The sequence below is a fragment of the Capra hircus genome, chromosome 20 (assembly GCF_001704415.2).
Source record: "Capra hircus breed San Clemente chromosome 20, ASM170441v1, whole genome shotgun sequence".
NCBI classification, from domain to species: Eukaryota; Metazoa; Chordata; class Mammalia; order Artiodactyla; family Bovidae; genus Capra; species Capra hircus.
In genome coordinates this window covers 49,410,532-49,987,247 of record NC_030827.1, presented here as the reverse complement: position 1 = coordinate 49,987,247, position 576,716 = coordinate 49,410,532, and positions in this window count along the sequence as shown.

The window sequence follows — 576,716 nt, the reverse complement described above, 5'->3', positions numbered from 1 at the left end:
CGTTCTGATCCTTTTTATACCTTCATATTATAAATATTATCAAATAGTGTGTATATATAAATATATATATAAAGAATTTTCTTGCTTGATTTTAAGTTGTATGATAAAAATATTCATGGAGAATAAAAAGACACATATTTGAGTGTTCCAGAATGCTCTTTTCTATTTTTCAATCATTTTCCACATTGGTAATTTAACAACACAGTTGACAAACATGAAGTATGTTTTAATAAGTGCAAATTCTTTAAGAAAGAGCAGAATACATTAGAATACTACATAGCAGATTTTTAGGAAAGACTGTATTATTAATAAAATCATGTCACAATCATCCAAACTATTTAGAATAAATACCGTATAAAATTTCTGTGAGGTCAGTAGCACCTAAGCTAGAAGAGTCACTTACAAAAACAGTGCAAAAGCCTGTCATACCAAAAAGAAAAAAAAAATCCTTTGATTAGAGTGTGCATGTGGGTGTGAGTGATTGTAACAAAGTGGGGTCTGGCTGCTCCCCATTCAAAAAAACAATAAAGAGACCAGGGTGGTGGAAAGGAAAGTTTGTTTTACTTTGGATGCCAGCAACCCATGGCAAGGGAATGGGGGTGGGGAAGGAGAAGTCTGACCAAAGGCCAACTCTCACCTATGTCATCCACGATAGGCAAGAGATTTTCCAGGCTGAGGGAGGGAGTACATGCAGGAACAGCAGTCAGCTCTGACGGTCTGCTGGAAATTGATCACTAGTGGTCTGACCAACATCATCTTGATTTAAATACAGTTCGTCTTAGTTCCGGGTCAGGTTTTTCCCATTTTCCGAGGCCAGTTTTCGTAATTGTGGCAGCTTATGTCGCGGCTTCAGTCTGGTCAGCCTGTAGTTAACTTCTGCACTAGGTGGAGGCTTCAGTGTCTCTGAGACAGCTCAGAGGATGTGGCTCAGAATACTATCTATAGTCTTTGAGAAGGAACTAAAGGTCTTTGACTTTGCTTAGTGACTATATTATTATTTACTTGGTCTCTTTTGACTATTTTCCTTTGTTCATGCATTTTCTTACTTCTCTGAAAGTTCAAGTTTTTCTCTAGACAAAAGAAGGCAGAAGGCATGGGGGGCAAGGACCATAGAGTCCCTCTCTGTTTTGTTATTGAGAAGGAGGGAGGAAGAGAGAGAAAATGGTGAATGAGGAGGGAAAGAAGCAACCCAGAAGGTTAAAAACAATCCAAATGTGATTAAATACTATCATAAATATACTAAGAAATAATAAGATGTCTTACTACATTTAGTAATAATTTCTATTTAATGAGTAGTTTACTGAAAATTTATCACAATTTTTCTTAGATGAAGTATAAAATTGAGATTACAAATATACTTTGAATGCATTTACTATTGAACTCCACATATCTGTATCAAAATAGAGTTAAACATAGATTTTATATATCATTCTAATTTTTAAATTGCTATTTGTCTGATTAATGAAAACAAATGTTATTGCTTCTCTTTTTCTCCCATTTAAAAAAAAAAAAAAACCTGACGTACAAATTCTTCCTTCTTTTAAAAATATTCCTCTTAAAATGCTAAAATCTAGATCAAAGAATTTTTAGTCAACCTGATTTCTACCTAGATTGTACAATTGAATATGTGATATTTAAAGTGCTGACATTACCTCTAAAACCTATTTAATCACTAAGAGATTATTGAAACTTTTAGCTGCAACTCTGATTTATTTAGTAAGAAGAATTCCACATTCCATGTGTTTGATTGACTAACACGATATTTCTAGAAAAACTGTAAATTGCATTACTATATTTCACCCTAGCAATGATGCTTGTAATATTATTCACCGTATGAAAACCAGGTGCAAAACGAGAAAGAATTGATTTCATTTTTTTTAGCACACAATCAAAAATAAATAAAAACACAATTCTTCAGAAGACTGGAAAATGTGCTATTGTGGAAATATCCCTGGAGAATTTAGGCTTTGAAAACATTTCACATTTTATAATGGCATGATATTATAAAACTCATTCCTAAACAGACTAGTAGCAAAATATATGTGTGTGTGTGTTTGTTGCTTTTTACTAATTTGTATTTTAAATTAACATCTAAAATGAAAGCTCATAGTCCTTTTCTTGTATGAACAAAGGGGGAAAAAAACTTTAATTTTACATTTTAATCCTAGAAAAGTAAATTCATTTATTTCTTAAGATAAAAAAGAAAGATTGCTGGAGAAATAGAATTCTTCCCTTTTTGTCTGAAATGCAACAGGAAGGTGGCTTCTGAAGAAACTGCTTCAAAGAGAATAAGCAGGGAGGGGTATTTATAAGACATCAAGTGTGTGGAGTCTCTCTGAGGAGCACTAGCAAAAAATCTGAGAAGAGAGACCCCAGCAGAGTTTCAGGCATGTGCATTTTCAAAGGGCACACGCACAATGTGAGTCAGAAAATATGACGGCCTCTATATTGTTACCTGGGGGAGGTACTGGATATTTTTTCCCAGTCAGTCAGGTTTAATTCAGGGCCAAGTGGAATTTTCCACATGGGTGCCAGGGAAAAGAACACAGAACAGTCAAGATAGTTCAGGAAAACAGAGCCTTTCATATTTAATTATATAAGAATTCATAACTGTTTTTGAGCCAATTTGATCGTTTCTTTTCTTTATACAGTTCAAAACTCTATTCAGATATGAGTGATTTTGAACTTTATGACATTGAGCTTGAATTTCAAAGTTTTATGTTATAAATTCTGATTGTTAAATCCAATATGTTGTGATTGCCTCTCTTATTTTCCTACAGGAGTTGGTAATTTCACTGAAGGGATTCAATGGCAAATTATATAAAGTGATTCGCCTTAACAATTCTATTACAAGACAATTTATAAAAGTTGACACTTGCTCAGAAATATGGTTCAGAGGGGGGGAAAAAGTCATTTTTTTTTCACTGTATGTGCTTACAGGATGGTTTTTCCATTTTGAGTTCCTGTTCCCAATATCTATTGAACAGTGATATTTCACAATACATTTTTTTAAAGAATAGAATAAGCATGATTTGTTTGCCAGGACAGTTTTCTTTGATACCAAGATCCCAACAGTGTAGAATTTCTGAGTGGACACTGATGTGTAGTGAATTCCTGAATAGATGGTATCTATTGATATTATCTTTTCTATGACACCAAATTTAGACGCCCTTGATATTACACCTCAAGGTTTCTCTGCTGTAAACTCAAAGCTGATTTTTGTCACTAAGCCATGACTGTTCTACTGTTTCTATTTCTATATACATTGGCTGCCTGCACAATAGTGAGATTAATTTTTCTGTGTGCTGAAGGGAATTTGTTTTATATGAAAGGCAAAAAAAAATCTTACCCATCAAAAACTGAGAGGCTCTGTATCTGTAGATTTCATTCCTGGATTGACTAAACACATATTTTTGCCATTATACTTTGGTCACCACTATGCTGCAGACATAAAAAGTTCATGACAGAGACTGAGGTGTCATGCAGGCCACTAAATAAAACAAGAAAATCAAATAGCTGTAAAATGATGTGATAGTTTCAATGATCACTTGTCTGTTTATACTTTTGTCTGGTTTGGGCAAGCAGAGGGAGGGCCTTCCCTAAAGAGGAGAATCAGGAAGACTGTAACCCCCATCGTGCTGGTAGACCCACTCTTGGCTTTAGATGGAGAAATAGAAGTGGGAAAAGTGAAAACAGTGGCAGATCTTTTTTTTGGGGGGGGCACCAAAATCACTGCAGATGATGAGTGCAGCCATGAAATTAAAAGATGCTTGCTCCTTGGAAGAAAAGCTATGACAAACTTAGGTAGCATGTTAGACAAAGACATCACTTTGTCGACAAAGGTCTGTATAGTCAAAATTGTGGTTTATCCAGTAGTCATGTACAGATGTGAGAGTTGAACCATAAAGAGGATGAGCACCAAAGAGGCGATGCTTTTGACTGTGGTGCTGGAGAAGACTCTTGAGAGTCCCTTGAACTGCAAGGAAATCAAACTAGTCAATCTTAAAGAAATCAACCTGGATATTCAGTGGAAGGACTGATGCTGAACCTGAAGCTCCAATATTTTGGCCATGTGATATGAAGAGCCAATTCACTGGAAAAGACCCTAATACTGGGAAAGATTGATGGCAGGAAGAGAAGGGGATGACAGAGGATAACATGGTTAGATAGCATCGCCAACTCAATGGACGTGAGTTTGAGCAAGCTCCGGGAGACAGAGAAGAACAGGAAAGCCTGGCATGCTTCAGTCTGTGGGGTCACCAAGAGTCAGCCATGGTTTAGCAACTGAACAACAACAAACCATTCGGCTTTAGTGAAGCAGGGTGCAAAGCTGAAGAGGTCCAGTAATAGGGAGCTAAGGGTAATCTCTGGATAAGGGTCAGAGATTGGACGGATCTCAGTTTCACACCCAAAGGGAACTTCAATTCTGCCAACTGTGTGAACCTGAAAAATGACCTTTTTCCTAGTTGAGCCTTAAGGTAAAAGCAGCCTCAGCTGGCATCCTGTTTGCAGTCTTGGAAGTGACCTTGAACCAGAAAACTCACCTAATCTGGGTCCACAGACACTGTGAGGTTTTAATATGCATGTGTGTTTTTAAATTGCTAAATTTGGGACACTTGTTATGCATCAATAGATAACTAATACAGATTTTTACAAAATACCAGTATTGATTGAGACATTGAATAAAGGGTAGACTATTGATGGCAGTAAAGGGGCAGTGAAGAATAAAGCTCCAATTGCAGCACAGTTAATAAGGCACAGAGATGAAAAGCGACAGTACTTGCAGAGGGGACTGGGAGAGGTTTATGCTGCAGGAGCAGGTGTTCAAGAAAGTTTCAGGTGCAGAATGAGGAAGCAGCCAGAGAAGAGGTTATATATCACTTCAAGGGAGCTGGGCTTTTAATCATTCTTGTCATATAAGAATGTAGATGGAGCAGAGGAGAGAGAGGTTTGGGTGTAATTTAGAGAGATCACTCTTATAAAGAAGAATTTAGCACAGGCAAGATTAGTAATATATTAGTAATAGCTAATATTTATAGGGCATTTATGTGACAAGAACTCTTCTACTTCATTTAACAGCCACAAGCCTCCTCCTTATATTTTATCTGTTATCATTTCTAATACTAGGAAGTTGAGGTAGTGAGGAATGAAGTCAAATTACGAAGGAAGCAGAGCCAGCCAACTGCAGAGCCAGGATCTCAACCCATTCAGGTATGGCCCCTAGCCCCTCTACACACTTGATTGCTGTGTGCTGCCCCCATGTGGTGGTTCCGGAAGCTGCTGCAGTAATAGGCTGGATCTTACTTAAAGGGAAACAGATAAAAAACCGTCCTTTCTACAGAGTCTATCATACAGCATGAAGTAAGTCAGAAAGAGAAATGCAAATATTGTATATTAAAACATGTAAGTGGAATCAAGGGAAGTGGTACAGATGCGCCTGTTCCCAGGGCAGGTATTGCTGGGAGAACAAGCATGTGGACACAGGGGAGGAAAAAGAGGGTGGGGTGAATTGGGAGAGTAGCATTAACATATATACACTGCCATGTGTGAAAAAGATAGCTAGTGCGAAGCTGCTGTATGGCACAAGGAGCTCAGTTTGGTGCTCTACGATTACTTAGATGGGTGGGATGGGGAGCGGGAGGGCGGTTCAAGAGGAGGGGATATATGTTTACTTATAGCTGATTCACTCTGTTGTACAACAGAAACTAACACAACATTGTAAAGAAATTATATTCCCATGACAATTTAAGCATTAAATTTAAAAAAAAAATCATCCATTCTACTACCAACTTCCTGACTTTGTATCTACCCATTGGGCCCCCTCCCTTGTGACAGCATGGATGCTTCTCCATTTCTTATCTTTACTTCTCTTCTCAGTTCTGTTTCTTCTCTCTTTCTCAGTATTCTTTCCTTTAAACATCACTCCCACCTGAATCACCAAATTATCCGTCTGTTTCTGTCTCTTCCTGTAAGGATGTGGGCATGTGCGTGCTAAGTCTCTTCAGTCATGTCTCTTTGTGACCCTATGAATTGTAACCCACCACCTCTGTCCATGGGATTCTCCAGGCAAGAATACTGAAGTGGGGAGCCATTCCCTTTTCCAGGGGATCTTCTCTGCTGCTGCTCTAACTTGTTTCCATCACACTAATTTGGTTGTTTGAATTTGAGTAACAGATCTCCTGCTCATCAGCAATATAGCTGTGAGTAAATTTTATGTTCTTGACCTCAATTTTGCCATCTTATAATAATACCTACCTCACAGAATTTAAATGACAAAATATATAATAATGCTTAAACCAATCAGTTAAATATTAAAACTAATAAAAGAGGTGTCAAAGCTCCATTCAATTTAAAATGAAGGTGTTTTAATATCATAAGTTAGACCAATTAATATCTTCTGTTTTCAGATCTCTCTAGGTAGATATGAGCAGGTGGAGTAAATTTTTGAAGGTATTTTCTAAAAATCAAGAGATTTTTATAGAAAGCTGTATAATGAATTTAAGAAATCACCTAAAATGTGTTTAAGCTAATTACAGCTTATCAAGTTGAACATATATCAAAATTGCTATCAAGACGAAGGTTTTCCTGGTGACTCAGATGGTAAAGAATCTGTCTGCAATGCAGGAGACCTGAGTTCCACCCCTAGTTGGGGTAGATCCCTTGCAGAAGGGAATGGCTACACACTCCAGTATTTTTGCCTGGAGAATCCCATGGACACAGGAGTCTGATGGGCTGCAATCATGGGGTGGCAGAACCAGACAGGACTGAGCAAGTAACACTTTCACTTTCATCAAGACAACTTTCTATCTTAAAAAGGACATATATTTGCATGCTAAATACTTTAACTATTATTTTTGTTTTCATGGCAATTATAGAATGTTTGGGGAAAATTAGATATTATGATAAGCATCCTTGCAATAGGATTATTTTTAAATGTGTTTATAGCTCATAAATATATTCCTCTGGTTGATTTTATGATCTCAACTATATCCTTACATGTGATTTGGTTATAGTTTCTCACTTATTCAACCATGAAGCAGAATTAAGAAAAAGAGAAAGCCAGTGAGTTAGCAACATATAATCTTTGGCATGCGTATTTTAATAGTTGAATAGAATAAAATTTTATTGAAAATTCAGACCTGAGGCAGTATAAGATTAATATGAGACTGATATAGAACCTCCTACACCCACTCTTTGCAGAAAGTGACTGAACCTGGTGCTCCCTCAAAGGACAGGTCAACCAGAGCTCCAGCGTATCCAGCCACTCTTTTATTCACTATTCTGAACCATGGCTATTTGATGTATCACACAGCTAGGTTATACCCTGCTACAAACTTCATTGGGTTCAATCCCTGGGTTAGGAAGACCCTGGAGAAGGAAATGGCTACCCACTCCAGTATTCTTCCCTGGGAAATCCCATGGAGAGAGGAGCCTGCCAGGTTATAGTCCCGGGGGTCACGAAGACTCTTACATGACTGAGCATAAGGCTCATAAACTTTGTCACATTTATTTAACTTTACAGGCTTCAGTTCCTTGACTGGTAAAAAGAAGATGATAATTGAACTACCTCATCACATTGCTGATAAAATTCAATCCTGTAATATGTGACGTGTTTGGCATAAAGCCTGGCATAAAGTAAGAAAGTATAATAACAATAATTTAAATCAGGACACAGAAATGTAGCTCTCTCAAATAATTGACAATCCCTTCCATTTCATTTCTATAACACGGAAAACCAACAAGTTTCCTCTGTGTGGAACAACACCTCAAGAATAGAACCCAGCCATTGAACAAAGTGGGGGAGGGGAAACAAAAAAGGGAAATGGGATGAGAATACGTAGAGATGAAAATACACCTTGGTTAGAGTGAAAAAAAAAATAGTATGAGAGAGAGAATGCTGATAGCTTTTCACAGTAGAAGTTGAATTCTAACTTGTCAGGCCTTGTCATTTGTGTTTGTATTGAAAAAGAAACAACGCTTCATGAATCATCCTACAGTGAAGAACAGAAAAATGCCTTGCATGCAGCTATGATATTGTAAACCACTTTGAAGTTTAATAGCACCATGCATGGGAAAATTTGATTTCTTTTTACATAATCATAAATTATTTAAGCTCTTTCTTCTTTAAAAAGTTTACATAATATATCATGTAAGAGGTGCTCTAATCTAACAGAACATGGCGAGGCAGTAAGTCTTTGCAGCTAAAAATTACAGACCTGAAATAAAACTCCCTAATGTTTAGAGATGATGAGCAAAGAATTGGATAAAAGAACATTTTATAGGATGACCTACAGTGACTTTGTATTTGGTGCAGAGGACATAAATGAATCATTTTTGTGAAACTTATTCCAAGGCAAAAATATAAAACGATAGATATGAACATACTTGATGATTTGCTGATTTTGTGAACATTACCATGGAGAGCATATTGATGATTATAAGCAGTCCATTAATTTTTACATACTTTTTCTGAAAATCTGTGTATAAATTGAGTATATGAAAGACAGATAATAGACTCACATGTTATTAGAACAAAGGAATATCTCAGCAAGCAAACTAAAAATTATAAAATCTCTGGTTACACCCTGCTGCTCAGGCACAAAAGAGCCCAATTTATATATTAATTTAAGTCATGTTTCATCATTAATCAAATGCACAGCCTCCCAGGTTTAGATCAAACATTTCCAAAAAGGAATAAAGATGATCCATTTTTTCAAGTTTAATAAATTTAATTTTATTTTAATTATATTGTGCTATGAAGTTCTATTTCACAAATGTGAAAACTATCATTCTCTCTCTTATCTTGAGTTTTTAAACTCTAAAATTAAATCACATTTGTTACTTCCAATTTCAAAGTATAGAAACATAGAAGAAAACAGAAGTGTTCTCATATATATATATATATATATATATATATGCACACACTGGTAATATCAAAATACAACCAAGTCAAGTTTGGTATTTCTCCTTTTCCCACCATCTATCTGAGGCTGAAATCTGCACCTTCTCTCACTTCTACCTGCACTTTCATCCTCAGGTTTTTATTTCACTTGCTGCTAATAAAAAAAATAATCATTAAGATAAAAAAAATACATATTAATATATGTATGTGGAATCTAAAAAAATTGTACAAGTGATCCTGTCTTCAGAGCAGAAATAGAGAGAAACAAGCTTCCCTGGTGGCTCAGATGGTATAAAATCTGCCAGCAGTGTGAGAGACCCAGGTTCAATCCCAGGGTTGGGAAGATCCCCTGCAGAAGGGAGTGGCTGCCAACTCCAGCATTCTTACCTGGAGAATATCATGGACAGAGGAGCTGGGTGGACTACAGTCCATGGGGTAACAAACAGTCTGATATGACTGAGCAACTAACACTGTTTGCTGTTCTGTAATAGAGAGGCACAGATGCAGGGAACAGAGTGTGGACACGATGGGCGAAGGAGAAGCTGGGACACATTGGGAGATTAGGATTGGCATAGCACTACCATGTGTAAAATGGAGAGGGAGTGGGAAGCTGCTGCGTTGCAGCTGTAGCAAGGAGAAAGTCCCAGTCTATGGAGACTCACATCCCAGAGGAATGTTGTAATTACCCCAAGAGAAGTACTCCTTTCCCCAGTGAAGATTTCCAAGTGGTAATGCTCACAGGGACAAGAAAGGGAAAAGATATTCACCAACACTTCACTCTTCCTGATTAGGAACGTGCCAGTAAGCTAAGTATCAGCTTTGCTACAACCAGGATAGTTCCATTTTGACCTACTCAGGATCATTTACATTTTATTCAGAGCCCAGGTCCTTTCAATTGTTCTGTGTGGAGTCAGTCTAAATATTCCTTGTAAATTTTGCCCTCACACTTGTCCTTGACTTAGCTCTAACTAGATTTATAGGTCACCCTACACCCACTACTGAAAGGATCAGTCTCCAAAGGGGATGTTCTAGTTGTTGGAATGTAGCTCTATCTGGACTTAGGTCAGCTGTGAGATAGCAAGAATATAAGGTCACCTCAGCCTTCTCTAGTCTTAGGTTCTGTCAGTCACAGGTTTTATTGGAAACTACCAAAGAGAAGTACTAAAATGTTTATTTAATGTATATTACAAATTATCCATTTAATATACATCACAAATTGAATGGCCTATGTCATATTATTACACTTTATTTATCATTGTGTGTGTGTGTGCTCAGCTGCTCAGTCGTGTACAACTTTTTGCGACTCCACCTTTCTCCTCTATCCATGGAATTCTCCAGGCAAGAATACTGGAGTCAGTTGCCATTTCCTCCTCCAGGGGATCTTCCTGACCCAGGGATCAAACCTGTATCCCTTGCATTGACAGGTGGATACTTTACCACTCAACATATTTTGTATTACACTGATAAAATTTATATTACCTGTTAAATACACATATAAAACAAAATAGTTCAGTATGCATTCCCCTCTAAAAAATCATTTCCAAATACATGCTATACTTAATATTGAACTTATATATCCTCTCAAATTAAGGAAATAAATTTTACACTTAAACAAAATTGCCCATAATTAAAGAAGAAAGATAGCGCTTCTTCTCATTGGTTTTAATTACAACTTTCCTTTCCCCTATAAAATCAGTTTATGATTTCAGAATATTAACTTTATTATGCTATATCATTATAAAGGTGATTCCACTGATGGTTAGTTTAATTCAAATCACAGAAATAGTACATATAATGTCATAGCTGTCTTCTTGATTTATAATTTGTTTTAAATGCTTTCCTAATAAATTTATACCATCTATCAATGGTGAAATCTACATTATTTTTTAATGGCACCATACACTCTGCACAGACATAGTGATTTGAAAAAACATGATTTTCTTATAGAGTTGACTCTTAAACTACTCAGGTCCACTTATATGCAGATTTTTTCACTAAATACATGATAGAGTTCAAAAATACATAATATATAAAATATACTATATACATGTGATTGGCTTTTATACTTCCATCTTTCCCTTAGGTCTCCAGTGTCTGTTTATTGAATGAATTTGTATATAGACTCATTGCAACTGAATTGTTAATTGCATAAGAATAGGAATTTTGCATAAGGTAGGGTTGTTGAGTGCATTTGCTAGGGCTATTCATTTCAGACTATCCAATTTGAAGTATGAATATTAGAGATAATTATGAATAGCAGAACTGAAATTAGAATATGTATTATAAATTTTTCTTTTGATAAATATTTTGCATAAAAATATCTTCACCAGCTGGCTGTTAATACAGCCCAGAACACTCAATATATATGAAATAATATAGATCAGCAATGAGTTATTATGAGAATTAAACAAAATGATATCAATATGTATAAGTCACGTGGCACAAAGTTCTGCACTCAGTAAATCTTGCTCTCTTTCCTGTAAAACAGATTATCCTTGTGATAATTTGTAACTGGAGAAAATAAAATCTAAATGTTGAATTTTGTATTCCACTAGGACTAAATAAAATCATGTTTATGTTTGTGTGTTTATTGTGTTCTCCTCAAAGCAAAGTTGTTAGATGTATCATATAGATCATTTTTTTTTTTTCTGATAGGATACACTATCATTCCTGAAATGTGAAAATTGGCATTATTTTTGTTTGTTTGTTATTTAAACCATGTAAGGCTTTTCTTATGAGTGCAAAGAGAGCATGTAATTTGTGAAAATCTCAAAATATTTTTGTGTGATTTCATTCTTGTTCTTAGCTTTTATAATGTTGCTTTAGGTAGGTTAAATATATATGTAAAACATGTTTTAACAAGGAAAATTCCTTATTTTCCTAAACTTTAAAATGAGTGCTCTGGGGTACTCTGACTGACCATTGGTGGTTAAAGACAGCAACAAACACTGAAATCAGTACAAAGGCCATCTAATATTATCCTTGTTCAATTAGGAGGCAGCAGTCTTTGCCATAAAAAAACAAATAGGGATGCTGTGGGTCACGGTTTGCTAAAGAGAACATCTACCTCATGGGAGAATATAGGTCCTATCCAAAAATAGCCTCAAAAATGAATATACTTCAGAGAAAAGTGCTGAGAGCTGGAGAACACTGCTTCTGTGCCTCGCTCCTTCTCTATACATCCTTGTTTCAGGCACCATTATATTTAGGATTCAAACTTTATCTCCAGATCACAGTTTCTATGATTCTTGAACCCACTCCAGTACTCTTGCCTGGAAAATCCCATGGACAGAGGGGCCTGGTGGGCTACAGTCCATGGGGTCGCTAGGAGTTGGACACGACTGAGCGACTTCACTTTCTCTTGACTTTGAAGTTCCAACTAATATAGTATATTCTTTCTCTCAATTTGCATGGTGGCATAACAATTCAACGCTTAGTCTCCAGGGTTCAAAGCCAGCATGCAAAAGAACTTCTTTGTATTATAAATAACAGTTCCAAGAATTTCTCTGATTAGACCTATTTAGGACAACGTTGTTTCTCTCAATCAACCACTACTCTGTGTGTGTGTGTGTGTGTGTGTGTGTGTTTACAGAATGAAGTGATCTGAATCACTGATGGAGTTGTATGCTCCAACTCTGGGACTAGCGATAGAGCCGCACTCAGGGTTCAGAACTCTATCATGTGCAGGCAGATGCTCCTGTAAGATAATCTAGGGTATGTCACGAGCAGCAACATGCGACACACTATGAAAGGAAAGGACAAAAGATGCTTATTATTTCTAAGTGAAGGGTTTCCCTTCAAAGTGAGCTGTGCTAACTTCTTCAACAGTTTTGTTCAAGTGTCTTTAAGGAGGATAATTATGTGTGATATTTGGATTATCTCCCAAATTTGGTCCTAAATGGAACTTCTGTCAAATTGTATGAGATGAGATGGTGTTTTCCAGGTGGCACTAGTGGTAAAGAATTTGCTTGTCAATACAGGAAACATAGAAGACACAGGTTCAATCCCTGGGTGGGGAAGATCCCCTGGAGGAAGGCAGGGCAATCCACTCCAGTATTCTTGCCTCGAAAATTCCATAGACATAAGAGATTGGTGGCCTATCATCCATAGGGTCGCAAAGAGTCAGACATGACTGAAGCGACTTAGTATACCCATGAGATCAGATTATGGAAAATTTAGAAGTCGATAAGAAGTAGGTTTACACTATAATTAATTATATAACTATAATTATGTATTGCACATGTTGCTATAAAATTAAAAAAATTACTTTTAGTTTACAAAGTCATCATTATACTTTTACTACATCTAGTTTAATAAGAAAATCAATTCATTATAACATGAAATAACTGCTTTGGTAACTATGATGTAGTTTTGTTCTAATGTATTCTGACCTCAAGATCATGCTTTGCCGTGGATAGATACCTATGTAAAAAAAAAAAAGTATTATAATCAACTATGTCATAATTTATATGTATGAAAGTATCATATAATCTACTTCTAGTATTGTATTTATCCAATTTGGTACTATGAAAGAAAGTGAAAAGTTGCTGCTATAAGCCGTGAATAACACTGGGTTTCATGCCCTCTGGAGGAGAGGAATTCTATCCAGGGCCAGAGACAAGGCTTGATCACTTGAAACTTCTGGTGGGGCAAAGTTATATTAAAGTACAAATGAGATAGTGAAATCAGAAGGGGACAGAAAGAATGATCCCTTGCTACTTTTTAGCAAGGAGTTGCATACCTATTAGCAAGCTGCTAATCAGAGAAAGGAAACATCTCAAAACTGAAAGAGTTGCACCAGGCCCCTCACCCACAACATGCATTTTGAGATAGCATTGGCAAAGTGAGTCAACTCCTGCCATAAAGTGATTAACATGAATCTTGAAGAAAGACAGATCTCCAAGCAAATACACAGTTCATTAACATAGCTTAAGAAAAAGCAGTCCCATAATAAAAATGCAGTGGTTAGCTCAAAGTTTGAGATAAAATTAAGTTCAGGCTGAACCAGGTGTCACCATGACAACACAGGATTAGAAGAGAAAAAAAAGCCCGCCACTTACAGTTTATTTCCTTCTTCTGACTGGCCTCCCTCCTTCTGGCCTCCCTACTGAGGCTACTAAAACTATCAAAAGTGAGCTCTGTCGTAGCTAAGTGTTTTAGATTGCACAGGTTGATCAATTTCTCTGTACATAATTTGTAAATGATAAGAAATAATGCTAAAAATAATAAATTGAAGATCTCAAAATCCTCATAAAGAATGTATACACCTGATGGGAAAGGCTGTTTCCATCATTAGGGAAATCCAGTAGACATTAGAAGGATAATAAAAGAATATTATCAACTCTGTATCCACAAATTTGACAAGCTACACAAAATGAACCAATGTCTTGAAAGACACAAGTTGCCATACTCCCAGAAGAGGAAGTAGATAGTCTGAGTAGTCCTGTATTTATTAAAGAAATTGAAATTAACTAGTGAATTCAGAGACATATTAAAGAAAAACATTAATAATTCTCAAGTTTATTTCAGAAGATAAGATACAAAGGCAACACTTCCTAAATCATTTTATAAGACCACTATTACCGTGACAATGAAACCGAAGTCACGAAAAATACTTAAGCACAAATCTGGTAGAACACGTGCAAAACATATGAATAAAACTGCAAAACTCTCAAGAAAGACATCAAGGAAGACCAACTAAATCAAAATATATTCCATCTTATGGATAGGAAGACTCCGTGTTCTCAAGTTCTTCCAGATTTAACAGATAGAATTAATGCAATCCCAAATAAAATCTTACTTAGCAAATTATTCTGAGGAAAAATTGAACCTAGCCACAGATCTTACACGCTTCAAAAAAATTAACTCAAAATAGATCATAGACCCAAATGTAATACACAAAGCTATAAAACTCCCAAAGGATAACACAGGAGAAAATCTGAATGATCTCAGACATGGCAATAAGTTTTTAGATCTAACACCAAAAGCATGATTCTTAGAAGAAACATTAAGTTCATTAAGGCTAAAAACCTGCTCTGCACAAATTGAAAAAATGAAAAAACAATAATGTAAGATATGGAATTTTTTTTTTCAAATTGTACATCTGAAAAAGATACAAAAATATACAAAGAACTCTTAGAATTCAATAATAAGTAAATGAACAACCTAGTTTATAAGTGGGCTAAAGACTTGAACAAACATCTCACCAAAGAAGATATACAAATGGCAAGGAAGTACATGAAAAGATGCTCAACATTATATGTCACTGGAAAATTAAACATTAAAACAATGGAATATCACTACACATCTATGAGACTAGAATGTCCCCAAAACAGTGGGGACAGAATACTGCTAAAAATGTGGAGCAACAAGAACTCTTATTCATATCTGGTGGTATGCAAAATGGTGTAACTAACTACTTTGGGATGTAGTTTGGGAGTTCCTAACAAAACCAAACATACCCTTACTGTACAATACAGCAATCATAATTCTTGGTATTCACTTTGCATTGGAAGTTTATATCCATATAATACATGAAGACTTATATCTATGGTAGTTTTATTCATGATTGCCAAAGTTTGGACAATGCCACACAATATATAATAGATAGGTAAAATGTGATTAATTCAGGAAATGGAATATTAAGTTCAGTTGAGTTCAGTTGCTCAGTCGCGTCCAACTCTTTGTGACCCCATGAATTGCAGCATGCCAGGCCCCCCTGTCCATCACCAACTCCCGGAGTTCACTCAGACTCATGTCCATCGAGTCAGTCATGCCATCCAGCCATCTCATCCTCTGTCATCCCCTTCTCCTCCTGCCCCCAATCCCTCCCAGCATCAGAGTCTTTTCCAATGAGTCAACTCTTTGCATGAGGTGGCCAAAGTATTGGAGTTTCAGCTTTAGCATCATTCCTTCCAAAGATCACGCAGGACTGATCACCTTTAGAATGAACTGGTTGGATCTCCTAGCCGTCCAAGGGACTCTCAAGAGTCTTCTCCAACACCACAGTTCAGAAGCATCAATTCTTCGGCGCTTAGCCTTCTTCACAGTCCAACTCTCACATCAATACATGACCACTGGAAAAACCATAGCCTTGATGAGACGGACCTTTGTTGGCAAAGTAACGTCTTTGCTTTTGAATGTGCTATCTAGGTTGGTCATAACTTTCCTTCCAAGGAGTAAGCATCTTTTAATTTCATGGCTGCAATCACCATTGGCACTGATTTTGGAGCCCAGAAGAATAAAGTCTGATACTGTTTCCACTGGTTCCCCATCTATTTGCCTTAAGTGATGGGACCAGATACCATGATCTTCATTTTCTGAATGTTGAGCTTTAAGCCAACTCTCTCACTCTCCTCTTTCACTTTCATCAAGAGGCTCTTCAGTTCCTCTTCACATTCTGCATTAAGGGTGGTGTCATCTGCATATCTGAGGTTATTGATATTTCTCCTGGCAATCTTGATTCCAGCTTGTGCTTCTTCCAGTCCAGCGTTTCTCATGATGTACTCTGCATAGAAGTTAAATAAGCAGGGTGACAATATACAGCCTTGACGTACTCCTTTTCCTATTTGGAACCAGTCTGTTGTTTCATGTCCAGTTCTAACTGTTGCTTCCTGACCTGCATATAGGTTTCTCAAGAGGCAGGTCAGGTGGTCTGGTATTCTCATCTCTTTCAGAATTTTCCACTGTTTATTTTGATCCATACAGTCAAAGGCTTTGGCATAGTCAATTAAACAGAAATAGATGTTTTTTCTGGAACTCTCTTGCTTTTTCAATGATCGAGTGGATGTTGGCAGGTTGATCTCTGGTTCCTCTGCCTTTTCTAAAACTAGCTTCAACATCTGGAATTTCACAGTTCACGTATGCTGAAGCCTGGCTTGGAGAATTTTTAACATTGCTTTACTAGCGTGTGAGATGAGTGCAATTGTATGGTAGTTTGAGCATTCTTTGGCATTGCTTTTCTTTGGGATTGGAATGAAAACTGACCTTTTCCAGTCTTGTGGCCACTGCTGGGTTTTCCAAATTTGCTGGCATATTGAGTGCAGGAGTTTCACAGCATCATCTTTCAGGATTTGAAATATTATTTAGTGCTAAAAAGAAATAAATTATCATACCCTGGAAGGACATGGAAGAAAAATTAAATGTATATTACTGTGTGATAAAAAGTTAATATGAAAGAGCTACAAGCTATGTGATTCTAACAATCTGACATTCTGGAAAAGGCAAAATTATGGATATAGTGCTGAGTGTGCTTGGTGACTCAGTTGTGTCCAACTCTTGGCAACCCCATGGACTGGACCCACCCAGCTCCTCTGTCCGTGGGATTCTACAGGCAAGAATATTAAAATAGATAGCCATTCCCTTCTCCAAAGGATCATCCCAACTAACGGTTTGAACCCAGGTCTCTTATATTTCAGGTGGATACTTTACCATCTGAACTACTAGGGATAGATACAGTAAAATATTAATCTACTAGTTGCCCTGGATTAAGGCAGAGACAAAGAGTCATAGACAGAACACAGATGACTTTTATGGCAGTGAAATGATTCTATACAATACTGTAATGATGATACTTATCATCATTCATTTCTCAAAACCCAAAGAATGTACAAAAGCAAGAGTGAACCTTAATGTAAACTATAATCTTTGCATGATTCAGTTCAGTTCAGTTCAGTTCAGTCGCTCAGTCGTGTCCGACTCTTTGCGACCCCATGAATCGCAGCACGCCAGGCCTCCATGTCCATCACCATCTCCCAGAGTTCACTCAGACTCATGTCCATTGAGTCCGTGATGCCATCCAGCCATCTCATCCTGGGTCGTCCCCTTCTCCTCCTGCCCGCAATCCCTCCCAGCATCAAAGTCTTTTCCAATGAGTCAACTCTTCACATAAGGTGGCCAAAGTACTGGAGTTTCAGCTTTAGCATCATTCTTTCCAGTTAGATTCACTGATTGTAACAAAAGAGCCCACTCTTGTTTGGGACTTTACCAGTGGGGAGGTTGTGGATGTGAAGGGACATGTGTTATATGGGGACTCTCTTCACCTTCTGCTCAATTTTGCTGTGAATCTAAAACTGTTGTAAAATATATATTTTAATAATTAAAATATTAATATTAATATTTAACTTAATCTTTTTTCCATCTCAACTTCTAGTATGAAAATAGAATTAATCAGCTTCCTTAGTAAAAATAGTCAATATTATATGTTGATACAAACAAGCCCTCCTGTTATATTATCGTTCTTTGTCCCCATCTCCACTCTATGACTTCTTTAGGTAGCCATTATAATGTGACACATACATGTTTACAAATATACATGTGTTGACAGAAAAATATAGCCACAACATGAAAGTAGAGAATTATTTTATTTGGTGAGAATGTTTAGGATTTTGAGTCCGGGAGATGGTGTCTCGTAGCTCTGAGAAAACTGCTCCAAGGAGCAGGAGGGTAAGTCAAGCTATATACAAGTTTGCAACAAAAAGAGCAGACAGTCTGATCAAAGATCAGGTATCAAATTAAAGAACGTAGCATGCTATTCCTGGGAAGATACCAGCCTCGGGGCTCACAGAATTCAATCCTTTCATATGCATCTCAAATATCTGGGGCCAATCCTGTTTCCTTGTTTGCCTTGCTTCTCATGTTCCCCCAGCTCCTCTGCAATCACTTTGGAGGGTGGCAGCACCCTCTGGATTGCAGTTTTGGAAACTCTCACTCACATTTGGAGGCCAGAAACTGCCCATGGCTGTGACATTTCTTGTTTAATAATATGGCAGGAGATATTTTCATTTCACATGTTTCATGGAAAAAAAGTTTTTCGATGTGTATATATATATGTCAATTTACATAAAGTTTATTTAGCTGTGGACCCTGTTCTCTTTCTTATGATTTTTACTCTATAGTAATATTATTTTGTTGTGTTGTGGTAGATTTATCAAAAATAGTTTGGTAAAATTTATTTTTATTCAAGTAATCTGTTATCACAGCAAATAAAGAAAAGCACCACAGTATTTTGTTTTGATATTATTTTTGTTAGATTTTGTCTTACTTTGGATGTTTTGTTTAGAGACCGTAGGTGGGGTGGAAATAATATTAAGCAGAAGACAAGGGATATAATCCCATATCTTTTACATTTGTTGTCATTTAATTCATTAGAATATTAGTTATCTTCATCACTCATTTCATGTCTCTCTACAAAATAGTGGTTGACTTTTTGCAGCATCTCCATGAATTAGCATAGTGCCTGATATGTCATATACACACACACAACACACACATACATGTATACATGTATGCATAAATAATGGAGTTGGACTAGACAGTCTCTGGACCTGCTTTCCTCACTCTTCAGCTGCAGTCTTGTCAATAATGTCCATGATTCCTCTATTATCAGAGCCTCATCTTGTGCCAAATGTTCCAATCAGTATATTTTCCATAATTTGCTGTAATCATGTAATTAATATGTAGTTATATGGCAATAATTGCTTGAAAACACAGACAAGTTCTTTTAATTTAGCAACAACAGAAACAAGAAGGAAAAACAAAAGCCAATCCCCTCATCATTTTATTAGCAAGCAATAGTTACTGCATTTGAGGATTTTTAATGGCACTATCTTAGAATATATTATTATTGCTAACCTTAGTAACCTTTCTGTCCCTTCAATTGCAAATTAAAGAAATTTGCAGTAGTGAGTTTTTATAACAATTACTTTTTTCCTTTTCTTTCTTTTTTTTAAACTCTTCTCTTTTACAATCAGATACCATATGTGAAGGAGCATATTCAATTTTGAAAAACCTGTTTGCTTACAATTCAAGCCAAATGCAATTCTCACTAATTGCTTTAAACTATTCTACAACAAGGAGACTTTAAAATTTGTCCCAATATGTGTTTAATGTGAAAAGCTAAAATGAAATTTTAATATAAGATATCTCTATACTTTAATCCAGGAATAATTAGCCATTTTTATTTGCAAAAACCCAACATAATTAACCCTACCACACAGTTTCAGATTCAAAGAAAAGAATAATTTTTAAAAAGGTAGCATTAGAAACAGTAAATCAAAGCTAATGAAGCAACATTAGCACTTTTATGTTGTAGGTTCTAATTAGAAAGTCTGTTAATGAAATTGGGGCATTTACCTAATTGCTGTGAACAATTATTTTCAAATTAAGCTCGGCAATTAAATAGCATGATTAAGCTCAGAGTAGTGGAGTTAGGTAGGGGTATGGTAACTCTTTTGCATGCTGTATTAAGGATAACAGTTTAAACTCTTAGTATGTGCTGATTAACACATGTAAATGGCATGCAGTGCTTCTTGGTCTTGGAGATTTATGCAAAGAATTTTCCTATTGCTTTAAATACTTGCCTTGCACAGTAACTTGGAAAGACTAGAACCCCAACCTCCAACATGTCCCACTTAACTGAAATAGATTCTTTCCTTCCTATAAATGTCAAACTTCCTGAAATATGCTTCTACACTTACAGGCTCCATTTGCTCACTTTTCGTTTAGCATGCTAAGTCTTGTTCTTAGTCTTCAGAACCGTTACTAACAAACTGATTGTCACAAAATGGGTGCTTGCAATTGACTCAATACTGGTAGATTACTTGATCTTAAATAGCAACCTTTGAGATCATTATTATTACCACTTATCTTCTCCAGGTAAAACTGAAATAAAGAAAGATTGTTTGAATCCTTTCGAAGACACACCGTTGATAAATGGCAGAGTGGGAATTTGAACACAAATTCACTTAGGGCAAATCTCATGCATCTAAAGTAAAATGAGCTTCTCATTATGTCTGCTAGGACTATTTCTTCTCCTTGAATTATAAATGTTTTTCATTATCCTCACTCTACTGGATTTCTCAGCATTGAATACTGCTGACCATGCTCTCATTTTGAAGTTTCCTTTACTTTCAAATCACCAAATATCCCTCTTTCTCTTCAATTTCTTCTGTGTCTCAGTTCCATTTGTTTTGTCAAGATTTTTCCCCATTTCAACTATTACAGGCTGTTAAAGCAGCATTCTCAAACTTTATATTTTCTTTAAATGAAAATCTTCAAAGTGTCATAATCATGTTTCATAATATCATTACAATTTTACCAAAAGTTTATGCAGAATTTTTAGAATTAGGAAAAAACTTTAATAGTATAGAAGAATTCTATAAAGGATTGATCTCATTTAGAATGGACTGGTTGGATCTCCTTGCAGTCCAAGGGACTCTCAAGAGTCTTCTCCAACACCACAGTTCAGAAGCATCAATTCTTCGGCGCTCAGCTATCTTCACAGTCCAACTCTCACATCCATACATGACCACTGGAAAAACCATAGCCTTGACTCTATGGACCTTAGTTGGCAAAGTAATGTCTCTGCTTTTCAATATGCTATCTAGGTTGGTCATAACTTTCCTTCCAAGGAGTAAGCATCTTTCAATTTCATGGCTGCAATCACCATTGGCAGTGATTTTGGAGCCCAAAAATATAAGGTCTGACACTGTTTCCACTGTTTCCCCATCTATTTGCCATGAAGTGATGGGACCAGATGCCGTGATCTTCATTTTCTGAAAGTTGAGCTTTAAGTCAACTCTCTCACTCTCCTCTTTCACTTTCATCAAGAGGCTCTTCAGTTCCTCTTCACTTTCTGCAAAAAGGGTGGTGTCATCTGCATATCTGAGGTTATTGATTTTTCTCCAGGCAATCTTGATTCTAGCTTTTGCTTCTTCCAGCCTAGTGTTTCTCATGATGTACTCTGCATAAAAGTTAAATAAGCAGGGTGACAGTATACAGCCTTGACGTACTCCTTTTCCTATTTGGAACGAGTCTGTTGTTCCATGTCCAGTTCTAACTGTTACTTCCTGACCTGAATATAGGTTTCTCAAGAGGCAGGTCAGGTGGTCTGGTATTCCCATCTCTTTCAGGATTTTCCACAGTTTATTGTGATCCACACAGTCAAAGGCTTTGGCAAAGTCAATAAAGCAGAAATGGATGTTTTTCTGGAACTCTCTTCCTTTTTCCATGATCCAGTTACTTATGTTGTGTCCAATTACTTGCGACCTTAAGGATCATATCTTATTAGGCTCATCTGTCTATGTGATTCTCCGGGCAAGAACACTGGAGTGGGTTGCCATGCCCTCCTCCAGAAGATCTTCCCAACTCAGGGACTGAATCTGCAACCCTTGTATCCGACATTGGCGGGAAGTTTCTTTACCACCAGCGCCACCTGGGAAGCCCTATCCCCTTGGGGTATTTATAAAATTATTACTTCATAGTTCCAAGTTTACCCTTTGTTCCTTATCTGAAAATATTGTTGGGACCTTTAAATATTTGTATTTTGTTAACCGACATGATTTTTAAATTGTCAGTAAAGGAACCTTAGAGGAACAGTGAAGGAAAAATAGATATATAACTTCCAGGGTCCTTCTCTTAGCAGGTTACTGCAGTGCAGTTTCTAGGACATTCAATTCCTTCAGTAAATGACTTTTCAGCACCTGCTTCCTGCACTGTTGGGTAGCTAGTAGCTTAGCCCAGCAAAATCTCAAGCTACTTCTCTAAGAATTTCAAGGTATGGCATCTCCTTTTGGATACCTTTTGCAGAACCACAGAGAAGCAGTTCTAACAACCTCTGTTGGGACAGATCCTCTGTTTCCTCTGACATTCAAAGAGCCAAGGTCACACCTTTTCCATTGAATCTCAGATCTGGGGCTTGTCTGTGAGCAAATCCTCTGCTAACTTCAACCTTCGGAGGATGAGTATGCTGCTGCTGCTGCTACTAAGTTGCTTCAGTCATGTCTGACTCTGTGCAACCTCATAGACGGCAGCCCATCAGGCTCCCCCGTCCCTGAGATTCTCCAGGTAAGAGCACTGGAGTGGGTTGCCATTTCCTTCTCCAATTCATGAAAGTGAAGAGTGAAAGTGAAGTCGCTCAGTCGTGTCTGACTCTTCACAACCCCATGGACTGCAGCCTACCTGGCGCCTCCGTCCATGGGATTTTCCAGGCAAGAGTACTGGAGTGGGGTGCCATTGCTTTCTCCAAGAGGATAGGTATGCTACTACTGCTAAGTTGCTTCAGTCGTGTCTGACGCTGGTATAGATGATAGCTATTTATGCTTAACTTCCCCCTGTCAAAAGTAGGTGTTGTTTCTCTCTTCTAGTAGGATCCAGAATAATGTATCCACAGATTAATGTGTTGTGCTGTACTAAGTCACTTCAGTCGTGTCCAAATTTTTTGTGATCCCATGGACTGTAGCCCATGTGGCTCCTCTGTCCATGGGGTTCTCCAGACAAGAATACTGGAGCAGGTTGCCATTCCCTTCCAAGGGATATTCCTGACCCAGGGACTGAACCCACATTTCTTATGTCTCCTGCAATGGCGTGCAGGTTCTAACCTTCACAAACTCAAAATTAAACTCATAAACCAATCCCAAGAATGCTGAAGTTTCTCTTCTGCTTCCTATATTGCTAGTCATCCTAGAAAGAAGCTTTACATAAAATTTGGTTTCAGTTAAATTAAACCCTCTCAATTAAGCCACATTCCCGTATAATATGTCGAGTTGTATTCACACACACACACACACACACACACACACACACAACACTCAATCTTCAAGTTTTGTCAATTTCAGAACCATTCTCAAATTTACTATATGTGATAGAAGCTACAGGTCATCATTTCTTTCAAAGATCATAGCCTTTTATTTACTTACTTTTTCTCATTTGACTCACTTATGTCAATAACTTGTCTCTTTGTTCTACCATCAACCCATTTTAACCAAATCTATCCTGTTGGCATTCAAGTTTTCTACCTTCTCCATGACTATAGCTCAACTTCTGAATGCTGCCTGAGAAAAATTATACAATTAGGCAGTTTGATACAAAAATAAACTATTGATCATGCAGCTAAACTGAGCTCTCTACAATGCAATTCCAGTTTCACATTCACCACAAGAATGTTGGAAATGTCTCTCCAAAATTTTCAAATCTCCAACATATTCTTCTCTGCTCTTATTACCTATCACACATGAAATATAAGCTATTCAGAGGGAATATCAGTGTATCACTATCTCCATGAAATTATCAGCTCCATATAGCTTTTTTCCTGATGTGTCCCCATCCCATTTTTTTTCATTGTATTAATATTGTGGATGAAGTATCTCAATGTTAGATTCTTACATAAAACCAATTTCTGTTTTATAGTAACATTTATTTCCCTTTCTTACCACTTAAATGATTTCCTCTGAACCCATCCCTTCCCATCAGCATTTATATGTTTTCAAGTCTATACTTTTATAAAAAAAAAAAAAAAATTGACAACCATGAACACTGACAAAATAGTTATCCTCTTCATCTTTTTCATTTTATTCAACATTCTTTTCCTCCCAAAATATCACTACCATAAATTTTTTGATCACCCCTTGAAATCTGGGATGCTTTTTCTCTCACATCTGAATGATGGTAGAGATTCTTGGATCTATTTAATTCTCTTCATCCCCACACCAATATTAAAGTCCATCTCCCATCAAATTATTCTTCTATTCACTTTAATTAACAGATTCATTTTTGAATCATTTAAATTGCCTTAATGAAATGGTAATTAGATCATAGTTTCAGTTTAATAGCCTTATATTGTTTCATGGTGTTTACAGGGAAAAATACTAGAAATTTAGGATTTAGAAATCCCTCATAATTTCTGCTAAATTGTCATAATAGCTATTTAGAAGCTATTTCAAATTTTTAGACACAACAAAATAGCTACCTTTTCAGTATATCTCTTAAACTAACCCCTTCTCTCCTTCTCTCCTGTACTTCACTGCATTGAATTCCATCTCTCCATATCCAGTGTTTCTGAATATTTGATTTCTTCCCACATGCCTGTATATTTACAAACATGCTTCATTGGGTCCATGTTTATAATTACATCTATTTTATTTTTTAATAATTAGAAAATTAATTAAATTATACTGGAAATATTTTCAGATTAAAATACAATACTATGGAAACTGAATATTAAGTAAATGTATGTAAAGCTTTGTTGAATTCCAATGAGCTTACCAGTCACTCAGCGAAGTCATTTGAACTCTCTTATTATCTGTGTCAGATTTCCCAGATGACAGGGAAGAATCCGCTTCTAAGACAGGAGACAAAAGAGATGAATGTTCCATCCCTGGGACAGGAATATCCCCAGGAGTACGAAATGGCAAGCCACTCTAATATTCTTGCCTGGAAAATCCCATGGACAGAGGAGACCACCAGACTGTCCATGGGGTCACTGAGCACACACACACACAGCACATTATCTGTGTCACTTTATTCATATTAGGTTGTTTTTTATTTCCTTTCTTTTTAAATGTGTTTAATATATTTCCATATTTAACTCTTGACTGAAGATAGAAAACATAAACCATAATGATGTGAAGAAAGCTGAGTGCCGAAAAATTGATGCTTTTGAACCGTGGTGTTGGAGAAGACTCTTGAGAGTCCTTTGGACTGCTAGGAGATCCAACCAGTCCATTGTGAAGGAGATCAGCCCTGTGATTTTTTTGGAAGGAATGATGCTGAAGCTGAAACTCCAGTACTTTCGCCACCTCACGGGAAGGGTTGACTCATTGGAAAAGACTCTGATGCTGGGAGGGATTGGGGGCAGGAGGAGAAGGGGATGACAGAGGACAAGATGGCTGGATGGCATGACTGACTCAATGGACATGAGTCTGAGTGAACTCCGGGAGTTGGTGATGGACAGGGAGGCCTGGCGTGCTGCAATTCATGGGTCGCAAAAAGTCGGACATGACTTACTGACTGAACTGAACTGAACTGAATGACGTTGGATTATAATAAGTTTAAAATAATTCTTCAAATAGACAAGATAACTTTTATTATATCTGTATGTTGCATTCATATTTTTATGTCTTTTTAAAACTATTACTTGGGAGTAAAATTATGCACCCATGAGATGTTAATGTGCCATTTGTACTTCTAACACTCTCTGTACTATCTCATTATTTATAAATGAAATGTAAACTTTATTAAGATGAAACATTTATTTTAACCAAAAACTGAAAGAAATCCAAACAACAGTCTATGAAGGCATTTTATCTGTGCTAGATATCATACCATATAATTATATTTCAATTTACACTTTATTATATACCCAGTTCCTCTCCCTCCAAATAAGCCATACATATGCATTATGCATTACTATATTATTCTTATTTTTTCATAGATAATTATTCAGTGTAAACAATATGGCTCAGAGGCTCAGCATTGTCTACCTAAAATATGTATAAATACATTGTTTTCATAATGCTGTTAAAGATTTTATTAAAATACATTCACAATAGAAACTTTAATTAAAAAATTTCCCTATAATTTATAATGTACCACATAAAAATGACAAGAATTCTTAAATTTGTAAGAGGATTTATATGATTACATTGTACTAATAAAGAAATCCTCCAACCAAAAATTAAAAATTACTTCAAAAAACTATGTTTCTTCTTGCCTTAGGGCTTGCAATGACTGTGTTTTCTCTGCCTTGAAAACTCTGCTCCATTGTGCTCCCAGCCTTCACCCACATAAATTCTACTTAATTAGTCTAAACACAAATATTTCCTTCAAGCCTTCCCTTGAATGTTCCCCAGTTTCAGTTAGGTCAGTGTATATTTGCGCTGCAATACCTAAAACTGTCTTAAAAATACTCAAAGAAAGAGTAGAGGCACCAAGAGGTCAAAGGACTTATCTATTTTTCTCCTACTCTGCTTGCCCATCACCTATCAGATTTTTTTCATGTGAATAAATAAATGGCTTCCTAATTTGTCTACTTGCTTTCCAATTTGTCCCCTGTGAATTATTTTTCTAGTCATCACTAAAATCATCTGCCAAAAATACTAATTGTTTATCCAATGACTCCATCTTACCTACAGCAGAAGCTGACTTTCTGTCTTTTAAAAAATCAATGGGGATATTTTTACAGGAGCAGATTCTTAGCTCAATATCCCAAAGTTTCTGATTCATCTAGGTGGTTTTCTAAGTAATTTTTGAGAAACACTGACTTGTTGAATGAAACCAAAGTTCCTTTGAATGATGCAAACTAATTTTTCAGAGTCAGAATTCATACTCAAAATAGATATTGTCAAATATAGTCATAAAGTAGTTAGCAATGTTTACTATGATGTTAAATGTTATATGCAAAAATGCTTTCCAACTTGAGATATGTGTAAGAAACCATATTAAATATCATTCTATTTGCATACATGTTAGGCTGATTATAACATTCAGCTCAGTTCAGTTGCTCAGTTGTGTCTGACTCTGAGACCCCGTGGACTGCAGCATGCCAGGCTTCCCTATGCATCACCAACTCCCAGAGCTTACTTAAACTCATGTTCATCAAGTTGGTGATGCCATCCAGCTATCTCATCCTCTGTTGTCTTATGTTTTATTGATTTTATTTTGACAATTATCTTGCTTTTCAACTAATTGTAATAATTTTTGGAATGCATTAATGTCTCCTGAATATTTTTCTTCAGAAAAGCAGTAAGGTGTTTCATATAAACATAGTATTTTAGAATCATTAAAATTTGAATCTAAAATCAAGGTCCTAGTATTTATTATCTGAGAATGCTTTGGTTGTCTTGGACTGGAGTAAGATCTTATGGTCTGTCCCCCATGTCCTCTGTGGAAAAACTTTGGCCAAAGAAAAGTTTTAATCAGAGAAGTGAGGAAATGTAGAAACGAAGGAAAACAGTCAAAGGAGATTTAAAAAAAACAAAACAAAACAAAACTAATCATTATGTACAGTCAAGGACCTGTAATTCCTTCTCAAGGGCTATAGATAATATCTTGAGCCATAATATATGAGCTCTCTTACAGATACTGAAACCCCCACCATGTGGAAGAAGTTAATTACATGATGGCCAGACTGTAGCCATGACATAACCTGTCACAATCCTGAAAATTGGCCTCAAGAAAAGGAAACAAACTGTACTCCCCCATCCTGGTTGCTAGCATTCAAAATAAAGCAAGTTTCTTTTTCACCAACCTGGCCTCTTTAAAGGCTTTTGAGCAGTGAGTGGCTGGACTCCATTTTCAGTTTCAATCTCCACACATTTGAGCCTCAGTTTCTACATTCATATAACGAATATAAAAGATAATATGTGTACTGAATATTAATTATCATGCAGGGAGAAATTACCCTGTATCCAACCTAGTATTGAGAGATGTTTGAGTTTCAGAGTTCACAAGTCCAGGTGATCTTGTTCTAGTTTGGAGGCCAAGTTCACATCACCATCTAGCAAATGAGAAGTACTAGGGATTAAAGTCCCCCAGGTTCTGGTCTTAACACCTCTTGACTGTGAACTCAGACATTATAATTGACTCCCTACATTTTGGTGTGTTCATCTTCAAAATGGGGAATAGAATAACACCTCCTAAAGATGCGGTGAGGATTAAAGGAGTAATATATGTAAAAATAGGCAAGCCAGTGTCTTTTAATAAACAGTAGATGTTAGAAACTTTTATGATTACAACATATATATATATATATATATATGTATATACATGCAAAATTATATTCTCCTAAGGAAAGTTAGTACATTTTATTTGAGAAAAGGAAATGCTATATTAAAGAGGTAAATAAATATTGGGGACAATTCTCTATAATTTTAACCTGTCAACATGTCTTACGAGCAAAGGCATGGGCTGCCTGTATTCTGGGCTGTTTCTTTCAGGATTGGTTTAACGAATAGCCTCATAAGATATATTATCTCCTTCCAGAGCAAAAATAAATTGGTTTATTTACTGTCAGATATTTAAGAAGGGTAGCATCATAGACCATTATAACAAAGAAAACAAACTTTTTTTTTTAATGTTTGAAGTTTCTTTCCTGTAATCTTGGAGGATTAGCACACATGCTAATTCTCTACCATTGCTGTCTATATATGTAACACACTGTCCCTTTTCTCTGTCTCAGAATTCCCTGCTCTCTGCCAGCATCCATGAAACTGCAACAGGCCAAATTGTTAGCTTTCTCATAGATAAAGTCTCATATCCTTCACAGTTGTTGACAGTTTCAACAAAACAGTTAATAAAAAAATGGGCTTCTAGAGAAAGAACGATGAGGAACTTGGGGCCAATTATCAGGATTTGGAGAAAATATATGAAAACATGTAATAAATATGTCAACCAAATTGTATAGTCAACTACTGCACAGAAAATGGTCCTTTACTCTTGGCTGTTTATGAGGAATAACTGGGTAGGTGCTTGCAGCCACAACAAGATGTGAATTCAAAGATAGCTATTAGAATGGGCTCTGGTTATTAATCATGCTCTTTTGGATGAAATCTGGCCAATCCAGTAGTCTGATTCAAGTCCATTTCTCTATAAAAATTATTAGTAAGGTTCCTCTTTCATTCAATAGTCAAAAGAATGTGCACCTATCCTGAGCATTAACAAAGGGAAATTCATGACTTTTGTGGGCAAAAACCAATTATTAAAACTTTGGCAGGTTTAATTGGAAGATGAGAGGACAGAGCATGTGTTACCTGTTAAGAAGGAGTCGCAACATCCCAGTAGTCTCAAAGATCAGCACCCCCTGCAATCCATCAATTTGACCAATTCAAACAGGACTTTAGACCAATTCAAACAGGACTATAAAGGTCTTGAGTTTTTGTGCTGTGGTTTCTGGCTGCTATAAGAGAGATTTAGCCCACTAGGGAAGATTTCCTTGAGGCAGAAGAACTCCAGTAGGAAATCATGGACAGGGAATTAATTTGTGTTCAGGATTTTACAGTTTCAATGATCCACTGGAGAATGACAACCTTACCCAGGGAATTCTAGTTAACTTCTTAGGGTCAATCCTACAGCTTCAGAAAAATATTCTTGCCCTTATATTGAAATAAAGCAACAGTTTAAGAGAGTTATGAAAATGGAGCAGCACAAGTCCTGAATTAAGGTAGACCTAAAAAATTACCACTGGATGAGTTGGATGGCATCACCAACTCAATGGACATGAGTTTAAGCAAACTCTGGGAGATAGTGAAGGACAGGGAAGACTGGAGTGTTGCAGTTCATGGGGTTGCAAAGAGCCAGACACGACTAAGCAACTGAACAACAACAAGCCACTTTTAACACTATGACATGTTTTTCACCTGTTTTTCACAGGGTCATTGTGTAAACTCCTGGAACTATATTCTTTCTGTGGTAGTTAGATATCAATCTGCCTCCTTTCCAATTACACAGCCATTGGCACCAGCAGGGTGGTCATGAAAGACCTACAAGTATTGAATATTTAAGCAAACACTGCCGGTAGATCATGTGACTCTCAAAAATATGCATACATTTATCCAAAATCAGACTACCTTTCCTGACTAAGGTATGTGTCCAGGGGAATAATTGACTTATTTATGTGCAAGGTGTAGGCAGTTTTCCCAGAAAGGGAGACATCCAATTAGAAAAGACTACGTGAAATTTATTCTTGACTTTAGCTCAAGTGATCAAAGACACCATCTTGACCATGGAAGGGTGTTCAGGTCATCTTCAACTCACTATCAGTGTTATTATAGATCAAAAAAGTTGTCTTAGATTTTCCCTTTGCTGGACAATATGCAATCACTAACTTGAATTAACACCTTGCACCAAGTGGAAAAGTCAGTAGAAAGACTTGAGGAAGCCATGTGGTTTGTTAAGGTAGATCTTGAATTTTTGAAAATTTTCATTTGGGTAGTTTTAGGACTCCAGAGAGCATATTTATGGTCAATACTTCAGACAGATATCAGGCTACTCTTTGCAGTACTGTTAGCAGTAAAATTCATTTAAAAAGTGTTGGGACATATTGAAAGAATTTCTGTCTCAGCCTCTATCAGTAGGATTAATCACAGAGTCCAAAGTAATTATGGAAAAATTCACTGGAAATCAAGATGGCTTAGAAACAAGGAGCAGATATTACTGTGTAACAATTTTCAATGGATTTCTCAGGCATCAACATGCCTTGCTACAAAACTTGTCTGACTGTCTTCAGGGCTATCTTTTCCAGGATGGCTGTAGAGTAACTTTGGAAAATGGAAATAGTGTGTCTTCCTATAGTTAGGAGGTAGATTCGCTTGCAGTCTAGTATAACAAGATAATAAAGAAATATCAGGTAGGTTTATGTGTAGAGATCTGATTCCCTAAACTAGAATTTCTTCTCCTGTAACACAATGAAATTCAAGTGTAGATATCATATGGCCTTGTTATTCTCACGCTGTAGGTGAGGAAAACATTCAGGGTGACAGAAAATCAGTGCAAATACTGGTGTTCTGGCTACTGCTGTTTCTCAGAATAGCAGATGGTCCTTTGTCTCTGGCTCAAGAGTCCTCTGAAGGAGGACAGTATAATAGCTGGCTTAAAACTCAACATTGAAAAACCAAAGGTCATGCCATCCAGTCCCATCTCTTCATGGCATATAGATGGGGACAATGGAAACAAAGATTTTATTTTCTGGGCTAAAAATTCACTGTGGATGTTGACTGCAGCCATGAAATTAAAAGATACTGCTCCTTGGTAGAAAAGCTCTGACAAATATAGACAATGTAATACAAAGCAAAGACATCACTTTGCTGACAAAGGTCTGTATAGTCAAAGTTATGGTTTTCCAGTAGACATGCATGGATGTGAGAGTTTGACCATAAAGAAGACCAGCCATTGAAGAATTGATGATTTTGAATTGTGGTGCTGGTGAAGACTCCTTAGAGCTCCTTGTACAGCAAGGAGATCAAACCAGTCAATCTTAAGGAAATAAACCCTGTATATTCACTGGAAGGACTGATGCTGAAGCTTCAAAATTTTGGCCACCTGATGCAAAGAGCCAACTCATTGGAAAAGGCCCTGATGCTGGAAAAGATTGAAGGAAGGAGAAGGGGATGACAGAGGATGTGGCAGTTGGACGGCAGTACTGACTCAATGGAAAGGAGTTTGAGCAAACTCTGGGAAATGGTGAAGGACAAGGAAACCTTGCATGCTGCAGTCCATCGGTTCACAAAGAGTCAGACAGGACTTAGCAACTGAACAACAACTGGAATCTTGTGTTTCCTTCTACTTCCCATGAAACTGTGGAAGGGTATACTAGTCAGCTGGCCAGTAGGATGAAATCTCACACCTTTCACAGTTATTGACATCAAATATAACATCTAAAAGGTGTGAGGTGAAACTCCATTCCTTCATTACATTGTCTAGGAGAGTGATTATCAACATGGAATTTAAATATAGACTGCTGAGTTCCATTGATTTTAACTTTGTGATATGGGGCAGTTACACCTTTTTTCTTTACCTTCAGTTTTATAGTAGGCAGAGACCTAAGATAGTCCTCAAGATTTCTGCCCTTAGCATATGCATCCTATTCAGTCCTCTTCCCTTGAGTGCATGAGAGACTTGTGAATATAATGGAATTCTCTTCCTTTAATTAAGTCACTATTCAGTTGTCTTTCAGTTATCAAAAAAGGGGATCATCCTAGAGGACTCTGCCTAACACGATGAGCCATTTTAAAGGTGGCCAAGAGATCAGGTGCTTTTGATGGTTCTAAATTGTGGTGTTGGAGAAGACTCTTGAGAGTCCCTTGGACTGCAAGGAGGTCAAACCAGTCAATCCTAAAGGAAATGAGTCCTGAATATTCATTTGAAGAACTGATGCTGAAGCTGAAACTCCAATACTTTGGCCACTTGATGTGAAGAACTGATTCATTGGAAAAGACCCTGATGTTGGGAAAGATTGAAGGCAGTAGGAGAATGGGAGCACAGAGGATGAGATGGTTGGATGTCATCATGGACTCAATGGACTTTAGTTTGAGCAAGGTCTGGGAGCTGGTGATGGACAGGGAAGCCTGGCATTCTGCCTTCCATGGGGTCACGAAGAGTAGACAAGACTGAGCAACTGAAGTGAAGAGGTTAGAGAAAGGAAGTGAGATTGATCTGGAGCAGCAGTTGGAATTTTCTTTTTGTCTTGGTAGAGGAGCAGCAGGATAGCTAGTCAGCTTGCCAGGGAAGGTGATGGTGAAGGATAGACAGGCCTAGTGTGCTGCAATCCATGGGGTCACAAAAAGCAGGACACGACTTAGCAACTGAACAGCAACAAAGAGAAGCAGTCATATTACAGACTTTCTGTGAGAAAGACCAGCCTCTAACAACACCTGAGAGCTTCAACCCTGTAACCACAAGACAGAATTCTATCAACACCTGAATGAGCTTAGAATAGAACCCTGAGCCCCTGATGAGAACCACAGCATGGCAGCAGCTTGATTTTAGCCAAGTGGGTCTCTCAGCAGTGGATCCAGCCAAGTCGTGACCCTCAGACTTCTGGTCCTCAGTTACAGGGAGATAATAAAGTTGTGTTATTCTAAGCTGCCAACTTTGTGATAGCGTGTTACATAGCCCAGAAGGCAAATGCTGTTTTCTTGTATCCTTAAAATGTGGTTAAAAACAGTTATTTGCCTTTGAGGTTCCCTGGGAGGATTAATGTAGTAAATATATGTTAAAATGATTTCAAAAGTGCCTGCACATAGTAAGAGCTAAATGAAGGCTGGATCTTATTATTATACATGATTGTTATAAGCTTGCTAACATTTGCTTTTATATCCTAATAATTCTAATTGGGGGCACCAGGATAGAGCAGTTTTTCACTTATATAAGAAAATTCTTGTAACTTTCTTAAATCATTTATAATACACTGTGAAGAAATTTGGCTACAAGTAAAATGTTAAGTGGAAAACTATTTTTGTTTCTTACAAGCTTCCTGGAATTCTGCAAAGCAGGCACATGCTTAACATGGCCCAATGCAAACTGTGAAGTAGGCAAAGCTGCTCCTTTAGTTTTCAGACCTCTGCATTCCCCTCACCACCCTTTAAAGCTTTTTTTGTATTCATATATACGTATATGTATATTCGTACATGCATATATGTATAAATATATATGTGTGTATATATATATTTATAAAATACCCACACTATTGCATAATTTTAAATTCATGCATAAATGTGACAAAAATATAGATGCTTTCATTTCAGCCTAAATTAACTCCCTTAGTCTTGGGTTTGATCTTTTTCTTCCTTCCACCTCATCACCTTGTCTAAGTTATCTAACCTTCTCAACATCACATGCTCACCTGCATGCTCACCATGAAAAGACTAATATGTATCATCTCTCTCTCTCACACACACAGACACACATGCACACAAACACACAAACACATGGGTTGTCCCTTCATGGTTTGAGAAATGTATTCAAACTGTGCAGGCATGCTAAGTCATTTCAATTGTGTCCAACTCTTTGTGACCCTCTGGACCACAGCCCACCAGGCTCCTCTGTCCATGGGATTCTCCAGGCAAGAATGCTGGAGTAGGTTTCTATGCCCTCCTCCAGGGGATCTTCTCAACCCAGGGATGGAACTCACATCTCTTTTCTGCATTGGCAGATGGGTTCTTGACCACTAGCATCACCTGGGAAGCCCTCAAACTATGGATATGATACATATTATTAAAATATAATTTTATGAATATGTATATATAATGAATATGTATTTTAATATACATAGATGCATGTTTGTATATGTAACTCCTATATTTTGCTTTTCTCACTGAATAATATCTCATCCAAATACCTTCATGCCACCTTTAGATCTCCCATTTACACTGCATTTTTGATGTCCACTTTCCTCCTCCCAAAACTAGGCCCATCCTTCCCAATGGTCTCTTAGTGAGGAGGTGGGCAGGATGCACCATGGGAAGAAGGAGGTAAGGAGGTTGGAGAGAACCATTTGGAGCTCTGTGCACTACACATACTTCATGCTTAGGATGTGTCACTGTTAAGCAAGTGAGTGTCTTCAGAAGAGAACCAGGGCAGCTTCAGTCTTGAAGCCTGGGGTGCTCTGTACATCTTTAGATTAGATGCTGTTGAAATGATGAAGTGTATGGTCCCAAAGCCACATTTCAACTCTGAATCTCTTGACCTAGCCAGCCAATGACTCTGATTATAGGGATGACCCATAAAGAGAAGATCAAAGGAAAATACTTCTGGTGACCATGATGTTAAGTGACACAACTATTTGTCCAATTTTTAGGAGAGATAGCCTGATGTGCAGCCCTATACTGATCCATTAGCAATAGTCAAAAGATGACCAATTGGTCAGGAATTTAACAGAATGTCTTTAGAAAATTGACTGTCAGGAGGAGAGTTTGGATTTACCCTGTAAGTATTAGTGAGCATCTTTCCTCTTCCAACCTCAAAGGGCTCTTGTACGCAAAGTGGCTTATGGCAGCAACAGAGGAAATATATCAGCCCAAACTGTCTTTTCACAGAAATAGATCTGCCTGTAACTAACTGCTAATTGGTCAGCTTCCCAACAGTTAAGTTCAGTTCAGTCATTCAGTCAGATCCAACTCTTTGCAGCCCCATGAACTGCAGCATGCCAGGCTTCCCTGTCCATCACCAACTCCCAGAGCTTGCACAAACTCATGTCCATCGACTCAGTGATGCCATCCAGTCATCTCATGCTCTGTCCTCCCCATCTCCTCCTGTCTCAATCTTTCCCAGCATCAGGGTCTTCTCCAATGAGTCCGTTCTTCACATCTGATGGCCAGAGTATTGGAGTTTCAGCTTCAGCATCAGTCCTTGCAATGAATATTCAGGACTGATTTCCTTTGGGAATGACTGGTTTGATTGCCTTGCAGTCCAAGGGATTCTCAAGAGTCTTCTCCAAAACCATAATTCAAAAGCATCAATTCCTTCGTGCTCAGCTTTCTTTATGGTCCAGTTCTCACGTCCATACATGACTATTGGAAAAACCGTAGCCTTGACTAGACGGACCTTTGTTGGCAAAGTAATGTCTCTCCTTTTGAATATGCTATCTATGTTGGTCATAACTTTCCTTCCAAGGAGTAAGCGTCTTTTAATTTCATGGCTGCACTCACCATCTGCAGTGACTTCGGAGCCCAAGAAAATAAAGTCTGTCACTGTTTCCACTGTTTCTCCATCTATCTGCCATGAAGTGATGGGACTGGATGCCATGATCTTTGTTTTTGGAATGTGAGTTTTAAGCCAGCTCTTCCACTCTCTTCTTTCACTTTCATCAAGAGGCTCTTTAGTTTTTCTTTACTTTCTGCCATAAAGGTAGTGTGATTTGCATATCTGAGGTTATTGATATTTCTCCCAGCAATCTTGATTCCCGCTTGTGCTTCATCCAGCCTGGCATTTTGCATGATGCACTCTGCATATAAGTTGAATAAGCAAGGTGACAATATACAGCCTTGACGTACTCCTTTCCCAATATGGAACCAGTTTGTTGATCCATTCCGGTTCTAACTGTTGCTTCTTGACCTGCATACAGATTTCTCAGGAGGCAGATAAGATGGTCTGGCATTCCCATCTCTTGAAGAATTTTCCACACTTTATTGTGATCTGCAAAGTCAAGGGCTTTGGCATAATCAAGGAAGCAGATGTAATAGGACTTGATTCAAGTTTACCAAAACCTACCCTGTGGGAGTCACTTAGCCACTTTGTGCCAAAGTGAATACAGCACCTTCGTATCATGAAGAGACAGTGCTTTCTCATTAGAAAAGCAAACCACTGAATCAGATAGAAATTTTCTTCTCCATGTGGTGCTTCTGTAACCCCACCACTTGTGATTTTATGCCACCATTTATGGCATCACCATGGTATTTCACTTAAAATCACTTTTGATAAATATCACTCCATTATGGACTAACGGAGATTCTCTGAAATGACTCTTAGAATTCCTACTCCTGGCAATGTTAGACATAGGTTAGATCCCTGGGTCAGGAAGATCCCCTAGAGGAGGGCATGGCAAACCACTCCAGTATTCTTGCTTGGAAAATCCCACAAACAGAGGAGCCTGGTGGGCTAAAGTCCATAGAGTCACAGAGAGTCAGACATGACTTAAGCTACTTAGCATGCATCCATGCATGTAAAGAGAAATTCTCCAAAATTTTTATCATGAATCCTTGAGATGTTTTGATGAATATAACTTAATTAAAAATGCTGATTTCAGCATCAGTTCAGTTCAGTTCAGTCACTCACCCCATGAATAGCAGCATGCCAGGCCTCCCTGTCCATCACCAACTCCCGGAGTTCACTCAGACTCACGTCCATTGAGGAGTCAGTGATGCCATTCAGCTATCTCATCCTCTGTCATCCCCTCCTTCTCCTGCTCCCAATCCCTCCCAGAGTCAAAGTCTTTTCCATATAATAAGAAAAGTTGATTATAAAATAGACTGCAATAAACTAAAAATGAAAGAAGTCTTTGAAATATACACATATATACATGAAAACATCTTAAAAGGCATCTTTCTATTATTTTACATGTAAAACATTAAATACATGACTACTTAAAATAGTAATAACTTGCTTGAAATACTTATGTTATACCTATAACTTCCAATTTTTAAATATATTTTCCATAAACCTAATGAATGTTATGAACTTGAAGCTTTTTGTCTAAAGAAGAGAACATGGTAAAAGAAAGAGCAGCAAGAAGAATAAGCCTGACTCTGTAAGAAGGAAATCTAAGAAGATTAATATAAAAACAAAATCCTAAAGACAAATTCTGAGATCAAGGGCACCTAGGAGGGCTGGATTATCTTTAAAAACACCTGGGGCTGGGCAAAAGCAAGAGTCCTCATTCTCTGAGAATATTTGCTTGTTGCAAGGGTATTTCTTGAGCAATGAAGGATAACTGTTTAATAAAAAATACAAGTTAAAATTGTTCTAGGAAACTACGTCTATCCCCAGAAGTTTCTCCCCAGGCCCTATCATTATTTAAACTCTATCCTCTCATCCTTCCTGTCCACTGACTTGACAGACCCAGCATTCTATATTGAATTTTTCTTGTTTTCTTCTCTGTACTTAACTTAGTCTTTCTTAGCCCTGTTCATCAGAGAAGGAAATGGCAACTCACTCCAGTATTCTTACCTGGAGAATCCTGTGGACAGAGGAGCCTGGTGGGCTGCTGTCCATGGGGTCACACAGAGTCAGCCACGACTGAAGCAACTTAGCATGCATGCATTGGAGAAGGAAATGGCAACCCACTCCAGTGTTCTTGCTTGGAAACTCCCAGGGACAGAGGAGCCTGTGGGCTGCCATGTATGCGGCTGCACAGAGTCGGACACAACTGAAGCGATTTAGCAGCAACAGCAGCCCTGTGCATATAGACTGGTTATTAGAACCATTGGTTGTCATGAGGTTAAATAAATAAATACTGGCCAATTTAGCAGTCACGCAGCTCACTTATCCTTCAGTCAGACATTTTGCCATTCCAGAAGGTCTTTCCAACTCATTATTTCCTCAAAAGATTGCATGATATGAAATGATGATTTAAAATAGATATACAAAGAGCTATGAGGGAAGCCAATCACCTGAAAACCAGCTGCTGAGAAATGGACATGGTTAAAGTGTGGATGAAGAGATTCTTTCGGCTGTTCTTCTGTGGAATGTGGTAGAACTTGGATTTGGACCTTCTCACTCACTCCATGGCTAACAGTCAAACCTAAATCAAAATGAGAACAAAGGTCTCAGGTAGAAAGTGTTCTTAAGAGAGCTGCTGAGAATTCTTCCAGTCCCCATGGGGGAGGGCAGTTGAACAGGTGAAGGAAGAGTTCCCTAAAGCAGAGGTGTCCCTAAGCCAGGACAAGAGTCTCCCCTGCCCAGACAGCCACAGAGTTAGAGGGTCTGCTCTGACCCTGGTCAGAGCTAACTTGCCCTCTTAATCACACACACACACACACACACACACACACACACACACACACACACAAATACACACACACATGCATTGGTCCTTCAGTATGTGTTTTGAGAATATTTCTGTATAAAACTTAAGGCCCATGTTAAGTTACAAACTAAAAAAGATAAAATAAAGTTTTACTGAAAATAAGGAAGAAACACCCTCCCTCCCATTTCTTAGAGCATTTACTTTAGAAAATGCGTATGCTCTTAGTCACTTTGAGAGATGCATAATACTTTTAAAAGCTAGATAAACCTCTTGCTAGCTTTAGTATCCATGGAAGTCCTTCTCAAGTACCTGGAACCATCTCTGCAATATAAACATTGAGGAATATACTATCTCCTGGTTTCTCGTTTCCAGTTGCAAAACTACTCATATCCTGTCATAAGGATATTAGAAGTTTGCTTCTCTTTTGGCAAAAGCCAATAAGCTAACACAGATGGTCACTTCAATAAGCAAGTGATTTTAGGATGAATTGCATATGACAAATAGTATTGTCAGGTCCTCTTACTTGAGGTCTATTTGGTTTGTTTTGAGGACATGTATGTATGGGTGATGTCTTCTTGGCTACATAAAAATTCCTTTCTTTTTGAAAATCTTTACAGAACTGCTTGCAATGCAAGTCACACTCCAGTTTAATATGTATTCAATGTTTAAACTGCTTTCTCTCTCTTCTGCTTTAGTGGAGAAGTTTTCTGGGTTGGGAGGAGATTTTGTTTTTAATTAAAGTTCTCAGCTGCCCAACTGACCATTTCCTGGGTATTTTTCAAGAAGTTGAAACCACATGTAATTCTCAGGAAAAAGCCCTCACACCTGTATTACAGTTTGAATGAGTCCGCGTTTCTTCCCAGGAGCTTGCCTGGTGGCTCAGCAGTAGAGAATCCACCTGCAATGCAGGAGATGTGGGTTTGATCCCTGAGTCAGAATGATCACCTGGAGAAGAAAATGGCAACCCCTCTAATATTCTTGCCTGGAGAATTCCATGGAGAGGCCATGGGGTCGCAAGAGGTAGACAAAACTTAGCAACTAAACCACCACTACTATCATGTTGCCTCCCATAATCTGATCTCCCCGGGGCAGGTCACAGAGCCAGAAGCACAAGCCTAAGCAGACTAGGTGCCCAAAGACTGTCTATTTGGGAGAAGTTGTGCACATGCATGTGCTTTCTTATATTCATGAGGCCCCTCCACGTGGTGGGAGTCACCTCAGTGTGAGGAAAGGTAGACAGGCCATTGCCTGGCACAGAGGGACTCTGTCCTCCCAGCCTTGTGCCAGCTCTTGGGAGCAGAATAAGTCTAAGTTCTCAGTCATTCTTGCAGTCCTAGACTCCTGTAAAAGCCCAAAGGTGGGAGGGGAGAGTTTCTGTAGGACACCAGAGAGTCAGGTATTTCCTGGCCTTGACCAGAAGTAAGAAAAAACTTCTTGATTTCTGCCTTTGGACTCCTTTTGACATCCCTGAATGGTGGAAGAAGGGTTCAGTTCAGTTCAGTCTCTCAGTCGTGTCTGACTCTGCGACCCCATGAATCGCAGCACGCCAGGCCTCCCTGTCCATCACCATCTCCCGGAGTTCACTCAGACTCATGTCCATTGAGTCCACGATGCCATCCAGCCATCTCATCCTCGGTCGTCGCCTTCTTCTCCTGCCCCCAATCCCTCGCAGCAACAGAGTCTCTTCCAATGAGTCAACTCTTTGCATGAGGTGGCCAAAGTACTGGAGTTTCAGCTTTAGCATCATTCCTTCCAAAGAAATCCCAGGGTTGATCTCCTTCAGAATGGACTGGTTGGGTTTCCTTGCAGTCTAAGGGACCCTCAAGAGTCTTCTCCAAAACCACAGTTCAAAAGCATCAATTCTTCAGTGCTCAGCCTTCTTCACAGTCCAACTCTCACATCCATACATGACCACAGGAAAAACCATAGCCTGGACTAGACAGACCTTAGTTGGCAAAGTAATGTCTCTGTTTTTGAATATACTATCTATGTTAGTCATATCTTTTCTTCCAAGGAGTAAGCATCTTTTAATTTCATGGCTGAAATCACCATCTGCAGTGATTTTGGAGCCCATAAAAATTAAGTCTGACACTTTTTCTACTGTTTCCTCATCTATTTCCCATGGAATGATGGGACCGGATACCACGATCTTCGTTTTCTGAATGCTGAGCTTTAAGCCAACTTTTTCACTCTCTTTCACTTTCATCAAGAGGCTTTTTAGCTCCTTTTCACTTTCTGCCATAAGGGTGGTGTCATCTGCATATCTGAGGTTATTGATATTTCTCCCAGCAATCTTGATTCCAGCTTGTGTTTCTTCCAGTCCAGTGTTTCTCATGATGTACTCTGCATAGAAGTTAAATAAGCAGGGTGACAATATACAGCCTTGATATACTCCTTTTCCTATTTGGAACCAGTCTGTTGTTCCATGCCCAGTTCTAACTGTTGCTTCCTGACCTGCATACAGATTTCTCAAGAGGCAGGTTAGGTGGCCTGGTCTTCCCATCTCTTTCAGAATTTTCCACAGTTTGTTGTGATCCACACAGTCAAAGGCTTTGGCATAGTCAATGAAGCAGAAATAGATGTTTTTCTGGAACTCTCTTGGTTTTTCCATGATGCAGTGGATGTTGGCAATTTGATCTCTGGTTCCTCTGCCTTTTCTAAAACCAGCTTGAACATCAGGGAGTTCACGGTTCACGTATTGCTGAACCCTGGCTTTACTAGCATGTGAGATGAGTACAATTGTGCGGTAGTTTGAGCTTTCTTTTGCATTGCCTTCCTTTGGAATTGGAATAAAAACTGACCTTTTCCAGTCCTGTGAAGAAGGGTAGTAAATGGGAAATCATTGAGGCCTCAGGAAGGAATTGGAAAGAGCCCCTCCACTTAGTGAGCATTAACAAAGGTTTATCCTAAGGATTTCCTAAGTGAGAATGGGAGACTGAGACAGCCAGTGGTGTGGTTTGTTGCTTTCCTTTTCCTGGTTTATTTTGTCTTTATGCAGACATATTTATTACACTAGAAGAAGAGAATATAATCTATATTCAGAGCCAACTTTCTTAAAAGGAAACTCAACTATTTGACAGATGATTGAAGGGATTCAACATGACTATTGCACATTAAACAATACTGTAAGGGCAGACCTGTCCAAGAGAACCATCACAGACATGAAGGGCCATCCTTGTGCGAAATAGAGTCCAAAAGTTCTGAGGCTTCAAAACCAACAAGTCCTCCCAAGGAGGATATTGAGGGAGGAAGAGCAATGGAGAGAGACTCCTTGAGGGAGCTTGATATGTGGGCCCTGGTGCCATGGCTCCTAAGACAGATTAGAACCTCATGACTTGTCCACAGGTTTAGGAAGGAGGTGCCTACGTTACTATTATATATAAAGACCTAATAAGAAAGTAAAATGAAATCCATGCCCCCAAACCTCCCAGCCCTTCTTTGAGGGCACAAAAAAAGCCTTGGTTTTTCCAGTGTCCACCTGTAAAGGAATCAAGAAGCTAGAGGAGGAGATAGGAGCATAGAGCTGCTCCAGTGACCCCAACAAAGACACACAAAACTCCCCCAAGAGCTGGTTTATGTCAACAAGGACCTACTGTACAGCACAATGCTATATGGTAGCCTGGATGGGAGGGGAATTTAAAGAATGTATACATATATATGTATGGCTGAGTCCCTTCACTGCTCACCTGAAACAATCACAATATTATTGACCAGCTATACTCTAATAAAATTTTTTTCTTTTTTTTTTTTTTAAAGAAAAGTGAATTCACACAATACTGATGCATTTAGGAGTGCCATGGTTGCACTGTGAAGTGTGCTGTCAGTGAGACAAGTGGCCAGGACAAGCTGAAATGACCCAGAGAAAACCACACACCCTTCCTGTATGTTCAGAGAAGCCAAAACAGTCTGAGCTTCTAGTGGGAGACAGAATAACTCCTACTGAAGCCAGGTGTGACTACTTATATAAGAGAATCTTCTCTAAAACTTCACCTCCCTTCTCCTAAAACTAGATACTGCCTGACTAAATGAATAGTTAGAAAAATTCTCTTTGGAAAGAATGCACCTTCCTCTGCCTTTCAAGGTCCTGAAATGTGAGGAGTGAAAACACAGACCGTGCTACACTCTGTCATTTAGGTACCTTGTCCACAAATCAAGTCTGTGCAGAGATTATGCCTTAAAAATGGAAACAGCCAAGATGCCATACAACTTGGCAAGAAAATGAGTGATCTTTTTTTTTTTTTAAGAGAAAGATAAATTTTGCAAAATGCAGTTAAAATTAGTAAGTTCAGATAAATAAAGACAATATACCTCAGAAAAGCAGAAAGGTATTTATTTGTATATAAAAATAGTATCACATGAAAGCATTGTTTTGCTGTATTTTTTATATTTTTGTCATGTTAATAGATGTTTGGTTCCTCTATATTTCCTAGAGAAATTATTTATATTTTTAGATTTCCTGAGGAAGTGATTTATTTTAAAGTGATTTCCATATTACTACAGTAGCATTATACAAACATGCTACCTAAGGATCTCTCATACAATGAAAAAGGAATATATTTCTATCCACATATAGGATATCTTGCTTTGAAGAACCTGCCTTACTGCTCTTTGTGTGCTCAATCACTTAGTCATGTTCAGCTCTTTGGAACTCCATGGCCTGTAGCCTGCCAGGCTCCTCTGTCCATAGAATTTTCCAGGCAAGAATACCACAATGAGTTGCAATTTCCTACTCCAGAGATCAACTCTGGATCAAACCCAGGTCTCTGGCATCTTTTGCATTGATGGATTTCTTACCACTGCACAACCTGGGAAGCCCAGCTTTATTGCAACCTCAACACAATCAAAATTTAAACCTTAACCTCCTTATCCTTTCTATCTCCTATCTTCCTAGAACTACTCTTCAACCTAATATCTCATGTCTGTGAGCATGCACTAGTGGAAAGAGCTGCCATTGTGAAGGTTAAAAGCAACAGTGTGGGTAATACTGAAAAGAAACAGGGAGCAAGGAACCTTCTAGTCCCTAGGATGACTTCTTACTGGAAAAACCTTTGGTTGAGTCTGCTGAAATAGGAGAAATATGATATGTAAACTCCAAGACTTAGCAATACAAAACAATATAGATAGAAGGGTGATTTTTCAGTTAAGAAGTAGTTATATAACCTGTACACTCACCAAGCTTTAGACAGTAGGAAAATTTATCCTAAACTATGTATTTGAAATTTTAGTCTTGTTTAGAGACTCAGCAGATAATGTCTTATATAACATTATAGTTAAACCTATGTATTTATAAATACTTATAAAATTTAAACAAAGCTTATAAAAGCAATACCATATTTCAGTTGACAAACTAGTTAAATCCATAGTATATCTTTCATGCTATTTTATGTAATTTCTTCAAGCTCAATCACTCTCTAAAATCTATATGATCGTGATTTATGTATTGCTTGATTATCTTGAAACCTTGGAGTTATATCACATATATAATTAAACTCTGACTTTAGAAGCTGTTCCAACAGTATGTACATCATTAATAACACACCAGCCTTATTGGAGAATTCTGGAATTACCATCTGAACGCCTCAAAAATTTTTAATAGTTTGCATTATGATATAGTCACCATTTTTAATCCTATCAGTGGTATATGCCCATAGGGAATATATATTTTAAGATGCAATATTAGATCATTTCAGGCAATAAAATTATAGTAATGTTTTAATGAGAGTACTAAACGGTTTCATTTGGCATTCCTGCTGTCACAAGGTCATTTAATCACCCTCCAATAAACTGACCTAATGTCATTTTATTCTATCTCCTATGTATAGTACAAAATAAACATGTCCAGATAAAACTTTCTCCTCAAATCTAAGCTGATAAACCAAGATAAGAATTATATACTTTTATTTATACATTAGCAAAATTTCTCTTGAGCAACCAAACCAATAGAATATGTAAAAATCTTTATTGTAAGAGTTTTATGCCATTAAAGAGGCTGAGAAGGTTCAAGACCTAGAGTCCACAACCTGGAGACCCAGGAGAAGTGATGGTTTAAGTTTCAGACTCCAGACTCAAAAAGAGCTGATGTTTCAGTTCCGGTCCAAAGTCCAAAAAAGATCGCTATGCAGGCTATGCAGACTGGAGGAATCTGCTGGTATTAGCAAGTCAAGATTTTTATTTTACTCAGCCTTCAACATATTGGATGAGGATCGGCCACATTAGGGCAGGCAATTTTCTTTTTTTCTTTAAATTTAAATTTATTTATTTTAATTGGAGGCTAATTACTTTACAATATTGTATTGGTTTTGCCATACATCAACATGAATCCACCACGAGTGTACGCATGTTCCCAATCCTGAACTCCTCTTCCACCTCCCTCTCCATACCAGCCCTCAGTCTGCTAATTCAAACATTAATTTCATCTAGAAATACCCTCACAGATGCACTCATAAATAATGTTTAACCAAATATCTGAGCACCCTGTGTCCTATTCAAGTTGGCACTTGTTATGGAGCAGATGATACCAGTTTAGTGGCAGAAAGCAAAGAGGAACTGAAGAGCCTCTTGATGAAGTTGAAATAGGAGAGTGAAAAAGTTGGCTTAAAATTGCACATTCCAAAAATGATGATCACGACATCCAGTCCCATCATTTCATGGAAAATAGATGGAGAAAAAGTAGAAACAGTGACAGAGTTTATTTTCCTGGGCTCCAAGATCACTATGGATGGTGACTGCAACCAAGAAATTAAAAGATGCTTGCTCCTTGGAAGGAACACTAAGACAAACACAGATAGCATATCAAAAAGCAGAGACATCACCTTGCTGACAATGGTCCATCTTGTCAAAGTTATGGCTTTTCCAGTAGTCATGTACAGATGTGAGAGCTGGACCATAAAGAAAGCTGAGCATGGAAGAACTGATGCTTTTGAACTGTAGTGCTGGAGAAGACTCTTGAGAGTCCATTGGACTGCAAGGAGAGCAAACCAGTCAATCCTAAAGGAAACCAACCTTAAATATTCACTGGAAGGATTGATGCTGAAGCTCCAAAATGCTGGCCACCTGAAGCAAAGAGCTGACTCATTGGTAAAGATCCCGATGCTGGGAAAGATTAAGGGCAGAAGGAAAAGGGGGCAACAGAGGATGAGATGGTTGGATGGCATCACTGACTCAATGGACATTAGTTTGAGCAAACTCTGGAACATAGTGAAAGACAGGGAATCCTGGCATGCTGCAGTCCATGGGGTCACAAAGAGTCGGACACAACTTAGCAACTGAACAACAATAAAACTTAGTATGTTAAAGTCCTAACTCCCAAGGTGATGGTATTAGGAGCTGGGACTTTTGGAGGTTAAATAGGACCAGAGTAGGTATGTCAGGATGGGGTTAGTATCTCTATAATAAGAGAAACCAGAGTTCACTCTTCCTCTCTACCTTGCAAGGAGACAGCAAGAAGGAATCCATCTGCAAGCCAGGAAGAGCTCTCTCACTAGGAAAACTAGCTGGCACTTTGATAATGGACTTGCAAGTCTCCAGACTGTGAGCAATAAATTTATGTTGTTTAAGTTACCTACTCTATGGTGCTTTGTTATGGCTATGATACGCTTAGTCACTCAGCAGTGTCCAACTCATTGCGGTCTATGGACTGTAGCCTGCCAGTCTCCTCAGTCCATGGGGATTCTCCAAGCAAGAATACTGGAATGGGTTGCTATGCCCTCCTCCAGGGGATTTTCCCAACCTGGGGATTGAACCCATGTATCCTGCGTTTCAGGCATATTTGTTAATTGTCTGAGACACCAGGGAAATGTGGGCAAACTAACCTGTAAATTAACCATCAAAATATGTAATTATATATAAATAAGGAGAACATGAATGTTTAAAACATCAATATCAGTGGTCTCAGTAGAAAAGCTTCTATGGAGGTCATCTAAGGGCTGAAAATATTGAATTATCTGAGGTTCTAAGCCTCAAACAGAAGATTTAAATTTATAGATTCTTTTGTTTATAAACAGAACATGATCAAAATTCAAACCCTATGGAGTCTTTGATTCAGACTCATTCTGGACTCACTCACAGCTGACATAGTAAAACCAGATTTGTGGTACCATTATTAAAACAGGGTCTATATGTAAAAAGAGAGCTATACAATTTGCCCCAGCTTGGTTCCCAGAATGTCTGTCTGCAGGCAGATTTATGCCCCAACTGCATTTTGCATGGCATGGGATTGGAGAATTTCTTTCTGTGAAAGCTCATTTACCAAGGGAAAATAACACCAGAAAACAACATAGGGGCTCCTCTAATAAAAGGGCAAATTCCACTAGTCTTTCCAAGTGCGCAACTAGCATTCTAGCATCTCATTTTTGTTGTTTAGTCAGTAAATCGTGTCTGACTCTTTGGGACCCCATGGACTGCAGCAAATTAGATTTTCCTGCCTTTCCCTATCTCCCAGAGTTTACTCAAATTTATGTCCATTGATTGGGAGATGCCATCCAACTATCTCACCCTCTTCTTCTTTGACCTTCAGTCTTTCCCAGCATCAGGGTCTTTTCCAACAATTCACTCTCTGCATCAGGTGGCCAAAGTATTGGAGTAATTATGACAGTACTGTTGTGCATTGTTAAACATTTCTTCATAAACTTTTTTTTTTGGGGGGGAACGCATGTACACCCATGGTGGATTCATGTCAATGTATGGCAAAACCGATACAGTATTGTAAAGTAAAATAAAGTAAAAATAAAAATTTTAAAAATAAATAAATAAAAATAAAGGCACACTATTGTGGGTCCACAGAGATATGTGATTTTGTCGATTACAGCAATTTTGTTGATTAAAAATTCTGTAAAACAAAACAAAACAAAACAAAAACCATCTTTTTTTTTCCCTCTCTCCTCAGCATGTGAGAAGGTTGTATTTTCCTACTTTGTTGAATTTAGGCTTGCCTGGCAAACCCCATGGACGGAGGAGCCTGGTAGGCTGCAGTCCATGGGGTGGCTAGGAGTCAGACATGACTGAGCAACTTCACTTTCACTTTTCACTTTCATGCATTGGAGAAGGAAATGGCAACCCACTCCAGTGTTCTTGCCTGGAGAATCCCAGGGACAGGGGAGCCTGGTGGGCTGCCGTCTATGGGGTCACACAGAGTCGGACACGACTGAAGTGACTTAGCAGTTAGCAGTGTGACTGCTGTGGTCAACAGACTGTGAGTAGTGGATTTTTTTCATTTCTGGATGGAAACTTTAAGGGCTTCTTTCTACCACAATTGTTGGACATTATCCATCACGGCCACTCAATTCGCCTGGGCCTTAGAGTACATACAAGGAGGACACAGAGCAGATCCCCAAAGCAAACTTTGATAAACAGATAGAAAGAGATAGCAATTAGATTTTACTTCCTCATTAAATTGTAGAGATTTTTTTTTTCTCATTTCAGTGTAATGGAATTATCCTCAGTGATATAACCATGACAATTCCCAAGATATTTGAGGAAAATCTCCAACAAAAGACATATATCAAAGCAAATAAAAGGGAAATTAATAATTTAGAGAAAAAAGCACATATGCTTTGAGAAACACTTTTTACAAAAATAGCAATGTTTTCAGAGTCATAGAGAAAATACCAAATCTATGATGAAAAATGATAGGTAATAAAGAATTGTCAGATAAAAAGTATATCTTTCAAAATTGAAAGTATCAAAGAAAATGCAAAATATGATTGTATTATATAATATGAGTATAAGAATTATATGCTTATGTAAAATATATAAAAATATTTATTAAGATATATAATAAGATAAATAAGTTGTAAATTGAGGAATTTCACAATGGATTAGAAAAATATTTTTAAACATAAGAGTAAATTTACAAATGTAACATTCTCCAATACCTTCATAAATATGTTTCAGAATATAGATTAAAGAAAAGGGGGAAAAAAAGACTAATTAAATAAGAAAGCTTTCCTAAATAAAAGAATGAAAATTATACCACACTGAAATAAAATGACAATTTAAAAGTAAAGTCAGATAAACTAAAAAAAAAATGAATCATATCAAGGCAAACCATTGTGAAATCTGAAATTTCAAAACAAGGAAAACTGATTACTAGGAAAAGGATCAGGAATGGAAGGGCTTCAGAATTCTTCAGAAGACAATAGTAATGAATGTCAAGGAATAAAAACCTCCACCATCCCGAGAGGATATTCTATACCAAACAGAAGTATGCATGCGATGAAACCATTAGACATTGTAAAGTTGTAAAATTGTTTTATCCAGTGAGTTTCTCAAAGCAGATATGTTACTAATGCCAATGTGAGTTTTCTCAGGAAGACACTAGAGAAAATATTTGATCCAATTGATGGACTAAACTAAGAAAGGGGAGGCTAAGGAGTACTGTCATTAGAAACAAGTGATCCAGCTTAAGAAATGGGCAAGAATATATTAACATCAATGTATAATATGTAAATATGTAATAAAATCAAGAAATAGTGGTTAATTAGAAGTATGGAAGCAAATAACATAAAAGAAATTTTAAGAGTGATTGTCAGGGAGGAGGACGAATTTAAAATGAGGTAAGATGAAAAAGAAGTTGATGTTTATAATTAATTGTAAGCCAAAAAGTAAATTTTGATTCTTTATAATCTAAATGTATGTTCTTCTGAAAAAATACCAAGTAATAACTAAATGCTAATATAAATGGTTGTATTATTTATGAATATAGAAGTAAATATATAAACATATTATTTTATTATTCCTCTTGAGAAGAGATTGTGAGAAAATATGAATAAATAAAAATAAATGTACTATGGAAATTAACAAGATATTTTACTTTTTACAATTTTTGAATGTCATTATACAATTATTCTAGCAGTGGATTAAATCTGAAAAATCAGTTGGATAAAACCAGATGTAAAATTATTGCACAAAAGTGATAAAACAATCTATACAGAAAACCCATAATTAGATTTACTAATTCACAGACAAAAGATTTGGAATTGTAAGTTCCAACTATTAATGATGCTTACAGGTGTTTGAGTACTGAAGTTTTATATCTTTATTAATATTTTATATAGTTTCTATCATCATGTATATTTCTAATGAGGTAGTTTTACATCTCAAAAAATAATTTAAAATGTTTTAAGAATCAAAAAGAGAACCATAAACTTAAAAGTAAACCTTCAAATTACGGGGAATTTGTGCTCTCTTATAAACCTCAAAACTCAGGAAAAACCAGTGGCCTTGAAAGGATCAATGGACATTTCAATAATGACAGTGGACCTCTGACTGCAGTCTCAGATATAGCCTTAACCTCTCCTCTCAATCTCTGATGTTCTGTAAAACTCCGAAGCTTAGAGACAATACTGAGGAAAATAAATCTAACCAAGAATGAACTAGAATTATGTTTCTATTGTATCTGAAGTAAATTAAATTGTTATAGAAAATAAAGTATAATAAATTATATTTCTTAACCAAATTTTTTTCTAATATAGAATTACACTTGGTAAACTTGGTTCAATTTGATCATTAATTTTTAATTCAAGTTGTTAACAATGGATACACTCAGGTTTTGTATAAATGAAACCATGATTGGTTGCAGTGGGATATTCTGGATATAATACATTCAATGTTTATGCCATGTTAAAATTTGTCTGCATGTAGGTACTTATCAAAGTAAATAGTGTTTATCATTTTCATATTAGCAATTAAATTATAAAATGTATATTAGTATTCTAAATGAAGTATTGTCTCAAAGGATTACTACTGATTCACCTGGCTTCAAAATGATATACGTTAAAATGATAACTTTAAAATGAGCACATTCAGTAATTCAGCTAATATTTCCCTTGGTCAGCCTGAATGAGGACAAATACTGTGACTGCTACTGGAATAGTTATATTATTTCCAGTAAGTTATTCAATGTGTAAATACACGTATTTTAATGGAAAGAATGCCGAGTTACACAATGACTAATAGAAAAAAAAATAGTAATAGAAATCAGAATGCAACAAGAAAATACATGTATTTCTAGACCAATAATATTTTTTGCTACAGAGATTCAAAAGTCAGAGTAAACATTTGCTTGTAATGGGCTTCCCAGGTGGCAATAATGGTAAAGAACTTGTTTGTCAGTGCAGGAGACATAAGAGATACAAGTTCGATCTCTGGATCTCTGGATCCCCTGGAGAAGGGCAACCAACTTCAGTATTCTTGCCTGGAGAATCCCAAGGACAGAGGAGCCTGGCAGACTAAATCCACAGGGTTGCAAAGAGTTGAACACAACTGAAGTGACTTAACATGTTATTGAAAAATGGTAATCTGAAATACAGAGGCAATATAGATTTGCTTCTGATATGCCTTAAAATATTTTGGTACACAAACATCTTGCAATTGTGTTCTTACGTTTGGCAGGCAAAATTTCAAGAGTTATGGATCTGTTTGGTCAGCACTGGCAATGCAGATAGTTAATACAAAAGATATACTCATCTTTGATATCTATTTTTTCTTTAATTGATCTCTATAAATATATCACAAAATATATTATGACAAGATCCACCAAAAACGTGTTCCTGAAACAGACATTACTCTTCAGCAAATTATGTGTTTGCTCACAGTTCTCTCCTATTCTCCACTTTGGTATTGTGTTTCTCTTTTCCTTAAAGCTTCCTCAAATGTTTCCAGAAAATTGTCTTTACAGCTTTTTAGTAAAATGCAATCAATTAATATTTGAGTTTGAAATGATGGTGAACATTTATTCTGCTTGGGAAGTGCCCATTGGCTTTTAAATGTTCCCACTATTTATTTCATTACATTATGATAGTTTAACAGCCTTATTCAATGGTTAATTAGCCAAACTAAGAGTGCCTTAAAAAACCTGTGTTTTTACTTACTCATATCTATGTTGTATTTGTGTGTTTTTATGTTTATTACTATGCATATTCTGCACATGTTATGTAATATAAAATACAAAGTGATATATAAATTTAAGGCATTTATATTCACTTGAAAGTCAATATTATTGATTATAGCTCACAACTGATTTTGTGTTTCTAAAGCTGAGCTTTTTAAAAAAATTAATTTATTTTAATTGGAGGCTAATTACTTTACAATGTTATAGTGGTTTTTGCCATACATTGACATGAATCAGCCATGGGTATACATGTGTTCCCCATCCCATCCCTCAGGGTCATCCCAATGCACCAGCCCTGAGCACCCTGTTTCATGCATCAAACCAGGACTAGTGATCTGTTTCACATATGGTAGTACACAGGCTTCAATACTATTCTCTCAAATCATCCCACCCTCACCTTCTCCCACAGAGTCCAAAAGTCTGTTCTTTACATATATGTCTTTTTTGCTGTTTTGCATATAGGGTCATCACGACCATTTTATGTTGTATTTTAACAGTATTCTATATATCACCAACTTCCATGTTGCCCATCAGAGTCCTGGAGTGCTCAATTTAAGGATGTATATCTACTGTGATGCTAGAAAAGACTCCTGAGAATCCTTTGGAAAGCAAGGAGATCAAGCCAGTCAATCTTAAAGGAAATTCACACTGAACACTCTTTGAAAGGCCTGGTGTTGAAGCTGAAACTGAAGCTCCAATACTTTGGCCACCTGATGCAAACAGCTGACTCTTTGTGAAAGACCCTGATGCTGGGAAAGACTGATGGCAGAAGAGTGGAAAAGAGGATGCTATTGTTGGATGGTATCACTGATTCAATGGACATGAACTTGGGCAGACTCCAGGAGATGGTGCAGGACAGGGAAGCCTGGCATGCTGCAGTCCATGGGGTCATGAATAGTTGGGCCCGACCTGTTAACTGAATGACAACAACAACAAGAGGATATCTACCTCAAAACAACTACCAACGATCTATAATGTAGCATAACTGTAACATCTGTTAAAGAAGATAGATTAGTTTCATAGGTTTTCTAAAAAATTACTAATAGTAGTTTAAAAATATTGAATGAGTGATTAGATTAATATTTATTTGCCTATTGCTGAGGAATGCTCGTGACCTATTGCTTGGAAGAAAGAAAAATAGTCAAGTATTGTCATACCATTGACCCCTATTACCTTAGAGTGTATAATGATACATCTTTGTAATGAATTAGGGGAGTGCTGTGTTTCAGAAATGGTCAAAATGTTGCATTCTGATAAAAGATCAAGGAAGATGATGGCTTGCGTTGTTTGTAAATGCTTAATTATAATTATTTGTAAAGGCCATTGGATTTAATAATATGGAGACTATTGACAATTTCAGCTAAAACTTTTTATTTTTTATTTTTTTCTTTTAATTTATTTTTATTTTATTTTATTTTTTATTTTTACTTTATTTTACTTTACAATACTGTATTGGTTTTGCCATACATTGTCATGAATCCACCACGGGTGTACATGCGTTCCCAAACATGAACCCCCCTCCCACCTCCCTCCCCATAACATCTCTCTGGGTCATCACCGTGCACCAGCCCCAAGGATCCTGTATCCTGCATTGGACATAGACTGGTGATTCATTTCTTACATGATAGTATACATGTTTCAATGCCATTCTCCCAAATTATCCCACCCTCTCCCTCTCCCTCTGAGTCCAAAAGTCCCCTCTACATATCTGTGTCTCTTTTGCCATCTTGCATACAGGGTCATCACTGCCATCTTTCTAAATTCCATATATATGTGTTAGTATACTGTATTGGTGTTTTTCTTTCTGGCTTACTTCACTCTGTATAATCGGCTCCAGTTTCATCCACCTCATTAGAACTGATTCAAATGTATTCTTTTTAATGGCTGAGTAATACTCCATTGTGTATATGTACCACAGCTTTCTTATCCATTCATCTGCTGATGGACATCTAATTTGTTTCCATGTTCTGGCTATTATAAACAGTGCTACGATGAACATTTGGGTACATATGTCTCTTTCAATTCTGGTTTCCTCAGTGTGTATGCCCAACAGTGGGATTACTGGATCATAAGGCAGTTCTATTTGCAATTTTTTAAGGAATCTCCACACTGTTCTCCATAGTGGCTGTATTAGTTTGCATTCCCACCAACAGTGTAGGAGGGTTCCCTTTTCTCCACACCATCTCCAGCATTTATTGCTTGCAGACTTTTGGATCGCAGACATTCTGACTGGTGTGAAGTGGTACCTCATTGTGGTTTTGATTTGCATTTCTCTAATAATGAGTGATGTTGAGCATAGACATAAGAAAAAAGTCACAAAGTTAATAATTAATCATGATAATGGCACACTTAATATTGTGTGGTATTACTGTGTAATATTGCAGGTAGAATTCTGAGATAAGCCCTTAGATTTCTGTGTGCTGTTAAACATATTCTGAATAATCCCTACTCTTTGAATGTAAGAGAAGCTTGTAAACAAGATGTGATAGTCACTTTCAGTTCAGTTCAGTTCAGTTGCTCAGTAGTGTTCAACTGCGACTCCATGGACTGCAGCACACCAGGCTTCCTTGTCCATCACCAACTCCCAGAGCTTGCTCAAACTCATGTCCTTTGAGTCAGTGATGCCTGGGGACCATCTCATGCTCTATCTTCCCCTTCCCTTCCTGCCGTCAATCTTTCCCAACATCAGGGTCTTTCCCAATGAGATAGTTCTTCTTATCAGGTGACCAAAGTATTGGAATTTCAGCTTTAGCATCAGTCTTTCCAGTGAATATTCAGAACTGATTTTCTTTAGGATTGATTGGTTGGATTTGCTTGCAGTCCAAGTGACTCTCAAGAGTCTTCTCCAACACCATAGTTCAAAAGCATCAATTCTTCTGTGTTCAGCTTTGTTTATACTCCAACTGTCTCATCCAGACATGACTACTGGAAAAACAATAGCTTTGACTAGATGGACCCTTATTGGCAAAGTAATGTCTCCTTTTTAATATGCTGTCCAGTTTGGTCATAACTTTTCTTCAAGGAGCAAGCATTTTTTAATTTTATGACTGCAATCACCATTTGCAGTGATTTGGGAGCCCAAGAAAATAAAGTCTCCCATTGTTTCCATTGTTTTCCCATCTTTTTGCCATGAAGTTATGGGACCAGAATGCTCAAAATTCTCCAAGCCAGGCTTCAGCAATACAAGAACCATGAAATTCCAGATGTTCAAACTGGTTTTAGAAAAGGCAGAGGAACCAGAGATCAAATCTCCAGCATCCGCTGGATCATTGAAAAAACAAGAGAGTTCCAGAAAAACATCTATTTCTGCTTTATTAACTATGCCAAAGCCTTTGACTGTGTGGATCACAAGAAACTGTGGAAAATTCTGAAAGAGATGGGAATATCAGACCACCAGACCTGCCTCTTGAGAAACCTATATGCAGGTCAGGAAACAACAGTTAGAACTGGACATGGAACAACAGACTGGTTCCAAATAGGAAAAGGAGTGTGTCAAGGCTATATATTGTCACCCTGCTTATATAACTTATATGCAGAGTACATCATGAGAAACGCTGGGCTGGAGGAAGCACAAGCTGGAATCAAGATTGCTGGGAGAAATATCAATAACCTCAGATAGGCAGATGACACCACCCTTACGGCAAAAAGTGAAGATGAACTAAAAAGTCTCTGGATGAAAGTGAAAGACGAGAGTGAAAAAGTTGCCTTAAAGCTCAACATTCAGAAAACGAAGATCATGGCATCTAGTCCCATCACTTCATGGGGAAACAGTAGAAACAGTGTCAGACTTTATTTTTGAGCGTCCAAAATCACTGCAGATGGTGATTGCAGCCGAGAAATTAAAAGACGCTTACACTTTGGAAGGAAAGTTATGATCAACCTAGATAGCATATTCAAAAGCAGAGACATTACTTTGCCAACAAAGATCCATCTAGTCAAGACTATGGTTTTTCCAGTGGTCATGTATGGATGTGAGAGTTGGACTGTGAAGAAAACTGAGCGCCAAAGAATAGAGGCTTTGAACTGTGGTGTTGGAAAAGACTCTTGAGAGTCCCTTGGACTGAAAGGAAATCCAACCAGTCTATTCTAAAGGAGATTAGCCCTGGGTGTTCTTTGGAAGGAATGATGCTAAAGCTGAAAATCCAATACTTTGGCCATCTCATGTGAAGAGCTGACTCATTGGAAAAGACTCTGATGCTGGGAGGGATTGGGGGCAGGAGGAGAAGGGGACGACAGACGATGAGATGGCTGGATGGCATCACCAACTCAATAGACATGAGTTTGGGTAAACGTTGGGAGTTGGTAATGGACAAGGAGGCCTGCCATACTGCAATTCTTGGGGTCGCAAAGAGTCGGACATGACTTAGTGACTTAAATGAACTGAACTGATGAGACCAGATTCATGATCTTAGTTTTCTAATTGTTGAGTTTTAAACCAACTTTTTCACTCTCCTCTTTCACAGAGCAGGAGTAGATATTTTTCTGGAACTCTAATGCTTTTTCAATGATCCAGCAAATGTTGGCAATTTGATCTCTGGTTCCTCTGCCTTTTCTAAATCCATCTTGAATATATGGAAGTTCACATACTTTTGAAGCCTGACTTGCAGAATTTTGAGCATTTCTTTGCTAGTGTGTGAGATGAGTACAATTGTGCAGTAGTTTGAACAGTTTTGGGCATTGTCTTTCTTTAGGATTGGAATGAAATTGGACCTTTTCCAGTCCTGTGGCCACTGCTGAGTTTTCCAAATTTGCTGGCATATTGAGTACAGTACTTGCATAGCATCATCTTTTAGGATTCGAAATAGCTCAACTGGAATTCCATCAAGTCCACTAGCTTTGGTCGTAGTGATGCTTTCCAAGGCCCACTTCACTTCACATTCCAGGATGTCTGGCTCTAGGTGAGTGATCACACCATCGTGGTTTTCTGTGTCAGGAAGATCTGTTTTGTATAGTTCTTCTTGTATTCTTGCCACCTCTTCTGAATATTTTCTGCTTCTGTTAGGTCCGCACCATGTCTTTCCTTTATTGTGCCCATCTTTACATGAAATATTCCCTGGGTATTTCTAATTTTCTTAAAGAAAATTTTCTAATATTCATAGATCACAGCCTTGTCTAACTCAATGAAACTATGAGCCATGCCATGTAGGGCCATCCAAGATGGACAGGTCATGGTGGAGATTTCTGATAAAATGTGGTCCACTGGAAAAGGGAAAGGCAAACGTCTTCAGTATTCTTGTCTTGAGAACCCCATGAACAGTATAGTCACTTTCAGAGTTAGGCTATGTTATACAGCAAAGGTGATTATATTATGTTATATAAGAATTAGTAGCAGACTAGGAGAAGGCAATGACACCCCACTCCAGTACTCTTGCCTGGAAAATCCCATGGATGGAGGAGCCTGGTAGGCTGCAGTCCATGGGGTTGCTAGGAGTTGGACAAGACTAAGCAACTTCACTTTCATGGAAAAAGCAAGAGAGTTCCAGAAAAACATCTATTTCTGCTTTATTGACTATGCCAAAGCCTTTGACTGTGTGGATCACAATACACTGTGGAAAATTCTGAAAGAGATGGGAATACCAGACCACCTAACCTGCCTCTTGAGAAACCTATATGCAGGTCAGGAAGCAACAGTTAGAACTAGACATGGAACAACAGACTGGTTCCAAATAGGGAAAGGAGTACATCAAGGCTGTATATTGTCACCCTGCTTATTTAACTTCTATGCAGAGTACATCATGAGGAACACTGGACTGGAAAAACACAAGCTGGAATCAAGATTGCCAGGAGAAATATTAATAACCTCAGATATGCAGATGACACCACCCTTATAGCAGAAAGTGAAGAGGAGCTAAAAAGCCTCTCGATGAAAGTGAAAGAGGAGAGCAAAAATGCTGGCTTAAAGCTCAACATTCAGAAAATGAAGATCATGGCATCCGGTCCCATCACTTCATGGGAAATACATGGGGAAACAGTAGAAACAGTGTCCGACTTTCTTTTTTGGGGGTTCAAAATTGTTGCAGATGGTGACTGCAGCCATGAAATTAAAAGATGCTTACTCCTTGGAAGAAAAGTTATGACCAATCTAGATAGTATATTCAAAAGCAGAGACATTAGTTTGCCAACTAAGGTCCGTCTAGTTAAGGCTATGGTTTTTCCTGTGGTCATGTATGGATGTGAGAGTTGGACTCTGAAGAAGGCAGAGCACCGAAGAATTGATGCTTTTGAACTGTGGTGTTGGAGAGGACTCTTGAGAGTCCCTTGGACTGCAAGGAGATCCAACCAGTCCATACTGAAGGAGATCAGCCCTGGGATTTCTTTGGAAGGAAAGATGCTAAAGCTGAAACTCCAGTACTTTGGCCACTGATGGGAAGAGTTGACTCATTGGAAAAGACTCTGATGCTGAGAGGGATTGGGGTTAGGAGGAGAAGGGGACGACCTAGGATGAGATGGCTGGATGTCATCACTGACTCGATGGACGTGAGTCTGAGTGAATTCCGGGAGTTGGTGATGGACAGGGAGGCCTGGCGTGCTGCGATTCATGGAGTCGCAAAGAGTCAGACACGACTGAGGGACTGAACTGAACTGAACTGAACTGAACAGTCCAATTGCTCCCTCTGCTCAATTATGCTTTTGTTTTTCTTGTCCATAGATGTTGATCTCCAAAAAACTGGGTAATAAATACACTGCATGTTTATTTTCATCTCAGAATACATTTCCTTTACTGAGAGACAGTGATGGTTCCAGTAATAAGGTGAGAAAACAGACGTTAAGACAGGATTCAGGAGTTGGACCACTACTTGAAATCTGGTAAAAGACTTTATCAGTAGCAAATCAAACAGGGACAGTGCTTATCCCTCGTGTGTTTTAGCAATATTTTTGTTAACATTTTAATCAGTGGTGAACATAGTCATATGCCTCTGTAAAGACATGTCTACTACCAGTTGGTCCATTTCATTCATTTGAGAAACTTCATTTGAGAAACTTTGAGAATTATAAAGAAAATGGAATAATAAAGAAAGTGGAAATGGATAGCTGTTGAGAAGACAAAAGAAGGCTGAAGAAGTCTAATCATTAATTGAAGCCTTTATGTAGTAACCAATGATAAAGTTGGCAATTTATTAAATAACATCCATCTCCCTCAGTTAGAGAACAGACAAAGTTTAGGAGCAGACACACAACTCAATCACAGAAGGCACTGAGTTCTGTTTTCTCAACCTAAGGATAAAGTGAAAGCATTTGGTCACTCAGTCATGTCAGACTCTTTGCAACCCCATGGACTGTGAGACGCCCAATCTAAGTATTCACACATGTAATGCTGAGGTCCAGTCCATGAAATAGGAAAGAATGAGCCCAGTCTCTGCTGAGAAACGGATATTGATGAAACACTTAATACTGAATCCTCAGAATATCTTTAGTCCTCTGAGTCTAGAAAAATGGCTTCTTCTTTTACAGTCATTGGAGTCTCCTTGCTTAAACAAACAAACAAACAAACAAACAGATTTCTCTGTCCTTAGAGTCAAAATAATTTCCTCGAAATATGCCTCCATTTGCCCTCTTAGCCATAAGCTTTGTGACTGGTTAAGCCAAAACATAACTTGTCTAGTGGAGTTTTGAGTATATTATGGTTACAAAAGACCCTTAAGGAAAACTACCTAGATATACAAAAATTAACAATTTACAAAGTATAACACCCAAGTGAGGACCCTAGGACACAGGTCAAATATGCTGCTGAAATGTCCTTAAAACTTGGGCAAGGCAATAGCCTACAGGAAATGTAATAGACGTATGAGGTACTCCGCTGCAGAAACTGAAAGTTTCAATCAAAACGCTCAGAGAATAGGACATAGCAGAATGATTATGTTAATACTAGGGAAGACTAGAGTGATTGTGATGATTGTGTCCTGAATGGGGAACCAGGAGATATTAGAGTGACCAAGAATATAAGACAAACACTAGTGAGAGTGTCTCCAGTGTCACTGAGAAGTTCGGTGATCAAATGCATTAGTTTCCTTGCTTGTGTGGTGTATATATGAGTATATACAAATGTATATGTGAGTTTCACTTTGCTCTGTACCTGAAAGTAATAAAACATTGCAAACCAACTATACACCAATAAAAAATTGAAAAAAAAAAGTATCACAATATAAAATCACAAATAAATAGTACCCTTAATTGCTGATCATTCAATATAGAATCTTATCCAATCTCAGATATATGCTATGTGACCATTTAACTGTGGTATGCAATCTTTTTAAACCCTATGAAAAAGAGAAACAGAAACAGTTCAAATTTATACAGGATATAAAGTGTTTATACAGTCTTGCACTGGGGCTATACAAGACTCTCCTCTCCTCTCTGTTTAGAGGTAACTGTTCTGTTTGTACATCCCCGAGGAATTCAAAATGATCCACTATATTGATGAAATCAGGCAACTAAGTAAAATGAGGAAAAAATGGCCAGTTCATTGGAGGCCTTTGTAGGACAAATGTGCTGTAACAGCCTTTATAAGTTTTAGTACTGTCACCTGAATAGAAATCCACTGCTCTGGACTATGCAGACCAACGTGAAGAATGAATCACTGTTTCCCACACTTTTTCATCATATAGAAGAAAGCATAATGCTTTGTGAAACACATTAGGTTTTAAGGACAGTCTATTTGACAGTTGGGAATATTGTGCTAACTCATATGTAGGGTGTAATAAAAGCAGCTAGGTTTGCCGTGTGCTATGCTGTGCTTAGTTGCTCAGTTGTGTCTGACTCTTTTTGACACCATAGGCTGTAGCCCTCCAGGCTCTTCTGTCCATGGAGATTCTCCAATCAAGAACCCTGGAATGGGTTGCCATGCCCTTCTCCATGTTTGCTATTAGTTTGTTTGGTTTTTTTGTTTTTTTAGTTTAGTCGCTCAGTCGTGTCTGACTGTTTGCAACCCCATGGACTGTAGTCTACCAGGCTCCTCTGTCCATGGGATTTTCCAGGCAAGAATACTGGAGTGGGTCACCATTTCCTTCTCCAGAGGATCTTCCCGACCCAGGGATTGAAACCAGGTCTCCCACATTGTAGGCAGATGCTTTACTGTCTGAGCCACCAGGGAAGTCTATAGGTAGATACAAATATAGAGATACAAATATAGGACATGGACATAGACATAGATACATGTAAATATAGATATATAGAATACATGTATATATGTATATATATCTCAGAAATACTAGTATGGAGATGCTATAATAGTCTGTATGGCCAGCAAGCCTAAGTGCCTGCTATTTATTTATCTGAGAAGATGAATTGTCTACCTACCTCTGTCTACTCTCCTGCCCTATCCTCTCCTGTTCTCTTTTCTCCTCTCCTCTCTTCTTTCTCTTTCTCAAAGAGGGTGGGAGGGAGAGATTGTACAATGGGAGCTTTGTGACCCCCATTGGAAGTTAATTTAAAGCAGATGTAGCTTAGAATTGGGGTAGCAAAAGTAGAAAAATAAAGCAGCAAGGAATAGAGTTGTATATTGTTATCATTGTTATTGGTCTGTTTGCTTTAATATTTCCAAATAATTTTTAATAGTCCACCCCCAGTTGTTTTCAATGGTACTAGCGTCACGTTGGAATTTGCAAATTCATAGGCACCACCCCAGACATATTTTATCTGAAACTCTGAAAATGGGGTCTAACAGTCTTTCAGATGAGACCTTCAGGTGATTCTGAGGCAATGCCAAAATTTGAGACCACTTACATAGATAACACAAATTTTCTTACTGTTTATTATTATTTTATGACTAACCTATTTTTTATCCAAATATAAGTAACATTGGTATGAATGATTAAATTCTCAATTTAGATTGTTATTCTAAGGATCTGGTAGTAATTTATGTTTAACAATAAATTTTATTTTTCTGGACAAATATAGTATATAGATCATTGCATTTTAATATAAGTGAATATGTTTCTATAATGGGGAATGAGTTTCCTCAAAGATCTGTGCAATAATTGTTTTTCTGTCATTTTATAATTGGCTGATTCTAGCCACTTTTTTTTTAATGGTTCATAAAAATAAATGTAATTATATTCAAGTAAAGAAACACTTTCTATTACTATCAATACTACCTTGACTTACAAAAGAAGAATAATAGCAATTAAAAGAAAAGCAATTTAGATTTTTAGTTTAGCAGTTTAAATATATTTGATGCGAAATAAAACAGAAGTACCTCATAGAGAAATCAAAGTTAGAAACAATGAGAGTATGTTTCAGTTCTACAACTAGGATCCTCAGCTATACTGTGTATAAACACCAAACAAAGGCAGGAAAAAAATTCACCTTTATTATCCACTGGGAGAAAAATTCATGCTGTGTCATGTCAAGACAAGCCACTACTACTCTACAGTAATTGGCAGCCAACAGTGTGATCCTACTGTTTGTAATCTTTGTTATTTTTGAGTTGCTGAGCCTTTTCTGAGCCTTCAAATTATTTAAATTAAAAAAAAAATCTTAATATAATGGTTTTATTGAATCATTATACAGTTTAGGTCCTTTTTAGGTCTATAGATATCATAGAATAAATCATACTTATTTTCATTTTTCAAAATATACAAGAAAACTAATAATTTCATTAATACTCAGATTCTTCCAATTCTAACCCAGCTTACAAACATTTTCTGAAACCTTAGGAGGGATTATGTTTAACCCACGTTTTTACTTTCACCAATTACTGCTTCCTGTTTTAAAATATCTTTACAGGTTCATTGGTCTTTTAGCCCAGTTAGAAGTTGAATTACTTTTATATGGAGCCTACATCTCTGATTGTATATTTGTATTCCTTATGCTCTTGGTCATTAATAAAGACCATTGTTTGCAAAAGTAAGTAAGTGACAGTCACTTAGTCATGTCCCATGCTTGCGAACCCATGGACTATACAGTCCATGGAATTCTCTAGGCCAGAATATTGGAGTGGGTAGCTTTTCCCTTCTCCAGGGGTTCTCCCAACCCCAGGGATTGATCCCAGGTCTCCCACACTGTGGGTGGATTCTTTACCAGCTGAACCACAAGGGAAGCCATACTGGAGCGGGTAGCCTATCCTTTTTCTCCAGTAGATCTTCCCGATCCAGGAATTGAACCTGGGTCTCCTGCACAGCAGGCAGATTCTTTATCAACTGAGCTATCAAGGAGGCTGTTTGCATAAAGGGGATAGGCTAAAAGGTGGATTTGTCTGCATTCTTTCCTAAAGTATTTAATTATTGTAGTGTAGGCATTCTTATTCATGGGAAGGAGAGAGGATTCAAAGCTCTCAAAATATCCTCCCAGAAAACAACTAATATAACTAAAGAAAAGCATGAATCGCAAGAAGAGCCATCATCATCATAGTGATAGCAGGGCTCAGGAGAGGGAGAGGCTGCAGTGTATTTAAGTAGTATTTTCTGGTGCTCTGAGCAAAAGATATGTTATTACATGCTGACATTCATCTTTGATGAATCCATAGGGAACTGGAGGTTTGCTTTACCATTTTAAATAACCCTTTGCAATTTGCTCATAGATATATGGCAAAGGTTAAAAAAATAAATAATGATATAATTATGAGGGTGCAAATATTGTTAAAAACCAAGGAATAAAATTGTATGGTTCTTATTTCTTTATTTTCCTCAAAATATGAAAAGATTTGGCTGTTTCTTATACTGATTTTCTTTCATAGAAACAAAATAACAACTTATGTTAAAATCACTTAATAAACCTAGCTATTTGAAAATAGACATATCAAAGAGAAAACATTTTTGCAAAGTATCTCAAGATTTGATGATTGGACAATATCTAAAGCTTTTATCTGAAGTCAAACATTCTTAAAATATTCAAGATTTTTTAGTAGGCATGGGCTTTATACTGGTTTGAGGCTGAATCCATTTTGAAGCATGTTGTGGCAGTATAGTAATTTCCATGTGGTAATATGATAAGTCCAGTTTTCTAAACTATTAAATCTACAGTGCTTAGATGATGAAAAGAATAATTCACTTTTTTAAGAATCAGACAAGAAATGGCAGAGTTGACTTAATAGAATGTGGTGCTGATGTCAAAGGTGGTTTTTTTCCTGATTTTACTTAGGTATGATTGACATATGTAACATTGTGTAATTGTGTCAATTCAAAGTATGCCAGGTGTTGATTTGTTCAGTTCAGTTCAGTTCAGTTCAGTTCAGTAGCTCAGTCATGTCCGATTCTTTGTGACCCACTGGACTGCAGCACGCCAGGCTTCCCTGTCCATCACCAACTCCCAGAGCCTATGCAAACTTATGTCTACTGAGTCGTTGATGCCATCCAACAATCTCATCCTCTGTCATCCCCTTCTCCTCCCGCCTTCAATCATTCCCAGCATCAGGGTCTTTTCCAATGAGTCAGTTCTTTGCATCAGGTGGCCAAAGTATTTGAGTTTCAGCTTCTGCATCCGTCCTTCCAATGAATATTCAGGACTGATTTCCTTTAGGATGGCCTGGTTGGATCTCCGTGCAGTCCAAGGGACTCTCAAGAGTCTTCTCTGACACCACAGTTCAAAAGCATCAATTCTTCAGTGCTCAGCTTTCTTTATAGTCCAACTCTCACATCCATACATGACTACTGGAAAAAACAAAGTTTTAATTAGATTTGTTTTGATTTGTTACCTTAAATATTGCACTTTGATTAGTGGCTTCTTTAAAAGACAATCCTGGAATTCTTTTTGATGAGTGTAGGGACCATCTGATTTAGTGTATTTCGCATAGTATTTATGATGTGGATGAATACGTAAATGTACATCAACAAATTTAGAGTTGGGAAAGGCTTTGCAGGGTGTCATTTTTACAGGCAGACCTGCAGGTATGGACTGCAAGCACTTTTCCTGTTCTGTGAATCACTCATTCTCTCATCTGTTGTTTGAAAAATTTGAGTCATCAGTTGCTTCTTCTCAACTACAACCTCCGCGGGTAGAGGAGACCTTTGAGACTCATTTCTGAGGTTACAGTTTGATGTACCGTGTTCATTTCTTCTAAGCATTTGTTCTAATTTTCTTTAAAATGTATTCTGAGCATCAGGTTTAGTGATCAACTTGGGATCTGAAGGGATTTCTAGTTGTGAAAGTGTAACTGAGCAGGATTCTGTGAAGCCTTTTGGGGACACTACTTCCCCATATCCTCTGCTTTAGCTCCTCTCTGAAGTACCTAGAAAATAGTATCTTATGCATATTTCCTGAGTTTTTCAGATGCTAAAGCCACCACCAAATGGAAGAAATTAACTGCTCTATAATTGTGAGCATGTAACCCCCCGCATCTTCTAGTACCAAGGATGAATCACCATTATCGAATCAGAGATAGTGCACCAGCTGATCACAGCCCCTAGGATACACTTCTTTCACCTTGCCTTTATAAATGCTTTGCTGAAACCCTTCAAGGAGTTTGGGGTTTTGGAGTACAAGCCATTGTTACAGGAGGGAGAAAAAACAAAACAAAAACAAACCCCTGACTCTATGTTGGATCTGTTTCTTTTACTTTAAACTTTGCTTCCCATTGTTTTTGTTCACTAAAAGGATATTATCCATAGATAATGGCTGTGCTTCAGAGAACCTGACCCATCCCTTTTGACTAAATGCTAAACCAAAATGCCTTTGTTCAGGACCCTGTCCACCTGTGTAAGGCTACAGGAAGGAAGGCGTAAACACATCCCCTCCCCAAGGTGAGTCATTTCAGGAGATATTTGTAAGATCAATGGCCTTTTTATTTTACTCCCTCATCTGCCTCTCTTTGTTCTATAAATGCACCTGGCCTCCAGACCTCAACAAGATGGTTGTTTTGAGACACAAGTCTGCCATCTTCCTGGTCAGCAAGCTTCTGAATAAAGGCATATTCTTTGCCTAAACACTTTGTCTTCAAATTATTGACCTGTTGTATGGTGAACAGAGCAAGCTTGGACTCAGTAACATCATCTGTTACCCTTGCCTGACCATGCAATAAGCCTTGAATATGAAAGTGAAAGTGAAGTTGCTCAGTCGGGTTTGTGACCCCATGGACTGTAGCCTACCAGGATCCTCCACCCATGGGATTTTTCAGGCAAGAGTACTGGAGTGGGTTGCCATTTCGTTCTCCAGGAGATCTTCCCAACCCAGGGATTGAACCCGATCTCCCATATTGCAGGCAGACGCTTTACTGTCTAAGCCACCAGGGAAGTCAATAAGCCTTTCTCTGTTCTAAGCCCCAAGGATTTGGTTTGTTAAGCTTCACTGTGCAATAGGCACAGGTTCTTGCATTTGGTAACAGAAGCTTTATGATGTGTCAGTTCTCCTGAAAAGTACCTAGAGGCTATTATCTGTAGCTGTCACCCAGAATCCTGGTGTGTAGCATCACTACTATTTCCCTGAGTAGCTTCTGCAGAGACCAAGAAGCACATATCATATTAATCTCATGTTAGTCTCAGTGGACTGAAAAACTACACACAACCTTAAAGTTGAGAATTATATTTTATTTGGTGAAAATTTTTAGGACTTCAAGCCCAGAAGACAGTATCTCAGGTAATTCTGAGAGAACTGATCCAAGGAGGTGAGGGGAGGAGACAGGTTATATAGAAGTTTTGCAACAAAGCATAGGTAGACTGAACATCAAGAGATTACTGATAATTAAAGAAAATAAGATATCCCAAGTTAAGAAATGACTGCTTTTCTACGTTGGAAGATGCAAGAATCTGCATTCACTAAAATCACTCCTTTGATATGTATTTCAGCTATTTGGGGCCAGTATCCTTTGTTTGTTTGTTTGTTTTCACATTCTGGGCTCTCTTGGATTCACCATAGGTAGTGGCTGTAGTTTAATGGTTATTAGACCCCAGATATTTTTTTTCCTTTTATACGGTTCATTAAATTCTCATGGCAAGTATACTGGGTTGATTTGCCATTCCCTCCTCCAGTGGATCATGTTTTGTCAGAACTCTCTGCTATGACCTGTCTGTCTTGGGTGGCCCTGCATGGCATGGCTCAGAGCTTCACTGAGTTAAATAAGCCCCTTCACCATGACAAGGCAGTGATCCATGAAGGGGAAGAGGGCATCAGGGGATGAGATGGCTGTTGGCACTACTGATGCAATGGACATAACTTGGGCAAATTCTGGGAGATTGTGAGGGATAGGGAAGCCTGGTATGCTGAGTCCATGGGGTCATAGAGAGTTGGACATAACTGGGCAACTGAACAAGAACATTCATCTCCTACCTAAGTGCCATTAGGGCTCACCACTTCAAATTGGAGGGCTGGAATCACTGGTGACTGTGACATCCTTGCTTACTGATATGGCATAAAATTTCCATTTGTCATCTCCTATGTGATTTCATAGCTATAGCAAATGTTTTATTTCATTGTTCTAAATCTGCATTAAGTGAAGTAAGAATAATTAGTTTTATATTCAGTAAATCAATGCAGGGTACCCAGGAGTCATTAAAAAAAAAAAAAAAAACAAACTTGGAATCAAGAAAAGGCAAAACTCTCATTAATGATGGTCATTGTGGAAAATAAGCATGCTTCAAGTACTATTAGGGACAGCAAGATAGATATTCAATGAGCTATTTAAAGCCAGCTGTTATAGCAGAAAAACTGATAAATTGTTCCCTGGAAATTACTATGGAAAGGTTAAAATATGTGTATGTGTGTGTGCTTGTGTGTGTATATATATATGCAAAATCACTTCGTGTCTGACTCTGTGCGACCCCATAGACAGCAGCCCATCAGGCTCCCCTGTCCCTAGGATTCTCCAGGCAAGAACACTGGAGTGGGTTGCCATTTCCTTCTCCAATGTGTGTGTGTATATATATATATGTATACACACACACACACATATATATACATATATATATACTGTATACTGTATATGTATTATATGTATATATACTATATACATATACACACACTGAGGAAGACTTTCTTATCTCTCTTTGCTGTTCTTTGGAACTCTGTATTCAAATGGGTATATCCTTCCTTTTCTCCTTTGATTTTCACTTCTCTTCTGTTCACAGCTATTTGTAAGGCCTACTCAGACAATTATTTTGCCTTTTTTGCATTTCTTTTCCTTGGGGATGGTCTTGATCTCTGCCTAATATACAATGTCATGAACCTACATCCACAGGTCATCAGGCACTTTGTCTATCAGATCTAGTCCCTTAAATCTATTTCTCACTTCCACTGTATACTCGTAAGGAATTTGATTTAGGTCATACCTGAATGGTCTAGTGGTTTTCCCTACTTTCTTCTATTTAATTTGCCAATAAGGAGTTCATGATCTGAGCCACAATCAGCTCCCAGTCTTGTTTTTGCTGACCATATAGAGCTTCTCCATCTTTAGCTGCAAAGAATATAATCAATCTGATTTTGGGTGTGACCACCTTTTGATGTCCTTGTGTAGAGTCTCCTCTTGTGTTGATGGAAGAGGGCATTTTCTATGATCAGTGTGTTCTCTTGGAAAAACTGTATTAGCCTTTGACCTGCTTTATGCTGTACTCCGAGGCCATATTTGCCTGTTACTCCAGGCAAAAAACACTCCAGGCAAAAACTTCTTGACTTCCTACTTTTGAATTATAGTCCCCTATAATGAAAAGGACATTTTTTTTTTTCGGTGTCATTTCTAGAAGGTCTTGTAGGTTTTAACAGAACTGTTCAGCTTTAGCTTATTCAGCATTATTAGTTGGGGCATAGATTTGGATTATCATGACATTGAATGGTTTGCCTTGGAAATGAACAGAGATCATTCTGAACATTTTTATATTGCATCCAAGTACTGCATTTCAGACTTTTTGACTATGATGGCTACCCCATATCTTCTAAGTAATTCTTTCCCACAGTAGTAGATATAATGATCATTTGAGTTAAATTCACCCATTCCAGTCCATTTTAGTTCACTGATTCCTAAAATGTTGACATTCACTCTTGCCATCTCCTGTATGACCGCTGCCAACTTGCCTTGATTCACGGAACTAACATTCCAGGTTCCTTTGCAATATTGCTTTTTACAGCATCAGACTTTGCTTCTATCACCAATCACATCCACAGCTGGGTGTTGTTTTTGCTTTCGTTCCATATCTTCATTCTTTCTGGAGTTATTTCTCAGCTGATCTCCAGTAGCGTATTGGGCACCTACCGAACTGGGAAGTTCATCTTTCAGTGTCCTATCTTTTTGCCTTTTTATACCGATCTTGCAGTTCTCAAGGCAAGAATGCTGAAGTGGTTTGCCATTCTCTTTTCCAAAGGACCACAGTTTGTCAGAACTCTCCACCATGACCTGTCCATCTTGGATGTCCCTACATGGCATGGCTCATAGTTTTATTGAGTTAGACAAGGCTGTGGTCCCTGTGATCAGATTGGTTAGTTCTCTGAAATTGTGGTTTTCAGTCTCTCTGCCCTCTCTGGAGAAGGATAAAAGACTTATTGAAGTTTCCGATGGGAAAGAATGACTAGGGGGGAAACTGGGTCTTGTTTTGATGGACTGGACCATGCTCAGTAAATCCTTAATCCAATTTTCTGTCAATCGGTGGAGATGTGTTCCCTCCCTGCTGTTTACCTGGGGCCAAACTATGGTGGATGTAACAAAGATAATGGGACCTCCTTCAAAAGTTTCCATACATGTACTGTACACTCACTGCCCCCAATCCTGCAGCAGGTCACCACCAACCCACACCTCCGCCAGAGACTCCTGGACACTCCCAGGAAACTCTGGATTAGTCTCTTATGGGGTCGCTGCTCCTTCCCTCTAGGTCCTGGTGCGCACAAAGTTCTGTTTGTGCCCTCCGAGAGTCTATTTCCCAGTCCTGTGTAAGTTCTGGCAGCTCTATGGTGGGGTTAACGGAGACCTCCTCCAAGAGGGCTTATGCCATAGCCAAGTCTGCTGCACCCAGAGCCCTGTTGCTGTAGCAGTCCACTGCTGACCCGTAACTGCACAGGAGACGCATAAACACAGTTCTGTCTCAGTCTCTATGGGGTCCCTGGTCCACATGTGCACACGGTTTGTTTGAGCCCCCCTGAGTGTCTCCTCGGTGGAAAGAAAGTCTTCCCCAGAAATCAGTGCAAAGAGGTAGAGGAAAACAACAGAATGGGAAAGACTAGAGATCTCTTCAAGAAAATTAGAGATACCAAGGGAACATTTCATGCAAAGATGGGCTCAATAAAGGACAGAAATTGTATGGACCTAACAGAAGCAAAAGATATACAGAAGAGGTGGCAGAAAATACAAGAAGAACTATATAAGAAAGATCCTCACAACTCAGATAATCACAATGGTATCGTTACTCACCTAGAGCCAGATATCCTGGAATGCGAAGTCAAGTGGGCCTTAGGAAGCATCACTATGAACAAAGCTAGTGGAGGTGATGGAATTCCAGTTGAGCTATTTCAAATCCTGAAAGATGATTCTGTGAAAGTTCTGCACTCAATACGCCAGCAAATTAGGAAAACTCAGCAGTGGCCACAGGACTGGAAAAGCTCAGTTTTCTTTCCAATCCCAAAGAAAGGCAATGGCAGAGAATGCTCAAACTACCACACAATTGCACTCATCTCACATGTTAGCAAAGTAATTCTCCAAATTCCCCAAGCCAGGCTTCAACAGTACATGAAATGTGAACTTCCAGATGTTCAAGCTGGTTTTAGAAAATGCAGAGGAACCAGAGATAAAATTGCCAACATCTGTTGGATTATCAAAAAAGCAAGAGAGTTCCAGAGAAACATCTATTTCTGCTTTATTGACTATGCCAAAGTCTTTGACTAGGTTGATCACAATAAACTGTGGAAAATTCTGAAAGAGATGGGAACACTAAACCACCTGACCTGCCTCTTGAGAAATCTGTATGCAGGTCAAGAAGCAACACTTAGAACTGGACATGGAACAACAGACTGGTTCTAAATCAGGAAAGGAGTATGTCAAGGCTGTATATTGCCATGCAATTAAAAGACGCTCCTTGGAAGAAAAGCTATGACCAACCTAGGCAGTATATAAAAAGCAGAGACATTACTTCACCAACTAATGTCCGTCTAGTCAAAGTTATGGTTTTCCAGTGGTCATGTATGGATGTGAGAGTTGGACTATAAAGAAAACTTAGCACCAAAGAATTGATGCTTTTGAACTGTGGTGTTGGAGAAGACTCTCAAGAGTCGTTTGGACTGCAAGGGGATCCAATCTGTCCATCCTAAAGGAAATCAGTCCTGAATATTCACTGGAGGGACTGATGTTGAAGCTGAAACTCCAATATTTTGGCCACCTGATGTGAAGAGCTGATTCTTTGGAAAAGATCCTGATGCTGGCAAAGATTTAAGGCAGGAGGAGAAGGGGATGACAGATGATGAGATGGTTGAATGGCATCACCAACTCAATGGACATGAATTTGAGTAAATTCTGGAAGTTGATGATGGACAGGGAGGCCTAGTGTGCTGCAGTCTATGGGGTTGCAAAGAGTCAGACATGATTGAGTGACTGAACTAAACTGATATGTATGTGTGTGTGTGTGTGTGTGTGTGTGTGTGTGTGTGTGTGTATCAGGGTAGTTTGTAATTTCCTTGGTTCTGTCTCATCACAACAAAAGTTTGAAGTGAGGGACAGACCAGGGTTACAGCCCTCAGACAGATGACTCTTACAATTCCATATTACAGCTCAGTTTTAGTTAGAAAGTAAAGGAAAATACATCCTTGAAGCATGAGGGCATGCCAACCCAAAAGGTGGGAAGAGAATAGAGGCCCCCAGGCCCAATTTTGGCACCTCCGTTTATATGATTTTTTTTCTCTTTCCCTTGCGCCTTCCCTATGTAAGCTGGGCTAGACAGGAGGGCTTTTTTTTTTTTTTCACCTGAAGTTCTCACTCTGGTCCTAGGACCTTCCTTTGTTCTGTTTTCATGAGCTTTTCCCTTCCTTGTCTTTTAGCCACTGCCATTCTGGACTCTGTTTTCCTATTCTAACTGCCTAATATATTTATACATTGTCAGTCTAAGCATATTATGTGATCCAAATTTTAGAAAATACATTGCCTTTCATTAATCTGACAATTTTACTATTTATACTTAACTGCTTATTATATGGTCAAGTGAAAAAAAAAGACATATAATCTGAAAGTTGAGAATTATATTTTATTTGACAGATTTGCTGAGGACTTAAATTTGGAAGGCAGCCTCTCAGACAGATCTGAGAGACTTTTCCAAGGGGTAAGTGAGGAGCCAGAATTTTGCAAAAAAAAATAGCAGACTTTGCAAACACGCACACGCACACACACACACACACACACAAGTAGTTGAACATTAAAAGAGTACCGATAATTAAAAAAAAAACAACCTCAAGTTAAGGAATTTAGTGTGTTTCTGTGTATGGGGAGATACAGTCTGAGCTTAATAAGACAATTTCTTTGATATGCACCTTAGCTATCAAGGGCTAGTATTCTGTTTCTCTCCATCCCCTCAGTGTGCACCATTAAACGTGGTTGCAGTGGTTGATGTCGTGATGTCACAACATCTTTTGTTTATTGACATGACAGGTGACATTTTTCACCCACATTATGCACACCAATTTCATCCAACTTCTAAGAAATGCTCTGTTGCCTAATAGTTATGGAAATAGAGTCAGAAAGTTTACATATAATATTCATTATTATGTTATTAAATGAGTTTTCTATAATACTAGTAACTCCTGAGGACAGTTTGCATTGTCTCTACTTGTCTTTTCATTATTATTTATTTTATGTTTACATACAGAAATCTCTTTATAAAAAGTCCAAGTTTGTAATATTTGAGGCAAACATATAATTCAGTTATAATTATTAGATAATTAAAAAAAATTAATGCAAAAATTATTTCATGTTTTAGTATACTTTCAAGTTAAGAATTCACTGTTACCATGACTGAAACAGCAAAAGAATTTGGAAATTTGTCTTAAAAATAAAGTAAAACAGTCCATGTACCACTTAATAAATCATAATTAGATGTCAGGAAAATTCATAGGTTTTAATATAACCAACCCATCTTGAAAGTTGATATTTATTCAACAGATAAAGAGAAGAAACTTGAAGACAATATATGTATTTTTTAAAACTTAACATGTTTATCACCCACAAAGAATAGTGTGAAACATCATTTCCAGGAAGTGGCTCAAACTACTTGCAGATTAAAAGAACTCTAAAATATAACTTTATTATGCCTAGTGCAATAGTTGGAATTTTAAAAAGTGAAGTCATCTTTATGGTGGTGAACAGTTGCACCTTAAATGAACTTTTTATTCAAGAGCAGTCACCATTGCAATACAAGGACCATTAATGCATTAAAGCTTTTTCCTTCCAGAAAGATTTTTCTGTGAAGCAGCATCCAAGTTCTAGTGAACAAGATTAACAGCAATGTTCTTATAAAGAACAACAACATTAAAAGAAGAACTGCTGGGAGAGATAAATGGCAAATTTTTTTTCTATAGTAATACATAATTTCATTATGTGATGTGTTCCTGAAGAGATAAACACTGGGAAACAGAACAAAATGTTTAGCAATGATTTTTGTGTTTTCTTATATAAGGGTCTGTATTTAATATAATTTAATTATAAACACTAACCATTTTAAAACAATGTTTTGTGTTGAATGAAGGGTCTATTAGTGGCTCAGCTGGTAAAGAATCTGCCTGCAATGTGGGAGACCTGTATGCAATCACTGGGTTAGGAAGATCCCCTGGAAAAGGGAACAGCTACCCACTCCAGTATTCTTGCCTGGAGAATTCTATGGACAGAAGAGCCTGGAAGGCTACAGTCCATGAGGTGGCAGAGTCAGACATGGCTGAGCAATATCACTCACTCATTCATTTTTAGTATGTCTATTATTGCTTCCTAACCTTACAGAAAAATAGATGTATAGACACATAAGCCATTCATTAAAGAAGTTGCACATACTTTAGAATATTGTTTTTTTTCCTTTTAATAGCTTTTATTTTTTTATATAGATTTATTTATTTTAATTGGAGGCTAATTACTTTACAATATTGTATTGGTTTTCCCATACATCAACATGAATCTACCATGGGTGTACATGTGTTCCCCATCCTGAACCCCCCTCCCACCATATTGTTTTCAGAAGCAAATGTAAACATTTTGAAGACACATTCAAAACTTTGTTATAGGGTATAGTCAAGTTCTTGGGTTGCCTTATTTTTAATGTCTTCCCAATTTATATCCAATAGAACTCTTCTATATATTAAAGGTAAGTTTTTATACTAGAATTACAGTTAAAATTACATCAAATGATAAATAAAAAATGACATCAAAATTGGATTAAAGATACATTATTAATATGTTTCCAAATAGCATGCTGTTTGTAATTGAGCTGAAAAATGGGCATAGAACTCCTGAACACAGTGAGTGCCATTTGTTCTAACAACAGTAAATGTCATTACTTGAAATATCTAAAGAAGACACTGGGAACAGAATGATAGAATCCCTCTGTGAAAGCCAAGATTTATATTAGCATAATAATGTTGAAAGCCTTCTCAGAAATCTCCTACCTAAGCACAATACATTTATAACAAAGTGTTGATAGACTTGGGAATGGAAGTCCCTTTGGAAGACTCAGTGTGTCAAGTTCCAGAGAGAGCTAACGGATTACAGAATGAGTCTTGTGTCCAGCATCTTAAGCCTCTAATTTTGAAAATGTCTTATCAATCATTTTTAGACTTTAACAGTTTCATCACTGTCAAAATCAAGTCATACTTAGATTAAATGGAAAGCCAGGGCCCTCAACAGAATACAGAATTCATTCAATTCATAAATGACAAAAAGTTGATTTCAATATGGCCTAATGGAATAAAACTTAAGAAATCAAGAGAAACAGATGGGCAAGTATCTGTCTATTAGTGGCTTTAAAATAAAAATAGGGCATTAAAAAAAATGAAGATTCCCAGGATCTAGTTGCAAGGATACTGTTGTGCAGTGGGGCTCAAGAATTTGCATGCTTAACAATCATCCTACATAATCCTGATGTGAGTGCCCACTGGTAACATTTTGAGGAATGATAGATGATATATGTGTTGAAGTTAAAACAACTACTTTATGTAAAATTCTGTCTCTACAAAAATCCCTCGTTTGTACCTCTATTCCTTCGTTCATCATTTTTCTGAAACTCATTGCTACCTTTTTTGCTCAAGATTTCTGAAATCAAGATGGTTTTTCTGTATAAAATTTCCTGAATATTAACAGTGGAAGTAAAATTGATAAAACATGACATTTGGAAGGAAGAGTGTCATCTCACAGAGAACATAAGAGAGAGGGCCTTGGGAAAAGAGACAAAGGGTAAAATAGATCTTGAACCATAATATAAAGAGATATAAAGAGAAATAGGGCTTCCCTTGAGACCCAACTGGTAAAGAATCCACCTGCAATGCAGGAGACCTGGGTTTGACATCTGGGTTTGGACAATCCCCTGGAGAAGGGAAAGGCTACCCACTCCAAGTGTTCTGGACTGGAGAATTCCATGGACTGTATAGTCTATGTGGTTGCAAAGAGTCAGACATGACTGAGTGATGTTCACTTCACTTAAAGAGAAATAAATTCAGAAGTTATTAAAAAGCTCTAAGCAAAGACCTCCCCATATGCAGACAGAGACAGGGAAAAAACAAAAAGAGGCAAACTCTATCCACTTGCCTGTTGCAATGGATCTGCCAGTATTTGTTGGGAGAAGCAGTTAGAGAGTAGAGGGATCAGTGATATGTGTCCTGCTTCTTCCACTGAACATCATTGGCTGAAGTTTATTCATATTTGTTCATCAATTAAAAAACAAGTTGTGGCAAGTGTATAAAAAATGCAATATATATATACTCCACAGCCCAGGTCTGAGAATACTTTATTTATTTATTTTTTTAAGATTATTATCATTTTATTTTATTTATTAATTACATTTTTATTTTTACTTTATTTTACTTTACAATACTGCATTGGTTTTGCATACATTGACATGAATCCACCACGGGTGTACATGCATTCCCAAACATGAATCCCCCTCCCACCTCCCTCCCCATAACATCTCTCTGGGTCATCTGCTATGCATCATTCAGAATTCACTGTCTTTGAAATAATCAATAATATTTAATTTCAAGTGAACTTAAATGCCTTAAAATTATATATCACTTTTCAGTTTGTTATATAACACATGCATGGCATGTACATCAATAAACATAAAACACATACACACATGTACAACAAAGATATGAGTAAGCAAAAACCCAGGTTTCTAAGGGGCTCCTAATTTGGCTAATTAACCATTGAATAAGACTGTTAAACTATCATACTGTAATGAAATAAATAGGGGAAGTATTTAACAACCATTGGGCACTGCCCACACAGAATAAATGTTCATCATCACTTTGAATTCAAATATTAATTGACTGCATGTTACTGCAAAGTTGTAAAGACAATTTTCTGGAGAGATTTGAGAAAGCTTTAAGGAGAAGAGAAGCACAATACCACAGTGGAGTAATAGGAGAGTACTATTTACAAACACTTATATTTACTGAAGAGTAATGTCTATTTCAGAAACACATTTTTGGTGGATATACTCATATTAATAACTTCTGTGCAGTGGTCATAAAGTGAAGTGAAGTGAAGTCACTAAGTCATGTCCGACTCTTTGTGACCTCATGGACTGTAGCCTACCAGGCTCCACCATCCACGGGATTTTCCAGGCAAGAATACTGGAGTGGGTTGCCATTTCTTTCTCCAGGAGATCTTCCCAACCCAGGGATTGAACCTGGGTCTCTCACATGGTAGGCATTGTAGGCAGACACTTTTACCGTCTGAGCCACCAGGGAAGATAATGGTCATAGATGGTGATAAATCAAAACTAACATCTCATTGAGTCTTCACATTAAGCTCAGAGGAAGGAATGGAAAAATCCTATGGAGGGAGAACACTGATGGATTATGCTTTGCATTTCAATAGAAAGGAAGTAAAAGAAGAGACATAAAGGAAAGTGTGGGACTTACACTTCCAACTTCTCCATATGCCATCACTGATCTCCCAGGAGGAAAAGGGATTTTAAGGACTTCCCAGGTGGCACCACTATATCTTTTACTGTGGGATACAATCCCTTAGAAGAAATGTAGTAGCTGTCACAGTAAAACAAATAAAATAAAAGAGTCCAAAATGCAGTACTTGTGTGCAATCTGATAAACGACAGAATGATCTCTGTTCCTTTCAAAGGGAACCCACTCAATATCATAGCAATCCAAGTCTATCCCCCAACCAGTAATGATAAAGAAGCAGAATTTGAATGGTTCTATGAGGACTGAAAAGACCTTCTAGAACCAACACCAAAATTAGATGTTCTTTTCATCATTGATCTTCCCTGGTGACTCAGCTGATTAAAGCTTCTACCTCCAATGCAGGAGACCCAAGTTCCATCCCTGAGTCAGGAATATCCCCTGGAGAAGGAAATGGCAACGCACTCCTGGAAAATTCCATGGATGGAGGAGCCTGGTAGGCTACAGTCCATGGGGTTGCAAAGAGTGAGACACAACTAAGCAACTTCAGCTTCATCATAGGGCACTGGGATTCAAAAGTAGGAAGTCAAGAGATACCTGGAGTAACAGGCACGTTTCAACTTGGAGTACAAAAAGGCAGGGCAAAGGCTAGCAGAGTATTGCCAAGAGAATGCCCTGGTCATGGCAAACACCCTCTTCCAACAACACAAGAGAAGACTCTACACATGGACATCACCAGATGGTCAATACCAAAATTAGATTGATTATCTTTGCAGTCAAAGATGGAGAAGCTCTATACAGTCAGCAAAAACAAGACCAAGAATTGACTGTCTCAGATCATGAACTACTTATAAAATTCAGGCTTAAATTGAAAAAGTAGGGAAAACCACTAGACCATTCAGGTATGAACTAAATCAAATCTCTTATGATTATAAAATGGAAGTGAGAAATAGATTCAAGGAATTAGATCTGATAGAGTTCCTGAAGAACTATGGTGGGAGGTTTCTAACATTGTACAGGAAGTGTTGATCAAAACCATCCCCAAGAGAAGAAATGCAGAAAGGCAAAACGGTGATCTGAGGAGACCTTACAAAGAGCTGAAAAAAGAAAACAAGTGAAAAGCAAAGGAGAAAAGGAAAGATATATCCATCTGAATGCAGAGTTCCAAAGAATAGCAAGCAGAGATAAGAAAGCCTCCTCAGTGAACGATGCAAAGAAGCAGAGGAAGACAATAGAATGGTGAAGACTAGAGATCCCTTCAATAAAATTAGAGATACCAAGAGAACACTTCATGCAAACATGGGCACAATAAAGGACAGAAATGTTATGGACCTAACAGAAGCAGAAGATATTAAGAAAAGGTGGCAAGAATACACAGAAGAACTATACAAAAAAGATCTTCATGACCCAGATAACTATGATGGTGTGATCACTCACCTAGAGCCAGACATCCTGGAGTGTGAAATCAAGTAGGCCTTAGGAAGCATCACTAAAAACAAAGCTAGTGAAGGTGATGGAATTCCAGTTGAGCTATTGTAAATCCTAAAAGATGATGCACTGAATATGCCAGCATATTTGGAAAACTCAGCAGTGGTCGCAGGACTGGAAAAGGTCAGTTTTTGTTTTAATCCCAAAGAAACGCAAAGCCAAATAATGTTAAAACGACCACACAGCCGCACTCATCTCGCCCACTAGCAAAGTAATGTTCAAAATTCTCCAAGCTAGGTTTCAACAATACTTGAACTGAGAACTTCCAGACGTTTAAGCTGGATTTGGAAAAGACAGAGGAACCAGAGATCAAACTGACAACATCTGCTGGATCATAGAAAAAGCAAGAGAATTTTTTTTAAAAATCTACTTTATTTTCATTCACTATGGCCAACACCTTAGACTATGTGGATCACAACAAGCTATGGAAAATTCTTAAAGAGATGGGAACACCATACCACCATATCTGCCTCCTGAGAAATCTGTATATAGGTCATAAAGCAACAGCTAGAACCTGACATGGAAAAAAAGACTGGTTCCAAATTGGGAAAGGAGTATGTCAAGGCTGTATATTGTCACACTGTTTATTTAACTTATATGCGTAATACATCATGTGGAATGCCAGACTGGATGAAGTACAAGCTAGAATCAAGATTGCTGGGAGAAATATCAATAATCTCAGCTATGCAGCTGATACCACCCTTATTGCAGAAAGACAAGCAGAACTAAAGAGCTTGAGGAAGCTGAAAGAGAAGAGTGAAAATGGCTTAAAACTCAACATGCATAAAAGAAGATCATGGCATCTGGCCCCATCATTTCCTGGAAAATTGATGGAGAAACTATGGAAACAGTTACAAACTTCATTTTCTTGGGTTCCAAAATCACTGCAGATGGTGACTGCAGACATGAAATTAAAAGACACTATCTCCTTGGAAGAAAGCTATGACCGACCTAGAGAGTATATTAAAAAGCAGAGACATCACTTTGTCAATAATGGTCTGTCTAGTCAAAGCTGGTTTTTCCAATAATCATGTATATGAGATTTGGACTATATATAAAGATGAACGTTGAATAATTGATGCTTTTGAAGTATGGTTTTGGAAAAGACTCTTCAGAGTCCCTTGGACTGCAAGGGGATCAAACCAGTCCATCCTAAAGGAAATCAGTCCTGAATACTCATTGGAAGGACTGATGTTGAAGCTGAAACTCCAATACTTTGGTCACCTGGTAAAAAGGGCTGGTCGTCAGAAAAGTCCCTGATGCTGGGAAAGATTGAGGGAAGGAGGAGAAAGTGATAACAGAGGATCAGATGGTTGGATGGCCTCACCAACTCGAAGGACATAAGTTTCAGCAAGCTCTGGGTGTTGGTGATGGTCAGGGAATACTGGCAGGCTGCAGTCTGTGGGACTGCAAATTGTTGGACAGGACTGAGAGAGTGAACTGAACTCAAACAGGTGGTACAGTGGTAAAGAATCTGCCTGCCAGTGGAGGAGATGCAAGAGACATGGGTTCTATCCCTGGGTCAGGAAGATAAGGACAATCCCCTGGTGGAGGAAATGGCATCCACTCCAGTATTCCTGCCTGGTAAATTCCAAGAACAGAGGAGCCTGGCAGACCCCAGTCTAAGGAGTTGTAAAAATGTTGAACAGGGCTGAACATTCAAACCACTGAATACAGGAGACCAACTCAGAAAAAGAATCCATTCTCCAGGCACTTACTTTTTAGCTTCTTTTCTTTTATGGGTGCTAATGTAAACTTGCTGGATCAGACTTTGCATTAGACATAATTGTAATGTAATGGAGTTGACTTTAATTTAGAAGAAATTGTTAGCACAACCATTTGACAGAGTTTATAAAGCTATTTCATTCAATTAAATTTATTACTATTATGAATTACACTTCATCAACATTAGCCTCTTCTCATACTTCTTTATTGAGTTTAAACTAGAAAAGAATTGAGTGATGGTACATATTGACTCCTGCAAAGTTCAACAAATGTTATTCTTGTTTTATTAATGCAGAAACAAACTAATATCACCTCTCCTATATTCCAAAAAGGTTGGACTTGAGCCTATGTCTTCTGCTCCTGGTTGGTTTTCAGAATGATGAAAATTGTATAGAGCAATAAAACCACATAAATTATTCAAATAAAGATGAACTTCATATGCAAATTTTTCATTCAGAAAAAAAGTTATATTTAGAAGTATCATCAAAAATCCAAAAGTAGTTTTAATGTGTGTAACATTGAACTCTCATTATAAAGTATTTTTATTGAACTGATAAATAGATTACAAATAGCCACGAGGTTTCTAACTTTCAAACAAGACCTCAAAATTACAGTAGTTTCAGAGAGAATTAAGTTGTAGGGACAAATATATTTCATAGAGTGGTCACAAGCAATATGAAACAGCTTCTAGTCTTTCCTTGTCATTTGACTGTTACTATGTTTGTGACCAAAATTAAGCATATTCTGCTGTGTTTGCTTTGTTTTTGAAATTAATCAAATGAGTAAAGTGAATTCTCCTGAAAATATACACCAGTTTATTAATTTGGAATATATTGATAGCTCAGGGGTAAATAATCCACCTGCGGTGCGGGAGACTTGAAGATGCTCGTTCAATACCTGGGTCAGGAAGATCTCCTGGAGTAGCAAATGGCAAGCCACTCCAGTATTCTGGGAAATCCCATGAACAGTGGAGTCTGCCAGGCTACAGTCCATGGGGTCACAAAGGGAAGAACATGACTGAGCGACTCAATAAAAACAACTATAAAAGTTAGTCACCATCTTTTGAGAACATTTGGAAGGCACAAAGGGAAAAATACACCTATAATCCTCACTGCCTTAAGTCACCCATTATAACATAATATATTGTGTTAGTATAATTTCTTTGTATTGCCCTCCAATAATTAATATAAGGTACCCAGTAACGTATTACACACATCCATATATAAAAGATAGTGTATTTATAGTCTATATCTCTTTTAATGGAATACTTTACAGTAACCATTTTTGCTTATTGTTATATATTACTCAAAACTTTAAAGCTAGTATTATATTACTTTCTGTGGTTGACTGAATAATAGATTTCCAAATATACGTCCCATGAATGTGACATTATTTGGGAAAAAAAAGTCTTTACAGATGTAATTTAGTTAAGAATCTTGATATGAGATCATCATCAATTGACTGGATGAGCCTCAAATTCAAAAGACACATGTCCTAGAAGAAAGAAGAAAAGACACAGAGACACACAGGAGAGGAAGCATTGTGAAGATCAAGGCTGAGATTGGAACCACGCACCTATAAACCAAGAATTATGGAACAGGTTTTCTCTGGGCCCTTGCAAGGAAGCATTCCTGCCAATGCCACGGTTTCCAGGGTTCCAGACATGTGAGAGAATAAATTTCTGTTGTTTTAGGCTACACAGTTTGAGATGGTTTGTAATAGCAAACTCAGAAAATTAATATGCATCCTATGGATTGACTAATATTTGTTGTAACAATTATTTTCAAGACGTTATGCATTAACCATACAAAATTATCTATTGAAGACTTTATGAGCATTCCTGATGATGCCTATAAATTAGATACCTAAACACTGAATTTGACTATCTTTTAAAAATTGAGATTTTTAAATTATCCCTCAAAATAATTTTATACTCCCACTATTAGTTAATTATGGGCCTTCAAAAAGACCAAGCAGTTTTTCTTTAAATAGTTTGCACAGATTTGCTTTTGGAAATGAAAAGTTGACATTATGCAATTTAATATTCATAATTCCATCAATATCATGATTTTTAAAATTTTTTTCCTATTCCTATAACTTAGAATATCAGCTGAAAGCTGATTATTAAGGAAAGAACTTCAGTGAGAGCTTATACTTCAGAAGATATGATTCCCACTAATGTTTCTCTTCATTAGCTAGGATGATCAAAATTACCAGTAAAATGTATGTATCTTTGAGTAATCTCATAAACATGTAGAGATAATGGAGATAATAGAGAATTTAAGTGTGTTTTTTCATAACTTTTCCCTAAAATTGACCAATGAGATTCCAGTAGGAAAATTTTATATGACTAGATACACAGTAATTATATAATAAATCCATTTGAATAAGTTTCAGCAAGATTATCAAGATAAAATTTTAAAACTCAGATATTTATTTCACATATTAATCAGTAGTAGTAGTAAAAAGAAACATAAAAATCTTATTTTTAAATATATACTATCTTTGCTGAATTCTTTGAATTAATTTATATAGGCAAAATAAAATAATAAAGGCAGCTAAAAAGAAAATTTTAATTTTATGTTTTAAGATACTATTAATATGGTCAAAGCCTTTCACTGTGTGGGTCACAATAAACTGTGGAAAATTCTGAAAGATATAGGAATACCAGACCACCTGACTTGCCTCTTGAGAAATCTATATGCAGGTCAGGAAGCAACAGTTAGAACTGGACATGGAACAACAGACTGGTTCCAAATAGGAAAAGGAGTATGTCAAGGCTGTATATTGTCACCCTTCTTATTTAAATTATATGCAGAGTACATCATGAGAAATGCTGGGCTGGAAGAAGGACAAGCTGGAATCAAGATTGCTGGGAGAAATGTCAATAACCTCGGATAAGCAGATGACACCACCCTTATGGCAGAAAGTGAAGAGGAACTAAAAAGCCTCTTGATGAAAGTGAAAGAGGAGAGTGAAAAGATTGGCTTAAAGTTCAACATTCAGAAAACGAAGATCATGGTATCTGGTCCCATCACTTCATGGGAAATAGACGGGGAAACAGTGGAAACAATTTCAGACTATTTTTTGAGCTCCAAAATCACTGGAGATGGTGATTGTAGCCAAGAAATTAAAAGACGCTTACTTCTTGGAAGGAAAGTTATGACCAATCTAGATAGCATATTAAAAAGCAGAGACATTACTTTGCCAATAAAGGTCCATCTAGTCAGGCTATGCTTTTTCCAGTGGTCATGTATGGATGTGAGAGTTGGACTATGAAGAAAACTGAGTGGTGAAGAGTCAATACTTTTGAATTGTGGTTTTGGAGAAGACTCTTGAGAGTCCCTTGGACTGCAAGGAGATCCAACCAGTCCATTCTAAAAGAGATCAGTCCTGGGAGTTCTTTGGAAGGAATGATGCTAAAGCTGAAACTCCAGTACTTTGGCCACCTCATGTGAAAAGTTGACTCATTGGAAAAGACTCTCATGCTGGGAGGGATTGAGGGCAGGAGGAAAAGGGGACAAAGAGGATGAGATGGCTGGTTGGCATCACCGAGTCGATGGACATGGGTTTGAGTGAACTCTGGGAGTTGGTGATGGACAGGGAGGCCTGGCATTCTGTGATTCATGGGGTTGCAGAGAGTCAGACACAACTGAGTGACTGAACTGGACTGAATATGGTCCCAAAAGGAATAACATATAGAAGTTTTGGTTAGTTTTTGCTTTTTTAATTTATTATTCATAGCAACTAGTGAGTTCACATAAAGTCCTGTCTCTTAAACACTGTAAGAGTAGAAGGTATATCTAAGAATTTGTTTCCTAAGGGAAAAAGTTCTTAAGGACAATTGCTATGCTTGTAAATTCAGAAGAGATTGAAATTTTGTATATGGTGACAAGACATAATATAATAACAATCTCAAAATCTTCTTAGTTTTGTCACTTCTATAGAGAGAAAAGGGAAAGTTTGTCATAGGCAAATACAGAATTATGTCATTTAAGATGGACTGTCATTTATGAAGCCCCAAATTATTTATTTTTAATAGTATTTTAAGATATGTCAAATATAAAGGCAAATTCATTAAACATCTGTAAATTAATATTTTATTATTATAGTTTGTAGCACTCTAAGAAGTTTGATCTCTATTGAAATAGTTTTCTTTTTGTAGAATATATTTAGCCATTGGCCAATATTTTAGCCATAATGGAAGGGAGTCACTCAAAACCAAAGTGACATGAAACCACAGAAGTATAACTGGAGGATATATAATACCAGAGATCCTGGTAGTTTATATTTATATTTGTTACAATAGGTTGATGGGTTTGAACACCAGAATGGACATTATTTTAGAAAAGATAATATATTTTATTTGGTAAAGGTTTTATATATATATATATATATATATATATATATATATTCATCACTTCTATAGTTTAATGAGATTTTAAATTTTGTGTGTTTTAGTTATGTTTAACTCATAGTTCTGCTTTTAAAAATACCAGAAATGCCTTCATTTGAAAAAGAAAATTGATTAATATATGTGATCAATTAATTCATCTAACAAAAGTTAGAATTGATAAAGGTATTTATACTCATCAAATAAGTGTAATATTTTTAAATGTTACAACTTAAAAAAAATTTTTTATAGCAGATAATATTCATATACAATTACTAACAGGTTGCTTGTAGTTAAAGTGTTCTTACCCTGTGTCAGGCACTATTTGAAGTAATGTTTCTGTGTTGTGTTATTTAATTATTGTTCAAAAGCAATCAGGTTAATAGGACTTTTATTAGCCTCATTTGAAAAATAAGGAACATGATAGAATGAATGGAAAGTTATTCATTTACTTTAGGTAATAAAACTAGAAAAATTTAAAACTAGGATTTGAACTCAAGAAGTATAACTAAAGAGCTTGCGTTCTTATTATTACATTATCCTGGTACATACTTCTAGAAAGAATTACTAAGTTGAGCAGATATTTATAAAGTAGTATAAGTCATTGTGAAAACAGATTTAATGCAGTAACTGTCCAGTTTCTGAGGAAAGGGAAGATTTATATCCTTCTTTAGTAAGATGTTGTATATATTAATGATGATCTTTATTTAAACTTGTATATTTAGATATATGCTGCGATTCATGGGGTCACAGAGTCGGACACGACTGAGAGACTGAACTGAACTGAACTGATACATATTTCTCTCTTCTAGAGTGAAGCTTTTAGCAAATCTTCCATTCAAGCATGAACAGCTGGAAACTCTGTTTAAAATATACAAAATATTTCTTTTAACTCATCAGGGAGCTTCTAAGATATTTGTCTTATAGATGTTAGGTAGCAAGTGCATCAAAAGAAAGAAAGTGGAAAACAAGTTCAATCTCTATTTCCCCTGGAGTTCACTGATCTACAAAATGCCCTGAAAGCCTGAGAAGACTAACAGGGCTTTCAGAGACACATGAAATCTAAAGTTAAATTTCAAGATTCTCTAAGAATAACATGCCTGGATGTTGCTTTCTTGTTTGATAGCTAAGTCATGTTTGACTCTTTGAGACCTCACAGATTGCAGCACACCAGGCTTCCCTGTCCTTCACTATTTGCTGCAGCTTGCTCAAACTCATGTCCATTGAATCAATCCGTGATGCCATCCAACCATCCTAACCTCAGTCTTCCCCTTCTCCTGGCTTCAATCTTTCCCAGCATCATGGTCTTTTCCAAAAAGTCAGCTCTTCCCACCAGGTTGCCAAAATATTGAAGTTTCAGCTTTGGCATCAGTCCTTCCAACGAATATTCAGAATTAATTTCCTTTAGGATTGATTGGTTTGATCTGCAGTCAAAGGGACTCTCAAGAGTCTTCTGCAGCACCACAGTTCAAATGTATCAATTCTTAGTCACTTAGCCTTCTTTATGGTCCAACTCTCACATCTGTACATGACTACTGGAAAAACCATAGCTTTGACTATATAGACCTTTGTTGGCATTTTAAGATTCTGTCTAGGTTTGACATAGTTTTCCTTCCCAGCTGCAAGAATCTTAATTTCATGGCTGCCTTCACTGTCTGCAGTGACTTTGGAGCTCAAGAAAATAAAATGTGTCACTGGTTCCAGCTTCTCCTCTTCCATTTGCCATAAAGTGATGGGACCAGATGCCATCATCTTAGTTTTATGAATGTTGAGTTTTAAGCCAGCTTTTTCACTCTGTTTTATTCTCATCACCAAGGCTCTCTAGTTCCTCTTTGTTTTCTGCCATTAGTGATATCATCTGCATATCTGAGATTATTGATATTTCTCCTGGCAATCTAGATGCTATTAAGCATTTCACATGATGTACTCTGCATAGAAGTTAAATAAACAGGGTGAAAATATAAAGCTTTGACATACTCTTTTCCAATTTTGAACCAGTCCATTTTTCCATGCCCGGTTCTAACTGTTGCTTCTTTACTTGCATACAGATTTCTCAGGAGATAGGTAAGTTGGTCTTTATTTAGCATAGTCAATGAAGCAGAAATAGATGTTTTTCTGAAATCCCTTTGCTTTCTCTATGATCCTAAGAATGTTGGCAATTTGAGCTGTTTCCTCTGCCGTTTCTAAATCCAGCTTGTACATCTGGAAGTTCTCAGTTCACGTACTGTTGAAGGCTAACTTGAAGGATTTTGAGCATTACCTTGCTAGCATGTGAAATGAGTGCAATTGTATGGTAATTTGAACCCTTTTTGGCATTGTCCTTCTTTGAGACTGTAATGAAAATGACCTTTTGCAGTGCTGTGGCCACTGCTGAATCTTCCAAATTTGCTGACATATTGAGTGCACACTTTCACAGTATCTTCTTTTAGGGTTTTAAATAGCTCAGCTCGAATTCTATCACAAAGTTCCTGGTACACAACAGCAAATGAAAGTACTTTTGCTTGAAAGTAAAGCAAGCTACGCAAATTAGAACTAGACAAGCTCACATGAAGACTGAAACCTAAATCTGAATAATGCCAATTGGTGATTAGATGGATTTGGTCTACTTTTAGCCTAACTTCCTGATTTTTAAACTTCCTGGCACAAGCAAAGAAAGATTCAAAAATTTTGTGGAGGAAGATACCATTTCCAGAGTCTCATTATTGATTTTTCTCCACACTTAATTCCAGATTTTGATTAAAAAAAAATCAGTAAGTTCATATTGTTAACACTGCTCACAATTTCTCAAACACTGCATGTTATATGAGTCAAAGCATTCCTATCTGAGTATATCACAACCCAATTTGCCTCTTGTTACTTTTAGATTCACTACATCTAGCATTCACTAGCAGCAATACAGTCCTTGGTCCTATCTGACCAACAAGATGTGTGCAATTCCAAAATTTGTGACATTTTTCTCTCTAGGACCACTTCCTTTATTGATTGTCAAGGTCTAGATTTTCCCAGAGTCAGTCCTTGACAAAAGGATTGAAATAGTTCATTAAAGAACTGTTTTCAGAAAACACCAACAGGGAATGAGAAATGAGATACGTAAATCCAGGAGCAAGTGCAACTTTATCTAGTGGAAAAAGTTAAACTGGAGCTTAATCTCATTGAGGAAATCTGTTAAATGGTCTAGAACATCCTTCTCAGAGTTACTACACTGAGAAGCAATAAAGATGGAATATCTATACATGAGCCATTATATATTGTTGCCTGTGGGCTTCTCCCAGAAAATGTTAATTCTCCCATGTCTGGCTTGCCTCAAATGGAGACTGACTGTCCTTCAACAGCTGATGAAGACCTCAAAGGAGGTGCTGGCCATTGAAAGATGGGCAGCATGTATTACAACAGCAATGGAAAGTATTTGTGATAGTATGGTAGAGTCTGCTCCATAGTTCCAAATCTCCTTTATTCCAGATTCTTCCACATTACGTCTAACTTAAGGACTTAACTATGTTTAGTCAACTCTATTAAAAAGAGAGACAATGAGTACACATGTGACTGTCTTCTCTCTCTTTAATATTTTTCCTCAGAATTAGTTGTGTTTATTTGGAAGAACCACAACATTAGCTTCTTTTCCATAAGCATTGTACCTAATTGATATAACTTATTGGAAAGAAACAATCTATTCATTAATGTTTTCAATGGGTGTGATGGCCATGAGACTTTTCAGGTGGTATTACTGGCAAAGAACATGCCTGCCAATGCAGGAGACATAAAAGACAGGGGTTCGATCCCTGAATTGGGAAGATTCTCTGGAGGAAGGCATGACAACCCACTCGTGTTCTTGCCTGGAGAATTCCATAAATGAAGAGCCTGGTGGTCTATAGTCCATAGAGTTGGAAAGAGTAGGACACAACTAAAGCGACTTAGCAAGCACACACATGATGGGCACATGATTTTTGGATTCATCACAAGGCTTCATCACAGAGCTCAAAGAGATTCTCAGCTTCACCTTTTATTGAGTGGGTTTAGAACTGGTCTCTGTTTTCAAACCTGCATATCTAGATTTCTCTACTTCCTTCCTACCATGTCTGATTCCAAACTGTGTTCTTTTATTCTCAGAGTTCACTTTTTTATTGCACCATATTGTATAAACTGACTGAAGTTTCAAATGTTGCTAAAATTCTGATTTTCTACCCTTTACCCCTAAAGTTCTGTGGAAAATTCTGAAAGAGGTGGAAATACCAAACCACCTGACCTGCCTCTTGAGAAACCTATATGCAGGTCAGGAAGCAACAGTTAGAACTGGACATCAAACAACAGACTGGTTCCAAATAGGAAAAAGAGTACGTCAAGGCTGTATATTGTCACCCTGCTTATTTAACTAATATGCAGAGTATATCATGAGAAATGCTGGGCTGCAAGAAGCATAAGCTGGAATCAAGATTGCTGGGAGAAATATCAATAACCACAGATATGCAGATGACACCACTCTTAAGGCAGAAAGTAAAGAACTAAAGAGCCTCTTGATGAAAGTGGAAGAGGAGAGTGAAACAGTTGGCTTAAAGCTCAACATTCAGAAAACGAAGATCATGGCATCTGGTCCCATTACTTCATAGGAAATAGATGAGAAAACAGTGAAAACAGTGGCTGACTTTATTTTTCTGGGGTCCAAAATCGCTGCCAATGGTGATTGCAGCCATGAAATTAAAAGACGCTTACTCCTTGGAAGGAAAGTTATGACCAACCTAGATAGCATATTCAAGAGCAGAGACATTACTTTGCCAAAAAAGGTCTGTCTAGTCAAGGCTATGGTTTTCCCAGTGGTCGTGTATGGATGTGAGAGTTGGACTGTAAAGAAAGCTGAGCACTGAAGAATTGATGCTTTTGAACTGTGGTTTTGGAGAAGACTCTTGAGAGTCCCTTGGACTGCAAGGAGATCCAATCAGTCCGTCCTAAGGTAAATCAGTCCTGGGTGTTCATTGGAAGGACTGATGCTGAAGCTGAAACTCCAATACTTTGTCCACCTGATGTGAAGAGCTGACTCATTTGAAAAGACCCTGACGCTGGGAAAGATTGAGGGCAGGAGGAGAAGGGGACGACAGAGGATGAGATGGTTGGATGGCATTACCGACTCAATGGACATGGGTTTGGGTGAACTCCGAGAGTTGGTGATGGACAGGGAGGCCTATTGTGCTGCGATTCATGGGGTTGCTAAGAGTTGGACACAACTGAGTGAGTGAACTGAACTGAACTGAACCCACAAAGTTACAATTTCTTCTTAGTTTAAGATTCAGTATTTTCCTTCCAATATAAATCAGGCAAAAATATAACCAAATATTTCACCCTGGCAGGCTTATCATTTTTTTTATTTTTTAGGATAACCATTCTTCTAGACTCACTATTATTATCCTTGCTGCCAAATTCAACTTTGCTGTGAATTAAACACTTTCTTCTGACGTCATGCCACTGCACACAAGAAGGTGAAATAGACATAATCAGGCAATAAGATTTGGGGATAGTATAAGCTGGATACAAGGCAAGTTTCAGTTAAACAAAGAACAGAGGAGGTGAGAAGACGCTCCCATGTAAAAGGGTTCCAACAGGATTTGTTAATTAATTAAATTGTAGGAAAGGGAAAGAGAGATGTTAAGTGACTTCTGGGTTTTTCTTTGGCACCTCAAAGGACAGTCAATTACAATAATGGGGAAGATTGGAAGAACAGTAAGAGCTGAAGGTGTGGAAAAATACAGAGAGCTTTCTGGAGTTCTCAATTTTGGCAACTGAACAGATAGTTCAATTAAGTAAAGATAGAAGTTGAGAGCTCAAGAGAGAATTGAAATGTAGGCACATAAATTTGAAAGTTATGACTAATAGAGATCTCTTTAAGGCCATGTGCATTTATGAGACCTTGAAAGGAAAAAAGTACAGGTGGAGGAGGGTAGTAAACCAAATCTCAAACCTAGTCCTTCAAAAATATTAGTTCTATCAGAGAAAAATGATATATGAAAAAAGAAGCCATAATAAATCGTCATTGGATAGTAGGAAAATAGAGTGCTGAAAAATGTTATTATCTTTATTTTCTCAGCATACCTGTACCAGAATGTACAATAAAAAGAAAAATACCTTTCCTATTCAGCACAATCGGAGAAGGCAATAGCAACCCACTCCAGTACTCTTGCCTGGAAAATCCCATGGATGGAGGAGCCTGGTAGGCTGCAGTCCATGGGGTCGCTAAGAGTCGAGTCAGCATGACTGAGTGACTTCACTTTCACTTTTCACTTTCATGCACTGGAGAAGGAAATGGCAACCCACTCCAGTGTTCTTGCCTGGAGAATCCCAGGGACGGGGGAGCCTGGTGGGCTGCCGTCTACGGGGTAGCACAGAGTCGGACACGACTGAAGCGACTTAGCAGCAGCAGCATTCAGCACAATAAGGTATTTTCCAGTAGTTGTGAAATTTTAAATTTGTCATAATTCTCCTGTAACAAAAAATTTGCTATTCCTGTAAAAGACTAATTGTTATCCATTTCTGCTAAACAGAAAATCATTTGAAAATGAATTGTGGGACTTCCCTGGTGGGAGAGTGGTTTGAAACACACTTTGCAGGGAACCTGGGCTCCATCCATCGTCCCCATCCATGGTCCGGGAAGACCACAGATGCCACTGCACAACTGAGCTCATGTAGCACAGCTATGAGCCTTTGCTCCAGAGCCTGCGAGCCACAACGACTGAAGCTCGAGTGCCCAAGAACCTGTGCTCCGCAACTAGAGAGTAGCCCTAGCTTCTCTCAAGTAAAGAAAGACTGTGGACAGCAACAAAGACAGAGCGCATCCAACAGATAATAAATAAACATTTTTAAAAACTGAATTGCAGAATATGTAGGAGTACATTTGACCAGAATGAAAAGCTTCAATAAATTTAAATTTTGGAAAGATAAAACAATAGAGGCAATCAAGGGAAATTTTATAAGGTAAAATTTGTTTTCACAGTTATGTATAATTCCATGATAAATTTTTCGATTATGGTATAGTGTGATGTCTGAAGTGAAGGGTTAGCCACTCAGTCGTGTCCAACTCTGCTATCCATGGCTCCTCTGTCCACGAATTTCTCCAGGCTAGAATACTGGAGTGGGTTGTCATTCTCTTATCCAGACGATATTCCCAACCTAGGGATCGAGCCTGGATCTCTCAGATTGCAGGAGACTTCTTTACTGTTTGAGCCATGATGATATAGCGTAGCACTTCTAAATACTCAAAAATAGCAATGTGCATAAGTACTCAGAAACTACAAGGCTTTAGGTAAATACCAATATCATAAAGGTTCATAATATGTTGGGAGAATAAATCCAATGGTATTATAGTACACACAATATGCAAGTAATAATAACAAATATATACGTGTGCAGGTTTCCCTGGTGGCTCAGTGGTAAAAAATCTGCCTATCAATGCAGGAGATGAGGGTTGAATCCCTGGGTTGGGAAGATCCCCTGGGGGAAGAAATGGCAACCCACTCCAGTATTCTTGCCTGGGAAATCCCATGGACAGAGGATCCTGGCGGGCTGCCATCCATGGGGTCACAAAAGAGTCAGACCCAACTGAGTGACTAACCAAAACACAGCACACCACATATATGTACACATATGTATATAAATGTATATGTGTACATTCATGTATACATGCACATGCATAGACCCGTAGTTTCACTTCTCTTTGTGTGGTCTGTTTTGCCACAACTTCAAAACCCAGATGAAAAGTCCTGTCTCTTAGTTTTCTGACTTTCCTTCCTCTGCTGATGATGCACATTTCTTTTTCTTTCCTGTTCCCTTTAGAATCCAGCTATCTACGGTACAAATATGCTTCGAGGTAGTAAATGCAACCGATTGTTCTCTATTAATTCATTAGCTAGATAATGTGTTACATCTCCAAGGAAATGTAATACCTAGCTCTCTATATACATCTCCTGTAAAAAGCCCACAGGGAGAAGCACTAATGCTGGAAATTTAGAAAGATCCAACTGGGAGTTAATTTATTCAGGGGAGACTTTCTTAGAGTCCCTTAAATCTCATTAATAGAGCAGCTGCCTAACCTAATAATGCATAAATCAATCCCACATGCTAAAAGTTGCTCAAGGAATGGGAATATTTTCAGTTCAATTTCTTCAAGAGTGACAGCAAACAAAATGCTTCCTGTCATTTGGGTGATAGTACTTTTTCCACTACTAAGGTTTTAATACATAGAATTAGACTGGAAATTTAAGTGATAAGGCACATTTGCAAATAAGATCCCTACTTTTATAGTTATGCACAATAATCTATGCATAATGTTTTATGTGGGAAATATTAAATGAAAAATAAAAACATACTTAATTCATTTTTGTTTGATAGATAATGCGTAACCAGTCTCATGGTCACAAGATTTACATATGAAAAATGGCTGGACCCCAGGAAGATAGCTATATTAATATTCTTGTTTGGCTGTTTAAATTCTCTATTGTCAGAATTTCAAAACTTATTAATCATCTCTATGCAAATGACCACTCATCTGAGTTCAGGGCATTTTTTTCAAATTGTGGCTGGACAATCTATTTATGTTGCTCATCAGGAACTTTACACCATATGGATAAAACTTGTATCATGTTTATTAAATTCATTTTAAAATCAGTTTTGTTCTTTTGCTATACCAATCAAAGTTATTCATTGTTAATTTTTTACTCTACTTTCTTGGGCATGTTCTATACCCAGACAGTTCTTAAATCAGATTGAAATTATGGTTTAAATACTTATTATCCATCTTTCCTCTCTCTTCTATTTCAATTACCATTTTCTATGTACTCTACATGCATATTCCCTACTGGCATGTTTTCTCAATCAGCTATGCCTTTCATACTGTAGTCTGTAACATAATCAAATGTGAGCTCTTAGATCAACATTTCCCAAATCTAAAAAGAGAAGTGTATATGTAAGTCCTGTTTAATAATTAAGATAATTAACACAATACTGGGAGGAAAAGATGGTGTTTTCAATATGAAGTCAATTGGATATCCATCATGAAGGGGTATCTATCTTGGTCACTACTTTATACCATATAAAAAATTAATTCAAGATAGATTTAAATCTAGATGTGAAAAGTAAACAACAATAACTTAGATAAAAATAGATTTTTTTGGACCTTGGAATGGGCCAAGTTTTCTTAGAAAACAAAAAGTACTAACCTAAAGAGGAAAAAATATGATAATGTGGATTGTGTTGAGATTGAAACTTCTATTTCTGAAAAGACATAATTAAAAGAGTACAAACCATGATATTAGAGATAATGATACTGTGCATAACTTCAATAAAGTATGTTCATTCTGTACAAAGAATTTCAACTCATGGGTATGAAAAAAGAAAGTATAATTTATCCTTGGACCAAAGACAAGGGATTGACAACTTTATGAAGAAAAGACAAACTGAAACCACAACGATATACTACTACCTGCTCAACAGAATAACAAAATGAAAAAGAAATGCCAAGTTTGGTGAGGTGGTGGGAGACCTGGAATCCTCTGTGATGGTGGGAGAGTACACTGATGCAAGCACATTGGGAAGGTCATTGTATGTACCTAATGAAACAGAATATATGATCAGAAATTTCACACTGAAGTATGCATCTTCCAGAAAAAAAAAAAAAAATTACCATAAGACATAGCAGTAATAGTCATAGTGGTCCAAATTTGTAATTTGCCCAAATGCTCAACAGTGAAATAAGAAAATATGCTATTTCTATGAGGGAATACTTTATGGCAATCAAAATAATTTCTACTAATGATATAGAAATACAGCCAGATATCTCAAATATAATATTGAACAAGATAACCAGACACAAAAGAGAAAATTAGTATGATTTCATTTAGGTAAAGAACAAAATCAATATGCATACAGTGGAACATTAACCAGCCATGAAAGGGTGTGAAATTCTGAGACATGCCCTGAAATATGGATGAGTCCTGAAAATATTAGATTAAATGCAGTGAACCAGACAGAAAAGGACAGATATTGTATGACTGTATCTATATGAAATATTTAAGCTAGTAAAATACATAGAGATAGAGAATAGATTAGAAACTATCAGAGGTTGAGGGGAAATGCAGAATGAAAAATATTTGCTAAATGTCACAGAGTTCTAACTGGTGTGACAAAAACTTTTGGGAAATGAACATGAGTGATGGTTGCACAACATTGCAAATATATTTAGTACCATTCAATTGTATTTTGTAACATAGTTAAAATAGCAAATCTCATCCCATATATATATCATAGAGTGTATATATATATATATATATATATTACAATAAAATAATTTAAGAAGAAAAGAATAATCAAGAAAATATTGATGCTTTTGAACTGTGTTGTTGGAGAAGACTCTTGAGAGTCCCTTGGACTGCAAGGAGATCAAACCACTCAATCCTAAAGGAAATAAGTCTTGAATATTCATCAGAAGGACTGAGGCTGAAGCTGAAGCTCCAATACTTTAGCCACCTGATTTGAAGAACTGAATCATGGGAAAAAACCCTGATGGTGGGAAAGATTGAAGGCAGGAGGAGAAGGGGATGACAGAGGATGAGATGTTGGATGACATCACAGACTTGGTGGATATGAGTTTGGGCAAGCTCTGGGAGTTGGTGATGGACAGGGAAGCCTGGCCTGCCACAGTCCATGAGGTCGCAAATAGTCGGACACGACTGAGTGACTGAACTGGTGCTAAGATTTAACTACCAAATGGTCATTATGAAATATTGTTAAAAGTAATACCAATGTTTTGTTTTACAAATTAGATGCACATCATTAAAACAGAAAGATTTATATCAGAATATTTTTCTAGGGAGTGAATTTTATTTCCTTTCATCATTTATTGTATTTTCTCCATTTTCTACAACACAAAGGTGTATTACTTTTCTTTGCAAAAAACCACAAAAGTTTTAGAGTCAGACAAGCAAACAAATAAATTCTATGCCTGTAAATGTGTGCCTAGTTTATCCATGGACCTAGATAATGAACGAAAGAAAGCATCAGAAGTGATATTTTGATTTTGCTTTTTGATGGGTATTGGTCATTCAGGGATATGTGTCTTCAACTATACACTTATGTATTTTCATGTATGCATATTGCATTTGAAGAGTATTTTTAAAATAAGTAGGGTATTCTCTGTTAATTTAATAAGGGGCATTCATAAATAATGAAAAGGTTCTAATTACATTTTAGATATATTGATTCCATTTGTAATAAGCAGCCTTGTCATTTTTCAAAGGGAATACTCTCTAAAAACATCTTTGCTCATCTTTCTGAGCTTATTTTCATGGCAGCAAGGGAGACATGGACTCAGAGAACAGAATTGTGAGCACATGGGGGGATGAGAGGAAGAGACAAATTGAAAGAATAATATTGAAACACATATATTACCATGTGCAAAATAGAAAACCAGTGGAAATTTTCTATATGATGCAGAGAGCTCAAAACCAGTGCTCTGTGACAACCTAGGGGAGTGGGTTGGGGTGGGAAGTTGGAGTGAGGTTCAAGAGGGAGGAGTCATGCATACGCCTATGGCTAATCCATGTTGATATGTGGCAGACTAACACAATACTGTAAAGCAATTATCCTTCAATTACAATCTTTTTAAATGATAATACTTATGTATATTTTGCAGAATGTTAAGAATTGTCAATAACCTGACTTTTGTGGGCATTCAATAAATACTGATCAAATGAGAAAAATCTTTTTTTCATCTTTTAAACAGAAAGTTCTCTTAAATACTCTGTGTCTCATTTTACTCCCTTCTCTCTACTCGTCTATATAATTTTAAAAGTTCTGACATATGATGGGCAGATACTGCATCAGTTTCAAGATATAAAGGCTGATGATTTGCTCCAATATTGTCTTTACTGGACTCTCACATTAAAAAAAAAAGAAAGAAAGAAAGAAAGAAAAGTTAGAGCTTAACCTCCAATAGCAGAAAGAGACAAAACTTCAGATTAGTTATAAGAAAGCAAAGCTTTGTATATTAAGAGAGATGACAGAGGCAAAGCGTATTGGTACATTAGCAGGAAAGCTTTTCTAAGAAGTATTAAGCTACAGTTTAAAAGTTAATAATTATTTGTCATGCAAAGAGTATGATGAGAGTGGGGTGGGAACATCTGGATAAAGATACTTCACATGATCAAGTGTGACAAGAAAAGAAAATCAACTAGAGGAGAGTTACATGAGAGGTGGGTCAAGGGTAAGGCAGGAAACTAGTTTAGGTCTCATTGAAGAGTGTGATTTGTCTGGAAGATCTTTAATATTTTAACATTAATAATAATAATAATATAATAATAAAGACATATTATTAATAAAGGAGGGCATGGCAACCCATTCCAGTATTCTTCCCTGGAGAATCCCATGGACAGAAGAGGCTGGTAGGCTACAGTCCATTGGGTCCGACAAAGGGTTGGACATGACTGAAGAGACTTGTCATGCATCACTCACATATTAATAATAATAGTACTACACACACTAACGTTTCTCAGAATAATGTATGGAGAACAGATGTAAGTGGACAAGCGCAGATCATGGGGAAATAATTAGAAAACATTCTGCCTATGTAGCTAACAGCGATTAATGTCATTGACTTTGGTAGTGCAGATCCAGAGAAATATGTATGCTCTTAAAGTATTCTCAAGTATATGTGTGTTTAAGGTATTTGGGGTGAGGTTAAATGAATAGAAATTAGTGACAAAATAGAGGCTTGATAAATCATAAGTTGATCGCATGGGAAGATAGCTGATAATGGAAGACCAAGAAAGGAACAGATGTGACAGTCAAAAGTTTAATAATAATAATAATAATAAATCTTAGTTAAATCAGCACCTCTCTAAAGACTTGTGAATGCTTGCCATGCATCTAAACAGAGATGTCAAATATGAAGTTGGCTGTATACGTAGGATACCCCAAAAAAAAAAGATTGAGTTTATATCTGCATCTATCTATCTATAGAATTATACACAATTTTAAAGAACATGGTCTGGATGATATAATTTGAGAAAGACAGCAGAGAGATAAAAGTAGAGGGCTCGCAATCCAAAGTGTATAAACAGCAAAACAAAAATATAAACAAACCAGAAACTAAAAACATTCATTGGTCAAGGAGAGACAGAAAAACAAGAAAAAGAGAAGTGACTAGAGAGACAAAACTCAAATTGAAGAGTACTGTTGTCATAGAAACTTAAGGGGGGGGGGAAACACAACTGTGGTTCAAGATAGAGCTAAAGGCCCTCTGCTGTGAAAACTCTAAAGAAGTCAAGGAAAAGGACTGTGAAAAGCAAAACAGAAACTTCTTCTGCTGTTTTCATGGATGGTTAAGTGTGCACATAACATCTCAGAGTCAGCAACCCCAAATCCACACCAAAAACAAACAAAACACATGGTCCGCTTGTCTAGTTATGTGTAGTCATTCAATCAAAGCAACTCAGAGTCTTCTGTCTTACTTCATAAACTTATACTCTGACTTTTGTAATACTGATCTCCAAAGATATGTGACCACTTATGCAGACTTGAAAGGGCTTCCCAGGTGCTCAGTGATTAAAGAATTTGCTTGCAATGCAGGAGATGCAGATTTGATCCCCAGATTGGGAAGATGACCTGGAGGAGGGCATGTCAACCCACTCCAGTATTCTTGCAGGGAGAATAGTATGAACAGAGGAAACTGTCAGGCTACAATCCATAGGGTCACAAAGAATTGGACACAACTGAAGTGACTAAGCACACACAAGCATGCAGATATAATAATAATGTGAATCTTTTCTTTTTTTTTTTAATCATGAACAGAATTCTTATAAATCTGGTAATTTAAGCAGTCTCGCCACTGCTACTTTAAAGATCGTATTTTTTATATATTTTTTTGGTACCAGGTTGTTACTACACTAAAGCCTTTAACTGTGTGGATCACAAGAAACTAGAAAATTCTTGAAGAGATTGGAATACCAGATCATCTTACCTGTCTCCTGAGAAACCAGTATGCAGGTCAAGAAGCAACAGTTAGAACTGGACAGGAAAGAATGGACTGGTTCCAAACTGGGAAAGGAGTATGTCAAGACTGTATATTGTCACCCTGCTTATTTAGCTTATATGCAGAGTACATCATGAGAAATGCCAGGCTGGATGAAGCACAAGCTGGAATCAAGACTGCCAGGAGAAATATCAATAACCTCAGATATGCAGATGACACCACCGTTATGGCAAAAAGTGAAGAGGAACTGAAGAGACTCTTAATGAAAGTGAGAGAGTAAAAAAGTTGGCTTAAAGCTCAATATTCAAGAAAACTAATATTATGCGATCTAGTCATCTCACTTCATAGCAAGTAGAAGGGGAAACAATGGAAACAGTGACAGATTTCATATTCTTGGTTTCCAAAATCACTGCAGATAGTGACTGCAGCCATGAAATTAAAAGACACTTGCTCCTTGGAAGAAAAGCTATAACAAACGTAGACAGCACACTATAAAGCAGAGATATGACTTTGCAACAAAGGTCAATCTAGGCAAAGCTATGGTTTTTCCAATAGTCTTGTATGGATGTGAGAGTCAGACTATAAAGAAAGGTGTTCACTGAAGAACTGATGCTTTTGAACTGTGGTATTGGAGAAGATTCATGAGAGTCCCTTTGACTGCAAGGAGATCAAGTCAGTAAATCCTAAAGAAAATCAACCCAGAATTTTCACTGGAAAGCCATACTGAAGCTGAAACTCCAATACTTTGGCCATGTGATATGAGGAGCTGACTCATTGAAAAAGACTGCTCCTGGGAAAGGTTGAAAAGAGGAGAAAAAGGGAACAACAGAGGATGAGATTATTGGATGCCATCACCAACTCAATGGACATGAGTGAGTCTGAGCAAACTCTGGGAGATGATGATGGAAAGGGAAGCCTAGCATACTGCATCCATGGGGGCACAAAGAGTTGACATGACTGAGTGACTGAACAGCAAGTCTTATTACTATTCTGATCTTTCTCTGTAGGTAAATCTCTGCCTGGTGTCCTTTCTGCCAATAATTTTTCATCTTCATTGACCGTTATACAGGGTCTTCCAAAAACCCATGTGGACTAATCTATCAGAGTTGATTAAACTCTCCTTTTTCAGCAAGGCCACTAAACGTGGCTTGCTCCAGGGCTGTGTGATTCAGGTGGACTTCTTAGGAGAGCAGAGCTATTACACTTATGAACTGGCTATGGAACTATTCTAATGTGACCCCTTCTTTAAATTGAGCCATTCTATTTAGAATTAATGTGAATATTTATATCTAAGAAGCCCTAAGCTAATATTTAGTGATTGCAAAATAGTTGGTAGTAACTGAAAATATACAACAATACAATTTTACAGGATGCCCTTGACTGGCTTTCAAATATTTTGAAGTATAATAATTGGCAAAGTTGAAAATTTTCATATTCATTGGCTTAAAACATTTTATTGAATAAACATTTCATTACCTGTGCCAATAAATATTAATAAGAGAGTTCTGCTTTTAATTTTTTTTTTTTATTTTTAGTAATGGTACTTTGCTCTATTGGGTTAAAAATATCGTGACACTTTCTTCTACAAAAATTACTATTCACTGTTCCTAAATATTTTTTGCTTTCTGTTATGTATTTTAAAAATTCAGTCTTAAAATTAATATTCAAAGACATATTGCAGACTGTGAGGCAATAGTTTCTGTTCTGTCTTACAAAAATATATGCTGCATTTTGGGTTTTAAAGGTGTGAAAATAAAAAAGGTCTGAAATCTCTAACAAATGAATATGTAGCAAGTAATAGTCTTGAGGTTAAATAGATATTTTCTAACCATCATGTAAACATTGTTGTTTGTGATGGGAAGTCTTTCTCCAACTTTCAAACATAAAAAGAAAACAATATTCTCTGATAATAATTTATTGCTATTTCCTTCCATGTTTCAAAGCATTTTCAGAAAGTAGTCTCTTTCTTCCTCTCTTTTTTGCTAAACTGCAAAATAACTCCCAGAAAAACAGAATAAATGCTAATTACCCAACATTATCAGTGGTCTAAAACCCTAAGCCTACTAAATAAAGTGTTTTTTCTCTGGCTGTGCTGATCCTAGTCTAATTATAAAGACATACATACATTTATACACACACTTACATACATATATACATACACATATACATAATGTTTTAGTCATTATTCCCAAAATATTGTATTAAAGAAACATCATCCTCATCATGCTAGGAGGAAAAGCCCCTTAAAATGGCCCCTTAAAATGGATTTAACATAATTCGAGATGAAAATTGTCCTTAAGTTTCAGGCATGATCTTCATGGAAATCTACTCACTGTTACTGAAATTTTGTAATAATAGACTGTGAGATTTAGTACATCACACTTCTTTCTTGTAAAATATAAAATGAAATTGTGCAATATAAATGAGACAGATTTCATTGGCTATAAAGCTTTGCTTGTATAAGGCAATACTAATATTAATTTTAAAAATAATAAAGTATTCAGATGGAGGAAAATCTGTGGGAGAGGAAGATGATACATAAAACATTATTCTCTTTTATTTAAATGATTCTTCAATATAAGAAAATTATTTTCTGAGACATTTATTTATAGATCTGTGCACCTACTTTCAAGAAATGCTATTTGCTTGTTATTGGGTAGATTTTAGAAGACACCAAGCTTATATTAATCTTAAACCTAACTTTTTAATCTAAGAACACCAGCATCACAAAACAAATGTGGCTTATTGTGTATTAATTTCAAGAAATCACCCTCCTTATACAGTGAGCACGTCATGGCTGCATATATTTCTATGTACAAATGCAAAACGAGGAGAAAACATTCAAACTTTTGAAACACAAGCAGTAGCAACAAAAGCTTTGGCTACTTCTACTTTCAGGTATATGGATTATGAGCTGCAACAAGTCATTTGAAATACGCTGTGTGATTTGTTAGGGCCATCATGGCTTGTAACTACCAGAAAGTTAATGATCCAATTTCCTGTGGTTTAAAACCACCTTAAAGTTGTCAGATATCAAATGGTTCATCTAATTCAGTGAGTTACTGGCATTTAAAACCTTCACTGTGAGTTCAAAACTAGTCTTGAATTTAACATTGATGTCTTTTTAAAATTTTACTCTAAATTGAACACCACAGAAGCAACTAATCTCGATATTTAATAGTTAATTTATTTCTATCCATTACACCAGGAATACGAGTTAAATTTGTCTTGTGAAGGCTGTATATCCATTAAAAATTTTATAAAGTGCAAATGTCTAATAGTTGCTGATGATGACAAGCACATTATTGCACTGCTGGCCAGAGAAATTACAAAACAGGATTTCATACGTGAGTTCTGTGTGAGCTGCTTAGAGATTCAGCTATCTCTACTTGATGAGTCTGCACTGTAGAATTTTCTCTGTCCAAAACTACAGAGCGCTAATGTGTGAACTTAAGATTTTTAATGAAAAGGTATTTGGGAGGCTCCACCTTCCATGAGAAAGAGTTCAAAGACCTCACTTATTGATCCGAGCAATCGTCAGTACTGGTGACTCAACCAATACTAGTGATAAACATGGGCTTCCCTGATGGCTCATTGGTAAAGAATTTGAATACCAATGCAGGAGACACAGGTTCAATCCCTAGGTCAGGAAGATCCCTTAGAGTAGGAAATGGCACCCCACTCCGGTATTCTTGCCAGGAAAATTCTGTGGACTGAGGAGCCTGATCGGTTACATTCTATGGGGTCAAAAAGAGTCTGACATGAGTAAGTGACTGAGCACAACATAGCTATAATAATTCAATATTTCCTTACTAACATGCCAGGCATTATGCAGCTTAAAAACATTATCTCATTTAAGTCTTCATACAGTCCTACAGATAGATTTTATTACTGTTGCCATTTTATAGATAAGGAAAATAAGGCTTAAAAATTAAGTAGCATTCCAGTGGTCACACATCTGATAAATTGTGTTTTTGGATTACAGTTACACTTTGTTTCCTTTAAAATAAATTGACTGTGCTTGCTGTACTTCTCAGAACTCCATATTAATATCTAATCTATTTATCTATTGTATTAATTACCAGACAGACTTCTATAGCATGTATCTTCAAACGCTGCAACTGACTTAATCATAAAAGATTTAAGGCTATTTTTATATTGGAGTAAAACTCAGTAATAAAATATTATCTGGAAAAAAGCTTGGATTTAAACATTATAAAGTTGAATGAACAGAATACCTGAATATGCATAGTAGAATGTGTACATACATCAAAATACCTTATTTTTTTTTAGTCTACTCTGAATTTGAAACATGTATGCACTCGGATGGACATTTATAATTTCTTCCACACTTATTGTACCTCTAATATGTTATAATCATATTCTGTGATTTTTTATACATTTGAGGCATAAATATTATATAATAAAAATTTAGACTACTTAAGAATATTAGAGCATCCTAGAGAGGATAGGTTTCGTATACACTACAGAAATCATATGTGTAGCAATTATCTTTATATCTATATTTATATTTATAGATCATGCAAATTATCTGAACTGAACAAATCTTTCAAAAATCATATATTGAAATGTTACTGGCTAAGGTGATGATGTTAAAAAGTGGAGCTGTTGGGGGTTAATGAGGTCATGAGGATGGAGGCTTCATGAATGGAATTGTAAAAGACACCCCAGAGAGCTCCCTCACCCTTTCCCTACGTGAGGATAGGATAAGAAAATGGCAGCATGTAACCAGAAAGAGGGCATTCACCAGAAACTGACCACACTTGTATCCGGAGTTTGCACTTTCAGCCTCCAGAAGTATAAGAAACAAATTTCTGCTCTTTATAAGTCATCCAGACAATGGTACTTTGCACCCAGAACTGCCAAAGTTGATGTCTATGTATACACAGATATACTACTTCCACAGTAACCTATTAGTGAGTTTCAGTTCAACCCCCATGTGGCCCCATGGAATATACATTCCTTGGGACTTTCCAGGCCAGAATACTGGAGTGGGTAGCCTTTCCCTTTTCCAGGTGATCTTCCCAACCCAGGGATCAAACCCAGGTCTCCCACATTGCAGGCAGATTCTTTACCAGCTGAGCCACTAGGGAAGCCCAACACATGTACTAGTGATGCATTATTTACAGTTAAATCACATGATTTGACTTGGTTCAACTATACTATGTCTTTTCCTTTTGGAAATTTTGAGTTGATATTGACATGAATGGGAAGCATTTGAAGATGAGTTAGTACCTAGAAGAATACAGACATGAATTTCTTTCTCACAGAGTTTTTATGTCCTTTCTGAAAAGTGTATTCAATAAAATGCATCTATATTATTTGAAGGCTTTCCTATTTATCATTCCACTACTTTCTTTTCTTTTCTGGAAGCCATATTTTCTGGTATTTAAACCCCAAATATTCCACTGACACAACATACCATAGAACACAATTTTACTGTTTTCAATTAAATATTCCTCAAATTCCTTTAATTAATGTTTATTAAACACTCATATAGGCAAAACTACCAAATAGAAATCCATTACTTAAATCCATTAATTGAGCTTAAATCCATTCATTGAGAGTAAGACCTGAGACTAAAATGAAAGAAGTTTATACCAACAAACATTGGTTTGCTCCAGGTTAACAGGCAATTACTAAGCCCCTATTTTGTGCCAGTTGTATATTTAACCTATACTTTTGTGATAAAGCAATTTATTTATAGAACAGATAATTTGCATTAAGGGATGTTCTGGAGATCAATGATTATGAAGTTAGTTTATTCAGGTATAAATTTAGTAAGCTTTCAGTTAAAAATACGTTATGTCAACAGGTATTCATTAATTATCTGTTGTATAGCCTAGAATTTTAAATGTAGCTTATGAGAAAAACAGACTGCAATTCATTTCTTAAAGTATGCATTTAGTGTTTTATGGAAAAGAACATTTCTTCCATAATCCTATATAATGTACACCACACCAAAGTATAGACACCATATATCGATTACTTTTTATATCTATAATTATATACATTTTGACGTTGTTGTTTTGCATGATCAGAGTTAAAGGGAAGTGAGGTTTGCTTGCAGCATTGAGACAGATCTCTAAGTGGGAGCAAATAAAAAGCAGCAAGCACAGTTAAACAAACCTCATTTTGAGGTTATCACAGTACTTCCCTGTCCCAGAAGTCCTTATATCCACCCTTCTGGGGGAAGGGAATGCGAGGCAGCCACTGGGAACCACTTTTCCATTCAAGGATTTGCTCTGAGGAAGATGGGAAGCTGAGAAGCTGAGCAATAACCTTAAATTGAGAGACTGGCACACTTAGCAGAGTGTTAGAAGTCGCCTATGGTTGATGAGAGGGTACAAATTAGAACTCAAGGCCAACCTTGGAGGAGGGTGCAGGATTACACATCAAAACGGAAGGTGGGGCACTGAACCGGAAATAGGCCAGCACGCATAGTTATTAAAACTGACTTTAGACCAAGGTAGTCTCACTTCAGCTTATCCACTACTGCTAAATTGACTCTCAGAGCAGACATTTTTGGAGAAAAGTAAATCCGAGTTTTAAACTGTCACGCAATGTTTCACACATAATTTCTGGATCTTATGCAAAAATAATCAGGCATGCAACAAAGAAAATAACTAAAAGCAAACCAAAAGGGAGGAAAAAAACAGAAACAGAAATATCATAGTAAAACTGCCAAAAACAAAGACAAAGCAGAGAATTATAAAGGCAGCCAGAAAATAATTTAAAAGAAGCCAGAAAAAAAAGGCGTATTGGCTTCAAAGAAAGACTCTCCAAAGAAACAATAGCAGCCGGCAGACAATGGACTGACATCTTTGAAATGTCGACCTAGAATTCAATACTCTGAAAATATCATTCATAAATGAAGACTAAGTTTTCAGAAAGACGCAATTGGGAGAACGCAGCTGTGTATGATTGTGATTAAAAGAAATGCTGCTGCTGCTGCTATGTCGCTTCAGTCGTGTCCGACTCTGTGCGATCCCATAGACGGCAGCCCACCAGGCTTCCCCATCCCTGGGATTCTCCAGGCAAGAACACTGGAGTGGGTTGCCATTTCCTTCTCCAATGCATGCAAGTGAAAAGTAAAAGTGAAATCGCCGACCCCATGGAGTTCAGTCTACCAGGCTCCTCCATCCGTGGGATTTTCCAGGCAAGAGTACTGGAGTGGGGTGCCATTGCCTTCTCCAAAAGAAATGCTACAGGAATATCTTCTTGTATTGAAAACACTCAAAGAAAGAACCATGGACATAAAGGAGAAATGTCATAAGTAAATATGAAGGTAGTTAAAATGAAATTTAGCTTAAGAAGTATTTATGTTTGTGTAGCTTTATATATGCTATTTATGCATATAGTACATTAAATACACATACATATGTGTATCAAGAGAGAGAAAAAAATTAAGGTGTATGTACACAATAAAACAAAAGTTATAGGGAAATATTTGGATACAAATTATTCTACCAATTCTGAAATTCTTACATTTCTATAGTGTGGAAACATTCTAATTTCATTCTACGTTTAATGAGTCAAGGGTGAGTAAAATTTTAGATGAACAATCAATTAAAATAAAAGAAATAATAACTCAAATTATCAACATCTATTTTTATTATAAACCACTAAAATTGCATATTTGCAATTTTATTATCTGGATTTCTTTTTCATTCTCTTTTACAATGTTTATCTTTTCCCCACATTGCTTATTCCAGAATATTCTCATTCTAGAATTATCTGACATTGATGTAAAAGTTGACTTTTTTTAGACTTCTACAATGATATGTTTCACAAGAAACCCCAAATTTCAAAATAAGTATTTGTTTTTCTTACTAACAGGTAAATAGTGGATTGAGGTGTACCTCACAAGTCACTCATCCTGCAATGTACAGCAATGTGGGTTACACACTTTTCAAGGTACATGGCAGAAAGGTAAAAGCTGAAAGTATAAAATTAGAGCTACAAAAGCACATTGTAAGTAGAGGCGCCTGTGACACATCCTAACATCTTATTATTTGCCACACTTAGCATGTGGCCATGCCCTCTTCAGTGTGGTTCTACTTTAAGATCTGCATTATCTTCACGAAGCACTTTAAAGTCCCAGGCAAAAGATGCAAATATGTATTATTTTTAAAAGGGAGTAGTTGATTCAATTTGCTGTACAGCAGAAACTAACACAACATTGTAAAGCAACCCTACTCCAATAAAAATTAATGAAAAAAGAAAGGAGCAAAGAGACAATAATACAATCTATCATGCAGTTCAAACTCACATGTATGTACACTTGATTCCTTGTTACTTTCTTGAGGAATCATACCCAGGATTCCACAGTCTAAGTACTATAATTCAATATATTCAAGTAGTTAGCATTTTATCCTCCGTTAAAGCCACATACCATTTTATCACAGATGTTTTCTTGTTTTCCTTGCCCATTAATATATGCTTTTTCAGGACAAGCTTTCAACATGTATATGTATATGTGTATAATTTATATATGTTTGTATAAGTTGCATACATTCAAAATCTGAGTTGAGCATGTGACTCACAATAAGTATTAATTTAATATTTGCTGAAGGAATGAATGGAAAAATCCTGGGTTTATACCTCAATATGAACATCTGTAGAAACTTGCACTCTAATGTAACATTTTCCTTTTCTTAACTTACAGAAATATATATACTATGAGACACATTTGCTATCCTAAATTTAGGGGAAAACATTGAAAATCTGAGCAGACAATCCAAACATATAAAATATAAAACATAATATAGAAAATTAGAAAGATATAGGTTTTCTTATAATGAATTATCTCATTATACTTTTCATAGCTTATAGGGATATTTGGAGAAAATTATAGTATACTATTATGAATATATGGGCTTCCCAGGTGGTGCAGTGGTAAAGAATCACCTGCCAATGCAGGAGACACAAGAAAAGTGGGTTCAATCCCTGCCTTGGAAAGATTCCCTGGAGCAGGAAATATCCCATTCCAGTATTCTTGCCTGGAAAATTCCATGGGGAGAGGAGCCTGGTAGTCTACTGTCCTTGGGGCCATAAAGATTCAGACATGACTGAGTGACTGAGCACATACACACAGAGAAAGTAAATTGTTAAGAATCAAATAGTTAACACTTTAAAGCATGTCTTTAAATACTTTGTCATAATGACGCAATGAAGTTCACAAAAGAAGACTGGAGAAGGAAATGGCAACCCACTCCAGTATTTTTGCTTGGGAAATCCCATGAACAGAGAGTGGTGAGCTACAGTCCACAGTGTTGCAAAGAGTAAGAAACAACTGAACAATTAGTGCACATGCACACCCCCACACTCGCAAAGGTCATGTGCATATAGTTTCCCTGAATTACAAATAAAAGCCTAAAAGCTCCCATTAGAAGACTAACAATATAAAGTAATAAAATTAACATGTCTGCAGTTAGAAAAATAAAAATTTTGAAATATTTTTCAATCTGCTGGAATTGCTTTAGCATATCTATGCACCCAGAATTTTTTAGTTGATTAAAAGGAGTGAAATTCTTAGGAAGTGAAACTTTAATTGCCACAATAATCTAGTCCTGTACATTGCACTTTTTACGTAAAATATTTTCTTTATTTTTTAGCTTATTTTCTTCTGTTGTCCTTACCATTTGACCCAGAGAGTACCTAAATACATGTTTACATGCAACTGATTATTTCTCTCAAAGATCTATTTGCTTTAAGAAGTGAAGTCTGTGTCAGCTTTCAATAATTTATTTCTTTATATTTGAGTAACTTTCAAATGTAATAATTGTCTTGAAAACATGGTGAATATAAACAAATAGGGATCATATTTCCTATAGGTATGTATAGACCCTTCAGCTTATATTTATATACTTCTGAGATTGGTAATTAACATCTAACTCTTATACTATTAGGCTCTCCTTTACAGTCATAGTCTCATTAGAGCAGGGAATAGTTATGTTTGGTGCATCCTTAATGCCTAGCACTGAGAAAGGGGCATAGCAGGGACCCAGTAAATATTTCAAAGAGGATTAAATCTGGCTGCTTTTCCAACATGAATTTTAAAAATTCCTGAAACTATGGGCATTCTTAGGTGTCAAATGAATTTTATAATTCATAGAATTAGCAATATAAAACTATTACACATATCTTCGTTACCTATTTTCATTTTATAAAAAAATTTGAATATATTTTTGAATTTTTACCACATGCATTTTTTGTTGCAGCTGCCAATGGTGTGAGAGATCATTTTTTAGTTTGGTGGTAGTGAGGTCATTGAATGACCAATCAGAATAGTCCTGAACTTGACACCATAATTACAGAAATCAGATCTGAATAAGAGCAACAGATATTTTTAACACATATAACTAGCAAAAGCTGAGCTTTCATGATTCATAAATAGCTCTTCAAATTGATTAGAACAGTAAAAACTATCTAACACAAAATGAGAAAGGAGTGTGAAAAATAAATTTATATACATGGAAATCTGAAATTTTAATAAACACATAATAATTTTTCATCAGTAATAAGCAAAATGTCAACTAAATGAGATATCATTCCATATCAGATACTCAAAAACTTCAAGTCAGTCAAAAGAACAGCTTTGTGAGCTGTAGCAATGTCAACTCATATACTGATTGAAGCATAAATGTATATAATTTTGGTAACCATCAGAAATATTTAATAAAGATGATTTTCTACAGATTTTTGATATAGAAAATCCATATGTATGTATATAAAGATGGATTTATGATATGCAAATTGTCCAGGTATCAAATTCTGCAATAATTAAAACATGGAAACAACTTAAAATTCATCAACTACAGAACTGAAGAGTGTGTTGAACTTTTTATACAAAGGTGACATAAAGCCATTCAAAGGAATACACAAAAGCTCTTTATATGAACATGGATACATAAAACATGATAAAGAGAGAAAGGAAAGTGATCAATGAACACACTTTCTATATCAAGTTGAAACATTTTTTGTGGATAAGTTCACATAAATGATCTATATTAAAACACTCATGAAAACCATACATCAGACACTGAGAACTGTTCTTGAGTTCTGTGTTCCATGAGAGGTGAAAGGCATTGGGAAGAATAGGAGAAGACTACTGTCTCTACAATTGTTCAACAATCAGTTGAATCATCAGTAGGACATATGCTGAGAGCTTCAATTCAATAAAGTTATGTTGGGTAGTCAGTATTACATACTTTTGTCAGATAATTTGAATAATGATCCTGTCCTGATTTGGAACCAGTCTGTTGTTCCAGGTCCAGTTCTGTTGCTTCTTGACTGGCATACAGATTTCTCAGGAGGAATAGAGGGAAAAGAGGAAAGAAATAGGGGAATACAATAGAATGGGAAAAACTAGAGATCTCTTCAAGAAAATTAGAGATACCAAGGGAACTTTTTTATGCAAAGGTGGGCACAATAAAGGAAAGACTTGGTATGGACCTAAAAGAAACATAAGATATTAAGAAGAGGGGGCAAGAATACACAGAACTATACAAAAAAGATATCATGACCCAGATAACCATGATGATGTGATCACTCACCTAGAGCCTGACATCCTGGAATAAGAAGTCAAGTGGGCCTTAAAAAGCATCACTATATACTCAACAACAGGATTTTTTAACTGTGGCACTGCAGTTTAGGCTGGATAATTCTTTTTGAAGTTTTATCCTTTGCCTTGTATAGCAGCATCCTTAGGTTCTACCCAAAAAATGCCTTTGGCACCTCTCCCCCCATGGCAGCCCCAGTGACACCATATGCAAAATGTCTTCTGGAGGACTTGTCTGCAGTCGGGCCATGTTGTAGGAAAATTAACCAAAAACAGGTTAATATTCATGTTAAATAGATTTGGGTTATGGAATATGTCTATATTATTATTATTTGAACTCTACCTTGACTAATGGTACTTTTTTAAACTCTTGCCACAGATTTTTCACATTTGAGACCTTAAGACTGCTTTGTTATCCTTGAATGCTATTAATTTCAGGCAACACTGCAGCAAATGTTAACTTTATCTAACAATAAAAATAAACATAAATTACAAAAAAAAAAAGAAGCATCACTATGAACAAAGCTAGTGGAGATGATGGAATTTCAGTTGGGCTACTTCAGATCCTAAAAGATGATGCTGTGAAAGTGCTGCACTCAATATGCCACCAAGTTTTTAAAACTCAGCAGTGGTCACAGGATTGGAAAAGGTCAACTTTCATTCCGATCCCAAAGAAAGGCAAAGCCAAAGAATGTTCAGACTACCACACAATTGCACGCATCTCACACGCTAGCAAAGTACTGCTCAAAATTCTCCAAGCCAGGCTTCAACAGTACGTGAACTGTGAACTTTCAAATGTTCATGCTGGTTTTAGAAAAGGCAGAGGAACCAGAGATAAAATTGCCAACATCCGTTGGATCATGGAAACAGGAAGAGAGTTCCAGAAAAACATCTACTTCTGCTTTACTGACTATGCAAACACCTTTGACTATGTGGATCAAAACAAACTGTGAGAAAACATCCACACATGACTACTGGAAAAACCATAGCTTTGACTATATGGACCTTTGTCAGCAAAGTGATACCTCTGAATATAACCATATAATACTATCACACCCACAATCACCACCATCACCAGCAACGAACAACAACAAAGTTTTCAATAATTTCAAGATAAAAGCTACAAGAAACTTTAAAATGCAGCCCCAGGACCCATTAGTGGGGATCGAGGGATGGAATGAGGTCAACAACATGAAAATTACTTGGCGTCAGCAGTATGAAATGAAAAGCAGTAACAAAGTGGAGAATGGAGAAGATGGTAAAAATCCAACGCTGGTGCTACATAGTGCGGGCTACAAGCACAGAAATTCCTAGTGAGCCCCAACAGCTAACTGAAGATTTTATCTTCATTTCATCCTTCTTGCCATCAGCTGATTAGTTCCTAATTTTCTTGAAAAAAGTTATTTTCTGCCTGTGCTTTCTAGTTCTAATATCTGTCTCTCTTTGTCTCTCTTTCCCAAGACTTCAATAGCGTCTATCCTCTATCAACTGAACTTTGATAGGAACTTATAATTCATATACAAGACTTATCGTCCTCTCTCCAACTACAATTTTCAAGAATTTAAAGCAATTATTTCATTACTTTTATGTGGCAGAGTAAAAACATTCATAATCTATCAATCCTTATATTTTCATGTTGTATAGCATTATAAATTGCATTTATCCATGTCTATAGTTCAATAATTAGCAGATTTTCACTTTTGCAACTGAGAATTTGGAAATGTTACATTAGTTTTGTTTGTGCTTGAGCAGTATTAGGGCGGCGGCTGGGAGGAGCAACATCACGTCCAAGGAGTGGTGGCTGCACTGGCACAGGAGGGCCTAGAGGGCTATTTCACGTTCAAGGTCAGGAGAGGCGGCAGTGAGGAGATACCCTTCGTCCAAGGTAGGGAGCAGCAGCTGCACTTTGCTGGAGCAGCCGTGAAGAGATACCCAACGCCCAAGGTAAGATAAACCCAAGTAAGACGGTAGGTGTTTCAAGAGGGCATCAAAGGGCAGACACACTGAAATTATAATCACAGAAAATTAGTCAAACTAATCACACTAGGACCATAGCCTTCTCTAACTCAATGAACTAAGCCATGCCCGTGGGGCAACCCAAGACAGGCGGGTCATAGTAGAGTGGTATGACAGAATGTGGTCCACTGGAGAAGGGAGTGGCAAACCACTTCAGTATTCTTGCCTTGAGAACCCCATGAACAGGATGAAAAGGCAAAATGATAGGATACTGAAAGAAGAACTCAACATGTCAGTAGGTGCCCAATATACTACTAAAGATCAGTGGGGGAATAACTCCAGAAAGTATGAAGGGACGGAGCCAAAACAAAAACAAAATCCAATTGTGGCTGTGACTGGTGATAGAAGCAAGGTCCAATGCTGTAAAGAGCAATATTGTATAGGAACCTGGAATGTCAGGTCCATGAATCAAGGCAAATTGGAAGTGGTCATACAAGATATGGCAAGAGTGAATGTTAACATTCTAGGAATCAGCGAACTAAAATAGACTGGAATGGGTGAATTTAACTCAGATGACCATTATGTCTACTACTGCGGGCAGGAATCCCTCAGAAGAATTGGAGTAGCCATCATGGTCAACAAAAGAGTCTGAAATGCAAACTTGGATGCAATCTCAAAAACGACAGAATGATCTTTTGTTTCCAAGACAAACCATTCAATATCACCGTAGTCCAAGTCTATGCCCCAAACAGTAAGGCTGAAGAAGCTGAAGTTGAATGGCTCTATGAAGATCTACAAGACCTTTTAAAACTAACACCCAAAAAAGATGTCCTTTTCATTATAGGGAACTGGAATGCAAAAGTAGGAAGTCAAAAAACACCTAGAGCAGCAGGCAAGTTTTGCCTTGGAATACGGAATGAAGCAGGGCAAAGACTAATAGAGTTTTGCCAAGAAAATGCACTGGTCATAGTAAAGACCCTCTTCCAACAACACAAGAGAAGACTGTACACATGGACATCACCAGATTGTCAACACCAAAATCAGATTGATTATATTCTTTGCAGCCAAGAGGGAGAAGCTCTATACAGTCAACAAAAACAAGACCAGGAGCTGACTGGCTCAGATCATGAACTTCTTATTGCCAAATTCAGACTTAAATTGAAGAAAGTAGCAAAAACCTTGAGACCATTCAGTTATGATCTAAATCAAGTCCCTAATGATTATACAGTGGAAATGAGAAATAGATTCAAGGGACTAGTTCTGATAGATAGAGTACCTGATGAACTATGAATGGAGGTTCATGACCTTGTACAGGAGACAGGAATCAAGACCATCCCCATGGAAAAGAAATGTAAAAAAAGCAAAATGGCTGTCTGAGGAGGCCTTACAAATAGCTGTGAAAATAAGAGAAGTGAAAAGCAAGGGAGAAAAGGAAAGATATAAGCATCTGAATGCAGAGTTCCAAAGAATAAAAAGAAGAGATAAGAAAGAGTTCCTCAGTGATCAAAGCAAAGAAATAGGGGAAAGCAACAGAATGGGAAAGACTAGAGATCTCTTCAAGAAAATTAGAGATACCAAGGGAACATTTCATGCAAAGATGGGCTTAATAAAGGACAGAAATGGTATGGACCTAACAGAAACAGAAGATATTAAGAAGAGATGGCAAGAATACACAGAAGACTATACAAAAAAAGATCATGCCCTAAATAATCACTATGGTGTGATCACTTACAAAGGGCCAGACATCCTGGAATGTGAAGTCAAATGGGCCTTAGAAAGCATCACTATGAACAAAGCTAGTGGAGGGGATGGAATTCCAGTTGAGCTATTTGAAATCCTGAAAGATGATGCTGTTAAAGTGCTGCACTCAATATGCCAGCAAGTTTGGAAAAGTCAGCAGTGGCCACAGGACTGGAAAAGGTCAGTTTTCATCCCAATTTCAAAGAAAGGCAATGCCGAAGAATGCTCAAACACAATTGCACTCATCTCACACGCTAGTAAAGTAATGCTCAATATTCTCCAAGCCAGGCTTCAGCAATATATGAACCGTGAACCCCTGATGTTCAAGCTGGTTTTAGAAAAGGCAGACGAACCAGAGATCAAATTGTCAACATCAGCTGGATCATGGAAAAAGCGAGAGAGTTCCAGAAAAACATCTATTTCTGCTTTATTGACTATGCCAAAGCCTTTGATTGTTTGGATCACAATAAATGTGGAGAATTCTGAGAGAGATGGGAATACCATCTTGAGAAACCTATAGGCAGGTCAGGAAGCAACAGTTAGTACTGGACATGGAACAACAGACTGGTTCCAAATAGGAAAAGGAGTACATCAAGGTTGTATATTGTCACCCTGCTTATTTAACTTATATGCAGAGTACATCATGAGAAACGCTGGACTGGAAGAAACACAAGCTGGAATCCAGATTCCCGGGAGAAATAACAATAACCTCAGATATGCAGATGACACCACCCTTATGGCAGAAAGTGAAGAGGAACTAAAATGCCTCTTGAAGAAAGTGAAAGTGGAGACTGAAGTAGTTGGCTTAAAGCTCAACATTCAGAAAACAAAAATCTTGGCATCTGGTCCCATCACTTCATGGGAAATAGATGGGGAAACAGTGGAAACAGTGTCAGACATTATTTTGCGGGGGCTCCAAAATCACTGCAGATGGTGATTGCAGCCATGAAATTAAAAGTCGCTTACTCCTTGGAAGAAAAGTTATGACCAACCTAGATAGCATATTGAAAAGCAGAGACATTGCTTTGGCAACAAGGGTCTGTCTAGTCAAGGCTATGGTTTTTCCAGTGGTCATGTATGGATGTGAGAGTTAGACTGTGAAGAAAGCTGGGCGTTGAAGAATTGATGCTTTTGGAGAAGACTCTTGAGAGTCCCTTGGACTGCAAGGAGATCCAACCAGTCCATTCTGAAGGAGATCAGCCCTGGGATTTCTTTGGAAGGAATGATGCTAGAGCTGAAACTCCAGTACTTTGGGCACCTCATGAGAAGAGTTGATTCATTGGAAAAGACTCTGATGCTGGGAAGGATTGGGGGCAGGAGGAGAAGGGGACAACAGAAGATGAGATGGCTGGATGGCATCACTGACTCGATGGATGTGAGTTTGAGTGAACTCCAGGAGTTGGTGATGGACAGGGAGGCCTGGAGTGCTGTGATTCATGAGGTCGCAATGAGTCGGACATGACTGAGTGACTGAACTGAACTGAACTGAAATATAAACATGTTTTCTTTTAATTTCCCAGCTCAGTGCTTGACAAAAGTGCCCCATGGTGTTTCTTCGAGAGTGTTTTGACTTTTAACCTTCCTACTAGCTGTAAAAGTGGTTGATCAGAAACCTCTGTTGTTTACTTGAGACTTGTAATTTCATAATGAGGTTTCTTGGACCCCATGCTAGAGTGTATAAATCAGAATCTTTGAAGAATACATTTTCTTTCACTGCATTTTAAAGCAGCATCCTCAAAGAACCCTGTGCACACTGAGGTGTGAGACAATTGTTTTAAGTGTTGAATTTAAATTTTTATTATATCCTATTTATACCTTCAAAATTATATTCACAAACTTGTATTGATTATTCACCTTGCCAGTCTGCCACATTCACTGAGATAGTCACATAATTTGCTACTACTAGGACTATAAATGTAATTTTCTCAACATTTTGAAGAGATAATATTTTCAAGCAGATTGCTCTTTCCTGGGCTTCCTCAATTTTCATAATATTCTTATTATACTAAGATGGCAAGAATTTCAAATAGCTTTTCAAATGTGACTTCAATTACTTGTCACCTATGTGGCTTTCCATAACTTTTCAACAAAGTAGATTTACTGTTGCACTTAAAAAAAATCTGTCGTCAAATGAGTTTAATTATATTTATTGCTTTTTTAAAGAAAATAAAGAGAACAGTGGCCTTTAATTAGTATTATGTCAGTATTACTTTATACATACAATTCCTAAACACTCTATTAGAATCATAGCAGAGAAGATGGAGTATTTAGAAAATAATTGCTTAAAATAGCTTGCAAAAAGAGCAAGGGAAATTGTAAAATAATATTTAAACATTAACTCTATTGTACTGTGTGTGTATGTGTTTTATTTGTACAAATCTTTTAAATATTCAGGAGGTAACAACAAAATGTTATGACAATAACTAACAAAAATATACAAAGCTTCTACCAAATGAAAAATATTTAAGTATTAAATAGTATCTATTTTTTTCAGTATTGAAATACATATATATACATTAAATTTATATGAATTTTAAAGTTATTCTCTATTGGTATCCCCTCTTCAGGCAATATAATAATTTTGTTTCTGAGCATATAATATAAATATACCAAATGATATTTCATATTTGAATGCCTAAAGAAGTCATTTAAAGTTTGTGTCCTTGTGGTAGTCAGGTGGGGTACATTTTGTTTCACCGGTCCATCCTTGGCTAGAGTGCCCGTCTTGGTATTAAATCCCTTTTCTTCTCTAATTACACTCTTCACCACACTTCTCATCCACTTATAATTAAAACATGATCTAGATAAGACTCTTTTGTTTACAGTCATTCCAGTACTTTCCACACATGCACAGAAAAACGTAAAATGGACTCCTTGTTTCAGTTTAAATATTCCTACATGAATCTAAAAATCACTGACTTATCCAATTTATCTTTCTTCACTTCCTCACTCATTGTGATATTATAGTCTCACAGAAATTTTTCCTATTCTCTTCTCAAAAGTCATTTATTTCTACCTTAGAGCTTCCACATTATATATTTTTTTAAAAGGTATTAGTGTATTCCATGTACTGACTTTCACATCACTATTTATCTTCCTTATCATTCACTATCAGCTTAAATGACATCTCTGTTATGAAGGCTTCCTTCACCATCTTTCACTTGTTACTTCCTACTTGATTATTAGCATCCCATCTAGTGATTTTTGCTGCTGTTGTTGTTTAATCACTAATTTATGTCCAACTCTTTGAGACCCCATGGACTCCAGCTTGCCAGGCATCCCTGTCCTCTACTGTCTCCAGGAGTTTGGTCAAATTCATATCCTTTGACTTGGAAATGCTATTGAATCATCTCATCCTCTGCTGCCCCCTTCTCCCTTTTCCTTCAATCTTTCCCAGCAGTTCAAGGAATCCTCAAGAGTCCTCACCAGCACCATGGTTTAAAAGTATCAATTCTTTGGCATTCAACCTTGTTTTGGGTCCAACTTTCACATCTGCACATGACTACTGGAAAAAAAATATAGATTTGACTATACAGACCTTTGTTGACAAAGTGATGTTCCTGTTTTTAACACAGGTCTAGGTTTGTCATGAATTTTCTGCAAGGAGCAAGAGTCTTTTAATTTTGTCATTGCAGTCGCCATCCATGAACCCAAGAAAATAAAATATGTCACTGCTACCACTTTTTTCCACTTCTATCTGCCATGAAGTGATGGAACCAGATGCCATGATCTTAGTTTAAAAAAAAAAAAAATGTTGAGTTTCAAGCCACCGTTTTCACTGTCCTCTTTCACCCTCATCAAAAGGGTTCCTCTTCACTTATGACATTAGAGTGATATCATCTGCATATCTGAGGTTATTGATATTTCTCCCTGCAGTCTTAATTCCAGCTTGTGATTCATCCAGCCTGACAATTCACATGATGTACTCTACAGATAAGTTAAATAGCAGGGTAACATTATATAGTTTTCATGTACTCCTTTTCCAATTTGGAATCAGTCCCTTGTTCCATGTCCAATTCTAACTGTTGCTCCTTCACCTACATACAAGTTTCTCAGTAGGCAGGTAAAATTGTCTGGTATTCCCATTTGTCTAAGAATTTTCCATGGTTTGTTGTGATCTACACAGTCAAAGGCTTTAGCATAGTCAGTGAAGCAAAAGTAGGTGTTATTCTGGAATTCTCTTACTTTTTCTATAATCCAACAGATGTTGGCAATTTGATCTCTGATTCCTCTGCCTTTTCTAAATCCAGCTTGAACATCTAGAAGTTCTCAATTTGATCTCTGATTCTTCTGCCTTTTCTAAATCCAGCTTGAACATCTAGAAGTTCTCAATTCACATAGCTTTGAAACCTAGCTTGGAGAATTTTCAGCATTACCTTGCTAGCATGTGAGTCTATAAGCCTACCACTATAGAAAGTAAGATCTATTAAAAAAGAAAAAGAAAAAAAAAAACACTCCACCTGTCTCCTTGACCTTCATATTCCTGGACCCTTCAATAATGTAGGATTAATAAAGATTCTGAATAAATAAACAATTATTTAGATTTCCATTCTCACCTCAAATATTCATAAATAGTCATAATATAAATATTTATAAGCACAGACATGTATATATTAATTGAGCTATCAATAGATACACAGGTTTGTTAAGATATTGATCCATTTCCATGCCAGAAAGCATGAATTGCTTTCGTGGGTAGATCAGTATTATAAAGAATCTTTGGAAGTCAGAACACACAGGAGGTTAGTGCGGTAGGACAAATTTCTAAATGAGTCATTTAAAGATTCCCCATCCTAATCCCCATAATGTGCAAATGTGGTATTACTCCTATGATCATGTTTTTAATATTATATTACATAGCCCATCAAAAAACAGGAAGATATGCATGGTGGGCCCATTGTCATAATCTGAGCCCTTAAAAAGAGTAACTTTCTTCTGATAGGGGCATACGACAGTATTAGAGAAACTGGAAACACAAGTTTTCCAGGTACCATTACTGGGTATGAAGATGGAGAGGGGCAATTCAATGAATGTGGGTGATCTCTCAAAGTTGAGAACAACCACTGCTGATATCCTAAGAGGCAATGGGGGCCTCGGTCCTAAATCTCACAGAGCATCGTTCTGCCAACCACCTGTGTGAGTGTGGAAGCTGATTCTCACTCAGAGCTCTCAGAAAGAACATGATGTAGCCAACACACTACTTTAGCCTTGTGAGACGGTAGGCTGAGGACCTAGTTAAATCTACTCAGACTTCTGAATTAGAGAAATGTCAGAGGATAGATGAATATTTTCTAAGTGACTAGAACTGTTCCTTGGAATAGACCAGTAGAAAATAATACAGTCAAATCTAAGGAAGAAACCACTCTCCAGGAGAATCAGCTTCCACACTCACACAGGTGGTTGGCAGTTGTTCATATAGGATCACGAGGGTGCCCTGGGGAAACTATCAGTATTTATCTGGGGCATTGAATATGGAGCATCAAAGATGTTTGGCCTTGTTCTATTTTAAAACTTTTTGTTGGGGTATAGCTGATTTACAATGTTGAGTTAGTTTCTATTGTACAGGAAAGTTAATCAGTTATATATATACATATATTCACCTTTTTTAGGTTCTTTTACCATGCAAGTCATAGTTCCTGAGTTCCTTGTGCTATACAGTAGCCCTGACTATTTTATATATTGTAATGTGTATATGGCAAGCACTATCTGACTTTATTTTAGCCCCCATTACCATTGCTAAAGCGGCAGACTCCAGATAACACATGCCCTGTTCTTGAGAAACCAATATACAACTGTGAGATAAAGAGGGAGTCTGGGACTTTAAATGGCTGAAAATTAGCAAGAAAAATAATGTACCTGTATCAAAAGAACAGTTAGTCACGCGGATATTCCTCATGTGAACATGGCATACCTCTGCTTTTGTAAATGGAAAACAGACAGTAAGTTGAACAATGTCAAAGTCAGTGACACATATAAAACCATGAATCAGTAAGGAAGCAATTACCTTAAAAGAGAAGCAGTGATTCCCCCTTTGCATCCTCAGAGAACTAAGATTAAAGGAAACATCAATTGTGTGCTTGTCTTTAATAAATTATATCTTTAGAAGCATACTAAAGAGTATCGCATCCATGAAAGTGTAACAGGTTGTAAGAAAGATAACTAATTAGAAATAACACATCAGAAATGATTGCCAGGATCAAAGAGAAAAAGAAAAAAAGACACCATATAGACTGACAGGCAGATTGTTCTCAGAGACACGATGAAGCAATGATAATGTGATGCTAAGCCAAATTATGCTAAAACCACAAGATAGCACATAAAAGCAGCAGATGGAGAGAATTCACAAGAGGAGAGGAAGGAAGGAGAGGGGTGAAGTAGGGTGTATTCTTTTGTGGGAGACTTTCTGGGTGCAGTCTTGGAGACTGTGTGATCAAACTTTGATAACTTCATGGTAGTACCCACCCACAGAAGCTTCTCCATGCATGTATCTGGAAAATGCTTCACTTGGCATGGATACAAGTCACTAAGAGCCAATATCATTCTCCTGAAATACTTTATTTCCCTAGAGCTGGATAAGTTGCAAGGTGAAGTTTCTTTGAATTTCCACAGTGAGGATGAGGAGTAGCTAAATCATTATCAATTCCCAATTAGCCTGGAAAAATTCCTTGATTGCTATGTAATTCTTTTCACAATTATCCTTCACATGATGGGTATTTGGTCACTGCAGAATGTGCTAGAAGACATCAATGCCTTTCCCTTATTTTTGAGAGGAGCCTTCCTGGGTGGGCATTGTTACCAATGACTTCCCACACAAAGTGATATCTTCCCCATGATGAATGGGCTTCTCAGATGGCTCAGTAGTAAAGTATCCACCTGCCAAAGCAGGAGATGCAGGAGACATGGGTTCAATCCCTGTGTTGGGAAGATCCCCTGGACTAAGAAATGGCAACCCACTCCAGGATTCTTACCTGGAAAAGTCCATGGACAGAAGAGTCTGTCATGCTACAGTCCTTGGGGCTTCAAAGAGTCAGACATGACTAAGCATACATGCTGTGATGAATATTGGGTATGTTGATATAAAACTTTGTTTTCTGAAATTTCAGGTGTCAGTTCAGTCGCTCAGTCATGTCTGACTCTTCGCAAATCCAAGGACTACAGCATGCCAGGCTTCTCTGTCCATCACCAGCTCTCCAAGCTTGCTCAAACTCACGTCCACTGTCAGTGATGCCATGCAACCATTTCACCCTATGTCATCCCCTTCTTCACCTGCCTTCAATCTTTCCCAGCATCAGGGTCTTTCCAATGAGTCAGTTCTTTGCATTAGGTGACCAAAGTATTGGAGCTTCAGCTTTAGCATTGGTCCTTCCAATGAATATTCAGGACTGATTTCCTTTAGAATTGAATGGTTCAATCTCTTTGCTGTGTAAGGGACTCTCAAAAGTCTTCTCCAACAAAACAGTTTGAAAGCATAACTTTTTTCTATATATTTTCAAATATACCCTAGTAAAAACTTTGAGGTAGCTGTTTTAGTTTTAACTGCTATGTAATAAAATTTAATGCATTTCCAGTCAACTCAGCTATTAAGTTTGTGATGTATCTATCAATCCCTTTTCTTGCATGAACTAAGTTTACTGAAGACTAAAAGGCCCTTTGTAGGTAATAGTATGCTGCTAAAGCCTTTTTTGGTAATAGCTTAACATTTCTTGTAACAAACATAACTATAACCTGTGAATAAAAATAAATAGAGAGAAATAAGGATTCAAATTTACCAAATACAGATCTCTGAAAAAATTATTACAGGACATACTCCAGAAAAATAAGATAAAACATGTGAAAGATAAATCACAGGGGAATTCATGAAATATAGGGAATGGTTTTGAATAGATCAATTAAATTCAGTTCAGTCACTCAGTCATGTCCAACTCTTTTTGACCCCATGGACTGCAGCATACCAGACTTTTCCTCCATCACCAGTTCCCAGAGCTTACTCAAACTCTGTCCATCGTGTCCATGATGCCATCCAATCATCTCATCCTCTGTTGTTCCTTCTCCTCCTGCCTTCAATCTTTCCCAGCATCAGGATCTTTTCCAATAAGTCAGTTCTTTGCATCACTGGGCCAAAGTATTGGAGTTTCAGCTTCAACATCAGTCCTTCCAATATATATTCAGGACTGATTTCCTTAGAATTGACAGGTTTGACTAATGTCCATCGAGTCAGTGATGCCATCCAACCATCCCGTCCTCTGTTGTCCACTTCTGCCTTCAATCTTTTGCAGCATCAGGGTCTTTTCTAATAAGTCGGTTCTTTGCATCAGGTGGCCACAGTATTGGATTTTCAGCTTCAGGATCAGTCCTTCCAAACAAAATTCAGGACTGATTAACTTCAGGATTGACTGGTTTGATCTCCTTGCCGTCCAAGGGACTCTCAAGAGTATTCTTCAATACCACAGTTCAAAAACATCACATCTTGGCACTTGGCTTTATTTATAGTCCAACTCTCACATCCATACATGACTACTGGGAAGACCATAGCTTTGAGTAGATGAACCTTTCTCGGCAAAGTTATATCTCTGTTTTTTAATATGTAGTCTAGGTTTGTCAGCTTTTCTTTCAAGGAGTAAGAATCTTTTAATTTCATGACTGTAGTCAGCATCTGCAGTGATTTCGGAAACCAAGAAAATAAAGTCTGTCACTGTTTCCATTGTTTCCCCATCTATTTTCCATGGAGTGATGGGACTGGATGCCATGATCTTGGATTTTGAATGTTGAGTTTTAAGCCAGCTTTTACACTCTCCTTTTTCACTTTCATTAAGAGGCTCTTTAGTTCCTTTTCACTTTCTGCCATAAGTGTTGTACCATCTGGGTATCTGAGATTATTGATATTTCTCCTGGCAATCTTGATTCCAGCTTGTGCTTCATCCAGCCTGGCATTTCACATGATGTACTCTGCATATAAGTTAAATAAACAGGTTGACAATACACAGCCTTAATGTATTCCTTTCCAATTTGGAACCAGTCTGTCCCATGTGTGGTTCTAACTGTTGTTTCTTGACCTGCATACAGATTTCTCAGGAGGCAGGTCAGGTGGTCTGGTATTCCCATCTCTTGAAGAATTTCCCACAGTTTGTTGTGATCCACAGCATAAATATTCCATTGGTATGTCTAATTTTCTTGAAGAGATCACTAGCCTTTCCCATTCAATTGTTTTACTCTATTTTTTATTTCTTTCATTGATTACTGAGGAAGGCTTTCTTATCTCTCCTTGCTATTCTTTGGAACTCTGAATTCAAGTGGGTATATCTTTCCTCTTCTCCTTTGCCTTTAGCTTCTCTTCTTTTCTCAGCTATTTGTAAGGCTTCCCCAGACAACCATTTTGCCTTTTTGCATTTCTTTTTCTTGGGGTGTCCTTGATCGCTGCCTCCTGTAAAATGCCACGAACCTCTGTCCATAGTTCTCTGGGCACTCTGTTTATCTGATCTAGTCCCTTGAATCCGTTTGTCACTTCAACATTATAATTGTAAGGGATTTAATTTAGGTCATATCTGAATGGTCTAGTGGTTTTCCTTACTTTCATCAATTTAAGTCTGAATTTGACAATAAGGAGTTCATGATCTGAGCCACAGTCAGCTTGTGTGTGTGTGTGTGTGTGTGTGTGTGTGTGTGTGTGTGTGTGTGTGTGACTGAATAGAGCTTGTCCATTTTTGTCTGCAAAGAATATAATCAATCTGACTTTGGTATTGACCATCTGGTGATGTCCATTTGTAGAGTCTTCTCTTGTGCTGTTTGAAGAGGATTTTTGCTATGACCTGTGCATTCTCTTTACAGAACTCTGTTAGCCTGCTTTGTTTTGTACTGTAAGGCCAAATTTGCCTCTTACTCCAGGTATCTCTTGATTTTCTATTTTTGCATTCCAGTCCCTATGATTAAAATGGCATCTTTTTGGGGTGTTAGTTCTAGAAGGTCCTATAGAACATCACTGAACAGTTCAATTTCAACTTCTTCAGCATTGCTCGTTGGGGCATAAACTTAAATTACTGTGATATTGAATAGTTTGCCTTGGAAAAGAACAAAAATCATTCTGAACTTTTTTATATTGCACCCAAGTACTTCATTTTGGTCTCTTGTTGACTATAATGGCTACTGTTTTTCTTCTAAAGTGATTCTTGCCCACAGTAGTAGATATAATGGTCATCTGTGTTAAATTCACCCATTGCAGTCCATTTTAGTTCACTGATTCCTAAAATGTCACTCTTGCCATCTTCTGTTTGACTATTTCTAATTTACTTTGATTCAGAGACCTAACTTTCCAGATTCCTATGCAATATTGCTGTTTACAGCATCAGATTTTACTTCCATCGCCAGTCACATCTACACCTGGGTGTTATTTTTGCTTTGGCTCCATGTTTTCATTCTTTCTGGAGTTATTTCTCCACTCTTCTCTGGTAGGTAGCATATTGGGCACCTACCAGTCTGGGGAGTTCATTTTTAAGTGTCATATCTTTTTGCCTTTTCATACTGTTCATGGGGTTCTCAAGGCAAGAATATTGAAGTGGGTGCATGATTCCCTGGAGAAGGGGTAGGTTACCCACTCCAGTATTTTGGGGCTTCCCTGGTGGCTCAGATGGTAAAGAATCTACCTCCAATGAGGGAGCTCCAGGTTTGATCACTGGTTGGGAAGATCCCCTGGAGGAGAGCATGGCAACCCACTCCATGATTCTTGCCTGGAGAATCCCTATGAAGAGAGAAGCCTGGTGGAGTTGCAAAGTGTTGGACATGACTGAGTCACTAAGCACAAAACAGCATGAATTGTTCAGTGAATAAAAAAATCTTCATAAACATATAAATAACATGACTATGTTATTATTATAATTCTGTAATATATGTGTGTCTGTATGTATAGATATAGGTGCTTACAGATAGATTCATTGATATAGGAAAAAAATCTAGACATGTATGTAGCAAAGTATGATCTGTGGATGTCATTGACCATAAAATTAAAGATTAAAATGGCTTAGGTACATATTTTTAAAATTTTAATTTTATGCATTATAAAAAGTTATAGTTCAATTTTTATGCAATATATTTTAATTTTATTATTCTACTATAGTCAATATTTTTTTAATGTGGACAGCAATTCTTTAAAAATATATATCAGATTATATGGCTTATAATGAAAAGAATTATATCTCTGCTTGCTTCATCTGCTTCTCCACTTAGAAGAGAAAAATAAAGTTTTGCATGGCGATTGTCTGTTATGACTGTTTAAACTATGTAGAAGTTTAGAGAAGAAAGTTATAATGAGGGCAAAGAAAAAAGAGAAAAGGTGTAGATTTGGCTAACAAAGGATAATATTTTCTTTAAAAAAATTAAATGTAGGAGTTGAAAGCTTCATATCAAATATATAACTTAAAATATAAAGCACTAAATATCCACCAACTTGGAGAAAAATGCATATATACCTTATTTAGATCAGACAGTAGCCCGTGAATCTCTTGGGATCAGAAGAAACTCTACAATGAGTTAAAGATTATATTTAAGTTTACATACAGTTACTGAATAAAGCAGGCCATATGCAAAATATATGCATATTTGGAAACATATTTTTCAATTACTTAACATAATAACATTTGAGAATAAAAGAGAAATTGAAATGAATAAAAAAACTAAATGTTGGCCAAATTAGCTTTCACTAGTTCAAAGAATCTATTCACTTTGTATTTTAAGTAAAATAATTAAATTAGATTGTTTCAAAGACTGACCTGCCAATATGCTAAGGTTGACTTTGTGTTTGTTTAAACTTCTGAAATCACTAAAACTATAATTTATTGCAAGATATTTATGTATAAAGAGCCAAATTGTTATGGGATTCCTTCATTTGATGCCAAGAAAAATACTTAGCCAGCATACAAATGTAGGTAATTTGTAGTCCTCTGATGAAAGATTTCACCACCACTCTACAGAGTATTTTCCTGTTTTAAAGGAGAAATTCCTGCTTCTTATTGGAATACCTTTCAGAAATGAAATTATTTTTTTGAGATGTACTATAGATTTTTTCTTGATTTAACATAAAAATTATTAGATTAATACACTTGACTGAAATATATATATACATATATATTTACATATCATATATAATATATAAATATTATGTGAATAATCTCTCCTATATACATTATATATAAATATGTACTTATATGAGAGAGAAGAATTTTGTCAAATCAAATAACTGACACCTGGACATAGCTTGTTAAAAAATGTTTTAACAGGAAGACCATTATGAGTATCTATCCTCATTACTTACACATTCATTTAGAAACAGTGAAAAATTTAGTTTATTCTTAGTTTAGTGCTGTTCATTTAGTTAATCATTGTAATCTCACCTTCATTTCTGCGTCTGCGCCTGGAAGTTCCAGATCACTTTGAGAGTTCACCTCGGAGTTTGATGTCATCCGTTCTCACAAACCAAATAGTCCTGCCACTCTCCTTTGATATTTGTAAGTCTTCTGTTGAATGGATTTTGATACTAAGCTTGTTATTATATCTCTGAGAGGAACCACGTATTCCTATTTATTCTTTTCATTTTTAGTTTCAATAATAGTCATACTAGTTATAGCATATCGTATTGCTTTATTTAGCTTAGTCACTATAAGATTTACTTCTTTATTTTTTCTAACTGAATTTTGATTTTCTTTAAAGCACTCATCAGACATGTATTGTTTTTACTTGCTGTAGCGTCTTATTCAATAAAAACAGAAGGGTATATAAATGCCTTTTAAAATTGCAATTCAAATTTCTTTAGTTGCAATTCAGATTATTTTATTATGACTTTACTGTGGGTGCCATAATCCCCCCAGAAGAAGAAGTAACTAATTTCATATTTTTAAATAACGATTTTAACAATGAATTTTGTTTTTGCTAGTATTGCCAGTTGAATTTAAACAGTCTAATATCTGTCACTAGTTTTTGTGTCATCGATACTCATTTATTTAAGTTTTGATTTTGAAATTAATTCAGATTTACAAAAGAAGCAAAAATATTACAAAGAGTTTCCCCTATTCTTTATCCATTTTCTTCAAAGTTTAACCTGCTATACAACCAATTATGAACTCTTGGAAAATAACTAAAACAGTATTACATAAGAATTGATGCTTTTGAACTGTGGTGTTGAAAAAGACTCTTGTGAGTCCCTTGGACTGCAAGGAGATCCAACCAGTCAATCCTAAAGGAAATAAATCCTGAATACTTTGGGATTAGAAAAGACAATGATGTTGGGAAAGATTGAAGGCAGGAGGAGAAGGGGGTGACAGAGAATGAGATGGTTGGATGGCATCACTGACTCAATGGACACGAGTTTGCTCAAGCTAGGGGAGATGGTGAAGGACAGGAAAACTGGCAGTGCTGCAGTCCATGGGGTGGCGAAGAGTCAGACATGACTGTGGGACTGAACAATATCTAATCTTCCAAGATTAATTTAATTGTCCAATACTTTCCCTTTGAGCGAGCTCTGGAGTTGGTGATGGACAAGGAAGCCTGGTGTGCTTCAGTCCATGGGATGGCAAAGAGTCTGACATGACTGAGTGACCAGACTAAACTGAACTGAACTGAATTTCCCTTTTCTCTTCTGTCTCTGCTTCAGGATCAAATAAATCATTTAGTTATTATGTCTCTTAAGAGAATTGCAGCCATGAAATTAAAAGACAGTTATTTCTTGGAAGAAAAGTTATGACCAACCTAGATAGCATATTCAAAAGCAGGGACATTACTTTGCCAACTAAGGTCCGTCTAGTCAAGGCTATGGTTTTTCCAGCGGTCATGTATGGATGTGAGAGTTGGACTGTGAAGAAGGCTGAGCACTGAAGAATTGATGCTTTTGAACTGTGGTGTTGGAGAAGACTCTTGAGAGTCCCTTGGACTGAAAAGAGATCCAACCAGTCCATTCTGAAGGAGATCAACCCTGGGATTTCTTTGGAAGGAATGATGCTAAAGCTGAAACTCCAGTACTTTGGCCACCTAGTGCAAAGAGTTGACTCATTGGAAAAGACTCTGATGCTGGGAGGGATTGGGGGCAGGAGGAAAAGGGGACGACCGAGGATGAGATGGCTGGATGGCATCACTGATTCGATGGACGTGAGTCTGAGTGAACTCCGGGAGTTGGTGATGGACAGGGAGGCCTGGCATGCTGCAATTTATGGGGTCACAAAGAGTCGGACACGACTGAGTGACTGAACTGAACTGAACTGAAGAGAATTCCAATGCAATCCCTTATCATTTCTTTGCTTTCATGACCTTACATCTTTTGAATAGTATTGGTCAGGTATTTTGCAAAATGCTTTCTAAACTTTATGTTATGTATTTTTAGTAAGAATAACAAAAGATAGAAGTAATGGTGTACCTTTCTTTCATAAACTATATCACCAGGGAGATAATGTCAGTATGAGTCATTACTAGCTATATTTACCTTGTATGCATGGTTAAGTTGATACAGGACAGGTTTTGCAACTGTGAAGTTGTATTTCACTTTATAATTAATAAATATCACATGGCAAAAAAACTTTTAAGATTATACAAGCATACTGTTTTTTGTTATACTTGTGATAACTAATTTTGGAAACCATTGATCTCATGCTGGTTTCTTTTTCCATTTAATTAAACAAAATAGTATTTTATCTTTCTTTACTGGATCACTTCATAATAAGACTATCACTTTGGCATGTTTATGTCTGTACATTTGTATCATCTGATAAAAAATCAATAGACTGAACCAATATGTCCAAGATCAATGAGACAGAGGGGTACAGTTTATGGTTTTAGACAACTGCATAGAGCATGTCTTAAAGGGACATTTTGAGAACTTGCTAAAAATAGACAATAAAGAGTCTTAATGAGAAAGAAAATTGAAGGTTAGAACCCATATGCTATGAAAGAAAAAAAAAATAGGTTACTATATTATTTCTGGGGCTTTCCAAATGACCTAGTGGTAAAGAATCTGCCTGCCAATGTAGGCAACACAGGAGACATGGGTTTGATCCCTTGGCTGGTAAGATTCCCAAGAAGAGGATATGGCAATACCACTCCTGTATTCTTGCAAGGATAATCCCATGGACAGAGGAGCCTGGTGGATTACAGTTCATGGGGTCACGGAATTGGCCATGACTGAAAAACTGAGCATGCACGCACATTGTTTCTACTGCCCCATGGAACATTCACAAAACCAAATTACCTTATAAAGAGAATAATCACTTACAAATGTCTATGGGAAATAAGATGTTCCATAGTTTTTATTGCATGAATTTGTTTCTAATAATGAATATAAAAATTTCATATTTTTATATTTAAAATGATAAGATGCCAAATTCTGCGTAGAGTTCAACAATATTATAAAAGAAAAAGTTTTTAAATCGATCTGAAATGTTAAGATCTGGAATTATGTTTATGGCTATAATCAAACATTAAAGAAGTATGACAATGTAACTGAAACTTAGTAGAGCAGCTGAAAATTACCCAATACATATATGCCCTCAGTAATAATGATATTCTTCTAGACAGCAATTCAAATTGCAGATGTTAACATTTCTCATACTCATGAAATGAATATCAACATACAATTTGATCATTTTAATTACCGTTATTTTTTTCATTAATATTCCATCTTATTGAAAGCAACTAAGGAAGTTAGGATGCACTTGGCTCCCTTATGTTCATTGGGAATATGATCCATATTTTGCCCTTTTACTCAAAACTTAAGGAAATTATTGGGGTAATTTCCTAAACTATTCAAGTCAAGAAAAGTAAAAGAGGAGACATCAGAAGCAGTGTACAAGGAATGCCTAGCTTTTACAAATTATTCATATCTCTATTTTCAAGCCCGAAGAACTCTTGGCATCTCATTTCATGTCAGTGGCTTGAAGCAACAGCTTAGGCACACATGAGGGACATACTTTTCAATAAGTTATTTTTCATCACACAGTTAATGCCTGCTTTGCCAGCATATATAGGTGGTTCTTGGCCACACCCTGACTGTTTTCTCTGTGAAGGGTTAGGACTTAGTGTTGTAAAGTAAGTTCATCTATTCTGTAAGAAAGTGAATGTCACAGAAAACAGACTAAATAAAGGTTGCATATGGAACAGAATTAAGATGGGTTAGAATAAGATGGATAATGGATAAAATTCATATGAGAGAGAATAGATAATTATGTTATTTTAAACATTTGATATTTTGAAACAGGGAATTTCATAGGTTGTTTCCATGAAATATATTTCTATAATTTTGTAGTAGGTTGAATAGTGTCCCCCCTAAACTCATGTCTACCCAGAACTCCAGAATGTTCCAATTAATGGAAACAGATTCTTTGCAGAGGTACTTAGTTAAGGATTTTGAGGTGAAATCATCTTGGATTTAATATGGGCCCTAAGTCCAAAGAGTTGGACATGACTTACTGAATGAACAACAACAACAACTAAATCCAATGATGGGTGTCCCTACAAAAAAAGAGTACAAAACATGACAAACAGAAGACAGTTTGAAAAAGGAGACAGATATTGGATATTGCAGCTAAGTTGCCACAAGCCAAGGCATACCTGGGATCACCACAAGCTAGGAGCGGCAAAGATTCTTCCCTAGAGGCTTGAGAAGTAACATGGGACTGCTGATATCTCAAGTTTGGACCTACAGCCTCCAGTGATGTGACAGAAGAAATTCATTTTATTTTAGGCCACTCAGATCTTGGTGCTTTTTTATTAAGAAACTGATGATGAATTTGGTACTGAATGTGGGGCACTGCTGTAACAAATGCCTGAAAATGTGGAAATAACTTTGTATTTGAGCAAAGAATAGAAGCCAGACAAACTTGGAGGCATTTGATAGAAATAACTTAGATTGCTTACCAAAGTCAATTAGTAGAAATATGGATATTAATGACAAGATTTTGTTGTAGGAAATGTGGTAGAAAATGCCTCTATTATCTTAGAGAATATATATATATCTCACCCCATGAACAGAAAACAGAATGCTCATGAAAATAAATGAGCTTCTGCTGAGATCTCAAAAGAAAGTGAAAGTGAAGTTGCTCAGTCCTGTCTGACTCTTTGTGACCCCATGGACTGTAGCCTACCAGGCTCCTCCGCCAGTGGGATTCTCCAGGCAAGAGTACTAGAGTGGGTTGCCCTTTCCTTCTCCAGGAGATCTTACCAACCCAGGGATCGAACCTGGGTTTCACGCATTGCAGGCAGACGCTTTACCATCTGAGCCACCAGGGAAGACAAAAGAAAGTGAGAATCATGTTATTTGAAACTTGAGGAAAAGAGATCTTTATTATTACAAAATGGCAGACAACTTGGCTGAAGTGTGTTCTACTATTAGATGCAACATGGAACTTGTAAGCAATGACCCTAGATATATAGTTAAGGAGATTTTCAAGCAAAATGTTGGAGATATGGCTTGATTTCCTTTTGTTGTCATATGTATGTGGTCTTGGGATCCTAGGTGGAGGTTTTAATAATTTTAATGTAAATTGATGAAAAGATGTAAAGGCCAAGTCTATGGTGACTAATAAAGACAATAATATATCTATTTAAAATATAGAGAGCCAAGTTATTAGAATTTAGATTAAGTTTTCTTTACTCTTAATGAATGCTAAATTATCAGATAAAAAAATTTCTGAGAATTATTTTTTACTTTGTCATGAAGAAAGGATTTTGTTAGAGTGTTTTAAATAACATTTACAAACCTTCAGCATGAATTGTAAAGATTCTTTTTTCTTCAATACACTACATATAGCATTTGCTTCAGCAGCACATATACTAAAATACACTACATATTTAGGAGGCTAAAGAAATTATTTGAGAGATAGCTATCCATATGTACAATGTGAGTTGGAGTTCATTTGCAATATTCTCACCTGTTTTGGTACCATAATGCTGGAATAAAAATATGCCCATGCCCTTAACTAAAACAAGTATGTCTATGTCTGAACATGGAATTCACAACTACTATTTTCTAAACCATCTACAATACACAGTATACTATTTGCAGTAAGACATATACATCTACCATTTCTCGACTTGCTTAGTTATTATATGTTAACTTAGAAGAAAATCTTCATGTGCAAAACCAAATAAAAAAAATATAAGCAGTATTTGGGAACAATCAAGCAATATAGGAAAACTATTTTTACATATTGGTTTGAATTAACATATTTATTTTGTTTCCTCCTTAAATTGAACCATCATAAGAGTTATAAACTCTCAAAATACATGAATCACTTATTTAAATACATTTTCAGTTAATTATCATTTGAACTTACTAAATCATTTGCTCATATTTCTTCTCTTATTCTTCCTTTTGGTAAAATACATGTTTAATCATTCAGTCTGGGAGAAAATGGAGGCCATAAATATCTTTGCTTTTGTTTTAATATGTCTCAAATATATTTATTTCATCATTACTTGAGAATTTGAGTTTAGTTGCTTTTGGATTTCCCATTGGACAAGGCTTAAAACTCATTATTTTATTAATCTCTAGCATTTACTGTTCTGGATTACAAATCTGTTACTAGTATAGCACTTCTATTTTTTTGGTATTATTTTAGTTTAGCATTTATATTCAATTAAAATAAACTTTTGTTTAAAATTTTTCATTAAGGATAGATGGATCTCAAATCTGGAAAGAGAGAGCTAGTTGCTCACCAAAGCCTGTTTTATTTTTCTCAATGATACATTGTACAGTGCATTTCCCATACTTGACATCAAATGTAGCCATGTGTCTGATACAGTCAATCAGCAATGTACAGAAAATACACCCGCAACTTGCAGGCCTCGGCCATCAAACCTTCCCACATTAATTACTTTACTATATTGCCTTCTGTCAGCTTAGTAGATGTGGACAGTGAATTTCCATGCCATGTTTTGAAGGATGGCCAGTCCCCAGAATAAAAAGATCCTTAATTTCTGAATCACCACTAGGATAGTAAAACTGTTTTAAAAATTGTGTGCCAGAAAAATAAAATTCTTGGTTTTAACCACTAAACATTTTGCTGTTTGTGGAACTGGCTGACACTGCTAAGTATGGTTCTTTCCAACAGCTATAACGTAGTGATTGACTGAACAGGAAAGGAATTTCCTCAGATGTGTTTGACTCACAAGTTGTCTGGAAGTTGCAAGAGCACATATGTTACTATAGAAGTGATATTTTTAAAAATTTTAAATTTAATTTTTTTAAAAACTAAAATTAAACAAAAGTAGTGCTGATAATTAAATATGGACATTATAACATGAGTGATGATTTTTAATATAATTTAAAAAATACCAATGTTAGGGTATCTCTATTTCCTATCCAACAGTTACTTTGTATCCATTATACCTTTCAGTTCAGTTCAGTTGCTCAGTCATGTCCGACTCTTTGCGACCCCATGAATCGCAGCACGCCAGGCCTCCCTGTCCATCACCAACTCCCGGAGTTCACTCAGACTCACGTTCATCGAGTCAGTCATGCCATCCAGCCATCTCATCTTCTGTTGTCCCCTTCTCCTCCTGCCCCCAATCCCTCCCAGCATCAGAGTCTTTTCCAATGAGTCAACTCTTCCCATGAGGTGGCCAGAGTACTGGAGTTTCAGCTTTAATATCACTCCTTCCAAAGAAATCCCAGGGTTGATCTCCTTCAGAATGGACGGGTTGGATCTCCTTGCAGTCCAAGGGACTCTCAAGAGTCTTCTTCAACACCACAGTTCAAAAGCATCAATTCTTCACCACTCAGCTTTACTAACAGTCCAACTCTCACATCCATACATGACCACTGGAAAAACCATAGCCTTGACGGACATTTGTTGGCAAAGTAATGTCTCTGCTTTTGAATATGCTATCTAGGTTGGTCATAACTTTTCTTCCAAGGAGTAACTGTCTTTTAATTTCATGGCTGCAGTCACCATCTGCAGTGATTTTGGAGCCCCAAAAATAAAAAGTCGAACACTGTTTCCACTGTTTCCCCATCTATTTCCCATGAAGTGATGGGACCAGATGCCATGATCTTCATTTTCTGAATGTTGAGCTTTAAGCCAGCTTTTTCACTCTCCACTTTCACTTTCATCAAGAGGTTTTTTAGTTCCTCTTCACTTTCTGCCATAAGGGTAGTGTCATCTGCATATATATATATATGATGATCCTTCTGTTAATCTCACCTTTAAAACTAATAAGGATTTTGTATATGGAGCATATCAGCATAAGTACCTCACTTTCCTAAAAAGGGATTCTATTCTTTTTTTATTCTCACATACTTAGACGGGTGAAACAGCATTATTGGCAGAGATACAAATAACAGAAATTTTAACAAGTGACAGTATGCAATGGAGAGAAATCTTGGAGTTTTTGTTTGTTTGTTTGTTTTATTTGCTAGGACTTGACTAAAAATTATGTTCCAGCTTCCTTCTACCTAGGTGGTGATACATGAAGTGCTCACAGCATTGGAATGTCTGCAGAAGTAACATGGATTATCCAAGGTCAAGTGAGTAAAAAGCAAGTGTGTCTTTTCCTTCCTGTTCTTTTTCATCAGCCAGTTTCCTGTAGTGGGAGATGGTACCTAAGAACTTAGAAAATCTTCAGATAAGAAAACTTTTAGCCTCCTGAATTATTACTCTGAGCAGTAATCTTCTGGTTCCTTCTAGTACTGACCTCCACAGGACTGCAACACAAACAAGAAATAAAATCTTTCTTGGTGAACACACTGAGATTCTTAGAATGTGCTTATTTTAGTGCCTAGAATAACTTAACCAATCGATTACACAGTGCTTTGTTATGATGTTTTAACCATTCAAAGGATAATATTGAATGCTCTATGACTTTTTAAAAATTAAAATCTAATGAAACCAGGAAAGTTAAAGTTTTATAGAAAAAATTACATGTATGTATGGGAAGAGCTGATATTGGATATAAAGCAGAAAATGAGACTAGACTTAATAGTTTAAAATTGTAGAAAAGGGAAACCTCTTTCAGATTTTCCCTACAAAATGAATAAAAATGATTTAATCACATTACATAAGAAGAGAAAGACACAAAACCAAAGAGAAAGAAAGTGAATCCATTACAGAAAACTGAATAAATATTTCATACAAAACACCAGAGAGCATAAAGTCAAATTTATAAGGTACAATAATGAGAGTTCCTGGGTTACTGGAGACTTTAAGATGCTGGATAGGCAGGCAGTGTGTTTGCAGAGGACACTGAACTCTTGCCCCTTCCCCAGTACCTCCCCTTACACATCCCTTCCATTAGGCTGTTCCTGAGTTGAAGACTTTGTAATAAACCATGAAGTTGGTCAGAGAACCAGGGCCGCAACCAGAAGTGCCAGGAGCAAGGATAATTGCTAAGCAGAATACTTTTTCAATCAAGGCTCACAGCTGTACTACTCTGATTTCCAGGGTAGGTTGCATCCTATGGACAACTATTCTAACAGTTGGACAGTAGTTGACTTGGACTTCATGGGGAAGACAAAAATAAGCTTTATGGGGAAGACCTCTGCATGCGTGCCTGGGGTGCATCATCACATTTATTGGGCATTTTCTTAATTATGGATAAACAGGAAAAATCTATTCCACTTGATCTATATATTTCCAAGGATCCCATGCCAAGAATGCAAACATGCACGACAAGGGGATGGCAGATCAATTTGACCTCAAAGCTTCTTTTTTTTTTTTTTTACAGGATCTTCAAAAACGACAGAGCTCTAATGCTCCTGCCTCACTATATTTCTTCCAAAAGGGACATGACTCCAGAAGTGCCTCTGAGGTTCCCTTCAGCATCCTGGAAAATGCCAAGAAGGAATGAAGCATGCTGAATTAGAATCCATGGTTTATAATTGCTCAAGCCCTGCTAAGACTGTTGAACCCTTGATTCCAAAACTTGTTTTCAAGTCTTTTTTTTTTCCTTTTTGACGGAGAATTCATGGATGTTATCTTCCTCTTGAAAAATTCAAACCATGGCGATAGCAAGGTGGGGGAAATGAAAGCAATATTCCATGTGGGTAGTACAGAATTCAGTCAGGTTTAAACCAATGAAATTTAGAAAGCATCCTTGAAATTGGTAGCTGAGCATCCCCAGTTAATGACTAGAGCTGGACATATTCTTCAGACCCAAAGCAAAGCTGGGATTCTACTCTTACTTTCCAAATCCAGTGAAGAGTTAGAGAGCTCTGTATCTAATCTTCCTCTACCTCAGTGCATGCCTGATCTATACGCGTCTCACTCATGAGCCTGTATTTGGGATAAGATTCCTATAACTGCACACGAGATAGTGGGCCTGTCCTGGGCAGAACATTCTATCATTCACATGAAGGAAATGTATGTCTGCCTCTCTCTTGATGTGCCCTTGCCTTTCTGGATGGGCTTTCCTGATAGCTCAGGTTCGATTCCTGGGTCAGGAATATCTGCTGAAGGGAAAGGCTACCCACTCCAGTATTCTTGGGCTTCCCTTGTGGCTCAGCTGGTAAAGAATCTGCCTGCAATGTGGGAAACCTGGGTTTGACTCCTGGGTTGGGAAAATTCCCTGGAGAAGGGAAAGGTTACCCACTCCAGTATTCTGGCCTGGAGAATTCCAAGAACTATATATATAGTCCATGGGGTCACAAAGAGTTGGATAGGACTGAGTGACTTTCACTTTCACTTGCCCTACTGATAGAGATGTGCTTGATGAGTTTATATTGGATCTACTCTGACGATTAATTTATTTTCGGTTGTGTGAAATACTTTCTGGCTTTTTTTGTCTCCCAAGGAACTGAGAAGTTAAGAGAAAAAAAGGACAATAAAAAGGATAGGGTCAGAAGTGATATTTCAACCCATAAAGACAGAAAAATTTATTTCAATCTTACAAAAAAATAAATGTATCATTAATAAAAGGATAAACAGGAAAAATTAACAAAAAGTTAATTTTTATTTAACAAAAAAGATTAAGAATATGTTGACTTAATTAAAAAAACAATGTTTAGTTAAACAAACATATTACAAAATCAAGTAAATGGGTGTTTGATAAAATGCTTTTAGATATTAAAATAATTTTAAATAGTTAAAAAAATTTAAGTAGCAAAATCAATATAAAATTGCAAATTCACTGTCAGCAAGATAATAAAAGTAAAGTTTTTTTGGGGAAAATGATACAGATCTGAATAAATTTCTAAAGCTAGTAACTATAATATTATGATAGAAAATAGGTTGAAATGAGCTTTTTTAAAATAATAGTAACAGAAAAATAAAAAAGAGCTATATTTTATAGGTTTATGAGATTGACCTAAAAAAATATGTACAACTTCTATGATAAAATAATAAAAACTTCTATAAGACAAAATGGAAACATAATTCATGTACCTTTATGGAAAACCCAAAATAAAGCATATAAGTTCTACCCTGTTAATATATGTTAACAAATCTTGACAAAAGTAACCTTAAAAAGCTTGCACCAATTTTGTAATTTCTTCAGTCATTTAACACAACTACCCACAACCATGAACAATCTGGAAAAGAATTGCCAGTTCACTCTTTAAAAAGGCACTTAAATAATAGTTTAAATTTATACAGTAAGGATCAGTGATGGATCCATGCCAGATGCACTCATATTCTTTAAGAGGTAAAGAAACTTTATTAAAATAATTCTTTCAGCTGCCAGTCATTTACTAGTGCTTCTAGAATTCAAATGACTTCCCTGGTGACTTTTCATCAGACGGTAAAGCGTCTGTATACAATGCGGGAGACCCGGGTTTAACCCCCGGGTGGGGGAGATCTCCTGGAGAAGGAAATGGCTACCCACTCCAGTATTCTTGCCTGGAAAATCCCATGGACGAAGGAGCCTGGTGAGCTAGAGTCCATGGGGTTGCAAAGAGTCCTACACGACTGAGCAACATCACTAGAATCCAAACCCAATCTCTGTTCCCAGAGTTTCAGGAGAAAACACTTAGTTTCCTACATTGTTACCGAAATATCAGCTGAAAATATTGAAAAGCACTGACAAAGGTCCAAGTTAAATTAAATATGGGATGGATAAGATTGAGCTTAGCATAACAAGAAAAATGATCAATTCATTTAACTTAGTAAAAACCAAAGACAACTATCAGCAATCCACTACAAACAAAACAAAACAAAACAAAAAGACTGGAGGAAAAATTCAACAAAATTTAATAAGCAAAAACTAAAAATAAGGAGCAGAACAACTAGGTATTTAGAAATGGCAAAATTATTTGTAATCATTTCTGAACAGAGAAATATTAAGAAAACTAGTATGCAAATAAAAAAGCACTCATATAATTTATATATTTTTCCATCAAATTGGCAAAATGTTAAAATAGTTTAATGACAACACAAAATGTGTTTATAAATGAGGAAAACAGTCACTCTTCATAGAAGACAAAGTGAAAATATATAAACCATTATGAAAAGCTGTATCAAATTTCTTAGATTAAAATGATTACCTTAATTGAGGAATCAGTGCCACTCATTGTTAAGAAAATTATAAGAAATATATAGAGTTGAGACAGTAGTTTCATTAAAATAAAATTCTAAGTTTCAGATAAATTAGCTTAAGTATTCGATAGTTGGAGATTAGGTAAATACTACACCTGCATCCATATAATAATGTACCTTGCAGTAACTACAAATTATTATTTAATACAGTAAATAATATGTGAGTAATCCTTCAATTAATATTAAATTAGAAGGGTAGTGAAATACTGCATATAGATACCAATATGTGGAATATCATTTGTTTATATAGTAGTTCAATAATGCAAGTTAATAATAGTAGATATATTTCACTAGACACACGTATAGAGAAATAAAGTATGATCACAGAGTTATGAGAGAGTAATTGATATGATCTTTTTGGTTATACATATCCCAATCAATGAGGAAAGCATTGCAACCCTCTCCAGTATTCTTGTCTGGAGAATCCCATGTACAGAGAAGCCTCGAGAGCTAAAGTCCATAGGGTCGCAAAGAGTTGGACACAACTCGAGTGATTTGGCATGCACACACACATCCCAATCATTATTATGCTTAAAGTGAAAGTGAAGTCGCTTGGTCATGTCCGACTCTTTGCCACCCTATGGACTGTAGCCTACCAGGCTTCTCCGTCCATGGGATTTTCCTTCTCCAGGGGATCTTCTGACTCCGGGACCGAACCCAGGTCTCCCTCATTGCAAGCAGATGCTTTACCCTCTGAGCCGCCAGGGAAGCCCTTATTATGCTTAAAATTAGTGCTATTATTTTAATATTCAATTTTAGGATGATTTTCCAAGGAAAATAAGCATACAATGAAAACATATGCTTCTCATATGGCTTTATATATAACATCAATTTCAAAAGTAAAACATGGATTAATTAAATCATCATGGTAAGAGAAATGCTACATTATAGTCCAACCTTAAAATACATAGCAAATTGAAAAACATTCAGACTGATTTTACAAATATTCTAATTAAAGAAATGCTCATTATATAGTCATGTGAAAAATTAGGATTGAAAATTATAAATAATTGTTGTCATTGTTCAGTCACAAAGTCATATCTGAATCTTTTTGACCTCATGACTGCAGAATACCAGGCTTCCCTGTCTTTTAGTATCTCCTGGAGTTTCCTCAAACTCATCTCCTTTGAGTTGATGATGCCATCCAACCATCTCATCTTTTATCACCTCTTTGGCCTCCTGGCCTCTATCTTTCCCTGCATCAGAGTTTTTCCAATGAATTGGCTCTTCCAGCAGGTGACCAAAGTATTGGAGCTTCAGCTTCAGCTTCAGCACCAGTCCTTCCAATGAATATTCAAGGTTGATTCCCTTTAGGATTGACTAGTTTGAGCTCCTCACTGTCCAAGAGACTCTAAATAGTCTTTTTCAGCACCATAATTCAAAAGTATCAATTTTTCCAGCACTCAGCCTTCTTTTATGGCACAGCTCTCACATCTATACCTGACTACTGGAAAAAGCATAGCTTTGACTATAGGGACTTTAATGGCAAAGCAATGTCTCTGCTGTCTAATACATTATCTAGTTTTGTCACAGCTTTTCTTCCAAGGAGCAAGTGTCTTTTAATTTCGTGGCTTCAGACACCTTCTGCAGTGATTTTTTTTTTTGTCCAAGAAAATAAAATCTGTCACCATTTCCATGGTTTCCCTTTCTATTTGCCATGAAGTGATGGGACTGTATGCCATGATCTTCATTTCTTTGAATGTTGAGCTTTAAACCAGTTTTTTCACTCTCCTCTTTCACCTTAATCAAGAGGCTCTTTAGTTCCTCTTAATTTTCTGCCATAAAAGTGGTATCATCTGCCTGTCTGAGATGGTTGATATTTCTCCAGGCAATATTGATTTCAGCTTACAAGTCATCCAGCCCAGCATTTCACATGATGTACTCTGCTAGAGGGGCTTACCAAATGGTTGAGATGGTAAAGAATCTGCCATCAGGGCAGGAGATCCTGGTTTGATCCCTTGGGTAGGAAGATCCCCTGGAGAAGGGAATGGGTATCCACTTCAGTAATCTTAGAGAATCCCATGCAGAGAGCTACCTGGCAGGCTACAGTCCATGGGGTCGCAAAGAATCAGATAAGCCTGAAGTAAATGAGCACACAACCATGCACTCTGCATAGAAGTTAAATAAGCAAGGGTGACAATATACAGGCTTGACATACTCTTTTCCCAATTTTGAACCAGTCCATTGTTTCATATCTGATTCTAACATTGGCTTCTTGTCCTTGTCAGGTTTCTCAGGAGACAGGTAAGGTGGTCTGCTATTCCCATTTCTTTAAGAATTTTCTACAGTTTGTTGTGATCCACAGAGTCAAAGGCTTTAGTTTAGTCAGTGAAGCAGGAGTAGATTTTTTGTTAGGAATTATCTTGCTTTATATCTGACCTAATTGATGTTGGCAATTTAATCTCTTTTCTCTGCCCTTTCTAAATCCAGCTTGTACATCTGGAAGATCTCGGTTCACATACTGTTGAAGACTAGCTTGAAGGATTTTAAGCACCACCTGTATGGCATGTGAAATGAATGCAATTATAGGGTGGTTTGAACTTTGTTTCTTTGATAGTTTCATTGGCATTTCCTTTCTTTGAGATTGGAATGAAAAGTAACATTTTCTAACACTGGATACATTGTTGAGTTTTCCAAATTTGCTGGCATCTTGAGTGCAGCACTTTAAAGGCATTATCTTTTAGGATTTGAAATAACTCAAGTTTTATTTCAATAACATTTAGCTGCTTTGTTCATAGTAATGTTTTCTAAGGCGTACTGACTTCACAATCCAGGATGTCTTGCTCTAAGTGAGTGACCACACCATTGTTGTTATCTGGTTCATTAAGACCCCCTTTTTTTTTTTTTTTTTTTTTTTGTATGGTTCTAGGTATTCTTGCCACCTTTTCTTAACCACTTCTGCTTCTGTTAGGTTCTTGCCCTTTCTACTGTGCCCATCTTTGCATAAAATGTTGCCTTTGTATCTAATTTTCTTGAAGAGGTCTCTAGTCTCTTCCATTCTATGTTTTCCTCTGATTATTTGTGTTATTTACTTAAGAAGGCTTTCTAATCTCTGTTACTCTTTAGAACTCCGCATTCAGTTGTGTATATCTTTCCTTTTCTTCTTTGCCTTCCTCTTTTCTTCTTTTCTCAGCTCTTTGTAAGTCCTCCTCACACAACCATTCTGCCTTCTTGCATTTCTTTTTCTTGGGGATGGTTTTGTTCACTGCCTCCTGTACAATGTTATGAATCTCCATCCACAGTTCTTCAGGAACCCTGTCTATCAGATCTAATCCCTAGAATCCATTTGTGCCTTCCACTGTATAGTCATAAGGGATTTTATTTATGTCATACCTCAATGGTCCAGGGGTTTTCCATACTTTATTCAATTTAAGTCTGTATTTTGTAATAAAGAGCTTATCATCTGAGCCACAGTCATCTTCCAGTCTTGTTTTTGCTGACTGTATAGAGCCTCTCCATATTTGGCTGCAAAGAATATAATCAATCTGATTTCTATATTGATCATCTGGTGATGTCCATGTGTAGAATCTTCTCTTGCCTTGTTGGAAGAGGGTTTATGCTATGACCAGTGTGTGTTCTTGGCAATCTTTGTTACTTTTGGCCTGCTTCATTTTTTACTCCAAGGCCAAATTTGCCTCTTACTCCAGGTATCTCTTGACTTCCTACTTTTGCATTTGAGATTCCAATGATGAAAAGGACACATTTTTGGGATGTTAGTTCTAAGAGGTCTTGTGGGTCTTCATAGAACAGTTCAACTTCAGCTTTTTCGGCATTACTGGTCAGGGTATAGACTTGGATTACTGTGATGTTGAATGATTTGTCTTGGAAAGCAACTGACATCATTGTGTCATTTTTGAGATTGCACCCAAGTACTGCACTTCAGACTCTTTTATTGACTATGAGGGCTGGCTACTCCATTTCTTCTAAGTGATTCTTGTCAATTGTAGTAGATATGATGGTCATCTGAATTAAATTTGCCCATTGTCAATACATAGAGCATATAAAATAATTGGAAAGAAATAGATTAAAATAGAGCAGTTTCATTTTATTAGTAAAATTTAGGGTCCTTTAAAATATAGTATATTTGTTCAAATTAATTAGACTCAGTTGACCTTCACTTCATAGCTAGAAATTATTACATTTATTTTTCTCTACAGGTTAATAAATTCTGTTTTTGACACTGATGAAGATAAAAGATGACAGTTTAAATTTATTTTTCAATACCATTATTAACTTACTCAAAAGTAGAGAGCTTTGAAAGCAAATCAATTTAAATGACATATTTGAAGGTTAAGGGATACATATATTGGACAATCTTATTTATTCCTTTTTAGCTCTTCTGTATCTTCCCTGCTATACGTGGGTTTTCTCCAGTTGCTGTGAGTGGCTGCTGTCTAGTTGCAATGTGCAGGCTCCTAACTGTGTTGGTTTCTCTTGTGGAGCACAGGCTCTAGGTAATGGCCTTCAGGTGTTGTAGCATACAGGCCCAGTAGTTGCAACAGATTGAACAATTCTTGATCTGTCAGTAAGTTAATAATTTTAATGTGTTCAAGCATTATTTGTTCATCATTAATTAACATGCTGTTTCATGGATATAGACTGCTACTAAATTTATAATGTTCCAATATGTTTCACTATGCTCCCCACATGCTAAACAAAGCTTTGTCATCTATAAATTTGTTAAAAACTTAGAAGTTGAGTAGAAGTACTGCACAACTTTAACAAAACAAATTTCAAAAATGAGAAACCAGTTGTATAGACATTTCTCAAAGAATATATAAAAATGACCAACAGATAGATGAAAAGATGCTCCACATGACTAATCATCAGTTCAGTTCAGTTCAGTCGCTCAGTCGTGTCTGACTCTTTGCGACCCCATGAACCGCAACATGCCAGGCCTCCCTGTCCATCACCAACTCCTGAAGTCCACCCAAACCCATGTCCATTGAGTCGGTGATGCCATCCAACTATCTCATCCTCTGTTGTCCTTTTCTCCTCCTGCCTTCAATCTTTCCCAGAATCAGGTTCTTTTCCAACTCTTGGCATCAGGTGGCTGAAGTATTGGAGTTTCAGCTTCAGGATCAGTCCTTCTAATGAACACCCAGGACTGATCTCCTTTTGGATGGACTGGTTGGATATCCTTGCAGTCCAAGGGACTCTCAAGAGTCTCCTCCAACACCACAGTTCAAAAGCGTTAATTCTTCTGCACTCATCTTTCTTTATAGTCCAACTCTCACATCCGTACATGACACTGGAAAAACCATAGCCTTGACTAGATCGACCTTTGTTGGCAAAGTAATGTCTCTGATTTTTAATATGCAGTCTATGTTGGTTATAACTTTCCTTCCAAGGAGTAAGTGTCTTTTAATTTCATGGTTGCAGTCGCCATCTGTAGTGATTTTGTAGCCCAGAAAAATCATCAGGGAAGTGCAAATAAAAAACACAAGGTATCTCCTCACACCCATTAAAAGGGCTCTCATCAAGAAAAGAAAAAGACAAGAAGTGTTAGTGAAGATATGGATTAATTGAAAATATTGTGCCCTGCTGGTGGAAATGTCAACTGGGATAAGAACATTGAAAAATATTATGAAGGCTCCTTGGGTATTAAACATAGAGGTACTCTATTATGCTAAGTGAAATAAGACAGTCACAGAAAGATAGATACTGCTTAAGATGCATACTGCTTCCACTTACATGAGATAGCCAAAGCAGTCAAATCCCAAAGAAGAATGTGGTTACCAAAAGTGTGAAAAATGAAAGTGAAAGTTTTTCAGTCGTGTCCAACTCTTCACGACCCCATGGACTGTACAGTTCCTGGAATTCTCCAGACCAAAATACTGGAGTGGTTACCCTTTCCCTTTTCCAGGGAATCTTCTCAACCCAGGGATCAAACCCAGATCTCCCACATTGCATGTGGATTTTTTACCATCTGGGCCACAAGGGAAGCCCTAACAAGAGTGTGGCGAGGGGAAAATGTGGAGTTGTTACAAAATGGGTAATGTTTTATTCATGCAAGATGAATAAATGCTAGAGATCAGCTGTACAGCACTGTGCTCATAGGTAGCAATACTGTAATGTATTGAATACTCTTATGATTTGGTAACAAGGTAGACTTCATGTACCTGTTTTTTACCACAATAAAAAGGAAAAAAGAGGGCGAGGAGGAGGGAAGTCATTTAAGAAGTTGTATTAAAACATCCTCTATAAAGAAAATCTCTCTCTGGATTGTTAGTCCAGTATTATTATCAAAAGAAGTATCTTGTCCTCATCCCTAATTCAGTTAATTATGGTTCATGGGCATTTATTCCATTTGGATTGTTCAAAATAACCTTCACATGCTTATTCTTACTACAATTTTTTTTTTTCCCCTCAGTTCTTGGCAGGCTTTCCTGATAACTGCTACATTAAAATTATGGGGATTGTGGGGCTTGGTTTTGGTTGATTTTTCTGATAACTGTTGCTTGAACCTAAAAGCATTTTTCATTATTTTTTCTTTACCATTCAACTGATATTTTTCGTATAGCTTCACTGAACTTGAGATGAAATCTAGTATTCCTTTTGCTTTGAAAATGCAAATGTTTTATCTCTTTTCTGGTGGATGACCTAGTTAAATTGTTAGTTTTTTACAGAAGCATATAAATAATTTGTCAAAATAGATTTTGCATTCCAAATAGATTATTAACATGTCACCCACAAAAGTTTTTTTATTGTTTTTTTAATTTGTGTTTGGCATTTCTATTGTTTCAACTTGATAATATTATTTTAATACTACTCATTTAGTATATATACATATAAAATTTTATTTAAATTTAATATTTTATCAAACCAAGAAATAGAGCAGAAAACTAAAAAAAAAAACAAAAACAAAAACAAAAAATCCTGTTAACCAGCTAATACATCATTCAGTTCAGTTCAGTTCAGTCACTCAGTCGTGTCCAACTCTTTGCAACCCCGTGAATCACAACACTCCAGGCCTCCCTGTCCATCACCATCTCCCGGAGTTCACTCAGACTCACTTCCATCGAGTCAGTGATGCCATCCAGCCATCTCATCCTCTGTCATCCCTTTCTCCTCCTAACCCCAATCCCTCCCAGCATCAGAGTCTTTTCCAATGAGACAACTCTTTGCATGACGTGGCCAAAGTACTGGAGTTTCAGCTTTAGCATCATTCCTTCCAAAGCAATCCCAGGGCTGATCTCTTTCAGAATGGACTGGTTGGATCTCCTTGCAGTCCAAGGGACTCTCAAGAATCTTCTCCAACACCACAGTTCAAAAGCATCCATTATTCGGCACTCAGCTTTCTTCACAGTCCAACTCTCACATCCATACATGACCACTGGGAAAACTATATTGTTATAACTGTTGTGATGTATTTAATCTTTACATAGTAAACTCAAGTTACCTTAGAGGAAATCCTAATTTTTTCTATGTAACAGTATTACCCACTAAAATGAAATAAAAATATTGTTTATCTACTTAACTTTACATTGAAGTTAGGGCTTCATAATTAATTTCAGAGTTGGGTTTTTTAGAATTATTTTTCAGTTTTAATAATATGAAAATAACACATTGATGGGAACACGTATTACAAAATACAACACAACAACCATTTGATTTTGCATTTGCAAGACTGGGCCACAAAACATAATTTCAGTACTTTGTATTTTTAATGAAAATATTATTAGGTATAATTTCCATATGAAATACACACATTTTAGGTGTATACTTTGGTGGAATATAAAAACATATAACCTTGGAAATACTTCTTAATGATGATTATAAAATATTTCTATAGTCCCATAAAGCTTTTTTTCCCCCAATTATCCTCATCCCTCATATTCCATTCTTCAGGGTTATGCAAACATTGCTCTGCTTTCTCTGAATAAAGATTAGTTCCATTTGTTCTAAAACTTTGTATACATAAAATCTTAGGATTACAGTGGCTTCTTTTACTCAGCAGGCTATTTTTGAGATTCATCTTTGCTGTCATGTTTATTAGAAGGTCATTCTTTCATATTTTCAAGTAGTATTCCTATGTATATATCACAATGTTTATTCATTCACTTACAGAAAATTGTATTGTTTCTGGTTTTGAACTTTTTACAAATAAAATTACTATGAACATTGTATAAATTATTACATATGTACGTTGAACATACGTACAAATTATTTTCTGTGTATCAGTTTAATTTTTTTTTTTTGGCTATGTATCTAGAAGTTAAATTATGTCATTGTATGGGCAGTGTATATTTAACTTTATATGAAAATCACAAGCTATTTTACATTCTAACCAGCAATTTCTGAGAGATGAAGTTACTGCCCATTCTCATCAATACTCAGCAAATCTTGATATGAGCATTCTAATGATTGGGATATGTAGTATTTCATTGTACTTTTAACTTGCATTTCCTTGATGATTATTAATGTTGTATCTTTTCATGTGTTTATGGAATACCAAAATATCTTTTTGGGAAAATATTTGTCCTTTTTGATTACTGGAGTGTTGACATTCATTCAAAGTGAGGAAGACTTCTAAAGCATGTGCCCAAGTCCTTCATCGAAAAGCATATGTCAACTATTTTGTCTACATTTGAGGCTTACTTTTCATTTTTAAAATATGTCTTACAATAAAGGCGGAATAAGTGTAGATAAACTGTGCAACAGTTTTGAATGCCTAATGCTTTTATATTCTAGCTGGAAAATCTCCTAACCAAAATTCACAAAATATTTTTCTACTGGTTGGTGCTAAAAGCAATCGCAATTTTTCATCTTTGAAACTCACTGTTCGATATTGGTATACATTGTTACATGTGAATGTGTTATACATCAGTTTAATGCACATTTCTTGCTTTATGTTTTTGGCTAATGGTTTATTACTTGCTATGTATTTTATATTTATTTTAGACTAGGGAAATTACATTAGACAAAAAGTAAATTTAAGCAATTTTCCTATTCAAGTTCAAAATGGGTCAGAAAGCAGTGGAGATAACTTGCATCATCAACAATGCACTTGACCCAGGGACCGTTAATGAACATACAGTGCAGTGGTGGTTTGAGAAGTTTTGCAAAGGAGACAAGAGCCCTGAAGTTGAGAAGTGTGATGGCTGGCCATCAGAAGTTAACAATGACCAAAAGAGGATCATAGAAGCTGATCCTCTTACTACTATGGGAGAAGTTGTCAAAGAGCTCAGCACTAAGCATTCTATGGTCGTTTGACCTTTGAAGCAGATAGCAAAGCTGAAAAAGCTTGATAAGTGAGTGCCTCATGAGTTGACTGAAAAAAAAAATTGTCATTTTAAACTGTCATATTCTCTTATTCTACACAACAGCAATGAGCCATATCTCTATGAGGTTGTGATGTGTGAAGAAAAGTTGATTTTATACAACAACCAGCGATGAAGAACTCAGTGGCTGGACCAAGAAGAAACTCCAAAGCACTTGCCAAAGCCAAACTTGCACCAAAAAAAGTCATGGTCAGTGTGTGGTGGTTTCATGCTGGTTTGATCTACTGCAGTTTTCTGAATCCTGGCGAAACCATAACATCTGAGAAGTATGCTCAGCAAATTGACTAGATGCACTGAAAACTGCAGTGCCTTGCAGCTGACATTGGTCAACAGAAATGGTGCAATTCTTCTCCATGACAACGCTCAACAGCATGTTGCACAACCACTGCTTCAAGCGGAACAAATTGGGCTTTGAAGTTTTACCTCCTCTGTTTTGCCATATTCACTTGACCTCTCGCCAACAAACTACTACTTCTTCAAGCATTTTGACAACTTTCATCAGAGAAAATGGTTCTGCAATGATCAGAAGGCAGAAATGCTTTCCAAGAGTTCACTGAATCCCAAAGCATGGATTTTTATGCTATAGGAATAACAAACATTTTTCATGGCAAAAGTGTGTTGATTGTCACTGTTCCTATTTTGATTAATAAAGATGTGGGCCTAGTTAATTTATATGCAGAGTACATCATGAGAAATGCTGGTCTGGAAGAAGCACAAGCTGGAATCAAGATTGCTGTGAGAAATGACAATAGCCTCAGATATGCAGATGACACCACCCTTATGGCAGAAAGTGAAGAAGAACTAAAGAGCCTCTTGATGAATGTGAAAGAGGAGAGTGAAAAAGTTGGCTTAAAGCTCAACATTCAGAAAACGAAGATCATGGCATCTGGTCCTATCACTTCATGCGAAATAGATGGGGAAACAGTGGAAACAGGGTTAAACTTGATTTTGCGGCGGGGGGGGGGCTCCAAAATCACTGCAGATGTTGACTGCAGCCATGAAATTAAAAGACACTTACTCCTTGGAAGGAAAGTTATGACCAACCCAGGCAGCATATTAAAAAGCAGAGATATTACTTTGCCAACAAAGGTCTGTCTAGTCAACAATATGGTTTTTCCAGTGGTCATGTATGGATGTGAGAGTTGGACTGTGAAGAAAGTCAAGCACCAAAGAATTGATACATTTGAACTGTGGTGCTGGAGAAGACTCTTTTGAGTCCCTTGGACTGCAAAGAGATCCAACCAGTCCATCCTAATGGAGATCAGTCTTAGGTGTTCATAGGAAGGACTGATGCTGAAGCTGAAACTCCATTACTTTGGCCACCCCATGGGAAGAGTTGACTCATTGGAAAAGACCCTGATGAGGGGAGGGATTGGGGGCAGGAGGAGAAAGGAACGGCAGAGGATGAGATGGCTGGATGGCATCACCGACTCGATGGACTTAAGTTTGAGTGAATTCCGAGAGTTGGTGATGGGCAGGGAGGCCTGGCGTGCTGCAATTCATGGGGTCGCAAAGAGTCAGACATGAGTTAGCGATGGAACTGAACTGAACTGAGCCTAGTTATGATAATTTAAAATTCAGGTTCCAAAGCTACAATCGCTTTTTCACCAACCTAATACTTTGCTTTTTCATGGAGACCTTTCTTATGTTTTCCTGTGATTATTTCAATATTTCTAAATTTATGGTCTCTATATTCCATACCACTTATCTTTATGTCTCTTCTTATACAAATACTACTTTGTTTAGAATATTGTATCATAACAGAAGGTTTCAACTGATGTAAATCTACCTTTTTTTTTCAATTTTTTTTGTATATAATATCCTTTACATATAACTATAAACTTATTGCTGGAGTGTCAATTTCTCCAGCAAAAACAAACAAACAAACAAACAAACAAACAAAAACTGCTGTGGCTTTGCTTAAAATTTCATTGAATCTATATTAATTATATTTTACTATTAAATATGACCTTAGAGCTAGGATTTATTCATTTTAAGGAATTTAGCTTATATTCCCAGATTTCTGAGAGCTTCTTTTTTTTTTTTTTAATTTAATGGTAATTAAAACTATGGTTTTTCCAATAGTCATGTGTGGACTATAAAGAGATAGAGTTGGACTATAAAAAGGCTGAGCACCAACGAATTGATGCTTTTGAACTGTGGTGTTGGAGAATACTCTTGAGAGTCCCTTGGACACCAAGTAGATCAGTCCTAAAGGAAATCAGTTCTGACTATTCATTGGAAGGACTGATGCTGAAGCTGAAACTCCAATATTTTGGCCGCCTAATGTGAAGAATCGACTAACTGGAAAAGACCCTGATGCTGGGAAAGAGTGAAGGCAGGAGGAGAAAGGGACAACAGATGGTTGGATGGCATCACCAGTTCAAAGGACATGAGTTTGAGCGAGCTCTGGGCATTGATAATGGACAGAGAGGTCTGGGATGCTACAGTCCATGGGGTCGCAAAGAGTCAGACATGATTGAGTGACTGAAGTGAACTAAACTGATATTTATTTTAAAATTAACAATATTTTCAGGGAATAATAAGGATTCTCTTCTTTCTTTGGCTAATACAATGAAATTCATGAAAGCATAAAAAAGTTAAGCCAACTTCATTTTTTTCAGAATAAACCACAGTTGTTTATTTTGGCAATATTGGAAATAAAGAGCTCAAATCTCGTTCAGGAAGATGTGCCTCAGAGAGCTGGGTCAATTAATAGTCTTGGATGGCACTTGTCTGAATGATATTGTCAAATTTGCCCTTGACTCTTCTAAGCTCATGAGTAAGCACCTGTGTGCCATGTGCTCAGTTGCTCAGTTGTGTCTCTTTGTGACTCCAAGAAATGCAGTCCACCAGGCTCCTCTGTCCATAGGATTTTCCAGGCAAGAATATAGCAGTGGGTTGCCATTTCCTTCTCCAGTTGATATTCCTGACCCTAGGAATCAAATTCTCATCTCCCGCATCTCCTGCATGGGCAGGTGGATTCTTTACTACTGTGCTACTTGGTAAGCTTACTTACTTACTTACATCTTACTACAAGACACAGAATTCATTTCATGGACAGCTTTTACTCTGAAGAGAACTTGTAAGAGTGACGCTGTGGTCTGTGTTCTTATTATCCAATTCTTCCTTCTTTCTCATCTTTGAAAGACTGACCACTGCCTTAAGAATTTGCCTGCCTACTCCTTTTTCTTTCCTTGAATTCCTGGTGGGCTATTTTCCTGAATAAACATTGTTCATAATAATATCATACATATTTAATATTATTTATATGTATATATTATATATACACACACACTGTGGGACTTCCTGGATGGTTCAGCAGTAAAGACTCTGTCTGCAGTGCAAGAGATGCAGGGGATGCAGGTTTGATCCCTGGGTGGAGAAGAACCCATAAAGTAAGAAATGGCAACGCACTCCATTATTCTTGCCTAGGAAACCCCATGGACAAAAGTGCTTGTCGAGTTACAATCCAAAGCGTCACAAAGAGCCGTACATGACTTAGCAACTGAGCATGAACATTTAATATTGTATCATTATGTAAAATCCAGAAATATATACATATATGCTGTATTTAATTTAACTAGTATGTTAAGACTTTTATATCTATATTAATTTAGGATGTTTATCTGAAGATTTTGCTTTTAAAAAAAATCTGTCAAATTTTTACTCAAGTATTATGCTATATATGCTTTAAATATATTATTTTCTGAAAGAATTTGTGCAGAATAAGTGTTTATTGGTTCTTTAAATGTTGTTGTTTATGCTGTTATGCTGTGCTCAGTTTTGTCTCTCTTTGTGACACTTTGAACTGAAGCAGCCAGTTTTCTCTGTCCATAAGATTTCCCAGGCAAGAATACTGGAGTGAGCTGCCAGTTCTTTCTCTAGGGAATCTACTTAACCCAGGGATCAAACTCACATCTCCTGTGTCTCCTACACTGCAGGTGGATTCTTTACCTACTGAGTCATCAAGGAATAGAATTCACCAGAAAAGACATTTGAGCACAGAGTGTTCTTTATGTGAAAATTTTAAATGCAGACCAAATTATTCAATATATACTAGTATACTCCGATGATTTTTCTTTCTTTTTGTGTTAGTTTGGATGACCTGTATTACTAACAAGTGTGTACACTATGTTGACATAAATTTTCCATATCTTCTGGTTTTTTTCAATGGTTTTAGGACCTATAGTTATGCTTATGTTGTTTCTTCCTTGTTTGGTCTACTACTTTATCAATTTTATGTGTTTATAACTTCTTTAAAATTAATTGGGCCATTGTATCTCTTATGTGGTCTCATGATATTTACTCTTTGGGTATATACATTTTTTTTTTAACAGTAACTTAGGATTTAGGACAGGTGGTTTTAATTTAACACAGTCTGCCTACAATTCATATTTTAACACTTCACATATAATGTAAGAAATTAAAAAAAAAGATACTTTAATGTCCTTATTACTCTGTGCTATTGTTCCTTCTTATTTAAAACAGTCTCATAATCATTTTTGTTTTTTATGCATTTATTTTTATTTATTCATTGTTTTGGTCTTTGCATGTCTTATGTTTTATTATATGTTGAAAACAAAGCTGCTATATCATTGAGAGTAAATTTTGTTGTTTTCTCTTAGAGAAATGTTGCAATTTTTTTTTGCATGTATATAATTGTAGAAGAGTCTAATTTTTTCAGGGATTACTTTAAAGCATTATTAGGGGAGATCTAAAATAAGTTTCTCTACAGATAAATTTACTAGAGATAAGACTCTTCTGGAATCTTATCTTAATCTCTCTGGTTTCAACAAAACCAGAGAGATTATTTCTCAGCCCTGTTTAGTATTCAGCAAATTGCTGAATGTCATTCTTATTTACCTTACTCTTCTCTAATACTCTAGTTCTCACATTCTAGTCACCTGAACCTTAACAAACTAATATATTATCCTCTAAAAAACAGCAAGACTGCTGTTCTATTTGTGCTTTTTTTCTGCATTGTTCATGGTCTGGGAACTGTTTTCATGCAGAAACCTGAAGCAATCTAGAGGTAAGCTTGCTTGTCTGTCAGGGATTACAGTCTTGTGGTGCCCATATCCCAATACCTGTAAACAGTAATTTTATGTATTTCTTTCAATCATGTAGTAATTTGCAAAGGGGCATGAAACCAGTACACATTATTTTAAAATCCAGAAGTAGAATTCCTGAATTATATATTTTCTTTATTATTTTTTCTTAAATTTTAATACCAATGAGACAACCACATAAAACAAATGACTAGTTTATTAATGCTGCTGCTGCTGCTAAATCACTTCAGTCTTTTCTAACTCTGTGTGACTCCATAGACGGCAGCCCACCAGGCTCTGCCATCCCTGGGATTCTCCAGGCAAGAACACTGGAGTGGGTTGCCATTTCCTTCTCCAATACATGAAAGTGAAAAGTGAAAGTGAAGTAGTTCAGTTGTGTCCAACTCTTTGCGACCCCATGGACTGCAGCCTACCAGGCTCCTTCGTCTGTGGGATTTTCCAGGCAAGAGTACTGGAGTGAGTGGCCATTGCCTTCTCCAAGTTTATTAATAATGCATCATAAAATTTAAAAATCCATCCGAGTCGGAAGATAGGACCTTTGCAAACAAGCCAGATGCCTTCAGATGCCCCTTCCCAATCACAGTTCTTTTCTCTCTCCAACAGTAATCATGATTCTGGTTTTTTGCTTTGTGTTTCCTTAATTTATGGGCTTCTCTGGTGGCTCAGAAAGTAAAGAGTCTACCTGCAATGAGGAGATATGGGTTCATTTCCTGACTCCAGAAGATCCCTTGAAGAAGGGAATGGCAACCCACTCCAGTATTCCTGCTGGTGAATTCCATGGGTAGAGGAGCCCGGCAGGCTACAGTTCATGGTTTTGCAAAGAGTTGGACAGGACTGAGAGACGAATAATTTTGCATTTTAAATTAACATTTTAGATCAGACTCCTGTTATCATAATTTATTAAATGGATTACAAAATGTAGAAGAAAGTTGTAACATTAGCTTAAACCCTTCCCCAAATAAGCAATCACTATGAAATATATTAAAATGTCAGTAGTAAGGCTAAACAACAACTAATGCTGAAAACCAGCAAGTATTTTCTTTATGTAGTTTTCTTTTTCATTTGCTTTATTCACCCAATCTACTTAAATATAATTCTGCAAGTATTTCCAAGAAGAAGAAATAATCCCAATGAAATATATGTGATAAACTAAGGCATGTCTCTGCAGTGACCCTCCCATACCCTCCAAACTATGTTTTGTAAGCTACAAAATTAATCTCCATCAAGCATCCACATTCACAAAGGTTGCCAGTCACCTCCAATCAAATGAGGATGCATGCATTGCTGCCCACCAGCAGCCTCACTTTGCTTACCATTCTCTCATTTACACTTATGTCCAGTTTCTCCTGACTCTCAGCCTTTATGCACTGTCCTCTCACTGCTGGCTTTTATTTAAGTGAGCTTTTCCTTGGCATTCAGGACTCAAATTATATGCTGTCTTCTCCAGTAAGTCAGAGGCCCTCTTTACACATAATATTCTGAACGTGCATCTACTATGGAGGAAAGTCACCAGTTAACTTTTCTGTACCTCACCCGGAAATTGAACCCAGGTCTCCAACATTGCAGGCAGATTCTTTACCTTCTGAGCCCCCAGGACATTCTTCTATACCTGGCATTGCAGTGTAAATCCCTTGATGAAAGAATCATATTTTACTTATTACTGTATCCAAATAGCCTGAAATACAATACATTGTTGATAAATCATTCTTCTTTCAAGACAAAAAGTACTTTTGGATTAACAGTTACTATTAAGCAGTGACCCCGCTGTTGCCAATATTTTTATCTTCATTTGCTTAGCTCACTCTTTTTCTAAACTTTTTATTTTATATTGGAGTATAACCAATAAACAATGTTGTAATAGTTTCAGATCGACAGCAAAGGAACTCAGCCATACATATGCATGTGTCCATTCTCCCCTGAACTCCCTTCCTACCCAGTTAGCTCGCTCTTTTTACTTCAAGACCCCTCTGCCTTCCCACTCCTCCCATGAAGTAAGTAGCGTGCTTACGATGCAAAATCCTATTCAATTCACACCCATAACTCTCTCCCAACTCAGTTTTCTCTGAGTTTGTGCTTCAAAGCACACTGTAATATATGCTGTTTATACCAAATTCTAAGAATTATTGCTAAAAATGCATTCCTCTAATGACTAAAGATTTATATTGGCACCACACATTCAAATTTCAACAGGCATTTGCCATTCTATAGAAAATACAAAGTGACATTCAACTATACTCTGAGTTTAGATAATACACTTATCCTGGGTGCTAGATAGAATAAAAAATAAAAATAATGTGTATTCATCTGTAAAAGTCATCTTTTCTATATAAATGATAATATAGCCATCACAACACTTTGTAGGTAAAAATCCAATGTAACAATTTTATGTGTCTTGAGTATGAAAATAGGGAAGTATTATTTCCTGGACAAAATCCAGACTGAGCAAAACAAATAACACTTTTTCACACAGTGATTCACCAGAATGTAACCTTTCAAAAAATTTTCCACTAAGAAAATACCCTACAGAGTGTATTACAAAATAGCATGTCCCAAGTATACAGCCAGAAGCAAAACTTATAGTGGGAAAGAGATTCATGCATTCTAATGAGCACATTATTAACACTGGCTTGGATTTCTTTCTGTGTCATTTCACTCAATCATCAGAGGACATCCTTGTAGCTCACTGAACAACTTAAGGAGAGATTAACATTTTCACCTTTTTGAATGAATTATCTGTACAACATGAATCATACACTAAGGAAGGAGATTGATGGAAACCAAAGCAAAGATGTTTAAAATAATTCAAAAATCTAAGGACAAATTAATCTTATTTGTTCTCATTGGCTTAATGTACCATGCTGCTGTGTGCCGTGCTCAGCTCAGTTGCTCAGTCATTTCTGATTCTTTGTGACCTTACAGACTGTAGCCTGCCAGGCTCCTCTGTCCATGGGATTTTCCAGGCAAGAATACTGGAGAAGGTTGCCATTTCCTCCTCCAGGGTATCTTCTCAATGTAATGATAAAACCCGTACCTCCTGCATTGGCAGGCAGATTCTTTACCACCCTGACACCAGGGAAGCCTCAATATACTATGCATTTTATCCTAAAGAAAATAATACATATTGTTCTAAAATGAGCTTCTCAATGTGGACCCCAAACAACATGGTTTTGCGCCTCTCAAGTTCTTGGATTTTAGGCTTTTCAGCATCTCCCAGAATCTTCTGATATGGTGGGATAGAGGTTTCCATTAGAGGCCACATTTCTATTCTTACCATTTCACTATTTTATATTATATTTTTTGTGATGTAAAGTTAAACCATTGATTGGTTCATTATTACATGCATATGATTTATAAACAAATAATATACAAAGTAAATATGACTATTGCTGTAAATGTATATATGTCTGCAAAATATTAAAATGTCTCTGCTAAAAAAGATACCATTATGAATAATCAACTAAACTTTATAATCTGTAAACTCTCCTACATGGTAAAAATCTACTTAGCTAATTCTTCCAACTCTAAGCAAGAAACTCAAAGAGCACTGAGTCATAATTACCTATAGTAAGATGTAATGTTTATCTGGTCTGCCCTAGCTTGATATCAAAATCTTAAGGTAATATTTATATTGACTTGAATATGATTATTCATTCAACAAGTCTTTATAAATAACCCAATTTGGATAAAGAATAATGCAATGCACTGAACATACAACAGTAGATAAGACTGTCCTTATCCACCTGGGTCTTAATAATTATACTTGGTGAATTCTTAGGCTTATAGATTTCTGAATAAAACAGAGGTTTAGGTGAGGGCACTTCATACTTTGTAATCTAAATAAATATTGTTGTTGTTCAGTCACTAAGCTGTGTCTGATTCTCTGCAACTCCATGGACTGCAGCACACCAGGCTTCCCTGTCATTCAATATCTCCTGGAGTTTGCTCAAACTCGTTTCCACTGAGTCAATGATGCCATCCATCCATCTCATCCTCTGTCACCCCTTTCTCCTCCTGCTTTCAATCTTTCCCAGCATCAGGGTCTTTTCCAGTGTGTCAGCTCTTTGCATCAGGTGGTCAAAGTATTGGAGTTTCAGCTTCAGCGTCAGTCCTTCCAATGAATATTCAAGGTTGATTTGCTTTAGGTTTGACTGGTTTGGTCTCCTTGCAGACCAAGGGACTCTCAAGAGTCTTTTCTAACATCACAATTTGAAATAATCTAACTAAGAAATACTATTATAAAATAAAATAGTTAGGCCAAGGCCTAAGTTCTACCCTGGTCAGGGGACTGAGATACAGAAGCTGTGCAACATGGCCAAAATATGAAAAAATATATATATATTTACTGAGTATTCAGTAGATTTCTAAGAGTAGATTTCAATACCATTTGTACCCAGTGAAATTATACAAGTACATTAAAAAAAGCCAATGTTTAGCTAGATCCCAGAACTGAAAAGGACCTGAATTTTAATTGCAATTTTTAACTTTTTATTTTATATTGGATTATAAGTGATAATGTTGTTAGTTTCAAGTGTACAACAAAGTGACTAAGTTATACATATACATGTATCTGTTCTTTCTCAAATTATTTTCCCATGTAAGTTGAATAATTTTGAACAGAAACCCTTGTGCTATAGAGTAGGTCTTTGTTGGTTTTCCTCTTTAAATATAGCAGTGTACACGTGTTTCGAATTCAATTTTATAATGAATGTGTGATGTCAGTGAGAAAGTAAAATTTGTGGTCATAAGTCGCTTAGCATTATGCATTCATCATTATTTCAGCATGACTTAACCTGAAATAAGTAATATAAAAATGATGTTATATTTTTAAATAAATTTATATTATCATTTCTGCAGGTTAAGGTTCATTTTTGCAGCATGTGAATATAATGGTAAAAATTTTCAGTATCAGATCTCAATGGCTGATTTTGATAGGGGACTATGACAGGATCATTTTTATATTTGACATCAATCCTTCTGATTGCTCTGTTGAAGGGATGGGACAAGGACAAGAGTCTAAGTAGTGACATCTGTTAAGAAGTCAATCCAAATGAGTGATGATCAGTGCTTGGTTCTTGTTAACTGTACCGGATATATTAGAAATAAGGATAAATTAGAAACACATTGTACAAATAAAGTAAACAAGGACTACCTTTGTATCTTGCAAATTTTCCTCTGTCAATATTTCCTGAAGTAAGGTCCCCATATCTATAGGCTCAATGCACTGCCAGTGAATATATTTTTGCTCAGGTTTCTATTCCTGAATTATACCACTGGTTTCCCCAGGCGGTGCCAGCGGTAAAGAGTCTGCCTACCAAGGCAGAATACGTAAATGACGTGGGTTCAATCCCTGGGTTGAGAAGGTCCCTGGAGAAGGAAATGGCAACCCACTCCAGTATTCTTGCCTGGGAAATCCCATAGACAGAGCATCCTGGTGGGCCACAGTCCATGGGGTCACAAAAAATTGGATATGATTGAGCACACGTGCACACAAATTGATACTGTGATGAAAAGGGTAGACATCCAACCATCCCAGGGTCTGCTTTTTATTATTAATAACATGGGCTATTTTTTGTGTGTATACAGTCCTAGAGAATACTACAATATACGCTTTAGTTGCTTACTCTGCTGTCTCTTGTTAGTATAAATACTGCCAGGCATGACTTACACAGCAATGGATATCTTAGTGCACTTGAGTGTCTGAGACCTGTCTTCACATTTTCAATGTATCCAAATTTCATGCAGATTTCTAGCCAAGCTTTTATTTAGTTTTGTTTTCTTTAATTTATTTTTAATCAGCAAAACTTAAGCACTGTGGTGAGTGGGTGGGGCAAAATTGGAGAATGGATTCTATTTTCAGGAGCTTGAATGCTTACCCTTACAAGCCGTTTTATATGTGAGACTGAATGTGAAATAGAACTTAGAACTTATTGACATTGTATGTTTCAATCCCTACTGAAGATTAAGATAGTTAAAAGATTGAGTCTTTTAAATAGGGAGTTTTGCATCCAATGAAATCATTTATCTATCTCTCAAAATTAAATACTCTGTTCAATAGATAAACTTCCAAAAGATGTGTCTAATAACAGCAAAGTAAAAGCTGATGGTTTATTCATGTTTCCACGTAAAATTTGGTCTTACCAAGGCACTTGATTTCTTCATTTAATCACACTGCTACCAGCAGTGTTCTACATGCCTTGGTGCATATTAATGCAATTTATTTGCTCCTGTTAGTAGCATGCCTTCTTAAATAAATCACTTTGCTATTGTAGCATTATTTTCTTATTGAAGTATTTAATTGGCTGGACATATTGCTTCAATAATTATCACACTGTCATTTCTTTAAGAAGGAATGGGAAGGCCTGAAAATAATTTGATTTACCAATAATTATGCTACAAACACATTTCCCAAGTAGGGCAGTAATTAAATCCCTGCTAACCAATAAGGTGGTTTTGCAGAATGAATGAATAGCTTTCCTAAATAGTGTAATTGGTTCATTAAAAATATGCTGAATGAGGAAAAGAGTAAGGGTTATCCTAAATATTATAAGGGAATTCTTTGCATTGATTCATCTTCCCAACTCAAGGATTGAATTGCATCTCCAGGGTCTCCTGCACTGGGAACAAGATTCATTACTACTGAGCCATCACCAGACCAGGGCTCAAACCCGGCTCTCCTGCATTGGGAGTGTGGTCTTAGCCACTGGACCACCAGGGAAGTCCTATGTTCTTTTCATTTTACACTTCTTCTTTTTCTATGTAGATAAGTCATTTAAAAAATAATAACCCTTTATTTAATTTACTTTTCCAAATTATAGAAATTTCTTGAGATTAATGTATTTTTGAAAATAGCAATTTCTATTAAAATTTAGAGTCTCTAACAAAAATATATATCCTCATATTTTATTAATAAAACTTCTGTGGAAGATTTAATATAAGCCAAGGGCTCAGTGAACAAGGAACAGCCATGTTGTCCATTTCAAGATCTGGGCATAAACATTTTTAATGAGTGCTACAGACTTTTTCCCCCAGAAATAAAAAACATGATTTTCAAATAAGAATATATGATGTTTATTTAAATTACTTATTTAAAAAATCAGATGTAAATTATGTCTCATTAAACCATTAGGTAGTTGTAATTCCAAGAATGTGAGCAAAATGCTAATGTTCAGTCATTAGTAAAATAAGGAAGGAAAAATTACCACATAAGAAACATATGGGATCAAAATCTTTCCAACAGAAATAAAATATAAACATAACACAAGATGTCAATAACTGCAGCTTTTTAAAAATAATCTAATTCAAAATTACAAGATAGAAAATTGTGCTCTTTCTTCAAAACACAGGTTTTACTCAGTATTAATGTTTATAGGAGGTGGCATTCAGATGAAGCATTAAATTGAAGTTCCATCTGCCTGAATTTAGAAGTTATTAACAATGTTAAAATGCCTTAGTACTCTGGTTTAGAAAAAAAGGGTGTATACACCTGTGTCCTGTCTGACATTGCTTTTTTGCCGAAATGAAATTATGGACCAATTGTCACTAATAGAAATGTTCACTGCAAAAAATAGAATGCTGCTGAGTGCACCAAGGCATTCACCACTGCCTATCAGAAATGTAAAATATAACTCTAGAAAATGCCATTTTAATGTAGCGTAAAATAATGCAATTTAATCTCTAAGCAGGTGTGACACTAATAGGAAGTGAGTATAGTTACTCCTCAATCTCATTCAGTCAGCAATCTCTATAATATTTACTTTATTATGAATTTGTTATTTTATTACATCAACTGACTCATTCATTTATAAGGCTTGACTTTTCATTTCCCTATAAACTGTACATTATATTTGCAATTAAGAGAAAAAGTATTCGATGAATAAGGCTTTCTCATACATTAAACTGTTGAAATGGCAAATAAGAATATTCTCTACCAGATGGTCAAAGATGGTCAGCCAAAAGTAAAGCTTTCTCTGAGTTAGATTAAGGATGTAATTCCTGATAGGGAGCTATGTAGTTAACTAGCTGTCTAATACTGTATTTTAATGCACAAACTTTATGATTGGTAACATTTTATTTAAAATTGAGACTATTTCCATGTGTTTCAGTACATTTTTTATCATACCAAGACGCTAAAATGTATTTATAACTGAAATTTTTGTCACATAGCTAATATAAAATTTTGGTTTAAATTTTACAGATGTCAACTCTATCATGGAGAAATCACAGTTACACATCCTATTTTCTTTACCAATATTTGCTGTTTTGAAAATACAAATGAGCTTTATGTATCTATGATACTGACAAATGATTTCCTGAGTTTTTAAAATGAAAATTTTGATGCAAGTTTATGGAACAATGAATATAAACTCAAATATATTCAGAATTATGCACTTTCAAAATGTATTTATATTTTGCCAATAAATGTACCCATACTTTAAAATAGAAGTACTCTTTAAAAACTTATATATCTATGACATATATATGTGTATATATATACACACATGCCCATACATATGTATTTTTGACACAAGTAAAGACTGATGAAGATTACATAGAATTTTTAAAAAGTTACCATCTATAAAATTTAGACCAAATCTAACTTAAAAACATCAATATAGATAATTTGAAAGTTAAAAGGGTATCCAACTACATACTCCTCTTAATGAACAATTTTTAATATCATAAAGATGAGTGTATTGGATAAGTATTTTTCTTTTATTTCTGACACTATACTTCTCTATATCAGTATTTGGGAGGTGACTGTCCATCAGATTTCTTGTATTTTTGTATGTCCCATCTCACACGTTAGTAAAGTAATGCTCAAAATTCTCCAAGCCAGACTTCAGCAATACGTGAACCGTGAACTTCGTGATGTTCAAGCTGGTTTTAGAAAAGGCAGAGGAACCAGAGATCAAATTGCCAACATCTGCTGCATCATGGAAAAACCAAGAGAGTTCCAGAAAAACATCTATTTCTGCTTTATTAACTATGCCAAAGCCTTTGACTGTGTGGATCACAAGAAAATGTGGAAAATTCTGAAAGAGATGGGAATAACAGACCACCTGACCTGCCTCTTGAGAAATCTGTATGCAGGTCAGGAAGCAACAGTTAGAACTGGACATGGAACAACAGACTGGTTCCAAATAGGAAAAGGAGTACATCAAGGCTGAATATTGTCACCCTACTTATTCAACTTATATGCAGAGTATATCATGAGAAACGCTGGGCTGGAAGAAGCACAAGCTGGAATCAAGGTTGCCAGGAGAAATATCAATAACCTCAGATATGCAGATGACACCACCCTTATGGCAGAAAGTGAAGAAGACTAAACAGCCTCTTGATGAAAGTGAAAGAGGAGAGTGAAAAAGTTGGCTTAAAGCTCAACATTCAGAAAATGAAGATCATGGCATCTGGTCCCATCACTTCATGGGAAATAGATGGGGAAACAGTGGAAACAGTGTTATACTTTATTTTGGGGGGGGCTCCAAAATCACTGCAGATGGTGATTGCAGCCATGAAATTAAAAAAAAAAAAAAAACGCTTATTCCTTGGAAGGAAAGTTATGAACAACCTAGATAGCATATCCAGAAGCAGAGACATTACTTTGCCGACAAAGGTCCGTCTAGTCAAGGCTATGGTTTTTCCAGTGGTCATATATGGATGTGAGAGTTGGACTGTGAAGAAAGCTGAGGGCCAAAGAATTGATGCTTTTGAACTGTGGTGTTGGAAAAGACTCTTGAGAGCCCCTTGCACTGCAAGGAGATCCAGCCAGTCCATTCTAGGAGATCAGTCCTGGGTGTTCTTTGGAAGGACTGATGTTGAAGCTGAAACTCCAATACTTTGGCCACCTCATGCGAAGAGCTGACTCACTGGAAAAGACTCTGATGCTGGGAGGGGTTGGGGGCAGTAGGAGAAGAGGAAGACAGAGGATGAGATGGCTGGATGGCATCACCGACTTGATGGACATGAGTTTGAATGAACTCTGAGAGTTGGTGATGAACAGGGAGGCCTGGCATGCTGTGATTTATGGGTCACAGAGTCAGACACGACTGAGTGACTGAACTGAACTGAACTGATGAGCAAAGAAACACTGTCTATTCCATAAACTACATTTTCAAGGGTGTTCTTAGAGCAATTAGTTTTGGAAGACAAATAATGACTGTCTTTAGGGCAAATAGCAGGTGTGTGTTTATTGTCCAGGATAGTAAAGGTAGGTCACTCCCTGGGACAAAGAATAGGCATGCTTACTACCCATTACAAAGGATTCAGAGAAGCAAACAAAGTGAAATAGAACTAGTAGATTCAGAGAATAGACTGGCCATTGCAAGATGGAAGAGGGGTTGCGGGTGGCCAAAATCAGTGTAGGTGACAGGTCAAGAGGTACAAACTTCCAGTTATAAAATAAGCCATGGGGATGTAACATACAGCATGGGCTATAGTCCATAACATCAAACTGCAAACGTGAAAGTTGCTAAGGAAGTAAATCTTAAACATCACACATACATACACAAAAAAAGTTTTGTAGCTCTGTATGAACTCATATGGGTTTCACAAGTGGTACTTGTGGTCAGTGATCTTCCAGTGCAGGAGACACAAGAGACGCAGGTTCAATCCCTGGGTCCAGAAGGTCCCCAGGAGGAGGGTACATAGAATCCCATGAACAGAGGAGCCTGGCAGGCTACAGTTCATAGAGTTGCAAAGAATTGGACATGACTGAAGTGACTAAGCACACAAACATGGTGACACACGGTAGCTAGAATTATTGTGATGACCAGTTTGAAATGCATATAAATGTCAAATCATTATGTTATACATCTGAAACTAATATAATGTCATCAATTATATTTCCAAAAAATATTTTTAAAATTTTAAAAATGTCAGACGGCCCAAAACACTGAATACAAACCAGTGTGTAAGCAGACATTTACATAGGCCTATCTGCATCTCTTCCTTGGGACTCAGGGGTGGGAACAGGGGGGCAAGGGAAATTGAGGGCAATGTGCCAAAGTTCATGATGCTTGTTGTGCCGTTAGTGATTCAAGTCTTTGCCTCTGTACTTAACTTCTTGTGACGCATGTCAGCATCCGTGAAGCTGTGGCTAAACTGTTAGCTTGAAAATCGGAAAGACCTCAGATCCATAATGTTAACTTTGTCAGTGAGGATGGGATGTTGACAGAGGCAGAGCTTCCAGGAAGAGGTGTTGGACAGCCCTGAGGAGTGGGTTTAGTGATATAAGACACTTTCAGAGATCTGTTAGAGAATGCTCTCAGCTCGATGAAATGTGCATAGCTGGGGATGGAGAGAAGCTTAGGTTATCCACTGTTATACCTGCTAATGAATAAGAGTTAAATTGATGTGGAAGGACTGAGCAGTGAGAGGTTTGATTTAAATGTCCTGCTCAGATGGTGTCTTTGGTTTCAGGTTCTGGGTAGACAGAGGAAAGGTTGAAATTATGACTTTGGGTTAGCAAGCTTAGTGGTCCAAACCAAAAAGCAAAATGACTGTGGCTGCTGATCCTAGGAGTCTCCAAAATGAAAATAAACGCTGAAAGTTATTTCTGTTGTTCAGTCACTAAGTTGTGTCTGACTCTTTGTGATTCCATGACTGCAGCACTCCAGGCTCCACTGTCCTCCACCATCTCCCAGAGCTTTCTCAAATTCATGTCCATTGACTCAGTGATGCTATCTAACCATCTCATCCTCCGCTGCCTTCTCCTTTTGTTCTTAATCTTTCCCATTATCAGGGTCTTTTCCAAAGAGTCAGCTCTTCCCATCAGGTGGCCACAGTATTGGAGCTTTGGCTTCAGCATCAATTAGTATGCAATAAAGAGCTTTGAGTCAGTCAAAGACTTTAGGAGTTCATTTGGTTAAGGTGTAAGTGGTATATGAAAGTGAAAGTGAAGTCGCTCAGTTGTGTCCCACTCTTTGCGACCCCATGGACGGTAACCTACCAGGCCCCGCGGTCCATGGGATTTTCCAGGCAAGAATACTGGAGTGGGCTGCCATTTTCTTCTCCAGAGGATCTTCCCAACCCAAGGATCGAACCCAGGTCTCCTGCATTGCAGACAGACGGTTTACCGTCTGAGCCACTAGGGTATATAAGTGGTATATAGGCCAATAAAACTGACAGGAAGTGTGCCAAGCCTATTAGTATGAAGCCCCTATCTACTTCTTCATTCCCTGATCTTTCCATCCTCCCTAATCAGAGCTCAGTTGCTTTAAAGAGAAAGATAATTGAAATGTAAATGAACTCTCCTTGTTCCTGGAAGAGACAGAAGGCCATCTAGATATGCTGGTGAAGAGGAGGGACGGAAAGTGTTATAGATTTGCTGGGTACAGTTACCAAAGTCACCACACAAGCAGGTTTAGGAGGGAAGAAGACATGCAAATTCAACGGAGGGAAATTAAGTTAAGGGGGCGGCGGCGAAGGGAAGCTAAGGTGACTTTGTGGGTGGGCACCTAGAGCAAATTCAGTAGACTGCTATTCTAATGCTCCCTGCTGAATATACCAGTAGCAGTGATGTGTTTTGTGTTTGCACATCCTTGGGACGTACGGATTAGAGAAGATTCTCCCATTCAGGGTTTGCCACTCTGAGAAGTATCACAATTGCTCCCCACCACCACCTTCAACCTGTTCCCTCCCCAAGGATCAAAGGGGAACGATGTAGTAACCCAGGAAAAAAGAGAAATGAATCACAGTTTTATTTAACTTCCCAATGGCTGCTGGAGTACTGAGAGCCCGTCCCCTGTGCAACAGTGCCACCTATTGGACACAGCCACCAACTCCAACACTAGCGGTGTGGTGGTTTTACTTGCTTAGTTGGGTCTGACTCTTGAGACCCCATGGACGGTAGCCGGCAGGCTCCTCTGTCAATGGGATTTTCCAGGCAAGAATACTGGAGTGGATTGTCGTTTCCTTCTCCAGGGGGAGTTTCCCAACCCAAGGACTGAACCCCTGTCTTTTGTGCTGCAGGTGGTCTCTTGTATTGCGGGCAGATTCTTTACCGACTGAGCTATCAGGGGAACTGTGTTTTGGAGGGAAAAAAATTGCCTCAGGGGGGATTTATATGAAAAAAGCGGCAGCTATCTGGGAGAACATTTGCTTCCCTGGTGGCTCAGACAGTAAATAATCTGCCTGCAATCCAGGTTCAATCCCTGGGTCTGGGTTTGATCCCTGGGTCTGGAAGATCCCCTGGAGAAGGGAATGGCAACCCACTCCAGTATTCTTTCCTGGAGGATTCCATGGACAGAGGAGCCTGGCAGGCTACAGCCCTTGGGGTCACGAAGAGCTGGACAGGATTGAATGGACTAACACTTTAACTCCACTGCAGTACTTGAATGAGAACCACTGGTTCAGAAAAGCTCTTGATTTACAGAAGTTCCCTTAAATGCTGGGGACTGGTTCACTGGTGGTATAGCTTAGCTGAAACCCAAGGTTATCTATGAGAGTGCTACACAATTCAATGTAAACACCAGCTAGGCAGAGCCAAAACATTGATTTGAGTTCAGCGCTCAGTCAACAGAACTTAAGATCATTCTCCAAGCGCTGGTTGACGTGAAGTTTGGCAAAATTTGTCACAGTTTCACTTACCCTTGGGTTTCGCTGTTGCTCTCTCTGAGTCTATGATTTGGAAAACTACAGACTGGCCAGTTAAACATTCCCCTCTTAAGAGCTGCAAATGGAAACAAACTGTTGCTATTGATTGAACAGTCTGTGTCACTCACCTAGATGTCTTTTTAGAAATTTAACTGACTGGGATGGAGATGTTCTCGGAGCCTGCTCTACCTACTCAGATTGCCAATCTTGATGACTAACTAGATCCATCTTCCTGGAGAACTGAGTAACAGATCCATCACAGCAAAGGCTATGATGCCGATGCAGAGGCTCCCACTGCACATGAGATGTGTGACTCCTGAGAAGTGCCTGGGCATGGAGGCTGACTCATCACATAAAGGGTAATCCTAACCCACTGTGACAGTCTTTGCCCTCCTCTCTGGACTTCCAGTAGTGACTCTTCAATGTTAATTCTTTTTCAGGTTGCAGTGCTAGTTTTTTTCTTTTTCTTTTTTTAATCCAATCAATCATCTGACTCCAGCTATAACCTCCTGTCCTTGGAAACTTACCTGTGTTATGATTTTGACTCTTCAGATCATTTGCAGCCTATGTTTTATCTTTTCTCATAAAAGCCCCTGAACAAAGGGTTATTAGTAAAGACTAATAAGAAATACAAAAATCTATAATTGAACAGTATACAAACCTAAACAATTAACTAAAAATGATTTCTGACTCTATTGTCTTCCTTACTTCCTTTTCCCTACATCTCAAAAAGCCTGAGTGAATGCATGCATGCCCCCAGGTAAGGATGGTCTCCTCTCAGTTCAATGGTGAATGTGTTATTGACTTTTCCTCATTCTATCTCACTCTTCCCCAACTTTGGTACTCCTGGAGGGGCTTTGGTAAGCACCCTAGATTTTCTGTGGGGAATCAAAGAGATTACATGTTTGGGAAAAGATAAAGCAGAACTAGAAAAACCAACTTGTCTCCGAGGCCCGAGGTTTAAATTATCTGGATAATCAGTTTGGATTACAGTATCCTTGAATATTACAGTAGTCCTCAACTAAACATTGGCAAGTAAAGTTAATTTCTGTTGTCACAAAGAACATTAGCAGATAAAACAGACAGAGAAGTCTTATCTAACTTATATAAAGATCTAAAAATCAATAAGAAAAAATTTGATAGATAGTGGAAGAAATAGCAAAAGCTCAAATGAGAATCTTTCAAAAGGTGTCCAGATGGCCAATACATTTATGGAAAGGCATTACAACAAATCTAGTAGTATTTCTTTTAAAAATGGAGAAGAAGAAAGAGTTAATATAAGCTTCTTGTTATTCAGTTACTCAGTTGTGTTGACTCTTTGTGACCACATGGACTGCAACATTCCAAGCTTCCCTGTCTTTCACCAGCTCCTGAAGATGAATATCAGCTTGGCAAGGGTGAATTGTTGATAGAAGTGAAAATTCAAATATCCACTTTAGAAGAATATTCAAAATTACCTACTAAATTTCAACATATGCATATCCAAAATTTCACCTTATATGTGTTTCCCAAAAAATATACATACGTATGAATATCCATAGCATAATTATTCACAGCTGTCAAAACTTGAATAACATTTTCATCAAATGTAGAATAAACATGGTAAATGCATGAAATAAAATTCTATGCAACAATGAAAATGAACTCATTATTACTACTCACAACTATAAGCCTCATATGAATGACACACACATAAAAAGAAGTAAAAGAAAGTGGACACTAGGCAATGCCTATGTTGTGATGTCACTTGTTCATGGTTCAAAGAGTGGAAAACTAACGCACAGTTTTGAACGTCAGCACGTTGATTATCTTTGGGGTGGAGGGAGAGGTAATTCGAGAGAACAAATGTTGGTTTCTGAGATCCCATTACTAGTCTAATATTTGACATGGTTTATAGTTATAATGGGGTGTTCACTCTGTGAGTACTGAGTTACTAGTTGTGATTTCTGCTTGTATTTCTTATAAGTTATATAGAAATAAAATTTTAAAAAATATTAAAAGCAAAGTTATCAAATGTTCAGAAAGTGGCCAAACATAAACTCTATTAAGGGCTGACAACAGAAGTCTTAATGCACATTCCAGAATTTGAATTTTCCTAGAAATTTGATATTTTTAGAACAAGGTGGAAAGTTAAAATGTATGAAGAACCATGCTGTATGTCAATGTACATGGGATACACTTGATGTCATGGCTTGGAAAGAACCTGTCTTTGACAAACCTATTGTCAGAGAAGAAGATCCATTGTGAAGGATATAAAATCTTGCATGGCCAATCAGAAACCGAGAAGACTCTGTTGATCTTTGAAAGCTTCTTTCATGACTTTGCAAAATCAAATCCAGTACTAAATAGGTGAACCAGATTTTTATTGATACTAACACTAATATTAACATTAATTACATTTTACTATGTAAAAAAAAAATTAAGGCAGAATAAATTACAAATTCAAAGTGTCTATCTTGTGAAGCAGCTATTAGTAATGTCTCCATTTTATAGATGAATAAATTGAGGCACAATGAGAGCAAAATGCCACATATTGGTTAATTATGGGAAGAAACAAAGAGAAATCATATCTAGTACAGCTAGATTTTTTTGGCAATACTTATTTTGAAAAATTGTATTACATTATGGCTTAATGAAACACAGCATGTCAAATGACCAAAAAATAAATAAATAAATAATATAAAAATCTAATTTAATCAACAATGCAGGCTTTTTTATTCTAACTAATTTCATAGCATTTAGTTTGAAGGACATAATTTTAGGTGGAGATTATAATGTTCTTAATTTGAACATCATATTAACACCAAAGTACCAAATGTTATATTAAAACTCTATTAAACTAATATTCATATAGTAATACAATTTATTTGTAAATCATCAAAAAATAGTTATTACTGGCACATTCCTGAAGGCAAAAGTAATGCCACAGATATAGTCAACAAATAGCAACTTAGCAAAAAAAAAAAGAAAAAAAATGCTGATACTGTTTGCCCTTTTAAAGTATTTTCTGAATCATCGTCTTTTTGATATGATTATTTGAGGGAGATAGATTGCTTTATTCTTTCCCTTGTGCTAGTGTTGATTCCTGTAATTAATTCTGTAGCTCATCCTCAATGATAATAAATCATTTTTCCTGTGGGTTGGGTTTGATTTAATAAACAGTTTTGAGGGGAAGGGAGAATGAGGTTGGACTCACTCCTTTCATATCTTTCTTTTTTTATATGTAGTATAAAAACTAAATACTCTTAAATACGTAAAGAGAGGAGTAAATCACCTCTGAGAAGAACTGCACACATGATAAGGGCCAATTTCAATTCTTCTTAATAGCAGATTTTTTTCTAAGTACAGCTTGCTTTTGTAATAGATGCTGATTACACACTTTGGGTCAGCACCTCTATGGGCTACTTGGATTTGGGTGCACCTAGGATTCAAGACTGGAGAAGGCAATGGCAACCCACTCCAGTACTCTTGCCTGGAAAATCCCATGGACGGAGGAGCCTGGTAGGCTGCAGCCCATGGGGTCGCTAAGAGTCGGACACGACTGAGCGACTTCACTTGCATTTTTCATTTTCATGCATTGGAGAAGGAAATGGCAACCCACTCCAGTGTTCTTGCCTGGAGAATCCCAGGGACAGGGGAGCCTGGTGGGCTGCCATCTATGGGGTCGCACAGAGTCGGACACGACTGAAATGACTAACAGTAGCAGCAGGATTCAAGACAGGACTTCCTTGGTGGCTCAGATGGTAAAGAATCCACCTGCAATGTGGGAGACCTGGGTTCGACCCCTAGAAGATCCTCTGAAAGAGGGCAATGGCAACCCATTCCAGTATTCTTGCCTGCCTGGAGTATCCTCATGGATAGAGGAGCCAGGAGGGCTACAGTCCATGGAGTCACAGAGTCAGACACTGCTGCTGCTGCTGCTGCTGGGGCTAAGTCGCTTTAGTCATGTCCGACTCTGTGGGACCCCATAGACAGCAGTCCACCAGGCTCCCCGGTCCCTGGGATTTTCCAGGCAAGAACACTGAGTGGGTTGCCATTTTCTTCTCCAATGCATGAAAGTGAAAAGTGAAAGTGAAGTCACTCAGTGGTGTCTGACTCGCAGCGACCCCATGGACTGCAGCCTACCAGGCTCCTGTATCCATGGAATTTTCCAGGCAAGAGTACTGGAGTGGGTTGTCATTGCCTTCTCTACTGAGTGACTAAGCGTGCATGCATGCGCGCACATGCACGCACGCACACACACACACACACACACACACACACACAGGATTCAGGACAGAATAACCTAAGAATTGAGAGAGGCTTTAACATAGAGGGCTTCAATTCCAGTCTTTGAACCATTGTCATACAATAATTGTGGGTAAGTTATTTATGTATTAAAAACCCTGCATGTAAGAGCACAGTCCTTTTTTTTTTTTTTTTTTTCTTTTCCACTTATAAAAAATCAACAAGCAGAAAACTCAATAAAATAAAGTTGGGAGGCCAGATGGGGGAGCTCTCATGCCCTGAAACAATGATAGAACTGGACAGGAAAAACAAAGATGGCTCTTCTTTCCTGGCAACAATTCAGCCAAGAAAAGTCATGTTTGTTTTCTATAGTCCTCTCAACTTTCTGTACCCTCTATCAAAGCATTCTCTTTCCCTTGCCTTCAGAGACTTGCAAGTAGCTTGCCATGGTGGCAGACCCCAAACTGCAATTCTCTGCAGATCCTAAGTAAACCTATCTTTGCTGGAGAAATAATGGGCAATATACTTGTTTTAGGTCCACAGACTATAATTATCCCTATTGTGGTTTATTACAATAATGTAGTAATTTCCCTAGTAACCTTATTATATCACAAGACTAATCAGATGAAGTGTATCACTTGCTATTACAAAGGAACCAGGCTTTATTTTTATAGCAAAGAAAATTTATGTTTTTTTTTTAATTTTTTTCATTACCTAATGTGATAGAATTAAGAAAAACAAAACCTTTGTTATTGTCTTGCTGCTTCTCCTGGGTGATTGGAATGTTTAATTTAGCAGCATCCTTTCTTCCAAGTAGGTTATCATTTACCAGACTTTGTCATTCAGTGGAGAGTGACTCACTGAAGAATTAGGACTTTCAGACTGCTTCCAAACTATTTCCTCTAAAGCCAAACATGACTGAAAATAACACGTCTTTGACTCCAGTAGAAGAGCCAAACTTGGGTGCTTTCAATGCCCTTGAAATGACTACTTGAGTGTTTAAAGACCACCCACCTGGAAGTATAACATGCAAAGAGTAAGAAAAAGACTAATTGTGCACTTAAACCACCATGTGGTGGCTAATATATTTCCTTAAGGGAACACAGAGAGCTGCAATTGAAAATTATTTCTGACTTACAAGAATGAAAATAACTTGCCTAAAACTCAAACATAGTTTGCAGTAAAAATGTGTTTGATAGAAATACAACAGGAAGGAGAAAACCACTCTGTTGTTTTGCCCCCTCAAGCAAAACAAACAACAAAAAAATTCAATTTGCTTTTATGCTAATTGAGGAAAGACATCAGCAATCAAGCAGTGCTGTTTTTATTTTGTATTTGTATCTGCAAGGAAAAAAAAAAGATAAATAACACATCTCCATTCTATCTCAACATATTTTGCATCATGTTTACAAAATGACTGATGAAACCAGATGTCAGTGTGTCATAATATCCTCTAATAGTTCACATTATATAAATACATATGTGTATATGTTTCTGTGGTTCTTTTTTCAAGTAAAATAACTCTGCTTCTTACAAAAACAAGGTGCAATTTCAGTATAGAAACAAGTGGTGTACATACTTTATGCACAATTTTCCATGTTGTATTTGCAGGCAGTAATGTGATAATACATGCTCGCTCATTTATTTTTCTCTTATCATCTTGCCTAAAACACTAAAGAAGTTAGTATATATTTGTTTTAATATCCAAAGTGCTTAAGCAGCTTCAAGTTATTGATGATTTTTAATTTCTGTTTTCAAGGAAAATTGAATTATATGAAACAGTATGATTCAAGTTTGGTTTGAACACTGTCTACATGTTTCACTTATCATTTTAGTAACTGTAGAATTCTGAGTAGAAACAAAAATGAAATTTAATAGATGAGAGTTAGCATAAAATTGCAGGTCTGTATGAAAAGCAGGGAAAACCACTAGACCATTCAGGTACAACCTAGATCAAATCCCGTATGATATACAGTGAAGGTGACAAATAGATTTAAGAGATTAGATTTGATAGAGTGCCTGAAGAAATATGGAAGAAGGTTTATGACATTGTACAGGAGGCAGTGATCAAGACAATCTCCAAGAAAAACAAATGCAAAAAAAAAACAAAATGGCTGCCTGAAGAGGCCTCACAAATAGCTGTGAAAAGAAGAGAAGTGAAAGGCAAATGATAAAAGGAAAGATATATCCATCTGAATGCAGAGTTCCAACAAATAGCAAGGAGAGATAATAAAGCCTTTCTCTGCAATCAATGAAAAGGAATAGAGAAAACAATAGAATGGGAAAGACTAGATCTCACTTTAAGAAAATTAGAGATAACAAGGGAACATTTCATGCAAAGATGGGAACCATAAAGGACAGAAATGGTATGGACCTAAGAGAAGCAGAAGGTATTAAGAAGAGGTGTCAAGAATACACAGAAGAACTATACAAAAAAGATCTTCACAACCCAGATAATCACAATGGATTTGATCACTTACCTAGAGCCAGACTCCTGAGTTCGAAGTCAAGTGGGTTGTAGAAAGCAACTTTAGGAACAAAACTAGAGGACATGATGGAATTCCAGTTGAGCTATTTCAAATTCTAAAAGATGATGTAAAATTGTTGCATGCCAGAAAATTTGGAAAACTTAACAGTGGCCACAGGACTGGAAAAGGTCAGTTTTCATTCCAATCCCAAAGAAGAGCATTGCCAAAGAATGTTCAAACTACCAAAATTACACTCATTTTGAATGCTAGCAAAGTAATGTTCAAAATTCTTCAAGTTAGCCTTCAACAGTTTGTGAACTGAGAACTTTCAGACATTCAAGCTGGATTTAGAAAAGGCACAAGGAAGCAGAGATCAAATTACCAACATCTGTTGGATCATAGAGAAAGCAAGGGAATTCCAGAAAACATCTACTTCTGCTTTATTGACTATACCAAAGCCTTTGACTGTGTGGATAACAAACTGAAAAATTCTTAAAGAGATGGGAATACCAGACCACCTCACCTGCCTCCTGAGGCATAGTATGCAGATCAAGAAGCAACAGTTAGAACTGGACATGGAACAACAGACTGGTTCCAAATCGGGAAAGGAACATGTGAAGGCTGTATATTGTCACCCTGCTTATTTATCTTATATGCAGAGCACATCATGAGAAATGCTGGGCTGGATGAAGCACAAGCTGGAATCAAGATTCCCAGGAAAAATATCAATAACCTCAGATATGCAGATGACACCACCCTTATGGCAGAAAGAGAAGAAGAACTAAAGAGCCTCTTGATCAAAGTGAAAGAGGAGAGTGAAAAAGTTGGCTCAAAACTCAACTTTCAAAAAACTAAGGTCATGGAATCTGGTCTGATCACTTCATGGCAAATAGATGGGGAAAGAATGGAAACAGTGAAAAACTTTATTTTCGGGGGCTCCAAAATCACTGCAGATGGTGACTGCAGCCATGAAATTAAAAGACACTTACTCCTTGGAAGAAAATCTATGATCAGCCTAGGCAGCATATTAAAAAGCAGATACATTACTTTGCCAACAAAGGTCCATCTAGTCAAAGCTATGGTTTTTCCAGTAGTCATGTACTGATGTGAGAGTTGGAGTATAAAGAAAGCTGAATGCCAGGGAATTGATGCTTTTGAACTGTGGGGCTGGAGAAAACTCTTGAGAGTCCCTTGAACTGCAAGGAGATCCAACCAGCCCATCCTAAAGGAAATCAGTCCTGAATATTCATTGGATGGACTGATGCTGAAGCTGAAACTTCGGTACTTTGGCCACCGATTTGAAGAGCTGTCTCATTTGAAAAGACCCTGATTTGGGAATGATTGATGGTGGGAAGAGAAGGGGACAACAGAGGTTGATATGGTTGTATGGCATCGCCGATTCAGTGGACATGAGTTTGAATAAACTCTTGGAGGTGGTAATGGACAGAGAGGCCTGGTGACTGCAGTCCATGGGTCACAGAGTCAGACATGACTGAGTGACTGAACTGAACTGAATGAAGAAAATCCAGAATGATTTTCAATGACTATTTAGATCTTGAGTTCAGTTCAGTTCAGTTGCTCAGGCCTGTCTGACTCTTTGCGACCCCATGAATTACAGCACACCAGGCCTCCCTGTCCATTACCAACTCCTGGAGTTCACTCAGACTCACGTCCATAAAGTCAGTGATACCATCCAGACATCTCATCCTCTGTCGTCCCCTTCTCCTCCTGCCCCCAATCCCTCCCAGCATCAGAGTCTTTTCCAATGAGTCAACTCTTCACACGAGGTGGCCAAAGTACTGGAGTTTCAGCTTTAGCATCAGTCCTTACAAAGAAATCCCAGGGCTAATCTCCTTCAGAATGGACTGGTTGGATCTCCTTGCAGTCCAAGGGACTTGCAAGAGTCTTCTCCAACACCACAGTTCAAAAGCATCAATTCTTCAGTGCTCAGCCTTCCTCACAGTCCAACTCTCACATCCATACATGACCACTGGAAAATCCATAGCCTTGACTAGATGGACCTTAGTCAACAAAGTAATGTCTCGCTTTTGAATATACTATCTAGGTTGGTCATAACTTTTCTTCCAAGGAGTAAGCGTCTTTTAATTTTGTGGCTGCAATCGCCATCTGCAGTGATTTTGGAGTCCCCCCAAAATAAAGTCTAACACTGTTTCCACTGGTTCCCCATCTATTTCCCATGAAGTGATGGGACTGGATCCCATGATCTTCATTTTCTGAATGTTGAACTTTAGGCCAACTTTTCTGCTCTCCTCTTTCACTTTCATCAAGAGGCTTTTTAGTTCCTCTTCACTTTCTGCCATAAGGGTGGTGTCATCTGCATATCTGAGATTATTGATATTTCTCCCGGCAATCTTGTTTCCAGCTTGTGCTTCTTCCAGCCCAGCGTTTCTCATGATGTACTCTGCATAGAAGTTAAATAAGCAGGGTGACAATTTACAGCCTTGACATACTCCTTTTCCTATTTGGAACCAGTCTGTTCCATGTCCAGTTCTAACTGTGGCTTCCTGACCTGCATACAGATTTCTCAAGAGGCAGGTTATGTGGTCTGGTATTCCCATCTCTCTCAGAATTTTCCACAGTTTATTGTGATCTACACAGTCAAAGGCTTTGGCATAGTCAATAAAGCAGAAATAGATGTTTTTCTGGAACTCTCTTGCTTTTTCCATGATGCAGCGGATGTTGGCAATTTGATCTCTGGTTCCTCTGCCTTTTCTAAAACCACCTTCAACATCAGGGAGTTCACAGTTCATGTATTGCTGAAGACTGGCTTGGAGAATTTTGAGCATTACTTTACTAGCATGTGAGATGAGTGCAATTGTGTGATAGTTTGAGCATTTTTGCCTTTCTTTAGGATTGAAATGAAAACTGATCTTTTGCAGTCCTGTGGCCACTGCTGAGTTTTCCAAACTTGCTGGCATATTGAGTGCAGCACTTTCACAGCATCATCTTTTGAAAGAGCTCCATTGGAATTCCATCATGCTACTAGCTTTGTTCATAGTGATGCTTTCCATGGCCCACTTGACTTCACATTCCAGGATGTCTGGCTCTAGATTAGTGAAAACACCATCATGATTATCTGGCTCGTGAAGATCTTTTTTGTACAGTTCTTCTGTGTATTCTTGCTACCTCTTCTTAATATCTTCTGTTTCTGTTAGGTCCAGACCATTTCTGTCCTTTATCAAACCCATCTTTGCAAGAAATGTTCCCTTGGTATCTCTAATTTTCTTGAAGAGATCTCTAGTCTTTCCCATTCTGTTGTTTTCCTCTATTTCTTTGCATCGATCACTGAAGAAGGCTTTCTTATCTCTTCTTGCTATTCTTTGGAACTCTGCATTCAGATGCTTATATCTATCCTTTTCTCCTTTGCTTTTTGCCTCTCTTCTTTTCACAGCTATTTGTAAAGCCTCCCCAAACAGCCATTTTACTTTTTTGCATTTCTTTTCCATGGGGATGGTCTTGATCCCTGTCTCCTGTACAATGTCACGAACCTTATTCCATAGTTCATCAGGCACTCTATCTATCAGATCTAGGCCCTTAAATCTATTTCTCACTTCCACTGTATAATCATAAGGGATTTGATTTAGGTCATACCTGAATGGTCAGGTGGTTTTCCCTACTTGGTAATAAGTATGTACTGATTCAGAATATTTTGAACAACTTGACTTAAGTGTACTTTTCTTACATACTGTAGCTTTGAGTGTATTTCTTTTCAATTTATCTCAGACTAAGGTTTGTCAATTTTATTAACTCTCAGTGAACTCCAACATTGTCTGTTATACAAGTTTGAAGTTTTTGGTTTGTTTACTTTTAAATGATTGAAAGAAAACAGCATAGAGAACATAGCTGGGGAAAAAAAAAAAAAAAACAAACTGCATAAACATTTCCTACTCTAGCAATGATCCTTTTTCCATAGTATTTTTTCACATGTACTTTTAAAAATCATGACCATTTAACCACAGTACATGTGAGCAGAATATGATATAGGTAATATTACCATTAAAACTTTTTTTCCAGCATTGACAAAGATGTCTAATGCATCTAATGCAACTCTAGGAATTTCTTAAAGTGTCTTTATAAGATAAAATTCAGATATACTGCTGCTTTCCTTCTCTCAGACATCTGAGATATATACAAGGATACAAATGAAGAGCTGGAAGTCTTTAACTAACAAAACAGCAAAATATAACTTTTGAAATATGATGCATTAACAAGCAGTTTCTTTTAATTATTTTCTCACAAGGTTCTTTGAAATAGAGTTTCTATCCTGGATTGATCTGGGCAAAGATCACCATTTAATGGCATAAAAATGTTTAATTTATTATCATATTTACTTTTGATCTTTATGCTAGTATTTCAATAAAAATCTTTCAATAAAGATCTTCCTTAGCTCCTCATAAATTTATCCTTTTTCCCCTGTCTTTTTTGATACACCTCTTACAATAAGCTTTTATAATAAAATTTAATCCTCAAAAAGTGTTGCTGTTGCTGTTCAGTCAGTAAATCGTGTCTGAATTTTTACAACCCCATGAACTGGAGCATGCCAGGCTTCCCTGTCCTTCACTCTCTCCCAAAGTTTATTCAAACACATCTCAATTGAGTCTGTGACACCATCCAACCATCTCATCCTCTATTATCCATTTCTTCCCTTGCCCTCAATCTTTCCCAGCATCACGGTCTTTTCCAATGTGTCAGCTCTTCCAATCAGGTGGCCAAAGTATCGGAGCTTCAGCTTCAGCATCAGTTCTTTCAATGAGTATTCACGGTAGATTTCCCTTAGAATTGACTGATTTGATCTCCTTGCAGTCCAAGAGATTCTCAAGAGTCTTCTCCAGCACCACTTTTTGAAAGCATCAATTCTTCAGTGTTCAGCCTTCTTTATGGTCCAACTCTCACATCTGTACATGACTACTGGAAAAACCATAGCTTTGACTATATGGACATTTCTTGGCAAAGTGATGTATCTACTTTTAAATACACTGTCTAGGATTGTCATAGCTATTATTCCAAGGAGCAAGCATCTTTGCATTTTGTGGCTGCAGTCCCCATCCACAGTGATCTTGGAGCCGAAAGAAATAAAATCTGTCACTGTTTCCAATTTTTCCTCATCTATTTGCCATGAAGTGATGGGATCAGATGTCATGACTTTACTTTACTGAATGTTGAGTTTTAAACCAGCTTTGTACTCTCCTCTTTCACACTCATCAGAAGTCTCTTTAGTTCCTCTTCTTTTTCTGCCAGAGTGGTATCATCTACATATTTGAGGTTGTATATATTTCTCCTGGCAATCTTGATACCCGCTTGTGCTTCATCCAGCCCAGTATTTCTCATGATATACTCTGCATACAAGTTAAATAAGTAGTGTGAAAATATACAGTTTTGACATACTCCTTTCTCAATTTGGAACCAGTCTGTTGTTCCATGTCCAGTTCTAACTGTTGCATCTTCACCTGCATACAGGTTTCTCAGAAGACAGAGGTGGTGGTCTAGTCCTCCCATCTCTTTAAGTCTTTTCCATAGTTTATTGTGATCCACAGAGTCAAAGTCTTTAGTGTAGTCAATGAAGAAGAAGGAGATGTTTTTTTGGAATTCCCTTGCTTTTTTGATGATCCAACAGATGTTGGCAATTTGATTTCTGATTCCTCTGCCTTTTCTAAATCCACCTTGAACATCTGGAAGTTCCCAGTTCATGTACTGTTGAAGCCTATCTTGAAGGATTTTGAGCATGACCTTGCTAGCATGAGAAATGAACACAAATGTATGGCAGGTTGAACATTCTGTGGCTTTGCCTTTCTTTGAGATTGGAATGAAAACTGGGTTTTTCCAGTCATGTGGCCACTGCTGAGTTTTCCAAATTTGCCCATATATTGAGTGCAATGCTTTAACATCATCTTTTAGGATTTGCAGTAACTCAGCTGGAATTCCATTACCTCCACTAGCTTTATTCATAGTAATACTTCAAAAGGCACACTTCACACTCTGGATGTCTGGCTCTAGGTGAGTGACCACACCATCCATTGTGGTTATCCAGATCATTACTGTGTGGATCACAATAACTGCTGGAAAAGAAAGAGATGGGAATATCAGATCACCTGACCTGCCTCTTGAGAAATCTATATGCAGGTCAGGAAGCTGCAGTTAGAACTGGACGTCAAACAACAGACTGTTTACAAATAGGAAAAGGAGTATGTCAAGGCTGTATATTGTCACCCTGCTTATTTAACTTCTATGCAGAGTACATCATGAGAAACGCTGGGCTGGAAGAAGCACAAGCTGGAATCAAGATTGCCGGGAGAAATATCAATAACCTCAGATATGCAGATAACACCACCCTTATGGCAGAAAGTGAACAGGAACTAAAAATTCTCTTGATGAAAGTGGAAGAGGAGAGTGAAAAAGTTGGCTTAAAGCTCAACATTCAGAAAATGAAGATCATGGCATCCGGTCCCATCACTTCATGGGGAATAGATGGGGAAACAGTGGAAACAGTGTCAGAGTTTATTTTGAGGGGGGTTCCAAAATCACTGCAGATGGTGATTGCAGCCATGAATTAAAAGATGCTTATTCCTTGGAAGAAAAGTTATGACCAACATAGATGGCATATTGAAAAGCAGAGACATCACTTTGCCAACAAAGGTCCATCTAGTCAAGGCTATGGTTTTTCCAGTGGTCATGTATGGATGTGAGAGTTGGACTGTGAAGAAAGCTGAGTGCCGAAGCATTGATGCTTTTGAACTGTGGTGTTGGAGAAGACTCTTGAGAGTCCCTTGGACTGCAAGGAGATCCAACCAGTCCATTCTCAAGGAGATCAGCCCTGGGTGTTCTTTGGAAGGACTGATGTTGAAGCTGAAACTCCAATATTTTGGCCACGTCATGCAAAGAGTTGACTCATTGGAAAAGACTCTGATGCTGGGAGGGATTGGGGGCAAGAGGAAAAGGGGACGACAGAGGATGAGATGGCTGGATGGCATCACTGACTTCGATGGACGTGAGTTTGAATGAACTCCAGGAAATGGTGATGGATAGGGAGGCCTGGCTTGCTGTAATTCATGGGGTCACAAAGAGTCGGACATGACTGAACGAATGAACTGAACTGAACTGAAGATCTTTTTGTGTGTAGTTCTTCTGCATATCCTTGCATCTCTTAATCTATTCTGCTTATGTTAGGTTCTTGTCATTTCTGTCCTTTAGTGTACCCATCTTTACATGCAATATTCTCTCGTTGTCTCCAATTTTCTTCAAGAGGTCTCTAGTCTCTCCCAGCCTATAAGTGGTAGCTATTCAATTTATGATATTTTTACTCCAACTCTAGAAATTGTGATATTTCCAAATCTTAGGCTGATAATGCAATCATTGTCTCAGTCTCAGAATATGATAATTAATCCTGCTTCTCCTAGATTGGAACCCCTTTATGAACCTTAACCATTTCTGCATTGGGAACAAGGAACTAAGCAACTCTGGCTAAGATTCTTGTGTTCCATCTCTAGTGTTTGTTCACAAGGTGGAGACATCTGGTTTGCTTATCAATACTTGGTAGTTCTGCTAGACTGAGGAGGTCTATGATAATCTCTTTCTGTGTGACTAAGCAAGCAGTCATACGAGAGAGTACAAAGATCATCATGGTTTCATATGTAGCCCGCTTATTGCAATCTGATTTTACATAATAAATATAACATTTTGAACAGATTTCATTGTCTATTTCTCTTTTGGTTCTAAGAATTAGTCATAATGTAACATTCCATTCAATCCCTATTACATGCCATTACTAAAAATAATTCAAAATATATAATAAATGGTGTTGGTGTAGTGACATCACATTTATACCCAGTGATAGTCATGCTGATAATGAATGCCATGCTGATAATGCTAGAAATTTTAAGGTTAATTATTCCTATTTTTCTACCTTATTCATTAATTTGTGATTTGTCTCATTCTAAAAAACTTGAAGTAAAACTGTTGCATAATAAATATAATGGAGTATATCCTCTAAAAATTGTGAATTACTATGTTGTACAACTGAAATTTGTATAATATTGTAAATCAAATATATTTCAATAAAATTAAACAAATAGATGCACATGGTAAAAAAAAATACACTATTTAAAAATAATGACAATTAAAAAATAAATTAGAAAAAAGACTTCCCTGGTGATACATTGGTTGAGACTTCACTTTCCAAAGCAGTGGGTGTGGGTTCAATCCCAAGTCAGGGAGCTAAGATATAACATGCCTCATGGTAAAAAAAAAAAATATATATATATATATATATATATATTTAAACAACAGAAGCAGTATAGTAACCAACTCAATAAAGACTTTTAAAATGGTCCTCATCATGCACACACACATACACACACACATATATACATACATACATATATATATATGTATTTCATATATATATGAAAGTGAAAAGAAAGTGTAAGTTGCTCAGTTGTGTCTGACTCTTTGGAACCCCATGGACTGCAGCCCTCCAAAGGTCCTCTGTCCATGGAATTCTCCAGTCAAGAATACTGGAGTGGATAGCCATTCCCTTCTGCAGGGGATCTTCCCAGCACAGATATAAAACCCATGTCTCCTGTACTATAGGCAGATTCTATACTGTCTGAGCCACCATATATAAATAAACTACAAAACATACATGTTGAGGTTTGACAAAAAAACAACAAAATTCTGAAAAGCAATTGTCATTCAAATAAAAAATAAATTAAAAAATGTAAACACCTTATTAAAAACATATGTTCATATATATAGACATATATACAAATTAGCACAAAACACACAAAACTATCTTGGTATATTATTATTTTCTTAGATAATCTGAAACAATGATGTAAAGTGATATTTATGAATTGGTGGTATTTTATTTCCAAATTGTTATGACTTACCATCATCAACTTTACAAAAAATACATTCTACAGAGAAAGTCTTTTAAAATAATGTAATAAATTTAACTATAAAACACATTATACAATAAAATAGGATTGTGAAACAGAAGATCAATCTATCCTCTTTAGTACAGAATTATTGCATTAATTTCTTATTGCTGTTGTAAAAAATCACCATAAATGCAGTGGCTTAAAACCACACAAACTGATTGTTTTGCAGTGCTAGAGGTCAGAAGTCCAAAATGGGTTTCATGAGGCTCAAGTCAAACTGTAGGCAGCACTGTTTTATTTCTGGTGGTTCTCGGGGATAACCCATTCCTTTGCCTCTTCCATTGACAGAAGCCACCCGAAAACTTTGGTGACCGTCTTCTCCCTCCATCTTCAAAGTCAACTATGATCAGTTAAGTCCATCTCACATCAAATTTTTCTGACATTAACTTTCTTTTACTTATAAGGAGCAATATGATTACTCAATTAAAGTAGGAAAATTTTCCATCAGAAAATCTTTATCACATCTGTGTTGTCTTTTAGCCATGTATCAGTAAAACACCAAAATCCTAGGTTCTGAGGATTAGGACATGGACAACTTGGTGGGGGAGCACAGTGCTCTGCCCACTGCAATTACAACATATCACTGGATTTCTTCCAGGAGTTTACATATCTTTCTTTACAGAGGCCAGAAAAGCCAAATACATGTTTGCCTGACCTTTGCATGTAGGAACCAGAGTGTGACCCAGTTCTAATCAATACAGAACACATAAAAACTGGCTTTAAGAAAAATTGCTGCTGCTAAGTTGCTTCAGTCATGTCCGACTCTATACGACCCCATAGATGGCAGCTCACCAGGCTCCCCCGTCCCTGGGATTCTCCAGGCAAGAACACTGGAGTGGGTTGCCATTTCCTTCTCCAATGCATGAAAGTGAAAAGTGAAAGTGAAGTCGCTCAGTCGTATCTGACTCTTAGTGACCCCATGGACTTCAGCCCACCAGGCTCCTCCATCCGTGGGATTTTCCAGGCAAGAGTACTGGAGTGGGGTGCCATTGCCTTCTTCTCAAATCATTACAATTTCTTTTTTTTTCTACACACTTAAAATTTATTTTGGTTTGATTAATATATTTCTTCTTTTATTTTATTCTCTGGCAATATACTACCTACCTGAAAACTTATGATGAATATGTATCATTCAAATGACAACACATCTTAATGAGTAAAATGAAGTTAAATACACTTCCATATGCAAAGGCATTGACAAATTTAGTTACTGAGTGATTTTAGATCCAATACCAAGTTACTTAATATGCATCCCACTAAGAGTAAATGACTGTTGTTCAGTTCAGTTCAGTCTCTCAGTTATGTCCGACTCTTTGTGACCCCATGAACCGCAGCACGCCAGGCCTCCCTATCCATCATCAACTGCCGGAGTCTACCCAAACTCATGTCCGTTGAGTTAGTGATACCATCCAACCATCTCATCCTCTGTCATCCCTTTCTCTTCCTGCCCTCAATCTTTCCCAGCATCAGGGTCTTTTCCAATGAGTCAGCTCTTCGCATGAGGTGGCCAAAGTATTGCAGTTTTAGATTCAGCATCAGTCCTACCAATGAACACCCAGGACTGATTTCCTTTAGGATGGACTGGTTGGATCTCCTTGCAGTCCAAGGGACTCTCAAGAGTCTTCTTCAACACCACAGTTCAAAAGCATCAATTCTTCGGCACTCAGCTTTCTTTATAGTCCATTTCTCATATCCATAGATGATCACTGGAAAAACCATAGCCTTGACTAGACGGACTTTTGTTGATAAAGTAGTGTCTCTGCTTTTGAATATGCTATCTAGGTTGGTCATAACTTTCCTCCCAAGGAGTAAGTGTCTTTTAATTTCATGGCTGCAATCATCATCTGCAGTGGTTTTGGTGCCCCATTAATAAAATATGGCATAAGTGATATTCTGTATCTTTTGAGTCTATGCCACGGAAACCCAAGTAGCAGTAGCTTCTGACTCAGTGTCCTAGACTGCTCCCCCTCAGGGATATTTTCAGTTCATTCTCTCTTGGAATACAGTCATCCTGTTACAGACCAAACCTCTCGACTAGGCCACAGGATATGTGTCAGTGGAATATAAACACAGATGAGCTAAACCCAGGAAACTGACAGAAGAGTGAGAGAAGCCAAGACGAACATGGATTCACTAGCTCCAACAACTCCTGCCCTACATGTTTCTCTCTTCCCATTTGGAGTCCCAGATATCATGGAATCCAGGTTGGCCCACCCCCTTTCTGTCCATTTTGAATCCCTGTCTGAGTTTGTGAACACACTAAAATGATTCCTGTTGTATGCCAACAAGTTTTGGGGATATTTAGCATGCAGTGATAAATAACTAAAAAGATATATATTTTGAGAAAATATTAGAGACATTTTTAAAATTTATTTATTAATTGGATAATTGCTTTACAAAACTACGTTGGTTTCTGCCAAGCATCAACATAAATCAGCTATAGGCATACATATATCCCCTCCCTCTTGAACCTTCCTCCTACCTCCCACCTCACTGCACCCTTCTAGGGTGTCACAGAGCACTGCCTAACTGTTTTATATATGGTAATGTATATGTTTCAGTGCTACTCTCTTCCATTCTTTCCACCCTCTCCTTTCCCCATTGTGTCCACAAGTCTTCTGTTATGTCTGCATCTCCATTGCTGTCCTGCAAATAGGTTCATCAGTACCATCTTTCTAGATTCTATATGAAGTGAAGTGAAGTGAAGTCGCTCAGTCATGTCTGACTCTTTGCGACCCCATGGACTATAGCTCACCAGGCTCTTCCATCCATGGGGTTCTCCAGGCAAGAATACTGGAGTGGGTTGCCATTTCCTTCTCCAGGGGATCTTCCCAACCCAGGGATAGTACCCAGTTCTCCCACATTGCAGGCAGACACTTTAACCTCTGCGCCATCAGGGAATATATATGCATTAATATATGATATTTGGTTTTCTCTTTCTGAGACATCTTTACAAGAGTGAGGTTTTAAATAATGGCCTTTGAAATTTTGGGATAATTTTTTTAAAAATTAAAAATGTAAAATGATGAACAAAATAAATATAATTGTCTTAATCTCTCCTTTATTGCTCAGTACATTTGTGCTTTCAGTGAGCAATTTAAACATTTTAAATAAGCATGGTGTTTTTATGTATTTCTATATTCCTATTATCTCACATATTAATATGCACATAATGGTTCCTAAAAAAATAGCTATTTGGTAGCTTTAGTTGAAGATACTTACATATAAACTGGTGATGATACTTAAGCAATAGGGATTTATGCCAGTCAAGTAATTAACTGGACATGCAGTCATGAGTGCTAAGTTGCTTCAGTCCTGTCTGACTCTTTCCAAACCTATGGACAGTAGACCATGAGACTCCTATGTCCATAGGGTTCTCCAAGCAAGAATACTAGAATGCGTTGCCATGCCCTCCTGCAGGGGATCTTTCCGACCCAGGTATCAAACCATCATCTCCTGCCTTGCAGCCAGATTCTTTGCCACCAGGGAAGCCCTTAACTAGACATAGCCTTACTTTAAATAAATAGTAATACATGTTTTAGGGCTTCCCTGGTGAAATACATGTTTTTTTTAAAAAAAAAAAAAAACAAGTAAAATAAACACATACAGAATTCTATACCCCAAGGCTAACCTCTAAATATATATGGGACTTCTTCTAAGTAGAATTCTGAAAATGACCAGAAACACATACATGCCTATGTTAGTTCATTCTCCACTAAGCGAAGAGACAGACTATCCCAAGAGCGACTCTGATAATTTGCTCCTTGTTTTACATTAAGCTGTCTGCTTGAAGGAAATCAGAAATGGCCTGGGTTAAATAATAAGATGTGTGGGTCACTAGTTATACTTACAAAAGAATCCACAATTTGGGAGTGAGTATAACATATACACTGGAATCCTAAGAATTCTGATGAAGACCTGTGTGTGTGTGTGTGTGTGTGTGTGTGTGTGTGTGTGTACGTGCACATGCACACATATGGTCTTCTACAGACTCTGCTTAAGAGAAGCCCGAAATGTATTTTATCTTCACCCAGACACTATGGATCTCATTTGAAATTGTGGCCAGTGACCCGGATATCTCACTATTTAACCCAGGCAGCTTGTGTTGGCCTTCAACAGGACAGCTTAGGACAACAAAAAGAGTAAATGAATTCCAGGGTCACACTTAGGATAGGTCAGCTCTCCATCTTCGTGGCAGTGAAATGATTACTTGCTCAGTCATTGAAGAGTAGCTGATTAAAACCAAGCATCAGGGAGAGTTTTCAGATGCTTTCTAGTTGGAAAAATGAAAATCTATATTGGGACCCCTGGGACATGAAGAAAGAACAAAATTGCTTTGAGCCACTGTGGTGGTTGATAAATGGCACACTAAGAAAAAACATTATAGTCTCTTTACCCACCTGCCCAAGTCCAGCTAAACTGAAAGGAAATATGTACCTCTCTGGTATGCAGTTAAGTACATAATTTATTTCTTCTCACCAGTACAAAGACTACCGTGTTCATAATTCATTGCATACATTCAAAGGAATAAAATAATCTGACTTAACAATGTTGGCTATAGATAACTTTTCAAAGAAATTACATGTCAAACAAGAACGTAACTTATGAGGAAAATGTTAATAAACTTAATGTTTAAAAGGCAAGTTACATATAAAATAAATATCCTTCAGATTACAAATAGAGGAATGCTTTACCTTTTCAGACTTTTCAGAGGCATAAAAATCAAAGAAATTCGTGTGCAGAAAAGTAAACAAGATTATACTCAACCTAAGGTTTTTTAATATATGTAATTAGTAATTTAATGCAGTGGGTCAAAGAAGTCTAAGTCAGAAACAGTAAAATTGATTTAAATGTTAGACCAACTTAGATTTTCTTTCAAAAGCTATTTCACCTTTAAAGAGTCAATAAGTCTCTTTGATTATTGCTTATAATCTAAAATTTTAGCAAAAAGCTAGTATTAATATAAAATAGCAGTTAAGATTGTTTACTACATTAAGCTTAAAAAACAGAAGTGACAGAAGAATATGATGTGATTTTTCTATTGATTATTCCCATTACTTAACTTGTAGAAGAAATATATGGATTAAACAATTTATGATTTAATACTGTTACTAGAGCTGACAATTTTTAACATAAAATAAATTAACTACTTTGCAAAATTTCCTATAACATTTTATTTTTTAAACTATAAAACATAATCCATAATTAGTGATAAAACCCATTCAGAAAAATAAGATTATTCCTCTAACTTTTTTTTCAAAATTAGAAGAAATGCTTTGAGAAAACAAAATTTATATTTAATACCAAATTTCTCCCAAAAGCTTTTTGATTAAAAAAGAGGGGTATCTTTATACATATGAAAAGAAAATGATGTAAAGTCACAGATAAATGTTTGATTTTTTTCTTAAGTAACATGCCAAATATTCTGAGGTAGTGATTAATTTATATTCATATAATTAAAACATGTCTGTTAATTTACATACTTCATAGCTTATATAATCATCTTAACTCAATTTACTGCATTTCATTTTAAATTTCATGATAATAAAAGCAAGCTTCAGAAAGACTGTTACCTATCTGCCTATGCACATTCCTGTACAACTAATTGAACAATTACTTAAACATTATCCTTTTGACTCATAGGTTAATTTTTTTCATGCACCACTTACCTTTAATTAATATCCTTAGTTGTAACCACTAAATAAAGTTATAAAAGGTCTTAACTGAGGGTAAAATAATTTTCTATACACTCATTTAGAAAATAATTTTATTTATTTTTGGCTGTGCTGGATCTTTGTTGATGCACAGGCTTTCCTCTAGATTTGGCGAATGGAGGCTACTCTAGAGCTCACTAGTTGTGGTGCCCGGGTTTAGTTGCTCCATGGCTGTGGGATCTTTCTAGATCAAACCTGTGTCTCCTGTGTTGGCAGACAGATTCTTCACAATGACCCTCCAGAGAAGCCATTTTTATACATTCTTAAATGCCATACACCTTCCCCTGGCTTAAGCTGCAGTCAATATTTTAGATAATTGTTGCCTTAGCTGTTATTTATATTCTTTTCCCTTGTTCATCATGCCCTTGCCTCCCCATGCCCTTCATTAATGCTAAGTTAAGATAGGTGAGGATGCAGGTCAGGAATTTGGATGCAGGTCAGGAATTTTATGCAGGTCAGGAAGCAAGAGATAGAACTGGACATGGAATAACAGACTGGTTCCAAATAGGAAAAGGAGTATGTCAAGGCTGTATATTGTCATCCTGCTTATTTAACTTCTATGCAGAGTACATCATGAGAAATGCTCGGCTGGAAGAAGCACAAGCTGGAATCAAGATTGCCGGGAGAAATATCAATAACCTCAGATATGCAGCTGACACCACTCTTATGGCAGAAAGTGAAGAGGAGCTAAAAAGCCTCTTGATGAAAGTGAAAGAGGAGAGTGAAAAAGTTGGCTTAAAGCTCAACATTCAGAAAATGAAGATCATGGCATCCGGTCCCATCACTTCTTGGAAAATAGATGGGGAAACAGTGGAAACAGTGTCAGACTTTATTTTGGGGAGCTCCAAAAATCACTGCAGATGGTGACTGCAGCCGTGAAATTAAAAGATGCTTACTTCTTGGAAGAAAAGTTATGACCCACCTAGATAGTATATTGAAATGCAGAGACATCACTTTGCCAACAAAGGTCCATCTAGTCAAGGCTATGGTTTTTCCAGTGGTCATGTATGGATGTGAGAGTTGGACTGTGAAGAAAGCTGAGCGCCAAAGAATTGATGCTTCTGAACTGTGGTGTTGGAGAAGACTCTTGAGAGTCCCTTGGACTGCAAGGAGATCCAACCAGTCCATTCTAAAGGAGATCAACCCTGGGATTTCTTTGGAGGAAATGATGCTAAAGCTGAAACTCCAGTACTTTGGCCACCTCATGCAAATAGTTGACTCATTGGAAAAGATTCTGATGCTGGGAGGGACTGGGGGCAGGAGGAGAAGGGGACGACAGAGAATGAGATGGCTGGATGGCATCAGCAACTCGATGGACGTGAGTCTGAGTGAACTCCGGGAGTGGGTGATGGACAGGGAGGCCTGGCGTGCTGTGATTCATAGGGTTGCAAAGAGCCAGACATGACTGAGCAACTGAACTGAACTGAACTGAAGATAGGTGAGAGGACTTAATTACTTTCTAAGATGGTTTTACTCTAGTTTACCTTCAAATAACTTAAAAAATGGTACAAAGTAAATAACATAATGTACGATTCAATGGCTATTTCTCAAAGTTTAGTAATCTTGATATCCTCCATGAAGAGACACGTCTCCCAGATATAGGAACACAGGCTTGTGCTTCCTTACATATTTTATTCACGAGTACCTTACAGCCTTAAGTGCCTATTCTACCAGGCACAGCATTTGTTCTGCTGCTCACTGTCCTTTGAAATACCCCATCTGCTTACTGTCTTTTGAAATACAACAGATAAAGAGAGCTGAAGCCATGCATCTGGAGCCTAGAGAGAAGCGTAGGTCATCAAAGTGAAATGTATAAGCTTGAGAAGTTTATTTTTGTAGATATTTGGGAGTAGGCAAAAATAACATAACTTAAGGAATAAAACACATACGCAGTGATAGAAAATATAAGAAGAAATCTTTTGAATCTCAGCTTTTGTTGGACAATAGAAGGCAGTTCAAAGAGACAGCCTCAAGGTACAAAGAGGATTGGAAGAGTGCCTTGTCAAAAAAACAAACGAACCAACAAACAACAACAACAAAAAAAACCAAGGTTGAAATGGTGTTTCAGGAAGTATAATGAACAAAATAGCCAAAAAAGATGATGAAAACTATCCCTTTACATTTCACTAGCGATATTTAGTGGCTGACATCCTAGGAAGCAAATGTCTTAATGATACTCTGACAAGTCCTCATTTATATCTTAGTACAGTAACAAAGCAAGACTTTAGGATGCTAACTTCCAAGAATTCCAATTAAAGGTGAAGTGGTGGAGTTGTATAATTTTTTTTTATTATGGTCCTAGAAAAATAAACACTAGTGAGATACTGTTCAATTAAAAAAAAACCCCGAAGATTCTGTGAGTATTCTTCAGAGATCAATTTATAAAATATCAGGATTTCTAAATTTAGGAGCATTCTCACTCAGCAGTCTCAACAAAATCCCTGGGTCAAGAGGGGATTATACATAAGATATCAGTGGGTGTAGCTTTAGTGTAATGGAGTGAATGCCAAACAGATACACTGAATAAAATTCTAAGGAAATTATATCAGCAAAACACTGACACATGGAACCTAAAGAGACACAAGAGTGGAGAATGTAACAATATAATGTAACTTTTAAAATCTCAAAATCCTACACTTAGGAATCAGGCTGAGAAGGTATATACATGTTCTAATTTTTATGAAGAAAGGAGAATGACTCAGAGGAATCATCTGGAGGCTAGAGTATGGAGTCAAAAGTCATGAAATATAATTAGCTGGCCTAGACACCTAATCAAAGAACTTCCACCATTTGCCCAGCTCTGTTTCAGAACTGTTAGAAACTAGAGATCCCTGCATGCCTCCTGTTTTCTTTCTTTTTGAAGAAGAGTGTTTATAACAGATATCTTTTGTCTTTTCCAAGCTTATGTGTCATTCGTGGGGACAGGAAAAGGGCTAACTTTTTTTTTTTACTTTATTGCCCTGAATATCTAGAGGATTGTACCTGAGAGTTATACTTAAGATATGATAACTTTAGGAGCCTGATGAGGCCTGAACTTGATTTAGATAATGAGACTCTAGATATCGTGCCCATGTTGCAGTGGGATGAGACATGAAACTTCTGGGCACCTTGAGAATGGGTGACTATATTTTGTATTTGGGAAGAATGAAGGATTCGGGCCAGATGGCGGAAAATAGTAGCCAGCCATCAAAAGTGCTTCCAATAAGAAACAAACAAACAAAAACTAAACAACCAATCAGAAAATGAGCAGAAGATTTAAATAGACATTTCTCCAAAGAAGACATACAGATGACCAATAGGGACAAGATAAGATGCTCAACACTGCTTTTTACTAGAGAAATGCAAATCGAACCTATAATGAGGTGCCAACTCACAACAGTCAGAATGGCCATCATCAAGGAGTCTACAAACAAATGTTAAAGAGGTTTTGGAAAAAAGGGAAACTTCTAACACTGCTGGTGGGAATATAAATTGGTGCAGACACTATGGAGAACAATATGAATGATCCTTAAAAAAAAAAAAAAAAAAAACCAACTGAAAAATAGAGTTGCCATGTGGTCCAGCAAACCTACTCCTGGGTATACATCCAGAGAAAACTCAAATTCGAAAAAATATGTATACCTCTATGTTCCTTACAGCACTATTTGCAATAGCCAAGACATGAAAGCCATTTAAATACACACAGACAGCAGAATGAATAAAGAACATCAGGTTGTTGTTGTTGCCAGTTGCTAAGTTATGTCTGACTCTTTGTAACCCAATGAAGAGCAGCACACCAGACTTTCCCAACCTCCACAATCTCCCAGAGTTTGCTCAAACCCATAGCCATTGAGTCAGTGATGCCAACCATCTCTTCCTTTGTTGCCCTCTTCTCGCCCAACCCTCAGTCTTTCTCAGAATCAGGGTCTTTTCCAATGAGCGGTTCTTCACATCAGGTGGCCAAAGTATTGGAGCTTCAGCTTTCAGTACAGTTCAGTCGCTCAGTCATGTCTGACTCTTTGTGACCCCATGAATCGCAGCACGCCAGGCCTCGCTGTCCATCACCATCTCCTAGAGTTCACTCAGACTCACTTACATTGAGTCCCTGATGCTATCCAGCCATCTCATCCTTGGTCATCCCCTTCTCCTCCTGCCCCCAATCCCTCCCAGCATCAGAGTCTTTTCCAATGAGTTAACTCTCCGCATGACGTGGCCAAAGTACTGGAACTTCAGCTTTAGCATCATTCCTTCCAAAGTAATCCCAAGGTTGATCTCCTTCAGTATGGACTGGTTGGATCTCCTTGCAGTCCAAGGGACTCTCAAGAGTCTTCTCCAACACCACAGTTCAAAAGCATCAATTCTTTTGCGCTCAGCTTTCTTCACAGTCCAACTCTCACATCCATACATAACCACTGGAAAAACCATAGCCTTGACTAGACGGACCTTAGTCGGCAAAGTAAAGTCTCTGCTTTTGAATATACTCTCTAGGTGGGTCACAACTTTTCTTCCAAGGAGTAAGCATCTTTTAATTTCATGGCTGCAGTCACCATCTGCAGTGATTTTGTAGCCCCCAAAAATAAAGTCTAACACTGTTTCCACTGTTTCCCCATCTATTTCCCATAAAGTAATGGGACCAGATGCCATGATCTTCATTTTCTGAATGTTGAGCTTTAAGCCAACTTTTTCACTCTCCTCTTTCTCTTTCATCAAGAGGCTTTTTAGTTCCTCTTCACTTTCTGCCATAAGGGTGGTGTCATCTGCATATCTGAGGTTATTGATATTTCTCCCGGCAATCTTGATTCCAGCTAGTGTTTCTTCCAGTCCAGAGTTTCTCATGATGTACTCTGCATATAAGCTAAATAAGCAGGGTGACAATATACAGCCTTGACATACTCCTTTTCCTATTTGGAACCAGTCTGTTGTTCCATGTCTAGTTCTAACTGTTGCTTCCTGACCTGCATAAAGATTTCTCAAGAGGCAGGTTAGGTGGTCTGGTATTCCGATCTCTTTCAGAATTTTCCACAGCGTATTTGATCCACACATTCAAAGGCTTTGGCATAGTCAATAAAGCAGAAATAGATGTTTTTCTGGAACTCTCTTGCATTTTCCATGATCCAGCGGATGTTGGCAATTTGATCTCTGGTTCCTTTGCCTTTTCTAAAACTAGCTTGAACATCAGGGAATTCACGGTTCACGTATTGCTGCAGCCTGGCTTGAAGAATTTTGACCATTACTTTACTAGCATGAGAGATGAGTGCAATTGTGTGATAGTTTGACCATTCTTTGGCATTGCCTTTCTTTGGGATTGGAATGCAAACTGACTTTTTCGAGTCCTGTGGCCATTGCTGAGTTTTCCAAATTTGCTGGCATATTGAGTGCAGCAGTTTCACAGCATCAGCTTTCAGGATTTGAAACAGCTCCACTGGAATTCCATCACCTCCACTAGCTTTGTTCATAGTGATGCTTTCTAAGGCCCACTTGACTTCACATTCCAAGATGTCTGGCTCTAGATTAGTGATCACATCATCATGATCATCTGGGTTGTGAAGATCTTTTTTGTACAGTTCTTCCGTGTATTCTTGCCACCTCTTCTTAATATCTTCTGCTTCTGTTAGGTCCAAACCATTTCTGTCCTTTATTGAGCCCATCTTTGCATGAAATATTCCCTTGGTATCTCTAATTTTCTTGAAGAGATCTCTAGTCTTTCCCATTCTCTTCTTTCCCTCTCTTCCTTTGCTTTGTTCGCTGAGGAAGGCTTTCTTGCCTCTTCTTGCTATTCTTTGGAACTCTGCATTCAGATGCTTGTATCTTTCCTTTTCTCCTTTGCTTTTCATTTCTCTTCTTTTCACAGCTATTTGTAAGGCCTCCCCAGACAGCCATCTTGCTTTTTTGCATTTCTTTTCCATGGGGATGGTCTTGATCCCTGTCTCCTGTACAATGTCATGAATCTCATTCCATAGTTCATCAGGCACTCATCTATCAGATCTAGGCCCTTAAATCTATTTCTCACTTCCACTGTATAATCAAAAGGGATTTGATTTAGGTCATACCTGAATGGTCTAGCGGTTTTCCCTACTTTCTTCAATTTGAGTCTGAATTTGGTACTAAGTTCATGATCTGAGCCACAGTCAGTTCCCGGTCTTGTTTTTGTTGACTGTATAGAGCTTCTCCATCTTTGGCTGCAAAGAATATAATCAATCTGATTTTGGTGTTGACCATCTGGTGATGTCCATGTGTAGAGTCTTCTCTTGTATTGTTGGAAGAGGGTGTTTGCTATGACCAGTGCATTTTCTTGGCAAAACTCTATTAGTCTTTGCACTGGAGAAGGGAATGGCAAGCCACTTCAGTATTCTTGCCTTGAGAACCTCATGAACAGTATGAAAAGGCAAAATAATAGGATAGCAAAAGAGGAACTCCCCAGGTAATTAGGTACCCAGTATGATACTGGAGGTCAGTGGAGAAATAACTCCAGAAAGAATGAAGGGATGGAGCCAAAGCAAAAACAATACCCAGTTGTGGATATGATTGGTGATAGAAGCAAGGTCCGATGCTGTAAAGAGCAATATTGCATAGGAACCTGGAATGTCAGGTCCATGAATCAAGGCAAATTGGAAGTGGTCAAACAAAGATGGCAAGGGTGAACGTCATCATTCTAGGAGTCAGCGAACTAAAATGGACTGGAATGGGTGAATTTAACTCAGATGACCATTATATCTACTACTGCGGGCAGGAATCCCTCAGAAGAAATGGAGTAGCCATCATGGTCAACAAAAGAGTCCCAAATGCAGTACTTGCATGCAATCTCAAAAACAACAGAATGATCTCCGTTCATTTCCAAGGCAAACCATTCAATATCACAGTTATCCAAGTCTATGCCCCAACCAGTAACGCTGAAGAAAGTGAAGTTGAACGGTTTTATGAAGACTTACAAGACCTTTTAGAACTAACACCCCAAAAAGATGTCCTTTTCATTATAGGGGACTGGAATGCAAAAGTAGGAAGTCAAGAAACACCTGGAGTAACAGGCAAATTTAGCCTTGGAATGTGGAATGAAGCAGGAGAAAGACTAATAGAGTTTTGCCAAGAAAATGCACTGGTCATAGCTTCCGCTTTAGCATCAGTGTTTCCAGTGAATATTCAAGGTTGATTTCCTTTAGAATTGACGGGTTTGATTTCCTTGCAGTCTGAGAAACTCTCAAGGGTTTTCTCAAAAACCATAGTTTGAAGGCATCAATTCTTCGGTGCTCAGCCTTCTTCATGGTCCTGCTCTTGAGAGAGTCAACTCCTGGGCAGGTTGATAAGAAGTCCAGGGTTCCCAAGGAGGAGGGAGGAGTCTGGAATTCTCAAGGAAAGACAATTATTTTTTTTTCTCCCTATATTCCTTAGTCTTAGTCACATAAAATATTTTTTTTTTCTTTAAACCAGGAGCTGATGATCACACAAGAAAACAACTCCGTTTATACTCTGTATTTAGGATTATAGTCGGACATGACTGAGCAACTGAACTGAATTGAACTGAACTGAACAACAATGTATACTGCTTGAGGACAATTTCTCCTTCTTGAAAACATTCTGACTAATCCTGTTATTTTAAAATGTATATTATGGGAGTGTGTATGGTAAGATCTTTCTATTGTTAGTTCTAATTCTGTTATCTTAATATGTAAATTGTGGGAATAGGTCTAGTAGGATCTTTACAACCTTTAGAGATTTTTTGGATTTATTATAATAACCAATTAAACAAGTATATAGCTCCCTTGCTAAGACTAGCGAGTGGGGCATTCTCCATCCCCCTTCTGATGTCTATGTCAGTAGCTTCCTCTGTCCCTTTTCATACTTTAATAAAACTCTGCAACACAAAAGCTCTTGAGTGATCAAGGCTGGTCCATGGTCCCGAAGCTAAATCTTTGGAGATCATGAATCTGACACTGTTCACCATAAGATATCACTCTCTCATCCATACCTGACTACTAGAAAAGCCACGTGTGTGTGTAAAGTCGCTCAGTCATTTCTGACTCTTCACACCACCGTGGACTGTAGCCCACCAGGCTCCCCTGTCTATGGGATTCTCTGGGTAAGAATACTGGAGTGTGTTGCCATTTCCTTCTCCAGGGGATCTTCCCAACCCAGGGATTGAATCCGGGTCCCCTGCATTGCAGGCAGAGGCTTTATCCTCTGAGCCACCAGGGAAGCCATAGCTTTGGCTATACAGATCTCTGTGGGAAAGTGATGTATCTGCTTTTTAATATGCTGTCTAGGTTGGTCCATAGCTTTTCTTCCAAGGAGCTAGAATCTTTTTTTTTTTTTTTTTTTTGCTGCAGTCACTATCTGCAATGAATGCTGGACCCCAAGAAAAAAAAATCTGTAACTATTTCCACTTTTTTCCCATCTATTTTCCATGAATGATTCCATAATCTTAGTTCTTTGAATGTTGAGTTTTAAGCCAGCATTTTCACTCTCCTCTTTCATACTCATCAAGAGGCTCTTTAGTTTCTCTGAACTTCCTGCCCTTAGGTTAGAGTGATTTGCATGGTCTCCATATCTAAGATTGTTGATATTTCTCCCAGCAATCTTGATCCCAACTTGTGAGTCATTCAGCCCGGGATTTTACATGATGTACTTTGCATAAAGTTAAATAAGCAGGGTCACAATATACAGCCTTGACATCTTTCCTATTTTGAACCAGTCTGTGGTTACAAGTCCAGTTCTAACTGTTGCTTCTTGACTTGAATACAGATTTCTCAGGAGGCAGGTATAGTGAAGTCGCTCAGTTGCTCAGAGCCAGGCTCCTCTGTTCATGGGATTTTCCAGGCAATAGTAATGAAGTGGATTGCCATTTCCTTCTCCAGAGGATCTTCCCAACCCAGGGATCGAACCCCGGTCTCCCACATTGTAAACAGACGCTTAACCGTCTGAGCCACCAGGGAAGTGCTAAAGAGGCAGGTAAGACCACCTCTTAGCCTCCTTACTCCTTACTCCTTACTCAGGAGGCAAAGAGTTGGTCTGGTATTCCCACTTCTTTTCCACAGTTTGCTGTGATCCACACAGTCAAAGGCTTTAGAGTAGTTAATGAAGCAGAAATATATATGTATATATATATATATATATATATTTTTTAATTCCCTTGTTTTTTCTATCATCCAACAGAGGTTGGTAATTTAATCTCGGGTTCCTCTGCCTTTTCTAAATCCAGCTTGTACATCTGGAACTTCTCAGTTCATGTACTATTGAAGCCTATCTTGAAGGATTTTGAGCATTCACAAGGTGGCACGTGAAAGAAGCACAACTATATAGTAGTTTGAATATGCTTTGACATTGCCCTTCTTTGGGATTGGAATGAAAATGGACCTTGTCCAGTCCTGTGTCTACTGCTGAGTTTTCCAAATTTGCAGGCATACTGAGTGCAGCACTTTAACAGCATCATCTTTTAGGATTTGAAATAGTTCAGTGGGAATTCCATCACCTCCACTATCTTTGTCCATAGTAATGCTTCTTAAGGTCCACTTAACTTCCCATTCCAGGATGTCTGGCTCTAGTTGAGTGACTGCACCATTGTAATTATCTCAGTCATTAAGACTTTTTTGTATAGTTCTTGCCACCTCCTCTTAATCTGCTTCTGCTAGGTCCCTGCTGTTTCTGTCCTTTATTATGACCATTTTTCCATGAAATATTCCCTTAGTATTCCAGTTTTCTTGATGGGATCTCTAGACTTTCCCTTTCTAATGTTTTCCTATATAAACAATGTAATTCTACTTAGTCATAAAAAGGAATTAAATGATGCCCTTTTCAGCAACATGAAAGGACCGAGACATTAGCATACTAACTGAAGTAAGTCAGAAAGAGAAAGACAAATACCAAATGGTATTACTTACATATGGAATCTAAAATATGTAGCTAATGATGGTATTTATGAACAGAAACAGACTCACCAACAAAGAAAACAAACTTATGGATCCCAAAAGGAAAAGGAGGTAGGGAGGAATAAATTAGCAATTGAGAATTAACAGATTCAAACTTTTACACATAAAATAGACAAACATCCAGGTCTGCTGTATAGCACAGGCAATTAAACTCAATATCCTATAATAAAACATATGAAAAAATATGAAAAAGAATTTATACATATGTATGTACCTATATTTAGGTACATATACTTGGATACCTATACTTAGGTACATATATATATATGTATATATATATATAATATGTCTGAATCGCTTTGCTGTATCACAGAATGCAACACAACATTGTAAACCAACTATACTTCAATTTAAAAAAAAAAAGAGTGCCTTCAGTTTATTCCTGGCTTCCTTTTTTCACACCCTGTCTGATGGTCTGTGTGTCATTTTGTAGATAAGTCTCAGAGAGCCCTAAACCAGAACCTCCATGGAGGCACTCATGATTTCTGATGTTTAAAGTTTACGTGAAATAATAAGCAGTTGTTGTTTAAGCTTCTCTATTTCAGAGAAATGTATAAAACAGGAAGACAGACAACTCTCTGTTTCAATTCCACTGTGGTTCCCAAACAAAGTTTGGCTTAATCTGATGCCCACCTCTTTCTGTAGTCACAGTTATAGAAAAGTGTTTGATGAGAACAATGAAATTCTAGCAATATAAAATTCCACAAAATATGAAATACAACAATACAGAACCTCTTGAAAGAAAAAAAAAATTCATTTCTTGAAGGAAAATAAAGTTTCAGTAAGAAGTTAAAAATCCCTCTAATAAAAACTTTTTCCTGAAGTAAAGCAAAACCAAAGAATGAAACTCCGCCTTCGTGGTTTCAGATATATTGAAGATACAAAAAATAAATTAAAAAACTCCTCTCCTCCACTTCTAATTCTGCCTGGGAACTGATAAATTACCTTCATATCCACATAAGCTCATATAAACCAACTCAAATTTCTCATATGACCTACTGTTTCCATGTTTTTGGACTGTTGATAGGATAAAGAAGAATAGCACAGGTAAGCTTGATAGGTATATCATTTAGAGAGAACAAACAAATCCCAGAACCACTACCATGGCATTTCAACATCAAAACAACAATGCCCTTTAATCAATATCATTTCACAAGCTAGAGCCATACCCCCTAGAATGTTATAAGCATTATAACCTAGATCCACATTGCTTTTGCACAACTTTCACTCGCTCAGGTGTATAAACAATATTGTTCAAGGAAAGGAAACAGGCAAACAAAACAAATACAGCAAAAGGAGAACAAGGATGAGGACTTCTTTCAGCTTTACGAGGAGTTAGGCCAATTTATTCATTTATTTTTTTAAACTGACTTGTGTTTTTAAAATTCTTCAGGCAAAAGTCCTTTATAATGTAAACAAGAGCACTTTTTCAGCTAATTAAGGCAAGTGGTTGCTGTAATTGACCCAACATTTCAGTGGATTAATTCAATAGGGTGTTGTATCTCATCAAATTGCTGAATGTGAAAAATTACAGAGTCCTGTCCAACCAGGACCCCATGAACTGTAGCCCTCCAGACTCCTCGGTCCATGGAATTCTCCAAGCCAGAATATTGGAGTAGGTAGCCTTTCCCTTCTCCATGAGATCTTCCCAACCCAGGGATCGAATCCAGGTCTCCCGCATTGCAGGCGGATTCTTTACCATCTGAGCCACCAGGGAAGTCCAAGAATAGTGGAGTGGGTAGACTATTCCTTCTCTAGCAGATCTTCCTGATCTGGTTTCTAATTCACAGATGACTTTCTGAATAGTCATATAGGGAGCAAGATTCATTCCTTATATCTTATAGCTCTAACACAACAGGGAGCCTCAGAGTCATAAGCCAAAGCAAAATACAATAGTGTAGGAGGATCACTCACTTTTTTTACCTGTTTTGGTACTAAGGGAAACACTTCATTTATACTCATATGACCCCTTCTAGATCCCATGAAAGGCTGGGGGGATTATTTTCTACTCCACAGGTGAACAACTTTTTCTCAGTGATATTGCCTAACTGGGACAGATCAGCACTAATGCAGTGACTTTTAGGTTGATACACTTCTCATAATATAGTGATTGGTGGCATTTATTGAACACTTACATTGTATGAGATGTTATCATAGTTATTAAGTAAATTCATCTTCAGGACAGCCTTACAGTTTAGTAGTATTTTTTCCCTATATTATGTGTATGAATAAACTAAGGCATGAGAAATTAACAAAAGCAAATCACCCTTCTAATAGCTGGGAGTAGAATCTTATAGACCATCCTCGTTCTAAAGAAAAAGTCTCTCTTGATATCTATTAAATATAATGTAAACTTGGTGTCCATTCTGAGTACCATAGTCTTTGTAGATGTTTAAGGCTGAATTAATACTGTGCTGCCTAAAGACAACTTCTCACATTTTCAAATTATAGGCCCTGCATTTGAAATGATAAACTTTCCCAGCAGTGTTTGTGGTATGCATCAGCCACAATACATTCTTCCAGCTATTCATTTTGATTTCATACATCCCTTGCAGTACAGGTTTTGATGTTGTGATTTCAAACATGTGATGTGAACTTCACTCAGTCGTGTCAGACTCTTTGCAATCCCTGGACTATAGCCTGCCAATGTCCTCTGTCTGTGGAATCTTCCAGGCAAGAATATTTGAGTGGGTAGCCATTCCCTTCTCCAGGGAATCTTCCCAACCCAGGGACTGAACCTGGTCTCCCACATTGCAGGCAGGTTCTTTAACATTTGAGTCACCAGGAAAGACCTTAATAAGGTATATTCAGCATGTATACTATATGAATATTACATGCTGAAGCATATTAATATTTCCATAGGGAAACATAGATATTTACATTAATTTGGCTACTAAAGTAATTTACTTTTGTTTAAGTCGCTCATTTTTGTCCAACTTTGCAACCCCATGGACTATAGCCCACCAGACTCCTCTGTCCATGCAATTCTCAAGGCAAGAATACTGGAGTGGGTAAGCCATTCCCTTATCCGGAGGGGATCTTCCTGCTCTAGGGATTGAACATGGGTCTTTTGCTCTGTAGGCAGATTTTTAATGATATATTTCAGGAACATTAAAATGTATTTTGAGCAAAATTAAAGCTTCTTAAAATTTAGGGGATGCAGCAAAAACTGCCTAGAGGAAAATTTATGCTACTAAATGCTTACAGTTAAGAAGAATAAAGGTCCATAATCAGTAAACTAAGCTTCCCAACTCAGCAACTGTTGACGAAGCATAATTTAAACTAAAAGCAAGAAGAAAAAAGAAGAAATAAAGCTAAAACAAAAATCAATGGAATTGAAGACACGGCAACAAAGAGAAAACCATTGAAACCAAAGACTGGTTTTCAAAGCTTCAGAAGATCAAAATTCACTTTTTATTTGCCATAAAGATGTTGTTTCTCAAAATTAATCTATAAAGTCAAAGTAATACTAGCATCATTAAAAAAAAATTAAAAGTGTTCCTATTTATACAAAAAGGTCATGGATCATCACCACCTCTCTGAAAAACCAGGTGAGAACACGTTGCTGGTCACAGTGACACTGGAACAATAGGGCTTTAGAGCAAGGATGGAAACAGTGACTACAGGAATGTAATGAAAATTTCAGAAAAAAAACTATGCCTCTAGAAATATTTCCTTAGGATGTAAACATGTGTGCATAGTGATTTCTCCCTGATTTTGCCTCCTGATTGTGAATCCATGAGCGATTTTAAATGTCAGGAACATTCATCTTGTTCCTTTGCTTGGCCTAATACTGAGATTTCTTTTTCTTCTCCATCACAGTTTTTCTTTTACACTTTCTCTAATCATTTGCCTTGTGGGTTTATATTTTGAGAAGGGGCAGGCCAAAGAATATTGGATTTGCCTTAGAAATACATTGTTCCAGCATGCTCAGTCACTCAGTGTGTGACTCCTGCCTGACCCTGTGGCCTGAGGCCCATCTGGCTCCTCAGTCCATGGAATTTTCCAGGCTAGAATACAGGAGTTGGTTGTCATTTCCTACTCCAGGGGATCTTCCTGACCCAGGAAGGTCTTTTTGATCCTTGGTGAGGAAGATCCCCTGCAGTGGCAGGCAGATTCTTTACTGCTGAGCCACCTGGGAAGCCCTTCCTTAGGACAGAGTCGCCTTAAAAGACAATGGGGAAAGAACAGCACTTTCAAAAAGTTGTCTGAGTCATTATGGTATTCATATTGTGCAAAAAGCCCTTTCCTTCAAATGAAATCAGTTGATTTGCACGTAAAAATTAAATGTTAAGGAAATACACTATCTAAAGTTAATATACGTGTGTGTGTTAGTTGCTCAGTCATATCCGACTCTTTGTGACCCCATGGACTGTAGTCCACCAGTCTCCTCTGTCTATGGGATTCTTCAGGCAAGAATACTGGAGTGGATAGGCAGTCCCTTCTCCAGGGGATCTTCCTGACCCAGGGATAGAACCTAGTTCAACCACATTGCAGACAGATTCTTCACCATCTGAACCACCAAGGAAGCCCATAGGAGAATATATTTCTGCCTTTGGGCTTTGGGGTAAGTAAAGCTTTCTTACATATTCACAGAAATCTTACTATTATTGAAATGAGATAAATTGACTGCATTATATATAAAAACTTTGCTGCATCAAATCTCTACTAAGAAAATATAATAGGAAAGCACAAAGTGAGGAAATATATTAGTAACATGTTTGCATCACCCCAGGATCAAGTCTGAAAACTGAAACTACAATTATTTTTGAAGAGGCAATTTAATGTAGAGAATTTGGTTAAAAAAAAAAAAAAAGTTATGGAGGCCTAAGCAAATGGGATGAGAGGATATGGAGGCATGACAGTTGATACTCAAGGAAGCATCGACCACCTTCCCTGTAGCTTGGGCCATAATGGATGAGGAAAGGGCTTAAAGACCCTAGAAACATAAAAGGACCTTTAGGACCCAGAACTCTCTGAAGGAGTGGCTTTGTCACTTTCTGAAATGAAAGAAGGGGTCCAGCAAAGTCTCGGCCCCGTAGAGGGAGGTGCCAAGAGGATCAACAACAACAACAACAAAATGGTGAGCAAAAGAGACAGAGTCTCTGTCCTTTCAAAGAATTTATCATCTACTCAAAATGACAGATATGATGCCTGAAAATGTCTTTAAAGAACTCCTTTATAAATACTGTACCCTGCATTTATGAGTTGATAGGAACTTTTTTTGGATGTACCCAATTGGATGAGTTGTCTGCAACTGGAAATAATTATATCTGGAGTCCAGGAGAAAGAACTTCACTGGAGTCCCTCCTATGGACTTTTGTTAGCGGCAGCTATGGGAGTGCATTTGCACACTCAGAAGGTAGGAGAGAATGAGAGCCAGCCCTGATCAGTGAGTGTAAGTAAGATAAGCCAAACAAGCGTAACCACAAAGACAAAAGGAGACTCAGAAAGAAATCCAGGAAGGATGTGGGCCAGTAACAGGGTAGTGATTGAGATGAGGCTAAAAAAGACCAGGGAACTGACAATTTGGGAATTAAATGTTCTGTACAAACAAGACTGGTAGACAGAAACTGAGAGTATAAAAGTCAGATATCCAATACAGTTATCAGCTGTAACTAGTCCCATAAGGACATGGTTTTGAGTTTGAAATCCTGTCCACCTCTTTACATTTGCACTCATGTCTAGAAACATCTTGCGGACTGTTTATTTATTAATTTATTTTTAACACATCCACATGGTTGTTCAAAATGGGATTATCAAAAGTTTAAGTCTCAGTTTAAGAGCTAATTTGTTCTACATTTATAGTTGTTTATTGTCAGGAAGTATTTAACAGGAGGCTTCCTATGTGCTGTTTTGGATCTGTCAGGAATTCTCTGTTCCTTATTAGGAAATTAAGAGGAAAGGCAAGCCTCTCCTGGGGCTGAGGAATCCAGCCATTTCCTTCGTTAGTTTTCCAGTGTGGTGATAAGTACCCTCTTCCTTCTTATGAACCACACAGTAAAAGTGATTGTTTACAACTCTTTCTCTCTCTTTAATATGGATTGCCTATGTTTTGTAAGTCTGGAATTTTAATCTTTATCTTTGCTGAGAATAACTACAGTATATATGCCCACACTGTGTTGATTAAAACACATTTGCTCCATCAGAGCTTTGGTCCCCGTGTCTTTCTTTCTTTCTTTCTCTCTCTCTCTTTCTCTCACTCTCTCAGGCTATTTCTTTGGAGCACAGAGGCCCCCTGGGTTCACTTTCCTGCCCAGGCTTCTAAGACCCTCTCGAGAAGGTGCTCTGCACCTTCACCCCATTGAGAGGGGATCTGAGGCCTTTGTGAACAGAGCAAGCCTCATGTCAGGGACTTTACTGGTTTTCTGTGTAAACCAAGGAGTATCAGCCTCTTTCTCTCTCCTTTGCTTTCTTATTGTCAACTCTGGACCATCAGGTTCCAGTCCATTAAAGGACCTCAGCAGTTTATTATCCCAGGCTCTCCCCTGCCCTTCCCAAATGTAATCAACTTAATGAAGCTGAGGACTTATCTTCTTGACTCACATGTTTAAAAACCTTGACATCATGCTTATAGTTGGATAAAAACCCTCTGCTACTCTTTTTTAAGTCCCTATTGTAACAAGTCAAAGTATTTACATAGTTCAGAGAATGTATCACCAAGTAAATAATAACTGATTTCTTCAAAATGCAAAGTATAGAGTAAATAGAAATGGATATTAAGAATTATAAAACTAGTTAAAAGCCTACCTGCATGTGAATTAAAGATCATCTTTTAGGTCGATTTTGGGAAAAAAAAAAAAAAAAAAAACAACGATGGTAGAGCCCACCACATTCCTCTGTCCATGGAATTCTCCAGCCCAGAATATTGCAGCGGGTAGCCATTCCCTTCTCTAGGGAATCTTCCCAACCCAGGGATCCAACTTAGATCCCCTGAAGCATTGCAGGCAGATTCTTTACCAACTGAGCCACTAGGGAAGCCTTAAGTCGATCAGTTGTGCCCAACTCTTTGCAACCCCATGACCTGTAGCCCACCAGGCTCCTCTGTCCATGGAATTGTCCAGGCAAGAATATTGGAGTGGGTAGCCAATTCTGTCTTCAGGTATAAATATATATAAACATTTTATCCTTTTTATTTCCCTCATAAACTGTCATTTACTCATATAAACCACAGAGATATTGATCTGTTGGCTTTTATCCTATAAAAAAACCCCTCAGATTTCTGAAACTGATTTTTAAAATATACTGAAAATCAATTCAAACCTGAAATACATCAAGCACATGTATTTTGGAAATGTTAGATTGTCTAAAAGATATGTTTAGCATCCTTATATTATGTACTAAGTAAGTCACAATGACCTTTTTGTTCTTTGTTTTTTTTTTTTAAATACTCTTCAGATGGAATTCTGTATCATTGTAGTAGTCAATTTTTGGCTATGGCATTCAGACGGACGAAAGGGAAGCAAATGGCTAAAGGCCACCTCTTAAACTAGCAAATAAAATAGTCTGTAGGCTGCCTAATGATTTTCAAGTATTTTGGCACATCTCTACATTAAAAAATGGTTGCGGTTTCAAGAGTTCTCTGCAGATGGAATCATTTGTCAAACAGTAACAAACCTTTTTTTCTTTTTTTTAAATCAGTGTTTATTAGAAAAGTTATGAAGCTGAACCACCAAAGTCACTTGACTAATCTATTGGTTAACAATATCTAGGGAGAGTGAATGACTTCATCTCTCGTTACAACTGTAAGCATATGTGTATGCTGGAGAATGCATTTTAAGCACCATTAATGCCGATAAAGGATGGCACTGCAGCCATTATTCATGAGTGGTGGTTTCATTGATGCAGTCCCTCTGAACAACCCTCTTCAGCTCTGACTGTTCATGTGTCTCACAGAAATAGCTCAGCATGTCCATCCATCATTTGAGTGATGGGTGGTAAAGTCTCCACTTATTTTTCTCCTGCAGACTAGTATATTTCTATGGGCTGTGCGTTTTAAGCTCATTAATGGAAAGGATGTTGTATGGTTCATTCCAGTTCTTTCCATGGGCTACTGCTCACATCACAGGAAGTCATAAAAGGCAGGAGGCAGAATATGGAAAGGGAATGGGACCCCTGGTGAATGGACGTGATTGCGGTGCAGCCAACAACTTTGCATTATCCTTAATATCCCCAGGAATACACAAACGGAGGAAGACTAGGATGAATAAACTTTTGGAAACAGAATTCTCTCTTTTCCTCTCTCTAGATTTAGAGTACTGTGCAGCTATGGCGAGTTTTCTGTGGCACAGAAATCATTGCAGGTGGGACATTATTTTCAGCACTCTAGACTAGATCGCTGCAATATGCTCTGTTCGGAGTTCCCTTGGAAGACCTCCCAGAAGCCTCAGATAATGCCTAGTGCAGCTGTTGGAGATCGTTAGCATAAATAGATTTGGCTTAGCTGGAAGCCTAGGGCTTGGAACTAAGATATAAATCTGAGCTCAACTGTTAGCTGAAAAGCTCTGAATTAAAAATAAATAAAATAATGAAAAATTAAAATGTTTAGATTGTACACTTTGCAGACGTAAGACTGAGGGGGCCATAAACTTGATCTTGTTCCTGAAATGAAAAGTAGAATTCTTAGGTAAAGTTGGAAATGGTATGTAATGTTTTCAGCGAGATGGAGCGTGCTTCAAAATCCTGAGCTTTCTTGTCATGTTTGATGTGTGTGTATTACTAGATTTGAGTAAAATATGTATTAAAATTTGAAAATCATGGTAATTCAAAATCATTCTTATTGGAAAAAGATGTGATATTCTTATTTAAATCATATTAAAACTGATAATGCTTATCTACTTAATGAGTCACCAAACAACTTTGCATATTTTAAAATTTTACAGTTTTTAAGCAGTTAAATGAATTGGTTTTAAAGTAAAAGTATTTTTTAAATTTTTTCAGGTTGAATATAAAAATCCTTAAAATCTTTAGTGCCATTGAGTCATTTGCATTTAATTAATAAAAACAAATATTTAAATATTATTACTCAGTGCTGAATATGTCTTATTCAAGTGACTAACAATAGGAATGTAAGACTGCCTACAAAACAGAGTATAACAATGTAGCTGCTCCTGTTTTTGAAATGGCAGAGATAAGAAATGAAAATGAACTTTGCATTATGAAATTTCTAAGCCTGGTTTGAGATGTCTATAATTATATAAAGTACAGAACATGAAGGGCCTCAGGGTAGCTGTAACATCTGTACTCAGGGTCTCCTCTTTACAGCTTAATGTGTTTTTGAATTGCAGTTTTAGCAATGTATTTCCCTAGATCATGACTATTTTGTGAGCAAGAATTATTAGTTTTTTATCAATATATAATGCACATGTGTGTGTGCATGCTAAGTTGCTTCAGTCATGTCTGACTCTTTTCGACCCTATGGACTGTAGCCCATCAGCCTCCTCTGTCCATGGGATTCTGTAGGCAGGAATACTGGAGTGGATTGCCATGCCCTCCTCCTGGGGATCTCCCTGACCCAGGGATCAAAGCCCACTGCATCTCTTATGTCTCCTGAGTTAGCAACAGGTTCTTTACCACTAGCACAACTTGGGAAGTCAGTATAATGGATCTCACTCATATATAAAGGTAAGGAAAGAAGCCTCAAAATTGAGATTTTATACTTACAAATCTAAGTAATAGAAAACTAAAAAAAAGTCTTTAGAAATATGAATGGAATTAATTTTATAAGATGGACAAAACTGTGAATAGTATTCCAATCAAACCTATGTGAGTTATAAATTGAGGGACAGTCTAGCAGTTAGAGGAACTAGCTATTAACTGAAATATTTATGATGTTTATATTGTAATAAATCCCATGATATTATTTTTGAATCAGCATTGTCACCACCAATATAAAAACAAACCAAAGTGGACCAACATATTCATCATTAGAGATTGTGAAAAATATTTGCTTGCATTGAAAGGCTTTGAGAAACTTTAATGTTTTTTTTTTTTTTATTTCAGAAGTTTTTAAGGCCTTCACATGGTCGTCATCTAAAAGCTCACTGCTATTAGCCAATATATATTAAGAGTGAAGAGGTACTTCAAAGAGTTACTAATTAATCACTACTTTAATGTTGGCATTTCAATAATTTTTGAAAAATGTTTCTATTCTGTTAAATTATAGATCTTTTTATTTCTAGTTCCTCAAATATCAAATAATATTGTAACCAAACTTCCCTGATGGCTCAAATAGTAAAGAGTCTGCCTACAATGTGGGAGACCCAGGTTCAGTCCCTAGGTTGGGAAGATCGCCCCAGAGAAGGCGATGGCAACCCACTCCAGTGTTCTTGTCTGGAAAATCCTATGGATGAAGGAGCCTGGCAGGCTTACAGTTCATGGGGTCATAAAGAATCCGACACAACTGAGCGACTTCACTTTCACTTTTTTCACTTCCAAGAAGTAAAGTTGTTTTTTAATATTAAGAATTAAATATATTAATTTTGTTATGACCAATATGTCTCAATTACATTTTTCCTTAACATTTCATTAACATATTTCAAAGGTTTTAGTCTTTTTTTTTAAGGTTGTGGTTAATATACTTCAATAATGCCTCATCTGATTATGTACTGAATTATTCATATTTAATATTTTATATATGGATCTTTTTACATTTTTAATGTTCAGTTCAGTTCAGTTCAATCACTCAGTTGTGTCTGACTCTTTGCTACCTCATGGACTGCAGCATGCAAGTCTTCCCTGTCCATCACTAACTCCCAGAGCCTGTTCAAACTCATGTCCATCAAGTTGGTGATGCCATCCAATCATCTCATCCTCTGTAGTCCCCTTCTGCTCCAGACCTCAGTCTTTCCCAGCATCAGGGTCTTTTCAAATGAGTCAGTTCTTCATATCAGGTGGCCAAAGAGTTGGAATTTCAGCTTCAGCATCAGTCCTTCCAATGAATACTCAGAACTGATTTCCTTTAGGATTGACTGGTTGGATCTCCTTGCAGTCCAAGAGACTCTCAAGAGTCTTCTCCAACACCACAGTTCAAAAACATCAATTCTTCAATGCTCAGCTTTCTTTACCATGCTAAACTATTTAATGTTACAGACCAATTAATTTTACATTAAACCCATAGAAAGGATTTTGTTTTTCAAGCATTGTTTCTTTTCTCAAATTAATACATTTTGAGTCAAAGAAAAGTCTAAGTTATGAGCATTTAAGAAAGAAAACACATAATGTCATAATAAATTCATTCTGCAGAAATAATTTTAAAAATAACTTATTTGGAATAAATTTTCAGAAGTATTACAGAAGACACAATTTGTTGTTTTTATTGTTATTATTCAGTCACCAAGTTGTTTCAGATTCTTTGCAAGTCTGAAACATGGACTACAGCACATCAGGCTCCCCTACCCTTCATTATCTCCTGGAGTTGGCTCCCCTGCCCCTCACTGTCTCCCAGACTTTGCTCCAATTATGTATATTATTTTGAGGTTGATGAATGGAGACAAACATGAAAAACTGAGGACTGTGTGTTTTTCTACAAATCTCTAGATTATGGAGGCTAGTTTGATCATGAATATTAAAAATAATAGTTAACAAGGAAGAGGCATTTTGTACTAGATATGAAACAATTTGTTTCATACAAGATCCTTTTGGAATATACCAACAAAATAGTTAATAACTGAATATGAATTCAATTTTTTACTGGGCAAAACACTTCCGTTTTTGTCTTACATGTGGAAATGTTTCATCCCTCTTTAATAAGGCCATTTTAAATAAAACAAGAATTTTTATTTAAAAAGCCATGCAAATTAGGCTTAGCATGAAAACTATTCCCTGGAAAAGCAAGGTTCTTAAATAAAATCAGAATTATGACTCCTCAGATTTTGTGTGGGACATCTTAGATCATGTTTACTCACCAGTGTTAGTAAGTAAGAGAAAATATGGTGACTATCCGTTGACTTACAACATCTGAAGATTTAAACATGTTTTCCAACAAATGTTTAATGAATAAGTCAAGATGAGTTCCTTAGGTGCATATTCTTTTTTTGAAATTAGATTCCAATTTGTAAAAACTGGTATGTATTCTTTTCCCAAGACAATGGGCTCTGTGCAACAAATCTGCTTTTTTACTGATTTAATTTCACTAATTTAACAACCTGTAGGACTGTGGAATCCCGAGGAAGCTTATTTGGTTAGCTTCAATATTTGATGAAGAGAGCAAACCTCATTTAATATCCCACTATGTAGTTATGCAGTAGAAGATGTAGAATTGCTACAAACTGAAATATGACAGAACAAACCATATACAAGTTTCACTTTTTGTACCAGTCAGAGATACAGTTATGCATTTATTTGGCTATGTATTCCTAATGTACCAAATTGGGCATAGTAGATATACCTAATAAATTGGATATATTACATATGCAAGCACACACACATAATTATAATAGCAATTTTGAAAAATAAATATTTATGCTTGGTTCTTGATGGGAAGAATCATTGATACCCTTCTAAAGATTTGCATAAACTGGGCCCTCTTCTAATTAAACAAGACTTAAGTATTTTTGTTGGATTAGTCAGGAGAGCCTTGTACACTTGGTACATATCTACATGTGAATCTTCCACTCAAACCAATCATTTCCTGATTGAATTATATGTGCCTTGAGTCTCTCTTTGTCATAAGACTTGGAAAAAGTTCTTTTATTTTTCTCATTTCTTTTTCATAATATATGAAATAAACACAGCAGAACCTACCTGACATATTGGAGATTACAATAAATAATTGCTTTGGAGATGAGAGAGGGACATTTTAAAAAATATGGTCTTCTTATTTCTGTGAAGAGGCTCTGTTCTTAAAAATCTCTGGCCACTTTCCCTTCTCTTACTTCTTCCAAGGAGGAATAAATTCCCACTTGGTGAGCTTTATTAGAGTGGCTTAGCATTTTCTTTCTTCCCATTATTCAGGAGCCGTCTGCTCATAAATAACACATATTCAGGCTCGCTCCTCTCCACCTGAGCCTATGGATTTCTAAAACTGCCTGTAACAAAATGCCTAAGTCCATATATTTAAGGAGTTCAAAATGAGGAAGAATATATAAATCAACTTCATCCACAATTTCTTTTACTTTTGATTCTCTATCAGTCTGATACATATAATACTGTAAGATGGGTACTCAGCAAATATTTGAGATTTCAAATTATATAAAGTGCAGCTCCAAAAATATTCACAATGCTCACATGAGTGAATTGTCTATTAAAATGGGTTGATGATAATACAACTTCTATTTTGAAGTATAGGTACATGAATCGTTGATATTTAAAAATATACTAGATTATGAAATGCATTGTTATACTCAGTTACAAAATTATAAAAGTGAGTGGTATATTCAGTTTTGCTGAATATTTATTGCAGACTGTGCAAAACAAAATGGTGACATGAATTGAAATCCTCAACTAATCTTAAGTGCTTTAACAATAAACATTAAACACATTTAGAAATGTAAAATGGGGATATCTAATAAGTACTATCACCATGCATACAAAAATAAAAATTTAATTAATAAAACTTTACCTAGTTATATGTAAAACTCATTACACTTATTTTTTTTTCACTTGCTTAATGATAAAATTAACAGAAAATAATTGTTGTTTAGAATTGAAGATGAGAACAGTGATGTTCCTGTTTGCATGTGTTTAGTCACTTCAATCATGTCTAAGTCTTTTCAACTCTATGGACTATAGCTCACCAGGCTCCTCTGTCCATGGAATTTTCCAGGCAAGAATATTGAAGTGGGTTGCCATTCCCTTGTGCAGGGGATCTTCCTGAGCAGGTTGAACCCGTGTCTCCTGCAACTCCTGCATTGGCAGGTGGATTCTTTACTGCTGAAATACCGGGGAAGCCCAGTAATGTTTCTAGTAATTGTAAAATTAAATGTTAAAAAATAAAACAAAGCAAAACAAATTAACCCTATTATATATTGAGTTCTATATTTATCAAGGAAATGTAGTTTAATTATCAATATATCTCTTCAATGTTAAATATCTTATTAACTTTATTAACTTTTTATTTCAAATACTTGGATTAACTAGGATCGAAATCTCTGGGTAAAGTGAAGTCGCTCCATCGTGTCCGACTCTTTGCGACCCCATGGACTATAGCCTACCAGGCTCCTCTGTCCATGGGATTTTCCAGGCAATAGTACTGGAGTGAATTGCCATTTCCTTCTCCAGGGGATCTTCCCGACCCAGGGATCGAACCGGGGTCTCCCACATTGTAGACAGACGCTTTACCATCTGAGCCACCAGGGATAATACTAGAATATTTTGAGATTTGAATGTTTTTGATACTGCATGACTCTTGCCCATGATACAGAGATGATTACTTGAATAAGAAATGTTCTGAGTAATCTAGATGTTATAAATTTCCTTTTTTTAAAAAATTAATGCATTAGATCAAAGATGTTTATACTGTACAAATACTACATAAACTATAATCTGTTTATTGCTGATTTAGGAGACTATATTTACTTGGATGTGTTCAATAACTGTGATTATTTTTAGTCACAAAACGAACTGCACTGAGAAGTGCTTACTTTAATGTATGGAAATACACTATCACTATGATTTCAATTTTTTTAAATTGCCTGTTTTTTACCTTCTGATATTTGACTTCAACATTTTAAATTGCTGATGGTCATATAATAATACTGATGAATGCATTCAGCATATATTGAGGATTTTATGGTTTGGATAATTCACTAATTATCATAAGTGGATTGGTACAACAATCAGTTATGTACTCCATGAGGACAATTTCTTTATGGAACTTTTTGATAAGTGAGGTCTGAACTGTACTATAATAGTTAGCCATCTGTAATAATTATATTCAGTGACATGAGATTAAATGAAATAATTCAAGGAAAGTGTATAGATGAAAACTGTTGCACTAAGGTTGTAATCTAAGGCAATCTACAAATAAATCAGAAAAAAAGGGAAAATCCTGCCCAGAAGAGATGAGACAGATAAGTGAAGAAATCAGAAGGAAAAATAGAGTTTTTGAGAGTTTCAAGGAAGAATGTTTGAAATTACGTGAAATTCTGCAGATAGATCAAAGTAGATGCTAACTTAAATGAATCCTTTGAATATTTAACACTGAACTAATTTTCTTTGAAAATAGTATTTTCAATTGGAATGGGAGGATATCAAGATAAAATTAGTTAAAGATAAAAAGGTATCCTCATATTCCCTTCCAATTTGCACACTTCTGACATAACCAGCTAAATTTATAGTTTGCAGTTTTTCTGTTTATATACCCATACATCTGTTGTGGTTGATTGAATGGTTTTTTCAAAATTTTCACTTCACTGTAGTAGTACTTGACATCCACACCCCCTTGGCATGAACCAGATCTTGAATTTAGCCATGTGGTTATTTTGCCAATGTGATTTTAGTGGATGCAAAACAGACCTGTTAGAAATCTGTGCTTACATGGTTGTGCATTTTTGCTTTGGCATCACATATAATATAATTAGGGCTTCCTTGATAACTCAGTGGTAAAGAGTCCACCTGCAATGTAGTAGATCCAGGGGACACAGGTTTCATCTCTGGGTCAGGAAGATTCCCTGGAGAAATGGCAATCCACTCCAGTAATTTTTCTTGGAAACCTATGCATAAAGAAGCCTGGTGGACTATAGTCTGTGAGGTCACAGAGTCGTACATGGACTAACAATAAGATGGTTATATAGCAAATGCCCTATTAACTATAGTTTTATTATAAGGAATTCGTACTTATTTCTGAATATGAGAGATGAGTAGTCTCAAGATCTGCAGTTGGCAAGCTGGATACACAGGGGAGCTGATGGTTTAAGTTCTAGTCCTAAAGCCAGCAGGCTCATGCTTGATCCAACAAGTGTAGATGCTTCAGTTCAAAGGAAAAGGCAGGAAAACAGTAATCAGTCAGTGCAGTTCACTCATTCAGTTGTATCCAACTCTTTGTGACCCCATGAACCACAGCACACCAGGCTTCCCTGTCCAACACCAACTCCTGGAGTCCACCAAAACCCATGTCCATCCAGTCAGTGATGCCATCCAACCAACTCATCCTCTGTCATCCCCTTCTCTTCCTGCCCTTGATCTTTCCCAGCATCAAGGTCTTTTCAAGTGAGTCAGCCTTCGCATCATGTGGCCAAAGTATTGGAGTTTCAGCTTCAACATCAGTCCTTCCAACGAACACCCAGGACTGATCTCCTTCAGGATGGACTGGTTGGATCTCCTTGCAGTCCAAGGGACTTGCAAGAGTCTTCTCCAACACCACAGTTCAAAAGCATCAATACTTTGGCACTCAGCTTTCTTTATAGTCCAACTCTTACATTCATACATTACCACGGGAAAAACCATAGCCTTGACTAGACGGACCTTAGTCGGCAAAGTAATGTCTCTGCTTTTGAATATACTATCTAGGTTGCTCATAACTTTCCTTCCAAGGAGTAAGTGTCTTTTAATTTCATGGCTGCAATCACCATCTGCAGTGATTTTGGAGCCCCAAAAAAATGAAGTCAGCCACTGGTTCCACTGTTTTCCCATCTATTTCCCATGAAGTGATGGGACCGGATGCCATGATCTTAGTTTTCTGAATATTTAGCTTTAAGCCAGCTTTTTCACTCTCCTCTTTCACTTTCATCATGAGGCTTTTTAGTTCCTCTTCACTTTCTGCCATAAGGGTGGTGTCATCAGCATATCTGAGGTTATTGACATTTCTCCTGGCAATCTTGATTCCAGCTTGTGCTTTTTCCAGCCCAGCGTTTCTCATGATGTACTCTGCATAGAAGTTAAATAAGCAGGGTGACAATATACAGCCTTGATGTACTCTTTTTCCTATTTGGAACCAGTCTGTTGTTCCATGTCCAGTTCTAACTGTTGCTTCCTGACCTGCATATAAGTTTCTCAAAAGGCAGGCCAGGTGGTCTGGTATTCCCATCTCTTTCAGAATTTTCCACAGTTTGTTGTGATCCACACAGTCAAAGGCTTTGGCATAGTCAATAAAGCAGAAATAGATGTTTTTCTGGAACTCACTTACTTTTTCCATGATCCAGTGGATCTTGGCAATTTGATATCTGGTTCTTCTGCCTTTTCTAAACCAGCTTGAACATCTGGAAGTTCACGGTTCATGTATTGCTGAAGCCTGGCTTGGAGAATTTTGAGCATTACTCTACTAGTGTGTGAGATGAGTGCAATTGTGCAGTAGTTTGAACAGTCTTTGGCATTGCCTTTCTTTGGGATTGGAATGACAACTGACTTTTTCCAGTCCTGTGGCCACTGCTGAGTTTTCCAAATTTGCTGGCATATTGAGTGCAGCACTTTCACAGCATCATCTTTCAGGATTTGAAATTGCTCAACTGGAATTCCATCACTTCCACTAGCTTTGTTCATAGTGATGCTTCCTAAGGCCCACTTGACTTCACATTCCAGGATGTCTGGCTCTAGGTGAGTGATGTTTGAGCTCAAATCAGTAGAGCAGATGGAGTTTCCTCATAGGGGAAAGGATCAGTCTTTTTGTTGTACTCAGGCCATCCACACTAGGTAGGGCAATCTGCTTTATTTAGTCTATTACTTGAAATGTTCAGTTCAGTTCAGTTCAGTCGCTCAGTCGTGTCCAACTCTTTGTGACCCCGTGAACCGCAGCACTCCAAGCCTCCCTGTCCATCACCAAATCCCGGAGTTCACTCAGACTCACATCCATTGAGTCAGTGATGCCATCCAGCCATCTCATCCTCTGTCGTCCCCTTCTCCTCCTGCCCCCAATCCCTCCCAGCATCAGAGTCTTTTCCAATGAGTCTTCAAATGTTAGTCTCATCCAAAAACATCCTCCCAAAACAGACACACCCAGAATAATATTTGACCAAATATCTGGGCACCTGGTGGTCCAGTCAAGTCGACACTTGATGCTATATATCACAAATAATGTAAAGAGAAAAAGACATCCAACCAAAAGAAAGTAGAGGAGTAAATAGTAAAGGTGGACACAATACTGATATATACATACCTGTAAATATATATTAACATATACACACGTGCATGCATATTCACTCAGTTGTGTCTGATTCTCTGTGACCCCACAGATTGTAGACCACCAGGCTCCCTCTGTCCATGAAATTTCCCAGACAAGAACACTGGTGTGGGTTGCCCCTTCCTTCTCTACAGGATCCTCCCAATGAAGGGATTGAACCCACATCTCTTGCATCTCCTCCACTGGCAGGTGGATTCTTTACTATCTGAACCACCAGATATATATATCCGTACATGGTATTATATGATGGCATTAGTGAGAAAGGAGGATAGAGCTGCTGTGACTTAAACTATGATATATTGGGTGTTAGTGATTGAATTATCACAAGGAAGCCAAAGGGACCACATAGATTTACATCTAAACTTGGGCAGCTTGGCCAGGAAAACAAGCATGGTATTTGCCTTCAGTGTTCTGAGCAGACGTGAAACTAGTCCTACTGTACATAGGATACATCATAGACTAAACAGTTTAAAATGTCTGAGTAAAATACCTTGGAAATTAAAGCCTTATGTAATGGGATATGGAAACTATGAAAAAGAAATATTTTAGTGTATTTTCTGGTTATGTTATTGATATCATTGTTAATAACTACTTGACCCTTTAGTTTACATGAAGTTTTATTCATGTTTTATATCATCCATTATAACTAAAATCATGCATAGGTTTTCACAATTCTAATCTGTTTTAAAATGTATTTCAATGTTTATAACACAGCTTTTGATGATTTTACCCTGAATGAAAAGGAAAAGAGAAACTTAATTTGGTCATCTTTAATGAAACTGATAAAATGATTAATACTAAATAGCAGTCTGACTGTTCATGGATTAAGTAATTTTATGGCAAATTAAATAACACTGGTTGGTAATTATGCATTCATTTCATAAGTTAATAAATATGTTAAAATTGAGTATCTAAACCAAATCATATAAATTTTATTTTAAACCAGTGTTTCTCAACTTAGACTTTGAAAGAAGCAATCACTTAAATGGATTATCATATAATATTCATAATAAAGAACTAATCAGTGTAGACATTCATTCTTCTTTGCATTTAAATTTGAAAAGTTTCTATTGACCTATCTTCAAATTCTCTCAGCTATGTCAAGTCTATCAATGAGTTCATTAAGGCATTATTCATTTTCTGTTAGAGTGGCATTTAATTTTACTTTTAATTGGAGGATAATTACTTTACAATATTGTGATGGTTTCTGCCATATGTCAACATAGTGGTATTTTACAGATATTCCATCTCTCTGATTATGTTATCCATCTCTTCTTGCATAATGCATATTGTTAAGATAGGGAGGGCCTTTGGTGTGTTAATAATAGTTAGTTTAATTTCCCTGATTTTCCAACATCTCTGTCATAACTGAAACTGGTTCTGATTATTTCTTTGTCTCTTTAGACTGATTTCCCTTGTTTTTTTGTTGTATTTTGTAACGTTTAGTTGAAAGCTGAGCAGGCTGTGGGCTTCCCAGGTGGCGCTAATGGTAAAGAACCTGTCTGCAATACAAGAGACATAATGAGAAGGGTTTGATCCCTGGGTCAGGAAGATCTCCTGGAGCAGGGCATGACAACCCACTCCAGAGTTCTTGCCTGGAGAATCCCATCGACAGATGAGCTGGGCAGGCTACAATCTATGGGGTTGCAAAGAGTCAGACATGACTGAAGCAACTTATTAGGCACTCAAGAACAGGCTGTATCTGGTAATAAAAACTGAAAGGAATGGAATGGGGATTGATGATAATATGGCTTGGAGTCTGGCTGCATTTAATATTTGGTGAAGTTATAGGTTTCAGAGGTTAGAAATTCCTCTAGTGTCCTGGTCTCTGTCTCCTCACTTGTTTTAGGGTCTTCGCTTGGTGTTTTTCCTCAGAGAGTTTCTGTGTCTTGCAGCTCTTTGGCCCCTACCCACTGTTTCTATAGTGGAGCCCTGTTGATGTAGTGAAAGGTTTGGGGAAGGAAACATTGTATCATCTCTTGATTAAATTTTGGTTAATAGGCTTGTATCTTGGGTCCATGACCTGAAAGGTGTTTCTCCAGTGATCCTAAAACATTTCCTTGATGTTCAGACTCCTGCTGAGTTTCTTCTTTTTTTTTCCTCTTGAGTGAAACAGGAAGCTTAGAGGATGCTGGTGAAGGAAGAACAGTCTTCTCAGGATGGGATAATATTTTGGTAGTTTTTTTTTTTTTTTTCTCTTAAATTGTAGGATTTTGTTATAGAAAATGCATTAGATATGTTTCAAAATGATCATTATTCTTCTGCCCCTGTAAGAGGTGAAGGAGTGGGTAGTTTTGGGATCTTTGCTTCCTCACTGGGAGAACTTGGTAAGATTCCTGGAGGAAAAGATTGAGACATTGATGAGTTTCTCATTTTCTGAACAGTCTACACTCAACCTCCAGTAATTTATCAAAATTATGTCAGTTTTCCAATTCACCAGTTTAAGTAGCCCTACCAATTTGTAGCTCCAGTGGTTGATGCTCCAGATAAGCAGATGTTGGTGTGACTTCCTGGATGTACCTGTCTGCAGATTTTGGTGGTAGTTTGACCTATTACCTCAGTTCTCTGATGGGTCCGAATAAAATTGTTAAATTTGTTTGCTCCACTTTTTTTTATTACTGTAAGAGAAGACGTGACAACTTCAAAGCCTTTATATTTTGAAATGGAAAGTTTCTGATAATTTTCTCCTAATGCTTTAGATGAAATGTTTAAATGAAATGATATGCTTTCAAACTAAATCTTTTCCAAGATGTGCACATTTTATTCTGATAGCTTTTTTCATATGCAGAGAAAATATCAGTTTTTAGATAAATGTTAAAATTTGACAAAGTGTTATTAAAACCAAATGGATTTAATTTTTTTTTTCCAACACACAAGATGAACAACTGAGCTAACATTTCTAATTTGTAAAATTCACATTAAAATTTAAGAGACAACTCATAAACAGATCTTGCCTTTTAATATCATTAGGCATTAGGTTTCCTTGGGGAAACTGTGGTTTCTAGAACTAGGGCAGCAAAAATACAAAAGTGAGCCTAAAGCATTCTACAAGAAAAACAAGAAAGTGCTCAAGTGCACACACACACACACACACACACACACACACACACACACACACGATAGAGATATGTCCAGAGACACAGGAGCCAAAACTGTAATACTTTGAGCAACATTATATGATAAAGGGATATTGAATTATAACCAACTTATGAATATCCATGAATCCATCCTGAGGTAAATAAAAGACTGAATAAATAAATAAGGAAACCAGATTAGTTTTCCACACAGAAGAATTTCAAATAACTCTTATGGATGCTTTACCCTCAAGGAAATGGAACATAACTCTCAACACCTTAAGTGGGTGATTAATGATTTCCTTTCAAAGAGGGGAGTATAGAAATGGAAAATGAAGCAAGTTGACAATGAAGAAACTTGAAGAACACTGCTACAGCCAGGTGACAAGCTTACCGTCAACACTGATAAGTCACGCCCACAACAGTGACCACTGATGAGATGTAATGAGATTGGCCCTTCACCTTAAGCTCTTCTTCTCAAAACGCATAACCCCAATCTAATAATGAGGAAAATAAATACCTGTTGAGAGACATTATACAAAATGCCTTAACAGTACCGGCTATAGACTTAACTATTTCCTGTTAAAATTCATATTTTGAAGTCTTAACTTCAAATGTGACTTCTGGAGGAGACAGGGTTTTTGAGAGGTGGCTAAGGTTAAATGTAGCTATAAGTGTGGGGCCCTGGTCTCATAGGACTGTGGTCTTATACAAAGAGGAAGATATATATCTCTTCCCACAACATGTGAGGACCCAGTGAGAAGACAAATGTCTACAAGCCCTCATCAGGATCTAACATGTGGGCACCTGAACCTTAGCCTTTCAGTTTTAAAAACTGTGAGACATTTAAATTAAATGAATAAATTTCTGTTATTTAAGCCATCCAGTATATGGTATTTCATTAAAGCATCATTAGCAGACTAATACAGTACTCATCAAACATATCAAGGTTATAAAATACAAGGAAAGCCTGAGAAACTGTAACATGTAAGGGAAGTTTAATTAAAACTAAATGCAATGAGGTATCCTGGAAAAGATACTAGAAGAAAAAGATTCATTATGTGGGAAGTCTGGAGAAAGCACAGATGTCACTTAATAATGCTATAGTTGTTCTACAGTTGTTCATTAGTTGTGACAAATGTACCGTGACAGTGTAAGAGTTAATAAAAGGGAGAATCCCACGTGGGGTAAATGAGAACCCTCTTACTATTGTCACACTTCAAATCTAAAACTAGTGAAAATGATTTTACCTAATTTATGTATGAATATGTGAACACAGAAGGTCTGTAAGTTTTTCTGACAGTTCAGTTAATCACTTCATAAACAATCGTTGAAGAGATCTCAGAAATGATACTCCAGTGAGTCTAGAAATTAGACGTGAATGAAAATGTCCTTTCGGGGAATCTCACAGTGTGATGGAAAAATAAAAACTTTCATAGTTCACTGTATTGTGTATTTTTATTATGCCTAATTTCTAGTTCAACAATTGTTCTATCACATATCTAAAATGCAGTCTTTGGCTTATTCATTTTACAATCCACTTAGAAGGAAAAAATGTAAATATATGTTTTTCAGTTGACTCATTTGTAAAACTGAAGAGTTGGCTTGATGAGCACAGTCAAATTTCTAGCTCTAAATACTGGATGTTTTATGATTCAAGAAGCAAATAGAATGGTATTATACAGTGTTTTATGTTTTCACTTTTACAGAAGCCAGCAAACTTAGTATCTTGTAGCATATCTACAGCAAGAATAATAGTTTATAGGAAGTATTCCAATAAAGAATCTTTTTTTAATAGTCCCTCCCTATGTTAGAGTATAAAGAGACTCTCTAGCTCAAGAAAATAAAGTTGAGAATTTTAGAGGCCTTGCAGATATTTTCAACTAAGAGAAAAAAGGGACTACTTTCTCGCATTTGCATTACATTTACAGATAAATATAAAATATTTTAATATTACTATCTATGGAATATATTTTATATTTTATTACAATAAGTTAAATATATTGCATGACTTGCATAAACTTTGCCACAAGATGTTTTAACCTTATTCGCTGAAATCTAAAATAAAGTTTCACAATTTGCTGGTTATTTTCAAACACAGGTGGAAAACTGTCATGGAAGCTACCATGAAGTCCTGCAGCAAAAGGTCAATTTCTTCTGTAAATTAAAGAATTCAAGTTTTTAGAAAAGTAATTTATGAGAGCAATTAACTTAGTTATATATTCTTATGAGTTCCTAGCTCCTGTGTCTCTGCAAATAATCCTATATGATAGCCAAGAACTGCTTGACTAAGTAATAAACATCCTGAAACCCAGTTACTGACAGAAACAATTTTAGAAAAATGATGGCTGCCTCCTTTGATCAGAAAGAAAAAGTAATATGGGTTTGTAGCTATGTCCCCAAGGTATTAACAGTGGCCATTTCCCCCAGACATAGCGGGGTAAAAATATCATATGTTCTATTTCAAAAACAATTCTCTTTCAATTGAAATGTTGATTCCATGATTAATGATGTGGTAAGATGAAAATAATTTCCAAGTGGAAAAATAGGAAAGTGACTTCCAATTTGAATAGTCTCTATATTCAGAAACATGGTTTGAATCCAACACTAAGGCTCCTTTCATATAGTACATATATACATACATATTATATCTATATATATGCACACATATATATATATAATATTATATACACCTTTTAAATATACCTATTGTATGAAAGTGAAAGTGTTAGTCACTTAGTCATATCCAACTCTTCGCAATCCCATGGACTGTAGCCTGCCAGGCTCCTCTGTCCATAGAAATATCCAGCAATAATACTGGAGTGGGTAGTCACTCCCTTCTCCAGGGAATATTCCTAACCTAGGAATCAAATCTGTGTTGCCTGCAGCGCAGGCAGATTCTTTACTATCTTAGCCAGATTGTATAACTTTAATATATTACATGTACATATATATATATATATATATATATATAAAACTAGTACATACTTCTATCAATACATAATATATTTTAAGTATATTATATTGTTCACTATGTTAGTGTACCTTTTATTATGTTATACTTTATTGCATTTCATAGATGCTGTGTTTTTACAAATTAAAGGTTTGTGACAACTTGACATTGAGCAAGTCTGTTGGTGCCATTTTTCTCTTACATTTATTCATTTCATGTTTTTGTGTCACATTTTGGTAATCCTGACAATATTTCAAACTTTAAAACTTTTATTATTTTTGTTGTGGTGATCTGTGATCACTGATTTTTGATTCAGTGATGACTCTGAAAGCTCAGAGATGCTTAGCATTTTTAGCAATAAAATACAGTTTAAAGTATTTACATTGTATTTTTATAGATAATGCTACTGTACACTTAAAAGACCACAGTGTAGTGTAAAAATAATCTCTAAATGCACTGATTCTGCAGTCCATGGGGTTGCAAAGAGTTGGACATGACTTAGTGACTGAACAACAACAAACAATGCACTGGGAAATTAAAAAATTGATGGGACTTTTTTACTGAGCTATTTCATTACAGTGATCTGGAGCTGAACCCACATTTTTTTAAGGTATGTCTGTATTTATACAATATATTATATATTGATTTTATATATATGAGAATTAAAGTTGCTCATTTGTGTACAGCTCTTTTTGATCCCGTTGACTGTAGCCTACCAGACTCCTCTGTCGATGGAATTATCCAGGCCAGAGTACTGGAATGGATTGTCGTTTCCTTCTGCAAGGGATCTTCCCGACCCAAAGATCGAACCCAGGTCTCCCTCATTGCAGGCAGACACTTTACTCTCCGAACCACGGGGGAAACCCCTATGTGTTTGTATATATATATACACACATATGTGTGTGTGTACCCTTATTAATATATCTGTGTGAATATATGTATGTATGTTTTATTCCTTTCAGTCTTCCATGATTAGTGAGAGGAAGAGAAATGATCAGTGAGAAAAGGACCTTTTTCTTCAGTTATAGTTCTATCCATCAGGAAGAGATGGATAACAGATCTATTCCTATTTTTAGCCTCTCCATCTCTCCTCTTCGATTTTTTCACGTCAATAGAGTGAAGCATTATTATGGGCAAAATTACATTCCACAAAAAGATACATTGAAATTATCACCCTTAACATCTCAAACTGTTACCTTATTTGAAAACAGGGTCTGCATAGAGGTAATCAAGTTAAAGCATAGTCATTAGGGTGCACCCTTACCCAATACGACTGATGTCTTTATAGAAGGAAGAAAACACATGGGAAGAGAGGCAAAATGCCATGTGACAGCACATGCTTAGTTGAAGTGCTGTGGCTAACAAGCTGAGGAGTGCCAAAGATTGCCTGGGAGCCAGCAGGAAGGAAGTGGCAAAGAAGTAGTCTCCCCTACAGAGAAGGGGAAGTATGTCTGCTGGTACCTTGAATTTGTGCTTCTTGCTTCCAGGACTGTGAAATAATAACTTTCTGCTGCTTTAAGCAATTCAGCTCATGGTACTTAGCTATGGCAGCAGTAGGGAGCTAATAAAGCATTGATGGATCTTGTTTAATAAGGTGGGATTAAATATTCTAAAACATTAGAAATGGTGCTTAATCTTCCTCTAGTACTTTTTTCCTCCATATATTTGGCTAAATAGTCAGAAACTGTTTCTTAGAATTGGAGACTCTGAGGGCCTGCAAGGTGAAATTATTTTTTTTTTCAAATGAGTTTTTAACAGATGCCAAAGATTTGGGAAGCAGTTTGTATGTGTGTCTATGTGGATCTTTGTTTATTAGTTGGTTTAACGGTGACTTCCTAAGTATTATTTACTTTCCCAGATGGAGAATAAATGTACAGATTAATTAACTGCACACACCAATCCAAAAATGTTTCAAATTCCTAAGTCATTAAATTATCAGGTAGTATCATATAGTGTCAGGTAGTGATGTATATAGTGTGTTATCTATTTCGAGAGTGCTTTTGGTTTATTCTGTTTGCTTGATACATTACAGTATAGCGCAAGATTTTAAAAGTAAATCTTTACATTTAATTACCACTCCTTAACTCAATTTTTCGTATGTATGGTTTTTAGGTTTTGTTTCTGTAGTTACGTTTTTTAAGAAGAGGGATGAAACTGAAACTGAAGTGGCTCAGTCGTGTCCGCCTCTTTCCGACCCCATGAACTGTAGTCCACCAGGCTTCTCCGCCCACAGGATTCTCCAGGCAAGAATACTGGAGTGGGTTGCCATTTCCTTCTCCAGGGGATCTTCCCTACCCAAGGATAGAACCCAGGTCTCCCGCATTGCAGGCAGACGCTTTAACCTCTGAGTCACCAGGGAAGCTGCGTGCATTTCTTACTCATAAGCTGTTAGTATCTGTTCAGTTCAGTTCAGTCGCTCAGTCCTGTCCGACTCTTTGCGATCCCGTGAATCACAGCAGGCCAGGCCTCCCTGTGCATCACCAACTCCTGGAGTTCACTTAAACTCACGTCCATCGAGTCAGTGAGATGGCCGTTCAGCCATCACATCCTCTGTCATCCCCTTCTCCTCCTGCCCCCAATCCCTCCCAATACCAGGGTCTTTTCCAATGAGTCAGCTCTTTTCATGAGGTGGCCAAAGTATTGGAGTTTCAGCTTTAGCATCATTCCTTCCAATGAACACCCAGGACTGATTTTCTTTAGAATGGAATGGTTGGATCTCTTTGCAGTCCAAGGGACTCTCAAGAGTCTTTTCCAACACCACAGTTCAAAAGCATCAATTCTTTAGCACTCGGCTTTCTTCATGGTACAACTCTCACTTTCATACATGACCACTGGAAAAACCATAGCCTTGACTAGATGGACCTTTGTTGGCAAAGTAATGTCTCTGCTTTTTAATATGCTGTCTAGATTGGTCATAACTTTCTTTCCAAGGAGTAAGCATCTTTTAATTTCATGGCTGCAGTCACCATCTGCAGTGATTTTGAAGCTGTTAGTATAGAGTTCAACAATATTAGCAATCCAAAATCTTTTAATCAATGTGTGGATGGATGAATGAATGAAAACATAAAAGATAAGCCTATTACATTTATGTGCCCAGAGACTCAGTAATCATTATCACATGAGAAAATGTAGTGGCATTTGTCCCTATTGATACAGAAACTGACCAAAGGATGGGCTTGTATGGATAAGCTTCGAGCTTTGTCTCGCTATTCAAAGCATGAATCAAGTTGGCAGAAAATTATTTAATTTATTATTCCTAATTTCCATAATTATTTTATTAATTTTCCATCATCCACAAATTTTTATTCTTTTGGCTCAATTCTGTCATCCAGAGCTGACAGCCTTGTTTCATACTTCATTGATCAGAAAGTACCCTTGTGAGTTCCTAGCTGCAGACTTGAAATGCCAACAATGTGTCCAGAATCCAGGCTGTCACATGACATCATCAAGATAGACCAAGAGGACAGAAATCAGATGCTCATATGTGATCCAGGGTTCCTTTCTCTACAACCAGAAGAGCACACAATCATCACCACTACCTTACCTTTACCCAAGCCCTTATTTTCACTTGCCATCTTGGAGAGGAAGAAGAGGATATTTCAGGGATTGTTTTATTTAAAGAAGATAAGAAACTTAACAAAATCATAGGAAACTTCAATCAATTTTAACCCTTTTTGGCTCTAAGCTATCCAGCAAAATTAGGATTCATGAAAAAGCTAGTCAAAAATGAAAAGAAAACTTAAGTTTCTGTTTTACATTTAAAAAAAAAAATCTGCAAGATTTTCCATCTGGATTTCAATTCCCAAATGTCTTCTAGGGTTAATTTCGCACATCCTAATTTCTTCCTTATTGTCATTCATTCTTTAGTACTCTCCACAATGAAAGCATCACTAAGTTGAATATTTCCACATATCCTGTAACCTTAATTTGCTAAATTCAATAGGTACTTATTAGCCACCATCTTCCTCAACTTTACTCTAGCATTTGTCAGAAAAGATCATGCTTTTAAGAAAATATTTTCCTTCTGGTTTCTCTGATACTATGATTTCCTATTTTTTAGTTTAGTGCTTAGGTCATTCCTGCTCATTCTCTTTGGTTAGAACCCCTCTGCTACCTCTTACCTAAGTATCAGGCCTCTTTCTTGCTTCTCTGTCATCTCTCCAGGTGGTCTCATTCATTCTCAGTATTTCACATACCCTCCTTCTTGTTATGGCTCACTATTATAAGCTGTATGCATGCTTAGACATTCAGTTAAGTCTAACTGTTTGTGCCTCCATGGACTGTAATCCACCAGGTTCCTCTGTCCATGGTATACTTCAGGTAAAAATACTGAAGTGGGTTGCCATTTCCTTCTCCAGGGCATCTTTCTGACTCAGGGACTGAATACAGGTATCCCACATAGTAGGTGGATTCTCTACCATTTGAATCATCAAGGAGGCCCATTATAGGCTATACTTCTGCTATCCAGATACATGTTTCAAATTGGTTACTTAACTTTTCCATTCAGCTGATTCACGGAATGCAACATGCTAGTAACTGAAGTTGAACCTGAAGCTCCATTACTTTGGCCACCTGGTGCGAAGAGTCGACTCATTGGAAAAGACCCTGATGTTGGGAAAGATTGAGGGGCAGGAAGAGAAAGGGATGACAGAGGATGAGATGGTTGGATGGCATCACTGACTCAATGGACATCAGTTTGAGTAAACTCAGGGAGATAGTGAAGGACAGGGAAGCCTGGCATACTTCAGTCTGCTGCTGCTAAGCAACTTCAGTCGTGTCCGACTCTGTGCAACCCAGTAGACGGCAGCCCACCAGGCTCCCCCATCTCTGGGATTCTCCAGGCAAGAACACTGTAGTGGGTTGCCATTTCCTTCTCCAATGCATGAAAGTGAGAAGTGAAAGTGAAGTCACTCAATCATGTCCTACTCTTAGCGACCTCATGGACTGCAGCCTACCAGGCTCCTCTGTCCATGGGATTTTCCAGGCAATAGTACTGGAGTGGGCTGCCATTACCTTCTCCAATACTTCAGTCTATGGGATCTCAAAGAATTGGACACAACTTAGTGACTGAACAACAACAACAAATAACTAAACATGACATAATATGGCCAAAATAATGTGCTCAGAATGAAACTCTGATCTAGGCCCATTCACATTTCAATTCTGTCTATTATGTTCTCTATATTATCCTTCTTCCAGTCACTCAGTCTGAAGACACAGAAACATCATTCAATACTAACCTCTATTAAACCATTAGAGCCAATCTGTCATAAAGTACTGTAAATTGTAACTCCCACATAGATCTGAAAGCTGTCTATTTCTCTCCAGCTCTGTGACAACCACGAGTCTAAGCCAACATTTGTCATGTGCATTACTGTAAGGGTTTCCAAGTTGGTCTTTCCTTCTCCACGATTTACTCTGGAAAAAAAAAAAAAAAAGTCTTTTTTTTTTCCCACACAGCAGCCAGAGAGACATTAAAACACACACACACACACACACACACACACACAGACACACACACACACACACACACACACACAAAGTCTAAATTGGCTTCTTGCTCTCCTCTATATTTAGGATATCTAACTTCTGTAAATTCTGTATTTTTGTCCATAAGGTCTTATATAATTCAGTCTCTTCTGAATGGACTTGTTTTATTTCATTGTAAAATCCATGGTTTTCAATAGGACTGTTTTTTTTCTTCCTGAAATATCAAACTATACTTGCTAATCATGCTCACTTATAAGTCTTTTAAAGATGATACACACATTCACAAAATAGAAAGCTTTATTTTTCTACCACTCAGCTTAAAATAGGACCACTAAAGTCCTTTGAAAATTCTTCCAAGTTTATATCCCTGGCTATGCCCTGTTTCTTACAGAAAATTACTTTCATGTTAACAATTATCTTATTTATCTTTATATTCTTATCATAAAGTTACAAGCCTGTAAAAATGTATGTTTTTTGTTGTATGTTTTGCCTACTTTTGTCTTTTCCAGTGACATCATATGTATACATTCTCCAATGGAAAACGTCTTTTAAAAAAAAAAAAAAAACAAATGTCATGTTTTTGCAATTCATTTATTGTAGAAAACTATAGTTCAGATATTTTCTTGATTTATTTTCTTCATTCAAGGAATACATCACAGTGCATATTCCTATTGTATTTTGATACATATCTGAGTTATTACTAGCTTTGTATTTATCAGATCATATCAGTCTCTCAGTCATGTCCGATTCTTTGAGACCCCATGAATCGCTGCACGCCAGGCCTCCCTGTCCATCACCATCTCCCAGAGTTCACTGAAACTCATGTCCATCAAGTCAGTAATGCCAACCAGCCATCTCTTCCTCTGTCTTCCCCTTCTCCTGCTGCCCCCAATCCCTCCCATCATCAGTCTTTTCCAATGTGTCAACTCTTCGCATGAGGTGGCCAAAGTACTGGAGTTTCAGCTTTACCATCATTTCTTCCAAAGAACATCCAGGACTGATCTACTTCAGAATGGACTGATTGGATCTCCTTGCAGTCCAAGGGACTCTCAAGAGTCTTTTCCAACACCACAGTTCAAAAGCATCAATTCTTCAGTGCTCAGCTTTCTTCACAGTCCAACTCTCACATCCATACATGACCACTGGAAAAACCATAGTCTTGACTAGACAGACTTTTGTTGGCAAAGTAATGTCTCTGCTTTTCAATATGCTATCTAGGTTGGTCATAACTTTTCTCCCAAGGAGTAAGCGTCTTTTAATTTCATAGCTGCAATCACCATCTGCAGTGATTTTGGAGCCCCCAAAAATAAAGTTTGATACTGTTTCCACTGTTTCCCATGAACTGATGGGACCAGATGCCATGATCTTCGTTTTCTGAATGTTGAGTTTTAAGCCAACTTTTTCACTCTCCTCTTTCACTCTCATAAAGAGTACTAAATTAAAAAAAAATTTGTACATGTATTCTAGTGTGTATACACATGCAAAGATTCTTCATCAGCAAGCACCTAGGGAAGAAAATCTCGTTTCATAAACACATATGTTTAAAAGTTAGGGAACAGACAGTATTTGACCATTTATTAACCTACAACATTTAAAACTTTATATGATTTAAACTAGCATATATTCAAATTGAATAAACAAGACACAATTAATTCCAATGTAAATATATACCATTTTACACTCATTATTTACACTCCATCTGGGACCTGTCCTTTCAAGTCATGTTGCTATTATGTTAATGTGATAAAATATATTAATATAATATTTTTAAGAAACACATTTAAAACTGGATGATGAAATTTTCTTTTACAATTGAAGAGTTGTAGTGTTGACAAATGCATTTTAATCTTTAATTTGTGTATGTGACGAAGAATGAATTTTTAAAAAATATATTTTAATTTGTTGAAAGTGCATAACTGATTTTCCAGTGTTATTAGTAAAAAGGTCTATTTATATTTCACTGACCTCTCATACATTTACAGAGATTTCATGTAGGTCAACTTCAAGTCTTTATTGCATCAATGAAAAAAAAACTTGAATTATTAAAACTTTTAAAAAGTAAAAATATGTACTAGATACAGGATTAAACACTTATTTTTCTCCTCAGCATACACAATTCTTAATAAAGCATACATGCATAGCTTTGTCTTCAGTTTTTAATGGTGTGTATAATGTTGATATTCTAACTTCTAAGCCATGAGAAGTAGCTTTTAGAATGTTCTCATTGTCTTTGATAGTCTTATGTTTCTCTAAAATATTTCTTGGTCAGAGCTTTCTCTTCTCTTCCTATTTTGGGGCTATATGGGTCCTTATATATTTCTGAAAAATTAATCTCTATTATTTCTTCAAAAATTTCCACTTCAAATATTTGAATATTTAAAATTCTCACCTCAAATATTTCAATATTAAGTTTGATTATTTTTTAACCCAGTTATTCATCTTTCTGTGTGTATTCTATTTAAAATTATATTTCTTTGTTACCTTTCTCAATTTATTGATTCTTTTTGAATCCTCTTTAAATTACTCACATTTGTTATTCCAACTTGTATCAGTTTGCTGGGGCTGCCACAGAAAATTCCACAGACTGGGAACGTCAATCAGTAGAAATTTATTTCTCATAGTTCAGAGGCTAGAAGTCAAGATTAAAGCGCCCCTGAGGTTTGCTTGTCTATCCGAGGCTTGTGGGTAGTTACTTCCTCTCACCATTTTCACATGGTCTTTTCTCTGTTTTCACAACCTGGCGTCTGTGTGTCTAAATTTCCTCTTCTCACAGTAATGTTAGTCATACTGGATTAAGGCTCACCTAAAGGCTTCATTTTAACTTAATTGCCTCTTTACAGACTCAGTCTCCAAGTGCCCTCATACTCTGGGTTAGGCCTTCAGTGTATGGTTTGGGGGGAGGGGGCAAAATTCAGCCCATAATACGGCTCATAATTTATTCTTCAGATGCATGTTATACTATTTATGTTATCTTTATAAAATTCAGCTATTGTACTTTCATATATAAATCAGTCCATTTGTAGAAGTATTTCCTTTTTCTTGTATCATATTCATAATATATATTTTAAAATTTTTGTTATCAACTGCTGCTACTGCTAAGTCACTTCAGTCGTGTTCGACTCTGTGCGACCTCATAGATGGCAGCCCACCAGGCTCCCCCATCCCTGGGATTCTCCAGGCAAGAACTTGGAGTGGGTTGCCATCGCCTTCTCCAATGCATGAAAGTGAAAAGTGAAAAGTGAAAGTGAAGTCACTCAGTCGTGTCTGACTCTGTGTGACCCCATGGACTGCAGCCTACCAGGCTCCTCCGTCCCTGGGATTTTCCAAGAGTACTGGAGTGGGGTGCCATTGCCTTCTCCCCGACCAAGTGCTGGGGTCACTTATTTTCAGAGGCCCTCTGAAGTCAAACATATAGGTTCAGGGAATCCACTGGTGGTCCAATGGTTAGGACTCGGTGCACTCACTGCCAAGGGCCAGGGGTCACATGCGGCAGAGATTGCAAACAACGGGAGAGGAACGGTTTCCCTTGCTTAGGTAAAGCAGGTCAATTCTGTTTCACATGCTGCAGACACGAGAGAAATTCCACGTCGGGTCCAGGGCAGCCGCCATAGCACTGCAGCGAGCGTCTTTTTTGGAGTATCCTTTTCGACCTCAAACTGAGGCTGTACCATTTATAGAAATCTCATCACAAGGATCCTTACATGTCTGGCTGATGGTTTTCGTGTGACTTTTTCTGTTCTAACACTTCTACCTCTTGAGACATTTGTAATCAAAGTTTTCTCTTTTACTTTTTGTTATTCTTTTTGTATTTTTTGTAAGTTCATTATAAATTAGTTTCCCTTCTCAGATGTCTTATTTAAGTACATGATTGAGTGAAGGATGAACTTTGTTTTGTTTGCTAAGTTCCCAGCAGCTCTTCCTCAAGGTCAGACCATTCCTTTCATCACCTTAGGAAAAGCAGCTTTGGGCAGTGAGTTCCCAAAGTACTCTTTTAGATTGGAAAGGGAAAATGTGTGTGTGTGTGTGTTGGGGTGGGGGTTTTAATACCAGAGGACAGTTGATAGATCACTCAATGTTTTCTGCAACTCTTGAACAGACCAAGATTGCTGAATTACTTGTCTGGAATAAGAGATTTTGCTAATGCTCCTGATTTATGCAATAAAGGGGTAGACATTATTTTTCCCAGGGAAATTGTTTCTTTTATTTCAATTTGTCCTCCAAGAACTCTTCTTGCTCTCTTCTGCTGCAGCTAATAATCAGCCCCCAAGGACTGCAAGGAGATCCAACCAGTCAATCCTAAAGGAAATCAGTCCTGGGTGTTCATTGGAAGGACTGATGTTAAAGATGAAACTCCAATACTTTGGCCGCCTGATGCGAAGAGCTGACTCATTGGAAAAGACACTGATGCTGGGAAAGATTGAGGGCAGGAGGACAAGGGGACGACGAAGGATGAGATGGTTTGGGTGGACTCCGGGAGTTGGTGATGGACAGGGAGGCCTGGTGTGCTGCAGTTCATGGGGTCGCAAAGAGTCAGACACGACTGAGCGACTCAACTGAACTGAATCTGGCCAGCAAAACACACACATTCACTACATTGTTTTCTCACAGCTTTTGTAGTTGTTTCCTCAAATCTTGGATGCTCTGTGTTTAAGATTTGATCTTACTTGCAGGAGACTGTAGGGCTGGCTAATTCAACATCTTTGCAGAAACTGCAAATCTCAGCCTCATGCTATTATTATTATTGTCATAATTACTAGCATTTTGAGTATGCTATGACACTTTCTTCCAACAAAAATCCCAACTGATTAGGAGCAATGGAAATACATTTAAGCTAAGCCTGAAGGATCGCTGATTTTTCCCATATATGTAGCACATAAGTACTTGTTAAGTGCTGGAAAATGTCATTTAATAAATAAATTATTTATTGAGTTAAAAACTCCAGGGAGGTTATCTATTCATATTTATACAAAAATACATGATGTATTTCATATTTTATTATGTATTTTCTTAGCTTCTAGTTGCAATCAGTTCTTGAAAATGAGACATCATCTCCAATGTATGCTAGATATCTAGGAGACATTGTTATTAGAAGATTTTTTTTATTCTTTCCATATAGATTACATAGACATTTACATGAAATTATTGCATATGTTTATATACCCTACTGGACTGTGAATCTATTAAAGTCAAGAGCTACTCCTCATTAAGCAATTACATATAATGACATCAAATATTTGCTCAGAGATTTTCAAGTGCCATATACATTTTTGATTGAGATGATTCTGACTCACTCGTCTTCAATGCAGGCATGAAGGTGGAGAACCATGAAAAAAAGACTCATAAATAATAAATGTTGAGAAGTGAAGATTGCTTTGTGGTTACAAATTTAGCTGGCGATAACAGGAATGCCTGTCTAGGTAGGCCTTTGTTATAAGGGTTTAACTGAATCTAAGTGTTTAGCTGGTCAAACAGCATCCAGAGGGAAGAACCCATTTAAATATATAGAAGCACATTAAACATGAATCAAAAGTTAAACTAAAATACAAAGCTAAACTAAACAGATGTAAAGTTACAGCTGATAGTTCTCAGAACTAGTCTGTTTCAGACTAGAGTAGATGTTATATAGTTACCAGATTCTGTAGTTATAGGAACCAAATATTACATGGGAAAGTGACATAATGCAAAGTTAAGTTAAAAAGCAATCACTAACAAAAACGTCCAACTTAAGAAAAAAAGGAGAGATAGAATTTGTCAGAATAAAACACTGTAACAGAAGAATGCTTTATGAAATTTAGCAATATATTGTGATGCCAAACTATACAGTATAATCCATATTTAAATAAAAACCTATGTTTAATAGTAGACTGTTCTCTGTTCTTTTTGCAAATTTCATTTTATTTAACTTTTAAATAACTTGGGGTGTACAGGAGCATTTTTGGATCTGAAAAGTACACCCTGACTTCAGATTTTGCCCTTAAGTTATTTTCAATTTGAATGAAAACTGTCACAGATGTTGGAAAATAATGATGAAACCACTTTACTGGAGGCTGAGCAGAGAGTAGGGCATTACAGACACTATTTAAAAGCTGGCTTAAAACTCAACATTCAAAAAATGAAGATCAGGGCATCTGGTCCAATCACTTCATGGCAAATAGATGAGGAAACAATGGAAATGGTAACAGACTTTGTTTTCTTCAGTTCCAAAATCACTGCAGATGGTGATTGCAGACATGAAATTAAAAGATGCTTGCTCCTTGGAAGAAAAGCTATGACAAACCTAGGAGGCATATTAAAAAGCAAAGACATTACTTTACTGACAAAGGTCCATACAGTCAAAACTATGGTATTTCTAGTAGTCATGTATACATGTAAGAGTTGGACAATAAAAAAGGCTGAGCACTGAATTGATGCCTTTGAACTGCTGTCTTGGAGAAGACTCTTGAGAGAGCCTTGGATAGCAAGGAGATCAAACTTTGAATATTCATCTGAAGGTCTGATGCTGAAGTTGAGGCTCCAAAACCTTGGCCACTTGATGCAAAGAGCCGACTCATTGGAAAATACCTTGATGCTGGGAAAGATTGAAGGCAGGAGTAGAAGGGGACGACAGAGGATGATATTGTTGGATGGCATCACCCACTTGATGGACATGAGTTTGAGCAAGCTCCAGGAGTTGGTGATGGACAGGGAAGCCTGGTGTGCTGCAGTGCATGGGGTCTCAAAGAGCTGGACGTGACTGGGAACTGAACAACTGTGAAAACCAACTTGCTGCTGAGAACAGGACAGTTCACAATAGTCCCTACTTTTATGGGGAGTAGTTTTATTAAGGAGACAAAGTAATTTATTCATAAAATAAGTGTACAAAATGTCTGGTAGTCAAATGTATTGGAAGAAAAATACTGCTGGATAAGTGGAAAGGGGAGAATGAAAAGATGCAGTGCTACTTAAGACAGAGTGGTTAGAGGAGTCCCCTCTGTTAATGTCATAGTGAATAGAAACATAAATATAATAGGGTGGAGTGACACCTTCTGGTGGCAATGAGTTCAGGCAGGGATAGGAGCTTGAGAATCCCAAAGCAGAGGTGCTTTGGGGCTGTAGGGAAATATACAAAGGCTGGATTAGCCTTAGCAAAATGATGAAGCAGAAAATGCTTCGTGAGAAAAGAATGGGGATACAAGGTGTGTGTGTGTGTGTGTGTGTGTGTGTGTGTGTGTGTGTGTGTGTGAATGTGTGCAGGGAATCATGTATGGAGAGGTAAGCCATCAAAAATCATCATAAGGGATGGTGATCAGGGAAGCAATTTTATATAGCATGTTAAAAGCAAAACAACACCACCAAGAATTAAAAAAACAAAAAAAGCAGTAACCTGACTAAAAGAAGGAGAATAATGTGTAGATATGGGAGATTAGCCCTGGGAGGAGGAATTGGCAACTGATTCCAGTATTCTTGCCTGTGGGATCCCATGGACAGAGGAGCCTGACGGGCTACAGTCCGTAGCATTGTAGAGTCGGACATGACTGCACAATGGGAGATTAGATACGAGGCCTCTTGAAATAGTCTAGGTGGTAAAGGCTATTGTTTGTCTAGAGCAGCAGGGAGAGGCAAAGAGTAACATATTTCTAGAAATAGAAAGATCTAGAAGCATGAGTAGCTCTGATACGGAAGGAATAAGACCAAAATCTAAACAACAACCAAAAATCATATTTTCTAAGGACTGCATTGCAGTAAGGAGGACAGTGCATCCAGTCAGTAGTCAGGTAATTAACCAGTTCCTGAATTCAGTAAGTCCAGATTTTATGTATATGAGTATATCTTAAGAGGACCCTTCCTCTCTACAAATTACTTTTTGATCTGCAGGAAACAATTAGAAATTGGAGACAATGCCATTCAACAAGTCAAAGAAGACAAATCTTATAGTAGTATATTAATTAACTATATAAAATATGCATTATCATACATTTGATTAACAAATACACAGTACTATGTATAAAATGGGAATTCCCTAGAAGCTCAGTTGGTAAACAATCTGCCTGCAGTGCAGGAGACCAAGGTTTGATCTCTGTGTTGGGAAAATCCCCTGGAGAAGGAAATGGCAACCCACTCCAGTATTCTTGCTTGGAAAATCCCATGGACAGAGGAGCCTGGCCAGCTAGAGTCCATGGGGTCACAAGAGTCAGACACGACTTAGTGACTAAACCGCCATATATAAAATAGATAAGTAAAAGAACCTGCTGTATAGAACAGGGAACTATACTCAATATTTGTTGATATCCTATAAGGGAAAAATATCTGAAAAAATAGATTTATATGTGCATATAACTGAATCACTTTGCTGTACACTTGAAACTAACACAACATTGTAGGCCAACTATACTTCTAAAGAAAAGAAAGTGCTCATATTATAAAAAAGGAAGAATCCATAAAGGGCCACACTTTATCTTAGAGGATAAACACATTAAGGAGATTTTGGCAGCAAATCTGCAAGATGGCCCCAATAATTCCCACTTCTCAGTATTGTGCCCCGTGTACTCTCCTCTCGTAACTGTGCCTGGGTCAGTCTGTGTGATCAATAGAGCACAGAAGTGACAGTACATCCCTGCTGAAGTCGAGACATAAAGAGGATTTTCTAGTCCTCTCTCTCTCAACCTCTCTGTCTCTCACACAACTCTCTCTGGGGAAAGCCAGCCGCTGTGTCTTAAGAACATTCAAGCAGCCCCATGAGGAAGCCTGTGAGGTGAGAAAAGGGAGATCTCCTACAAACAACCAAGACTGGTGGCCTCCAGCCAAGGGTGATGAGTGTGAGTCACCTTAGAAGCAGTTTCTCAGCCACAGCCTGGACTTCAGACACCCATAGCCCTGGTTGACCCCTTGGCTTCAACTGCATGAGATCCTAAGTCCGAATTATACTACTAAGTCACTCTTGAATTTCTGACTCAGAGAAACTGGGACAAGTCAGTATTTATTTTCCAAACTTTTAATTTTTCATGCAGTAATAATTCAGACAGATTTTAGGAATGAGGATATCATTGCTGCTGTAACAGAAACTGCACATATCAGCATAGCATCAGAACTGGAGAGTGAGTGGAAGCTGGAAAACTTTGAATAAGTGTTGGTGAAAGCTGAAAGGCTGTTTTCTATTAAAAAAAAAATTTGGAGTATAGTTGCTTTACAATGCTGTGTAAGCTTCTGCTGTACAGGAAAATTCATCACCCATATGTATAAATAAATATCCCCTCTTTTTTGGATTTCCTTCCCATTTAGGGCACTATAAAGCATTGAGTAGAGTTCCTTGTGTATATGGTTGGTTCTCATCAGTCATCTGTTTTATCTATAGTAGCATATATATGTCCATCCCAATCTCCCAACTCATCCCACGCCCTCTTTCCCCCCTTGGTATCCATTAGTTTGTTCTCTATGTCTGTGTCTCTATTTCTGCTTGGAAAATAGGTTCCTCTGAGCTTTTAATAAAATGGTTTGTAACTATGGTGTCATTTAAGGAAGCTTTTTAAGGGAGAACAATGGCTTAAAATAGAAAAAAAAAATAGGTTAAATGTTCTCTTGGGAATCTATACATCTGAAGAGATTGAAGAGAAAGCCCTACTGTAGCCAGAATCAGGTCTGCGGGTTTCATCCAAAGGTGTAAGTGTGTGTGTGCTCTGTGTGTAAGAGTCGCATCTGATTCTTTGTGACCCTATGGACTGTGTCTCACCAGGCTCCTCTGTCCGTGGGATTTCCCAGGCAAGAATACTGGAGTGGGTTGCCATTTCCTCCTCCAGGGACTCTTCCTGATCTAATTATCGAACCTTGTACCTTTACATTAATTCATTTTGGTGGTTGTTATGCATGTGAGGCCACGAGTGTGGAGGAAGGGACATGCAAAATCAGTCTTCCTTACTTGCTGCCTGAACGATAACATCTTGGAAATTTGAAAAAAAGGAAAGAAAAAAAAAAAAAAACTTAAAAAAATGTATTTTCTCTAGTCAGCTAAAAATTGTGAATAATGAATGGGCTATTGCAATAAACTGGTAAAAAGTTCCTAGTAAAAGTTGGTGATAATATAGAGACAGCATAAATAGAAGAAGTCTTTATCTAAGCCACATTTCTATCGTTCCATATTCTAGGCCTCCACTTCTGTGTGTTTTCATTCCACGAGGGGAAGTTTTCCTTCTCTATCTGAGTGCTCTGTGTCTCTGTACCATCTCTCATGCTTAATATTATTTTTGGATAAATATATATTTTGTTATGGTCATGAATGTGTGTTTCCAGCTCTGTGCTGGTGGGGCAGTCAAGTTCTGCTTCAGTTCCATGATTTAACTGGAATTCTGTTTTATACAATGTCAAGATACTTCTTAGCAACATCAGTTGGCTTCCAGTCATCCATAGCTCAGGGGAGCCACAATAAAATAATAAGCAGCATATGCAGTAAAAACAAATATCCTACTAATTTTATCTGGTGGGTGCAAAAAGCCAAGAGCCAAGGGCAACAAAGGTTATAATGATTGCACTTCATCAATCATTTCAAACCCCTCCTTTCTACTTCTCATGAAGGGCTTTACTGAAAAGAAATACAAATAAGTTCTTTCCTAATAACTAAAATATGTTTTTCCTGATCCTTAAAGAAGAATCACTGTTTCTTTATTACTACCACTTTGTGCTCAAAAATGTTCCTTGGCAATACAATTTGATATGATTCAGTGACTTAAGAAACCTAAGCACTCAAGCATGGTTTAACTGCTGATAAATGTGCATCCTTGAATTTGCCGGTAAGCATTTCTCTGATGACAAGATAGGTATGTTCTTTTCCCCTCTACTTGATGGGGACTATTTTTGTTACATATTTTTCCACCATGTTCTAAGGCATCTAAATAAATATTGAACTTATAATGAGAAGCAATGTTTTCAGACAATGTTAAGTAAATAACCTGTTCTCCATTCACTCTGCTTGTAAAGGAAGCACACAAGAGGAAAATGGATCACACTCTTACAGCAAATACCTTCAATCTCACAATTCAAATTTATTTTCTCCAGAATATGGTTTCTTTGGTAGACATTACATTTAGTTAATTTATTCATGTTATATATTTATCGTGTGTTTGCTATTTTAAAATTCTTGCTCTAATACCTATATTGAAATTTTATTTAAATATATGTGTAGGATTTGCAGAAAACATGAGAATATTTTCAACTTTTTGGCTTGCTGGGAAACAAACAAACAAACAAAAAACAGTATCTTTTTTCATACACACATGAACCAGTATGTTCAGGCATTTTCAATTGAAGCTGAGATAGAGAAAGAAAAGAAAATGAGAAGTATTTGTAGTAAAAAAATGTAGATGAGCAAACTTTTAAAAAGAGCAAATTAAATTGGAGATGTACAGCTAAAATGACTGAATTTCAGTCTCTTCATTTTAGCTATTTGCATGCAAAAGTAATAGAGCATTAACAAACTATTGTGCAATCTGGTGTAATTGCTTCACCAATGTAACCTTCATACACCATGGATGCATTTGTGTACAAAATAACTATGACACTGGCATAACAGCAAAATAAAACTTTAAAGCTGGATTTTATGTGATAAGGGAGAGAAATCAAAGAAATTATGGAACTCAGGTAGAGTTTTTACAATCTTGCCATCTTTCAGGAACTACCAGCTGTTATACTCACACAAATATATTAGTTGAAGATACATTAAAATGGGCAAATTATGTCTTTACAGTGAAGTTAATGATCAGTCCGTTCAGTATAAAAGATAATTTTACAAAGGAAATACTGCATCATTAAAGTCAGCAGTTAGACAACTCAAACGTGAGGAGCAAAATGACAGGAGCTTTCTCAAAATGGTGTTACAGCCTATGGATGCTTGCCATTTAAAATGAAAGGAAGTAACACAGCTACCCTCTTTCAAGGAGGAAACAAATGTGCTGCCAAACATTCACCTTGTTCTAAAGAATGAGGATTCTAATGGTCCTGAAAATCTTAAACAGAATACATTTTTGTTTTATTATTGTATTATAGGATATCAAATTGTACATTAAAGGACAGTAATGGAATGGTGGGTATACAAAATTTGTTTAATTTTGAGACAAATTAGCAAAATTATATACAGTAATATAATGTATGATATTGAAGTATTCTGATACTCTTATGAAATTGTGAAGTCCCATGGAGTTCAGGAAAAAAAAAATAGACTGGAATCTAGTATTCTATCCTACACCTAAGAGAATCCACTTTAGCCAACCATTTCCATCTTTAAACATGTAACATATTTATCATGAAATAGAAATGTTTTATAGCCAGTGTATCAAGAATCATGGAACAGAAAATGGGATAATCTTTCACTTCATATGAGTGCTCTAAACACAAAGATGATTAAGTCATACCTACTTAAGATTACAACAACTCTCATGGGGCCAAATGAGTCCTCTAATTTTTTCAGAGAGCCTGAACCCATTTTTGTTCAGCGTCTTCTTGCCATTCCACTAAGAGCTTATAACAGTGCTTTTATGTACCTAGGTTTTCCTTCCTGTTGGGAGAATGATGAAATTTAAAGTTGGCACACATTTAGCTCTTGAGAAAAGGATGTAGTTCTCAACTGTAAGTAGATGAGTAACATGAAACATATTTGACTGTAGATTCAAAAGAGACAAAGATTATAATATTATGCAGTGAAGTGCTATTTGTCTATAAATGTTTTATATAACGTTTAATACTCATACCTTAACGTCTGCTGTCCAGAATAGACTCTGTCTACCATTAACAAGACAGAATAGCTGTGTATGCAGTGGATGTACATTTTTAGGGAATATATGCTAAATAATAACAGGTATTATGTGTAATAAATAGGATTTCCAACAATTCCATTTGCAGGGCCAGAGTAGAGATGCAACGTAGAGAATGGACATGTTGCCACAGACATGGAGCAGGGAAAGAGGGGTGGGACAAACGGGGAGAGTTGTATTGATAAATATGCACTACCATATGTAAAGTAGATAGGTAGTGGGAAGCTGCTGGAGAGCATAGGGAGCTCAGCCTGGTGTTCTGTGATGTCCCAGAGGAGTGAGATGATGTGGGGGAGGGGGCCGGGGGGGAAGGAAAGAGAGGTTCAGGAGGGAGGGGATACATATATACATATACATATACATAGACACACACACATACAGATACTGATTCACTTCATTGTATAGCATAAACTAAAACAACATTGTAAAGCGATTATACTCTAGTAAAAATAAATAAATAGAAAACTCGATGTTTCCATAAGGGAGGTGGTTATATGGTCTTTAAGGTCATAGATTCATTCTGAAACTATGTGCTGGGGGTGAAATATGGACTGAAGTTTCTTGGTGCACACTGAGACAAGTAGTGGGAGGCTTTATTTCTGTTGCATTCTCTTTATAAAATAAAGAAATAATAAAAATAAACGTGTTATTACAAACTTTGATCAGTATATTTTCCATACAAAAGACTGCTTAAAAACACTAAAAGGCCCTAATGTCCAAAATCATTTTCAAATAGCTATAACAAAGGAAACTGAAAACACAATGCTGATGAACTGGTGTCCAAAGAGACGTGTAATAACTTACTTCTATTTTGATGCAATCTAATCATAAAATATCTTTAAATGGAATGCAACTCGCATTTTGTAAGTAACTCTCATCTTTCTCCCTCTCAGCTGTCACCTCTTAGAAACTTTACATTAGTTGATAGTAAGCAGTTTAAAGTTATATTATTTGGAAATAAATACTTATTGAAAAATTTGTTTTGAGAATTAACTCAAATTATAGATCTATAATAACATTATATGACAAACATTAATTGGCATATGAAGTTCAAGTAAAGTAACTTACATGACTAGTTTTCCGTTATATTAGTGATATGAAGACTTATAGGCTGGCTGATTCCGAGGTCCCAGAACCATTAAAATGATTTCTCCAAAATAACTAATAGAGAAGAGGATCCTATGCTGCCTTCTAGTTTATTGGTTATCCCATCAGTGATAGAGAATTTTAAGGCATGAATATAACACTATGAGATTTAGAATTTTATTATATTTTCATAAGAAAGTATGTTTTATTATTACATAATTGTATATTGTAATAAATTTACTTAATATTTTAAACTTTTATATTTTTATATTAATAATATTTTATAGGTTATGTGTTTATGATAATGACATAGAATTTCATATCAATCATATATTACTAAGCTATGTATCTGTTGTATATTACCATATTTCATGACAAAATGTCTTTCTTTATACTTTATTTTTTAAATTAAAATTATTTTTATTGAAGTATAGTTGATTTATGATGTTGCATTAGCTTCAGGTATACAGCAAAATTATTTATATATACATCAGTTCAGTTCAGTCACTCAGATGTGTCTGATTTTTGTGACCCCAGGGACTGCAGCATGCCAGGCCTCCCTATCCATCACCAACTCCTAAAGTTTACTCAGACTCATATCCATTGCGTCAGTGATGCCATTCAACCATCTCATACTCTGTCATCCCCTTCTCCTCCCAACTTCAATCTTTCCCAGCATCAGGGTCTTTTCAAATAAGTCAGTTCTTCTTATGAGTTGGCCAAAGTATTGGAGCTTCAGCTTCAGCATCAGTCCTTCCAATGAATATTCAGGACTGATTTCCTTTAGGAGGGACTGGTTGGATCAACTTGTTGTCCAATGGACTCTCAAGAGGCTTCTCCAACACCACAGTTCAAAAACATCAATTCTTTGGCACTCAGCTTTCTTTATAGTTCAACTCTCACATCCATACCTTACCACTGGAAAAACCATAGCTTTGACTAGACAGACCTTTGTTGGCAAAGTAATGTCTCTCCTTTTCAATATGCTGTCTAGGTTGATCATAACTTTTCTTCCAAGGAGTAAGTGTCTTTTAATTTCATGGCTGCAGTCACCATCTGCAGTGATTTTGGAGTGCCCCCCCACCCCAGATAAAGTCTAACACTGTTTCCACTGTTTCCACTCTTTCCCCATCTATTTGCAATGAAGTGATGGGACCATATGCCATGATCTTAGTTTTCTGAATGTTGAGCTTTAAGCCAATTTTTTCACTCTCCCCTTTCACTTTCATCAAGAGGTTCTTTAGTTCTTCAATTTTTGCCATAAGGGTGGTGCCATCTGCATATCTGAGGTTATTGATATTTCCCACAGCAATCTTGATTCCAGCTTTTACTTCATCCAGTTCAGCATTTCTCATGAGGTACTCTGCATATAAGTTAAATAAGCAGGTTGACAATATACAGCCTTGACATACTCCTTTCCCGATTTAGAACCAGTCTGTTGTTCCATGTCCAGTTCTAGCTTTTGCTTCTTGACCTGCATACAGATTTCTCAGGAGGCAGGTCAGGTGGTTGGTATTCCCATTTCGTTAATAATTTTCCACAGTTTGCTGTGATCCACAGAGTCAAAGGCTTCGGCATATTCAATAAGGCAAAAGTAGATGTTTTCCTGAAATTCTCTTGCTTTTTCGATGATCCAGTGGATATTGGCAATTTGATCTCTGATTCGTCTGACTTTTCTAAATCCAGCTTGAACATCTGGAAGATCACGGTTCACATACTGCTGAAGCCTGGCTTGCAGAATTTTGAGCATCACTTTGCTAGTGTGTGAGATGAGTGCAATTATTCTGTAGTTTGAGTACTCTGTGGCAGTGTCCTTCTTAGGGATTGGAATGAAAATGGATCTTTTGCAGTACTGTGGCACTGCTGAGTTTTCCAAATTTTCTAGCTTATTAAATGCAGCACGTTCATAGCATCATCTTTTAGGATTTGCAATAGCTCAACTGGAATTCCATCAACTCCACTAGCTTTGTTCGTAGTGATGCTTCCTAAGGCCCACTTGACTTTGCATTCCAGGATGTCTGGCTCTAGGTGAGTGATCACACCATTGTGATTATCTGGGTCGTGAAGATCATTTTTGTATAGCTCTTCTGTGTATTCTTGATACCTTTTCTTAATATCTCCTGCTTCTCTTAGATCCATATCATTTCTGTATTTTATTGTGCCCATCTTTGCATGAAAAGTTCCCTTGGTATCTCTAATTTATACATATATATAGTTTTTCAGATTCTTTCCCCTTGTAGGTTATTACAAAATACTGAGCAGAATTCCTTGTGTTATACAGTTAGATCCTTGTTGATTATCTATTTTATCTACAGTAATGTGTATACGTTAATTCCAAACTCCTAATTTGTCCCTCATCCTTTTTCTTTTTGGTAATGATAAGTTTTTTTTTTTTTTTTTTTATGTCCATGTGTCTGTTTCTCATTTGTATATACATTTATTTGTATTATTATTATCTTTTTATTCACATATAAGCAATATCATGAAATATTTGTCTTTTCCTGGCTTACTGAGTATGATAATGTCCAGGTCCATCCATATTGCTACAAATGACATTATTTCATTCTTTTAAAATAACATTTCAATATGATTCTAACAGAAAAGTTGCAAGATTAACACAAGAGTCTCATAGAGACTCTTTACCAAGATGCACCAATTGTTTATATTTTGTCCCACCTGACTTATCTTCTTCTCTCTGTTTCTCAATCTGTTTCCTTCTTTTTGTTTTTCTCTCTGTTTATCCAATTATAATTATGTGTGTTAGTGTGTAACACTTTTTTCTTGAACCATTTTAGAGTACTTTAGAGATATCCTTTTTATTCCTAAATACTTTGTGGTGCTCAATTTAAGAAAATGCCATTCTCTGACATATTTATGCTATTGCTATTAAAATCAGGAAATATAAAATATTGTTATCCAGCTTTGCTCTATATTCAAATATCAATGACTTATCCACCTTCTTATCTAGGTGTCGGTATGAGGTTCTGTTTCACATGTTGCACATCAGTCAATAGAGGCCTCCTATAGCCTTTCTCACATTTTCCAATCTATCTCCAAAAAAAGTGTCTGTGTATTTAGTCTTCTTCACACTTTAAATCTCACTTAATTCCCCTTCTGCTACCTACTGGAGAAAATAATCAGCTTTTAAAAAGCTAATGTGATTACACTAGGCCCCAGTAATTGTTTCTATTGCAAGGTCAATAGATTATAAACTTTATTACTTTTGCCAAGTCCCTGTGGTCATGCAAAGTAACATACTCATAATCATGATATTTATTAAATTAACATCTTCATGAATTATGGTGAAAATTTTTGAGAGAGTACTTATTGAATTTTACTTACCTTGTTCAGTTTAGTTCAGTTCAGTTGCTCAGACATGTTTGACTCTTTGAGACCCCATGAATCACAGCACGCCAGGCCTCCCTGTCCATCACCAACTCCTGGAGTTCACTCAAACTCATGTGACTCGGTGATGCCATTGACTCGGTGATGCCATCCAGCCATCTCATCCTCTGTCGTCCCCTTCTCCTCCTGACCCCAATCCCTCCCAGCATCAGGGTCTTTTCCAGTGAGTCAACTCTTCACATGAAGCAGCCAAAGTATTGGAGTTTCAGCTTCAGCATCAGTCCTTCCAATGAACACCCAGGACTGATCTCCTTTAGAATGGACTGGTTGGATCTCCTTGCAGTCCAAGGGACTCTTAAGAGTCTTATCCAACAACACAGTTCAAAAGCATTAATTCTTTGGCACTCAGCTTTCTTCACAGTTCAACTCTCACATCCATACATGACCACTGGAAAAACCATAGCCTTGACTAGACAGACCTTTGTTGACAAATAATGTCTCTGCTTTTTAATATGCTGTCTAGGTTAGTCATAACTTTCCTTCCAAAGAGTAAGCGTATTTTAATTTCATGGCTGCAATCACCATATGCAGTGATTTTGGAGCCCCCAAAATAAAGTCTGACACTGTTTCTACTGTTTCCCCATCTATTTCCCATGAAGTGATGGGATCAGATGCCGTAATCTTCATTTTCTGAATGTTGAGCTTTAAGCAAACTTTTTCACTCACCTCTTAGACTTTCATCAAGAGGCTTTTTAGTTCCTCTTCACTTTCTGCCATAAGAGTGGTGTCATCTGCATATCTGAGGTTATTGATATTTCTCCTGGCAGTCTTGATTCCAGCTTGTGCTTCTTCCAGTCCAGCGTTTCTCATGATGTACTCTGCATAGAAGTTAAATAAGCTTATAGGAGATATTAAAATATGTCCTAGACATGTTTCACCTTAGCTTCTTTCAGATCAACACTACCACTTTCAAAATGAACCTGCGTATTTGGGAGGACTATATTTATAATCTGAACATTTAAGGTATTTTTCAAGTAAAGATTCTTCTTCACTTTGTCACGTTATTTGATAACATTCATAAACTCTATCTTATATTAATTCATACAAAGTTTTGTATTGTCAAAGGTATGATTTTTCCTGAAGCTATGTACGGATGTGAGAGCTGGACAATAAAAAAGGTTGAGCGCTGAAGAATTGATGCCTTCGAACTGTCGTGCTGGAAAAGACTCTTGAGAGTCCCTACTGCAAGGATATAAAACCAGTCAATCCTAAAGGAAATTAGTCTTGAATATTCATTGGAAGGACTGATGCTGAAACTGAAAGTCTAGTACTTGGGCCACCTGATACGAAAAGCTGACTCACTGGAAAAGACTCTGGTGCTGAGAAAGATTGAAGGCAGAAAGAGAAGGGGACAACAGAGGACGAAATGGTAGGATGGCATCACCGACTCAATGGACTTGAGTTTGAGCAAATTCTGGGAGACGGTGAAGGACAGGGAACCTGGCATGCTGCAATCCATGAGTGTACAAAGAATCAGACATGACTGACTGACTGAACAACAAAATATTAATTCCTACTTTCTTGGTTTTTGCAGAAGTATTTCCAACCTAATTATACCTCTCTGACTACGTATTGGTCCAATATTCTTTGTTGTTGCTTTTCATATGCATTTTATTTATTTTTTCACTCAACAGCTATGAAATGTCCAACAAGCCTCTGTTATATAATATTTTCTCATAGTACATTTTCTTCCTTTTGATTATTTGCCCTCATAGATTTTGTTATTATACCTCAGGATATATTTCTAATGCTGATATCCATCTTGCTATTTACTCTTCTACTTATGTTTGAAAGAGCCTGCTATACTCTTCCATCTCAAATGCCCAAACCTTTTCATTTTCCCCCAACATGTTTTAGTTAGAAAAATGACAACATACCCAGGAACCGAAGTCAAAAATTTCAAATGTATTTTTTAACTTTTCCTTTCTTGTACCTTCATGGTAATTCTATCCAAGAAAACATCTTTTGAATAAAAACAGCTCTTTTATTACTAATACTAGAAATTACATCATTATCTATGCATTTAAATTGTTCAAGAAATGGTCTTATCTAATTTCCTAGACTCTAAGTTATCTAAATTATTATATTTCATAATGTAAGAGAAAGTTGGCTTTTGTTATTGAATAAAATGGATCCAAAAATGAGCAATTATTTTGATGTTACTCATTGTGTGTGTGTGTGTGTTAGTCACTCAGTCGTGTCTGACTCTGTGACCCAGTGGACTGTAGCCCGCCAGGGTACTCTGTCCATTGGATTCTCCAGGCAAGAACATTGGAATGGGTTGCCATGCCCTTTTCCCTTTAACTCATTACATTGAATTAAATCTCATATCAAACTAAAAACACAAAAAAATCAAACAGCAAATATTTTTTAAAATTGACAAAATATCTAACTGCTGTCCCAAACATTTTATGATGCATATCTAAGAAAAGAAAATGGTGCTTAATCTTTCATTTTAGATCTGTTGAAGCTGGTAATGTGGATTCTGGATTTATATAAAGAAAACTTTTTAATCTTTTCCAGCCACAGGACTGGAAAAGGTAAGCTTTCATTTCAATTCCAAAGAAAGGCAAAGCCAAAGAATGCTGAACAACTGCACAATTTCACTCAATTCACACACTAGCAAAGTAATGCTCAAAATTCTCCAAGCCAGGCTTCCACAGTAGGTGAACAAAGAACTTCCAGATGTTCAAGCTGGATTTAGAAAAAGCAGAGGAACCAGAGATCAAATTGCCTACATCTGTTGGTTCATAGAAAAAGCAAAAAATACAGTATTATAAAGTAAAGTAAAGTAAAAATAGATAAATAGATAATTAAAACTATTTGGGCCATAAAAATAATAATAATAAAAAAGAAAAAGCAAGAGAGTTCCAGAAAAACATCTACTTCTACTTTATTGACTAAACCAAAGTTTTTTACTGTGTAGATCACAACAAACTGTGAAACATTTTTAAAGACATGGAAATACAAGACCACCTGAGAAATCTGTATGCAGGTTAACAAGCAACAGTTAAAAATGCACATGGAACAACAGACTGGTTCCAAATTGTGAAAGGAGTACATCAAAGCTGTATATTGTCACTCTGCTTATTTAACTTATATGCAGAGTACGTCATGCAAAATGCTGGACTGGATGAAGTGCAAGCTGGAATCAAGAAGGTTAGGAGAAATATGCAGATGACACCACCTCAGATATGCAGATGACATCACCCTTATGGCAGAAAGCAAAGAGGAACTAAAGAGCCTCTTGATGAAAGTGAAAGAGGAGAGTGAAAAAGCTGGCTTAAAGCTCAACATTCAAAAAACAAAGATCCTGGCATCTGGTCCCATCACGTCATGGCAAATAGTTGGGGAAGCAATGGAAAGAGTGACAGGCTTTCATGGATTTCAAAATCACTATAGATGGTGACTGCAGTCATAAAATAAAAAGATGCTTGCTCCTTGGAAGAAAAGCTATGAGAAATCTAGATAGCATATTCAAAAGCAGAAACATTACTTTACCAATAAAGGTCCAAGTAGTCAAACCTACACTTTTTCCAGGGGTCATATATGAATATGAGTGTTGGGCCATAAAGAAAATTGAGTGCCAAATAATTGATGCTTTGGAACTGTATTGTTTGAGAAGGCTCTTGAGATTCCCTTGAACCACAAGAAGATCAAATCAGTCCTGAATATTCGTTGGAAGGACTGATGCTGAAGCTGAAGCTCTAATTCTTGGCCACTTGATGTGAAGAACTGACTCATTGGGAAAATTCCTGATGCTTGGAAATTTTGAAGGCAGGAGGAGAAGGGGACGACGGAGGATGAAATGGTTGTTTCAATGGCATCAGCAACTTGATGGACATGAGTTTGAGCAAGCTCCGGGAGTTGGTGAAGGACAAGAAAGCCTGGAAGCACTGCAGTCCATGGGTCACCAAGAGTTGAACACGACTGAACAACTGAACTGAACTGTACTGATTTTTTTTCATATTGGAGATACTGTTAACTGACAGCTTGCAAATGAAATTCTCTCCAGGAAATTGCTTCAGCTGCAGACAGCTGTCTTGTCCAACATCTTGCTCATTTCTAGGCAACTATCCATATACAGTGACTGAAAGATGCGATTCTACAGAGGCTCAGCACATTGGCCTTCAAGCATGGTGACTCTGAAGGATCATCCATACTTTAGAGCCACTGTGATCAGCTGTTGCCTTGGCTGCAAATACATTGCTACTTTGCAATCCAACAAATTTTTTCTAAGGAGAACCTTTGGCTACAATTTTAGTGATGCATTCAATGTTTCAATAACCATAAAACAATTTGCTAGGGTTTCTCTATGACCATCTTACAATACCTGTCTGAAAGAAAATGTATTTCAATGAAAGCTGCCAATTTAGTTGTTCTTATTCAGTTACCATAATCATCAGAAATTGTGCTTTTAGATTCTTTTCCAGAAGACTGCATAATTTATGGCTTTAAAAAATATTTTGACACAAAACTTGTCAAATGTATGCATCATTTAAAAAAATGGTAACCTAGACCATGCCGTCTATTTCTAAGATTTCAGTTTGCTTTTTTTTTTTTTTTTCAAAAGAATGGATTCCCTAATGCAAGGTATTTAACAGAATCACCATCTGCTTGTCCCAAAGTTTAACATCCAGAGGAAGGCTGTGGCTACTGGGGACATGTCCACATGTATTTCAGTTGAAAAGATACTTCCTAACCTCTTATTGTCCTTTGTGCTTGGGGAAATGGAGCACTCCACACTGCTGGCTAAAGACACAGCTGGCTGCTTCTGACCACCTGGACTCTGGCCAGCAGCCATCCAATCTGTGCTCTGCAGCCAAGGGACTTGAGGTTCAGGCAGCATTTCCTGCAATGCCAGTTCCACCCTCATTATCTTAGGCCTCCATTATCCAATCCTAATTATCTCAAGGTTTTTTCCACCTGGATAACTTGAGTTGCAGTTCCTCTATCACATCTGTGGAATTTATTTTTTCACTAAGAGCTAAATGAATGCTTTGGGTTCCAATATTCATGAATTCAGTAAGTATATTGTCAATATTATGTATTTTTTAAAATAAAGCAAAAAAGGTAAATGTCACATTTAAAGAAAAACAGTAGTGTTAAGTCACTGCCAACAAGTTGTTTTTGGAAATTTCATACTTAGTTATCCAATAAGAAGAGTCATCTCCAATTTATCAAGTTAGCAATAACTTTTGTTAATATTTTCTGACCATAATAATCCTTTAAAATTGACTGGGAGATTTCAGCAAGAAAACCTGAACTAGATGCTCTAATAATTTTTATTTCTGCAGGAAACCAGCCACTTAAAAGGGTTAGATAGCTGGAGAAGCCTAGTGTACTTCATAAGACAGTGTGGTGCTATTTAATAAGCTGAGGAAAGAATTTTCTATTTTTGTACTATGCTTTTAAATGTTTTTGGTAACTCATACTTCAAAGGGGCTTCCCTAGCGGCTCAGACAGTAAAGAATCTGCCTGCTATGCAGAGACCCAGGTTTGATCCATGGGTCAGGAAGATCCCCTGGAGAAGGGAATGGCTACCTACTCCAGTATTCTTGCCTGGAGAATTCCATGGACAGAGGAAGCTGGTGGACTATCGTCCATGGGGTTGCAAAGAGTCAGACACAGCTGGAGTGACTAACACTTTCAATGTTTTTCATACTTCCAGGGAAGTATGCTAAAATACTTTTAGTTTTCCACTTTAGGTTCCCCTCAGAAATGTGTGTCACTTTTTCACAAGGCAGAAGCCACTAACAGATGACTTTTCCTATTTCTTTTCCAGTAGTGGCAGTGAAAATGAACCCTTCCTGCTTACTTTCCAGTGTCCTCATGTGACCAGCATCATCACTGAGTTATATCTTGAACTACAATAAAGGTAATAGACTCACAGGTAAGAACCTCTTACTCAGAAATAATTAGCCCTACAATCTATCATATTATGATGCCCAAATTTATTATTTTAATCTGAATATACCCTATGCCCTGTCTCATGTAAAATCAGATACAATGGTCAATTGTTATTGCCTGTTGAATTACTTAGAACAGGGTTATATTTGGTGTAAGTTTTGTCTTTTAGTTGTAACATCACCTTGTCTGTATATTAGACAGAATTTCCTAGGAAAAAGGGTCAGAGTTGGAAATGTGTATGTGAGTATTTAGTTGAGAATTGACACCTATATAGTCATGAGGAAGTGAATTGGGCAAAGGGAGGATTTGACCTGTGATATGGTCTCAATGGACCAGTCCTTGACCAATCTAGTAGGCAGCACTGTTTGAACTATCCTTCAGAATATTCCTGCTTCAAAGTAAAGAATCAGGCATGCACATTTTCACACCAAGTCATTTGATGCTGAGTATTCCAGGGAAGAAGTGTTTTATTTGAGGGGTTGGGATTAGGCAGGAAGAGTAAAGCAGCTTTCTTTGACTGAGGACAATTTCACAGAACGAAACTCAGTAGAAAGTTGTCTGTCAGAAAAACACTCAGTGGCTAAGTGAATGAGAGTTCACGACTGAAGGGTAAATTTTGGTAGTGCACAGGACAGTCATCGTAATCCACCTGTTGCTGTTTTCAGCTCCACACAGTTCACATAATAAATTTGAAACTCTTCTTCTAAGAGTTGTTGGTCATGCTTCCTGGGGTAAACTGCAACAACAAATTTTGTGGCATAAGTCTCAAGCCCACATGAGTAGCTGGTCTTGAAGCTGTACTTCAATTCAGTTGTCTCCTCTTTTTTCGTCAATTCCAGATTCCCCTCACTTTCAACAAGCATCTTCCCTCTTGGGACTTAAGTGGTGTGTTGACCCAAAAGCATTTCCCAGTGGCACTCGAGATCCTCGTCATCACATGCCTCTCAGCCTCCTGTACTTGTGCCTTTGATAATCACAGTTAGGTAAACAATACCCAAAGGATGTACCCAGGTAGTGTCACACATGAGTGGCAAGCAAGCTGTTTTCTATCTTCATTTTATAACAACCTTCCAACCTCTTTCTCATGACCAAGATCGACTATTCCTGATGAGATAGTCACACTTTTACTAGTTTAGCTGAAATTTTAAAGGGACCCTTGCTGCATACCATGATGAAGGGCTTTTCCTAAGGGAAGCTCAGATTTATTTTTTATTTTTTATTTTTTTATTTTTTTTATTTTTTAGTTTTTTATTTTTTATATTTTAAAATCTTTAATTCTTACATGCGTTCCCAAACATGAACCCCCCTCTCACCTCCCTCCCCATAACATCTCTCTGGGTCATCCTCATGCACCAGCCCCAAGCATGCTGTATCCTGCGTCAGACATAGACTGGCAATTCAATTCTTACATGATAGTATACATGTTAGAATGTCATTCTCCCAAATCATCCCACCCTCTCCCTCTCCCTCTGAGTCCAAAAGTCCGTTATACACATCTGTGTCTTTTTTCCTGTTTTGCATACAGGGTCATCATTGCGATCTTCCTAAATTCCATATATATGTGTTAGTATACTGTATTGGTGTTTTTCTTTCTGGCTTACTTCACTCTGTATAATCGGCTCTAGTTTCATCCATCTCATCAGAACTGATTCAAATGAATTATTTTTAACGGCTGAGTAATACTCCATTGTGTATATGTACCACAGCTTTCTTATCCATTCATCTGCTGATGGACATCTAGGTTGTTTCCATGTCCTGGCTATTATAAACAGTGCTGCGATGAACATTGGGGTACATGTGTCTCTTTCAATTCTGGTTTCCTCGGTGTGTATGCCCAGCAGTGGGATTGCTGGGTCATAAGGTAGTTCTATTTGCTATTTTTTAAGGAATCTCCACACTGTTCTCCGTAGTGGCTGTACTAGTTTGCATTCCCACCAACAGTGTAGGAGGGTTCCCTTTTCTCCACACCCTCTCCAGCATTTATTGCTTGTAGATTTTTGGATCGCAGCCATTCTGACTGGTGTGAAGTGGTACCTCATTGTGGTTTTGATTTGCATTTCTCTAATAATGAGTGATGTTGAGCATCTTTTCATGTGTTTGTTAGCCATCCGTATGTCTTCTTTGGAGAAATGTCTATTTAGTTCTTTGGCCCATTTTTTGATTGGGTCGTTTATTTTTCTGGAATTGAGCTGCAGAAGTTATTTGTATATTTTTGAGATTAGTTGTTTGTCAGTTGGGAAGCTCAGATTTTTAAACTAAAAAGGAGACATAAGCAAAACTCCCCTACATATGTTGCTAGAAGTAAGAGCAAGCAGGCTTAATGCTATTTTCAACTCTTTAGTTCTCAAATGTATGTATTCAACTTTTGGCTGTCACAGTATCAAATAAAGATTGCAGATTTACAGAATAATTGCCTACTGGAGAAGAGTATTCTACACTGGCAGGGTATCATCTCCAAATTGGCACATTTATTGTACCTTTCATTATTTGTTACATTTACATTGCTCTCTTTTGCCAGCAGTTTCTCTGTGTGTATGTGTAACAAGACCAATAGATTCCATAGTAAACTGCAAAGTCATACAGTATTTTGCTCCAAAGTAGGTTCTGAGGCAATGCTAGTCACCTATAGTACTCAAATAACTGTGCTGATTAAGGCCTGGCAGACAGGAATTATACTTGAAATAAGAATGGCATCCTCTTCTAATGTAACAGGACCCCATGGTTATTGACTTACCTCCAAGAGGCCAGGTAGACTCTCCATGTATGGTGCTGTATCAGGGGTTCTGTATTGAATTTTTGTGCTTATGATAGCAGCTAGGCCTGCCTTGGTCAGTTGGAGATAATGTCTTTGGGCCTATTCATAGCCTCTATCTCTGCCATATTGAGCATTCCAATTATGTGTCCATTTTCCAGCACTAGAGTGGCCAGTGACAGAGGCTATCTGATGTCAAATAACTGGTGTCTTTGTCCATTTTGTTATTCAGTGCATTGTTAATGCCTTTTGTTGGGCATCATGATATACTAACATACTACAAAGATCATATAATACACCATTCCCATGTGCTCCTCAGAGATCCTTGACAAATCTGCTAAGCCAGTTACAACTATACATGATTCTGTACATATTCTTTCATTGGTCTGCTTCTTCCCTCATAAAATGAATGACCAATGTTTTTGCTTATAGAGAAAATTTCTTTTCTACTTCAACAGTTCAGGTCCATCCATGAGTGAAGCTATAATGAAGCAGAAGCAGTCTTTTGTTGGCTTACAACCAAATAGTGAGTCTGATCAATTCAAAATCTGAGAAAGACAGAAATTAATAGCCTAATTCAAGAAAAAATAGAAAGTCTGAATAGTCTAACATCAAAAAAAGAAAGTTCATTTGAAATTTAAATTGTCCCCCAAATATAAGTGTCCACCCCCAAGAAAAGAACAACAAAAACATAAGGTCAGCCCAGATGGTTTCAGAGGTGAATTTTAGTAAATATTAGACAAATAGTCATAGAAGTTAAGATTCATTAAAAAGGACATATTAATAGATTCTTCACTTTGTGAAGACTGTCAAAAAACTTTAAGATAATATTTTACAATTTCACTTCACTAAAGTCAGGTGAAAGTGAATGTCGTTTATGATTATGTATTTGCATTATAGTGACCACAGAACACTCTGGAAGCTTACAGACCTGAAGTAATTAATTTTTTTTTCACACCCTAATATTAAACTCTAAAATATAACTGCTACCTTTTTAATACTGCACTTGTAGCTATCATTCATTACTTTTGCTAAAATTTTAGGTCTGCATTTGAATGCCATGCAAAAAACAAAACAAAACAAAACACTGCTACTTTAATTACAGATATTTTCCATTATATTTTTCTAAAAAATCAATTTATGTAAGTAACTGGGCAGATATGGCTTTATTAGAAATACACACACATAATTTGTGGTCTACTGATATCATAAGAAGTGTTATGTCCCACTGTTTGTGACCCCATGGGCTGTAGCCTCCCAGGCTCCTCTGTCTATGGAATTTTCCAGGCAAGAATACTGGAGTGAGCTGCCATGACCCCTTCCAGGGGATCTTCCTGACCCACGGATCAAATCCATGTCTCCTATGTCTCTTGCATTCCAGGCTGATTGTTTACTGCTGATAGATATATAAATTAATGAAAAATTTCCTTCCATCTTTGGTCAAATCCCAAATAAACTTAAACACAAAATTTTGACATTCAACTTTGTATTCTTCTGAGTTTCACCAGGGTGATATCAGTCATTTTCCCTGAAGGAATAAAGAAGGAGTGGTTCTGTGTTCCTTCTTTGGCCTCTAACAGCTTTGACATTCAAAGTTCCTTCAGAAGCTCATAGATTACATCAAGGTGGATGTAACTGCTGAAGATGCTATAAACTGAGCCTTCTCATGTCCCACTTCTAAAATTCCAAATAGTAAATAGGACAGCTAAAAATAGCATTTGAAAAAAAAAATTTCAAAACATCATTGGTACTAAAGCTTGTTCTATCTTTCTTTTCTGTTTGACAGTCATACAGATTATTTCCATGCATGTATGTATGTATGTGTGAATATACATGTTTGAATATACATTGCAAAAAATATAATTTTAATAACTCCCAACTCTAAGTCATTTGGTCCAGTATATACAACTAGTGTATTAAAGGTGACTGGGAACTATAAGGATCATTTCAAATTTAGAAGAGAAAAGAATAAGAAAGAAAGAGTATTTCTGGTACTACATGTCAGTGATGGGCAGTGTTTCAAGAGAAATTAATAGGAACTCTTCAAGGTAAAGGCTTTAACTTGGGGGGAAAATGAAAAGATTAGGGTGTATTTCGGTGATCTAGTGGAAATAGTTGAGTGGTAGCTCCAAGAATTTGTCCCATCACAGGTATAACCCTCCCACCAAAAAAAAAAAAAAAAAAGCAAAAGCTATCAGAATTTTGGAAAATAGACAAAGACTTATAGTAAATAAGCAAGCACTAAATGAGGAATCAATTGATTTAAAAAATCTGAGAAAAGCTTTTCAGCATTTTATTTACTTTTGTTTCCATCTTGCTCCCCAGCTTGGCAACCATTCTATTTTTTTTTTTTTCCTTTCCTAATTCAATCCATCCTCTTTACTGCAAAAGCAACTAGCAGATTAGAAAATGTTCAGGTCAGCAGCCTGTGTTTTTCTATGTGGGACACGGGCCCCTGGTTCTGGAGAGAGCAGAGCAGATCTTGCTTCTAAGAACTGAATCTGTCTGTTCTGACCATTCTGAGCACTACCCGAAGGACTGAAGCAAGGAGCTTGCATCTGTTTTCCCTACTGTGGAAGTCCCTCAAGGTACAAAAGTAGCTGTGCATAGGGCATACTTCAGAACCAGTGAAAGGCCAAAGAATAACTTGCTGCTGCCTGCGGCGAAGATTACAACTGAAGCAAACAATAAATATGCTGAAAGCTTGTGAAGAAAAGCTGGGAAGAGAGAATGTTTGGAGAATTAAGGGCATTATTAGAGAGTACCCCATTTACTCAGAACCTAGAAGGCCTTACACAGCCAGAAAAAAGATGATTGTTCAAACAATAAAACAAAACAGCAAAAATAAAACAAAACCGCAAACAAAAACAACAACAAAATACTGAGAACAGAGAAAGAAGACTCTCATTTTTTTTTTTTAAACCTGATACCAGCAGGAAGAGGCAGATTTGTAAATACCTCGCTTAAGCATTGAAAAAGTGCCTGAAACAGAGCCAAACCACAACAACTAAGAGTTTATATTTATTCACTTTTTTGTTGTTGGTGTTCCAGACAGCCAAGAAAATCTCTATCCAAACTCTAGTTGATCATCATCTAAAGGGACAGACTTCAGAGAGCATATGTGACAACAATACAGCCTTTAAAACTAGTTAAAGAAAATTACTAAATAATCAAACAGCTACATCCCAGAACAAGCAAACAAGAGAAAAATCAAAGTGAAACAAAACACTGAAGAGGGGAAGAATCTGATTTCTAGAGTTAGCACACTCTAATAACCAAATGTATACTTTTCAGCAACAAATTATAAATAAAATATATGAAGAAACAAAAAATGTATGGCCCATTAACATTAAGAATGAACAGAAATTTTCCCTGACTAAGCATAAACAATAAACTCACTGAACAAAGTCTTTAAATCAACTATCTCCTCCAAAATGTCAAACAAAAACCATCAACTCCACATAAAGCCGAACAAATATTTTAATATGACTTAGTCACTCCACTCCTAGATATGAACACAAAATAATTGAAAAGAAGTCTGCAAACAAATACTTACACACAAATGTTTATAGCAGCACAATTTATATTAGCCAAAATGTGGTAACACAAAAAAGGTCCATCATCAGAAGAATGGCTAAACTAAATGTGACATACATGTACAATGGGATTCAGCATCCAAAAGGAATGAAGTGCTAATACTTGTTACAGTATGAATAAACTTACTCCTTAGAAATATATGACCAACCTAGACAGCATATTAAAAAACAGAGACATTATTTTGTCAACAAAGGTCCGTCTAGTCAGGGCTATGGTTTTTCCCATGGTAATGTATGGATAAGAGAGTTGGACTATGAAGAAAGCTGAGCACAGAAGAATTGATGCTTTTGAACAGTGGTGTTGGAGAAGACTCTTGAGAGTCCCTTGGATTGCAAGGAGATCCAACCAGTCCATCCGAAAGAGATCAGTCCTGGGTATTCATTGAAAGGACTGATGTTGAAGCCGAAACTCCAATATTTTGGCCACCTGATGAGAAGAGCTGACTCATTTGAAAAGACCCTGATGTTGAGAAAGATTGAAGGCAGGAGGAGAAGGGGACGGCCGAGGATGAGATGGTTAGATGGCATCACCGACTCAATGGACATGAGTTTGGGTAAACTCGGAGTTGTTGATGGACAGAGAGAGCTGGCGGGCTGTGATTCATGGGGTTGCATAGTCAGACACAACCGAGCGACTGAACTGAAATGAACTGAACTGAATAAACTTTGTGCATAGTGAGATCAGTTAGGCACAGAGGGACACTCATTGTATGATCCTATTTAAATCAAATTCAAAGAATGAGTAAATCCATAAAGACAGAGAGTAGCTTGGTAGTTACCAGGGGCAATGTGGAGGACAAAAGTTGAATTGATTTAAGGAGTAGGAGATTTTCTTTTGGGGTAATAAATCTATTTTGGAACTTGATAGAGGTGGTTGTTGCTCCGCATTCTGAAAATACCATTTGGTGTTTTGATCCTTTAAAATGGTTAACTGGAGAAGGCAATGGCACCTCACTCCAGTACTCTTGCCTGGAAAATCCCATGGACAGAGGAGTCTGGAAGGCTGCAGTCCATGGAGTCGCTGAGGGTCGGACACGACTGAGCGACTTCACTTTCACTTTTCACTTTCGTGCATTGGAGAAGGAAATGGCAACCCACTCCAGTGTTCTTGCCTGGAGAATCCCAGGGATGGGGGAGCCTGGTGGGCTGCCATCTATGGGGTTTCACAGAGTTGGACACGACTGAAGCGACTTAGCAGTAGCAGCATATGACTTTAATAAAAAATGCTTTAAAATATTGGGAGATTTGTGCTATTAAGTAGAATAGACTAGGTAGTTGAAAGCTGATGCTTTATTATAAGAACTAGGGATAAATGGAATATACTCCGCAAGCAATATGTTTGGAGACTTAAGAGACCTACACTTTGGAAACAATGAGGATTAGCTGAATTAAAACTACAAAATCTTTTCTGGATATACCCAACTGTCACTAGTTGATTTTTCTCAAACTGGGAACACTGATCAAATAGAAGCTAAAGATGTAAGGCAAGGGAGTTAGAGAAGGTGAGGTTCAGAAAAAGAACAGACCGGCACTTTACAGGAACAGATCACCTTTAATGAGGCGAGAAGGGGCAGCAGTCAGATTAGTGGGCTGTTGCACTCCAGTGTTCTTGCCTGGAAAATCTCAGGAATGGGGGAGCCTGGTGGGCTGCCATCTATGGGGTCGCAAAGAGTCAGACATGACTGAAGTGACTTAGCAGCAGCAGCAGCAGCAGCAGCAACAGCACAAAGTCAAGAAGAGAGTAGGTATATATAGAAAACATATATATGAGGAGATGCACCATTTTGAGGAGGTCTGTTTCTCCTCATGATTAATTTTGATTAGTTAGTGTTCAACAACTGGGGTAAGGAATTTCTGAGACTTGCCAGAGACTGCGAGCAGCTGGGAGCTGAACATAATCAATCATAATGTCCATTCCTTTCTTCAGGGGAGAAAGTTCTTTATTCTGTATAGAATGGTGGGGAGGACCTGGAGGGGAGTTTTAACTCCAGGCTATTTTTAGCCATATAGCTTTCCTTCAAAAGAAAGCCGAACCAAGGAAGAGGTCAACTGCCAGGGGATAGAGAAACCAATAAATCTGTAAGTTTCCAGCAGGGCTGGAATAAAACAGAAAACTGGAGGGCTTTCATATCTATAGCTAGGATTGGTGGTGGTCATTTAGTCGCTCAGTCATGTCCGACTCTTTGTGACCCCATGGACAGTATCCCGCCAGGCACCTCTATCCATGGGATTTTCCAGGCAAGAATACTAGAGTGGGTTGCCATTTCCTTCTTCACAGTCAGGATTACCAATGGTAATATCCCAAGTTCTAGAGCTCAGAGGATGGTGAAGAGTAGCCAGTGCTTCAAAGGGGAGGAATAAAATTTCCCACAATCATTAGGTGCCTAGAAAACAAAAGACTCTCTAAGGAGTGGTGCCTACTGCAAGTTCATTGCTGTGTCCCTTGATCTCCAGTGGCTTTGACCTGCAGTGGCTTGGAGCGGGGCTTGGATTCCCAGCCAAAGACTGGGCTGGGTCGCAGAGGTGAAAGCACTAGATTCTAGACACTAGACGAGTGGTCAGTGACAAGGGCCCTGGCTTTCAGCTTTGCAGAAAAGAATTCCCACAAAGACAGAATGTAGTGAAACAAATACTTATTAAGAGGAAAAAGAGTACAGTAAGTATGGATAGACGCAAAGGCAGACTCAGGGAAAGAGTCCCTGAGTCATTCCCTTTTAGTGGTTTGAGTTACTTTTATGGGATATTTTTTCCCATTTCCTTTGGACAATCATCTTGACTTGCCTGGTTCATAGTCCATATTTGGCATATCTCAGGATCTTCCCATGTGTGTGCGCACATCTCTCAGCCAAGAGATTCTACGAAAAAGGCATCTGGGTGGAACATCCTTTGACCAAATACCCCTTTGGCCTCCAAAGAGCCTTCCTGTGCACATGCGCACATGTTGTCAAGCAGGCTTTGAAAACAAGAAATATGTGGTTTGGGCAGGGCCCAGCTTTCTTGGTTTAATTGCCTTAACTGACCTTCTATTCTTATCTTGCAGTTTCTGTCAATAGAGAATGATTTCCAATTGTTTTACCCTGGGGGGCGGGCCCATCTGCCTCTGGCTTTAACTTGTCAGACATTTTGATTTAAATTGGCATGTTATAGGAAATGGAGTAACAGCTTGGGAAGACCAAAGGGGAGAGTTGGATCTCCCTCCAGTCCAGCTGAAGGATGCCCTTTACTCAGTCAAAATACCAGGAGAATGACATCCTGGAGAGAACAGAGCAAACCAGAACAGCTGGATTTGTAACTGAGCAGGATCCTGCTGGGAACAGACCCCTCCCCATATCCTATGTTTCCCCTCCTCTCTGAAGTATCTAGATAAAAATATGTGATGCACATTTACTAAATTGTTTTACAAATGTTGGGCTTCCCTTGTGGCTCAGGTGGTAAAGAATTCACCTGGTAAAATCCCCACCGAAGGGAAGAAATTAACACATCCCTCCAGACTCTGGAGGGATCCAGCAAATATTTGCAACAACCTACTGTTTTTTTTCACTTCACCTTACCGTCAACCAACTAGAGAATTATGCACAAGTGGATCACATACTCCAGGACTACCCTCCCTCGCCTTTCCTTTAAAAATGCTCTACTGAAAACTACCAGGCAGTTTGAACTTTTTAAGCATTAGCTGTTCCGGAAGGCATGTATGGTGCCTTATGGTAAACACTGCACCTTCCTTCACCACAGCCCGATGTCAGTAGACTGGATTTCTCTATGTGGGCAAACAGACCCAAGTTTCCATTCAGTACCAGATTTTTACTAAGGATGAATCCCATTCTAACCCAACTTCATACCTGATAGGATTGAGATGATCAGTTGCTAGTGCTGCTTAATGAGTCAAGGCCTTTGTCATTGTGATAAGCAAAAAAGAAAGAAAGAAAAAAAGATGTAAGAACTGGAAAAGAATAACTGTCACTGTTCACAGACTATATGACTGTGTAATCCAAAAGAATCTAAACACAAATGTTAGAATCTATAAGCTAATTTTACAGGGTTGCTAGCCCAATGCCTGTTTTCAAAAATATGGCATTGAAACATGTATAATATCATGTAGGAAGTGAATCACCACTCTAGGTTCAATGCAGGATACAGGATGCTTAGGGCTGGTGCACTGGGATGACCCAGAGAGATGGTATGGGGAGGGAGGTGGGAGGGGGGTTCAGGATTGGGAACTCATGTACACCTGTGGTGGATTCATGTTGATGTATGGCAAAATCAATACAGTATTGTAAAGTAAAATAAAGTAAAAAAAAAAAATACCCATTTTAAAATAAACCACTGGCTGAAAGATTAAAATGGTAATTAGAAAATATTTTTGAAGTCAATGATAGTGAAGATATTTATATAAAAATTTATGAACTAAAACTAAAGGAGTGCTTATAGAGAAATTTATATCCATAAATTCTTACATTGGAAAAAAAACAAAGGCCAACATTAAATGCCTTAGTTTTCACAACATAACAAGCTGACTCTAAAACTCCTTTGGTAATTTTAAAGGGAAAAAAATAGAAAAAGCAATCTTAAAGAAAAACGAAGCACAAGCACCAAAATATCAACCATCAAACTGGGTAATGGAACGGAATTAAAGTTCACAGGTAGACCAATATATGCATAGTTATCTGCTTTATAACAAAAACAAATTTCGATTACAGTGGGGAAAGGTGGTCTTTTAATATACAGTTTTGGGTGTATTAGATTTAGATAAAGATTTGGAAAAACAAATTGCTGGTCCCAACCTCCACCCTCAACCCCAGCAGTCCTATTCCTGGGCATACAATGCACCAAAAATATGTTTATATATTCATATATATATATAAAAAATATATTTTTCACACAGACATTCACATACACACACATACACATACACGCACACATGCACACACACTGTAAAATACTATCCACAACATCTTTATTATTAAAAGTTAAAGGAAATAAAACTACTCAAATGCCTTGTTATAGTACATAGATAATTCAAATTTTATTTTCATAATGTGACACAAACCTTAATGAAAATAATCTCCAACCACATGAAACAATATGGATGAATCACATAATAATATTAAGAGAAAAACCCCAGATGTAAAAGACTACAGACTGTGTGACTTCATTCATACAAAGTACCATGGCAGGGGAAGTCAACCTGGGCTGGAAGGCAGGAGAGGGATGGCCTCTGTAATGTAGAGTATGGGAAGGGGCCCAAAGTGGACTCTTGCTGTGGGTCATGTCTGTTCCTTGATTTTGTTGCCAGCTTCCTGTATGTGTTCAGTGTGTTACAATTCATCAGAACTGTATGTTATGGCTATATATCCTCTTCTGTATGTATATTTCCATAAAAATTTGAAAGTTTGGTCAACTGTGCTTCATACTTACAGAAACTCAAGGCTAACCAATTGTTAAGCCCAATTAGAAAATAAATAGTATTTTTACCACTGGTTCTTATCCAAGGGAGAGTTAACCTCCAAAGAGGCATTTGGCAATGTCAACTTTTTTTTTATTTTTTTCTTTTTTCTGCTGTAGGGGGATGGTGTGTGTGTGCTTAGTTCAGTTTGTCCGACTCTTTGCAATCCCATGGACCACAGCCCGCCAGGCTCCTCTCTCCATGGAATTCTCCAGGCAAGATACTAAAGTCAGTTACCATTGCCTCCTCCAGGTGGTCTCCACAATCCAGGGATTAAACCTGGGTCTCTGGCATTGCAGGTGGATTCTTTACCATCTGAGCCACCAGGTAAGCCCATAGAGAGGTGGGGGAGAGGAATATTGGTATCTGGCAGGTAGAGGCCAGTGATGTGATTAAAAATCCTACAATGCACACAGCAACCCCTACAAAAAATAATAATAATAATAATTTGACCCAAAATGTCGATGGTACCAAGGTTGAGAAACCCTGACTTAAACAATATGCTCTTTACTGAATGTGTGTTTAGTGAAACAATGAAGCTTTCTTTAGCTCTACTCTGCTGCTGAGGGTAATTCCCAGGATGCTATCTTTTGAGGCTCTGTGGATGTCACACATTTTTGCCATATGTTTCTTGACAAAATCTTGCTTCCCTTTAGATTTTGATTCCCTGAATATTAATTAACCTTCACTACTGCAAGTTAATCACAAATATGCATTAACATCACATTTACTTTTCTCATTTCTCTGACCTGACTTTATTTGCAGAAGCTTATCCTTTCCTTGAGCCCAGATGAACGTTAGATTAAGGAACAAAACAAGCCAAATTCCATTCAAAACTAAGGAAATAGGCATGGAGGCTTTTTTGTAGCTACTAACTACCTAAAGGTTATTTTTTTCCTCAAATTATTTTCAATTTTACTACTGTATGATATTTCCAAGCTGGTGGTTCAGTTAATGGTAAAGAATTCACCTGCAATGCAGCAGACTCAGGTTTGATCCCTGGGTCGGGAAGATCCCCTGGAGAGGAGCATCCTAACTCACTCCAGTACCCTTGCCTGAAGAATCCCACAGACAGAGGAGCCTGGCAAACTACTGTCAAAAGAGTTGCAAATAGTTGGACATGAGTGAGCAACTGAGCACACAAGGAATTAAAAAAAAAAAAAAAAAGAATCGAAGGTGAGATTATTCTTGTTCTAGCAAAATTGTCCTCTCTAAAGCTCACAGGAAGTATGTTGCACTAAAAATTCAAGTTACCTGAGAAGGTTAAAACAAAACAGGGGATAATTCTCCATCTCAGTCAAACATAGGTTCTTTCTTCTTTGTATTGAATTCATTTTTAAATTTCCAGGGCATTTCCTGGTGGGCCAGTAATAAGAACTCTGCACTTTCACTGTGGAGGACCAGGGTTCAATCCATAGGTGGGGACCTAAGATTTTGCAAGCTGCATGGTGCAGCAAAAATAATAGTAATAAAAATCCCAACCATCATCACCGTCCCTGTGATTCTACACAGAAGCCTATATAACAGATTACAAATCGTGGTGAACGTTCAGCGCTATTTGATGTGAATCAATTCAAGAAACCATGGGTTCTCAGAAATCACTTTCTTTCCCTACTTCATGAATTCCTAGAGATGATTCTATAGCAGAAGGAACAATCCAGTATATAAAAGTGCGAATGCATTATTTGTAATGGAAGTCTTCCAAACCTCAGTTATAAATTTTCTTTAAAATGTCAGTTGTTAATCTGAAGTTTAGTTTAGAGAATAAGTAGAATGTTTATGAAAGAGACTATGTCAGCAAAGAGGTTATAGAGAAAGAGCAAATGCCAATTCACTCGAAAGGGCCATCACTTATCTTGCCCACACTTCTGCCCTGAACCTGGAGGCAGTCACAAAGTGAATGATGTAAGATTCTAAGCCTTGGCAATGTCACTCAATTGTCAAGTTAACCCAGTCCACTCTCCTAAAATTTTGATCATTCTTGTTATTTTGCAATTTTTCTTTTACAATGAATTAGTAATTTTTTTCCTAATTGGATTATGTTAGATGATGTAGAAAAATAGTTACAATTGTTAAGTTTGAGGCTGAGGAAGAAGTGTGTGTATTCACAGGCAAAACATAGGGATGGAAGGTCCCCCTAAGCTGATTTTGGCTGGGCACTAAATGTTTGCCAGAGAACCTGGGGCAGTCACTCTGGCAGACCCTTGTGAGGCTGCTGAAAAGACACAACAGCCAAGGTATTGGTAGACCTGGTAGAAACATTTGCAATGGAAGACAAGCATTGGTGTGATGATAAAACTCTCAGGAGACCTAAAATAAAATTTCTAGTTTGCTACTAACCTTGGAAACACATTACTGAATCAGACATAGAATTATTGGATTCTCTTCACAGGCTCATGATTAGTTGAGATGATTTATAAGAAACTGAGTAACTGACCAAGAAGGTGGAGCATCTTTAGCAGGTGCACAAACCATAGGGAAAATTTTACCAAAAATTAGATGCCCAGTGAGGTAGCTGAAAGAATCCAATCAAAAACTAGCTGGCTGAAAGAAATTCCTCATAGCAAAAGTTTCTTAGCCTGTCTCAAAGATTTCAGTTCATACAAACTAACACCAAAAATTTTCAGAGCTAGATGAGGGGACTGAAGGCATGTGTCATGAGACAAGAAACAAGGAGAAAGACTGCCATTAGAAATTGGCACAAAGTTTCTCATGTGTGTGCCACATTTGTGAGCAAATAAACTCTCAGCGATGGCCACAGGACTGGAAAAGGTCAGTTTTCATTCCAACCCCAAAGAAGGGCAATGCCAAACAAAGTTCAAGTTACCACACAATTACACTAATTTCACATGCTAGTAAGATTATGCTCAAAATCCTTCCAGCTAGGCTTCAGCAGTATGTGAACTGAAAAGTTCCAGATGTATAAACTGCATTTAGAAAAAGCAGACAAACCAGAGATCATATTGCCAACATCTGCTGGATCATAGAAAAAGCAATGGAATTCTAGAAAAACATCTACTTCTGCTTCATTGGCTTTGCTAAACCTTTGATTGTGTGGATCACAAACAAACTGGAAAATTTATGAAGAGATGGGAATACCAGACCACCTTATCTGCCTCCTGTGAAACCTGTAGGGACAAGAAGCAATAGTTAGGACTAGACATGGAACAATGGAGTGGTTCCTAATTGGGAAAGGAGTACGTCAAGGCTGTATATTGTCACCCTGCTTATTTAACTTATATGCAGAGTACATCATGTGAAATGTTGGGCTGGATGACTCACAGGCTGGAATCAAGACTGCCAGGAGAAATATCAACAGCTTCAGATATGCAGATGATATCACTTTAATGGCAGAAAGTGAAGAGGAACTAAAGAGCCTATTGATGAAAGTGAAAGAGGAGAGTGAAAAAGCTGTCTCAATGTTGCGCACACATGAGAAACTCAACATTTAAAAAGCTAAGATCATGGCATCTGTTCCCATCATTTCATGGCAAATAGGTGAGGAAAAAATGGAAAAAATGACAGATTTTATTTTCCTGGACTCCCAAATCAGTGAGGACGGTGACTGCAGTCACAAAATTAAAAGATGCTTGCTCCTTTGAAGAAAAGCTATGACAAACCTAGACAGTGTATTAAAAGCAGAAAATTCATTTTCCAACAAATGTCCATATAGTAAAGCTATGGTTTTTCCAGTAGTCATGTATGGATGTGACAGTTGGACCATAAAGGCTGAGTGCCAAACAATTTATGCTTTTGAAGTGTGGTGTTAGAGAGGACTCTTGAGAGTCCCTTGGACAGCAAGGAGATCAAACCAATCCATCCTAAAGGAAATCAATCCAGAATATTCATTGGAAGAACTGATGCTGAAGCTCAAGCTCCAGTATTTTGGTCATGTGATGCAAAGAACTGGCTCACTGGGAAAGATCCTTATGCTGGGAAAGACTGAGGCAGGAGGAGAAGGGAGCTACAAAGGATGAGATGGTTGGGTGGCATCAGTGACTCAATGGACATGAGTTTGAGCAAACTCAGAGAGATGGTGAAGGACAGAGAAGCCTGGCAGGCTGCAGTTCATGAGGTCACAAAGAGTTGGACACGACTTAGTGACTGAAAAATGAACAACGAACAACTTTATAGAAGAAGTGAGAGCATCTCTGCAAATGTGATTATCTTCCAAAATCTCAAGACTGTTGAAGAGGCTGAAATTGAAGACTTGGAAGAAAACTATAAGCAGAAAACAGTTTTTAAAAAGCTTACATCAAGACTACTTTGGTCTATTAAATGACTGAGGTACAGTAGATACTAGTTTGCTGTGAGAGAAGACTACATCATGGTTTCACTTACATATGCAGTGCCCAGCAAGTGTATAAACGGCAACAGCAAACCCCCGGGCATTGGGTATTTTTCTCGCGGAATAAGATGAGGCCACAGAACAGAATACAATATACTCAGATAATGACATCAATGGAGAAGGCAATGGCACCTCACTCCAGTACTCTTGCCTGGAAAATCCCATGGACAGAGGAGCCTGATAGGCTGCAGTCCATGAGGTTGCCAAGAGTCGGACATGACTAAGCGACTTCACTTTCACTTTTCTCTTTCATGCATTGGAGAAGAAAATGGCAACTCATTCCAGTATTCTTGCCTGGAAAATCCCAGGGACGGGGGAGCCTGGTGGGCTGCCATCTATGGGGTCACACAGAGTCAGACACGACTGAAGCGACTTAGCAGCAGCAGCAGCAGCAGTGACACTGAATTTCCCTGTATGTTTCCAGGGAGGCAAACTGATTCAGGAATTTTTTTCCCCCTCATTTCTCTATAAATGCTCTTATGGTTCAAGAAACCATTCAGTTCAGTTCAGTCGCTCAGTCGTGTCTGAATCCTTGCGACCCCATGAATCACAGCATGCCAGGCCTCCCTGTCCATCACCAACTCCCAGAGTTCACTCAGACTCACGTCCATCAAGTCAGTGATGCCATCCAGCCATCTCATCCTCGGTCGTCCCCTTCTCCTCATGCCCCCAATCCCTCCCAGGACCAGAGTCTTTTCCAATGAGTCAGCTCTTCGCATGAGGTGGCCAAAGTACTGGAGTTTCAGCTTTAGCATCATTCCCTCCAAAGAAATCCCAGGGCTGATCTCTTTCAGAATGGACTGGTTGGACCTCCTTGCAACACCACAGTTCAAAAGCATCAATTCTTTGGTGCTCAGCTTTCTTCACAGTCCAACTCTCACATCCATACGTGACCACTGGAAAAGTCCCCTTTAATTCTTTAGAGTTTATGAGAAGCAAAGGTAAATTTTTCCCATTCTCACCTTCAATAACCTGATTTTTTGGAACCAGGTGATAACAAACACCTAATTAATAATTCCTTCCTGAAAATAAAAGTAGCTTTCCATTCAGGATGAAGATGAAAATTTGTCTACCATGTTATATCCTGTCTTGAAGGCACATCTAGTTTCAGGCTTCTTTACAGTGACAATTTTATTGGAAAAGACCCTGATGCTAGGAGAGATGAAAGGCAGAAGGAGAAGTGGGTGACAGAGGATGAGATGGTTGGATGGCATCCCTGACACAATGGGCATGAATTTGAGTAAACTCTGGAAAATAGTGAAGGACAGGGAAGCCTGACGTGCTGCAGTCCACATGGTTACAGAGTCAGAAACATCTTAGTGGCTGAACAACAATAACCATTTTATAAAGATCCTTTAATTATAGAAGCTCTTCTCTAAGTTTCCTTTAATTGTAAAAAAAAGTAAATATTTTAGGAAAATAATAATTTCTATAAAGATTCATGCTAAGTTGCTTTAGTAGTGTCCAACTATTTATGACCCTATGGATTGTAGCCCTCCAGGGTCTTCTGTCCATGGGATTCTCCAGGTAAGAATACTGGAGTGAATGGCCATGCTCTCCTCCAGGGGATCTTCCTGACCCAGGGATCAAACCCGTGTCTCTTACATTTTCTGCATTGGTGGGCAGGTTTTAACACTAGCACAACCTGTAAAGATACAGGCTTTGTTTTGAGAATGAAAAGTCATTCTGGATCTTAGCCAAGTTTAGAAACTATTGGTATTTCTTTATCTTTCACTTACCATCTCTGGACATGTTTTCTATCTCATTCACTTATTTCAAACAGGCAGTTTGTCTTCCTAATTAAAGAGTGGGTAAATTTCATTAAATGAACTAATTACCATCATCCTTCTTAAATGGACCAATTTATTCCAGACCACCTTGTGATTTTCTGGACTCTATTGTTTATGTGTTCATCTTCATCTGCTTACTGCTTCCTCAGTAAGCAACCTTGGGCTGCTTCTTAGGATTCATGCCTATGGGAAGAGGAATTCTTGTCAGAGAAGGACTTTAGGAATGCTCAACTCATTCCTCTAAGTGGACTTAGTTATGGTATTCAGCCCACTAAGGAAACAGAGAGATACCTTCTGTACCACTGAAGCTGAAGATCATTTGTTGTGACATGAACATCCACAGTTGAGTGATTTTTTTTTTCTTTAAGCAAGGTTCACCAGCCCAGATATAGTTGTGAAATACACATGTATTTATATCAATACGTTTAAGAAAAGTTACTGTACACAAAGGATAATGCTGGTAATTTCCCCCACAAGCTTGATTATTATATAATTCCTCTGGTGGAAAATTCCAAGTACTTGCTCTGTATTCTACCAGGGTAGCCAGTGTACTGATGGTTGAATTCTAACATTCCACACAAATCTCTTCACTATGAATAAGAAATACAAGTTGGCTCCATTCAGCTTTATTCTCTAGCTAATGAATGCACTCTGAGTTTTAAAACAAGTCTGCATAAGATTTTCTGCCACTATATAAACTCCAGAGTTTTTCAAACTGAATTGCACATTTTGCTACACACTTGTATTATCTTCCATGTGAAGAAGTAAATATATTTTTTAAATGTTTAAGCTATACCAGAAGCACTTAAATAGTTTGATCATTTGGAATCAGTCTGGTTCATGAGAAGCAGAAATCAAAGTAACAAAGGATTTGAAATATATTAATAAAATTGAAACATGATTTTTGTGTAGAGAAACAGAAGTAGGATCTCCAGAGCTGTAATGATAGTTCTGTCCATGGTCCTGAAGGACAGAAAAGTCCCCAGGTTTCTCTTTTTCTAGGTGGTCTTTGGTTATATAATTCAGGATGAGGCTGTAGCTGTGCATGCATTCTAAGTCTCAGGATGAAAAAGTATAAGGAACGTATGACTGGTTGTCTCTCAAGAAATATTCCTGGAAGCTGCCATAGGACATTTTGTTTTATAGCTAGAGGATAGAAGTAGGACATTAAGGAAAGCTTAGCTTCAGGGGAGGTTGGAAAATGTAACATTTATTCTGGGTACCTTATAACCACCTAAAACTTCAGTTTGTGATAAATTTAGGAAGTCAGGGTACATGGAATACAGAAGGATAACTATCTATCTCTCCAAGACAAGAATCAAGGTTGCATGAATAGTAATTAATGCTAGTTTGTATAGAACTAAAAGCATAAATAAGAATATTAGTTTCAATATATTTTAATTGAATGTAACTGTATTTCAGAAGCTGTGAAGGTGCAGTAATTGTGTGAGGCTTACCAGGCCTTATTGCTTTTGAATGTGGAAATTTTCTTCTGCTGGGAACTACATAGGATAAATCACATTAAAAAAGGTGATTTGCATTTACATTAAAGCTCTACAAAAATAACACCCTTTTCTTTGGCCCTTGTATTATGGTACTGAACCAAAATTAAATGTTGTATTTAGCCTTCCAGCAACTATGCTGCAGTTAATGTGTGTGTGTGCTCAGTCACTCAGTCATGTTGGACTCTTTGTGACTCCATAGATGATAGCCACCAGGATCCTTTGTCCATAGGATTTCCCAGGATAGAATACTGGAGTGGGTTGCCATTTCCTACTGCAGGGGAGCTTTTTGGTCCAGGGATCCAACCCACCTCTCTAGCATCTCCTGTATTGGCAGGACTACCACTATGCCACCTGGGAAGCCCACAGTAATTAACAGGACAATCATTAAAATTTGAAGGGAGCTCTAAGTGTCTGACTGCATTCTTCATAGCAACCTGTCCTACAGATTATTATAATCTTAGTAATTTACAAAGTAGATATTCTAATCCTGTTAGTCTTGCTTTCTTTTCTTTAATAAGCTTCCAAGGAGAATACATTTTGTAGAACAGTGAATTTTCTGAGGCTGCTGGTAAGGTTGCAATTGTGCACTTTCACCACACAAATGTATTTGTGTGCCCTCACAAAAATATGACTATTTCTACTGAATTAAACAATTATCTCTTAATATCACTTGTTTTATTTCTTTTAGCTTAACACCAAAATTAATACTAATTAAAAGTAATTTTTCTTTGTTTATTCATTGACCTATTTATAATTACATTCATTGTCGTGGAGTTTTGCTAACAGGAATAAAGAATCCTTATCCACATATCTGTGCTAAGGGATAGAATACCTTTGATGTAAATGGGGATCATGCCTTGGTGGAAGAGGCAGAGTCAGCTGGGGATGCTTGTCTAAAATCATAAATAATGCTGCTATAAATCGTCTTGGGGATGCATTCAGCAGGCTGACATGGACACTATTGCTCAGTAAAAGTGTTCAAATTCATGAATGCCTCTGTTTTTTCATGTTTATGTTTTAATTGTGAAAAGTAATAGCCTGGACTAGGCATAATGCTTTTCTAGGCATGCTACAGACATGAGTTGGTAGACATGTCATATATATATAGATTCATATAGGTTGTCCTTATGGTCAATAATGTTGGGGAAATTACAGCTCAAAGTGTGAAACAGGATGTGTATGCTAAGTCGTTGCAGTTGTGTCCAACTCTTGGCAATGCCTTGGACTGTAGCCCACTAGGCTCCTCTGTCCATGGAATTCTCCAGACAAGAATACTGGAGTTGGCTGCCATGCTCTCCTGGGATCTTCCCAACCCATATCTTTTACATCTCCTACTTTAGCAGATGGGTTCTTTACCACTAGCACCACCTGGGAAGCCAGGAAATAAGATGGTTGAAAAATAAAGCAAATAATGGCAGAGGAGAATGCTGAAGACAAACTGATGTTCAGAGATCCTTTGCCTGGGGGGTGTGGGCTGCTTTGTGCCTTAGTTTCAGAGGTAGTGGTGTTTGCATACGTACTTGCTTATAATTTGCATCTAAATAGAGAAACGTGTCTGCAGGTTTCAAGTGGAATGTTTTAAGAATTAAAAAAAAAAAAAAAAAAAAAACCAGAAAAGAAAAAAAAAAAAGTCCCAAGTGTCTGCTTTGCTTACAATGCTTCTGTTGACATGAAAGAAATGTACTGCTAGGTATTTTTTCAGCCAAGATGAGTTTATTTGGGATCAGCAGAGAATTGAAATTCAGGGTCTGCAACTGTGGTAAGCCATGTGCCAGTTCCCACATGGCAAGGGAAAGAAAAAACTTTTTATAGAGAAGAAAAGGAAGTTGGGAGGACCATAATAAATATAGTAGAAGGCTTTTCACTGAGCACCTGCCAGCAAAGAAGAGTATTTATTTTTTCTGTTAGGCTCTACTATCATCACAGGGCATGAGCGCTCCCCATTCTGGTCTCCCAACTCTATTTAACTGTGGTTATTTATTTATTTAACTTTGAGTGTGCTGGGTCCTCGCTCTGCGCTGCCAACTTTCTGCAGTTGCAGTCAGTGGGGGCTACTCTCTAATAGCAATGTGTGAGCTTCTCATTAACAGTGGCTGTGCCCCTTAGTTCCCAGACCGGAGATCAACCCATGACTCCTGCATTGGCAGGTGGATTCTTAACCTCTGGGGCACTAGGGAAGGCCTGATTTAATTGAGGTTTTTGTTTGTTATTTGTTTTTTAGTATCTCTTTACAACAGCTGCAGCGTGGAGTTAAAATCTAGGAACTGGATTTCTAAGCATTTTCTGAACTGTTTATCATTTCTTAAAAGATCTTTTCAATGAAAAAATATAATAGGTTTGTTTTTTCTCAATGCTAAATAGAAATCAAAGGCACAGTTAAAAAAAATATGTTTGGACATCTTTCTAAATGTTATTTCCTTACCTGAAAAGTGTGAAAAACTATTATCTGGCTAAAAGCTCCATACGCAAAGTATTTATCACAGTTAAACTGAATGTAAATATACACTATATCTAATTATTCTTACTTTATTAGAAGGTGATTTATCTTTCTGTATCTGAATTTGTGTTGATATCTTTCACATTGTAGGGGAGGAAAAATAATTTTCCTTCTAACCTTCAAGGTTCTTGCCTGAGACTTGCCTTGTAATAAAAAGACAGATTAACAGGAGACAAAGAAACAAAAGTTTAATAACATAAGAGACACAGGAAAACAGAATAACTCATTCAAATGTCCCAATAAGATGCTAGGGAGTGAGGAGGCCAGTTGTGGGAGGCTATTGGGAAAAACATAATTAACAATGGTCAGGTTGTTAAGCAGATTTAGGTGTTTCTCTTCTCCCAGAATTTCTAGAGATCTAGTGACCCTTTTCTTTCTGGAATAGAGAGGGAAATACTCATACAAATGGAGATTTTTCTTATAAACACAAATGTCTTTTTCAAAAAAGCAACCCCTACTTGATTTTCAGAGTTTTCTCTAAGTCTGCTGTTGTTAAAAATAATCAACCTAAAATAATCTTTCCACCAAGGAGAGGACTGATAATTTTCTGTATTTGTAAAAAATGAAGGGTATTAAATTATTGGCTCTTTCTAACTAGAAGTATCATGTCAACCACTTTAATCAACTGTAATAATATATATTGAATGTAAAAATGTACATATTTTAAATAAAACATAAGCAATAAGACTGCTATAAAATAACCTTATTTTCCCAGTTTTATAAGATTCTCAGGGTAAAAGCACATTACCTTTCTGGTTTCTTTGAAAATGTATCTTAGGTACTATCAAAGCAATTTGTCTCAATATAAACTTGTTTCTTTAATAAAAACTGGATGCTTTTGGAATAAGTGTACAACTATATGGATATATAATAAATGCAGTGGTTTTCTTACTAAATCTTATTTGGCATGGAACACCATGTTTTTAAAATATTTTAAATAAATGGCATAATACACATATAGGTCTTCTGAAATTTTTGTGTTTATAAATTTAATCCTTTGACAACTGACAGATGACCCCAGTTATAACTGTTTGAGATTAAATGTCACATCTGTCTACTATTCACTTCACATGCATGAAGTAGTGACATTCCTTTTTTACAGGAGGTAGTCAATAAATTCTAAGTGTCTGAGCTATATCTGTCAAACAATAATTAGTATTGAGGCTACAAAGAACAAAGAGCTCTATTTGGAGTCTTAAGAATTATAGTAAGAAATTGTACGAACTGCAATTTAGAAGGCACAGATTTCCACAAAACCTAGTGTTCTAAGAAGGAGGGCAGGTAAAAAACTCACAGATTCCATCTGGACTCAGGGCTTCCGTGCTGGCTCAGATGGTAAAGTATCTGCCTGCAATGCAGAGACCTGGTTTTGATCCCTGGATGGGGAGGATCCCCTGGAGAAGGCAATGGCTACCCACTTCAGTATTTTTGCCTGGAGAATCCCATGGACAGAGGAGCCTGGCAGGCTATAGTCCATGGAGTTGCAAAAGAGTAGGATATGACTGAGGGACTAACACACACACATCTGGGTGAGATGTGCTTAAGTCTCACTTTCTCAATAGCTTCTGGCTCCATTTTAAAGAGCTCCCTGAGCAATACCACTTACATTTGATTTTCTTTTCACATATCTAAAGTGCTCTTAAAGTTCGTAGTTTACTGACAAACTTAGAAAGTAAGAAAATAATTAAAATTTAGTGTTTCACATAAGTGGACTCATAGAGTATTTGTCTTTTTGTGACTGGCTTTTTCACTTAGCATAATGTCCTCAAGGACCAACGTTTGCTGCTGGATCAGCCTTTGTGGTTCTTATATGATTGCAAGACACCTTCAGCAAGAAAACTGAAAAAATAAAAAGGTTTATTACTCACAGTTCCTGGAGGTTACGCAGCATGCCTGGGCCCACAGAGCAAGAGGGAGTGTGCAAGGCTGGGAATCTGTTCTTATGGGGGTGAAGGGTGAAGGCTTAAGTTTCCATGGGTTCACTCTGTATTGGTGAATTTAAAACATAAGAGTGGGAACAAAAGCACAGAAAGAAAAGAAGAAAAGAAAAGAAAAAGTAGCCAAACTGTTAGTAATCTAAATCTTTCAAATATCTTGTAATGGTGGAACTTCCAAGCTGGGGTGAGCAGGTGGGGAGAAAGGGAAGGGAGGGGAGTGTGGCCTGAATCATCTTCCAGTCCTGCATCTGGTAAGGTGTTTATTCAGATAGCCATCTTGGAAATGGATAGATCAGCAATCTAAGCTAAAGTCAGGAACTTGCATACAAAGAAGAAAAACCAATTATCAGGGCTTATACTACAAATATGTGACAGAATATCCTTGTTTGTTTAAAGCAAAATCATATTTCCTTGTGTGTATAGGCCATGTTTATTTTGCCATTGTAAGGGAGAAATATTTGTCACCCCAAAATGTGTCCCTTTGGTATGCAGAGCTGAAAACAGTTAAGATCTAAAAGACCTCAGGAAGAACTTTTCACTTTTCCCCTAACTGTCTGAAAGAATTTAGATAAAGGCCCTTTTACAGGAATGGAGCTGTCACCATGGATATAGTATAGTGTGAACTAGGTATGATAGATAGAAAGGAACCTGGAAAAGTCTGTTAAAATTCCTGTGTCCCATTCTCTATGCAAAGTCCAGTAAAAATACGTTTACCAAGCATTTGATTGTTCTTGTTTTTCCTCTTTTTAAAATTTATTTACAATTGGAGAATAATTGTGTTACAATATTGTGTTGGTTTCTGCAGTATGTCAACTTGAACCAGCCACAGCTATATTTATGTGCCCCCCCACTTTCTTGAACCTTCCTCACATCTTCCACTCCATCCCACCCCTCTAGGTTGTCACAGAGCACTGGGTTTGAGCTCCCGGCATTATACATCACAGCAAATTCCCAGTGGCTATCTATTTACATATCGAAATATATATGTCTCTCAATTCGTCCCTCCCTCGCCTTCCCCCTACTGTGTCCACAGGTCTGTTCACTATGTCTGTGTCTCTACTGCTTCCCTGAAAATAGGAATCTTTCTAGATTCCGTATATATAATGTTAATATATGATATTTGTTTTTCTCTTTCTGACTTACTTCACTCTATATAATAGGCTCTAGGTTCATTTACTTCATTAGAACTAACTCAAATGTGTTCTTTCTTATGACTAATATTCTATTGTATATATGTATCATAGCTTCTTTGTCCGTTCATCTGTTGATGGACATCTAGGTTGCTTCCATGTCCTAGCTATTGTAAAGAGTGCTGCAATGAACACTGGGGTACAGGTGTCTTTTTCAGTTACAGTTTTCTTAGGGCATATGCCCAGACATGGGATTGTTGGGTCATATGGTAGTTTTAGTCCTAGTTTTTAAGGAATCTTCATACCGTACTTTATAGTGGCTGTATCAATTTACATTCCCACCAACGGTGCAAGAGGGTTTCCTTTTTCCCTTACCCTTTCCAGCGTTTACTGGAGTCGGACACAACTGAGCGACTGAAATAAACTGAACTGAACTGAACTGAACTGAACTGACTAGATGAACCTTTGCTGGCAAAGTAATGTCTCTGCTTTTGAATATGCTATCTAGGTTGGTCACAACGTTCCTTTCAAGGAGTAAGCATCTTTTAATTTCATGGCTGCAATCACCATCTGCAGTGATTTTGGAGCCCCCCGCCTCCTCCAAAAATAGTCTGACACTGTTTCCACTGTTTCCCCATCTATTTCCCATGAAGTGATGGGACCAGATGTAATGATCTTAGTTTTCTGAATGTTGAGCTTGAAGCCAACTTTTTCACTCTCCTCTTTCACTTTCATCAAGAGGCTTTTTAGTTCCTCTTCACTTTTTGCCATAAGGGTGGTGTCATCTACATATCTGAATTTATTGTTATTTCTCCCAGCAATCTTGATTCCATCTTGTGCTTCTTCCGCCCAGTGTTTCTCATGATGTACTTTACATATAAGTTAAATAAGCAGGGTGACAATATACAGCCTTAACGTACTCCTTTTCCTATTTGGAACCAGTCTGTTGTTCCATGTCCAGTTCTAACTGTTGCTTCCTGACCTGCACATAGGTTTCTCAAGAGGCAGGACAGCCAGTCTGGTATTCCCATCTTCTTCAGAATTTTCCACAGTTTATTGTGATCCGCACAGTCAAAGGCTTTGGCATAGTCAATAAAGCAGAAATAGATGTTTTTTTCTGGAACTCTTTTGTTTTATCCAGGATCCAGTGCATCTTGGAAATTTGATCTCTGGTTCCTCTGCCTTTACTAAATAAATCCAGCTTGAACATCTGGAAATTCATGGTTCATGTATTCCTGAAGCTTAGCTTGGAGAATTTTGAGCATTACTTTACTAGCGTGTGAGATGAGTGCAATTGTGCAGTAGTTTGAGCATTCTTTGGCATTGTCTTTCTTTGCGATTGGAATGAAAAGTGACCTTTTCCAGTCCTGTGGCCACTGCTGAGTTTTGCATATTTACTGGCATATTGAGTGCAGCACTTTCACAGCATCATCTTTCAGAATTTGAAATAGCTCAACTGGAATTCCATCACCTCCACTAGCTTTGTTCATAGTAATGCTTTCTAAGGCATACTTGACTTCACATTCCAGGATGTCTGGCTCTAGATGAGTGATCACACCATCATGATTATCTTGTTCATGACGATCTTTTTTGTATAGTTCTTCAGTGTATTTTTTCACCTCTTCTTAATATCTTCTGCTTCTGTTAGGTCCATACCATTTCTGTCCTTTATCAAGTCCATCTTTGCATGAAATGTTCCCTTGGTATCTCTAATTTTCTTGAAGAGATCTCTAGTCTTTCCCATTCTGTTGTTTTCCTCTATTAGTATGTTCCAAATCGTTACTCCCAACATTTTCTTTCGTCTTTAGCTGAAGATGGTGTTTAGTGACAGCTTCAGCCATGTTGCTGAATTATTCAAGTTTTCCTGTGTCTCTCCCATGTATACATCTTATTAAAATTTGGTTTGATTTTCTCCTGTTTTTCTATCTCATGCCAACTTAATTTGTAGTCCAGTCAGAAGAATCTTGAAGGGTAAAGAAAAATTCCTTCCCCTCCTAAACCATACATCTTCTGTGAACATTTGGGTTGCTTCCAGTTCCTGAATACTGTGCATAATGTTGTAATATATCTAAAGTAATCAAACCTATACAAATAAAAAGTAGAATTGTGGTTCCCATGGGCTGGAGCAGGGAGAAGAGGAATTGTTTTTCAATAGGCATACAATTTTGGCTTCACAAGCTGAAGAAGTTCTAGACTTTTGTTGCATAATGATGTAAATATTGTAAAGATTAGTAAACTATACACTTAAATGTGCAAGATGGTAAATCTCATCTTTGACTTTTTATTATGTTTTTCTGTTATGTTTTTATTTTATGATATGTTATAACATTATATGTTATGTTTTTATTATAAACTTTTTAAAAGTTAAAAATGTCTCCTATAGAAATTTTAAAAATCAAAATATGATTTTAAGTATAGCTGAGATTAAGATTAATTATACAACCTGTGACAATCTAATTTCAAGCACACTGATCTCTTCTCCAATTGTGTTGAATTGAAGAACATCATGACTGTGAAGTAATGTAGAAGGAGAGACTCAAGTAATATTGTGAAGTTTGGGTCAATATTTCCTGTTTTAAGTGAGAGGCTCTAATTTCCCTTCATCTTTGGAGTAATATATCATCATCTTCATGAAAATGTGATCACTGTATTGTGCATTTGCAATAACTATTCACTTAGTTGGAGACACATTGAGCTGAGAGAAATATAAACAAAACAAAAAGGAATCACAAGACTGCATATACCTTATATTAAAAATACTTTATTTTAATAATTTAAATTAAATTCCTTACCACTTTGAAACACTATTTGGAATAACAGTGGTCTCACTGGTTTCGAGCTTTTGATAGTATATATTTTGAAGAACCTCTTCTAAAACATCCTGATTTATCAAGTTAACCATGTTAGAACAGTTCATAATGTTTTGTTGTGTTCACAGTTGTTAAACTGGGAGAGTAAAAATGGAGTTGGTGTTGTTAAGAGCACTCTCCAAAACGGAACCAGGAGACCACTGAGGATGTGGGACTCATGCACACCTCAGTTGGATGGAATCTGAACATTTGATCACTTATTGTCTTAAAATAGGCATCCAGAATGATCTAGAACTCAATATTCTAGAAACTCAGATACTTATCAGACCCTACTCTAAATAACTCATGACAGTATCTCCCTCAAGGACAAATACTTCTTTTTTTGCATCAGAGTCAATCATAATTCTTTCAAGAAACCTTTAACAAACCCATCTTTTGCCTTTATAAGCTCCTGACCCATTTGCTTACCTGAACACTCTTTCAGTTTTATTGAAATCTGGGTTTCCCTAATCGTAATTTCTAAGACCCCCAAATAAAGCTCTTGCTCTATAAAAAAAAAAAAAAAGCTCTTGCTCTTTGCAGCTCAATATTAATTGTCGTTTAACGAAATTAATTTCAAATGATAATGGCAAGGTCTACTATCTTCCTCAAAGACTACAGAGTACATAATTATTTGCTACTTATTCAGTTGTAGAAATAACCACATAAGAAACTGCATGTGCATACTGGGAAAAAGAATAGGAAAACAGAGTAATATAATAAGTTACAGAAATATCATTGTTACTTAATATTCTTCATATTAAGCATTGGGATAAAGCACAGCACAAAATCAGGCACTTAGTAAAAACTTTGCCAAAAGCGGCATGACAATCATGTATTCTCAAATACTTTTGATACATCACAAATTAACATTTACTCTGAACTCTGCTCAAAGTGTAAAACGTATCTTAATTAAAAGGAACTTTTATGAAATGTAAGTATTTACACTGAAGATTGGCAAGTGACATGACTTGTCTGAAATCATTTTATTCCTGATAGCAGGAGATGGAAGAAGTAAAAGGCAGTGCTTCTGGATAATGAAGACATATTGCATAATGACATTTTTCATCAATTTATCTTATGGAGACACAGAGAATATTTTATTAGGACAAAAATATTACAGACAAAAGTTCAGAGTTTCACTAAAACAATCAGTCAGGAGTAGTCACTGAGTGTTGCACTTTCACTACTATAAGGAATATTATGCAAATTAAAATTGTAAGAGGCAAGAAAATAAGTAATTCCTACAATAGCTGTTGAAGTTTACTGCAACAACAAATTATTTAAATTATGACACTGTAGTAACCAATGAAAAATGTTCACATTCAAATAATGAATGGAAAACAATGGGAGACTAAGTTTTTGTACAGAAATAAGTCAAGAAGAGTGAAACATAGAATTCTAAATTTAAAAAAAATATATTAAAATTACCTTCCAAACTTTATATTACAGAATTTTCATACCTATAATGAAATTTTTCATATGGATAATTGTAGAGCATTTGATTTTCAATAGTTTCACCCAATGAAACACCAAAGTAGAAGTTACTGGAGACTTACTCAGAGAATAGGGCTTAGAACAACTGTAGAAATTTAAAAATATTTTTCTTATTTTCTGATCTTGTACTACTAATAATCCATTTTTCCAAAACAATTGGCTTTTCTCTTTTTATAAGAATTGTATTGAACTATGGGGCTTCCAGCTCAATGTTAAAGAATCTGTCTGCCAAGCAGGAGATGTGATTTCAAACCCTAGGTCAGAAAGCTCCCCTGGAGAAGAAAATGGCAACACACTATTGCCAGCAATACCAGTACTCCAGTATTATTGCCTGAGAAATCCTAGAGACAGAAAAGTCTGGCAGACTACAGTCCACAGCATTGCGAAGAGTCAGACACAACTGAGCACCTACTGAAATACATTTACAATTAGTTAATAAAACAAATAATGAAATTTCTACATTGTGTCACTTTCCTATGAATCATTCCACAAAATCTAAGATTCAGTAACTTTAGTGATTTATTGGAGAGAGGTAAACATATTTCTGTTGCCATCAATGTCAGAAAAAAACTGTTAGAGTTGAGACAAATAACTGCATAACCTACTAAAACTGAAAATAAGAAGTTCTTTTTTCTTCACTATAAGAAGAAAAAAGAACACATGCTAAGTTCCAATTCCTTTCTAACTCTAAAAGTGATTGTTAACATCTGTAAAACTCATTGGAAAGGCATCAATACTTGCAGACTATCATTAAAGGCATTGAAGTGATAAGAAACTAGATCATACTCTTCATCTCTGTCATCTGTAAAATTTAGAGCTGCTTCAGTTTATAATATGTCATTCAGGAAAGGTAAATCTAGTCTTTCTATTCATTTTCTTGGTGTCACTGTCATTACAAGCTTTCATACTTTATGTGTTTAATACTTTTCATGAAGTAAAAACATTATTAAATTGTTTGTGGAAGAATACAGAAGATATCTTTAAATTCATCTTGCATCCTTCTATCCCCACTCCCAATGGAAGAAAATGCAAGCTAAATTATTAAATTAATAAGCATTAAAATATGTAGTAGTATTGTTTAAAGTGTAATAAAATTTTGTACTTGTTAGAGAAAACAACCACTTTCACCAAGATAGGAAAAAATACAAAAATTAAAACAAAATAATGGTGACCGCAGCCATGAAATTAAAAGACTTTTGCTCCTTGGAACAAAAGCTATGATCAAACTAGACAGCATATTAAAAAGCAGAGACCTTACATGGTTTTTCCATTAGTCCTGTCTGGATGGGAGAGATGGACTATAATGAAAGCGGAGTGCCAAAGAATTGATACTTTTGAACTGTGGTTTTGGAGAAGACTCTTGAGAGTCCCTTGGATTGCAAGGAGATCCAACTAATCAATCCTAAAGGAAATCAGTCCTGAATATTCATTGGAAGGATTGATGCTGAAGCTGAAACTCCAATACTTTGGCCACCTGATGCAAAGAACTAACTTATTGGAAAAGACCCTGAAACTGGGAAAGATAGAGGTCAGGAGCAGAAGGGGAGATAGAGGATGAGATGCTTTGATGGCATCACCATTGCTTTGATGAACATGAGTTTGAACAAGCTCTGGGCATTGGTGTTAGACAGGGAAGCCTGCTGTATGGCAGCCCATGGGGTTGCAAAGAGTAGGACACAACTGAGGAGGAAGTGTGTGTTGGCAGTGGCCTGCTTCAGGTCAGAGGCACTGAGTGAGGCAGTGCCTGCATGGGACCTTTTGAAAGAAGTCATTATCTTCATTACCTCCACCATATATTGGCTCAGATCATGAACTTCTTATTGCCAAATTCAGACTTAAACTGAAGAAAGCATGGATAACCACTAGACCGTTCAGGTATGACCTAAATCAAATCCCTTACGACTATACAGTGGAAGTGACAGACTCAAGGGATTAGGTCTGATAGACAGAATGCCTGAAGAACTATGGACAAAGGTTTGTGACATTGTACAGGTGACAGTGATCGAGATCATCCCCAAGACAAAGAAATGCAAAAAGGCAAAATGCTTGTCTGAGGAGGCCTTTCAAATAGTTGAGAAAAGAAGAGAAGCTAAAGAAAAAGGAGGAAAGGAAAGATATTCCCATTTGAATGCAGAAATCCAAAGAATAGCACGGAGAGATAAGAAAGCCTTCCTCAATTATCAATTCAAAGAAATAGAGAAAAACAATAGAATGGAAAAGGCTAGAGATCTTTTCAAGAAAATTAGAGATACCAAGGGAAAATTTCATGCAAAGATGGGCACAATAAAGGACAGAAAAGGTATGGGCTAACAGAAGCAGAAGATATTAAGAAGAGGTGGCAAGAATACACAGAAGAACTTTACAAAAATATCTTCATGACCCAGATAACCACGATGGTGTGATCACTCACCTAGAGCCAGCCATCCTGGAATGTGAAGTCAATTGGGCCTTTTGAAGCATCAATATGAACATAGCTCGGAGAAGGCAATGGCACCCCACTCCAGTACTCTTGCTTTGAGAATCCCATGGACGGAGGAGCGTGGTAGGCTGCAGTCCATGGAGTCGCACAGAGTCAGACACGGCTGAGCGACTTCACTTTCACTGTTCACTTTCATGCATTGGAGAAGGAAATGGCAACCCACTCCAGTGTTCTTGCCTGGAGAATCCCAGGGAGGGCAGAGCCTGGTGGGCTACCGTCTATGGGGTTGCACAGAGTTGGACACGACTGAAACGACTTAGCAGCAACAGCAGCAGCAGTGAAGGTGATGGAATTCAAGTTGAGCTATTTCAGATCTTAAAAGATGACGCTGTGAAATTGCTGGCCTCAATATGCCAGCAAACTTGGAAAACTCAGCAGTGGCCTGAGGACTGGAAAAGGTCAGTTTTCATTCCAATCCCAAAGAGAGACAATGCCAAAGAATGTATAAACTACCACACAATTACACTCATCTTCCACACTAGCAAATAATGCTCAAAATTCTCCAAAACGGGTTTCAACAGTACCTGAACCATTAAATTCCAGATGTTCAAGCTGGATCTAGAAAAGGGAGAGGAACAAGAGATCAAATTGCCAACATCTGCTGGATCATCAAAAAAGCAAGAGAGTTCCAGAGAAACATCTACTTCTGTTTATTGACTACCCCAAAGCCTCTGTGTGGATCACAGCAAACTGTGGAAAATTCTTAAAGAGACAGGAATACCAGACCACCTTACCTACATCCTGAGAAATCAGTATGCACAACAAGAAGCAACAGCTAGAACTAGACATGGAACAACAGACTGGTTCCAAATCGGGAAACGAGTATGTCAGGACTGTATATTGTCACCCTGCTTATTTAACTTATATGCAGAGCACATCATGCGAAATGCTGGACTGGATGAAGCACAGGCTGGAATCAAGATTGCCAGGAGAAATATCAATAACCACAGATATGCAGAAGACACCACCCTTATGGCAGAAAGTGAAGAACTAAAGAGCCTATTGATGAAGCGAAAAAGGAGAGTGAAAAAGTTGGCTTAAAACTCAACACTCAGAAAACTAAGATCATGTTATCCAGTCTCATTACCTCATGGCAAATATATGGGGAAATATTGGAATTAGTGAGAGACTTTATTTTCTTATGCTCCAAATCACTGGAGCTAGTGACTGCAGCCTTGAAATTAAAAGATGTTTGCTGCTTGGAAGGAAAGCTATAACCAACCAAGACAGCATATTAAAAAGCAGAGACATTACTTTGCCACCAAAGTCTGTCTAGTCAAAGCTATGATTTTTCCAGTAGTCATGTATGGTTGTGAGAGATGGACTATAAAGAAAGCTGAGCACCAAAGAATTAATGCTTTAGAATTGTGGTGCTGGAGAAGACTCTTGACAGTCCCTTGGACTACATGGAGAGCCACCCAGTCAATCCTAAGGGAAATTAGTCATGAATATTCATTGGAAGGACTGATACTGATGCTGAAACTCCAATACTTTGGCCACGTGATGTGAAGAACTGACTCATTGGAAAAGACCCTGAAGCTGGGAAAGATTGAGGGCAGGAGGAACAGGGGATCACAGAGGATGAGACGGTTGGATGGCATCACTGACTCAATGGACCTGAGTTTGAGTAAGCTCCCAGAGTTGGTGATGGCTTGGCATGCTGCAGTCCCTGGGGTCAAAAGAGTTGGACGGGACTGGGAGACTGAACTGAACTGGACTGAAGAAAGCATTAAGCAAAAAAAGATCACTGAAGTAAAATTAATATCAGAAAAATATGATATAAGTATTAAAATGATGGATAAGACTACACAATTGATCTTTATTCTCAGTAGCTATATAAATTTGCCAATTAAAAACTGAATTAAGTTACATTGTGTCATTTGTCCTAGGGCAGGTGAATATTGTGTGTGTGCATGCATTTATATATACATATGTAAAAATCTTATATAGTCTATAATCTTACAAATTAAAAATAGTTCACCTTTGTAAACGCTAATTTCTTTATTTTACAAAAGAGAAAATGAGGTTCACAATTTTTAAGTCATTCACCTGTTGTTGTTCAGTCACCAGGTCTTTTCAGGCTCTTTGTGACCCCATGGACTACAGCCCGCCAGGCCTCCCTGTCCCTCACCATCTCCTGGAGTTTGCCCAAGTTCATATCCATTGAATCACTTTTCTCAGGCCCTCCCACTCAGGTCCCAGACTTAAGATTTAAGCCTAGTCCAAATGGCCCCAGAAACCTAGCTTCTTGCACTCCATGGCACGTCTCCCACGCTATCCCCTGATCGTCTCTACATGAGGCTGAAACAGGAGAGCAGAGCATACTCTTATTCAGCCTCATCTGGGAATGTGGATGTCAGGTAACACAAATTTTCATTATTATGTGTGCTTGTGAATAATCACGAAAGTGCCATGAGTATTGACTTTGAGTTTACAAATAAATTTTCACTAGTAGAAAAACTCACAATTATGGAAGCCATGAATAATCAGGATCAACTGTATTATTTATAAAATACATATTTTATAATTTGTGAAAGAAATATTTCTGGCAATATAAAAATCATGAATATATGTACACCTCATATCAGATGCCAAAGTCTCAACATCAAAAAAGAAAAATTCAGTAAAATATCATGGAGATACAAATTTTCAGTTAGGCCAGATACATTTTATTATTTTCCTCAGATATTAGAAATTAAGCAGTTAAAAATAACTAATAATATGAAAAATTTTTCATATAGCAAATAACGAAATGGATATAGCATTCATATATAATTTCTAAACTTAAGATTAAACAAGGGCTGCTCTAAACTATTTCATAAATTTCTATTTGAAAAGCAACAGAGTAAATTATAATATTTTTATACTTTTTTTGCTAAGTCGCTTCAGTCGTGTTCAACTCTTTGCGACACTATGAAATGTAGCCCATCAGGCTACCCTGTCCATGGGATTCTCCATGCAAGAATACTGGAGTGAGTTGCCATGCCCTTCTCCAGGGAATCATCTCCCACCCAAGGATTGAACCAGCATCTCTTACATCTCCTGCACTGACAGCTGTGTTCTTTACCACTAGCACCACTCAGGAAATCCCTTTTTATTTTTTCATAAGTAAACTTACATATAAATTTATGATAGTGGTTGTCTCAGTTATAAGAGGAGGGAAACGCCACTGGGAATAGGTAATTCACAAGTCAATTTTATCACCAACATTTTACTTTTTTCATTAAAATAAAATTGATAATTCCTAAAACCATATGCAAAAGGAAAGCATATTCCATCCCCTTTTTAAATTTTATTTATTTTATTTTATTTGTTTGTTTGTTTGTTTGTATTTTTACTGTATTGGTTTTGCCATACATTAACATGAATCCAGCACGGGTGTATATGCATTCCCAAACATGAACCCCCCTCCCACCTCCCTCCCCATAACATCTCTCTGGGTCATCACCGTGCACCAGCCCCAAGCATGCTGTATCCTGCGTTGGACTTAGACTGGCAATTTGATTCTTACATGATAGTATACATATTTCAATGCCATTCTCCCAAATCATCCCACCCTCTCCCTCTCCCTCAGAGTCCAAAAGTTCGTTATACACATCTGTGTCTTTTTTGCTGTCTTGCATACGGGGTCGTCATTGCCATCTTTCTAAATTCTATATATATGTGTTAGTATACTGTATTGGTGTTTTTCTTTCTGGCTTACTTCACTCTGTATAATCGGCTCCAGTTTCATCCATCTCATCAGAACTGATTCAAATGTATTCTTTTTAATGGCTGAGTAATACTCCATTGTGTATATGTACCACAGCTTTCTTATCCATTCATCTGCTGATGGACATTTAGGTTGTATGCTTTTCTTACAATGCTGTTTTAATCTCTGCTGTACAATGAAGTGAATTAGCTGTATATATACATATATCCCCTCCCTCTTGCACCTCCCTCCCACTCCTCTAGGTCATCACAGAGCATCCAGCTGAGCTTCCTGGGCTTAATAGCATGTTCCCACTATCTATTTTACATATGGTTGTGTATATATATATCGATCCCAATCTCCGAATTCACCCTACTGCCCTCCCCACCCTGCCATGTCCACATGTCTGCTCTCTCTGTCTGTGTCTCTATTCCTGCCCTGCAAATAGGTTCATCTGTATCATTTTTCTAATTTCCGCATATATGGAAACTATATCTTCAAGATAGGCAAGATTGTAAAATGACCCCAAGGATCCTTGCTCTAGAATAGTCCTCTCTCTCTGAGGGTAGACAGACTTTGAGAACATGATGGGAAACCAATTCCATGATTATGTTGTATGACAAAGGAATTCTGAAGAAAAAATTAACGTTGTTAATCAGTTAAGTATAAGTTAATCAAGAAGGGGATCAGCTTTACTTAGTTTAGTCACTCATTCATGTCTGACTCTTTCCAACCCTATGGATCGACTGCACCCCGCCAGGCTCCTCTGTGCATGGAATTTTCCTGGCAATGACACTGGAGTGGGTTGCCATTTCCTCCTCCAGGGATCAGCCACAGTAACCATGACCTAATTGGTTGAGCCCATTAAAAGGGAGGGACTGGACGATACAAAGATGATCTCCCGCTGTCCTTGAAGGCTAGTCACCAGGAGTTCCACAGCTGCTGCAAGGTACTGAATTCTGCCAACCATGTGAGGATGAAAGAGGATCTCAAACCTAAGATGAGACCGAAGCACAACTGTCATCTGGAATACAGACCTGTGAGGTCTTGAGCAGAGGATCTCAGAAATTATAAAATAATAAGTATATATTGCTTTAAGATACTAAGTTTGCAGTAATGTGTTATGCAGCTAGACAAAAGTAATACATTATTTATAAGCAGAAATACCAATGTTACTGAGTGGAGAAATCTCTCTGGCATGTGATAACAGTTTGCTTTTAACTGGTTACGTGGCCTTAGGCAAGTGATTTAATTTTTCCAGCCCTAAAGGAGTGTTTTTATAATAAAAGTATCCAAATCCCTTAAATTTTAAAGATTTATCCTGTACTCTTAAGAGTTACCAAGAAAAAAAAAAAGAGAGAGAAGTATTTTGCCATGTTTAAGGAAGGCAGGCACTTTCCAAGTATCAATTAGTAGATTAATTAATTAACATATTAATTAACATTAACTTTGTGGCAAAGTAATCTCTCTGCTTTTGAATATGCTGTCTAGGTTGATCATAGCTTTCCTTCCAAGGAGTAAGTGTATTTTAATTTCATGGCTGCACACACTATCTGCAGTGATGGCATAGATACAGTTAAAAATAAGCAGTCACTCTATTTTTATTGTGATTACTTAGCATGGAGAATACATTGTATGAATGCCAAACATGCAGAGACTGGAACAGATTTTCCTGATAAAAGGAGAGCTAAACTGAGACTGACTGAAGATATCTTACAAAATCAAAACTTGCCTTGGAAAGAATGAGGGGTTCTTCAGGCCAAGAGAAGGCTATATGCAAAGGTCTAACATTGTGAATGAATTTGGTAAGAGTAAGAAATTACTATTCCATTTGACTTGAGCAAACAGCTCAAATGGAAGAGTGCTTATATGAGACACAGTGTAAAAAAGAAAAAAAAAAAAGACAATATTAGAGGAGGCCATTCCATAATTTTAAGGAATGTAGGTGTTACCATAAACAATAGCAATATTTTGCGTGTTATTTGGCACATTTTATTTTCTTTAGTGAAGTCTAAACTCTCTATGTTAGGGAGAAATATTAGTGGATTTTAAACTTCTATATTAATACAAGATAATAAGGTGTACTATTAATATGGCTTCAAATAAATAGGCAATAATACAAAGATGTTGAAAAATAGATATGAATCTAATAATCTATATATAAAGAGATGTGTCCTAGAATGAAGTCAGTGAGAAGGGGGAAGTCAGTGGGAAAGGGGAAGAAAACATGAATTAAGAGAATAATCAGGAGAAAAATAGACAAGAATTGATGACAAAAGTGATAGTTATAGGAAAATCAAGACAACAGGAGAAAATGGGAGTAATTCCTAGCTTACTTAAACTTACTGATAAGTCAAAAATTAGAAAAGGATAAGCAGCTTTAGAACAAAAAGATTGTTTCCACTGATTAGAACATGCTGAATAAGAGGTGCCTTGGGAACATTTAAAATCAGAGCTTTTCAAAACTTTTACATAGGATACACAGTCTGTCAGCAATTTACTTAGTATTTCCCCAGGAAAGGATATAAGATTGAATGATTTAAGGCTTCTAACAATGCTAGGGTCTCCAGCGCAACCAAAGTTGGGACTTAATGGCTTGAGTGAAGATGAGCAGGAGGGTAAGGGAAGAATGTGTACATTTATGGCCACTGCCAGTCCTAAAGGATATCAACACTGAATGTTCACATGAAAGACTGATACTGAAGCTGAAGCTCCAATACTTTGGCCAACTGATGTGAAAAGCCAACTCATTAAAAAAGACCCTGATGCTGGGAAAGACTGAGGGCAGGTGGACAAGCAGGCAGCAGAGGATGAGATGTTTGGATGGCATCACTAATTTAATGGACATGTATCTGAGCAAACTCTGGGAGATAGTGAAGGACATGGGAGCCTGGTGTGCTACAATCCACGAGGTCACAAATAGTTGGATACAACTTAGCAACTGAACAACAAAAGCAAATGGCCACTGAACCCTTACACTGGCTTCTCATTTAAATGCCTGGAGGTTACAACATTTAATTCAGGCTTTACTAAGAGTTCATTAAGTGGGATTAAAATCTGTTATTTATTTTTAAATTTTTATTATGGGCACAAGACTTGTCAGCAGTTTTGCACAGACCTAAGATTTAAGTTTTCGTGAAACACTGGGAAAGAATTTGACCTCTAGAGTAAAACAGAAAGTGAAAACATGGGAAACGCTTGACAGATTTAAGTATGTGATCATTAGTTCAGTTCAGTTGTTCAGTCATGTCCGATTCTTTGTGACCCCATGAATCACAGAACGCCAGGCCTCCCTGTTCATCACCATCTCCCAGAGTTCACTCAGACTCACATCCATCCAGTCCGTGATGCCATCCAGCCATCTCATCCTCGGTCGTCCTCTTCTCCTCCTACCCCCAATCCCTCCCAGCATCAGAGTCTTTTCCAATGAGTCAACTCTACTCATGAGGTGGCCAAAGTACTGGAGCTTCAGCTTTAGCATCATTCCTTCCAAAGAAATCCCAGGGTTGATCTCCTTCAGAACGGACTGGTTGGATCTCCTTGCAGTCCAAGGGACTCTCAAGAGTCTTCTCCAACACCACAGTTCAAAAGCATCAATTCTTCGGTGCTCAGCTTTCTTCACAGTTCAACTCTCACATCCACACATGACCACAGGAGAAACCATAGCCTTGACTAGGTGGATCTTAGTCGGCAAAGTAATGTCTCTGCTTTTGAATATACTATCTAGGTTGGTCATAACTTTTCTTCCAAGGAGTAAGCATCTTTTAATTTCATGGCTGCAATCACCATCTGCAGTGATTTTGGAGCCCCCCAAAATAAAGTCTGACACTGTTATTACTGTTTCCTCATCTATTTCCCATGAAGTGATGGGACCAAATGCCATGATCTTCATTTTCTGAATGTTGAGCTTTAAGCCAACTTTTTCACTCTCCTCCTTCACTTTCATCAAGAGGCTTCACTTTCTGCCATAAGAGTGGTGTCATCTGCATATCTGAGGTTATTGATATTTCTCCCGGCAATCTTGATTCCAGCTTGTGTTTCTTCCAGTCCAGCATCTCTCATGATGTACTCTGCATATAAGCTAAACAAGCAAGGTGACACACAGCCTTGACATACTCCTTTTCCTATTTGGAACCAGTCTGTTGTTCCATGTCCAGTTCTAACTGCTGCTTCCTGGCCTGCATACAGATTTCTCAAGAGGCAGGTCAGGTGGTCTGGTATTCCCATCTCTTTCAGAATTTTCCACAGTTTGTTGTGATCCACAGAGTCAAAGGCTTCGGAATAGTCAATAAAGCAGAAATAGATATTTTTCTGGAACTCTCTTGCTTTTTCCATGATCCAGCAGATGTTGGCAATTTGATCTCTGGTTCCTCTGCCTTTTCTAAAATTAGCTTGAACATCAGGGAGTTCATGGTTCACGTATTGCTGAAGCCTGGCTTGGATAATTTTGAGCATTACTTGACTAGCATGTGAGATGAGTGCAATTGTGCGGTAGTTTGAGCATTCTTTGGCATTGCCTTTCTTTGAGATTGGAATGCAAACTGACCTTTTGCAGTCCTGTGGCCACTGCTGAGTTTTGCATATTTACTGGCATATTAAGTGCAGCACTTTCACAGCATCAGCTTTTAGGATTTGAAACAGCCTAACTGGAATTCCATCACCTTCTCTAGCTTTGTTCATAGTGATGCTTTCTAAGGCCCACTTGACTTCACTTTCCAAGATGTCTGGCTCTAGATTAGTGATCACATCATCATGATTATCTGGGTCGTGAAGATCTTTTTGGACAGTTCTTCTGTGTATTCTTCACCTCTTCTTAATATCTTCTGCTTCTGTTAGGTCCAGACCATTTCTGTCCTCTATCGAGCCCATCTTTGCATGAAATGTTCCCTTGGTATCTCTAATTTTCTTGAAGAGGTCTCTAGTCTTTCCCATTCTGTTGTTTTCCTCTATTTCTTTGCGTTGATCGCTGAAGAAGGCTGTCTTATCTCTTCTTGCTACTCTTTGGAACTCTGCATTCAGATGCTTGTATCTTTCCTTTTCTCCTTTGCTTTTCATTTCTCTTCTTTTCACAGCTATTTTTAAGGCCTCCCCCAGACAGCCATTTTGCTTTTTTGCACTTCTTTTCCTTGAGGATGGTCTTGATCCCTGTCTCCTGTACAATGTCACGAACCTCATTCCATAGTTCATCAGGCACTCTATCTATCAGATCTAGGCCCTTAAATCTATTTCTCACTTCCACTGTATAATCATAAGGGATGTGATTTCAGTCATACCTAGCAGTTTTCCCTCAGAAGAAATTGAGTAGCCATCATGGTCAACAAAGAGTCTGAAATGCAGGACTTGGATGCAATCTCAAAAACGACAGAATGATCTCTGTTCGTCTCCAAGGCAAAACCATTCAATACCACCATTATCCAAGTCTACGCCCCAACCAGTAATGCTGAAGAAGCTGAAGTTGAACGGTTTTATGAAGACATCAAAACCTTTTAGAACTAACACCCAAAAAAGTTATCCCTTTCATTATAGGGGACTGGAATGCAAAAGTAGGAAGTCAAGAAACACCTGGAGTAACAGGCAAATTTAGCCTTGGAATGTGGAATGAACCAGGGCAAAGACTAATAGAGTTTTGCTAAGAAAATGCACTGGTCATAGCAGACACCCTCTTTCAACAACACAAGAGAAGACTCTACACATGGACATCACCAGATGGTCAACACCAAAATCAGATTGATTATATTCTTTGCAGCCAAAGATGGAGAAGCTCTATACAGTAAACAAAAACAAGACCGGGAGCTGACTGTGGCTCAGATCATGAACTCCTTATTACCAAATTCAGACTTAAATTGAAGAAAGTAGGGAAAACCGCTAGACCATTCAGGTATGTGATCATTATATCAGATGAAAAATGTTTTCTTTATCTGTTGCTGAAGAGTAAACCTTCCAGAAACAGTAAATTAAACAACCATGGAGGGACTTCCCTGGTGGTCCAGTGTGTATGACTCCTAGGTCCCAATGCAGGGGGTCCAGGTTCCATCCCTGCTCAGGGATCTAGATCCCACCTGCTGTAACTGAGAGTTCACATGCCAGAACTAAGACCCAGAATAGCCAAATAAATATGTTTTAAAAATAAAATTTAAAAAAAATGCAACTTTCTTCAAAATATATCAGTAAATTAGGAAGGGGTCTGCGGCCCTTCATTTCTGATTCATCTTCTAAGGTTGTTGGGACCAGCGTTTCCATGTCTATAGTGGCTTCTTCACTCACCTGCTGGAAGCTTGGTGTCCCCAGACTCCCCTCTTATCCACATGGTGTCTGGTATTCCATGACCCCTCATGGACTCTGGGCTTCTCACTGCTTGGTGTTCTCAGGTTAGTCATATTTCATATATGGAACTCGTTCCTTCAAAAGCTAGCACTGAGAGAGAAAAAGGAGAAGAAACTAATTCACAGAAGTTTAAGATATAGGTATATCGAATAAAATATATACATGCTTAAGGAGTTTTATATAAGCAAAGTATATACAGGTTTCACCTGTTAATTGAACAAATTTCTAGGATACTTTTGAAAGCTGAAATTACTTAAAGCAAAGAATTACACATCTTGCTAATGAGTGCACAAAAGAAAGAGAGATAAAGCACAGATGCTCATGGACACAATTCAAAATTATGACATCTTGATACTGAGATAGTACAGTTCCCCAGAAGTACCTTGAAGGTGCCACTCTCACAGCTCGGCGTTGGCACTGGCTCTCTAACTGCTCTCTGCAAAGCAAACCCTGAACATAATTTTCACTTTCTGCCTTTTCTCATAAAAACAAGAAATCCTCTTTGGATTTCTTTTGTTAATGAAGAGTTATCAATGGAAGTCTTTTGTAAAAGCAAAGTGGCATAAAGCAAACTCCACTCACAGATGAGGGATTCTTGTATATCTATTTTCAGAGTCTAGGAGTCTAATCATTTTGAATAATCAACCAGAGAAGATGAAAGGTGGAAACCCTTTAAAAAAACAAAAACATACTTTACTATCAAACACTGCTATTCAAAATTAATATCAGCATCCAAAATGGTGTCAAGGTTAAAATGCAGAGAAACATTTGTAAATGCCAGGGGCTTGGGGTGCAAAATGGTTATATAAGATATAGCTAGATAAGTGGATTTTGAGGCTGATCCACAAGGACCAAGTTTTTTACCTAAGCTTTGCCTCATTCCTCATTTACTATGAATTTCTCCATGGGGATTGGCCAACTATAGTTTAACCTACTTCCTTTAGTCAGAATGATCAATGACAGTGTCTGCTAACTGATGAGCTGGAGCTGGTGTGTAAACAGACATGTCCTGAATAATCTAGTGCTTACATGCCATACTTCGTCTACTTCTTAGCTTTGGTATTATACCTGGGCTTTGCTTTTTTGTTTTTTTGTTTGACTTTGACACAGATGACAAAACTCAAATTTCCCTTCATTAGCATTCACTAAAGGTAAATTATAATTTATTTCAGGGGAGTGATTTCCTTTACAAAATTGATAACAGAAAATCCTTCATTTCTTTAAAAGCGACAGTATCTCAGCTGTGTTGAAACTCAGTGATGTGAGGGAGATTTACATACACAGTGGAAGTCATTATTTCTCCAAGGTTATCTCTATGATAGCTGCTTTTTTGTTCCCTGGCAACAGTACCCACCCCCTCCCCCCAAAGTGCTACTGAAAACACTTCAGGTATTAAATAAACTGTTAACCATTGTTCTGTAGCAGATTTCTGGATGCTCTCATCTGAATTGGCAGGTTGCATGATATCATCTATATGAAATCCTGCTGAAGGATCACTAATAATAATTTATCATATTGCTCTTTTTCTCATTATTGCAGCTTGTTATCTGTGGCCATAAACACATGCACATATTCTTATAGTCTATCTCAAACTGTAAAGCAAAACATTCAAAAATATGCAGGTGCTTTGTAATATTAAATGCCTCATCAATGATGCAAGTATGTAACCAAGAGCAAGCTGAGCTCTTTCAGTTCTCAAAAGCTCCTCTGTTTTATGAGGAAATGAAAGTGGAATCATAAGATACTGAGTACTAATATATGCAGTTGACTCTTTCTATTTACATGTTTTTTAGCTATACTAGCATATGATCAAGTGTAAATATCATAGTGCATTTTCTGTTTCTTCTTCTGCAAAAACTATATACCTGAATTTTCTATACTAAAAGTGAAAATGTATCTATGCATTTTCAGAAGTTAAACACATCTCCTTCAAAAAGTACTGATGACTTGCTATTTCCATAGTCCCAGATGGTTTCATTATATCCTAAATTTGTTATGCAATATACAATTATTAAGATTTCCATTAGCAGATGTTCTAGATCTCAGGATTGGGAGAATAGTAAGTCAAATTTTTAGCATTAAATAGATCAGTCTAGTTAAAGGGCTAGAATTACAAAACCTCACCACCTTCCACACCAATATCACCAGTATTTTCTTAATCCTTATACTTGCTGCTTATTCATCGTGATACTTATTCTCATCTATCCCCACAATAAAATATTACACACATATGTACTTGATTATTACCTGCACATAGCCGCCTAACTTTCATGAATTTAATATGAAGTTGAAAATCAGAACTGATATTCAGTTTCCCCTAAATTAAGCGTTCAATAAACCCAAACAAATAGTTTCCTCTGATGAAACTATGCTATCAGACCTTCCACTAATTATTGAGAGAAGGTAACAAAATCTATATCGCTTAAAAGATGCAGTCTTCAATAGTTTTAATTTGGGCATCATCAGAAGGAGGAATACCACTTTATTCTGTTTTTATTTTTCAGATAACTTGGGGAAATAACCATATTCATCCATATGGAATTTCATAACCTAATTTCTTTTTTATATGATGCAAGTGAAACATGAAACATTTATGTAACATTAAATGGATATGCCATTGAAGCCATATACAAATAAAGAAGAGGAAGTATTTTTATAGCACACTATGGAAAAATTTTACTTAAAATTGGGTTCTAAAATTAAATTCTGCAATGGCCTAGCAAATCACTTCTGTATAGCCAATGCACCGTAGTCATTTATAGACAGAATTACTGGTAAGTTTTAAAACTTTTGCAACTTTCGTTATTACTTGCCCATGTAATTTGAATACTATTTTACATATACTATCTTTCCTAGCCATATAAGTTTGTAAGTTTGTTTCAAGGCTCATCAGGTCAAACTCTGAAAGCGGTCCATTGATGATGGGAAAACACATTTAAAACAAATAGTCCAAGTTAGGTATGGAGACAAAAGGCCCTCAAATTTGTTGGTAAACAATCCTCTATGGTCTTTTGTGTTTCTGTATGTCTTTGTGAGTAGAGTCAGTGCCTGGCTTTGGTTTTGGTATTAACTATCATTTCAAAGGAGTGGCGGCTGCACAGGTGCAGGAGGGCCGAGAGGAGCTACTCCAGGTTCAAGGTCAGGAGGGGTGGCCATGAGGAGATACCCCTTGTTCAAGGTAAGGAGCAGCAGCTGCACTCTGCTGGAGTGGTTGTGAAGAGACACCCCAGGTCCAAGGTAAGAGAAACCCAAGTAAGACGGTAGGAGTTGCAAGAGGACATCAGAGGGCAGACACACTGAAATCATAATCACAGATAGTCAATCTGATCACACGGACCACAGCCTTGTCTAACTCAATGAAACTAGGCCATACCATGTGGGGCCACCGAAGACTGGCGGGTCATGGTGGAGAGATCTGAAAGAATGTGGTCCACTGGAGAAGGGAATGGCAAACTACTTCAGCATTCTTGCCTTGAGAACCCCATGAACAGTATGAAAAGGCAAAATAATAGGATACTGAAAGAGGAACTCCCCAGGTCGGTAGGTCCCAATGTGCTACTGGAGATCAGTGGAGAAATAACTCCAGAGAGTATGAAGGGATGGAGCCAAAGCAAAAACAATACCCAGTTGTGGATGTGACTGGTGATAGAAGCAAGGCCTGATGCTGTAAAGGAGCAATATTGCATAGGAACCTGGAATGTCAGGTCCATGAATCGAGGCAAATTGGAAGTGATCAAACAGGAGATGGCAAGAGTGAACGTTGACATTCTAGGAATCAGCAAACTAAAATGGACTGGAAAGGATGAATTTAACTCAGATGACCATTATATCTACTATTGTGGGCAGGAATCCCTTAGAAGAAGTGAAGTAACCATCATGGTAAACAAAAGAGTCTGAAATGCAGTACTTGGATGCAATCTCAAAAATGACAGAATGATCTCTGTACATTTCCAAGGCAAACCATTCAGTATCACAGTAATCCAAGCCTATGCCCCAACCAGTAATGCTGAAGAAGCTGAAGTTGAACAGTTCTATGAAGACCTACAAGACCTTTTAGAACTAACACCCCCAAAAGATGTCCTTTTCATTATAGGGGACTGGAATGCAAAAGTAGGAAGTCAAGAAACAAATTTGCCTGGAGTAACAGGAAAATTTGGCCTTGGAGTACGGAATGAAGCATGGCAAAGGCTAATAGAGTTTTGCCAAGAGAACGCACTGGTCATAACAAACACTCGCTTCCAACAACACAAGAGAAGACTCTACACATGGACATCAGCAGATGGTCAACATTGAAATAAGACTGATTATATTCTTTGCAGCCAGAGATGGAGAAGCTCTATACAGTCAGCAAAAACAAGACAGGGAGTTGACTGTTGTTCAGATCATGAACTCCTTATTGTGAAATTCAGACTTAAAATGAAGAAAGTAGGGAAAATCACTAGACCATTCAGGTATGACCTAAATCAAATCCCTTAAGATGATACATTGGAAGTGAGAAATAGATTTAAGGGACTAGATCTGATAGAATGTCTGATGAACTATGGATGGAGGTTCATGACATTGTACAGGAGACATGGTTCAAGACCATCCCCTTTGAAAAGAAATGCAAAAAAGCAAAATGGCTGTCTGGGGAGGCCTTACAAGTAGCTCTGAAAAGAAGAGAAGCAAAAAGCAAAGACGAAACGGAAAGATTTAAGCATCTGAATGCAAAGTTCCAAATAAGAGCAAAGAAAGATAAAAAAGCCTTCCTCAGCAATCAATGCAAAGAAATGGAGGAAAAGAACAGAATGGGAAAGACTAGAGATCTCTTCAAGAAAATTAGAGATACCAAGGGAAAATTTCTTGCAAATATGGGCTCAATAAAGGGCAGAAATGGTATGGACCTAATAGAAGCAGAAGATACTAAGAAGAGGTGGGTAGAATACACAGAAGAACTGTGCAAAAAAAGATCTTCATAACCCAGATAATCATGATGCTGTGATCACTCACCTAGAACCAGACATCCTGGAATGTGAAGTCAAGTGTGCCTTAGAGAGTATCACTACGAACAAAGCTAGTGGAGGTGATGGAATTCCAGTTGAGCTATTTCAAACCCTAAAAGATAATGCTGTGAAAGTGCTGCACTCAATATGCCAGCAAATTTGGAAAACTCAACAGTGGCCACAGGACTCGAAAAGGTCAGTTTTCATTCCAATCCCAAAGAAAGGCGATGCCAAAGAATTCTCAGACTACTGCACAATTGCACTAATCTTACAGGCTAGTAAAGTAATTCTCAAAATTCTATAAGCCAGACTTCAGAAATACGTGAATAGTGAACTTCCAGATGTTCAAGCTGCTTTTAGAAAAAGCAGAGGAACCATAGATCAAATTTCCAACATCTGTTGCATCATGGAAAAAGCAAGAGAGTTCCAGAAAAACATCTATTTCTGCTTTATTGACTATGCCTAAGCCTTTGACTGTGTGGATCACAATAAACTGTGGAAAATTCTGAAAGAGATGGGAATACCAGATCACCTGACCTGCCTCTTGAGAAGCCTATATGCAGGTCAAAGAGCAACGGTTAGAACTGGACGTGGAACAACACACTGGTTCCAAATACGTCAAGGCTGTATATTGTCATCCTGCTTATTTAACTTATATGCAGAGAACATCATGAGAAACGCTGGGCTGGAAGAAGCACAAGCTGGAATCAAGATTGCCAGGAGAAATATTAATAACCTCAGATATGCAGATGACACCACCCTTATGGCAGAAAGTGAAGAGGAACTAAAAAGCCTCTTGATGAAAGTGAAAGAGGAGAGTGAAAAGTTTGGCTCAAAGCTCAACATTCAGAAAACTAAGATCATGACATCTGGTCCCATCACTTCGTGGGAAGTAGATGAGGAAACAGTGTAAGCAGTGTCAGACTTTATTTTGGGGGGTTCCAAAATCACTGCAGATGGTGAATGCAGCCATGAAATTAAAAGATGCTTACTCCTTGGAAGCCAAGTTATGACCAACCTAGATAACATGTTAGAATGCAGAGACATTACATTTCCTACAAAGGTCCGTCAAGACTATGGTTTTTCCAGTGATCATGTATGGATGTGAGAGTTGGACTGTGAAAAAAGCTGAGCTCTGAAGATTTGATGCTTTTGAACTGTGGTGTTGCAGAAGACTCTTGAGAGTCCGTTGGACTACAAGGAGATCCAACCAGTCTATTCTAAAGGAGACCAGTCCTGGATATTCACTAGAAGTACTGATGCTGAAGCTGAAACTCCAATACTTTGGCCACCTCATGTGAAGAGTTGACTCTTTGGCAAAAACTATGATGCTGGGAGGGATTGGGGGCAGGAGGAGAAGGGGATGACAGAGGATGAGATGGCTGGATGGCATCACCAACTCCATAGACATGAGTTTGAGTAAATCCAGGAGTTGATGATAGACAGGGAGGGCTGGCATGCTGCATTTCATGGGGTTGCAAAGAGTCGGACATGACTAAGTGACTGAACTGTACAGACTGATCATTTCTAAAATGTGATCATAGTGAACAACCTTGATAGACAGATATACTGTTCCCCAACAGAGCAAGCAGCAGGTTTATTTATTATCAAAACAAATAAAGATAATTTCTCTTTTGAAGGAAGATTCAGCCAGGCTAACAGCCCATCCATACATGGGAAATAGATGGGGAAACAGTGAAAACAATGGCTGACTTTATTTTTCTGGGCTCCAAAATCACTGCAGATGGTGATTGCAGCCATGAAATTAAAAGATGCTTACTCCTTGGAAGAAAAGTTATGACTAACTTAGAGAGCATATTGAAAAACAGAGACATTACTTTGCCAACAAAGGTCCGTCTAGTCAAGGCTATGGTTTTTCCAGTGGTCATATATGGATGCGAGAATTGGACTGTGAAGAAAGCTGAGCACCGAAGAATTTATGCTTTTGAGCTGTGGTGTTGGAGAAGATTCTTGAGAGTCCCTTGGATTGCAAGGAGATCCAACAAGTCCATTCTAAAGGAGATCAGCCCTGGGTATTCTTTGGAAGGCATGATGGTAGAGCTGAAACTCCAGTACTTCGGCCACCTCGTGTGAAGAGCTGACTCAATGGAAATGACTCTGATGCTGGGAGGGATTGCAGGCACGAAGAAAAGGGGAAAACAGAGGATGAGATAGCTGGATGGCATCACCGACTCGATGGACGTGAGTTTGAGTGAACTCTGCGAGATGGTGATGGACAGGGAGGCCTGGCGTGCTGCGACTCATGGGGTCGCAAAGAGTCGGACACGACTGAGCGACTGAACTGAACTGGATAGCCTATGATGATTACTATATGTGTCAACTTGCCTGGGCCACAGGGTGCCTAGCTATTTGGTCACAACTATTCCAGACGTGTCTGTGAGGGTGCTTGTGGGTGAGCTTTCATTTTAGTCAGCATGTTGCCCTCCTTAATGTCTATTACCTTCATTCAGTCAGTTGAAGGCCTGGTTAGGATAAAAATACAGCTTTTTTTGCAAGGAAGAACAAATTCCCTCTTCTTGAAAGCCTTCAAACTGAGGCCTTGTTTTTATTTGCCTGCCTTTGACTTAAACTGAAACCTTGGGTTTTATTGGGTCTTGAGCCTGGCAGCCTTCAGAGTGGAACTGTAACACTGGCTCTCCTGGTTCCACAGCTTGCCTCCATAGTCATGTTGAGTCAGTTCATTATGATAAATCACAAATCTGTCTCTCAGAAACAATGAGAAATATATATACATATATGTGTGTGTGTTTGTATGCAAATAAACATATACATATTTATTTTATTATAAATAAAATATTTATTATATATAAATATATAGTAATATATATGTATGTGTATATATATATATATATATTTCTTATATACATATTTCTCCAGAATGTCCTGAAAAATACATAGCTCATTGTAATCATTTTCCCTAAATTTGGGATTTCTCTCCTGAAATTCTCTTCAGTGTACTGTACAGGTATCCTTTGATACTTTTCATGTCTCCATCAGAGAAAAAGAACTTAAAGAACTAGTAGGAATGCTGATACTGCATCTACTGCTCCTGCAGCACATAATAAAGTTATTTGTGTCTGACCTAGGAGAACCATGTCCTCTGGTAGCCTTCATGGTATTGTAGAAAGTTAACTTGCTAGTTTTTGGGTATGGAAAATGATTCTTTCATAACTCTTGACAAAATTCTAGTTAGAATGTTGCCTTCATAATATTAAGAAAAATAATACAGTACCCATTTCCAAGTCTATGTACATATCTATATATGCATCATTGCTATTTTGCAACCAAGAGTTTTACATTTAAATGCGTTGATTTTATTTTGTGTATCATATCTATAACTTACATTGCAATGATCACGCAAACTATATTGACAGCAAAAGAGAAATACACTTATAACTCCATTTTTCATTGGCCAGTATATCAATTTGAGAAAATTTGTCCTCTCGGCTATTTTTTTATTAATTAATTATATTTCACCTCTATGTACAAGGCTCTCTGAATACAAGGGACATAAGACTATAAAGGTCATAATAGTTCCTGTTTTCATACATGATACAGCTGCGGTGGGCAAAAGGCAACAGGGAATTAGGGAATCGAAAATATGGTAGTGTTTTAACTCTATTTAGTAGCAATCTTAGAAGAAACGGCCAAGATACTTGGTAATGGGGATCCTTTTTTAAACTTTATTTTAATATAACTTTTTGGCTGTTTTTTTTTTTACCTAATTATTATAAATATAGTATAGATAGTTCCTGCATAATCAACACCCAGTTATTCCTCTTATAAACATTTAAATAATTATGGTAAATTTCCATAATTAATGAAACAATGCTGCTGCTACTGCTGCTAAGTCACTTCAGTCGTGTCCGACTCTGGGTGACCCCATAGACGGCAGCCCACCAGGCTCCCCCGTCCCTGGGATTCTCCAGGCAAGAACACTGGAGTGGGTTCCCGTTTCCTTCTCCAATGCATGAAAGTGAAAAGTAAAAGTGAAGTCGCTCAGTCGTTCGCAACCCCATGGACTGCAGCCTACCAAGCTCCTCCTGGGATTTCCCAGGCAGGAGTACTGGAGTGGGGTGCCACTGCCTTCTCTGAATGAAACAATATTACAACTAAAATATATAGTCTGTTCAAATTTCCTCAACTTTTTCTTCTTTTTCTTGTTGCTGCTCTAGGATTCTATCCAGGATACCACATCACATTATATTTAATAGCCATGTGTTCTTAGTCTCCTCTTGTTTGTGAAAATTTCTCAGACTTTCTTGGTTTTGATAACCTGGATGACTAGTAGATTCAGTTCAGTTCAGTTCAGTCACCCAGTCGTGTCTAACTCTTTGAGGCCCCATGAACTGCAGCACGCCAGGCCTCCCTGTCCATCACTCACTTCCGGAGTCTACCCAAACCCTTGTCCATTGAGTCAGTGATGCCATCCAACCATCTCATCCTCTGTCGTCCCCTTCTCCTCCTGCCCTCAATCTTTCCCAGCATCTGGGTCTTTTTAAATGAGTCACTCTTCACATCAGGTTGCCAAAGTCTTGGAGTTTCGGCTTCAACATCAGTCCTTCCAGTGAACACCCAGGACTGATCTCCTTTAGGATAGACTGGTTGGATCTCCTTGCAGTCTAAGGGACTCTCAAGAGATTTCTCCAATACAACAGTTCAAAACCATCAATTCTTCAGCGCTCAGCTTTCTTTAGAGTCCAACTCTCACATCCATACATGAACATTGGAAAAACCATATCCTTGACTAGATGGACCTTTGTTGAAAAAGTAGTGTCTTTGATTTTTAATATGCTGTCTGAGTTGGTCATAACTTTCCTTCCAAGGAGTAAGCATTTTTAATTTCATGGATACAATCACCATCTGCAGTGATTTTGGAGCCCAGAAAAATAAAGTCAGCCACTGTTTCTGCTGTTTCCCCATCTATTTCCCATGAAGTGATGCGACCAGATGCCATGATCTTAGTTTTCTGAATGCTGAGCTTTAAGCCAGTTTTTTCACTCTCCTATTTTAGTTTCATCAAGAGGCCCTTTAGTTCTTCTTCACTTTCTGCCATAAGGGTGGTGTCGTCTGCACATCTGACGTTATTGATACTTCTCCCGCCAATCTTGATTCCAGCTTGTGCTTCATCCAGCCCAGAGTTTCTCCATGATGTACTCTGCATATAAGTTAACTAAGCAGGGTGTCAATATACCTACTCCTTTTCCTATTTGGAACCAGTCTGTTGTTCCACGTCCAGTTCTAACTGTTGCTTCCTGACCTGCATACAGGTTTCTCAAGAGGCAGGTCAGGTGGTCTGATATGCCCATCTCTTTCAGAATTTTCCACAGTTTACTGTGGTCCAGACAGTCAAAGGCTTTGATTAGTAGATTACTGATAAAATATTCCCAAACTGGAACTTGTCTATATAAAGTTAATCATGGGTAAAACATAGAAAAGTCCCAATTTGAGGATATTTTATCAATAATCTACTAGTCATACAGATTATCAAAACCAAGAAAAGTCCATAGCTGCAGGAGACACATGTTTGATCCCTGGGTGGGGAAGATTCCCTGAAGAAAATGATGGCAACCCACTTCAGTATTCTTGCCTGGAGAATCCCATGGACAGAGGAGACTGGCGGGCTACAGTCTATTGGGTCAAAAAGGAACACAATTGAATCAACTTGGCACACACACATGTCACAAGTGTATTAATGTCTCCTTGAAGATATCAGGTTCTAAACACTGGAACCTGTAAATGTTATCTTATAAAGAAAAAGATCCTTATAGACATGACTATGTAAGGATCTTGACATGTGGAGATTATCCCGAATATCTTTTATTGACAAGAAAATCTCAAAAAATGCATTAACAAATAGAATGATTAGGTTTTGAATAATATCCAGAGTGAGCTAATTTATTTTTAAAAAGTAGATGCTTATAATATTTAAGCAAAATAGAGATGATAAATATAAAATACACGAGAGTGAGTGGGAAGAAAAGGAGAGGAATTGGAATATAAATTGAGTTTGTATTCAGGAAAACATATTTTATGTATATATAAATATCTTTCAGAAAGACACTCATAATAAATAGATAGTGAAACAGAATGAAAATTTTTGTTGTGATGTGTGCTGTGTGCTGCCATTTCCTACTCCAGGGGATCTTGCCTACCCAGAGATCAAACCCATGTCTCCTGCATTGCTGGTATATTCTTTACCACTGAGTCACCTGGGAAGCCCTTATTGCGATAAGGGGAAGCTCTTATGAGGCAATTATTGCTCTACAAGTTTGGGAGACATCGATAAAGAAATAAGGAAAATAAAGGTTTTTGGAAACAGATCTTTAATTATTTTATGATTTCTTCTTTTTCATGGCAACTTTTCTATAAATGTTTGTCCATCGTTTTTCTATCTCTTATTACAGAATTAGTTAAAAATAAAAGAAGCCAACTTCAAACTAGTTATTCAATATGATGAACTGTGTTGGGAGACTGGGTATAATGATTACCTATGTGTGCTATTTTTGTCATTTTTCATTAATCTAAATAAAACAAACAAAAAAAAAAGAAAAGAAATAAAACAAGACTTGCTATGTTTTATTTTTATTTGAGATGTTCCTTCTTTTTACCCTGTTTATAGGTCAGCTTTCCAAGTTTGCGATGACAAGAATCAGAAATCTTTCTCATTGACATATCATGCACCTGATGAAATTCATTGGAAAGTAATGATCCTTAATTTTAATGAGTGGCTTTTTATTTTTTATGGACCACCCATAAATCATAAATTAAAAGCTACAAGGTAACATATGAAAGAAGCACTCCATTTAACTTGTGAAACCTGAATTGAATAAAAAATATCTCCTTGGAAAAAAAACATGCTGCAACAACACTATAAAACTGCATTTTTGAGTAGACATATTCATTTAAATGTACCATGAATCAAATTTTCTCATTCAACCAAAAATGAACGAAAAATTGACTGATTGATGAGTGGAAGGAGCGGAAAGTTAATGTAACTAAATGATGATTTTAATTGATCTGTTTAGCAAGTTCATTCAAGCTAAAACCTCACATCTGTGGAGAGACACAACAGATTATTTAATGTCTATTGCTTAAAACAATTATGTATGAAATATTACTAAATAGTACGTTTTTATTAAACATTTTTCAGAGTGAGCTGTGCATATCTGCCTTGTATGTGTGTGCTCAGATGCTTAGTCCTGTCTCTCTGTGACCCCATGGAGCCCACCAGTCTCCTTTGTCCATGAAATTGGCAGGTGGATTTTTTACCACTGCACCATCTGGGAAGTCCTACATATCAACCTGCTGCTGCTGCTAAGTCGCTTCAGTCACATTCGACTCTGTGCGACCCCATAGATGGCAGCCCATCAGGCTCCCCCGTCCCTGGGATTCTCCAGGCAAGAACACTGGAGTGGGTTGCCATTTCCTTCTCCAATGCATGAAAGTGAAAAGTGAAAGTGAATTCGCTCAGTCATGTCCAACCCTTAGCGTAGATATGACATAATATTTACCTTTTTCATAAAAATATTTTATGTTCCTTTTATATCACCGAACTACCTTCTACAAAAGAGTGGAATGTGTCTCTACTTTGACTAAAAGCATTATTACCCATTCGACCTTGTCTATCTAGTATTGAACTTTTAGGAAAAAAAATATATATTCCTATATATAAATAATAATATATACATGGCTTATTACTTGATTATTTCATAAAAGGGATTTTCAAATTTACTTAATTCAAAACCACTCTCAGTCTGAAAATGAGTGAACGAAACTCAAGCAAACTAAATTATTTTCCCAGACTTCTTATCCACAGAGCTAACATGTACATAGAATGAATTCCAAGTCTAATCTTCCTTTCTCACACTCATTTTTCTTCACTGGGTCAAAAATATTTACTGAGTGGATTCTATATGCCAGGGACAGTCACTGTTGTGGGGACACACAGAAAACAAGTCACTTGTTCATTATTATTACATTATGTGGAAGGTAAAGAAATAATCAATAAGTCAATTATTTCACAATGTGTCAAAATTTGAGGAAAAGTTAGTTACACTAATGTGAAAGAAGATAATGGGGAGCCTGGGTGGAGGCTTTACAATGGAAGTCAGGAGAAGGCTCTCTTATGAACATATGAGTTGAGATCAAGTGCAGAAAAACAGCCACCCTTGTGAAGATTCTGGAATGGTTCATGCAGATACAGGTAATACAAACAAACCTGTTCCAGGAACACAAATTCAGTGACTGTAACTAGAGTATAGTGAGCAGGTGTGTGCAGGGAAAAGAATCTGATCATGAAACCTCTGTATACCTCCTCGGGGAGTGTGGGCCTCATTGAAGTAGTCACATTTCAGAAATGACTATAAGATGATAAAAGTGAAAAACAGGAGGAACAATTATATAGCTATTATTTTTGCTCTCATGAGACAATAAACTGCTCTTTTAGAAATGGAAATATAAATACTACAGAATGGATAAAAATAAGACTATTGTATTAAAAAAAAAAAAAAGAAGATTGTTTCCAAGTATCTTAAGCTGAAAGTTGAAAGTCGCTCAGTTGTGTCTGACTCTTTGTGACCCCATGGACTATACAGTCCATGAATTTCTCCAGCCAGAATATTGGAGTGGATAGACTTTCCCTTCTCCAGGGGAATCTTCCCAACCCAGGGACTGAACTCAAGTCTCGCACATTGCAGGCAGATTCTTTACCAGCTGAACCACGAGGGAAGCTGAATGTTACTAAGATTAAATATTATGTTTTGGGTATCTCCGAACAAGATGTGGCAAGTAAATAAAGGAAAGCATTTATTATAGTTTATAAAACAGAAAAATACTCCATACTGGTATTTAATTAATGAAGAGGATATGTATGCTCAGAACATGTTTCTGTCTATCATAATTCATTTTTAAAATTCAAGCTATATTTCAGGTATCATAAATATAGTTTTGTATTATTACTTTTTTTGCAAACATCACTTTTATCTTTAGAATACTATACAGGTAACACTGTGTTGGGCTTCCCGAGTAGGCCACCTGCAATGCAGATGACACTGGTTTGATTCCTGAGACGGGAAGTTCCCTTGGGGAAGGGATTGGCTACCCACCTCAGTATTCTTGGGCTTCCTTGGAGATTCAGATGGTAAAGAATCTGCCTGCAATGTGGAAGACCTGGGTTCTGTCCCTGGGTTGGGAAGATCCCCTGGAGGAGGGCATGGCAACCCACTGCAGGATTCTTGCCTGGAGAATCCCCATGGACAGAGGAGCCTGGTGGGGCTCTTGGTCCATGGGGTTGCAAAGAGTCAGACAAGACTAAATGACTAAGCACAGAACAGCATTGTGATACATTACAGAGATGTTGTTACATAGTCTTTGCAAAATGCAACTTTACAAAATGCAGGTTATTAGAATGGCTGCTGCTGCTGCTGCTGCTAAGTCGTTTCAGTTGCGTCCGACTCTGTGCAACCCCATAGACGGCAGCCCACCAGGCTCCCCCGTCCCTGGGATTCTCCAAGCAAGAACACTGGAGTGGGTTACCATTTCCTTCTCCAATGCATGAAAGTGAAAAGTGAAAGTGAAGTCGCTCAGTCATGTTCGACTCTGTGCAACGCCATGGACTTCAGCCCACCAGGCTCCTCCATTCATGGGATTTTCCAGGCAAGAGTACTGGAGTGGGTTGCCATTGCCTTGTCCGTTAGAATGGCTAACCTTCGATATATATATAAAATTTACTTCTGTCATCATGGACCATTATGGGTTATGTATTTATGTATCATGGTTGCTATACTGCCCTTCATTAATGCAATGATTACAACATTTATGAATTACTCGGTATTTATAGGTACACATATGAAAATCATTGAGACTTGGTCTCTTTATATGTGTTTTAAATAAAGTATGAGCATAAACATCCTATGGGTCATAATTTTGCCACATAATATAGTTTAGTACACTTTTAAATTTTGTTGAAAATGCTGAAACACAATTCATGAAAAATAGAGAATTTATTGGTTCACATGAATTACTTTTAAATCCATCTCATTTTTAAACATATTATTTGCCCTTTTTGAGTAATACTGCTCTTAATTTAAAATTTTACAGGTTATGGTGTACATTATGTTGTAAAATTTCAAAGTTTCAAATAATAACCAAAGCAGAAATTGGTTTTTAATTTTGGAAAATAAATCCAGTTATGAACACTTACTACTTAAGAATAAGTTTAATGTTTATTTCTAATAATATATATTATATTGAAAGCAACTGGTTAAATCTATGTTCATTTTTCTTAATTAATAATATTGGCTACACAGATTTTTCAGCTACTCTAAAAGCTTTCATCTATTATAGGTGCAGAAACCCAGAGTTCTAAATTTCATGTATTCCATCTATTTAAAGGTCAAAATAAAATCTAATTAATAGTCTCTCAAATTCTTCCAAGGGTCACCAGAAATTTAACCCATAATTTTTCTCCATTCAGCTACATTTAGAAAAGTGGTTCCAAAGTGGAGGCTGCTGATTTCTTCTAATATGGCCTCAACTAAATTATTATATAATATATATCACAAACTAACATATTTAATATAAACTATCACTTTACATTCTTAAAACTCATTCAAAATTTAATCATTTAAAAACCATATCAGTGGGTGTGGAGGAGAGAACTAGTTAGATAGCAAGAATCATGTCACCAAATCAGGATTTCTGAATGTATTAGTTCTACCATATGTAGACATACTCTGATTATCAGAATCAAATTGAAAGAGTAACTTTTCAAGACAATAAATGCAACACAAAAAATGTTGCCTTTCATTTCTTGTATTGTAAGTAAGAATTATAGTACCTTTTCCTTTTATTTCTATATCTGCTGCTAAGTACTCGTCTACAACAAGGGAATTTTGAGTTGATTTGGGACTTTCTCTGCAGTGAATAAGTTAGGTCAGTTTTAGAAAAATAACAATAGTAAACAGAATGTCTCTCCTTGGTGAATCATCTAAGTGGTGTGTTTCTGTGCTTCTGCTTCATTCAGTGTGAAGGTTATAAAGGACTTGTCAGCTTATATTTAGCCATGAAAAATTACTTTCTTCCTTAAGTATCAGTCTGTGACAAATAAACAAAGCAAATCATTTCCCATTGAAATGTGTTTGAGAATGATCCTATGGTTATTCAGATAAGGATGTGACAACCCATTCCAGTATTCTTGCCTGGAAAATCCAATGGACAGAGGAGCCTGGTGGGCTACCATTCATAGGGTCACAGAGTCAGACACAACTGAAGACTTAACATGCACTCACACTATAGTTACTCTCACTGCACATAAACAGACTTGCCATTTTTATTCGCTTAAATCCTAGAGTACCTCCATATTATCAGTGATCTCCAGTAGCAAAGTCTTTCATGATTATCTAATCTTCATGTTAACTTAGCCTACCTCATGGTGTATCACTTTCTATTAAAGTGGTAGGACATATACCTCCAAAACTGCATTTTTATATTTATAGTAATAACAACCATCTATGAAATCTCTTCATCTATCCACATGGTAATGTGGAGAATCCTCATTTATCATTTATATTTTCCCTCTCCTCTTGTTTCAAATTTATTTTTAAAAGCTCACATGTAATGGAGAAAGCTGTTCAGTCATTTTATTTCAGGGTGACTCTGATTAGGCGTACTATTTTCAGATTTATACTGAACAGTAGTTAATTATTATATGGAGGTTCATTAAACTTGCATCAGTTCAAATCACAGATGCAATTTAAAAGAGCAAATATTTTCTCCAGAAATTTAGATGAGGTTTTATTTTGTTGCAAGGTGAGAAAATCAGTGGGATGGGGTTGATATTTTGCATCTGAAGCTCTAATTCTATAATGTATTTACTCTCAAAGTAATTATCACTACTAACGCCTGCAATAAGTGTAAGGTTGTACTGAAATAAAATGTGTCCTTTAACAGAGACAACAAGAGAATAACTAGTCATTGACAATAGAAGAGAGGTTCTGTGAAAGGGCAAAACCTTTGAGAAAGAGATAAAATGGGTTATAGGTGCTGAACAAAGAACAACCAAAAAGGCAACAACAAATTCTAATATATGGAAAAAGTGACTGAAACATGGAAATCAAGATAGATAACATAAATGTCTTCATGAAGAGAAAAAAAGTTATTCAGGATGTGGCTTCTATCTAATTAAATAAAATCGTGTCATGTTGAAGGATATGGTATCCCTATGGCTTAAAAAAAAAAACCTTTTATGATTATGTTTATAATATCAATATAGGAACATTTAATGTGAATATTTCTGTGTACTTTACTCATATTATTAAATAAAACTACAGAAGGAAAGTTAAATCTGTAAATTACACACAAGAGACATACAGCTGACAGGGTGCTAAAGAAAGTAGTTTTAGCATATTTTTTAATGTATGTATCTAAACATTGTCATTCTTTTCTACTAGTGTAAGGTTATCATAATGTTACATGTAAAGAATGGAAAGTCATTCTTGTTTACTGATAAGGCAGATTATTTTTTCTCAGTTAAGTTCATAAGTAATAATTTTTCAGTAATATAGTAACATTTAATACCTTTCAAATATATAGTTAATGATATAAAAATATAAGATTGATAACTGGAATTCATGTCATGTATATTTCCTCTGAAGAGTCTTAGTATGACTTTATTTAGAAGGCTAAAGCAGTTATTTTAATAGGCTTCATATTTATATTTTACCATTATTTTCCATTTACTGTTACATTTTACCACTATTTTACCATGTAAACTATTGTTTCCATGTCATGTTTATTTAGAGCAGACTTTCAAAAGAGATATCATAAAAAACCTCATTAGAATTACAATAATATTTCAAAATATATTTGTATTTGATTATAACAGCAAAGAATTGCATTTTTAAGTAATTTCTATTATTCAGATAATTAGCTTAATTTTAGGGAAAAATAGAAATATCTCAGTGAAGAAAATATCATCCATAAACCTATTAACTTCACAATTTTAAACTTCTCTGTATAATCCCATGGACATTTATTGATGTGCTACAGTCCATGGGGTCATGAAGAGCTGGACATGGCTTAGCTACTGTGTGTGTGTGAGTGTGTGTGAAGTCGCTCAGTCGTGTCCGACTCTTTGCGACCCCATGGACTGTAGCCTACCAGGCTCCTCCCTCCATGGGATTCTCCAGGCAAGAGTGCTGGAGTGGGTTGCCATTTCCTTCTCCAGGGGATCTTCCCAACCCAGGGATCAAACCTGGGTCTCCTGCATTCCAGGCAGATGCTTTAACCTCTGAGCCACCAGGGAAGCCCAATGGGGTCATGAAGAGCTGGACATGGCTTAGCTACTGAACAACAACAAATATAATTATTGTATTGGTTATCTATTGAAATATAATAAATCACTCAAACTTAAAATCACCAAACTTAGAAGTTGTGGCTTAAAACAACTGTATATTATCTCACAGTATCTGTGGGTCAGGAATCCAGGAACAGCTATGCTGGGTGTTTGAGGTTCAGAATCTCCAAGGAAGATACTACCTAGGTATCAAGTGGTACTATAAGTTGTACCAAAGCTCAGTTGGGGGAGGGAGGTTACATTAAACATTGCTGACTTTTCTTTGTTTCAGCTGTGATTTCACTTGGAATTATTTCTATGAAACGACATTCTAACTTATATTATTATTATATATATGTTGTTCACTGTTGTTTAGTCACTTAGCTGTGTCTGACTCTTTGACAACACCATGGACTGTAGACTGCCAGGCTCCTCTGTCCATGGGATTTCTCAGGCAAGAATATTTGAACGGGTTGCCATTTCCTTCTCCAGGGAATCTTCCCATCTAAGGGATCAAACTTGCATCTCCTGCATTGGTGGGTTGATTCTTTACCACTGAGCCACCATGGAATCCTTACTTTATATATATATATGTGTGTGTGTGTGTGTGTGTGTGTGTGTGTGTGTGTGTGTGTGACTCATTTCTTCATTTATTATAAGAAAATTTACTGGGAATGCAGTCAGTTCTGCCTTTTTTATTTAATAACTTGCATATGTTAGCAATGAAATATTTGATGAATGAATGCTCAGCTGGTATAAAACTCTCTCATTTAAATGATTATATGCAACTACAGATAAATAGATAACCAAGGGCCTACTGTATAGCTCAGAGAACTATATTCAATAAAATCTTTAAAAGAAAACCTTTAAGGGAAAAGACTCTGAAAATACAAATATGTATGAATGTATAACTGAGTCACTTTGCTGTACACATGAAACTAATACAACATTGTAAATAAACTATACTTCAATAAAATAAATAATTTAAAAATGATTACTCTCTCTCTCTCTCCCTCTCTCTTCTCTCTCACTCATTTGTGACTGAATGGACTGTATAGTCCCTGGAATTCTTTAGGCCAGAATACAGAATACTGAAGTAGGTAGCCTTTCCTTTCTCCAGGGGATCCTCCCAGCCCAGGGATTAAATCCAGGTCTCCCACATTGCAGGCAGATTCTTTACCAACTGAGCTATGAGGGAAACCTATACACACACACACACACACACACACACACGCACCGATTTCCAGGTAAAGAGAGAGTTTTATTTCCCATTATCCATTCCTCAGAGGTTTTAATATAATCAATATATAATGCAGAAGACCTGGGTTCAATCCCTGAGTCAGGCTACCTACTCTAGTATTCTGGCCTGGACCACAGAGGAGCCTGGCAAGCTACAGCCCATAGGGTCACAGAGTTGGACATGACATATTAATTCAACAACAATGACAACGGTTACTATCGAATTAAAGGAAAATGAGGCTGGGACTTTTGAAGGATGTATAAAGGAAAATGAATGTTTCATAGTATAAATGTGCCTCAAGCCTCCAAATATTTTAGACTCAATAACATGTTTGATTCACCTTTAAAATGTTTTTATCATATAGAAAGTTATTTATCTGATATAAAAAATGAAAATATTTGATTCAGTTTGTCTTGTTCCTCTTTATAAAAATCAACACTTAAAACAGAAACTTTTAAATTCAAATATATTGCAAACTCATAACGCCATTTCAACACATATTACTACTCTGTGAATCCATTTATGGCTGAATTTGAAGTATATATTTGACAGCTGCTAGTTGAAATAAAAGCACTATTTTATTTTTAACCAGATGTCGATTTCACGTAATGTTTAAAATGCTTTCGGTATCTCTGTTTAAGAAGAAGGAAAGTTGGTGGGGCGGGTCTGTTCCACCCTCAGCCCTGCAGTCTTCAGAACGCCCCCTGACGTGGCTGAGGTCAGCCCCTGCAGACCTTTGTAAAACAATCTACGAATCAAGTCGCTGTAATTATATGCTTGCTTCTGTTCTGTCCCGCCTATGGTGGTGAATAATGACTTGACTGTAACTGTTTTTGCCCTTAAAGCAGCCAGTGCGCCACCTTGACCCAATGCCTCATGCAGACTGGAGGTGGTGACCTCACCGCTAATGATACCCCTGTATGCGAGACAGCAAAAGAGACACAGATATAAAGAACAGTCTTTTGGACTCTGTGGGAGAGGGAGAGGGTGGGATGATTTGGGAGAATGGCATTGGAACATGTATAATATCATATGTGAAACGAATCACCAGTCCAGGTTCGATGCATGATACTGGATGCTTGGGGCTGGTGTACTGGGATAACCCAGAAAGATGGTATGGGGAGGGAGGTGGGAGAGGGGTTCAGAATTGGGAACAGTGTAAACCCGTGGCGGATTCATGTTGATGTATGGCAAAACCAATACAGTATTGTAAAGTAAAATAAAGTAAAATTAAAAAAAAAATTTAAGCAGTGGGGGGTAACTTGTATATATTTTCTTCTTCAAGTTCAACAACTGGAGTAAAATAGCTTTAACATGAATTTAAAGTAAAAATAAGAAGAATATTTAAGAAGAAATGCAAAAGGTAACAGAAAAGACTGCACTGAAAAGGCTGTGCTCAAAGACTCCCTCATTTGAGCCTTGCAGCACACACAGAGCCACTCACATAACTCACTTAACTTTTTGCTCTTCATAATTATTATTTACATACAGTATTTTCCCCTTGCTCACAGGAAATATGTTCCAATTGTATGCCTAAAACCAGGGTACTGAACCCTACCTACACTATACTTTTTTCTATGCATACATATTACGGTAAAGTTTAATTTATAAATTAGACCTAGTAAGAGATTAGCCATAATATAATAACTAAAAATAATACACAATGAGAGCAATGTAGTGTAATAAATTACGTGAATATAGCCTCTCTCTTTCAAACAATCTTACTGTACAAATTTAATGCTTTTACTGCTTAACTAAACACTAGCCAGTATCACTACTCTGGTCAGTTGTCATTCCAATTTCAAAGAAGGGCATTGCCAAAGAATGTACAAACTTCTGCGCAATTGCGCTCATTTCACATGTGAGCAAGGTAAGGCTCAAAATCCTTCAATCTAGGTTTCAACAGTACATGAACTGAGAACTTCCAGTTGTACACACTGGATTCAGAAAAGGCAGAAGAACCAGAGGTCAAACTGCAACATCTGTTGGATCATAGGAAAAGCAAGGGAATTCCCCCCAAAAATCTATTTCCGCTTCATTGACTATGCTAAAGCTTTGACGGTGTGGATCACAACAAACCGTGGAAAATTCTTAAAGAGGTGGGAATACCAGACCACATTACCTGCCTCCGGAGAAACCTGTAAAGGTTAAGAAGCAACAATTATACTGTTGCAATGATGGACTGGTTCAAAACTGGGAAAGGAGTTAATCAAGGCTAATATATTGTCACCCTGATTTTTTAACTTATATGCAGAATATATCATGTGATGTACAGCCAGCCTGGATGAAGGTCAAGCTGGAATCAAGATTGCTGGGAGAAACATCAGGAAGCTCAGATATACAGACAACCCCACCTAAATGTCAGAAAGCAAAGAGGAACTGAAGAGCTTCATGATGAAGGTGAAAGAGGAGAATGGAAAAGCTTGCTTAGGACTGAAGATTAAAAAAGTGAAGATCATCACACCTGGTCCCATCACTTCATGGCAAATAGATGGGGAAGCAATAGAATCAGTGACAGAGTATTTTCTTTAGCTCCAAAATCACTGTGGACAATGACTTCAGCCATAAAATTAAAGACACTTGCTGCTGAGAAGAAAGGCTATGACAAATCTAGACAGTGTATTATAAAGCAGAGATATCACTTTTCTGACAAAGGTCACCATAGTCAAAGCTGTGGTTTTTCTAGTAGTCATGTATGGATGTGAGAGTTGGATCATAAAGAAGGCTGAGTGCTGAAGAACTGATGTTTTTTAACTGTTGTGTTGGAAAAGACTGTTGAGAGTCCCTTGGACAGCAAGGAGATCTAACCAGTCAATCCTAAAGGAAATCAGTCCTGAATATTATTTGGAAGGAGTGATTCTGAAGTTGAAACTCCAATATTTGGCCACCTGATGCAAATAGACAATTAACTGGAAAAGACCCTGATGCTGGGAAAGATTGAGGGCAGGAAGAGAAGTGGGTGACGAGATGGTTGGATGGCATCGCTGACTCAATGGACCTGAGTTTGTGCAAATTCCAGGAGATAGTGAAGGACAGGGAAGCCTGGTCTGTTGAAATCCATGTGGTTGCAAAGAGATGGACATGACTGAACATCTGAAAACAAGCAAAATAAAGGTTATGTGAACACAAGTGCTGCAGTACCAAGACAGCTGATTAGTCAGCCCAGTTAAGTTGGGTAACTCCAGTACTTTGGCCAACTTATGAGAAAAATTGACTCATTGGAAAAGACCTTGATGCTGGAAGGGATTGGGGGCAGGAGGAGAAGGAGATGACAGAGGATGAGATGGCTGGATGGCATCACTGACTCGATGGACATGAGTTTGAGTGAACTCCGGGAGTTGGTGATGGACAGGGAGGTCTGGTGTGCTGTAATTCATGGGGTCACAAAGAGTCGGACACGACTGAGTGACTGAACTGAACTGAAGTGACTAATAGCAGGAAACACTGGACAAGGGGATGATTTGTGTTCTGGTCAGAACAGAGTGGGACCATGCAAAATTTCATCATGCTTCTTAAAAAGGTGAGAACAGTTTCTTTATATCTCTTGTGTTTGAAATTCAATGAGATTTTTGAAGTAATGAATTTATAGTGTTTATTATATGTGGACAATATTCAGCCATTTTTTCCTCCAAATCTATTTCTTTCTGTTCTCTTATTTCTGTCTTCTCCTCCATTATCTCAAATAACACACATCAAATCACTTGAATCTGTCTCACTAGCTCAATTACGACTCTGTTGTCTCCTCCTTTCTTTAGATTCTTCTTTTTTTGTATTTAATTTTTGACAGTTTCTAACATTGAGTCTTTGAGTTAACTATGCTTTTCTTCTGCAGAGCCCATTCTGTCATATTTGCTATTATGTCCATCATGAGCAGCTTTCTTTAAAAAAAAAAAAATTAAAATCTCAATCATTGAAGTTTTCACTGGCTGTAAAGGTTTGACAAAGAATTCAATTTCCCTTATAGTTATATGGATTTATGCTGAAACCTCTTAACTCCCTCTAAGCTTCTTAGATGTGCAACCAATTAATACTCCATTCACATTTATCTATTTTTTTCTTTTTTTAATTCAAGTATAGCTGATTTACCATGTTGTGTTAGTTTTAGGTGTTCAACAAAGTGATTCAATTATAAATATATATATTTATTTTTTCAGATTATTTTCATTATAATTTATTACAAAATATTGAGTATAGTCTGTGCTATTAAATAGGTCCCTGTTGGTTATCTATTTTATGTATAGCAGAGTGTTTCTGTTAACATAAATCTTCACTTTTATCTTCCCTTTTCCCCTTTGAGAATCATATGCTTCTTTTCTATATCTGTGGATCTATTTCTTTTTATATCTAAGCTCATTTGCATCATTTTTTATATTTTACACAGAAGCAGTATCATATGATATTTGCCTTTCTTTGTCTTATTTCGCCCAGCATGAAAATCTCTAGATTCGTCCATCATGCTGCAAATGACATTATTTCATCTTTTATTGCTGAGCAATATTCCCTTGTATAAATATACCACATCATCTTTAACCATTCTTCTGTCTATGGATATTTAGGTTGCTTCCATCTCTTGGCTATTATAAATAGTGCTGCATTGAACATTAGGGTGCATGTATCTTTTCAAATTGTATTTTTTTCCTGATGTATGCCCAGAAGCGGGATTTCAGGACCATTCAGTATTTTTAGTTTTTTTCAGGAAGTTCCATACTCTTCTCCAAAGTGACTGTACAAGTTTACATTCCCACCTACAGTGTAGGAGGGTTCTTTTCTCTTTATACCCTCTCCAGCATTTAGACTTTTTGGTAACTACCATTCTGAGTGGTATGAAGTGGTATCTCATTGTAGTTTTGATTTGTATATTTCTAATAATTAGCAACGTTGAGCATCATTTCATGTGTCTTTTGGCCATCTGTATGGCTCTTTGAGAGAAATATCTATGTTGAATCTTCTGCCCATTTTTTTGTTTTTATTTTTGCTACTGAACTGTATGGCCTATTTTTATATTTTGGAGATTGATCCTTTGTCAGGTGCAGCATTTGCAAATGGTTTCTCCTGTTCTGTAGGCTGTTTTTTTCATTTTGTTTATGGTTTCTTTTGATGTGCAAAAGATTTTAAGTTTAATTAGGTCCCGTTTGTTTATGTTTGTTTTTATTTCCACTTCACCAGAAGATGGAACTATAAAGATATTGTTGGATTTTATGCCAAAGAATATTCTGCCTATGTTTTTGCAAACAATAAAAGATCAGAAAAAGAAATTAAGAAAACACTCTCATTTCTCAAAGCATCAAGAAGAATAAAATGCCTAGGAATATACCTACCTAAAGAGGCAAAAGACTTGTAATCAGAAAACTATAAGATACTGATGAAAGAAATTAAAAAGGACACAAAGGAGATATAAACTATTTTCCTGGATTGGAGGAATTTGTATTGTCAAAATAACTATACTACCCTAGGAAAGCTACAGATTCAGTGCATTCCTTATCAAATTATCATTAGCATTTTCCACATAATTAGAACAACAACAACAACAACAAAATTCTAACTCACATGGAAATACCAAAGACCCCATACTGCCAAAGCAATCTTGAGAAAGAAAAACAGACCTGGAGGAATCAGGCTTCCTATTTCAGACTACATTACAAAGCTACAAAATCAAAACAGTATTATACTGGCACAAAACAGAAATATAGATCAATAAATAGAAATAAACCAGCAGACTTATGGTTACCTAATCTATGACAAAAGAGGTAAGAATATGCAGTGCAGGAAAAACAGTCTCTTCAATAAGTGGTGCTGGGAAAACTGGATAATTACATGTAAAAGAAAGAAATTAGAACATTCTCTAATACCATTTGCAAAAATAAACTCAAAATGGATTAAATACAAGACTGGATATCATGTAGTTTTATTAAGAGAAGTAACATTAAATCAAACCAAGCAAACGCACCATGGCTCACATTTCTAAAATTCCACATCATCATCTCAATATAACTAATTTTTATTGCCAGATATTTTCCACATTTTAATCTCTTTTTTTATGTGCTTTATTTTCCCATGCAACTTTCATTTCATATCACCATTCATTCTTTTTATGTTTTGTGCTATAGATGCTAGAGGTAATTTCAGCACCTTAATTTAAAGGTATCTTTTCCTGGTCTAAAATTATACATGAGGTTTCTGTTGCCCTGTTAGGGGAAGCATACTAATTTTACAACAACTAACACATCTCTGAAGCAGAGACAGAATAAAGTTAATTGACCTGTTTCCATGGACTGCAGACTATTATATCTCCATATGTACATAAAAAAAACCACTCAAATATCCTTTACAAGGTCATTTTCAATATGTTTACCTTTATAACTGAGTACTCTGCTGATATTTCATTTTTAAAAAAAGACTCAAATTTATTACCATTACTTAGAACCATAGTACTTCATCTATTTTTAATATTTTCTCACAGTCTTAAAGTTTCTCTTCCATCACTTCTTTTCCCCCCTTTATCTCTTAATTGTATCAAAATGCTATATACCTTGGATGGCATGATTTACACAATTGACATGAGTTTGAACAAACTCCAAGAGACAGTGAAGGACAGAGAAGCCTGGCATGCTTCAGCCCAGGGTCACAAAGAGTTGGACACAACTGAGCAACTGAACAACAACAAAATACCTTGATTATAGTATCTTTGCCTTTCTTTGGGATTGGAATAAAAATGTTCATTTCCAGTCCTTTGACCACTGCTGAGTTTTTAAAATATGCTGGCATACTGAATGCAGCACTTTAACAGCATCATCTTTTAGGATTTGAAATAGCTTAGCTGGAATTTCATCATGTTCAAGCTGAATTTAGAAAATGCAGAGGAACGAGACAACAAATTGCCAAAATTCACTGGATCATGGAAAAGGCAAGAGAATCCAGAAGAACATCTTCTGCTTCATTGACTATGCTAAACCCTTTGACTGTGTGGATCACAGCAAACTACAGAAAATTCTTCAAGAGATGGGAATACCAGACTACCTTACCTGCCTCCTGAGAAATCTGTATGCAGGTCAAGAAGCTACAGTTAGAATTGGACATTGAACAATGGACTGGTTCCAAATTGGGAAAAGAGTATGACAAGGCTGCAAATTATCACCCTGCTTATTTAACATATATGCAGAGTAGATCATGTGAAATGCTAGGCTGGATGAAGCACAACTTGGAATCAAGATTGCCAGGAGAAATATTAATAATGTGATATGTAGATGACACCACCCTTATGGCAGAAAGTGAAAAGGAACTAAAGAACCTCTTGATGAACATGAAAGAGGTTAGTGAAAAATCTGGCTTAAAACTTAAAGTTCAAAAACTAAGATCATGTCATTTGGTCCCATCACTTCATGTCAAATAGATGGAGAAATAATGAAAACAGTCAGAGACTTTATTTTCTTGGGCTCCAAAGTCACTGCAGATGGTGACTGCAGCCATGAAATTAAAAGACACTTGCTCCTTTGAAGAAAAGCTATGACAAACCTAGACAGCCTGCTAAAAAGCACAGACATTACTCTACTTACCAAAGGTTCACATAGTCAAAGCTATGGTTTTTCCAGCAGTTATGTATGGATGTGAGAGTTGGACCATCAAGAAAGCTGAGCACTGAAGAATTGATATTTTGAACTGTGATGACGGAGAAGACTCTTGAGAATCCTTTGGACAGCAAGCAGATCAAAGCAGTCAATCCTAAAGGAACTCAGTCCTGCATATTCATTGGAAGGACTAATACTGAAACTAAAGCTCCAATACTTTGGCCATCCTATGCAAAAAGCTGACTTATTTGAAAAGACTCTGATTCTGGGAAAGATCGAAGGCAGGAGGAGAAGGGGACGGCAGAGGATGAGATGATTGAATGGCATCACCAACTTGAGGAACATGAGTTTGAGCAGGCTCTGGAAGTTGGTGATGGACGGGGAAGCCTGGCATGCTGCAGTCCTTGGCGTCACAATGAGTTGGACATGACTGAGTAACTGAACTAAACTGATGGTATCTTTTGTCTTACTCTTAATTTGTCTTTCTGCCCCTTGAGCAGAAGCAAGGTTAGGTTCCACAGGCCATGGTATTAATCACTCTCTTTCCATGCCTCTTTCCCTGTCTCTCACCTTTTACCTGGTACCTTAGGGAACTTGTAGACATGTGGATAGATTTAGCTTAATTTATCATTGTCTGATTTTCAACGACAGCATTCTGGCTACCATTTTTACAATTTGAACTGCTCTTGCAAAACTGATAATAATCTTTGTATTACTGATTTCCACGTATTCACATATTTCATCATTCTATACTGTATGACATTTATCATTCTATGTTCTTCTTAAACTATTTTCCTCCCTTACTGTCTTTGACCACGTCTGTTACTTATTGGTTCTCTATTTCTTTTGCTACTCATTTTATTCTCTTGTCCAAATAACTGTGATGTCTAGTTCTTCATATAAACAGATTTTAAAATCTTTATTAAAATAATTATAGAACCTTTTCTGTCATGAATTTATCATTTGAAAAAAACTTTGAGCCATACATCTCCAATGCAAGAAAAAGTTTAAAGAAAATAAAATGAAAGTTTTGGCTTGACTTTTGTTCTTCCTTTGATATCTGCTGTTTACTAATCAGCCAACTAATATCACTGAGCATCTGTTTCTCATCTCATTAATTAGATACTAAAAGATGATATAAGGTGATGAAATTAAAACATGAATGTGCAATACCAATATAAAGATGCCTTTGAATCATTTAAAATAATCACTGTCCTAATATTTACTTTGTTCTAAATATGTTACTTCTAAGAATGAAAGTATATAAGCACTGAGTTTTATTTAAACGATGGCATATTATATGAATTGCTATTTCTAATTTTTTTGAGAGGTTATTCATGAAACTACATTTCTGTGCTTCACTTTAATAGCTCAATTCCTTCTTTTGAAATTTCCCCATTTACCCAAAGAAATTTACTTAAAGAGATTTCATCCATTTTATGAAATAATTAGGTTTAAATGGATTATTGTTGAACATTTATGAAATAAACTTAATCTAAACCCCAGATATTATCTTGAAGACATTTAAAGTTTGTAGCAGGATATTGGGTATTTTATGCTCACAAATTTATTTTTATATGCAGTGTTATCTGTACGATGTGACTTTTCATTTTAAAATTGACTTCTTTCTAATTCTTCAATATGAGGTGATCACATTCATGCCATAATCAAGTATTATAAAGACAAATCAACAACAATGGAAAATAATACATAAAATTTACTTTCTATATGCAAAGTACATATAATAAGAAGCATTCAATCAGATCTAATGATTTCTAAAGAAATCTCTATATTTTGGACATTTAGATATCAGTTTATATTTTCAATTAATAGTTTCTTTAATCAAGAAAAGTTTCTATAATATAACATTATAGTACTAAAGAAAGTGAAAGTGTTAGTCGCTCAGTCATGTCTGACTTTGTGACCCAGTGGACTATAGCCCACTAAGCTCCTCTGTCCATGAAATATCCTTGCTCCTCTGTCCAGCAAGGATACTGGAATGGGTGGCCAATCCCTTCTCCAGAGGATCTTCCCAAGCCAGGGATTGAAACCATGTCTCCTGCATTGCAGGCAAATTGTTTATTGTCTGAGCCATCAGGATTATACATTCGTATATTCTATTATACTTAGTTCTCACTGTGTGGATTAGCTACTTGATCCACGTATATTTATGTGTGCATACCTTCATTTATGGGCTTTCTAGGTGGCACTAGTGGTCAAGAAGTCACCTGACAATGCAGGACACATAAAAGAAGGGGGCTGGATTCCTGGGGCAGAAAGACTCCCTAGAGGAGGACACGGTAACCCACTCCAATACTCTTGCCAGGAGAATCCCTTGGATGAGGGAGCCTGGTGGGCTGTAGTCCATAGGGTCATAAAGAGTGGGACACGACTGAAGCTACCTAGCATGCAAGCATGCAATGTATGTATATATGTGTATGTATAAATTAATTGTAAATACTAGCTTAATTCCTTACATATTTCAGTTCAGTTCAGTTCAGTCGCTCAGTCGTGTCCGATTCTTTGCGACCCCATGAAATGCAGCACACCAGGCCTCCCTGTCTATCACCAACTCCTGGAGTTCACTCAAACTCATGTCCATCGAGTCGGTGATGCCACCAACCATCTCATCCTCTGTTGTCCCCTTCTCCTGCCCCCAATTCCTCCCAGCATCAGAGTCTTTTCCAATGAGTCAACTCTTCACATGAGGTGGCCAAAGTACATATTTAGACATACATATAAAAATATATACTTTCTATATTTTTGATTTGTAATAGAAATGTATAAAATACAATTTTCCCTGTATTATGAAATTACATGTAATGTTTAAGACAAACAGAACACTTTAATTACTTGAAGTAATGGGTATTTTGAATTCACTGTTGTACATTCCATGGAATATATAAAATGCATTTTGATATGAAATTTATTTTTTATGAAATATGTTTTCTTATTGTCAGTCCATACTTGCCTTCTACTTTGAAAGTCAAGTACTATTGATGAGGGAACATTTTGCTATTTGTCTCTTTTGGGGTTCCCCCATAAGCTTATCATGTTGATTTGTAAAATATTTCTTCTAGGTGTTTCAACGGTTATCCCTCTGCATGTACCTGTTCTCCATCTTAGATCTTTTTGAACCTTACTTTAACTATCAATCAAACTTTCTTCCCCTGACCCTTTCCTTTTGGTAAACATTTTTCGATTGCTCTCTTGAGCATATTTAGAGAAGTTTATTTCTAGCGAAATGCTTCACAGAACTTTACCTCCTGCAGAGTCGTATTTTTCAGGGAAGAAAGACTCATGAAATATATTAAGGCAAATACTGAATCTCAAGATTGGCTGTGCTGTCATTACATTCTCTGATTAATGTCCTGAACAAGTCTACAAGCCCTAGCAGAATAGAAAGTGCAGTAAGTGTGAAACTTTCCTACTATCATAGTAAGTAACAGCAATTGTAGCATCTTTGTGTAAAATTTCAAATTTCATTGATTAAATATTAATGTTTATGATGATTAATGAGGAATAAATTTTCAACATGTAAATGAACTAGTGCATTACATAAATATGAATGTACAAATGGCTACAGAAATTAATGAATATTTCAATGCTTAAACAGTTTCAAGGAAAAAAAAAAAACAGCTGTGCCAGGTATCATCAATTAAGTAGGTAATTTGTAATTAATTATAGACACATATGGCCAATGCTACTCATGTACAGAACAAGGATTTCTCAGGTAATAAAGGAGGCAAATGTTAAATTATCTGTAACTATTAAACACTGTTCTCATGGCCATTTTGTAAATTAGTTTGACAATAATTTACTCCACACTTTATATATGAATCACAGTGCAAAAAGAATAGTTTTGATTTGGGTAGAAAAAAGCATATTTGTATCAAGAAAAAAAGTGATTTTCTTTTGATTCCCATGTAAACACTTGAGAAGTAGTTCCATGATGAAAATTTTTCCAATGGTTTTCCACTCACTTTACTAAAATGTTGAACTTGAAAAGAGAGAAATGACTTCCCTGGTGGCTCAGATGGTAAAGCATCTGTCTACAATGCAGGAGACCTGGGTTCGATCCCTGGGTTCGATCCCTGGGTTGGGAAGATCCCCTGGAGAAGGAAATGGTAATCCATTCCAGGACTATTGCCTGGAAAATCCCATGGACAGAGGATCCTGGTGGGCTACAGTCCATGGGGTCGCAAAGAGTCGGACACGACTGAGTGACTTCACTTCAGTTCACTTCAGGTCAAATTATTTGGTTTCTGCAGTTGTGAATCATGTTTTAACTATGTGTATATATCTTATTTATCTTCACTTGGAAAAAAACAAAGTTTTTTCATGGACTGTGTATTTTGATTATCTAATACAATCCTTGATATATCATGCTTATTCTCCTCAATTTATTCTCCTGTTACCTTTGCTAACAACGTAGACACTTTGGCTTCACTGTCATATAAAATCATATCTCAAGAAATGCAAAACTATCTTATTATCTCTGAGCTATATAAGTGTATTTGGTGCTGATTTGGTATATCTGTACTTCTAAATGTATTAATTTAATTATCTCATAAATTTAAATGAACTTTTATATGCTTATGGCTCAGAAACCAAAGCCAAAAATGTTCAAATGCTTCAGGTCTCTCTGGGTAAAGCAAATATTTTGAACTTACTTACCTAAACTGACATTATGTATTATTTATTTTAAATGCATGTACTGTTTATTTCTTTATAAACAATAAAAACTCTTCTGTTAGAAACTGCTTTGTGCTTAAAATTGTTTTAACTTTTGTTTATAACTTCATTTTCAATTTTGTTTTTACAAAGACCTCTGAATGTTTAAAAGTTTGATTTTCCTTCATTTTTCCTTGAATACTTGCATTGTCTGACTGTTGGAAAGAATGTTAATTATAATTAATAATTCTTATCACTGATATGTGGCATAATTGCCACTTGGTATAGTATAAAATACACTGGCCACCTGATGAGAAGAACTGATTCATTGGAAAAGACCCTGATGCTGGGAAAGATTGAAGGCAGGAGGAGAAGTGGACAATAGAGGATGAGATGGTTGGATGGCCTCACTGACTCGATGGACATGAGTTTGAGCAAGTTCTGAGAGTTGGTGATAAGACTGGGAGGCCTGGGGTGATGCAGTCCATGGGATCACAAAGAGTCAGACATGACTGAGCGACTGAACTAAACTAATAGTATAAAAACAAACATTGCATATTTTTGCTTTCATATTGTTACAAAATAAAACAATATCAACATGTGTACAAAAATTATTAGGTATCAGATGGTATAACCAGTTGCTACTTGAGTGATGTTATTTCCAACTTCCTCTTGAAAACCCACATATCATCTGAGATCTTCAATTCCAATATTGAAACTAAACAGTGAGTATAACTTCTTGCAAGAAAACAGTGTTATTTAGCAAGAAGAAGAAAAAAGATATACATTAGAAACCTTGATCTACATTGAAAAAGAGAGGAGCATCAGAGAAAGATTGGTTGCTAGTTGTGTCCGTCTATGTGACCCCATGGACTGTAGCCTGCCAGGCTACTCTGTCCATGGGATTTTCCAGGCAAGAATACTGGAGTGGGTTTACATTTTCTCCTCCATCGGATCTTCCCAACCCAGGGATAGAACTCATGTCTCTTGCATTGCAGATGGATTCTTTACCAACTGAGCCACCAAGGAAGCTCATAGAGAAGGACTGTTGTTAAAATAAAAACTTTTCTTTTCCTTAAATCAACTGATATAATAGCTATGTTCAAAATTATAACAATGTATTTAATTGTATACATCATACATATGTGTGTGTGTGTGTGTGTGTGTGTGTGTGTGTAAGTGAAATAAATGACAGCAAAAGATTGCTTTATCATGATAGGGTACTAGTATTACCTGTGAATAAGAATAGTGTTATTTTAAATTGGTCTTGGATTAAATTTACATGTATATTGTAAACTTGAAGGCAACCTAAAAAAGTAGGATAAGAGTGCAACAGAGAGAACTGTAAAGATGGCTGAGGAATAGGATGGGAAGACCACTTTCTCCCTCACAAATTCCTCAAAAGAACATTTCAACGCTGAGCAAACTCCACAAAACAACTTCTGTAGGCTGGCAGAGGACATCAGGCAACTGGAAAAGCAGATCATTGTCTTCAAAAACAGGTAGGAAAAAATATAAAAGATGAAAAAGGAGACAAAGGAGGTGGGGAGGGAGCTCCGTCCCAGGAAGGGAAGCCCGCCCCGGGAAGGGAATTTTAAGAAGAGAGGTTTCCAAATACCAGGAAACACTCTCCCTGCCGAGTCTGTGGCGAGCCTTGGAAGCACAGAGGGCAACATAACAGGAAGGAAAAATGAATAAATAATTAAAACCAAGAGATTACAAGCCCAACAGTAACTCCCCCAGCGGAAAAGCAGCACAGACGCCTGCATCTGCCACTGGGAAGTGGGGGCAGGGCAGGGACGCGCGGGAGGCGCGGGCTGCAGTGCTTTGTAAGAATCGGGCAGGAACGCCCCACGCGCAACCAGAACGATCTAACTTGGGCTAGCATACCAGACTGTGGGATAGCTACCACGCGAAAAGCTTGAACATAAGACACAGCCAGGACTGAGCGCAGAACAAAGGACGGAACGGAAAAAGCCGGCTGCAGACCATCCCCTGCCGGGGACAGGCAGCCAGAGCCGTAAGGACTGGAAAGGGGCAATTGCAGACCCAGAGAGACTTTACTTACCTAACTGCAAGCAGGCTTCTTTGCTAAGACTTCTGGGGGTGCTGGACAGTCACAATCTGCCTCCTGGGGGGCGCCAGTGGTCCACCCAGAAAGCTGAGCAGCAGCGGCAGAAAAGGTGACAAGCCTCGGCGATCGCGCTCGCCAAACTCCTGAGCTACTCGGACCTGGGAAGGGCACAAAGTGCAGTCCCAGCCGAATCTGTGCCTCTGAGGGCTGCCTGAGCACCGAACCTGAGCGGCTTGGACCGGGGAAGTGCACACAGCCTAGGTCCGGCCCCAGACGGTTCCCGGCTGAGCATTGTAGAGCCGGAGCGGTTTGTGCGCCACGAGAAGGGACAGGTCAAGTGGGGCTGAGACACTGTGTGCACACGACAGTGCTATTTGTTTGCAGCATCCCCCCTCCCCACAGTGCAACTGAACTAGTGAGCCTAAAAAACCAGCAAACAGAAGAAGTTAAACAGAGGGAACCACCTTGGAAGTGATCCCACACGGCCCACAACATCAGAGAAGGGCCAAAATTATTTTTAATATTTTTAAAAGCATTCCTTTTTTTGTTGTTTTTTTCTTTTTTCTTTTTTTCTAACTTTTTTAAATCGTTAAGTCTTCTATTTCTCCTCTAATTTTTATTTCTATAACCTACTATTACTATTTAAAAAAAAGGCTTTTTTTTTTTTTTTCCAAGGCAAACATCATATATAGTCTTTGGATGGTTGTTGGTGTTTTTTTTTTTTGTTTGTTTTTTGTTGTTTTTTTTAATAATTCTTTTTTTTTTCTTTCTTCCTTTTTCCTTCTGCTTCTTTTCTTTAATATTGTATTTTTGAAAATCCAACCTCTACTCTAGATTTTTAATCTTTGCTCTTAGGTTTTTATTGTCAATTTTGTACATTTCAAAACCCAAACTTCACTACCCAAGTTTACCTGAGAGCGAGATTACTGGCTTGACCACTCTCTCCTCCTTTGGACTCTCCTTTTTCTCCACCAGGTGGCCTCTGTCTCTTCTCTCCCCCATCTCTTCTCTATCCAACTCTGTGAATCTCTGTGTGTTCCAGACGGCGGAGAACACCTAAGGAACTGGTTATTGGCAGGATTTGTCTCTCTCCTTCTCATTCCTCTCTCTTATCCTCCTGGTCACCTCTGCCTACTTCCTCCCTCTCCTCTTCCCCGTATAACTCCATAAATACCTCTGAGCAGTCCAGACTATAGAGCGCACATAAAGAACTGACTACTGGCTAGTTTGCTCTCTCCTCTTTTGATCTCACCGCATCTCATTCCAGTTACCTCTAACTACCCCCTCCATCTTCTCTTCTCCTTGTAACTCAGTGAACCTCTCTGAGTGTCCCTCAATGTGGAGAAACTTTTCATCTTTAACCTAGATGTTTTATCATCAGTACTGTATAGATGGAGAAGTCTAGAGGCTACTGTAAAAATAAAACTGAAAACAAGAAGCAGGAGGCTTAAATCCAAAGCCTGAAAACATTAGAGAACTCTTGAATTCAGGGAAAATTAAGCAATAGGAGCTCATCAAATGTCTTCATACCTACACCGAAACCAAGCTCCACCCAAGGGCCAACAAGTTCCAAAACAAGACATACCACTCAAATTCTCCAGCAACACAAGAACACTCCCCTGAGCTTCAATATACAGGCAGCTCAAAATTATTCCAAAACCTTTGATTTCTCATAACCCATTACTGGTCACTCCACTGCACTCCAGAGAGAAGAAACCCAGCTCCACCCACCAGAACTCCAACACAAGCCTCCCTTACCAGGAAACCTTGACAAGCCACTGATAGAACCCCACCCAAAGTGAGGAAGCTCCATAATAAAGAGAACGCCACAAATTACCAGAATATAAAAAGGCCACCCCAAACGCAGCAATATAACCAAGATGAAGAGACAGAGGAATACTCAGCAGGTAAAGGAACAGGAGAGTTGCCCACCAGACCAAACAAAAGAGGAAGAAGTAGGGAATCTACCTGAGAAGGAATTCCGAATATTGATAGTGAAAATGATCCAAAATCTTGAAATCAAAATGGAATCACAGATAAATAGCCTAGAGACAAGGATTGAGAAGATGCAAGAAAGGTTTAACAAGGACCTAGAAGAAATAAAAAAGAGTCAAAATATAATGAATAACGCAATAAATGAGATCAGAAACACTCTGGAGGCAACAAATAGTAGAATAACGGAGGCAGAAGATAGGATTAGTGAAATAGAAGATAGAATGGTAGAAATAAATGAATCAGAGAGGAAACAAGAAAAACGAATTAAAAGAAACGAGGACAATCTCAGAGACCTCCAGGACAATATGAAACGCTCCAACATTCGAATTATAGGAGTCCCAGAAGAAGAAGACAGAAAGAAAGATCATGAGAAAATCCTTGAGGAGATAATAGTTGAAAACTTCCCTAAAATGGGGAAGGAAATAATCACCCAAGTCCAAGAAACACAGAGAGTTCCAAATAGGATAAACCCAAGGTGAAACACCCCAAGACACATATTAATCAAATTAACAAAGATCAAACACAAAGAACAAATATTAAAAGCAGCAGGGGAAAAACAACAAATAACACACAAGGGGATTCCCATAAGGATAACAGCTGATCTTTCAGTAGAAACTCTTCAGGCCAGGAGGGAATGGCAAGACATACTTAAAGTGATGAAAGACAATAACCTACAGCCCAGATTACTGTACCCAGCAAGGATCTCATTCAAATACGAAGGAGAAATCAAAAGCTTTACAGACAAGCAAAAGCTGAGAGAATTCAGAACCACCAAACCAGCTCTCCAACAAATTCTAAAGGATGTTCTCTAGACAGGAAACACGAAAAGGGTGTATAAACCCGAACCCAAAACAATAAAGTAAATGGTAATGGGATCATACTTATCAATAATTACCTTAAACGTAAATGGGTTGAACGCCCCAACCAAAAGGCAAAGACTGGCCGAATGGATACAAAAACAAGACCTCTCTATATGCTGCTTACAGGAGACCCACCTCAAAACAAGGGACACATACAGACTGAAAGTGAAGGGCTGGAAAAAGATATACCACGCAAATAGAGACCAAAAGAAAGCAGGAGTGGCAATACTCATATCCGATAAAATAGACTTTAAAACAAAGGCTGTGAAAAGAGACAAAGAAGGCCACTACATAATGATCAAAGGATCAATCCAAGAAGAAGATATAACAATTATAAATATATATGCCCCCAATATAGGAGCACCGCAATATGTAAGACAAATGCTAACAAGTATGAAAGGGGAAATCAACAATAACACAATAATAGTGGGAGACTTTAATACCCCACTCACACCTATGGACAGATCAACTAAACAGAAAATTAACAAAGAAATGCAAACTTTAAATGATACATTAGACCAGTTAGGCCTAATTGATATCTATAGGACATTTCACCCCAAAACAATGAATTTCACCTTTTTCTCAAGTGCTCATGGAACATTCTCCAGGATAGATCACATCCTGGGTCATAAATTTAAACTTGATAAATTCAAAAAAATTGAAATCATTCCAAGCATCTTTTCTGACCATAATGCATTAAGATTAGATCTCAATTACAGGAGAAAACCTATTCAAAATTCCAACATATGGAGGTTGAACAACACACTTCTGAATAACCAACAAATCACAGAAGAAATCAAAAAAGAAATCAAAATATGCATAGAAATGAATGAAAATGAAAACACAACAACCCAAAACCTCTGGGACACTATAAAAGCAGTGCTAAGAGAAAAGTTCATAGCGCTACAGGCATACCTCAAGAAAAAAGAAAAAAGTCAAATAAATAACCTAACTCTACAACTAAAGCAACTAGAAAAGGAAGAATTGGAGAACTCCAGAGTTAGTAGAAGGAAAGAAATCTTAAAAAAATAGGGCAGAAATAAATGCAAAAGAAACAAAAGAGACCATAGCAAAAATCAACAAAGCCAAAAGCTGGTTCTTTGAAAGGATAAATAAAATTGACAAACCATTAGCCAGACTCATCAAGAAGCAAAGAGAGAAAAATCAAATCAATAAAATTAGAAATGAAAATGGAGAGATCACAACAGACAACACAGAAATACAAAGGATCATAAGAGACTACTATCAGCAGTTGTATGCCAATACAATAAAATGGACAACGTGGAAGAAATGGACAAATTCTTAGAAAAGTACAACTTTCCAAAACTGAACCAGGAAGAAATAGAAAATCTTAACAGACCAATCACAAGCATGGAAATTGAAACTGTAATCAGAAATCTTCCAACAAACAAAAGCCCAGGTCCAGACGGCTTCACAGCTGAATTCTACCAAAAATTTCGAGAAGAGCTAACACCTATCCTCCTCAAACTCTTCCAGAAAATTGCAGAGGAAGGTAAACTTCCAAACTCATTCTATGAGGCCACCATCACCCTAATACCAAAACCTGACAAAGATGCCACAAAAAAAGAAACTACAGGCCAATATCACTGATGAACATAGATGCAAAATTCCTCAACAAAATTCTAGCAATCAGAATCCAACAACACATTAAAAAGATCATACGCTATAACCAACTGGGCTTTATCCCAGGGATGCAAGGATTCTTCAATATCCGCAAATCAATCAATGTAATTCACCACATTAACAAATTGAAAAATAAAAACCAGATGATTATCTCAATAGATGCAGAGAAGGCCTTTGACAAAATTCAACATCCATTTATGATAAAAACTCTCCAGAAAGCAGGAATAGAAGGAACATACCTCAACATAATAAAAGCTATCTATGACAAACCCACAGCAAACATTATCCTCAATGGTGAAAAATTGAAAGCATTTCCCCTAAAGTCAGGAAAAAGACAAGGGTGTCCACTTTCACCGCTACTATTCAACATAGTTCTGGAAGTTTTGGCCACAGCAATCAGAGCAGAAAAAGAAATAAAAGGAATCCAAATTGGAAAAGAAGAAGTAAAACTCTCACTGTTTGCAGATGACATGATCCTCTACATGGAAAACCCTAAAGACTCCACCAGAAAATTACTAGAGCTCATCAATGAATATAGTAAAGTTGCAGGATATAAAATCAACACACAGAAATCCCTTGCATTCCTATACACGAATAATGAGAAAGTAGAAAAAGAAATTATGGAAAAAATTCCATTCACCATTGCAAAGAAAAGAATAAAATACTTAGGAATATATCTACCTAAAGAAACTAAAGACCTATATATAGAAAACTATAAAACACTGATGAAAGAAATCAAAGAGGACCCTAATAGATGGAGAAATATACCATGTTCATGGATCGGAAGAATCAATATAGTGAAAATGAATATACTACCCAAAGCAATTTACAAATTCAATGCAATCCCTATCAAGCTACCAGCGATATTTTTCACAGAACTAGAACAAATAATTTCAAGATTTGTATGGAAATACAAAAAACCTCGAATTGCCAAAGCAATATTGAGAAATAAGAATGGAACTGGAGGAATCAACTTGCCGGACTTCAGGCTCTACTACAAAGCCACAGTCATCAAAACAGTATGGTACTGGCACAAAGACAGACATATAGATCAATGGAACAAAATAGAAAGCCCAGAGATAAATCCACACACTTATGGACACCTTATCTTTGACAAAGGAGGCAAGAACATAAAATGGAGTAAAGACAATCTCTTTAACAAGTGGTGCTGGGAAAACTGGTCAACCACTTGTAAAAGAATGAAACTAGATCACTTTCTAACACCACACACAAAAATAAACTCAAAATGGATTAAAGATCTAAATGCAAGACCAGAAACTATAAAACTCCTAGAGGAGAACATAGGCAAAACACTCTCAGACATAAATCACAGCAGGATCCTCTATGATCCACCTCCCAGAATTCTGGAAATAAAAGCAAAAATAAACAAATGGGATCTAATTGAAACTAAAAGCTTCTGCACAACAAAGGAAAATATAAGCAAGGTGAAAAGACAGCCTTCTGAATGGGAGAAAATAATAGCAAATGAAGCAACTGACAAACAACTAATCTCAAAAATATACAAACAACTTCTGCAGCTCAATTCCAGAAAAATAAAAGACCCAATCAAAAAATGGGCCAAAGAACTAAATAGACATTTCTCCAAAGAAGACATACGGATGGCTAACAAACACATGAAAAGATGCTCAACATCACTCATTATTAGAGAAATGCAAATCAAAACCACAATGAGGTACCACTTCACACCAGTCAGAATGGCTGCGACCCAAAAATCTGCAAGCAATAAATGCTGGAGAGGGTGTGGAGAAAAGGGAACCCTCCTACACTGTTGGTGGGAATGCAAACTAGTACAGCCACTATGGAGAACAGTGTGGAGATTCCTTAAAAAATTGCAAATAGAACTACCTTATGACCCAGCAATCCCACTGCTGGGCATACACACCAAGGAAACCAGAATTGAAAGAGACACATGTACCCCAATGTTCATCGCAGCACTGTTTATAATAGCCAGGACATGGAAACAACCTAGATGTCCATCAGCAGATGAATGGATAAGAAAGCTGTGGTACATATACACAATGGAGTATTACTCAGCCATTAAAAAGAATTCATTTGAATCAGTTCTGATGAGATGGATGAAACTGGAGCCGATTATACAGAGTGAAGTAAGCCAGAAAGAAAAACACCAATACAGTATACTAACACTTATATCTGGAATTTAGAAAGATGGCAATGACGACCCTGTATGCAAGACAGGAAAAAAGACACAGATGTGTATAACGGACTTTTGGACTCAGAGGGAGAGGGAGAGGGTGGGATGATTTGGGAGAATGGCATTCTAACATGTATACTCTCATGTAAGAATTGAATCGCCAATCTATGTCTGACGCAGGATACAGCATGCTTGGGGCTGGTGCATGGGGATGACCCAGAGAGATGTTATGGGGAGGGAGGTGGGAGGGGGGTTCATGTTTGGGAATGCATGTAAGAATTAAAGATTTTAAAATTAAAAAAAATAAAAAACTAAAAAAAAAAAAAAAAGAGTGCAACAGATATGCTAAACCTGAAGATAAAACAGAATCATGCAAGATACTCATTTAAAACCATAAAAGACAGAGAAACAGTGGAGACAAAGTTGAACCAAAAAACAAAAGTACCTATGTTAATTTCAGATACAGGGTTGAGTATGTATAATAATTAGGTGAAGCTGTTCTGCATGAGAGACTTAATTGTCCTTTTTATACATATATTTATTAAATCATTTAATTATATGATTATAGACATGGATATTTATTTTATTCCTTTTTTAAATAAATCAATACCATTTCATTGGAGAAGATTCTTGAGAGTCCCTTGGATTGCAAGAAGATCAAACCAGTCAATCCTAAAGGAAATCAACCGTGAATATTCTTTGGAAGGACTGATGTTGCAGCTGAAGCTCCAATACTTTGGCCTCCTGATGGAAGAACTAATTCATTGGAAAAGATCCTGACGCTGGGAAAGATTGAGGGCAGGAGGAGAAGGGGATGGCAGAGGATGAGACAGTTGGCTGGCATTGCTGACTCGATGGGCATGAATTTAAGCAAGCTCTGGGAGATGGTGAAGGACAGGGAGCACTGGTGTGCTGCAGTCCATGGGGTCGCAAAGACACAACTGAGAGACTGAACAACAGCAAGCATTTCATTTATTTTGTTACTCAAATTGTTCTAGCTTTGACTTTTGCTAGTTCCTTCAATTTGTTCTGTTCCTTTGAGATTGTTTGGTTGTTTCAGAGCAACTTGTTACTCTGATACTAAACAATGTTCTAGACTTATCTTGTATATTTCCTGTCCCATTGTTAGAATCATTCATTTGTCCCTGGAATCCTGCTTCTTTTTACAGCAGGATGATATTACACATCAAGAACTAAGTTTAAGTTTGCTCCTGCTCCAGGGATGTTTTTGTCCCAGGTCTTCTTGGCTGACAGAGAAATGTAATATATGCATGTATATTAACCTTATAATGCACATATGTAATATTTCTGTATGTAGTTATCTGTATCTATATTAAGGTAAACATGAGTTCATACTGCTCTTTTCTTCTCTCCTTTCTTATCTGTAAACTCTCACTCAAGCTGTTAAGAAGTTGGCTCCCACACTGCCCACTATCCATTCCCTTAATTGTTCAGTTCTAGTATACATTATAGCAGCATCAGCATTTTTAACCCATACTCCTTATGATATAACTTTATTACTTATATACAGTTTCGCTGGTCTTTTAATGTCCCCTTATTTGCAAAGTTACTCAGGTCAGCAACTTTTTTCCTCACCCACATCACTGAGGTCATTTTATATGTTTGTAATTTTTTTTTAAAGTCACAGTTTGCTTTAACCTGGAATTTTTGCAACCTCTCAAATGACTTTTTACAATTATATATTACATTTCACTCTTTGTACTGTAAAATGTTTTGGAAAATACAGTGTTATGCACCCAGAATTAAAGTATATAGAATAGTTCCACTACTCTTAAAAAATAAACCCCCTAAGTTCACTTATTGAACCTTCTCTCCTTCCCTCCCTCAAACCCCTAGTAACTACTGATCTTTTTGCATCTTTGTAGTTTGCCTTTTCCAGAATGCCATGTTACTGGGATCATGGAGTATGCAACCTTTTCACATTCATTTTTGTAATTCAGCAATATGCAGTAAGGTTTACCTATGACCTTTTCTGTGGTTTAATAGCTCATTTTTAAACTATTGTAAAATATAGCTAACATAATATCATTTTAACTATTCATAAATATACAATTCAGTAGCATTAAATAGATTCACACTGGTACAATCATCACATCAGTGTGGCTCTCTCCGTCATCATTATTTTTTTTGCTACATTTCAAATCGTCCATAATTCCTAACCTGATTACCTTATTTAATACTGCATCCAATTATCAATTCTTTCATACCAAAATCACTTTTGAAACACTGCTTTTTTCTTCTATCCTTTCCATTTGCTTGTTTTTCTTTTTGTTCACTGTGGCTGTTCCCTGCTAAACGTAAGGTCAATGAATGCAAAGACTGTTGTTTTGCTTGCTGATACATACAAGATCTTAAAAGAATAGCTGGAACATAGTAAGAGTGGTGTGCTCACTCTCTCCCACTATATATATGTATGTGTGTGTGTGTGTGTGTGTGGGTGTGTGTGTGTGTATTAATAAATAATTGGAAGAATAAATACAAGGATCTCTGAGTCAACAGGACAAAGATTTATTTTAAGTATGTTTGGGGTGGGAGCTAGCATTAGATCTAGGGACCAATTAGATGTCACTGTTTTCTTTTTTATTCTCATTTCTATCCATGAGTGAATTTTTACAGAAAATGGCTTTAAATTCATGAGAAAAAAGGATAGGATGGCCACTCTAGCTATCCCTCATGGTTCTAAAAAGCACCCCATGACTCTCACCATTGTGAAGCTCAGAGTTCTCACAGCTTCTTTAAGGAGTGTTCTGTTAATTTATGGAGTCATCTCCTAAACTTGTTAGGTTGAGAGCTTTTATGCTTAATTGTTCACCAATCAATTTCCATTCTTTTTCTCTTTCTATTTCTAAGAAATTTTTCCAACATTTTGCGCACTTATAGCACACTACCATTTCTTTCTTTTAGATGTTTTTCTTGCTTAGTGTTAATGTACTATTAATTCAGGTTGGAGAGTATATACACACATGTAATCATGCATGTCACATGAACCTGAAGACACTGAAAGTTAATTTTTTAAGTGTGAAACAAACCTAAAAGCTCACAGAGCATTGTTCATAGCCCCCCAAAGTAATAAGCTTCACAAGTATTGTAAGAACATAAAGCTACTATGAATAAGAAAATAAATAAGCATTAACATATGTGTAATGCATTAACAAATGTATACTGTTAAAAAAATCAGTAGAAATTTGAAGAGTTAATGAATTTGTAGAAACAATGTGTGTGGATGTGTGCACATAATCCAATCAAAGAAATTCTCATTGTGAGGTGATATTCATATATTTTGACATAAGTGATTTTATATAAAAGCAGTTATAAAACCAATTGAATTTACTATTCCTGTGGACACAAAATTGAGACTACATTCATTAAAATAATGAGATTAAGAATTGAAAAAAAAAAAAAAACTTGTATATGTCTATTTCAAGCTTCCCTGGTGGTTCAGTGTTAAGGAATCTTCTGTCTGCCAATGCAGGAGACATGACCTCTGGGTCAGAAAGATCCCCTGGAGAAGAAAATGGCAACCCACTCTGGTATTCTTGCCTGGAGAATCCCATGGACAGAGGAGTATGGTGGGCTACAGTTAATGGGTTGCAAAGAGTCAGACATGACTGAGTTACTGAGTACACATAAGTTAATTTAACCACAAAGTTAGCCAAACAGGATACATGCCTGAGACTGAGACTATAATAATCATAGGGATATAGCCAGCTACTAAGGTCTTATGTCCCTTTAATTGAAGAAAAACTAACAAGATCTTTGAGTAAAGGAAGAATCCACTGAGCCATAAGCATGAGAATGTTCCAGATATTTCTTTAATAGCAAAAATGGTATAATGACATTCTCTGTGGTATACCAAGGCAGAAGGTTTTACTACCCACACAATCTCTGAAGAAATAACTAAAAATAAACCTAAGCATGAAAAGTTATATATATATATATATATATATATATATATATATATATATATATATGAGAGAGTACAATAAAAAAATAAAGGGTAAAATAGGATGGTGGAATATCTCTAAATTTAAGGAAGGATTGAACATAAATAATAATGTAAATAAAATGTATGCTGATAAATTCAAGAGTTTAAAGATGTGGACAAATAATAAAAATACACAAAAATAGAGTAAGCAGGGAGGTTTAAAGAAGGATAGAGAAATTTATGGTTTATATCTTGTTAGAAGAAAAACAGAAGTTCTTTCTGTGCTTTGAAAGTGGGTTCCCAGGTGGCTCAGTGGTAAAGAACCTGCCTGCCAATGTAGGAGACCTAAGAGACATGGATTTGATTCCTAGGTCAGAAAGATCCTCTGGAGGAGGTCATGGCAATGCACTCCAGTATTCTTTCCTGGAGAACTCCATGGATAGAAGAGCCTGGCAGGTTATGGTACATAGGGTTTCAAAGAGTGAGACACGACTGAAGTGACTTAGCATGCATCCATTCTTCATAAGAGAATTATAAATTATGCAGGCAAAATTTTATGATAAACACTGAAAGGAGACAATTAAAATGCAGACAAAATGCAGACAAAAAATGAAAAGGGGTAATGGTCAAAAGAGGTAAAATAATTGTTGAGATTGTGTATTGTTTTAAAGCAGTTTGTGCTGTACTATTTAATTAACTGAGTTATTTCTTTAAAAATATTTTATTGGATGATATGCATAGCTAGTAATTTGGCACTATTTTTTTTTTCTGTTTTGTAAATGGTACAAAAGATGCAGAAAGAAAAATGATACTATTTGCAATTTATAATTAAAAAGCCTTGCCTTCAGGAAATTGGGCTGTGTATGAAAGCACTATCTTATATCTCATGGGAAGGTTTTAGGATTATCTCTAGAGATACAAGGAAGTCTGCTATTACCCTTGACCAAGACAAGGATGAGATAGGCTGCTAATGATTTATAATGTGCTGTTTAAAGTTTGAAACATCCCTGAAGGTACTCTGAGGCAGGACTATCTTTAATGTTTTTGAGATATACAGATGGCCAGTCAAAGTCAGCCTTAACCTGTATCTGAATTTGCAGCTCCCACAAATATTTTTCTGCTTCTGTTGTTACCTTCCTTTATTCTTTTTTAAGCACAGCAACCAACAAGTTATAACATTCCTTTGATTAACACCCTCCAGCAACTTTCTATCTCACTCAGGAAAAACAGGTCTTTACAAGAGCCTAAAATTTCCTAGGTGGGGCAGTGGTAAAGAATCCCCTTGCCGATGCAGGAGACAAATGATACTGGTTCTATCCCTGGGTGGGGAAGATTCCCTGGAGTAGGAAATGGCAATGAGCTCCAGGATTCCTGCCTGGAAAATTCCATGGACAGAGGATCCTGGCGGTCTACAGTCCATGGAGTCACAAAGAGTCTGACATGATAAAGCATGCCCCCACCCCCACCCCCAGCCTGCACCCTTCCGCCAAAACACACCCATGAAAGTCCTATGAAATCTGCCTCCATTTAGCTCTGTCATTTCAATTCCTCCTACAAGTCTTCAAGTTACACTGGCTTCATCAGTTCTAGAACAATACACTATGCCTCATTTCAAGGTTTGTGCTCAGACAAAAAACAAGACTCACTCCTTTTCCTTCATGTCTTTACTCACTTTTTGCAAATTAAGTCATTCTGGCCACTAGATTTAAAATAACAATTACATCACCTCTGACAACACATCTTTTGTCCTCTTTTCATTTTCTCCATAACATCACCACTGTGTAGCTTAACAAATATTTATTCAACTTATTTATTTTGTCTCCTCCAGGTAAATAGAATTTACTCCCTTTTGTTTCCTGCTGCATCCTCTGGGTTTAAAATAGTGTCTTGTACACTGTGAGAGTGTAAGAAAGAGTTGATTTATGGCTGAAATATCTCTGGGTTCTCCTGACTACCTGGCTTTAACTCTTGGCTAAGTTCTTGTTCCAAATAGGAAAAGGGGTACATCAAGGCTGTATATTGTCACCCTGCTTATTTAACTTATATGCAGAGTACATCATGAGAAATGCTGGGCTGGAAGAAGCACAAGCTAGAATCAAGATTGCTGGGAGAAATATCAATAACCTCAGATATGCAGATGACACCACCCTTATGGCAGAAAGTGAAGAGGAACTAAAGAGCCTCTTGATGAAAGTGAAAGAGGAGAGTGAAAAGTTGGCCTAAAGCTCAACATTCACAAAACTAAGATCATGGCATCCGCTCCCATCACTTCATGGGAAATAGATGGGGAAACAGTGGAAACAATGGCTGACTTTATTTTTCTGGGCTCCAAAATCACTGCAGATGGTGACTGCAGCCATGAAATTAAAAGACACTTACTCCTTGGAAGGAAAGTAATGACCAACCTAGACAACATGTTGAAAAGCAGAGACATTACTTTGTCAGCAAAAGTCCATCTATTTGTTTATTTATTTTTAATATAAATTTATTTAATTTAATTGGATGCTAATTAGGAAAAGGAGTATGTCAAGGCTGTATATTGTAACCCTGCTTATTTAACTTATATGCAGAGTATATCAGGAGAAACAATGGGCTGGAAGAAGCACAAGCTGGAATCAAGATTGCTGGGAGAAATATCAATAATCTCAGATATGCAGATGACACCACCCTTTATGGCAGAAAGTGAAGAGGAACTAAAAAGCCTCTTGATGACAGTGAAAGAGGAGAGTGAAAAAGTTGGCTTAAATCTCAACATTCAGAAAACTAAGATCATGGCATCTCGTCCCATCACTTCATGGGAAATAGATGGGGAAACAGTGGAAACAGTGTCAGACTTTATTTTTTGGGGCTGCAAAATCACTGCAGATGGTGATTGCAGCCATGAGATTAAGACGCTTACTCCTTGGAAGAAAAGTTATGACCTACCTAGATAGCATGTTGAAAAGCGGAGACATTACTTTGCCAGCAAAAGTTCATCTAGTCAAGACTATGGTTTTTCCAGTAGTCATGTATGGATGTGAGAGTTGGACTGTGAAGAAAGCTGAGCGCTGAAGAATTGATGTTTTTGAACTGTGTGTTGGAGAAGACTCTTGAGAGTCTCTTGGACTGCAAGGAGATCCAACCAGTCCATTCTGAAGGAGATCAGCCCTGGGATTTCTTTGGAAGGAATGATGCTAAAGCTGAAACTCCAGTACTTTGGCCACCTCATGTGAAGAGTTGACTTCTTGGAAAAGACTCTCATGCTGGGAAGGATTGGGGGCAGGAAGAGAAGGGCATGACCCAGGATGAGATGGCTGGATGGCATCATGGACTTGATGGACGTGAGTATGAGTGAACTCTGGGAGATGGTGATGGACGGGGAGGCCTGGTGTGCTGCGATTCATGGGATCGCAAAGAGTTGGACATGACTGAGTGGCTGAACTGAACTGAACTGAACTGAACTTTGCACTAGTTTTTTTGTACTATAAACTGAAAGTATGATTTTTCTTTGTGGGATTTTTATGTTTGTTGGTATCCATGTTGGAAAGTAATGTGTTGTATGTCCCACTTTGTAAAATATTCAATATCTAGCTCCTGAGCTCAAACTGGCTAACTGTATAAGTCAACTAATAAATCACCTTACTTTTCTTTCCTCCTGTTTGGACTCCTGTTGTTTAGTTGCTAAATTGTGCCTGACATTTTGTGACTCTATGGACTGTAGCCCATCAGGCTCCCCTGTCCATGGGATTTACCAGGCAAGAATACTAGAGTGGGTTGCTATTTCCTTCTCCAGGGTTTCTTCCCCACTCAGGGTTCAAATCCATGTCTCTTGCATTGGCAGGCAGATTCTTTACTGCTGAGCCACCAGGAAAGCCTGTTTGAACTCAATTCTTAGTATATTTATGCTTATTTCCTTCTTTGTAAGATTGTTATTATGTCCTTTTTTCTTTGGCTGTCTCAACTTCTACTTATATATAATTGGAAACATAATATGTTTATAACATTCACAACTTAAAACCTTTGTCTTATTAAGAATATTGAATATATTTAAGAATCATGCCCAAGATTAATTATCTTATTCTATATTTACCAAGATGTACACTTAAATTTTTAACATTAAAAAATGTATATTTTCATGAATAATTTAAAAGTTTTATAATGCTAAATTTTTAATAAGCCCAAAGGCATAGTTTTTATTTAGGAAACAAGGTTTTATGTGGTTGCTTAGAAGTTTTCATTTATTTGTTTCAAATATTATATTATGAGTTTCTTTGGGAAATTTTATATAGATGTGTATGTGTATATACATATATTTAAGTGAGTGTGTATATATACATATCTCCATTTTTACTTTCCTTATGCTTGATTTTCTTAATTCCATGTTTGGATGAGAAAATGAAACACACATTTTGGCTTCCATAGCATTTAGTTGTCCAAAGTCACATAAAGTCAAAATTATTCCTGAAAGTTTCATATGTTGTCTCCATGTAGGAGACCTAAGTCTCATCTGGAAGTTCTCTGTTCACATACTGCTGAAGCCTTGGTTGAAGGATTTTCAGCATCATCTTGGTACCATGTGAAATGAATGCAACTGTACACTCATTGCCTTTCTTAGGGACTGGAATGAAAACTGACCTTTTCCAGTCCTGTGGCCACTGTTGAGTTTTCCAAATTTGCTGGCATATTGAGTGCAGCACTTTAACAGCATCAACTTTTAGGATTAGAAATAGCTCAGCTGGAATTCTGTCACCTCCAGATTTGTTCATATTAACACTTCCTAGCTTCCCTGGTGGCTCAGTTGGTAAAGGATCTGGCTGCAGTGCAGAAGACCTGGGTTTGATCCCTGGGTTGGGAAGATCCCCTAGAGAAGGAAATAGCTACCCACTCCAGAATTCTGGCCTGGAGAATTCCATGGATCATATAGTCCATGGGGAGGCGGAGTCAGACACAACTGAGCAACTTTCACTTCATTTCACAATACTTCCTTAGGTGCCCTTGACTTCACATTCCAGGATGCCTGATTCTAGGTGACTGACCCCAACATCATGGTTATCTGGGTCATTAAGACCTTTCTTGTAGGACATCTTCTGGTGTCATATATTTTTGCCTTTTCAATGTTCATGGGGTTCTCTAGGGAAGAATACTGGAACAGGTTGCCATTTTCCCTTCCAGTGAATGACGTTTTGTCAAAATGAGTTTGTTAGATTCTCCTAGCCTATTAGTGAGTCAGGAACCCCATGTTACTGGATTTCACATCAGAATATTATTTCTTAAATAAAGAACAGACTGAACTAGAACATAACACAGTAAAACAGAATGTAATGGAACTGGGTCCAACAGAAGATAAAATACCATAGGGGATTACTCAGATCCTTTTTAAGAACTGCCCAGATTGCAACAAATTTTGCAGGAAAGTGAGAGACCTGGAAAGCAGAGACAGTAAATAAGATGATGTAACAAATTGGTCCACTGATATTTCACACTTCATGTTTAAGATATTTATGAATAAGGTCATCTTAGACTCTCCAGCTCTGTACTATCCACCAGATACATGCAGATGCATGTGTGAGCCTAGGTGATATCAATGGAACAAATTTCCAAACAATTCACTGACATTTGAAAAATAATAAAATCAAATGTTGAGAAGATATTACTTATGGTGCTAAATGTACTTTGTAGAAAAAAATGTACGTATATATTTGGAGCCTCATTGAGCCGTTTTATTCATTTTGCTTTCAAGCAGGCTAAAGGTGAAAGTCCTACTTCGTATAAAGTGGGCATGGTAAATATTGTTAAGAATAATATTCTTTCAAAATATCAATGATTTTTTCTTATAGCATAATCTAATTTGATGAGGTATAATTAGGTATTATGGTCAAGCTTAGTTAGTTGGAGAACTAAACTGCAAAAATTTATTTCTATAGGAGGCAATTAAAAATTAATAGCAACTCAAGATTTGAAAAGTGAACAGTTTATATTGAAATATTATTTCTTGAGTATTTCAAGATTCTCTGTTGGAAATAACATTTTTTCATAGAAATGTAAAATATAAGTGTAACTTTAACTTGAAATTGTGTTATTCTGACTACTATCATCAGTACTGTTCTCTTCACAATGTTGTAGCAATATGAAGAATCTATAGCAACGAGGGCAATTCATTTTCAGCTTTTCTTTCTATGGAAAAATGTTTTTATTTTTCTCTGTATTAAACATGCTGGAAAATATCACATTTTTCTCCATGTTGCTTTAAATTTAGTCTGTTAAATATTCTGAAAATACCAGATGGGAACATGACAGAAGAACTCTGGCACCAGCTGGAAGGAACTTACATTGGCCAAATTTGAGACAATGTAAACATGAAAAGAAAATGACATTAATGGATTATAACACATTGAATTAGAAGTTAAAAAATGAATCTTTGTGGAATCAAATAATTATATGTTATTCTTTTAAAAATGTTGAACCAATCTTATTGCAGAATATTAGATCTCCAAGTCTGGACATGCAGGTACCATGTCAGATTAAACAGTCCTGTCAGCAATGCACTCTGTCCAGGTCTCTTTTATCTACACATAATCTGTTACCTACGTTGAAAATCTGACTAGTTTATAAAGCCAAGCCAATGCATATCTTTTGGAATAATGGAAAACAACAATCATAAACACACAAAAAGTATTTAATGCCTATTCTAAATATGTTACTTGTATGGAGCCAATGAAAATTATCAATAAACTCCAATGGGAAAATTAGCGAGTCTATATAGTAAATTAGTGAGTATACAAAGACAAACTGCTGGGTTCAATATGTAATGCATCTATGTATCAAAATGTGAACTTCGGAATTGACTTCACATTTCAGATGAAAACTGGTGATTGCTTTTAATGAATGGAAAAGATCTTTGATCTATACACATTTCAAAATTCAGAAGAGGGCTTTAGTATGTGATAAATTCTAATTAATCTCTCAAAAGTGAAACTAACCTAATAAATAATGATCTCTGTATGTACTGGAAACCATGTAAAGTCTTCACACATTTCAATGTATTTAATCTTGATCCTCAGCTCTACATAATATCAGTTAGACTGTTTGAGTTGTAGGTGAAAGAGAAGCAATATAACCCATTCAGTTTTATTTAATGACTTATTGGATAAACTGGGACAAAAATAACATGTATAATGACAAACTTCAAATCTTCACCACTGTGAAAATTTTCTAAATGTGATAGATTCCTCATATGATGACTGTGGATTTCCTCTACCTCGTGGGACAGCCAAGGACTAGTAGTGCCATTCTAAATGTGAATTGTGAAACAAATTGCTTTATATATTTTTGAGAAGTTTTCAAAAGGCTATATACCAATTCTTAAAATTAACTCATATTTTTTTCTACATCATGTATATGTAAGATTCACTGGATTTGGGTTACTGAAAATGAAACTTTCTCTCTCTCTCTTTTTGTTTAACACAATGAATGAGAATGTCTGATTCCTCTGGATGTTGCCAGCTGCCAGCCTGGAAAATCAATATGATAACTAAAATTGTAAAATGTAGGCCTTAATTTGTTTCTATGGTCTGCTGAACAAAACATCCAACCACGACAAAACCCGCCTGTCTCTGCCTATAGTTTCTTTGGTTACTTCAAATGGTTTAGCAGGACATTAATCATTCTTTCATTGTGTAAGGATATAAGTGCATTATACTTAAATAGACTCTGCATTCATACTTAAAGTTGAACACTCATGAAGAAGAATTTTTCACAATAATGATCAATGTATATATGAACAGAAACAATCAATTTCCTCAGTCTGAAGATATATGGTAAATTAAAAGCTACTAGACCTAAGGCGTATTTTGAATTTTCTTCTGTCCATTACATCATTGCAAATGGATAAAATCTCATTTGCAATGCTTTGTATGAGTTCAACTTGCTTAAAAATAATATTTTCAATTCAATAGTGACGTCTAAACTTTGGTTTAACCAATTTGTAGCACACACTCATGTTCATGCAGAGTCACTTAGTCTTGTCCGACTCTGCTGCCCCATGAACTGTAGTCCTGCAGGCTCCTCTGTTCAGGGGATTTCTAAGGCAAGAATTCTGGAGAGGGTTGTCATTTTCTCTAGGGGATATTCCCAACCAAGAGACTGAACTCATGTTTCATGTGTCTCTTGTATAGCAGATGCATTCTTTACTCACTGAGTGAGGGGGGATTTGTATACACTTTTACTATTAAGCAATTCAGGTCAGTTCTTTTCAGTGCCTCAGTCGTGTCTGACTCCTTGCTACCCCACGGACTGCAACACCCCAGGCCTCCCTGACATCACCAACTCCCAGAGTTTACTCAACTTGATGTCCATTGAATTGGTGATGTCATCCAACCATCTCATCCTCTGTCATTCCCTCCTTCTTCCACCTTCAATCTTTCCCAGCATCAAGGTCTTTTCAAATGAGTCCTGTCTTCACAACAGGTGGCCAAAGTCTTGGAGTTTCAGGTTCAGCATCAGTCCTTCCAATGAATATTTAGGACTGATTTCCTTCAGAATGGGCTGGTTGGATCTCCTTGCAGTCCAAGGGACTCTCAAAAGTCTTCTCCAACACCACAGTTCAAAAACATCAGTTCTTCAGCGTTCAGCCTTCTTCACAGTCCAACTCTCACATCCATACATGACCACAGGAAAACCATAGCCTTGACTACGTAGACCTTAGTCAGCAAAGTAATGTCTCTGCTTTTGAATATACTATCTAGGTTGGTCATAACTTTTCTTCCAAGGAGTAAGCGTCTTTTAATTTCATGGCTGCAATCACCATCTGTAGTGATTTTGGAGCCCAAAAAAATAAAGTCTGACACTGTTTCCATTGTTTCCCCATCTATTTCCCATGAAGTGATGAGACAAGATGCTATGATCTTCGTTTCCTGAATGTTGAGCTTTAAGCCAACCTTTTCGCTCTCCTCTTTCACTTTCATCAAGAGGCTTTTTAGCTCGTCTTCACTTTCTGCTATAAAGGTGGTGTCATCTGCATATCTGAGGTTATTAATATTTTTCCTGGCAATCTTGATTCCAGCTTGTGTTTCTTCCATCCAGCGTTTCTCATGATGTAATCTGCATAGAAGTTAAATAAGCAGTGTGACAATATACAGCCTTGACATACTCCTTTTCCTATTTGGAACCAGTCTGTTGCTCCATATCCAGTTCTAACTGTTGCTTCCTGACCTGCATACAGATTTCTCAAGAGGCAGGTTGGGTGGTCTGGTATTCCCATCTCTTTCAGAATTTTCCACAGTTTGTTGTGATCCACACAGTTAAAGGCTTTGGCATAGTCAATAAAGCAGAAATAGATGTTTTTCTGGAACTCTCTTGTGTTTTCCATGATCCAGCGGATGTTGGCAATTTGATCTCTGGTTCCTCTGCCTTTTCTAAAACCAGCTTGAACATCAGGGAGTTCATGGCTCACGTATTGCTGAAGCCTGGCTTGGAGAATTTTGAGCATTACTTTACTAGCATGTGAGATGAGTGCAATTATGCAGTAGTTTGAGCATTCTTTAGCATTGTCTTTCTTTGGGATTGGAATGAAAACTGACCTTTTTCAGTCCTGTGGCCACAGCTGAGTTTTTAAAATTTGCTGGCATTCACCCTTGCCATCTCTTGTTTGACCACTTCCAATTTGCCTTGATTCATGGACCTGACATTCCAGGTTCCCATGCGATATTGCTCTTTACAGCATCGGATCTTGCTTCTATCACCAGTCATATCCACAACTGAATATTGTTTTTGCTTTGGCTCCATTCCTTCATTCTTTCTGGATTTATTTCTCCACTGATCTCCAGTAGCATATTTGGCACCTAATTACCTGGGGAGTTCCTCTTTTGGTATCCTATCATTTTTCCTTTTCATACTGCTCATGGGGTTCTCAAGGCAAGAATACTGAAGTGGCTTGCCATTCCCTTCTCCAGTGGACCACATTCTGTCAGACCTCTCTACCATGACTCCCCCCTTCTTGGGTTGCCCCACAGGCATGACTTGGTTTCATTAAGTTAGACAAGGCTGCATCAACATAAAATTGGATTAAAGACTTACTGAGCGTGGCCCCACCAATCAGAACAAAATCCAGTTTTCCCTTCAGTCAGTCTCTCCCATCAGGATGCTTTCATTAGCCTCTTATCCTTCTCCATCAGAGGGCAGACAGACTGAAAACCACAGTCACAGAAAACTAACCAATCTAATCACATAGACCACAGCCTTGTCTAACTCAGTGGAACTATGAGCCATGCCATGTAGACCACCAAAGATGGATGGGTCTCGGTGGAGCGGTCTGACAAAATGCGATCCACTGGAGAAGGGAATGGCAAACCACTTCAGTACTGTTGCCTTGAGAACCCCATGAACAGCATGAAAAAGCAATTCAGTTAGATTATCTCATTATACTGAATATATAAACACATACTTTAAAGATTGTCAATAAAATTTCAAGGATGATTTGGGCATTTAGTTACTTTTCTTAATTTATTTTGGTACCCTTAAGCATTTTAGATATTACTTTCATTTAATTCTATTTGTGGTAAATTTCATAGTTTCACTTCTATAGGGTAATCTCAGGCTACATAAGAACATCAGTAGAAAGTGGACATAATTGTGCATTTTTGTGACATTCAGTATAAGACAGGTTGGGGATAACAGAGGATTGAGATGGTTGGATGGCATCATTGACTCAATGGACATGAGTTTGGGCAGACTCCAGGAGACTAGTGAAGAACAGGAAAGCCTGGTGTGCTACAGTCCATGGGGTTGAAAAGAATCAGATACAACTGAGGAAATGAACAACAACAATGATTATTCTACTGCAAATCTAATTTATTTTTTTATCATTTTTCCCATAAAGATGATCATGGTTTTAAGATACATTTATATTTGATATTAATTAAAGTCAATAAATAAGATTCTACAGCACCCTGGGAGGAGGAAGTCTTCATAGAGGAATAAAAAGTAAAGGCAAAAGGCATTAATTTGTTCTAGATCTCATTAGTTAAAATACATTTTATTTAAAAGACAGAGGATTATGTAGTTTATAGATTTTGAAGCTAAGGAAAAATATGAAAATAAATTGGAAAATGCTTAGTTCTAAGTTATCATTTCAAAATAGTTTTAGGATGATGTACTAGATTGGGTGATCAATTACTTGTTTTTCTTCCTTGTAGTGTTATACTCATTTCTCTGAGGTGCTAATATTTCAGTGATTAAAATTTTGGACAGAAAGTGAAGGGGAACTGAAAAGCCTCTTGATGAAAGTGAAAGAGGAGAGTGAAAAAGTTGGCTTAAAGCTCAACATTCAGAAAACTAAGATCATGGCATCTGGACCTATCATTTCATGGGAAATAGATGGGGAAACAGTGGAAACAGTGTCAGACTTTAGTTTTGAGGGGCTCCAAAATCACTGCAAATGGTGATTGCAGCCGTGATATTAAAAGACGCTTACTCCCTGGAAGGAAAGTTATGACCAAACTAGACAGCATATTGAAAAGCAGAGATATTACTTTGCCAACAAAGGTCGGTCTAGTCAAGGCTATGGTTTTTCCAGTGGTCATGTATAGATGTGAGAGTTGGACTGTGAAGAAAGCTGAGTGCCGAATTGATACTTTTGAACTGTGGTGCTGGAGAAGACTCTCGTGAGTCCCTTGGACTGCACGGAGATCCAACCAGTCCATCCTAAAGGAGATCAGTGCTGGGTGTTCATTGGAAGGAACGATCCTGAGGCTGAAACTCCAATACTTTGGCCACCTCATGTGAAAAGTTGACTCATTAGAAAAGACTGATGCTGGGAGGGATTGGGGGCAGGAGGAGAAGGGGACGACAGAGGATGAGATGATTGGATGGCATCACCGACTCGATGCACATGAGTTTGGGTAAACTCCAAGAGTTGGTGATGGGCAGGGAGGCCTGGCGTGCTGCAATTCATGAGGTTGCAAACGGTTGGACATGACTGAGTAACTGAACTGAATTTTGGACATAGTATCATTCACTGTCCCATTGATAATGGGCATATCAGTATGAGGTGACACTGTTGAATGGAATGTGAGTGTGTATGAGGAGATCAACAGGACGTGTTTTGCTCCTGAACTCTGTTGACCCATGGTGAGGATAACATACAGAGAATAATCACTAACAATGCTTTGTCAGCCTAGATCCCAACATGAGACTTATAAAGTTGATCTGAATGACTTAACCAACAAAGCTTAACCACAAATGAACTTCAGGACTGTGTATATGAAAATAACTTTTTATAGGAAGATAATAAAACTTTACAGTTGGTTATTAGTTTATTATTTTACTATATTACATTTTTACAATAAAGATTGTTTATACAAATGGTTTAACAATGTGCTGCTCCCAGTTGTGAAAACTACAGTCTTTATTTACTGTTCAACTTAGTATTCAGGCTTTCAATATTTTTCCACTTCACTTCTCTCTTATTCATTAATTACTAAAAACTTCCTCTGTTGGTGCTGCTGCTCCTAAGTCACTTCAGTCGTGTCTGACTCTGCGCGTCCCCATAGATGGCAGCCCATCAAGCTTCCCCATCCCTGGGATTCTCCAGGCAAGAACCCTGGAGTGGGTTGCCATTTCCTTCTCCAATGCATGAAAGTGAAAAGTGAAAGTGAAGTCACTCAGTCGTACCCGACTCTTAGCGACCCCATGGACTGCAGCCTACCAGGCTCCTCCATCCCTGGGATTTTCCAGGTAAGAGTACTGGAGTGCGGTGCCATTGCCTTCTCTCCTGTTTGTGCTAATACCTTGTAAATATCCAACATTATTATAGAATTTTGAAGATTAATATATTTTTGGTAGTGATAAGTGTCAGTGAGCTGAGAGGACCAGAAGTAATATAATGATTCATTTTCAAGTTTAATATTCTTAATAGTAATAACCTTTGTTTTAAATGGTATTCTTCTATAGTGTCTAAAATACTTTTATACCTTTCATTAGAAGTGGGCAGCAGTGGTTACCATTTTTTCAATAATAAACCACTAAGCTTTCATCTGTTTCTGCAGCCATATGCTTAAAAGATGAATTCATCAGTATATGAGATGCTATTTAACTTTTAATGAATAAAGATTTGTGCACCTTAGCTGTCCTGCAAGAGAAATATTTAATCCGATTGAGACAGGAAAGAGTAAAAAGATCCATGTATTCCCAGGGGAAAGGTGAAATATAAATTGATATGAAGATAAACCTATTTCTATAGGTAAAAATTCTTAAAATATGCTTGGATTTATTTGTCAGTTGTTTACAATTTTGCTTAGAGGATCACTTAAATTGGCTACAGGTCCAAGGCAAACAGTAATCATTTGATTGAGATGAATGAAATCCAGTGAGGCTCTGAACACTTTATAATATTTCTCCCCAGGCCTATAATTGTGAGAAATCACATAACTTCAGCAAAAGAATGGCTTTGCATAAGTGGGTGTGGGCTCAGCGAAAGACATGCTGGGACTCTTTTCCATGGCCCACTGCTGCCTGTATAATTAACTCACCTGGAATTTCAGGTCCTCAGGCTGAAGCTTAATACAGAAAAGACTTACACTATTAGATAATTAACAGATATGTATTCTCACATATTGTTATATCCTTACATATTATTACAAATGAAATTAGTTTGAAATGAGTAATTGATCACTATCATTATCTAAATTAAGAGCAAGCCTAGCATTAGCAGCTGTGTAGAATCTCTTTGGGAATTTTTTAAAATATGACAACGGGAACTGGAGGCTACTAGCAAACATACTATTTCTATATAGTGTAGGTGGCATTTATAAAGAAATCACTAAAAATAAAGAAAAATATTTTCTTCTGCATTGAATAATTTCATCTTAATGTGACTTACAGCTATTTGAGCAGTTCTAGCCCCTTGCACCTGCTTTCCTATGACACAGAATTCTCCACTAGCATATCCAGAACGCAAATTAAAAAGAAAGACAATGGTGATTATTTCAGAGCTGATAGAACTAACAAAAGCCATTTTTCTTCACATTTTCGAGGGCTAATTTTTAAATAATTTTTAAATAACTTAATGAAATAGCCTGAGAAAGTTGTTATTAAAATAAGTTACTATTAAATACTTTAAAAAACATATCAATAACTGATTTTTAAAAATATAGATAATAATAAAACTAACTTTTCTATTTATTGCTCCAGTTTAGTCAATAAAACAGGCTGCTATTTTTAATTTTGAAGCATTTTTTATATCCATTTATCAGTTAACCAAAATTTATGTTCCTTTCTTCATGTGATTAAGCTATCTGAAGAAGTGATATTATTCATAAATGTTGCAGTTCTTTGAGTGGCTCTCCAATACTGACATTAGAAATATTAATTTCTTCAGAATATTACCAGTGAAGTTTTTTCAAATTGCTACTTCTTTATAGTATAATTGATTCACTCTGTTATTATAAATTTAGTTAAATTCATATTTATAATAGTTCAATTTATTTACTATATAAATTGAAGGATTTTTAAATTGGCAGGTTAATATTATTTACTTAAAATATTATTAATATAACTACTACTAGTAATGTATGACTAGCAACCATCTAAAAACAGTGATTTCATTCATCCCAGTTTTGCCTGTTTGTGTCAAATATACTATAATCTTTCAAACTTCATTTTTAAAATAAAAATAAATGTATCAGAGATAGGATGCAGCATATAAATCAAAACGTTGTCTAGAATAAGTTTAGATGAGATGTGAAAAGTACAGAATACAAGAGTTATTATATGCCATACTACCAAATTTTGGATACAACATGACATTTTATATGGAATTTTAAACAGAAGCCATTTTTAAATTTTATACAGAAGCCATTATTACAAGTTGATTAATAATACTTCCCTTATTAATGTATTTAAAATAATCATTGAATTTGTACCCTATGGAAAGTATTGTTTCAGATTTTTCAGATGTGGTAGTTAACGGTTTTAAATAATCTGTAGATTTGTATTCTCTCTCACCAAAATGCTATTAAAATGTATTTGTGATTAGGATTGACTGAAAGATTATCAAAATACATTTTTAAATCATCAAAGTATTCTATTATATTTTAACATAAGTCGGGATTAATGGATAAAATTTCTTATATCAGCTATATTTCATGATTTCTTAAAAAAATTAGATTCATATAAATTATACTATTCCCTTGTGGCTCAGCTGGTAAAGAATCTTCTTGCAGTGAGGAAGACCTGGGTTTGATCCCTGGGTTGGGAAAATCCCCTGGAGAAGGGAAAGGCTATCCACTCCAGTATTCTGGCCTGAAGTCAGACAACTGGGTGCAAACTCAGATTTTGGAACTATCTATTCTACTTTGGATTAATTAACTGCTCTATGACTTAATTTATTCAAATGTTCAGACTGGACCATAATGAGAGTAAGATCTACCTTAATGGATTAGTCTGAGGATTAAAAAGTTAACATATGAGCTTTTAGACGAGTACTTGGTACATAAGAATAGATACTAAATCCATTCCAAACAAACTGAGTAAATCATTAAGTGTACTGAAATAACTGTCAGGACAAACAAAAATCCCAGCAGAGTCACATTAAGAGGTTTTAAACCTTATAAAAGGGAATGTTAATGGAGAAAATTTTATTCACTCGAATGTCTAGGAAATACACAGGAATGGATTACACCTTAACATACATTTTAGAATTGAGTTCAGTGATTCTTCTTTACTTAGAATGAACACTATGCCTCCTCCTAGACTTTAATGGGCAATTATGTCAAATATATAAATCTAAACTCTGTGGTGTTCACAGTTCTCATGCAATAAAAATGTCTGGACTAAATTTTACTTTATATTAGAGAATATTTTGCTTGACAGGTTTAATTTCAAGATAGTATAACTGTTAAGGTAACAAAGAGAAATTTCAATATTATACGAAGCTCTGTAAATTCAGAATGACAAACTAATTATGATGGCAAATGTAGTTTCCTGACAAAGGTTGTTCTGACCCTCTGTAAATCTGTAGTTCATAAATTTCTATAGTTTAGATTACAACTCAATAATGGAGTGAAAACCTAATAAAACAGTTCTATCGCAGCCAATATTTGCTCACTGTCTTTTTCCCATGTGCCAGAGTCAATAATTAGTCCTTGTCATAATTATTCTGTCTATGAACCAAGATTATTATCACATGATTATATCTTCAGAGCAATATTTCATAAATAAATGTCCCTCAGACACTATTCGATATTTTAAAAGTGAAGTGAAAGTATTAGTCTGTCTTATCTGACTCTTCGCAATCCCATGAACTGTAGCCCACCAGGCTCCTCTGTCCATGGACTTTTTCAGGCAAGAATACTGGAGTGGGTAGCCATTTCCTTCTCCAGGATTCTTCTCAACTTAGGGATGGGTGGTCTTCTGCACTGGCAGGTGGATTCTTTACCACTGAGCAACTGGGGAAGCTCTTATTATATTTTAAATGCCTGCTATAAAAAAGTGTTCACTGTTTAAGTATCATGGACTACAGTTACCATAAATTAATTTTTTCAGTATAAAAATTTTTAATGTTTCCACTATACAGAATATAACATGCCTCACTTTACAAACTTCTACAAACACAGAAAACTTCTCTTTGGAAAACTAGTAATATTTGCAAGTACTTAGAACAATTACAAGGAAAACTCTGTGATAGAAAAGTAAAGAATTATACTATTGGCAAAGTGATTCAACAGTATTTATGTAAGAAAATTTCTTTTTTAGCTGAAAATTTGTCTCGATGAATTTAGCAAATATTTAAATAAAATACATTACTAAAATAGTAGCAATACAGTATACTAACACATATATATGGATTTTAGAAAGATGGTAATGATGCGAGACAGCAAAAGAGACACAGATGTATAGAACAGTCTTTTGGACTCTGTGGAAGAGGGAGAGGGTGGGATGATTTGGGAGAATGACATTGAAACATGTATAATATCATATAAGAAGTGAATCGCCAGTCAAGGTTTGATGCAGGATACAGGATGTTTGGGGCTGGTGCACTGGGATGAACCAGAGAGATTGTATGGGAAGGGAGGTGGTATGGGGAGGGAGACGGGAGTGGGGTTCAGCATTTGGAACATGTGTACACCCGTGGCGGATTCATGTTGATGTATGGCAAAACCAATACAGTATTGTAAAGTAAAATATATTAAACATTAATAAATACCCTATAGTTCACCCAAAAATAAATTAAAAAGAATATATGTAAAAAAATAAATGTATGTATACACTAAAAAAAAAAAATAGTAGCAATTTTTCTTCTTAAATATAGTCTTTCAATCCACATCACAGGTGCCTGGATTATTCACTTTCTCCAATACTATTTGCAACTAATTCTTGATGATTTTATTATCCATATAAAAATACTGTATACCTATGGCTGTTTCATGTTGCAGTTTGACAGTAAACAGCAAAATTCTGTAAAGCAATCATCTTTCAATAAAAATATATTAATTAAAAACAATACTGTCTTTGGCTTTAGTCATAGTTGAACTCCCTGTTTCCAAAACCTTCATTCTACTTGAGATATTTGATACAATGGGTTATTCACTTCTTTCCTCCCATGTTTTCATTCAGTTTCTGAATTTCATTTTGTTAAATGATATCTACATGAATTAAATCTAAAAATTTATGTATCTCCAGTCAATGTAACCCTTTTCTCTGAATAACAGAATTATATACATATACAATGCTTAGCTTTGCTTTCACAGGACCATCTTTTAACTTACTATATCCGTGCTTAATTTTTAAACCTAAACCTGCTCCTCTCACTGCTCTCTATTTCACTAAATGGCAAGTCTCTCCTTCCAGTTATTTAGTATCAGACTTTCATGTTGTACTTGACTCCTCTTTGTCTCTAAACACATGAACAAACTTAAGGACACTTCAAACAAAATCCACAATCTATTTGTCACTTTGTCCATCATTATCATCTCAGTTAATGTTCCTATCATGTATTGCAAGATATTTAAAAGCCTCCTCTCTAATATCTCGGCTTCAAATGTATATTTCACTCTTTGTTCATAAGTTATCTTATAAGTTTATAAATTATAACATTATCTCTTTTAAATCAAACAACAACATTTGAAGTAAATGTCATCTACTTAAGTTGATGAAGAAACTAAAGTTTGAGCAAATGGAGATTTCCCAAGCTAATAAAATAACACAATATATTTTTATAAAATAAATTGCTTTCATAGAATACTGACTGAATATTTCCATTATCTTTGCCTCTATTATCTATCTAGCTAGTTATCATCTATCTATTCTATGCAACCAGATAATAGATATTTTAATATTTATTCAGAAAACTGATATTAAACAAAATATGCCAGTCATGTCATAAAGCATAATAAAATTAATTAATTTCAAATTGATTCCAATAAAATTTGATTTTCTATAAAAAGTGATTTTCAAACTGAATAAATAATTAAACTAAGTTCTAAGTTCCTTAAAAGAAATGTATTTAAATTCAAAGATATAGAAAACAGTGAAAAAATAAAATAATAAAAAAGGGTATGCTATATTTATTGATCAGAGTTCAGTTAGGGAATAGAAATCACTCAAGATATTTTAAGAGAGAGAATTTAATAAAAGGAATGCTTAGCTGAATTTAAGGTTATTAATTTGATATTAAAAAAAAAAAAGAGCACTGATGTATTCCCAGGAATTAAGCAGCTATCAAACTAAGGGCAGAGAAAATTAAGGGAAGGATTTGGAAATATTAATACTTGGAAGTTCAAAAAAGTAATGTAGTGGAGGTGAAATTTAACTCCAATAAGCCTCTGTGGAAATCAGTCTATTTAATGCACACCAAGGAGCTGGTGCTAAAAAGCTCTGTTGCTACAGAAGCTGACCGACTGCCAAGGTGAAGAAGTATCTTGAAGGCAAATCTCAGAGGAAGACAAAACAGATAGGAATCCAAGAGGAAGCAAACAATAGGAGAAAATGCCTTCATCCTCCCACCTGCAGTCTCCCTCCAGTAATTTTATTGACAGAAACTCCCAAGGAGAGAGCTGATAAAGCAGAGACAAGGCTTGTATCATCCCAGCTCAGCATCACAAAACTTAGCACAGACTATGTATTTTGGAGCTGAGAGACAGTAGCTTAATAATTGAAATACTTCATACTTTAGCTAACTGGCATTCACAAACATCCATCCATAAACATTTGATATTCAATGTAACAAGAAAAACCACTTTCTTTGCTCATATGATGATAGATGGATTGCAATATATAAAAGCATTTCATTAATTGTTTGCCCTCCCTTGGGAGTAGGGGTTCAGGATTTTTCTTTGCTTTGTAATTTTAAACAAGACATGGCAGTTAGTTTGGTGAAGAGAAGCACATGATTTTGAGACTATGAATCTATTACCATGGTTTTTTGTTGTTTTGTTTGTTTTTAGCATAAGCATATGTAAAAGGGAAGAAGGAAGAGAAGGGCATGACAACCCACTCCAGTAACATGCCTAGGGAGATTTCCATGGACAGAGGAGTCTGGTGGCCTACAGTCCATGGGTTGCAAAGAGTTGGACACTACTGAGAGACCAACCCAAACACATTGAGTAAATGCCAGTCTAACTGAGAAGACAGGCTACTGGTTTCCCACAGAATCAGTCATTTTATTCCCATGAGCGTTGAGTCTCCTCTGCTATGAGGCCCTTGGTTAGTCATTTCAGTTTGGTTCATTTCAGTCACTCAGTCATGTCCTACCCTTTGTGACCCTATGAACGACAGCACGCCAGGCCTCCCTGTCCATCACCAACTTTGGAGTTCACCCAAACTCATGTCCATTGAGTCGGTGATGTCATCCAACCATCTCATCCTCTGTCATCCCCTTCCCCTCCTGCCCTCAACCTTTCCCAGCATCAGGGTCTTTTCCAATGAGTCAGCTCTTCACATGAGGTGGCCAAAATATGGGAGCTTCAGCTTCAACATCAGTCCTTCAAATGAACACCCAGGACTGATCTCCTTTAGGATGGACTGGTTGGATCTCCTTGCAGTCCAAGGGACTCTCAAGAGTCTTCTCCAACACCACAGTTCAAAAGCATCAATTCTTCAGTGCTCAGCTTTCTTTATAATCCAATTCTCATATCCATGCATGACTACTGGAAAAACCATAGCCTTGACTAGATGGACCTTTGTTGACAAAATAATGTCTCTGCTTTTTAATACGCTGTCTAGGTTGGTCATAACTTTCCTTTCAAGGAGTAAGTGCCTTTTAATTTCATGGCTGCAGTCGCCATCTGCAGTAATTTTGGAGTCCCCAAAAGTAAAATCAGACACTGTTTCCCCATCTATTTGCCATGAAGTGATGGCACCAGATGCCATGATCTTAGTTTCCTGAATGTTGAGCTTTAAGCCAACTTTTTCACTCTCCTCTTTCCCTTTCATCAAGAGGCTCTTTAGTTTTTCTTCACTTTATGCCGTAACAGTGGTGTCATCTGCATATCTGAGGTTATTGATATTTCTCCCAGCAATCTTGATTCCAGCTTGTGTTAGTCATTCAGGAGGGACTAAATATCTTCACATTAGCCTAGTCTAAGAGGTCCACTCACATACCTCATTCCCACATCTTCCTGTAACCAATCTTTCAAAATTTTTCTTTCCTAAAAATCTGACCTTCCAGTCAAATCACTAGCAACTGTTCCAGAATCAATGTAGATTGACATGTTTGACCATGTCTTGGTCCAGAAAAAATGAGGTGGTTTCTGTGTGTTGATTATTTTAATGTTAAATTAAAAGTAAATCTTTGAACAATTCTTTTATAAAACTGTGTAACAGACCAAGCATTATGTTCTATTAACCTGCTTTTGTGAGCTGGAGGTTTAATATACATAAAAATATTACCCCAGTTCTTTCTGTAATGATGTTAGTACAGATAGGTTGTTGTTTCCTTTCAATTAATTTATCCTCAGACACCAGATTGAGTACAATTAAATTATGCTTAAAAACTTTGTGTTGGATCATTACTTTTATTTTACTACCGCTGTCTTTCTCTCAGATATCAATATCTCTAAGAAGGAGCAGGATGATTAATGTAAACCGAGCATCCACTGATTGGAAGAGATGTTTCAGATCATCATAAGCTGTACTTCTAAAAAGCATTTTTTATACAGTGTCATTGAGCATAATTGCTTGAAATGTTTAGTTTATGCTATGCCTAACTTCAAAAAGAAAAAAAAAAAAAAAAGATAAAAGAGTCTTGTTCTCCAAACAGAGGCTCTAAGATTTAGAGGGCAAGTTAGTGCAACTGGCAGACAACCGGTAAACCTTTCAATCTGGCAAAAGATCAGGAACTCATGACTGCATGGGGTCAGGCCCCCATGGCTTAACTCAGTGCTACCTATTTCCTTGTAGACATCCACAAAATATTTTATGATAGTTTGTTTGCAATACTCCAGAAGATTCATTAATAAAACTGTTGTAAAATGTCAACATTCTTAGAACTTATAAAGAGCCTTCAAAGAGCTCTGAACTCACATAAGACTTCAGTTAGTACTAAAGGTTTTGATTATAAACTTCACTATGCAATTAATGAAATTCAATAATCATGTAAATTTACTCAAAATTTCATCTGATGTTTTTCTAATTTCTAGAGTCTTCAGCATTTATGTTCCCCTAAACTTTCCTTAAAATAAAAAACTACTCTACAAATTATTTTTAGTGAATACATGAAAATGTGTAACTCTAAAGAATTGGTTTTAAATTTGTGATCAGTTACAGTTATTTGCTGCAATAGTTATTTTTTAATCTTGCTTATCTGATTGTTTTAAATTTTACAACAGCATGGGAAATATTTCCAGCAGACTAGTTTTATCCTGTAATATACTTAATAACACAATTTTATCCTCTTCATAGCATATTTTTTTCTCAATTTTATATAAAATTTTCTCTGACTTAAAATAAATTATTGTCAACCATAAAGTCTACTTCTCTGTTTTAATTATATCTTGGAGAACTAAAACTAAATTTTTATGAAAAAATATTTGCTATTTGTACTTTACCACATATCAGATTGTTAAGCATGGTATGTCTTCATTTTTGTCCATATAGCAGCTTCAGAAAATATAATTAAAATAATTTTCTCAGTTTTCATGTCAATAGCCAATCCCTATCTTGCCTAAATTGATTTTCCTGTTTTCAAAATTATGAGCGAAAACTTGATGGAAGAAAAAAATATCTATAGAAAATGTTCCCCAAGTGGTCGACATATGGTATATTTGAGGGAATCAACATTCATTTAAGTGAGTTACTTGGTGATTTTTTAAGTCAGCATAATCTTATATCCATTCTCTAGATCAAGAAAGAGAAAACTATAAGGACAGCAAAAGTTCATGCTGAAGGCAATCACCTTCCTTCTTGCAACCAATAACTAAAATTTCAACTTTTATCATTATGGCTCTTTATTACTTATTTTGATCATAAGAATAAATGTGTATAAGACTCTTCTGTGTCTCAGTTCAGGAGAAATAAGACAGCCTTCTTAAGTGAACAGTGCAAAGAAATAGACAAAAATAGTAGAATGGGAAATACTAGAGATGTCTTCAAGAAAATCAGAGATATCAAGAGAACATTTCATGCAAAGATGGGCACAATAAAGAACAAAAATGTCAAGGACCTAACAGAAGCAGAAGAGATTAATAAGAGGTGGCAAGAATACACAGATGAACTGTACAAAAAAGGTCTTATTGACCCAGGTACACGAAGATATGGTCACTTACCTAGAGTTAGACATCTTGGAATGTGAAGTCAAGTGGGCCTTAGGAAGCAGTAGCACGAACAAAGCTGATGGAGGTGATGGAATTCCAGATGAGCTATTTCAAATCCTAAAAGATCATGCTATTAAAGTGCTGCACTAAATATGTCATCAAATTTGGAAAACTCAGCAGAGGCCACAGGACTGGAAAAGGTCAGTTTTCATTTCAATCCCAAAGTAGGGCAATGCCAAAGAATGTTAAAACTACTGCAGTACCTTATTTTGTAGGTAATTTTGATATCTTTTAGGCTTATTTTTAATTGAAATATAGTTCATTTACAATGATGTGTCAGTTTCAGGTATACTTCAAAGTGACCCAGTTTTATAAGTGTGCATGCGTGTGCATGTGCGTGTGTGTGTACATATACATAGGCACTCTTGTACAAATTCTTTTCCATTATAGTTCTAATATCTACATGTTATTGAATATAGTTCCCTTTGCTATATAGTAAGTCTTTGTTGTTTATCTATTTTATATATAGTACTGGGTATTCATTAATCCCAAATTCTCAATTCATCCTCTTCACTTCTTTCCCCTTTGGTAACCATATATTTGGTTTCTATATCTGTTTGCCTGTTTCTATTTTTTAAATAAGTTCATTGTATCATTTTTTTATTAAATTATACATGTAAGTGATATCAAATGATATCTGTCTCTCTCTGTCTGATTTGTTTCACTTAAAGTGATAATCTTTAGGTCCACTCATATAATCTCTGCAAATGGCATTATTTCATTCTTTTTTATAAACAGTATGAAAAGGTAAAATGATAGGATACTGAAAGAGGAACTCCCAGGGTCATTAGGTGCATAATATGCTACTGGAGATCAGTGGAGAAATAACGTGAGAAAGAATGAAAGGAGTTCATTGGAGCCAAAGCAAAAACAATACCCAGTTGTGGATGTGGCTGGTGATAGAAGCAAGATCCAATGCTGTAAAGAGCAATATTGCATAGGAACCTGGAATGTCAGGTCCATGAATCAAGGCAAATTGGAAATGGTCAAATAAGAGATGGCAAGGGTGAACATCAACATTCTAGGAATCAGCGAACTAAAATGGACTGGAATGTGTGAATTTAACTCAGATGACCATTTTATCTACTACTGCGGGCAGGAATCCCTCAGAAGAAATGCAGCGGCCATCACGGTCAACAAAAGAGTCCAAAATGCAGGACTTGGATGCAATCTCAAAAACGACAGAATGATCTCTGTTCATCTCCAAGGCAAACCATTCAATATCACAGTAATCCAAGTCTATACCCCAACCAGTAACGCTGAAGAAGCTGAAGTTGAATGGTTTTATGAAGACCTACAAGACCTTTTAGAACTAACACCCAAAAAAGATGTCCTTTTCATTATGGGGGACTGGAATGCAAAAGTAGGAAGTCAAGAAACACCTGGAGTAACAGGCAAATTTGGCCTTGGAATGCCGAATGAAGCAGGGCAAAGACTAATAGAGTTTTGCCAAGAAAATGCACTGGTCATAGCAAACATCCTCTTCCAAGAACACAAGAGAAGACTCTACATATGGGCATCACCAGATGGTCAACACCAAAATCAGATTGATTATATTCTATGCAGCCAAAGATGGAGAAGCTCTATACAGTCAACAAAAACAAGACCAGGAGCTGACTGTGGCTCAGATCATGAACTCCTTATTGTCAAATTCAGACTTAAACTGAAGAAAGTAGGGAAAACCACTAGACCATTCAGGTATGACCTAAATCAAATCCCTTATGATTATACAGTGGAAGTGAGAAATAGATTTAAGGGCCTAGATTTGATAGATAGATTGCCTGATAAACTATGGAGTGAGGTTCATGACATTGTACAGAAAGACAGGGATCAAGATCATCCCCATGGAAAAGAAATGCAATAAAGCAAAATGGCTGTCTGGGGAGGCCTTTCAAAGAGCTGTGAAAAGAAGAGAGGCAAAAAGCAAAGGAGAAAAGGAAAGATATAAGTATCTGAATGTAGAGTTCCAAAGAATAGCAAGGAGAGATAAGAAAGCCTTCTTCAGCGATCAGTGCAAAGAAATAGAGGAAAGGAACAGAATGGAAAAGACTAGAGATCTCTTCAAGAAAATTAGAGATACCAAGGGAACATTTCATGCAAAGATGGGCTCGACAAAGGACAGAAATGGTCTGGACCTAACAGAAGCAGAAGATATTAAGAAGAGGTGGCAAGAATACACGGAAGAACTGTACAAAAAAGATCTTCACGACCCAGATAATCATGATGATGTGATTACTAATCTAGAGCCAGACATCTTGGAATGTGAAGTCAAGTGGGCCTCAGAAAGCATCACTACGAACAAAGCTAGTGGAGGTGATGGAATTCCAGTGGAGCTGTTTCAAATCCCAAAAGCTGATGCTATGAAAGAGCTGCACTCAATATGCCAGCAAGTTTGGAAAACTCAGCAGTGGCCACAGGACTGGAAAAGGACATTTTCATTTCAATTCCAAAGAAAGACAATGCCAAAGAATGCTCAAACTACCGCACAATTGCACTCATCTTACATGCTAGTAAAGTAATGCTCAAAATTCTCCAAGCCAGGCTTCAGCATTATGTGAACCGTGAACTCCCTTATATTCAAGCTGGTTTTAAAAGAGGCAGAGGAACCAGAGATCAAATTGCCAACATCTGCTGGATCATGGAAAAAGCAGGAGAGTTCCAGAAAAACATCTATTTCTGCTTTATTGACTATGCCAAAGCCTTTGACTGTGTGGATCATAATAAACTGTGGAAAATTCTGAAAGAGATGGGAATACCAGACCACCTAATCTGCCTCTTGAGAAATTTGTATGCAGGTCCGGAACCAACAGTTAGAACTGGACATGGAAAAACAGACTGGTTCCAAATAGGAAAAGGAGTACGTCAAGGCTGTATATTGTCACCCTGCTTATTTAACTTATATGCAGAGCACATCATGAGAAACGCTGGACTGGAAGAAACACAAGCTGGAATCAAATTGCCGGGAGAAATATCAATCACCTCAGATATGCAGATGACACCACCCTTATGGCAGAAAGTGAAGGGGAGCTAAAAAGCCTCTTGATGAAAGTGGAAGAGGAGAGTGAAAAAATTTGGCTTAAAGCTCAACATTCAGAAAATGAAGATCATGGCATCCAGTCCCATCACTTCATGGGAAATAGATGGGGAAACAATGAAAACAATGTCAGACTTTATGTTTTTGGGCTCCAAAATCACTCCAGATGGTGACTGTGGCCATGAAATTAAAAGACGCTTACTCCTTGGAAGAAAAGTTATGACCAACCTAGATAGTATATTCAAAAGCAGAGACATTACTTTGCTGACTAAGGTCCATCTAGTCAAGGCTATTGTTTTTCCTGTGGTCATGTATGGATGTGAGAGTTGGACTGTGAAGAAGGCTGAGGACTGAAGTATTGATGCTTTTAAACTGTGATGTTGGAGTAGACACTTGAGATTCCCTTGGATGGCAAGCAGATCCAACCAGTCCATTCTGAAGGAGATCAGTCCTGGGATTTCTTTGGAAGGAATGATGCTGAAGCTGAAACTCCAGTACTTTGGCCACCTCATGAGAAGACTTGACTCATTGGAAAATACCCTGATGCTGGGAGGGATTGGGGGCAGGTGGAGAAGGGGACGACCGAGGATGAGATGGCTGGATGGCATCATTGACTCTATAGACATGAGTCTGAGTGAACAGGGAGGCTTGGAGCACTGTGATTCATGGGGTCACAAGGAGTGGGACACGACTGAGTGACTAAATTGAGCTGAATAGTCCACTGTGGGCTTCCCAGGTGACTCAGTGGTAAAGAACCCACCTGAAGGAGACTCAGGAGATTTAAGTTCAGTTCCTGAGTTGGGAAGATCCCCTGAAGCAGGAAATGGAAATCCATTCCAGTTTTCTTGCCTGGGAATCCCCATGGACAGAGGAGCCTGGTCGGATACAGTTCCCGGGGTTGCAAAATAATCAGACACAACTTAGTAAACAACAACAGTATTCTATTGTACATATATGCCACATCTCTCTTATCCAACCTTATGTTTATAGACCTTTAGCTTGCTAACATGTCTTGGCTATTATAAATAGTGCTGTTATGAATATGGGGGTGCATGTATCTTTTTGATTATAGCTTTCTCCAGATGTATGCCTAGGACTGTATATTTTGAAAATTAATCCTTGTCAGTGGCATTGTTTGCAAATATTTTCTCCTAGTCTGTAGATTATATTTTTATTTTGTTTATGGTTTTGAAACCATAAACTGTGGTGGAAAAACTTTTAAAGAAAAATATTTATTTTTGTTTGCCCTGGATCTTCTTTACTCTGTGAGGGCTTTCTCTACTTGTGATGAGCAAGGGGCTACTCTTTGCTGTGGTACAGGGACTCCTCACTGTGGTGACTTCTCTTGTGGAGAACAGGCGCTAGGTGCACGATCTTCAGTAGTTGCAGCAGGCAGGCTTAGTAGATGTGACTTGCAGGCCCTACAGGGGGGCTCAGTGCTCCACAGCATGTGGGATCTTCCTAGACCAGGTATCAAACCCATGTCCCCTGCATTGGTAGGCAGATTCTTATCCACTGTACCACCAGAGAAGTCCTGTGCAAAAACTTTTAAGTGTAATTAGCTCCCTTTTTTTAATTTTTGTTTTTAATTCCATTACTCTAGGAGATGGAACCATAAAGATATTACTCCTATTCACGTCAAATGGTGTTCTTCCTATGTTTTCCATTAGGTTTTTTATAGTATCTGATCTTTTATTTAGGTATTTAATCCATTTTGAGTTTATTTTTATATATGGTGGTAGAGAACATCCTAATTTCATTTTTTTGCATGTAGCTAACCAGTTGTCCCAGCACCTTTTATTGAAGACGTTGTCTTTTCTCAATTGATTCTTACTTCTTTTGTTATAGACTGATAGAACATAGGTATGTGGGATTATTTCTGGGCTTCTTATCCTGTTTCATTGATCTATATGTCTATTTTTGTGCCAGTAACATACTGTTTTTATTACTCTAGTTTTGTAGCATAAGGTTGAAGTCAGGGAGCATGATCCCTCCAGCTCTGTTCTACTTTATCAAGATTGGTTTGACTATTCTGGATCTTTTTTATTTCTGTACAAATTGTAAAAGGTTTTTTTGGTGGTGTTGTTCTAATTCTGTGAAAAATACCATTGATAATTTAATAGGTATTACACTGAACTTCTAGATTGCTTTGGGTAGAATGGTAATTTTCATATTATTGATTGTTCCAATCCAAGAACATGGTGTATTTCTCCATCTGTATGTGTCATCTTTTAATTTCTTCATTAGTACTTTATTGTTTTCTGAGTACAGATCTTTTGCCTCCTTAGGTAGGTTTATCCCTAGGTATTTTGTCCTTTTTAAAGGAATGGTAAATTGAACTGTTTCTTTAATTTCTCTTCTGATATTTCACTGTGTATAAAAATGCAACTGATTTCTGTGTATTAATTTTGCATTCTAGCAACTTTGCCAAATCATCATGAAGGGTAATCAATATAACCAGTATCCATGCTAGTCACAGGACAGCATGAAATTAGGACAAAGCCACACAGAGGGAAAACCACATGAAAGACAGAGGGAGAAGGCCATCTTGAAGCCAAGGAAAGAGGCCTCAACAGAAACCAACGTTGGCACCTTGATCTTAAACTTCTTACTTTTAGAACTCTGTGCAAATAAATGTTCTGTTCTTTAAGCTATTAAATCTTTTGGATTTTTGTTATGGCAGCCCGAGTAAACTAATATAATACTAAATTCTAAAGGTAGAAAAAATATTTTTAAAAATGTGAGGCACAGAATAATAGTGCATGCTGCATATTTCCTAAATTACTTCATTAGTGTCCAACTCTTTGCAGCCCTATGGGCTGTAGCCCGCCAAGTTGCTCTGTCCATGGAATTCTCCAGGCAAGATTACTGGAGTGGGTTGCCATGCCCTTCTTGATCTTTCCCACCGAGAGACTGAACCACGTCTCTTACATCTCCTGAACTGGCAGGCAGGTTCTTTACCACTAGCACCACCAGAATAACAGTATAAAATATTAGTAAAATATTAAATAATAGAAATATTTACTGGTAAATGTGATAATATTTCACTTAGAAAGTATATATTTTGAAATTAAACAAGAAAGATGTTTCAATTTAAACAAAGATTTTCAGACTTCAAGAAATCCATTTTAAATTAAAAATATCTGAGAGTGTTTTGCCTATGTTCTCCTCTAGGAGTTTTATAGTTTCTGATCTTACATTTAGATCTTTAATCCATTTTGAGTTTATTTTTGTGTACGGTGATAGAAAGTGATCTAGTTTCATTCTTTTACAAGTGGTTGACCAGTTTTCCCAGCACCACTTGTTAAAGAGATTGTCTTTACTCCATTGTATATTCTTGCCTCCTTTGTCAAAGATAAGGTGTCCATATGTGTGTGGATTTATCTCTGGGCTTTCTATTTTGTTCCATTGATCTATATGTCTGTCTTTGTGCCAGTACCATACTGTCTTGATGACTGTGGCTTTGTAGTAGAGCCTGAAGTCAGGCAAGTTGATTCCTCCAGTTCCATTCTTCTTTCTCAAGATTGCTTTGGCTATTTGAGGTTTTTTGTATTTCCATACAAATCTTGAAATTATTTGTTCTAGTTCTGTGAAAAATGTGGCTGGTAGCTTGACAGGGATTGCATTGAATTTGTAAATTGCTTTGGGTAGTATACTCATTTTCACTATATTGATTCTTCTGATCCATGAACATGGTATATTTCTCCATCTATTAGTGTCCTCTTTGATTTCTTTCATCAGTGTTTTATAGTTTTCTATATATAGGTCTTTAGTTTCTTTAGGTAGATATATTCTTAAGTATTTTATTCTTTTCGTTGCAATGGTGAATGGAATTGTTTCCTTAATTTCTTTTTCTACTTTCTCATTATTCGTGTATAGGAATGCAAGGGATTTCTGTGTGTTGATTTTATATCCTGCAACTTTACTATATTCATTGATTAGCTCTAGTAATTTTCTGGTGGAGTCTTTAGGGTTTTCCATGTAGAGGATCATGACATCTGACAGCAGGATCCTCTATGATCCACCTCCCAGAATTCTGGAAATAAAAGCAAAAATAAACAAATGGGATCTAATTAAAATTAAAAGCTTCTGCACAACAAAAGAAAATATAAGCAAGGTGAAAAGACAGCCTTCTGAATGGGAGAAAATAATAGCAAATGAAACAACTGACAAACAACTAATCTCAAAAATATACAAGCAACTTCTGCAGCTCAATTCCAGAAAAATAAACGACCCAATCAAAAAATGGGCCAAAGAACTAAATAGACATTTCTCCAAAGAAGACATACGGATGGCTAACAAACACATGAAAAGATGCTCAACATCACTCATTATTAGAGAAATGCAAATCAAAACCACAATGAGGTACCACTTCACACCAGTCAGAATGGCTGCGATCCAAAAATCTGCAAGCAATAAATGCTGGAGAGGGTGTGGAGAAAAGGGAACCCTCCTACACTGTTGGTGGGAATGCAAACTAGTACAGCCACTATGGAGAACAGTGTGGAGATTCCTTAAAAAATTGCAAATAGAACTACCTTATGACCCAGCAATCCCACTTCTGGGCATACACACGGAGGAAACCAGATTGAAAGAGACACATGTACCCCAATGTTCATCGCAGCACTGTTTATAATAGCCAGGACATGGAAACAACCTAGATGTCCATCAGCAGATGAATGGATAAGAAAGCTGTGGTACATATACACAATGGAGTATTACTCAGCCATTAAAAAGAATTCATTTGAATCAGTTCTGATGAGATGGATGAAACTGGAGCCAATTATACAGAGTGAAGTAAGCCAGAAAGAAAAACACCAATACAGTATACTAACACATATATATGGAATTTAGGAAGATGGCAATGACGACCCTGTATGCAAGACAGGAAAAAAGACACAGATGTGTATAACGGACTTTTGGACTCAGAGGGAGAGGGAGAGGGTGGGATGATTTGGGAGAATGGGAATTCTAACATGTATACTGTCATGTAAGAATTGAATCGCCAGTCCATGTCTGACGTAGGGTGCAGCTTGCTTGGGGCAGGTGCATGGGGATGACCCAGAGAGATGTTGTGGGAAGGGAGGTGGGAGGGGGGTTCATGTTTGGGAATGCATGTAAGAATTAAAGATTTTAAAATTAAAAAAAAAAATTAAAAAATTAAAAAACAAACAAACAAACAAAAAAATAAATTAAAAATAAACAGGTAGATTAAAATAAAGGATATAAAAATATATATTTTATATAAACTAATAAGTAAGTCTGAATGCCTATATATTAAAATTTTAGATTTTTCCATATTAGAAAGGATATTGGGAGATAATCACACGATTAAGTGGATAAACATATCATAAAGACAAAAATTTCTAAATGTGCAAGCACTTAAACACAGAGCTTATAAATACAGAAATGAAAAAATGATAAATTGTGTGTGTGTGGGGGAAGGAAACTCCACACATACAGTTCAAATTTCAATGCTTCTCTCTCAGTAATTGTTATACAAGTAGAAAAATTTAGCAAAAGTTTGGAAGTTTTGAGCAATGCTATATAAAAAAAAAAATGACCTAATTAAAAATTGTAGAATATTACTCTCAGTAAACAGAATAAACAATCATGTTTCAAGAGAACAAGGAATATTTGACAAGTGGATTGGGCAGGGGTTCTTCAGACAACAGAATCAATAATATATGTAGATGTAGATGTATGCACTTTGGCCATCTGGTGAGATGAGCTGACTTATTGGAAAAGACCCTGATGCCTGGAGAAATTGAAGGCAAAAGGAGAAGGGGGTGGCAGAGGATGAGATGGTTAGATAGCATCAGGGACTCACTGGACATGAATCTGAACAAACAAACTCTGGGAGATAGTGAAGGACAGGGAAGCCTGGAGTGCTGCAGTCCATGAGGTCACAAAAAGTGGAACACAACTTAGTGACTGAACAACAATAACAACAACAAGTTCTACCACTTGTGCTAAAGGAAATTTGGGATGGTTCATAGAATCTTGTAAAAGCCTATTAAAATCTCCAACCTTGCTGCTAGGCTAGGGCTGTATATCAAACTCTAAGGCATGTTATGCTTATTAAATGGTGCTGTGACTTCATTAGGAATAAAAACTCTCTCAGTTCAGTTCAGTCGCTCAGTCATGTCCAACTCTTTGCAACCCCAAGAATCACAGCACGCCAGGCCTCCCTGTCCATCGCCAACTCCCAGAGTTCACTCAGACTCACATCCATCGAGTCCGTGATGGCATTCAGGCATCTCATCCTCGGTCATCCCCTTCTCCTCCTGGCCCCAATCTCTCCCAGCATCAGAGTCTTTTCCAATGAGTCAACTCTTCGCATGAGGTGGGCAAAGTACTGGAGTTTCAGCTTTAGCATCATTCCTTTCAAAGAAATCCCAGGGCTGATCTCCTTCAGAATGGACTGGTTGGATCTCCTTGCAGTCCAAGGGACTCTCAAGAGTTTTCTCCAACACCGCAGTTCAAAAGCATCAATTCTTCGGCGTTCAGCCTTCTTCACAGTCCAACTCTCACATCCATACATGACCACTGGAACCTGTCTAACAATTATTAAAATATGTTCCAAGGTGGCTCACTCACAGCACCAGTGCTGTCAACAATATGAATGGAAAGAAGGATGCTGGGCTACATCCATGTTTCAGGAAGAGAGGAAGAAGATGAGTGTGGACGGGTTTTCCAGGTTCATTTGTTGCTTTCTTGGAGCAACTATTAATCAGTATTGCAGAACCCACACAGGTGGGCTAGGGATGAGAGTGCCTGAAACAACAGTACTTCTGCCTCTGCCCCTCTGCCTGGAGGGAAGTCCTTGTGCCTCCATTGGTTCCCGTCGTCCTCCTGGCCTTTCTTAATCCTTTGTGGGTCATGGAGCTGGTGGTGAGGATCCTGCAGGCCTCCAGAAGAACTTGCTTAGCTTTTTACCTTGCCCTACATCTGGACCATCTGTGACCTTGCATACCGAGCTAGAGGCCTGGTCACTTGGGCATGCCATTTCTCTAAGCCCTCCTGCCTTGCTTTTGGCTTGAGTTGAACTGAAACCATACAGTTGCCAAAAGCCTTGGGAAAGAACTGGCTTTTGGATACGGATGTGCTGTCTTTCAGAATCCCACTCCTCACAGCAGGCCACATGCAGCTATTAAAAGGGCATTAAAGTTTGGCTCACTCCTTACCCCTCTCTGTGATGTGTTTGCTCTGTATTTTCCAGTGGCCAGAAGGATGGAAGTTCCCGCAGGTATCCGCTCTGCTAGAATTTGCATTTGCACATTCCATTTTCCCATTTATTTAGGCAGGTTTCTTTGATTAGTCCTCAGCATTCTGATGGTAAAAATAAAGAGATAAATAACACATACCCATATCCATCCATATATACATAAAATAGGATTTTATCATTTGTACTGCTTTTTACTCTATTAGGAAGGATTGACGGATCATTGCAACTCTCTACCTTTTAACCCAAATTGGAAGACACTTAGTGCTGTTTCAATTTCTGTTTACTGGAATTTAAAGTGGTTAAATATAGGTAACTGTCCTTTCTTTGTCCTTTTTTTAAGAGTTTAAATTGAGTGCCTTTTATTTTGTATATTTTTTTAAAAAATATCATATATATGCAGGTTAAATTATCCTGGAATTGTTTAAGAGATATTTTTAAATTGTGCTCTTTATCTCTGCTAGTTTCATAATATTATGATTCTGAAAGAATATTAGCTAATTCAGAAAACTGAATCCAATTATTTAGGTTTAAAAGGTTGAATCAAACCATAATAGAGTTAAATTACAATAAACCCAGGATTGAATTGTTAAGATAATTGAAATAAACAAAGTCACCTTTCATGGACTAATCTGATTCTGAAACTTCTCTGGGCCAAAATAGATTGCATTTTGTTCTGTCATGCATTTAAATATCCATGATAGAAACAATTATTTTGGTTGGATGCTTACAATCAGCTTCATTTTATCAATCTTCTGCCATCTTTAGCAGTTACTTTTGAAGCTGATTTAGAAGATTCTTGGAAAGAAATAAACAATGATATTCTGTAAAAAGTCTCTATTAATTGTCTTGCTTGGATTATGTATTAGTAAATCGACAAAGAAATACAACAGGAATGTGAATGAGGCTGCAGCAGGGGTGTGCTAACAACTCTGCAAAGGAAGTCAGAGCGGAGCTGATGCAATGACAAAACCAGTCAGGTACTTCACTATCCAAAGATACCCAACATGTTTTACTTCTTAAAACATGATATCAAGGAATTGATAACTGACTTATTTGAAAAAAAAAAAAAGATTGAGGGCATGATATAGAACTACTATTATTTATTGATCTAAAATAATGTAATAAATTATCTACTTATATTCAGCAGTAGGGATTTGACACTGATTTTTCTTTTCATCTCGTAACTGAAGACAATGACATGTTTTACATCTTTACGGAAACAGAATCATTTCTTTATGTTCCTATCGTGGGAGGTCATTGAGAGATGAGACTGCTGGTTTACCTTTAAGTGGGACTCAGGCAGTAGGAGAGTCTTCACCGGTTAGACAGCATCACAGACTCAATGCACATGAATTTGAGAAAACTCCGGGAGATAGTAAAGGACAGGAAATCCTGGCGTGTTGAAGTCTGTGGAGTCGAAGAGTGTCAGATGTGACTTAGCGACTGAACAATACCCGTCCTCTGTCTTGAAATGTACATTCTGTCTAACATTTTCATGGTGGGAGTGGTTACCAAGCATACAGCCTAGAGAGTGTAACATCTGGGTGATGTATGTGATTGAACCCCATTAAGGCATCTATAAAAACTTACCAGGTTCTGCAGGGTGATCTAGAGGCTTATTTGCAAAGACAACTTACCTGTCTTGAGGCTATTTTGGACAAGCCTCACATATAAATAAGTTTCCTTGCTAATTAAAACTGTCATTTACCAATCTGGGGTGGTCTGACTCTTTCTTTGGCTTCTGCTTGCATTCTGAATATGAGTTTCAAACTTTACCCAGGGACTTCCAAAGGTTACAAATAAAAAGTTCTGTTTTATAACTGTCTTTTTTCATTACTGATTTTCTCTTACTCGTAGAATATGAATCTCACTTTGTGTTTGATCTACACTGATCACTAACCAGAGACTGTTTTCTGATCAGATATCTTAGCACTATTTCCATATGTCTCTCTTAACAGTGAGCTGTGACCAGGTACTTCAAGTGAGTCATTGAGAACTCACTTGAAGTACCTGGTCACAGCTAACTGCACTGTTAAGAGAACTCTATTTCCTTTGATCATACTTTAAAAATGCTCACTGCAAAACAGATATCAAAGTTTTCTGTTTTTCTTTGCCTTCTGTGTCTATATTCTGTGATTTTCTTTAATCCTCTGATATAAAATATATGTCAGTTTTATTTTATTCATCAATTTTATGTGAAATGTATCCCTTGCTGGCCAAAGAAAGAAATAAAAACAAAAAAACAAAACACCAATTCCAGGACAGTTCCTGGGTAACATAAATGCTTATCATCTCTAGCTAACGCTAATTGAGGTTGCTTCTAACATTTAAAGATTGTGAATTCATTGAATTCTGGACTACATTAAATCTGTTTGATTACTTGCTCTATTTAATGTACCTGGCACATAAACAGAAGTGAAAAATGCATCACCTATGATATGAAGACATTATATCAGAAATGTTTCCCTTTTTCATCACTTTTTATTAAAATTTTTGCTTTTAGAGAAGATTTAGGTCCACAATTGTTTTTCCTTTATTTTCAATAAAACATATAATGATTAAAAGTTTAAATTAATGAACAAGTGATATGCGATGTGAGGCATGACTAATTATTAAGTACTCAGTTCAGTCGCTCAGTTGTGTCCGACTCTTTGCGACCCCATGAATTGCAGCACGCCAGGCCTCCCTGTCCATCACCAACTCCCGGAGTTCACTCAAACTCACGTCCATTGAATCAGTGATGCCATCCAGCCATTTCATCCTCTGTCGTCCCCTTCTCCTCCTGCCCCCAATCCCTCCCAGCATCAGAGTCTTTTCCAATGAGTCAACTCTTCGCATGAGGTGGCCAAAGTCCTGGAGTTTCAGCTTTAGCATCATTCCTTCCAAAGAAATCCCAGGGCTGATCTCCTTCAGAATGGACTGATTGGATCTCCTTGCAGTCCAAGGGACTCTCAAGAGTCTTCTCCAACACCTCAGTTCAAAAGCATCAATTCTTCGGCGCTCAGGTTTCTTCACAGTCCAACTCTCACATCCATACATGACCACAGAAAAAACCATAGCCTTGACTAGACAGACCTTTTTTGGCACCTCTCCCTCAGACATGCCCTAAAGGGGCCCAGGAGAGCTCACAGATATGCTACAAAATAACCACAGAGGCCTTTCCAACTCAGGTGCATGGGTGCTAGGCACACAGTGGATACAAACTTATACACAGGGGCTTCTCTAACTCTGGCACTTGTGCCCATGATGCACAACTGTGTCTGCAAGTGAACTTAGGCAGCCAGGAGTCCATTAAATGTTCATAAATATTCTATACATTTGTATATCTGATTATAATAGACCAAATTATGGGAAAGACAAGCACAAGAGAGCTTGTTGTTATGCAACTTGTAACTGTCAATCAAAACTGTTCAGTCCACACCCACCTAAAGAAATATGTAAAAGCCTTGTCTTGAAAACCCCTGTACTTCAGGGTCACTACCTGTTTTGGCTTGGCCCACCTCTCCCTTGAGGTGTTCTTTCTGTTCTTTCCTTAATAAATTTGTTTTTTGCCACAAGTATGACCTCAAATTCTTCTTTGTGTCCTTACCAAGAACTGAGACTCACAATGGGGCATCCTGTACAACCTTCTCCAAATATGGTAACACGTTCTTTTAGAGGAAGAGCACTTGTGTGCTCAGTAGCATCTGAATCTTTGCCACTGCATGGACTGTAGCCTCCAGGCTCCTCTTTCCATGGGATTTTCAAGCAACAGTACTGGAGTGGGTTGCCATTTCCAACTCCAGGGAATCTTCCTGACCTGGGGATTAAACCCATGTCTCCTGCATCTCCTTTATTGGCAAGAGGATTTTTAACCACTGTGCCACCTGGGAAGCCCATGAGAGGAACAGAGGTAGTGAAAAAATATATATAATTATTCAAGGCAGTAGGTACGCCAAGATCTCATTGAAGAAATTAGTCTAAATGCTGGATAAAACTTTCACCAGGCACAGGTTTAAAGCGCTATGTTATCAAAATGCTACCATATTCATCACTGAGACTATTTTCATGCCAGGTGTCCTATATTGCTAAAATCTGTTTCAGTGTTGAAATATTTAATTTGGGTTACTGAATAAATGTTAATTGGGAAGTGTAGACACTTTAGTTAAGTCTACATGAATAGTTAAGAAGTGAAAAGATCATTATTATTTATAAAAATAATTTTCATCACTGATTGCAAGATGAGAAAAATGAAGATATTGTTTTAGATGTTTTATACATATAAAAGTGATTTGACTGAAAGGATTATCTCCTATCATTTTTTCTTACATTTTTGTTGATAAAACATGTTTTGCTTGATAAACTACAGTGATATTTTTTGTTGTGTTCTTTTAATACTGATCATTGATATAATTAAAATATTCTGGGTCACTCTATATCTTTTACTTTTCAAATTCTAAGCCTGGAAACAATTAGAAATATTCTAAAGTACATATAACATATCCACCACTGTGTGAGAACTTGCCAACACTTTAAAGCAATTCATCTGTTGAGTTGATTTGGCAGTAGCCAATAAAATAACTGTTCTGAAGTAACATTACAAAACACTGAGTGAAATCTGAAAATTTATTCATGTAATATATTGAACTCTAATAATAAGAATCTTTTTTGTGCTCTCAGAATATGCCTACAAGTCAGTGAAAATAATCAGTAGTAAGAGAAAATATATTTCTACATGACATGAAAATTCATGCATGTTCTATAATACATATTTTATAATTGTAACAAAGAAAAAATGTTGAAAATGTCTAATACTCAATAACATCAATGGTGACATAATTTAAAAAAATAAGATGCATTAGCTCATGTCTAAGGAACAAACTTCCCACATTCTCAAACTCTTTGGTGGCACAATTTGCAAAGGATGAAGATATAATAATTAGAAGCTACGTGTGTCTTATGGTAAAGTGTATTTCTTTTTACTTTGTTACCTAATGTATATTTTTACCACTATTAAATTGAACTATACTCTTGTTTCAGGAAAATGAGTCTGTTACATCAAAGGTAAATGATAATTGCATTGTAAATATCTAACGGGAATATATTATGTAAAATGTTTGGGTGATCTCTGTTCGGCTATAGAGTTACAAATATATGCCTCAGCATTTTAGTTCTGATGAAGCTGGTGTAAATCACAAGAGAGTTTTTTGAACATTGGTTGCAGTAAAGAGAGAGCTCAGTCATGAAGCGGCTGAGCACAGTGCACTGAGATTGCCTGCAGTAAAGCTGAGAAAGGGAAAAAATCAGCAATATTAAAATATATCCTTTTTCTCATCACAATTCCTAAATAAAAATAATTGAAATTCAGTTTTAAATTTGATACCATTCCACAAGCAAATATTGCTATAAGGTGAATGTAATCCTGTATTCACAGGTTTCCATGAAGGATGAGATTGGATGTCTGCTGTGCCTGGATAAACATATAAAGTAACATTCTCCCCACATGCTTAGGCAAGCTTTGTTTATAAAATGATGGAATCATAAAATAATTCAATGTTGAATATATTCATACTTGACACTGATTAGTTAGTAAAGAATGAACTCTAACAATTATTATTTCATATTCAAGAACTACTAATAGCTTATTTTGTAAATTTGATATTAACTGATTTTTCAGTACTTTGCACTTGTTTTCTGATTATACATTCTGTTCATTGAAAGTTTCAGTTATAATATGTAACTAGCTAGCACTATTTCTGAACAGACTTGCAAGAGGATGGAATTTTAATCAAGCACTTGATATTGTTTTCTTTACTCCTGTTATCTAAGTATTAACGCAAATTTTAAGGTGTTTGTTATAAGAACTAAATTACTATCTGACATATTCTTAGATTAATGATAGATTGGTTGCTCATTGGTAAAGAATCTGCCTGCCAATTCAGGAGATGTGGGTTTGATCCCTGCCGAGAAGATCCCCTGGAGAAGGAAATGCATTCCAGTATTCTGGTCTGGAGTACCCCAGTGACAGAGGAGCCTGGTGGGCTACAGTCTGTGGGGTTGCAGAGTTGGACTGAGTGACTGAACAACAATAATTAGTTTATTATTAATGAATATAATGAATAAAATCCTGCTCTTAAAAAATAGCCCCCAAATACTCACTTTAAATATTGTTACATAAAGGTGTGGTAGCTATCAGTTATATTCTGGAAGATGAAGATCTCATGTGCTATTTGCTTATGCAGTTACACAAATGTTAAACAGACATACTAGCTATTTTCAGTTCTTTTCATCTGGGTTCAATTTGCATGAAGCGTGCTACTTGGAGAAGCACCAATTTCCGAAATTCAGCTGCTAAGGCTGGCTAAAAAACTGTAATACTAGGAGATGCTCACAAAATGTTTTAGTTTGAAAACTGCGTAATTTTTGGTAATTCTGTTGGTTATAGACTTATTTAAGAATGCAATGCAAAGAATGCTTTACACATTTACTTAAATATTAAACTTTGAGTTTATATGAACTCCAGTGATCATTGGATAAAAAGGAATATCTGCCAACATGCACAAATAATAACCATGATATATCAACTGGTATTGGAAATATAGCTATAGATTAATATTTAGGTACATAAGGTGCATATGTTGTTTTTCTTTGCAGCCAAAGATGGAAAAGCTCTATACAGTCAGCAAAAATAAGACCAGGGGCTGACTGTGGCTCAGAACATGAACTCCTTATCACCGAATTCAGACTTAAATTGAAGGAAGTAGGGAAAACCACTAGACCATTCAGGTATGACCTAAATCAAATTCCTTATGATTGATTATACAGTGGAAGTGAGAAACAGATTTAAGGGACTAAATCTGATAGATAGATGAATTATGACGGATGAACTATGGATGGCGGTTCACGACATTGTTCAGGAGACAGGTATCAAGACCATCCCCATGGAAAAGAAATGCAAAAAAGCAACATGGCTGTCTGAGGAAGCCTTACAAATAGCTGTGAAAAGAAGAGAAGCAAAAAGCAAAGGAGAAAAGGAAAGATATAAGCATCAGAATGCAGAGTTCCAAAGAAGAACAAGGAGAGATAAGAAACATTCCTCAGCGACCAATGCAAAGAAATAGGGGAAAACAATAGAACAGGAAAGACTAGAGATCTCTTCAAGAAAATTAGAGATTCCAAGGGAACATTTCATGCAAAGATGGGCTCAATAAAGGTCAGAAATGGTATGGACCTAACAGAAGAAGAGGTGGCAAGAATACAAAGAAGAAATGTACAAAAAAGATCTTCATGATCAAGATAATCACGATGGTGTGATCACTCACCTAGAGCAAGACATCCTGGAATGTTAAGTCAAATGGGCCTTAGAAAGCATCACTATGAACAAAGCTAGTGGAGGTGATGGAATTCCAGTTGAGCTACTTCAAATCCTGAAAGATGATGCTGTGAAACTGCTGCACTCAACATGCCAGCAAATTTGGAAAACTCAGCTGTGGCCACAGGACTGGAAAAGGTCAGTTTTCATTCCAATCCTAAAGAAAGGCAATGCAAAAGAATAATCACTCTACCGCATAATTGCACTCATCTCACACACTGGTAAAGTAATGATCAAAATTCTCCAAGCCAGGCTTCAGCAGTATGTGAGCCATGAACTTCCTGATGTTCAAGCTGGTTTTAGAAAAGGCAGAGGAACTAGAGATCAAATTGCCAACATCCGCTGGATCATGGAAAAAGCAAGAGTGTACCAGAAAAATATCTATTTCTTTTTTATTGACTATGCCAAAGCCTTTGACTGTGTGGATCACAATAAACTGTGGAAAATTCTGAAAGAGATGGGAATACCAGACCACCTGACTTGCCTCTTGAGAAGCTTGTATGAAGGTCAGGAATCAACAGTTAGAACTGGACATGGAACAACAGACTTGTTCCTAATAGGAAAAGGAGTACGTCAAGGCTGTATATTGTCACCCTGCTTATTTAACTTCTATGCAGAGTACATCATGAGAAATGCTGGGCTGGAAGAAGAACAAACTGGAATCACGATTGCTGAAAAAAATGTCAATAACCTCAGAAATGCAGATGACACCATCCTTATGGCAGAAATTGAAGAGGAACTAAAAACCTCTTGATGAAAGTGAAAGAGGAGTGGAAAAGTTGACCTAAAGCTCAACATTCAGAAAACGAAGATCATGGCATCCGGTCCCATCACTCCGTGGGAAATAGATGGGGAAAGAGTGTAAGCAGTGTCACACTTTATTTTTCTGGGCTCCAAAGTCACTGCAGATGGTGATTGCAGCCATGAAATTAAAAGATGCTTACTTCATGGAAGAAAGTTATGACCAACCTAGATAGTATATTCAAAAGCAGAGACATTACTTTGGCAACAAAGGTCCGTCTAGTCAAGGCTATAGTTTTTCCAGTGGTCATGTGTGGATGTGAGAGTTGGACTGTGAAGAAAACTGAGCACTGAAGAACTGATGCTTTTGAACTGTGGTGTTGGAGAAGACTCTTGAGAGTTCTTTGGGCTGCCAGGAGATCCGACCAGTCCATTCTAAAGGAGATCAGTCCCGGGTATTCTTTGGAAGGACTGATGCTGAAGCTGAAACTCCAGTACTTTGGCCACATCATGAGAAGTGGGAAGATCATTGGGAAGATCCTGATGCTGGGTGGAATTGGGGGCAGGAGAAGAAAGGGACAACAGAGGATGAGATGGTTGGATGGCATCACCAACTCGATGGACATGAGTTTGAGTGAACTCCGGGAGTTGGTGATGGACAGGGAGGCCTGGTGTGTTGCAGTTCATGGGGTTGCAGAGTTGGACATGACTGAGTGACTGTACTGAACTGAACTATGTTGTTTTTCAATATTTTATTCTGAATTTTAGGTGCAAAAATTTGGAAAATCAAATATTAGATTCCTCAACAAATCTTCATAGAAGTAGATTTCCTTATATTGATATGTATAGAAAATTATTTTTTCTATAGACTTGATCCTTGAATGATAGGTGGACTCATTATAAAACACAGCAGCCCTCCATATCTATGGCAACTTAATGGAAATTTTTAATATATTTTTCATTCATGAATGACTGAATCCGTGGATGTAGAACCCATGGAAAATATATATAGTAAACAACTTAATTAGAAGTCTAAATATATCTCTTTTATATTATTTAAAATCATATTATATCAATAGAAATATAAGGATTTTTATTCTACCATTGATAGTGTTTAAAAAAAGTAACAAAGACTTAAAAGTATAAAAGAAAAAGTACTCTATGAAGGTCATACAGTACAACTGGGCTTATATAATTGATTATGTTTATGTTTTCAAGCTGACTATTCCCAATGTAATTACATGCTACACCCTTGACCATCACAAAAGCCAAATAAACTGACTAGATCAGCAAAAGGTTGAACTGGTGGCAACTGGAGTTCAAATATTGGCTTTTTGTTATCATTCAGACTTAGAGGCAGTCAAGTTCTGATAATACCCACTTTGATTATACAATATTCCTCAAGGTCTTGTTCTATGTAAAGGAAACACATTTCTCCTAGTGGGTTTGCACATCCACAAAAGCATTTATTTGAATCCCATGTTCTAAATCTGATGTATCTAAAATTTAGTTTCGACACATTAAAAATGTGTTTAAAAATAGAACTTAGTATTAAGTGCTGTGTTTAAGCATGGATTATTTTGATAAGTATCCAACAGCTTCTTTTGAGGCATACTTGTCAACTGAGAAATTTCCAGAACTCCCAGTTTCAAGTCTCTGTTTTTCCCTTTCTTCCTCCCATTATCTCCTTTTCCACTTTAGTAAAGAAACATACTCTGTGATAGAGCTGGCAGAATCCTTTCACATAATGTGAATTTCTTACTGCAAATATAATAACCTATTGAATGATCCTAGATTTATATCTCCAGAAAAAAACTTACCCCGAATTACACATAATCACTCTGCAATACAGAGGGTGGAGATAAAAATAAGAAAAGTTACAGAAAGGTAGAAAGATATCATGTGAGCTCTTACAATATGTTTTACTGAGGGATAATCAGTTCCCAGGTAGCTCAGGGGAAAGAATCCACCTGCAATGCAAGATACATGATTTAAGTTTGATTCCTGTATCAGGAAGATCCCCCGGCAGAGGAAAGGGCAACCCATTCCAGTATTCTTGCCTGGGGAATCCCATGGACAGAGGAAACTGGTGGGTTACAGTCCATGGGGTCACAAAGTGTCAGAGACAATTTAGCAAATAAACAGCAATAATAACATTCTATATATATCATATCATGTTTTATTTAATTATATTTAGTATACGGATATCCTTTTATTATTTCATAATCTCTATATTCTATGTTTTCTTGATTATCCTATTTCAAAATATAAAGAAAGGTCATTATAAAACATAACTTGCTTTTGAAATGTGGAAAAGCCCAGCAATCTGCTTATTCCACAGACATCTTACTTTGCATTTACATTATACCCCTTTCTGATACCTCCACATCATTGGAAATAGGAATTTTAATTAAAGAAGACTTTGTAAAAGAAATTTCACTTTCTGCTAAAGACTTTAACAGAGTAAATTTTAACTTTTTCTGTTAATAAGTGCGTAAATACTTGCCTTTGAAAAAATAACACTGACTAAATTACCATAATATTAAAACAAAACAGCTTTAACTAATGCTACTTTAAAATGATCTTACAAAGTGAGATTTAAAAGAAACTAAAAATAAGGTAGTCACATTTCTGAGTGAGACAGTTACGACTATCCTGGTGACACATACCGGCTTTCCCAGCATGACACTGGGTGGAGAAGTGTCTGAATGACAATGTTCACCCTTATTACAATATTAAACTTAAAAAGACAGCCTTAAAAATACCAAAGTCAGGTTACAGGTCTGCTTTGGGACATGAAGTAAACTAGGGGCACAGAAAATGACAGACTCTTCCTTATTAGTCTGACAAGGCGGTGGGCCTAACTGATATTCTTGGCACTGTCATCCTGAAATAAAGTTGTCAGAAAGTAGAATTATCTGCCAAATTTTATTATGCTGGCAAGCTTTATTTCTACTTTCTCATCTCTCATTTGCTTTTAAAAGTTAGGGTAAGGAAAAGTCTCATAAAATTAAATGGCTCCTAACTTAAGACTTCCTCTTTTCCTTCATGCCTTTTCTCTTTATCTTCCTTCCTCTCTTTCCTTTGTTCCCCCTTTCTGGAACTCAGTGTTATTATCAGTATGCACCATCCAGCTGTCTCTCTTCTCCTTTAAGCTGTTGTTTACCATTAAGTTATTTTTAATATCATCATTTAATACAATCAACAAAATTCATTATTAGTTTCTATTAGGTAACTTGAAAATTAAACTGTTAATTGTTAATAGAATATTTGAGAATAAGTTTCAGTGAGAATCCACAGATGACACCAGGGAGAACGGAACTGGACCTCATCAAAACAAATCAGTTTAGTAAATTCATTATGTAAGTAACAAGTTTAGGGTAAAATATAGTTTAAGAATTAACTTACAATTATTTTCATCAAATGACTATGCATTTGTCAAATGCCAACTCTATATCAGAACTTTGAATGTAGTTATACTAACTTACTTTGGAAAAATTTGAAAATTTGGGGAAAAACTGACAAAAATTTTAAAAAAAATAATAGTTCAGAATGTGAATCTCGATTCCTGAAACTTACCAGTAGTGGAGCCGTGAATATTGAAAATAGGTAGGAGGATAGCTGGAGTAGGAAATAGCAACTCACTTCTGTACTGTTGCCTAGAAAATTCCATTTACAGAGAAGCCTGGTGGGCTACAGTCTATGGGGTCACAAAGAGTCAAACAAGACTGAGCACACAATAGCAATCGAAACAGGGAGACTGCAAGAGACCTCAATAACGTGAATCTTATAAACTGAGGAGCAGGAAAGCAATTATCCATGAACAAAACTTGAAAAATTCTAGATAATACTCAAAAATACTAAAATGATATGATTTTAAGTTTTAAATAATTGAAAAAAAAACTAGACTATATATGCAGAAAAGGCTTAACAATATTCATCTGAAATCTTACAAGTTCAAGCGTTGTGAAGAAAAAGTTATGATGCACAGACAATTAGGTGATAGGTGAATTCCACGTAATTGCTTGCAATATTGAGAGATGACATTTAGAATATTATAAGTATCCTTAGCCAGATGAGTCATTCCTATGCCTGTAAAGTGCTGATAGAAACTGTTATAGCACTAAGAAAGCTAATAAAAACTTACAAAAAAAAAAGAAAAGTAAATTGAAAAATAAGCCAAGGAATTTGGAAGCAACCAAGATACCCTTTGATAAGTGAATAGACAAATAAGCCATGGTATAGCTATGTAGTGGACTATTATACAGCAATAAAATGAGTTGAGACAGCAAGCGAGAAGAAGACATGGAGGGACACTGCATGCATTCTGCTAAGTGAAAGACATCAATCTGAAAAATTACATTAGTGTGATTCTAACTATATGAGAATATAGAAAAATCAAAACATTAGTATTATGAAATCGAAAAGATCAATTGTTTCCAGCAGATGGTAGGAAGGCAGGGTAGATATGAATTAACAGGTAGAGTAGCGGGTTTTCAGGGCAGTGAAACTATTATGTATAATACTATAATGGTGGATACAAGTCATTATACATTCATGAAAGTCACAAAACACACTGTACCAAGAGGGAGCCTCAATATAAACTACAGATTTTAGTTAGTAATAATGTGTCATATTGACTCATTAACTGCAGTAGATATATCACACTAAGGCAAGAAGCTAACAACTGGAGAAACTGTGTTGTGTGTATGTGTGTGTGAGTGCATGTGTGTGTGTGTGTGCATACAAGCTTGTACTTTCCACTCAATATTTCTATAAATCTAAAACTACCATAAAAAATGGGATTGATCAATTCAAAAAGGGCCTAGAAATAAAGGAGTTTTGAAAAGTAGAAAGTAATCATATTTTCCTTAATTCAAAAAATATTAACAGAGAGGTGTCTGTGTACCATGCACAATGTTAATTACTGAAGAAAAAGTAAGAAGGCCGTAACAATAAGATAGACACACATAATACTTTCATAATACTTAAGAGGTTAGACACACTAACCATTTCCTTTGAATCCAAACTGTCCATTTTGATTATGTGCAAGAGGATGTGGTGACAGAAGTTTTAATCTGGGTCAGGAAAAGTCCTAAAGCTTCTTCCAGACTCTCTTAGAACATTTGCTATCACTTCCTTATGGGACACTCTACTTGGAACCCCAGCTACAATGCACTGAGAAGTTCAAGACACAAGGAAAGGTCACATTCATCCAGGGCTCTGTTTGAAAGTTCCAGCTGAGCATGTTAGGTTTGGAACCATTTGGTCCAAATGCCAGACATGTGAATGAGGAAGCCTCCAAGAGATCTGAGTACAACTTCTTTGATCCTTCCTAGCCAAGGCTCTAGACACTGTGATATAGGAACAAACTCCTCTTGTACTCTTAACTCTTGACCCATAGAGAACAAAAAAGGGTGATTATTTTAAACACATAAAGCCAGAAGAAATATAAGCTACAAATGCAAGTAAAAAAAGTAAAAAAAAAAAATCCAGAAATAGAAAAATTAAAACCACTAGATCAATAAAATAGTGTTTAGTAAGATTTTATTTTGTATGTATGAAGAGTTATCAACTGGGGGGATTCAGATCCAAAACTGATGTGAAGCTCAGAGAAACGACATTACATGATGACATAAAAAAATGAAAATTAGGACATTTTTAACCTTCGTATTATAGGTTATTATAAAGGAAGTTTCAAAATAGTAAATGATTGGTTAAATTGCTTATCATACTTCATTTTAGGAAGATTAATTAGATTTGCTTTATGATTATCAGAAGCATTTAAAGAAATAATCTAAATTAAGTTTTGAGTTCATGAAATAAGCCAGATTTAGTTTTGCTTACATGCTTTAAATAGTTTTGTCTATTTAAGGAAATCTCTAGTCTAGACTCCATTTATACTTAAATTTAAGTGATCAAACTATCTATTAATATTATATTTTAATATATATAATTCTTCAAAAGTTAATGAGCTAATAAAAATAGGGGCAATTCACAGGTGATGGAAATCGTAAGTACAACACTAAAATACATGTACAAACCTGTACTCAAATATAAAATTATGTTCAGAACTGTTTGGGCTTTTCTGGTCACTCAGATGGCAAAGAATCTGCCTGCAATGCAGGAGACCCAATTTTGATCCCTCAGTCAGGAAAATTCCCTGGAGAAGGAAATGGCAACTCACTCCAATATCCTTACAGGGAGAATTTCATGGACAGAGGAGCTTGGAAGGCTACAGTCCATGGGGGTCACAAAGAGTCAGACACAGATAAGTAACTAACACTTTCACTTTTCAGTATTGTTGAATAAGAAAAAAGTAAAATGAAACAAAAATGATAGATTGATTCCTATTTCAGAGTAGTCATCAACTGGACCTCTAATGTTAATTTTTTTCTAATACTACAAAGTCTTAATAATCAAAACAGCATGGTATTAGCAGAAAAAAAAAAAAACAGACATACAGATCAATGGGACAGAATAGAGAGCCCAGAAATAAACACATAATCAAAGCCAATATAGTAAAGAATCTGCCTGCAATGTTAGGGGCCTGGGTTCGAACCTGGGTCAGGAAGATTGCCTGGAGAAAGAAATGGCAACCCACTTAGCTGAATGAACTACAATCCACAGGGCTGTAGAGAGTAGGACATGACTGAGTGACTAACACTTTTATGGTCAATTATTATATGACAAGGGCTTCCTAGATAGCGCTACTGATAAAGAACCCACCTGTCAATTCATGAGACAAAAAATGCGGGTTCAATCCCTGGGTTGGGAAGATCCCCTGGAGGAGGGCATGATAACCCGCTCCAGTATTCTTGCCTGGAGAACCCCATGGACAAAGGAGCCTCGTAGCTACATTCCATACGGTTGCAGAGAGTCTGACACAACTGAAGCTACTTAGTCTAATATATGACAAATTAGTCAACAATATACAATGGAGAAAGGACAGTCTCTTGGTGCTGGAAAAACTGGACAGATACTTATTAAAAGATAAAATCAAAATGTTGCTGGTAGCTTGATAGGGATTTGCAATCCCTATCAAGCTACCAGCAACATTTTTCACAGAACTAGAACAAATAATTTCAAGATTTGTATGGAAATACAAAAAACCTCGAATAGCCAAAGCAATCTTGAGAAAGAAGAATGGAACTGGAGGAATCAACTTGCCTGACTTCAGGCTCTACTACAAAGCCACAGTCATCAAAACAGTATGGTACTGGCACAAAGACAGACATATAGATCAATGGAACAAAATAGAAAGCCCAGAGATAAATCCGCACACATATGGACACCTTATCTTTGACAAAGGAGGCAAGAACATAAAATGGAGTAAAGACAATCTCTTTAACAAGTGGTGCTGGGAAAACTGGTCAACCACTTGTAAAAGAATGAAACTAGATCACTTTCTAACACCACACACAAAAATAAACTCAAAATGGATTAAAGATCTAAATGTAAGACCAGAAACTATAAAACTCCTAGAGGAGAACATAGGCAAAACACTCTCAGACATAAATCACAGCAGGATCCTCTATGATCCACCTCCCAGAATTCTGGAAATAAAAGCAAAAATAAACAAATGGGATCTAATTAAAATTAAAAGCTTCTGCACAACAAAGGAAAATATAAGCAAGGTGAAAAGACAGCCTTCTGAATGGGAGAAAATAATAGCAAATGAAGCAACTGACAAACAACTAATCTCAAAAATATACAAATAACTTCTGCAGCTCAATTCCAGAAAAATAAACGACCCAATCAAAAAATGGGCCAAAGAACTAAATAGACATTTCTCCAAAGAAGACATACGGATGGCTAACAAACACATGAAAAGATGCTCAACATCACTCATTATTAGAGAAATGCAAATCAAAACCACAATGAGGTACCACTTCACACCAGTCAGAATGGCTGCGACCCAAAAATCTGCAAGCAATAAATGCTGGAGAGGGTGTGGAGAAAAGGGAACCCTCCTTACACTGTTGGTGGGAATGCAAACTAGTACAGCCACTATGGAGAACAGTGTGGAGATTCCTTAAAAAATTGCAAATAGAACTACCTTATGACCCAGCAATCCCACTGCTGGGCATACACACCAAGGAAACCAGAATTGAAAGAGACACATGTACCCCAATGTTCATCGCAGCACTGTTTATAATAGCTAGGACATGGAAACAACCTAGATGTCCATCAGCAGATGAATGGATAAGAAAGCTGTGGTACATATACACAATGGAGTATTACTCAGCCATTAAAAAGAATTCATTTGAATCAGTTCTGATGAGATGGATGAAACTGGAGCCGATTATACAGAGTGAAGTAAGCCAGAAAGAAAAACACCAATACAGTATACTAACATATATATATGGAATTTAGGAAGATGGCAATGACGACCCTGTATGCAAGACAGGGAAAGAGACACAGATGTGTATAATGGACTTTTGGACTCAGAGGGAGAGGGAGAGGGTGGGATGATTTGGGAGAATGACATTCTAACATTTATACTATCAGGTAAGAATTGAATCGCCAATCTATGTCTGACGCAGGATACAGCATGCTTGGAGCTGGTGCATGGGGATGACCCAGAGAGATGTTATGGGAAGGGAGGTGGGAGGGGGGTTCATGTTTGGGAATGCATGTAAGAATTAAAGATTTTAAAATTTAAAAAAATAAAAAAAAGTTAAAAAAAAATTAACTACAAAAAAAAAAAAAAAGATAAAATCAGAACATACTTCAGCGCCATACACAAAAGTAAACTCAAAATGGATTTAAGACCTATATGTATGACCTGATACTCTAAAACTCCTAGAGGAAAATATAGGCAGAACATTTTGACATACATCATAGCAACATTTTCTTTCTTTTGATTCATCTGCTAAAACAAAGGAAACAAGAGCAAAAATAAACAAATGGGACGTAATTAAACACACAAGCTTTTTCACACCAAAGGAAACCATCAACAAAATGAAAAGACAACCTACTGAACGGGAGAAGATATTTTCAAATGACAATACTGATATAGAGTTAATATCCAAAATATATAAACAGCTTATACAACTCAATATCAAAAAAAATCAATTAAAAATAGGAAGACGAACTGAGTAGACATTTTTCCAAAGAGGAAATGCAGATGGCTGACAGGCACATGAAAAGATGCCCAACATCACTAATGATCAGGGAAATGCAACTCAGAATCACAAGGAGGTATCACCTCACACCTGTAAAATGGCTATCATCAAAAAGAATACAAATAATGTTAATTGACTTTCAACAGTTATTAGTAGTAATTACCAAAATTCATTTGCACAGTAAAAAAAATATTGAGTCCTATATTTATCAGTGTTTACTTTATTACACTATACTTTTCTTTAGTTTAAAAACATTTAATATTAAAAAGAAGAGCAGAATTTGTTATGCCATGTCACTTATTTTGATGGGACAACTTTACATTTAGGATACCTCAGTGAAATTAAATACAATTCTGTTATAACAGCAGAAAATCAGACTATCTGTAGGCTTTTGACCTAGCAAAATTCAAAACCACATAGCAAGGAAGCAGCATCTAAAATTTTCTTAGAAAAAAATGCAGCTTAAATATATGTGATCATAGCACACTTTCTTAACACAAAGACCATTCTTAAACATGAAAGATTTAAAAACTAAAACACCTATGAATCCTTTATACACAATGCATTTTTAAGTTTTTCACCCTAGAACCGTGACCATGTTCACTGTTTCTGAGGTTTCTATTTGAAGAATATACCAGATTTACAACTTATTTTATGAAAGGCCTATTTATGTCATGTACTTTATTAAGCATCCTTTAAAAATTTTACTGAATTATCTGAATACATGTAGCAGGTACTATAATTGTCCACATCTTATACCAGGCTTGTATTTGGAGGCTATAGTGAAGAAGTTATCAGGATCACTACCTGGAAAATCCCATGGACAGAGGAGCCTGATGGGCTATAGTCTATGGGGTTGCTCAGAGTCGGACATGACTAAGCTCCCATGCGTGTGCACATCAAGATCACAAAGCTTGTAAGAGGTGGAACCAAGACTTGAACTTAGGAATGGTGGTTTTAAATGCTATGTTCTCTACCACCATGCTGTCTCTCTCATGGATTAAGATAATAGCTTTATATTGTTGGAAAATCACAAATCTTAGTTAAGTTAAAGCAATAGATTATCTATTTAATTTTCCTTTAAAACAACTATGTTTAAAAAAAATAAACTGCCTGATTATCTAGGGACAAAAATCCTCTACTTTTGTTCAAGAACCTCTTACAGTAGTTAATCAGATTTTCAATGATAAAATCTATTCTTACTTCAATTCAACACAGCCTTTCTACAATTTGATCTGTTAACTCTAACTCCCTCTCCAGTGACAGCTATTGGGAAACTAGTGTCATCTTTATAAAAATACTTCACAGAAGTGAAAAATATAATTGGAAATTTCATCTGCTGAAGAGAAGAAATGAAGGAAGAAGCCCTAGTCGCAACTGGAAAGAATTAAGCTGATTTAAGCTCTGGTGGCTCAGAGGTTAAAGTGTCTGCCTCCAATGCCGGAGACCTGGGTTCGATCCCTTGGTCAGGAAGATTCCCTGGAAAAGGAACCAGTAACCTACTCCAGTATTCGTGCCTGGGGAATCCGCGAACGGTGAAGACTGTTAGGCTACAGCCCATGGGGTCACAAAGAGTCGGACACGACAGGATGACTTCACTTCACTTCAAACTGAATATACAGAGAAGGTGATGGCACCCTGCTCCAGTACTCTTGCCTGGAAAATCCCATGGACAGAGGAGCCTGGTAGGCTGCAGTCCATGGGGTCGCAAAGAGTAGGACACGACTGAGCGACTTCACTTTCACTTTTCACTTTCATGCATCAGAGAAGGAAATGGCAACCCACTTCAGTGTTCTTGCCTGGAGAATCCCAGGGACGGGGGAGCCTGGTGGGCTGCCGTCTATGGGGTCACACAGAGTCGGACACGACTGAAGTAACTTAGCAGCAGCAGCAAGCTGAATATAAGGGGGCTTTTCTGGTGGCTCAGAGGTTAAAGTGTCTGCCTCCAAAGCCGGATCCCTGGGTCGGGAAGATCCCCTGGAGAAGGAAACGGTAACCCACTCCAGTATTCTTGCCTGGAGAATCCCATGAATGGAGAAGCGTGTTAGGCTAAAGCCCATGGGGTCACGAAGAGTTGGACACGACTGGGTGATTTCACTTCACTTCAAGCTCAATATAATAGCTCAGTGACCTTTCAAACACTTTTCTCAAGTGAATATGAAGACAATTAAAAAAAAAATCAATTCATGCCAAGTGTATGATAGCCATCCCCATACCATGGAATTTTAGGGATTATATCTGAGTTATATTTGGACAGATATTTATACCAATAGAGTATCACCCATGAAACAAATTATTTTCAAGAATGGTAAAAACTACTGGAGACCATCTTGCTCCAGTGATTAGGACATCCAAATGCCACTTTTCACCAAAATAAATCATGACTAGTGGAGACAAAGTTTTAAGAAAAAAAGCCACAAAGATGTTAAAATTAAGAAATACGGATAATGGTTGCCAATGTTTGTGTGAAAGTAGCTGGGTTCTTTTGAGGTGGATTATTTCCTAAGATAATGTGAAAAAATACCATAGGAGAATATGATATAAGGAGAATCTTGTGCTGGACTGAGCATGAAGAAAGTGATTATTAAAGAACACTAGGAATCTTGAATCCTTTTATATCTGTAATAAGCATGCAACACATAAGTACACAGTGCAAAGAACCTCTTTATTTTGTTTTAAAATACTGTGTTTATTTTTGCTTTTTCATGGAGGTGCTGGGAGGATCTCTGAACAAAGGCAAAGATCATGACCATGCAAGGAAGCAGGAGATTAAAACTGCCCACAGTCAGTCATAATGAAGTAAGCTCTGTAGAAAAATAAAAATCAACACTTATTTGAACACTAGACTTAAAAAGCACAAGGTCAACCTTACAGATGATAACAAGGCTTGATGTACAGTTTTCCAAGTGTACTCTGCTCTACTGCTTTCACCCATTTTGATGAAAAAACCTTTTCCTTCTGGTTTCAGTGACCTCTCCTGACCCATATTCTGTGAATCCAACTTTTACTCATCCATTACAACATGGCCTAAGGCTCATTATTCTACTTAAAACAATTTTCTTAGAAATAATTGCACATTTATTTTTCATGTGAATTTTAGGATCTCAATATCACACTGTAGTGCAATAGAAATTAGCCTAATATATAAATATTCCATTAGATGAAGGATATAGCCAGAAGTCCTGAATATAACCTTTCCTGGCTATTCGTAACTTCACATACCATTATTATACCCTTCCTGTTCTCAAGAAAGTTGACATACCCAAATTAATGAAGTATTTCCCAGGCTTTGCAGATGGCAGGTGTGTCTGTGTCTTATGCAAATAAGCTACCTATGCTAACCTGTTATTTATGTTTAGGGGAAAAGAGTAAGCATAATATGATGGCAGAAAACAACCACCACAGAAAATATTATTTACCTTCACTTTCAAAGGAGGTTTAAAACAGAAAATCTTACTTGAAGAGAACAAAATTTTCTCACTAATTGTAGTATCCGCTTTGTGCTCAGTCCTTTCCTGCTTTTTGTGGCCCCACAGACTGTAGCCTGCCAGGCTTCTGTGTCCAGGGAATTTTCCAGGCAAAAATATCAATGCGGGTTGATAAGTCCTACTCCAGAAGAATTTCTCGACTCAGGGATCAAACCCATGTCTCTTATGTCTCCTGCACTGCTAGGCAGATTCTTTACTACTAGTGCCACCTGGGAAGTCTTAACTGTAACAAGATCTAAAAATGTAAGAAACTCTCTGCATGTTATGTCACTGAACATTATGGGAGGGCAACAGAGCATGTGATTACCTACATTTAAAGAACCTAGCACATGCTGTGCATAAGGCATCCTTAGAGTAAAGTTTTCTAACAGGAATTCAACACCAACAAGTTAATATTTATGAATACATATATGCTTCAAAGTTTTAAAGAAGCATAATTTTTCAATTACAGATTAACAGAAAATATGTGAATTGTACCTGGTCAAAGAAAATGTCTTTTCACAGGAAAATGACAGTTTCAAATCACAGACTTACAGGATAAATGGATACAATTCTGAAAGACTTTTACAGAAAAGAATAAAAAGAACGATGCATAATGCAAGTTTTGTATAAACATATACTGAGAAAGCCTAGTGATGCTGCATATGTGCGTGGTGTGTGTATATTCTCTGTTTTGTTATTTGTCATATATACATATATATTCATATAGTGGATGACTGTATATATACATGTAGAGGCATATATGTGTATATATTAAGGATATTGTATATACTATTATATAAAATGTGTGTATACACATGTGTGTATGTCTACTGTGTGTATATACTCTCTGTGTATATACAAATTGAGAGAGAGAGAGACAAATGATAAATGGATCAAAATCCAAACTAAACAAACTTGTGAATGAATATAGTATGCATGTAACTTGTCTATCCAGTATTCTTGCCTAGAGAATCCCGATGGACAGAGGAGCTTGGCAGGCTACAGTCCATGGGGTTGCAAAGGGTCATGCAAGACTGAGCAACTAATCACAGAACATGCAACCTGCCTATAGGTATGCGTGCTCAGTCGCTTCAGTGGTGTATGACTCTTTGCGACCCCATGGACTGTAGCCCTCCAGGCTCCTTTGTCTGTAAGATTCTTCTGGTAAGAATATTGGGGTGGGTTGCCATGCCCTCCTCCAGGGAATCTTCCCAACTCAGGGAATGAATCTGTGATTACTGCATTGTAGGTGGATTATTTAGCAGATTATAGGTATAGAAAATAAGTAATAATAATGATGCTTAAAATAACAATAATAAAATGGCTAAAACATGAATAATCATAGAAGCACTGAAGATTAAGAAGGAAGAAGTGAAATTACATGAGCAATTGACAGGTAAGCTCAAGCTTACAATATAGGATCAGTTCAGTTCAGTCGCTCAGTTGTGGCAGACTCTTTGCGACCCCATGAATCACAGCACACCAGGCTTCCCTGTCCATCACCAACTCCCGGAGTTCACTCAGACTCATGTCCATCGAGTCAATGATGCCATCCAGCCAATGATGCCATCCAGCCATCTCATTCCCAGTCGTCCCCTTCTCCTCCTACCCCCAATCCCTCCCAGCATCAGAGTCTTTTCCAATGAGTCAACTCTTCTCATGAGGTGGCCAAAGTACTGGAGTTTCAGCTTTAGCATTATTTCTTCCAAAGAAATCCCAGGGCGGATCTTCAGAATGGACTGGTTGGATCTCCTTGCAGTCCAAGGGACTCTCAAGAGTCTTCTCCAACACCATAGTTCAAAAGCATCAATTCTTCATCACTCAGTTTTCTTCACAGCCCAACTCTCACATCCATACATGACTACTGGAAAAACCATAGCCTGGCTTCCCTTCTAGCTCACTCGGTAAAGAATCTGGCTGCAGTGCAGGAGACCTGGCTTTGATCCCTGGCTTGGTTGGGAAGATTCCCTGTAGAAGGAAATGGCAACCCACTCCAGTATCCTTGCCTGGAAAAATCTCATGGAGAGAGGAGCCTGGTGGGTTGCAGTCCATGGGGTCACAAAGAGTCGGGCACGACTGAGTGACTAACAATGACTAGACAGACCTTAGTCGGCAAAGTAATGTCTCTGCTTTTCAATATGCTATCTAGGTTTGTCATACCTTTCCTTCCAAGGAGTAAGCGTGTTTTAATTTCATGGCTGCAATCACCATCTGCAGTGATTCTGGAGCCCAGAAAAATAAACTCAGCCACTGTTTCCACTGTTTCCCCATCTATTTGGCATGAAGTGATGGGACCAGATGCCATGATCTTCGTTTTCTGAATGTCGAGCTTTAAGCCAACTTTTTCACTCTCCACTTTCACTTTCATCAAGAGGCTTTTTAGTTCCTCTTCACTTTCTGCCATAAGGATGGTGTCATCTGCATATCTGAGGTTATTGATATTTCTCCCAGCAATCTTGATTCCAGCTTGTGCTTCTTCCAGCCCAGCATTTCTCATGATGTACTCTGCATAGAAGTTAAATAAGTAGGGTGACAATATACAGCCTTAACTTACTCCTTTTCACATTTGGAACCAGTCTGTTGTTCCTTGTCCAGTTCTAACTGTTGCTTCCTGACCTGCATATAGGTTTCTCAAGAGGCAGGTCAGATGGCCTGGTATTCCCATCTCTTTCAGAATTTTCCACAGTTTATTGTGATCCACACAGTCAAAGGCTTTGGCATAGTCAATAAAGCAGAAATAGATGTTTTTCTGGAACTCTCTTGCTTTTTCCCCGATATAGTAGATGTTGGAAATTTGACTTCTGGTTCCTCTGCCTTTTCTAAAACCAGCTTGAACATCTGGAAGTTCACAGTTCACATACTGCTGAAGCCTCGCTTGGAGAATTTTGAGCATTACTTTACTAGCGTGTGAGATGAGTGCAATTGTGTGGTAGATTGAGCATTTTTTAGCATTGCTTTTCTTTGGGATTGGAATGAAAACTGACCTTTTCCAGTCCTGTGGCCACTGCTGAGTTTTCCAAATTTGCTGGCATATTGAGTGCAGCAGTTTCACAGCGTCATCTTTCAGAATTTGAAATAGCTCAACTGGAATACCATCACCTCCACTAGCTTTGTTTGTAGTGATGCTTTCTAAGGCCCACTTGACGTTACATTTCAGGATATCTGGCTCTAGATTAGTGATCACATCATCATGATTATCTTGGTCATGAAGATCTTTTTTGTATAGTTCTGTGTATTCTTGCCACCTCTTCTTAATATCATCTGCTTCTGTTAGGTCCATACCATTTCTGTCCCTTATCGAGCAATATAGGATAGTCAATAGTAAACAAAATAACTAGAGAAACCCAGAAAATCCTTAAAGTGAGAGAAAGGTAATCTTTGGAGACTAGAATGGTTAAAAGAATTAGAGTTGAGGGTTGAGATTGACAAGGAAGGAAAAATGGTCAGCAGTTGGGTCTTGTTGGCCCATTTAATCTACTTCAAGGAATCTGATTTTATTTGCTGGGGCTAACTGGACTTTTAACACAGAACTTTCTTGGAAACTCTGTTAGTTAAATATTTTGAGGTAATTAAAAATAGATAGGTCTGGATCAGCAAGAACACTTAGAGATTGCTGCTCTAACTTAAGATAGAAATATATCATACTTCCCTAGTAGCTCAACTGCTGAAGAATCCGCCTGCAATGCAGGAGACCCCAGGTAGATCCCTGTGTTGGGAAGATCCCTGGAGAAAGGAAAGGCGACCCAATCCAGTATTCTGTCCTGGAGAATTCCATGTACTCTATTGTCTGAGGGGTCACAAAGAGCTTGACACAAGTGAGTGACTTTCACGATCATTTCATATCACACTTTGAACTAGTATACAATTATACTGACACCTAGAATGATGACAAGAGGATGGATTCAAAAATAGACTTAGAAGTTGAGCCAACTGACCTTCAGCATAGAAATCACGAGAAGGAGGATGAGTCAGAGTTATGGCAATTGTGTTAGCATTCCACACACTCTGTAAGCTACAATGGGTTAGAAACAAAGACCCATATAAGGGGTATTTTTGAGTGGCAGCACACACATGTACCTAAACATCATTCTGGAAAACTATCTAAAAATGAAAAAAATCTATGAAATAACACCAGCTCTCATTTTAATTATATCATTCCAACAATTAACTTCCAGAGCCAAATATTGCACCACTTGATCCCTAAAAAATATTACAATTTGGATATCTGTACATGAAACAGTCCACTCTGATCTCATCTTCCTTCTTTACCAACTTTCCCACTCAGTTATTTCCACCACCTCTATTCCCATGCTTTACAATTCAAGATCTGGAACCTTCTACATTTTCTATACTTATTGGCACCATATTGTCTTATCTTGATAGCATCACCTCAATTTAAATACCAATCTCTCACTTATTCTATGGAGCACGTTCATTAACTTTTCAGCACATTGATTTTCACATTTTCAAATGGTGATCACAATCATACCTCCTTATGAGGGTCATCATAAGGAATAAGTAAGTTGAATCAATGAGTACTAATGAGTATATAAGTACACAAAGGAGATCCAACAAGTCCATCCTAAAGGAGATCAGTTCTGAATATTCATTGGAAGGATTGATGCTGAAGCTGAAACTCCAATATTTTGGCCACCTGATATGAAGAACTGACTTATCTGAAAAGACCCTGATAATGGGAAAGATCTAAGGCAGGAGGAGAAAGGGATGACAGAGGATTAGATTGTTGGATGGCATCACTGACTCAATGGACATGAGTCTGAATAAACTCTGGGAGTTGGTGATAGACAGGGAGGCCTGGTATGCAAAGAGTCGGACATGACTGAGTGACTGAACTGCACTGAACTGATGAGTCTTATGCAACTGAAAGCCCTGTTTACAAACCATCTATGATTTAAAACACTCCTGGTTTGACGCTCTGACAAAGTATGAATTTAGCTGAATTATAATTAATCCATATTCTTCAGTATATTACAAGTTCTTTGTTGAAGTCATAATGAATGTTTATCTCTGTCCTCATTGGGCCTTGTCTTTTTCTGGCCACACAGGCAGTCTATAACTGTTTATTGAATGAATATATTGTTGATTTATAGCTAAGCCCATCCTCCATGGGCTAATTTTTATCCAGCTAACTTGTCCCAAGTCATTGCTGCATATATTATAATATCTAAGCCATTTAAGAATGCCTGACGTCCCAGTGTGTCTCAGGATTAAACTTAATGATGTCAAGAGAACTTCCACAGCGGCTTATGTATAAGTGTCAGTCTCCTTCATTAGACTGTAAATCCCCATATTGAAGAAACTGTATTTTATTCACTTCTGTATGCTTCAATGCACCTTAGTAGGGTACCTTGAATTTAATAAGCCGTCAATACATATTGAGTTACACTGAGTTATTTGCTCCTTCAAAATCCAGCTCAGATATCGCTCCTTAGGCAAGCCTTCCCTGACTTTTCCATGCAGAACTGATTATTCACTGAGTTATAGTAAGGACTGACTGACGGAGAAGCGGTCTTTTGAATATGAAAAGTTTCTACCTACACACAGAAATGAACATATGACCATACTGATGAAACTATAGTTTCCTTTCCATGGAAACTTGATACATTGAATACTACAGAACAAGTATTTGACCCAAGTCAGGGGTCTTAGAGACTTTCACAAGAAGATAAGGAAAAAAAAAAAAATTAGTCAAGACATTCAAAGAGAGAAAGCCTAGTGTCCCTAATTTTTCTCCTTCTTACAATCATGTTTTTATTTATGTACACTGTCCAGGAAAAATTAAATTTTGTCAAATTAAGCTTTTGAAACTTACAATCAAAAGAGTATAGACCAATATACCTTTCTAATGGATAACTATTGTCTTTTTTAAAATTTCTTTTCTTCTTCTCTTTCATTTTTCTTCCTCTCTCATCCTCTTCCTACCTAGTGTGTTTCTTCTTTCTTAAAATGTTAAAAAAAGACAATCAATCTCTATTTATTATACCTCAAAATCATTTTCTAAATTGACCTACTTATGTCTATGTTCAATGGTCTGAATTATACAGCTAGATATATATACAGATAAGCAAATAACAGATACTATTTTTATGTATTACCCTTTTCCAAAATCTTTTATTAGCTTTTTATTTTGTTCAGAATGAAATCAGAGCCTTTTATTGTGAATTATCTAGCTCTACACAATACAAGATGAGATTCCTGGCTAACTTTACAACCTCATCTACTTCCCCTACCCTTTGTTTAAAAAGTGATTCAGTCACCTGTCTTTCCTTGTTCCTTAATCACAGGGCACTCACCTCTGCTATGGATCTTGGCACTAACAATTTTTACTGTTTGATATGCATTCATGGCTCATATATGCTCTCATTTATCTTAAATCTCACTTGCTCTGTGATCCCCTTCTTGAATTCCCAACATAAAGGATTTTTTTTCATCCCTCCTGATAGCATTGCATGTTTTCATTTTCATTACAGTCCTCAGTATTACCTGTTATTTGTTTATTTATTTGTTTATTATCTGTCTCTTTTATACTTCATGGGGCAGAAAACTGGTCACTTCTGTAAGCAAAGCATAATAAAGGGTTCATGGCAGGTCCTCAATGAATATATAGAGTGGAGTTTTCAAAGTGGGATAACGCAAAGCCAAAACTGTAAAATTTGTATAAGAATATACATCTTGTGATTACCATGTTGAAACTGCGATACATTGTTTTAATTTTCAAAAGAAAAGTGCTTTCTGTATAGCCATAATTCCTTTAGATTTGCCTGCCTTTCTCGAATTGTTCCTAAAGCTAATATATTCCTTATATTCCAACTTTATTCCTATCTCTGTATTCATTATATATGAATTAATATAACATCTGAACATACTTGTATGGGTGTAATGATTTTCCATGAAGTGTGATGAGGATGAAAGTGAAGTGTTAGTTGCTCAGTTGTGTCTAACTCTTTTCGACACCGTGGGCTGTAGCCTGAAATCTCCAGGCAAAGATACTGGAGCAGGTAGCCATTCCCTCCTCCAAGGGATCTTCTTTACTGTCTGAGCCACCAGGTAAGCCCATTCTGATGGTGTCTCTGTAATAAATTAACATCTTTGAAGACTTGTTCAAAAAGTGATTAAGACTACAGACTTGACATTCAGAGACTTACTCAAGCCCACACAGTCTAGAAGTGGAATAGACCTAGGATTAAGTTCTGATTAAGTCCCAATGAATATTCCTAATTCCGTTTTCTGTCGGCCACGATACACCAAAGGCATGTACTCTGCAATTACTCAGAGTGGTCCTGTAGGATTACTCTATGTAACTGGGTACAGAAAGTATTCCTCATGGCTGCATTCCCTTCCCTATACCACCTGCCAGCTCACCTGCCAATGTATATGGACCTTTCCAAATAAACTATGTCTTCTCTTCTCCTTCTGTTTCTATGGAGAAGATCCCAAGTAAAGCTATAAAAATAACTCGGCACAAAAAGCTCTTACAACAATCCACCATCTCCCCTCCAGCCAACACAGACATCCTGCTTAACCACAGAAGTGACTACTATTAATTCTAAGACTTTGGGCAAATCATCTGATTACACTGAGCTGTTACCTAACCTGTAAATCAAAGCTATTAATGTTTAAAACTTCATTGGTTTAAATATTTTGAAGAAAAATAAGTGTATAAACACTAAGAAAAGTCACTTAAATCACTATTATGTGTTTCATAAAACTATTACAAAATGGGAAGAAATCTAAGTGCAAAAGCAAGTGACAGTATGATCACTAGAAAGATGAGAATATATTTCGTATTGGTACATTAAAGGTGCATTTGCTTATCAGCACCTGTTGCTGATTTTCTCTCTTTGCCTCATTCATTTTAGCTGTGTCACCAAATGCTGCATAATATCGGCAAAGATACCAGTGCATCAAGGAAAGCAACACATTCAGAATTGTCCAAGAAAAGACTGGAAACCAGAATAGAAAGATCACTCCATGAACATGTGTGTTTTCACCTTGAATTTTAGAAAATCACCTCATTTAGCAAATGCTCATTCAGCATCTACAACATTTGAAAGTGTATGCCAATCCTTGAGGAGAGAAAAAATCAATACATGGAGACAATTTCTGGGTAATCTAATGGGTGCTTGCTTATATTATTTACTATTTAAATTATAACTAATTCCATTATTCATCATTTCCTTGTTGATGTCACATTACTTTGAGCATGATTCTTGCTATAAATGAACTCTTTGATCTGAAAACATAATTTTATATTTTCAACAGTCTATGGAGATATATATATATATATATATATATATATATATATATAAAGAGAGAGAGAGAGAGATGGAGATTATAAATAATAAAAACCAAAAATTAAACACTGAATATGACTTGAGCCATCTCATCTTTTCTTTATGACTGATTAATAATCTAATCGCTAGAACTACTTTTGCTTCTCCCTACAAATTTATTCATAAATTTAATATGCATGAAGAGTTGCTAATTTTATCAGCTAAAAGATCATCACTAACTAAAATGATCTCATAGTAACAACAGTATGCAAGCAATTAGCTTGAAAATTTCTGTTTTTTTTTTTTTTTTTTCCTCCCTCCACTTCCCTGGTGGCTCAGACGGTTAAGTGTCTGCCTACAATGTGGGAGACCTGGGTTCAATCCCTGGGTCAGGAAGATCTCCTGGAGAAGGAAATGGCAACCCACTCCAGTATTCTTGCCTGGAAAATCCCATGGATGGAGGAGCCTGGTAGGTTACAGTTCATGGGGTCGCAAAGAGTTGGACATGACTGAGCGACTTCACTCACTCACTCACTTGAAAATGAATGCTTATCATTCACAATTCCAGAACAGAAATAATTTAATAGGATAAAACTTTCACTGGAAATGACAGTTTTGTATAGTTTGACTTCACATATCCTTTCAAACATCTTTTTCTGATTAAAAAAAAGTATGTAATATAATTAAATGACAAGAATGCCAAGGATTAGGTAGTTAAATGTAACATGTAAAAATCAGAATACAAGAACTAGGTATGACTGTGTTTGTAGAAAATAACTTATAGTTATTTATATCTTTTACTTGGAATTATCAGAAGTTTTTGCAAAATACAGAAACAAAATTGGGGCTGCATGCAAATTAGAATTGTAATTAAGTCGACTGAATATACATAAAAAAGATTCTCTATTAAAATGAAAACAAGATATTTAGCCACAAGAGTGGTAACTATATTATCACTGTTCCTTAAATAAAAAAGCTAAATGATTAGAAAGATATACATTACATAATTATATCTACAGAAAGTAATTATGATAGGACCATGTGAATTGTCATGCTTAACGGCCAACAGAAGGTAAATATTAGCAAATTCATTTGCTTTCAATTAAACACCAGCAAATGTTTGGTGAAGGGTTAATTGATGAAAGGAATAATTGACTAATGGGAGCTATGCAGGAATATCTAGATTGAAAAATCCACTAGATACAGCAGAAAGTTTTATTTTTATGGAACTGTGGATCAATATATTGTTTTAAGTGATATACAGAACTAATAGCCAAATATTAGGGAGATACTAAAGTATAGAACCTGAATTATTTGACAATTTTCTTTTGAATGTCATTGAATGAAAATTTCCAATGAAATCAGGACAGAGTTTTAAACAGAGTTTAAGCAGTAGCATTAATGAAAAAAAAAAAAAACATTTCAAAGGCTTATCATGATTGAGCATTTTCTTTGCTCACTTTTATAAATATAAAACAACTTCCATCTTTAGCTCCAATACCTTCAAACCACAACTTCTAAAATCATCCTGTGCATCAGTCAAGGTGACAGAAAGAGAATGAGTATGAAATTGTTTTAAGCCAAGGAGTCACACCCATCTAACTCTTACTCCACTGTGTACAACTCAACACATGACCATACTGAATTTTGAGGGAACCTAGGAAACACAGTTTAATGTATGTATAGGTAGGAAAGAAAAGTCCTTTGGTAACTAGTAGTCACTAATACTGTATTTCCTACTAGAATGTAGTTAGTAATAATCATATACAATTTGCACTAGATTCTCAGCTGTCTATTGTGAGGACTCTAGGCTTAACAGATTATTAAGCTTTCCTCTAGGCTTTTCTTTGTGTGTGTTTTTTTTTTTTTTTTTTTTTGGCGGGGGGGAGAGCAGGAGATATTTAACAATACTTTACATACAGTAAAATTCACATTTTTATTGCTCATTTCTATGAGTTGTGATAAACATATACATTCATATATCTACCAACATTAGATATATACATAAACCTGAATCACCTCAAAACACTTCCCTGTGCTCTTCTACAGGGAATTTTTCTATCCCTGACTCCGATCAACAGCTGATCAGTTTTTTGTTTGTTTGTTTTTTGTCTCTATAGTTTCACTTTTGCAAGCAATTCATAGAAGTAAAATCATGTGATACCCAGTATTTTGTGTTTATCTTATTATTGAATATTGATTTATGTATGCATCTGAGAGTGATACTTATATTGTATATCTCAATAGTTCACTCTGTGTATTAATATTTAATTGCATGAATCACTTTTCTTGTTTCCCATGCACCAGTTGGAGGAATTGGAATCAGAATAAAGGTATTTTAAAAACCCACACACCCACACATAGTTCTTTCTTGAACTTGGGTAACCAGTAAGATTCCTGGTTAATATGGTGAGTACATGTTCATCTCCACAAGCAACTGCCAAAAGGTTTTCCAACATAATTAGTAGCCTTTGCAGGTAATTATTTCAATTAAAAAAAAAACCACTAAGTATATATTATTTCTATTTAAAGTAAGCTATTCTTAAACCAACTTGGTAAAATATACAAATCATACAATTCTCCCAAAAATCACCATTTAAAGTTTTTTGTTATGTTTTCTGATCTTCTAATTTAACTTTCTTTTAAAACATATGAGTTCATTTGTCTTTGATTTCAAAAGTATGCAATACACATAAAAGAAGAAAAAATAGTATTTTCTAGGCTGCTTGAAAAATTTTTGACTCTTCAGTTCCAATTAAGTGCATATAAAATGAGGGTCACAAAGGTAAAATCACTTACAGGACACGTGTTACCATGCCAACAGAGACATTTAACAAACATTTTAGAAACAAAAAAGGCATTCACAGTAGTACATTATCCCAGCAGGCAAATTCACTAGGGTTGTTAATGGTGTCTCACTAATTGAGGAATAAAGAGCTTCTGTCACATTTATAGCTTATTCTTATGAGTTATAATAAGAGGAAAAAATCAAACGTGTGTATGGAAATGATGGAGAGTGGAGATAAAAGTCCTTTGCATAGTTTTAGGACCCTTTTTTTTCCTCCTTTCACCCTCCCTTCCTTCCTTTCAACTAAGTTATGAAAACTGGTAAAATTTCATGACAAATTACCTATTGCTGCTTTAGCCACCTTGTCCCTTTGGCTTTTCCTTACAGCTGCCAATCATAACCCTGCCTCAAGGCCTTTATAACAAAAATCCCTTTAGTCTGGTTTCTTCCCCAGACAGCAACTTGACCAGCATTCTCACTTAAGTCCACGGCTTTGCTCAAATGTTATCTTGTCAATACAGGTCTTCCGATTATACCAACAGATACAGCAGAGTGTCCTTAAAAAATTCAGTTATTTATTTACATTATATTTTGTTTCTAAGCACTTGCCCCAGCAAGTGTGACTGAACGAGTTTAATTTATTAAGTGTCTTATGCACCTTGCTTTCACATATCGTTGAAAATTTTAAGAATTCGCAAATTCATTAACTTGCAACACAATGAACTACCATTCAAGTTCATGAGTTAAACGTTTCCCTGTTGTTTATTCTCTTTAAAACCTTTTTTTATCAAAAGATAAATTAAGTATATAATTTGATATACATAATTCCTTGTTGTCATTGTTCAGTTGCTCAGCCATGTCTGACTATTTGCAACCTCATGAACTGCAGCATGGTACGCTTCCCTGTGGAGAAGGCAATGGCACCCCACTCCAGTGCTCTTGCCTGGAAACTCCCATGAGCAGAGGGGCCTGGTAGGCTGCAGTCCATGCGGTCGCTAGGAGTCGGACACGACTGAGCGACTTCACTTTCACTTTTCACTTTTCACTTTCATGCATTGGAGAAGGAAATGGGAACCCACTCCAGTGTTCTTGCTTGGAGAATCCCAGGGACGGGGGAGCCTGGTGGGCTGCCGTCTATGGGGTCGCACAGAGTCGGACATGACTGAAGCGACTTAGCAGCAGCAGCAGCAGGCTTCCCTGTACTTCACCATCTAGTGGATCTTGCTCAAACTCATGGCCATTGAGTTGCTAATGCCATCCAAGCATCTCACCGTCTGTCATCCCCTTCTCCTCCTGCCTTCAGTCTTTCCCAGCATCAGAATCTTTTTCAGAGTCAGTTCTTCTCATCAGGTGGACAAAGATTTTGGAGCTTTAGCATCAGTCCTTCTATAATATTCAGGGTTTATTTCCTTTAGGATTGACTGGTATGATCTCCTTGAAGTTCAACAGACTCTCAAAAGTCTTCTCCAACACTACAATTCAAAATCGTCAATTCTTGGCACTCAGCCTTCTTTATGGTCCAACTTGCACACGCTTACCTGACTTCTAGAAAAACCATAGCTTTGGCTATATGGACCTTTGTTGGAAAAATAATATGTCTGCTTTTTATTATGCTGTCTAGGTCTGTCATAGCTTTTCTTCCATGGAGCAAGCGTATTTAATTTCATGGCTGCAGTCGCCACCTGCAGTGATTTTGGAGCACAAGAAAATAAAGTCTGTCACTGTTTCCTTTGTTTCCCTATTTGCCATTAAGTAATGGGACTGGATGCCGTGATCTTAGTCTTTTGAATGTTTAGTTTTAAGCCAACTTTTTCACTCTCTTCTTTCACCTTCATGGAGAGGCTCTTCCTAACCATACACAAAGTAAATTTACACAAAATTATGACTACTCCATAGTTAAAATGTAACTGAATTTTCTGATGCAACATTCTCCTTGCCCAAGGAAGTTAGTGAATGAAAGACTTACATTAATATGTTAATTAAATATATATTTACTGAGTATCCATACCATCTACAGGGTACCAGGAGTTACAACCAAACACAATATTGAACAATATGGTCACAGTGTAGCCATACAATTAGGCAAAAAAAATTATAATAAATTTTGAAAGTTGCTAAGGAAATGTTTAAGTTGTTATGAAGGAAGATGAAGAAAATATGACTTAACTTGTTAGTCACTGATTACTCACTGAGATCTGATGAGTGAAGGAATGTGAAGATCTGCAGGAGGTAGGAAGTACAAGGCCTGGTGTACCGAAATAGAAGTGGTCTCTTTTCCCAAGAGCCACTCAATTGACCAGGTTGCTTTGAACACAGGATGTCTGTGTGCAGGTATGGAAACTGTAATCAGGATAGAAAAGTGGGGACAATTGAATGTTATATTGTGTTGAGTGTAATGGAGCTTGAAGTATGTAATAATATTAGAAATATACCTTGTGGGGAAAAAAAAATCTGCTTTTGTAAGAAAAAAATTTAAGTCTAATTTACAGAGAGGAAGAAATCACTACATGAAATATCAAATTCCACAGATATTTTATTTTTTTAACTTGTTCCAAAAATGCAGAAATGAAAGGAATGATATATTTTAAAAACATCATGTGCTCACCAACTACTTGCTAAAGTTATTAGCTCATAGCGAATCTTGTTCCATTTATACCTATTCTGACAGCACTGATTCCCACAAAGGGAAAAATAAGAAGCAAATCACAGAAAGATATCATTCATCTCACATATCTTTTAGCATACATATACAACTTAATTTTGTATATGATAGTATACAAAATATCGGTATATGAAACTGATAGTATCATTGGAATTAAAACATATATAGGGATCATATCTTTTTGACTTTTTATACTGTTCATGGGCTTCTCAAGGCAAGAATACTGAAGTGGTTTGCCATTTCCTTCTCCAGTGGGCCACATTTTGTCAGAACTCTCCACTATGACCCATCTGTTTTGGGATTAAAAGACGCTTACTCCTTAGAAGAAAAGTTATGACCAACCTAGATAGCATATTCAAAAGCAGAGACATTACTTTGGCAACTAAGGTCCGTCTAGTCAAGGCTATGGTTCTTCCTGTGGTCATGTATGGATGTGAGAGTTGGACTGTGAAGAAGGCTGAGCGCTGAAGAATTGATGCTTTTGAACTGTGGTGTTGGAGAAGACTCTTGAGAGTCCCTTGGACTGCAAGGAGATCCAACCAGTCCATTCTGAAGGAGATCAACCCTGGGATTTCTTTGGAAGGGGTGATGCTAAAGCTGAAACTCCAATACTTTGGCCACCTCATGCGAAGAGTTGACTCATTGAAAAAACTCTGATGTTGGGAGGGATTGGGGGCAGGAGGAGAAGGGGACGACAGAGGATGAGATGGCTGGATGGCATCACCGACTCGATGGACGTGAGTCTGGGTGAACTCCGGGAGATGGTGATGGACAGGGAGGCCCGGCGTGCTGTGATTCATGGAGTCGCAAAGAGCCGGACACGACTGAGCGACTGAACTGAACTGAACAGAACATGGCATGGCTCATAGCTTCATTGAGTTAGAGAAGGCTGTGGTCCATGTGATCAGTTTGATTAGTTTTCTGTGATTGTGGTTTTCATTCTGTCTGCCCTTTAATAGATAAGGATAAGAGGCTTGTTCAACCTTCCTGAGGGGAGAGACTGACTTTGGGGGAAGATTTTGACTTTGGGAAAGATTGAAGGTAGGAGGAGAAGGGGACAACAGAGGAAGAGATGATTGGATGGCATCATCAACTTGATGGATATGAGTTTGAGAAAGCTCCAGGAGTTGATGATGAACAGGGAAGCCTGGTGTGCTGCAATCCATGGGGCCGCCACAGAGTCAAACATGACTGAGTGACTGAATTGAACTGAACTGAGAGGAATCATGTTGTTTTCATGGATAAACATTTACATGACTCACCCATTCTTTTTCTATAGAAGTGTGGTCTACCGAATTGCAATTAAAAACTCCATTTAAGGCCCCAAAATGGAACATGACACACTATTTTCACCCTGTTCAATGATTTATCTGATTTTTCCTAATTTAAACCTGAAAGGAAATCTTTAAAATCCATTGATTTGGGGGATACAACTTTTGGAATATGAAACATATTGTCTGATTTTTTAAAATCTATGTCCTTTATAATATGTAAAAAGTACTTTTTCCCCCCAGGTAAAGTATATCCAGGTATACACTTAAGCAAATTGATCTATCATTATGGATTACATTATGTTTTTCAATATAAAGAAATGTGTTCATGAGTGTGCTCACATTTCAAATTGTTACATTACATATCTTAATTCTGTGGAGATGAAACAGCATAATTACAGGTGCCAGAAAAATAGTTGTAAAAGTACTGAGAGTGAAAATTTAAAAATGTGAACCAACAGAAAGTGATGAAGATATTAAAATAGTTCTATCTATCAAATTCTAAATATTCAGGCAAATTATTAATTATTTTAAGATCCAAAGAGTACAACTGCTTTCTAATAATTCATGTAAGTTGAAAACTACGGGGACTGTCATGGGTGGCCAGACACTCCATGTATCTAGAACTGCAAGAAGTCTTCTAAAATATGTGATCTTTCAGAAATAAATGAATTGGGCCAGCCAAAAAAAAAAAAAAAAAAATTAGTTTCATAAAACAAGTGTCTTCTTAATTTTCTTCTAAGAACAAAAAGAGCAAAAGCCTTTGTTCTTTTTAAATTTTATTATTCAAGGTCAAACCATGTATGTTATTCCTTATGTTCCTGTTCCTTCAATCTTGTATTTACTGAACATAATATACAAAAAAATAAAATAAAATGTCTTATTATTTACTGCCCTACTCGGCCAGTGAGCTCTGGCTCACAGCTGCTGCTGCTGAGTTGTGTGCCACTCTTTGCGACCTCATGGACTGTAGCCCACCAGGCCCCTTTGTCAAGATCCTCTAGGTAAGAATACTGGAGTGGGTTGCCATTCCCTTCTCCAGGGGATATTCCCAACCTAGGGATTGAATCCAGGTCTCTGAGCTTTAGGCAGAATTTTTACCACCTGAGCCACCACAGATCAGTTTTATTAATTTGACTCCTAGCCATATTTAATTACCATATTAATGTTTTTTACCACCATACGATTTGTATTGTCATCATAAAAAATTTGCCTAATATATTTTCAGAAACATTGAGCTTCCATGTTTTTAGTTGCCTAATAACTCAGAGGTTAAAGCATCTGCTTGCAATGCTGGAGACCTGGGTTCGATCCCTGGGTTGGGAAGATCCCCTGGAGAAGGAAATGGCAACCCACTCCAGTATTCTTGCCTGGAGAATCCCATGGATGGAGGAGCCTGGTGGGCTACAGTCCACGGGGTCACAAAGAGTCGGACACGACTGAGCAGCTTCACTCACTCACTCACTCAATAACTTTAACACCTATAAAGAATGTTCTGACAACTGTGAACACTTGTATGGGAGACTTTACTCATGACTGCTGCAATAGGCAATGAGATTACTGCTATATTAGAAAGAAAGAGATTAATTTGAGAGGTTAATTGCTCTAATTTATATTGGTGTTTTATTTAAAAGACTGAAGCCAAAAAATTAATATATTCTTGCTCCTTGGAAGAAAAGTTTTGACAAACCAAATTAAGAGACGCTTACTCCTTGGAAGGAAAGTTATGACCAACCTAGATAGTATATTAAAAAGCAGAGACATTACTTTGCCAACAAAGGTCCATCTAGTCAAGACTATGGTTTTTCCAGTGGTCATGTATGGATGTGAGAGTTGGACTATGAAGAAAGCTGAGCGCTGAAGAATTGATGCTTTTGAACTGTGGTGTTGGAGAAGACTCTTGAGAGTCCCTTGAACTGCAAGGAGATCCAACCAGTCCATTCTGAAGGAGATCAGCCCTGGGATTTCTTTGGAGGGAATGATGCTAAAGCTGAAACTTCAGTACTTTGGCCACCTCATGCGAAGAGTTGACTCATTGGAAAAGACTATGATGCTGGGAGGGATTGGGAGCAGGAGGAGAAGGGGGCGAAAGAGGATGAGATGGCTGGATGGCATCACTGACTCGATGAACGTGAGTTTGAGTGAACTCCGGGAGTTGGTGATGGACAGGGAGGCCTGGCGTGCTGCAATTCATGGGGTCGCAAAGAGTCCCACATGACTGAGTGACTGAACTGAACTGAACTGACACAGCATATTAAAAGGCAGAGACATCACTTTGCTAACAAACGACTGTTAGTCAAAGGCTATGGTTTTTCCAGTAGTCATGTACAGATGTGAGAGTTGGACCATAAAGAAGGCTGAGCACCAAATAATTCATGTTTTTGAAGTGGTGCTAGAGAAGACCCTTGAGAGTGCCTTGGACTGCAAGAAGATCAAACCAGTCAATCCTAAAGGAGATCAATCCGGATCAGTCTTTGGAAGGATAGATGATGGAGATGAAGCTCTGCTACTTTGGGCACCTGATGCGAAGAACTGACTCATTGGGAAAAAACCCTGATGCAGGGAAAGATTGAATGCAAAAGGAAAAATCGGTAGCAGAGGATGAGATGGTTAGATAGTATCATTAACATGAGTTTGACCAACTCCATATCATGAAGGACTGGGAAGCCTGGTGTGCTAGAGTCCACGGGGTCACAAAGAGTTGGACATGACTAAGCAACCAAACAACAAGGGACATAAGAAGTCACTGTCTATTTACTACTTTTTTTTTTTTCCTGATCATAAGTGATAATTTTCTGAGTTTTTGTCACATTCAGTATTTTTTGGTTGAAAACTAGACATTGTAAATTACATGTCAATGATATTGTGACTTTTTTTTTCCCCTAGGGACTGCTAGATTATTACAATGTGCAGAAGATGATGTCTCTCCTCAGCTAATTTAAACTCTCTTTAGATTTATCTTTGTGAGGATTTCTCCCACAACTTTTCAGACTACCAGTAAATTTGGACAGACTTCAAGATATATGGACTGTATTTCTGCAGTTCTTTTGTTTCTGGGTCTTCCCTATATTTCTCCCCTATATATATATCAAGAATCAAAAAACAACTATATAACACAAGGCAGAAGGCTTCCAACTGCTGAGATGTGTATGGATTTCTATCTACTTTTTCGCCAGATTCCTTGTGGCCTCCCATAACATGCAGTATTTAATAATCATCCAGGGATAAGAATCAATAAGAACAGAGTTTAGGTTTAGATTTTAACTCTCAAACTATCTGGCTGTCTCAATTCTAAGAGGTTTCTTTTAAATTTCCAGTGACTCAGCTGCTCTAAACTGTATTATTCATCCCTTGAGCTTATAAAATTATGTTTCTTTCTATCTGAGGGGAGTTCTGGGAAGACTCTAAACATAACTCACAGTTCTCACCTGATACACTTCAACCTTTCCATGGTAAATTATTTTAAATTTTTGCCCTCCATTTACTCATTTTCCAAACCTTACAAATATAAGTTTTATATTATATTTTAATATAACAATATTATAATATATATTAATTATATTTATATATAATATATAATAATTATAACATATATTAATTATATTAATAATATTATAATATATATTACTTATGTATAATTTTTTGGGGGTACATTTTAAGTGTCTTCTGCAGGCTTCCCCAACAGCTCAGCAGGTAAGGAATCCACCTGCAATGCAGGAGACGTGGGTTCCATTTCTTAGACTCTTTATGCCCTATAACCAAATAATCTCTACCAACATTTACAAATGTGCTTGATGGGTTGATGACTTGATTTTAAAATGAGATCCAGTCTTTTAAGACTAACAAAATTATCATTACACCACTGCCAGGCAGATTTTGCAACTGATTTTTCAGAGGTTTAACTTCTTTACAAAAGGCAACATTCAATGAAAAAAGGTTACAGAGTTCATACATCCCCAGGAACTTAATCTGCTGAGTATCCCCACAGGCATTCATTCAGTTAATTGGTCTCAGTCAAGAGTCACAATGAGTGGACTTCCCACTAGCACCCAGATGCCATGATTATATTTATCTTCTTCACATCTAATCACACAGAATACTTTTTCCTTTTCTACTGTTAATTCAAAACTTTTCCTACTGTGGCATACTAAATGCTTTGGAGAATGAAGAGATGTTAATAGTCCTAAAGCTATTAATATATTTCATGAACTTCTAGTGTTTATTCAAATTAATGTGGTTACATGAGTCACTTTGTCTACTTATCAGCGCATAATATCACATATTTCAAAAATAATAATTTTCCTACATTCAAGCAACTAAACATCAATTTAGAAAGTGAAATAAAGATAAAACAAACTAATGTCTTTATATTCCAGGACAGAAATTTTACATTAATAAAGGAGATATGATAGTTAATGTAACAGATAATAGACAAGTAACAACTTTAGTCAGTTCTGATTGAAGTCAAATGGGTAGATTAATGGCATTTTTGGTATTTGTAGTCACACATCTTAACAAAAAGTGGAGAAAGCTCAATTTAAAAATAAGGAAATAGATATCTTTTTCATTATTATCCCAAATAGACATAAACTTTTTCCAATTACTGTATTTGAAACTCAAAAAGAGATGGAATAAAGCAGTTGGCTGATGTCCTTGGGGCTTAAGGTCTTTATTTAAAATGAAAATCAATAAACTATTGCTCATCTCCTTTCAATTTTAATCTCTTTCATTTTTATTCCTTTAGTTCATAAGACAGCATGGAACTTCAAACCCGCATTGTGGTAAATATTAAAAGAGAATGTTTTTTAAAAACTGTTTGCTTTCAAAATTTTATACACACGATTTTTGCTTTATATAAAGTTCATTGAGTTTCATATTATTAAGTCTAGAATAACAACACCTACAATAATTATTTTTACTTAACTAATAACCCATAATTTTGAACAAACAGTGATACATTAGAAAGTAGCACTTTATGACTATGTACACACTGTATGTGGAATTTAAACAAGATAAGTTTTGCTGTTATAATCAGATCCGGTAAAGTAACTGTCTAGCATCAGCATCAGACAGATGATTTCCACCCATTTCTATGTTTCAAAATTTAGTATATTTAAAGTTAAATTTTAATCCATAACCTTATATACAAGAGATCCTGAGGAATGTATTTTACAGTTCTATGAGAGCCAGTATTCCATATTTTACATAGATCAAATTATACATATAATTTTCTGCAACCATGAAACTGGCACTCTCATTACTTAATGGCCTTTTATCTTGAACAGTTTAGATCATTAACAGAAATATCCTCCAATCTCCTGGGTGGAAAAGAAATTTGTTTCCTTATTTTTCAAAGATACATCATTCTCATTTTTATCATGCTACATTGCCACTCTTATTCTCAGAGGCTTCAGATATTCCAGGAGACATAAGTCTGTTTGGCTTGGTAGAGGAGCTTTTCCTCACTCAACTGTGCAAGATTTAAGTCAGAAGATAAAGGTCAACTTTGATGCTCTTTCAAATTTTCTTTTCCACTGTCACACTTTCCTTATCTGCATTTTCTGTGTAGCATCATGACTTCAGCTCCTGAAGCATGACTTTACTCTATGCTAACCAGTTCACACACACACACACATACACATACACACCAGGTTTAGAGTCATCATCTCATTGTTATTTGCTCTTTTTCCTCATTTTTCATGGTCATCTAGTACAATTTGAGGACACAGACACCTCTAATATTCATCAAATATAGAACAAATATTTTATTTTCTATCATGTTTCATTGTTTAAGGATGATCTGAATGAAGAAAGAGCAATGAAAAATATCTGCTTTGCCACCCTGAACTCAGGTATCTTCAAAATTTTTCTTTATAAAACGGCCAGTCTGCAAAACTGGTGAGTGAATCTGTAACACAGACATGGACTATAAATTGGAAGTAATTCATATGCACATGCAAAATCAGTTGGGCTGTCTTCGTGCTAATCAGAGCTTTTACAAAAGAAGTAGTTATTTTGAAAAACTTTAACAGTAGAATGTTTAATAAGATATTATTAAATTATATTTTTGATATATGTCTAAACTGTCAGGTGTGCTTTAATATTTAACATGAACATTTAAATGTGTTTAATTGTTAAAGCTGATATTTATTTTTTAAATATACATGTACATACAATATATGATAAATATACATATAATTGCCATAAGCTTTTAATTTTTATTACATTTTGTGATATGGTAAATGGGAATTTACAAAAAATAATATTACTTTACAATGAAATAAGAATTTAATACTCTAGTGAACAAAATAGGTACAATTAGGCATTTAAATTTCTTAATAACATTATAATGCATGTGAACTTTATCATCAACAGTTTCATATTTAAAATTTCATTTTGAGTTGTCCTCACTAGAGATATTAATATCTATTAAATGAATATGTATTAGTTTTATTTTTTTCCAGCTTACTATGATATAATATTGGGAGCAACTTCCATAAAATCTCTGCATAAAATCTGATTTACTGGTTCATAAACTAATAGGTACATTTCCCCACAATTTCTCTCACCATTTGCTAACAATTCTTTACATTGATTAAAAAAAATCAAACCAAAGAGTTAAACGGCAATTGAGTTAACTGATGAAGCCATAATATATATTTTTTTTCTTTTGGACTGTATTCCGCCTTTGTGGCAAAGATTACTTCTCTTAGGATGATTAGGTTCTTGGAACTATTTAGAGGTAAATAGTCATTGTGTAAAAGCACACATTATACATATTTAATTTCCAAAAGAAAACCTCAGAAGTATGTCTTAGCTTTTAGATGATATTTTTGAAATATTTGATTCACTAATTTTAATGTCATTTAATTTGAATAATTCTAAATTTTATTACATATGCTCTAATTACTTCATTAAAAGTTATTATATTTTTAACTATGCAGGAGCTATAATAGAGCTCAAAAATGTTCATATTGATATATATCATATATGCTAATATAGAAAAGAGGCAGATAATATAAATATCCTTGAGCCAATGAAACTACTCACAGTGTTTAAATCAGCATTCTTTTTCTAAGTTGTCTTTAAGGATTTCATCTAAAAATAGAATTTGCAATTGAATTTAAAATTTGGAGTTTGTTATTTTGCAAGTAGTCCATTACCCCTTCCTAAAACTTTAATCATAGGGTTTAACTCTTAAAGAATTTTGGATTACAAGTATCAAACTCATCTGCAAGTCATTTCATTGCTTTATTGTTCCCCTTCATTTAATTAGATTCTCTTGAGTTTAATTAGGTTTAAAGCATAGTGATCATAGAAAGACTATGCTGTTTAATGCACAGATTCTCCCGAGTGGTCTTTACAAATTCCACAACTTTATTTAGTGGATATTCATTCACCTTGATAATTACCGAAAGAAAACCACTCAAATCACATTTCTTACTGATGGTTGGTTAGTAATATTATCTTAGTATAGAAAATACAGCATTATTAAGCTAAGAATTTTGTAAAGCTTACAACAGAATTATTCAATGTTTTTATGGAAATGCAGTAATACCCTCCTCACCTTGTACTTATGCTCTTGTCCAAGTATAAAATCATTTTCTTGCTAATATACTTTCAGAAAAACAAATTAAACTAATGAACTAAATGTAAATAGCCTAGAAAATTATAATTACTTTATGAAAAATCTATATTCATGACTCTATATTTTCATATTTCAAATATACATGAAAAAGTTTAATCTCATGTCTCAATTTTTTTCAAATATGTCCATTACATACAACTCATAAATTTTGATTTTTGCACAGGCTATTTTTAACCATCCCTCGTATATCTAGGTAGCTGTTTTGCTTCTTTGGGCTTCTCTTTTCATAAAATCCCGCAATTATATGTCTTATTATTAGAAAGATTACCTAACTCTTCTGGGACACAAAATTATATCTAAAAAAATAAAGAGTTTAGACCCTGATGGTAAATAAATACTATTTAATAAATCATGGGCATTTTATCCACTAATTTATTCTTTGAATAAATGTTAATAATGATGACACAATGATAAAGCAATTTTTTCCCCTTCATACAGCTTCTAGCCACATAAGACACAAAAAAATTCTATGAACTAATTCTACAAACTATTTATAGATAAGAAACAATTTATGGATAAGTGCTATGGAGAAAAATAATGATTACCAAATATACAGTAGGCACAGGATAGTCAGGGGAGGCCTCTCTGTACAAGTGGCATAGGGTCAGAATTTAGGGTAAGCTTTGGAGAAATAAGATGAGCTGTTTGAACAAGTCAGTTCAGTTCAGTCACTCAGTTGTTCCTGACCCTTTGCAGCTCCATGGATGCAGCATGTCAAGCTTCCCTGTCCATCACCGAATGCGGAGCTTGCTCACTCATGTCCATCAAGCCAGCGGTGCCATCCAACAATCTCATCCTCTGTTGTCCCCTTCTCCTCCTGCCTCCAGTCTTTCCCAGTATCAGGGTCATTTCCAATGAGTCAGTTCTTTGCATCAGCTGGCAAAAGTATTGGAGCTTCAGCTTCAGCATCAGTCCTTCCAATGAATATTGAGGGCTGATTTCCTCTAGGACTGACTAGTTTTATCACCTTGCATTCAAAGGACTCTCAAGAGTCTTCTCCAACACCGCAGTTCAAAAGCATTAATGCTTCGGTGCTAAGCTTTATTTATAGTCCAACTCTCACATCTGTACATGACCTGGAAAAACCAGGTCTCTTTGACTAAATCAACCTTTGCTGGCAAAGTAATACCTCTGATTTTTAATATGCTATCTAGGTTGGTCATACCTTTTCTTGCAAGAAGCTAGCATCTTTTAATTTCATGGCTGCAGTCATCATCTTCAGTGATTTTGGAGACCAAAAAAATAAAGTCTGTGACTATTTCCACTGTTTCTCCATTTATTTGCCATGGAGTGATGGCACTGGATCCCATGATCTTTGTTTTCTAAATGTTGAGCTTTAAGCCAACTTTTTCACTTTCATCTTTCACTTTCACCAAGAGGCCCTTTAGTTTTTCTTCACTTTCTGCCATAAGGGAGGTATCATCTGCATATCTGAGGTTATTGATATTTCTCCTGGCAGTCTTGATTCCAGCTTGTGCTTAATCCAGCCCAGCATTTCTCCTAATATACTCTGCATATAAGTTAAATAGGCAGGGTGACAAAATACAGCCTTGATGTACTCCTTTCCCAATTTGGAGCCAGTCTGTTGTTCCATGTCTAGTAACTGTTCCTTCCTGTCCCGCATTTCTCAGATTTCTCAGAAGGCAGGTCAGGTGGTTTGGTATTCCCATTTCTTTAAGAATTTTCCACAGTTTGTTGTGATCCACACAATCAAAGGCTTCGGCATAGTAAATAAAACAGAAATTGATGTTTTTTCTGGAACTCTCTTGTTTATTTGATGAGCCAATAGATGTTGGTAATTTGATCTCAAGTTCTTCTGACTTTTCTAACTCCAGCTTGAACATTTGGAAGATCACAGTCCAAGTACTGTTGAAGCCTGGCTTGGAGAATTTTGAGCATTACTTTACTAGTGTGTGAGATGAGTACAATTGTGCAGTAGTTTGAGCATTCTTGAGCATTACTTTACTAGCATGTGAGATGAATGCAATTGTGCGGTAGTTTGAGCATTCTTTTGCATTGCCTTTCTTTGGAATTGGAATGAAAACTGACATTTTCCAGTGGCCACTGCTAAGTTTTCCAAACTTGCTGGCATATTGAGCGCAGCACTTTCACAGCATCATCTTTCAGGATTTGAAACAGCTCAACTGGAATTCCATCACCTCCACTAGCTTTGTTCGTAGTGATGCTTTCTAAGGCCCATTTGACTTCCCATTCCAAGATGTCTGGCTCTAGATTAGTGATCACATCAACATGATTATCTGGGTCATGAAGATCTTTTTTGTACAGTTCTGCGTATTCTTGTCACCCCTTCTTAATATCTTCTGCTTCTGTTAGGTCCAGACCATTTCTGTCCTTTATTGAGCGTGACTGCAGCCATGAAATTAAAAGACGCTTACTCCTTGGAAGAAAAGTTATGACCAACCTAGATAGTATATTCAAAAGCAGAGACATTACTTTGCCAACTAAGGTCCGTCTAGTCAAGGCTATGGTTCTTCCTGTGGTCATGTATGGATGTGAGAGTTGGACTGTGAAGAAGGCTGAGCACCAAAGAATTGATGCTTTTGAACTGTGGTGTTGGAGAAGACTCTTGAGAGTCCCTTGGACTGCAAGGAGATCCAACCAGTCCATTATGAAGGAGATCAACCCTGGGATTTCTTTGGAAGGAATGATGCTAAAGCTGAAGCTCCAGTACTTTGGCCACCTCATGAGAAGAGTTGACTCATTGGAAAAGAGTCTGATGCTGGGAGAGATTGGGGGCAGGAGGACAAGGGAACGACACAGGATGAGATGGCTGGATGGCATCATGGACTCGATGGACGTGAGTCTGAGTGAACTCGGGGAGATGGTGATGGACTGGGAGGCCTGGCGTGCTGCGCTTCATGGGGTCGCAAAGAGTCAGACACAACTGAGCGACTGAATTGAACTGAACTGAACTGAACTTGAGCATTCTTTGGCATTGCCTTTCTTTGGGACTGGAATGAAAACTGACTTTTTCCAGTCCTGTGGCCACTGCTGAGTTTTCCAAATTTGCTGACATATTGAGTATAGCACTTTCACAGCTTCATCTTTTAAGATTTGAAATAGCTCAACTGGAATTCCATCACCTCAACTAGCTTTGCTCTAGTGATGCTTCCTAAAGGCCACTTGACTTCATATTCTAGGTTGTGTTGTGCTAGTTGAGTGATCACACCATCACAGTTATCTGGGTCATGAAGGCCCTTTTTATATAGTTTTGTGTATTCTTGCCACATCTTCTTAACATCTTCTGCTTCTGTTAAGTCCATACTGTTTTTTGTTTTATTGTGCTCATCTTTGCATGAAATGTTCTTGTTATTTCTAATTTCTTTATGAGATTTCTAATCTTTCCCATTCTATTGTTTTTCTCTATTTCTTTACATTGATCCCTGAGGAAGACTTTCTTATCTCTCTTTGCTATTCTTTGAACTCTGTTTTCAAATGTGTGAATCTTTCTTTTTCTCCTTTGCCTTTATCTTCTCTTCTTTTCACAGCTATTTGAAAGGCCTCCTCAGGCAACCATTTTGCCTTTTGGCATTTCTTTCTCTTGGGGAGGGTTTTGATCTCTGCTTCCTCTACAATGTCACGAAACTGTGTCCATAGTTCTTCAGGCACTCTGTCTATTAGATCTAATCCTCTGAAACTGTCACTTCAACTGAATAATCATAAGGGATTTGATTTAGGTCATACCTAAATGGTCCAGCGGTTTTCTTTGCTTTCTTCAATTTAAGTCTGAATTTTGCAGTAAGAAGTTTGTGATGAACAAAGGGATATCAAATGCAGAGGTCCTAAAGCATGAGTGGTGTAACCAATGAGAAACAGAAAGGATTATAAGACTGTAGAGAGAAAGAAGGGGAGAGATGATTGAGGTATATTCAAGGACATAGTTTTTGGGGCTGTAGGGGCTAGGGAAGGAAGGATACTGCAAAGCCTACTGATGATGAGAAAGATTTTTAGCTTTACTGTTAATTCAATGAATAGTATTTGAAAATGTTGGTCATAATGACTGTGATCTGATTTATGTGAAAAGTGTTACTTTGCTTTCTGCCAGTAAAGACATCTGAGTGCCTATAATAGTCTGGGGATTGTTTAGGGGTCCAGGAATGCAATCCAGCCAAGGTTGTGATGACAGTCTTGGCTTCTATTTGAGCAGTGCCATCTTTGACAAACACTCCACCTGATACAGAGGTATCAGGTGTTAGAATGTTGGCCACAAGTGCCTTGATTTTCCATTCCATTCACACTTCAGTCACCTCCCAGAGCTTCCCTTTAACCAAATATAGTTATGAGCCAGAAAGCAGGGGTTTTGGAAGGATGAAACCCATGGGAATAAGCTTTGAATGGCATCAGATTGAGCAGGGAAGATGGATTGTGGATCTGGAGATGTAAGTAGAGATTCTTTGGTATAATGACTGCTAACTATATGCTTCATAAGAATAGAACCATTATATCATTGTAAACCATTATATTCTCAGCTCCAAAGACTATGTATTACAATAAATAAGTTATGCCAGAAAACTCAAATTTCTGTGTTTGACACTGTACTGTTCCTAACCTTCTACCCAAACCTCTATTCTTTGAGAAGCAGTGACAGACTTTTCTTGGGCTCCAAAATCACTGCAGATGGTGGCTGCACCCATGAAATTAAAAGATGCTGCTCCTTGGAAGGAAAGCTATAACAAACCTAGACAGCATATTAAAAAGCAGAGAAATTACTTTGCTGACAAAGGTTCATCTAGTCAAAACTATGTTTTTTTTCCAGTAGTCATGTATGGAAGTTAGAGCTGGACTATAAAGAAGGTGGAGTGCCAAAGAATTGATGCTTTTGAACTGCAGTGTTGGAGAAGACTCTTGAGAGTCCTTTGAACTCCAAGGACATCAATTCAGTCAATCCTAAAGGAAATCAGTCCTGAATATTCATTGGAAGGACTGATACTGAAGCTGAAACTTCAATACTTTTGCCTCCTCATGTAAAGTACTGACTCACTGGAAAAGACCCTGATGCTGGGAAAGTCTGATGGTAGGAGGTGAACAGCATGACAGAGGATGAGATACTTAGATGGCATCATTGACCCAATGGACATGAGTTGGAGCAAGCTCCAGGAGATGGTGAAGGACAGGGGAGTTTGGCATGCTACCATTCATGGGGTTGCAAAGAGTCAGACACAACTGAGCGACTAAACAATACCAAATAAATATCACTTCTATTTGAAGCTTACCTCACTTTTGTCTCCTTTTTTTCTTCTCCACATCACCCAAGACCTCTCTATGTGGAAAGAGAGTAGATTCTTTTTCCATTTTTAAATATACCTCACACCTCCATTTTATTATGTACCCCCCAGCATGCTACAGGATATTTCTTTAAAGGAAATTTAGATTGAAGTCCATTTCTGAACCATTTAAGAAGTGAAAAAACTCACCTTTAATATTGGAATTTTCTGTATCTAATACAGTTAACTGAGTAGGGTAGCAGAAACTCGATAAATATCCAGTGAATTATGTGTATATTATTGAAATGAACAAATGAAAGAGTGGGTCTGTGTAAAATGGTATTTAAAAATCTCAGGACCTTGTATATCCTGATTGTATATCCTTGTATATCCTTGATTCAGTTTATAACATTCTTTGCTATTTCTTTTAAACATTTTGGCAATCTAGCAAATTCTCAAGAGAATTCAACTAGATTCTCCACCTGCAGAACATTTTTAAATTAAAGTTTTCCTGCTTATTTGATGTTCTTGTCTCTTTGCCCTGGTCCATCCCATGTGACTATAAGGCTGATTTTAGGGAATGTGGTATGATTGATTGTACTTATTATACATAGCAAGCATCCTCCCACATACATATGCTACTACCTGAGGAAAAGCCAAGTGACTAAAATAGGCACAAATTTGTTACTCTAAAAAATCACCATATATAATGGATAAAATTGGAAGTGAAATTATCTATGAAGACAAGGCAATAAAGATTTTTGACAAGTAATAAATACTAATAAATAAAATAAAAGAAGCATTTAAATTGTAAAATCATTTTGTTCGTAGTCTAGAATAATGCCACCAAGAGAATTACATGTCACAAAGGTTATTAGTATTTTCTATTCTCAGATACCAATAAAATCAATTTAGAGAAAACAACCTTTATAATCAACAAAGTCAAATGTTTAGTAAGCCACTGGAATTTTCTTTATCAAAATATTTGGGTATGTCAATACTTGAGGTTTTTTACAGCTCAAAATATTTAGATGGAAACAAAATAAGGGGCTATCACTAAAAGTAACTGTAACAATTATACAAAATTTAACATATAAGAGTCCTGCTAAAATAAAACACTTTTATTATACACTGTTGAAAAATCTTATTTTCAAGTTTTATACTATAGTCATTGAAAAATCTAGAGTGATGATTTCACTGGAAAACTTTAAATAGAATGTCTATAGTATAAATTCAGTGGTCATATCATATCATTGGACCCCAAGACAGATTTGGTTCTGACCGGACATAGTCACACATCAACTCTGAAACTTGAATTTTATTTTCTTCACTCACCCCAAAAGGAACCAAATTAAAAAGGAAAAGCTCATAGTTCCTACCTAGTCTATGGGGTTCAAAGAGTTGGTATTTAGATTAAACATAGTATATTTGATTTCTACTGATATGATGACTGACTAATATTAAACACAAAATAAATGTATTTCAAGATAACTAATTTCTTCAGAAGTTGAATTATATTTTGTTAGATTAATATTTTCTCTATTATTTTTAGACATCTTTCTAAGTCTGATATTTACATTATTTTTTGTTTCCCCTCTCCATTTTCAAATATAAGCCAAACAGTAATAACTTTGTTCATTTGAGTAAACAATCTAGGTTTATATTTAAATAAACAAGGAAGAACAAATCTGACTCCATATTGGATCTGTTTCTTTTACCTTAACCTTTGCATTCTGTTGGTTTCATTACAAGTTAAGATCGCTGCCTATAGCCTGAAATATAAAGGATAGCACATTCTCAAGCCTCTGATATTTAAGGCTCTGAAAGCAAAACACTTTTCCATTCATACAGAGAAAAAAGTTGTAGAATAGTTGCATTGGTAATCTGGAATCAAATACTTTCTTGGTGACTGTGGTAAAACAGCAAAATGTCCAGTGAAATAAAGGAACGGACAGTGATTTTGAAGATAATATGTTTATTTTGTGGAGCATGAATCCAAAGACTGAAGAAGAACTGTCTACAAAAACATGTGTGTTGGAAAGATTGATTCAAAAAACTTGATTACCTCTGGATTATAAGAATGTGGTCCTGAGCTTAAAAAAAATCTCCCTGCAATACAGGAGATACTGGTTCAATTCCTGGGTCAGGAAGATCTCCTGGAGAAGGGACAGGCTACCCAGTCTAGTATTCTTGGGCTTCTCTGGTGATTCAGACGGTAAAGAATCTGCCTGCAATATGGGAGACCTTGGTTCAATCCCTGGGTTGAGATCCCCTGGAAAAGGGAAAGGCTATCCACTCCAGTATTCTCTCCTGGAGAATTCCATCGACAGAAGAGCCTGGCAGGTTACAGTCTATGGGGTCCAAAGAGTCGGACACAAATGAACGGCTTTTACTTTCATTTTTTTTCACTATATATATAATAAGTGCAAACAGGATACATATGCTTTCATCCAAACTAAACCAGGAATAACTGCAATATCTTCAACCACTTTTTCTAACAGGGAGCAAAGAGAACACACCTCAGTTCAGTCACTCAGTTGTGTCTGACTCTTTGCAACCCCATGGAATCCAGTACACCATGCTTCCCTGTCCACCACCACCTCCCTGAACTTACTCAAACTCATTTTCATAGAGTCGGTGATGCCATCCAACCATCTCATCCTCTGTCATCCCCTTCTTCTCCTGCCTTCAATATTTCCCAGCATCAGAGTCTTTTCCAATGAGTCAGTTCTATGTATCAGGTGGCCCAATTACTGGATCTTCAGCTTTAGCATTAGTCCTACCAATGAATATTCAGGACTGATTTCCTTTAGGATGGACTGGTTGGATCTCCTTGCAGTCCAGGGGCTCTCAAGAGTCTTCTCCAACACCACAGTTCAAAAGAAACACTTCTTCGGTGCTCAGCTTTTTTGATAGTCCAACTCTCACATTCATACATGACTACTGAAAAAATCATAGCTTTACCTAGACTGACTTTTGTTTGCAAAGTAATGTCTCTGTTTTTTAATATGCTGTCTAGGTTGGTCATATATTTTCTTCGAAGAAGCAAGCATCTTTTAATTTCATGGCTGTAGTCACCATCTGCAGTGATTTTGGAGCCAAAGTGGTAATAGGGGAGATCTGACAAATTGCAAGGCAGCAGGTGATATAAATTGCAATTATATGTGTACAGGCCACCAGGAGGCTGATTAGAGTAATCTTCATGCCATGCCTACACTCAAAAACTAACTTCATGTGTGTAGTAAGTACAGCAATAGTACGTAAGTCAAATATCTACATACTAAGTTAAGTATTCCTGTTATTATCAAAGGTCCATATAGTCAAAGCTATGGTTTTTCCAGTAGTCATGTAGATGACTACTATATCTAGAATTGGATGATTAAGAAGGCTGAGGGCTGAAGAATTGATGCTTTTGAACTGTGGTGCTCGAGAAGACTTTTTAGGGTCCATTGGACTGCAAGGAGATCAAACTAATTAATCCCAAAGGAAATCAGTCCTGAATATTCATTGGTAAGACTGATGCTGAAGCTCCAGTACTCTGGCCACCTGACACAAAGATCTGACTCACTGGAAAAGATTCTGATGCTGGGAAAGGTTGGAGGGCAAGAGAAGAAGGGGGCAACAGGGGATTAGATGGTTGGATGGCATCACCAACTCAATTGACATGAGTTTGAACAAGCTCTGGGAGATGGTGAAGGACAAGGAAGCCTAGTTTATTGCAGTCTATTTGGTCACAAAGAGTGGGACACGACTGAGCAACTACACAACAATGACATTATTATATACATCACACATCTTTACAATTGTTATAAGTTTCATAATAACACCAACCTCATTTGTAAGGCCTCAGTATATAATTATCTTTCCCACATTACATAACACTTAGATGTTGAATGACCTTAACCCTAGGAGAGTATATAGAACCTATGCCTAAAGAACATACTTCATCACTCCAAGTGAACATAATATTGCTCATACAGAAGGAGAAAATCGATTGTCTTCACTACCTGGGAAAAGTGTCTAAATAATCACCTATATATAGCTTGAGTTCATGAATCAAAAGGAAATAGATGAAGTCCTGAACTTTGTTAAGTTCCCTAATCTTAAAGAATCTAACTAGACTCTGCTGCTGCTGCTGCTTCTGCTAAGTCGCTTCAGTCATGTCTGACTCTGTGTGACCCCATAGGTGGCAGCCCACCAGGCTCCCACGTCCCTGGTATTCTCCAGGCAAGAACACTGAAGTGGGTTGCCATTTCCTTCTCCAATGCATGAAAGTGAAAAGTGAAAGTGAAGTCACTCAGTCGTGTCTGACTCTTAGCTATCCCATGGACTACAGCCCACCAGGCCACACCGTCCATGGGATTGTCCAGGCAAGAGTACTGAAGTGGGTTGCCACCTTTCTTTAAAAACTCAGAGCATGTATAAATCATTGAAAGCTTAAGTATTTACACTTGATCCCTAGTCAGTGGAGGTATAAAAGTGAAAATTATAACACCAGTTTTGCGGTTTGGTTGAATATAAGTAAACTGTATATTTAAACTTTATGTATAGAATCATTAGATAAACTAAAATTTTAGTAGGGTTATATAGTTTGAATACAAATACTCTTGATTTCTCATTCTTGGAAAATATAAATAGGAAAATTTGAGCCTGCTGAAAGCTAGTGTTTAAGGTAAAGGATCTTGCCCTTTAACTCTGTCTTTAATAGTCATCAACTGCCATTATAGAAAATAATACACGTGTGTATTTTGACAAGGTCTTTTGTACTACTATGTTACAGCATGCATAACTGAATTTCTCTTTCATTTTTAAAAATTAGTTCAGCATTTTCTTACATGCAGTCTTTCCTTCATAAAGTTCATATGCTGCTGCTGTGCTAAGTTGCTTCAGTCGTGTCCAACTTGTGTGACCCCATAGATGGCAGCCCACCACGCTTCCCCATCCCTGGGATTCTCCAGGCAAGAACACTGGAGTGGGTTACCATTTCCTTCTCCAATGCATGAAAGAGAAAAGTGAAAATGTAGCAGCTCAGTCGTGTCAGATTCTTAGCAACTCCCTGGATGGCAGCCTACCAGGCTCCTCCGTCCATGGGATTTTCCAGACAAGAGTACTGGAGTGGGTTGCCATTGCCTTCTCCGAAAGTTCATATATTCTAATCATAAAATTAATAGATTTAAGTTAAATGGCACAAATGACTAGCAGTGGAAGGCATTAAAACTTTACAATGAGTATGTTTTTTTCTTCTACTTTTTCCCACATGATAAGAGGCTATTTCTCCACCACTTCACTCTTCATTACTGCCAACTGACTTATCCTGTCTAGTAAAATATGAGCAGAATTGATACGTATCCCTTCCTGGCTGAAAGTGTAAAAGGCAGTGGCTCTGCTGGCACATTGCTTCCCGTCTCATGGGAGCACTGCAGAGATTAAAATATCTTTATTCTGCTTACTTGAGTGACTTTGGTAATCAAAGACACTTTTTCCTCTTAACTCCTCCTGCACCAACATTAAGTAGATATTTAGTATGCTAGAAATTTTATTGGTTAACTTCATGAAATTTCAGAGTGATTTGTTAGCACAATATATCATAATTCATCTTGTCTAAAACAGACATTGGCACCTAGAAGTCAGGTGTTTCCATAACAACAACAATTGGCTAAGAAACTCTTGAAGAATGGTGACTGATATAATTCACTGGCTTTATATTTGGTAAAACTGTCACTAGCAATAACTAGGAAAGCAAGTAATGTACTTAATAAAGTTGGTAGACCTACAGAATGAGACTAGAAAGGAAATTATTAGTTGGTGTTTGTTTCTGTGCTTGACAAGATATTACTAGCAAGAGATATGTGCTCAAAATAATTGGGTCATTTGAAACTAGGAAGAATAAGACTAGCAAGGAGGCAAACAATTCAAGAGTTATGGACAAGAAAGGGAAAATAATTCTTGCAAAATTCAGTAAAATATAAAACTGAATAATTTTTGGAGAATCATATTCATAAGCAATTATTAAATTAAGAGTATGATTTCCACACACATTAAAATTCCTGTATTAATGATGGTGACATATTCAATTCTTTTATTTGAAAAACATGGTGCATAGAAAAAAGTGATTTTTTCCATGGAAGTCTGAAAGACCCAAGTTATCTAAAATGAAGTCACAAGATATAAAGACATAATACCTAAAAAGGCATAAAATACCTAGAAAGTAATTTCAGCAAACACCTGTGGGCATGGGTATAGGCTTTGAGGACAAATTGGAATCAAATAAGTTGTTGATAAAGTTTCTTAACAAACTCATGGTGGCTTTCACAGAAAAATATTAACAGCAAACAATTAATACATAAACAAAACCAAGCAGTCAAACAGATGAAAATCATATGTGAATGTATAATTATTAAAACATCTATGGACACCGAGCATCTAGAAGCAGAAAATAGGCTTGAGAAATCTGCTCAGAAAATAAGCAGTTCCTATTCTCTAATGCTCATTTCAAATAAGTTTAAGGTGGATAGAAAATAAAGAATTTCTCAGAGGGTAGTGTCAAGAGTCAGAGAAGGCAATGGCAATGCACTCCAGTACTCTTGCCTGGAAAATCCCATGGACGGAGTAGCCTGGAAGGCTGCAGTCCATGGGGTCTCTGAGGGTCGGACACGACTGAGCGACTTCAATTTCACTTTTCACTTTCATGCATTGGAGAAGGAAATGGGAACCCACTCCAGTGTTCTTGCCTGGAGAATCCCAGGGACGGGGGAGCCTGGTGGGCTGCCGTCTATGGGGTTGCACAGAGTCGGACACGACTGAAGCGACTTAGCAGCAGCAGCAGCAGTGTCAAGAGTATGGAGGGAAAAGGCTAAAGAGCCTCTTCCAGATGACAGAATTAAACTTGAAGAGGAACTACCAGTTACAAGTATTTAATACTAAACAATACCTCCCCACTAGGATTTCTAGTTTCTACAAACCAATGATTGTGATGTGTCCTGGTCCTGTTCTTTTTTGTTTAAATTAAAAAAAAAAATGTATTTGGAAGCAGGTGGTGCAGATACTTGTCTTTTTTGTTCATGGGCATCCAAACCAAAAAGCAACATCGGCTCAACATCACAAACAAGAAACTTGATTAAAAAGTGGAAAGAAGACTTGAATAAACATTTTTCAACAGAAACAACACAGAGGCCACAGAAAAGGTGCTCAATTTCATTAATCACCATCTTCATGTGTGCTCATTCATGTCACTCATACTGAAATGGTTTGCCATTTCCTATTCCAGGGGTTCTTCCCTACCCAGGGATCGAACCTGTGTCCCCATCATTAACAGGCGGATTCTGCACCACTTAGAAAGCTCTCATTAATCACCAAGGATATACAAATAATGAACACAATGAGGTATCATCTTACATCTGTAAGAATGGATATTATCCAAAAGACAGCAAATAACAGGTGTTGGCCAGGATGTAGTGAAAAGGAAATCCTCATGCACTGCTGTTGAGAATGTAAATTGGTACAGCAACTATGGGAAAAAAAAAGGAGATTTCTCAAAAAATTAAAAATAGAAGTACTATGCAATCCAACAATTCTAAGTCTGTTTATTTATTCAGACAAAACCAAAATACTAATTATAAAAGATATTTGCACTCCTATGTTCACTGAAATGTTATTTACAATAGCCAAGATATGGAAGCAACCTAAGTGTCCATCAATAGATAGATGGACAGAAAAGATGTGGTATACATACACAAACACACACACACACATGGATACTACTCATCCATAAAGAAGAATGAAATCGTGCCATTTTTGACAACATGGACAGACCTAGAGGGTATAACATGACTAGAATTGGACATGACTGAGTGACTGAATAACAGCAAATGTGTAATTTTATATATGTGTGTGTTATCCATATGTATATAGGTATGTACAAACCAGTATGCTGACTTCTTCCATGAGCCAGATATAAATTTATACCATAGTATAATACGGTGTATGGGGTACACTGCTCTGTTGTGCTTAGTCGCTCAGCCATGTCCAACTCTTTGCAAGCCCAAGTACTATAGCTCACCAGGGTCCTCTGTCCATGGGGATTCTCCCGGCAAGAATACAGGAGTGGGTTGCCATGCCCTCCTCCAGGAGATCTTCCTCACCCAGGGTCTGTGGAGTCCATTGATGTTACACAATAAGTTGTTCACCATTTATTGATTGACAATACATTATTATTTGACTCTGTACATCAGAGTAACTTAAAACAAATCTCAAATTCTCTAAGCCTCCAAGTGCCTGTTCTAAAACTGAAGAAATTAATGCCTGCCCTTCCTGGCTGTATGTGATGATGCATATGAAATATTTTCTTTTATTTTTAATGCTATAAAAATAATAGTTGTGGTAGAATCATTTATTGAGAAGAATAAGAATGTGTAAAAAGCAAAGTTTTGCAAATGGTCACTTAAATTATAAAGAATTCCAAATTGCAAGCATATTTTGAAAGAATATTTTCCTAAACTTCGTAATCTAACTTTATAATATTTCTGTCATAAATTCTCTAAATATGGGCAATTTGAAAACAAGTGCTTTCATCTTTTAACTTGACAGAGATTTCTAAAATGGAAAGAAAAAGAGAATGTTGCAAAATAATTGCATGTACAAATATTTAACACATACTTGTTAAAAAGGTAGAATTTAAATCTTTATTTCCAAATACAAAAAGAATATTTAAAAATAAATCCGTATATTTGAGTTGTCATTATGTAACAATCTTCTAATGATCATGGTATAGTATTTTTTTTTCTTTAACCAAATTTACTGTGCAAAGAATACTTACATGTTTCCAGTACTGATATTATAACACTAGCTATTGTGTTGTAATATTATTCTCTGTACACTGGACACTAGCGCCTCCCCAGGAAGTTTTTTTTGTTTGCTTGTTTTTTATTTTACTTTACAATACTGTGTTGGTTTTGCCATACATCAACATGCATCCGCCACGGGTGTACACGTGTTCCCAATCCTGAACCTCCTCCCACCTCTCTCCCTATACTAGACGTATAGAACAGTCTTTTGGATTCTGTGGGATAGGAAGTTTTGTTTTTTTCTTAATTTTTGCAAAGAGATATTTTCCTAGCTTGATTTATTTTTTACTCAAATATATTCCTTAAGCATTCTTTATGTCAAGTCTAAAGCAACCAGTCAGTTTTGTTCTCTAAATTTTAGATCTGCAATTCTAATGTGTAGATCTCAAATTATTAATAATTTTCAGAATTATTATTAAAATATTTAATCATATTATATCTGCATGTGTTATGCACATGTATATAGAATATTGTGGGTTATATATAGTAATTATTGTATTGTCAAGAATTCAGAAATAAGAGAAGTAAAATCAGGAAATCACCAAAGTATAATTAATAGTAAAGCTTATCACGCATACACCAAAACATCAGCTTGACAACTGGGAGCACTCTACCAATGCATGGCATGAGGTTCTGGGATAAATTGTTATAAGGTAGTTTATATAGGAAGAAGATAGTGACTTTACTCTTCACAGTGATTGTTTATGATATTAGAATTTTCAGAAAGTGAAAGAGGAGAGTGAAAAAGTTGGCTTAAAGCTCAACATTCAGAAAACGAAGATCATGGCATCTGGTCCCATCACTTCATGGCAAATAGATGGAGACACAGTGGAAACAGTGTCAGACTTTAGTTTTTTGGGCTCCAAAATCCCTGCCGATGGTGACTGTAGCTGTGAAATTAAAAGACATTTACTCCTTTGGAAGGAAAGTTATGACCAACTTAGATAGCATATTCAAAAGCAGAGACATTACTTTGCCGACTAAGGTCCATCTAGTCATGTATGGATGTGAGAGTTGGACTGTGAAGAAGGCTGAGCACCAAAGAATTGATGCTTTTGAACTGGGTGTTGGAGAAGACTCTTGAGAGTCCCTTGGACTGCAAGGAGATCCAACCAGTCCATTCTAAAGGAGATCAGCCCTGGGTGTTCTTTGGAAGGAATGATGCTAAAGCTGAAGCTCCAGTACTTTGGCCACCTCATGAGAAGAGTTAACTCATTGGAAAAGACTTTGATGCTGGGAGGGATTAGGGGCAGGAGGAGAAGGGGACGACAGAGGATGAGATGGCTGGATGGCATCACCAACTCAATGGACTTGAGTTTGAGTGAACTCCGGGAGTTGGTGATGGACAGGGAGGCCTGGTGTGTTGCAATTCATGGGGTCACAAAGAGTCGGACACGACTGAGCGACTGAACTGAACTGAACTGAATTATCGAAAGAGTAGTTTATAGGCCAACATTTTTTAAACAAGTTTTGTGGAGAGAGGTGGGAGGGGGGTTCAGGATTGGGAACTCATATACACTCGTGGCAGATTCATGTCAATGTATGGCAAAAGCAATACAGTATTGTAAAATAAACTAAAAAATAAATTAATTAATTTTAAAGAAGTTCCATTTTAGTCAAATGGCTAAAGTTATCAGATATTTATTAATTTAAAAGATTATTTACAATTTGGTAACAGAGGCATTGTGATTTTTTTTTTTTTTTTTACTTTCTGAGTGAGAAAGATAATGAGAGAATATTACATTGTTAGAAAGCTTAACATATAAATTATTAATATGATTTTAGAAATTTTAAAGGGATAGAGGATTTCTATTAAAGAAAGATCTCATTCTGATTCTTTATCTACTGCCTGATTTTTTTGCCCTTATAATATATGCACAGAAGTTTAATTTTCTTGGTAACTCTCATAATGGACTATCTGGATTGCAGTAGATTACACCCATCTAATCAAGGCAGATTACTGTTTTTGTGACCCTGAATAGTTTATTTGACTCTCTGTAACTATTTCTCTTGAACTGGAAAATTATCTAAGTAGAACTTCAGTGCCAAACAGATGCTACCTTGGTTTGAATTGTTTTGGGTAAATTATAAAATAGTAATTAATAGCTAAGATCCAGTGCCCAGAAATTATACAGGGTTATCCATTACGTCTGTACATAAACAAAATCAATTTTCATTAAACATGTTCATTCCAAACAGCATCACTATCAAAGCTTTCCCAATGCCTGAGTAGGCAGTATGCTTTATTTTCCAAATCAAGCAAACCATTTTTCATTATTTGTTTTGATTATCTTCAATATGGTCCTTCCTAATTATGTTGAGAACAGGTGCATTTATGCCGCTAAAGAAACCAAAATAACAGTCTGAATATAAACCTTTTATATGCCATGTGGAGCAGTTATTTCATAGAGATACAAAATGGGAAACATTCTACTGATAGAGCCCTTAATGTCACCATAGGCCAAACTGGGAGTAAAAAGGAGGCATAAAATCTTAAATTATGATTTCTAGTAGGATATTTTAGTTGAATCAATGGATGGTAATATTTGTAGATATTCTAGAATTTTTAGAATAAAGCTATTGATTATCTATGGTTTTTTTTCTTACTCCTCATGTTTGCTTTCTCAAGAAAAATATATTTTTAACAGTAATACTGTAATTTCAGAATTTACTTAAATATGTTTGGATATTCTGCATAGTTAATTGAATTTTCTCACTTGAAAAAATAGGATGTGTATGCAATCAAACAGCTAAATTGAGATTTTGTGACTTTAATAATTGGATTCAGGAATTCTTAAATTATTGATTTGAATGAAAGTAGTCATTCATCTATCAGATGTTCATTATCATTATTAATATCATATAATCATTATAGCAGCTATATAAAATTCTATAATTATTTTTGCACCTTAAGGAGGAAATCAAAGCTTGCCAAGGCAAATTGTCCAAGGTCAAACACTTAGAAAAATAGTTTCAAGAAGTTCCAGTCTTTTTCAAACAGTAGAGTCTACATTCTACGCATACATGTGCTTCAGAGCTGTATAATATTACATATCACTGTGTGGATCACAATAAACTGTGGAAAATTCTGAAAGAGATGGGAATACCAGACCACCTAACCTGCCTCTTGAGAAATCTGTATGCAGGTCAGGAAGCAACAGTTAGAACTGGACATGGAACAACAGACTGGTTCCAAATAGGAAAAGGTGTACGTCAAGGCTGTATATTGTCACCCTGCTTATTTAACTTCTATGCAGAGTACATCATGAGAAACGCTGGACTGGGAGAAACATAAGCAGGAATCAAGTTTGCCGGGAGAAATATCAATAACCTCAGATATGCAGATGACACCACCCTTATGGCAGAAAGTGAAGAGGAGCTAAAAAGCCTCTTGATGAAAGTGAAAAAGGAGAGTGAAAAAGTTGGCTTAAAGCTCAACATTCAGAAAACAAAGATCATGGCATCCGGATCCATCACTTCATGGGAAATAGATGGGGAAAGAGTGGAAACAGTATCAGACTTTAGTTTTTTGGGCTCCAAAATCACCGCAGATGGTGACTGCAGGCATGAAATTAAAAGATGCTTACTCTTGGAAGAAAAGTTATGACCAACCTAGATAGCATATTCAAAAGCAGGGACATTATTTTGCCGACTAAGGTCCGTCTAGTTAAGGCTATGGTTTTTCCAGTGGTCATGTATGGATGTGAGAGTTGGACTGTGAAGAAGGCTGAGGGCCGAAGGATTGATGCTTTTGAACTGTGGTGTTGGAAAAGACTCTTGAGAGTCCCTTGGACTGCAAGGAGATCCAACCAGTCCATTCTGAAGGAGATCAACCCTGGGATTTCTTTGGAAGGAATGATGCTAAAGCTGAAACTCCAGTACTTTGGCCACCTCATGCTAAGACTTGACTCATTGGAAAAGACTCTGATCCTGGGAGGAATTGGAGGCAGTAGGAGAAAGGGACGACTGAGGATGAAATGCCTGGATGGCATCACGGACTCGATGGACATGAGTCTGAGTGAACTCTGGGAGATGGTGATGGACAGGGAGGCCCGGCGTGCTGCGATTCATGGGGTCTCAAAGAGTTGGACACGACTGAATGACTGAACTGAACTGACTGAAATATTGTATATCATACAGCAAGTAAAGATTCCTGGAGCGGATGTTAATGTTTTTGTAAATGTTATTTTTAATCTCTTAATATGAGGCCAGTTATAATTTATTTTACACTGAAAATGCCCAATGTTAAACTTATGCTATAAAGTGTAGTAATTACTGTGTGTGTGTGTGAAGTCACTCAGTCGTGTCTGACTCTTTGAGACCCTGTGGACTATGTAGCTGCCAAGTTCCTCTCTCCATGGGATTCTCCAGGCAAGAATACTGGAGTGGGTTGCCATTTCCTTCTCCAGGGGATCTTGCCAACACAGGGATTGAACCTGGGTCTCCTGCATTGCAGGCAGACGCTTTATCCTCTGAGCCAATTAGTTAGGGTAATTATAGGAAAACATATTCAAGTCTTAATTATGTAGTATATGTGAAGACAAGTATTATCAAATAATAGAAAAAAATGAGCACATAAAACCCCATTTCCCTGCTTGTTTCAGTTCTCTCTCCTTCATAATTTATATTTTATAGTTTATTTCATTTTTTTTTGTTCAAAGTTGGAATTGTAGTAACTACTATACTGTTAAGATGTCACACAAACACATATTAAGGTAAGTCTGTATGCTATTAATGTACCTTAGTTAGCTCAAGTGAATGATTTAGACAACTTATTAAAAATAAATGAAGGTATAGCCATTCTTTGCTTTATCTTTGTGAAGTAGTCAAAATAGGACAAGGGCAATTAAGAGCCTGAATCACTCAGAAGCCCAAATAAAATACTTCATCTAAAAAATTAATATAATGTGGCTATTTAGCTTCAATTTATTAGCTTAATAATTTTTAACTTGAATACATTTTGTTTGTAATCACATAGACTCAATTAGCTTTAATCCACAATTTATATAATATTACAATTATGCAGTCTAAATAAATTTCTGAAACTTTTGAAATAACGATGACAGATTTTATTGAAATGTAAAGATTTACATATTAACACTTTTAAAAAACATTTACACATTTAAAGTTTAGGGATTAGATTTTCAGCAGTCAGCACAGTGTGAAGCATTCAACTAAAATCATAATATCATGGTGAAAAATAATTAGATTTGAGAGATGGGCAATCAAAAGGAAAATGAAATGGTTTTAAGACTAGATGATTAACTATGGAATCATTTGCAAATATGAGTTGAGTAGGCTTTATGACACCTTCAAGCAAAGGATCTTCTCTAGGATGATTCTGAATAAGAATATACAGAAGCTGAGAAAATGTAAACAGAGAAGTTTAAGTTTGATCCATACCGTCTTAAGAAGAAATCAGCTATTATTTGAGAAAGAACTGCTGGTAGATTCACGCTATAGTGAAACTGGTAGAAAATAAATGGGAATCTGTGGGTCATTAAAAATCACTCTCCTCTAAGCACCTGTTTCTGTGTTTAAATAATCTTTTATTCCTTTATTAATTCAACAATTATTAACTAAACACACTCTACTTAAGTTTTGCTGCTAAGCACTGGAATAAGTAAGGCAGACCTGATTGCATATTTTATGAAGCTGTTTGTCTGACTGGGAATACAGCCAAAAAACAAATAATGACGCATGCTTATGAACTAACTAGTGCAATTAAATGTAATATAAATCTGAGGGATCATATGATCATATCTACATTAATTTAGGAGTTAAGGAAGCATCCTTAAGAAATTGATGATAAGCAAAAATCTGAAATATGTATATGAATTGTCAATCAAAGAAAATATATCTCCGGTCATTGAAAGTGCATGTTCAAGATCCAGAGTGTCAGGAGAGAAGATGTCCATATCGCTGGAATAAAGAGTGTTAACAAGTGAAATGAGATTAAGTCTGAGAAGTAGGAAGGGCCAAATCACTGAGAGGTATGTAGGTGGCTAAGTTACAGTTGAAGGTAACAAAGAATGAATATTTTTAAAATTTGACTTTTAAAACTAACTTTTTCTGTTATGTGGACATTGAATTTATATTATGCAAAGCTGATTGCAGGAACAGTACTTAACAGAAAATTTCACCCCATCTCAATGGAGGGATGCTACCAAGTAGGCATGGTAGATAAAGAAACTTAATTTTTTCCACTGTGTTAATTATGTGCATTCCAAGCATTTGGAACATAGTAAATATTTGTTGAGTGAATATTTCAAATATTTGAAAGTGAACTAATGAGTGAATGAGTGATATAGTTTATTCAGATTGTCAATAGGGGATATGTACACATACACCATTTACACACTGACATTGTTAAATATGGATATAGAGATGATAGCAAGTTATTATAAATGCAGCATGATAAAGAGATGACATGCTAATAAATTCGGTATAAAATAATAATTGATATAGTAGAAGTAATTAGTATCCTGTTAGATCTCTGTTTTTCTGAGATAGCCCCTTTCAATATTTATCTGATGTCTCCTGGAAAAGTTGGAACTATTTATTTTTCTTTTCATTTTATGTTAGATATTTTAGGTTGTTTAAACTTATTGTCATAATTAGTTCTATTTATAAACATATCTGGGCCGTGGTACCCAGAAATTTGGTCTGACATTTTTCTGGATATTTCTGTGAGAGTGTTTTGATGAGATATACATTGAAATCTGTGAATTTTAAGTAATGCAAATTACTTTCTCTAATATGAGTGGGCCTCAGTCAATCAATTGAAGGCCTGAACAGAACAAAGGGCTGATGCTCCTGGTAAGAAGAGGAAATGCTCCAGTAGATTACCCTTGAACTTGAACTGCAACTCTTTCCTGAGTCTACAGCTTGTAAGCCTCCCCCAGCAGATTCTGCACTCAGCTAAGACTCTACAGTTAAATGAGCTTACTTTTAAAAGTAAATATTTTTCTGTATATGTGTATAGATGGTCCCTGATTTATAATGGTTCAACTTGCAATTTTTCTACTTTATGATGGTTTGAAAGCTATATGTGTTCATTAGAAACCTTACTTCAAATTTTGAATTTTGATCTTTCCCCAGCTAGCAGTATGCCATAGGACACTCTGTTGTGATCCTGGGGTGTGGCAGCAAGGCACAGCTCCCACTAAACCATGTGATCACTAGGGTAAACAACCAATACACTTCACAATCATCCAGTCCATACATCTATACTAGTTTTCAGTTTTAATACAGTACTTAGTACATAACATGAGATAGTCAACAGTCTGTGATAAAATAGGCTTTGTGTTATACAATTTTGCCCAATTGTAGGCTAATGTGTTCTGAGTACGTTTAAGGTAGGCTATTCTAAGCCCTGATGTTTAGAATATTGTGTGTATTAAGTACATTTTGGACTCAAGATAGTTTCTACTTGCAGAGGGTTTATTGGGGTGTAACCCTATCATAAGTTATGGAAAGTCTGTATACATATTTTATTGATGTGTTTCATTGTAAAATACTTGTTAATATACCAATATAACCTTATCACTTTAAAATGAGGGTGTGGAGAAAAGGGAACCCTCCTACCCTGTTGGTGGGAATGCAAACTAGTACAGCCACTATGGGGAACAGTGTGGAGATTCCTTAAAAAATTGCAAATAGAACTACCTTATGACCTGGCAATCCCACTGCTGGGCATACACACCAAGGAAACCAGAATTGAAAGAGACACATGTACCCCAATGTTCATTGCAGCACTGTTTATAATAGCCAGGACATGGAAACAACCTAGATGTCCATCAGCAGATGAATGGATAAGAAAGCTGTGGTACATATACACAATGGAGTATACTCAGCCGTTAAAAAGAATTCATTTGAATCAGTTCTGATGAGATGGATGAAACTGGAGCCGATTATACAGAGTGAAGTAAGCCAGAAAGAAAAACACCAATACAGTATACTAACACATATATCTGGAATTTAGAAAGATGGCAATGACGACCCTGTATGCAAGACAGGAAAAAAGACACAGATGTGTATAACGGACTTTTGGACTCAGAGGGAGAGGGAGAGGGTGGGATGATTTGGGAGAATGGCATTCTAACATGTATACTATCATGTAAGAATCGAATCACCAGTCTATGTCTGACCAGGGTACAGCATGCTTGGGGCTGGTGCATGGGGATGACCCAGAGAGATGTTATGGGGAGGGAGGTGGGAGGGGGGTTCATGTTTGGGAACGCATGTAAGAATTAAAGATTTTAAAAGTAAAAAAATAAAAAATAAAATAAAATAAAATGAGGGCACATTTGTGTATATGTGTATTATTAAAGATAAGAAGGCAAACTGTATGATAAATCCTTCGATGCAGCAGATACTCAAAGAATGTTGGAAAGAGAAATGTCAATCGAAGTCATGATCCTAAAAAAAAAAAGTTATTAAGAAAGACATGGAAGATTACACTGACATTGGTGTTCAGATTCTGCCCCAGCAAAACTACAGGTGGTTTTTATAGTACAGCTGTGCTATTTTTTTAAGTAGTATTTCAATCATATCCAACTCTTTGCAACCCCATGGACTATAGTCTGCCAAGCTCCTATGTCTGTGAAATTCTCCAGGCAAGAATACTGGAGTGGTAGATGTTCCCTTCTAGGAATTTATCAACAGGCTCTGAATAACCTGTCATCATTGATTCCCCACTTGACTCCCTATGATGGTCCCCTTTGGGTGGCTTTGTAGGTGAATATATCTAAGGCATTTTATTTCGTATACATCACAATCTAAATCTCTTTCTATGGAGTGGAAATCATTGAGCCACAGTTTACTTATGTTGTACTCTGGTGCATTTTGCTCTAGGAAACTCTGCAATAATTCATATTTTCTTGTTTTGCTTTTTTAAAGCTTCAAAGTGCTGGACAGTGCTTTGCAATAACCTCCATAACTTGACTGTTACACAGAACATCAATCAAAGATTGTAAATGTTCACTGCACTTTTCCCTTCACGTCTGATCAAACTGTCGGCTATAAATACAAATCAAATGGCAGTAGAAAAATATATTTTTTTCGTTGATAAATTTTCAGGGGATTGATGAGCCTTTAAATGTAATTTGTTTATTTCTCCTCCTCCTCCTGCTTCTTCACTTTAGTATTTTGTATTTTATGTTTTCATCTGGTTATCCACTTCATTTTGAATTGGATTTTAGCTTGAAATTATATTTTTAAATTGAGCGAAATTAAAAAAAAAAGATTCTTCGTGTAGAAAGTCAACTACTATAATGTAATAGTGAAATGACTTAGCTATACAGAGATGTTATGATAAAGTGTTATGAAGAATAGTTAAAGAATCATTTATATCAGTATTCATAAATTTAATGTGCATGGAAATCATTTTAGATTATTAAAAGTTAAATCAAGAGTTTGGGATTATACCCCAAGTTCTGAATTTCTAACAGCCTCTGGATGATACTTGTATTCATGGACCATGTTGTTAACAGCAAACAGCCACAATGCAGTCATGATAATCCTCAGCATAATATAAAAGACAGGGATCAAATGAGTCCTTCAAATCTAAAGCCAGTTTACACTATGACTTCAGAAGACTCTACCATTTGTCAGGCACTGATCCATAAAATTATGCATTGTTAATTTATTTGAGACTCAAAAGAAGGTGTAAGAGTTAGACACTAATATAAATTCCATTACTAGGTGAATAAAAAATGGTAGATGTAATATTGCACTTCACAGAAGTCCTGGAGCCCCACATTGAGAGTCTATGTCATTTTAAATAATTATATTTTCTTTCTTGTCAGTTTCACATTACTAATTAATTTTGTCATTGTTCTTCGGTGACTAAGTCATGTCCGACTCTTTGCGACCCCTTGGACTGCAGCACGCCAGGCTTCCCTGTGCATCATTATCTCCCAGAGTTTGTTCAAATTCATGTCCATTGAGTCAATGATGCCATCTAACCATCTCATCCTCTGTCACCCCCTTCTCCTCCTGCCTTTACCCTTTCCCAGCATCAGTGTCTTTTCCAATGAGTCATCTCTTCGCATCAGGTGGCCAGAGTATTGGATCTTCAGCCTCAGCATCCATCCTTCCAATGAATATTCAGGATTGATTTCCTTTAAGATTGACTGGTTTGATCTCCTTGCAGTCCAAAAATTCTCAAGAGTCTTCTTCAACACCCCAGTTTGAAAGCATCAGTTCTTTGGAGCTCAGCTTTTTTTATGGTCCAATACTCGCATCCATACATGACCACTGGGAAAACCATAACTTGGGCTATACAGACCTTTGTCAGCAAAGTGATTTCTCTACTTTTTAATACATTGTCTAGGTTTCTCACAAAATTAAAACAATTTAAAAATACCAAATAATAATTGTGACATTGGTAAAGATTTTAGGGTGTTATAAAATATTGTAAAGATATATGGAGTTTTTATTCATTTGAATTGTATTAGCTGATTCTGAAGGCTTCCCTGGTAGCTCAAATGGTAAAGAATCCGCTTGTAATCCACAGTTCAATTCCTGGGTTGGGAAGATCTCCCTGGAGTCTACCGACTCCAGTATTCTTGTAATTCCTTGGTGTCTCAGATGTAAAGTATCTGGCTGCAATGTGGGAGAGCTGGGCTCGATTTCTGCACTGGGAAGAAGCCCTGAAGAAGGACATGACAACCCACTTAAGTATTCTTGCCTGGAGAATCCCCATGGACAGAGGAGACTGGCGGGCTACAGTCTGTGGGGTCGCGAAGAGTTGGACAGGACTGAGTGATTAAGCACAGCACAGCCCAGCTGATTCTGAATACACATTTAAACTGGAGACATGACGTGACACACATCAAATGCTCTTTCACTAGTAAAAGCCATCAATGATTTGAGATAATACCATAAAGCTCTAGATCACATATACAAATGTAATTCTTTTAATACAATGGCTATTATTTTTAGATCAAATTTAAATCCTACCTTATACTTGATTGCTAGTGATTTTGGAAGAAATAATGTACCTATCGACTGCAGAGAATAGTAGTTTACCAAGAATTCATGGACCCCTAGTCTAACCTCTGCTGTCCAGAGGTGTCTTTCCACCTTACTGCAAAGACCATGATGAGAGGACTATGTTCTAATGTGGTGGCTTTAGGTGGTTTTATGTGATGATCACAGTTTTGCAATCAGAAATGAGTTTACAGCATTATTAACTTTACAGCATTATTATAAAGTGGTATGCTCAGTTTAGTTCAGTCACTCAGTCTTGTCCAACTCTTTGTGACCCCATGGGCTGCAGCACTCCAGGCTTCCCTGTCCATTACCAACACCCAGAGTGGTTTGATCTCCTTGCTGTCCAAGATACTCTGAAGAGTCTTCTCCAGGACCGTAGTTTGAAGGCATAAATTCTTTGGTGCTCTGCCTTCTTTATTGTCCAGCTCTCACATCTGTACATAATTACTGGCAAAGCCATAGTTTTTACTATATGAACTTTATCAGTAGAGACTCTCTAACTACTAAATCATCATTTAAGGGCTTATCTAGTTAGGTGAGGCAATCTAGAGTAATTTTGCTTTTGATAAAGTGAATACAAGTTAGTAAATACCTTAAAAAATCCCTTCTCCACATAACAAGCCTTGCACATAATCAAAAGTATGTATTATATAAGGAGTATATCTTATTCAGAACAGATGTTGTGACAAAATACTATAATCTTGGTGATTTATAAGTAACAGACTTTTATTTCTCAGGTCTGGAGACTGCAAGTTCAATAGCGGTGCACCAATGTGGTCAGTTCTGGTGAAAAGTCTATTCTGGGTTACAGACTGCCTATTTCTTATTGTTATCTTCACATGTTAGAGAGCAGAAAGATGAAGCAAACCCTCTTCTGACTCTTTTGAGGGCACAAATCCCATTCATGAGGGCTTCACCCTCATGACCTCTTCTAATGCTAAATATCTCCCAAAGGCACCACCTCTTATACCATCACATTGCTGCTGCTGCTAAGTCACTTCAGTCATGTCCGACTCTGTGTGACCCCATAGGTGGCAGCCCATCAGGCTCCCCCATCCCTGGGATTTTCCAGGCAAGAACACTAGAGTGGGTTGCCATTGCCTTCTCCAATGCATGAAAGTAAAAATTGAAAGTGAAGGTGCTCAGTCGTGTCTGACTCTTAGCGACGCCATGGACTGCAGCCGACCAGGCTCCTCCGCCCATGGGATTTTCCAGGCAAGAGTACTGGAATGGGGTGCCATTGCCTTCTCCAATACCATCACATTAAGGGGTAGGATTTTCATAGAAGAATTTGGGGAGACACAGATACTCAGTTTATGTTGCAGAGTTCATTCCAAGAATGAGGAGTCTAATTTTGGGGGCCACCTTACCCTTATGACTCCCACAGTCCATCTTCTCAAATCAATGTTTTATTCCCTCCCACTTTCAGAATATGTTATTCTCATAAAAGACCTCCTAAGACACTCATTGAATTGGAGTATCATCTAAAAGTGCATAAATATCATTATATGCATCATCTAAGGACAGGTGCACATTTTCTCCATTTTGGATAAATCTGAAGGCCCTAAAACACTCCCAACATAATTAGTGGGTCAGGTGGGGCTATAAATGTTACTATAGATATTTGGTTCAAAATGAAAAAGAGTGGAAGGTGAAAGTATGTCACTGGACCCTAAGAGTCCTGAAATCCAGCAAGGTAAATGGTGGATTTTCCTTGATTAGGTTTCAAGGTCTGAAAATAACCCTCTGTGACACTTGACTTTATCTCTGGGATCTTGGTTCTGTCCTATGAGTCATTATTCCTTTTTCATGAAAAATATGTGTTTGCAGCTGAATAGTCCTCTCATGCTCCTTCCTGCCAAAAAAAAAAAAAAAAAATTGTGAGACTGACATCTTGATTTTGTTATCTACTCTATCCTTTTCCATGCAAGCTGACAGTAGTTCTCTTGAAACAGTTTTCTCAAGAACTCTCTGAACCTTGATGGATTTCAAGGGGATTAAATTCATTAGACAAAAGCGACAGCTACAGACATTTTTGAGATAGTATTTTCTGTATATTTGGCTCCTGCTAAGATGGCTGAGAGACAGTGTCCTTCCTAGGGGCCCTCTGGTTTATTTGAGAGGTTTTGAGAGGCACACTCTTAATCCCTTCAAAAAATTCCTTGGGTCGCTTTGTATTCTGACCTTTCGATCTTTATAAAGTTGTTTGTGTACGTGTGTTTCTTTGTCTTTGTGGAGTTTTAGCAAAAGGCTTTGCAGTCACATGCTTAGCCTATTCTATTTGCCACGCTGTCCTTAGCCAATTCCAGATTTTAACATCTTTTGCCTTTGTGAAAGGCTGAGGCTTTTCAAAATCATCCCATCCTTGTTACTTATGTTTAATTGTTCTTCCCTCCATTATTGTTCTTTCCTCACATCTTTCTGTAAGTTGCAACCCCTTCACCACTTGACTTGGCAGTCTCCTTTGGTCTATCTAGGTTAATGCCTTACACATTCTCTCTCCATACAACTACAGGCCAGAATTTTTCTAAGTTTTCTGTTACTACATAAAAATTGTCCTACATCCTCTAATTCCTCAATAGCATGTTCCTGGATTCCTTCTGAGTCTTTAGCATCCTCAATATGTAGGTTTCTACTAACAGTATGTCAGATTGATTTTTCCTTTCTCCATCATGCTCTCTCATGTTCTGTCAGAGCCCATTGCCCAGTTCTAAAGCATCTCCCACGTTTAAGTGGTTATACCACTTCTTATGCCAAAAGTAATGACATTTTCTATTTCTTTATAAAAAAATAAACCAGGTGTCTTCCTAAAAAAATGCCTATTTTTTTATCTCACAATTTTATGTGTAAGAGACAAGGCATATTTAGAGGAGCCATCTCTTTAGGTATTCACAGGGCAGCAATCAAAGTTGACCAGATTATATTTCCATTTGCATCTAAAGATCCTTTTTCAAGTTTAATCAGACTGTGAGCCAAATTTAGTTTCTTGCCATGTGTTTGAGGCCCTCAATTCTGAGAAGGTACCTTTTTACATTAAAAAAAAAAAAAAAAAAACTTCCAAGGACAAAATTGCCTTTCTAACAATTCTGTCTGTTTAACAGGGCTTAATCAGCTAGCTGAGACCTGTTTAGGAGCTTCTTCCTTTTTTACTAATTCAGCATAAAGTTCTCAGGGACCTTGCTAATATCTTTAAAATATCTCTCCTACTTTGCTACATAAGATAGCATAATCATGGGAATATTATAGATCATATTCAAAGGACCCCTGATCACAGGTCTCATCCCACTCAAGGGCAAATGATTATACAGAGGGTGAAAATCTTGGGGGCCATTTGGAATTCTGCCCACTACATCAGCTAAACCATTCTATGTTCTCTCAAAGTACCCAGAACCCTTAACATATGTGACCCATGGGGACTATTTGGATATATTATGACTCTGTTTTTTGTGTGATAACTTTCATGTGTCCTTGCAAGTTAGTTAATACTCTTGATTCTCAGATTCTTAATCCATCAATTGAAGATATGCAGACCCTCAACTCAAGAGAGGAAAAAATGCTGTAGCTTCTTTGTAATTATAGGATGTTTTAAAACCCATGCTGATGGCCCAATAAAAATGCTCCCATATCTTCACTAAAACGATGCTGATAACATTAACTGTTCGCAGTAGACCCAAAATGGAAATAAGGCAAATGTCTATCAACAAAAGAATAGATGAATACAATGTGGTATATTCGCATTCAATGTCATGATGTAATGGGATGAGAAAAATGAGCTAAAATTAAACTGAAAAATATAGAAGGATTTCTTGCAGGAAAAACCAAGCATTGGTGTGTAAAAAAAGCAGTATTCAGTTCAGTTCAGTTCAGTCGCTCAGTCGTGTCCGACTCTTTGAGACCCCATGAATCGCAGCACACCAGGCCTTCGGTCCATCACCAAATCCCAGAATTCACTCAGATTCACATCCATCGAGTCGGTGATGCCATCCAACCATCTAATCCTCTGTCGTCCCCTTTTCCTCCTACCCCCAATCCCTTCCAGCATCAGAGTCTTTTCCAGTGAGTTAACTCTTCGCATGAGGTGGCCAAAGTACTGGAGTTTCAGCTTCAGTATCACTCTGTCCAAAGAACACCCAGGGCTGATCTCCTTCAGATCTCCTTGCAGTCCAAGTAACTCTCAGGAGTCTTATCCAACACCACAGTTCAGAAGCATCAATTCTTCATGGCTCAGCTTACTTCATAGTCCAACTCTCACATCCGTACATGATCACTGGAAAAACCATAGCCTTGACTAGATGAACCTTAGTTGGCAAAGTAATGTCTCTGCTTTTGAATATGCTATATAGGTTGGTCATAACTTTTCTTCCAAAGAGTAAGCGTCTTTTAATTTCATGGTTGCAATCACCATCTGCAGTGATTTTGGAGCCCCCAAAAATAAAGTCTGACACTGTTTCCACTGTGTCCCCATCTATTTGCCATGAAGTGATGGGACCAAATGCATGATCTTCATTTTCTGAATGTTGAGCTTTAAGCCAACTTTTTCACTCTCCTCTTTCACTTTCATCAAGAGGCTTTTTAGTTCCTCTTCACTTTCTGCCATAAGAGTGGTGTCATCTGCGTAACTGAGGTTATTGATATGTCTCCTGGCAATTTTGATTCCAGCTTCTGCTTCTTGCAGCCCAGAGTTTCTCATGATGTACTCTGCATAGAAGTTAAATAAGCAGGGTGACAGTATACAGCCTTGACATACTCCTTTTCCTATTTGGAACAAGTCTGTTGTTCCATGTCCAGTTCTAACTGTTGCTTCCTGACCAGCATACAGATTTCTCAAGAGGCAGGTCAGGTGGTCTGGTATGCCGATATCTTTCAGAATTTTTCACAGTTTATTGTGATCCACACAGTCAGAGGTTTTGGCATATTCAATAAAGCAGAAATAGATATTTTTTCTGGAACTCTTTTGCTTTTTTGATGATCCAATCGATGTTGGCAATTTGATCTCTGGTTCCTCTGCCTTTTCTAAAACCAGCTTGAACATCTGGAAGATCACAGTTCACGCATTGCTGAAGCCTGGCTTGGAAAATTTTGAGCATTACTTTACTAGCATGTGAGATATGTGCCATTTTCTTCACAGAAGTTATCTAATTCACCCTATTTTCACTCTTCTGATAACCATTTCTCTATCTGAGGCCACCATCTAACTCATGTATTGAAGCCACACTCAATTTATTCTCCTGAATGTAATTTTTTATATTTTCAAATATGTTTTTCATATATATGTATTTCAAACATGCTTTTAAAAATGATTTGATTCCCCCCCCCACACACACACACATACTGTTTAGAGCTTTCCATATCTCTCAAATTGATTTATAATAAAATGGAAACTCTTTATCAAGGGAAATGAATACCTTACTTCACTTGGCTCCTGACTAGCAACAATCCTCACTTCTTATCCCTTCTTCTTTATAAAAATATTCCTCGAACTATAGGAGATTTCCATTTCCATAAGTGTTCCATGTTCTTTCTTTTTCTCTGGGTCTTTATAAACAATGTTTATCTTAGTAAATATTAGTACCTGCCCAATTCCTACTCATTTTTAAAATCTCAGTTTATAAACTGGTACGTCATTAATTCCTAAGTGCTGTATCAGAAAATTCTAAAATTTCATTCAGAACCATAAGGTTATTCTGTTGCACTTTTCACCATCTGTCAATGGGAACTGTTGTATGGTTTAAATATTTAGGTTGAATGAATAAATGAATAAGCAAATGATGCTTTACAGGCATGCCCAGGTATAATTTAGACTTTCTTCCTTGCATAATATTGGGAAAAAGAAGTTTAAGTATATATTTTAAAATATGTCCCTCTTTTGGGACCCCATGTAATGCAGCACAACAGGCTTCTTGTCCATCACCAACTCCCAGAGCTTGCTCAAACTCATGTCCATAGAGTTGTTGATACCATCCAACCATTTCGTTCTCTGTCATCCTCTTCTCCTCCTGCCCTCATCTTTCCCAGTATCAGGGTCTTTTTCAGTGAGTCAGTTCCTCACATCAGGTGGCCAAAGTATTGGAGTTTCAGCTTCAGCATCAGTCTTTCCAATGAATACTTAGGGCTGATAGACTGTTTTTATCTCCTTGCAGTCCAAGGAACTCTCAAGAATCTTCTCCAATACCACAATTCAAAAGCATCAATTCTTTGGTGCTCAACTTTCCTTATGGTCCTACACTCACATCCTTACATGACTACTGGAAAAGCCATAGCTTTAACTAGACAGACAAATTAGGCTAAGTCATGAAATTTGAGCTTGCCAGGTAGGGGAGACATTTTTAAATGTAAAGTTAAAGGATACAGAAAATACTTGATTAAGAACCAATTTTTAGTAGTTTTATTAAAGTTTTAGGAAAATTACCTTTAAGCATAGATTTTATGGTATTTGCTCCCAGTTTTTGTACATAAGTGATCATCTCCCCAAAGGAACTGTGTGTTCAAAAATGCAGCCATCAGGGGCTGCCTTTTTTGTTTTTAAATACTAGATAGAACTGTGAAGAAAACTATCAGTACCTATTTGTTGAATTAAAAATACTGAAATAGTTATCCTTCAATTAGAAAATAAATAAATTAAAAAAAAAGAATTAGGAGACATATGTCCCCTAACTCTCACATACACAATATTTGGCATTTCCTCATATTTATAATGTGAATATTTTAAACTATATTTGAAACACATACAACCTTTATAATGCATCTAATCTGCATCTTGTTATGCTATAAGAGAGACTATATAATCAAAAATTACCAAGATTGCACTTAAATAGGACACATATGTTCATAATATACTTTTTAAGATCTAATTACATTTCTAGAATATACCCTTTCTGAGGTTTCTGTTGGGCTCCACAAACTCCGTCTGAGCATAGCATTAAAATTTCTCTTTAACTGTGTTAACATCACTCCTAATTTATTCTCCAGAGCTGAAGAGGTCCCTTACCACTTGTCTGTTTTAGTGTTTAATTGCTTCACAGACTCCCAAATTGAATTCTGTAACAATTTACTTTGCTCTCCTGGTGAAAGAGTGAGATTTTCAGCATGATTTACACAAAAATGAAAATCTTGACATGAAGAGAACACTATGCTAATAAGTAAAAAAGCAGGGGTTTCTGCAATCCTCTAGCCTTTTACTTGATTGGAGGCTAATAGTGAATTTGTTAATCTTACAGAATTTTGTCAGTAGATTTGCAGTTTTATTCCAAGGAGTTAATGACTGAAAGTTTCTAGGCCACCCCAATTCAGCATTTCCAAGACTACACTCTCTTACTTGAGATACATTATGAGTGATTAAATCTGTATCATGAAGTTCCTCTTTATAATTCTCTAAACCCAACCCTATTTTCACAGTTTTTTTTTTTCCCCAAGATATTTAAACTAACCAATAAACATGCATTGCACTATGCTTAACTTCTGTTTAATAGTGTAACTTCTGAAGTTTGGGGTATCTTTATGTTATCAAATTAATACATTGACAAAAGTTTCAAAATAAAATGGTATTAATTTTGTATATAATAAAAACCTCTGAATTCTAATTGCAAGGGCTCTCAAGTAATATTTGTCACACTGGGAAGATACTCAACTGAAGAATTTAAACTCATATTTAATATCCTTTATTGCTTCATAGTCTGAATCAGTCCTAAACTTCCACAGAACAAAGACACTCTAAATTGGTTCCTGATTATCATGACTAATTAGAAGTGCACTTAATGTTATCAACCTAGAGCTGTATTTGCCAATCAGTTTTCAAGAATAACTTCTAACACTAAGATGGGCTTTCTTTTACCCTCTGGCAAGCAAGACCTGCCATCTACTGGGCAAGAGCCAACTAACTTTAAGTTTGGTTAGAGCGAGAGGAGTCTAACTGAATGATCTTTTATATAAAACTTTCACATAAAAAATGCTGGTGCAATTTTAATCAGTAAAGCTCCACCTGGAAAGAGAACATTGACTAATTTGTATGTATTGTACGGATAATTTTGTAAATCAACACCTTATCACTGAATCTTTGTCCTTTCTAATTCAGCTCATTGTAATTTAGAATACGGAATTGTATATTTCAGACAATTTAGGATAATGACCTCAATATAAAAAAATATTGACTTGCAATTCTGTTAATTCTTTATACGAGTTAAATGTAAAGCCATAAGAAAAATGTTCTATTGTTTGCACTGTCCTATACTATAGCTGATGGCCACATGTGGCTGTTGGGCATTTGGAATGTAGCTAGTCTGACTGGCAGTGAATTTTTAATTTTTACTTAATTTTAATTTACTTAAAATTAAGTAGGCTTATGTAGATTATGGCCATTGTATCTGTAGAACAACAGAACTCTGTAGTATTTATTTATGGTAAATTATATAAAATAACTTTTCATGGTTTCTTTCACAGTGATCTCCAAAATTTGAAGTTATCTGTAAGGACTTAGGGCTTGCCAGGTGGTTCAGTGGGTAAAGAATCTGCCTGCAATGCAGAAAACATGGGTTTAATCCATGGGTCAGGAAGATCCTCTGGAGGAGAACATAGCAATCTACTATAATATGCTTTACTGGAGAATTCCATGGATAGGACAATCACAAAGAGTCCATAGGGTCACAAAGAGTCAGACACGAGTGAAAAACTAATCATGTGTGTAAGGATTTAAGTTACTTATCTCGGTTAAAAAAAAATGTTAAGGAAAAAGAAGCAACAGTTATGTTAATGTCAGAAAAACATGATCATTGGAATTTGTATTGAGATATTAAAAAATATTTCCTGATGTTGTTCTGTGTATTATGTAATGCATAAAATTTAAAGTTCAGTTCACTTCAGTTGCTCAGTCATGTCTGACTCTTTCTGCCCTGATGGACTGCAGCACGCCTGGCTTCCATGTCCATCATTAATTGCCAGAGCTTGCTCAAACTCATGTCCATTGAGTCAGTGATGCCATCCAACCATCACATCCTCTGTTGTTCCCTTCTCCTCTTGCCTTCAGTCTTTCCCAGCATCAGAGTCTTTTCCAATGAGTCAGTTCTTTGCATCAGGTGGACAAAGTATTAGCACTTCAGTTTCAGTATCAGTCCTTCCAATGAATATTCAGGACTGATTTCCTTTAGGATAGATTGGTTGTATCTCCTTGCTGTCCAAGAGACTCTCAAGAGTCTTCTCCAACACCACAATTCAAAAGCATCTATTCTTTGGCATTCAGCCTTCTTTATGGTCCCACTCTCACTTTATGGTCCATCCTTCATCTACCAGAGTTTGCTCAAACTCATGTCCATTGAGTTGGTGATGCCATCTAAGAACAAAAATAATAATTGACACTGTTGAATTCTTCAAAATATATTTTTAAAAACAGCAATAGAGAACCTAATATATTGAAGTCTATAAATGAAAGGTAAATTGCTACAGAAGTAATTTCAAATATTTATATTAATTCTTAGAAAATTAGAAAGCAGAATTTAAGATATGTATCAAAAGTATTGGTTCCAAATTGGGAAAGGTGTATGACAAGACTGTATATTGTCACCCTGCTTATTTAACCTATATGCAGAGTATATCATGTGAAGTGCTGGGCTGGATGAAGCAGAAACTGGAAACAAGATTGCTGGGACAAATATTAATAACCTCAGATATGCAGATGACACCACCCTTATGGGAGAAAGTGAAGAGGAACTAAAGGACCTCTTGATGAAAGTAAAAGAGGAAAATGAAAAAGCTGTCTTAAAGCTCAACATTCAAAAAAAGAGAAGATCATGGCATCTTTGATCTATTTGCCAGCACTTCATGGCAAAAGATGGTGAAACAATGGAAAGAATGATAGAATTTCTAGGGCCCCATATTCACTGCAGATGGTGATTGCACCCATGAAATTAAAAGACACTTTCTCTTTGGAAGAAAAGTTATGATAAAACTAGACAGCGCATTGAAAAGCAGGACATTGCTTTGCCAGCAAAGGTCCATATAGTCAAAAGTGTGGTTTTTCCAGTGGTCATGTATGGATGTGAGAGTTGGACTGTGAAGAAAGCTGAGCACCAAAGAATTAATGCTTTTGAACTATGGTGTTGGAGAAGACTCTTGAAAGTCCCTTGGACTACACAGAGATCAAACTACTCAGTCCTAAAGAAAATCAGTCCTGAATATTCATTGGAAGGACTGATGATGAAACTGAAGCTCCAATACTTTGGCCACCTGATGTGAAAAACTGACTCATTAGAAATACCCTGATGCTGGGAAAGATTGAAGACAGGATAAGAAGGGAACGAGAGAGGATGAGACAGTTGGATGGGGTCACTGACTCAATGGACATGAGTTTAAACAGACTCTGGGAGTCAGTGATGGACAAGGAAGCCTGATGTGCTGCAGTCCTTTGGGTCGCAAATAATTGGCCATGGCTGAGTGACAAAAAGAACTGAACTGATGAACGTTATTCAAATTTTTATGCAGAAATTCACACACATAAATCACCTTGGTCACAGAACTTTCTTTAAAGATCCATTCCTTGTGCTCTCATTATTATAAAGTTCTAAATGTATAAAAAGAAAGTCTTAGCATCTCTAAGAAGAAGTATAAGATCCTGCTTACAAATATATTTGCAAAAAAAGAAAAACATATGGAGATCACTTTTAATATGAATATTAATTCATCAATCATTTATAATCATCTTCATGTAAATATTTTCCAATAACATAAAAGAGCTAATTATGAGAAATTATATCAACAAAATTTTTCATATTAAGAGAAAGCACTCAATCATGAAATATTTTCAAAGCCTGTGTCTGTGTATGTTTTCTATACCCTGGATTTGCATGTGAAAACTTGTAAAGTAATTTTAGTGCTGTGATAATTGCATTTTCCTTCAGAAGAGAAGGAAATTCCAATAAAGTTTTTTATTATAATAACAGTGCATTGCTAAGTAATTAGCTTTGGGGTTGGTAACTTTTTTATCTTAATTACATATGCATTGTTTTGAAGGCTAAGTTAAATTTCTTTGTAGTCTAATTAGAAGATTATAAGGTAGAAACATTTTCTTAAAAACTATGTATAACGGAATCAGTTTGGTGTCCACACAAGACATGAAGGAAGCTAGTGTCTGAATTTCAGCCCCTGCACCCTACTTTAATCTGAAAAAACTGACTTAAAATGTTGGGCACCCATATCTGATTTATATGCTTATTATTTATGGTTGTATTTATACAATATAGATAGCATCACCAACTCAAAGGACATGAATTTGAGTAAACTCCCCAGAGAGAGTGGAGAACCAAGGAGCCTGGCCTGCTACAGTCCATGGGATCACAAAGAGTCAGACGCAACTTAGTGACTGAACAAAAACACGATGACAACACCATATCTATATAAATCAAGGAAGTTCTTATAAAATAAATAACTTAAATTTTTTTATAAGACATAATACCTGATATACTACTTAAAATGTTCTTAGATTGGAAAGTCAGTAAATAAATTTGTCTCTGCTTTTCCTAAGATCTTAAAAAATGGAAAATCCTGCGTGTACTGCTTCCCTAATTCCCACAGTGTGATTTGTGGAGCATTTTTGTCAGTATTTCCTGTTATGCTGAGGAGCAGATTACTTGAGTCAAGATAAGACATACATTTTTTTTTTGAGTCTCAGAGACTCAGGCCGCCAAATCTTCATTTTTCTTACAGCTTTTAATTGATACTTAACTACTTTGAACCTATATAAAAGTAGAATTCATGAAATTATTATTTAGTGATTTTGAATCTATACTGTTAAGAAGGTAACCTCTGCAAAGTATTCAGCATGTCCCTTTTCACATGTTTATCTTGCTTCATAAACACTCGTTATTTAGGGATGGTAACTCAAAAAATGAGTTTTTTTTTTCTTTTCTTTAAAGATATAGGTATGATTCTAAGAAAAGGTAAATTTTGAAATATATTTTATCCCATAACATCTGTAAAATAAATTTGTTTCTTGTTTGACATTAATAAAAGCAATATAAGATAAGTCTTATAGAAATAAATTTCAGTGATTTTCTTTTCCTGAAAAAGATAAGTTAAAGAAAATTATAGATTTAGAGATAATCTTTTTCAACAAGTTAGTGTGGACTGTGACATAGACAAAATATCTCAAATAATTCCGTTAACATTTTTTAAAGGCAGGATAAAATGCATTAAAGTAGTATACCTAGAGTTTTGCAATATAAAATAACAAAATGATAAGTATTTTATGCAACATTTAAAATTATATTTAATTACCTTTTAAAAATACCTTGAAATTAAAAAGAAAGGTGTCTGGACAGTGTTAAGCTATATTATACAGATCATTTTAATGGGTATTGTCTCCAGTTTTATTAAATTTCATGAAACAACTGGGTTGCTTTTTTATGTGTATGATACTAGTCATGGAGGAGGAAATGGCAATCCACTCCAGTATTCTCGCCTGGAAAATCCCATGGACAGAGAAGCCTGGCAGGCTACATACAGTCCACAAGGTCGCAAGAGTCAGACATGACTTAGCAAATAAACCACCACTATCACCATAGTAGTTATCCAGAGTTTTATACTCACTATCCTGGAAAATGCCACTGGCTTGCTTTCTTTCTTATAAATATTTATATATATATATTTTACCTTTTAAAACTGTATCAAAATTTCATCTTATTTTATTACTTTACAATATTCTATTGGCTTTGCCATACATCAACATGAATCCACCATGGGTATACATGTGTTCCCCATCCTGAACCTCCCTCCCACAAAGTCAAATAAATAACCTAACTCTACACCTATGGCTTTCTTATTAATGAAACAAAGCTACATTTTACATTTTTATTTTACATAATTTGAAAAACATGAGAAAAAGTCATTTTTGAAACTGTTCAGTTATGAACAGGTTAAGATTAAAAGTTTATAAATTTCACTGTTATACATATGCACAAATGATGCAATAAATAACCAAAGAAAAGGAAGCACTTATAATGTGATTACAACAAACATAATAAAGAGAAGAATAGATTTATGTATTATCTACAGGTTTGGGTTTCTGTCAACAAAATCACTGCAAATAAATTTCTGAGAATTAAATTTCTCTGTTGATATTGTTATTACAGTACAAATATATCATTAATAGCTGTGTTACCTTATTCTAAGTAGTTCACTTCTAAGAATTTAATTTTCCTCAATTGTGTTATTGAGTGGACTATTTTTAAAAGTCCTATAATATTCCTTACAGCCTATATATATGTGGATATCATAAACATAAGAAAAAACGTATAACTTAAAAAATTTATCATTGCACCAAAATTGTTGAAAATGCAAATAAATAAATAAATAAAAACTCTAGCTTATATTAAAACTTTAGGCTTTAGTTAAAATTAATAGGGCTACTTAGGTGACCTAGAATTCTTTGAAGGATAGGAGAACAAAAATAAAAACAGACTTGAAGAAATAATAACTGAAATGATTCCACATTAGGCAAGTGACAAATGAACTTGGCAAAGTTCAAGAAGCTGAGAAAATCCAAACAGGATAAACCCAAAGAAAATCATAACAAGAAACATCAGAGCCCAAGTTGGAGAAACAAGACAAAAAATAAATCTTAAAAACCTTGAGAGAGAAATAGCCTTTTATCTGTAGAGAAAAATTACTCAAATAACAATGCATCTATCATTAGAAAATTTAGACCAGAAGGAAGTGGCAAACATTTTCCAAATGCTGAAAATGAAGAACCTCTACCCCATAATTCTATAGCTAGTAAAATAATCCTTAGGAATAAAAGGTAAAATGGAGACATTCTCAGATGAAGGAAACAAAGAAAAGTTGTCACTAGTTTTAAAAAGAAAATGTCACATTAGAATATTAGAAAAATATAGTAAAATTAGTAAAATTTATAAACAAATATTTATTCTTGAGTATTCTAAATTATGTTTGATGATCAGAGTAAAAATTATAACAATGTCTAAAATGATTCTCTATGTTTATATAGAAAATATTTGAGACAAGTTTACCATAAGTGAGAACAGGTGAAGGGACTTCAATTGAGGTAAAGTATTATATTTTATTAGAATTAATAAAATCTGTTACCAGTATAATATGATAAATTATCCATATACAGTGCAATACTTAGAGCAGCTTCTTAAAACCCTAAAAACATAGGTATTTCAAAATGGAATTATTAACAATGCTTATGTAAGCCACAGGAAGGCAGGAGAGTGAAAACACAGGAGTACAAAACACGAAACAGAAAAGTCAAGCATGATCTAATAAATGGTGAAATAGCCCACGTTCATGGAATGGGAGACTCAACATAGTAAAAAAAATAAAAAAGAAAGAAAAATGTGTATTATTTCCAAGTTGTTTAACAATTTTAGTGTATGAGGAAGTAGAAAAATGTGATCCTCATACATTGTTGGTGAGAATGTAAAATTGAACTGTCACCCTGAAAGGCACTTTTATAGTTTCCTAAAAAAAAAAGATACTAAACTAAATATACACTTAACATATAGTTTAGCATTTGGATTTCTGATTGTTTACCATGTAGAAATGAAAAAAAAATGCTTACAGAAAAATTGTAAACTATATTAATCGTTAGTAGCCACTTTATTTAAATAGCCAAAACATAAAAACAACCAAAATTCTCTATAGTGTGAATAATTGAACACTATACAGATGACACCACCCTTATGGCAGAAAGTGAAGAGGAGCTAAAAAGGCTCTTGATGAAAGTGAAAGAGGAGAGTGAAAAAGTTGGCTTAAAGCTCAACATTCAGAAAACGAAGATCATGGCATCCGGTCCCATCACTTCATGGGAAATAGATGGAGAAACAGTGGAAACAGTGTCAGACTTTATTTTTCTGGGCTCCAAAATCACTGCATATGGTGACTGCAGCCATGAAATTAACAGACGCTTACTCCTTGGAAGGAAAGTTATGACCAACCTAGATAGCATATTAAAAAGCAGAGACATTACTTTGCCAACAAAGGTCTGTCTAGTCAAGGCTATGGTTTTTCCTGTGGTCATGTATGGATGTGACAGTTGGACTGTGAAGAAAGTTGAGCTCCAAAGAATAGATGCTTTTGAACTGTGGTGTTGAGAAGACTCTTGAGAGTCCCTTGGACTGCAAGGAGATTCAACTAGTCCATTCTGAAGGAGCTCAGCCCTGGGATTTCCTTGGACAGAATGATGCTAAAGCTGAAACTCCAGTACTTTGGCCGCCTCATGCGAAGAGGTGACTCATTGGAAAAGATTCTGATGATGGGAGGGATTGGGGGCAGGTGGAGAAGGGGATGACCGAGGATGAGATGGCTGGATGGCATCACCTACTCAATGGATGTGAGTTTGAATGAACTCCGAAAGTTGGTGATGGACAGGGAGGCCTGCCATGCTGCAATTCATGCAGTCGCAGAGTCAGACACGACTGAGCATCTGAACTGAACTGATAGTACTTCATAATATGGAATACCACTTAGCAATAATAAATAATAATATAGGCAGTAATTTGAATGAATTTCAAGGGCATTATGCTGAGTGAAAAATATCTCAAAAGGTTACATGCCATATAACTCAATTTATGCAGCACTCTTTTTTTGAAAAATGTATTTATTTTATCTGGAGGCTAGTTACTTTACAATATTGTAGTGATTTTTGTCAAACATTGACATGAATCAGCCATGTATGTACAAGTGTACCCCATACTTCCGCACCTCTCTTCCAATACATCCCTCAGGTTGTCCCGAAGCGCCCTGTCTCATGCATCAAACTTGGGTTGGCAATCTATTTCACATATGGTAATATACGTGTTTCAATGCTATTCTCTCAAATTATCCCATCCTCCCCTTCTCCCACACAGTCCAAAAGTCTGTTCTTTATATCTGTGTCTCTTTTGCTGTCTCACATATAAGGTCATCATTACCATCTTTCTAAATTCCACATATATGCATTAATATACTGCATTCGTGTTTTTATTTCTCACTTATTTCACTCTGTACAATAAGTCAGCTCCAGTTTCATCCATCTCACTAGAACTGATTCAAATGTATTCTTTTTAATGGCTGAGTAATACTCCATTGTGTATATGTACCACAGCTTTCTTATCCATTCATCTGCTGATGGACATCTAGGTTGCTTCCATGTCCTGGCTATTATAAACAGTGCTGTGATGAACACTGGGGTACATGTGTCTCTTTCAATTCTGGTTTCCTCGGTGTGTTTGCCCAGCAGTTGGATTGCTGGGTAATAAGGCAGTTCTGTTTCCAGAATTTTAAGGAATCACCACACTGTTCTCCATAGTGGCCATACTAGTTTGCATTCCCACCAACAGTGTAAGAGGGTTCCCTTTCCTCCACACCCTCTCCAGCATTTATTGCTTGTAGACTTTTGGATAGCAGCCATTCTGACTGGCGTGAAATGGTATCTCATTGTGGTTTTGATTTGCATTTCTCTGATAATAAGTGATGTTGAACATCTTTTCATGTGTTGTTAGTCATCTGTATGTCTTCTTTGGAGAAATGTCTGTTTAGTTCTTTGGCCCATTTTTTGATTGGGTCTTTTATTTTTCTGGAATTGAGCTGCAGGAGTTGCTTGTATATTTTTGAGATTAATTCTTTGAGAGTTGCCTCATTTGCTATTATTTTCTACCATTCTGAAGGCTGTCTTTTCACCTTGCTTATAGTTTCCTTTGTTGTGCAGAAGCTTTTAATTTTAATTGGGTCCTATTTTTTTATTTTTGCTTTTATTTCCAGTATTCTGGGAGATGGATCATAGAGAATCCTACTGTGATTTATGTCCGAGAGGGTTTTGCCTATGTTCTCCTCTAGGAATTGTATAGTTTCTCGTCTTATGTTTAGATCTTTAATCCATTTTGAGTTTATCTTTGTGTATGGTGTTAGAAAGTATTTTAGTTTCATTCTTTTTCAAGTGGTTGACCAGTATTCCCAGCACTGCTTGTTAAAGAGATTGTCTTTTCACCATTCTATATTCTTGCCTCCTTTGTCAAAAATAAGATGTCCATGGGTGTGTGGATTTATCTCTGGGGTTTCTATTTTGTTCCATTGATCTATATTACTGTCTTTGTGCCAGTATCATACTGTCTTGATGCCTGTAGCTTTGTAGTAGAGCTTGAAGTCAGGCAGGTTGATTCCTCCAGTTCCATTCTTCTTTCTCAAGATTGCTTTGGCTATTCAAGGATTTTTTGAATTTCCATACAAATTGTGAAATTATTTGTTTAACTCTGTGAAAAATACAGTTGGTAGCTTGATAGCAATTGCACTGAATCTATTGATTGCTTTGGATAGTATACTCATTTTCACTATATTGATTCTTCTGATCCAAGAACACGGTATATTTCTCCATTAATGTCCTCTTTGTAGATTTTTTGATAACAGCCATTCTGATCGGTGTGAGATGGTACCTCATCGTGGTTTTGATTTGCATTTCTTTGATAATGAGTGATGTTCACATGTTTGTTAGTCATCTGTATGTCTTCTTTGGAGTAATGTTCGTTTAGATCTTTGGCCCATTTTTTGATTAGGTCGTTTATTTTTCCGATATTGAGCTACATGAGCTACTTGTATATATTTGAGATTAATTCTTTGTCAGTTGCTTCATTTGCTATTATTTTCTCCCATTCTGAAGGCTGTCTTTTCACCTTGCTTATAGTTTCCTTTGTTGTGCAAACAGTTTTATGTTTAATTAGATCCCATTTGTTTATTTTTTTTTTGCTTTCTCTGGGAGGTGAGTCATAGAGGATCCTGCTGTGATTTATGTTAGAAAGTGTTTCATGCAGCACCCTTATAAGGACAAAATTGTAGATATGAAATAGAGATTGGTGGTGACTAGGATTTAGGAATAGTGGAGGGTGGGATGGGTATGGTTTTAAAAGAGTAGAAAGAAGATTTTTCATGATTGAATAGGTCTGTATTTCGACTGTAGTGGGGGTTCTAGAATCTACACATAAGATAAAATATGTACACACACATCAGTATTCAATTCCTGTTTTGACATTTGTATTTTATCCTAGACCTTATGTAAATAGCTATGCAAAATGTAACCACTGGAAGAAATTGGATTGCATACAAGTATTTTCTTTTCTTACATATGTAGCATACTAGGAACCTGTAATTATTTACAAGCAAAAAAAAAAAAAGAAAGAAAAAGAAAAAAATAAATCAGATTTTTTAGTATTGTTGTCTCACGACTCTAAGCATTATGGAATATGGCAGACGGAATATGTTAAGCTTTCAATCATCTTATTTCTGATGTAGAATGAGTGACTACAACATAGTATTTGCTCAATAAATGATCAATTACATAAGTGAAATATTAAAACATGGTGTATTGAGCTACTATGTGGGAAAAACTGTATAGCAGATCAAAAAAGAATGAGCATACTGACAGAATGGAGATAAATGTGGATAAATATTTTCATGTGTTGTCGCTTAGTTGTGTCTGACTCTTGTGACCCCATGGACTGTAACGCACCAGGCTTCTCTGTCCATTGGTATTCTCCAGGCAAGAATACTGGCATGGGTTGCCATATCCTCCTCCAGGGGATCTTTCCAACCTAGGGTCAAACCCAGGTTTCCCATATTGCAGGCAGTTTCTTTACCATGAGTCACCAGGGAAACCCCTGGTAAAATTGTCATAGAAATTTGCAAAATGAAATTAGTCTTAAAAGATTAAGCAATCACAGTCTTTGCAAGTTATAGAGAAGGAACTGTGCCCTGTAGAGAGAAGGCATCTTAAGGAACTAAGTTTGAGTTGGATGACAATTTTGTGGGAAAGTAATGTATTATGAAACATGAATTTAGATTTGGAGGATTTAGAATGTTTTATTTTAGTAGAAAAAGCAAGAAAAAGTGAAGGAAGGGAAGAAAGAATGTAAGAAAGATGGAAGGGAGAAGGAAGAAATGGACGATAGGCAGAAAGTAGAGGGGAAAGAGGGAGGAAGATAGGAAGGAAGAGACAGAAAAAGAGAGAGCAATGGAGAATAGTTTTAAACTTATAGAAAATAAATACAAGTTATTTGAATAAGAAAACTAATATAAAAATGATGCTTTAACAAGATTTATATGAATTTGGGTTTAATTGCACTGTAGACAATTAGAAGGTTGTTAGTATAATCCGGGAGGGAAGTTGAGATACCTGCATTGTAAAGGGGAAATGATGAAACTAAGTTTTCCCAAACATGGTAATGAAAAAGATTCATAGCTAGAAGTTTCAAAGCACTGCATGACCACCAGATACTTAGCATAAATTTTGAAATTACAAGAGAATATATATTTCCTGAATCTAAAACTTAACTGCATTTGCACGATTTATTTTAACTAAAATGTTTAATGATATTTAATATCAAATATTCAAACAGTTCCATTAAATAATGGGTAGTGGAACTAAATGGACATTTTTCCAAAGAAAGACACGCAAATGGTTGACAGGTATATGAAAAGGTGTTCAGTATCACTAGTCCTCAGAGAAATACAAACCAAAACCAAATGAGCTATTCAGTTCAGTTCAGTTCAGTCACTCAGTTGTGTCTGACTCTGCGATGAGCTATTACCTCACACCTATTAGGATATCTGTTATCAACAAACAAGAGATAACAAAGGTTGACAGAGAAGTAGAGATAAGGGAACCCTCATTTACTGTTGGTGAGAATGTATATTGGTGCAGCCACTATGGAAAACAGAATGAATGTTCCTCAAAAAATTAAAAACAGAAGTGCCATATTACACATAAATTATATTTTATATCCAAAAGAAATTAAAACAGAATATCAAAAAGATGTTTGCATTCCCATGTTTATTGCTACACTGTTCACAATAGCCAAGATTTGGAAATAACCTAACTCCCAGCCAATGGATGAATGGTTAAATTAGATATGATTATGGACACTCTAGAAATACTGCCAATTGCAATGAAATAAATGGATCTTGAGAATATTATGCTAAATGATGAAAGTGAGAATATTGGGAGACATTGTTTAAAGGAAGACACTTGCAAAGAGTAGATAAATAAGTCTTGGAGATCTAATACACAATGTAATGATTATAGGCTGCATTAGACATCTTGGAATGTGAAGTCAAGTGGGCCTTAGAAAGCATCACTATGAACAAAGTTAGTGGAGGTGATGGAATTCCAGTTGAGCTGTTTCAAATACTGAAAGATGATGCTGTGAAAGTGCTGCACTCAATATGCCAGCAAATTTGGAAAACTCAGCAGTGGCCACAGGATTGGAAAAGGTCAGTTTTCATTCCAATCCCAAAGAAAGGCAATGCCAAAAAATGTTCAAACTACTGCACAATTGCACTCATCTCACATGCTAGTAAGGTAATGCTCAAAATTCTCCAAGGCAGGCTTCAGCAATATGTGAACTGTGAACTACCTGATGTTCAAGCTGGTTTTAGAAAAGGCAGAGGAACCAGGAATTAAATTGCCAACATCTGCTGGATCATGGAAAAAGCAAGAGAGTTCCAGAAAAACATTTATGTCTGCTTTATTGACTATGCCAAAGCCTTTGACTGTGTGGATCACAATAAACTGTGGAAAATTCTGAAAGAGATGGGGATACCAAACCACCTAACCTGCCTCTTGAGAAATCCGTCTGCAGGTCAAGAATCAGCAATTAGAACTTTACATCGAACAACAGACTGGTTCCAAGGAGTGTGTCAAGGCTGTATATTGTCACCCTGCTTATTTAACTTCTATGCAGAGTACACCATGAGAAATGCTGTACTGGAAGAAACACAAGCTGGAATCAAGATTGCCAGGAGAAATATTAATAACCTCAGATATGCAGATGACACCACCCTTATGGAAGAAAGTGAAGAGGAACTTAAAAGCCTCTTGATGAACGTGAAAGAGGAGAGTGAAAAAGTTGGCTTAAAGCTCAACATTCAGAAAATGAAAATCATGGCATCCAGTCACATCACTTCATGGGAAATGGATGGGGGACGAGTGGAAACAGTGTCAGACTTTTTTGGGGGGCTCCAAAATCAGTGCAGATGGTGACTGCAGCCATGAAATTAAAAGACTCTTACTCCTTGGAAGAAAAGTTATGACCAACCTAGATAGCATATTAAAGAGCAGAGACATTACTTTGCCGACTAAGGTCCGTCTAGTCAGGGCTATGGTTTTTCCAGTGGTCGTGTATAGATGTGAGAGTTGGACTGTGAAGAAGGGTGAGCGCCGAAGAATTGATGAATTTGAACTGTGGTGTTGGAGAAGACTCTTGAGATTCCCTTGGACTGGAAGGAGATCCAACCAGTCCATTCTGAAGGAGATCAGCCCTGAGATTTATTTGGAAGGAATGATGCTAAAGCTGAAACTCCAGTACTTTGACCACCTCATGCGAAGAGTTGACTCATTGGAAAAGACTCTGATGCTGGGAGGTTTGGGGGCAGGAGGAGAAGGGGACAACCGAGGATGAGATGGCTGGATGGCATCACTGACTCGATGGACATGAGTCTGAGTGAACTCCGGGAGTTGGTGATGGACAGGGAGGCCTGGCGTGCTGAGATTCATGGGGTCGCAAAGTGTCAGACATGACTGAGCGACTGAACTGAATGATACCGACAAAAGGCTGCTGTACAGGCAGGAGTGCTAAGAGCACACCAACAGATTTGCCTCTTAGTTTTTTACAAATTTAACGCAAATATGCAAAATACTGATTATATAGTATTACATATCATTTATATATAACATATATGATACATAGCACCAGCTTTTGTTGTTTAGTTGCTAATTTGTGTCCAACTCTGCGACCCTATGGGACAGATACCCTTCAGGCTCCTCTGTCCATGGAATTTCCCAGGCAAGAATACTGGAGTGGGTTTCCATTTCCTTCTCCAAAGTATACTTTTTCATAGAATATACCATATATTAATATAATAAAGTAATCTTTTTTCTAATTATTCAATTTCACTCTTAGGAAATGTCAATATATTGCCTACTTACAACAAAACTTAAACCAAAAATAAAGACACAAATTTTAATACTTAATTTACTCCTGAAAATGATGCTTGAAAATATTTATTCCCTGGTGGCACAGAGGTTAAAGCATCTGCTTGCAATGTGGGAGACCTGGGTTCGATCCCTGGGTCAGGAAGATACCCTGGAGAAGGAAATGGCAACCCACTCCAGTATTCTTGCCTGGAGAATCCCATGGACAGAGGATCTTGGTGGGCTACAGTCCACAGGTTGCAAAGAGTCAGACACGACTGAGCAACTTCACTTTCACTTTCACTTTCTGATTTCACAGAAATATTTTAGAGCCTTTTAAACCATCAGTACTCCAAATTACAGGGCATAAGAAAATAGAAGTGGATATTTTTGTAAGTATGTAAAAGAAAGTGAGTTCACTTTTAAAATTCATGAATGATTTCATAATTGAAACATTATGAGACTCCAAAGGGCATTTAATAAATTATCTAGTTTCACCTAGTTGTCTAAAAACTTAATGAACTTTCCTAAGTTTAGAAATTTATTTCTTTCTTTAAAAGATCATTTCCATGTAATTTAAACTACTCTTTAAAATCATGTTAGTAATTCTCCATTTTAATTAAAATTATTGATCAAAATCTTTATATTTCAGTGATATTAATGCTACATGGGAAATAATATCCATTTTATTTTCTTTTGTATATGATGGTAATGCTAAAACTTCAATATAATACCTCCAGTTTATACTTTTTCTAAAATTCGGTTAGTATAAATACTTATTTGAGAAAATTCAATACAATTTGTCATATTTATAATACCATCAGCCACACTGTTTTTTTTTTGTTTCAAAATATTTCTTATGTCTAAAATTATTAGGAAACTAAAAAACATAACTATAAAACAAATGTAATTGGTTTTTCAAGGTACACAGTTCTTAGAGAACCATCAAATACTTCAGTTGGGTGCTGAATAACATTCTGATAGCTCATAATTTCTCTACCTGATTCCATATGTTTGGATTTACATATAATACTATTTCTGGGAAATTACAGAATACAGACTGAACTGACATATAAAAAGAAAATATTGTGACTTAAAAGATCTCAAATAAGTTAAAATTTTCACTTATTTGACTTATGAACTTTTTCAGAATCTAAATCACTAGTTTGTATTTTAGAATCTGTAAATCTTAGCAGTTAAAAACGATTTGCAAGACATTTGAAAGGGAAGTTAAATTATGCCTTTTTAAATAAAATTTATTTATATCTGTTTACTTTTTCCTTCTCTGGGTCTTTGTTGCTGCACACAGGCTTCCTATAGTTGTGGCAAGCAGGGGCTACTCTATCATTGCAGTGTGCAGGCTTCTCATTTCAGTGGCTTCTTGTGTTGCCGAGCACCAGCTCTAGATGCATTGGCTTCAGTAGTTGCAGCATACGTGTTCAATACTTGGGCAAGTGAGCCCTCAAGTATGAGGGCTTCAGTAGTTGTGATGCAAGGGCTTAGTTGTCCCACAGTACATGAAATCTTCCTAGACCAGGGATCAAACTCATGTGACCCACATTGGCATTGGATTCTTAACCACTGGACCACCAGAGAAGTCCAAAATTGCATCTTTTAAAAAAGAAGTCACTTTTACCTAGGTTTATAAAGTTCCTGTAATGTAAAAGACCTTCATGTTTTTCTAATTTCATTAGTGATCTCAGTACTGACTTTGGAAAGCACTTTCACTAAGGTTTCCTTGATCCATAAAGACTTAATTGCTCCATATGCTGCATATTCACTGTTAACTGAAGTGTAATCAGTAGTTTGCATTTTTCTGATTACCATATTTCTTTGGGAATATTTCATTAATGTTTTAAAATGTTGAAAATTTGTTTTTTAGTTTATAATGATTTCATTTATTAATTTTTTTTTTTAATTATTTCATGGTCAACATTCCCCAGTGTCACTGTATATTATTACTGCCAACCTTGGAGCATTTAACTTAAATGTTTCTTTAAAAGCTTTATTTGCTGAAGTTCAGTGAATTCCATTAAGATTTTTCTAACTAAACTAAAATAACAAAAGGATCCTTATGAGAATAACATCTCACTGACATGATTGTTCACCTTCTTTAATGAGAGAATTAACATTATACTGCTAGTAAGGCAAATTTAACTGTCACTGTATTTGCAGTACCCAATGAGTCTTATGACACTAGGTTCACATATAATGTAGACTACCATATTATAAAAATATTTTGGCATGGATTATATTACCTCTATGTTAACCCCAAGGAGATTTACTCCAAAGGACTACTGTGCATAACTAGAGGTCATAAAAATGTACTTTAAAAGATTTTATGGTTTGGCTTACTAGGATTGTCCCTCAACTCACCAGTGCTTAATTAGCTATTGAGGATGTGAACAGTACAGCCTGCCAACAACTGAGACAAACACTGAGAGCCCAAGATCTGTTGAGGGGACCAATTGGCCATTTGATGACAAATGAATCATATTAAACCCTTTCAACTGAGGAAGGAGTATGGTTGGCTTTCACCATCATTGATGCATGCTGTGAGTTGACTTTTCAATCAAAGAGGCTCAGCTACCTCCACTTTTTGAAGACTTACATATTTTTTGATCCATTGACAGTGTGTGCATGCATACTAAGTCATTCAGTCATGTCTGGTTCTTTGTGACCCGATGGATTGCAGCCCACCAATCTCCCTGTCCATGGAATTTTCTAGGCAAGAATACTGGAGTAGATTGCCATTTCCTCCTCCAGGGGATCTTCCAGACTCAGAGATCAAACCTGCTTTCCAGCATCTCCTGCACTGGCAGGCAAATTCTTTACCACTGGGCCACCTGATACATTGGCAGAGGATTTCAAAAAGTGTCACACTCAGAGAACTAATCTCATAGCAGAACAGTTTAGAAAGCATGCATATAACCATTATACCCATTGTTCACATCATATGTCACACCACCCAGAAGCTGCCAGTATTCCACAATGACAGAGTGACTTCCGAAAGCATAGCTGATGCAATGACGTGGAGATAATGTTCTCCAAGAATGGGGCTGTAGCCATTAGGATACAATGTAAATGAGACTTTGTCTCCTGTTCACTTCAGTTCAGTCATGTCCGACTTTTTGCAACCCCATGGACTGCAGCACACCAGGCTTCCCTGACCATCAATAACTCTCAGAGATTGCTCAAACTCATGTCCATCAAGCCAGTGATGCCATCAAACCATCTCATCCTCTGTTGTCCCCTTCTCCTCCTGCCTTCAATTTTTCACCAACAACAGAGTCATTTCCAGTGAGTCAGTTCTTCTCATCAGGTGGCCAAAGTGTTGGACCTTCAGCTTCAGCATCAATCCTCCCAGTGAATATTCAAGACTGATATCCTTTAGAACTGACTGATTTGATCTCCTTGTAGTCCAAGGTACTCTCTTCTTCAATACCATAGTTCAAAAGCATCAATGCTTTGGTGCTCAGCTTTCTTTATGGTCCAACTCTCACTTGTCTCCTGTAGGCAGTATGTTGTAGTCTGGGAAAGAAAGAGTGGAACTAGGAATGGCTTCTTTTGCCATAACTCTAAGTAACTCACTTAGGAACATTAACATTGTTTCCACACAAATTGCAGCTCTATGAATCTATAGGTTCTGGTTTCCAGAAAGGTAAATGCTTACTTAAGGAGCTTTAGTGTTAAATTTTGAAGACACTTATTTCACTGATATTGTTAACCTCTTGAGCCAAAAGACAAACTACAAAAGAAGAGAGTTATTATCTGTTCTGGTTATCTATTGCTGTATAAATATTTGCCCCACAACTTCACAACATATAATAAAATCCGCACTATGGTCATGAATCCTGTGGATCATCAGTCTGGATAAGGCATAGTGAGGATACCTATATCTATGCTTCTCTCTCCTTTCTGATACCAGGATTCTCAACAGGAAGACCGAAAGTCTCAGACCAGAATTCTTTGGAAGATTGTTCTCTTTCATGTCTGGTGATGGATATACGCTGAAATCTGGGGTTCTCAGATTTTCTATCATAGTAAGATTCCGTAGTGTACTGTTTAGACCCTCTAAAGGGTGGAGGCACACATTTCTCCAGCTTCTGAGACTAAAGACTCTCAGCTGAACCTGTCTCTGGCCTTTAAGTAAAAAGACCTCCTTCGCTCAAGAGTACAGCTCCTCTCCAGGTGCATCTTGGACACAATGACTAGGTAACGTTGAATTTTTATGGTTCTTCCCATGTGCATCAAATTGGAAAAAACAGAGGCAGAGATCCCCTTTGTGATGGCCTTACTATTCAACTTTTCTCTGCACTTGGCCCTGCTTCCCTGACATTTCCAAGATATGTTCATCAGAGCACCACAATATTTCTCCTGCATGTAAATCTCATTGTCTATTTTCCATGGGAGCTGAAGATTGATCTATCATGGAATACAAAGACATAGACATTTGATAAAATTAAATAAGACGATTGTGTAAAAATGCTATTAATTTTGATATTTAATAAGGATTAAGAAAGAAAGCTTGTCTTAAAATTCTATAAACAATATGATCATAAAAAAATAAAGTGTGAAGTCATTTGCCAGAGAGTGTTTGTTATGCAAATATATGGAAATTTATGACATTGCATACAAATTCTGATAGATTACTCATCACTCATCAACAAAGGGAATGAATGTAAGAGTTTTAAAAAGAAGCTTTTGTTATTATGAGTATCCAAGCTTTCTTATTTGCTAGATTTTAAAAATATGGCAACACGTTTTTCATTCTTAAAATAAAGGGAAAAAGAAAGAATCAACAATTAATAGCCATTTGATGAAGTAATCTGTCCTAAGTCAAGAAACGCTTTCATTTTGCTTTAGTTTTCATGTGTGATATATATTTGTCTTTAGTAACATCTACTGTGTTACAAAGTAGGAAGGAATATTATCCCTTTCCTCATAGAGAATTGTTGTTACTGTTGTTCAGTCATGAAGTCATGTCTGACTCTTTACAACCCCAGGGACTGCAGCACCTCAGGCTTCCCTGTCTTTCACTATCTCCCAGAGGTTGCTCAAACTCACGTCTATTGAGCCATCCAACCATCTCATCCTCTCCCCCACTTCTCCTTATGCTCTCAATCTTTTCCAGCATCAGGGTCTTTTCCAGTGAGTTGGCTCTTCAATCAGGTGGCCAAAGTATGGGAGCTTCAGCATCAGTTCTTTCAATAAATATTCAGGGTTGATTTCCTTTAGCTTTGACTGCATCCAGGGATGCTAGGGTAAAGTACCTGCCTACCAATGCAGGAGAGAGATGTGAGTTCCATCTCATGGTTCGAAGGATCACCTGGAAGAGAGCATGGCTACCATTCCAATATTCTTGCCTGGAGAAGCCCATGGACAGAGGAGCCTGGGAGGCTGTGGTCCATAGAGTTGTGGAACGTTGGACATGACTAAAGAGACTTAGCACTCACTCATAGAGAATGCAGTCAATTACATCTTCAGCAGAAAGTCATTTAAAAATATTAATGTAGTGATTTAAATAAAAGTGTGCATCATTTATTGTACATAAGTCTTTGGATTTTAATATCTGCCACATAATCTATACCAAGCTCTTCAACTTCCTTTCTGAAGATTATTGTGATAGAAATAAGTTCAAATGATTATGTCAATAGAAAAAATGTTACTTTCAAGCAAGAATTACTGCATCAAGTTATTAATAAATGGAGATGGCAGTAACAAACCATTTTTCTACATCTTCTTTGCACTATTGCTCTACAATTTAAAAACTGAGTTTTTTCTCTCTCACACACACACCTGTGAGTGCTTTCTCTCTCTCACACACACACCTTTATTTTCTATTTTTAGATTTTATGTGCTCTTCCAGAACTACCAATGAGAGTTGATTATATGTAAGTTAATAGGATGTTATTCTCAATGTAAAGTGTTCAGTATTCATAATCACTACCTTCTCTACATAAATGTGCAGTACCCTGATTTTATAGCCTGTGTCACAGTTAGGAAGATGACAGGTGGTATCCTGCTCTCTGCTCCACTTGAATAACTAATCTGCATAAGCACAGTAAGAAAGCTCATTATCCAACAACATATGTGGACACATCCTTTCAGGGTGCCATATGTTTCTAAGGCACATATAAAATAATTATCACAGCTAGCCCTAGATCAAGTCGTGTGTGTTTCATTGAGCTCTAGCTAGGAGGCTTAATTATGCCATCATCTCTCCATGATGGTATAATCTTTTTATGTTCCTTTTCTCTCAGTTCACTGTGCTTTCGTTATCACTGGTAATTTTATTTTCTACCAGTAGTCTCTTTTCTTTGTCCCTGGCTGTGGAGAATTGAACTAAATTGTAATTAGCTTTAAACCAGTGGTCCCCAACCTTTTGGGCACCAGGGACCAGTTTTATGGAAGAGAATTTTGCCATAGACTGCAGGTGAGGGGTATGGTTTCAGGATGAATCAAGCACATTAAGTATGTTATGTACTTTACTATTATTACAGGAGCTCCACCTCAGGTCGTCAGGAATTAATCCCAGAGGCTGAAGACCCCTGCTCTAAACTATAAGATTAATTAATTGCTGTCTGGTTATTTTTATCAGAAATCTTATCTTTTTATACCTTGTTTGTAGAATTTTTTCTTTTCCTTATTTTCTCTTTTTCTAATTGATTCAAAATCACATATATATATATTTTTTTATTTTCCTTTACAATACTGTATTGAGTGACTTTCTTTTAATTAATTTTCACCAATTTCATTTGTTTTAAAAATCTATAAATATAGCCAAGGCTTATTTGAATTATGGGCTTTAAAATTTTATTAGACAAACAAACTAAAGTAATTTTGTCTTTAAATTAAAAAGGACAAAGAGGAGCCTAGTGTAGCAAAGACATAAAATCTAGTAGAATTTACCCCAAAATGCCAAGTATAAAGTTCTTCTGGATTTGGATTTCAATTCAGTTCAAGAGTTTTAGCATTTCAATTGCCAACCAAATTCTGGTTGTCTAGGACCAAACTACCTTATTCATAATTCTGAAAGTGCCAGAAGACTTCCTTTATGTTACATGCAGAGAGATCCTTTTAATCAAACTTATTTTCAACTCACAAAGTCCCCTATATGCAGTATGAAAACATGCCTGATCCCAGAAGAGTTTACACCCCTTCTATCACAGTGTTAGTGGATATTCTTATTTTCACAAAGAAATGAGAATTTCTAATTTGTCCTAAGCATAGTCATGCTACAGCTCTCTCTTATCCCCAGGTGAAAACTTCTGGTACTTGAATTAAAGAAAAAAATGATTGGATAGAAATATCCTTTTTAATACCTGTTGATTTCTGATTCTTTTCTGTCAATAAGTAAAAAGTCTCTAAGTGTGCTTTCAATGAGCAGAACATTTATCATAATTCTGATAATCAGTATTGATTCAAGCATTTTTTTAACTAATTGAAAACAACTAATTAGCATACTGTGGAAAATTCTGAAAGAGATGGGAATATCAGACGACCTGACCTGCCTCTTGAGAAACCTGTATGCAGGTCAGGAAGCAAGAGTTAGAATTGGACAGGAAAAAACAGACTGGTTTCAAATAGTAAAAGGAGTACCTAAAGGCGGTATATTGTCACTCTGCTTATTTAACTTATATGTAGAGTACATCATGAGAAACACTGGACTGGAAGAAGCACAAGCTGGAATCAAGATTGCCGGGAGAAATATCAATAACCTCAGACATGCAGAGGACACCACCCTTATGGCAGAAAGTGAAGAGGAACTAAAGAATCCCTTGATGAAAGTGAAAGAGGAGAGTGAAAAAGTTGGCTTAAAGCTCAACATTCAGAAAACGAAGATCATGGCATCTGGTCCATTCACTTCATGGGAAATTGATGGGGAAAAAGTGGAAACAGTGTCAGACTTTAGTTTTTTGGGCTCCAAAATCACTGCAGATGGTGATTGCAGCCATGACATTAAAAGACACTTACTCCTTGGAAGAAAAGTATGACCAACCTAGACAACATATTGAAAAGCAGAGACATTACTTTGCCAACAAGGTCCATCTAGTCAAGTCTATGGTTCTTCCAGTAGTCTTGTATGGATGTGAGAGTTGGATTACAAAGAAAGCTGAGCGCCAAATTGATGTTTTTGAACTGTGTCTTGGAGAAGACTCTTGAGAGTCCCTTGGACTGCAAGGAGATCCAACCAGTCCATCCTAAAGGGGATCATTCCTGGATGTTCATTGGAAGGACTGATACTGATGTTGAAACTCCAACACTTTGGCCACATGATGCGAAGAGTTGACTCACTTGAAAAAACCCTGATGCTGGGAAATATTGAGGACAGGAAGAGAAGGAGATGACAGAGGATGAGATGATTGGATGGCATCACCAACTCAATGGCCATGAGTTTGGGTAGGCCCCGGGAGTTGGTGATGGACAGGGAGGCCTGGCATGCTGTGGTTCATGGGATTGCAAAGAGTCAGACGTGACTGAGCAACTGAACTGAACTGAACTGAATTAGCATAACTCCTTTTTATTTTTATTTAAATCTCAGTATCAGGAGATCACCAGAAATACATTGTAATCAAACAATTTAGCTTTCTTGCCTTGCTTATAAAAATGAGAAAAGCATTACTGCCACTATGGATTATCTCAAAGAATAGTAATTAACATTCATAAAGGCTTCAGTGACTTTAGTTAGTCATATGATGGTCTTGGCAGGGATTGATCAAAATGTGTAAACTAAGCAGTTATTGGAAAGTTTAGTAGTTTTCTACTTAAACACACACAAGTCCAAGTGAAATTAGAGTTTGGTTTCATCTTATGTTGGAATATATCGATCTGAATGAGTGAGTGTTGAGTCAAGTGTATCATGATTTTGTCTGGCACAGTTTATCATTTTAATGTGTAATTGAGCAACAATTTATTTGTAAAAATTTTATTTCGATCTCAGTACTTCTTCAATGACTAAAACCCACTATGATTATTTTTCAGCACCCCTTTTCTTCCCATTAAATTTCATCTTAAAGTAAAGGATTATACTATATCTTTTATGGACATGGATAATTTTAATCTGAATCGTACTACTCATCAGAATATTGTTCAAAGAATATTATCTGTTACTAAACAAAAATAGCTTTTCAGATTTCTTTGCTGCAGGTTGATGTGAAAAAGGTTGTCCTATAGCATATAAGTCTCTGATAGTCACATTTTGACAAATTCAACAAATAACAAATTAACTTCAGAAATTTTTTTTTTTTTTAGTTTGAAACATGTTCCATATATCGTTTAATTTATTTGGATATTCTTACATAACCAGGAGTTACAATGCCTTAGTTTGGATATGCATGCTCCAATTCTTTAATGTCTGAGAAAATTGTCAAGGATAAGAGAATATCAGGAGCATACTTTGGCTAAAGAAAATACGAGATTACTAACAATCAGACCTTGCACTAGCTGTGAGGAAAGACAATAACAAAAAGAATGAAGAAAAAAGAAATGAAAAGAAGAGTATGACAACCAGTCATATCCATTATCTACGTGCTTTTATTTCTGCGATCCAATCATCTTGGGCAGAAACAACCATGTCACTGTATGCATTAAAATATGTTATTTTTTTAAATTAAAAATCTATGGAATGTATAAAACAGCCTTTTGGACTCTGTGGGAGAGGGAGAGGGCAGGATGATTTGAGAGAATGGCACTGAAACATGTATAATATCATATACAAAACGAATCACCAGCCCAGGTTCAATGCATGATACTGGATGCTTGGGGCTGGTGCACTGGGACGACACAAAGGGATGGTATGGGGAGGGAGGAGAGAGGGTGGTTCAGGATGGGGAACACGTGTATACCTGTGGTGGATACATGTTGATGTATGACAAAACAAATACAATATTGTAAAGTAATTAACCTCCAATAAAGTAAATAAATTTATTTTAAAAATCTATGGTGACATTAACTTTCTAACGAAAAAGTTAACATCTTAATCAATAATATCCGTGTAAATTTTTCTTTAATCCAATTAAATATGCCTCTATTTCAAGTATGTTGTCACTACTGTAAGTCAGTCATTAGCAATGCTATACATGTACATAATTAGTTGAGATAAAATCCCAAAAGTAGAACCTGAGAATCTTAGAAAGATGTATTTGACAGCATTTAATAAATAATCACAAAAGTGATATTCAGAAAGGTTATTCCAATTTACACTCCCACGAGTGATATTTACACAAACTGTCACAAACTGCAAGTGTTGTTAATTAATCTTTGCTGATGTGTTAGGAGAAATTATTTGTTTTCATTTTAATTTTATCATACAGTTAATTTTTAGGAGACTGAAGTTATATTATCATTTTAAATTTATATTAACAGTATATGGAGTTTTATATTCTGGATTCTATTTCATATAATTTGTTATGAGAATTTTAGCATTGTGTTAATTTTCAAAAACTGTACAATGTTAATAATATTCATTTTGAGCGGAGTTATTTTCTGTATGTTCCCAATTTGACATTGTTTGTATTTGACAGTTGATTATTTCTTTTTATTCCTGTATGGAAAACAAAGTTTTAAATATTAACAAAGTTTAAAATATTAAATATTAACATTAACATTTATTATTTTTCTTAAAAGTTGTTGATTATGGATTACTTTTAGAAAAGGCCTCTTGTCTCTAAGAATCTAGTTATTCACCTATTTTTAAAATGTAGAATAATATATTATCATGTAATTTTAAAGATCCATATTTTCTATGGTGAAAAAGGTTACTAAGCAGTAAATATAATTATATGCTGCATATGTACATATAAATAAAATTGTAGAATAACTAAATAGATATATAATTGAAAAAAAATTCTTCAGTGGAAGAATAAACATCAGTTCAGTTCAGTTGCCATGAATCGCAGCACACCAGGCCTTCCTGTCCATCACCAACTCCCGGAGTTCACTCAGATTCATGTCCATTGAGTTGGTGATGCCATCCAGCCATCTCATCCTCGGTCGTCCCTTCTCCTCCTGCCCCAATCCCTCCCAGCATCAGAGTCTTTTCCAATTAGCCAACTCTCCTCATGAGGTGGCCAAAGTACTGGAGTTTCACCTTCAGCATCATTCCCTCCAAAGAAATCCCAGGGCTGATCTCCTTCAGAATGGACTGGCTGGATCTCCTTGCAGTCCAAGGGACTCTCAAGAGTCTTCTCCAACACCACAGTTCAAAAGCATCAGTTCTTCGGCGCTCAGCTTTCTTCACAGTCCAACTGTCACATCCATACATGACCACTGGAAAAACCATAGCCTTGACTAGACGGACCTTTGTTGGCAAAGTAATGTCTCTGCTTTTTAATATGCTATCTAGGTTAGTCATAACTTTTCTTCTGTGACCATTTCTGGTTTCTAGATCAATATTTATTTTTTTTATCTTTACAGTTTTATATTTACACATTGTTATAAAAGTGCTAATTAAAAACAACAAAATTGTAACACCATTATTATAATATGATGACAGACTTTAAGACATATGAAGTCCCTTTGCTGTATCAGGTATTATTTCAGGAAATAAAAATGTAGTGGCAAATTTTAATGACAAACTTCCTATAATATGTATTTATATTGTATAGGGAAAATGATAAGCAAATACAAGAGAAAAATAATCAGAAACATGTGCTATAGAAAGTAAAACATTAAATATCTGGTTAGGATAAATTTTTCAAATGTGGTGACTTGAAAGGACTTTCTGAAAGTTGACATTTAAGTCCAGGTTTGAATGAGGTAATGGTCCCCTTGTGGAAGATTTGTAAAGTCTTTTCCATTTTATATAAACAAAATCTAACATTGTATTTATGATAAAACAAATTGATAAAATGATTTCAATGTGTGTTTCTTTGTGTGATAGGAAAAGCTACATGGTAGTCAATCAAAAAATAAATAAAAATTAAAACTTCTGTCCCACATATCCAAAGTTAGCATTAATAATGTACATTTTTATTTAACTTTAACTATGGCTCTACTGCATTAGTTAATAATATCACAAGGCAAGATATGGTTTTTGTTACATTACTTTCTGATAGGTACTGAATTGTATCCTGCTAAATTTCATACATTGAAGTCCAAATTGCCAAAGTGACTGTTTTTGAAGATAAGGTCTGTAAGGATGTAATTAAGGTTGAATGAGGTTATGATAGTGAGGCCCTGGCCCATATAGCTGGTGTTCTCATAATTAGATAAGTCAAGAGTGGGCACCCACAGAAAAAGGTACCCAGGTCACAGCAAGAAGGCAGTCATATGCAAGCCAAGAAGAGAGGTCTCACCAGAACCAACTCCACCAACATTTAGTCTTGGAATTTTGGACTCCAGATTTGAAAAATAATTTTTTTTAATTTAAATTTATTTATTTTAATTAGAGGCTAATTACTTTACAATATTGTATTGGTTTTGCCATACATCAGCATGAATCTGCCACGAGGGTACACATGTTCCCCATCCTGAAACCCTCTCCCTCTTCCCTCCCCATACCATCCCTCTGTGTCATCCCAGTGCACCAGCCCCAAGCATCATATATACTGCATCGAACCTGAACTGGCCATTCATTTCTTATATGATATTATACATGTTAGAATGCCATTCTCCCAAATCATCCCACCCTCTCCCGCTCCCACAGAGTCCAAAAGACTGTTCTATACATCTGTGTCTCTTTTGCTCTCCTGCATACAAGGTTATTGCTACCATCTTTCTAAATTCCATATATATGCATTAGTATACTGTATTCGTGTTTTTCTTTCTGGCTTACTTCACTCTGTATAATAGGCTCCAGTTTCTGTTGTTGAAGAAGCCGCCCAATCTGTATTATACTGATATGGCACCCCAAGCAGTCTTATATAAAATGTCTTACTTTTTTTTTTTAATTGCCTTACATTATGTTAACTATAGTCATATAAGTGCTAAGTTCAACAGTTCCTTACTTTTCCTTTTCATCAGGATTAATTCCTGAAAAGATTAATGTACCATTACTTTCTTGGTACAATTTTATAAAGAATATTTTAATGTATTATACCTTTAAACTTATATTGTATAAACTTATAACATATCTTTCTCATCTTGTGGACAGAACCAGAAAGGGGGGAAATGTAATAAACCTCTTTATTTTTTCAGAAGACTGCAAAACTTTGCTCAGAAGTTTTAGAGTAGTTATTAAAAATAAATGATTTTTTTTACTTATTTCTACTATTATTAAGCAACAAGTTTTATTTTCATATCCTTTGCATTTTTTTGAGACTTACCTTATGGCCCATAAACCAGTGAATACGTCTCACATATATATATAGAATATGGCTGTTTGTGTTTGGGCGCAATATTGTATATATGTTTATTGGTTTATTGGGCTAAGGTCTTTCATTGCTTATTCGGATATTTCACATGCTTTTTAATGTTGTTGTTTGCTTGTTTTATTAGCGATAGATGCACGTAAAATCTCCCACTGTGTTTTTTATGTTGCACAATGATTTATTTTTCTGGGGCTTCCCCACTGGCAAATGTAGGAGACCCAAGAGAAGTGAGTTAAATCCTGGATCAGGAAAATACCCTGGAGAAGGAAATGGCAACCCAGTCCAGTATTCTTGCCTGGAAAATCACATGAACAGAGGACCCTGGTAGGCTACAGTCCCATGGGGTCATGAAGAGTTGGAATAACTGAGCAACTAAGCAACAAATTGATTCCTTTTTCTAGTTCCCATATATTTTGCTTCAGTATTTATGTCTATATTATTATGTACATATACATTTAGAATTGTTAAATCTTCTTGGTTGACAGAATGCTTTATCAGTTTGAAATATCCCTTAATATTTAATAATAATCCATGTATTGTGGTCTACATTCCATATTGGAGTGACAACTTCTTTCTCTAGGTTTGTCAGTGATTTATGAATCACCATGTGTGTGTGTTAGTCACTCAGTCATGTCCAACCCCATGGATTTTAACCCACCAGACTCCTCTGTCCATGGAATTCTCCAGGCCAGAATACTGGACTGGGTAGCCTTTCCCTTCACAAAGGGATCTGCCCAACCCAGGGACTGAACCAGGTCTCCCTCATTGCCGGTGGATTCTTTACAACTGAGCCACCAGGGAAGCCTTATAAAAATACATTAGATTAAACATTTATAAGGGTATCATAAAATCTCTATAAAATAATTTACCTTTGGCATCTATTAGTTCATGGAAAATCCTGTTTTAATTTTCACCCTTATCAATTTCCTCCTTTCATTATTTTGTATTTATTGACATATAACATATGCACATGTTAACATATACATGTTAAGTGTCTCTTTCATGGATCACAGCCTTTTCATGATTGAGGGGCTTATGTAATTCAATGAAGCTATGAGCTATGCCATGCAGAGTCACCCAAGCTGGACAGGTCATAGAGAAAAATCTGACAAAATGTAGTCCACTGGAGAAGAAAATGGCAACCCACTCCTGTATTCTTGCTGCAGGAACCTCACAAACAGTATGAAAAGGTAAAAAGATACACCACCAGAAGATGAGCCCCCTGGTCAGAAGGATCCAGTACTTCTGATCTGAGGTACTGGAGAAGAGTGGAGGGCAACTACTAATAGCTCCAGAAAGAATGAAGTGGCTGGGCCAAAGTGGAAAAGACACTCAGTTGTGGATGTCTCTGCTGGTAAAAGTAAGTCCAGTGGTGTAAGGTTACTATTGCATCAGTTCAGTGCAGTCGATCAGTCTTGTCCAACTCTTTGCGACCCCATGAATCACAGCATGCCAGGGCTCCCTGTCCATCACAAACTCCCAGAGTTCACCCAAACTCATGTGCATCAATTTGGTGATGCCACCCAGCCATCTCATCCTCTATCGTCCCCTTCTCCTCCTGCCACCAATCCCTCCCAGCATCAGAGTCTTTTCCAATGAGTCAGCTCTTCGCATGAGGTGGCCAAAGTATTGGAGTTTCAGCTTTAGCATCAGTCCTTCCAATGAACACCCAGGACTGATCTCCCTTAGGATGGACAGATTGGATCTCCTTGCAGTTCAAGAGACTCAAAAACATCAATTCTTTGGTGCTCAGCTTTCTTTATAGTCCAGCTCTCACATCCATACATGACCACTGGAAAAACCATGGCCTTGACAAGATGGACCTTTGTTGGCAAAGTAATATCTCTGCTTTTTAATATGCTGTCTAGGTTGGTCATAACTTTTCTTTCAAGGAGTAAGCATTTTTTAATTTCATGGCTGCTATCACCATCTGCAGTGATTTTGGAGCCCCCCAAAATAAAGTCTGACACTGTTTCCACTGTGTCCCCATCTATTTGCCATGAAGTGATGGAACCAGATGCCATGATCTTAGTTTTCTGAATGTTGAGCTTTAAGCCAACTTTTTCACTCTCCACTTTCACTTTCATCAAGAGGCTTTTTAGTTCTTCTTCACTTTCTGCCTTAAGGTTGGTGTCACCTGCATATCTGAGGTTATTGATATTTCTCCCAGCAATCTTGATTCCAGCTTGTGCTTCTTCCAGCCCTGGGTTTCTCATGATGTACTCTGCATAGAAGTTAAATAAGCAGGGTGACAATATACAGCCTGGATGCACTCCTTTTCCTATTTGGAACCAGTCTGTTGTTCCATGTCCAGTTCTGACTGTTGTTTCCTGAACTACATATAGGTTTCTCAAGAGGCAGGTCAGCAAGTCTGGTATTCCATCTCTTTTAGGAGTTTCCAGTTTATTGTGATCCACACAGTCAAAGGCTTTGGCATAGTCAATAAAGCAAAAATAGATGTTTTTCTGAAACTTGCTTTTTGATGATCCATTGGATGTTGGCAGTGGATGTTTGATCTCTGGTTCCTCTGCCTTTTCTAAAACCAGCTTGAACATCTGGAAGTTCACAGTTCACATATTGCTGAAGCCTGTCTTGGAGAATTTTGAGCACTACTTTACTAGCATATGAAATGAGTGCAATTGTGTGGTAGTTTGAGCATTCTTTGGCATTGGAATGAAAACTGACCTTTTCCAGTCCTGTGGCCACTGCTGAGTTTTCCAAATCTGCTGGCATATTGAGTGCAGCAGTTTCACAGCATCATCTTTCAGGATTTGAAATAGCTTATCTGCAATTCATCACTTCCACTAGTTTTGTTTGTAGTGATGCTTTCTAAGGCCCACTTGACTTCACATTTGACGATGTCTGGCCTTAGGTGAGTGATCACACCATCGTGATTATCTAGATTGTGAAGCTCTTTTTTGTACAGTTCTTCTGTGTTTTCTTGCCATGTCTTCTTAATATCTTCTGCTTGTGTTAGGTTCATACCATTTCTCCTTTATCGAGCCCATCATTGCATGAAATCTTCCCTTGGTATCTCTAATTTTTTTTGAAGAGAGTCTTTCCCATTCTGTTATTTTCCTCTATTTCTTTGCATTGATTGCTGAGGAAGGTTTTCTTATCTCTCCTTGCTATTCTTTTGAACTCTGCATTCAGATGCTTGTATCTTTCCTTTTCTCCTTTGCTTTTCGCTTCTCTTCTTTTCACAGCTATTTGTAAGGGCTCCTCAGACAGCAATTTTGCTTTTTTGTGTGTCAAGTCTCTTACAATTATACAATTATACAATGGAGGTGACAAATAGATTTAAGAGATTAGATATGGTAGACAGAGTATCTGATGAACTATGGACTCAGGTTCACTACCTTGTGTAGGAGGCAGAGACCAAAACTGTCCCAAAGAAAAGGAAATGCAAGATACTAAAGTGAAGTCTTTGCAAATAGCTGAGAAAGAAGGAGAAGCAAAAAGCAAGGGAGAAAGGGAAAGATATACCCAACTGAATGCAGAGTTCCAGAGTGTAACCAGGAGAGATAAGAAGGCCTTCTTAAATGAATAATGCAAAGAAATAAGGAAAAACAATAGATTGAGAAAGACTAGCTAGCTCTTCAAGAAAATTAGAGATATGAATGGAACATTTCATGCAAGGATGGGCAAGATAAATGACAGAAACTATAAGAACCTAACAGAAGCAGATGAGATTAAGAACAGGTGGCAAGAATACACAGAAGAACTGTACAAAATAGTTTTTAATGACCCAGATAGCCATAATGGTGTCACTCAACTAGAGCCAGGCACTCTGGAGTGTGAAGTCAAGTGGGCCTTAGGAAGTATTACTATGGGTAAAGCTAGTGGAGGTGATGGATTTCCAGCTGAGCTACTTAAAGCTGGTACTGTTAAAAATGTCAGCAAATTTGGAAATCTCAGCAGTGGCCACATGACTGGAAAAGATCAGAAATGCCAAACAATGTTCGAACAACTGTACATTTGTTCTCATTTCACATATTAGCAAGGTTCTGCTCAGAATTCTTCAAGCTAGGTTTCAGCAGTATGTGATCAGAGGATTTCCATGTGTACAAGCTGGATTTAGAAAAGGCAGAGGAACCAGATCTTAAATTGCCAACATTTGTTAGATCACAGAGAAATGAAGAGAATTCCGAAAAAACATCTACTTCTGATTCACTGACTCTGCTAAAGTCTTTGACTGTATGGACTGTAACAAGCTGTGGAAAATTCTTTAAGAGATGGGAATACCAGACCACCATACCTGCCTTCTGAGAAACCTGTATTCAGATCAAGAAGCAACAGTTAGAACTGGACATGGAACAAAAGAGTGATTCAAAATTGGGAAAGGAGTATATCAAGGCTGTATATTGTTATTCTGCTTGTTTTACTTATATGCAGAGTATATCATGAGAAATGCCTCGCTGAATGAAGCTCAAGCTGGAATGAAGATTGCTGGGACAATATCAGTAACCTCAGATGTGCAGATGGCACCACCCTTATGGAAGAAAGTGAAGAGGAACCAGAGATTCTCTTGATGAAAGTGAAAGAAGAGAGTGAAAAAGCTGGCTTAAAACTCAACATTCAAAAAATGAAGATCATGGCATCTGGTCCCATCACTTCAGATAGATGGGAAAACAATGGAAGCAGTGACAGACTTTAATTTCTTGGGCTCCAAAATCACTGTGAAGGGTGACTGCTGCTGTCAAATTAGATGCTTGCCTCTTTGAATAAAAGCTATGACAAAACTAGACAATGTATTGAAAAGAAAAGACATTGCTTTGCTGACAGGGGTCCATCTTGTCAGAGCTCTGGTTTTTCTAGTAATTATGTACAGATGTGAGAGCTAGACCTTGAAGAAGACTGAATGCTGAAGAATTGATGCTTTTGAACTGTGGTGCTGGATAAGACTCTTGAGAGTCAAGGAGATCAAACCAGTCAATCCTAAAGGAGATCAGTCCTGAATATTCACTGGTAGGACTGATGCTGAAGTAGAAGCTCCAATACTTTGGCCATCTGCAGTGAAGAGCTGACTCATTAGAAAAGACCCTAATGCTGGGAAAGACTGGATGCAGGAAGAGAAAGGGGCAACAGAGGATGAAATGGCTGGATGGCATAATCCACTCAATGGACAGGAGTTTGGGCATCTCTGGGAAATATTGAAGGACTGGGCAGCTTGGTGTGCTATATTCATGGGGTGACAAAGAGTCAGACAAAAGTAAGGGCCTGAGCAACAACTAAAAAAAATATATAGCTTTGATAATATGGAGAACCCTGTGAACAAATTATCTACTGCAACTTAACGCCTTACACAGACACAGTATTTAAAATAACACATCTTTGTTATCTCCAGTTTTCTAAGGTCAGAGATTTACACATTTCACTGGGTCTACTACTTAGTGACAGATTTCCTCTTCTTGGGCTCCAAAATCACTGCAGATTGTGACTGAAGCCATGAAATCAGAAGATTACTGATTTCAGTTACTTCTTGGCAGGAAAGGGATGAAAAACCTAGACAGAATGTTGAAAATCAGAGACCTTACTCTGCCAACAAAGATCTGTATTGTCAAGGCTATCATCTTCCCACTGGTCACATACAGTTGTGAGAGCTGGACCGTAAAGAAGGCAGAACACCCAAGAATTGATGCCTTTGAACTGTGGTGCTGGAGATGACTCCTAAAAGTCCCATGGACAGCAAGATCAAACCAGTCAATCTTAAGGGAGATCAACCCTGAATACTCATTGGAAGGACTGATGCCAAAGTGGAAGCTCCAGTATTTTGGTCATGATGCGAACAGACAACTCATTGGAAAAATCCCTGATGCTGGGAAAGACTGAGGGCAAATGGAGAAGAGAGCACCAGAGGATGAGATGGCTGGATGGCATAACCAATGCAATGAACATGAACTTAGGCAAACTCTGGGAGATAGGGAGGGACAGGAAGGCCTGTAGTGCTGCAGTCCAAGGGATCACAAACAGCTGGACATGAGTGGTTACTGAACAACAACAGCTGCTATTGTCTCCCCAGGCTGTAATCTAGGTATCTGTCAGGGATGGTGTATCATTTGAGCTCCTGGATCCTCTTCCAAGCTCAGATGGTTGTTGTAACATTAATTTCTGTAAGTCTGTAGAACAGTGTTGTCTGATTCCTCAAGAACATTAGGAGAGAAAGTCTCTGAACCTGTAGGACCGAAATCCCTCTTTTAAGTTTTCACTTGATTAAATTAAACCCATTTAGGATAATCTCTTTACTTAGTAGCAAGTTGAAGTCAACTCTGTTGACACAAATTACTTCTGAAGAATCCTGTTGCCTTTTCCTGTCTCTGTTTACTAGAAGAAAGTCACAGTATCTATCCACATTCAAGCAAGGAAACTGTAAAATGGCATGACCTAAATACAGGCTTCCCAGATGGCACTAGGAGAAGGAAATGGCAACCCACTCCAGTACTCTTGCCTAGAGAATTCCATGGACAGAGGAGCCTGGTGGGCTGCTGTCCATGGGGTCGCACAGTCGGACACCACTGAAGCGACTTAGCAGCAGCAGCAGCAGCTGGAGCTAGTTGTAAAGAACCCACCTGCTAATTCAGGAGTTGTAAGAGATGTGGGTTTGATTCTTAGCTGGGAAGATTCGCTGAAGTAGGTCAGAGCAGCCCACTCCAGTATTCTTGCCTGGAGAATTCCATGGACAGAGGAGCCTGGCGGGCTACAATCCATAGGCTCACAGAGTTGGACACGACTGAAACGACTTAGCACACATGCACGTAGATATCCAAATTAGGTTAAATTCAACCTACTTTTTTCCACCGGCTTACCTTGTGGCACAGTAGTAAAGACTCTGCCTGCCAATGCAGGAAATGCAAGTTTGATCCCTGGGTCAGGAAGATCCTCTGGAGAAGGAAATGGCAACCTATTTCAGTATTTTTGCCTGAGAAATCCTATGGATAGAGGAGTCTGGCAGCCTATAGGCCATGAGGTCCGAAAAGAGTGAAGTGTGATGTAGTTAGACTAAACAACAACTTTGTTTCCATTCTTTTTCAGGTCCAGACCAAGCTGGTATTTGATGCAACTTTCCTCTCTTCATCACAGGATTATTCTGCAATGCACATGTCACCTCCCTTTACTTTCATAGTTTTTTATGTCCTAGGTGGGGCCCCAACCCATAGTGCCAAATTGCTGAATTTTTTGAGGAACACATGGGACCTCCTTTCTTTATAGTTTTTTGGACCAAACTTGACCTTTTTACCCTTGATGGCTTCTGGCATCATGTTTGCATGCTTCTCCACAGAACAAATGTTATTAAACGTGGTCCCTAAAGCTAGTTTTAGTTCAGCATTCCACATTGTTCACCTTCAGTTCAGTTCAGTTGCTCAGTTGTGTCCAACTCTTTGCGACTCCATGAACTGCAGCGTGCCAGGCTTCCCTGTCCAAAACCAACTCCCAGAGCTTGCTCAAACTCATGTCAGTCAAGTTGATGATGCCATCCAACCATGGCATGGTTGCCACTTCATCTACCTTCAATCTTTCCCAGCATCAGGGTCCTTTCCAATGAGTCAGTTCTTTGCATCAGGTGGACAAAGTATTGAAGCTCCAGCTTCAGTATCAGTCCTTCCAATGAATATTCAGGACTGGTTTCCTTTAGGATGGACTGGTTGGATCCCCTTGATGTCCAAGGGACTCTCAAGAGTCTTCTCCAACACCACAATTCAAAAGCATCAATTCTTCGGCACTCAGCTTTCTTTATGGTCCAACCCTCACATCCATAAAAAACTACTGGGAAAAAAACATAGCTTTGATTAGATGTCAGCAAAGTAATGTGTCTGCTTTTAATAGGCTGTGTAGGTTGGCTTCGCTGATAGCTCAGTTGGTAAATAATCTGCCTGCAATGCAGGAGACCCCAGTTCAATTTGTGACTCAGGAAGATCTACTGGAGAAGGGATAGGCTACCCACTCCAGTATTCTGGCCTAGAGAATTCCATGGACTGTATAGTCCATGGGGTTGCAAAGAGTTGCACAGGACTGAGCAACTTTCACTTTCACTTTCTGGGTTAGTCATAGCTTTTCTTCCAAGGAGAAAGTGTCTTTTAAATTCATGGCTGCAATTACCAACTGCAGCAATTTTGGAACCCAAAAAAATAAAGTCTCTCCCTGTTTCCATTGTTCCCCCATCTATTTATCATGAAGTGATGGGACCAGATGACATTGTCTTCATTTTTTTAATGTTGAGTTTTAAGCCAACTTTTTCACTCTCTTCTTTCACTTTCATCAAGAGGCTTTTTAGTTCTTCTTTGCTTTCTGCCATAAGGGTGGTGTCATCTGCATATCTGAGAGTATTGATATTTCTTCTGGCAATCTTGATTCCAGTTTATCCTTCATCTAGCCTTACATTTCACATGATGTACTCTGCATGTAAGTTAAATAAGCAGGGTGACAATATGCAGCCTTATCATACTCCTTTCCCAATTTGGAATGAGTCCTTTGTTCCATGTCCAGCTCTAACTGATGCTTCTTGACCTGCGCACAGAATTCTGAAGAGGCAGGTCTGGTATTCCCAGCTCTTTAAGAATTTGCCACAGTTTATTGTGATCCACACAATCAAAGGCTTTGGTGTAGTCAATAAAGCAGAAGTCGATGTTTCTCTGGAACTCTTTCGCTTTTTCTATGACCCAACAGATGTTGACAATTTGAGATTTGGTTCATCTGCCTTTTCTAAATCCAGAATATCTGGAAGTTCTCAGTTCGTGTACTGTTGAAGCTTTGCTTGGAGAATTTTGAACATTACTTTGCTAGTGTGTGAGATGAGTACAACTGTGTGGTAGTTTGAACATTCTTTGGCATTGCCTTTCTTTGGAATTGGAATGAAAACTGATCCTTTCCAGTCCTGTGGTCACTGCTGAGATCTCCACCTTACCAACAGAAAATCCACACAGTGTTGACAAACAGATGCCAGTTCAGCCAAGCACACCTCACTTTTGTCTTTTTTCTTTAACCTGTCAATTCTCCAGAGTTTGGTGGAGTTCTCATAGTGCCATAAGTTTATATCAGTGAGTCTGTTTCCCAGTTTAGTACTCACAGGGTAGTGGGATTTCCGTCCGATTGCAGTTGATCTAGTTTTTGTGTGTGACTCTGTTTGAACTCTACCATGATGAGCAAGGAAGAGACATACTTCTCAACATAAATCCAACAATCTTCTGTCCAAAATTTCTATACAAATAGAAAAGAAGGAATGTCATGAAAATACAATGTCAATCAAAATAGAACGCTAAATGACTATGAGGCATTTTAATGAACATTGAGGGAAGCTCTTGGGATTCAGTTTTTTGTTTGTTTGTTTGTTTGTTTGTTTTTTTAACATGGAGCATGAGTTTTCAGTGTATCTTTAACTGTGGGTTCCAAGCCAATACCAGGACCAGAGTACTTCTTACTCAATTTCCTTTTACAAGTATTTGTATGAAACCAATCTAAAAGTTGAAGCACCAATACTTTGGCCACTTGATGGGAAGAGCTGACTCAATGGAAAAGACCCTGATGCTGGGAAAGAGTGAAAGTGGGAAGAAAAGGGGACAACAGAGGATAAGATGTTGGATGGCACTGCCAACTTGATGGACATGAGTTTGAGTAGGCTCCAGGAGTTGGTGATGGACAGGGAAGCCTGGCAGTGTTACAGTCCATGGGGTAACAAAGAGTTGTACACAACTGAGTGACTGAAATGAATGTAAAAGGTGGATAAATTACACTAGGAAAATATATGCATATTATTTTAAAGAATGACATATTTCAAAGTGCAATGTATCATCATAATCTTCTCATGTGAACCTTCCTCAATTTTGGGGGTTTCACACGTTCCTAATCAATGCTTATGTTTAACACTGTAGTCATGGCATACCTATAAATTTATTTTCCACTGTATTGAGACCATATTTTAACCTTTGGGTTTGATTTTTAGAAATATCAGTCCTGTGGCTATTATAGATAAGATTTTCTCTTCACGCAGTCCATAACTTTCTTGCTCTAATGTAGGATTTGACCTGAGAATTAGCCGTGACCTGATAAATTTATTTCTCTAATTTGCTTAGTGTTCCTAGAAGCACTCCTTCCCCAACTCCCTATGTCTCCTTCTTCCAGGACCTACTTGATAAATAAAACTTTACTTTCAGTGAGCACTTGTTTACAGGTGTCTAGAAATGATTGTGTAAGTAGTTGCTTTCCCACTGTGACATCAACTTCCAATGCCCCTATTAAACACTTGTCAAAGAGGCATTAGCACTGTTAAGCCAAATCAGTGTACCACTTATAATCTAATAGATTTTATTTTGTCTGAAATTATTTCTGGTATCAATAACTTTTTAAGTCAGGGCCAAATCAAGAAAATAGTATGACTTTGTTTCTATGTGGTGGGACTGAAGATGCAGAGTGGATAAGACCACAAATAGCAACTTATAGGCATCTATTTGTTATCCTTCACACAAAGTGGAAGAAAGATAAGCTAAAAGGCGGTCACACCAATGAAATTCTCTCCTGGCTTTTCTAACCAGTGTCTTTCAGAGCCTAGAGAATGCTGCTTACTTCTCTCTAACTTGTATTCAATTCTCTGTCTCTGCCTCTCTCTCTCACCCTCCGTCTTTAAAATTTTAAACGGAAAATATGAAGGAAAGGAAATTTCTGAGAGAGTAGTTTCAGATGATCCAAATTGAAATAGTGTAAAAATTTGACAGCTAAACAAAATTTATAGAAATAATGTGGGTAAATATTCAATAATATCCTCATATATTAGTAATTAATCTGACCAGATTATCAGTTCAGTTCAGTCTCTCAGTCGTGTCTGACTCTATGTGACCCCATGAATCGCAGACACCAGGCCTCCCTGTCCATCACCAACTCCTGGAGTTCACTCAAACTCATGTCCATCGAGTCGGTGATGTCATCCAGCCATCTCATCCTCTGTCGTCTCCTTTTCCTCCTGCCCCCAATCCCTCCCAGCAACAGAGTCTTTTCCAATGAGTCAACTCTTCGCATGAGGTGGCCAAAGCACTGGAGTTTCAGCTTTAGCATCATTCCTTCCAAAGAACACCCAGGGCTGATCTCCTTTAGAATGGACTGGTTGGATCTCCTTGTAGTCCAAGGGAATCTCAAGAGTCTTCTCCAGCATCACAGTTCAAAAGCATCAATTCTTCGGTGCTCAGCTTTCTTCACAGTCCAACTCTCACATGCATACATGACCATTGGAGAAACCATAGCCTTGACTAGATCGACCGTTGTTGGCAAAGTAATGTCTCTGCTTTTGAATATGCTATCTAGGTTGGTCATAACTTTTCTTCCAAGGAGTAAGTGTCTTCTAATTTCATGGCTGCAAACACCATCTGCAGTGATTTTGGAGCACCCCCCCCCAAAAAAATAAAGTCTGACACTGTTTCCACAATTACCCCATCTATTTGCCATGAAGTGATGGGACCAGATGACATGATTTTTGTTTTCTGATGTTGAGCTTTAAGCCAACTTTTTCACTCTCCACTTTCACTTTCATCAAGAGGCTTTTTAGCTCCTCTTCACTTTCTGCCATAAAGGTGGTGTCATCTGCATATCTGAGGTTATTCATATTTCTCCCAGCGATCTTGATTCCAGCTTGTGCTTCTTCCAGCTCAGTGTTTCTCATGATGTGCTCTGCATAGAAGTTAAATAAGCAGGGTGACAATATACAGCCTTGATGTACTCTTTTTCCTATTTGGAACCAGTCTGTTGTTCCATGTCCAGTTCTAACTTTTGGTTCCTGACTTGAATGTAAGTTTCTCAAGAGGCAGGTCAGGGGGTCTGGTATGCCGATATCTTTCAGAATTTTCCAAGTTTATTGTGATCCACACAGTCAAAGCTTTGGCATAGTCAATAAAGCATAAATAGATGATTTTCTGGAACTCTCTTGCGTTTTTGATGATCCAGCAGATGTTGGCAATTTGACTTCTGGTTCCTCTGTCTTTTCTAAAACCAGCTTGAACATCTGGAAGTCCATGGTTCATGCATAGCTGAAGCCTGACTTGGAGAATTTTGAGCATTACTTTACTAGCGTGTGAGATGAGTGCAATTGTGTGACAGTTTGAGCATTCTTTGGCATTGCCTTTCTTTGGGATTGGAATGAAAACTGACCTTTTCCAGTCCCATGGACACTGCTGAGTTTTCCAAATTTTCTGGCCTGTGGATTGCAGCACTTTCACAGAATTATCTTTCAGGATTTGAAATAGCACAACTGGAATTCCATCACCTCCACTAGCTTTGTTCATAGTGATGCTTTCTAAGGCCCACTTGACTTCACATTCCAGGATGTCTGGCTCTAGGTGAGTGATCATACCATTGTGATTATCTGGGTCATGAAGATCTTTTTTGTATAGTTCTTCTGTGTATTCTTACCACTTCTTCTTAATATCTTCTGCCTCTGTTAGGTCCATACCGTTTCTGTCCTTTATTGAGCTCATCTCTGCATTAAACGTTCCCTTGCTATCTCTAACTTTCTTGAAGAGATCTCTAGTCTTTCCCATTCTGTTATTTTCCTCTATTTCTTTGCATTGATCACTGAAGAAGGCTTTCTTAGCTCTTCTTGATATTCTTTGGAACTCTGCATTCAGATGATTGTATCTTTCCTTTTCTCCTTTGCTTTTCACTTCTCTTCTTTTCACAGCTATTTGTAAGGCCTCCCCAGACAGCCATTTTGCTGTTTTGCATTTCTTTTCCACAGGGATATTCTTGACCCCTTTCTCCTGTACAATGTCATGAACCTCAGTCCATAGTTCATGAGCCACTCTATCTATCCGATCTAGTCCCTTAAATCTACTTCTCACTTCCACTGTATATTCATAAGGGATTTGATTTAGGTCATACCTAAAGCTGAAACTCCAGTACTTTGGCAACCTCATGCAAAGAGTTGACTCATTGGAAAAAAACTCTGATGCTGGGAGGGATTGGGGGCAGGAGGAGAAGGGGATGACAGAGGATGAGATGGCTGGATGGCATCCCTGACTCGATGGACATGAGTCTGAGTGAACTCTGGGAGTTGGTGATGAACAAGCAGGCCTGGCGTGCTGGGATTCTTGGGGTCGCAAGGAGTCGGACACGACTAAGTGGCTGAACTGAACTGAACTGAATGGTCTAGTGGTTTTCCCTACTTTCTTCAATTTAAGTCTGAATTTGGCAATAGAGCTCATGATCTGAGCCACAGTCAGCTCCCAGTCTTGTTTTTGCTGACTGTATAGAGCTTCTCTATCTTTTACTGCAAAGAATATAATCAATCTGATTTTGGTGTTGACCATCTGATGATGTCCATGTGTAGAGTCTTCTCAAGCATTTGCAAATTTTTCTGGTTTCTATGATGTCTGAATATTTTGGTTACTGATTCCTAAAGAACAGGATGCATAGTTGTTCAGCTTGCAATTGGGTGATTCACAAGAAAATGAGACTTAAACTTGAGATCAGATTGAAATAGAAAATTCTATAAGAAAACATGTATGAACAAAAATAATCTTGTTAATATGATGAGGTCAACTATATGCCTAAGAAAAAATTATGGTTTAGAATATTTACCTAATAAAAGACAGAAAAAAGCTGAACTGTGGGTTTAGCTTAGCAGTTCTAATATGTTTGCTTTTTCAAGAAATACTGACATATAATCAGAAACTTTGAAGATTATTATGTTTAGCAAAAACATGTTTACTTATATATAGTCTTCTTTTTTATAGCTAAAATTTTTTCATGAAACTTATCTTTGTATCTGTATCTTTAATCTTTTGGTCAACTGTAAAATAAATTTCACAGCAAGGAATTATGTCAAAGTCACTTTTCATTTTGTGTTGGTTGAGAAATAAAGATTTAAATGTTTCTCAGGAAACCAAGTTTCTTATTTTGTTGATTTTTTTTTCCTGAATCATTGTATAGTGCATTCTATGACAGTAGAATTCGTTTTCAATTCCTAAGGAAATATCTTAAATAAAGAAGTATAGAATATTCATTGGAAGGATTTTGCTAACACTGAAGCTCCAATATTTTGACCACCTGATGTAAAGAGCAGATTCACTGGAAAACACACTGATGTTGGGAAAAGATTGAAGGCAAGAGGAGAAGGGGATGACAGAGGATAAGATGGTTGGATGGCATCACTGACTCAATGGACATGAGTTTGAGCAAACTCAGGGAGATAGTGAAGAACAGGGAAGCCTGCTGCTGCTGCTGCTAAATCACCTCAGTCGTGTCCAACTCTGTGTGACCCCATGGATGGCAGCCCACCAGGCTCCCCCATCCCTGGGATTCTCCAGGCAAGAACACTGGAGTGGGTTGCCATTTCCTAGCATGTTGCAATTCACTGCGTCCTGGAGAGTTGGACACAGCTTGGCAACTGAGCAATAGAGTTAATTGCCTCTCTGTGGAGTAGGGAGGGATTGGCCTTATCTTTCAAATAACTGCATGGCCTACAGGAAGTAAATCAAATTTTCAAAATAAGTGCCTCTAATCAAAAAATTTCTAAATGTACTTTACTAGTAAAAAAAATTATCAAACTATTCTTACTTCATGTTATATATTTTTAAAAAGTTTAGGACCTTTCAAAATAAGGTAGTTATTATTATAGTCATAATCCTTTTGTAATCAGTTAAGGTTGTATGAACATAGGACTCATAGATCTAATATTTTTAGGACATAGTTAGTGAAATAAAATTATAATGGATTTGTATTTTCTCAGGTACGTCCCAGTCTGGATTTTTTATTCCGTCCCAGATGGCTTCTGCCTTTTCAAAAAAATGGCTTTTATTTTTCTAACTAGAAGACTGGTTGGCACATTTGAAATGCTAAATTAATATTTGATGAGTTAATGAATTAGTAAATGAGTGAATGAGTACTATTGTCTATAACATCTCATTAAGTTTTAAAATGCTGAAACCTATAGAACTATTGCCAAGCAAGAGCCTTTTATTATCTAATCTTAAAATAAAATCCTGTGTTCTTATTTTGTTTTTGTTTCATCCTTATAAATTTTCTATCCATAGTTATCTTTAGACCCTGGGATTTATTTCTTACATGACTTATACGTAACTCTACTTGTGAAATAGATAATAAAGTACCTATGACAAATTATTTTTTTTCTTGACCTTTGTTAACAGCAATGTCATGCTTGAAAAGGAATTTAAAAATTTCCCAACTGAATCTTATTATATTTCTGTGATTTTTGTGATCTGAGCTATCTAATGTTTGAAGTTCTATAGTTTTTCTATTTAAGTATGTATTTCAGTGTCCAATGATCTTTTGACACAAAGCTGCTGGTTAATACACAAATGTTAATATAATAGATTAAATAATTTGAATATTACATACTTAAACTCTGATGCTGGGAGGGATTGGGGGCAGGAGGAGAAGGGGGCGACAGAGGGTGAGGTGGCTGGATGGCATCACCAACTCAATGGACGTGAGTTTGAGTGAACTCCAGGAGTTGGTGATGGACAGGGAGGCCTGGCATGCTGCGATTCATGGGGTTGCAAAGAGTAGGACACGACTGAGCGACTGAACTGAACTGAAACATCAATCAATCTTGTGTGATTTATGAACTTTCAATCTAGAATTCAGTAAGTTCTCTTCAAATAATGAAATAGCAAAGTTTTCACACATGCAGAGGACAAAGTACAATGACCTTTACCCCTATATTATTATCTTGCCCCTGAATTTTAATAAGCAACAAACACTTTTTCCTTATATCAAAAAATCAATACCCATTTCAAAGTTTCATTTTCTATATACTCTGAATTCCTATTTAGCATAAAAACCTGTTAGTTACTCTTCATGATTTCATGGATTGTAGCCCACTAGGCTCTTCTGCCCATGGAATTCTCCAGGCAAGAATTCTGGAATGTGTTGCCATGCCCTCCTCCAGGGGATCTTTCTGATCTAGGTATTGAACAGGTCTCCTGCACTGCAGGCAGGCTATTTACCATCTGAGCCACCATGGAAGTCCTAGTTAGCATACTTTTCTATAATGTGAGTGTGTTCCACACCCTTAGGGTTACAGTACCTGTGCAATTTCAGATTTCAAAATGAGCAGCTAGTATCTTTAAGTCATTACTTGCCCTTCTGTGATATAGTCACCCATTATAAAGAACAATATATTTTTATATGCATTCCAACATTTTAAGGCTTTGTTGATCATTTAAATGTTTATTCATTTTCTTAGTCAAAGGAATTTTATGATAAGCAACATAATTTTACTGCTACTGGTTTAATGAATTATCTATCATAACATTTGTTAAAATATATTTTTACTTTGTGTGTGTTATTCCTTCTTTTTTTCCCAAACTAAATAGCAGTGAATTATATCTTCTTTTGGATAGAAATATATAAAACCAATCTGTCTGGTTTGTTAAACACTGAAACTGATTCGGTTCAGTTCAGTCACTCAATCATGTCCGTCTCTGCAACCCCATGGACTGCAGCCCATCAGGCCTCCATGTCCATCACCAACAGCCAGAGTTTACCCAAACTCATGTCCATTGAAATCAGTGATGCCATCCAACCATCTCATCCTCTGTCATCCCCTTCTCCTCACACCTTCAATCTTTCCCAGCATCAGGGTTTTTTCAAATGAGTCAGTTCTTCACAACAGGTGATCAAAGTATTGTAGTTTCAGCTTCTTCATCAGTCCTTCCAGTGAATATTCAGGACTAATTTCCTTTAGGATGGACTGGTTGGATATCTTTGTAGTCCAAGGGACTCTGAAGAGTCTTCTCCAACACCACAGTTCAAAAGCATCAATTCTTCAGCACTCAGCTTTCTTTATAGTCCAACTCTCACATCCATATATGACTACTGGAAAAACCATAGCTTTGACTAGGCAGACCTTTGTTGGTAAAGTAATGTCTCTGCTTTTTATTAAGTTGTGTAGGTTGATCATAACTTTTCTTCCAAAGAGCAAGTGTCTTTTAATTTCATGGTAGCAGTCACCATCTGCAATGATTTTGGAGCCCAAAAAAGTAAAATCTGTCACTGTTTCCCCATCTACTTGCAACGAAGTAATGGGACCAGATTCCATGATCTTAGTTTCTGAATGTTGAGCTTTAAGCCAAATTTCTCACTCTCCAATTTCACTTTCATCAAGAGGTTCTTTAGTTCTTTTTCACTTTCTGCCATAAGGGTGGTTTCATCTGCATATCTGAGGTTATTGATATTTCTCCCGCAGTCTTGATTCCAGCTTGTGCTTCAATCAGTCCAGCGTTTCTCATGATGTACTATGCCTATAAGTTAAATAAGCAGGGTAACAATATGCATCCTTGATGCACTCCTTTCCCTATTTTGGAAACAGTCTGTTGTTCCATGTCCAGTTCTAACTGTTGCTTCCTGACCTGCATACAGATTTCTCAGGAGGCAGGTCAGGTGGTCCGATATTCCCATCTCTTGAAGAATTTTCCACAGTTCGTTGTGATCCACACAGTCAAAGGCTTTGACATAGTCAATAAAGCAGAAATAGATGTTTTTCTGGAATTCTTGCTTTTTCGTTGATCCAGTGGATGCTGACAATTTGATCTCTAGTTCCTCTGCCTTTTCTAAATCCAGCTTGAACATCTGAAAGTTTACGGTTTACATATTGTTGAATCCTGGCTTGAAGAATATTGAGCATTACTTCAATAGTGTGTGAGATGAGTGCAATTGTGCCATAGTTTGACGATTCTTTGGCATTGCCTTTCTTTGGGATTGGAATGAAAACTGACCTTTTCCAGTTCTGTAGCCACTGTTGAGTTTTCCAAATTCGCTGGCATACTGAGTGCAGCCAAAACTGATTAGTGATTGTTAAAAATCCTTTATGCTTGCTATAAGTTAAGCAAATCTTCTTGTAGCTTACATGGTACATGTGGATGGATATTATATGGAAATTATTAAGATCAAACACTGTTCCTCCCAGCTCAAGAATTTAACAGTTATTTTTATTTATCCCTTATTAATCTGCATAATGCTTAATCTACTTCCTTGAGAAACATGAGGATAGACTTCACATGGGAAATATTAAATACATGACATTTATTTTTTTGTAACTAAGACATTTATGAACTAAATATCTAAATATTAATAGCACTAACTGAGGTAACTATAATCCATCTTATATATATGATATATATATGTATATATATACATGTACATATATATATATATAGCCCCATATGTATATATACATATGTATTGCCCCGTAGATACTATGGGTTTATAGTGCATATCAATCCCATTTATATGTTTACAGTCAATAAATACTTTTTAGTTGTCTAATTTGTGCCAGGGAGTATTTTAGATTCTAAGGGAATGGCAACCCACTCCAGTGTTCTTTCCTGGAGAATCCCATGAACAGAGGAGGCTGGCAGGGTCCATGGGGTCACAGAGTCGGACACAACTAAGTGACTATTACACACACAAGAACACTGCAGTGTATTAATTATCTTTTGTTCTTCTAACGAATTGCCAAACGATTGGTGCCTTAAAATAAGAAGGAAATAGTTATCTTACAGGGTTTGGGTTTTATAAGTCCGAAATGGTTTCACTGGTGTAAAATCAAGGAGCCTTCTGGAAACTTTCGTAGAGAGTCCATACCTTTTCCTTATCCAGCTTCTAAAGGTGATGCTGAAACTGAAACTCCAATACTTTGGCCCCATAATGCGAAGAACTGTCTCATTGGAAAAGACCTTGATCCTGGGCAGGATTGAAGGCAGGAGGAGAAGGGGATGACAGAGGAGTAGATGTTTGGATGGCATCACCAAGGCAATGAACATGAGTTTGAGTAGGCTCCGGGAGTTGGTGATGGACAGGGAAGCCTGGTGTGCTGCAGTCCATGGGGCCGCAAAGAGTCGGACACGACTGAGTGACTGAACTGAACTGAAAGGTGTGCTGCACACCTTAGCTGAACGTGCCTTCCTTCATCTTCAAAACCATTAGCATATCATCTTTAAATCTTTTTCTGATGCTAACTTTTCCTCGCTCTTTCACTCAGAAGGGCAGGTATCATTTCATCAGACTCCCTTAGATAATAAGCTCCGTTGTTCTCTATATCCTAAGACTCTTAAACACTTTTGTAAAGTCCCTTTTACATGTAACGGAAAAGTGGTCACAGTTTCCTCCTTAGGAGTGCACTTTTGTGGGAGCCATTATTTTGCCAATCATACATAGTAAATAAAACAGCAAAATCTCTGCTTGCTTTGAAGTGTGTTTTAGTGAGAAAGGCAGAAAAAAAGCAAATATATAATTTTTTCTTTTTTTTTAAATTCATACTACTTACTTGTACCTGCAATCTTTTTCTTCATTATTTTCCGAAGAAATTATTTACCTTTCTCAACTAGTAAATTTTTACCTTTGCTAGCACACTTTATTTCATGTGTTTACGTTCATGTGTATTTCTTTCTCTTCCACTTTATTTGGCTTAACTGTTATTTTTCTCTAAATGTTGTAACTTATTAGCCTTTCTTTTTATCTAGATAAGCATTTAATGTTAATATTTTGCTCCATCAGTACATAATTTGACAGTATGTTATCATTTCATCGAGATCAAACTGTTGTTTAATTGTTCTTTGAACCGTGAAATAGTGGTTTGTTTGTATATGTGATTCCTGATTGTTGGCATATTTTAAACACTCTATATCACAGTAAAAATGTATAACTATTTTTTATTTCTACATGAATAATTCTGTGGCATTAAGGATCAATATATTCAAAATGTTGTCCAGCCACTATCATTATCTATTTCTGGAACTTTTCATCAACCCGACAGATTTCTGTAACTATTAAATAATTCTTCCTCATTCCCTGTCCCCAAGCCTCTGGTAGCCTTCATTATAGTTTATATTTCTATGAATTTGCCTAGTCTAGGTATCTAATGTAACTGCAATCATACAATATTTGTCTTTTTGTGTCTTGCTTTTTTCTCATAGCATAATGTTTTTAATGTTTCAAACATTAAACTGAGCTAGAATAACCCTGATTTGTTATGCTACCATATATAAAATATATTAAGCTGTACCTTTGTTTTGCACATGTCATTTTTTGCATGTAATTCCTATATGCTCGTGACAAATGCATTTTTCCCAATATGATGTTAGATCAAAATTATAATTGTGCCTTTCCAATATTCTATTACATTTTGGCCTTCAGAGGAACAAATGTACCACGTGCACTGTTACAAAGCTATAAAAAGTAAATCGAACCACTTCATGACATCAAGAGTAAGGAAGAAAAGTGAAAGAAGGATTCACCATGATAATCAAGCTGCCTTTCATTTTTCAGGGACTCTTCTCAGATTAGTCTCCCCAAACCTTTTATATTTTATTGGGTGTGTCTTAATAACTGCACGCATGTGTACACACACTCACTTGAGACTGTATAAAGCTCATTACTACCTTTCCCCCAAGTCCTACATATGTAATCTATGTCTATAGATATGTATGTAAAGACATATAAATATGTATTAATACTTGTCTCATGAAAATTACTTCTTTTGTTCTATTTTCAAATATAAATTGGAATTCTAATACTCTAGTCACAGTTGACTATGTGATTGAATATCTTTGTATCTATTTAAATACACTGAGTGCTGAGAAAAAGTAGGAGTTCGGTTTGGGTGTATTTGAAATAGCCCTGCGGTTAATTTTTTTTTTTCAGTTAAATTTTGATTCTAGTGCTTGTTACCTTTATGACATTGAAGGACTTTATTACTGTGGTAGGCAGAATAATATTCTACCAAATGTGCCATTGCATTACCTCCCAGAAATTGTAATGTGTTATATTATATAGCATAAATGATATTCAGATGCAATTAAAGTCATGGACCTTAAAATAGGGAGCTTATCCTGCATTATCTAACTGGGCCCATCTAATGAAATTAGCCTTTAAATGCAGAGAATTTTCTCTGGCAAGAGAAATGTGGCAGAAGGTGAGTCAGAGATTGTAAATATGAAGACTCAAAGCACCATGGCTGGCTCTGGATATAGAGTCCCATGTGCAGGGTCTGGCCAAATAACCTCTAGGAATTAAGGGTGTCTGCCAGCTGACAGGCAGCAGGAAATGGAATCTCAGTTCTATGACTAAAAGAATCTGGATTCTGCCAACAGTTTGAATGAACTTGGAAGCAGAGTCTTCCCAGAGTCTCCTGAGAAGAGTCCAGTTGGCTGACACCTTGTGTTTGGCTTTGTGAAATCTAGAGCAGAGCAACAGCGGAGCCAACTAGAACTTCTGACCTCTAAAACTGTGCAATACTAAGTTTGTATTGTTTTAAACCACTTAGTTGGTGATTATTTGTTACAGCACAAGTAGAAAATGAATGCCAGTATCCTCTTCAACTCAGGTACCAGTCCCTAAAAAGCAATAGAAAGTGATATATGTTACAAGTGTTTGTATGTCTTCGGTATGCAGAATGATTGATAAATTATACTTGTCATACATTTAAAGATTTAAATGTAAATTATGCAAACCATTTTTTCCCCTTTGTATGCATCTATGGATGTTTAAGATTTTTATCATATTTAGTTGTCCTATAGGAAAAATCTACTATCTGATAACTGAATGTTTTAATTGATGTATCCAAGTCTAATATGGTGATATGTCACAGTGGAAAGTTCTTGAAATGAATGGCACCAATGGTGAGGATGACATTCATGGCCTAATTGCAGGAAACAGAAATATGCTGTTTTGAAGACAAACAAAAATACTGTAAAATTATACATATTTCATTAAAATAGCATACACTAACATATATTCACCCAAGTTTTTACATCTTGCAAAATGTTTAAGAATGTTCTTAAATACTAATTAAATGATGAGTTCTCTACAGTTTAATAATTTAAAAAAAGCTTCTTTGGAAACTGCTTGACTTCTGATATTTAAAACATACTCTTATTAATAAAATATAATTTATATTTTCCTTATGACTTTAAAATAGATATAAAATGTATACTCAGTTTAAAATTATGATTGAATAACTGTATTTCTGCAGATAATGTGCCAGAAGATAGATCACATAGCTTATAATAGATTTTCAGTGATCCCTGTGATTCAATTTTATTTTCACTGCTGGATTTGTTTTTAAAGCAAGAGTAAACATGGTTTTCATTTTTAATAGATAATTCTATTTTTTCTTTGGAACTTAAACTGATTTGAGAATGTTATAGCAAGCACATCATAAACAGTATTGTATGTGATAATGACTTTCAGTCATATAATGGTTTTATCAGTTCAGTTCAGTTCAGTTCAGTCACTCAGCCATGTCCTACTCTTTACAACCCTATGAACCGCAGCATGCCAGGCCTCCCTGTCCATCACCAACTCCCGGAGTCCACCTAAACCCATGTCCATTGAGTCGGTGATGCCATCCAATCATTTCATCCTCTGTCACCCCCTTCTCCTCCTTCCTTCAATCTTTCCCAGCATCAGGATCTTTTCCAGTGAGTCAGCTCTTTGCATCAGGTGGCCAAAGTATTGGAGTTTCAGCTTCAACATCAGTCCTTCCAAAGAACACCCAGGACTGATCTCCTTTAGGATGGACTGGTTGGATCTCCTTGCAATCCAAGGGACTCTCAAGAGTCTTCTCCAATACCACAGTTCAAAAGCATCAATTCTTTGGCACTTAGCTTTCTTTATAGTCCAACTCTCACATCCATAAATGAATTTATTATTAATTAGAGAATATTATATATTATTTGATAGCAATATATTTTCAATTTTTGTTACTGAATAGGTATATTGATGAAGAAAGATTTGTCTGAGACTTTCCATTAGTCTCCCACTTTCAAAATAACATAGTGATTCATTCTGAAACATTATAAACTTTATTTGCCATTTCAAAACAAACTCATTTGTAAACATTTTCATGAAAATATTTTGATACAAAGTTTTCAGTAATGTAAATTTTAAAATCAATAATATAGTCTTGAACATCAGCCTAGAGGAAAATGTTCATAGAAATCTGCCTGTAGCGTATGCTTAAGAATGAGCAGCAGTCTTTGTAGGTTATTGACCTTCCATTCCAGCTTGCTTCACCCATGCATTTAACATTTTTAAACCTCTTATGATGGGCTGTTGAATTATTGAGGATCTGGAGGCATAGGCATCTGTTTTAATATTCACTGCATCTTTTCTAAAGTTGTACTAGCAATTATAAAGATAAGTTGATGATTGAAGATAATCAATGAAGTGAATTACACACACATATGCATACATATTATTTACATGACAATTTTATTCTAAAAGAAAGTTAAGGAATCTATTGTTTAAATATTTTGAGTACTCAGTCCATAATGCATCTTCTGCCTTTTCATAAGGAAAGTCTTAGATATATAAGAATCGGATACTGAGTACAAAATACAGATGTGAAAATCTAAATTAAGATATTAATATTCACATAGAGTGATCAGTTCTGACAGTATAGATGAGAAAATAAGAAGGTAGATCAAACAAACCATAGGAAGAGAAAATAGAATGTTTGAGTATTATTTCATCTGTAAGCAAATTTATTATTTTATTAACATATTTTGAATGAAATATTAAGAAAGAATGTTATATTTTTAATGTAAAGCAAACATTTTTGTTTTTTTTTAATTGCTTTTTCATTTATTCATTTATTAAAACTACACATGTTAATGGAAGGACTAACATGATGATATTTTGTGATTTTTATTAATGAAATGATCACAGTACTTAATCTTTCAGTCACATATACGGTCCTACCATAATATAAAATGGAATTCAAACATTTTTGTTTGGTTGGTTTTTGTGTTTGTGTTTTGGTTTGGAGTTTTTGTTTGTTTGTTCTGGGGAAAAGGCAGATAGTACCTATTTTAGGCTTTGCGGATGACATGACCTCTGTTTTCACTACTCAATTTCAGTTCTACTGTTAAAACACAAAATGATCCATAGAAAATCAATCAATGCATAGTGATGACTCTGTTCCAGTAAAGCTTTATTTGTGGTGTAAAGAATCTGCCTGCAAAGTAGGAGACCTGGGTTCAATCCCTGGGTTGGGAAGATCCCCTGGAGAAGGGAAAGGTTACCCACTCCAGTATTCTGGCTTAGAGAATTCCAAGGACAGTCCATGGGATTGCAAAGAGTCAGACACGACTGAGCGACTTGCACTTCCACTTCCACTAAAACCTAGGCCTATGTCATTTGGATGTATACTTTGTTAATTGTGATCTACAGCAGCTATCCTTAGTGTATTGTCTTCAGGTCAGCACCATCCATAACACCTAGGAACCTGATTGAAATGGAAAATTTTACACTCTTCCCCAGATCTACTGAGTCAGATTTTTTAGAGGAAATGCTTAACAATGTCTGTTACGTAAACTCCAGGTGATTCTGTGCAATTTAAAATCTGAGAACCACTAATCTTGAATATGGGTTTCAACCAAACAAAGGTTGGCTGAAGAAATATCAGCAAAATGATAGTTAATGAGTTTGGGGATATATTTAATGTATATTTGTACCAAAGCAAACATAGATATGAGGATAGACTCTGCAATGATTCTAGACACAGACTTGGCTTCCTTGGGGGAGGGACAGGAGAACCAACTACCCTGCACCTTCACTCACAGAAGGAAAAAGTGATCTGCCATTAGACCAGAAACTTTCTATGATATGAAGTAGAGACTTCAGTACTAGGGACAGGGCAGGAAGCTACCTGAGCTCTGACCGCCACACTGAGGAGGGAGAAGGTGTTTCCTGTTGGAAAAGTACAGGAACGCTAAGAGTGTCCCAGTCTGAGATTCAGACAGTCTGCCTTGTGGGAGGAGGACTGTGGGATGAGAAATCCTCTGTTGGAGAGATGTGCAGGACCTGTTACCTGAAATCTGATGGTAAGGAGAGATTCTCTGACATTCCATACCTCACACTCAAAACGTGACTATAAAATCAACCATCAGAGTAATTTCAAGACTTTAGTACATGATGATAGATTAAAAAAGAAAAAAAAGGCCACACCTAGCACAACTATAGACAAATTGTCTCAATTCTCCCATGAATAGGATGCCAAAAGAATGGGCATGTTTGCTTTTAGGTAAAGATAGTATTTACCTTAACCTCTACTATTCTGTTACACGCAATGTCTGACATTAAATATCTAACAAAAATCATAAAACAATGTTAACATATGTAATAGAAAAGTAGATATGTTTGTACAGTTGGAAAAAAAAGCAGAGAAATGGAAATTATGTGAAAGAGTCAAAAGGAAATGTATTTCTGGGGCTTTTCCTATCATATAGACCAAATAAATTTCTAAAGTAGTTGCAATTTACATTTTCAGCAGAATGTCTGAGTTTCAGTTGTTTCACATTCTTGTAAATATTTGATAGCATCATTGCTGTTGTTGCTTAGTTGCTAAGTTGTGTCCCATTCTTTTGCGATCTCATGGACTGTAGCCTGCCATGCTCTTCTGTCCATGGGATTTTCCAGCAAGAATACTGAAGTGGGTTGCTAGTTCCTTCTCCAGGCAATCTTCCCAACCCAGGGGTCAAACTCATGTCTCCTGCATTGGCAGGTGGATTCTTTACCACTGAGCCACCTGGGAATGACAGTCGCTCAGTTGTGTCCAAGTGTCCGACTCTCTGCGATCCCATGGACTATAGCATGCCAGGTTTCCATCACCAACTCCCGGAGCTTGCTCAAACTCATGCCCATCAAGTTGGAAGAATATACAGTAGAAAATTAAAGTAGTTCCAGGAAGTTTTAAATTTAAAGTTTAAATTTTAAGTCATGATTTCTAGTTACACCTACTTGCTGGCTAGAAAATAATTTAAACAACTGTGTAATAGGCCTTTCAATATGGTATGGGTTATGGCTATGCGTTATGGCTGCTGGAGGTATTATCAACTATTAGTAAAATCTCCTACAGGGATATTGATAATGAAATTAAGAAAGCTGCAGGAAACAACTTTAATTTAGAGGAGAAAAAAAAAAAAAAAGAAAAGAAAAACAAAAAACGCAGAGTTCCCTGGTGGCCCAGACAGTAAAGCGTCTGTCTACAATGCGGGAGATCCGGGCTTGATCCCTGGGTCGAGAAGATCCCCTGGAGAAAGAAATGGCAACCCACTCCAGTACTCTTGCCTGGAAAATCCCATGGATGGAGGAGCCTGGTAGGCTACAGTCCACAGGGTCACAAAGAGTCAGATACAACTGAGCAACTTCACTTTCTTTCTTCTGCTCTCGCTAGTCTCCAAAAACTATCTGTCTCAGACAGACTATTTTATTAAATTTAATGATGCAAAATCTGACTATGGCCAGAAAAAAACAGTAGAGATAGTTTTTGTGCTTTAATTTTTTAATAGAAAGATAAAGAATCCTAACTATAATGCTGTGACAAAAAAGCACACAGATAGCTGTTTCTTCACTCTTCTCCAGTAACATATTGGGCATCTACTAACCTGGGTAGTTCATCTTTCAGTGTCATATCTTTTTGCCTTTTCATACTGTTCATGGGGTTATTCAGAATAATGTAAATATCATTTCAAGGATTTTTGTATCTGTGTTTGAGGGGTATTGGATTGTCTTAATCTACTTCTGCAATTTTTTTGGTCTGGCTTTGGTTTCAAGATAATTCTAGCCCATAAAGTTAGTTATGAAGTGTTCATTTATTAATTATTTTCAGAAATAATTTGTGTAGAAACATTTTTATTTCCTCCTTAAATGTTTGAAACAAATAAAAGAAAATAATAAACCCTTTGTGTCAGATAGAATAGTAGCCCTCTTAATCCTCAGAAGCTGTGAATATGTATATTACATGGCAAAAGGAATTTTGCAGATATGATTAAGGATGTGGACCTTGAATTAGAGAGATTTCCTCAGTTATCCAACTAGGCTCAATCTAATTATGAATCCTTAAATGCAGAAATCCAGAGAGTTTTTCCCAGTCTGTGGTTACAGAAGAAATTGATGACAGAAAGAAGAAAGGTTATAGAGGTGGCAAATTGCTAAATTTTAAGATGGGGGAAAAGGACATGAAACACTTTAGATTCAGAGATCTTCTAGAAGCTGTAAAAAGCAAAATAACAGATTGTTCTCTAGAGGTACCAGATAGTATCACAGCCATTCTGTCTATTTCTTGTCGTTCAAATATAAAGAATAATTTCTCATGTCTGTAGTTAAAATGGTATCCCATGATAAAGGCTAAAAAATTAGATTACACCCAGAATTTTCCAGGCCAACAACCATTGGTAGAAGAAACAGAAGTGTAATAATAAAATTTTCAAGGAAGGAACCTAGTACATAAATGGATAGACCAGAATGAATAGCTGGTTCAGTTGTAAGAGGTCACCTTGGAATTTCAGGTTTATTTATTCTTATAGTTCTAGTTTACCTTTTTGATTTACATGGTCAAAACTAAAGCACCCATAATATGTCACTCCTGCAGCTTGCAAGAGGAAGGAAACAGTAAATAGAGGGCAACCAGCTTCCTTCTATTGATATACTGAACAAAACCTGCCTGTCTCATTTCTGCATCCCAGCGACAAGAACACTGCCGTATAAATACTGTTGTTAGCTGCAAAGCGGATTTAAGTTGGACAAATGCTGCGGAGCCATGCACTCATTTGAAATTTATGAATCCTATTACTAAAAGCAAGGCATCAGTCAAGAAAATAGGAATCCATTAAAAGTACCTGCTTCAGTATACTCAAGTTTCTATACATGTGATTGTCCATCAGTCTTCAGAGAACTTCTTAGTAGTTACCAAATGGAGTCCATCATGCAGGTTTTTGGGAAAATCACTGTACTTTGGAACCAGTAAGAGATGGCTTTTCATTTTCTGGTGACCTGTACATAAAAGAGACATTTTCTGCTTCATCCAATATAAATTGGCGAAGAATGAGCAAGATAACTGCAAAGGAAGAGGGTACAGTGTGGAATACATACTGCAGTCAGTATTTTTCTGGCAGTTATTAACGTCTGTTGGTGATAATTGTGAGAAATTTCCATGATTATCCATCTGGCAACCCTAGTTCTAGCCTCTAGATATTCTCTTTTTCATTATCCTCAGTGGAGCCTGACTTTTCCCTGATGAAGGATCTTTCTAGTCACTTATCTTCTGGTCCCATCTAAAGTGGTCACTGCAATCTATGGACCAAAGTGACTTCTCAGCCTTATATTTCCCTGGGTATAGGGATCCCCTTAAAGGCTTTGGTTTATCTGCTTCCCATGATTTCAATAGTCACAGAACACATCTGGTCACAAATCTTGAGAGGCCAGCTGAAACAGCAGGCTTGGCGTGAGTTGGGAAGAGAACTACTATTAATCTCTTCTTTGCAGCTAAACTGGCTCCCTGCTTCTGCCACTTAACTGGCTCTAGAAAAAGACACCAAATGACAATCCTATCTCCTGCTGCTTGGGCTTCAGAAGCCTTTGGCTTTCCACCTCTGAGGCCCAACATTATCGAAATTCCAATCAATTTAAATTGTAGGCCATATGCATAGAAATTTTCCTGGAGCAGAGCTCAGTTCCCTTCCATCTCTGATTGCAAATTAACTGATTGTTCCCTGAATCAATCCCACTCTTATATCTGCCAGAAGCGTTAAGAAGCACAGATAATTTTAGGTTTTTAAATCACTGTAAGTTCAATAAGCACCTGCTCTGTGTTCTGCATATGCTCCATGTCCATATATGGGGGACAGTTTTACCACCTGTATTGCCAATATGATGATAAACTATCTACCTTGCCTTATGTATTTCCAGCATGTCAACTGATAAGCCAGTGCCATATACTGTAGTTTTTGCTTTTTTGGTTATGAGAGCACCGTGCTTTCAAGTATCAAATTTGTGTATTCATGGAGTATAAGTGATGTCTCTGTAACAGAGTTCCTACAAAAAAATAATATTTTTTTTTCCCTTATGTAGTAATGCAGGGGACATTTGATGGTCCAGAGAGGGTAGAAAACTCTGTTCCACAAGGACATTAAAGATCTTGGTATATCTGTCTTGCAAAACTCCCGCTTAGGTGATAACCTAGTCTGCACCGCCAAATATCTCACTATTTCTATCTTGTACCATGTAGGATAAATAAATTGAAGGCCAGTCCTCTTTTTAAGGAGGTGACATATAATTTGTGCATATCATTGCCTCACAAACCCATTGGACATTGTCAGTCATAAAACCATACCTATTTACAAACCAAGCTAAGAAATATGCTTGCAAGAACTCTGTAGTTCTATTATAATAAGGAAGAGTCTTGTGGAAAAATTAGCAGTCTCTGCCATATATCAAAACTAACAGAATTACAAATCTTTACTGTGTTCCGGGAACTGTGTTAGATCAACATCTACTGTTTATGATTTGACTGATAAACTGAATAGTACATTAGAACGTTCTTGTGAGAAATGTCTATGTGGCAAATATAAATAACCCAAATATATAATGTATGAAACTGTTGTGCCAAGGAGCAGATAAAAATATTGGATTGTGTGTATTAATAACTTCTTTCCAAAATGTCAATTTACTGCTATGTTAATATGATCTTGAATTCGGCATTCTACTTGTTCAGTTCAGTTCAATTCAGTTCAGTTCAGTTCAGTTGCTCAGTCGTGTCCTACTCTTTGTGACCCCATAGACTGCAGCACCCCAGGCCTCTTCGTCCATCATCACTCTAGGAGCCTACACAAACTCATGTCCATTGAATTGGTGATGCCTTCCAACCATCTTATCCTCTGTCGTCCCCTTCTCCTCCTGTCCTCAGTCTTTCCCAGTATCAGGGTCTTTTCAAATGAGTCAGCTCTTCGCATCAAGTGGCCAAAGTATTGCCATTCCAGCTCCTGTATCAGTCCTTCCAATGAATATTCAGGACTGATTTCTTTTAGGATTTATTATTTTGATCTTCTTGCAGTCCAAGAGATTCTAAGCTTTCTTTATAGTCCAACTCTCCCATCCATACATGACTACTGGACAAACCATAGCTTTGACTCGACAGACCTTTGCTGGCAAAGTAATGCTGTAGATGACTACTGGAGAGACTGTAGCTTTGACTAGATGGACCTTTGTTGGCAAAGTAATGTCTCTGTTTTTTAATATGCTGTGTAGGTTGGTCATAGCTTTTTTTGCAAGGAGCAAGCATCTTTTAATTTCATGACTGCAGTCACCATCTTTAGTGCTTTTCAGTTCAGTTCAGTCTCTCAGTCGTGTCCGACTCCTTGTGACCCCATGAATCACAGCATGTCAGGACTCCCTGTCCATCACCAACTCCCGGAGTTTACTCAGACTCAAGTCCACTGAGTCAGTGATGCCATCCAGTCATCTCATCCTCTGTTGTCCCCTTCTCCTGCCCCTAGTCCCTCCCAGCATCAGAGTCTTTTCCAATGAGTCAACTTTTCGCATGAGGTGGCCAAAGTACCAGAATGGATTGGTTGGATCTCCTTGCAGTCCAAGGGACTCTCAAGAGTTTTCTCCAATGCCACAGTTCAAAAGCATCAATTCTTCGGCACTCAGCCTTCTTCACAGTCCAACTCTCACATCCATACATGAGCACAGGAAAAACCATAGCCTTTTAGAGCCCCCCCAAAATAAAGTCTCTCACTGTTTCCATTGTTACCCCATCTATTTGCCATGAAATGATGGGACCAGATGTTATGATCCTAGTGTTTTGAATGTTGAGTTTTAAGTGAGCTTTTTCACTCTTTTTTGCTTTGATCAAGAGGCTCTTGAAAGTTCTTTGCTTTCTGCCATAAGGGGGATGTCATCTGCACATATGAGGTTATTGATATTTCTCTTGACAATCTTGACTCCACCTTATGCTTCATCCAGCCTGGCATTTCACATGGTACTCTGCATATGAGTTAAATAAGCAGGGTGACAATATACAACCTTGATATACTCCTTATCCAATTTGGAACCAGTCTGTTGTTCTATTACGGTTCTAACTGTTGCTTCCTTACCTGCATACAGATTTCTCAGGAGTCAGGTTAGGTGGTTTGGTATTCCCATCTATTTCAGAATTTTCCACCATTTGTTGTGATCCACACAGTCAAAGGCTTTCATGTAGTCAATAAAGCAGAAATAGAAGTTTTTTTTTTTTTTTTTTTCAGGAACTTGCCTCCCTTTTTGATGATCCAATGGATATGGGAAATTTGATCTTTTCTAAATCCAGCTTGAACATCTAGAAGTTCAATGTTCACATACTGTTGAAGCTTGGCTTGGATAATTTTGTGTCGTACTTTGCTAGTGTGTGAGCGAAACTGTGTGGTGGTTTGAACATTCTTTGGCATTACTGAAAGAAATTTGGGATTGGTGTGAAAACTGACTTTTTCCAGTCCTATGGCTATTGCTGAATTTTCCAAATTAGCTGGCATATTGAGTGCAGCACTTTCACAGCATCATCTTTTAGGATTTGAAATAGCTCAACTGGAATTCCATCACCTCCACTAGCTTTGTTTGTAGTGATGCTTCCAAAGGACCACTTGACTTCACATTCCAGGATGTCTGGCTCTAGGTGAATGATCACACCATCATGGTTGTCTGGGTCATGAAGATCTTTTTTTGTATAGTTCTATGTATTCCTGCCACCTCTTTTAATATCTTCAGCTGCTGTTAGGTTCATACCATTTCTGTCCTTTATTATTCCCATCTTTGCATGAAATGTTCTCTTGATATCTCTAATTCTCTTGAAGAGATTTCTATTCTTTCCCATTCTATTTTTCCTCTATTTCTTTGCATTGATCACTGAGGAAGGCTTTCTTATCTCTCCTTGCTCTTCTTTGAAACTCTGCATTCAAATGGGTATATCTTTCCTTTTCTCCTTAGCTTTTTGCTTCTCTTCTTTTCTCAGCTATTTGTAAGGCCTTGTCAGACAATCATTTTGCCTTTTTTGCATTTCTTTTTCTTGGGGTTTGACTTGATTACTGCCTCCTGTACAGTGTCATGAACCTCCACCATAGTTCTTCAGGCAATCTGTCTATCAGGTCTGATCCCTTGAATCTATTTGTCTCTTCCAGTGTTTAATTGTAAGGAGTTTGATTAAAGTCATAGCTGAATGGTCTAGTAGTTTTCTCTACTTTCTTCAACTTAAGTCTGATTTTTAAAATATGGAGTTCATGGTCTGAGCCACAGTCATCTCCCAGTCTTGTTTTTGCTGATTGTATAGAGATTCTTCATCTTTGACTGCAAAGAATATAATAAGTTTAATTTTAGTACTGACCACCTGGTGACGTTCACATGTAGAGTAGTCTCTTGTGTTGTTGGAAGATGGTATTTGCTATGACCAGTAAGTTCTCTTTCAGCCTTTGCCCTGCTTCATTCTGTACTCCAAGGGCAAACTTGCCTGTTACTCCAGGTGTCTCTTGACTTCCTACTTTTGTTTTCCAGTCCCCTATAGTGCAAAACATATATTTTTGGGGTGTTAATTCTAGAAGGTCTTGTAGGTCTTCATAGAATTGTTCAGTTTCAGCTTCTTCAGCATTAGTGGTTGGGGGATAGAGTTGCATTACTGTGATATTGAATGGTTGCCTTGGAAAGAATAGAGATCATTCTGTCATTTTTGAGATTGCATCCAAGTTCTGCATTTTGGACTCTTTTGTTAGCTATGATGGTTACTCCATTTCTTTTAAGGGATTCTTGCCCACAGTAGTATATACAATGGTCAGCTGAGTAAAAGTTGCCCATTCCAGTCCATTTTAGTTCACTGATTCCTAAAATGTCGATGTTCACTCTTGCCATCTCCTGTTTGACCGCTTCCAATTTACCTTGGTTCGTGGAGCTAACATTCCAGGTTCCTATTCAATATCATTCTTACAGCATCTGACTTTACTTTCATCACCAGTCACATCCATAACTGGACCTTGTTTTTGCTTCGGCTCTGTCTCTTTATTCTTCTGGAGTTATTTCTCCACTCTTCTCCAGTGGCATTTTGGACGCCTATCGACCTGCGGAGTTCATCTTTCACTATCGTATCTTTTTGCCTTTTCATACTCTTCATGGGTTTCTCAAGGCAAGACTACTAGAGTGGTTTTTCATTCCCTTCTCCAGTGGACCAGGTTTTGTCATTACTCTCCACCATGTCCCATCCATCTTGGGTTACCCTACATGCTCATAGTTCATTGAATTAGATAAGGCAGTTTTGTTAGTATTCTGTGATTGTGGTTTTCATTCTGCCTGCCCTCTGAAGGATAATGATTCAAGTCCTATGGATGCTTCCTGATGGTAGAAACTGACTGTGGGGGAGACTAGGTCTTGTTCTGATGGGTTGGGCTCAAGTCAAACAACAGGGAGGGGACACCAGCTCCAGCCTTCAACAAATATTAGATTAAATATTTACTGAGCAAGGCCCCACCCATCAGAACAAACTAGCAATACAATGCATAAAATAGATAAGCAACAAGAATATATATATATATATTTTTAAGTTGAAGAAAAAGCACAACAGATGCCAAAGTTTCTTATTACAGCCAATGCCTCCACAAATCTTGGTCTCTTTTCTTTACTTTTTCCTGTGTCTTTCCAATACTCCCATCATAGCTAGGGCAATGTTATTCCTCTCAAGGTCTCTGCCCTAATCCAACTAAGGTCAACCTCACCACTTAGGATTTTCTCTCTGACTGTATAACAGAGAAATTGAAAGGTCAACATAAGTAGGTTCAACTGCTCACCTCTTCACAACCTTATATCCATGTAATAATCCACCTTTTCCTCTCAGCAGAAGAGCAACAAGAATATATTGTAAAGCACAGGAAATTTTATCCATTATCATGTGATAACTTATAATGGGGTATAATCTACAAAAATACTGATTCACTATGTTGTATTCCTGAAACTAAAGAAATAATGCAGATCAACTATATTTCAATTAAAAGAAAAAAACAGAGTGGTGCCAGAGGGAAAGATAAACTCTTTATCCTAGACCTCTGATAATAGAATAATTTTACCTTATATTTAATTACTGTAATTTAAATGTTTTTATAATGGACTTATATCATCAAATTAAGTATTTTAAGGTATAATATTCACTTCTAAAATATCTTTGTTTTTATTCAGTGTTATGGCTACATTTGTAGACATCATTTATAGTTAGCATTTTTCACTTATCTGTTTGAAGACTTCTTTCTCATCCTCCTTTTTTCTTTAACATTTTGTCCATTAGCGCTGTAATTCATTTTCAGGATGGTTTTCAGCAAAATACATATTTGACTTTATATATGTGAAAATACTATTTTGTCTTAGCTATAGGTAGCAATTTGAGTGGTATTATTAAATTTTTATGGTTTCTGTTGAAACTATGCTTCATTTAATTTTTGATTGGAACGTTGAGATTTGCAGAAAAGAGTAAAGTCAATAAATTTTTGTTCCTTGGAGGAAAATAATTTTCTTCTTTATTTCATATCTTATATTTTATTAAAAAAGAAAGATTATTTATAATGTAACTAAATGAGTTAAATCTTTGTGTAATTGAGAAATGATTAATTTCACTATTTTATTATTGCTTCTATTACTTTTTTCCTGTCTCAGTTTCAAAAACCTTCCATTTCTGAATTATATTTAATCTTCTGACAATATCTTTCTACATCCATCTCAATTTTTAATGTACTTTTTTGTTCTTCTGTGTTTTTAAAAGTATTTACACAGAATATCCTCTACATAGTATCAGTTTTTTGCACTATCAATTATGTCCTTTACATACTGAAGAGAAAACTTGTTTTATTTTATTTGAGTTTTGCTATACCATATTAAAAAATCTCCTCTCCACCCCTGAAGCTAGAAGAAGGGCAGAATAGATTGGCTATTTTCCAACCTGTGGGATTAAACCTGGGGCATGCAGACAAGGCTTCCCTCATTGGGTACAGAATCCACCTGCAATGTAGGAGGCATAGGAGACACAGGTTCGGTCCCTAGTATGGGAAGATCCCCTGGAGGAGGACATAGCAACCCACTCTAGTATTCTTGCCTGGAGAATCCTCTGGCGAGAGGAGTCTAACAAGCTACAGTCCATAGTGTCGCACAGAGTGGGACAAGATTGAAGTGACTTAGCATGCAGCAGCATGCATACACAACACTGCCCAAAATAAAAGGGAAGTGGTATAAGTAAGTAGATATAAATGATTGTAGAACTATATTATAAACTTACAAATCAGGAATTTGTGCTTATTAAACTTATATGTAAACAAAAATTTTTGAAATTTTTGAATTTTTGAAATTAATTATAATTATATAAAATAAATATGATTCTGATTATTTTAGTGCTGGAAGAGAATTATATTCTAAGGCTATTTAAGCATAGTAAATAAATTCTTGGTGTCTGCGGCAATTATCCAGATAGAAAATTCAGTCAGCTATGCTAGATATGATATATATTTTCAGTTCAAATCATATTCATAAGTAAATTTTCCCAAAAATTGCCAAAGAAACAGTCTGTATAATATCCACTCTGTGCACGTTTCACACATGACCTTCATTTTTTTCTAGATGAATTCTGTCTTCCTCCTAATATAATCAAAATTATTTGCTCTGGTACCTCCTAATATAATCAAAATTGTTTGCTCTGGTATTGGTTTAGACTGATTTTTGTATTCTGCCCCAGACCCAAATTCACATATTGAAATCATAAACTATAGTGTGGTGATATTTTAAAGAAGGATCTCTAAAGAAGTAATTAAGATTTAGTAAGGATATAAGAGTTGGGTCCTCATCCCAACAGAATTTGTGTTTCTATGTGTTAGTCACTCAGTTGTGTCCGACTCTTTGTGACATGAACTGTAGCCCACCAGGCTCCTCTGTGCATGGGATTCTCCAGCCAAAAATACTGAAGTAGGTTGCCATTCCCTTCTCCAGGGGATCTTCCCGACCCAGGGACTGAACACGTTTCTCCTGCATTGCAGGCAGATTCTTTGCCATTTAGGCCACCAGGGAGCCACCTGTGTCCCTATAAGAGATATCAAAGAGTTCATTCTCTCACTGTACCTTCATGCACCAAGGAAAAGCCACGTGAGCAGACAAGCAAGGGGCAGTCATATGTAAGCTAAGAAGAAAACTTTTATTATAAACCAACCATGCTGTTACCCTGATCTCTAATAACTGTGAGATAATATATTCCTGTTGTTCAAGCAACTCAGTCTGTGGTATTTTGTTATGGCAACCTAAAGATGACTAAAACAGGCATATATTATATACTGTCAAAAAAATCATCGAAGTTAGTTGCTATTAACAGCATGGGTTTCTTTAACAAATACATGAAGAAACAGTATGAAATTATGCAAACATTAGTGAAGTTCTTAAATTTAGAGGTGAAGGGAAAAAACACAAACATCTTTCAGTGCTGTCTGCAGTCTTCCACTGTAAATCACAATAAATCCATAGGCGCTGCTAATAAATAGTCTTTAAATACCCAAATGATTACTATTCTTATAAATAATTCACATGTTAGAATAGTTTCCTACACTATTTGCATATGTCCATAAAACACTTATAAGAAAGATTTGAAGGTAACATTTGCTTATGTGTAAGATATTTCAGGCGTGGCTATGCATATTTCACTAAATACCTTTGCCAGTACATCTGCAATGTGACCTAAAAGTTCTAGGAAAATTACATTCTCATTTATTTGTTAAAAAGTGAATGATAGTCTCAAAATGGAGTCACTTGTGCTAAGCTCTGGATCAGCAAAGCAAGACTTCAATCCTAACCAAACTGAAGTTATAATCCCTCCTAGGAATGTTTGTCTGGAATTTTCTGATCAATACCAGTGAGGTAATCTGCCAGAAAGGCCATTTCTACACTGAAAAGATGATGAAGTTCTCTACTTTCTCCTTAACCCCTTCCCCCTCCTGCCTCTAAAAGTCTTATATTTAAATTTAAAGTTCATTGGAGTTCCTCTACTAGCTAGTTAGGATGTGCCTGATTCATGAATTACTGTGTGTGTATGTTAGTCACATACTTGTGTCCAACCCTTTGGACTGTAGCCCACCAGGCTCCTCCGTCTATGGAATTCTCCAGACAAGAATACTGGACTGGGTAGCTGTTCCCTGCTTCAAGGAATCTTCCCAACCGAGGGATTGAACCCAGGTCTCCTAAGTTGCAGGTGGATTCTTTACCACTAGTGTCACCTGGGAAATCATGAAGCATTAAATAAAGCCACCTTAATTTTCAAATTTACTCAGTTGATTTTGCTTTTTTAAAAAATAATTGAATATATAGAGAGTTGACTGACAAGTTTGCTATATTAAGGAAAATGGACTTTCACCCGAATGAACTTTTTGGCCAGCTCAATAATTACTCATTCTCTGAGCACCAATTTCCAGTATGTGTGTGCAAGGAAGAGGGGTTGAAGAAAACCTTTTCTTCCCTGGCAAGGATGCCACCAATGAAAAGCCACGGGTTCTTTTTTTACTATAGCACTTTTTTTTTCTTTTTTTCCCCCCTCTTCTCTCTCTTTTTCTCTTCTCTCTCTTTTTTCTTTTTTTTAAATATAAATTTATTTATTTTAACTGGAGGCTAATTACTTTACAATATTATATTGGTTTTGCCATACATCAACATGCATCCACCACGGGTGTACATGTGTTCCCTATACTGAACCCGGCTCCCGCCTCCCTCCCCATACCATTCCTCTGGGTCATCCCAGTGTACCAGCCCCGAGCATCCTGTATCATGCATCGAACCTGGACTGGCCATTCATTTCACATATGATATTATATATGTTTCAATGCCATTCTCCCAAATCATCCCACCTTCTCCCTCTCCCACAGAGACCAAAAGACTGTTCTATACATCTGTGTCTCTTTTCCTGTCTCATATATAGGGTTATCATTACCATCTTTCTAAATTCCATATATATGTGTTAGTATACTGTATTGGTGTTTTTCTTTCTGGCTTACTTCACTGTGTATAATAGGCTCCAGTTTCATCCACCTCATTAGAACTGATTCAAATGTATTCTTTTTAATGGCTGAGTAATACTCCATTGTGTATATGTACCACAGCTTTCTTATCCATTTGTCTGCTGATGGACATCTAGGTTGCTTCCACGTCATGGCTTACTATAGCTCTTCTGACTTCCTTTTCTCACTCTGTAAAACTGTTCCTCCCTTGCCTGGGAAGGACTTGCTCACTGTAGTTGCAGACCCAGAAATACAATTCTCTGCTGATCCAAATAATCCCATCTTTCATGGAGAAATATCTAACCATCCATTTATTTCAGATCAAATCCGCACATACATCCCAACAATTCTCAGGACACCAACCGGGTGTCCTACAATTCAATGCAATTCTGACACTGTCTACCCTGAGGTACAGATTCCAGGGTTTGAATGCCTGTAATACCAGACACCTCACCCTCACTTCAGACACAGTAAGCTTGTATGTGAATGTTAGTTGCTCAGTGGTGTCTGACTCTTTGTGATTCTACGGACTCCAGCTTGCCAGACTCCTCTGTCGGTGAGATTTCCCAGGCAAGAATGCCAGAGTGGGTTGCCATTCCCTTCTCCAGGGGATCTTCCTGACCCAGGGATCAAATCCAAGTCTCCCTCATTGAAGGCAGATTATTTACTGTCTCAGCCACCAGGGAAGCCTGGGATATCACATTTTACTGACTAAGTACCAGTTAATTATTAAAGGGTATAACTCAGGAACAGCCAGAAGAAAGAAATGAATAGGGCAAGGTATGGGGAAAGGATTCAGAGCTTCCATGCCCTCTTCAAGCACACCACCCTCTCCAAATCTCCATGTATTCACCTAGTCAGAAACTCTCCTAACCCGATTGTTTTGAGGTTTATGGAGGCTTCATTACATAGGCATGACTGATTATATCATTGGCGATTGGAAATCTATTCAAACCCCAGGCCCTTTCCTCTCTCCTAAAGGGGAATGGGAAGGTGGTACAGAACCTGCTCTTTGATGACATAATTGGTTTTCCTGGTAACCAGCCCCCAACTTGAGTTTAGGATCCCAAAGTACCCTCATTAATGTAACAAAAGACAACTTTGTTGCTCTCTCACTTTAGAAATTCCCAAGAGATTTGGGAGCCCTATGCCAGAAATGGAATACACACCAAATATCTAGTTCTTATAAATCACAATATTGAAATAGTCATCTTGAAAAATAGAAATAAAAAAAATTGCTTCAAGAAACTCCATACATTTCATGAATTCAAAGAATGTTAATCCAGATTAGTTTTGAAATAATCACATAATATTAAAGTATCTATGATTAAGCTTCCAATGGCTACATATAGGACAATGTCAAAAACTAGTTTTATGACTAGTGATATTCTCTATGTTAGCTGTAAGATAAATGGAATCTGGAATTGCAAGCAGTTCCTCTATTTGATAATATAATATGAATTTACTTATTAAATCATATTTGCACCTTTGCAAACATCCAAAGCTAATCACAATAACCTTAGTTTGAGCTGTTTTATTTTTATGCTAGGATATAATGAAGTCAAGGTGATAGGAAAGTTTTGTCTATACTGCTTGATATTTCTTCTTCCACTGCATCCTCCAGTGTAAAAATATTTATTTCTGATTTTATAAATATTGAAATTCAGGGTATGATAACACAGAATATTAGTCTTCCAACTGTAAAACAAGAGCAGTGATAATATCATTGTCCTGTTTTATGAGGTAATAATTTAATCCCAACTAAATGAAAATAAAGGCAAGATAATAAAACTAAGGATAAATGCTCAAAAAGATAATTATATCTATTATTTTACCCTCCTTATTACCCTTATTCTTTTCTGAAAAGAACTTCTAAAGAAACAGGGTTTGATGAGAAAAAAGAGGCTGCATGCATTATTTGTAAATATAATTAGGAAGTATCTCCAGTGACAAAAGGGTCATTCCTTGACTTCCAAAGAAACTTCTGTATCTCCAGGGTCTTTAAGGCCAATTGCAACTGCCTCTTTTGTCCTTTAGCCTGAATCTTTGCCTCAATTGCAAAGAAATGCCTGATGAGCAGAGGTTATGGAGGAGAATAAATTTACATTCTATTCTCAGTTTGATAAACTCAGCCATTCTAATCACAGCATCTCTGTAGGTTATCCTTAGTTTTTAGAATACAATATAACCATCGCTTCTCTGAGCTAGTCTTATGACAGGTATAATGATTAAAGAATAATATTGTATTCTTGGAACTCTTGGATAAAACATTGGGGGGATAAAAAAGCATGCCTATGTTTCTCGGGAGTGTGGGAATGGAAATAGAGTTTATGAAAATAAATATTATTTACTATATTAAAATACAATAAGTGTTATAGTAAAATATAAAGCAGAGGGCAGAATAAAAATTCCTGGGGATAACTTTTCATCTCATATAGGTTTTACAGGGAAGGCTTCACATTTGATTCATGAGCAGGTGCAGTCTATCCCTTCTCTAGCTTTTAACTCCTTTTTACACATCGACCCTTTATGTACTGACTTCTATTCTTTCAAAAATCAAATATTATGGAAACCATAGAAGCTTTCCCTTTAATATTGTCAACTCTAATGCTCTTATACACTCACTTGGAAAAACTTTGACTCTAATTAAATAAACAACTCATTTGTTACCCTTTTGCTAGCATCTATTTAGCCAAAATTGGCTGGAAAAAGCACACACACAAACCAGTGCTGACAGGTGTCATGGTAAATAGTTGACTATGGCCACAAGAGAGCCCTTAATTCTGCTTAGCAAAACACTAAAATTCTAAATTATTTATTTGAAGATATCTCTGTAATACCTGTGTGCAAAAGAAAATACTAAAAAGGAAAATAGAAAGTATCTGTATCAGTATTTGTACATCCCATTAACATCCCAGTGTTGTACCCTCCCTGCTTTGAGACAAACAGTGGGGTGTTATTTGGCCTTAGAAAAAAAGGGAATGCTGTCATATGAGAAACATGTGTGAAAATGGAGGAAATTATGCTAAGTAAAATCCACTTGCCACAGAAGGACAAATACTGCTACTCCACTTATCTGAGGCCTATAAAGTAAATCAGGCTTCCCTGGTGGCTTAGAATGCAGGAGACTTGGGTTGGACTCCTGGACTGGGAAGATCCCCTGGAGGAGGGCATGACAACACACTCCTTTTTCTGCCTGGAGAATCCCCATGGACAGAGGAGCCTGGCAGGCTACAGTCCATGGGGTTACAAAGAGTCAGACACGACTGAGCGACTAAGCACAAAACACATAAAGTAACTCAAATTCTTGGAAGCAGGGATTAGAATTGTGATTTCCAGGAACTGAGGGCAGGGAGTAAATGAGGAGCTGTTGTTCAGTGGGTATAACATTTTGGTAATGTTAGATATACGGGTTCTAGCGATCTGCTGTCCAACAGTGTGCCTATAGTTGACAGTACTGTGTAATGTACACAAAAATTGATTAAGGGGGCAGGTTTTGGATTGACTTGCCAGATGACCGGAAATAAAATCCTCCCCCAGTCCAGTGGTTTTAATGCATTCCAGCTTTACATTTTCCGTTTGAACATCCCTTGAACCCTGGCTCACTTTAAAATTAAACCTAGTTCGAAAAATCACAAATTTAGGAAAATGTTGTGTAAGACTTTTGTGTTAATTATGCACTAAACATTCTTATTAATAATATTAGTTATGTAATCTGTATAATGCGCCTGCTTCCTCTGTATTTTCTAGATTGTTGACTTCCCATTAGAATGATAAATCTGGTTTCTGTTGATAACGATTATTTCATGTTAATTAACGAAGATGAGAATATCTATTTTTCAATAATATCTTGAGTTTTTAAAGGTTTCCTATAATGTATTCATAGGGCTTCCCTGATAGCTCATTTGTTAAAAAAAAAAAAAAAAAAAATCCACCTGAAATGCAGAAAACCCCGGTTCAATTCCTGGGTCCGGAGGATCCACTGGAGAAGGGATAGGCTACCTACTCCAGTATTCTTGGACTTCCCTTGTGGCTCAGCTGGTAAAGAATCCACTGCAATGAGGGAGACCAGGGTTCGATCCTTGTGTTGAGAAGATCCCTTGGAGAAGGGAAAGGCTACCCAGTCCAGTATTCTGGCCTGGAGAATTCCATGGACGGTATAGTCCTTGGGGTCGCAAAAAGTCGGACATGACTGAGCGACTGTCACTGTCATAGTGTATTCAGAAACTGATATTCAGGTAACACATATTTGTTTAGGTAACTGGATACAATATTTGGAATCTCTCATAATTGCACTGTCTTCATGTTGTATCTCCAAAACTCAAATACAAACTTTTCACTTCTGAGCTGTTATTTAAACATTTTATTAATAGGAATGATTTTTGTATAATTTTGAGTTTTAAAATTAAAAGATGATTATGTTATTCATATAACTATTTGCATTTTGAAGGAAGTTTCTTATATAATCAATACATTTTATCCTTCTGTATTATTTTGCAAGTGAAATAAGAATCCAGAAGGCAGGGGATGTCCTTCTCATTTATAACTATGACACTATTCAATAGAAAGCATAAGTCAAATCTTCAGTCTCCTTGTTAGGGAGGAGACAGTAAATCACACTAGAATGCTAAATATGCAATTTTGATAAAGTAGGATTAATCCCTACTTAGGAAATATTGTGTGTTTACACATTTAGCAGGTCATTTGAGCTCTTAAGAAAGTTTCATTTATCATATATTTCATTTTTCAACTTTAACATTTTTTGAGTTAAATTACTAACTATACTCCCAATAATAATGAAGAATGAAGAAGATATTACAAATGGATCATAAGATAAATTTTGAGCATATGTCTAGGTGTAATCAGCCTTAGACCTACAAATCTTTCTTATGTAGATAAGGAGATAAAGGACTCCAGTAATTTACTCAATTCAGTTCAACTCTTTGGAAATGATATATAGCTTGCTGCTGCTGAGTCAATTCAGTCGTGTCCGACTCTGTGCGACCCCATAGACGGCAGCCCACCAGGCTCCGCCATCCCTGGGATTCTCCAGGCAAGAACACTGGAGTGGGTTGCCATTTCCTTCTCTGATGCATGAAAGTGAAAAGTTAAAGTGAAGTCGCTCAGTCATGTCCGACTCTTCACAACCCCATGGACTGTAGCCTACCAGGCTCCTCTGTCCATGGGATTTTCCAGGCAAGAGTACTGAAGTGGGGTGCCATTGATATATAGCTTAAGCACTCAAAATCTTGATCCAGGCTTATGGACATAAGTAGATAAAAAGTGCCTGACTGGATTAACAGTTGACACTGGGAGAGAAACAACCTTGTTAAACACTAAAGATTTGAGAAACATAAACTAATGCCCAGGCAAGATAGGAGAACAGTGATAAATATTTTTGAGGAATATGAAGCAAATTGTGAATTTTCTGTTGGGAACACTGTTTATAAATCTTGGGCTGCTTGGGTATGTATTTTCTCTTTTACTTGTTTTTGTGAAGTATCCAGATTCCTTTCCTTAAATGTATTTTATGGCCTTTCTTATTGGTTAAAATAAGAAAGCATTAGATTTGAGACTCCAAGCACAGACTTTGAGACCAGAGTGCTTGAGGTTGTTCACTAGCTGTTTTCTTGGGCAAGTTCTTTGAGTTTTCTGCACTTAAATCCCCCCTTTTGTAAAACAGATCTAACCAAAGTACCTAATTTATAGCATTTTGTGAGGATATCCAGGCTTCCCTGGTAACTCAGTTGGTAAAGAATCTGCCTGAAATGCAGGAGGCCCAGCTTTGATTCCTGGTCGGGAAGATCCAAGCTTTTATTTAAACTTAATGTAATCATTTTGGACGAGAGTTACATATTTCAAAAACATTGTGATGTCTCATCAATAATTTTAACACCTATTCAATAAGAAATTGTTCTTCACTTTTACTGATATGAAAAAATGCTACATAGACCACAAATCCAAGCTACCCCAGGAAAGCTGGACAATATCCCCCAGGGATGTTGCTTTCAGAGGCAGTAGACATGGTCTTTAGTTTGTGGCTCCATCAGAACATGGCCTGACACTGTGTCCAGTGAGTCCAGAAATTAGAAAGCATGTGAACTAGCTTTAGCAGTCAGTATTTTGTCACTATATGGTGCCTATAGCCAAGGAACTTTTCATCTCTGGGACACTTATTTCAAGAGTGTCTTAGACAAATGACTCCTGGAAAGAACAGATGGGTTCTCGTTCCAGGAGCCAAGGAGAATAATACACAGTCCAAGAAATATGGCCACTAGTGGTCTCATAGCTGGTTTGATTCCAGACATCAGTCTTGTATTTTTGTAGCTGTTATCCCTTTTAACATTCTCCAAACAAACTCCCAGAGTTATAACCCTGCCAAGATAGACAGGCTGCAAAATGAGGCTTTTTATTAGTTTTAAATTCCTTATATTATTACATTAAATGGATAGTTAACACATTAAGTGGATTCAAATTCATTTAATTTATTTACAAGGTCAAGACATTGAAATGCTATAGTTGCTCATAGAGAAAAAGTGAAGGTATTACATCATTTAATTTCGTCTGTTTAAATTTTTAAACAGATTTTAAAAAGACATATTTGAAATATTTTATTATGTAAAAATTATACAGTTATTCAGTTTCAGTCACATGGTTGTGTCTGACTCTTTGTGACCCCCTGGACTGCAGCACTCCAGGCTTCCCTGTGCGTGACCAACTCCCAGAGCTTGCTGAAACTCAGGTCCGTCAACCATCTCATTCTCTGTTATGTCTCTTCTCTTGCCTTCAGTCTTTCCCAGCGTCAGAATCTCTTTCAATGAGTCAGTTCTTTGCATCAGGTGGCTAAATTATTAGAGCTTCAGCTTCAGCATCAGTCCTTCCAATGAATATTCAGCACTGATTTCCTTTAAGACTGACTGATTTGATCTCCTTGAAGTCCAAGTGACTCTCAAGAGTCTTCACTAACACCACAGTTCAAAAGCATAAATTCCTTGTTCTTCAGCCTTCATTACGGTCCAGTTTTCACATCCATACATGACTCCCAGAAAAACCATATCTTTGACTATATGGACCACTGTTGGTAAAGTAATGTCTCTTTTTAATATGCTGTCTAGGTTGAAGGCTATGACCATGGCTGCAGTCACCATCTTCAGTGAATTTGGAGCCCCTCAAAATAAAGCCTGTCACTGTTTCCACTGTTTCTCCATCTACTTGCCATGAAGTAGTGGGACTGGATTTAGTTTTTTGAATGTTGGGTTTTTTTTTTTTAATTCAAATTTTATTGTTTTATATATATATATATATATATATATATATATATATATATAAAACTTTACAGTATTGTATTGGTTCTGCCACACACTCTCCTCTTTTACTTTCATCAAGAGGCTCTTCAGTTCCTCTTTGCTTTCTGCCATAAAGGTGGTGTCATCTGCATATCTGAGGTAATTGATATTTCTCCCTGCAATCTTGATTCCAACTTGTGATTCATCCAGCTTAGCATCTCACATGATGTACTCTGCATATAAGTTAAAGAAGCAGGGTGACAATATACAGCCTTGATGTACTCCTTTCTCAATTTAGAACCTGTCCATTGTTCCATGTCTGGTTCTAAGTGTTGCTTCTTGGCCTGCATACAGTTCTGCTTATATCTAAAATTTGAACAGAACATTATTAAAGTTTGTCAAAACTACATGAGGCAATTTCCTGTGTTAATACTGTTATAAAAAATGATTATTAATGAAAACAAGCTGTTTTAAAACTATTAATTCATTAAAAATCTACTTATTATTTAATATACCCTTATCATCTTGTATTTTATTTATTTTTGTGTATTTTCTTTTTCTTTTTTTAGTGAAGTGTATTGCTTTGTACAGGCTTGTCAATTTTTGCTGTACAGCAAAATGAAGCAGCCATACTTATACATATATTTCCTCTGTTTTTCCATTTCCTTCCAGTTTAGGTGACTACAGAGCATTGTGTAGAGTCTTCTGTGCTATACAGTAGAATATCATTAATTATCTGTTTTATACACTGTAGTGTATATACATCAATCCTAATCTCCCTATTCATCCAACTCCCCCACCTTTCCCCCTTTGTATCCATACACTTGTCCTCTAGTGTATTTTATTTTTTATTGTAATATATATTGCATGCAAGTAAATTTTACCAAACTACAGGTGGATGCTCTTAAGTCCCCCAAATTATTTCCGATATACCCATACTCTAATGAATAACTTTCTGTATATCCCAGAACATTCAATAGGTGGGAAAGTAGTCTCTCAGAATCTCTGACCAGAAAATTGGATTTTAAAAATATTTTCCTTAGCTAATTCTGAGATACTGAACATGAACTCAGACCTTTGTTTTACTCAATGAGATCACTCTCAGGGGAATAATAGGTTCCATAATAGAGAATTTCCATTTGAATTGGAAGGTCTCCTGAATAAAATTAGAAATTGAATCTCCCTGAATTTAATTCAAGATGATAAGGTGTTATTTTTAACATTAATGCAATCAAATTGATGCCTTTGCATATACTTATAACACGAGATAAGACTTAAGTTTTCCTTCTTAGGAAAGGAGTAGGAAAAAGTGAAAAGTTATTACATGCACTTAAATTTTTGTAGGCTTCCCAGGTGACTCAGTGGTAAGGAATTTGCCTGCCAATACAGGAGAAATAGGAGTCACAGGTTTGATCACTGGTTTGGAAAGAGCCTTTGGAGGAGGAAATGGCAACCCATTCCATAATTCTTGCCTGGGAAATCCCATGGACAGAACAGCCTGATGGCTACAATCTCAGTTCAGTTCAGTTCAGTCGCTCAGTCCTGTCTGACTCTTTGTGACCCCATGAATTGCAGCACACCAGGCCTCCCTGTCCATCACCAACTCCCGGAGTTCACTCACATTCATCCGTTACATGCAAAAGTTCAGAGCAAAGCACAGACAGGGAAGCCTGGTGTGCTGCAGTCCATAGGGGTCGCAAAATGTCAGACATTACTGGGTGACTAACAACAACATGAAAGAACTCGGGATAACTTGAGATAAAATAAAAACAGACTGAAAAAAATAAAGGTTTTTAATGAGAGAAATAATGCATTTATTAATAGTATTTCTGGGGATAAATATTATTGAGTGAATTTAACAGTAGGTATAAAGTTAGAACTTTACATGCTACTAAATTTACATATATATAACTATAGATATGTATGTATAGATAAACTTTATGTATATCTTAGATTATTTTACTTTCTACTTGTAGGGATTTATTCTCAAGGTTAAATATAAACATGTCTGATGTACAAATATTTACTTATGAGTTATTTTGTAACTAAAAGACAAATATCAAAACTGGTATTAATTGGGTATATAATATTTATGCAAGATAATAATGATAATAGCATTAGTTGGCAAATATCAGTGCCCAATATATGTTATAAATTGAGTTAATGAATTTTATGTTTAAATATGCACCCTGGTTTTGCTTACCTGACCTGCATTGGCAACCTTCTACTAGCTTCTTTTTCTCAACTGTAGAGCCTTAAACAGGGAAAACTACTTTATCCAGGAACCCGTAGATAGCAGAGCAATTGTTATTATAAAGTTCAAGTTCCAGACAGTGAAATAGAAGCTGAATTTGTTGTAACCACATCTTTTTTCCCCATCATTCTTTTTCTGAAGTGAGTGTGAATGTGGTAGCTAGGATTGTGTCAGCCATAAGGGAAAGGCAGAATCACTAAGATAAACTGGCCACATGGCCAAATCATAAAATCAGTGTCATCAAATTTGCAAAGTGTACATTCTAACATTTTATGTGAGGATAATATATATATTTATATATATTTATTAGATATATATATATGTATATTTTCATTAGATTCATGTAAGTTTCTTTCACTTTTACATATTCTGGCTAATATTTGAGCTTCATCTAATACTTTCATTAAAACAGGCATAAAGTAGGCAGATGTCACTTTCAGTAGAGGATATAGTTTTATGGAGGTTAAATAACTTGTTTATAATTTACAAGGGTGAGAGCTGGGGCTTGAACAAGTTTTTGCCTTATCTCCAAAACTTATGTTCTCAGCCAGTCTACAGCTACTGAAATTCAGTATGAAATGGCTGAAAATTTCATACTGAAATTTCAGTATGAAATTCAGTACAGCTGCTATGAAAGACCAGCCAATGATAAATTTTTCTGAGTTTGTTTGTAGGTGAACTGAATCTACTCTGCTCCTTTCTCTGCCTTTTCTCTGGGTTTGTCTAGTTGGAGGTACATGCAGAATATTGAAATGTGGGAAGAGAAACATGTAGTTATTATTTGATTTCTTGTCTTCTGTATCCATGTTTTTCAGTGAGTTTCTACAGAAATTAAGGCTCCTACACCTGTGTTCTAGAAACTGATCTCTCCCTTCAGACCTAATGATGGGAACAGTGGTTAGCAGACATTTGGTCCTGTTTAGAATACCCACAAGACCTTTGGTCCTATTTTATCCTATCTAGAAGCATTTGGAGGGCTTCCCTGATGGCTCAGCAGGTTGAAAGTCCACCTGCAATGCAGGACACAGGAGATGTGCTTTCAGTTCCAGGTTCAAGATCTCCTGGAGGAGGAAATGGCAACCCACTTCTGTGTTCCTGCCTGAAAAATCCATGGACAGAGGAGACTGGATGGCTACAGCCCAGAGTCACAAAGAGTCGGAAAGGACTGAAAGCGTGTGCGTGTGTGCGTGCACGCGAATGCACACACACACACATACACACACACGGAGTAGCATTTGGCATAGACTAAATGTGCCTATTAGCATTTTGAACAGAACGAAATAACTGTCACACAAGGGTAATGATTGCCCGGTATTCCTAACTTCGGATGTTTTTAGATCTCTTGTGGATTCTATTAACTTTATCAATACCCTTTTGGTGGTTAATTTTGTATATCAATCAGATGGGATAATGGATGTCTGGTGGTGGTGGTTTAGTCTCTAAATCGTGTACTACTCTTGCGACCCATGGATTGCAGCCCGCCAGGATGCTGTATCTATGGGATTCTCCAGGCAAGAATACTGGAGTGGGTTGTCATTTCCTTCTCCAATGGTAACTAGTAAAAAATTATTTCTGCATGTATTGGTGATGGTGTCTCAGGAAGAGATCAGCATTTGAAACAGTAAACTGAGTAAAAAAGATCTTCCCTCATTAATACAGGCACCATTAAGGGCCTGAATAGAACAAAAAGGAGGAGAAACGGCAGGTTCTTTCCTTCTCTCTAGCTACTTGAGCTGAGATGCCCATTTTTCCTTCCCTCATATATTGGTTCTGTTGATTCTCGGCTTCTTGAACTGAGATTAGATACTTACACCATTGCCCACCCCCCTTCTCAGACCTTCAGACTGGAAATATGTTATACCTGTTGACTAAAAAATATAATCACAATCTGAAAATAGATAGTTACTTTATTTTGTGGGACTCCAAGTCTGGGACACAGCAGCTCAGTAGCCCTGAGAAAATGGCTCCAAGAAGGCAGGAGAGGAAAGTCAGACTATATACAAGTTTGCAACAAAGGGAGCAAGGAGTCTGAACATCAAAAATCAGGTACTAAGTTAAGGAATTTATCATTCTATGTATGGGAAGATGCAAGCCTCTGTGCTCACTGAATCTATTCTTTTCATATGTACCTCAGCTATCTGGGGCTAATCTTGTTTCCTTATTCACCTTTCTTCTTGCATTCTCCCAGCTCCTCAGCAATCACCATGCGGGGTGGGTGCATCCACTGGACTGCAGTTTTGGGAACCCTCACTCACATTTGAAGGCCAGAGATCACTGATGGTTATGACATTTCTTATTTTCATTTCACACACCACAGACTTTCCTGTTTTGTTTCTCATTCTTATAGACTGCAGATCATCAAACTCTTGGCCCCTATAACCGTGTGAACCAATTCCTCCAATAAATCTTCTCATATATTATCCTGAAGGAGGAAACAGACAGAACAGGCTCCATCTTGAAAGCAGGTCTCCGTCTTGCGCCGGACTATGGACTTTGAGCTATATGCCCAGTATCTGTGGAAACGACATACCAACTGGTAAACCATTTCCCTGGATGGAAGAGCCCCAGGACTCATACCTAGACTCTCCCATGCCTAAGAGAATACCCTAATTATCTGTGTAACCAAATAGAATCATAAATTCTATTATGCTTATTAGGGTATGGCCACAGACTTTTTCATAATCGTCCACTGTTTACTGCCTAGGTTTAAGGCATATGAATCAAGGGTTAATTTTGGTTGTATTTTTCTTTTCCTTTGTTCAGACTAGTTTCAGAGAATTTGGGGAGGTGGGTTTGAGCACGTACACTTAAGGTATATAAGGTTTTCACAAAAACTGGTCGGGGTCCTTGGATAAGAGGAGATTCTGCCTTGGGCCTGCCAGTGTAATAAAGTGTACTCCACTATATTGCATGGTCCTTCTGAGTGAGTTTGTTTCCCAGAACACGTGGCTACAACAGTCTGTCTATCTACCTACCTACCTACCTGCCTATCTATCTATCTCCTACTGGTTTTCTTTTCTCGGGTTGTTATTGTGGTGGTTGTTGTTCAGTCACTAAATCATGTCCCAACCCCATGAACTGCAGCACACAATGCTTCTCTATCCTTCACTGTCTCTGCAGAGGAAAAGTTAAAATTTTACCTCATTTTACCTCTGTAACTCACCTTGCCCCTCGCAAAGTCTGGATCACGTAGGTCAATACTAGAAACTGGAGTTTATCTCACTCACCCTTGTCCTGCTCTTTGCAATCACCCAGCCCCTGCAAACCTGCTTAATCATGCCTGTCCAGGTTAGGCATCCTCCTCCCCATCTGGGCCACTATTCCCATGAGTGTGAAACCCGTTAGTTTAAACAAGCCTATTAACAGGCAGTGTTGCCCACAACAGTCTGTCTTTAAAAACTCTGTAATCCCTTTGTTCAAGGCTCAGAGCTTGCAGTGTTAACTCCTCTGGGCCCACCAGAATAATAAACCTGAGTTCTCCAACTCTCTGAGTGTGATGCTTGGTTTCTCGAGTACTGGTTTCTCCAACATCTCCAGGAGTCTTCTCAAAGCTCCTGTCTATTGAGTCAGTGATGTTATCTAACCATCTCATCTTCTGCTGCCCTCTTCTTTTGCCTTCAGTCTTTCCCAGCATCATGGTCTTTTCAAATGAGTCAGCTCTTTGCATCAAAGTAGTCAAGTATGGAGCTTCAGCTTTAGCATCAGTCCTTCCAATGAATATTCAGCACTGATTTCCTTTAGGATTGACTGGTTCGATCTCCTTGCTGTCCAAGAGACTCTCAAGAGTCTTCTCTAACATCACAGTTCAAAAACATCAATTTTTTCGTACTCATCCTTCTTTATGGTCCAACTCTCACATCCGTACATGACTACTGGAAAAACCATAGCTTTGACTATATGAACCTTTGTCAGCAAAGTGATGTCTCTGCTTTTTAATACACTGTCTAAATTAGTCATATCTTTCCTTTCAAGGAGCAAACGTCTTTTAATTTCATGGCTGCAGTCATCCGTGGTGGTTTAGGAGCCCCAAAAATAAACTCTGTTACTGCTTCTACTTTTTTTCCCTGTTTTCAAGAGAACCTGACTAGTCCACCTCTAAAACACTCTATTAAAATCTCTTTAGTCACCCTGTGGCAACATGGTTTCTTGTCTGCCAGCACTTAATAAAACTAGCCAAAATAGCATAGGCTCTGATAAATTTATTACCCTTTACAATCAAAATGTGCAGAACTATATATAAAATATTATTATATATGTTTGACTATATCTAAATTAAAAAAAGAATTTGAAGACTACATGAAAATACTACTTATCTATAAAGTGAAATGGACAATGGAATAAGTGGCAACATAAGTAGATGAATAATTTTAATAAAAACATAGTATTATGATTTGATGTTTAAAATATATGAAAAGCATATATATTTGTATTCAAAGCAAAGCAAATAAAATTTAGTAGAGTTATTTAATTCTAAAGGTGATTTTTGTTTTTATCCAAAGGAATAAAACTAATATTATTTACTAGATTTGTCTACAGTTGTTACAGATCATGAATTCTCTTTTTTATACCCTAAACTCTAGGTGAACAAGGCATATCTCTATTACACTTTATTACCAGAAAGTTTTAAATATAATTCCAGGACAAAAAGAAGAGCAAAAGTTGGTTTTGGTCATGGGAAAAGTTTATTTTTCAAGGTTCAAGGAAACATCTGGAAAAACACCAATAGAACAATAAACCACCTCTAGACAAGGGATCACCAAGCCCCAGGCCACAGACTAGTACTGTTCTGTGGCCTGTTTGGAACTGAACTGCACAACAGGAGGCGAGTTGGGGGCAAAAGGTCAAAGCTTCATCTGCTGCTCCCAATCACTCATACTACTGCATTACCACCTGTACCCCCTGTTCCCCAACACCCCCTGTCCGAGGAAGCATAGTCTTCCACAAAACCTATCTCTGATGCCAGAAAGGATGACCATTGCTCTAGACTCAATGGGAGACAGGGACCTATGGATACTATTTGGTCCTGCTCAGGAAAATAGCACCAGCAGAAATCTGCAACCTGCTCAGACTACATACAGAAGCACAGCAGATAATGTTCACTGGCAATGCTTCTGGAACTCAGTCTAGCTACCTATGCTCATGGAATACAACTATTATGGCTGTGATCTGTTTAGGAAATGTATTCAACCAAAGGCAACCCAACATTGTACGATGGGCTTCCCAGGTGAATCAGTGTAAAGAATCCACCTGCCAATGCAGGAGACCTGGGTTTGATCCCTCGGTCAGGAAGAGTCCATGGAGAAGGAAACGGCAACCCACTCCAGTATTCTTGCCTGGAAAATGCTATGGACAAGGGAGCTTGAAGGCTACAGTCCACAGGGTCGCAAAAGAGTAGACATGACTGAGTGACTAAACAACCACAACGTATGATAAATATTTGAGTTATAACACAAGTTTCTTGGAATTGTTTACTTTCATAACAAGTAGAACAAAAGTTCATTTGTAACTACTCTTTACCTCTACTCATCAGTTCAGTCCAGTTCAGTCGCTCAGTCCTGTCTGACTCTTTGCGACCCCATGAATCGCAGCATGCCAGGCCTCCCTGTCCATCACCAACTCCCAGAGTTCACTCAGATTCACATCCATTGAGTCAGTGATGCCATGCAGCCATCTCATCCTTGGTCATCCCTTCTCCTCCTGCCCCCAATCCTTCCCAGCATCAAAGTCTTTTCCAATGAGTCAACTCTTTGCATGAGGTGGCCAAAGTACTGGAGTTTCAGCTTTAGCATCATTCCTTCCAAAGAAATCCCAGGGCTGATCTTCATAATCTTTAAAAACATTTATATAAGGAAAAACATTAAAAAAAATTCTCAACTGTGCAGATAGGGATGTTTTACTATTTCGTGTTTCAATAAAGAAAATCTTAATTTTATAGAAAACAAATGTGTAATCTCTTATGACTTAAAAAAAATGTTAATGCAAGAACAATATATACTTACAGGGAGGTAAGTTGACTTTTAAGAATCTGCTGCCTCTTTTCAATACTTTTCTAATTGTATTTGCTATCATGTAAATCTCTACTATTATTTGTATATCTTGATTCCAAGAATCACAATAAGGCTATGTATGTTTTCCTAGGGAGCATCTTGGGGAGGAACTTGTGGTATGTATTCATGAATCCACAGGACCAGTGGCTCAGGCTATCAATGAATCATGTGAAGACTTAAGTAACAAATTTTCATGGCCACCACAAACTCATGTTAGCTGTGTTTCTCTATTCAGTGCAACCTTCCCAAATGATACATCCTTATTTAGGTTTTATTATGGTGCATAAGGTAGTGGCTCACAATGTTTTACTTCATCCAAAGTTATAAAAGTCGGTCGCTGAAGAAAGCTTGTTAAAGTAGCAGGCATGCCAGCTACAAAATGCATGCTTATTCATCTGTCATAAAGCATATCTATATCCTTGAACAGTTATTTCTAAATCATTTTTAAAGTGGAGCAAAGAAATAAGTGTGGAAAATTCCAAGAGTAGCACTGTGTTTATCTCTCTTTCTTTCCTTTGCACTCTTAAATATTGTGGATTAAAAATGTAATACAAACAAATTATTAACATGTTGCTATTCAATCCCCAGGTCTGGAAGATCCCCTGGAGAAGGAAATGGCAACCCACTCCAGTACTGTTGCCTAGCAAATTCCATGAATGGAGGACCCTGGTGGGCTACAGTCCATGGGGTCACAAAGAGTCAGACACGACTGAGAAACTTCACTCACTCACTCACTCATGTTTATTACTATGACTCTAATGTTAAAACTTGAGTTCACTTGGCCCTTAAACACCAGGGGTTTGAACTGCATGGCTCCATTTACACACAGATTTTTTTTTCAATAAGTATACAGTCAGCTCTTCATATCCCTGGGTTCCACATTATAGTGGGTCACCTATGGGACTTTAGCATCCAAGGATTTTGATATTCAGTCCCCTATGTATACTGAGGATTACTTTAGTCATCAGGAAAACATATTTAATATGGCAAAAATCAGGTTAGAAGTGGGTTGGATTATTTTTCCCTTATATTATTTTTCTTAAAAGCATGGTAACAAAAATCCTATGTTATCGAATACTATGTTATGCTGCAATTATTCTCTTGTCTATGCCACAGTTAGAAAGTATAAGTAAACATTAAAGAATATTAGCCAAAATACTTGTATCAAGAACAGTGTGGGCAAGGTGAAAAGTTTGAGAATGAAGTATTGTGAAAATTATCTCATAGATGTCTGAATATTATTGCTTACTTATTCTTCATAATTAAAACTAGAATGATATACTGTACAAATTCAATACGTTCAAACCATACTATTTGTATATTTAGATGTCAAAAATTTCCAATTTAGTGACCATGAGTAGGATCTCCTACTATGGTTTAACTTGCTCATTTTTAAAATTGGTAGAGTATTATAAACCACCTCTGATGTAATTAGGAAAACCACTTAACATGTACAGCATGCTCTAAAGCTCCCTACTGTTACAAACTCAAGTTTGCATGCTAGATGCTCAAAAATCCAATGAGACAAGTGTTGGGTAAAAGGAAAGATAACTTTATTCAGGAAGCTGACAACCTGGGGAGAAGGTGGCTTTGTGTCCAATGGAACAAATTCCCAACTCCCCAAGTTTTGTTCAGAGACTATATAGAGAAAAAAGTAATGGACTATGTGCTAGACCGAGGGTAATCTTCTATTTTTAGAGATGATCTCCATCATGCAGTTCCAAGTAGCAGTCATGTCTCACTTGTGATTGGAGCATTACCTGAGCCATAAATTTCTGGTCAGCTAGTCCTTTTGTTAGAAAAATTCTGGAGTCTATATGCTTATGGGCATCATGCACTTAACTTCTTTCACCTGATAGATGTTTCAGCATTGGCAAAAGAACTTAAAGAATATGGCTCAGAATGTTATACATAGCCCTTGAGAATGAACTAAAGGTCCCTGACATTGTTTAGTGACAAAACTATTATTATTTTGTCTTGCATGACTGATTTCCTTTGCTTCTGCAAAGGAAGCATTTCGTTTTGTCTCTTCTCTGACTAAATTTATTCTTTGGAACGAGGGGAAGGCCTTGGAAGTTAGTTCAGTTCAGTTCAGTCGCTCAGTCATGTCCGACTCTTTGCGACCCCATGAATCGCAGCACGCCAGGTCTCCTTGTCCATCACCATTTCCCAGAGTTCACTCAGACTCACGTCCGTCGAGTCCGTGATGCCATACAGCCATCTCATCCTGTGTCGGCCCCTTCTCCTACTGCCCCCAATCCCTCCCAGCATCAGAGTCTTTTCCAGTGAGTCAAATCTTCGCATGAGGTATCCGAAGTACTGGAGCTTCAGTTTTAGCATCATTCCTTCCAAAGAAATCCCAGGGTTGATCTCCTTCAGAATGGACTGGTTGGATCTCCTTGCAGTCCAAGGGACTCTCAAGAGTCTTCTCCAACACCACAGTTCAAATGCGTCAATTCTTCGGCGCTCAGCCTTCTTCACAGTCCAATTCTCACATCCATACATGACCACAGGAAAAACCATAGCCTTGACTAGATGGACCTTAGTCGACAAAGTAATGTCTCTGCTTTTGAATATACTATCTAGGTTGGTCATAACTTTTCTTCCAAGGAGTAAGCATCTTTTAATTTCATGGCTGCAGTCACCATCTGCAGTGATTTTGGAGCCCCCAAAATTAAAGTCTGACACTGTTTCTACTGTTTCCCCATCTATTTCCCATGAAGTGATGGGACCAGGTGCCATGATCTTCGCTTTCTGAATGTTGAGCTTTAAGCCAACTTTTTCACTCTCCTTTTTCACTTTCATTGAGAGGCTTTTTAGCTCCTCTTCACTTTCTGCCATAAGGGTGGTGTCATCTGCATATCTGAGGTTATTGATATTTCTCCGGGCAGTCTTGATTCCCGCTTGTGTTTCTTCCAGCCCAGCGTTTCTCATGATGTAGTCAGTATATAAGTTAAATAAGCAGGGTGACAATATACAGCCTTGATGTACTCCTTTTCGTATTTGGAACCAGTCTGTTCCATGTCCAGTTCTAACTGTTGATTCCTGACCTGCATACAGATTTCTCAAGAGGCAGGTTAGGTGGTATGATATTCCCAGAGGTCACTGGCTGCGGCTGTGAGGAGCTACCCTGCGTCCGAGGTCAGGGGCAGTGGCTGGGAGGAGACACCCTGAGTCCGAGGTCAGGGGCAACAGCTGAGAGGAGCTACCCCACGTCCGAGGCCAGTGGCAGCTGGGAGGATACACCACACGTCCAAGATCAGGGACGCACCCAAGGCCAGGGGCGGTGACCTTGAGGAGTCACCCCGAGCCCAAGGCCAGGGCCGGTGGCCAGGAGGAGCAACCCGAGGAGTGGTGGCTGCACAGCAGAGGAGGGCCTAGAGGAGCTGTCCCACGTTGAAGGTGAGGAACGGTGGTGGTAAGGAGATACCTCTCATCCAAGGTAAGGAGCAGTGGTTGTGCTTTGCTGGAGCAGCCATGAAGAGATACCCCACACCAAAGTAAGAGAAACCCAAGTAAGATGGTAAGTGTTGCAAGAGGGCATCAGAGGGCAGACACACTGAATCCATACTCGCAGAAAAGTAGTCAGTCTTATCGCACTAGGACCACAGCCTTGTCTAACTCAATGAAACCAAGCCATGCCTACGGGGCAACCCAAGATGGGCGGGTCATGGTGGAGAGGCCTGACAGAATGTGGTCCACTGGAGAAGGGAATGGCAAGCCACCTCAATATTCTTGCCTTGAGAACTCCATGAACAGTATGAAAAGGCAAAATGATAGGATACCAAAAGAGGAACTCCCCAGGTCATTAGGTACCCAATATGCTACTGGAGATCAGTGGAGAAATAACTCCAGAGAGAATGAAGGGATAGAGCCAAAGCAAAAACATTACACAGTTGTGGATGTGACTGGTGATAGAAGCAAGATCCGATGCTGTAAAGAGCAATATTGCATGGGAACCTGGAATGTCAGGTCCATGAATCAAGGCAAATTGGAAGTGGTCAAACAAGAGATGGCAAGGGTGAATGTCAACATTCTAGGAATCAGCGAACTAAAATGGACTGGAATGGGTGAATTTAACTCAGATGACCATTTTATCTACTACTGCGGGCAGGAATCCCTCAGAAGAAATGGAGTAGCCATCATGGTCAAAAAAAGAGTCCGAAATGCAGGACTTGGATACAATCTCAAAAATGACAGAATGACCGCTGTTCATCTCCAAGGCAAACCATTCAATATCACAGTTATCCAAGGCTATGCCCCAACCAGTAATGCTGAAGAAACTGAAGTTGAATGGTTTTATGAAGACCTACAAGATCTTTTAGAACTAACACCCAAAAAAGGTGTCCTTTTCATTATAGGGGACTGGAATGCAAAAGTAGGAAGTCAAGAAACATGTGGAGTAACAGGAAAATTTGGCTTTGGAATGCTTAATGAAGCAGGGCAAAAACTAATAGAGTTTTGCCAAGAAAATGCACTGGTCATAGCAAACACCCTCTTGGAAGTTAAGGTGTTCGTAAAAACAAGAGGCAGGTGGAGGACGTGGGGAAGGGGGTCTGTCCCAGAAAGGATCCATAGAGTCATGTTCAGTTACACTGTTTCTGTTTTAATTTTTAGCTAAAAAAAAAAGTTTTAAAATTTGATATGAAATAATATTTGGGGATCACATAGCATATGTGGATGATTAACTTTACAAGATAAGAATTCATTGTTGTTGTTGTGCAGTTGCTCAGTCATGTCTAACTCTTTGAAACCCCATGGACTGCAGCATGCCAGGGTTTTCTGTCCTTCACCATCTCCTGGAGCTTACTCAAACTCATGTCCATGAGTCAGTGATGTCATACAACCATTTCATTCTCTGTTGTTCCCTTCTAATGTCTTCAATCTTTCCCAGCATCAGGGTCTTTTCTATTGAGTTGGCTCTTTGGATCAAGCGGCCAAAGTATTGGAGCATCAGTCCTTCCAATGAATATTCAGGACTGATTTCTTTTAGGATTCACAGGTTTGATTTCTTTGCTGTCCAAGGGACTTTCAAGAATCTTCTCCAGTACCACAGTTCAAAAGTATCAATTCTTTGGTGCTCAGCCTACATTATGGTCCATTTTTCACATCCATACATGACTATTGGAAAAACCCTAGCTTTGACTATACTGTTGCAAAATAACATCTTTGCTTTTTAATACGCTGTCTGGGTTTGTCATAGTTTTTCTTCCAAGGAACAAGCATGTTTTAATTTCATGGCTGCAGTCACCATCTGCAGTGATTTTGGAGCCCTCCAAAAATAAAGTCTGTCATAGTTTCCATTGTTTCCCCATATATTTGCCATGAAGTGATGGGACCGGATGCCATGATCTTCATTTTTTGAATGTTGAATTTTAAGCCAGTTTTTTTCACTCTCTTCTTTCACCCTTAGTGAAAGAGGCTCTTTAGTTCCTCTTCACTTTATGTTATGAGTGGTGTCATTTGAATATAAGAGATTACTGATTTTTCTCCTGGCAATCTTGATTCTAGCATATGCTTCATCCAGCCTGGGATTTCACACGATGTACTCTGCATATAAGTTAAATAAGCAGGGTGACAATATACAGCTTTGACATACTCTTTTCTCAATTTGGAACCGTCTGTTGTTCCATGTCTGATTCTAACTGTTGCTTCTTGACCTGCATACAGGTTTCTCTAGAGGCAGGTAAAGTGGTCTGATATCTTTGATACTGGTGTTCACAGTATGAAAATAATTCATAGTATAGTCATTTTGCTAACTCTGGATCATTAGAGTGATACTCCATCTATTGTTCCAGAAATTTATTGTGTGAATGATATTTAAAAATTAGAGTGTAGCTAGACTTACTGTAGTAATCATTTTACAATACTTACAATTATTGAATCATCATGTAGTAGACGTGAAGCTAATATATCATATGTTAATCGTATCTCAATAAAAATTGAAAAATAAAAATAAATAGATGGAGTATAGTCAATGTATCTAGTCTTTTTATTAAACTTAAAAATTTTGATAATATTATGAATCTGAAAATAGCATACAAGTGGAATATGTTTTAACCCATATCAGTAGTTCTAGGGGAGTGTAGAAGAATAAGTTGGAATTATTCTGTTCTAGGCTTTGTTTATCCTATAGGAGAACAAACTGCCAACTCATTAAGATTATTAACACATTAAGATTCAGAACACAGAATAGTATATCAGTTTGGCACGCTTAGATATAGTTCTTCCCATCAGGCTACAGTTCAGTTCAGTTCAGTCGCTCAGTCATGTCTGACTCTTTGAGACCCAATGAATTGCAGCACACCAGGCCTCCCTGTCCATCACCAACTCCTGGAGTTCACTCAGATTCACGTCCATCGAGTCAGTGATGTTATCCAGCCATCTCATTTTCAGTCGTCCCCTTCTCATCCAGCCCCCAATCCCTCCCACCATCAGAGTCTTTTCTAATGAGTCAACTCTTCACATGAAGTGGCTAAAGTACTGGAGTTTTAGCTTTAGCATCATTCCTTCCAAAGAAATCCCAGTAGTCAGGCTACAGACTACTACTAAAACACAGAAATAGACAAAGAAGCATAATCTTATGTGGAAAGTAAGTAAGCTCCTTATCACCCTTAATGCGGTGGTCTCATGGAGAGTTTCAATAAGCAAAACAAAATATGTTCCTTAATTCAGAAATGGAAGACATCTTGAAAGTTAGAATGATGCATGATTTCCAGTTGAATATGAGAGGAGAAAAAAGGGGGAGATACTACTGAAAAGCTTTTAAGGATTGGGGTAGAGAAATAAGCTATGGGGATAATGTAGTTATGCACCTTTTTTATTATTTCTTAGATTTTTTTTTTTTTTTGACTGGATTGATTGTCTAAAGATAGTAGCTGCATTCCGGCTGGAGAACTTGTCTCTGAAAAAGACATAATATTGAATTCGGCTGGTGCATTCATGAATAAAATAAAATCTGTAATGGATCATAACGTCCTCCGATACCATTAGAATAGGGTTAGCTGTGACCACATTGGCAAGTAGAAAGCAGTTATGCAATTCTTTACCAGTTGGATCATATACCATCTTCCAGGAGAGTAGGCAAAAGAGAAACCGTATTACTGTTATTGTGATTTGCTCTATGGGTAAGCTGTGCTGCCAGAGGTTATTCTACCAGGGTATGTTTAATGAGATAGCAAACAGAAAGTGATGGAGAATGGAGAGGATGGCCAATGAGAAGAAGGTGCACAGGATAACTCAGAGAAAGTTCAATACTCTTACAAACTTTTTTTCAACCTTCTTAAAAGTGGCTATCTAAAGCCACTTTTCCAGAAAAGAAATATTGGGTCACTGTTTACTTCTTGTGTCTTCCTAAAGCCTCTACCTGGATAGTCTGGATTTAAGATATTTCCTAACTGGCCAATTCCTTTTAGAGCTACCACTTAGCTCGGGGTATTAGAATTACATTTTCTGTTATTTTTGAAGAACTTGGAGAGAGAGATGACCTTTGCATCACACAAGATAAAGACTACTGGATAGCTCAGCATGTGCATCTTGTGTCACTGAATTAAATATGCATATGGAAGATAAACTGGCCAAATGTCACACGTAATTATCCTCTGGTGTTTCATACCAGTCACCAGTGGGGAGTTCTATGGCGCACCGAGACCGAACTGTCTTTATCAGTGAAGTGAAAGTCACTCAATCGTGTCCAACTCTTTGTGACCCCATGGTCTATACAGTCCATGGAATTCTCTAGGCCAGAATACTGGAGTGGGTAGCCTTTCCCTTCTCCAGGGGATCTTTCCAACCCAGGGATTGAACCAGGTCTCCCACATTGCAGGCGGATTCTTTACCAGCTGAGCCACAAGGTAGGTTCAAATAGAGGAACTAGAGAGAGCACTTTTCCAAGAGTTAGCAGTAACCTTCAGTGGGACAGGATTTGCTTCCAAACTGAACACACTGCCTCAGTTGTTAGCAACCCTTTACTCTCACCTAGCAAGAAATATCAAAGGTTTATAATATTACTGTGGAATCTTAGAAATTGGTCAGGAGCCCTGGAGGACAGGTTGGCTTTTGGGGAGGCAGTACATTTATAAGAACCCCACAGTAGGCCTAAGCTATGAAAAAAAAAAAAAAAAGTTGCTCAACAGTGTGGCTTTAAATGAGATATTTAAGATATTGTGTCCCATGCATATTTTGAGAGACTAGTTTGAAACACCCATCTCAAGAAATGAATAATGAATTTGTTTAGCTGAAAGCACAGTGCAATTGCCCTTATAAAACATATTAGTAATAATAATAAATTTAAATGGGTTATGGTTTCCATGGCAGTTTCTTGTCAAAACTTAGCCAATAATATATACAAAATGCTGGGTTTTATTTTGCTATAAACCCATCATGTATTTAAGGAAAAATATAATGGAGACATTGTATATTCATGAGGATTATGGTATCAAACTGTGACACCATAGCAAAGCAAAAATATTTAGACAATTGTTAAATTGTATCAATGTGATAAAAATAATTTCTGTATATTCCAGCACAGATTCTTATGTGGATATTTGAGTACATGGTTGTCTATTGATTTCAAGATAACTTGACATGTACAGAATTTTGAGTTTTTTGATTTTAGCAAGAGCAATACTGAATTCTGATTTTAAGTAAAATGATTCATCAAGGTGTTTATTCATTCTTGTTGAGATTAACCGGTGTTTATTCATTCCTGTTGAGATTAACCCAAAGTAACTCACAATGCTTATGTCTTTCTTATTCTATTTGAACACTACTCTTCTGTCAAACTAAGCATCTGTAATTCCCTGCATATTTTTGTTGTTTGCCCTGATGCTGTGCCTGGTAGAAGCTTTTTGCTCTGCCTCCAAAGCTCCTCATGCTAATTTCCCCATTGATCCACCTAAGTAAACAATTCACCTAATTCTTCTCATTTGAGCTGCTTTGGCACCTTGCTTTAGCTTTATCTCTTTCATGACAATTTCTGTATCTTGTCCTACATTTTCCTTCTAATAATTTTCATACTGAAACAAAAATATATTGTATTTTATTCATAACTTTTTATTCATTGGCTAGCCCAGTGCCTTGTAAATACCAATTTTCAATAATTATGTTTCATTTATGAGCTATAATCTATCCACTTTAAGACTGTTGTTTCTGCTATAATAAGGATACTGTTTATGGTCATAATGGAAAAGTGACTTAGGGAGGAGTCAAAAGCCACTCTCTTCATTGCTTCCTAGAGCTATATAATGTTCACATAACATTGTTGTTGTTCAGTCACTAAGTCATGTCTGACTCTTTCTGACTCCATGGACTGCAGCACGCCAGCCTTCCCTGTCCTTCACTGTGTCCTGGAGTTTGCTCAGACTCATGTCCATTGAGTTGGTTATGCTATCTAACCATCTCATCCTCTGCCGCCCCCTTCTTCTTTGGCCTTCAGTCTTCCTCAGCATCAGTGTCTTTTCCAATGAGTCAGCTCTTTGCATCAGGTGGCCAAAGTACTGGAGCTTTAGCTTCAGCATCAGACTTTCCAATGAATATCCAGGGTTGATTTCCTCTAGAATCGACTGGTTTGATCCCCTTACAGTCCAAGGGACTATCAAGAGTCTTTTCCAGCACCACAACACGAAGGCATCATTTCTTCATCACTCAGCCTTCTTTATGGTTCAATTCTCACATTCGTACATGACAACTGAAAAATTATAGCTTTGACTATATAGACCTTTGCTATTTAATAATACACTGTCTGGGTTTGTCATAAACTCTCCTTCCAAGGAGCAAGCATCTTTTAATTTCATGACTGCAGTCACAATCTGCAGGTTTTGAAGCCTAAGAAAATACTGGCAAAAAGCAACCTGAGCAGGTATAATGCAACTCTAAAAAACAAAACACTGAACTGCATTTGAACATCAATTTAAATGATAACTTCTTTTTCATTTTATTTTTATATTCTGCTATTGAGTTTAATAAATATCTGTTTCTACATTCTGCTCAAGTTATGAATGCAGTGTTCAGTTCTATATCAATACTACTAAGCCCTCTGCTGTGTGCTAGGAGTGTAACAGCAGAATATGGTTGTTTCAAATGCACTGGAAACAGCGCAGTGAGTAATGTCCTTATAGCTACTCCCTTCATGTTTCAAAACTACATTATTTAGGCTACCTAGGCTATATTACTATAGCATGAATGGTAGTTTTAAAAATTAATATGCTGTAATAACTAGATTTTTCTCTTTGTGACATCTAGTTGATGTGTATATATAAAAGGAGAAAGAAATCAAAAGCCAACCCCCTCTTCTCAAATTTCTTGCTGGATTATTCTTTGCAATAAACATTTTCTTTTTCCAGACAACTAGGGTCTTTTCTTCACTTATGGCATTCAACTAACCAACTGAGTTTCTCCATTTTGAATATAGCGCCTAATTGATTAAATAATGGACCTGTTTTCCTTCCCTTCCCTTCCTTCCTTCCTCCTTTCATTTCTTCTTCTCTTTCGCAGCAACATATATATAGGAAGTATATGAACACAGTCAGTTCTCTTTCTCAGTCTTGTAGAGAAGAGTCAGAGAGGGAAAATTGCAAAATTCCAATTTTCTTTGCATTTCAGGAGTGACACACTATTTCAAATATCATTATTATTGCATTAGACAGGAAATTTAACAATCCAGGCCGTGGTCTCTCTGTGATTTAGCTCAGAATTTTAAGCTGGATACATTCTCTCTTTTGGGGTTACACAAATTTTTTGAGAGATAATAGTATTCTCACCTTGATTGGGGGAAAATAATGGTATTCATACTACATTAAAAAAAATTGCATTTAAATATTCTGTGAGATCGAGGCAGGTTTGGGTTTCTCACATATGTATCTTCAGTGTAATATGTAGTTCCCAAGAGTAATTTCTCAATTTATCAATCGTGTGAACAATCATTTGTATTTGGGTGAAATCCACAGCCACTCTCACTGTTTATTAATTCTGTAGCATGCTCACACAGTGCAAAAATGCACACAGAAATCATTATAATCTAAAGTCAATACAAGAAATTTTATTTCTCCATAAAATAAAATCCATAGCATTTTGGAAAAGTTATTGCTGCAAGCTTAATGAGGATATATTTCCACAAAGTGTAAGTAGTCAGTAAATTATTATAGGAACAAACAGACTACAGCTTAATCTCATACAACAAGGAAACTTTTGTGAATTAATTATATAGATTAATTTTATAGTATTTTCAATTTCCAAAAAAATAAGATTTTAATTCAAAATATAATCTTATGGTAGTATGAATGTATGTACAATAAATACAATATGTATGTATAATATGAATGTATGTACCATATGCACAATAATAATATTTACATTAATTTTATCTAAGGATATGTAAATATTGATTATATGAAAAATTAACCAGGTCAAGTTTCTATTCTGGCAATATGAGAGATCACCTCAATAATATCTTTAAAAATAATTTTTAAATGTAACATTGTGAAAGTTGAGAAATTTTTGACTCCTTGTAAAGCAGCAAATTGCAATTAAATACTCACTCTGTAACTAATCCTCTAATGACATGGTAGATTAGAAAAATTGAAACAAAATTTCTCCCTATTATCACAGAGATTAGATATGATAAAATCATGTATTACCTTTTTCTCCTTCTGTTGTGGATCCCCAGATCCACATTTAAAAACACTGGGCTTCAGGGTGTTTGAGACGTTAAATTTACATGGTTCACAGTGTGTGACAACCTATACTGCCTCTGCTACCAACCCCGCCACAACCCTGCTGCCACAAACTAATTTTTTAAATTATAAATTTATCTTTGACTATTGATTCTCCAAAAGCTCATACAAGAATAGACTTTCACATAAAAGTAGGTGCACCAAATGTGAGCAAAAATCAAATGTGTTATTAAAACCTTATGAAAACATAATACCCCCCTGAGAATGGTAGTTGATCTAGCACAGAGAGGTAAAACACGAGAAAACATGACAGACTCTTCCAGTGTCAGGAAACTAATACATGAAGCCTGAGCGGTATGCCCATGAAAATCACAGAAATAGCATTAAGGAAGAAAATGGAGCTTTAGTATTTTTAAAACAGCAACAGAAATTTTAAAAAGCTATAACACATCAAAGACAAAGGAGAACTAACTTTATAATTTTTTTCTGAAAACAAATTAAGATATTCTTCATGAAGGTGGAAATAAAATTGATTTAAAAAGCAATTAAAAGGCAAAAAGCTATGGTGAAGAAGCAAATTTTTCTATGTGGGTAATGTGACTTTTTGTTTTTCTAACATGAAGAATTAAAGTTTACAAACCTGTAATTTAGATCAATATAACTTGACCTAAAGGGAGGGATATAGAGATAAAAGTAAAGTTTGGAGAAATATAATGTATAATCCAAACTAACTCAGCAAAGAACACAGAATCAAGAAAAAATAAGATTTAAAACATGAGGGTAAAAAGAACAACAAACATCATTAAATTAGATAATAAAGTATATCCAAGCATTCATTAATCAAAAAAATATGAACATGTTAACTATATTTTTGGAGTCTGTTTTTTCAGATTTGATTAAAATGTTTTCATAATTTAAATCTTTTGTTTTTCATGAATTAAAACATAACTGCTTTGCAAGATGGAACATAAATCATTGCAGGCATTATATGATAGGAAATCTTTGGTCTACAGAGAGTTACTACTTCTGTAGATAATCTTATTTAATGGAAAAAGAATTACAAAGAATGAAAAATGAAGAAGAATTTACCCTTATTTCTGTTGGATTCCCACCTGTGCATTAGGAAGGAAGGAAATTAGAAATATTAAAGAGTAATGAGTGGTTCAAAATAACCTATTTGAAGCTTCTCTAAATTATATTTTCCTCAAAGTATTTTGTCCAAGTAGAGATTTTTACTAAATTATTTTTTAATCCATATATGTTTAAACATATATAATTTAGCTCAAGCAAGTTTTTATTATTCATGCTAAGTGTGTGCTTGAAATAAATAAGATTCATAGATAATCCTCAAATCTTGATGTGTACTTCTTATCTTATACTTCCAATAGAATAATTTAAAATAATCACTATTGTTGTTTAGTTGATAAGTCATGTCTACCTCTTTACAGTCCCATCTGACACTTTGCAACCTTATGGATTCTAGCCCACCAGACTCCTCTGTTCATGGAATTTTCCAGGTACGAAAACTGGAGTGGGTTGCCATTTCTTACTCCAGGGGATCTTCCCAACCCAAGGATTAAAACCCTTGCCTCCTGCATCTCCTGCATTAGCAGACAGATTCTTTACCACTGTGCCACCAGAGAACCCTCTAAAATAGTATTAAATTTGGCTATAATTTGTTTTATATCTATGCATCTTTTTTCTTAATTCTCTTGAGGTAACACATAGCATTGAAAAAGCTAGCAGTAATATATAAGGACCATCCAGCCAAAAAAAAGCTTCAAAGTTTGTAGGTCCTTGCTCCTTTTGATGAAATAGTGAGTGCACAAATAATTATTTATTATGCATTCAGTAAATACTGACTGAGGCCAACTGAATAACTGGCATGGTATAGTCCCATCCGACTTCGCGACCCTATGGATTCTAGCCCACCAGGCTTCTCTGTCAATGTAATTTTCTAAGTAAAAATACTGGAGTGGTTGCCATTTCCTATTCCAGGAGATCTTTGCTACCCAAGGTTCGAACCTGCGTCCCCTGTATCCCCTGCATTTCAGGCAGATTCTTTACCACTGTGCCACCAGAGAACCCCCTAAAATAGTACTAAATTTGGTTATAATTTGTTTTATATCTACGCATATTTTTTACCACCAAGTCACTGGGAAACCCAGTATGAAAACAGTAGAACACTATAAAATGAATTATGGGCTTCTGTTATTTCATCTTCAACCTTTACTTCCTTAAATGTAGGATTAAATGAACCCCACTGATCATTTTGATGCAAGGATTTTTTTTTTTAAACCATCACCTGGTTCATATTTTTTTAAAACTTATTCCTTGCATATATGTGCTTCAGTCCTGTCCAGCTGTTTGCGACCCTATGGACTGTAGCCAACCTGGCTCCTCTGTCCATGGGATTTTCCAGACACGAATATTGGAGAGGGTTGTCATGCCTTCTTTCAGAGGAATCTTCCTGACCAGGGGATCAAACTGCCGTCTCTTATGTCTCTTGCACTGGCAGAAAGGTTCTTAACCACTAGTGCCACCTGGGAAGCACCTAGGTTGTCTTTTTTCCCTTCTCATCTGTACAAAGATAATTATTTCCTTTTATGAGGGAAATTTTGTACAGAGTAACATCTATTTTCTTACCTAGTTTCAAGCAATGTCTGTTTCTGATATATCACATCATGTTTGCGAGCTAAGTCATTTCAGTCATGTTCTGCTCTTGGTGAACCCCATGACTGTAGCACATTGCTTGATCCATAGGATTTTCCAGGCAAGAATACTGGAGCGGGTTGCTATTTCCTACTCTAGGGTATCTTCCCAACCCAGAGATCCAACCCCCGTCTCTAAGTCTCCTGTATTGGCCAGCATGTTCTTTACCACTAGCGCCACCTGGATTGCCCACGTTACAGTAGAGGTCCATATAATGCCAATGTTAAGGAGGATTCATGGTTTGAAGTGGCCTCTGTAGATAGTACACAAAATTTATAAGTACATTTTTCAGAAAATGGCTTTATTTCCTTCAGTTTGAATTGGAATTTTCATTTTTGGCTGAAGGATAACTTTTTTCTGACAGCTTCATCTTTGCCAAAACACGTTATTACATTGTTATGTATCAGCTAAAATGATCGAATATGGATCGCTCTTTTTTTTAATCCAACAGGTAAAACACATACTGATTTCCTATGAGCTGGCTCAGCTAAATGAAATGGCTATTTACTAAAGACTCAAAAACACAAATTTCATATCCTGAAAAACAACTGTAAATATTCTGAACATTGCAAAAATTAGTACCTTATGATATACAGTATGTATTTATCCAGTTAGTACCTTATGAGGGTATACAGCATATATTTGTCCAGTTATATATATTTCTTCTTCTGTGTTCTTTAAAATATCTTGTTTTCTTTTTACTAAAATGTAGTTCTTGCATTTATCTGAAACTTTTTTGAAAATACAGCCATAAGTTAGGCACTTGTAATTTTAAATATATTTTAATCTTCAAAACATTCATAAATAGACAAATATCATATATATGTAAACAAATGGAATCATAATGAATATGCCTATTTTAATTCAGTACAGTTTGAAAATTTATTTTTTCCTTTTTACTCTCATTTTTCCAAGCCCCCTTCTCATCTCTTTATCTTCTGTAGCCATATTAAATAACTGATTTAAACCCTTCTTCATAGTTATGTAATTACTTACTTGTTTATCTTTGTCTTATTCATTTACAAAATAGGAATATTGCTTCTAATACATTGTAAAATAGCAATAGCATAGTGTAATTAGGAGAAATTTAATTGAATAATGATATTACAAACCCTTGAAGGCAAATATATATATATATATATATATATATATATATATATATATATATATATGAAGATGTAGAAAGTGAAGTCGCTCAGTCGTGTCTGACTCTTTGCGACCCCGTGGACTTGTAGCCCACCAGGCTCCTCCGTCCATGGGATTCTCCAGGCAAGAATACTGGAGTGGGTTGCCATTTCCTTCTCCAGGGGATTTTCCCAACCCAGGGATCAAACCCAGGTCTCTTGCATTGCAGGTAGACGCTTTAACCTCTGACCTACCAGGGAAGCCCAGTTTATGTTTATAAAGAACAATATTTGAACTGAAAATTAATGTTTGCTTCTGAGACAATGTATATATTTTATTTTAACCTTATCATATGAAGAGAAAATTAGCTAAGAGCAGTATTATTAAAAGCATTTGACAAGTGTAACTTGTGGTAAACTAGCCTCTCCTTAAGGAACAAAGCCTAATGGCAACTTGGGTTTTGGCCTATGATGATGAGGATGATGATGATGTCATTAGTTCCTGGTGGCCTACTGAAACTCGGTGACAGGCATATAGGTAGATAAGTATATAGTGCATAGTTGACAAATTGCAAAAATAATTTTCTGGCAATGAAAAAAGGCCTTCTGATTTTCTGTTTTCTACCTTTTCATCTCTATCCTTAAGAACTTCAACAACAGCTAGTCATGGTTTTGTCAGTGTGATTTTTCAAACACCTTATTAAGAGCATTGATGAAGATAAAACAATGGTTTTTTCATTAATGTTAAAGTAGGAATACAAACAAGTAATATTTATCTAGCATTCTTAATGCATTAGTCAGTCGGTTGTGTTGGACTCTTTGTGATCCCATAGACAGTAGCCCTCCAGGTTCCTCTGTCCTTGGAATTCTCCAGGCAAGCATATTTGAGTGGGTTGCCATTTCCTTCTCCAGGAAATCTTCACAACCAGGGCATGAACCTGAGTCTCCTGCATTGCAGGCAGATTCTTTACCATTGGAGTCACCAGGAAGTGTTTTTGAACGTTTGTGTAATTAAATGTACTGTTTGCATATGGCATGATATTGAACATATCAAAGAGCTTGCTGCTTGCCAAGTAGCTTCAGTAATGTTCAACTCAGTGTGACTCAATGGACTGTAGCCCACTAGGTTCTTCCATCCATGGGATTCTCCAGGCCAGAGTACAGAAGTGGAGAACCATTCCCTCCTCCAGGGGATCTTCCATATCCCAGGATCGAGCTCACAGCTATTACATCCTGCATGGGCAGTCAGGTTCTTTACCACTAGCTCCACCTGGGCTTGTGTGACCTCTATTTGAAAGATTTGTTAAGATACCAATATCTTGATAAACTGGAAGAATATAATAAAAAAATCTCTATTATTTTGCAAAAATTAAAAAAAAATAAAAGCGATATAAAATGGATGAATTAAAATTCAGAACACACATGATTCTACCCGTACGTAATAAATAAATGTATGTATTTAATAAATAAATGTCAGCATAATTTTATAAAATATTTTAAGTAATTAATGCCAAAAATATTTTTGTTAAGTATAGAAACAGGCACTATTACATATTATTTAAGATGATAATATCTGTTCCAAAGTTTGTTTCCACTGACTATTGACTTCATTACATTTAGCAAATGATTTAACTTTTATGAGTCTTAATACTTCTATAAAATTTGGGGAAAGACAGTACCAAATATATAGAGCTACTTGGTGAAATTCACTGTATAGTCCATGTAAAATAATAATAACAGTGCCTGGAAAATACAAAACAATCATTAAATATTACTTATTTTTAGGAAATCCAGGTAATGGTTGAAATCTGCAGCAGAGCAGATAGTATTTCTTTCAATTTTGTCTGTGATTGAAAGTATGACAGCTTCCTCCCTTGAGAAGATGGTTAAGAAGGAGCTTTGAAAAATTCTTCTAATGCTAAGTTGATGCATCAGTCATACTCAATACAAAAGGAAAGTATAAACAATACGAAATTAAAGTCAAAGCTCAAAGGTGTAGTTATAAAATACGTGGTAAGAAAAAATGTTTTAAAATGCACTTACTTGCAGCACTTTAATAAGCAGGTTCCCTTTTGCTTAGTTGAGGTCCTTAGGGTATGGGAAAGTAGGCATGAGGACAAGTAAAAATCAGAACCCGGGCAGAGATCCCTGGAAATGGCAGTGCCATAGAGGTATACGGTGACTTGAACTGGAAACTGGAAGATACACACTTTACAAAATTTTTTTTTCTAGACTTGACAGTGAGACTCCAATAGGTGGTACAATCCAGCGGTGAACTATGGCCATAAGGGGAAGAAAAACCAGCTGTGGCCATCAATAATTAAAATCAGTTAAGGAGCCCATTAGATTAGACCCTGAGGAAAATGCACATCATTTGAAAATAATATTGTTCATATATTATCTTTTTATAAAACCAAGGTAATTTGTTGCTTAGTGGCTAAAGCGACCTTGGGTATATTTTAGCTAATTATTTTCCCTGTAATGAATAATTTTTCAATACAGGCATTTCCTTCCTTGGTATCTGGTTTGGCTTGTAGCCAGTTGGACTTGCATGAAATGATATCACTGTGATATGCTCAGAATGAGGTGAGGTAAATGCTCCAAACAGATTCCATCATTTATCAGAGTGAAATACAATACGGAGTTTAGGTAGAATCGAGAGTACCCTGAATATTACCAGACAGCTAGTAGACATAGAAACATGAGAAATTTCAAGATATGTGACTTCTATAGCAATTACTTTCTATTTTCAAATCTCTCAGACTTTTGGTGGAAATCTATTGCCTTTAAAGTCTTAGAATTTACCCTGTAGGTTCTAATATAGTTTTAAATCAGGAAGTGGGATGCCTCCAGCTTTGTTTGTCTTTCACAGGATTGCTTTGGGTATGGTGGGGTTTTTTGTGATTCCATTAATTTGTAGTTTTTTTTCTTCTATTTGTGTGAAAAATGTCATTGTGGTCTTGATAGAGCTTATATGGAATCTGTAGATTTCTTTGGTTCACATGGACATTTTAACAATATTAATTCTTCAAATTCATGAACATAATAGACCAGCAATAAATCCACACTTAAACAGTCAATTAATCTTTGACAAGGGGGTCAGAACAAAAAGTGAGGAAAGGACACTTCAGTAAATGGTGTTGGTAAAACTGAATATCCACATATGAAAGAATGAAGGTAAAACTCTATCTTACACCAACTAGAAAATGAAATTGAAATGGATTGCAAACCTGAAACCATAAAATTCCTAGAAGAAAACATGAGGAGAAACAGGCAACAAAACCACTTATGCACAGCAAAAAAAAGAAAAAAAAAAAGAAAAAAAAATCAACAGGATGAAAAGAAAACTTATGCAATGGAGGAATATTTAGAAATTATATATCTGATAAGAGATCAATAGTAGAAATATATAAGGAGCACATACAACTCAAGAGCAAAACAATTTAATAGCCCAATTTAAAAATGAGCAAAGTATATAAATAGATATTCCTGTCAAAAAGATACACAGGTATATGAAAAGGTACTCACCATCACTAATCATCAGGAAAATGAAAAAACTGAGAGATGTCACTTTGCATCTGTTAGAATGGCTGTTATCAAAAAGACAAATAATAAGTGCTATCAAGGATGTGCAAGGAGGGGAATTCTTATACCCTGCGAGTGGAATGTAAACTTGTGCAGCCAGAATAAAAAATCAGTATGGAGGTTCTTCAAAAAATTAAAAAAAAAAAAAAAACCCTACCATGAGATCCAGTAATCCCACTTCTGAGTATATAGCCCATGGAAATACAATAAGTACCTTCAAGAGATATCTGCAGTCTCTCCTCATTGCAGCATTATTCACAATAGCTAACACAGGGAAACAACTGAAGTATTCATCAAAAGATGAATGAGTAAAAGATATTATGGTGGTGGTTTAGTCATGTCCAACTGTTGCAACCCCATGGACTGTACCCACCAGTCTCCTCTGTCCATGGGATTTCCAGGCAAAAATACTGGAGTGGGTTGCCATTTCCTCCTCCAGGGGATCTTCCCAACCCAGGGGTCGAGCCCAGGTCTCCTGCACTGCAGGCAACTTCTTTACCGACTGAGCTACTGGGGAAGGCCTTTGAATATTAGTCAGCCATGAGAAAGAAGAAAATCCTGCCTTTAGCAACAATGCAAAAGGTGAACCTTATGGTAATTTAAATAAGCCAGGCAGAAAAAGACAGATTATGTAAGATCTCATTCTTAAGTGGAATCTAAAAAGAAAACTCATGTGAACAGAGTAGAGCATTTATTGCTAGGGGCTGGGAAGTCAGGAAAATGAAGAGATGTCAGTAACAGGGAACAGACTTTCAGGTATTAGATAAATATATTCTAGAGATCAAATGAACAACATGATGACTCTAGTTAATAATTTTGTATTGTATACTTGACTTTTTCTTAGAGAGTTGATCTTAGACATTATCACCACACATACACAGCAGATCAGTCCATGAAATGATGGATATAGAAATTGACTTGATTGTGGTTATCATTTCATTATGTATACATATATCAAAACATCACACAGCACACTAGTGAATAATGTTAGTCGCTTAGTCATGTCCAACTCTGTGATAACAAGGGCTGCAGCATGCCAGGTCCCTCTGTTTATGGGATTTTCCAGGCAAGGATACTGGAGTGGGTTATCATTTCCTTCTCCAGGGGATCTTTCTGACCCAGGGATCAAACCTGAGTCTCCCTCATTGCAGGCATATTCTTTACTGTCTGAGCCACCAGGTGAGTCTCAAAAATTTGTTCTTTGTTACCTCAGTATCCTCTGTCCACAGAATTCTCCAAGCAAGAATACCAGAGTGGGTAGCTGTTCCCTTCTCCAGGGGGTCTTCCCAACCCAAGGATCGAACCCAGGTCTCCTGCCTTGCAGGCAGATTCTTTACAGTCCGAGCCACCAGGGAAGCCTGTGCACTTTAAATATGTACAATTTTGTTTTTCACTTATACCTCAATAAAGCTTGAGGTAGAAAATAATTTACCCTGAGAATCTACCTTATGTAGACACTGCCTACCTAAGGTAGTGGGCAGTTGGTCAATGACAATGATAGACTAGCTGCTCCAGTGGCCAAAAAACATGTCACAAAGGCTCACGGTTTTAACACTAACCCAAAGAGATTCTGAAATTCCAACAAAACTGGTGACTCCTATCTTAATATGTATATGTCAACGGAAGGAGCATCATGATAACTACAGCTAGTTAAAAGATAAATACGAAAATTGATTTAATTGATTTTTTTAGTAAGCAGAAGTTAACTTTTTTTTTTTCCTTTGATCTCAACTGAATTCAAGGCAAGAGGACCTCTGGATAAAATGAAACAAAAAACTAAGCATCACTGTGCTGTGCTTAGTCTCTCAGACATGTCTGACACTTTGCAAACCCATGGACTGTAGCTTACCAGGCTCCTCTGTCCATGGGGATTCTCCATGGCCAGAACACTGAAGTGGGTTGCCATGCTCTCCTCCAGGGGTTCTTCTCAACCCAGGGATAGAACCCAGGTGTCACCCATTGCAGGCGGATTCTTTACTGTCTGAACCACCAAGGAAACACAAGAATACTAGAGTGTGTAGCCTCTCTCTTCTCCAGGGGATCTTCCCAACCCAGGAACTGAGCCCAATTCTCCTGCATTGAGCATCACTATATCCTCTTTATTTCTATCTCTGTTTTATGAACAATATTTACAACTTCTCTCTGTCCCTTTAATCTAGGTGGACCTCAGGATTTTCTCAAGCTCCTTTTCTCCTGCCAGTTGGTACACACCTCTTGTGTTTTTTTCATTTTTTCTTGGCTTCTACTATCTTTATGCAGAGTACATCATGAGAAATGCTGGACTGGAAGAAACACAAGCTGGAATCAAGGATGCTGGGAGAAATATCAATCACCTCAGATATGCAGATGACACCATCCTTATGGCAGAAAGTGAAGAGGAACTAAAAAGCTTCTTGATGAAAGTGAAAGATGAGAGTGAAAAAGTTTGCTTAAAGCTCAACATTCAGGAAACGAAGATCATGGCATCCGGTCCCATCACTTCATGAGAAATAGATAGGGAAACAGTGGAAACAGTGTCAGACTTAATTTTTTGGGCTCCAAAGTTACTACAGATGGTGACTGCAGCCATGAAATTAAAAGACGCTTACTCCTTGGAAGAAAACTTATGACCAACCTAGATAGCATATTCAAAAGCAGAGACATTATTTTGCCAACTAAGGTCTGTCTAGTCAAGGCTATGGTTTTTCCAGTGGTCATGTATGGATGTGAGAGTTGGACTGTGAAGAAAGCTGAGCACTGAAGAATTGATGCTTTTGAACTGTGGTGTTGGAGAAGATTCTTGAGAGTCCCTTGGACTGCAAGGAGATCCATTCTGAAGGAGATCAGCCCTGGGTGTTCTTTGGAATGAATGATGCTAAAGCTGAAACTCCAATACTTTGGCCACCTCATGTGAAGAGTTGACTCATTGGAAAAGACTCTGATGCTGGGAGGGATTGGGGGCAGGAGGAGAAGGGGATGACAGAGGATGACATGGCTCGATGGCATCACTGACTCGATGGACGTGAATCTAAGTGAACTCCGGGAGATGGTAATGGACAGGGAGTCCTGGCGTGCTGCGATTCATGGGGTCACAGAGAGTCGGACATGACTGAGCGAATGAACTGAACTGAACTGACCATCTTTGTACGCAGTTCTGTGAGCCCTAAATCTATAGTCTCACTCTCTGTCATGCTCATAAGTTCCAAATTAAGATATCTGATGGCTTATGAAAACATATATTTGAAATCCCATTAGGAAACATTAAATTATACCTATATCATCAAATAACATCTCATCAATTTACCACCTTCTCCTATTAGTTCAGTTCAGCTCAGTGGCTCAGTTGTGTCCGACTCTTTACGGACCTCCCCATGGACTACAGCATGCCAGGCTTCCCTGTCCATCACCAACTCCTGGACTTACTCACACTCATGTCCATTGAATTAGTGATGCTATCCAAGCATCTCATCCTCTGTCATCCCCTTGTCCTCCTGCCTTCAATCTTTCCCAGCATTGGGGTCTTTTCCAAAGAGTCAGATCTTCACATTAGGTGATCAAAGTATTGGAGTTTCAGCTTCAGCATCAGTCTTTCCAATGAATATTCAGCACTGATTTCCTTTGAGATTGACTGGTTTGATCTCCTTGCAGTCCAAGGGACTCCCAAGGGTCTTCTCCAACACTGCAGTTCAAAAGCATCAGTTCCTTGGTGCTCAGCTTTCTTTTTAGTCCAGCTCTCACATCCATACATGATTAGAGGAAAAACCATAGCTTTGACTAGATGGACCTTTGTCAGCAAAGTAATGTCTGTGCTTTTGAATATGCTAAGTTGGTCATAGCTTTTCTTCCAAGAAGCAAGCGTCTTTTAATTTCATGGCTGCAATCACCATCTGCAGTGATATTGGAGCCCCCAAAATAGTCTCTTACTGTTTCCATTGTTTCCTCATCTATTTGCCATGAAATGATGGGGCCTTCTCCTATACCAGCTCGCTTACTAATATTTTTTTTTTTGTTATTTGCATTTAAACACTAGTGCCATAAACCTAATTTCAGTCCTCCAATCTTTCTAATCAGTCACAAATTCATGTTTGTTTTTCCACTTATATGATCATCAAACTGTCCATTTCTCTCCTTACTCAATGCTGTTGCTCTAAAACATACCATTATGAATTCTAACTTTGCTTTACAGTAGTCACTCGTATTGTATGCCTTCCATTAGATTGTATTGAAATCCTAGGAATGTTGAAATAGTATAACTGCTTCTAAAACTCAAATGTGATAAATATTTGACTTACCTTTCTTAACTACCTCATGCTTAAAGCGGGATATAGTTGCCTGTACTCTTTTCCCTATACTTTGTGTTGTCTTTTATTCCATACAAACGTCCTTAGACTGCTCTCCAGTAGATCACAGCAAGGCTATCTATTCTATAAGCCCTTGTGGTCACATGTTCTAGTAAATACTGATCATGGAGAGAACTCCAGTAATTTTATTGAATGAATAATTAACTCCAGTAAATTTTTATACAATAAAATTATTCACAATCTCTTGTTTCATCATCAAAAATAAGATACATACCAGTTATCAGGGTTTCAAGTACTTATATTTTTAGTGAAGAGCTTGGTACTCCTAAGATTATAAAATGTGTAACTAATACCAGTGTAGTAAAAGCCCTCTATTCTCTGTTGCATTAAAAAAAAAAAAAAGCACACACACATAATAGTGGAGTAATGATAGTTTGTTCTGCTGTTATTTGCATGTATGTGTAATGGGTAGGATTCTTGACTCTGATCCTTCACTCTTCCCTGTATCCATAGCCTTGTCATAGCCTCACTGTGGGCAGAAACCCTTGGAGCTGGGCTTGGCCCAGTGTCTTGCTAAAGACAATGATATGTGCAAGTATTTGAATTTTTAGTGCACTAAATCCAAGCTGCAGCATAAAGACCTCTTATGTGTTTCCACTAGTTTGCTTGCACTTTTTACATCACCATGAGAGGGTCATGGACCCAGGAGAAAGAAAGCCATGGGTCACAACTGAACTGTCCCGGCCAAGACCTGTTTTAAATAGCAAAATCCCAGTGACAAGCAAATGCATTAGAAAAAATAAGTGAGTGTTTTTATAAGCCTGAGGGTGTTGGGTAATTTTATGTAACAAGAGTTAACTGATGCAGTTGTATTAAACTTCATTAAAAGTACAGGCAAATCTGAAGTATAATTCAAGCATTCATTCTTAATCAACCCCTTAGGCTGATCACTTACCTCATTAATAAATTTAGTTTATATTCAATTTCATAACATTTTCCTAAAAGCTGATACGTGAACCCATATTCAAGAAATCATGGAGATAAAATTTTAGATACTGTTATATACATGAACTATCTAGGGAACAAAACAAACAGACAATGGCTTCATGCCATAAAGAAGAAAAGGTAAATCAGTTGAAATTATTTAAAGCTATATTTCCCTATAATTTTTCTATTTGACTTTTGAAATATACATGTATTTCTCAATCATCTCTGTAAAAAATAATGCGACTTGCCGGAGTCCAGCTCCAGCAGCCAGGGAATAAGCCTGAAGGGGTGAGCGGTGTCGGTGGACAATGATGTAGCCTCTGTCTCAAAGCACGGGACTACATGTTTATTTCAAGCTTCAGGTTTTCTTTTATACTTTGACAAATGCATTAGGTCAGAAGTTTGACATTTTTAGTTTTCCCACCCAGATTTACTGTCTCCAGAAATCATTGTTGCCCTACAGAGTTCCTGCTTCAGCAATTCTCTCAGAATCGGCTTTACTATCTGTTATCTACTTTCTCTTTTGTGTCCTATACTTAACTTGTGATTACATTATAAGTCATGCTACATTCCTTAGTTTATTTCTTATCTTTCTAAATCCTGTTTGCCCCTAGTGTCTTAAGATCATTATCTCCTAAAAAGGCTTCTAGCTATTAATTATTCCTAAACCCTAAACTCAACAAACTTCTTTTGTCATAAATATTTCCTTCACAAACAGGTCTCAGGTAACAATCTTCGAACAAATGTAAATGGTTGCTTTATAGATTATTTTCTGGGCACAACTGCAGAAGACTTTGTGTTTTCTCATGCTTCTCTCAAGCACCTTAACATTCTTTCCAGCCACTCAACTGAAGAAAGGAAAGAAGAAGTCAGAGTCACAAGGCCTAACTCCTTCATCCTGGGACCATGCCTGCGAGATGAGGAGAGGGGGTTGGGGCCGTGCTTCCATTTTGTCAGTAATGCCTAACGTGGCTCCTGACAGCTACTGGCAACTAATTATTAGAGCATGGTAGTAAATGATGTGATTTATAATATGTACTGAAAATTATTTCTTTATATTTTCATTATAAACAAGCAAACTTTAGTAGTCATGATATTTAATTATACATTACCTCAGAATTTAAGTAGACAGCGTCCTGTAATTAAACTTTACAAATACTCATAATTATTTTATAAAGTGGTGAAAATATTGACGGGTTCTGACAACAGGCTCTAGATTTAAGTTTTTCATGATCGATTAGAGTAGGCAGCATGCAACTCGCAGATTCTAAGGTTGAAAGAAAATAAATGTGTGTATTTACTTTTATTCAAGTGCTTTGGCATGTTTTGTCTTTTTATTTTTTTAGACAAGAGGAGCTAATACTTGTGTGTACTATAAACATGAAGTCTGTTTGATAACTATTATTGAAACATCTGTTCTTCTGTATATGACATTTCTGAAATAGGCATTTTTATGTCTCCCCAGTGGTATAATTGAATCCAAGTTTGGCTTGTGTATCTTATATGGATTTATAGTCCTATTTCAAGAGTTATTCTGTTCTTGGATGTTGTCTGTTTTAAAATCTGTGTACACAGCATGGAAGGGAGAAAATAAATCAGATTTTGCATTTTGTGGTAAAGCAAGTATTATGTTACTGAAAGAGTATGTGGGGCCCAGCTGCTCACTGCCCCAAAGTCAACAAACAGGCCAGGTTGGTGGAAAGGAAAGTCTGCTTTATTTCAGATGCTGACTACTGGGGGTAGGGGGTGGCAGACATCTGTGTAAAGGCCAACTGCCCCTGCCTACTGGCAACCAGTGAGGCAAAAGCTGTTATTAACCAGAGGTCATGGATAGGGGGGCACTACATGAAGGAACAGCACAGTCATTTCTGAGAGTTATCTTCAAACTGATCATAAGTGGTCTAACCAGGATCATCTTGGTTTTATTAGATTCAGTTAATCTTTAGTTTCAGGGTCCATTTGTTCCCATTTCTTTGCAGCCAATTCTCAGAATTGTGGCAGCTCCTGTCCTACATACAGTCTGGTCATCATGTAATTAACTGCCTTCACCTGGGGTTTCAGTATCTAGAAGACAGCTCACAGGATATTGCTCAGAATATTATCTATAGTCCTTGAGAAGGAACTAAAGATCCTTGACTATGCTTAATGATTACTTTATTATTATTTGGTTTCATTTGGCTGCTTTCCTTTGTTTTCACATGTTCTCATTTATCTGATTAAACTTGTTCTTCGACTACAGTTTTCCACAGACAAAAGGCAGGCAGAGGATGTGGTGAGGGGTCAAGGACCTTTGGGCCTCTATCTGTTTCAACTGTGTTTAAATAGTTATGGGTTACAGGCTACCTTGATACCTGATATGCTGGGGACTGAGGGAATTTCCTGGACAAGAAATGAGATTAAAACTGTCATCCATAAATATTCCCAGAAGATGGAGGAATGGTACCTCAGCCTTGTTGGGGGATCTATGAAGAACACCATAGAAATCTGCAACATTATTTATTTTAGAAAAGAAATCCACATTGTGGCTTCAAAATCATTTTATTTACAATTTGGTAGAAATCTGCTTAAAAGTGATAGAAAATGCCAAATTGGGCCTAGTCAGTATATAACCTAAACATAAGCAAAAATGTTAACTTTTGTATGAACAATCAGTTTGCATAGAAGTTACTTATTTAATGGCACATTTTGTGTTTTGTATTTTATGAACTTTAAGGCATTTTTTTTCCCACAGTTAAAAACTTTCCAAACAAGACAAATTCAGTGATTATCTTTGGACAGATTGTAGCCACTTTTGTTGACATTGACTGAACATATGTAAAATAGCTTATGTTTATTTCTGTTTCTACACCTCAACTAAAATGTATGCATCAATGATTCTACTTACATTTGATTAAGCTGTCACTTAATTTTTATTCCATAATAGTGCAACCAGACTTAACACTTGGTCAGGGTTCTCAAGATTTGAAAAAAAAAAAAAAAATGTTTGAAACAGTACTGGAGAGCTTTTAAGATAAATGGTACGTTACACAGACATTAACAGAATGGAAAGATAGTAATCTCAATAGATGCAGGAATTTTTTTTTTCCTTAACAAAATTCAACATTTATTAACGATAAAAAAAAAAAAAATCTCTTACAGAACAGGTATAGAAGGAATGAACTTGGGCACATTGTCCATATATGAAAAGCCCACAGCTAAAATAATAATCAGGGTTTCACAGGTGGCACTAGTGTTAAAGAACCTGCCTGCCAAGGCAGGGGACATAAAAGACACGGGTTTGATCCCTGGGTTGGGAAGATCCCTTGGAAAAAGACAGGGCAACCTACTCCAGTATTTTTGCCTGGAGAATCCCCATGGACTGAGGAGCCTGGTGGGCTACAATCTACAGAGTCGCAAAGAGTTGAACACATCTGAAGGGATTGAGCACAGGCACATATAACTTCATAATTAATGAGGAAAAAGACAAGTTTTTCCTCTAAGATAGTACAAGGCAAGGTTACCCACTGTTGACACTTCTATTTAGGTAGTACCAGAATTCTTAAAAAGATGAATTAGACAACGATGACAAAAAAGCATCCAACTCAAGAAGGGAAAAAGTAAAATTACCTATGTTTTCAAAGAGATGTAGAAAATCCTAGAGACCCAACAGGATACTGCTAAAACTAACAAATGGATTTATAAATATTGCAGGATCACAATTAACAAAAACCAGTAATTTTTCTATATAGTTGCAGTGAATTATCTAAAAAATAATTTAAGAAAAAATCCGATTCAAAATGGGATCCAAAAAAATCCCATTCAAAAAAATCCCTAAGAATACTTAAGAATACTTGAGCTTCCCTAGTGGCTCACAATGTAAGTAAAGAATCTGCCTGTAGTGCAGGAGACACACTGGTTCGATCCCTGGGTCAGGAATTCCCCCGGAGAAGGGAATGGCTACCTATTTCCAGTATTCTTGCCTGGAGAATTCCATGGACAGAGGAGCCTGGTAGGCTATAGTCCATGGGGTTGCAAAGAGTTGGACATGACTGAGTGACTAACACTTTCACTTTAGAATAAACCTGACCATAAACATCCTTCACTGAAAATCATAAAATATTAACAAAGAAATTTAAAGGAGACACAAATAAATGGAAAGATAATCCAGAATCATGGAAAAATTAATGTTGTCAAAATGTCTACACTACCCAAAATGATCTACAGGTTCAATGCAATATCTGTCGAAATCCCTTTACAGAATTAAAAAATATATATATAATCCTAAAAATCATATGTAGCCACAAACATCCTGAAGTCCTCAAAGCAACATTGAGCAGGAAGAACAAAGCCAGAGCACCACACTTCCTGCCTTCTAAATAAGTTACAGCAAGCAAAACAGTATAGCCTGATGCAAAAAGAGACATATAGACCAGGTGAACAGAATAGGGACCTCAGAAATAAATCTATAAATGTATGATTGTCTTATTTTCAGAATTGTATCCATGAGCATACAATAGGGAAAGATTACCTCTTTAACAAATTATTTTGGAAAAACTAGATATCCAGATGGAAAGACTGAAACTAAGCCCAAGCCCTTGTCTCATACCATACACAAAAGTCAATTCAAAATGGGTTAAAGCTATAAACATGAAACCTGAAACAGTTAAACTACTAAAAGAAGATATATAGAGAAATTTTTTTGACATGAATCTGATAAATTTTGGGCATATAACTCCTAAAGCAAAGACAACAAAAGCAAAAACAACAACAACAACAACTAAAATTTGCATAACAAAGGAAACGGTCTCCAGGAGACAGTGAAAGGACAGGGCAGCTACAGTACATGGTGCTACAAAGAGTTGGACATGACTGAGTGACTGAACAACAACAACAACAATTTGTACTATAGTTTTCCAGATGGTGTTTGTGGTAAAGAACCTGCCTGTCAATGCAGGAGGCATAAAAGACACGAGAAGGGGAGGAGGGATGAATTGGGACATTGGGATTAGTGAGTGTGCATTGCCGTGTTTAAAACAGGTAGCCAGTGGGAATCTGCTGTATGGCACAGGGAACTCAGCTGGGTGTTCTGTGGTGACCTAGACAGGTGAGGTGGGAAGGTGGCAGGAAGGACCACGAGGGAGGGGTATATGTATACATATAGCTAATTCACTTTCTTGTACAACATTGTAAAGCAACTATACCCCTATTTAAAAAGAGGCAAGTACTGATAAACGCTTGAAATACTATGCTAAGTGGAAGAAGTTAGTCACAAAGGGCCATATATGATCCTATTCTTATGAGATGTTCAAAATATGCCATTCTATAAAGTATATTAGTGGTTGGCTAGAGCTAAAGATGGGCTTAAGTTGGGTGAGATAGAATGGGAATGTTTGCAGAGGTTTCTTGTGGGGCTGATGAAATATTCCAGAATTAGATTGTGGTGGTATATTCACAACTTTGCCAACATACTAAAAAAAATAAAATTTGAATAATAAATATTAAACAGGTGAATTTTATGGCTATGATTTATATCATAATAACACTTAAAAACCTGTCTTTTTAATATACTACAATGATTTATAGAAAAAATTTTCATAATCCCTTTAAAGTTTCTTAGTAACCTAAAATTTAACTTTTGGATCACAAAATTATCTAAAACTAAAAGAGAAATGTATATATTATTTCTAGAAATAAATGCAAAGCAAAAATAAGAAAAAACTGAGGCAACATTAGAGAAAGAAATTCTTCTTTAATGGTTTAATATGTAATGATAATTCTAGCAGGCAGGAGTTTTACTCAAATATTACAGAAATAATAAAAGATTACAGAGAATTCTTCAAATTGTTTCTGAAACATTATATGTTATATTTGTATTTAAATTATGAAATGATCAGCTCATTTGCTGTATGAAAGTAGTTCTTCTAATTATAAATATGGAATTTTAATACTTTAAATTTTTGTATGTGCTTCCCATGGTATGTTATTTTTATTTAATCTGATGGTTAAACAGATGGCATAACCTATTATACACTTACAAAATATGAAGTGCTCAACATACAGCAACAGCAATACTTTTTTAGATATGAAAACAAATAAAGAAACTTGAGTATTTTTCCGAAATACTCAACATGCCCAGGAAGAGGAAAATTAAAAGTGCTGGATTCTATAAAATATATAGATATCACCAGCGTAGCTATACTATTCTGTGATTCAGGTTAGGGCAGCAAAAGATTCCTCTGAAACCAAATTGATTTCTGGCTCGCAGTAATGTTTCTGCGATCGTCCTAGTCTGCCTTTTGAATCTGCTTCATGGTACCCATTCAAATATCTTATTTACTTGGAATAGAAATGCAAATGGTCTTAATATAGAAAGATTTATTGCATTTTCTCAAGCTTAGAGAAATATTAATATGTTAATAAGTATAGTGAGGTTATAGACGGTATAACCATTTTTCTCTACTTCTGTATTTATAAATATGTACTGAATGGTACATATTACATTCAAATCAAAACAACAAAAATTAGAAACTAAAAATTTTTAGTTAGTCATATATTTACAAAAGTACATGGATAATCAAATTTGATTAAAGTTATCAATTTTATACATGATTTTAAATCTTGAAGATAAAAATTATACTCTGATGGCATAAAGTGAGGATGAACTAAAGAGCCTCCTGAAAAGGGTGAAAGAAGACAGTGAAAAGTCTGACTTAAAACTTGACATTCAACAAACCAAGATTGTGGCATCTGACCCCATAACTTCATGCCAAATAGATGGAGAAATATCCTCAACATTGGCAGATTTTATTTTCTTGGGCACCAAAATCACTGTGGACATTGGCTACAGCCAAGAAATTAAAGACACTTGCTCCTTGGAAGGAAAGTTATGACCAACCTAGACAGCATATTAAAAAGCAGAGACATGAATTTGCTGACAAAGGTCCATATAGTCAAAGCTTTGGTTTTTCCAGTAATCATGTATGGATGTGAGAGTTGGACCATAAAGAAGGCTGAGTGCTTCTTTTGAACTTTCGAACTGTGGTGTTTGATACTTTCAAACTGTGGTCCTGGAAAAGACTCTTGAGAGTCCCTTGGCCTGCAAGGAGATCAACACAGTCAATCCTAAAGGAAATCAGTCCTGAATATTCATTGGAAGGACTGATGCCGAAACTGAAGCTCCAATACTTTGGCCACCTGATGAGAAGAGCTGACTCATTGGAAAAGACCCTGATGCTGGGAAAGATTGAGAGCAGGAAGAAAAGAGGGCAACAGAGAATGAGATGATTGGATGGCATCATTGACTCAATGAATATGAGTTTGAGCAACCTCCAGGAGACAGTGAGGAACAGGGAAGCCTGATCTGCTACAGTCCATGGCATCACAAAGAGTGGGACACCACTTAGCCAATGAACAACAACAAAAGAAACTGAATACACCCACAAAGCAGTATGAATTTTTTTTGGTGACTAAGAGGATAAAGAATTTGCTTACATTGCAGGAGACACAGGTTCAATCCCTGGGTTGGGAAGATCCCCCAAAGAAGGGAATGGCAACCCACTCCACTATTCTTGACTGGAGAATCCCATGGACAGAGGAGCCTGGCATACTACAGTCCATGGGATCCCAAAGAGTCTGATATGGCTGAGCGACTGACACTTTAGGTTTCATACATTATACTCAGGCTTAGAAACAGCAAATATGAATTTCTACCATATTTTGGCACTGTTGTAGATACATTATGTCACAAAATTAAGTATAAATATACTTCAGCCCTGTTTATCACTAGCATTTTTTTAATCTAGAGGCTGCTCTGTGAAATATCACTATATAAATAAAGATTTACTTGACTATTATTTGCATGACATATTAGTAGGTTTTATGTCTTTTGAATCTCACATTTTCCATGTCCAAATTTTTAAAAACCTGCTTTTCATACAAGTATTTTTCAATTTCAGCAGCTATATTAAGATATGCTTATGTGTGATTTTCTTCTTAATAATTCTTATACATTTTTTGGAGAAGAAAATGACAAGCCACTCCAGTATTCTTGCTTGGGAAATCCCATGGATAAAGAAAGTTTGTGGGCTACCATCCCTTGGGTACAAAAGAGTCAGACATGATTTAACGACTAAACACCATAAATTTTTATTTTACTTCAGGAATTCAGTTCAGTTCCTCAGTCATTTCTGACTGTTTACAACCCCATGGACGGCAGCATGCCAGGCTTCCTTGTCCATCACCAACTCCCTGAGCCTGCTCAAACTCATGTCTGTCAAGTGCCATCCAACCATTTCATCCTCTGTCATCCGCTTCTCCTCCTGCCTTCAGTCTTTCTCAGCATCAGGGCCTTTTCTAAAGAGTCAATTCTTTGTATCAGGTGGTGAAAGTATTGGAGCTTCAGCTTCAGCATCAGTACTACCAGTGAATATTCAGGATTGATTTACTTTAGACTTTAGACTGGTTTGATTTCCTTGCAGTCCAAGGGAATCTCAAGAGTCTTCTCCACAGTTCAAAAGCATCATTTTTTCAGTGCTCGGCTTTCCTTATGGTCCAACTCTTACATCCATACATGACCACTGGAAATACCATAGCATTGACTAGATAGACCTTTGTTGGCAAAGTAATGTCTCTGCTTTTTAATATGCTGTCTAGGTTGGTCATAGCTTTTATTCCAAAGAGCAAGTGTCTTTTAATTTCATGGCTGCAGTCACCATCTAAGGGATTTTGGAGCCCAAGAAAATAATGTCTGTCACTGTTTCCATTGTTTCCCCATTTATTTGCATTGAAGTGATGGGATCAGATTCCATGATCTTAGTTTTTTCAATGCTGAGTTTTAAGCCAGCTTTTTCACTCTCTACTTTCACCTTCATCAAGAGGCTTTTTAGTTCCTCTTCACTTTGTTCTGTAAGAATGGATTCATCTACATATCTGGGGTTACCGATATTTCTCCCAGCAGTCTTGATTCCAACTTCTGCTTCATCCAGCCCAGCATTTTACATGATGTACTCTGAATATAAGTTGAATAATCAGGATAACAGTATACAGTCTTGACATACTCCTTTCCCAATTTGGAACCAGTCCGTTGTTTGAAGTCCAGTTCTAACTGTTGCTTCCTGACCTGAATACAGATTTCTCTGGATGAAAATAAGGTTGTCTGGTATTCCCATTTCTTTAAGAATTTTCCACAGTTTTTAATGGTACACACAGTTTAAGGCTTTGGCATAATCAGTAAATCAGAAGCAGATATTTTTCTGGAATTCTCTTGCTTTTTCTATAATCCGATGAATTTTGGTAATTTGATCTTTGGTTCCTCTGCCTTTTCTAAATCTAGCTTGAACATCTGGAAGTTCTTGGTTCACATACCATTGAAACCTAGCTTGAAGAATTTTGAGCATTACTTTGCTAGTGTGTGAGACGAATGCAATTGTTCAGTAGTTTGAACATTCTTTGGCATTGCCTTTCTTTGGAATTGGAATGAAAACTGACCTTTTCCAGTCCTGTGGCCACTGCTGAGTTTTCCAAATTTACTAACATATTGAGTACAGCACTTTCACAGTATCTTCTTTTAGGGTTTGAAATAGCTCAAGTGGAATTCCATCATCTCTGCTGGCTTTGTTCATAGTGATGCTTCCTAAGGACCACTTGACTTCACATTCCAAGATGTCTAGCTCTGGATACATGATCACACCATTGTGGTTGTCTGGGTCATGAAGATCTTTTTTTATAGTTCTCCTGTGTATTCTTGCCACTTCTTTTTAATATCTTCTGCTTCAGTTAGGTCCATACTGTTTCTGTCCTTTATTGAGCTCATCTTTGCATGAAATTTTCCCTTGGTATCTGTAATTTTCTGGAAGGGATCTCTAGTCTTTCCCATTCTATTGTTTTCCTCTACTTCTTTGCACTGATCATGATGAAGGCTTTCTTACTTCTCCTTGCTATTCTTTGGAACTCTGCATTCAAATGGATACATCTTTCCTTTTCTCCTTTGCCTTTTGCTTCTTTTCTTTCTTCAGCTATTTGTAAGGCCTCCTCAGACAATCATTTTGCCTTTGTGCATTTTCATTTCTTTTTCTTGGGCATGGTACTTCAAAAATATGGGGGTTAATGTCCATCATGAGTTTTAAAAAATATTTAGCTAATGTTTCTCAAAATATTTCTGCTTAAAAGATATATATATATATATATATATATATCTGATAATTTTTATGCTTCTCACATATTTCTTACCCCATCCACTTTATTCAACACTATCAATTTTTTTTTTCTTTTCATTTCTGGATGTACCCAGTCAAATAATCTTATGTTCAATCTAGGCTGTTTTTAAAAGGATATGTTGAATTCCTAATTTCATTTTAAATTCTACATTTCTGTCTGAGTTGTTTTGAGATACTGAATCTATTTTAGATGTTGCAATGTTCACATAAATATTCAGTAAAATATTCAATATACAGAGAAATAGGAGAGAGACTTTCCAAGTGGTGCCAGTAGTAAAGGGTCCTCCTGCCAGTGCTGGCATACTTAGGAGACGTGAGCTTGATCCCTAGGTTGGGAAGATACCTTGCTGCAGGGAATGGCTACCCACTCCAGTATTATTGCCTGGAGAATCCCATGGACAGAGGAACCTGGCAGGCTACAGTCATGGATTCGCAAAGAATCAGACAGGAATGAGTGAGGGAGCACTTTATTTAAGACATGTTCAAGACTAGCTCCAGGAGTGCAGCCACCATCAAGGAAGAAAGTGCTCCAGAGAAGCGTGATTTTCAACAGTATTATACCTTATTAGAACAAAAAGTGTACATCGAATTTGACAGGGGTACATTGCTTTCAAGTTTCAACTGAGATGTTTAGTTACGATTTAGCATGTATGCAACAAGTCGCAATACACTGGCCTTTGGGAAGGGAACCTTATCTGAGAATCCATGCTAACAGTGGTCTCATCGGAAGGGAGGCATTATTTTTCACCTTCAGAGTGAATATTTTGTAATGATTAAAGCAGATGTGAAATGTATGTTTGACAGGCCACAAGTCAGGCTGTTCTTGACATAAAGTTCTGGCCACATTATGTATAAGCCAGAATGGCTTCCCCATACCTGTGTGCAAGCATTTCTTCCATTACAAATTTACCATTGAAAATCTCTATTATGAGACATGAGGAAATTAAATTCCCCCTTGAAGAAGGTAAATCATCCAAATCTCAGTATCTAAATTGTGTTTCGTGTAAAGCATCCGTTGGATCACATAGGCAGGTGGGTACTCCTGACCAGCCCATTGCTGGGCCAGTAGCAGAGTCACGATGAACGTGCTGCAGACACTTCATAAATGAGAGCTGCTTTCTGAAACTGCTTCTGTTTCTCACAGGTTTTATCATCACTGTTGCTGTCAGGTTAGGTTATCCCTTACCACTAAGTCCCATATTCCTGAAAGAGATTTTAGCATGGAGATGGCTATTTTTATGTCAATTTTCTTTTTTTTTTTTTTTGCTGTGGTTGCTGTCCCTGTGGTCATGATACTCCTTATCTCAGAGGCATTTATGTTCAATATAGACAACTGGAAAAAATGTACCTAAAGATAAGAAAATTAAAATCCTCCGATAATTTTATTACCCATTAATAACTGCTATTTTGATTTATATTCTGTGCTCAATTTTGAAAACCAATTCTTACCATTAGCTTAACACACACATAGTTTAAGTTAATATTCTACCCATCTACTTGAGAGCTATTTGTAGTTTTTCAGGTAAGTTACTATTTAATTAGGATATTTTCTAATAAAATACATTTTACTTTTTATCAGTTAACTAGGCATCATGTTATTCAAATATCCTGCTATTGATACTTGAATTAATGACCTAAAAGAAGATCTTCCTTAAGTGTTTGGGATTAACAATGTATTTGTTCACTCATATCACCTTTATGTTTTAAAACTAGATTAAAGGAGTAGAGAAATGGTTAGGCATAAAACCAAGTAAACACATTCATTTTTATCTGTTGAGAAAAATAAATAAGAGAGTATCGTTATTTGTGTGCTGTCTTTGTTCTTGCTTGTGATTAATTGCCATCTACAATTTAAATCTCTTCTTTAGGCAGATTACCCAAATATAAAATGTTAAAAATATTTGATTTGGGAGCATTGTGTAGGAAAGGTTTGTAGGCAGTCCCATTTCTGGATATCCTAACACAGTTAAAATTGTTGTTCACCTCATTTCTTTTTTATAATGCTTTTTTTTTCTCATATTTGGGGGATCTTATCTGCTCTTTGTAAAATATAACACCTTTGTGTTAGATCATTATGTGGATCTTTGATATTTACTGAGTAGATATTAATATGCGTATTCTTCTTCCAACATTTAAACCATGGATACATTCAAAAGCAACTGTTATTGCCGCTTGGTAAAGCATATCCTATGGTAGCCACCTTATTCAAATATTATGCACTCCAAGTGTTTTAAACTTAGAATTGAATTCTGACATTGATATTTTAAAAGACTGCAAAATAGGTTTGTTTTAAAGCCAGTAGATTTTTCCTTTAGATTTTAACTGGTGAGTTACTGGTCACTTTTATTTTTAACTATATTAAATAACACATGGTATTTGAAAATAGATGTATTTTTCAAGCTGTTTCTCTGGTTTCTCTCAGCAGGTGTATGTACTGGATAATGTACAGAAATAAAAGCTACAATTTGAACCCATGTAAATGTCTTAGGAATATAGGAAATTTAAAGAAACAATTTTAAAAATAATAACCTTGTAGAAATTGCAACTTGAAGTGTCAGTACAAGCAGTTGGTTTTGCAAAATAACTGTAACCAATGTACATTTTTGTCTTTAAATGAATATATTAGAAGAAAAGCTGTTAACTCATGATTTATGATCAATTTATTTAAAAAATCAGGTATAGAGATGAAATAAACTCATATAAGTATGTAGCTAGATTATTTTTACATAAATAAACACTTGTTTTATCATTAACCATATAAAGATTTTTCTAGAACTGTTTATTTCTCAATCAATATGTTGCCAATATTGAGGTTCTAATTCTGTAATCTTGACTACCTTTGAGCTTCATGTTTGATATCATGGAGTATATATTATTTGTGTTACTTTTTTTCAACATTGTTGTATGTGTCAACAGTTATTTTTGTGTGTATTTATTTTTATTAATTTACTGTGAAGCATCTCATTGTGTAGATATTTCATTATTTAGTAATGCATATGACCACTAATGGCCGTTTGGGTTATTTTTCCTTTTTGACTGTTATGAATAAAATGCTATGAAAATAATTTCATTTGTGTGTGTGTGTTTATGCGTATGGACGTTGGCACTCACTCTTTTTTTAACACATACCTATGAGTATAAATGCTGGTTTATAAAATAGGTGCTTGTTTGGTCATGTGCCAAAGATTTTTGAAAACTTATGTTACTTTTTGCTTCCATCGAGACATTTATAAGATTCCCTGTGACTTCACATTTTATTGAACATTTAGTATTATCCCTGGTGGCTCAGATGGTAAAGCGTCTGTCTGCAATGTGGAAGACCCTGGTTCGATCCCTGGGTCGGGAAGATCCCCTGGAGAAGGAAATGGCAATCCACCCCAGTACTATTACCTGGAAAATCCCATGGACAGAGGATGTAGACTACAGTCCATGGGGTCACAATGAGTCGGACACAATCGAGTGACTTCACTTTCACTTTCACTTTAGTGTTATCACTGTTTAATAATTTCAGTGTGTATGTTTATCCTTCTTACTGTCTGATATGCACTTACTTGGTAAGTACCACTCTGAAACAACTTCTTTTATTCTTATGAGTCTTTGATGTCCTCTCTTATTATTATTATCCATAGTAGATTATTTATAGTTTGTTTTATTAATTTATGGGATAAAAATCCAGATAAGAGAATATAACTTACTTGCAATGCAAATATTTTCTCTCTTTCTGGATTATTCTTTCTTTTCATGTGATTTTTGGTGAATAGAAGTTATCAGTTTTAGTGATGTGCAAATTGCCATCTGCTTTCTGTGACGTGTTTAACAAATGGTTGTGTACTGTGGTCATGTATTCTTCACTCTTGTCCCTAGGCTTAATTGTTTTATCACTCTATGTGTATTATTGTATCTGAGTTTTATTTTTGTATTTAGTGAAATCCAACCTAAATTCCCAGTGAAGGTAAAAGTAGAGAAATCAGACCTGAAGTTGGCCTAGATAAGGACCAAACTAGATGACCTTCTGCAGTGTCTACCAGAGGAGAGTTATATGGGTGGGGAGCCTCTGGATGAGGAAGCCTGGAGAACACTTGGACGCACATGGCAAGGACTGTTCCATCATTGTGGCCCCTGGCAAAAGCCATGTGCCCATTTGCTGCCACAGAAAATGAGGAAGAAGAGGGAGATGGATGGGCTGCAGAAAACCAGTAAGTATGTGATCAAGCTGTTTGACTAGAATGTGCTTTTAGCTCGGTTTAGAGGTTCACACTGCAGCAGCCAATCTATACTATCTAGAGGTGCAATGGCCTCTCATAGCTCACATGTCAGTGCTTACCCAGCTCACTGTTAAGCACATGGAGGATTCCGAGGTCATCATGGCAATAGTCTTTAGGTTATAAGCAGCCTTTGCCTGTAGCCCCTGGGTACCTGGAGATGCCTGCAGATGCTGCATGCCTTCCCCATTTCAGCCAGAGACACAGGACAGCCCGAGAGATGAGCCCAAGTCTGAGCTCTCCACACTCAAATTACAGCAACATGAAGAACTGGAAACGCATTTGACAGAGATGGACCAGCGTCCTTACTTGTAAATGAGGTTACAATGGGAGATAATAAGAGCAACATGATTTCCCACTGTTGCCTAACTCCAATAAGTATTTCCCTTCTTAAAAAAAAAAAAAAAAATTAAGTCACAATTTTTTTTTTTTTTTCCATGAAGAAACACACTTTCACAAGGACCATACATTAAAAAGACCACCATTCCCCTGGTGAACTGCAGTGGCCACTTTGCCACAGGTCAGGCCAATATGTATGTGCCAATCACTTTCTGGAGTGCCTATTCTGTTGAACTAATCTTTTGCCTGTGCTTCTGTCAGTATATCTTTATACTTAGATTTGAAATGTGATGATATATGCCCACCTTTTGTTTTCTTCTTTTCAATAATTCCTTTGTTTGGGGAGGGCACTTTGCATTTTCTCATAAAAAACAGAATTATATTGCCATTCACACACTCTTTCACACACAGAGAGACTGATTATGATTGGAATGAAAATAAACTTGGAGAGAAGAGAGCTTTTAAATTCTTGAGTCTTCTAACTCATAATACATATATCTCACCATTAATTTCGGCCTTTTTAATTCCTCAGAGCAAGAATTTTCAGGTTTCATTGTATATATCCGAGAAATTTTTGTTAGATTCATGTTGTAAACATTTATATATAAATTACCCATTAGTAGTCAGAAGAGCATTGTGTAAAATCATTAGACAAAAAACTCTTTATAACACATATGTCAGTAACTTAGGCAATAGTTTAAGCAAACTAAGAAACCTGAGGGATTCGTCCATACAAAATAACACTTTCTCCAGAAACCTGTCCACTTAGCGAGGTAGGAAAGTGATCACATTTATCTCAGGAGCAGAATATGTGACACTCCAGAGACCATACTAAGAATCTTGGGTTTCACATTAACACCAATGCATGCACATTTCCTTTAGGCTCCCCATAGATTCTTAAAGGAACTGTGACATGAAAACCTGTAGTTGAGTAAATTGTTATAACTGGCCATTTCAAGATGCAAATACTTTGTGAGGAATGGGGAGGGAACAAGTGTATTCCCTGTTACCCTAGCGTACTTCTGTGCTGAATCAGAAAGACTGAATCTGATGTCATCTCCAGGTCACTTCTCATTTGAACAAATTTATATTCTGTATCAACTGAAAAAAATCACAAAAATTTCTAGTGAACAGCCAAGGTGATGACTTTTAGAGAAGGATGTATCTTTCTCAGACTTCCATGTGTTGCAACAATGTGCTAGTCCCATTATTAACCCGTGGTGTGGAAGCATTGAGAGTAGAGAAGCTTTTAGGCATAGTTGATAAAAGCTCTGCAAACATTAGTGAAAACAAAACAGCACCTTAGAAAACAAACCAGTGTATCTCAAATAATCATTCTTATGGCTTCTTATTTTCCTGTGCTTATCTGTGGAAATATGATAGCATGCAGAAATTGCTTAACTAAAGAAATGCAACAGAATTTTAAACTAATGGGTATGTTGTGCTATGCTTTAACTTAATGATGTGGCACTTTTTGGACTATCCCACTTTATATGTAAATTTCTCTAACCCTTGTAAATGGAGAATCTCATATAGACTATGAAACATCATTGTGCCGCATAAAAATTATATCAAAATGGTTTTTCTTGATGACATGCATCCATTAGAAGGAAACCATAAAAATGTTATAAACATATTTGAATCTTCTAGGTGATGATTTTTCTTGACAAGCTAATGTGCTGTGCTATGAGGGGAAATGGAGTAATATTGTTGAAAAGAACAGAATGATTTTAGTTTCTTTTTTGCCAAGGAAATCTCAAGAAAAACAGTACATTCTCCAAAATCCCTGCTGTTAAGGTAGTCCCTTGAGAATTGTAGGTTGTCATGTTATATTTTTTACCTATTCTTTCTAGATTGATAGAAAGTATATTTATGGAGACACAATTTTCTTAAATCTTCATTTAAGAAGTGCACATTTGCTAAGATCATCACTACTTCCATAATAAATTATTTTCCCCATTTTTTATAATTCAAATAATAGTTTTGAAGAACTAAAAAACTTTAAATACATGTGTGTATTTCCTATGGATAACATCTTAAATATCTTATATTTACTTAATTTTTAGAAGAAGGCATACATACAGGATTTACTGTAGCATTTATACATGATAAATCCTTTAAATTTTAAACTCTTAGAATCCTGATAAATAATTCAAAAATCATACAGGTTTTTGTCATTTAAACATAATATTCAAATTCTAGGTATAGACTCAGCTAAAACTGAAGATTGCTAAGTCTATTAATCATCCTGTGTGGGGAATATTAAATTTTTTAACAAAAAACTGAACTTCCCATTCACTTCATAACTCTGAGCAGAAAAATAAAAGAAAAAAGGGATGGTATAAATGGCAAGTGTCTACTCACAATATTGCAAAGTTTAATTCAATATTATTCAAAAACTTAGGTAGTTAGCAAATAGATATAGTTAGTGGCTTCAAATTTTGGAAACATCAGAGCCTGATCAAAATGGATATTTATTAGAAACACAAGAAGTCTGACTATTCTAGCTCATCAAAAATAGTTATTAAATGCATCACAGAATTGATTTGCTCAAGAAAACTTTAAATCCAGACACAACAAGTGATGAACCAACGAAGTGTGATGGTTTGAATTACATATTAATGGTCAATGCTTAGAATCTGAGACAGAAAGTTGGGAGAATTGTGTTTATACCAGGAAAGCTCAGTAGTCAAATTAAGATCATAGCATAAAAACAAGCTTTTGGAAGTTTCACACTAATTGCCAAAGGAACTGGAGATCAGAAATCAAATAAATAAGCCCAAATGAAATAACATTGTCTGGGAAGCCCAAATGAAATAACATAGTCTTTTAAATCTAAAGCTACTCATAGCATGCAACAGAGTTGAAAATATGCATATGTACACGCAAACACACACACATTATAAACTTGTTAGGCATTAACTCCGAAATGCATCACAATATGGCATAGAATCCAAATGTCTACTGAACATAAAGACAAGAATTCTCAAGGTGGGTAACTGTTTTACAAATCAGTTCTAAGATGGTAAGACCCCAACGGCACATAGCCTGAAGAAGAAAGATAGAAAGGAAGACAGAGAAAAGAAGAAGGAAAGAAATAGGGAAGTATATGGGGGGAAGAGAGAGATGAAAAGAAAAATGTAAAGATTTCTTGAAATGTTTCTGTCTACAATTTGTTGTGTATCAATATGCAATTGAAACAAATTTAAAATAGTAATCTTTTAGAAAATTAGTTGTATAAACAATATACAAATGGAAATAGCTCTAATTTGCATAGAATCTGAGGTACCAGAGATTTGAAAATTTACAACTACTTTTATTTGAATAACATAGAGAAGTAAACAGATTTTACTTCAATATAAAATAATAAAACACTAAGATAGATATAACCAAACAGTTAACTTAAAACTAAAATTTAGCACACAGTCAAAGAGTTAAAATATAGGTATGGTTGGAACTATCATTGTAAATATATTTGTGGAAAGCATTCAGAATATAACACAGAGATTTGAATAGAATTGTTGTCAAAGAAATTAAGGCACACGATAATAAAATAAAGGATGGTATGGGGAGGGAGGTGGGAGGGGAGTTCAGGATGGGGAACACGTGTACACCTGTGGCGGATTCATGTCGATATATGGCAAAACCAATGCAATATTGTAAAGTAATTAGCTGCCAATTAAAATAAGTAAATTTATATTTAAAAATACAAAGCCCAAAGTAGGTCTTTTAGGAGATTCAGAACAAGAAAATTCAAGAAAGAATGGGAATAGATAATGATTAAAATTTTCTGGAATAGATAAATGTCCTAGTTGATTGATCATTGTGAACAAAACCAACAAAAACAAAACAAAAAATCCATGAAAGTAAAACAACACCAGAAATATGTAATAAAGTAGAAATTATTATAGGCAGGAAGATCTTATGATTTTTAAAAGTAAACAAAGGGGAAAAAATAGATTACCTACAAATGACAAGATATTCAAGTGAAAAAGGATTTTCATAAAAACAGCAACAACAAAAAAATAGAATTGCATGTTCTGAAGACTGAGATAAAACAAATGTCATATTGCAGTTTTGCATCTAGCTCAACTGTCTCCATTAATAAGAAAAAAATAAGAAAAATGTTGCTGCTAACAATTACTCAATGAGAAATAGCAAGGATAAATTCAAAAGAAAGAACTTAAAGGAAGAAAGGGGAATTAAGTATTATTGAAGAAGTAAATGGTAACTACATGGACAATCATGAGAAATAACTGAATACATAAAAAGATACATTAATAATATATATTAATAAAGCAAAAACTGACATAGTTTTAGGCAGCAATAACATGGGCACTAATAAAGAATAATATTTAAAAATTAAAATGCTTTCATTTCTCAGTGCTGCTTGTTGAGTAGAAAGATAATAGCCTGAATGTGTGCTCAGTGTGTAAAGGTAACCACTAAATGAACAAATTAGACATAAAACTGTAGAAAACTAGATAAATTAAAGGAAGAAAATGAGAAAAAATTTTAAAAGGAGAAATGTATGCTATACATAACACAAAATAATAATAAAAATAAGCATATATATTAATAATCACAATTCTATAAGCAAATTAAGCCTATTAAATGATTTTTAAACACACTGCAAAAGTAGTGTTTTTACATGCTTGCTCAGCTCTAATTTTTTTTGCTCTTCTGTGATGACAAACAAGACTCAATGAAGCTTGGTCTGTCTGCACAGTTTGATTATATTATTCTATGCAGTGTACCAAATCAATCTGAAATTTTGCAGCTATAGACCATTTTCCATATTGTAACTATTTTTCACTGAATTTTGAATTCCATTCTCATTGGATGCTCTTATGGATTAAAAGATCACTGCAATTAGAGTTGGGTCATTTGCATTTATATTGATTGTATCTTTTGCTTTGGGTATATTCTTGAGACACATACATGCAGAGGCAACTTATACTCAGCATCATAAAACTGAACAGGTTTGAATAGTTTTAGGAACTGTGTTGTCAAAGTAATTACTATTTCAAAATTAACAATTGCATTTAGTTCTTTGTTGCTTTTTCTAGAACAGTAAGTATCTATATGCCTCGGATTTTTCCCAAGGTAATTAATGTATGGGACAAACAAAGGTCAGTATGTATGAATAGAAACTATTCATTCATACATACTTGTGTTTTGTTGATTAAAAAAAAAAGAAGAAGAAGAAGAAACTCTTTCAGAGTTTTCTGCCTGTCAATGTACTTAATTGGGATTCTGTGATATTAATCAGTCTTCTTATGTTTACTGTTAAATCCTGGTAATATTGCTTTATCATAGGCTCAAATAATTAACATTTATTGATTTGATTTTCTTTGACATAGTTGTCTTCATACATTCTCTTTTATCTTCCTGGAAAATATCCAGCTTTTTAAAATATCAGGAAAATGTGTATTTCTTTTTCAGATGGCTGCTTAAGTATCATATCTTCCTGCTTCAGTATCATATCTATGAACTCTATAGATGGTTCATGAAAAAGAGTTTTCAAAGGGATTAATACACTATTAGTATCTGGGTACTCAAATATCCAGTTACTTCTTATTTTCCTTGTCACTTTTAGTCTCTCATGAAAAGTACTGATAGATGTATTTAAGAGGGAAGGCACTATATTAAAGCAGAAAAGTTGTTTATATCATAATTCATATGGAAAATGTACCATATTAAGATTCTCTCTCTATTGTCCACCATGTCTGGAAATATTTTGTATATGGCATATATACTAATTAAAATAAGATGCATATAATATGGCCTACATGTGGGAAAATAAAATTTTTAAATATGATAGTGAGTAAAAACATTACACTTAAGGACTTATTCAGGAAGAATATGGAAGAAAATACTATTTCAATGACAAGATAGGGAAGAGCTACTATGCAGCTTGATTCGCTTTACTGCAGAAAATAGGACATGAGATCATGTAGGGGACAGTTTAATTTATAGAGGGCTTAGAATTTGCACATGACTTTGAGCAAACTCCAGGAGATAGTGAAGGACAAGGGAAGCCTGGTGTGCTGCATTCCATGGGGCACAAAAGAGTCAGATATGACTTAGCGACTGAACAACAACATCTGAAATTGCTTCAGACATTGAACATGCCTGGTCATTTTCCCCACTGGTGTGGTTTCAATAAACATAAATAAAGTACGAAGCAACCTCCCTTTTCTTGCCAGAGGCAATCACATGTCAAATTCAATGGAAAGGGGCAGTCCTAAGATGGTGGAGGAATAGGATGGAGAGACCACTTTCTCCCCCACAAATTCATCAGAAGAATATTTCAATGCTGAGTAAATTCTACAAAACAACTTATGAACGCTGGCAGAGGACATCAGGCACCGAGAAAAGCAGATCATTGTCTTCAAAAACAGGTAGGAAAAATATAAAAGATGAAAAAAGAGACAAAAGAGGTAGGTAGGGAGATCCATCCCAGGAAGGGAGTCCTGTCTCAGGAAGGAAGTCTTAAAAAGAGAAGTTTTCAAACACGAGGAAACACTCTCGCTGCTGAGTCTGTGGCGAGCCTTGGAAGCACAGAAGGCAACATAACAGGGAGGAAAAATAAATAAATAATTAAAACCAACAGATTATGAGCCCAACGGTAACTCCCCCAGTGGAGAAGCAGCACAGATGCCTGCATCCGCCACTAGCAAGTGGGGGCTGGGCAGGGAGGCGTGGGCAGCAGTGCTTCTTAAGAAATGGGCCGGAATGCCGCGAGTGTAACCAGAGCAAACTAACTTGGGCTAGCATACCAGACTGAGGGATAGCTACCACACGAAAAGCTCTAATGTAAGACACCGCCAGGACCACGCACAGAACAAAGGACAGAACAGAAATAGCCAGCTGCAGACCATCCCCCTCAGGTGACAGGCAGCCAGAGCCGTAAGGGCTGGAAAGGGGCAATTGCAGCCCTGGAGAGACTTTACTTACCAAAATGCAAGCAGGCTTCTTTGCTAAGACTTCTTGGGATCCTGGACAGTCACCATCTGCCTGACAAGGGGCGCCAGCAGTACACCCAGAAAACTGAGCAGCAGAGACGGGAAAGGCGATAAGTCGCAGAGACTGTGCTCGCCAAACACCTGAGCTGCTTGGTCCTGGGAAGGGCGCAAAACGCAGGCCCAACCAAATCTGCGCCTCTGAGGGCTACCTGAGAGCCGAGCCTGAGCGGCTTAGACTGGGGAGGTGCTTGCAGCCTAGGGCCGGCCTCAGACGGTTCCTGGCCGAGCAACGTAGAGCCTGAGCGCTGTGTGCCTTGTGCAGGGGCATGCCCGGCGTGGCTGAGACACTGCGAGCACACGCCAGTGTTATTTGTTTGCAGCATCCCTCCTTCCCCACAGTGAGACTGAACAAGTGAGCCAAAAAAAAAAAAAGTGCCCACCACCGCCCCCCTTGTGACAGGGTGGAAATCTGACGCTGAAGAGACCAGCAAACAGAAGAAGCTGAACAGAGGGAACCACCTTGGAAGGGACCCCACACTGCCCACAACACCAGAGAAAGTCACAGAAATATCTTTACTATTTTTACGACCATTCTCTTTCTTTTTGTTTTTTTTTTTTTGTTGTTGATGTTGTTGTTTTATTGTTTTTTATTCTTTTCTTTTTCTTCTTTTTTTTAACTTTTTGAAATGTTTAAGTCCTCTATTTCCCCTTTAATTTTAATTTTTATTATCTACTATTATTTTTTTTAAAAAAGACCCTATTTTTAAAGCAAACACTGTATATATATATATATATATATATATATATATATATATATATATATAATTTGTGGTTGTTGTTGTTTTTTAATAATTCTCGTGACTTTTTTTTCTTCTTCTTTTCTTTAATATTGTATTTTTGAAAATCCAGCCTCTACTCTAGACTTTTAATCTTTGCTTTTGGTATTTGTTGTTAATTTTGTACATTCAAAAACCCCATCTTTAGTACCCAATTTTACCAGAGAGCAAGATTACTGGCTTGACGACTCTCTCCTCCTTTGGACTCTCCTTTTTCTCCACAAGGTTGTCTCTGCCTCCTCCCTCCCCCTTCTCTTTTCTACCCAACTCTGTGAATCTCTGTGTGTTCCAGATGGTGAAGAACATTTAGGGAACTGGTTACTGGCTGGATCTGTCTCTCTCCTTTTCATTGCCCTCTTTTATCCTCCTGGTCACCTCTGTCTACTTCCTCCCTCTCCTCTTCCCTGTATAACTCCATGAACATCTTTGAGTGGTCCAGACTGTGGAGCGCACATAGGAATTAATTACTGCCTAGCTTGCTCTCTCCTCTTTTGATCCTAACTCATCCAATTCCAGTCACCTCTAGCTACCCCCTCCCTTTTCTCTTCTCCATGTAACTCAGTGAACCTCTCTGGGTGTCCCTCAATGTGGAGAAACTTTTCATCTTTAACCTAGATGTTTTATCTTCGGTGCTGTATAGATGGAGAAGTCTTGAGGCTACTGTAAAAATCCAGAAAACATTAATCGATAGGAACTCATCAAATGCCTCCATACCTACACTGAAACCAAGCACCACCCAAGGGCCAACAAGTTCCAGAGCAAGGCACACCACACAAATTCTCCAGCAACACAGGAACACACACCTGAGCTTCAATACACAGGCAGCTCAAAGTTACTCCAAAACCATAGACATCTCATAACTCATTACTGGACACTTCATTGCACTCCAGAGAGAAGAAATCCAGCTCCACCCACCAGAACTCTGACACAAGCTTCCCTAACCAAGAAACCTTGACAAGCCACTGATACAACCCCACCCACAGTGAGGAAACCCCATAATAAAGAGAACTCTGCAAATTCCCAGAATACAGAAAGGTCACCCCAAACACAGCAATATAACCAAGATGAAGAGACAGAGGAATACTCAGCAGGTAAAGGAACAGGAGAAATGCCCACCAGACCAAACAATAAAAGAAGACATAGGGAATCTACCTGAGAAAGAATTCTGAATATTGATAGTGAAAATGATCCAAAATCTTGAAATCAAAATGGAATCACAGATAAATAGCCTGGAGAAGATGCAAGAAAGTTTTCACAAGGACCTAGAAGATATAAAAAAGAGTCAATATATAATGAATAATGCAAAAAATGAGATCAGAAACACTCTGGAGGCAACCAATAGTAGAATATTGGAGGCAGAAGATAGGATTAGTGAAATAGAAGATAGAATGTTAGAAATAAATGAATCAGAGAGGAAAAAAGAAAAACAAGTTAAAAGAAATGAGGACAATCTCAGAGACCTCCAGTACAATATGAAACTCTCCAACATTCGAATTATAAGCGTCCCAGAAGAAGAAGACAAAAAGAAAGACCATGAGAAAATACTTGAGAAGATAATAGTTGAAAACTGCCCTAAAATGGGGAAGGAAATAATCACCCAAGTCCAAGAAACTCAGAGAGTTCCAAAAAAGATAAACCCAAGGCAAAACACCTCGAGAGACATATTAACCAAGTTAACAAAGATCAAACACAAAGAACAAATATTAAAAGCAGCAAGGAAAAAACAACAAATACACAAGGGGATGCCCATAAGGATAACTGCAGATCTTTCAATAGAAATTCTTCAGGCCAGGCAGGAATGGCAAGATATACTTAAAGTGATGAAAGAAAAAAACCTACAGCCCGGATTACTGTACCCAGCAAGGATCTCATTCAAATATGAAGGAGAAATCAAAAGCTTTACAGACAAGCAAAAGCTGAGAGAATTCAGCACCACCAAACCAGCTCTACAACAAATTCTAAAGGATATTCTCTAGACAGGAAACACAAAAAGGGTGTATAAACCCAAACCCGTAACAATAAAGTAAATGGCAATGGGAACATACTTTTCGATAATTACCTTAAACATAAATGGGTTGAATGCCCCAACCAAAAGGCAAAGACTGGCTGAATGGATACAAAAACAAGACCCCTATATATGCTGCCTACAAGAGACCCACCTCAAAACAAGGGACACATACAGATTGAAAGTGAAGGGCTGGAAAAAGATATTCCACGCAAATAGAGACCAAAAGAAAGCAGGAGTAGCAATACTCATATCTGATAAAATAAACTTTAAAACAAAAGCTGTGAAAAGAGAGAAACAAGGCCACTACATAATGATTAAAGGATCGATCCATGAAGGAGATATAACAATTATAAATATATATGCACCCAACATAGGAACACCGCAATATGTAAGACAAATTGTAACAAGTATGAAAGGGGAAATTAACAATAACACAATAATAGTGGGAGACTTTAATACCCCACTCACATCTATGGACAGAACTAAACAGAAAATTAACAAAGAAACGCAAGCTTTAAATGAAACAATAGACCAGTTAGACCTAATTGATATATATAGGACATTTCACCACAAAACAATGAATTTCACCTTTTTCTCAAGTGCACACGGAACCTTCTCCAGGATAGATCACATCCTGGGCCATAAATCTAAACTTGATATATTCAAAAAAACTGAAATCTTTCCAAGCATCTTTTCTGACCATAATGCATTAAGATTAGATCTCAATTACAGGAGAAAAACTATTAAAAATTCCAACATATGGAGGCTGAACAACATGCTTCTGAATAACCAATAAATCACAGAAGAAATCAAAAAAGAAATCAAAATATGCATAGAAATGAATGAAAATGAAAACACAACAATCCAAAACCTGTGGGACACTATAGTAGCAGTGCTAAGATAAAAGTTCATAGCACTACAGGCATACTGCAAGAAACAAGAGAAAAGTCAAATAAATAACCTAACTCTACACCTAAAGCAACTAGAAAAGGAAGAATTGGAGAACCCCAGAGTTAGTAGAAGGAAAGAAATCTTAAAAATTAGGGCAGAAATAAATGCAAAAGAAACAAAAGAGACCATAGCAAAAATCAACAAAGCCAAAAGCTGGTTCTTTGAAAGGATAAATAAAATTGACAAGCCATTAGCCAGACTCATCAAGAAACAAAGGGAGAAAAATCAAATCAATAAAAATTAGAAATGAAAATGGAGAGATCATGACAGACAACACAGAAATGCAAAGGATCATAAGAGACTACTATCAGCAGTTATATGCCAATAAAATGGACAACGTGGAAGAAATGGACACACTCTTAGAAAAGTACAACTTTCCAAAACTGAACCAGGAAGAAATAGAAAATCTTAACAGACCCATCACAAGCATGGAAATTGAAATTGGAATCAGAAATCTTCCAGCAAACAAAAGCCCAGGTCCAGACGGCTTCACAGCTAAATTCTACCAAAA